A 576,716-nucleotide genomic window follows, 5' to 3' on the forward strand; every position below is an offset into this window, starting at 1 on the left:
TTAGACTACTTGTTCTTATCGCTTGACAATGCAGAATTATCATATAGAAATTCAAAAACTGAAGCTGTGTGCTATTTGAACACGTTTCCTGCCTGTGGTACTAAAGGACTCCGTGAGAGACGTCTGTCTCGCCCTAGCAGCACCCGTCCCTCTCCTCCTCTTCAGTTCGCCTCAACATAAGCTCGTCATATTCTGTGATATGATTTACTGAGGTATTTGACGAGGTTAGTGGTGTTGCCACAACACCTCACTGTCTTGCCACCTGTATCGCAAACCACGACTCGGCTGTTTGTGGAGGTAAAATACGTCCGCACATGACTCCATTTACGATCAGTCATTGTTGTGAGTGCGCACTCGGGGCAGCGACACATTTATACAGTCGCATATGATTATGAAAGGCGGAAGAGGAAGTAGTTCCTTCCAATGTAGACAATCTGAATGATATAGTTTCTTTCCACTGTGTTCCTGTTAATGATAAACTACAAATCTACCCTAAATTACTAAAATATCTACATTTTATTATGAGAATCGATTCTAGAACATAAATGACTGGTATCGGAGGAATCTATATTTCAGTATCGATCTGCACATCACTACTAAGGAAGCTGCCTCCATTTTCTTGTCTGCAAGTAAGAAACACACTAAGAAACAGTATTGTGTACCAACACACATCACCGTTAAGGGAACACAGAACCAAGTTTTTATAAGCTGCCCACCTGCGCACACATCTTTCATCACGGCACAAAAGGAGCTGCTGCTGGCAGTAAGAACTGAAAAACTGTGATACTCTCTGCACGTCTGCAGCAAGCATTTTGTCACTATTGGGTCAAATATCTAAATGGCAGTTTTAGCCTTTTATACTGTAACAGGTCTGTGCTACATCAAATCATTTGGAGTCATTTGCAAGTTTTTGCATCATATCGCAATATTGTTCCTATAGTGCACAAAACAATGAGGCAACCCTTCTTGACTAGATCCTAGATGGAAAATACTTTTCAGTCTTATAATGTGACAATATTGTGCAGCTCCTGACAAGTTAGAAAGGTTAAGTTACTTTAGTGACTGTTAAACTAAAGGGTTTCTTTACGGTTTTACTTAAAACCAAAAGATAAAATAACTTATAAATGCAGATAAACAATTTTTTTTCACTGCATCATCAGGAACATGAGCCAACATTTTTCCAAATATCAGAACAGAATTTTGAGGACATGTTGTGCAACTCTAATACCACAGACTTATAAACAGAGTAAAGCATGTTGACAATATGCAGCTTTTAATCATTTATATTATTTTTGCATTACTAAATACTGGATAACTCCCAGGCTGCTAAATACAGCCAACACCACATTTTAACTTTTCAAAATAAGAAACTAAAATAATGTGCAAAATGTGATCCACTTTCCACTTTGATCTCTCAGTTGCATATAGCTGACACCCCCCACTGCCAACCCCCCAAAACGTTGTCAGGATTTCCAGAGCATTTTCTAGAGTATTGCACAACATAAGCAATGAGATGTTCAATTCGTTTTTAGCACTTTTCAAAAACATAAACAGGATTTCTATTAATTTCCCATTTCTGACTAATCAATAATGTGTGCGAAGTATACAAAACTATTTCTGCTGGTGTAATAAATGATTCATAAAAGGCACACATTTATTTTAATGATATATTTACCATAAATGTAATTGATCATAATGACCCAAGTGTAATTGCATCAGCTACATTAAACACTTTTAATGAGAACTAATATGAGCTGACCTCAACCAAAAGTATACAATGTACTTCAACAACACCATCAAGGAGGGAACTATCAATATTCTTGGCTCAGTCGCTAAATAGCCATTTCTGTTCTGTACTGTAGCTATTCAAATGTATTACCTAATGCCAATTCCATTAGTGTTCTCCATTACTCACAATATCAGCATGCCATGTCATTCAGTAAAGGCATTTGGAACCATAGAGGGAAGCTAAAACCAACAGCGAAGGGATTATATTCAATTTGACAGGCCTAGATTGCTGCCAATTAGGTGTAAGGAGAATTCAATGAGGTTACATAAGAGAGTGAATACAGTACTCACCCCTTTTCGTCACTCACTCGGTGATGGGTGGCTGCTGATGTAACAAAACAAAATATCCATAAAAAGAATCAGGAAATGACACTGGCACCACAGAGGGACTCTAGACAGCGACTTATCCTAATTGGAGACGGAAATACATTTGTTCCAGTTTATTACATCTAACCTGCCTACTGCTTGTTCTCAAAGAGGCAATAACCTGGCCTATGGGAGTCTTTAATGTCAAGCACTGTCTGACTGGCTTATTCAAACAGCAGTGATGAAGAAATAGAGATGATTCCTCCCCTTTGTACTCCCTCATGAACCTCAAAGAACTGGAATTAAGTCCTGTTTTTACAAGCTAATGAGTAGTGCTGCCCACCTCAACATGCTGTACCATCAAGAGACGTATGCCTCTAGCTGAGAAGCAGGATTTTGCATCTACTATTGAAGTAATTTAAATTTTTTTTTTTTTTTACCATTTATGAATATGTTGATTTTTTTTTTTCTTTTTGCATTTTTAAATTTTTTTTTAAATAAAATTGTACTTTTTTTCTTTAAAAATAAGAGAACATAGTTTGTTTGGCATTTAACATTTACACATAAATTAAAATGTGAAAGATATCTGTATTACTTAGCAACAATATAATTGCAGCTATACCCTCAGAATAGGTGATTCGCTCCTCAACCACCTCCTCCACCACCTCAGCTCTCGGAGATCCCTTCCCCCCTCATTCCCCCAGGTGTTCTTTAATAAGCACCTTTCTAAATAAGAACAAATTTGGAACAGGAGAGAGCATCCCCTCATGCCTCCATCCATCATTTTAATGAGCAGAGGTGTGTCCTGTTCTCACAACGAAGTGCAGGTGATTAAAGATCTTAAGTGGATACCCGGGCAGCCAGGGTTATTCACCCCATAATGACATGAATATGCACAATGAGGGTGAACTGTCTCTGGTCTGGTCCTTACAGTTACTCAACCTGTGTGCATATATGTGCATCTGAAATAATTCTATGTTGTATATTTTGGCCCTATTTCTTTCTACTGTCTGGCCAAAAAGGACCTATTGAGCTTTTGGACTAACAAATAATGACTCCATTAATCAAAAACAGGTTGCAGATTGGTTGACAATAAAAAATATTTTAACTGCTAGTTGCAGCCTTTACTGACTGCAAAAATATAATCAGTTCCAAGCTTATAAAATAAAAAGTTTTACCAGTAAAATAACTACATTAGAATTTCTATATTACTGAATTAAATATTTCTATACTATAAAAGTATAATTAGGAGGACATCAAAGCTTTTGCATGGTAGCAATTGATAAGAGAGAAAGATACTTTCTGTTCCCCAATCACAGGGTTCACCACAGCACCGGTAGCTCCCAGGAACAAACCGGGGATATTTCTTCTTGTTAGGAAAATGTGTAAACCACTGCACTATGGAGCCACATAGGGTTAAACTGTAAAAGGTAACGGTTGTAGGTAATTCCCAGATTCAGCGGCGACTTCACCAAATTTCAGGTGAGCCTGGGCTGCCATTAACTGGCTGATCACCTATTAGTTTGTGACATCAAAAGGGCAGGATGGATCTGACTAAGAAGCTCCAAACTAATTTGCTATTGTAAATCACAAGGCAGCCACAGAATCAAATCGGTTGCGTTGTTTGTCGGACTTTCTCCTCTCTACAGCTTAATTCAACTTCCATCAAAAATAGACTTGCTCCAGTGTTTTTTGGTGAGTGGAAAGCACTTCTGGGACACTGAAGTGCATCTAGTGGAATTGTAATTATTGTCTTGAGAGGGCACAAGCAACTCCAACAGGCACGCCACAGCCGAAACAATATGCTGCACTACGGCGTTATTTTTGTGCCACTATTCTGAGCGCACGTAAAAAAAAGTTTGTAGGTCCAAGTGTTGTATTTTGAGGAGAAATTTATTTTGAGCGAAGAAAAGCTGAATTTGAGGGAACAACATTCATTCCTGCGTGCAAAAAATTTATTTCGGTGTTTGCTATTATCCACACACACACACACACAATAGCAGCCCCTCTCGCTCAGTTTTTGCATTTGCACTCGCTCACAATGTGTTGCTGGCGCGCTCAACATTTCTGCCCGTGCGTGCTCAACTCTTTCTCTACACCGTTATATTTGTGCCATAAAACCAGCCAATCACAGACTTGGATGCAAAAAAATCTGATTGGCTGTTCTGGTCTCCAATCAGCTCGAAATGACGAAATGCAATATCCCAGAATCCATTTTGTCCAAAACTCAATCGAGGCAGTGGCGGAGGAACACAGAGTGGCAGAGTTTGAAATATTACTCTTTCTAGGTCACAAAATAAACTTTTAAGATATTTTCATGCGAGAACTTCAAATACCTGCTCGATTTATCAAGACATCACATATTTCTGTAAGTGCTCTAACGTTTTCGGAGATGCCTTGTTACCCACCAGCTGACCGCATAGCTGGACTGGCCATTGGGCATACCGGACATTTGCCCGGTGGGCCGATGATGATTTTTCATTTTTATGTTTGTTTGTTTTTGTAACGGTATAAACAATGAAAGGTGGTGGATTAGCCAATTGGTCATGATCAACTCTGAGCTGGACCAATTACAATACATTCGTATTGAAGGGAAAAAGAGTCCCGTACTTTAGCTAGAATGAAAAAAAGACAACGCTGGAGTTATTCTGTCTTTACGTTGCACAGCTGCCTCTTCTCCCCTCTTTCTCTCCCCCTCCCTCTCCTGTTGCTACTTCAATGATGAAACTGATCAATGATCAGCTGATCATCTCTCTTGTTTGTTTATCTCCCACATTGCGCCAGAAACAGGAAACCAGCGTATGTTGCGCTAAACAACAACAGCAGCATGTTCAAGCTTGATAAGCTGTTGTTATAATTTATTTAAAATTAATTTCTAGTATCAGCTGATGTTGGCTGGAGCCACAGCTGTAAAAGCTGCTGCTCATGATATCGGTTTGGAAACATGAAGGTGATACAAATCATACATATATACCAACAAGACAGTGTACATCACTGTCACAACAGCGTTTGTTTTAGTTCAAAGGCTTTATGGTTTTTCCTATAATACCTGGTGGTGTAGTCTATGATCTTTTTGTCAGTTCAGCCTTATATATTGTGTTTAACCCGAGTGACCACCCGGTCAGCTGGTGGGTAACAGGCATCTCCGAAAACGTTAGAGCACTTATGCAAATATGTGATGTCTTGATGAATCGAGCAGATATTAGAAGTTTACACAGCACCATTCTCGCATGAAAATATCTTAAAAGTTTATTCTGTGACCCAGAAAGAGTAATATTTCAAACTCCGCCACTCTGTGTTCCCCCGCCACTGCCTCGTTTGAGTTTTGGACGAAATGGATTCTGGGATATTGCATTTCGTCATTTCGAGCTGATTGGAGACCAACAGCAAACACTGAAATACATTTTTTGCACGCTGGAATGACTTTTGTTCACTCAAATTCAGCTTTTCTTCGCTCAAAATAAATTTCTCCTCAAAATACAACACTTGCACCTACAAACTTTTTTTTTACGTGCGCTCAGAATAGTGGCACAAAAATAACGCCATACTGCACACCTGGTGAGATTCAAGGCTGACAAGGGAACCACAAAATACAAAATGATAGTGACTGAGAAGCTCAAACTCATCTGCAAAAGTCTTAATTTGCACCACAGGACCAGTAAACAAGTTTCAACTTCTCACATACTGCTATGCAATCAAAATATTTCCCAGTAAGAGGAGCAGAAGATCTATTGAAAAAATACAGTATTAAGGCAGTTGGGCACTGGATTCAAGGCATAAACAGTAAAAGAGGAGGGTCAGAACTTTTGAGTTTAAAAAGTTAAATCAACCTCAGTCCCCTCAACCTGCAGTCTTTTTAACTGCCAACAGGTGGCGACTCCCCTGGTTGCAAAAAGTTGCTCAGAAGTCCGAGTTCTTGTGCTCGCCTGCTTTTTGGCCTCAATAAAGTCATAATGGTTTACTAAGTCAGTCAGTAGTTTCAGATCATAATGAATCAAAATTTAACATTTTCTAAATTATTGGTCATTCTGAAAGTCAGAAAGAGGATTACCCAGAGTCATTACCTAATGATTAATCAATCACATATCATTAAGAAGAGATTGTGTGGATCCACCCCTCGCTCGAGACACATATGGTTTCAAAACACCGACATTGTAAAGGCGAAAACACTGAGCTCAAAACTTAACAACAGAACTATTAACTATTAGGTCATTTTATAATGACTACAACCATCTTTTATAAGCAGTCTATGGTGACTGCAATGAAGAGATTACAAAACAAATCTAAGCAATTTTTACAAGTTCTAAGGATTGCAAAATACCAGCCATTGGGTTCACTGCCTTTGCCTAACTTTGAAGAGAACAAGTGAATGATTAAATTGCAGAAGGCAATTCCTTCTCAGTACTCTATTGCATGCATTACATTGCTTCCTGTGACTCTATACAGGAATATAAGCACACTAACATCTCCCCCTCCTTTAAATTCCCATCTTTATGCCTTCAGTGTTTCACTTTTTGCAATCAATAATTTAAACTGCTGTTGCTTTCCCAGCAGCCAAAAACTAATTTCTTTTGTGCACATTCAGGCTGTCTCTCATTTCTGATCGCAAAACTGCTTCATTAACCTCCTTCCCATACTAGAAGGTAATTAAGTGAACAGCTGTGCTCTGTCTGACAACTCATCTTATACTGTCACTACCCTCTGTGAAAACACCAGCGAGGAACCCATCATCACAGGTGCGCAGCGTTTAGATGGCTTACCAGCACCTCTCCACAGCCATTTACACTACAGCTGCAGGTCAAACGCCATCTCTTCAGACAATCAATCAAAACTAATTTAGGTTTAACAGTCTTACCAACCAGCTCATCACAATTACATGCCATTACAAAAAGAGTTGTTTATAATCAGTGTTAAACTCTTAAGCTCGTGAAACTTGTGAAAACTAAACTGATGAGAGTTATTGTAAAGGATGGCCGTCAATGTGAGAGACTGCCAGGCGTAATGAGAGAGGAACCGTGGAAGCCTGCCAAATCCAAGTTGTGCGTGGTTTTTTTTTTTTTAATAACCAAGAAGTAATCTGGATGATTTGTACATCCATTTGTCACTTAGCCAGTCATTCTAACCATCCTTATTTAGTGCTGACGGGTCTGCACAATTAACCCAGAGGAATATAGCCTCCTCATGCTGTCCCCTGGAATCTTTCTTCCCTCAGCTTTTTCTCTGCTTTGCTTCCGTAAGTTGATCTCAAAATCTAGCATTTAACACTACCAGTGAATCATGGACTTTATCAAAGTGCTTGTTATAATTATTAAACAGTTGTTGGCTCAGTGATGTTTACATATATATATAATAAAGATTTAAAAAAGGAAGATAAAAAAAAAGTGTTATTCAAGCAAAAAAACCCAAACACTTGCACAAAGATGGGTTATTTTAGATCGAATGCCAGCTGGTAGTATTTGTGAGCTATAAGACATGCCTTATAATCACCACTTTGATATCTCTACAGAAGCGACGTTAGAAGAGGAGGCTAGGTCAACCAATTACAGGCACATCAGTCAAAAGAGGACGTAGAATTACTTGTTTTTAGTTCCATTAATCAATATGCAGAAAACAAGGTCCAGACAATGTGTGGCTATAGTTCAGGAGGTAGAGCAGGTCATCTGATCTGATCTAATCTAATCGGTATGTTGGTGGTTCAATCCCTGGCTGCTCCAGTTTGCATGCCATATACCTTTTGGCAAGATACTAACCCCAAGTTGCTCTCAGATGCATCCAAAAGAGTGTAAATGTGTCAATGTTAGCACTTGAGCATAAAAAAAGTTCTTGTATGAACAGGTTGCTTGAAGTGCATGGATCTTTGTTTCATCCTGAGAAACACCGGCTAGTCATTGGCCTTCTTTCTTCCACTTAACATACAGTCTCAGGGTGCTGGATTTGGGGTAAAACCCTGCACAGTAATGAACTTTCTTGTCTTGATGTCACTGCCTCCTATTTCATTCTTTGGTCAGCTGATTATCCCAGCAGGGTATTGAATGACTCTCAGGACGTAGGTGTTGATTGTTCTTCTTGTTCTTTTCATTCACCTGACTCCTCAAGACTGGCCTTCATCTCTCCGGGTATTTGGTGGTTGCAGCTTTCCTAGTGATGTCTTCATGGTTCCCATTTGCCTGTGGGATTTCTCAGTGTCTGCAATGTACTAAAAGTAATAAGAAGGCAACAATTTCCTCAGTTCTGACTATCTTCCCTCCTTATTGCCATCTGACTACATTTCTCCAGTCCAAATGACACTCTGATATTACTGTAAATCCTAGTGGTGTGGATGAGAGAGGGAGAAAGAAAGTTTTTTTTTTTTTTTTAAGTATGTGAATGATTTATAACCCATTCCCTCAACACTAACATTAGTGCCTTAGAGCATCACACACATTACCCATTTTTTCAAAAAAGTTAGAGAATATTAATGAAAGATAATATTATTATTAGTTATTAATATTATATAATAATAATTTGGATTACTGTCATTTTATTTGAAATGGCCTGCACCCACACAGCATTTCAGATAATAATGACTACCCGTGATCACTGCATAAAGACCATTCTATGCTGCTGGTGACATAACCTTACTTTAATAACACCAGAAAACTCCACCACAATCACTTTCACCTGACTTTGAACCCCCTATACCCAAGACCACACACAGAAATTTTTGGTTTTACAAAAAACATTCAACACATTTAAAGTTGCTCTAACACATGAGATGATGTACAGTTACTGCTATGCATTAAAAAATAAATAAATAATCACGTTATACTTCAGATGGCATTTCTAGAAGACTAAAGATAAGTGTGTAAATTCACTCCATTACTGCATTCTACTGAACTCCATTTTTTTTTTTTTTTTTTTTTTTTTAAATATATCTACTGAATACATTTGTTTTCAATTGAACAACAGATTAAACCAATCTTTGGGTAGCTGCCCATCATTTGACGAATTAACTAATGCAATAATCACCTTAGCACTACCATCATTACACTGTTCTTTGGAAATGGATTTAACAATAATACTAGAATGGCTGATTTTGTGCTAATGCAGTAAATTAAATACATGCCAAGGTGCTTAATCACATTGATGCAACAGTCATGTAAATCCCATTTTGCCACACAGCAGTCCAAATAATTGATTTGCAACACTGGGTCTGCATTGACATAATACAACCTGCATTATTAAAGAGAGATAACTCAGAGATTGTAGAGCAATCTTTACATGTGCTCCTTGGTCCTTTATAGATTGTAACTCAGGCTCCTGCCTAATACACTACTTTTACTAATATGATTCTTTTCTGCAACATTATGAAAAAGTAAACAGATTAAAATCCTTATATACATAGTAGGCGTGTGAATTTACCTCCCACTCATTTCCCGGTGAAGTCAAACAATCCCACTGAAAGACCTTTAGTGTTAGTCAAGGTGTTTGTTAGACCCATAATTACAGTACTGGAAATAACCTTGAACCCGTGTGACTTTTCCTCTGGGCTTTGAATGCCCAACACAAACAGACAATCACAGTGCTCAAAAAGGTACATGTTTCCATAACAGCATCACCGAACACGTTCAGCAAAACACTGACATGACCAATCATGGAGGCCAAAAGTAAATGATGACAGACAAAAGGTCTGGCAGTGTTTGATGTTCACCAAGGGCACATAATGTGAATAAATTAGAGTGTTTTCTTAGTCAAATGACCTAGGGAGTGTTGGGTACTTGAATGGCGGGTGTTCTCCAGGCATTGATAGATGGAAGGTGAGGACAAGGGTGAGTGGGCAGTGGAGGTGTTACAGGGAGGGGAGGATCATGTTGGTGGAATTTAAAGGCTTTAGGCACCTTTAGGATCAGCCCTCTCTCTCCCTCGCTCTCTTTCTCTCTCTCTCTCTCCATTGCTGACAGACTGCATGGTGGAGGTGAGACATCATGCTTTGTGTGGCCTTGGGGCTTTTTTTTCCTCCTCACATAAGATGGCTGAAGTGCTTATGTTGCCATCTTAAGCTGTTGTTTTACAGCCAGGCCATTCTTTCTCTTTTATGACTGTAACCTACTTGAGAGAGCAACCTTTCACCTAAATGTATCTTTTACTTGATATGTTTGTATTTTAACCAATTAATTTCATGTAGACAAAGACCTAGATTGCTAAAGACAGGGCAAAAGCATGTGACTGGCTTAAGGTTAGATGTTATTTGACTGCAGTGTATTTCTAAATCGTGTCCAGAGCTTGTTCTATCGATTATTATTTTTCTCTCTCTCAAAAAAGACTAATGAGCACACAGAATTCCACTAGAAAGGTTAATACAATATTGAAATGTCAGGAGATTAATGATATTGTTCTTTCTTCCTATGGTCTTGTAGGAGAGGGTGACAAATGTCTTGCCCTTTTCACTCCATCCCTCCCCATTTGTGATCTCTCTCTCTCTCCCTCTCATTCTCTTTGTTTCTTATTCTCCATCTTCCATTTTTCCTCCCTCCTATTTTCTCCTCCTCGTTCTCCTTCGCTGGCCATGGCCTCTAGATGCTAAGGACTTTCTCCCCTTCTGTCTGTCAATACTGCAGCTATATGCAATGACACAATGCAAGAGATGTGCTGTGCTGCACAGAGTGTGCAGTTGACAGTAAATGAATAGCATGGATCCATCTTAATTAGAAAGTAAAGAGACTTCTTTATAAGAATTCTGCCTTCATTCCAGACCAGAAATGTTTGTGTCCATGCGCCACACCATCAAACTGTTAATGTTCAGCTTTGTTGTATAGAGAGAAAAAAAACAAAAAAAACACATCTGTCTTACAAGAGCTACAGAAATAATATTCAGTGTTTTGGTACTTTTGCTGCAGATGTTAACTGGTATTATGTGTTCAGTGTTTCAGTGGTGCACATCTTGACTCCCCCCATGCTCCTGCAGTACCCTGGCATGGGGTCCAAGTTTTAATCAACTCTGCATAATTGGAGTGATTCCCTGTCTTGCTGTATATTTCAATCCATCTGTATAATTACGGTGAATTAAAATCTTTGTCAGAAGGAATGAGGAGGGAGAAGCCTCACACAGACTCCTTCCTACCAGTAGCCCCCCCCCCCCCCACCACACACACACACACACACACACACACACACACACACACACACACACCACCCCCCGCCCCATCACCTATACTGTAGCTCACACAATTAAACACCAGCTTGAGAGAAAGAGGAAATTACCTCCTTTGTCATCTCACTTTTCACTGGTGAGGGGCTAAACACGCACATGAACATCAACAGTAATTAATGCATCATGACGACCTGTGTACAGAATACACCTGATATCCCTCTACAAACTGCTACAGATTAACCAGTTAGCTTTACAGTTTTTACACAGTCACTGTCTTAGTGTTATTTCTGGCTGTAAGACCAGTGGTAAAAGCCACTGCAGGGAACTGATCTTCCTCTTTGCCATGGGGGCAAAGATGAAGAGACCATGACCAGCCGTGCCTCAGTGCAGTAATTGCATCGATGAGAAGGGAAGCAGTAGCTTGCAGGCAGGAATGGGTCATCATCACTCTGTGTGAAGCTTCCAGCCCTAAGGTAGGTCATTACTGCCGTGTGTCAATAGCTGATGCTGTTCTATGATAGAGGCCAAACTGACCTCCCAGGGTCATGTGATCACTTCCTGCCTGTTCTGACAATAACTAAGATGCCACTTTATCTTCTGTCTTTTGCGGGTGATTCTCCAAAATGGTTGAATATGATCTTGGACTTCCTGCAACTAGAAGAGAAATGGAGATGAAACCACTACATCTTTCCTCTACTCACCAGTCTTGGCATTGTTCCTTTGATAATGTCATTCGCATCCTAGTCATAGACTGATCTGTGGTCTACGTCTCTCTAATTTCCTCATCTCATCCATCCTGCGGCGGACAGCCGTTATCTCTTCTTCTATATGACCGACATCTGCAGAGTACGGCCAAATCACTTTACTATCCCGCAGGGAAACAATCCTCCAATAACTTCCAACTCCATCCAGGAAGTCCTGAATTAACCATGAAGCTGGTTTGCCAAGTCATACGCTTTTATTCATTTTATCAGACCTGCCTGATTGTTTGAGTAATTACTATTCTACAGTGTGGCTCTTTCCTTTATTACTCTGAATTCAAGCCAGTCGTGGTTCAGCTCTGAGGTTGCTGTAGTGTTTATGATGCAATTCACATGTGACGGGCTGCACACACAGGGCACAAAAAACTAACAACATAGTCATTATGAACGCAGTAATGATCACAGTTGTTGCTAAATAAATGGTCACTGTTCACCGTATAGCAGATTTATTCAGTAATAGAAAGTGGAGAATTGACGCCCTTTGTGCTTCTTTGTTAACGCAATCTAACTCATTTCTATCTTTTCTTTTCTTTCTTTTACTCCAAAACAATTGGTATTTCTCATTAGCAAGCCTTTTATGTAACATTTAACAATTACTTTGGCCTTTTCCAATTTTTCACCTGAAATCATGATCCCTTTGGTCCTCACCCTATCGAGCATACAACCTTTCCTCTTTCATCTCACCATCACTATCATGATGTCTGCAACATCTCACAAATTTTCCTCACAAAATGTTTCCAAAACCCACTGTTTAGACAATATATTCATAATCACTCAGGGAGACCATCTCCCATGACCAGTTGAGGTTGAGGGGAGAGAGACAGGACAAAAGACACATTGCAAAAGAGAGCCACACTTTAACAATAACTAATCATTAAATTCAAAGTGATGTATAAACATAAAGAGAATTAAAAAGGTGAGTGAAGAAGAAACACTCATCAGCATCAGAAGAAGCCCCAAGCATCCCAGGCCTACTGCAGCAAAACTAAGAGGGGGTTCACAGTCACCTGATCTCATCATATGATCTCACTATAAACTTCAATTCAGTTTTACTTATGCAGCGCCAAATCACAACAACAGCACCCTCAATGTGCTTTATTTTGTAAGGTAGACCCTACAAAAATTAAAAAGGAAAGCTTTAAGCCTAATCTTAAAAGGAAAGTGGGTGTCTGTCTCCCAAATCTAAACTTTCACAGAAGAGGGGCCTGAAAACTGAAGGCTCTGCCTCCATTCTACTCTAGAAATCCAGGTCTTTATGTCTTCAAGATATTCCTGCAGTTTAACTAAATAGTGTGTGTCATCTAGGTTCATGGAGAGAGCTGGGTATCATCTGCATAACAATAAAAAATTAAGCTATGGTTTCAAAAGATAATGCCTAAAAAGTTGAAATACAAAGGGTGAAGGACCACTAAAGATGCAAAAAGTGTCCAGCAGACAACCTATAACCATATGCCTTTATTACCTCAACTCAACCTTTGAATGTAGAGGATAAGCAATTCAAGCTCCTCTCTATTTCTAAAGGAGGCATGAGCCTCAATTAGGGCTGTTCAATATAAAGATATATATCGGATGACGATATAAAAACGTCTATCGTTTCCTATTATGCTATCGTTTGTTTCGTGGTGTCATAAAATAAACAGTTTACAGCAATATTTTTTCATCGTTTTGATGGTCACTGTAGTGGCTATATTAATTTCTTAAAGTTCTCTCTTTTTCTTATATTTAATATAACCACACTATGGACGACAAGCGCCTGTTTTTACGTGTTGTCGTTAGCAACAGTGATAGTAAAACCATAGCGTGGCTCCGCTGTCCGCTTGTTTATTTTCCATGTAAACCTTTCACAGTAAAGCTCAAGATCCTGTTGAGACTTTTCAAAATAAACTGAATCAAGTGAAAGAGTATGCAGAGAGTTTACAGATGAGAAGAAAAAAAGAGCCGTTAGGTGCTAAAAAATAAACCTTAGATTCAAACTTTGAAAGAAAATGGTGGCCGTTACAACTTATGTCTAAAAATGTATAGTTTCATGCATCGGTTAAAACACTCGACTCCAGGTACACGACGCCCAGCTGTAAAAACTTCACGCAAGTCGAGTTGCCCGAGATTCACAGAATTTACAGAAAATATTACATTTTTGTGATTATATCGTTGTCAGGACGATAAATGTCTTATATCGAGATATTAGATTTTTGTCATATCGCACAGCCCTAGCCTCAATCTAATTTTTTTAGTCAATACCCAGAGTTTGTGATCATCGGTGAGGGCATAGATCTGAGCTCTCTTTTCACCACGACACACCAACACAGCATTTATATCACTGAAGATACCACACCAGATGCTGCAGATCCTATGCCAATCGATCTGACATTCCACCACTCCACTTCCCTCACTCTTGAAAAAGACCTCCAAATCCTTAGGGTACTTAGGGTAGCAATGCATTCTAAGCTAAAAGTGACTCATGTCTTTTCCAAAATAGAACCATATCCTCAGACTTGCTGCCAATTTCATGCCAGCTGCCTTACAGTTAGCTGAAAACTACCCCAGCACAAGACGGAAGTCATGACCCGATGAAGCCAACACAACCACGTGATCAGCAAAGATGACAGAGGACAGCCTGAAACCATCGAACCCAACAGTGTACACCTCTGACTAAACCTAGAAACTCTGTCGATAAAATTGTAAAAAGGAAGAGAAAGAAAAATAAATCAAAAACACCAGACTGATAACTTCAAGTCTTACCATATGATTACATGAGGTTGACAAAAAACAAACAAGCAACAGTGCTTAGCTACTGTCCCAAATCAACTTTATATTTCAACTTTAAAGGTTTGGAGAAGAAAACTGCTGAAAAGTTGTGACGTGTTCATCATCTAACTCATCTAAGTTCACTGTGTCATCATTTTGGTTTCTTTAGTTTGGATCTGTCTCTCAGTTCGACTCCTTATTAAACACAAATCATTAGATTTCCCTTCAAATTCACATGTATTAATCTTATACTCAAAGCTACTGGTTGGATCCTCAGTTATACAACCATCAATCACCCGTGACTTATTCGCTAGTCGAGTCCTGTGTGAGTCCAAGGACGAGATGTGTGCAGCCAGCAGAAACTGCATGAGTTTGCGCAGCGGCAAGAAAGAGCAAAACAAGCTGCAAGTGAAACACGGTAGTCAGTTAATACTGGGTTACAGAGGCTTTTTTGAAAGCCTAATTTTCCAGCATCCAGGCTTTGTAGAGTTACACGGCTCTTCAAAGAATTGCACTATATCTGATAACCTGATGTTCCGTCTCTTCCTTCTGTATATCCTCTTAATCAGTCATGTAATGAACGACACTGGTGCTACAGTTTGGATTAATTATACATCAACCCAATTAGACACAGTACATCGATGCTACAGCTTTATCTGATTACAAGACCAATGGAAAGATGAAAAACTCTTCATATTTTACATAAGTAGGCCTTCTGTATCTCCTTGAGGACACAGAGTCGAAGCAAATTAGTGCAAATATTTTTCTTGGAAAAAGGACAAATCGCACGCTAAATTTTTTGTCACAAGTTGCGTTTTTCCAATTTGTGTTTGTAATTAGGGTGTGCAGGACCCAGACATCCAGCGGATAATCTGGCCTTTCTGTATTAGATGGGAAGTGGACCGTGAAAGTAATTGGTGAGTGGAGCACAAATTGGATCTAAGCGTGATGCGGTTTTTATTCCTCTGAGGCAATGTTTGCAAAGCGATTAGAACAATGCTGCGGCTGCACATTTTTAAAAAAACTTTATTACATACATTTTCACACATTTATGATTGAATGTTAACAGCTCCAGTAATCAACCTGAAGGTGGTAAGTATTATGCGAAGCTTACCATCAGCTGGGGAAAAAGGTTACGTTTACAATGGCGGCTTTGGCACTATGATAAATGACCATGGATCATAAATAAATAATAAAAATGAAAATGATTTTCATCGCTCAACTGTTTCAGGAGCATTCCAGTTAGGATTTCTATTAAATACTCCAAAATAAAGTGCCAAATCAACCACAGAGAATACAGATTGCAGAGTTGTTTTCTAAAAACTATAAAATCCAGAGGGACGGCTTATATCCAGTCCTGCTCCTGGAGACCTGTTGCATGATTTACCAAAAGTTATGTGAGGCAACTAACAAATAACATGATTAGACACAGATTCATTAGGAAATAGCACCAAATGGTAATGAGATCTTGTGCCTGAGCAGTTAACCACTGGGGATTCAGTAAGGCAGTAATAATCATACTTGTGCGACCAGAAAGCATAGAGACTGGATATATGTGCAGTCTGTGAACACTTCCCGCTGATAAATGGGGTTTTATCACTTCGGCAGAATCTTGGCCAGTATGCCTGCCTGAATACTGAACAGGACTATTGTGTAGATGGGGAGTGAGGATGAATGGCAAGACGATTTACTCTGAGGACAAGGAGGTGTCCAGGAACTGATGCCATTAAGCACGAAGGTGTTGTGCCAACATGAAGATGAATGTAAGCTCCTCTCTAGCTACAGTACAGTGGATTTTGGATTAAAGCAGGTCAAAGATAAACAAACTTCACATAAGGAAATTAAGAATGATTATCAGAGCCATTCTTTAAAACTAAAAAAAAGGAGCACATACTTACATTTCAGAAACTGGCACCAGAAAATAACTGCCACTTTTGCAAACTGAAATTACTTAAATGATTAATCAATTATTCAGATAGTTGGAAAAGTAATTCGTGTGGAAAAAGGTAATTGATATATCGACTAATCCGTTCGGCACATCTTAAAATTAGGGCTAAATCAATACTGGATTTTGAAGGTTAATGACAATACCAATATGTGAGTCAGTAAGAAAATTAAATTAAATGACTGTACATCACAAAAAAACAAAGTCTATAAATTTCTGTAGTACAGGTTTGGATGGGCTTGTATTTCTATAGCTAAAGCATTCAACTGCCCAACAGCAAGGGTATCTAGCTGTTTGAGGGGAAATGGCACTCCGGAAAATGTGCAACAACTACTATCCCAAAAAAACTCAGTTCTACAGTTTTGTTTAGATTCCAGGTGCCATTGAATCTTCTCTAGGAGGCTGTGTTCCACTGCAGCTCACTCAGTATTTACAATTTGATCACCACTCTTGCCATACCTCTGCATGACAAGAACAAAGAGGCAAGTTTCTTCACACTAATAAATAAGACAGAAACTGGCAGGTCAGCACAGTGAGGAAAGAGCAACCATGAAGGTGAACTCTTGATCAAAAGCAGAGAACTCCATTTCAATCTTAACAGTCCTCAAAATGTAAAGAGAACTTTCACCATCTACAATTTAAATGAACTCCATTTCCAGAGGAAAATCAAGTGCTAAAGCTTAAAGTCCCATATTTCTTCTTAACAGCTACATGGTCATTTTTGGACTGCCCTGCATTATTATTAATGATTTGGAAGATTAAGGCTTCTCTGGTGTGGTAGGCAACAAAAACTGAGATACAACCGTCACAGAGGGATTATAGTAGTGATGTAATGGTTCTGAAACCAAGACCAAATCCACAATACACGCACCACCAACCTGCTAAAGATCGTGGTCCTATCCGAACCACAGATTTGGAAAATCATTACACTCTGAGTCTCAAACAGTATACTACAGGTGGCAGCATTGTTATCAGTACTAATTGTTTAAATTGAGCTGTACCTAAAACACTTGAAAGTTTACATTATCAGCACCCTGCTGAGCTCACCACACCACATTTTGCAAATCTAATTGGTGGGGTTGAAAACTGGTGGGTTCTTCCCTGGTTGTGCTCTGTGCCTGTGGCAGTAAACCCCCATCAATTACCTGCTACAATCTGCTTCATGCTGAACACGAAGGAATGTGTCAACAACCCACAATACTGTTCTGCACACACATGAAAGCCTGGCCATCCAAATAGAGTAAAACCTCTGACAGCATAAATTACTGGGCGGAAAAAGGTGAAGGCGCTGAACATGTATCAACCCTCGTCTGCTGTCAAAGACAGCAGACAGGGAAACAAAGGAACCCACAGTGGCTGAGCAAAAAAATAGACAAGGATGTAAAATGTGCAGTTAGAGGGGATAAGAAGACCAGCCAGTTGTGCTGGACAAAACACTGGCTGACCAATAGGTAGAAAAGTCATACAGTAGCATCTTTTAAGGGACTTTCAGTAGGGCTGTGCAATATGACCAAAATCTCATATCCCGATATTAAGACATCTATCGTCCGATAACGATATAAATCACAAAAATTTTACATTTTCTGTAAATTCTGTGAATCTCGGGCAGCTCGACTTGCGTGAAGTGTTTCCAGCTGAGCGTTGCGTACCTGGGGTCGAGTGTTTTAACTGCTGCATGAAACTAAACACTAGACATAGGTTGTAACGGCCGCAGTTTTCTTTGTGAGTATTTATTACACAGCGTTCTGAGGGGAAAAGCCTGTTCTAACGTTTGAGTCTAAGGTTTATTTTTTAGCACCTGGCGGCTCTTTTTTTCTTCTCATCCGTAAATACTCTGCATCTTTCGCGTGATTCAGTTTATTTTTGAAAAGTCTCAACAGGATCTTGAGCTTTATTGTGAAAGGTTTATGTGGAAAATAAGCAAGCAGACACGCGGTGGTTTTACCGTTATGCTACCGTTACGCTAACGACAACGCATAAAAACAAGCGCTTGTCTGTCTGTAGTGTAGTTATATTAAATATAAGAGAAAGAGAGAACTTTAAGAAATTAATATAGCCACTACAGTGACCAAAATAATGAAAAAAATATTGCCGTAAACAGTTTATTTTGCGACACCACGAAACAAACGATAGCGTAAAATGCAACGATAGACGTTTTTAGATCGTCATCCGATATATATCGTTATATCGAACAGCCCTAACTGTCAGCTCTTATAATAGTGACTTCCTGTTCACCATGGTAAACAGGAAGCAAAAATAGCCTTCAGTCGTGTGTGGTGGCAAGACAAACAACTTCCAGCACAATCCAGTGTGCTCATTGTGTAGTTGTGGAAGAGGAGCTGTGGAACTGTTTGATGAGGGATATGTGTGGGTGCCTCTGCCATTGTTCGGCACAGTTGAGAATCATTTATCACAATAGGAGCACCTGGTGTTCAGAAAAAGCTTGAACAGAGCAGGAGGCTGGAACACCACAACCAGAGCGTCTTAGCTAACAAAGAGGGCGAAAATAGCAACATCTTTTTCCGCATCTATCACTGTTCCTCTTCACATCTCACTCCCGCTCCTCTCTCCGGCTCAGCTTTTCCCTCCTTTTTTCAGCTGCTTTTAACATGCCTCCATCTCCCCATGTTAATTTGCTGCTTCAGTGACACGCATCATTGGGGGAGTCATTTCTAATAACCCCGCCTGCCCCCGTACAAGTGCCTTTGAGTCATGCGCTAAGATGTCATTCAAATTATTAAGCATAATGGTGAAAATGATGCATTTCTAAAGCTTTCCTTGCTTCCTGACATGACTGCGGTAAACTCAACACAGCTAACCAATCCTCCGACATTTTCCCTACCCCCCCCAACCCTCTTCACAGATAAACCCCATGTCCCCATCTCATCTTTATGAGGAAGAGCACGTACTGGGGTGCTGAGGTAAATCATTTCATTTTCCTGAACGTTTTGCCACAAGAAAAATCTTTTTATTACTGAAGGATCTGTGTGTCACAACCTCCTCAGTGTCTTATCGCATGTCATGATGCACAGCTTCTCATTTAAAAGGGTTTCAAGGTAGAGGGGCTAGAGCTTTCTTTACCTTCTTTTCCCTGACCTGAGTCAAAGTAATTATTCATTCACGCAGGGCCGTCAGGGATGATCCGCATATGACATTTTCCCTTAGCTGCTTTGTTGTTGCAGATCCAAGGCAGAAAGATTGTCGGAGCCCAACATCTGCTGTTGTCTCCCTTAGCCTCAGCTCAGTACAACACATCTAGGCAGCTAAGAAAATAACTGAACAGAGCCACAGGGATTCTCCTTTTCTCATTTACAAACTTTTTAGCATAAGCAACACATGTGAGGCAGATGGCAAGCTCCAAACATACCCACACAATAATGTTTATTATTTCAGTTATGCGTTATGTTAAAGTAACACAAACCGAGATGCAGGACAACTTACTGTAATATGCAGACCATTACATGAGAACGTGTTGTATCGCTACAACCTGACGGAGAAACTGTTTTTCTTTGTCTCTGTTTATTTTCTAATTTCACAAATACAGCCTTGACTGCCTAGACGATGCCACGGTGTTCTGGATTAAAAAAAACAGAAAGCAGATGCCTCTGTAATAAAGACAATTAAACAAGCAGCTGCACCATCTGCCATTGTCCGTGACCAAAGTAATGAGTGGAAAAAGAGGTCTAAGAGGAATTTTGGGAAGGTAGCGATGTGCATACATTCTTAGGCTTATAAACGCCAAGGACCTGCAAAAGTGCCAAGATGGGTCAAACCACACTTATTTTTTTCCCAATCTGTGTAATAAGTATGACAGAGGCTTTTTAAGCAATTAAGCAAAGATGACATTCAGCTTAAAGGACCCAAAACAGATTAAAGATGCAGGATAATATAATCTCTGGCATTAGTCATTCCTCCTCCTCTTCGTTTCCAGCTTTACTTCTGCCTCCTGCGTGGCCTGAGCCATAGAAGATAAGTGGTGGGGCAGTGTGTGACCTTGCCCATCTGGGGGTGATTAACTCATTATGCCTCAGAGAGTGGTGACATTCATGCTTGGAGGCCAGCAATTGTCCTCCTTCAAAGGAACAGCAGCAGGTGAAGAAGAGAGAACATTATCAGCAAGACAGGGAAAGAAAAAAAAAAAAAAAAAGAGAGTTTCAGCCTCACATGCAATGTAGCAGTGAGATTTCTTTAACATCTACAATGAGCATATATCGAATGAGGTATTTTGCATTGAATGACCATCTATCAAACTATTTCACATCTTGTTTAAACACAAATTAAACAGCTTTAATCTGTTTTCTATTGTAAAGCTTAGTGTTAATATATACAAGCATGAAATTATTACTGCAGCATTCAAAGGCAGGGTCAGAGTTTCGGTGAGGTTCTTGGCAAAGACTTGAAATCGTATGTGTTCAAGTGCTGCTGTGTGAAAAAACGTGAGCAAACTTGCATAGAAGTTACTAGATATGGGAAAGAAATGAAATGTTAGTCTGATGTGTTATCTGAGTGCATGTGTGGGCTGAAAAGGATGGTTTGGCATATTTTTCTGCCCCACTTCATTCAACCAGAGACAAAAGCTGGCCTTGGCAAAGCTGCTTCGTTTTCCTTCAGCGTGTTTTTCAAGCTGAAGGTTTTAGAAACGCTTCTTTCTTTGGTGGTCAGAATTTTATTGAACAGAGGGACACAGTGTGGTTCACAGTGAGAGAAATGATGTCTTAATGTATGTTGTTGCTGTTTTGTTTTGTTGTTTTACTTTGCGTATTCCTTGATTCATTTAAATATACACCACAGGAAATATATAATGCTACACAAAATTTTTAAAAAAATCTAATATGCTGGTACTGCCACACAGGCACAAGAGGAATCTTGGCTATTTTTGTCTTTACTTTTGTTACGTTATATAATAAATAATCTACTTTCGAATACTGTTGGACCTTGTCTTTAATTAACAACAATCAGACAAGGTTTTGGGGTGTCTCCCACTGTGTTTGTTAACACACATCATTAATCAAGGGGGGGTTCCATTAAGCAGGTCACTCAGGATCATGCTAAACAATTAAGCTTTGATTAAGAGATTGCTCATCAAGTCATCCCACTAGCAGCCACTGGCACATTTAAAACCCTTAGGATAGGATGCTTTCCATCTACAGCCCTTTACTTGGAAACACTGGTGCTAGCAGTCGATTACAAGTGTACTTAGCTTCAAATATCCTGGGGTAAGCAGACAGACATATCCACACAAGCTATTCAAGTTAGCAAAGTAATAACAATGCATGTAGTAGTTTCTTTTCAACTGCTTCTACCTTCCCTAGATGCCATTACAATACATGACAACCAACTGCTGCTTATTTTTGCCAACAGTTTTCTTTTCTATTGAATAAAATCCCCCAGCTTTCATGAACATCTCTGCTCTAAGCTTGTATGAATAGTCCTTTTTGAAAAGACTGCAAGGTGAAATGTAACGCCTCCTCCCACTCCACACCTAACTGAACCACAAATCTCAAGGAGAGCAGATAAGTGAAGAGAAAGGAAAGTGTGGGCAGGCAAGGGTGATGTGATAAAGAAGAGTGTGGGATGGAAAATTAGCCAGAAGAGTTGAATAGAAAGATGAACTCTGGGTATTCAACACAGAGAAATAATAAATACTGTTCATAATCTAAACTGACACATTCAAAACAACTTAAACAAAAAGAGAATTTTAACACTTGCAGCATAATTGCAAACACTAACATTCCCATTAGCTTGACTGCTAATTAGCAGCACTAAAATATAAAAGAAGGTTCGGTAATTACCAATCTAATAAGCGATTTGTAAAAGCAACATAAAACAAGTAGCAAGCTCCCACTGAGGCTTACAGTGGGGCAAAAAAGTATTTAGTCAGCCACCGATTGTGCAAGTTCCCCCACCTAAAATGATGACAGAGGTCAGTAATTTGCACCAGAGGTACACTTCAACTGTGAGAGACAGAATGTGAAAAAAAAAAATCCATGAATCCACATGGTAGGATTTGTAAAGAATTTATTCGTAAATCAGGGTGGAAAATAAGTATTTGGTCAATAACAAAAATACAACTCAATACTTTGTAACATAACCTTTGTTGGCAATAACAGAGGTCAAACGTTTACTATAGGTCTTTACCAGGTTTGCACACACAGTAGCTGGTATTTTGGCCCATTCCTCCATGCAGATCTTCCCGAGAGCAGTGATGTTTTGGGGCTGTCGCCGAGCAACACGGACTTTCAACTCCCGCCACAGATTTTCTATGGGGTTGAGGTCTGGAGACTGGCTAGGCCACTCCAGGACTTTCAAATGCTTCTTATGGAGCCACTCCTTTGTTGCCCGGGCGGTGTGTTTTGGATCATTGTCATGTTGGAAGACCCAGCCTCGTTTCATCTTCAAAGTTCTCACTGATGGAAGGAGGTTTTGGCTCAAAATCTCACGATACATGGCCCCATTCATTCTGTCCTTAACACGGATCAGTCGTCCTGTCCCCTTGGCAGAAAAACAGCCCCATAGCATGATGTTTCCACCCCCATGCTTCACAGTAGGTATGGTGTTCTTGGGATGCAACTCAGTATTCTTCTTCCTCCAAACACGACGAGTTGAGTTTATACCAAAAAGTTCTACTTTGGTTTCATCTGACCACATGACATTCTCCCAATCCTCTGCTGTATCATCCATGTGCTCTCTGGCAAACTTCAGACGGGCCTGGACATGCACTGGCTTCAGCAGCGGAACACGTCTGGCACTGCGGGATTTGATTCCCTGCCGTTGTAGTGTGTTACTGATGGTGACCTTTGTTACTTTGGTCCCAGCTCTCTGCAGGTCATTCACCAGGTCCCCCCGTGTGGTTCTGGGATCTTTGCTCACCGTTCTCATGATCATTTTGACCCCACGGGATGAGATCTTGCGTGGAGCCCCAGATCGAGGGAGATTATCAGTGGTCTTGTATGTCTTCCATTTTCTGATGATTGCTCCCACAGTTGATTTTTTCACACCAAGCTGCTTGCCTATTGTAGATTCACTCTTCCCAGTCTGGTGCAGGTCTACAATACTTTTCCTGGTGTCCTTCGAAAGCTCTTTGGTCTTGGCCATGGCGGAGTTTGGAGTCTGACTGTTTGAGGCTGTGGACAGGTGTCTTTTATACAGATGATGAGTTCAAACAGGTGCCATTCATACAGGTAACGAGTGGGGGACAGAAAAGCTTCTTACAGAAGACGTTACAGGTCTGTGAGAGCCAGAGATTTTCCTTGTTTGAGGTGACCAAATACTTATTTTCCACCCTGATTTACGAATAAATTCTTTACAAATCCTACCATGTGGATTCATGGATTTTTTTTTCACATTCTGTCTCTCACAGTTGAAGTGTACCTCTGGTGCAAATTACTGACCTCTGTCATCATTTTAAGTGGGGGAACTTGCACAATCGGTGGCTGACTAAATACTTTTTTGCCCCACTGTAACTGTGGGACACAATTGTTAAGCTGATGATGACTGTGATTAATGTATAACAACAGAATGGACAGAGCTGTTGTTGTAGTAAACATATTGTAACCTGCATCAATTTTGAGACTGAAGTCCATCCATGTTTACACCTCCTACCAAGGATCCTGGGCGTCAGGCAAAACAGTGACATGGCATCTAAAAATCAAGATTGTCATTATCATTACCATTACCAACATTACCAGTTAGCTGGATAGTGACATGGCTACTACCCATTGGTACAACTTTATCTATTACAGCTTCGGACCGGAAGGCGTTGCAGAGGGTCGTGAAAACTGCCCAGCGCATCGCCGGAGCACCACTTCCTGCCATAAAAGACATCTACAGGAAGCGGTGTCTGAAAAGGGCTGGGAAAATCATCAAAGACCCCAGTCACCCATCACATGGACTCTTCACCCTCCTGCCCTCTGGGAGGCGCTACAGGAGCCTCGGGACTAAGACCACCAGGTACCGGAACAGCTTCTTCCCCACAGCCATCAGACTCCTGAACTCTGCCTCCTGACATCTGACCCACGTTAACACATGGACTGAACATACACACACCCACAATGGAGAACTGTACCCTCAAACACACAATAATAACATGGACTGAACCACCACTCACAACCACTAGCACTTTATATAGCCTCTGTAGGAATTATATCTCACTTATCTTAACTGCACTACTGTAATATACTCACATATCTATATTATTGCTAATATATATTGTAATACATCTATATCACTAAAGCACTTCTGGATGGATGCAAACTGCATTTCGTTGCTCTGTACCTGTGCATGTGCAATGACAATAAAGTTGAATTCTAATTCTAATTCTAATAATCAATAGATAATAGCATAATGCAAAGATGGCGAAACCATGGGATTAGTGGGTGGGAATTATGCAGTATATCCATTCACAAAAGAGTAGTGAGAAAGCAAGGGGTAGCAAGCTAGCTGTATTTTAGTTCCTCTATATGAATATGGCATTTGGTAGTTTACCAGAAAACAGTACAAACTAATATACAACCAAGCTAAATTATAGCAAACCCTAGGATCCTTGCACACTTCCTTAATTCTGACCTTTTTTCCATGTTTATTTTTTTAAACCATTCAAAGTCTGGTTTAGAGTAGTGTTGTGCTAAGCTAGTTGTTGTTTAATGTTTGTATTCACTCTTTAATCACCATATGAGAAATTTCTGGTTTGTTTTGCTGCAACTGTCGAACAAATATAACAAGAACAATAAAAACATCACAGTTAAGAACTTAAAGAACCAGAAATAACTGCAGCGAAAGTTATTGCAGTGATATTATATCATCTGGATTTGTTCAACAGAGTGATGTTGCAAGTATAAACAGCCTCTGGGTGTGAGACTGTACCTGCATTCTGATGATACTAAGATCTATTCACCATGAAGAGGGTGTGATGCATTGCATGTTTTTAAGCTAATGTCAGCTAGAAATGCACAATAGTCACTGTAGTAGAGCAGGAGATGCATTAACATCACATCCTTTGGAATTTCCTGGTAAATCTGTTTTCAACATTTGCTTTTAAATACTTGTGCTTGTCTTTCACATCAGCCATACATCCTGTTTTCCCGCATGTCAAAATTATTTATTCTGTTCACATGTTAGATGCACATCAGGATCAGATCACCTTACTTAGGGTCCATATAAACAATGAAGTTCTAATCCAGATTTTAATCAGATCAGATCTAATATTATATTATTTCTTCCCTACATTTTTAGGTTGGGTTTTTTTCCCCCTTCAATTAACTGTCAATGAATTGGGCAGAAAATCAAGTTTTCTACTGCCTGACAGTCAGAGACATCCTGGCCAGTTTACCATCCTCAACATTTTCATTTTCACCAACACTGTCATTACAGACTACAAGTCCTCAGACCCACATCTCAACAGCACCCATTATCAGAAGTACTATGCAGGGATAGTCTGTTTTGTAAAACAAGCTCAATATGTGGAAGTGCTGGTCAATAACACCATGTTTTCATTCAAACAATTGGAATATTATATAGCCTCTGAAGTCATTTATCACATTCGGTGCTACAATGGGAATAAACAGAGATACAGCTTGACAGACAGAAGAGAGCGACAGGGAGAGGGATGAAATGCTAATTTTTGCCGCTTGTCCCACACAGCTGGTCTAACTGTTTGACATGTGTGATGAATGGTGTTGCACTGGTACTGCTGGCCTCTCACCTCCACTCATTGTCACCAGTCTAGAGACAAAGAAGAGGAAAAAAGCTGGGGGGGGGGGGGGACATCCTGCAGCACAAGCAGCAGAAGCAGTAGATGCTTCCTTTCATCACCTCACACACAAACGTGCGCACACACATGCAGACGCTCCCTTTTCCCCACACAAATCCACTGGTACCAACATCAAAGCGCACACACATTCAAATGCACACTCACTCCTGTTATCACACCCTGATAACTTGTATCCTACTGCAGTATGTATTTGCTGAGCAAAGCCTTTTTCTTTCTGGCTGCTTAACCAGTTTTCGCTCTCTCCAGACCGTCTCCACCAACGCCTGATGCAACAATTACAACCATATGAAACCAAGGGCTTCTGGGATTACGCGAAAAAACAGGTATTCCACCATAAACTGCATATTTGCTACACATCCCATTGCAAGAGAGAATGAATAAGAGGTGAAGTACACACTGGTAAGCAGCTGGAAATAAAAAATGGGACTGGAAGGGGAAAGTTGCTTTGTTGGCAAGGAACAGAGCAGTCATTACTCGTCCTACCCCCCAGGCACAGGGAGAGGAAGAGCTGCGAAACAGCAGCGCTTGCCTCCCAGTCTGCACTGATGGGTTTGTTTAAAAGGTCAGGATAGATCGGTGAACCTTTTTCATAAATATGAATGCAAAAACCTCTCAACCATTCCAAGGAAATATCATGAAAATGGGTTATTTACACATTATTCTTTGATTCTGTGTGGGGGGGTGTTTTAAATTTTATGCCTTGCTGTTCCAATATTTCATAAAGAATTTTTATCTCAACACTACATGAATCTGTTCTATGACCTTATGTCAATAAAATAAATCTTTTTTTTCCAGTGCTTTTCCAAAATAATACAGTTTAACACCAGAAAAACATGATTAATGTATGTTTCCTGCCATGCCTATAATAGTGCACAGGAGATTATAACTGCGACAACTGTGAAAATGAAGGTAAGCGTTAAATTAATGGAAGTAAAGCTATATCAAAAACTAAGTTAGCAAGTATAAGTAAGATGATCTGTAAAGCCTGATATTTTTAAAGCCTCTGCCACGACACACCAAAGAGAAACTGCAGGGCTCGATCTCCCACTGCACCATGAGTCCAAACGCTCTGACAGATAACCAAACAAACAAATACATAAATAAACTCTTCAGGCTTCAGTGTCACTAAAGAAAAAAAAAAGAACCAGTATTAGAGAGAAACTGGTTGTTTTTCTGCATAAGTATGTTTTTCAGATGAAGGAGAGTCAAGAAAAATCCGGCAGCAAGAAGAAAGTGAGTGCAAGATGAGAGGCGGGGGAAAAAAAGAACACTGATATGAGTAATTGTTGACATTTATGAGCAACTGAGGAAGTAAAGAAGTTCAAACTGCTAAAAGTGTCTGCTTTACATAGGCCATAATCATTCATGGCGAGAAACCACGCATGAAGTATCACAAGCCTGCACGAGGCATAGATCAGTGTCCAAAAAAGATGCAACTGCAAATGTTCAACCAGATTTACAAGATGAAACCAAAAGTGGTTGATTTCAAACTTAAGTATCAGATTTCACTAATTCAATAACTGGCGACAGCCTCAATTGATTTTGGCACATCTTACACGTTAAAAAAAACCAAAAAACAACGTGTGGCTGGCAGTTAGCAATTAAGTAAATAATAACCCACGGAAGAATAGTGGGAAAGGAAAAAACAGATCAAGCTCCTCTTGCATAAGTATTATTAAGCAATTGTTTAATGGAGTCATCACTTTTGGCAGAATGGAGCATAGATTACACAAGGTCCTTGGCACCAACTAATTTAGCATTGGCTAAACACCAAATTTTTACTTAAACTGAAAACATCTTAGATGACGTAAAAACTGACTACAAACTTCACCCACTTCTCAAGCTTTCTACTTGTCGACGATGACCCAACAGGTACCCATTTAACAAACAGTGTCTCATTATCGTAGTGGATAGTCTTACCTCAAATCACGTGTCCTCTGCTCAACCAGCTCTGGAAATAATATCCGACTTCTGTGTGAAACCCGCTGGGCATTTTCAAGAACATGGTTTTGATAACTCAGAAGTCCTAAGCTAACATGCGCAAAATTCGGTATTTTCACATCGTGTCTCCACTGGCAGCTTTACAGAAATTGTCCTACTTTCATTTGAAACTGAAACTTGAAACATTTGACTTTTAGTATTTGTTGACCACTTGCGTCACGTTAGACTCATAAATTCCAGAAATGTGGGCCTCTTGCCCCCCCCCCCTCTTAGCCTCAGATGCACGTGACTGAGAGTGTTTGGTCTCGTGCTTGTTGTGCCAAAAAGCGATCGCCTGCCAAAACCTGATTTCCGGTATTTGCCAAAACTGATTGCTCGTATTTAAACTGCTATAAATAACTTGTTGGTCTATAATATGTCAAACATATGTCAAGTGTATCCCTCATGAATGACATCAACTCAGCTTGAGCTGTAAACAACATTCCTGTAACAAGGTAGAAGCCAATCAGTTTTTGGCAGTGACTTTTATTTATCCAGTTAAAAAAAATGTCGTTGACATTAAAAATTTATTTTTTAAGAGTAATCTGGACAACAGGACAGCAGAAATTGCAATAAATATAACAATAGTTCTGTAAACATATTCTAAGTGAACAAAAAGGACCAGATTGGTTATGGTAAGTACAATAACACAGAGTTATAAAGATACTTGAAAACCAGGTAATTTAATTTTTTTATATATAACCCCTTTGTAAACCCTTTTCACCGAAGTCTATTTACCAACATACGTAAAGATATTACACATAAAAAATACACGGAAACATTGGAAATCAGTTTTAGGCAGCGATCACTAGGCCGCTAAACTGCTGACACCGAATTTGGTAAAAAGATGGAAGAAAATGCTTTCAGGTTATTTTTATACATGAGTAACATAAGTAAAAAGTTAGCATAAAAACGGAAGCACAATTTTATATACAATTCCATAGTTATTGGTGCCTATGGTGAAATCTACATCTGCGCAATGGTGCAACTGAGGTGTAGAAAAATAACACAGAACAAGTGACATCACAGTACATGATTTAATAAAAAGATCACAGCTGTGTGTTTGGAATAACCATGCAGATTGAACAAAGTGAACTCTAATTTGTGAGTTCACCAAGGTCATTCTTTAAATTTCCTCCCAAAAAAACTTTACTTTTTCCCCCATAACTTTATATAGTAGTTTATCTACTGAACATGTATTGATGAAAATGCTTGGGGTGCTTCATCAATCTCTGGAGGAGCTATATGGATCTTCATAGTCAATGCAGAAAACTCAGTAGACCAGATCATGATGTGACAGAAATGTCAGGACTTATTATAAACTCTATGCAGCAAGTGCTTAATACATCATTCAAAAAGAATTATTCCTCATTATGTAATTTATCAATACAGATATAATCTTTTTTTATTATTAAGCTCACATATAACATATATTTGGTATCATTTAGGAAGTAAGTGATGGACTATAATGATTAAAATGTGAGCTCATTGTTTGTGAGTGTTTATAGAGATTTTATAAATATTGAAAGAGGAGATTCACAAATATTTTTGTCAGGAATAACTGTGTGGGAACTTTTTCTTGGTGACTTCACTCATGGTACAGCATTCTTTCCATCAACACTAACTGTCGGTGAATTTATACTGCAGCATTTAAAAGAACAGTTAAGAGAACAGTTAAGAGTCACGTAACAATAAACATCTTAAACAGCAACACGTATTCCCAAGGCATGATGGGAGATAACTAGCCGCTCCCAACACACCACAATATGTACCAGGATTAATACAGTAGGACTACTGCACTTACAAACTTACAGTCTGGTCCCACCTCACGTGGGTTATATTTGCATCTGGCAATAAATATTTGTATGTTCAGGTTTCAGACTGGGTTTTTTTTTCTGTTCTTGGATGTCCGTGAGGTCACTGACTGCTAATACACTTGATCATGTCAAACATATAGCATTCTGGTTGTGATCATAGAAGTGCCAACCACTTCTGTTTGAGATTCAGCCAGTCAGGGGCTAGCCAAGGCTAAAAGCCAAGGCTATGGAGCTGGTAACACATTCTGAACATATCACATCTACGTGGAACATTTTTAAGGGCTCAAATGGTCTAAATAGCTCATTTTTTGTGGTTATGAGTCATTCCATGGGCACCTTCATGAAAATCCAGAACAACCACCGTTATACCCAAAATATTGCTTATTTGAGACCAGAGCAGGTAGTTTGTACTGCCGGTGCCGGTATGTGAACTACTCCTTCATAAAAAAGTAAGAATAGAATTATTTGTTGGGCTTTTTAATAGATTTAGGTGGCAATGTAATTAATTTTTATCCATTTTCTTAACCACTTATGTGATTTAGGATCCCAGTACGGTAGGAGCTTATCTCATTTGTGATAGCTTGAGAGGTGGAATACACCTTGGGCAAGCTGCCAGTCCACCACAGGGCTATCACATAGAAACAGCCATTCACACCTATGTCCAGATTAACATCACCAATTACCTGACATGCAAACATGCAAACTCAACACAGAAAGGCCCCAGGCTCTGGCTGGCTGATTCAGCCCCTGGACTTTCTTGCTTTAGTTGACAGTGTACCACCATGCAGCCTGCTTGTTTATACCTGAATGTTAATGCCGATACAGAGGCTGTTCCTAATTTTATGCACCCCGTTCTACACCACTTCTTTCACAAGTTTTTTGGAGAATTTTCACAGATTTTAGTTTGAGCTCTGTGCAAGAGAGCTTGAAAGCAAGCTGCCTGTCTCAGTGATTTAGGAGATTTGGGTTTGTGTTTGAAGCTGCTCTTCTGGAAGGATCAAGGCAGGGATTGGTTTGACATAAAACGCACAGCTGAGTCAGGAACCCTTTTAAACACACAGTGAGCTAAACAACTCTACTGCATACACACACAGCACAAAATAAACTACACTTGTGCTGTTGCTGAGTCAAACACTATTAAGATATTAGCAGGGCCATGTTTTGTAGAAAAAAGGCAAACTTGCATTTTTAATGTTGCAGCTGCAGTGCAAGTATCCAAGAAAAACTGAATATTTAACCTTGAAAATAATCTTGTTTGACTGTATTTTTGTATGTACTGTATGTATTTTGTCTGTCATACTGTGTCGAATCTGACCTCCCGCGCTATAGTCTTTCTATCACAGACAAAGCCATTTTCCATTTTTCAAAAATATTTTATTTGATATTGATCCAGGTACAAGGAAATAAAAGAACATGGATTTATCTTACAGGACGTGGGAATGAAGCTGTAAAAGTTTATTTTCTTGATCCACTCTCTTCTTGGACATGCAAGTGAATACAGAAGGTGGTTTACAGGGGAAAAAAAAGGAGAATGTACTGTACTGTAGAAATGGCATTGGATCAGGGTGTCGACCTCACCCTTTACTGTACAGAAAGACTTCACCCAACACCTTTCTCTTTTTGTCATTTTTAATCCTCTTTTATAGCAAAAAAGGCAACACACAGATAGGCTACAAAGAACCAACAATATTGAGAAAATGAACAAAGGAGAGGAAAAGCACTTTTATCCTTTGTCCTCCTGACAAGCAAATTGTGAGCATTTTTACTCCTTGTGTTGAAAGGATTGTAAGTTTCTTCAGTTTTGACATGAGAAGAGCAGTGCAGTGAACATGCAAGATGAAGAGTGACGACTACTGACCCGGCACTTCACCATGCTGTGAGCACAGTGTGCCTTTCATCTCAATATGGCCTCGCTGCTCGGCTCTGACACCAAACTTTACAAGGAACAAAAAAAAAAAACACATTTTATATCTCACAAATCTTTATGCATATTTCACAATATACTTTTATTATCATTTTAATAAATACAAAACGACACTGTGATTTAAAAGAAAACAATGAGTATTAAAGAGACACTAAAACGCATTAGACAATCTTAATTTGGTATGTTCTTTTACTGACATCTTAAGGTGGATGAACCAGCACATTATACTCAAAGTCCACAGCAGAAAAGAAAAGAGGGGACGACAGAATCAGACATGAGAGGGATAAACTGTCAATGGAAATGGAATGGCATAATCAAGTGGAGATGCGTATGGATATATACACATATATACACATACATAAACACCACCAGAATGTAAAATAACCTGAGATACTCTTTGCACCTCATTTCCAGAACACTGGCCACTGGGTGGATGGTAAAACAAACAAAATGACATGGCATGACGACAACAGTACAACAGCATCTGATGGCCTTTAGTTTCCCACCCCCCCTTTATCAACATTAGCAGTACAAAAAAAGACAAAACAAACAGTCATTAAACCACAAAAATCCTGAACATTAATATTGAAAACATTGTTTTAAGCAGCGTTTTGGAGTCCATAAAAGGCATACAAAGAAACAAGCTTCTCATTAAAAAAAGGACAACCAAAAAAGAAAAAAAAAGTCATTGAAAAAGACAACAATTGAGAATCAGAGGCTGAGAAGTTGAAAGCGGCAAAACATAAGTGTGTGTGTGTTGTGGCAGTCGGGCAGACAGAAAGTGTTCTGCTCCACACTCGGGTTGCACACATGGAGGCAGTGAGACCTACTAGTTAATATACAAGGCCTTTCTCCATTTTCGCTCCACTCACAGCTACGTTGTAAAACATACGCACTCATTTTTATCCCTTAACATCACTGACACAAGACTGTGCTGATCTTAGCATACTGGAGGCCAACCGCCGCTTCTGTAGATTTCATTAATGAACAGCACCCAGCTGAACCCAGCAGGTCGGTGTGTTGTTTTCCTGGATCATACTGTACCCAGTGACAACATCACAAACATCAAAGAGTAAGTGCTGTAAAAATCAAACAATTAAAAAAATATTAGTAACCAAAAGACAATAAAATGAAACAAACAAACAAAAACACAAAAGATGTAAACAATTGCTGTTGTTCCACTCATGATTTAGGAGTAACATTACAACTAATAACAATAAATGCTCCTTTGTTTGTGTTTCCTACCTATTAAGGCCATAGAAGAATCACAAATCTGCCTTTGTAAGTGCTCCGACCGGACTGCAGCATGCGGATAGATTTCAGCGACTCCTCCCTTTTAACCGTTTTATTCTAAGTGTGCTGTTTTACTGAATTATTTAGGTAGTAAAACCTAATAGAAATGAAAAAAAGAAAAAGAATTTGAAATGCTCGGAAACCCTTGTACTAGAATGGAGCCAATGCTTGGAGTTGCCCCCAAACATCGAAAACTAGATATTTCTATTATTTTAGGGGTTAAATAACCAACTACAGCAATACAGAATCCTTTCTGTACTTCTTTTGGCCTCGTATCTGTCCTTCAGACCCTCAGGAACCTTGTGTGTCTGCCACCCAATTTGTCTCAACTGTGGAAATGGGTGCCTTATTTGTTGCTGTCTGTGAGCAAAGCATTACTCTTTAATATCTCTCTGTACATTAGCATATATTTTTCTTCTCTCTACTTTACAGTACAGAAACTCCTCTTCACATATTCTTCCGGTTCTTCATGTCAGCAGGAGCTATGTTTTTTTGTGCTTATCACCAAAAATTGCAGTGCAAAAACAATAATTAATAATAACAATAATAATGATAATAATTAATGGTAGCTATCAACAAACAATGGATTATAAAACAATTATTTTATGGCACAACAGCCACTCATTTCACATATAATACAAATAACCAGATAAAACCCAACTGTTCCTGTATATGGAAATAAAAAGCTCAAACAGAATCAGGCTTGCATAGCAATGCAACAACAAGTTAAAGAATATATTTACAGGAAACAAAATCCCCTTTTCCTCAAGGGCAGTTACCAGAAAATTTGTTCTCTTATAGATGTTTTGATTTTTTTCTTTTTTAACTTGCCTTTTTCTAACAAAAAGAAAATTGGAGTAAGGTAGGAGGTGGAAAATATTTTCTTGAGGACAAAAAACATAGTAAGATGTACAGTATGTCTGTGTCTATACATCGCATTTACAGTTCTGTGACACTGTTTTTCTCCGTAGTTCTCATTGCTGCACTGCTTCCCTCTGAGAACACACAGGTAAGGACAAAGTTCACTACCCCGGCAAAGAGGGTGTCACTCTTCCAAAGAGAGAACAGGTTCTCTCCAGTTTAAACTGCAGGCAGATCACTCTGTGAGAAGAGGAATAAAAGAAAACATTAGGATTGGGAAAAAAAGAGAAAAAAATTGTTTTCTTTAAGTAAAGAACCTAATAAACATGTTGGGAGGCATTTTTGCCAGGAATTCAAAGGAAACAGCTGGACTGACTCTTTCCCAAGTTAAAACAATAACTGCCAGTATAATAAAATCTAAGTTGAATCCATCCACTTACACAAACACTGACAAGCTTTTGCAGGAAATATATACTGAAACAGCCAGACACACTTAACACAGGAAGTGTGCACAAGTAGGGTGGATAAACTGTTGTTTGGCAAGATGCAGTTATAGTAATTTTATGGTAAGCATTGCTGCACTACAAAACTTGCCCTTTTTTACTGCAGTATATGTGCCGTGCCATATACCATAAAACACTGCTGTCAAACATCAAAGTACTAAATTACTCACATAACTCTCCTGAGTACTGTCCTTGTCCATTGGTCCCCAGAAATTCAGCATGCTCTGTGGCGGTCCACTGCTGTGGTTGTCGTGGACCCTCAGTCTTGCGTGGCCCTGTTGAGCCCTTGGAGGAGCCTGTGCCAGAACTGTGGCCACCAGGGGAAGGGAACGATGGTTTACTATATGGCAAACACCCCTCTTCTAAAAACACACACATAGGAACCGAGAGGCATACTTTAAGTTTGAACTTTTATTATTGCAGTGTTACACATCTTGCATCTGATGCATGGAGACAAAGAACACTTTGCAACCACCACCCCACACTCTTGACATCTGCAGAGTGGCCGTGCCAACGAGCAATGCCAGGGCGTGCCATGGAGAGGACTCTCAGCTTCGCACATGGCCTTGCAGCCACCACCCTTACGATGAGGGTAAATACAATAACAGGGGGACTACTGGCTGCTGTGGCACCTCCTGCTGCAGGGCAACATAACATTGACCCTCAGTAGTCTCCATCATTGCGTGAAATCTCATCAAACTGCTCCCCACTGCTCTGCTAATGACTGTAATATAGCCTTCCCTGACCTCACTGGAGCCTACTGCAAATCAGTCAGTGCACTGAAACATGAGGGAATTCACCTACAGTGTTTTTCGTAAAAATGCTGATTGTGACACCTGTCTTTGTCTCACAGCCTCAGATTAACTGTCTGAGAAACTCCTGGCACAAAGAGTCCAAGGAGCGCAGCATGAAGAGCTCTAACGGTCACAAACAAACAGGCGTGTGCACACATAAGATTAATGAACACACACACAGATGGAGTGTAGAGAGCTGCTGTTTGTGTGAGAAGAGAAAGCTAAAGCGATTAGAGTGCATTTCAGTTGCTGGGGCCTCCTGCCTTACTTGGAGTGGAGCAGGCTGGTACTGGCAACAGTTACAGGGGCATTACGGTGGCTGAGGGAGGGCTGAGGGGGGGCATTCTGGAAACCAGAGCAAGTGGCAGACAGTGCAATCTGTTCATGGGAGCCCAGTCTCAAAGCAGCATGACTAACTTCAACACAATCACTTAAGAGAAAAATCCCCAACCGCAAAGGCACAGCAGCAGCTAAACTCCTGTGTTATTGTTGTTTTCTGGCCATAATGAAAGGAATTATCTTTGTATTAAAATAAATAGTTCAGTCATTAACAAGAAATATTCCACTTCCCTTTTGACTTCACTTGCTTTGAAAATAATGTTATTTTTCTTGCTAATGAATGGTTTTATGTGAGTATAATTATTTTATAGATTTTGTTTTAGGTTGCAAAGTGCATTTTTTAACAAATAAAAAGGATGAATTGTTTATGTGAGCAAAATGTAATGTGCTTTCCTGAACAACAGCAGCAAGACAAACATTTCCAATTGGTTATTACATTAATTCATAAAAAAAACTTTAAGTCCTAACAACCACATGGAAAGCCTCACCTGACTTTCAGCCTAATGCTTTTGCAATTGTTGTAACCCATTAGCGCACACATTGTTGCATACTATGCTTTAAAGTGAAATTTTATCTCTGTGTTAGCCTTAATGCATTAATGCCAGTTCCCGTTTTATGGCTAAATATTTTCATCTGCACCTGTTTTGTGGCCCCTGCGGCCATCATCAGCTCGGTCTGCAGAGCCCAGCCTGTCTTGAACCTGGCGATGATGTTCCAAAGAAGTGCGCGTCTGTCTGTCAATAGAGCTCTTCATGTCTTCTGGCCCACACAGGGATCCTGAAATAGGCGGGCGCTCTAAGGAAGAAGCCTTCCTATCTGTTGGGGGCGCCATGCTGTTTATACTGCGGCCCCCCTGGATACGGCCCTGCCCCTGACAGGGAGGAGGCTCAGGTGGAGGAGGTAGGTCTGTGCCAAGAGAAAACCACACTAAATCAACTGAATACATGAGTTATGTATATATTACCATAACCCCTTTTTTTAAATTTTCAAAATGTGTTTTTGGTTGCTTCCTCCCTCACCGTCTGCACCAGCATCTCTCCGATGGGGTGTTGTGCCCTGACTTCTGGGTTTGCGAGTTGGCCTAGTGGCCCTCTGGTGGCCCAAGCTGTGTGTGCCGACTGTGCTGCCATCTGTTGAAAATGGACTGCTGGGCCGAGGCCTATGGGACAAGCCTTTACCTGCAGGAGGGATAAAGGACCACAGGCCAGATGGTTAGTAAAGATATTACGGAGCCAACAGTGAAGTCAAAACAGTCATCAGGAAAAGGAAAAGTTATCAATCAAGATCCAGCAAGCCTAATAGGGGAAAAAGGTAAATGTTTTCATTAGAAGGGAGAGCATTTGGTTGAAGTCCTTAAAAGGTTTTAAGCATAGCATATCACCCAGATATTACACAATGCACCAAAGAAAGCAGAGGCAGATCAGAGCTAAGTCACATTTAAGGATCAGGAGATACCCGCAATGTAGCCATATAGAGCAGGTACCATGCACAACCTGGGCACAGCATCCAAAAGCAACAGAAAAGAAAATAACAAGGCAGCATTATGGGGAAAACATCAGCCAATGGATGACAGGAGGAACAATTAGAACAGAGATGAAAAGATAATTTGTCAGTGGCAGACGGTCCAGCCCAGCAATGGATATCTGGTCCCACACACCAACCTCTCTTGCTGAGGCTAGTGCCCTCAAGGCGATAGCCTGCCTTGTCTGCAGCAGCCACCAGGGCCTGGGCAAAACTGCAGTGGGTAAAAATCGAGCCATCAGATGAACTGCCCAGACTGGACCTATGGCTGGAGAAATTACGGTCATCTTCTGAGGCCGAGCCCCACCCATTCACCATGGACCCTGTAGAACACCATAGGTTTCAGCATAGATGTTTGTGTGTGTTTATGTGAGTATGTGTGTAAATGGATAGTTATTTATCTGAAACACTCACGCTGAAATCCCAAGCTCATACAGATTCAACAGCTATAGCCTCTATGGATATATGAGCTCACATTCTGAACATCTGTGCTTTGATTAGACATTTAGATGAATAAACTTATTGAGTGGTCTTAAAAAAAAGAAGCAATATGAATATTGTACACTTAAATGAATTAAATTTGCTGTGGGGCATTTCTGTTCTTGCAGGTGAGCGCTTTGTATAGTCATTCTGTTCTGGCATGCCCTCTTTCATCTATTATAAACACACACATTGCATACACACACACAAAAGTGCACATTTACACACACCAGAATATACACAGTGGAACAGCAGGACTGTCATCAACTTATTTTGCACGTCTTTTGATAAAGAACAATGAGCGCACCTGTGCAGAGCAGAGTTAGCTACACGACTGCCTCAGGTGACATCTCACAAAACATCGTATTGAATCAAACACCTGGAGGTATGCGCACAGTTTTTTTTTTAGTCCCATTTAAAAATGCACAACCATCGCTGTCTAAAAATGTGCAGTAGTTTTAAGAAAACTACAGGTTTTAACTTCTATGTGCACAGCACTTTAATGATTTAAAATTCTATGAGCATTAATCAATATACTGCTCAATAAGCTACAACAACACAAGCGAGTATTTTTACAGGATCAAAGGGGCACAAATAAATAAAATGTGTATATATTGTCAGGCTTTTGGATTATATGCTACTATATTTCTTTATGCCTTCATTTTTCTTCCTTCGCATAAAAAGCTAGGCCAGCACTTTAAATATAAAAGCATCACTCTGCCAATAAAAATATGCCATTTTGGCAAGCAAAAACACAGAGAACAGTCGGCTAATGTGACAGCTTTCAGTGGGACTGGTTTGGCAGTCTTTGCTAAAGTGGCATAAACCCAAGCACTCAGCTCACACACACTATCCTTCCCTCACACAGAGCGATGTGATTGGACAAACTGGTGTAACACAGAATTGGGGAGATGTGAGGCTAAAGGTTGTTTAGAGAACGGTGGGGACAAAAGTTAGCAGCAGGATTCATTAAAAGGTCAGGATAATACAAAGGGTAGCAGATTCTTGGCCCAGGACTGCTGCATATTGCAGGCTGTGATTCAAATGAACACAACTAACACATGAGTGTGCTCTCTCAGATGGCACTTCCCTTTGCAACACAATAGAGCACATTAACAATTGGACATAAAACTTGTTAATATCACTGTGGTTTATTTTACCAGACACACTGGGAAATCCCCTTCAAAGGCTTCTCCAACTTCCCCATCTGTGAGTCTCTTTGTCTGTAACCAGATGTCTCAAAGAGACTGTAACTTAGTCACTGGTTGTGACTTTATGGAATTGCACTTTCAACAGAAGAGATTGCAACATCTTTTCACTCCTATTGCAGGGAAATTCTCTCAGATTAATGGAAACTTCTATAAAATATAGGCTTGCATAAGGTAGAGTACCCCCTTACACATCCCATTTTCACAGAGCAAACTGAAATCGAAGGCAACTAGTTTGAGCCCTCCATCTTTCCTGGCCATTTTCTTTGAAATTCTTTTCTAAGAGTTTTTCACTAAGAAAGAAAGACAGCAATTCCACTGGGTCCAATCCTCCCACAAAGAATAGAGCAGATAATGAAGTATAGGCAGTGCCAGCCAAAGCACTGAAGCTTCCAAGTCCTTTCGGCTCAGCGAAGGAACACTGCCTCAGCAAATCACATCAAAGAATGACTTTTCAGTTGCTCTAACTGCCACTTTCTACTGCAGAACCTCTGGAGCACTTCTATTCTCAGAAACAGCAATCCAATCAAACTGTGATCATTCTAACATAATTTGATAAAAATTCAATCTAGTTTTCTTTTTGCCCTAGAAATATAACTTTTTTTTGGCTCCAGACCAAGGTTTGCTCTACATATCTGCCATTTTATCACATCTTGAACAAGAGCAATGGGCCAAACTGTGTTCTCGAAAAAACGCTGGCCGACACCCTCCATGTTCCATGCACTGATAGAGCAAGACCAGTAAACGCTAGGCGGATGGAGGGCAGTAAAACCCAGGCTGCCTCCCTCCTGCCACTAAAACTGATTTACACTGACGGGAACCCTAATCTGCATGTCGTTAAGTAGGAAAATCATTCCCCCTGATGAGCAGGCGTCTACCTGCCACCAGGAGATCTGACCCCACACCTCGCAAACCTGGCAAGACTTTATGGGTGAGTAATCGTCCAGAACAGCCAAGCTTTCGAGTCATTGTACGCATAACAGCTTCACTGCCACCACATCTTAGCTGTGCATGACCTATATAGAGCCAAGTAATACCTACGTGTTCACCTCAACTCTGTAGCTTGTGCAAGCAATCGCTCTGCAATACCACCACAACAGGAGGAGTTACATTTATCAGCTAAAAATAAGTTGCCTTAACTCAGAGCATGGAATAACGCATTGGAAAACCTGTGCAGACAGTCCGCTGGTGAAAAATGCCCCTGAGGAGAGTGCAGGTTCTTTTCTTCTTTTTTTTTCTGGAACATCACTGAAAGGTTAGATTTACTGGCCTTTGGTGTAACATTATGAAAACAGACCTATTTCCATATTATTAAAACAATGACAAATCCATCAAGCGACGCTTGACAGCAATCTCACTCCTGCCCCTCCCCTGTTTGTGTAGCCTTAAAACGGTGGCTACAATAAATCTCAGCAGCGTCTCCCCTTTTCCCTCTCTTCCTCCTGCTCACCCCGGAGCTGGGGCTGTATCTGTGTTGTCAAACGATGGGGTGAGAGGCAGACTTGGAGAGAGATAAAAAGAAATAGTGCTGTCTTCAGAGTAATACAGTGGAGGAGAGATGCAGCAGATTAGGGCCCCGTTGCCGCTTTATATTCCTCTAAATACATCAGCAGCAGCATGTGTCAGTGCTACCAAAACCACTGTTCCATCATCCCCTGGAAAACCACTCTTTAATGTTTCTACTGACAGGGTAGGCCAATATACAGCACTGTTTGTCTTCTTATTTTTGAGCTTTCTCTCTCAGATAGCCCAGCTCCTTCGATTTTTTTGCTCTCTTCCTTATTCTTACCACCCATAAATGTCTCAATATAGCCTTTATTTTTCAGTGTTTACACACATAACCTGATGGATACACAGTATCACAGGTCAACACTAAACTAGAATTTTCTACCAAACCTATTCCCCATATGTCACTTTTATCATAAAAGTCCATTTTTGCACTTTTACCCCTTTACATTGCAGATGGATAGTCAGGCCTGGTCAGTATGATAGCAGCAATCCAGAACCCAGCTCCTCCACTGCAATGTCATGCCCTTCATATGTCCCCTCAACAGACGGCTGTAAAAGTTTTCAGTGAGTTGTAAAAATGGAAATGGTGCCTCTAGTCTGGAATGGAATATGCCGCACGTGAAATTTATTTCAAATCTCCTCGGGAAGATACGGTTGGCTCTGGCTCCGGAGCTGTGTGCAAGTTAAATCACAGTCACTCTCCCCTACCCTCTCCCTCCTCTTAATTTCCCTCTCACTATCCTGTTTAAAATTCATGGACTTTCTTATCTGTTTTCTTTTTTGAAAATGATAATTGTAATTCCCCAGAGCCTGCCAAAGGTGCTTAAAAAACTTGATTGAGGGCCAAAAATTAACACACCAAAGTCATGAAGAACGCGTTATGAACAACAATCCATTTGCCGTTAAACAAGATGTAACAACGATGGGAGTTGAATGCATTTTACCTGCTTATGGACATTTGAATAAAAAGAAACAAATCCCATTTACTTATGCATTAAAATAAATTATACTGCGGTTAACAACATTAGGTTAAAGCCCCGCCGGCTCCAGATACAAATCCAACAGCCTTACCTGTTAAAGAGCTGTCCAGGTTGTCCATGCTAGACCCTGGTGTGTGCTCAATTCCGCGGGGATGCCTGGCTCCATAGCCTTCATCCTCCTCCTCATCTTCCTCCTCCTCCTCCTCATCATCAGGCAGGTCAGTCTCCAGGTCGGAAACCATTGTGCTCGACACGTAGCCCACTGGAGGAGCTGGAGCCTGGGGAGGAAGAGAGCCTCCCTGCATGTGCCTGGTAAAAAAAATTTTAAATAAATAAATACTCCATATAATCTGATATTGGGGAATGTGGAGCGGTGATGACTATCGAACGTATAACATGTGGTTGCATGTGGAAATGTAGAGCTAATTACAGAGACCTGTATTATGTGGGCCGCTGAATAAATATGGACAATTTCACTAATTCCACAGTGCAGCTTGTATGCTAACACAATGACCTACTAATTGCTGCTGTGGATGGTATAAAGGGATGCTCTCCAGGCCTGTCGAGACATGGCTGTCACCTCAGTGGCAGCCTGCTCTGCTGACAGTCACGTTTGTTAGAGGAGTGCAAAGTCTTTGACGCGGTTTGCAGTGGGAATTGGTTGTAATTACTGGCCCTCTGGTGTTGTCAGAGATGCTCTCTAACCAACAGAGTCATTACCGGGTAACATGACATCTCCTTCCTGACAAGGCTTCCCAGCTCTCCCACTACCACCCACTTCACTATTATGAATGAATGCCAGTCTCTCATTCTCTGCGCGTTGCTGACAGAATGAAGCATGGTCTTCATCTGACTTGCATGAGCACAACAATGGAATGCACCGTACAAGTGTAGGGGGAGTAAACAACCATGGGTACGAAATTGTGTCTCTTAGAGTGAGCAAAATACAGTAGTCGCCTAAGTGGTAGCATGGGCCCATTAAAATGGAATGATTAATGGGTTTATCTCCGCTGCACACACAGTTGACATGAGGAATACTGCAGAATAAATCCTGGAAGCAATAAACAGGAACACAATGTACAGTAAGCACTGTAAAATAAAAACAATGCATGTACGACTACAACAGTATATCTGTCTAGATAAATAGATTGATAGGACTGCAGTATCTAATTTAAATATTTACAATGCTTTTTAATGCTGCTGTGTTTACCATGTTTGTTTTGCCATGTCCAGTTGGTACGCTCTGGTCAGCTCATCCAAATGGGCCTGGAGCATGGGCTGCATCTCATCACGGGGAGAGGGGGTCAGGGTGGCTGTGGACTGCTGTCCAAAGGACACAGCAGCGGGGGATGAGGCGACCCCCCGGATAGGCGGGGTGGGAACCCTTTCTTCCTCTTCCTCCAGCTCATCCTCCATGCCCTGGTGGAGATATGTCTGCACAGGCATGGGCGGTCCCCAACCATCGCTCTCATACCTGAGGGAAAATGCATGTTTACCACACAAATGTAGTTAAGGTTACATATAGCCTGAGCAAGAGCTATAAGCTGTTATTTTTGTTACTGATTAATATCGACTTATTTTTACTATTTAGTATTTTCCCAATTATCAACCAATGAGTTTATCTGAAAATACCAGAAGCATTTGATGGACTTAAAAAATAAGGAGCTTGGAGGTTTAATCACCACAACCGAAAATGATAATCTACTAATTTAATTTAGCACAGCTTGCTGATTTTAAAGCTATGCATGTTTTATAGAAATCAAACTGGAAAGTATGGACAGACATAGTAATGGCATTACTGTAGATGTGTGATATTGTCAGTGTCTGCAAGTAAAAGACGATTGAGAAAAGTAGATAGCATAAAAAAATATATGTCAAAAGAAACTGATATGTGCTAACACAGTTTTGTGACCTTCTCCAACTTTCATTGGACAGCAATTTGTTATACAACAGTCCTGATTAGAATTACAGTTGGTGTCAAGCTTCAATTCCTCATAGCTGTGCTTATACATGCTGAAATAATACTAGCCATAAAGAAGGTGTTCATTATAGAAATTTGTCAGGGCACACTCCATAGGACATAACTGTTTTAATCTGCTGCCATTAAGAGCAGCCTCAGATTTACAGTGCATGAGACTCTTCATTTGCCAGATAGCCTATTAAAGCAGATGACTCTCCCAGATTGGAAATGGGAGTAAGAGGACATGGTGCCAACTGGACCAAAGAGAGACACTCTCACAATCACACAAGTTACTGTTAGTTCACACTTAAAGTACAGTGTTGATTTACTGCATTTACCACACAAAATCCATTTCCATCCATGTTTACCAGGTAAACTATCACATTCACCCCCACAGCTAATGTAGAATCCCCAATTAACCTAACAACTATCTCTTTGGACCGTGGCTGGAAGCTTGATTCAAGAGGAAACTAACGCAAAAACAAGGCAACAGGCAACCTCTACAAAGAAAGGCTGTGAGGCAACAGTGCAAACCACTGCACCATTACATTAAATGAAAATTAAACAAAAAATATCAGATGTCTGGTACGGCATTAATCATTTATAAGAATCCAGCTTTTTATATCAACTTCAGCCTCAGTGTGTGTGGATAACATAAATATATCTTTATAAAACAGGACTATTAGGAGGGGTTTTTTCCCCACTATGGAATTCATCAGCGAGATTAAGCCAAAGCTACCCGTATGTCTACAAACTCACAAAGACAGACATGTTTTATTTTCATTTATTTTATAGATAGAAAAACGGGTCAGCAGATAGTTTGATTGGCACCCATCTGTATGTGGGTTTTTGTGTAAGAGCCCTGTGCAAAAGAGCACGTGTGCTGCCTGTAGAGACTATACACGCATTGATTCTTTGCTTCTCGTCAGATTTGCAGTACTAAGTCAATAAACTCAGTGAGGTACAGTCAGATGACATTAATGCAGAATGCAACCAGATTTAGTGTGTTGCTTATACAAGAAGTTGTTGGACATCATCTATATCGTTTTGCTTTCTGTGATCATTTCTTTTGTACTGCCATTTTTATTTTGTGTGTAGCTAGCTGCCCACAAAACACACAAAATATTACTTGGAACAGGTTTATTTTTCTCCCTCTTGCGCTTCCACATGAGCTCATGCTTCTTCTCTTCAATATCAGAATTGCCAGTTACAAAGCTTCTGTGTATGGCTTCTTAGCCTCCTAAATTTTTCCTAAAAGCTTTAACTTGGCTACAACAGATTTTCAATGACAGTGGACACAATATTTTTAAACAAATTCTTGACAGCATGACTTGTATTTGAGCTGACTTTCAAAAAATAATTTAAACTTTGTAATGTCTTAATTGTCTGGGTATAGACAGGATTAGTAGACTAAAATAGAATGACGTATTACATTTGGTTGCTCCAAAAAACAGGAGGCCCAGTGTGAAATGGGAGGTGATCCAGAAAACAACATAATTGGGTCAAATGGGCTGTAAAAGTTAATGAAAAATAATGACAAATACAAAAAAGGAGAGCAGTTTGAAAGATTTTGTATCTGATCGTTTGGTTAAAATAAAACTTGTGTCGCGCTTCATTTTCTACTGAAAACTGAGCTGTAAAGTGTGTATGTTGTTTCTATGCATTTAAATGGTTTTTCATTATCCATTCAAGATGGAATAATTTGTGTGTATTTTTTTATATTAGCAGACATACCCTCCCCCGTCGTGGTGATCATTGGGATAATGGTCCATCTCAGTACCAGGGAGAGGGTGAACAGGAGGAGGGGGCAGGGGAACGTTGGCCCAATTGGACCCATTGGCTTTAGTAGGTTTAGAGCCAGCCTTTGTTTTCTTCTTCTTTCCTCCCTTTCCACCTAGAAAAGATGAGACACAGTATGAAACTGTATGAAAACGACACTGTATACAATAACCAATTAAAAACGAATAAACAACTGGGAGAGCATTTGCCATCTGACAAATGTCTATTATAAATAAACTCAAATTATTCTAAACACACTACTTGGTTTACAAATCCATTTGGACTGTTTCAACACAGCCTTGCAAAGTCGTACACATTTTCAAACACAAGATTTCAATGCGCTCCTGCCTATCAGCGCTTCCATAGAAAACCTCAAGGTTGCCTGATGAAAAGCATGCTTTCATTGATTGATTGGCTGAAAAGCCTCAAATCTCCATAGAAACAGAAGAGAACTGCAGTAAACGAGGCTGAGGCAGACCTTTGTGCTCCACCCATCCCTCAGCGTCCCCTTTCACACCGGGCATTGGGTTCCACAATGAAATATCTCACTTCACAGCATCATCATAATGAATGGCTTGTGTAGTGTCGATGTGTCCCTAATGGAATTCACTGAGAGTCTATTACTACTTTCATTTCTTTTATTACACCGGAGAGCCGCTAACCCCATCTATTTCCACTCATATCCCTCCAACACCAGATTCTACCTGGTCCCATCCATCTTTATAAATCTGCCAGCCAGTTCAATACCAAGTTTTATATGATTTGGTCACTTTGGAAGAAACCTTTATTTGTTTATTTTTTTTTCTTTAAAAGATATTTGACTTCAAATCTTAAAAACAAAACCACCAAAAATATATCCTGGAAAAAGATTTCCTGTTTTTTTTATGGCTATTTGAATGTTTTTTTTAATCTAGTTTCTATAATAATTTTTTATTTATATGTAATGTATCTTATATCTACCACTTCATTAGGGGCAATTCAACAGCTCTGCCATGAATCCTACTTTTTCAGGTTTTGCAGACACCTTTTAAGAAACATGATAATTCCACGTGTATGATATTGAGATTATAGCAGATACTAAACTGCATTATACTGTGGTTAAAGGTCTTCTGCACATTTACCCCATCATGCATATTAAATTTGCTTCATGGCCAAAACATCTTAAGATCCATGAAATGAAATTATGCTTCATGATGTTCTGTACTGTATTTTGACTTTCAGTGCTACAGTAAAAGTGGACACTGTTTTTAAATAAATGAAAATAAAAATATACTTAATAGTCACAGTAAATATGTTTTTTATAACATTATTGGTGGTTAGTATTACTTTGTATTATTCTGAGAAAAGAACATTTTAATGTCTTTTCATCTGAAGGTTCACCATGCATATGTCTGAGTTTTACAACCCTGTAGCACACAACCAATATGTGGGAATTAATATTAGTATTTGAATGTCAGATTGTGCATGGGCGAGGGGACTGGAATCTTCTGTGGATTATGTCAGGCTCTTCCTACAAGTAAACACCTTGCAATCCATAAAATAACCTCAGCCTGACATCACCACCAATACTGAAAGCTATTTTTGGGAATCTCTGCTAAACGCATTTGTTTTTGTCATCTGTTGGTTAGCCTTTGCTGCCAAAGGCCTGTAATCACTTTTTCCACTGGCCCAAAAAGCTGCCAGTATGGCATTTTATGCAATGTAACATCACGCACGCTAACGTAATGTAATGAAGTAACATGGCTCAGACATGGTAAAAAAATATCTGTCATCAAAAGACATTTACAGAAGCAATAGAGTACATCTTGACCATCTCTTTTTATGAATACCAGACAGCATGAAAATCAGAAACAGTGGGCAGTTTGTTTTTAATCCAAAAAGTATAGATTTTTCTGCTATTAAGACTTACCTGCAAGAATGACAAAAACACTTTAATGAAAGGTGAGCATGGTTAAAAAAAAACAAACCCAAAACAAGTAATAATACTGGCACTAGAGAGAACAAATTAAAAATGAGAATATGGAAGAAGTGTCAGAATAAGATTAATAAAGAATGGAAGTAATAAAAGAAACAACTGTAAGCCCAAGGCAGGTGGCAGCACAGTGTAAGTATAGTCTGAAAGTAATTGGGTTTCCTAATCGTACCTCTGGGCAACGCTTGACTTTTACCAATAAATGGTGAGCTGACGTGATTGTTCAGTCATCCTTAGTCCCTCTACACAAGACCAGCCATCAATATTGTAAATGAGCCTCTTCCAGGGAAGGATGGTCTGGCGCTGGAATTGCAACAGCTCAACCCAAATATGAAAAATATAGAGAGAAGCTGTGGCTAGGAGCTATACAAGAATTACACAGCGCACTCATCTCCTCTGACAAAACTGGGCCTCTCTTCAAAGGGGAAGTGATACTAAATATAGATGGAGCTTTGGGTATTTATACCCAGGGTTTGGGCACTCCCATTCTATAACTGTAGGGCTGCATAGCCTTGAGCTTGCTTTGTTTTCATTGGGTGCCTTAGTGCTGAGAGGAAAAGCCACAGAGAGACTTGAGAAAGACTATACAGCCAAATACAACTCATGAGTGGGGAAAATATATAACTGAAAGTCTTGTATCATCATATTTAGTTTAGGTTAAAAAGAAATAAGGCAACATGTTACATAATGAATGGAGATGCAACAACAGAGAGTTCAGGAGCACAACAGGTAACGCACAACCATGAACTTCACATAATCACAGACTTTGCAGCTTCACAGGATGGGTGAGAGTGTAGGAAGAGAACAAGGTGTCTTTGGGGTCTCTAACTACTACAGAAAACACCAGTTACCTCCTCTCCCCTACACTAAGAAAGATTTTAATGAGCAGCTTCATGTCCCAGTGGAGATCCATGCTGTCATGAAAGCTGCTCTATTTCGGTTTCTTTTTATCCCGCTCTCTCCTCCTTCAGACCTGACATTCATTATTCCTTCCATGTCCTTAGAGAGAGAGCAAAGCACAGAAACTCCAGCAGCCCCCCTCCCCTCATATGTTGAGTTTACTTTGGTTGAAGTCTGAATCAAAGCTTAGCATGTGCTGGTTCAAAATATCATTAAGTTTCACCTCACAGAATATCTGTTATTGATCAATTCACTTTTAAAGCATCATTAATATCAGTAAGCATGATTATTTCACTGCACATTATATTGGGTATATACTAGACAATATTAAAAAAGAGACATCTATTTAAAAATAACTGAAAGATTCTTAATGAGGAGAATTCTTAAAACATTTTTGTTTTAAATAATCCACATATAGTTACACCTCTGCCGTCTTTTTGACTTAATTCTTAATGATTTAATTATTTGTATTTACTTTCAAGTCATCGGATAGAAGTAGAAATGATATGGATATCTGTCTGCTATTGTCTTCAGACTTAACCTCTGCTCTTTCAGGACTTCTGGTCTAGCCAGTGGATATCTTAGCCAAGTCTTCCTGTTCAAACTGCTGGCCATCGTTTACTAATTTAGATACCATTAAAAAGCTGATAAAGAAAAAACACGGTTTACATAGGAGCTGATGGTTTAAAATTATGTTTTGGGGAATGCACTCTTTTTCTTTTTTGTACTTCCTTCTCAAATGAGGACATATTGGTCACAGAATACAAACAGACTTCAAGTGGAAACCAGAAAGCTTCTTGCCCCTTGCCCACAGACTCTGCGCATTAATATGCAAATATTTGCTGAGATTAGGTAAACAGATTATCTAAATCTGTCTACCGTAACTGTAAACATATGCCAGGAGACAATAGCTTGCCTAGAGTAAAGAAAGCTCTGAATATATGAGAAAATCTGTCTATTAGCATATGGAAAGTTAATTATTTGACACAATATTTTCCATTTCTTTAATAGGTTGAAAAACTGAAAAAGAACAACAGGTTGTGGTTTAATGAGTGACTAATTGCTGTGTGGATTTTATTACTTTGCATCAATCTTCTCATCTACGTCTAGATATATTTCCCGAAATGATTGCAAAATGTTGCTTTAAAGCATATTTGCACAATCTGTTTGTTTAGTGTAAGCAGAAATTTATGCGTTTAATTACTTCTTTTCATCTTATTAAATTATACTACTATGTGGCAAGCCCAAACAGGGACATAAGTCACCTGTGGTTCTATAGGAGGAATTTGCCTGTAAGGCATGACCATTTCACATCCTTCTCTTCAACCCACAGTGTGCCTCAGCATTGAATTAGAGACCAGTTAAAGCAGTGGCTTGAAACTAGATAAAAGAGGAGAGTGGAAGGGAGACAGTCAGAGGGATGCCCTGGTGTCCTATAAATGACATTGTAATTCTCTGAACATGGGTTTTAGTGTAGTTGGCCACCATTAGAGGAAGAGGGAAAAAGGGAGGTATTTTTGCCACTTTACCCAGCCAAGCATCTCTAATGGTGTCTGTGTGTGTATATAGTCCACTCTGTCTGAAAGACTCCCTCTGCCCCTACTCCCGTCTGCTCACTCACACAGTGAGAGACAAAGCCTTCCCAAAGACCAGCAGTAATGGCATGAACCCAGCCTTAGCAATTGCAGCCATAATTTGTCAGTTGATTATATTGCTGTTCTTTCTTTTGACTTAAGTTTCCTATTTCATTATGCTTTGAAAGACTTTTCAACTCACATCCATCTTTACATTCAGCAGTAGTTGCGCTCAGAACCCCACATAACAAAAATAACACCATACCATTCATATGTGATCAATTAGAAGCAGGGAGCGCTGTGTGAGCCAAGTATCACTGGTGATGGTGAGGGAATTGTGTTATTAAGAATGTTTTGGATATAAAGTTTGTACATGCAAATAACAAATAAATAAAGCAATTAAGACATCAGTCGATCATAAAGTTGGCTGGGGAGCAGCGTGTCCCAGTCTGCTTAATTCTCTGCTGCGTAAACCAACCTGAGAGACTGCCGCTTCGCTCTGAGCTGTTGTGAGAGCTGGTGGTGCTGAAATCTTGTGATTGGTTGTGTGGTATTCTATTAGACAATCCTTCGGCCAATCGGTAGTCAGGAATGAATAGGAGGGCTACAGTGGGGGTTAAAGGGCAAAAATCACAGTGGCATCAGGTGATTGGCAGTTAGCACAAGCACATGCAAACATGCAGTTAGAGCATCAAGCAAGCAGGATAAAATCAGGACTCATATGTTCAAAAAGCTGAATTATTTAACACTATTTGATTCGTATGCAACAGACCAATCTGATTTGTTGTTGATTTGATAAACACCAAGCTAAGCTTTCACAATACTGATGAATGACTCAGTGGTAGAGATTTTTTTTCACTATTTGTCCTGCTTCAGAGAGGTATAATCACACATAATCATGTTTGAGCATACTTCTTGAAATAATTTCAGGGAGAATTACAAAACATTTTGAAAGAGTCACTGCAATGTGTAAAAACTATAATTAATCTATTTTAGACTGTTGGAAAATCACCAGATCATAAATACGTATTAGAATAAGGCCAAAGAACTCTCATTACGTTTAAACTATCAAACTCCATTCGGCCTTGAAAAATCCTGCATCAAATCCAATTAATTTGGATTATTTTCTTAAATATTAGTCAAGCTAAAATGGATTGCCAATTACTTTGAAACTGAAGGAGCTGCGGTACCGTCAAGAAAACTCAGCGGGTAAATAGATGGATCGCTTAAGTGCAGTATTCCTTTGTGAGATGTTTATTCAGCCTTGGAGAAAAACCAAGATGATGTCTGCTGAGGTAGAAACCGCTCTTTTTAAGACAACCTCTTCCCACCACAGTGGCGCAACAAAGACCTCCACGACTTTTGAGGGAAAAGTTTCAATACCAACAGGCTGTCTTGTTACAACTGTAAACCTGTGGCTTGTAATCTGGCTTTCAGTTTAATGTCACTGGAACAATAGCTCTGGCTGACATATTATCATACTCTATAAAAAAAAACCCAACACAAACAAACAAACAAAAAAAACCTTGGTGAGCCTCCCACATACACACAAATCCCTACAGACTGCATTTACTTTTGCAACTTACTGTTGTTGCAGGAGTTTTTGTCGGGCAGGGAGTAGCCCAGGTTGGCCATCTCCTGCTTGGCCTGCAACGAGGCCTTCCACTGGGCCTCAGGCAGGTCCACAGCCAGCTCATGGATGCTGCTGGAGTGGAGAATCTGAGTGGTAGCATAGGGAGTGGCCTGGGATGTTTGGCCAGGGCTGTTGTAGTTGGTTTTTGTGGTAAAGTCTATACTGCTGTAGATGGCTCCGTCCGAGAGCATGGTGCCCGTCTTATCCCCTTGTCCAGTGGGGAGATCTGGGTAAGAGTATGGAGAGATTACATGAAAGGCTTCCTTTTAACAAATGCCCACCTCACCTGTAGCTCTGCATTACTGACAAAAGAAAATGGAAAAAAAGCGAAAATGTTGCAATATCTATGGTATATCTTGCCATCAGTTGCACATTTTAACAAATATATTTGTTGAAAATAAATTCTACTGTAGCATTATGACATTCCTGTTCTCCTTCCACATATCTTCTGGATATCTCACTAGGTTCCCTATGTGTTCCTACACATTAGGCATAATGTTGCTGCTCTGCATGTGTGTGTACTAACAGAGTCAAAGAGGGAGAGCTAGGAGGAGAGCAGGCAGCTTCTCTCTCCGTAGTGCATGGTTTGCATGCCCAGTGAAGGGGAGATGATGTAAAGCCATGGCGGAAGTGTCCGCATCTGCGCCAGTCAAGCTGTGCCTGTCCTTCACGACTGGCTGCTCAACACCATCCTTTCAAACAGCCATCCACCCCCTGCTCCTCTGCCCGTCTCTCCTCTCTCATTCGCTTGCTCTGAGGTATGGGCTTTGACACCAGGCTGGACTATATGCCATCACTCAGCGTGGTGACAGTGAAGCCCCTGCTGTTAATGCTGTAGCTGTCCTCTGGTGTGATAAATATATATCCAGACACAAATGTAATGTACATGCATGTATACATCCTGAATGCATATATGTGCGTCACAGCGAGGAAGGCAGAGCAGTCATCTTTCATCTCTCATGGTCTTTTTTCTCAAAGCAAGTGGGAAAGCACCGGGGCGCTCACCTCCTCGACCAAAGTTACTCAGGTCATTTGGTCCCCCGGAGCTGCTGTTGACAGGCAGGCTGGTTGCTGGCCAAGAGTCTGCTAACCAGGGGTAGCCTGGATCACTGGCATTTAGCAAGCCTGGGCGGCTAAGCGGAAACAAAGGATCAAACAACAGATTAGATACAGGCCATAAAACTATATTACTACAAAAGGTTTGTTTTGTTTTGTTTTTTTTTTCATACAAGATTATCCCCAATTACACATTATACCCTGTTTAATTCTTTATTATGTTACTGGAACACACACATACAGAAAATATGACAGCAATCAACAGCAAGAAGTTGTGAAGACATCAAAAAAATTAAAACAAATGTTACTGTCCACACGCATGTGTGTTTGTGGGAGATAAGTTTTCCATAAACCTCTGAAGCTGATGAAACAAGTCTTCAGTATGGGGGGGAAACGCTATATAGATACATTTCTTCTCCCGCAAAGTTGGAATTCCTCCAGGCCCTTTAATTTCTGTTCCTGCTGAGCCTTTGTCACATTTTCTGAGTTATTAATGCAAAAGCACACCGTGGGCAGACTAATGCATGCATTTGCGCTTTGCATAAAAGTGCAGCAGTACATGCTGATACCCACATGTATATATTTCCTAATTCATTAATATCTTGCCCCTTCTGCTGTGTTTTCCCATCAACCCCTTGTGGTGACGTCCAGACAGTCTAAATCTTATTTGATAGGGAGTGAGACCTCGGTCCTGGAACCGGCTTGTGGGATGTCTGTCTAAGGGAGAGGGCAGGTCCATTTAACAGGTGTTGTGTCCCTCTTGAGGTGTAAGAGCTATAAAAGCAGTCATCACGACTTTAACCTGTCATGGGTGACTGCTGGGAGGCCATTAGGGCCACTTTACTGTACAATCACGTCTAAGGCTCGTTACCATGAGGAACACAGATGGAGTAAAATGAGAATGAAAGATGCTGTTAAATGCCTTTGTTTTCAATTCACTGCCACACCACTTGCCACTTGTGAAGCTGATTAAAATGCAAAACAAAATTTCTAACTGCGTAATCACTAGTGTACCTCGTTAGACAAATGATCCTCAGCCGGTATATTTAGCGTATACTGCAGACCCCTCAGTTAGCAGCAGACTGCACTCTGCAATATGTGTGCACTCTGAGAAGCTGTGTAACACAGTAGTTACCAGTCAAGCTGCCTGATGGGATTTTTTTTGCCTTAGCTCCAAAGGGGTGATGTGTTGGCTCTCAGGGAGTCAGGCCCTGAGGACAAGGGCAGGTAATGGCATTGCTGCAGTCACTCTCTCCTAAGCCACAAGTTCTAATGAGGAGACACCGATTCCACAGTGGGGGGAGTCCAAATGAACTGCAGCCCTGGCAAGCTAAGAGCCCTCGTTGTGGTTCCTGAATGCCAAAACAGGCCCTCGGGGGAGACAAGTCATTCAAATTGATGGCTGTGCATCAGACACATGCACTTTTATAGGGTAATACATCTTCCAAGCCATCTCGTCCTTCTACCTCTGTTTCTGGCTATCTTGTTACTCCATTGCCATTATTTTCTCTCGCCACACTCTCTTTCTCTAACCTTATTTTTAACCTGTTTTGGGGCAAAACTACAAACAGCTGAAAAAGAAGAGACATTGTTCATTTTGTTGACTCCAGCAATAGCACAGAAATGCATGCAGCTATAGGCTTGTGCTCCAGCATGTCCTCCCCCAGCCCACTTGAGGAAGACCATTTGAAAGACAAGGAGCTGACAGAGGAAATGGCTGCATCGTCCTTGTATTCATCACAAAGCAGCATTTCTTCTAAGGATAATTAGAATAAGACTGATTTCTGCCACAGACTCGCTATATGTGTTTGTGTGTACATGTGTGTATTCCAATGGTGGGGTAATGGAGAAGGGCTGGAGGACAGACACAGGGTCATACGTTTAATGAAAAGTTGACACCTAACTCTTAATCCATGCCTATCCTAGAATGGATAGCAACCTTGGCAGAAGAAATTTGATTTGGAGCATTTCTTCTTCTTGTTAGATATTTCAGTTACTTGTGATGAGGAGGAAGGAAACCATAAATACTGCCTGACACGGAGCTTCCCATAAATAAGCCAAGTGAGAGAGATTAATTCCAAAGCAACTTCATAAATCAAGCGTTTATGGTCCCACAGACAAGTGAATAGAACTTGGATTAAAAGTCTAGACATTAGCTAACACTTAGCACAAGGGGAAACACAGATTACTTTCTAGATTAACTCTGAGAGAACATGTTGTCATTTAGTATTCTGGGATGTAAAGGAATCTCCATAGCAACAGTGTCAGTGAAACCTGTTCACTGCGGTGCTCATCCCATGCTCCCTGCCGATCGGAGTAAATCTGCTGTGCTAAAATATTGATCAGCGCCGAGATAGGAAGTTATTACTACCTTCTAATTACCATCTCCTTATTGGCAGGGGGATAAGAAATGAACCCTTATCAGCTTTTATCAATTTCAGCTGAGCAGCCAAAGTCAAATGGTCCAGGTCTACCAATCTGCAGCCTATTCATCTTCCATGAATCATTTATTTTGTGATCGATTAAGTGTAATTGTTCAGTCAGAGCAATTTGGCAGGAGCCAATGAGAAACTAGAAACAGACGTGGTTTAATTTGCTATTGTCTAATTAATGCAATAAACATCTCAGGCAACACATGAACACTTTTTCCCCAAGATATTCTGTTCCACATTTTCACTCTCAGGGCAGATGGGGAAGTAGCAACATCTGGGATTTGATGACAATAGAGTGACTAATGGATCAGAGGCTTGTGCTAGGGCTCCAGATTGCATCCCAGTGTTGTGAAAATTATGGAAGTCACTGCTTCTGACTAAAAATATGACAAATATAAAGCAGCAAAAATACAGACATTTCAAATCCCATTCGCTGGAGTGAGAATCAGAACCACTTATGTGGAAAATTGAAGGAAAAACACTTCAGCAGAAAGTAGATGAGAAACGGCATGGCAAGTGGCGTGGCTAATTCATTAAGAGATTGCTGGCAGCTGACAGAACAATACAAACAAAATTGTCCACAGTAGCATCCAGTTGTATGCACAGAAAATGGGAAAATTTGGAGAAAAAAAAGAGCAGAAATATTAAAAAACAAATTGTTGCAAATAGACTGCAGAGCAGACACGTTCCCAAACGCCCAGATACACTCAGGGTCAAATTTAGTTGCAGACTCTCACTGAGTGTTTGAGATCTGGAGATTCTACCTAGTCAGGTGTGATAAGCAGTAGATAGACAGAAGCCTGGGATTCTCCAGGGAGTCTCTTGAATACCTACAAAGGCTCTGTAACTGGTGTCATTGAGATGTGCCCTAGTCACCATAGCCCCTCTAACACAGAGTGAAATGGAGCAGGCTGTATGGGGGTGCATAAGGGGTACCTCCACACACCTCTCCCCTGGGTAATTATTTTTACATTATTACATGTGCTCAGATCCCAGCCGCCCACACAAGGTGACAGGCAAATTTATCACTCCAGAGGGCTTCGGGGTTGCCTATAGCCAGCAGCGGAAGATAAATGACAAAATAAAAGCACTCTATGCTTAAATTGTTTCTGTTAATTCCGCTGAGGAGATTTATGAGTTCATCTACCGATGCATGAATGGAGATGTGGTTGAAATGTATATTTCTATGCGTGTTTGCATGGTAGGCACACAACAGGTATCGGTTATCAATCAATCTATTAGACATTTAGAAGTGCTGGGATCAAAAGCAGCTTGCTGAGGACTTCATGCATAACTATGGAGGAAAGGCTGAGTAAAGCCAATGACATAGGGAAGTAAATAATTATAAAGTAAAGGATTTTTTTTTACTCGTTTTAGATGAGACTGCGCACAAATGTGTAGAATGGGTGTGAGATTCACTTTCATGCGATACTCACCTTCCATTGCTCATCAGCCCCCCATCAACTCTCTGGAATGTCACTAAAGAGAAGAAAGAAAAAGGGAAAAAAATACCAGATATTAAGTTTTTCAGGTATAACATAAAGCAAACCAGGGTTTGTTTCCATAAGAAGAAAGAAATATTGTCTTTTTAGCATTGCCCATTTTGCTCTTGTGCTTCAATAGCAATGTATTCATTTTTTTCATGCACGACATGATAGTTGATGGATTCACAAAGGGGTGCAGATGTCCGTCTGCATCCAATGTCGTTCTCTTTTTTTAACGGCTATGAAGAGGACTGCATATTGCTTTGCTTTGCATAAGTGGAGACGTCATGTGTTCCTCAAGGACAAGATGCCTGATGAGAGGGAAAACTCATTTCATTTTTTTTATTTTGCTGCTGTCTTATTATCAGATTTGTGATTAAATCTCAAACCAAAAAAAAGAAAGATTAGAAATGGCAGAGGCTTCATTAACCACACAGAGTTTTCTATCTACAAGCGTAGAGGCTGAGTTGCTGATGCTTTTTGGCTGGCAGGGCTCCCCAGAAGGTATGCATGTGGCCTGTTTCATTACAGCGATCTACAGATAACAAGGGCCGCTCTTAGTCGGAGGCTGGTAAAACTGCGTGGCCGAAAGTGAGAGCCGACTGTGAAGGATCCATTTCATCTCTGTTGTGATGGCAAAGCAGCAGTGAGAGTTCTAAGCATGTAAGAACTTCAATGGATCACAGGAAACACAGAAAAGCAGCAAGAGTTTTGGAAACCACCTCGTACCAATGAGGGGGGGGGGGGGGGGGGGGATGAAAAGGGGGGGAAATAAGAGAGCTGGTTTACTTAAGAGAGCAAAGGAAAGCTGTTAGTAATTTGGCTCATTTGTTCCACAGATGGAGATTAAAGAGAGAAGAAGGCTGAACATTCCCCCTTTTTTTCTGTTTCATTCAAGTCGGTTCCACAACAAGCCTAGGCATGGGCAAAAGAGGGGGCTTTTCTGTGGGTGACGTAGTAACAGAAGACAGACAGAGGAAACTCCCACAATAGATTAGAGAGACTGCTACACTTTAATGTATCACCAACATTACCTAAGCTTACTTAATCCAATTTTTACTCTCGTAACCACAATTCCAGGCTTTCAAATGAGAGCGAGACAATTTAAATTCTGTCAAGCATGCATGTTGGAGAGTTGAACGTTTATTTACTACATTAGGGTTTAAGCAAGTGAACACCAGCAGGTGGAATTAAAATACTTTGTTTTACCCAGATAGAGCCAACATTGCAAGTCTGCTAGAATAAAATAGATCTCAGAGAGCTCAAGACAGAAACCGCAGTCTTTATTCAGTGAAATCCAAAGCCGCTTCTCTTTGTTCCCCACCACCAAACTTGCATTAAAGAATACTCAGTTGTTTGAGTGAGGACTGACAGGCGGGTGTGAGGGGGAGGCTGTTCAGCGGGGAAGGCCTCTGAAGTCCCTATCTGTGCTCGGGCACATTTCTGGGCTGCTGTGGAATACTTTTATGTTAGCCAGAGTGACATGGCGGCAGGGCTGTGCTTCTCGCCTCCGTCTTCAAGATAAGCACTTTTTTCCCCCCAATATGAATACAGATTAATCCCCTTTAATAAGCACCGATCGTGGGTGGAGGTGGGGGTGGGAGTGGCATAATCAGCATATAAAAATTCCATCAAATCTAATTTTTGCTGGCCGCGTGCCTTAACATAGTTGTGATTTACCACTCCTGTGGAGACAGCTTTAGAGGGTTGAGACTGGACACGCTCAACACATCAACTAATTGTCAATGCAGACAAGAGCACTGTAAGACTCTTCAGCACCACTTTGACTCCCATTCAAAATATAGCACTCCAATTTATGCTGTGTTTGCCCTTGTTTGCTCTTGTTACTCAACACTCTTTGTGAAAAAACCTGCTCTCTCTTTAGCATCTCTAAGGAGTGTTTTCCAAGTTTTTCCAAGCAAATGTCCTGCAAGGGATGCTGTGATACTTCACAAAAGTAATTAATTAGTGAAGGAAAAAAACTGTAGTTTTACTGAAGTTTTTTTAAGGATTAATTTTTTAGAATATTTTAAATATTTAAAACTTCCAACCGCTACTCTTCTCTCCCTTTTCTTATTCAGATGAATCATTTATACACTTTGGACTCCTCTTAAGCTGAATTAGCTAAAAGGAAGATGATAACATACACTCACGAAATTGGCCCATTAAAAATGTAATGCCACTCAAGGAAGGCAAACATGTGTTGTCACAGTAGTAGAGGAATCGTCACAAATAAGGAACACAAAACTCAGAAAGGAAACGGCACCCAGCTGACTAGATGACATCAAAGGAAAGCAGATGCTCGGAAATCGAAAAAAGAGAAAACAAAGAGGGTTTGTTTAAGGAGAAAGGAAATGGACAGTCTAACCGTACCCCACAAAAATGCCACAAACAAAGCTACACAAATCAGAATGACTCGCCATTCAGAAACGGACAGCTTCAATAGAAATACACACAAATACAACACGACATGGAATAAAGTTGTGGTTTGAGCAGGAAAAAAAGAGTTTAAGTTTGCAGGGCCCAGATCATGGCCAATAACAAACTGAAATGTTTTTTCGCTTCTATTTTTGATTCTCTGATGGCACACATTGCGTTCACCAGCATGAGGTTTCAATTTGCATTAGCCATGACCGTAAGTGTGACAGTTCAAACATATGCACTAGAAGCGGGCAGGAGATGAAGCTGTACTTAGGTGGGGGGAGGAGACGGGACAAATGAACAGTACCTGCAGGGGTGAAGGTGAAGGACTGAACTGCAAAACAAGAAGACAGAGAAGTTGTGTGTTAAAAGCCTGCAGAGGTAAGCAGCGCTTTAGGGGGGTATCTGCACACAAGGAACTGGGTCAAGCTGAGAGGTGCTGAGGGTCAGAGAATGGGAGACCACAACGTCACCCAGTGTGCAGAGCGACAGCCAGAAAGCAGCCAGCTCAGAGGCCACAGAGGTGTAAAGAGGGTGGCATAAACAAAATAAAACAGACACGCACACACACACACATACAAATGTAACAAACAGAAATGAAGAGTAAATTAACCAAGTCAGCATATCGTAGCACTTCTTGACTTGATCAGAAAACATCATAAGGATTTAGACTTATTTAAAAGGAAAGAAATAACGCGAGAACACTCAGAGAATACGACACTAAATTGTCAGCTCATTACCATTTTCTGTTCTCTAATTAAATCTTGTACTCCTGGCAGATTATGTGGACTTGGTGGTTGCTAGTATTGACAGGGGGGTCTCTCAGTAAGATGTCAGGGTCAGTGTGTGGGAGGAGAACTGGACAAACCCAAGCTTCAGTGACCAGCAGAGAGTCCAGCCTGCCCACTCAGCTCCATCACCCTGGGCTAATAACCAACACAGTGGGTGGATTTGTCAAAAACTGTGACCCTCTGGAAATGTTTCATGCTGACATCTGTCTTCCTTTTGAGCTTTAACACAGTAGCCATCTCAATCTCATCGCAGCGTTCTGATATATTTCATCAAGACTGCACTCATTAAAACTGAAGAACGATAGTGTAGTCGTGGTAAAATACTCCTGCTTTGAAAGAGGAAGAAAATCACTTTAAAGTTAGAAGAGTGTGTTAAGGCACCAGAATGCGTGAAACTGTGATCAATCTAACCTGCATAGTTGCTCAGACCCTTTCTCTTCTTCCTTCTCCAGTACAGCCAGATGCTGAAGCCCATGAGGATGACCCAGCAGGCCCCCCCAATACCGGCGATAAAAGCAGGTTGTTTCACCACATCTGTGATCTGCTCTGTGATGCTGTTGTTCCGGTTTCCATGTATAATCACGTCCCGAAACTCTTTACCTGTTTGTGCAGGAACACAAAGGCGGCACTTATATAATGCTGGCTGAATAGTTACTGAGAAAAAACATAAAGATTTATGCCTTTTTGTATCATTTGATTTTTCAAGGTGAAGGTTAATGCACAAATACTGACAAGCTTAGAAATATTTCACTTTTCCCCCACACCAACAGAAACATAAAGGTTAGCTAGATTAAGCTGAAAGAAAGTGTGTCTGTTACATTTCAGCTGAGGTATTGACCAGAGAAGCAGGACATACTGTCGATCTAAAGGATGTGCAGTAAAATATATTTTACAGACTGAAAAAGACAAAGCTTAAAAGCTTATAACAAATCCCCAGGTGAGCAGGTTGTTTGCTTAGTTTAGCCCCCAATTCCCTCCACAGCTGATAAAACACACTGTGAAATGAGATGAGAGGACCCTGGTCTGTATTGATCTCCAATTGCAGCCTGACCAGTGTGCTTGACGATATCTCTTGCAGCATGGTAGGAAAAGTGCAAACCGCACGCTATTAACATTCCCATACAGTGACAGGAAAAAAAATGTACACTTGTAAGGATAACAACGCACATATGTCTGCATATGCACGTGCAAAGATGCTCAAATGCTCGTGTTCTTTACATTACCAACCACATGAACACAACTATTTGCACGTCCACAGACAGGCAAACACAACATATCATAACTGTAAGCTCACGGCTCTGCTCTCAGAGATGGATTATGTGAGTGACGCTGGGGAAATAAGAGCATGCTGCGGGCCAAGCCATCAGTTATGGGTCAAATCAGGCACAATCTGCCATAGCTCCACATAAATCATATCCAGTCAGACCACATATCAAAATATTTTAACAATATCATCCATTTGGTAATTCCTAGACTTTCATGACAAAAAGTAATGATATTTGCTCAATTCCCGAGATTAAACACTAATGCTGAAATACAATTTTATTGCAACAATATTATTCGATACCCGAATATCATTCACTAAGGATTAAAAAAAGAAAGGGAAATTTGATGTCTATAAGTCAGTCTTACCAATAATAATAGGCTGGGGTTCACTCTTCACTCCAACCCCTGCACTTGTGCTGGCAGCCACTTCCACATGGTACACTACTCCTACCTGCAGCCCACCCACCACTACAGAGCGTATGGCTGCATCCACTGTCTTATTAACATGGAAACGCGTCTCATTCCCAAGACACCAGATCTGAAATGGAAAGGACAAAAATAAGTGATGCCTTTCGCTTTGTGTGACTTAAATGAGAATCCATGCTGACGTGCTGGGACCAACCTTGTACTCTTGGATGATGCCGTTCTGGTGATCAGGTGGCGGGGGGTCCCAGGAGATGCTTATGGAAGTGCTGTTCTGGTTTCCAACGGTCAGAACTGTTACCTGCTGAGGAGGGGCACTGGGAGCTGAAAGAAGAGGTGCAAATATCGATGTCAAAAGTCAAATACACTATCCATCAGTTATGGCAAAGAGAATCAAAACAGAAACAAGGATGCACATACCAGACACAGATTTTTGTTCGCCATGATATTCTATAAGGACAACCCAGGTGACCGAAGCTTGCCATGATCTTTCATTAGAGGGGGATTTACATAAAAAGTAGAGCACATCCGATACTGCTATAACCTGTCTTTAATACATCACATTGATTTAATATATCATCCTTGTCTCCAGCTTGGTAGGTTTGCACAGAAAATACTGGTATTGATTTGTAGAATAATGGCCTGGCATAGTCAGGCAAGCACTCTCAGTCACACTAAGACTCTAGCATTGACCAGGGTGGCACACGGGTCAATGAGCTTATAGGATGAAGTGCAGACAAGAAGGAAATGTGAAAAAAATAAATTTTAGGAAAAGGAAACAAAGTCTCAGTAAACATATTGACTGATTCCATCGATCAGCGAGATGAAACTAAAGCCAGTAGGTGAGGATCAGAGGGGTGATGCCCATCTAAGTGGAATCTGCACAATCCACAGGCAGCCTGGGAGTGGATAGAAACAAGACAGGTCCAAGCTTTCATAAACCTCTGTTGTTATTCTGATGGCAACAATCTTCTGACCCCACAAGGGGTAAAAGGAAAAATAAATAACAGTTGGCCCAACTGGAAATAACGTTTTAAAAATAATGTTTTCTCATTTCCACAGTGGCTGGCAGGGGTGCAGCACCACAGCAGAATACTGACAGGTCAATTACTCCTGTGCTGCCGCTCTCTCACCTCACCTCCATCCAAAATGGCACGTGTCACCCTGTAAATCTGTGCTCATCCCTCAGTGCAATTGGCCACACCAACCCCCAGAGAGCCAGAAGGCCCTGGCATGGTAGAAGATGAATGGGTCCAATGATGAACCCAACACCTTAGCCAGATTAGAAACAATCTTCCAAGGGAGCATCTGATCAACCATCAAGCTCTGGGCTCTCCAACACCGAATTACATTCAGGTGACGAAGTGCTGGATTTGTGCATGGCAGTCATCAGAAGCAATGTCGTTCAAAGTTAATGTTATGAATGATTTAGCAGCTTATTATCATGCATATTTGTGCTAAACAATACACATTTTTCATTAGAGGCCTCAGAGGCTGCGCTAATAGAGCCATTAGCAGAGTGATGTATGGCAGGCAGGAATGTGACCCTCTGTCTCGCATGCACATGGCATGCTGTGCTGGATGATGAAGGAATACAAACATGTCATCCATACAAAAAAGGAGCCAATAGCTATTGAAAAGACTGGGAGTGGGATCTCCCTAGAGATCAATGTATTGTAGATCATTAGTCTAGAAATGAACATTTATACAAACATTACTGATTTCCCTTCTCCTTAAATAAGAATTACTCTGCATAAAACATGATCCTCTGTGGTGACTTCTTAGACAATTATGCAGTGGGAATCAGATGGCAGTCAGAGTTCATTTATCAGCCATGATATGGCTGTCCAGATGGAGAGTGAGAGGACGTGTGAAAAAGGCAAAGGGAGACCAAAAAGATGGACACAGCACTGGCGCGCTGAGCATACTATAACCCTGAATCTGCCTGGACGTACTCTGGGGATTCTTTAATTGTGCTAATAACAACCTAAGTTTTAATCACACTCTGAACCGGATTTCTTTATTTGTCTAGCCACATTTTCTCAGTAGTCCCAGGGACTCTGAAGAGCCTAGAGCCCTGTGTTTGACAGTGCATTAACTCTGACCAAGCGCAGCAGCAGAGTTATGGCAGAAAGTTGTTGAGATTGTGCAGGACCTGGATGCAGATAGGGAATATTATCAGCATTGGTAATAGCTGTGACATGTGGATTTAGGAAACCTTAGGGAGATGTACCTTGGCATGTGTGACTTTAAGGTATGTGTGTGTTTGTGCCAGAGTGTGTGTTGGCGACAGCTGTAACTTGATGGCAGTTCGACTGCTGCAGTGAATGCACTAGCTGACCACAGGAGATATGGTCCCTCTGAGAAAGGGAAAATAAATGGGCCTGTCATCCCAACAGGATGTGAACTGTCTCCTGTCCATGCAGCCTGAATATGCAGTGGAAAGACAGTCTTCGCCTCCAGTATTAAGCGTCTGCATTTGTCTTTTTGTGCTGCTGTAGGTATAAAGTTATATGGTTAAAAGGTTGAAACAAGGTTGGTGGTTGTATTTGTGTTCAGGTTTATATCAAAGCAAAACAGTGTTATTGCAGGTTTTTTAAAAAATGTGTAATTAATTGTAATGTAGTTTGTAGTAGGCACTAAAACAAAAGCAGTTTTACACTTAGCTTCACTTTGGTCGCTCAGTTTTAGTTCACTACAATAAACTTGATCGAAATACATATCTGTCTGTGCGCCTGTTTATAATATAGCACCGCATTGCTCTGTGGCCTTGTCAGAGCCTGTATGAATCAAGCTTTAGGTGACAGATCATCTTCACAGGAGGAAGTGTGAGCTGTGCCCAATCACAGCTCAGATCTGTGGCTGCTGGGTGATGGATTAGATGAAGGTTGGCACTAACACCACCAATCAAAAAAAACAAAACAGCTGGAAGGTCAAAAAGATGAGCATATCCTGGAAGCATGTTTAAACAAAATACAGTTCTTAGTTTTAAAGAGGGGCACCAATGATATTGCAGCAAAAACTGGCACGGAAGCAGCCTATGGGATCGTGTCACTCATCATTTGAGTGGCTGCGCCACAGTTTGATTTTATTGCTCCTGACATACAGTAATATACATATAATCAGCAAGTTCTTCCACTTACCTTCCTCGGTGGTCCTTGCAGTCCTGGATTCACTGTCCATGCCCTGAAACTCATTGAAATAAGGCCGGACCTTGATCTCATAAACTATGCCTTTCTTGAGACCAGAGAGGATCACACTTCTCTCTGAGGGGACGTTCACATCCTGGGTCTGCCATGGTCCTGGTGATGGCAGTCCCGATGTCTGTCTGTAAAGAACTCTGTAACCCTGGATGAACTGGGACTGACGATCCACCTAAAGAGGTAAAAGAAGGCATTATTTTCATTTAGTTATTTTTTATTTCAAAGAGAACTGTGCAGAGGAGATTAATGGATGCTACTTTGGGACATTTGATAGATAATATGCATTGATGTTTTTCTGCAATTCTTACAGGGCTGCATGTATAACACTTTAGAGGCTTTTATGACCAGCACTTCTACACTTTTCTGAATTAACACTGACATCATCTCATACCATAGATCCTACCACAAAGTGGTCCCCCCAACATTAAAAAGGCATTCCATGAAGGACATAGGAATGTCTCATGTGTATTATAAATGCTAAATAGTGGCACCATAAAGCAAGTCCTACTATATTTAGGACGTGGTATGAATATAAGAATTTCATGCAGCAACAAATACATACACCCTGGGGAAATAAGGAGGATACACAATAGAGATGGTAACAGGAGATATGTCCCATAGAAAAGATGGAGAGACAGCAATTGTAGTAGCCCCCTGAAATCCACAACGGGTCCTTCGTCTAAAACTTGGAACCATTTAGCGAGACAGAAAAAGCTGAATTTATGCAGAGGAGGAACGGGTGCATAACTCACTGTAATGGCTTGTTAACAGTAGAAGAAGAAGTGAGCAGGGCTTTCAAGTGGGATGTTAAGCAGCTGTTTTTCACCAGTGTAGCTTGAGTAAATCAGCAAAATGGATTCCGTTCTTGGTGCACGAATTTTATTAATGGAATGATTTGGGAATATAAAAGCTTTCTGAAAGGGGCCACTCTGTTTACTTAAAGGGTCCCAGCCACTGATTGATTAGGCAGCCGTGTTTTGTGTTGACTGTACACTGCAATCATAAAGCAATGCTTTAGCATTAAATTAGCGAACAAGTCCACAGGGGTCAATAAAGATGTCACCAGGAAAACTGCTAATGTGGATCATTTGAAAATGCACTCCCTTTGCCACCAAGGGATTTATAGGACCACAATCAAAATAACCATGTACATATTATACAGTCTAAACACCGTAGTGTTTCTGTTCTTATTATTAAACAGATATAAATTTTTTTTTAAAGTGTTTCACATTTGGCAAAATGTTCTAAACTTGGCCAAAAGTTTATTCTTATTTTGAAGCATCAGAAAGTGCATATAGGATATAGTGGATGCAAAGGTTCCTGTTTGCAGATTACTACACTGTATTACACAAAAATTAATTTCAATCTGCTTTTATCTGAGTACGGTAGTCCTTTATGTAAGCAGGAAGCAGCTGAAGACATATGGAAGATAGATGAACAACCAGATGTCTCTGACATCTCTTTTGATGTTACTGTGGTTAATAAAACCATTTTACAGCTATCTGATGTTCAGTTACTTTTAAATTCCCATTTACAATTTCAAAGCTGCAGTCTTAGGGAATAACCTGACAAAAATTTCCTGGCATAAAACAAATCCTAGCCTCAAGGAGCACCTTCTGACTTCAAAGAGGAATATTTAATGCCAACTATCTTGACTGTGACTCAATTTTGCACAATCAAAGAATCACAATATATGCTCTTGCAGTGAAAATACTCAGCTAAAGTCTGAGTATGCTAAGCTATACTTACTGTCCATGTGACCTGAATGGTTGTGGGACTCAGGACAACAGGATTGTGCAAGCGAACTATGACCTCGCCGAGCTCCTTCTGTACGTGCCTGTGGTCCACACCCTGAGCTGGAGGGCTTATATCTACAAGAGAACAAGAAAGTAAAAATGAGAAGGAGAAGTCCCAAAGTAAAGTCAAAGAGAGTAAAATGTTTCTTACTCTTCTTAAACTCTGTTCACTCAGCTCCACACAATAAACCTTGATTCATCACCATCAGAAGTGGAATAACAAAAGAAAGAATGAATAGACCAGCCAGATTTAACAAAGACGTGTACACTTGGTAATCACGACTTCATTTAAAAAGGAGCAACTTCATCTGCATTAAAATGACCTCATTCCATTTTGTATTAAGCACTTTTCTGATCTAAAGAAAAGAAAGCAGAGTTGGGTTTGCAAAGTTCTTTAGACGTGCGACTTGTCTGCACTTACTGGGATCTGACTGAAAAACCACATCACTGAATGAACTCTGAATATATGACCCCTTAGACATACTGGATGGAAGATGAATGGACACATGACACTATGTTCCAGCTCATTTCTCCCATGCATGTGTTTCAAGTTATAAGCAATAAAAAAAAATCCAGCATATGAGATACTGAGTGTGGCTGAAATGAGCCACATTTTGAGTTATTTACTGGAGGAAAAAAAGCCACAAATATCATTTCCTATATTTAAAAAAAAGATGCCTCATTTACACAACCCAGCGCAGTGATAAATAACATGGACACACCAAAGGAGCAAGACAGGCCAAACACAGTTAAAAGTAGTAAAAAATCACTTTATCATCAGTGCATGCTATTGTCAATCAACACTTCTATATATCATCTGAAGGTCTTCATCTCACCATGAGAGAGATAGGCTGCAAATCAAATTCACTTTTTTAGGATGGTATTAGCTTACATTTGACAGAGCACGGCCAAAGGATTGCTTGTGGGAGGGTGTTATCATATCAATGCAATCTGACTGCAGACTGTCCAGTACTGTAACCAAATCATCTTTGGGTTTGGAGACAGTCATTTTCTTCTGTTATGATGATTAACATAGCAGGCATAGCACTAACTCTGTTAGGCCTTCCAAAAGTAGACATGGCTATTTTACATAATTGCTTAAGTGCAGCCTTAATGAGCTGAACTGCAATGAAAAATTTGACCTCTTGAAAGTTGTGCAGTGTTAGTGTCAGTATAACTGTTCACTGCAGACTGCTGAGATGGGCTGATAAGTACCAGAGTTTGGAGTGGAACACAGCGACCTTAATCTATCCTTAGAAACAAAAATCAAATTCAGCTTGTGGCTTATGAAGAACCTATGCATACATGCAGTGAATGTAATGAAGTTGCTTTATATTAGTGTTATGTAAGGTACCTTGTGTTCTGACAGGATCAGACATGGGGCTTGGATCGCTCAGGCCCTGGCTGTTCACAGCTCGCACCATGAACAGGTAGATGGTGTTCGGACGGAGACCTTTGACAGTGAACTGGGTGGTTTTGACGTGGTCTGCCACTGTTTGCCAACTGTTGCTCACTGATTGACTGCAGTGCAAGAGAAATAAAGTTATATCTGCAATCCATAGCATACCAAAGCTGATAGCTAGTGACTGGCGCTTTAATGGGAGTGGTAAAACAAACCTGAACGCTTCAATGACATAGGAGGAAACAGGAGACGCTCCAGCCAGCCCAGGCTGCCAGGACAGGGACACACTGTTCTTGGTGACATCGGTAACTTGAGGTTTAGATGGTGGGCCTGGAAGCTCATTATCATCATGGTTCTTCATTACAATCACTCCACCTGATTCTGAAAGTTTCAGTGAAGAATACAACAAACAGCCATTTTCATCAATAAACAGTAAAGTTAAAACAAATATCACGTCAATATCATGTCATCTTCCCTCGACCTACCTTTGACTTCCAAGAAGGCACTCCATGAGGTTTCGCCACTGGAGCTGGTGGCCACACATGTGTAGATCCCAGAGTCTGCAAGCTAGAACACAGTGGAATAAAGACATATATATAAATGAAAACAAGCAGCAAACAATATAAGCAGTAGTAAGGATTCCATTAATAACACTATTAGCGAAAGGGACGTTTTAGTTCCCCCTCCTAAAAGCAGCAGTGACTGAATACGTGTTTCCTCCTATCGCTGACACAGTGAAACTGATGGGGGGACTTCTCCGGCTAGGCCCTGCGCTGGACAAACCGTGTGTCATTTGTGAGTGCCTCAAAGTGCTGACGCTAATTTCCTAATGAATTCCATTTTCTACTCACCACCCTTCCATCACTTTTCCACTCCCCCTCCTTATTTCCCCACTGTCCTGCCGACCACAACAAAGACAGGCTAATTAATTTAGGATGGGCTGCAAGAACCCCCTGGACCGATGACAGCTGGCTTGTCTCTCCATCCCTCTTAGGAACTTTGGTTGTTTGTTGGTTTCTGTCCCTGTGCCTTCCTTCCATTTATTAAATAACATGTCAGTGGTCACCGGTTTTGTCAAGCGTAATAGGTATTCCACTGAGGCCACAGAGTGCAGAAAGGGAGATGCGATTCTTCTAAATTTAATCTACTTGATACATTTGCGTGTGCATAAATGTGTGTGTATATATTCTGAACCACAGCTGGATTCCATCCAACCCTTCACAGCTGAACTCAAATGGAGCTACCATGCCACTAAGTGATACAATCATGCAGGTTAAACAGGGGGGTTTGGTACTTCTTGTATGCCCACTGGAAAAACCTTGTATCCTGGAGTCTTGAAAACATGACCATGCGGTTGCAAATAACTGCATTAACATTTTATGTTAATGCTGGTTTTAAGCTCTGCTACAAAGAAAGCACAAAACTTTTAACACATAGTAGCAGTTAGTAGTAGTAACTGTGACTTTAACACTAAAATCTTTTACCCTGATGTTTTTGATCTGCAGACTGCCCAGCTCCTGCAGCGACATGCGGGGGTCCTTTCCTAGTAGACTGACCCCATCCTTCAGCCAGCTGATTGAGGGGATAGGATCTCCTGAAGCCTGACACTTCAGTAGCGCCATACTGTCAACCCCCAGGGTCTGATTGGATGGGCCTTGGCGAATAATAGGCGGAGGTCTATCTGTGAGCACTGTGAAACAAAGAGGAAAATGTGAGTGTTATCCATATTCTGTAGTTCAGATGAATGATGATGCTCATATAATGCGCATGACTATAAAATAAACTGAGTGATAGCACTGGTTATAAAACACACAGCGGGGGGCGGATATTGGTATCTATCATAAAGTAGACTATTTTCTCTGCAGGTCTTGTAATTGTGCCACAGAACAATGATTCCTGTATTTCCAGGAAAGAAAAGCTGAGTAGTGTTTTCTTCTTTCATTGATGTGGCAGAGGGATGCTAAGCGGTTTCCAGTTACTGCCTGGGTAGCTTTATTTTTACACACTACTCTAGACTCTGTGGTACAGTTTGGCGGTGAGACACTGGCCTATTGAGCCAGTATGGTTCAGATAAATACTTCATTATGTGCAGTGTGGGGCACAATAAAAGGTGAATTTTAGAAAGTACGGAAACTGGACTCTTTATTTCAAAAGAATCAGAGAAGGCAACCTTAATTTTTTTATTATTTGGTTCCAGTTTCAATTTAAATGCTACAACTTTGATGGATTCCATTTATATGAGCAAATTCATTTGTTTTAATGTGCCAGAAAAGCCTTTGGGTAACATCTGTAAAATAGGGGATGTGTCAGAGGCGATCTCAGAGATTTAGTACTGTAGCACAAAGGCAGTTTATATATTTAGAGTTGAATAATGTGGAGTCCCCCTGGCTTCGCAGAACCTACATTAATTAGAAAGTATGGATTAATGATGTCAGACCTGCAGGGGCTAATTACCAAGTACCTCAGTAACCTTTCAACACATTATCACACCTCACTTGCAACCCTAGTTTCTGTCCCGCAGTTACATCTGATAAAAGGAAGTGTTTCCAGATTATTCTCTCTACTTTCGTAGATGCTTCGGGTCAAGAAGGTGGAGAGAAACCTGATATGTTATCCACCAGCCAAATATACTACATTAATTCCACCTTTTTGTTTTTAGGCCTCTATAATAAGTAAGTAGGGCAAATGTGATCAAATGAATCAAAAGTAATAATGTAAAGTTGAAATCCAGCCAAGAGACGATTCAAAGCATTTGCTTCTAGCCAGGGACTCAGTAAGATACAGTTTGTCTTCTGATAGCATAGTTTGTCAAATTAAGATGCATTAAATTATAATGTGCATCCATGTTTGTTAAAAGATGTTTAAAGCAACGTCCCTCACATTAATGCAGTCCTTACTTAGTACAGTACACTGCTGTAAGACTCGGTTTGACAGAAGCTAAAGCGCAAACAGAAGGCATGGTTTGGTCAAGGGGTTTGATGCGTTTAATTTATGTGTCCATGGCATGTGGGAGTGACAAAGGGAGGAGGCAAAGCTCGACTAAGGCCTTGGGTCTCTGGATCAGGAATTTCTCATTACAGATCTCCTTGAACTCCACAGACTGCTGGCGGGACTCCGGGCAGTAAATCACACGAAGACTGCAGCAGGTGTGGCCATGACCTCACCCTGACCCACACCACACTCTTTCCTCCTTTTCCACTGATTTTATTCATTTTGCTAACATGTCTTCAATAGCATATCTTGGCAAAAATAAAAGTGGGAATTAAAATACCTTAACTATAACAATGCTACACATTTCATTCCAAAGTGAATGTGTTTTTCACCATACTGTCTACACTGAGTTATGGAGACATCCTATTTGTTGCCACCACCTGTCCACTATACTGCCATTAAGTTGATCACCCTGTGGCCCTGGTACTGCCAATTGTGAGCTGGAAGTAGTATCACTAATATCCAAAAAGGATATCTGTATCTTTCTTTGTAAGACTTTGATAGAGTTCTTCAGTCTGTCTGAGACACTCATAAAGAATTTAAAGCCCAATCAGAGTTCTAACACTTGTGACTGTTAAACCCGCATGCCATGTGTACAAAATGTTTGTTTAAATAAAAATACAAATACAGCTGAAAAAGTGATAAGCAGGAATTTGAAGGGCACTTTCAATTATGTACCTGCACCCGACTGCAAAACAAAACCAAAAAAATGCCCATGCTGTGTTTTTAATCTTTTTGCTAGCAGGTACTTTAGCCGACATATGGATAGCCGTCTATCTTGCCATCACAATAGCTGATTAGATGCTCCCGCGCCTAGCAAGACAAAAATAATTCATTTCATAGAAAGCCACTGTCACTCTATCAGTCTCCTTCTCCTGCTCCCGCCCTCATACACAAACATGTGGCTCCCTCACTCACCAAACCGCTGACCATTAAACTTGAACAAACTCAAGGGCAATGCTCTATTTTCTTTCCAATAGGAAGACGAGGCATTTTTAATTAAATTGCATCAGGAAAGAAAGAAATAAGTGCACAGAGCAAAAACACAGTAACTGAAGGTTATGGACATACTGACATTTCTTCAACAGTAGTTGAATTTTCTTTGCACTTTGACTGTTTAAAAAATTCATTTGTACTTGTGCACCTACTGCACACACAAAGGTCTTGAAGGCCAAATTCCTACTTGCACTTAACCAGGCAATAGCCGTGTTGTAGCTAAAAGCTGACAAACTCAAGTCAGATGCCATCAGTGTCAGTATAAGTAATTTGTTTGGTGATGGTTCACCTGCCTCACCCCATCTGCAGTGGTACTAAGCAATGTGTCAGTGTGTAGTAGTGTGCTGGCATGGCAGAAGTTACACGTCAGGTTTTCCTCACCATCTGTGACCTCCAGTTGAGCCTTGGCGAGGATACTGCCTGCAACGGTCAGGGCCTGGCAAATATAGTAACCAGCATCTGCCCGCTGCACAGATGAGATGGTCAGGGCTCCACTGGGCGACACCGAAAAGCGATTGTTGGGCTGCTGGGGTTGGTTGGGAAAGAGCAAATTCTGCAGGAAATGGAACAAACAGCCAATTAGTGAGAACATGGAAGCAGTTCAACCTGGAAGAATTACAAAAATGCTCACACATCCATCACCATTGAATCCACACATATACTGTGCACACTAACATGCAAACACATCCGACTATTAGTGTAATCACAGCATGAACAATTCTCTCTTTGACTATGTGAACCGACTTCACGAGCTGCAAAACATGTTTGATGACTTGGTTTCATACTTATTCTTGGGCCAAGCCAGTGGCTCCACTCTCTTAGGAAGGGAACTTTTTGCTCTTGTTGGCTTCATGACCACTTTCCTCTCTGTTTCAATTCCACAGTGGTTTTGAGATTTTTTTTTAAATGTATTTTTTTTAAAAGGAGACCACCTCATGTAAATTAGACTTTATTAAATATAATGTAATCTTGAATTTAGAAAGGAAGACATAATCAGCGTAACACATTTCAGAGTAAATACACAGAATTAGACGACTAATGACACAGAAAAAAGTACTTCTTTCTGAGTAGTTCCCACCTTGTCCCAGCTATTCCTGTACTCTTTTATTAGGATCCCCAGAGGGAACCAGCAAAAACAGCTGGATTGAATTACATCTAATCACTTACATGTAGCAAACTGCACAGTTTCTTTTCTATTAGACTCTATGGGTCTCCAGAACATATGAGATGTTCAACTGGAAGAAATGCATTAATGTTATTTAACTAATATACTTAATTAGCTTTAACAAATACCATCACATCACATCACAGTAAGGATAAAGAATAGAAAGCTTTAATAAACACAAGGACAAGTGCCAACAAGTGCAGAAATGTCAAGAACGAACAGTCATTTGAAAAGCCTCAACTTTAATGACAAAGTGAGACACACACAAAATTTGAGTTCACATTACTCAATAGCACTGACTCACAATGCTTTAGGTAACATATTGTTATTTGAGTATCATACCTGTGCAAAGTTGTAAGCATGTGTCTCACTTCTGTTCACTGTTTTCAGAAAACTCTGTTCTAATTGTTGGCCTGCAGGCTATGCGTGAGCGTGTTTCAACCTTAGCGAGAGCTGAATCATATCTGTGGCTCATCTACAAGCCTCAACAGGTTCCTAATTGGCACTGTTGTTGACCGTTGTGAGGACACCCAGGTATTTGAATGGGTTATCTGCTTGAGTGAGGGTTAGGATCGTTCTTATCAGTACAGGGTCACAGAAAACCAATTAGCACTTTGCCAGGCACACTTTGATTTGGCGGATCCTGAGAACAAAGGTGTATCTATGTGTCTGTGGTAAAGATACCGATCGCAGATAGTGTAGAAGTGCTGTCTGTGTGTGTGTGCGCAAAGCAGGGGAATCCAAAAAACACAATGACTGTGTGTACAGTTGGTAGAATCGAAACCTGATAACGCCAGATGTACGGTAGATAATAAATCCCGCCTAAAAAGAGAGTGATATGTTTTCACATGTAAAAAATAATAATGAAAAAGTAATTAAAAAACAACATTAAACTGGATTAGTCTGTGTTTGTACCTGACTCCCCTCCTTCTGCCAGAAGACAGCAGGTTGTGGATTTCCTTTGGTTTCACATGGGAAGGTAGCAGTACGGCCTTGTGACACGATTTGGTCCCTTGGACGGATGACAAACTGGGGAGGAGCTGAAGTCAAAGGGCCAGAACAACAGTGTTAGAGGACCTGCGGTGCATAGTGAAGCCGAACATTAAGGCTTAAGGACTTCAAGCAAAAACAAGCAATATACCACATGGTAAAATCAAAATGGGAGTGCTGTACAGAGCTTCCATGCAGCATCATATCTGTCTTTTGCTCTGAACACCAGTGACTATCATGACTCTCACTGCCATGGTAACAAGGCTGGCCATTCATCCAGGTGAGACTGAAGCTGAATGAATGACAGTCACAGTGGCATTCACACAAGGAAGCGTCTCAGTCACAAAGGCATTTAGATCTGAGACAACACATAGGCACACCCATGCCCTGGAAACATCGAAAACTATAACAGGAATAGAGAGGGTTAATTGTGTCTGACTTTCCATATGGAGGGTTTACTCTGCATCAGAATGCATCTCATATAAAAGTCAAGATTGTGAGCAGCTTGATACAACTTCTGATCAAAGCTGTATCAAAAGTGAGTGAGAGAAAGAAAAGACTACTTCAGTGTTTACCACACAACAAGCTAACACTTGAAAAGCTATCAAAGTCTGAAACTGTACTGTGAAGCTTTCTCAGTTAACATTCACACGTTTATCAGCAGCTAGACGAACAGTGAGACATTTCTGACTGACAACTTGACAGATGCAGGTCAATAACAAAGACAGCGGACTGGATACAACTTCTATTGGCGTGCAGTGCTGCCGTTTTTGCTTTCTGACCGTTACGTGACACCAGGTGAAGGAGGGAGAATTTCACACCAAACTTTGTTTCACAGATATTTCAATTGCTTTTTAATGAGATATTTAACAAGCAAAAGCTGACATAATCCAAGTGCATAGATGGCACAAAAAAGGGATATAGCATGTGTCCTTATGCATGAAAAACTTTAGTATCCAGACATAATAATCTATCATTTGATAGATGATGATCGGTACAAGTGCAAGAAAGCATTTTAATTATCTGAGTAAATTACTGCCTGACCCAGGGCCTCTACTTGTTTCTTCGGTGAATGTCATTGAGGGTCATGTTGACAAGAGCCATGTTTGCCAAGATAAAAATCAAAAACTCTTACAGAGGAAACACAGCTCCTGCAGAGATAATGAAAGTCAACACATTAAGGGCCCTGAGTCACTGCCATACTATCAAATAAGCACAGAGAGTGGATTAGAGGGACCATTTTCTTTGCAGAAACACAATGAGAAACACCAAGACTTCTGCAAAATTCTGACAAGAATTGTTGCAATGCAACATCTTGCACTCTTTCTGTTTCTTTTGATTTCTTCTAAGTCCTTTCTCTGATAAGCCAGCTGGTTCCAGTAAGGCCAAACTCTTCCCATTTGGCTGGTTTCATCATGTAATCCCTTTTTGGGCGTGTGTATTTGTCAAAGATACACACAGTTGGGAATGGTGCAGATGGCAACAGATTTACTGCTTTGCCGTTTGGCCTTCTGCTGCTTGGATATCTTGTGGCTCTCACAATGCTGGGCCTGATACAGAGCTCTTAAATCCTGCTCTGGCAAGGTCTTAGTTCCCTCCCTTCTCTGCTCCATTCCATACCACACACTGCATTATTAACAACTCACTAAAATGTGGTTTCACACCTTACAGAATGCCTCCTATCACTGTACTACCCAGCATGGTCCTTTGTCACTTTCTCAATTCCCATTAATGACTCTTTGTTTGCCATTCTCATGGACTTATTTACACACTTAAGCAGAAAAAGGATGCTTACTTCCTTTTTTCCCCACTATTTATGATTTAAAGTCATGTTAAATGGGCCTGAATTCTTATGCTTTGAACTGTTTTTCAGGTATGACTCATTGTTTCCAAAGGCAGACCAAAAAACACCCTCTTTTATCTACAGCCAATGTTAACATACCAAATAAAAGGAAGCAATCTGTTTGGAAACCAGTTTTGTCATGACCCACAGATATCTTGGGGGCATTTTCTGAGATATCTTTTTATTAATGGTTAAGCTTCCTAATGTGCAAGTGTGCTAAACTGTTAGATTTACTAATAAGTGCCAAAAACATCCAATCCATCCTATCTCAGTTGTGTGATTGGTGACTCCAGTTAAAACTGCAATTTAAACAAAAAGGCTCGGCTTTGTCTTTACTGCTTTTCTATTAGTCAACTACATATTTCACAACTTTTCATATCTCTTTCTATCTTTAAATTATATTTGAATAAAATAGTCATGGGGAATGTGATTGAGAATGACCAAAAGGTAGACAGGGTCCAATGGAGAAGAACAGATCAAAACTTTCGACAAATCAAGGGGAAGTTAGTGTGCGACAGTTTCACAGCTTGGCTCAGGGCTAGCAGACATTGGCCCTGTTTTTTATTCAGAAACCCTTAATGACATATGAGAAGCTCCTTCCTGTTCCCTCCTAAGGAAACACACGATCAGGGGCCCATATTTAATTCATGACAAGTCACATCTGCCTGGCTTGGAGAGGGCTCGGCATAAAACAGCAGTCAGGGTGAAAAGAACAAATGGACAAAGAGACAGCGATCCATTCAGCACACTCAAGCACAAATATTTCTTCCTCCTTTAAAATCCCACATTCAATCATATTTTATTCAAAAGTTGACAGCAATTACTGTCTCTTCCCACAGGCAGAGTGAATGTGTAATTTCCTCCATCTTCTTGGAAACTGACAGTTTGACAATCAGAGAACCGCCACTGCTGTTTTGCCAACCAAAGTCCTGCCATTGAGGCAGTGTCTGTTTTTTTCTACCAGTCAAGCTTGTCTTGACACACACTTCTTTTCCCTTTCTTTCTCCTCCTGCATATTTCTCATTATTGCATTCTTCCCATTTCTGCACTCAAAAGCACGTCTTTCTCTCAAGATGCCAATTTTCACTTACTCCCTCTAACAATCTCACATATGAAGTGTGCCAAATGTGGTTTTCTGTTGACCTACACCAATCTATTGGGAAATAAAACGACATTCCCAGACCGGTGTTCTTGGGCTCAGAAGGAAAGAAGCTGATCAAAACTAAACAGATCTCAGCTCTGTGATCCAAAAATCCACAAATGGCCTCAAGACTCGCAAGTTAAACACATTCTGGACCATATGAGATGACAATGTCTGAGTCAATTACACTGCTAGCCCACTCTTTCACTGTAAAGAATAGAGACTACAATCTAAAGAACCTTCAGTTTAGAGGAACAATGCTAACATAAGCCTTGATCTATAATAATAAAGCAACATACGCAATATTCATCAGCTGCGAGTAGAGCTCAAGTATATGCGATAAAAATACAAAATGTAGTAACTTTGTGACAATGCAAAGTTTAGGACAGCTGTTTATCCACGGGAAAGCATTTCTAGTAAAGTCGTAAAGCATCAAGGAATTTCTATGTACCTAACACTCCTGAAATTAAACCTGAGAACTGCCACTAGAAAACATCATTTATTCATTCATTCATTCATTCATTTTAAACTGGATATGCTAAAGAGCACAGCGTGGAGAGAACAAAAAAAAAGGATCTGTCTAAATCTATATCTGATGTATAGACAGAAAAGTTTTAGTATAGTTTCTGAACTCTAAAGTACATACAAGAGCCAGTTAACGAAAAGAGATACAGCTCTAAAATCTGCAAATATCTCACAAGTATCTGATGTACAAAAAAAAAACAACTGAAAGGAAAGGACAACTTATGCAACAAATGTGTTAGTCAAGTACAGGAATGTTAAAGCGATGGTTAGTGATTGTCAAGCAGTCAAATGCAACAGGGTGTATGGAGAAGGCATGCAGCATGGGATCAAATCAGAAGGATGGGTACTTACCGACGGGGCGAGCTGGAAACACGACAATGGTGGAGTGGATACACAAAAGAAACAAATTAAGACACAGACGCACAAACATAAAACAACACAAAAGGAACAGAACATAATAAAATAAGACAAGGGAAATCAAAATCAGAATGAATGACATGTTGTGTTGGGCAAACACACTTCTAGCACAGTGTAAGCGTTACAAAGAGAGGATCCAGTAGGTTTTGTCCACTGCCCACTGGACAGTTTTGCTGATGAGCTCCCATCATCTGTTTCTCAGACCCCTGAATGACAGAGGCCGTCTGATGTGAATACCCACTGGTAGTCAAAAGTCTTAAATTGCATTCAAATTTCAGTGTGGGCAGTCATTATTGCTCCTCAGGGACAAATACACTGCTGGACCTTCTCTGCAATAATGAAATCTACAATTCTATGGGTGGTGTATGTTTGTAGTAGCGAGGCAAAGATGTGTTTGCCATAAATGCTGATGAACAGAACCCAAAAAAAGGAAAGAGGAGGAAAAAGAACCAAAAAAAAAAGTCAGGCATGTAGGTTATATCCAAAGGATGAGTCTTCTGAAAGTGTCACAGAGAAGTAGTTGTTGGTAGTTGTTCCCAATGTTTCCTCTGCATTGCCGTATGGGTACTCATGGTGAAGTAAACAAAAAAACTTAGGTGGTGCTCTCACGAATCTGGATTCATAAACAAGTAGTCAACCAAGACCTTGTTTTACCTCCTCTGGTCCTCTGTGTCGCTGTAAAGCGCTCCACAGAGACATTAAGCACTCGACTTTAATGGGAAGAAGAGTGGTGAAAATAGAAAAAAAAATGGTTAGAATGATTTTATTAACCTTGCAAACCCCAGGTGTGGTGTGCACCAGTAATCTGTGAAATGGCTTTGCTGACTGGGTGGTTACAGCATGGAGGGCAGTGTGGCTTGCAGGCCACCACAACAGGGGGAGGGTGGCAGAGTGTGTCGACGCTGCACTTGGAAATGTAAATAATTAAACAGATTCATGGACTGCCTACATCTCTCTTGGCTATAGTACTCAGCATTCTGCATTTCCACTTGTGTAATGGGGACAGTAACGAGTGAATTATCAATCCAAAACTTCATCTTTGTATATAAGAAGAATAAGAACAATACACTCAACAGTTTCTCTGTGTGTTTTTAACTGATTGATTTAATTGTTTGAATTGATATATATCTGTTTCATACCTCTGACTGTGAGGGTGGCGGAGGCCTCCAGCTTGCCCACACGGTTTTCTGCGACACAGGTGAATGTGCCCTCGTCATTAATGGAAGCCTTCTTCACTCTCAGCACATAGTCCTCCTTGTCATACTTGATCTCATACCTGTTAACAAAAACATAACACTAATATTCAAGTTGCCTGATCATCGTTTAATTCAAATGCTATGAAAAAGAAGCATTAACCAAGTAAAACTCTTTTTAGAACTGTATGACAATAGATGTTAAAGGTTTTCCCCTCTTGGAGTGGTACAGGGAAGCAAAACTGGTCGTTTTGACAAATGGAGATCGCAAGGAGCAGGATCAATTATTCAACAATGACGGCAATACACAGAGACGTATTCATTCAATTGGAAACGCTCAAAACCTGTGCAATATTCATGAGCTGTTTTTCAATAACTGTGTGTATATATACATGTGTGTGTGTGTGTGTGTGTGTGTGTGTCTCAGCTCCATATGATTTTTATCGACACTACACTTTCTTAGTGTAAGACATGTTAACTGACTGAATCAATATATCAAGTATAGCAGGGAAAGGTTGTTTCCAATTTCATTGTGGTAGTCAAATATTTGTGTTGATGTGTGTCTGCAGACCTTTGTGAATTATATGGTAGTTGACAAGCCGGCAATGCTGGTATGGTTTGTTTTTGCAGTCTGTAATTGAAGAGGGTGCCTGTTCTGGCAGTGTGTAAGTAGTATGTTAGTTGAGGGGTGGTAGTACTGTGTGATGGTGGTCTGTCAGGCTGACAGTCCTTCCCTGTCCACAGTCTGTCACTCACAGAGGCCAAAAACAGGCATCAGTTCAAAAGATTAATGTTAGATCTGCATTAGACAAGAATGTGATTACAGATATTTTAAAAGATTAGCATGTAGAAAACAATAATATTGGTAGAACTGATGCAGTGCAGTTAGTTCAATAATTTGTTGGACAAAGTCACAATTTTTGTATTTTTGCCTTTGTATACTGCCACAGTGGACTTCAAATTAAACGGATTAAACATCCAGTATCTGGTTAAAGTGCAGACTTCCAGCTTTAATTAAACAGGCTTTACAAAAAAAAATCTGCATTAACTGGACAATTAACTGACAAGCAGATTTGTGGTCAGGTGAGGCCTGTTCCCTTGTTATTTCATGACAAATGAAGCAGACATAATATGTGAAGTTGATTCAATGTGTTGAATTGTTATTTAATAGCTTTTCACTGTCAATTTGAGTATGAGGCACATATAAATGCCTGTGCCAGTAAGGGAGGGCTCCATTAGGCTGAAAAAAAAAGAATAATAATAAATGAGAGAGACAGCAACTACTACAAGTGAGCAAATCAGCAACATCTGGTAATTTCTTAAAAAGAATGAATGAGGGCCTGAAAGAGTTTTAGCTGTCATATAATATAACTCACAGCACACCATGAAATAATTATTTCAAGAGTTAAAAAATACAATTTCATAAGATCCAACCAAGTCAACACCACTGTCGAAGAGGGATCATTGTCGAAGTCTGCAAAGTCTGCAAAAGATTTTCAGACTTTTTCAAATCCACACAGGAGCTTTAAAGAAAAAGCCTGACATCATATTACTCTTTTATTATAGCACATGCCCATGTGCTATAAAGCTCCACACTTGCACTCCAACAACTATTAAAAACACATAAAGAACCGCAATGTCTGCGTTACAGAGCAAACCCTACAGAGATTGAAAATGCCAAAGCAGAGTTGTTTCTGAACAAACTACACTGGTCATGTTCTCTGTAATGAAGAAAAATACTACCCAGTCCAACAGTTTGACTGTTTTATGTGTTTTTAATGGTTTTTTGATAACAATAGAACTTTACAACACAGAGAAATACACCATATAAGGCTTTGGCTTTACAGAGGTGTAAAGTTTTGAGTTTTGAGTTTGGCTTTTGATCGTCAATAAAAAATGAAATTATACTTTTAAGTGTGTTTGGTTTTTTTTATAAAAAAAGAGGATAACATTTACTCTGGATACCACAATTGAAGTTTGGATATAAGGACAAACAGTGTTTAACAGTAGTACTTTGTAACTAAGGTAAGAGTATGATATGGTCCATTTCCCTGAGAGTGGAAAACACCTCTCTGCTCAACCATCAGGTGCACTGATGGCTGTTTTCCACTGGCAGCTGCAAAACTAATCTATCCTGTCTATCCATGTCTATTTTTTTTTTACCTGCTGTTATGACATTTCCTCAGCAAGCATTCAATGGCAGCTTTATTGAAGTAAATTCCTCAACTATGCCTGTTCCACCCCTCCACACATGTATTTAAGGAGCCATAATGATTATTTGACTGAGTCATGACTGACTGCTTTGTTCTAGAGAGAAGTGATGTACAGTTCAGGTAAGAGTGGGGGATGTGCATAAAGCATTTATTGTTGAAACCGAGTGCGTGGCATCCAGAGGAATGAGGCAGCACATTCTGTGGCAAGCTTGCTGTCAGATGAAAAACAAACAAGCTAATAAAGAAAGCATCCTCCAGTACCTTCCCTCCGGATGGTAAGGATCAACGTGATTTCCTTACTTGGAAGAAAAGGTGAAAGAGTGGTGGGACAAGTTAGGGCTTATGCAAAACAACACGACTCCTGAACAAAAGGAGAGGTGAGCAAGTGAATAACACATAGTTTCCACCGTTTTCAATCAAGCTACGCAAAACGACTCTCAACCGAGGCTGGCTCTCAAACTTCTTGCACGACATGCGCTTTCACCTTGTTTCTCACATTTTAACACTGGCCAGACCAGTCTCAATCGTTTCTGAAAGGTTTTGTCAGCACAGAAGGACTCACCAATAATGAACATAGATTTGAGAAAACATTAAAAGCAACTGGCATTGTGTTTGTTGCTTTCAGCTATTTGTAGGAATCTTTCATATGAGTTTAAAAAAATACATTCATTATAGATTTAACTATAGGATCCAAAGGCACATCTCTAAAGTACGGGAGTTGTATACATATATGTCTGTGGCACAACAGTGGTTACTTAGTATATAACTAATAATTATCTAGCACATTCAAAAGCGTTCAGTAGTTAATGGTAAATCTGTCCCTTTTCTCTGTGTTGTCACACTCAGAGCTACAGTTTCTATTTGTTAGGCTACAGCTACACTACAGAAATAGTGTTTAGAGACCACTGCGCAACTAAAATTATTATGACAGTGTGAATCAACTTACAATCTTCTTGCTTTTTAAATGGTCACTTTGAATGAAGGGTCCAGGTCCGACACCTGTATGAGTTCGTTTCTTCACACTCACATTGGTGCATCAAGAATGTGATAAAACGGCAATAAGACAAAGTAAGTCTGCTATCAGTTTTTGACTGAACAGGGTCAAGCTGGCATTTAAATACAATCTGTTTCTGATAATACTATGATTAACTGTGAGGAAACTCAAATCTGTTGCAGACTGTTGCAAATATGTTGGCATCTACGTCAAACGTGTAGCGCTGTACCAGCGTGCTACTACTAGACCTGGCAGAATCCACACAGACTGGGCCAGATCTAAATTGGGCAGATGTATAAATTTAGAAACAAACAGATGCAGGTAATTAATTTCATTACTGACCATCATTCTAACAAGAGCAGCACAAATTTGCTGATAAATGATAAATAAGAGTAGGCTGAAGACAAAGAAATATGTCTATTACATAAGGGGGAACTCTTCTGTTAAAAATTATAGGGAACTAGTTGTAGTCCTGAGAACCGAGAATCAGGTGGAGAACAGGATTTATCCTGAGCTGCTTTACCACAAACTATATAAATCTGGAATCTATGTATAACAGCTGGCATGCACGTGTAGAAGAACACAAAATATTTTTTACTGGCAGATCCTAAGCTGTCTATGTGTTAATGAAATTAGCGCTACTGTGCCATGTCCCCAAACACACAAACTGCTTTGGTTTTTCTGCATTTTGAGAAAATGACCTGGAGTTGCGTACCATCACTGGTGTCACATATCCTGCAGCTACAAAGGCTTTTCAAAAGAAATGTTACGCACACGGTTTGTTGTTTTTCAACTGATGTTACAGCTGCTGTGATGGGTTAATAGAGAGGAAGACACACACTCTTGAGTGAAAACATCAATGTTAATGTGAGATTATTCACTGCATCACTGATGCTGTATGTTACAGAATTAACATTAATTTACTAGATGAACCTTAGTTATCTATGTGGAAAATTATAGCTGTGTTAAAAACCCCCAATAATAATAATAATAAAGGTGATACGCTGCAGACGATGCTCTGCAGTAACGCAAAAAATAAATAAAAAATCTCTTGTCAGAGCAAATTTGTTTTTTTTTTCAGGAATCTACTGTAGTGTCATAATAATTCTTTAATCCGACAGCATTTTGTGCTGTTGTATTTTGACATTATTTTATGTTGTATATTACAGTTAAGTGGTAGAGCTTCCCAAAGAGTGCAAAGTAGATGGGGACTATAATGCTGGCATGGTTTACCGTTTGTCTTGTTGGTCTTGATTGCCAGGTCTGAAGTGGAAAGCATGAGTCTGGAAATATATCATTTAACAAACCCTAACCCTAACATACTGTTACATTCAGACATTAATCTAACACACTAACACATTAAATGGAATAACACAGAAACATGGATGTTTCTCTATGTGAACTGCTCATAAAAGGCTTTCAGATGTGTTTTCATTGTGTACCAATTTAGAAATTTACAAATGTGACTAAAAGCCTGAAACACAAAAAGGAAGACATGCATTTGTATGTACTGTATGCATTTCAGATGCTCCAATAAGTACAGTTCAGTTCTTCTCTGTTTCAACAATATCCCAATCTCATTGTGAAGCAGGAATATGTGGAGCTTCTCTCTAAACACTCAAAGTGAGCACTAAGTAAAGAGCATCAGGGCAAAGCCAAAGTTTTGGCACTGGGCTCACAGTTTTGAGCTTTCTAGTGGTGTCAATTACACACTCATTCTGATAACATCTCCCCCTCTCACATATCGTGTGCAAAATAAGATATGCTTTTCTGTATTAAATTTAGTGCAATTTACAGTAAATTGCCCACCACAAACCTTAGCAAATTGGGTTTGTGCATTTCATTAGTTGATAGCGCAGATGAGTTTTGCTCATTGGTCTAGACTGACTCCAACTTACTCAGAGTGATTACAACATGTTGGCAATGTGTCTGCATTTATGAATTTGATGGTGATCATTTGGAAACCTTCACTAGTTTGTTTGAGAGGGACTGAAGTCAGACAGTGATGGACCAATCAAAATTGTTGGTTGCAAGCTGGTCACTTCAACTACTCAAAATCCCAGAAAGCCAAAAAATGAAATGCAATCATTCATCAACCATCAGTTTTCCCTGGTCACACTGAGGCTGCCCTCCTATTTTTGCACTAGTATGACTGAGGTCTTACCCAGCAGTCATCGTTAGACTTTAGCAAATTATTTAATTTTACTAATTATGTGATCTTTTAAAGTCTAAAGTACATTATATATGCCTTCGGCAAGATTTTACACTTTTCATTTTATATATTAAGAGCACTGATGCATATTATAGACAATGTAATCAGCCATAAAGACGCTACTGTAACAGCTAAAGTGCTTAGAGAGGTTCCCACAGTCTTGACTGAGCCCTTGCCTTGTGGACAACCCAGGTATGCACATATTGGACAACATTCTTATTGTTCTTGGTCCCATCTCTGTCAGACTCTCAAAACAGGACCTTAGGCCCGTCCATGACTTATTAGAGGAACATGAGTACAATCAATCTGTAATCAACTTCCCATATGATATCAACCTTAATGACAAGATGAGTGGAAATACTCACGGATAAGAGGCAGTTGTTGCCACACACACACACCCACACACATACTCGCACACGTATGTACGCACAGCGAGGGAACAGTAGCTCTTTATTGTGACTGAACTTGGGGAGAGTTCTGTTCTCTATTAGAGGAGGAATGTAATTGCACATGAAGAAGTGCTGTGGAAAGGATAGGAGAGCCAAGTTCACCCTGCTGGACTCCATTTTTTTTTAAACCAGAGATGGAAGAAATACGAAGACACACACACACACACTCGTGAAGGGAGATGAGGAGTGATAGGAATGTAAGCAAATGGCGAAACAAAGCGGCATTTTTCAGTTGTCAACTTGATGTGTTGAATGCTGAATGTAGAAAGCAGCACAGAGATGACAACTTTACTGGACATAATTTAAAAGGATTACGGCTCAAAAATCCTCCAGATCATCTTAGAGGATTTGCCTTTAAACTGTCTGTCACGAACACAGTCACCCATGTTCGACCCTCAGTCTTGTGCCAATTCACTCACATTAAGAGAATCTTATCTTGGTTGTATGTATGACTGGATGAGTGTGTCTACAAAATGATTCAACAGGAGAGGATCTTATCTGCCTCGCCTCTGCGAGTGCATGTGAACGGAACTGTGAGGAGGGAGAGGGGTTGTGTGCCAACTCTAAGCACATGAGTCAGACTCCAGATACAGTAAAGGACTAATTCCAGCTTGCTCTCTGGCCTCACTGCTCTAACACACAGTCTCCTCTCTGCTCCATTTCGCTCTGACAGTCTGATCCAGTTTTACACCATCTGACTGCTACTTTACCTCATGCTGATCAAAGCAACCGGAGTATACCTGTCCAAGCCTCGTCACCCATAAGAGGGAATCAATTAACCACTATTGCTTCTCATCTTGCTTCACTAAGGCCCTGAGCCAGAGCTCCAATCCTTGGTCCCTGGCACACCTCTTGTGTTAGCAGGATAAGGGCCTTCACAACAGTCCAACTAACATTCATCACTGTGTCCAACTTTAATCACACAACGGTTAAGCAAGATTCCAAAATTTATGATTAGGTTGGCAGTTTAGTGGGGAAAAAATTACCCTTTTACCATTATTATGTTTTTTCGAATAGTTCTTCTCCCCATTGCCTTAGCAAGCAGTTCAAACTTTATTTAAAGCAGGCACTATGGCTTTAATGGAAAAAACATAAAACTGGACCTTGCTAACCAATGCCTGGAGGCCTTTTTTGATATATGATGGCATATTTATGGTCGCTTACCAGTAGATGTTCTTAATAATGCATAACAATGTCATATTCTTGTTACAAACTATTAGTCAGTTATCTATTTAGCTTGCTTAGTTGGTGACACAGTTACTGTTAAGAAATCCTAAAGAAAATACACCTGAACAAATGAATAATATTTCATTCACCCACCCCCTTACAGACCCACTCATAAATACTAGATGTATCCACTTATATATCAAGGCAAGTAATGGAGACAGGAACCATAGCTTGTCATCTTTTCATTCTGCTGAGTTGCAGAGGTGAGAAATCACTGAAATTGGGTGGTCAGCATAACACAGGCACTCCTGTCACACTAGCTTTAACAGCTCTCTCAAAAAGAATGACCCACACATCTCTATCATACACGAACCCCCACACATGAACACACCACGAAGGAATTGAGTCAGAAAGAAAGGCTTTTCTGCTGAATGTTGCAGGGGCTGTGCTGTGGAGGTCAACAGGGAAAGGTGCCTTGAATACAGATGGATTGCAGGACCAAAGGGGCTCTGATAAGGCACAGGAGAGGGTACAAGGTTCCAAAGCAAATGAAGAGCGAGAGCTATACCGAAGGAGGGAAAGACATGGGCCACACACTTTGCTAGTAGGCAGCGGGAGATAATACACACTGCCCAAGTCTTTTCACTGGGGTTCATAGACTGTGCTAGAATAGAATCCTTTCTGTTTTGAAAAATGAAGCTTGCCAGCACTCATTTCCAGGCTCTCTGATGTGGGAGAAGCTATTGTGTGCTTTTGGCACGATTCCTCCACAACGTCCAACTGATGGACATTAATCTGATACTAATTTAATCCACATCAAGACATTTTTATAATTGGAAAGAACTGCTTAAGCGTAAACAAACAAATGTATATATAAGAATTATGTCAGTTCTGACAAATTATGGGTGACTCTACTACTGTGTGGATTTTAGGCGCAGAAATCCAGCTGCTTGAAGACATCTGCAAGAGGTTTTTCCTGGAGAGGACTTGCTGCTTTTCCATCTGAGCTGAATCTTAAATGCTTTGTGTTGACGAAAAGAAAAAAAAAGTTCAATTTGAAACACATTTAAAAAGAGGAAGTTGGATAATTGTAATATTACATGTACTGGTCAGTGGTTTTAATCCCACCTGGAGCACATCTAAGTTAATTTTCTTCTCCTATGCTGGTAATAATTAAAGTCCCCATTACCCACTGTTTTTCAGCACACCTAATGGTTTGCTCATAATTTAGGTCTTGTCCTAAGAGAGACCTTGAAATTTAGTTTAATTAGTTCAGCACACTGTTTGAATTTCTGTGTAACAATAGAGGAAGTGGAAGTGTTTCTTTTTTTCTGACCTGACAGCAAAATCCACTCCTATCTGGGAGCCCAGATGATAAAGAACAAAAGGAAAAACATAACTAGAGAAAGATGGGCTGATCTCATTTTAGCTATAGCTTATTGTTTTGGTCTTTTTGTTTGGATAAAGTGACCATCCTATAAGTAATTTAATGTGTGGTAAACACATGTAATGTATTTAACTCTATCATCTTACAGATCATGGTTCTCTGGGATTCAGCAGAGAAGGATTGGTGCAACTGTGTGTTCATCAGGAATATCAGTTCTATCTGAGCTGGACTTTCCGGGAAAAAAATAAAAAATAGTCCAAAGATAACAAGTGTATAAATTTACCTAATTCTCATCTTACTTAGAATAAGATCAAGACTCAGTGTAAATGTTAAAAGAAAAAGGAATATCTGGATTCTTTATCATTATACTGCAGCTGTTGTCCTCTGACCTTTAAATTTACAGTTTCAGGCTATTTCCTCTGACATATGCCAGACTGTAAATTAAAAGGTTTCACTTGGAGATTACAAGGGTTTCAGTATCATACTGTATAATGACACGACAACAGAAGAGTTGACCTATTTCATTACACTGCACTATCAAGGGCTGTTGACTAGTATCCCAGAGTAGATGTAGCTGTTTGGTGATTAATTATTTATTTTTCTATTGCAAACACAGTAAAATACCCAAACAGTGGTAAACGAGCATCACATTTGTCTTTGTCCTCTAATTGAAACCATTCTGTCTCTATCTTCTTTTCTATCCCACAGAGAGACCGAAGCCAGCGCCATCCTGGCATGCTTTATGTCTATGTGCCAATGTGTGTGTGTGTGTGTGTGTGTGTGTGTGTGTGGCTGCCTGGGAGGCTGCTGGAGCCACTGAGCATATTAACAACCTGTTTACTCAGCTGAAGCTCCATTTCCCTTCTTCCTAGTATAAATGAAGCACACAGAGACATCCACATAGAGATGCAGGTACATAAAGGGACCAGCAAAGTTAAAACAATTTAATGGTAAAGAGGACGGGCCTTGCTAAGTCTCCCTCTTTCTACAGCTTATCATAATAATAAGGACACTGTAACCTTTTCGGTTAAAGAGCAATCAAAGACCACTTCCCATATAGAACTACTTGATCCTTAGTCATCTACATTCCTGTGATGGAAACCCATACCGATACAGCTGGAGTGGCCCAAAGGCAAACTAGGCACTAGTCCTGAGTGAGAATGTTAACCACTCTTCTGTTAATTAGAATAAAAGGAGTTCTGTTTGATGTTTATTAAGTGAAGATAAGCAGCAGAGAAAGCAGGAACAGATCGTCACTTAACAATATACAATGCAGTCTTCTTTTTAGCAGGCAACAAAGGCAGAAGAAAATGTCAGAATTAAAATATCGTCTGTCTTCACGGTTGTTTTTCTGCTTCAAAGCAAAACTGGGAGAATTAAATATAGCAAGAAAAAACAACCGTTCACATATTGTAATTAGTAACACTGCAATATTTATCTCTTATTAATTTTGGCATTATCTTTTTCATGTGCATCGTATCCAAATAAGGCCAAACTTCAAAGGGATGGAACAGTTAGCAAGGACGCAGGCACATGACACTCATCCTACTCCGTTATAAATCTGTTAATTAGTGTACAAAATGAACTCATTTCCAGAGCCAACTCCCTATCAAAGACATGAGTGAAATACTTTTATGTGTTTGCTTTGGCACAGAGCTCATGTCCCACTGCCCAGTGAACCAAATCCTTATCAGACACAAACAACCCGCCTACGCTCAGCTCTGCAGCTAGCCTTGAGAGAGGACAGGTCCACTGTGTGTACGTGTTATGAGGTGACCCAAGCAGTGTGTGACTTGCCTGCTGGCTGGGGACAGTATACCGGTTTCTTTGAAGTCCACTTCTAACAATGACACTGCTTTTGACTGTAAGTCAAGTGACTCATGGGAAGAAACAGGCCAACACGCAGGACCCAGAACGAACAGTATCACTATATCGTCAGTGGCTTTTTACAGGAAGTCAGATAGCCTAAAGTTGGCAGTGGTGCTAGAGTTTCTCTCCAAATTGTAGACTTTTATTGCTTTTTCCTTACATCGGTTTCTATTTCTGCAAGTGTGAGTAAACGTGTGCATCATGTCTGTGATGATACACAAACTGAACGGGGTTAAACGTGTATAGGAGGTAATGATTATCTTCCAGGTTTCTGGTGTCTATGCCAAGAATTCCCCTGAACAGCTGCACCTGTACATAGACACTTGAGGGTCACGTCAGCTGCTATACTCTGTCTCTTTGTATCTCCTGTCATTCTATCGGTTTCTACCTGTCTGTTACACAACCTGGCAGATTTTTTTTTCTGCTTCTCTAAATGTCTACATTTCAGCATCCCGTGCCCACTTACCTGTCAGTCAGATTTAATTGTTTAGCTCCGTATCTGTTTGTCTTCATGCAGACCTCGTCCATGACATGAGACACTGCCTGACTTTTTTGGCATCGACAGGTAGAATGTCTTTTTTTCCTCAGAATGGTTAATGTGCATTGTGTACAGCCTAATGGGGTATTTATTGCTCCCTGGCAGCCACACCAGGTGAGAGCTGGCAGTGTGAGTTATCATTAGTTTGAAACAATCACTTAGACTGACACTAGTGCCTTTGCAGTAAGTGCAGTCTTTCACATTAGAACTTAACACATAAGCTGGCATTTAGACAGACAGACACACACACACATGCAATTTAAACTGCTTGCTTATATTCATCTCATTACTTAAAGCGCTGCCATTTGGAGAATATTCCGGTAAAAGTACATACCTCCCACGAGGAACATCAATGTCATCTTTCCTCCAGCGTACATTGGGTTGGGGGTCTCCTTGCACCTGGCAGCGGAACTCTACCGTTTCCTCTTCCAGGACCACCTGGTTGATTGGCCTCCGGAGGAAGGTTGGTCTCTCTGCAGCATGGGCACAAAAAAAAAGCACAATTTCATTATGTTAGGATTTGGCTTTGCTTTATTTCTCACATTGCCCAGTTCCTATATAATTATCCCTCTAATTACTCATATTTTGTTCATTATCTGATATTTCTGTTCCTCTGTGAGGCACAAATATACAGCAATAGTGCACTAAATGGACCTGTAACTCTATTGGAAATATAAGAACTGGCGTTTATTGAACTAACCTATTTATTACCGTTCACTCTGGCTCTTTATAACCTCATGACAGTTTAATGAGCAACACAAAAATGTGCTCCAGATTGCATGCAACTCAGATGGGAGAGTGTAGCAAAAGAAACACTGTTATTAAGCTTTGAGAAAACTTGGCTTCAATGTATTTCTTTTCAGGAGTATACAGTAACATGGATGGATGTCACTCTGCCAAATAACTGAGAAGATAAATTTCAGGAGGCCTGAAGGAGCAATCCTTACCAAATACAGTGACTTGTGCTGTCTCGCTGTCCCTTTCGCCGACCATGTTGGTGCCCACACAGATGTACATGCCTGCATCACTCTTTCTTGTGTTGGAGATCATTAGTTTCCCTCCTCGAATCTAAAAAAATAAAATGAATAAATAAATAGATTAAAAAACTCATAAATTAAAAGCTTGTACATTTTACACATCTGAATTCTGTCCTTGTCAAATCATTGGACAACACAAAAGCAGCATTTTTCCCCCTCACTGGCTTCAAACACATGAATGCCCAGCCAACTGTGCTCAGTGGCAGACATTTCCAGAAGCAAAAGCTCTTTCCTGTGTTCCCAGACACTAATAGCAACATTCACAGTAGACACTGATAATAGTTCTTCTTTTTTTGTTATTAAAAAAAATAGCTACGATACTCACAGTGATCCTGTCATCCTTATCGTCAATTCGAATTTTGTCCTTCTTCCAGTAGATGGTGGGTTCAGGATGCCCTCTGGGAGGGACACACTCAAGGATTGCTGGCTCTCCTGCTGCTACCACTACATCCGTAGGGTTTTGTCGAAAGTCATCTCTCAGCACTGAGGGGAAAAAAGAGCAGCCAATTGAGTAAGAGTACAGTGTTAGTAGATACGGTTTGGCTGGATTTTTCATTTGCCTGAATGAAATCCAGCTTACCATTCTGAAACTGCCTTTCTGCGTATTATGTTAATTGCACAACATAGTGTGAGCGTATGCATTGGTTATCTAGGCTATTTAAATGGGATGCACAGCTTCATCTGACTGGGAGAGCACAAGTGAAAGCTAATTGGAGCTAATGGAGGTCCCTGTGGAGGGAGCAGAACAAACAGAGTCAGAATGCCCTAAAGCCTGGTGTCACTCACTTGTGAGAGCTCACAGGGGTGCAACAGCGCTTCACTTCGGCATGTACTCTTACACACAGCCACATATGTGCTAACACACAAAAACAGTGGGTGGTCCATTGAACAACTGTGGCCTTGCATCTAATCACCCTCAGGTAGGCCCGCCATAGCGGGGATAGCCTCTCCCCCTCTAAAGTGTTCAGCGAAACACACAACAGCAGCTCATTAACAAACAAGGGGAGTCGCTGTCACAGTGAAACACACCAAGAAGCACCGAAGTACAAACATGAAAGCACAATCATGCCAAACTAACTGTGAGAAATTAAACCCTGAGTCACTGATGTATTCAGAACACACACCTACCGTATGAATGAATGAAAATAACATAGACCTAATGTACTCAAAAAATAGCTGGGGCTTCCCTGATGTGTGAAATGAAACTATTTTTCCCTATTCAGGCTTTAATAAATCTAATAAATTGGAGTAGCACTTTAGGAAGTTTGGTATCAGCAGTGTAACTATCAGTGCAGCGGTGAGGGACACGATCCCTCTGATGACTGACTAAGCTTGCTGATGAAAGCACTGAGCTTGTTGGGAGATATTTGAAGATACTTCAGGAGGGCTGAATTAAGGGCAGCACCACAGGTCCTTATGTAAATTCCATGTGGCACAAGGGACAATGGCAGGGAGCGCCAGGATTATAAGAGGGGATAACTGGTCCCTGCACTCCAGGCTTCTCTCATCTCTTCATTCACTTTTCTTACCCTATCTACAGAAAGCCACAAAGCTATTGTCTTCTTATTTATTTATTTAGACCAAGGGGAAGGAGAGTGGAGGAATAGAGGAAGCTTTCAACCCAATTATCCTGGGGATGCACAGGGGTATAGAGTGGGACTTTAGTGTGACATGAATTCAAATGAAACCTTTACACAGGGGTAATAAGAGAGAATACAGAGTAGGCAGAGATAGAGATTTTCTCTCTCTTATGCAGGGCTGACCTCTAATCTAAAAAGCTAAGGTAATTAGCAAGCTCCAGTGTGCCGGTCCCCCTAACCAGTGTGGCTAGAACAGCCACCACCAATGGGCTCTCTGTATTTGCATTACAAACAGATGCCCTGCTGTTTAAAATCATAGTCTGGTTTGGACCATACATAGGCTGTTGTTTTCAAGATCACATTGGATTTAATTGCTCCTTTCCATTCATTGCTGATAGCACCCATGGGATTTTGTCAGAATCAATTTCCTTTGAAACAGAACAGTGACAAAAGAAACACGCATTAGGTGCATCATTACGGTGCTTGTGCCACGCTATCTAATCTAATCTAATACGGCACAGTACGTCACAGTAAATGCATCGCTGCACTGCAATCTAAATAAATATGCGATGAATAGAAATGGGAAAATAAATAAATAAAAACAGAGTAGTCACACACTCCAGCAAACAAAGAACAACAGATATACACACACGCACTTGTTGCAGGCAGGATAAACATTAGGTTACAAACAGCTAGGAGCAAATAAACAGACATGTCACTGGCGAGAGGATTATGCTTTGTGTGCAGGTTCGGGGCTTGCTGATACCAAGAAAATACTCACCAGACACATTTACTAAGTAAATGAGAGGATGGGCCAACCCAAATACACTTTGGTAAACTATCTAATCCTAACTGCAGTCATCAAGGTCATCAGCCTACAGTTAAAAAACACCTACAGCTCAGATTTTCATCCTCTCCGTTTAACATTTGCCCTTCTTTATTACAATTTCAGCCTGTAACTCTACCATGGCTTCATTTGCCCAGAGGCAATGCAATGGGTGGAACAATGCTTGCTACTGTGAGGGAATGATTTTATATTAGTACCTTAACATCGACTGGTGGGTCTGTATGTATCCGTCAGAAGCTGAACTTTTGCTCCAACTCTGAGGCCCTGTAGGCATTCAGGCCTGAATCAGCCAACAGACGTGAAGTAATTACCTTTCTCTTCCCCTGAAACATTCAGCTCTTCTTCAGCCGAAAAACCTCACCTCCCATGAAGTACCAGGAAGCCACAAACTCTGCTCGCTCGCTTACTTGCTTATTAATATTTATATATTTTTACATTCCCTTCCCTCTATTGACTAGTGCTACATCTGTCGATCTGGCTGCGGGCTAAAAAGAACCCATGTCTGAAAAATATTAATATGCCTTTCCCGCTCGTGTGTTATTTATTTATTTATTTCCTAAATATCAGAGGAGTGGGTTGATTTGAATGAAAGAGCATCAGGCAGGGGGCAAAGCATGGCAAATTTGCAGCTCTTTCGGCTGGCACGGTTTCAACACCTCCAACTTAAAGGGGAGGGAGTCAGGTTGCAACTTGTGCTGTAAAACAGCCAACGGGTTGAGAGTGGAGGTCTTTGCCAACACAAAAACACAAAGGAGACACCCACACAGCTACTTTGTAAGCCAGACTGTGCTACATTGGCGGGAGAGGCCGATGCCAGCAACCATTAGAAAGGTCTATATGCAGGCGTGTTTTTAGCTAAGATAGACTCAGCACACAAAAATCAGCTGGACGCAGATAGATGACAGCTCACACAACGAGCATCGTAGCACAGGGGTGGCAGGGCAAGGACAGCATGAGGGGAAATATTTTGTGCAGTGCCCCCTCTTCTTCCACCTAAGATATTAGTCACTGGAGGGTGACACTGCTTGTCAGAAAGATTAGTGGGGAGCCTTGACTGAAGCGTCCAGCCTGCATACCGAGATAAGTGCCGACAAACATTCACCTACAGGAGCGCACCTTGGTTTGGTTCACAAAGGTTGTGCTCACTGCCACAACACCACAGACGTCTGAGACCTATTTCTGACATTCACATCACCTTGATAGATGCTCCCCACATACACAAACAACTACACACCAACCCTGACAAACTGTGAAGCAGTCTTAAAAGCCGCCGGCTTTCATATCTCTTTGTGATACTGCAAATATGAATATTTTTGTATGTTTGTGTGCTTGTTATTACTCTTCCCTCCCCGTTAATGGTAGAACAGACCCTCCGTGCTTTCATAGATATTCTCTTGGGTCAGGGGCTCAGAAACGCACAGTGAGATTACAACAGTTAGAAGCCTGGGGCCACACCCCGGCACCCACACTCTGATTAGAAAATAAACCATGCACACACAAACTAGGAGAGCTGTAGAGAGGTAGCTCCAAGCTATAATATCATTTCATTTGAGTGGTTTTTGCGGTTCATCTGGTAGAGTGCTTTTACAATGCCACCACTTTCAATCCCACCCTTAGAGAAGATAGACAATATATATCTCACTTGACAAAGCAAACCTACTGTATGTACTGTCACTGATGTTTTGTATTGCTGTTGATGCTGAAGGCAGGAGAAGGATAATGCCACACTATATTATACCACACTGAAAGGAGATATACTCCATTTGTCTGGATGCAAGCTTTTTCTCCAGGTTTGACTCGCTCATTTGCCCTCCCACCGGCCAGAGCTAACCTTTGCCCCTCATCCAGATGCAGAAATTACCCCCTCAGCAGGCAGGCAAACAGCAGGTTCGCACATATCCCCTATATCCCTCCACTGAGGGGCTGCAGGTCAGACCACAGAAACAGCTGCGAAAATATGACTGTCTGGCCATGCCCAAGGCTGTGCCTCCTTTGAGAGCTTGATAGAGACTCTCATCATTAGCACAAATAATATCCATCTCTCTGTCTGCCTTATTCTCTCCATCATCAGGGGTCACTCTGCTGCGTTCTCTGTTAATCATTTTTTCCAATCCCAGTATTGTCCAATGAATTGCATCTTGCCCCCTACACTCACTTTCACTGACTTGTCAGTGTTCTCTCTTTGCACTGACTGCAGATGAGGTTCTGCAGATGAAGCCGTATACATTCACACCCAGTCATCCTCCACGGACCATGGCCAAGTCTGATATGATCACCACCATTCTCCCTATCTGCAAATCCTGCGCTAAGGGATTGTAAATAACACTGACACTTTCGCAGATAAGATTCGCGGAATATGGAAAATAGTGAAAGTAAAGAGACTCATATGGCTGCCAGTGATATTATAGTTGGGGGGATACCGTATGAAATGTGGATCTTTAATAGAGCCTCGGAGGGAATAAAAGAGACAGTGCTCCTGTGCCCTGGTGAGAGCACTGAGAAAAAAAGAAACAACAGGGGGTAACGAGAGGATGCCTGATCAAGGTCAAACTGAAGAGGTGGTGAGGAGTACAAAGGGACTAAATAGATGGGGCTGAATGTAAATGAAGAGAGCGCATTCCATCACACTCATGCCTCATATGGAGCTTCGACCTCTGATTAAGTAGATAAGCCGAAACAAATATCTTTATTTAAACAGCAGCCCCAATCAAAGCTAATTTTTCAAACAGCACCCCTAATTTGGCCTAACAAGCCCCTGAGCAGCACAGTAATGACAGTAAGAGGACAGTGGGCAAATCTGAGGCCAAGAAAAATCTGTGGTGTGGCTCCTGAGAAACAATATAATTAACTCTTAATGAACCTCTTTCCTTAACAATACTAACACACACACACACACACACGCTCGCACACACACAAAATTCAATTTAGCCTAATCCATGCTTTATGGTAATGTATAGCTCATTAAAATGTTATTTAAAAACTCATTAAAATTCACTTGAAGAAGTAATGGCTTCATTACAGTAATATGCTGAAAAGCAAAGAAAAAGACAAGTGAGGACAAGGAGAAGAAAGAGCAGAGAGCGACAGCCTTCTAATCACTTAATTGTGTCTCAAATGGAATACATTTACATAATAAATGATGATGGGCTATATCCTCATCTCTATCTTTTCCCATTCTCATAGCACTCCGTAATTAACAGGCACTACAATTAAAGATGCATTTTTCCCCAAAAAGATTTTGGTGGCCGCTCCAGTTTTCAGTCTGTTGTCTTGTTTATGGTCATAACTGTGTTTGGGGGGCTTGGCAGATGCAGGCAGTGTGCTGAAACTGGAGCTGGCTGATACTGATGAACAATGTGCCCATGGGCCTTTGTGCCTGCTCTGATAAGGCATGATGTTGTGCTGATGGTTGTGCTCAGTCCAGAATGGACACTTTGCAGCCAGAAGGGGGAGTGAGACGTGAAGGAGGAACGCGATGAAGGGTGGGGGGTTTGGAGATGAGAGTGGGATTGATTTTCTGCCAATTCCAGCAAAGAGACAGCACGGACAGAGGTAGTGAGGCATCATGATTGAGCAGGTGGGTCTGCTTCCTGCATCGGGTAAAGCAAGAGTAGAGAGGAAGTAAAGTGAGAAGCTAAAAAGGAAGAGCGGAAGTATTGCAGCAGGCAAATGCCCCTGTTAATGTTTCCTCCAGCAGAAATCAGTCTCCTATTGCATCAGCCCTATCTCGGTATATATGACATGGAGTGAGTCATAAGTTGGATTTTGAAACAATTGGAAAAGCAAACTTAGTTAAGCGGCTCCCAATCACTAGCTGAGACTGACTCCATTAGCTCTTATCAGGGATACGATTCGCTAAAACAAGGTGCCCAGTATACAAATTGAATTCCAGAGTTCGCTCAGGCTCTAATACTAAAATTCATACATCTTTTGCCTGTCATCTTCTCCTTCTATACTACCGAATATCTTATTACATTTTATCCTCACCATCACCCCCTCTTACCTGCAGGGTTAGAGTTAATATGTATTACCCCCCACAGATTTTTTTTCCATGTAGCTGTTCAAGTGTAACAGATGTCACAAGTCCAGCTGTGACACGCTGTCGAACCGAAAGAGTAGCTCCATTGCTGGCCCTGAAAAAACGAACATCTGATATGCTGTTTGTGGGTACTGTGCGATGATAATGGTGCTGTGTGTGCATCTCTTCAGCATATTTGTGTAAGTTCTGGCCTGATGACATTGAGGTAGTGTCCTTCCACAGGGAAATATAATCCCAGGAAGCTGCTGAACTGTGTCCCTACTGAAAGAACAGTGCAGAACTACCTTAGACACAGTGTGCACATGCACACAGAAACACACACGGAAGTAGTTTCTTATCCAGTGTGGCATATACTTACATCGGCATCTCTGGTGAAAAAGGAAACCTCTGCAGTCTAGACCTATGTCCACTCTGCAAATCTTTATAAAACCTTTAACAGCATCCCTGTCTTCCTCTTTATGCCAGCCTGTTTGCTGCAGCTCCTTGTGTGTCTATTTTATTGTTTTGCTCTATAATTGGATTGGCAGTAACGGCGAGCAGAACGCCGTTAGGAGCTTGTAAAAGGTGTCACTCTGCGATGGCAGCCCCGTTTTAATTAAGCTCTCTGCTGGAGTTGAGCAGCTTTTATCTAGCTTGGCCTGATGAGCCCCAAGTGCAAGTGTGCTTCATAACATTCTGCAGGACAAGCTGGAGGAGGAAAGGAGGCGTTTGCAACAGCTGTAGATAGCCCAGTTTACTATACTCAGCTGTCCTCCCTTGACACCAATCTACATCCTGGACTAAGAAGATACTAGGAGACATTGTAAAAAATTTGGTGTGTTTGTGCATGTATGCCATTATTGTGTCTCCTTGTGCTCATTGTGACAGAGCCCCACCCATCAGTGGTGTGCAGTCATGTGTGTATTGGTGCAGATGCAGAGCCAGCCCTGCAACATGGTAACAGCAAATGGCTACAAACAAGAATTTAAATGAACTGAACAGAACACTCACAGTGCTGCTGTAACTTCTGAAATAATTCTACTTTACGGCGTATAGATCGGCATGTAAGGTTGATGCTGTAGGCAGTGTTGGACGCGGCATAATGATTAGAGGGGTGCATGTTCATCACAGTCTTCCCTTGCCTTTTCTCCCCTCCTCAATCCTCCTAATGGCCTCTTCAGATCATCTGTCCTTCAATCAATACTCCCTGAAAGTAAGAATCCCACACCTAAGGACACGTTGTTCCCCACTGTAGATCACAGGTGACACATTTTCTGTATCAGGAATCATCTGATGGTTCTGAATCAGAACCTTCCAGAGGACTTTGAACCAGGTCTGTTATCCATCAAATGTAAAGGTCTGACCATTTTCTATGTGGATGGCTCAGGCAGGAGGTGATACAGTTAGATTTGTGAGCAGAGGAAGGCTGAGGTCTGTCAGTGAGGTGAACAGAAAGCAGAAGAGGCAGGGTGTTAAATCACACACACAGCCTGGATGCAGAGACATTTAAAGAGATTTATTGATCGCTTTATAGATCTTAACTCTTGAGGGAGAGCAAAAATTAAACTGGATACAGAGATGACCTTTACAACAGCCTCATCCATGGGCAGGTATTTTTTTTAATCATTTCCATGTTCCACTGTATATATGTGTACGCTGTTTATGACGGAGGGAGTAAAGCAATTCACCACTTAGGCAGCGCATTCGAAAACTCCCCTTTGTACAACCAGCGCAACTATTATCCCCAATACGTTTTATGTGTGTCTGCTGAAGCATGATTGAATGCTGCACATAACATCTAAATACTTGGAATAAATTGTAGCAGTGCCTCTGCCTGCTCAGCAAATCACTGCTACATTAGCCTCACCTAAGTACCACATACTCATACATATACAAATTGCATTTGAAGTTTCTGTGCTGCAGTCTGTCAGTTTGTATGGAAAGCAGTTGCCCTGCACGCAGCAGAGTTATGCACCAACAGCACTAATAACAGCATGATCACTCTATAATTCACTGAAATGGCAGAAATTGCTCTCATGCACATTCCCTTGAAGCTCCTGAGATAAAACCAGAATTAACACCTTGAGGACATAAGACCAACTAGTCAAGCAGCTGTTTATATCATACAGTGAAGATTTTAAAATAATTAATAAGTGGGCACCAAAGACTCCAATGTAAAATAAGGTCACAGTCTCACTTTGTTCTTAATGATTAGTCAGGGCCTGTATATGTTTTGTTTTCAGTTTTTTGGATATAAAAACATCACCTTATCCCTTTACATCCTATTACACATTGGTATACATTTCCTCACATGATCACATTCACATGTTTGTTGAGTATAGTAAAAAAACAAAAAGACAAACAAAGCGATCTTAACTTTTGGCATCTAATCCCTTTAACCCTGAGTACAAGTGAAGATCTTTACCAAATTTAAAAAAAAAAACTTATATTCACCATGAGAAGGGGGCGAATGAAAAGAAATTTCAAAAATATCACACAACAAGAAGCACATAATAATTGACATGTTTATGCTTGACATGTAATTGCATATGAATGCAATCTGAAATTGCATTTATAAATACATGAACAATGCTTAGATGTTTGACATTAACCAGCTTACTGGAGCATTTAAAGGATTTATAAAGTTACAGCTTCTTCAGTGTTATTTTGTGGATTTTTGAGAGGATCCATATCACAGTTTAGTTTAGTTTTTTTTCCACTGTCTCAGTCACATTAACTGTTGTACAGAGGAGTAATTGTCTTAATTCCATCTGTAATCAGCTTACAGCATTAGTGCAGCTGGATATACCTGTACACCGGGCTTATGTAACCTGTGTGCTAATGGTGAGAATTTCATTCATTTCAGGGCATGGAGTAAAACCAAGGATGCTCACTCAGGTAATCTGCCCTGTATAAAGCAGCAGTCTGTATGTAATAACCCAGGTGTGCATTTATGTGTGTGTGTATGTGTGAATGTCTGTGTGTGTTTGTGTGAGTCAATCCATGCTCATATTATCATGCAAATGGAAAACAATCTGAAACACACCACTGGCTGCCATGCTCAGGATCAGTGCAGAGCAGTGTGTCTAAACCATTCCCGTTCTATCCCTCAACCCTCCCTTTCCTCAGCCTCTCCATTTCTCTCCTCCATCAAAAGGGAGATAAAACCGCACTGCTTCATACCACGCTGGTACCATAAACATCTCTGTAGGCTGGGGATGTGGGGTTAATTATTTAGGCAAAGAAACAAAGCTAATGAGGGAACTTCTAATCAGAAGCTATTTGGAGTTCTGTCAACAGTATCGACTGCACTGCAGATGAGATAAGATATCGTTGGAGGGCACCAGTGACCTACAAGGACAAGACAGTGGCTCAACAGCAGCACAGCACAGTGATCCCAGAACTCTCCAGGGCAAACATTCTCCAGCACAGACAGAGCAGTGAAAAGATACTGTGGTGTGTTTGTGTGGGCGTGCATGGACATGCATTTCAACTTTCACCCATGCAGTGCTCTTTATCTTTACTCTCCCCATTTTTTATAGAGATGTGACCACACAGGAGAATCCAGTTTGTGACCAGCAATAGGCCCACAATGCTATTAACCAAGAGCTGCTGTGCAGTAATCAATCAGCACTGACTGAATGTGGCAATTAGCAAATGATTAAATGAGGTAAACCCACTGAGCAAGAACTGGTAAAAACAGAACGAAATAAGGTTTAGTCTGGCAACACAATATGTAGGTTCTGTAGGATGCTTGCCACTGTTTGACACTGATGTGTCTAGCAAGAACAAGTAAATGCAAATCTGTGCTCTGGTTCTGAGACAAAGAACATTAAGGGCATTGAAAGACACTTGCTGGCAATGACTAGATTGCAGACCAATTTTAGACATGGGGAAATATCAGTGCAGCTTTATTTTATTTTTATTTTAAGTTAAATAAATTACAATTAAATAAAATAATTAAGTTGAGACTTTTTGAACAATAAGCACTAATTACTTACTGTGTGGAACATGTAATTAGATAGCCATTATTAAGGAAAATCAAGACAGGGTTCAATTTGTGCCCACTTGAGTAATTATTTCCAAATAAGTGCAAAGATTACTTTGGTTGTCTTTCATTTAGTCGATAGCTGATAAGTTCAAAATGTATCTATAGTTAAGACAGTTAAGGAGTGGATATCTACAAAGAAATTCACAACTTTTTCCCTAAAATTTTTAGGAAATTACAATCAATAAAAAATGCATCATTTGGAGTATAAACACCAGACTTTAAACCATTTGAAAATCACCAACTAATACGCCATACAAAGGTGACTATTTGGGGTTGACATAACCTTTTTTTTTTCTTTAAATATTTTCAAATTCAATATTTAATTTTCAATTTAAAAAGGTCCTTGAAAGGTTGTGATGATAAAATGACATTTGAAATCTCATCTAACTCCACAAAGCACAACATTGTGGAGCCATTAGGAGGAACCCCTGTTGTTGGGGTGGACATTCACTGTAGTGCGGCTAAAGACACCACTTGAGTTGTTTTCTTGCCTCTGCTGATATCCCTGATTGCACGCAGGCACTGCAGTCTCAGATCAGTGGGGGCTGACGCACATCACATATGATACAAGCTGTCGAGGAGGGAAATTATTTTACTGCTATTGTTAAATAATTGTCATTGCATTAATAATATAATCTGCAGCATGGATGTTGCATTCCAAGGTTTAAACAGTGTCTCTTTCAGAAAGACTGAGTTGCAGGCTGACAGGAAGTTGTATGCAGAAAGAAGCAGGAAGTTATTTTGAGCCGCAGGCTAAGACGAGGCTTTAACAATATAACAGATAGCTTTAAGAAGGCCTTAAGAGAGGTTCTTGATTAAAACATTTATTTAGTAGAAGACATACACATAGTCTCAGTGAGCTTCTGGTCTGGTAAAAGGTCAGAAGTGCAACAGGTGAATTGAGAAAGAGCATTTGAGGACGAGACACAGACAGTAGGTGAAGAGATGACACAAAGAGCATGTGAGGTCAACACACACACACACACACACTTTAAATTAGATTTATTTAGAGGAGAGGTTAGTTATGTTTGGCTGTAACTGCAAAATTGTCTTGGTAAAAGAGGAACCGTTTCTTGGTGTCTCGGCAAGAAAGAGGAACAAGACAAGAACTGAAAGGTAGACAGGAAGGGCTAGCCATGAAAATAGAAGATGATTTTCTAGGTGAAAAGTCAATGATGATGTTGATCTGATCTATGTATAAAATGTATCTGTGACGTATGAAGGGGCGTCAGTAAATAAACCCTGATGCTATAAAATATCTGTTCATGCTTTGATTAAGTGAGGACTACTGGCTGTCTGCGTACAGAGTGTCTTCCCACGCGTGTATTCATTAAAATCTTCGTTTGACTTCACCCGGCCGGACCAGTGTGGTTATTCTTCGATCACCTCTTGTACCCTTCCTCAATATTGAATCTTAACAAAGCCCACACATACAAACATTAACTTGCATGCACACATGGTGTAACCCCCCTGTATGAACACAGAAACAACTAGACACTGTGTCCCCTGGGTAATGAAAGAGCATTGTGAGATTGTGGTTGCTGTAAAACCCAATTAGTGTGTGCGCTTTTATCAGTTCTCTTCGAGCTACACACACAGATAATACAGTGCAAAACATTGATTTGCCTTTTTGGTTGTCTGCCCCCTTCTGGACACACACAACCAAGCAGGTGCAAGTGGAAAAATAAGAACTATGGAGAATAAATTACTGGGGTAATGTGCTCTCCACAGGAGGCTTAATCAACACCAATAAGTATAGAATCAAACTGTCAACAGAGAAACAGAGGTGATCCACTACACAACAAGATCTGAATGAATTATGATTTAAAACTGTTAATAAATAATCAAATTTAGCTTTCAGAAGATGTAAGCAAAGTGTGTCCTTGTGTATTATATGCAGTTTAGCAAAAATAAAGGCTGTTTTTTAACACTAGGTCTATTCTTTGCTTCAAAATATGTAGCTGTGCTGTCGGACCAAAAAAAATACAATACAATAAAATAAACAAATAAGTGACCACAACTTAAGAATGAAGCAGTGTCACAGTCACAGCCTTATGCATGTCTTCTAACACCTCCATCTCTCACAGCCACATAAAAGAGTAGAACAGAGTGGCAGCAATTGCAGCCTCCGTGCTGTGCAAGCCTCTGCTCTGCCGCAGCCATCAAAAGAGCTACTTCTGTATGCATATGCCGCATCACTCTGGGCTTTTTGAAGGCATGGATCACTGTCAAAATGCCAAGGCTCCCACCTAGCATACTGTATGGCTGAAAAACCATGTCAAAAGATATATAGGATGCCTTCTGTGTGAATCGACAGAGGAGGATTCACTGTCTTATATCTTAATCTTTGATTAGCAAAGATCGCTACTAATTTTCAAATTTCATTAACGCTGTTGAATATCAAATGCCATGTTAGTGAGTTGGAGATGGAGGTGCACCTCTTTAATAGGACTTAAGAACTAAGTAGAAATCCAGTCAAGAGACAGAAGGGGAGAGACAGGCAGAGGGAGGAACAGACTGAAGTGTTTTTTCACCGTCTTTCATTATTCAGCCTCAAGCTATGAATAACTGAATATCTGAATCCACGATAGCAGGGACGGAGAGCTGTATACAGCAGGTCTGAATGTGGGGGAAGCATAACAAGCCACAAGAAGGCATCCTCCTCCTCCAAAAACGGTCGTTAAATATAGAGCCAGGAGCTCTGCTTATGCTTGACTGCTTCCTCAATTTCAGCATGGACGTCTGCACCTCATCCCCTTAGTCAACACAAAAAGTAAATAATGATGGCTAAAGTATCCACTTCTGATATCTGTCCTTTATTAATGAGTCAGTAGGAGTGTTTGGTCAGTGGTAAAACCATAGCTATTAGAGATACTGTCAAAAGGAGGGCAAAATTATTTGTCCCTGCTTTAGCACAACATTTGAGAAGTCACCCAGACACAGTGGTCCTGCTCTCTGGGCAGCTACTGAATTAAATATGAGGGCAAGGGGGAGACGCGGGGATGGGGCAAAGTGCCTCAGTTTAAATAGCAGAAAGGTGACATGTAAGCACTCTGCTATGGATGACCCCCTGACCTCACCATGCCCACAAAAGTGTGATCCCACCAGGTAACTGTTGCATGTTTTATGTCAACATAACCCTCCAGCATTGTGCAAATAACAGACACCCATGAAGAAAACAACACGCGTGTAACTGCGTTGTCACATCGTTGTGCAAACACCCCTGTCCAGCTAAAAACCTGTCATTAACACAGATAATTGATGGCCACTCTTCTGCAGAGCACTCAGATGATTGAAGTCGATCAACTCATTTGAGAAAAAAAAATGCAGTTTAAAATTGCCTTTTCAAATCCGTCTGCTGATTACCATAATCACTTCATGGCTGACAATACTTTGTAAATGTGTGCTATTAATGCCAGCAATTACGCAGGCTAAATGCAAATGGGGTGCCAGTGTGGATGGACCTATCGATCTGAGCATATAAAGCAATAAACAAACCCGATCGTACATTTGCCACTGTGGAGTGACCCCCGCTGCTCGCTTCGTCATTATCCTCTGTGAGTTTTGTCCAAGCAATTGAGGAGTTAAACTTTGCTCATGTTTCTGCTCTACATGCAGAAAATGGGTCCTAGACCAATTTATAGAGGCAATTTTAGTGTGAAAATGGATTCATTCGCAGCTCACAGTGAATACCTTTTTGAAATGTAATGGCTGCTTCACTCTACACCACTCCAGCATCTGCCTCTAGACTGTGCCTCAAGCTGTAGATCACTCTCCCGTGAGCCCTCACTTCACTGTCAGGACAGCAAATTCTACCTTCATTAATAGCAGCCACTCATGTCTGACTTAAATTAATGTACAGGCTATCAATTAGCTCGGAAGACCAGGCGTAGTGCACACAAGGGAAAAGCATCCTTGGAAGGATGCTGGACAGCAGACACAAATACTTCATTTGACACTATTGCTACATCTTTCTATTTTCAGTTGCAAACCTGAAAATTAAGATAAGGTGTGGTTCCATTCACGTAGTGGAACAGGTAAGGAGTAGGAGGTTCATGGCCCACTTATTCATTCATACAGAAATGAAAATGCTCACCTCATTTTCAACATAATCCTCACATTTTTATCTCGATTAATCACGCACACCCTCCATTTTTCCACCTACCTCTTTTCCTTGATGAGTTAATTTCTCTCAAATTGCCTGTTGCCTGAGTGACCCTAACGACCCAGGAGACCTCCTAACAGGCTCCTCTTGCCCATCAGAATTGATCAGTCCACAGTACCCTGTCAGACGCGATCAATACATCATTCCTTCAGTAACAAGGGCCTGCTCGCTTGCCTCCTCTTCCTTCCCTGCGTTGCTTTACTTTCATTTTATTATTATTTCTCGCAGCGGATCGATGCAGTCAAACAGGCACACTGTAAACCACACCACAATTAGAGCGGCATGTAATCTTCTTGTTGACTTCATCTCCTTCACAGCAGCCGGCGAATGAAACACAAATGATAATGAAATCTAATGGGATTCTGTGGAATTAAATCACTTAAACAATGAAGAGAATCCAGCCACATAGGGGTATATACCAATCAATATCTTATATGCACCCAAGCTTAACAAGCTTGCAGAGCAGCTTTTCTTCACGGTGATACATCATGTGGAGTGGCAGCTTTCAACAGGTAAGGCAATGGTAGCAAATGCAAAATACAGCCTTGTAATACTAAACAATATACACAAAAATGCAATATTCTGTGCATATTAACACTGTGCAAACATGGACGTGTATTTTAATGAGATACTTGAAGGAAGAACCAGAATTTTACATCTGTTTTATGCAAAACTGTTCACACAGTGTGGTAAGATCATGAGACAGAATTTCCCCATGAACTATCCTTTGTCTATCTGATAACATGCCAGAGTTTCTATAATTGGGGTTAAAACTGTTGGTGACTATGAGAGAACTGATTTCTGCAATGTCATTACATTAGCAGCTGGTTTACGGAAAAGAAAAAAAATAGACAGCGAACTAATTTAATCATTGAATTATAGATTTAACACGCCTATGCAGTTTGGGTTGGGTTTGAGGGCAGGCATAACTGAAAATAGCACCGGTGATGCGAGAAGAGCTGTCTTCTCTGTGCAGGCGGTGTGCAGGGCAACAGTGTGGAACTGCAGGAGTAATTAGCGAACCGGGCCCCCAGCTCCCTGAGAAGTCCGGCTTTGAAGGAGGCAGCTCAGGCCGATCAGTGGCCCCTCTGATGTATGTTTGTGAATCTTTCAAGGGAGTGAGAGCTGCTAACGAGGCCTCATCTATTACCATTTGAGATGTAATTAGCGTTGTTGGAGGAATGGAGCACAGCCAAGCAAGAGTGGCTCAATCTGGGCTCTGTGTGCCTGTGTGTCCCACAAGGCAGCAACAGCAGGAGGATAAAGTGAGCAAGTGGAAGGAGACTCCCCAGAGAGGAGACAGGGCCTCAGCAGCGCTGACACATAGGCCAGCTACACATACAGCCACCATACTGGAGCACAGGGGTTCAACAAAGCTGGCAGCATTAGACTCTTTGTTTGAGAAGAAAGGGGCCTCCGTAACAAACATATGCACATGTTTCTCAGCTTAAAGTGAATCTGTTGTTAAGCTTACTGGTTAAAGTCTATTTTTCTTTTAGACAACAAAAGATATAACTCAAGAAACACTTTGACTTTTGAACTCCTTGTAAGTCCTTTTTTTTTTTACTTAAGTTCTACACCTTCAGCCCTTCTTTTTGCCAGAAAATATTATGCATTTTCAATTTTTATTCATGCTATTCACAGCAGGATGCCACTATTGCCTCTTTATAGTGTTCATGACCTTGTCACCTACACATGTGTGCTGAAGCAATGTGGGAAAGTCCAACTGACAAATTAGCTGGGCTTCCAACTGGTGGTCAATCTTTGGTCTCAGGTCACACTGAGGTTAGATCAGGTGTTACTCTATGCTCTGTTAACCATTTTAGTCAACCTTTAACCCCTCAGGGTTAAGTTGCTTGAACCCTCTGGGTGTCTGACTGAGCCATCAAGGTCATGACTGTTTTCACTGAACATCAACGGTGATTAGTTGATGGGAATGAGCTATTAATCTTCATCATGACTGAAATTACAAATGTACTACTAAGGCATTATAAACTAGAGGTAAGCCTGCATGCTGGAAGACACCTGCTATACCCACCACTTTGTTCTGAAGCCTTCTGTCTAAACAGACAATTGAGAGATGACTAAGAGTCACCGAGAGCTGGTGAAAACTTAAGAGGAAAAAACATGGCCTTTCTATAGTTCAGCGCTCCTCTGGAGAGTAGGGGTCTAACTGGAGTTGCAACCAGCAAGGCTACTCAGTGTAGACTGTGATCTGTGTCAATCCAAGGCAATTTTGAAAATCTTTTTCTCAACCCTAACACCCTGCCCACCCACTGGTTGTTGAACTAGGGCATTAGGCAGGGCTACTTGCATCAGTATGCAGCATGGAGACGGTGAATCAATGGAGTCTGGAGGACTTTCCACTCTCACTCGTGTGCAGCTCCAGTATTAATGGCCAGGAACCAGGCCTTATCCACTCCTCTTGTGGCCACACGCTAAATTACTGGTCGTGAATCAACACAGCATTTATGGGCAAACGCAAATTAAAGTGGCTAAATCTGGAAGGACAACCAGACCTTGTATAAACTAGGGGATCACAAGGCATGCTAAGAACGGGGCATGAGAAAAGATATAGATACAGTTTTGTTTCTGCACTCAGTGGACATATTTGATCTGCTGTGAGTGTTAGGACCATTGACTGACTTGGGAGGCCAAGCACCTGGCTAGACACTTATCAGAGCAGACACAAAGTGAGGAAAAAAAACAAGTCATACACAAAGAAAGAAAAAGAAGCGAGAGTAATATTATAACCGGCCGTATAAAGGGAATGGTAAAATAATAAATAGATAAACAAACAGTAAAGCTGAAGGGGAAAAGGCTTTTAAACATTTAAGCACAGCGGCGGGAGATGCTGCAGGATGACCTGTAATGGGAGAGAGGGAAGCGGAGGAGTGGTAAAAGCCTGATAAAATAAGAGACTGTAACCTCACTCCACTTAGCCATCAGACAAAGAGATGCTTCAGGGAGTGCATGAGCAATATCACCATAAAGTCACAACATGCTGTGTGTGTTGCCAGCTGTTTCTAAGTCTCATGTATGCCTTTCTGCACACTAAAATGAACACAAGGAATGTTTACAGACGTGTTTAGTATGTAGGTCTGAAAAAAAGACAAGGAGTAAAGCAGTCATATATTACATGTCTGGAACATAAAGAGTGATGGGAAATGCCAACAGTGAGAGAGACAGAAAAGTATGAAGATTACCTCCACAGTAATTACCAAACCTTATAATCACGAGCTTGTAAAGGGAGGGGGTGGTCTTGAGATTAACCTTAAAATTCATGTGCAAATTCATGTGCATGCCTGCATAGCTTTAGTCATATCTTAGTAACATGAAGGTCTGACTGCCATATACATTTATCTATCCAAAGCTTCTCTAAAAAGAGGGGCCCCTTCGTTATACAACTACATCAATTGCCTTAGTTGATACTTGGTAGCTAGATGGTGCCATATACAGACCCTCAGACAAAATAAAGAGCAACTGCTTCCCTGATTTAATGGGTGTGTGACTTTCCTGCTGTGGCCTTGCCACACCTGTTTTATAGACAGTGTGGCTGTTTGTAGGTCATCGTGCTTTTGACACTGTCTGTCAAACATTAAATGCTTCAAAATGGGCCTCCACTAAAAGTGCCCTGGGACCAGACTGCTCACCTTGCTTCCATCTCAGCAGTGACAGTCCACCATTCAAGGAGAGACAGTCTAATTTCACTGCTGCCTGATGTCCATTCGATTTGAGTGATGAGGAAGGAGGCCCTCATACACACAAACTGTATGTGCACTGGTGTAGATGGCCAGCGAGTACTCTCACACGTATGCACACACCCCCGTAGAAAATGTTTCTAAAACAGTAAACTCAAACGCAATGTTGGCTGTGTTGACAGACCCATTAACTGACCTCTGACTGCCATTTCAGTCTTGTTTCACCCTGTCCAATTCCAGGGAAATATACTGGCGAAGCCCTACTAACGCTTCAGTGCACCATGGCCCCTCTGAAGCTATCGTTATTCAGCGTGCTGTCTGCTGCTTGCGCCCCATTCCCACTCTTCATTGTCATGCTAAAAACAAAGTGCTTCATTGTAATAGGGTGCCATTCTGCCGACCATCAAGTGCTTCTCAAGGTATGGTTTATAAGAATATGCATGGACCTTTCAGGGAAAGTTAGAGGCAGTGAGTGAGACATGAGCAGAGGTTGGGGCCCCTCTGGGGTTAGGAAGGCCTCTACTCCGATAGCTCCTGATGAAGACAAATGGACAGGACCAATATGGTCTCCCTGTGGCAGGCTATCATCTATAGGAAAAGGGGGGTCTGGGATGGCCAGCTGGATGATGGACGTAGAGCCTAATTGGTGACCTGCAGGGTTAGAAATGGGTTCGAAAGGCCTTTCCACTGACAGAGTGGCATGAGTGTCAATCTATCCTGAGCATGGGTCAGAGATCAAGTGATCTGCTAGGGGGAGATGTGAAGGGATAGGGACGCATCTCTAGTTTGCCACTCTCGCAAAGAGCGAAAGATATGTTTCGCCCTACAATCAAAGAGAAACAACACATTTTCCCTTTAATCAAATGAAGAGTGTGCAGCAGTAACATTCTGTGACCCTTCTGACAACTTTGTGTCTGGAGAGGAAAAATTAAAGAGCATCACGTGATGGTGATTAAAGAGAACATAATTCTTTAACTGCATGTGGTCTGTCTGGTCAGTTCAGCAGTGAATGCTCTACATAGCACCCAGAGCAAAAGAGAAAAAAAAAGATCTGTTGTTGAACACTAATCCGAGTCAGTGTTTGAACACTGCCCCCCCCCCGTGCTCAGCGCTTTTTCAGAGGCTGGAAGGAAATCGATCACATGCCTGAATTAATACTTAATCATAGCACCCTAGATGCTCTTAGCCAAGGCTCATGTCCACTGCTGTGCAAACATGGGTGCACATGGGAAGAGGGTAGTGTATACACTTTGCTGCAGCAAAGTGCATAACAGAGTGGACAGCACGTCTCCTTAAAATCAACACACCACCTCGCATCGGCATGCATGACCTAGTATAAGCACACATATTCAGATCACCAACACTTGCTGACAGCTTTCACATACCGATCAAAACTGTTCTAAACTGATATTGTCCAGACTAGCTAAATTTGCTAGTGAGCTGACCAGACAAGCTGACATTTAATCTCCTTGTCATTTAAAACCTATTTGCATCTGAGAGAGTCATGCAGTGAGCCTGGGTGGATTATTATTTACCCAGAATAATGTGTAGCGTGGCCTTAATGGACAGCACAAAGACTGACAATAATCCTGTGGAGAGGAATGTCAACATGTTTCTCCATACTACAATATTGAAGTGACACTACAAAAGCGGATGTGAATTTGAATGTCTCCAGTGTTCAGACTGCCACTGGAGAGTCCCCCCGCCCCAAGTCTTTTCATTCTGAAAACTGCAGAGCCACTGTATACGAGGGGCTTTTATTCGTGACTGACATGGCTAATCGCACTGGCCTCTGATTGGAGAAGAATGAGACAGAGACAACCATTAAGGGAATCCATGTGAGAAATGGTTTTAAACCCTGTTATTTGCTACCAAGGCGACAGATGGAAACACATGTATTGTTGTGTCTCGCTATGGACAAAAATAGTGCTTGTTCAAGGACCATCTATGCCGCAGACGAGAAAGATGATGAATACTAACTCTTTTTTGCAAATATCCTCTTTTACGCATTGACTTTACAATTAAACCAGCAGTACCACCCGCAGTAATTCTATTCATTTGGAAAAAAAGTAAATCCGATAACATTAAACACTAAATTGCCGTGTTTATTTGACAAATGACAAATGCTTTGATATTAAAAAAATAGCTGTTTGTTACAATGTAATTGCTTAATCATTATGACTCATGGTTTTCACTTAAAAGTGAAGTATATAAGTGCTATAAGTGCAGCATTTTGGAAAGTGCATGTTATTTCCCTTATTAGTGCTATCACTCACTGAGCTCTAAAAACAATATGCGTTAAACTTACAAATGAGCTATGGGGGCCTCACTCAGCTTCAAGAGGTGGAATAAAGCAGTGCTGCATTTACTTAGAAAACAAAGAAACAAAAGAAAAATGAGACGGACAACAAACCCATGTGAATCAAAAAGGCTTCGGGGGCTTTATCTGGCGGCACCATGTGGGAATGATAATGACCATCTTGGATCCAAAAGGACAACGATTCATCTTAACCCCAGCCTGCCTGGCAAAACTCATAATCCCCGTAACACCCAAGACCCACCACTAGACAGACAGCAGGAAAAAAATTGTACTTTGAAGGGGTGGGATAAGACGAAACAATACCCATCCCACCCACTCCTCTTTAAACTCAGCATGATTATTTAACATTGCCTGGCAGATCCTCCATCTGCTAGCTGGCATTAATTCCCTTCTTTAACCAAATCTTCACCTTTAAACCTCTGAGATTATGTCATTCGCTTTCCCCCCTTGTCTACTCCTCCCCATTTTTTACCCTCTTTACTGGTCCTTCAGTTCAACTAATACCTTTTCACTAGTGATGAATCATTTCATTCAGCCTCGTTTTTTTATTCCCTCGCTCTTCAGCCGCACAAGCATCAAGTGCACTATACTCTTTAAACATCCTCTATCCATCATAGTGGGAAACCTGGTCTGAGAACCCCCATGCTCAAGCTGTCTTCCTCTCCGATCTAGCCTCCTCTTTTGTTTCTTTCTCCCTTAACCCAGCCATCATGATGAACGATGGTGCAGGTTAGATGGGTCCATTTTCAGCCCCCTGACTCCTGACCCCTCCCCATTTGCCCCAGGTGACATTACTAAATACTGCTGTCTAGAGGGAAGTGAATAGTCTCTCCATTTATTTCAGAGAAGAGTTACTGAGCCCCTATGTATTTGTGTTTGCGAGTATACAAGTCTGCACGTTGTGTCTTCTTCTGAATCTGCAATCCACACAAAAATATTTTTGTCTGAAGGATTTGTGGTCTTTTATTTGGAAAAACTGTAATAACCCTGAAGCCTACAAAACACAGTCAAAGCCACAATGCAATTTCCTAAGTACACTTCACTTCCACTCTTTGTAATCCCTAAAAGGTTGTGTGATAACACTGAAAGAGTTGTATAAATATCTGCTAATATTCGTGTGAACCCATGCCAGTACGAAATAGGATTTCACTTTTTGAGCCTTGCTTAAAGGGCTGACAGCCTCCAGGGTCCTCCGTTCAGTGACTCAAACTGCAGTCTTTCTAAACATAGTATAACAATCAAGTGAGAAAGTTTTCTCGAGTATCTAATGGATCAAAGAGAGCTGAATGTTTGACTCAGATTATAAGATTATCATAAAAAAGTCCTCAAGAAGAAAACAGTAGAAAAAAAGACCTGTGGCAACAAGAAAGTATGAGGAGAGGCGAGAACGATTGACAGGTTCAAATAAAAACGCAGTAAAGCCACAGAGAACAACATGAAGACTGAAACAGTCTTAACTGCGTGGTAAATCTGATTAAGCGTCACAGCGAGGATGGCAAGCAGGGCTAAGTGACTCAATGGATGAGTAAGTGAATAAATAAAGGAGAGAAGATTGCGGTGGCCGCCTGCCACAGCACCACGTTATTTGAGCAGTCTTGTGTGTACACACGCCAGGTTGCTACGGGCTGAGTTTCCACACTGAGCGCAATTACTTTGCCTGTGTTCTGTGCCGGTGAGCTAATTAGACATTGGGAACTTGGGACTGGTAGACTGGAAGATGAGGTGAGTCACTGGGGATGATGATGGAGGCAATAGCTTCTGTTTTTCACCTGAAGCCCTCTTACACTCAGGGAAGCAGTTCCCTGTTTATGCCACAGACTATAAAAGAGAAATGGCCCCAAAAGGAAAAGGAGTAAATGTCGCGAAGAAAATGGTTGAGCGGCGGCTGTGCATGCTCTCTCTATGCTCTCTCTTTCACCGTCTTCCCCGATGCTTCCCTCTCAGGGACACACATAAACGCATGCCTACCCCCATCCTGTGCCACCAGAAACACCCAGCTGCCGCTCTCTGGCCCCATGCTAATCCAAGCCTGCCGAGTCTACGCCCACCCCCTCTGGAGTAACCCAGTAACGTTGTATGTACTTAAACAGCAGTGTTGGCAGGCCTCCTACAGTCCCAATCTCCTCTCACTGCCAACAAACACAAAGAGGTCTCTTTCAACAGTACTCAACTGGACTCAACTCCTTCTGAGAGTTGCTCTTTAAACAAACACTCCTCACAGTGTGGCTTACTATGATGCGTCTTTAAAAGAAGAAGAAAAGGGACATAATAATTGATGATTATGCTTCTTTCTCAAGGCAGTATTAGGCAATATGTTATGATTAATAGAATTGTGGTCTTGCTGGTGTACAGGAGGGTTCTTGGCTACTGAGCTTTCTCATTAGCTACACAGATTCTGGCCCTAACCTAATGAACAATAATAATACTCTCCGGTTGAAATGTGTTACGGAGATGAAACCTGATGGCCTCTGCTGGTAATTGGGCTCCCTTCTACTCATTAAGGGAGGAAGGCAATAAAAAAGCTATAACACTTTCAAAGTGCCATCAGAGGAGGAATGTGGCACTTTCTTTTTGATAATTCATCAAGAGTGCAGCCCTGCCTATTAACTGAACGAGAGCCCAGGGCCAAATAAACATCACCCAGTCTGCATTGACTATTGGATGGGTAAACAGTCTTTGATGTGATCCTTGCCAGACACTGACGCCCTATGTGTACATGACCGTCAGAGCAAAGGAAAGACCAGTGGGCAACTCTCCCCAGGTGTAGCGTAGTTAGCTATTACAGAAATGTGGCAATTCAAGGTCTCTGGTGTTTATTCGGACTATTTTGCTGATTACTCTCTGTGTGCTTTCCTTACCCTGCAGGTTAAACTCTGTAAACAAAGTGTGGAAGTATGTAGAGTCAGTACGAAGTTTGGGTTCATGTAACAGAAAAACGCAGTCTGTATATACAACTGTGGCATATGAACTGTAGGTTTTTCTGCCAAGTTCTGCACCCTGGGACTTGCAGCTCCATTCATCAGCCAATTTCTCACAACAGCGCTGCTCATCAATTTGTTTCTGAGCAGCTGACATGCTGAAGCAGTCTTGCACCAGAATATTCAAATAAACAATTACCTCTGACTGGCTGAGGCAACAATGTCAGGAATGTTACTCCCCACATCGTGTGTTTCAGCATGCCTCATCACTAAGTCTGTGGCTTTTAAACAGTAAAGGGAGAGGAAATAAGCCAACAGTGACGCACAAGTCATCCTCAGGTCTCATTCCAACAGAGTCCTGCTCTGTCCAGTCTCGACAGGGTTCACTCGCACACAGTTCACATAGTGCAACTTGGCTGTGGTGAGAAAACCTGTTCACATCTAAGACTCTTTCCTGCCCTCTCAATCCGTCAGAGACGGATGAGGAATCAGAGCTACAGGAAACAGACAAGGGAACCCCAGGAGTTCCAATTTACTTCTATCAACTTTTATTCAAACAGTAAAAGCTGGCATAAGTTGGCAGAAATAACAAACAAGCATATGGTTGAGCTGCCTTCTATCTTCTTAACAGGAAGCTTTTTTTCAAGCAATAAGGAGTGCAGTGTAACACAGAAGAGCAATACAAAAATGAGAAGCGACTAGCTGACACTCAATCTCTTGCCTTCTTGCTCCTGTGTGCTACATAAACATAATGCATGGTAATATTCAATTCAATTCAATTTTATTTATATAGCACCAAATCACAACAACAGTCGCCTCAAGGCGCTTTATATTATACAGTAGATTGTACAATAATAGATACAGAGAAAAAAAACATAAAAACACATATATGTATATGATATATTGGTTTGCAAATACATATTCAGTGCAGATCTGAATATGTCACCAATTAACTTAACTACACATTTAGATGGAAAAGGTGTAAATATATTAATATGTAAATGTCATTATTATATTACTAATAATAGTAGCAGCAGAAAAGGTTTACATGGTCAGCCATAGCTGGTGAAAAACCCATTAATTTTTTTTTGGTTTTGAGTGTAAGTGAGGGCAGCTGCAGTGTAACACACTTACTCAGTGTGTATATATGTGTGGCATAACTATGATTTATACACACAAGTCAAATTTAGGACCAATAAACCTCAATATTAACCTAATATAAATCCATATTAATTTGTTCACATATTATAGAAGTCTATACACACTCACACACCCAGACAGACACACACACCCAAAGGATTCAGTCTGAACGAATCCCTGCTGGCAGACTCGGATAGCTTCGATACAGCATGCCAACCTGACCAGAAATGTGAAGACGGCTGTTAAAAATGTTCTTCAGACAACTTCTTCTGCCTTCTCCAATAAACAAAACATAACAGATGAAACATGCTGTGTTTATAGATGGTCATTTCCTCTCTCTTTTTCTCACTTGCTCTGGTTATGTCATCATGAGCCTCTGGGGTGAAGTAAGAACAAGTCCAGACTTCATAAATCCCCCCCACCCCACGTTCGTTGTACATGAATGCAGTCAAGCATAGTTGCTAGACTTTTCACTTTTATTGTTTTTTTTTTTTTGTTTGTTTTTTTTGCAGATTGAACTTCAGCTGAAGAAGAAACGTCTCCTGACTCATCAGCTCTACCACCACACTGCTGTAGTTTTATCAGTTAACTGCCAGCATGCTGTTCTGGATTGAGACACTTCATACAGTATATGCTCCACTGCTGCCTGGTGACTAGAACCACCTGTGCTGAACAACCTACGCCAGTGAAGTTCACAGACATGGTAATAACGGCATGCAAGGTAAATCAGTCAACCTCGAGGACTGCAACCCCCCCCCCCACAAAGAGCTCCCTTTATTTCTCAATGTTTCTAATAGTGTACAGAGAGAATTACATTATCCCAGGATGCCCTGACTTGCTGCTATCAGGGAGAAGTTCAACCAGATCAAGCCAGTCTGGATCACTTCCCTTTCTCCCTCAACAGTGAGGAGTGAGGAGATAACACCAGGCTAGGAGAAATGCTATTTGCTGTTAAGAAACTGAGATACAGAGGGAAACAGAGTGTGACACTCAACATGTGGAAACGACAGCGAAGACCTTCATTTGCTCTCTGGCAAAAGTGGGAGTGAATTCACACTGTAAATGAACAGAGGTGGAACAAAGCCAGACAAGGACGAATATATCAAGAGGAACAAGTTTGTTCCTGATCATTTTGCGTACAAAGAAAACCGTGTCAAGAATGATGGGATGGGAAAATGGACTGGAGGAACTCCTTCAGTGGGAGTGATGTATATTTTATGGCTGTAGAGAGGTTGTGACCCTGGCCGTGGCCTATCTGGGACCACGGATGTGGGCTGAACCAGCTGTAGAGTGGGAGGACGACTGCAGATGAAAGTTTAACGGGTCTCCAAAGGCCCATATACCTTCACCCCTTCCAACAGAGCTACATGTAAGAAAGGTGGAGCCTCTTTCACATCTCTGCACATGGCCTCGTGAGGGCTCGTCAGACTCCTCAGCTGCTCCTCGCTCAGGGAGGCCATCTGGTGCCAAGCAACCCAGAGGAAGGAACTGAGGCAGTACTTACAATGTGCTGCGGTGCCCTCCCACACATACGCACACATATTTGTACAAGTGCATCGTTCCAGATAACCTCACACCACATCCGCTCCAATTTCTCCTGTGCTGTTTTAATTTAAGCCAATTAAGCCAATTTTCTCGATTTTATTTTCTCTTCAGCAGCACTCAGTGGGATCCCAGCTGGGTTAAACACACATAGACGGGTCTTCAGAACATATACTAACAGCTCAGATTTAGAGGATTGCATAGGATCCTTGCTAGAGTGTGTCAAATGAGGAGCAAGATCATATGGTGAAAATCCTCTTTATGGCATTAGTTCTTAATCTAGTAAATGCTCTTCTCAGGCTTTCACTAGGTGTGATCTATACATCTACCACTTAATTAATTTTGTTTTGGTTTTGTGTATGTTGTTGATAGTTCAGTGGCTGTATTGTTAATTAGTATGTCTATTTTAATTCAGTTAAATTATTTTCACTCACCTGTGGAGTGTACAGTTAGTTCAGGATGCAGCAGAAGACAAAGGGGTGGTCAAGGAGCAGACATGGAAAAAAAAAAGAAAGAAAAGAACTGGTTAGTTTGAAGCAAATAGAAAGCAACAGTAACATCCAGTAAGAAAGAAAGCAATGCATTTCATGTAGGTCTAAGCGGAAGTAATGGTGACCTCGGGTTACTACTGGATCATGTCTGAGGCCACTATCATATTCTCTGCCCCCTTCGTCTCCCCACCACCATGGCTGTATCACCCCATACTCCCAGCTTTCCTTCTAACATCTGCTAATCCCTAGACCTCTGACCCCAGGAAATTTACTCTCTCAACCTTGACCATTTTCTTCTTTTTTCCCTCTTTATGCCTCGTGGATCACCATTATCCGTTATCATTTCATTGTCTCAGGCCGAGAAAAACAATTTAAATTCCCGTGAACTGACATCCTTTTTCAGGCTAAAGAAAAAGGGGCTGTGTATTGGATGTGGGCCTGAAAGATGTTGTGTCCATGGAGTGATAGTCAGGCTGTGTGAATTTATTGGATTTTTTTAACCAAACCCAATAATAAGCATGTACTGTGCCTTTGACCTATCCAGAGACAACTATTTATTCTATATTTTATGGCTGTCAAAGACATCTTCCACACTTCCACCATACATTTACAGGGATTGCATTTTACCTAATACCCACATTCTGCAGGAATTTTCATATAAATGATGTGCTCCAATGATGCTGATAGTGTTTGTGAGATATGATCCAGCTGGAAGCTAGTAGAGTGTATACATTTTGCCCCCCTAAGAACAAAATGCTTAGATATTGCTGTTATTTTCCAGCCGCTCAAGGATCAGCATGTGGATTCTTTACCACATTATCACATAAATAAAAAAAGATTTATATCTCTTCTTTGTGTGAACTTCAAAACAACTCAAAAATCTCAAATCAAGTAAAAAAGAAAGGGCAAGAAAGATTTGCACTGAGGTTTTAAAGTTCAAAATTTAGACAGCTGTCAATGGCCTAAAAATGTCACAGACAATCATTGAGTAGATAATTCATAGATGAAAGCACTGCATCTGTATCTCTAAGGAAAGAGCAGATAGCTCTAACATCAAATGACACACCACAATGCAGCATGCGTATAAAATGACTACATTGGGTCACATTTACTTGACTAAAAGATGATAAAATAGATTTTGAAATGCTGAAAGCTTTGGTTTATATTGCCTAGAAGAAATGAAGATGCTGTGATTGTCACGATTATCATGCCCAAAACCATGTAAATGCAATCTTGAAAGTCAACAGATTCAAACTCCAACCTGATCCTCACTAATTTGGAGACTATATTTAAGCAGAAGATCAAGATATGCTCCTAGAAGATAAAGATCTATGCTGACTGTAATATAGGAACATCCAGATGTTCCTGTTGTTGCTGTGATCTTGCTGCCTGGCACCTACCCAAGTGTGTGGACTATGACCCCAGGGCCCGCATTCATACAACCCACTGATCCTGGCTGCCCCTGAATCCTGGCACCACATGGCACACTCCCACGTTTATTATTCATCTACTTCATTACCCTCCATAGTTATTTACCTTCAAACTGCTCTCTGCTGCTGTGACCCTGAGGTGGGTATTATGGCACGCCACAACAAAAAGAGGGGTAGGATAGACGAAAAGGGAGAGCCACCAACTTAATCTCATTTCATGCATCTTCTCTCTCTCAGAGCACAGAGAACTAAAGTGAATAGAACCTGTGAACTGAAGTCAAGTGCTGCAGCGGAGTAAAGTGAAGTGGATTTGTGTGGAAATTGCCAAGAGGACACTAACCTCATCTTTCTTAGGTCAGAATGCTAAGCGCTTAGAGAAGCTCGGTCATTCCTAAGTAAGGATAGCCAATCAATTCCAATAGCCCCCAGGGCAGTCACCATCCCAGGACCCCATGCAAGTGCTGGCTTTTCGCTTCTCAATGCCTGGGAGAAGGCAGCTTATGTGTTGGCTGAACTCGGTTAATTGCTTGAGATATGACCTTGTGTGGTTTGTGAGAGAGATTTTGGAAAGTAGTTGTTGTGGTTGCAAAGATATTCTCTGGCCCATAAACCAGAGATTAGCCTCACAATGGGAAGGTATATGGCACAACTTCCCTGTGGGACTAAGAAGATACAATCCCTCCATTAGCACAGTAGGGTGTGGATTTGGCTTCTCTGTTACTGATGGATTATGCCTCTGCCACTTAGACTGAAGTTCAGAATAAAAGGCAGAACTGGGGCATGATTTACTGGACATGTGGATGGCACTCCTGTGCTAAACTCTACATAACATTTCTTCTCTGATTGCTTCACAGATCCATTAAGTCAAAGTCTTGTAATAGCTCTCTTCCACACATTTCATTTCTATAATCAGCACTCCATCATCATATCAAGAAATGCAGGGACCTAGTGCCAACTGGATGAAAGAGTGAAATTAAAACAAAATTAGAAAATGACAGACTTCAAAGGAAACACGATGCCACTTTTTTATAATTACATTCAATTTTCAATTTTGATTATTTTTCCCTTTTCTCATAAACCAACGGACTGTGGTGTGCATGTTTATTTTGGACACTATCATAATAATTCAACGTGAACAGTAACACAGCCCCATAATGACTTCCCTTTTCTTTGCTGTTATTTCTGTGCCACTGGTCTGTGCCAGGATGCTACAAGGCTGGGCTGACCACAGAGGAGTAACTCCGGTTTGCTTGTGGTTCTTGGACAAAGTCCTGAGTCCCAAGCTGGGAGTCCATTTCAAATTCAGCCTTGCTTTCCCTTCATTTTAGGGAGGGGGCAAAGAAACAGCCCCACTGTAGGGTACAGAGCCACTGCGATTGTATAATTTCCACAATGAAGAAAAGGACCAACAGGGAAAACAAAGGTATTTGCACACATGCAGCTTGCGTCTTTCGCCCCACTCTTTGTGCATGTGCTGTACACATCTGCTGCTGTGCTGATCATTAACAGACAAGTCCTAAAATAAGAGTCCATCTCAAAATGATCAAAGCCTCTCTGCTGTGGTTAAAACAAAGCCAAAATCGAAGTTGTTCCCACAGAAAGACACACAAAGTGGTATGTTTATCCTTAAGTGAAAAACACAGAAAGGGAGGCACAGAGAGGAGAGCAAAGAACAGTTTGAAATGAAACACAAGGAAACCTGATTGGTAATTACATCTAAAAAGCAGGAAATATATTTCATCAGTTGAACCCACATACGTAGTCAAGGTAATCCCAAAAGCAATTACTTGAGGACAAATATTACTGAATTTGACCCATAACCGGTTAAGCTGATAGATCAATTTCTGTAATTTTACACGATGACCTTAACTTGGTCAATCTGTGTACTCTTCTCTGCTTTTACTTACAGCATCAGATTAAATTTATGATAGCATGAACTCCTTAAGAAAAGGGTGAGAGCAGGCTCTCTGTAGTTTTTTGAATGTATATCACTCCACAGCACAATGTTAGTACAGTAACTTGATGTAAGCTAAAGCTGACTCTTGCAGAATCACAGTGGAAATAAATGTGCCATGGCAGTATACATACATGCATATCATCTTAAAAAATAAAACTTACATTTCTTTGTGTAATTATCCTTTTCAGGGGACTGTGAGGTTCAGTTACAAACATGCTCCTCACACACCTCTGATAAAGGTCTTATGCTTTATGCTCCTGCAGTGATAAACCTGAACTTCTGTGTGTAGAACGGCAGTCCTTGCTAAAACCAGTCAATTAACTCCCCTGCCTTCAACGCCCCCAACAGGATGCACGGCTTTCGTAGACCATCAAGTACAGATGAAACCCTCAACATGTAGTCACACTGGGTAAATTATAGGCAACTACACTCCTGTCTGCCCTCTCAGCCCCACCCACGCATGAACAGGGGGTCATTACCTCTACCCTCACCATCAGGCCGCTGGCATCCAGTTGGTTATGAGCTGAGGTGCCTACATGTGGTGCAATTGAGGGGGAAGCCATGTGCGCTTTGTGAAAAGTAAACGGCATCATGCAACACCGCAGCAAAATTTTCCAGCAGCTCGGAAGGCTGGGAGGCCAATTAGATTAGACCAATGTAAAACTGTGGTTACAGGATGTCCCAATTCACTTAACATCTGCTGAAGGAGCATGGCACAGCTTCACCAGCAGACAACTGATGCATAATCCATACTATTACTACCCTACAGAATATAAATAGTGGGTAAATTCACTGCTACTGAAAACACAAGCTATAAATGCCCATCTTTAAACACAGAGGAAGCGGGACACGACGCCTCATCGTTCACTGTTTGGCTTTTCCACAGCTGAACCTTTTCTTTGGCTCCCGAAAGAACCTCCAGCTGCGTCTTGTGCCACCATATGCATGAAAAGGGGGCCATCAAAGAACATATTTCTTTCATTCCAGGCAATTTCCCTAATCCCTGATGAGCTGCAGGGGAGAGGAAAACATTATGGATGTGGGTTAGCAGGTGGTGGAGAAAGGATTTTGTGGCTAGTGCATAAGTGTGTGTGATTCATTGTGTGAATGTGCGTGAACATGAGTTTATCTGAATACGTTTTCATCATTGTAAAGCTGAGTTTAAAGATGGCACCTTTTCCTTTTGTATTTCCGTTAATAAGAGCTCTTGTGTGTGTGTGGGAGCATGTGTGTTTATGTGGATTGTAACACATTAGTGGAGACAGGACTCTATCCCCAAGGAAAGGGGACTGAGAAGTCTTGAAGTAGCTCCCAAGGATTAGTTCATTCAATCTCCTACTAATCGCTGATAAATTCTTTCCACTGGTGAGTCTTGCTCAATACCCCTTGCTCTCAAGAATCCTCTCACTTCAGCCTCAATGGAAGAGAATGCAAAGGGGGAAAACTGCTTAGCCGTATGATTCTTTCTTAAACAAACTTTGAAATCCAAATACTGGCTACTGCTGCTTTTAGTTAAGGTACAATTGCCATTGTATCTCAAGGCAGGTGATGGTCCACTGACTAGTGCACTTTCTCTCGTATTTCAGGTCAGAGCATAGCAGGGGGGAATGCCCTCCAGAAATCAGTCAGTCCAATTTCCCCGTGTCACCATGAGCGAGCTCCTGACAGCTCTGAGATGTAGGTTGCTATAACGAGCAACAGCAGCAGCCCACAATGTCAGCGTTTTCCTCTTGGTGCTCAGACAAACCTCTGGGCTCTGGAAGTAGGCTGTGAGGGCAAAAGACAGGGTGTCAAGGGCATGCTTGTTAGGGTTTAATTGTGTCATTCTGGGGGCATTATGTCAACCACACAAGCAGGTTGCAATTTTCACAACATGAATTCTCTACATGTTAATGGTGTATGTTATGAAAAGCATGATGCACTATTTTTTCCCCTCTCAATCCTTTATTAACACGGGGAAGGTCAACTGAGCGTGCTGTTTTGCAGGACCTCTCTGCTGCACATTCACACTTTCACATTCACACATGGAAGCTGCCCAGTCTGTTGCTGTTTTTTTTTATAGAAAAAAAGCTTCCACAGCTGGGAGTGAAAGTCTCTATCTCAGCGATTGCTGCTGAATATTGCCTATTTTCTTTCCCACTCAAAAAACTGGGGACCTTCCTGCTCAATGCTCACTTCCCTTGGATTCTTTTTGGCATTAAGACTTAAAATGGCTACATGTGGTGAAAAGCATAGAAACCCTATCTTAAAATCTGCTGGGTCACTTTGAGTTATACTGAGACAGGATGGGCTTGGTGACATCTAAAGTGGGCAGTTAAAGTATGAGTCATGCATTAAAAACAAGTTGGTCAAAGGGTTTTTAGGGTATGGTGGAGAATCTCCTTTGATTATTGCAGGAAACCATATATATACTGAACATGTAAGAGAATCAAAAATGGCCTTTCAGCAGACCTGCTCTTCTCTTCCACAATTTGAACGCCAGCTACAAGGGAGTTTCCATTACTTTCTGGCAAAAGATCTTGGCACTGACAATAAATGGGGGGGTGGAGAAGGGGGAGTAAAAAACTGTGAAATCTGACTGGCTTACTTCCAAGTCTCCTATTCCTCTTTTTATCTGAACCCTGCCCTCACACTCTGCCTGGATGCCTGCCAGAGAAACTGTTTTATTATTCCTACACCGTTTTTTTCTCAATTTCTTTGCATACTATCTTCTCCTCTATTCTCTTTGGTTCTCGTCTAGCACTCTTCTCTGGAGCACTTTTCTATTCCCTTTAATGGTGCTGCATTAGTCGAAATGTGTGCGTGCATGCAATCTGCATCTGTGTACCTGTATTCATTTCTGTAACTATTTAAGTTGACTGAACAGTATATGCGGCCTTTTTCCTACATGGAATAACTAAGCCATTAAATATCTGAATCAGAAGGTTAAACAAATTGCGCCCTATTTGATGGATTGGTTCAATTTGCACTGCCTCAGTCTTCACTTGTGTATGAGTAGGACAGCTGAGCAGCTGGGGGTGCTTAAAGAGCACTTTTTCACTCCCTGCCAGTTTCCCTTCTATAGTACATCTACCATGAAGAAAGCCAATGATTTATGAAGCAAACAAATTTGTAAATGAGCATACACCACTTCAGCTTGCCACACCACAAACCTGCTGATGGGAGACAAAGAGAGCAGAACGTGCAGTGTACAGCTTGCTGGCTCAGATCACAGACATATACACTTGTGTCTCCGAGGAAGCAAAAAGCTTCCTCGTATCATTCACTTCTCCATTAAGAAGATGACATTAAATCAAGCTTTAAACAAGAAAAACATCCTGGCACAGCTGCCAAGGCACACTACTCACTGAATGCAGGTGTTAAAGAAGAGACATTCTTTAAAATGGGTTAAGGAAGAAAAAACAAACCCGACACCCTCTGATTATAAAGAAAAGAAAGAGATGATGATTGTTAGCTGGTAGCGTAATGGCAGGAGGTTTTGTTACCATGCATGAATTTGTTTTAATTTTATTTTTGTATTTTGCCAAATCCTGTTTGCTTTCCAACTGGAGAAAAATGAGCGATGAGAGGGAAACTGACGGGTGGCTGGCAGTATAGGTGGAAGGGTGAGGGTGGGGTGGGGTGCCAAGAATATCAGTTTTGTTCCTCCCTGAGGGGCCTAGATGTGTGGGAGCAGTGGGGAAGAAGAGAGCAGGTGCATGAGCATTCATAAAACATTGTCTAGGCAAGATATCAGACTTATACAGCAATGTAAAGCTCAGCTGAGACACTGTTATTAAAGCCTTTTTGACCTTAGCCACAACTTTGGAAGTTAAACCTGTTATACAAGCCAAACTAAGGTTTTCCGGAGCGCAACATTAAGATTCAGTCCACCCCGTCCTCTTGAGTCTTCCCTAGTCAACACTGGAACTAATGTGCTTGAACAAGACATCTAATGGTTCCTGTGAGTATCAAAAGCTTGCCCCTGGAAAAGCTGGTTCCAACAGGGCCCCCCTCGGCAACAACATGGGGAGACAACAGGACTGAGGGCTCCCTATGAATTTAGATCATAGCACAGTCTCATAGGGAACACAATAGGCTCGTATCACGACAAGAGCCAAAATGAGACTACAAAGACCACACAATGAGATCAATGCAGGATATTGTTGAGTTTTCTTGAGACTTCCAGTTGAAATAGTTGTTTTGGAGCGAAACAGGAGATGCATTGATTTTTTTTATGAAATGAGTCTAAAATGGTTTGATTTTTTTTTTCTCTCCCAGATCAATCATTTGAGAAATGATACTGTTGGTACACTTGTCAGAATTTAGACAAGATGGCTAAAGTGGAGATAATACACCAGATAAAAATCTAACAGCTGACAAAGAAAAGGAGTAAAAGGGAAAAGGAGAGACTGTCTCTTCCTCCCCATTGGGCACTGGAATAACCTTTTAAATCATGTCTGACATTTTTAAGTTGCCACAGTGGAGATTCTGGCAATATCCTAGCTCTGATATTAAAACCAGTTACTGGCAGTAATCTCATTGCTTTGTTTGATGACTTGCAATATGACACCCATCCCCCTCGTCCCTAGCCACCATATAGCTCTTCGCTTTCTCCCCGGAGACCATCCATCCCCGCCCAGATTTGCCCTTAGCCTGACACCAGTTGCTAATAGTGCCACTGTCAAGGAAGCCATCAGCAACAAGAGAACATTGAGATCTTTCTGTGAAGCCTCTTTTGGATATTCTAATACATTATGGGCTAGATTGAAAAGATCAGGCCTCTTTTTTACGTGTACATGGAAATCCTGTCTGTTTGAGTGTCTATTTGTAAATGTACATGCACCACTGGCGGTTCACTGGATGAAAGCATACAGACGTACATCTGACAAGACAGAGTCAAACATCAGTGCTGTCATATCTGACACACTGCCAGTGCATGCTGATTGACTGTCAGAGCATTTCAGATTTATTGTTGCTCTTGATGAAGGTGAAGTGAAATTAATTGTCAACACCTGGTCGGGGGAGTGTAGCCACAGTGTGAAGATTACAATCTGTTTGCTGCTACAGTGCAAGGGCATACGTCAGGCTGCGGAGCAGGTGAGAGACCACAGGTTGAACTTAAGCGGGGACATAAGAGGGAAGGAGAGAAGAGGTTGAGAGGAAACACAACAGGCTCGTTAATTAGTGTAGCACAAATGTCTTCATAATTAGGCCTAATCACCTGAGCATGGCAGCGACCATACGGCACTGGCCGAGCAGCCATCCTGCCTGACTGGCCCACAGTGTGGCAGATACCAAAGTGGAGAGAAGGAACTAAGATGGAAGGGAGGCGGATAAGAATGCAAAATAGGCAAACAGGAGAGTGACTGAAATGTGCATGACAGCAGCTGATCTGTGTTGTGTATGCTTCTACTCTCTGGTGGCATAGTTAGGTGTTGTACCTTGGATTAGAGGCTGGTCTAATTGGCCCACTGGGCACTAGGGAAAGAGCTGAGAGCAGGGCTGCTGTGACAGCGATTTCCTCAGCAAATAAATCATCTAGTCTGTTTCTTCAACATCTCAACACTTTTGACATTAATGCCAAGCCTGCTCAGCTCAAGAGACATATTTACTGGCACTGATTTGATTATGGTTATTATACACGGAGCCACTCTGCAGCATCACTGAACGTAGTACACAAATCCATCAAAGCACTACGGGGTTTGGTTGGTATTTCATAAAAAGAGTAGAGAATTATTTAGACCCCATAAGGAATACATTTGCATTTATATCTGAGATATAAAACATACAGTGCAGTGATAAGAAGCTTGTTGTGCTTTCTGGTAAACACAATATTAGCAGTCAGCACGCAGCTCCTATTACTCCCACAGGTGTATGTTGCCATAGAGAGACGAGGTGAAGTAGTGCGAAGTAGGAACAGGGGGAGACCTGCCAGCACCCATTCAGTCTGTCCCTGAAAAGTGGCTACGGCAGGAGTAAGAGCACTGGGATATGCTGAGATCCCCTCATCCTCACACTGAAACCTCTCATCACTGCTAGGCAGACAGCTAAGCTTTAAAGAGAACATCCTCACTCCCTGCCACTTACTTATTTCCGGATTATGTGATTGTACAACCAACAGCCCACTGCATAAAACACAAGAAGGAGGGTCAGCACATTATGTCATCAGAGGAAAAGCTGCCACGCACAGAAAGAAGCTGCAGTCCACAACCTACCACTTAGTGAAGAGGCACGCTGAGATTTAGATTGGATGGGTTCAAATTATACCCAAGAGCTGGCAGCTTAGTTAGAGGGAGGATTAAAATCTACTTCACGTCAAGAGCTTTCGGGTTGTAACAGCCGCAAGAACATACAAGCACACACACATACACACAATTACTTTAGTTATCCTCAACCGAATCAGTGCGGGACCAGTGGCAAGCTGCCAACCACATTAAGACTAAAACCCTTTTCGTAAACCCACTAAAACATTTAGAATCCAGGCCACTACATCCCGGGATTCCTTAGGAGCCTCATGGATTGTACCGAGAGTGGATAGAGTACTGCTTTGAATATGACAAGTGTAAATTAGGAAGAAACGGCATGGTTCAGCCTAATTAAAATTAAAATAATTTTGAAATCACATTATTTCTTAACATGTGAGGGATCACTAAAGGTGAGAAACCTAAGCTAAGATAATCTGCATATTCTCTAGTGGAGTCAAAATCATGCCTAATCTCCACAGAGTGCCTGATAGGGGTTAAAACAGTGAGCGGTAAAGCCTCGTAAACATCTTTGGCTTCTTCGCTAATCAGCCCCTGCCGTGCCTTACCTCCTCCCCTCGCGCTCTCGCTCTCTCTCAGAGGAGCTGCCACTGCCTGGGCCACCATATTGTCATTAAAGACCCTGGCATAGCAAGGGAGCACAGGAAACCCCAGAGCCACATCTCAGGAGGCCTAACTACTCCGCTGAGGACTACACTCAGTTCCAGCCACAGAACTGCTCAAACAAAAGCCCAAATAAACAGCCAGAATCACAGACTGCCAGGCAGACAGGCATATGTGTGCACATTCATTATATGCATCTTCAAAAGTAAAGAGGAAAAAAAAACAAGATTAAAAAAAAATCTCTTGAGACACACTGTGGAATTGATCAGTATTCTATTTAGCGCTTCATAACACCTAAAACTAAATTCTCTGCTGTGAATTTTCTTGGAAAAACCCCAGAATGCTGGTTTCAACTAAAATCCCACCTGCAGGCTTTTTACCAGGCAGGCTTGAGATTAATTGATTCCAAGCTGAATAGTCTGCTAAAGAGAAGGGTTTAAGCAGCAATAGAACAGAGCCTCTGTCTGCCTTGAACTATCAGCAGGATCTGTCTCTAGTGGATACTAAAAAAACTGGAGGCAGGGCCGTAAGACAGGGAGGACTATAATCATCTCCTGCATATGTGCGATGTGCAAGAGTGGGGAGATGGTGGCGGCAGTGTCTGGGTGGTCGAAAGGGAGGGGAGTGGAAGATACTCGGAGGCTGAATCCAAACGAGGGGGCTTTTCTGCAGACTGAAAGCGCCTGTGTGTCTCCAGCAGATGGACTATTGTCTGTTGAGTCCTGGGGAGTGGGTGCTAAGAGCTTTCCTTGTGCCCAGGGTGGCCCATTTTTTTATCCCGTACTTCACCTCCATGCCTCCCCTCAGTCTTTTGCAAACACTTTGTTTTGTTTGCTGTTGGTTTGTGCCTCACTATGTATCTCACTTTTGTTAACTTTTAAAAGATTTTTTCTTCTTTATTCGTTTTGGGTGGGGGTCATTTTTCTCTGGGTAGGCTGCTTTGTGTTGTCTGAGTAACAAGTAAGGAGGCTGGTAGTGACAGGAGACGAATGCTGAGTCTAGCTGTTCCAGCCTGTTTGGTGGCAGTCCCTCCCTAAGGACTGAATATAAAGACCACCACATAAATCACCAGCCACCCAAACAAGCGGGAAAGAAAACAGCCGTCAGACAATGCGACTGATTACAGCAGGAACCATCATCCATATGCACCATCATCTCCCTTGCATATCTGACTATCTCAACTATCTTGGAAAATCTGCTGCTGCCTGAGTAAAACATCCATAAGAAGGCGGCTGTGGGAGGGCAGCAGGGATTTGTTTTTTAACTGCACAGAGACCAGACTGTATTGCAACCACATAAGCTATAGCTGCTGCTTAACTGTCAACCTGGAAACTGTATGTGTTGTGATTCTATCCTATATTTTTCTCAGAGCGTTACAGAGAACTCTTTCACTTCAGCCATATGGTAACATTTTCCTGTCCTTGGTGCTTTTATGTCTTACTCTGTTAGAGTCATTAATTACATCACTATGCTTAAGACAAGTATATCAGGATCATTCAGAGGGATCCCTCACCGCACTTTCATTTCCAGGAACACCAAACACATATTAAGCTGTGCTTCTTGCCCTCCCCACCTCCCCAACTCTGAGTCAGCCATCCCAAAACTGGCAGGACTTGACAAAATGTTCTGACTCAATGTTGTTGGGTAACCCCACAAAATCCCCCATACCAGACAGAAAAAAGGCTGTCTACATGAGTGGGATTTTAGAGGGTTGTATGATGTAGGAGGCTGGAATAATTATTTTAGGTCTCCCCGTGTTACCTTGAAACAAACCCAGAGCAGGCCAAAAAGAAGAGTGTAGAGAAGTCAGATTTATGAAAAAAAGAAAGGTCTGGCATTATTTATGACTCCCTATAAAAGCTGTAGTTAATTACAGTGTTTTAGACTTATAAATTACAGATTGTGGAGCTCCCGTTATAATTAGAGCAGTGGAGGCTGGGCCTGGGTTTGGTCTATGGGTTAGGAGGTGGAGAGGAGCGAGGAGGCAGGGCTGCTGAATAAGGACTCCTCTACTGATGTGGTAAAGCCAGGCACAGAACATGTCCCTGAACAGGGCCTTGCTTGCTGCATGTGGCAACCCCTGGCTGCTCTCTGCAAAAAGCCCTCTAATGCTTATCCGCTATGTCTTTTACCAAACTATGGGACAACAATAGAGCAGACTGTAACTCTAGCATGGCAATATATACATGTGTGTCATTTTTTGTTAGGAAAACATGTACTTTCTTTACCTAAAAATACCTCTTCTTTTGGTTCCCGTGTGACAGATCTTGTGCTATTGATTATCTTTTTGCTACAGCTCAGTGAGGCAGAGCCAGATAGGCAGGTAGACAGTGGGATGCTAAAGAGGGTTAATCCTGGTCATCCTGTCACACTCATTAGCTGAATTATCAATGGACTTAGCAGAGCCACACTCCAACACGTGTGGACACAGAACAGCATCAGCGTGTCATGGGAGGTCTCCAAACAGCCAGGGCATGCCCTGAGGACGATTCTGATGTCAGAGGTCAAGTCAATGGCCTGCATTGATGCACTATGTGTTGTCAGCTATACCATTAGAGACTTTAGGGTGATTTTGACAGCCTTAAAGAGATTATAAGTGATAACAAAAGAAAAACAAATGCATCAGCATCTATCAGAGTATCAGTCTGATATGATTAATGATTGGAAAGTAATAATCTGATTTAAAATACACTGCAGACAAACACAGTGAGAATTTGCACTTTGTGGATATGGATTTATCTGGGGGAGAGAATCCTGTGGGAGGTCAGTCTTGCCATTTTTGGTTTGAAAACATTTGCTTAAGTAGCTCAAGTAGAGAAATACCATAGGTGTGATGTTACAGCAGCACCTCACACTAATGCAGAGCTGAGCAGCTGAAAATTCCCTCAGGTGAGGGTGTGTCTAGAGAGGCAATTCAGGCCTACAGGGCATCTTTAGAGGCTTTCTATAAGACTCGGATAATCTTTGGGATTTTGCCTTCTTTAGAAAACAATTTAGGAAAAACACCCTTCATCTACAAACGGTGGATCTGCATCTGATTGAAATCAATAACGAGTGGTAAGTGTTAATAAATTATAAAGAGCAGAACAAACTCCAGATCCTTAATTTGATTCATTTATATTTTTCAGTCTGAATTCAATAATTCAGCATGGGGTTGTTATAGCTGAATTCTGGATCAATAAGCAGCATCATTTACCAGAGTTGAAACAGCAGGATGACACTGTGTGCCTGAGTGAAAAGCCTTCAACCCTTGCAGAGTCTAACACAGCCCCAATCAGTAGTCCTCCTCAACAGAGCGGAGACACCTCTTCTTGTATGCACATCACTTCTGTACAGAGGTATTCAGGACAGGGTGCTCTGAATTACAGATGAGGGCAGTGACACTGAAGACAGATGCCAGCCTGTCACCTAGGACCCCCCACAACTGCAAAGTGCAACCCCCAGCCTCTACCCATATTCCCCTCCAATTCTTTACCCTGGCCCCGGGCTACAGGCAGGCCCTCTCTCATTAGGGGTGCTGACAGGCCCCGTCCTCACCCTGATCCCTCATCATTAGAGCATGTAAATCTCCCTGTCACACATATAGGCACACGTGCACATACACACATGCTGCAGACACATCTGAGAAGGTGGGGTGACGGGTTCCCCAATCACATTTACCTGAGAAATGGGAGCCACTAACCCCGGGACAAAGCAGAAAGACTGGATTAATGCATATGATAAACATGAAGAAGTGGAGTTATATGACAGGAAATGCAATTATATTGTAATCGCTGCCCTATGCAAGGCTGAAAAGCAAACAAAAGGTGATGAAGACATCAGTTCTTTTTGTCCAAAAACGGATGTCCTCATACTCTGAATGCTGCAACTATTCTAAAATTGTTTACTAAGACTACACATAAAAATACAAACAACAGAAGACACACAGAGTGCATGTAAAGAGAAGCAACCGAGACAAAAGCAGTGAATCTGGAGGGCAAGCATCTGGTGGGTCCCAACTGGATTGGTGCACCACTGTTGCTGCATGTATAATTCAAAGTAGCCCTCTCCTCTCCTTTCCTTTCCTCCAGCCATGTAAACAAGCCCAGACACAGCATATGGAGACGAGGATGGAGGGGAGGAGGAGGAGGAGAGGAGAAAGACTAAGAAAGGGAGATGTATATGGAAACGAGGATGGGGGAGATAAATGAGACGCTACAGGCAGGAGGAGTGATGGAAAAAGAGGAAACAGAGGAGGACAGAACAGGTACCAGAGATAGATTGGCAAAGTTGTTAAAACAAAAAGTGAAGTAGGTGTGGAGTGGAGACGTTTCTTGTTTCCACCGAAAAGCCAGTATGAATCCCTTTTTGTTCATTTTAATTCATGACAATTTCACAGCACAACATGTAGACTCCATGCTGATTGTTCATTTCTTTGTACTCTAAAGGGGCCTTCAAAGGAATATCACAGTTATTTTAGTCGGATCCCTTGAGACAATTCTAGTGGCTTATGTAGAAAGCCGTTATGGATGCTGGTGTGACTGAGGCGTGCGTGTCTGCATGTTCACATACTCCGTGTGTGTGTGTTTCTGAGTTTGATACCACGCCTGTGTGGTGAAACATTACTAGAACTACACCTGCTTAGTGTGGCTTACAGGAAACCTCATGACATTGTAAGGACTTTTTTTTAAATAAGTAAGAATGAAATGCAATTAGTTTTAAGAGCATTTACGTAAATATTAAATTTGAAATGACTTAATTGGATTTTTTTTTAAAATGACTTACCTGAATGAGAAGATTTTGGAAGATGAAATCACCAGGCAAGAGTGGCATGGAGGAGAGACAAGATTGAGAATTAAACAGTGCATTGGAAACGCAGTGTAAGTATTTTATGTTCACATTGTAACTGATGCCGCCCGCTGCTGTGGAACAGACTGGATTTGCATAAAATCTGGAATACTTAAAATTGTTTACTACTCGGTCTTTCTTGACACAAAGCAAAGGTGGGAAAAAAAAGATGCAGTTTTCCAAACAACAACTCATATCACTGCATTTGTGTAGCTACAACACTGCTATCCATCTAAAGCTGTAATTACGATATACACTGTTTAAAAAAAGAAAATGGAAAAAGATACACAAAAAGGCACAGCGAAACAAAGCGAACAAGCCCCAGAGAGGGAGACTAAGGGAGGGAGAGAAATCATTAATGCAAATGCACCGCAGATGCTAGATAGACTGGAGTTATCGGAGGTTACTGCTGTTTTTGGAGGGTGTTAATTGTTATTCATGATGCTGTTGGCTTGAGCATGGACTGGGGCTGGTTGTTTTTGAAGTGTGGAATCAGGTAGGGATTTATTGACCATTGCTGCTGGGGGTACAGGTCCATAGAGGGATGTCAGTCAGGATGGTGGAGGACTTGAGGGGCAGGTGTTGGGAGGTGGAGGGGGCATGGAGCTGCTGGTGGTTGGGTCAAACCTCCAACCTCACACCTATTGTGTCTTCCTGTCTGCCTGTAGCTGTGCAAATGCTCCTGGTATAAACAACAGACATAAGAGGGTAATCTATGTCTGCATCTGTTGCAAAAAAAAAAAACGACAACAAAATTTTTCAAAGGGGTATTTTTTAGTTAAAAAACAGAAAATAACACTTAACTAAAGAGAAAATACTTTTGAGACTTTATAAGAATCTGTTGAAAATAGGATGCCTAACATAAAATATAATGACTCACTGGAACTAAGTGGAATTTCAACACTATTTTCTAATACTCCTCAAATGTATTTATTCAAAATACAACCACATCCCAAAGCACAACTGCATCGCCGTGCCTGCCAGCCCAGGTTGTTTAAGTTGTCTGTGTATGTCTTATTACCAGTACACACAGGAATTTGTGTGCTTTTGTGCATCCACGCAAATGGCTTGGATGCCAGGAGCAAAGCATGCATGTGTCCACACACAGGCACATGGGAGATAAAAATATATTTGTGTCTGTATGCTGCTAATTGCAGGCATGCGGCCATGTGTCCAACCCACAAGGCTGGGTGCTGAGAGAGTGACAAAGCTAAGCTGCCCCCTGTTTTACACGCACATACACACATGTGTGTAGACTCTGTCAACAGGCCTGTCAGAGAAGCAGAGCCTTGACAGTCACTCATTCACCACCAGGACTACTGCACAGTGATATATGCATTGTCTACATGGTAGCATTGCTCTCCAATAATATTTTATGCTTCAGCCTCTTTCTCTTCCACTATCTCAAACCAGTTGGCTTTTTTTCTTACAAACATAGATAGACAGAGGGAGACAGAGAGAACCAGAGGGGCAGAGCAAAAAGGGGAATGACATTTCCCTATCTATAAAATGACCTACTTCAAAATGAACAGAGTCGGGGACGGAGGGAAGACATGAGCAGAATCAGAAAGGATAGCTTGCCAAATAAATAAATACAGAGCAAAGCAGGATGATAGCATGACAGTGGCCTTAGCGTCTTTTTAACCACTAAGCAAATATACATAAGGACAATCAATATGGGCTGGCAGGTAAGGCAGGCCGGGAAAAGGGAGGAAAAAAGAAACGCAGATAAGGTAACTGAAGTAGATACGGTAAGTGTATATACTCCCTTGGCCCATTATTAGTATTATCCTTGCTAATCTGTGTGATCCGCTTAACAAGGAATTTGAGCCTGTTCACTGTTAGCAAAGAAAGTCTTAACTTTAAATCTGTAATGAAACTAATGTCTGCTGATGATGCAATATTTTTAAAAGGCAGGCAAAACTTTCTGTAACACCTTTTTTTCCCTTGAGCTTATTTCTGTCTCTTTGCGCTCTATCCTTTTCCCTTACCCCTCTCTCTGTCCCTCCTTCCACACGACCTTGGCTAACCCACCACTGGGGTTTTCTCTGACGGAGGGGCAGCCAGGCAGAATTTATCTGTCTAAGATCAAAAGGGGAAAGGGTTTAGGGGGCAATAGGATATAGCTGAGGAAAGATTGCATATCCAGGCATGAACCTCGGGACAGGAACACAGGTTAACAGACTTCCAGCACTGACACAAGATCGCTCGACCAACATCAAAAACATTAAAACACTATTTAAATATTGCAATCTGCACTTTGGTGTGCCATTGTGCTCTAACATTATGGACACACACGATCAAGAACGCACACACATGAATACAAATGCACATTCACATACATCTACATGTATGGCTCTCGTACTATCCGTATGGGACTGGTCTCGGGGGGGACGCCAGTGAAGTGTGACGGGTGTGATGGGATCATAGGGAGCTGTGGCCTCCCTCCACCAATTACTCAACAATCTGGTCTTGTCCTAATCTTTCTCTAAAAACACCCGGGCTGGAAATGATGCAGAAAACAGCAGGCTGCCCACAAGGACCTACGAGCTAATCCTGGTGCACTGAAGTGTGCTTACTCTCTTTTATGAATGCTAACACACTTCTACATCATTTGGCTTCAGGTACACATTCAATGACACCTCTGATCTTCCTGAAGATGGTGGAGATTATATCAGCCGCTTTGTCCAAGCCATGCAGTCATTCCCAAGAAAAGTACTGTGTCCTCAGGCCACGTCTTAATAGGTCAGACACAACAATAGACCTTTTAAAAAATACTATATACAATACCTCGAACATTGTGTTTAAAACAGGAAAGCTTTTACTCAGTGTTTGACTAAAGAGCAATTTCTTATGAATCACTGAGTGACTACAGCAAAGGCTTTGTCACACTGGTACCATTACTAAACATAAAACCACATGAGCCTACGGCTTGCGAAAACTTTTTACTAAATGGAAAAAGAATCGCGTGACATGGTGTATATTAAAAAGCAGAAAATCAATGGAGCCTTAGTCAACAGCGATGGCTTATACATCAGTCATCATCAGCTTATCAATAATCTAATGAGAATTAACACCTCAAAAATATCGTACGATTTCCATAAGTTAATCAGGATTGAAAATGACTGATGATTTTAAAGGCAGCACTAAAAATACTGAGCAGCCCAGAGGCCTGCCTTTGATCCCAGTGCTCAAATTAAATTGAACCTGTTTCAGACAGCTTCCTCTGTGTCCTTCATATTCAAACAATGATTTCATCAAGCCCTCTCATCACACCATTCTGCCTAAAGCTATCTGGATGGAACCCCTGTTACTTGATCCTCTGCCAGCAGGAGAGAAATGTCTCAGTCTCTCTCTCTGTCTTTATAAATAAGTAAAGAGTGTGGTTAGTCCATCTAAGAGCAGAGCAAATAAATGAATAATAGAAAGAAATTCAAATGTCAATCAGCATGAGTTTATAGTAACATTTAACCTACTTGAGTGCTTTGGTCACTGTATCGCTTGCTGTATGTGCTAGCTCAGTAAATCCCTAACAAATCTAACTGAGCCCAAATTTTAGTCCAGCCTGTTCAGTTAAGCCATACCAGCCATCCACATACTATCAGCATATAGCCACTGAACTTCACAGGCAAAGATGCAAGTTATTTTTACCCAGGCCATACCATTCCAACCCCACAGCAGCTGTTCTTCATCCTGAGGGTGACACACATCTGGTGTCAAGGCTCTGAACAAGCAAACAACAAAGTCCTCTTTTGAGTTGATGCTACACAGAGAAAGATAGGCAGCTCTTGGTATAAAGTCACTCCAATGTAGCCTAGGGGCCACAGTAGCCTCCCTCATTCTTGGAGCTGAGCACCTGTCCCAAATGTATCAAAGGTGCTATTTTACGCTAAGGTGAAAGGGTATATCTCTTTTTTATGGGAAGGATTAGGGGCTCCGTCTCCCCCTGCACGCCTCCTGCACTAAATTACTTCACACAGCATCACCCCAGCTCCCATTAGCTCTTTCAATCTGCCTGCCTTCAGCATGACAAGCCCCAGAGCTATAGGAGATGGTAATGATCTGTGTACACTCCGCATTGTGCACCCCTCCCCTCTGTACCTCCATCATCCCTCCCTCAAATATCTACCACCTGTCCCACCTCAAAACCATAGCGATGTATTCAAGATTTGTCTCGGTGTCTTTGGTAACCCACTGCATCCACTAGGCATGCAACACATTGAAGTGGGCTTTCTTTATCTGCTCTGTCCATGGAGGTCTTTAAGAGGCAATCCTAGAGCCTATTTCAACCCCCTCAGTCTCCAGGAAGACACCCCTATCCATTAGTGACATAGAGGGGTGGAGACCCTGTAAATTATAGACGAGTTCCACACAGTGAACAATGGAGCATCAATTCTGCATTCACCACTACATCTGCATTCCTCTACAAACCAAGACACAAGCACACATTTCTTTAATATACATACATATATCAAAACCCAGTGGAAACATAAATAAAAGATTGACATTAAAGGCTCTGTACTCTCATTACTCACAAAGTAGTCCAATATTCTACATAACTATTGATTGACTACAGACATAAAAAGCCTCGTGCAAGTTGGTTTGGGACTAAAAATAAAGAGTTGAATGTATGAACGCAGATGCTTGTCAAAAGCCAAGGGTGGGTCACATTAACACGTAATAAACCAGGCTGGATCTGTCGGTATGCATTCACAGGTTATGTGAACATCACGTCTGAATCATCTTTGTTCCGGTGGAACCTTCTCGGGCTTTCTGCTTGGCAAAAAATGAATAGTGATAATTAACATTCCTCTCTCAGCATCCTTTCCATTAAACTTGCATTAACGGCAGCTCAAGATAAAGAATTGAAATATTATCTGTCAGCCTCATTCTCATTTCAAGAATGAGGCCATTCTAAATCCACCATTAGCAATTATTCTTTGTGTCTCCGGCACAATATTTTATCTTGTTTAATCCTCAAAATCATTTGAATCGGCTGAATTGTAGTGCTGGTATTTGGGGTATTCTTTGAATGACAATGGGTCCAGTAGTACTTGGTTGGAATGGATCTCATCTTCTGTGGGCTAAGCTGTGCTGTGTGGTATTAAGTGTGACCAAAAAGATGGAATTTAAAAAGTGAACCTTATAATCAATAAGAAACAAGCACAGGAAAGTCATATATAAGTCCTGATGATATCACACTGACATTTCAGTGTGCCGTTTTATATACAAATTCTTCTTGATTCTGCGTTGCGAACTGCATGACCACGAGTTAAAGATGTGATGGGGTTTCTTTTGGAAATGAACACAAATGAGATGCCCGTCCTCTTCTTTTCTGGACTATATTCCCCCTAGATGGGTTTTCATCTAATCCTCAAACACTGTGTACGTGTGTATCCATTAGCAGTGTGGCCTGGAGGCCTTTCTCCTGCCACTAACCCAGGAGGTGCCCACCCCCACCCCTCACACTCTCCGTTGGGGGGATCAGGTTAATATTATATTGGAGAAGGAGACAACATTTCTTATTTATTGAAAGGCAGTCTACCATGAAAGAGTGTTTGCGGGGAGGCTAGTGGATTACCTGACCCTATCTCCCCTTGTATCAGATCACGGTGGACCCCAATAACTTCACGTACTATTGCGGTACGGCTAGGACAAAAGAGAGGATAGACCGCAGCTTTTGTAACCTTTCATGTGTTCCACTGACCGCTTTCAAAACACTGCTGTATTTCTGTGAATTTAAAACATTTGGAAATACTGATTGAGAAAATGTTTAATACATTGTTCAAGTGTTTTCTTTAAAAAGCATCCTGTCAGATACGCAGATTTGCATTTTTCTCAATGGCATCTCATTTGCCTCCACTTCAGTTATTTGCTGCTTATTTGCCACTGCTTTGCTTTTGACATTGAAAGAAAGAGGGCAGTGCCCTCTGTGTTCATGTTGCTACTTCTGACATTTTATCCATTTTCTTGGCTGCTTCAAGGGCCATTGTAGATGATGTACTGGACACAGACAAGAACTACTTAGTCTAACTATCCACTCATGATGGAGAAGAGTCAAATGATGAAGGAAATGAAGAAGGACAAAAAGGACAGGAGGACAAAGCAGAAAAAAGAACGAGGAGGTAGAAAAAGTAATCAGTGAAGGCTTTGAAATGGCCTTAAAATGAGCAAAATTCCATCGAGCAGAACAGTCTGAACAGGATAAGAAAGGATGTGTGTGAATCAGGGTCAGTACCGACTTAAATTTATGATGGGAAGTAAATTATGACAAAGTCCTTGGAAAGTACAACACGGAAAACACATAGAAGCCTGTTCTCCAGGAAGAATGAACCACTCCAGAGAACAGACACTTTATCTTATTAAAAGAGCTAATCAGTGCCAGATTTACTTTAACAAACTCCAGGGACAAACAACTGAGCGAGTCCAGGCTGATGTACTGCTGCTTCAAAGACTGGTTGATATTACCAAGTACAACAGCTCTATCTCTCTGATTATTCAAATGCATTCTTCCTAACCATACCCACACAGCCAATGTGAATGGTGAATGTCTAAGTGGTGCCAGCACAAGGACTCTTTAAATAAGTGTGTTATTTTGCTCCTGTCACTGTACTGTAGTTGGTCCACAGTGGATAAAACAGTGAAAATAACCGATTGCCGTGAGATCTCAACAGTCGATGGGCATTCAAAAAAAAACAAAGGAGGGGGTTGGACTTTGATGGCCCTCATGTTACTATGTATTATGAAAAAGCACTTACGCTGTCCTTTGCACTCATTTTCAAAACAGTGCTGCTTCCTATCCCCAAGAGTCCCCAGTTTTACAGCTAACCAGTAGACCTGACTTCCGTTTGACCCATTTCTGCTCACGACAACTATTTCACCACACTATTTGTACTCATAGTCTCTTTGTCGCTCAGTGGAGAATCGATGCTAAACTGAGAGTATCTGGAAAGAAATGGCTCCAGGAACACTTTTACATTAAGCACCCCCTGCCAATTAGATACTGTTAAGAATTTGCATTTTGAATTTCAATGTGCAGATCGGGACCCTAGGATACCCAACTATCAAAGCAAATGCCCGTATTGCTGACTACCACAATGCAGCATGCCCTAGCTATATTTCAGCTGTTTGCAAAAATTCAATTTTGATGCTGATAGGAGCAAGGGCATTATCCACTTAGAGTTATTAATTTGGCTGTTCTCAGGAGGAGCTGGGGGATGTTTATGCTTTCGCACTGCAGATCCATAGATATTCACAGGCTCTAATTGATTTGGTTACTGCGGATTCTCTGATGATAAGATATTGTGTTGCAGGCGAGGTACGCATGGATAAACATCTGTGTGGTGTTTGTTCTAATGGCTATGAGAGCAAAGACGGGGGTGGCCAAACACTTCTCACTTCTGACCCACATATTTATACCCCTTTTGACAGTGCCTCTAGCCAAATTCAATAACAGCCACTAGAATATTCAGATTGAAGATGGTGAAACTGGAGCACTGTCCTTATTAAAATTGTGCTTCTTGAATAAAATGAGATACATACACATAGCCAAAACCATAAATAATGTTGGTTAAACTGCACCCTCACTGTACTGTGACATTCATTATCTGCTGTTTTAGCACCGAATCCTTGTGTTAAATGCAATGTTTATCGATAGCAAAACAAAACAAAGCTATACATCTGACATAAAGATAAAAACTAAAGCCTAATGAACTGACAGTAACACCCAAATAAGGAGGGGGTCCCTCTCTCCAATTAAGCTTTTGTGTGCACTGTGGTGGGATGATTATCATGTTTTTTTCATGTGCATTCTCAGTCTTTACGCTTGACCTGCAGGGCTAACATACAACAGCACAATACCAGCATCTATAGAGCTTCACTACAGCACTGGCACAACCACTTGCACACAGACTCACTCATTTACAGACACCACACGCATGCAGGTACACAAAACCACACTTACACACTGGGGGGTAAAGCAATTATGGAGTCACATCGTATAATCACATAATATCACTTGATTTCAATTCAGCTGTCAACGGATTATGCACAAAGCCCGCATAGTATACACTCACACCCTAACACTAAATATATAAATAAATTAGACTGAGCGTATTTTGACAGGGAGGTAGTAAGTGCAAAGAACCAAGAGGTACTCCTGAATATTTCAACAGAAAACAAAAAGGAGGAGTTGGTAACATGCTGGCAAAGGCATGCCAGATGTCTGAGGATTTAATGGGGGGTAAATGGAAATCAATCCCTTTCACTGCTCAAGACGCCCAATCATAACACATTGTTTTAATGGTCCCACTGGATGACATCAACAATATATATGGAAGCAAGACGGCTCCACTGCTGACTATTATTATACCCAGTGGTTATGAGCAGAGACAGACAGATAAATGAGGAACGCACTTAGTAGATAAAAATATGACAAACTATGCAAAGGTTTAATACAGGTTACTTATTTTTAAAAGAGGGCTATCAGTAATAGTCTTCACAACTGACTGTTTTTTTACATACAGTTTACTAGCTGGGCCCACGTCCTCATCTTAGGTTTGACAGCATTTTAGTAGATAAAGGTGAATGGCTTGGACATGAATTGAGCTGCGGTTTGGAGAGGGCCAAACTGGCAGCTCCCGGGCCTAGCAGATCCCCATTTTCTAAATAGAAGTGAAGAAGTTAAAGAATTGAAAAGGGGAGTGAGGGTGGGGCACGTAAACGAGAATGAACAGCTTGTAGAACTGGGGGAACATATATCGATAAGAACCAGAGGGAGCGTGTTTGGAGTCGTGGTCCCAGTCCTGAAATTCCGATACTTTATATCCAATTATCCTGATTTTATGTTTTCTAATTTTACAATGTGTCTGATCAGATGTGAAGCTGACACTGGTATTCAACTAAACAGTGAAAGTCATTTCTTTTTCCTGAAATGCGGCCATCCACACAGCGTGTACTACAACAGGCAAAAGAACTTATCACTTTAGCATGCCTACCTGTATTCTACACTCACAGTGTCTGAATAAAGGAGTCATGGCAGAGCAGTTAATGGGAGCCGACACTACGGGGAACTTCATGTCACCAGAGACAACACAGCAAATTAGCTGATAATTAAATTTTTCTCCATTAGGGAAAGAGCAGTATAATAACTCACACAGTAGGCTTGCCTGCTCCATTAATGTCTCTATTTTCTACATGTAGGAGGATAAAAGAGAGCGACAGGGATGTCAACATTTCAAAAACACAAGAAAACGGGAGGGCATGGGGGAGGTCACATTCTCATACGGTCTTGATGACGATATGAACAGCAGGACAGAGGGAGGACCTTGTGTGCTCATTGCTTTCTTTGCGGAGTGCCCAGCTCAATAAGCAAAGAGTAGTTGTTGGCTGACCGTGCCTTCAATTATCACAGCTTCAAACTCTTTTCAGTACAGGTGAAGATAATTCCTGTGGACTGTGCTCAAGTGGTTGTGTGTGTGTTGGTGCTGGAGTGTGTATGTAATCACCCAGCTGTTGAAGAGGCTTTAGCCTCCAGCTGTTAGCCTGGTGATGACAGCGGTCCATGGCCCCACCTTCATGCTCACTGATCCGAGTAATTACCTCGTCCATCTGACCCTCTCTCCACAGACACAACACCACCTCCACACCACTCTGACCGAGGTGGCTGTCACTACTGCAATGAAGAGTCTGGGAGAGCTATATAGACAATATGGTTACTCGATTAAAAAGGCCACCCTAAGATCAACTCGCCATGTTTTTTTAATTATAAACTAAGGCTGACGGTACCGCCTCGGAAACAACACTCATTTCAGCTTTCATGAAGTCCATGAAGCCATTACCTCGGGAACAATAAAAGAGAAATATTTAAAGGGGTGTGACTCGCAGCAGTCCCCACTGTTAACCTGGAGGTAAAGTTCGGAGCCTCTGTGTGGCTCTAGGACAATCTCGGTGCCTTGCTTCATCAAAGAATGTGTCACCCCTGGCAAGACTGTCCTCAACAACTAATGACAAAAAGAAGATAATTACAAAGAGAAGAAAAAATGAGGGATGAGGAACACATGCTGAGCCCAACACCTCCCATTCGCTTTTCCTGTGTTGTTTCTCTCTACAGTCTCTGTGACTCTCAGTGAACAGAAACAAGAAAGACCCGGATGATCAGTAATTTCACAGCTGACAGACTTTCCTTTCCCTGATTCGATATCATTTATAAAAAAAAAAAAAAATGGTGAATCTCCCTGTTCTACGTGTGTCTCCAGTGGGATCTAATGCATTCTGCTCATCTCATTTTCTGAAACACTGGGAGTGTGCAACAGCAGGCCAATCACAACTGGGCCAGACAGGAAGGGTAAAGGAGAGCAGATCAAGGAAAAGTCTGCAATGAAATTAAGACAAAAGCTGTGCATCTGCCCCCTTGAGCTCAGTGCTGTGTGGGTACAGTGCATGCATAAAGGCAACAGCCTCTCTGTAGCACATGTGAATATAATTAAGACTTCACTATCAGCAAACACCTGGACATCTGGCCCTGATTCATAATAACCCAGTCCTCACAAGCGCATTTTTGTGTTTATATTTATGTATGTGTGTATGAAGGTGTTCACCTGAGTTTGTTTGTGCACATGATTAGCATGCACAAACAAAGCTTCATGTTCATGCTTATACTTGCTTTCCACCCTGCACTTGACTGGGCAGCCTGGCTGTGTCCCAGTTCCACTGGTGACAAGTCCCCAGCCCCCCCATCAACCCTGGAGTGGCTGCGTCAGCTGGACTCGACTGGGGATCAATGCCGAGGAAACAGCCTCATAATGGCCCGGATTAATGATGAAAAATTTGGTGTCATCCAGTAGGCTTGTGGATATTTATCACCGGGGAGGGGTGAGCTGCCAATAGGAACCTCTTAGCACCCCCTTGACCTGGGAGGCTGGTAGCAGGATAAGAGTATAACCATAGCTGCTACTGTATCCAGCTGGAGCCCTAATAGAGACTCTCTCTGGGGTATTCGTCCAGAGGAGGATGGATACTCTTAAATAGATACTAAAGCTGCTGCTGCTGCTGATTTTTATAGGCCAGAGCTGCAGCCCATGCTGCCACTGCATCTATTTGAGAAGGCAGCTGGCTTGAATGAGCACTCTTCTATCAGTCTTTACAAACAGGAATCATTTGCATGTCTCAAGTTCTCGCTCCAACTCCTTTGTGTAGTGACACATCGAGAAGAGAAAAAAACAAAGTGCTAGAGCACAAAAATATTCATTCCTTTTAAATATGACATTTGCAATTTAACAAAGAAAATAGGGGGAATAAATGCATTCAAGTGCATTTACCAGTAGGAAAAAAAAGCCTTTCAGACCAATAACTCCATACAAGTCCTCCACATTTAGAAAGACAAATAATACACAGACATAATCTCTTAAGCTACAATCATGATCTCTTGTGAGAGTTCTTTCCTCGTGGAAAGAATGACTGGGTATCCCCTCCTTATTCTCACAGTTACTGAGAGACAAGACTATTACAGGCTTGTCAGTGGTGGAGTGGGCCTAAGGAATCTACAACCACAGGACTTCAAATAGCTCTCCAATTACCTTTCAACAGCCCAAAGTAATGTTCCTTTAGATATATCTTATAGCCTATAGGCACTTCCGCTTGTTGGCCTTGTTTTGTCAGGCTCATAACTCCATGGTTTTTTGGCTATAAAAACATATATATCTGCATACACCTAGTTATCACCCTCACCTTGGAATAGCCTGCCTGGCTTTATGTGGACATCACTTCAATGCTCCTCAAGGAATTCTGGTATTATTTGTTTGATGCTCTGTCCCTCATTGTTTCCTCAGTGGCACGCCAGCTGTGACCCTGAGCATGAGGGATCTGTCAGTTCTGAAAATCAAGGCAAATATCACCACTGCTTTTCTTCAGCAAATTCACAGCAAACATGGTTAATGCTGACTCCCCATCTGTCGCACCAAAAACAATCTTCCATCAAGATGAAAACCTTTCCAGCCTCATCACACCACAAATGTTGATTTCTAGCTTTCTGGCTGCACTGGATTTCTAGCAAAGCTATAAATCCTATGCAGCCATGGCACTAATGGACATAAGGCCTCTATCCAGGAATGCAGAGCATAAGCAGATATCAGGGCCTGAAGCAGGGGTGGGGGTATGGGGAGCAATTAAGTGTGTGGCACAGGCAGAAGTGCAGGTGTGTGGACTGGTGATAAGGACAGTGGTACTGCCATTACTCATCCCCCACCAACAACAGCAAATAGACTGCCAGCGGATGACGGGTTTGCTCTGGCAGCCTCCGAAAGCTTTTCCTCAGCCGGAGAGAGGAGTGTGTGGCGGAACAGAGTGGATAAGGAATAGATAGCAAAGAAAAGCGCATTTCATCACACCAGGAGAGAAGGGGAAAAATGGTTGCATGCAATATTGTTGAAGGAAGAGTCGTTTAGAAAAACGAGGTGATTCTGCAGGCTGGCTTGTTTCAAAGCAATTAGGATTAATTAAGTGTCGCTGAGGCAATTCATATTTGAGATACTGTTTCAAATCAGTAAAGCATCACATTAAAGAGCCATACAAAAACAATTGAAAAAGAACTCATTTAGAAAGCTAAACAAAACTTGGAAATAAAAAAAAGGTTATACCGTTGTCCAATAAATCATCATTATCAAGATACTTCCTATGAAAAAGATATCCCATTTTCTCCTATGATTAATGGGCACCAATCCACACTATGACAGATGATTCTGGTTGTGATTAAACAGAAGAAACAAAAGCGGATGGAATATATATCTTCTGGACAATTAAAATAGAAAGCAACATCCTGTAATAGCAGAGAGCAAAAGTATTTTGTTCTAATTACAAAAAACAACAGCGATTCATTGCTCATACTTAACACCAGAAAAAGCTGTATTAAATACATATTGTACAGCTTGACATCTCTTCAGTGGATAATGTGTTTGACTACATCTAATCATAAAAATATATATTTATGCTCCGTGCTTTCTATAAGAATATAATCCCAAAATACGTAAGAGGCTCTTCAGCATGCTTACAGTAAGAAATACCACAATCCTTATCCCCTCAAAGAATGTGCATTCCCATACGAGAGCAAAATTGGTGAATCGCCAGAAGAGGTCATTTTGAATATCGCTCTGCTGATATGCTGACAGAGTCTACTTTGTCAACAAGCTACAGTAGTTCATCCACAGTCACAGCAGCGCATCCGTCTGCCCTGAGGATCTCCGTGGCCCCTTTCTCCTGGTCAGCAGATCGTGTGTTGTCTCCCTGGCCTTGCGGCTAAGAACATCCTGTCTGCCTGTCTACGAGGGCAGCCGCAGAGTACGACAAGCAGATGCATTCTGTTTCATGTGTAGCAGCATGCATATGTATGTCCAGGTTCAACCACTTGACAAGGGATTGAGACCTGTGAAGAGAGCATCTCTGCTGAGGGATTGGGGAAAAGGGCATCTCTGCGCTGTGACAAACTCATTGTCATCTGTGACATTTATCACTGTCCTTCTCATATCTGCAAACCACCATTTCACTCCTCAGTTAAAGCAACCTCATGGGTGGCAAGGCGTCATTGCAAATGGATACAGAGTTAAAGAGCCACATCAGCGACTAAAAATTTAAATACGCGGAACTTTGTTTGGGAGAAAATCGGAACAAAAGATTTTTTTCCCTGCGATTTAAATGTTGTTTTTTTAAATAAAAAAACAACAAAAAAAAATCTATAAGATTTTTTTTTCCACTGTACTATTTTTCTTCTCACTAATATAGCTTTTGGGTGCTGATGTCAGCAGCTCTTTACTTCTAGCCACAGAGCCTTGAAACCCAGCACCCCTCCCTCTTACAGGCCTCTGGCAGTCTGGTAGCAAGGGTAAAGCAAAATAAAGACTGTGTCTATCTAAACCAAAAAGAAAAACAACTCAGCTCATGGAACAGATCTGAAGATATACTGTGCTTCACTGTGCAAACTAAATTTTCTACAAGTATGGTCGTATTATGCACATGGAAAGTGGAACAGAGAACAAAAGAGGAGCCCTGTCTTCTGTGCGGCGACTGCTGCTGCCTCACTGTTCCATCGCTCCGTCACCTGCTTGGCATCCCCTCTCTTTAATTAGCTGGTAGTAATCAAATGGTAGGAGATTAAGACCCCTAAAATACTGTAGGCAGATGATAAATTCCCAAGAGACACAAAGGCATTGCAGAGGAAAACAAGACAATGAAACTGTTTATTATGTTGAGTTGGAGGGCAAGAAAACAGAGAGAGCTTATCTCAAATTTACCAAAAGACCTGGTGGAGGAAAAACAATGTGTAAATCACCTCACCAAGCAGAGGGGCCGCGGTAATTAGACTAAATGCAGACTGAACAAACACCCTGTGCACACACCTAACAAAAGCACACATAATGTATTTACTGCTTTTAATGTCTCCCCTCACACAGTATGACCAAGACACGACTGCTCCTCGGCAGTAATTCACAGTCACAAACACATACAACCTACAGTATTCTCTCCACAACTATATGAGCTGAAAAGCGACAGCTCGTAATTAATTCATCGGTCTCCAAATGTGGACTTTTATTATGTTGAATCATAGTGGTTCAAATCATAAACTCACTGATTCTAAATTGATCAAAGTTGTGGTTCTTCTCCTAAATCTTCTACAAGCAAGGCTTCAAAGAGACACACTTATCTGAAGGGGTATAATGGTAGTATTCTCAAAGATGTCAGCCACATCTGTCCTCTAGCGAATTTTTGTGGGCTGCTGTGTAGTGGGTTTGTAGTCATTATCATGATAGGTTGCTCATGAGTGTCCCAGTGACACCAAACATTGAATAGAAGCCACTGCTACAACAGCATACTTATGCATTTTGTAAAATCAAGAATTTTAAGTCCTAAAGAATCTCACAACAAAATTGCAAAGACAGATGAATGAAACATTCAGCAATATTAGCTTTTGCACACTTGGTCCCAACAGTGTCAGACTGTCTGTATTCAAGTCTCCGAACTGGAAGCTGTACTAAGCATGCAGTTCGTCACCAGAGCTAGTACAGGTGTAAGTGAGCTCATGCACTCCCTGCAGGGTTTCTCTGTATTCTAACCACACACAGGAACCCCACACCCCATGGGTGCATGGACACACAACCTTGACCTTTTTCCACAGAAATCGAAGGTGAAAGGGAGATCAAAGGGGAGACGAGGGGGCAGACAGCGAGCGCAAGAGAAACGTGGGGTTGAATTTGAGAACGAGGGTCAAACAGGGAGATTGGGAATAAAGTATTAAGGTTAAAATGTAATGTGTGACTAACTAAAAGCAGAGGTTAAAAGGTATGGATAAAAAGACTGTCTGTATTGTTTACATTTTAAACGGAACTCTGGAGTATTTACGCCCTTTGACCACAAATCGCTATGGTCATTTACTGCTACACAGAAAAATCCGACTTCCAGTCTGTGTTCTGCCTAAAGACAAAATAAAGACATAAAAATTATATTGCGGTTTGTAATGATGACTGTGGTACCTTAATATGGAAAGAACATTAAGCAGTGGTGTTTTTGCTCTGCCTTTGTTTTAGCTAAGAGTCAGTGGGCGAGAGAAACCTTCCTGGCTTTGATGAGTGTAATTATGCTTTAAAGAGTGCCGCAGGAGTAAATTCATTACCCAGTCAGATAGCTCTTGTTGCCCGCACTCTCTATCTCTGTCTCCCACAGCTCTACGCAACAGACAGGGCCTCCAGACACTCACACACAAACGCACACACACACAGTAGGTTCCCCATAGACCAGCCTTTGCTATAGGGCTACAGCTCTACAGCTCATCAGGGCTCTGGAACTCTCCACGCAACCCCAATAACTCTGGATGAATATTTGGAAAGAAAAGACGAACACGCACACATAATCGCACATACATCGCACAGCAACTAAATACACACCCACTATAACACTCACCGACATTGCTTTGGGCGGTAATCCCGTCTTCTTGGAGGTTCTCTCTAAATACAGCAGAATAACAATGACCCAAATTTCACCACACACAGACACACAGTGCAGAATAAAGACCATAGCAAAGGAAAATTTCAACAATGTGCATAAACTAGTGAAATGTAAATGTCCAAAACTGCTGTTGTTTTCTGAGCCTGTGTCATAGTCTATGTAGCTGAAGTCAATCCCAAGATTGATGGGATTGATTACCTGGACCAAACTGTCTATAAAAATTGTACAAGTAGAAGTGCAATTGAGTGGAGGGTCTCAGAGAATTGATCATTGCGTACATTGGTGGATAGCTGCAGGTAAAAGGAACTTTCAGCCTACTTAGAATGAAAAGGCAAAGGCAGACATTTGTGAAGCCTTCGTTTTTTAGCATTTGAGCTTGCCTGTTTATGTTTAAGCTCTAAGCCTAAGCTGCATCTTATTGCTGAGTCCCAAGACTTACGGCTGGGATGGTGTTGCCCCCTCCGCCCCCTGCCACTTTTTCCACCCAAGGGAGCCTACCAATTTAAGACTGCACAGCAGGGATGTATTGAGTATTAACAGTCCATCTCAAAGGGCAGCGGGTGGGGGCACATTGATTGTGTATGTGAGAGTAAGGGAGACAGGGAGGGAGACAGTGCTTTTTAACAAATTTGGCATTAATTATGCTTCCTGCAGTCATGCAAATCCTGCAATTTACAATTCTTCTGTATGAATCTCTGATGCATTTACCACTATGTCCAACTGTGTGTCAGTCTGGGAGATTCTGCAGTCGCTTTGCAGGACCTCGATTGTGTCTGTCAGTCTATCATTGGGAAAAATGTCTACAGCCTCTCATCTCCTCCCCTTCCTCAGCATGTTGGCCTGTGTCTGTGAGGATTCATCATGCATCCTTAGGAGTCGATCAAGGGGAAAACACCTCCCTCTCTCTCCCGACTCTACCTCCTCCAGCTCCTCTTGCCCTCATCTAACATTAATGGCTGTTGGTTTTTTAATGAGGAAGCGGGTGTCCCTGTGCAGTGTGCCCATGGAGGACTTGGGTGGGTGAGCTGGAGGGGGGGAGTGATGTACTGGTGCAAAACACATCCCCCGGCTGTGAAGCTCAAACACAAGGCTAGCAGGGTGGGACAGAGGGGGGCACTCTCTCAGTAAATATTGCCATGCCCTCCTTCAGCCTTCAAAGAGCAAAACAAGCCAACCGCAGCATTCTGCCTGTCTTGCTCTACTCTCTGCACAGTGAACAGGCACTAGGCATTATGGTAATAGACATGCCTGTGTAAAGCTGCTGGGTTTTGTAAATCAAAAAGGCTGTTGCAAGCAGTACACAATGGCATACTTTTTTGTTTCCCTTATTGTTGCAATGTGAGAGCTGTCTTGTCTAATTAGAAGCACTACAAAGGACTGAGTAGACTGAAAGCTTCAGAAATTAACATAAACAACAACAGCAATTCTCTTAAACAAGTTTCGACTATGTAATATCTTTTACTGATGGTTTTATTTGTCTTAATTGTCTTTTGAAGCAATATGATCCATGGGAGTACCATTTCTACTCAATACCCTTCAAATATTTGCGACTAAGTAGTTAAGGCCTAAAAACAGAAAAGTATTTTTGCTATTTTATTGTATTGTTTTATCAAAGAAAGACCAAAAAGAAAATAAATATTGGTACTAATGATCATCCTTTTACATTTGACTTTCATATTGTCAAAGCTTCTAATCGAAAAAAAAAGTGCAACCACATTTAGACATTTCACAAACAATAACATTTTATTAAGTCGAAGCTCCATAAATGGGTGAGCAGTGGTAAATATGATCCCTATAAGTCAGAACTGTGCAGCGGTACACAAATGCTTCCATTTCCTCTGGTGAGTAAACAATGAATGAAGCCTAATTACCACGGTCAGCCTGTAAATCTGACCAAAAATCAATTGTAGTATGCCATAAATTACAGAAGTTAAAAATCATCACAGTAATTATGGTGTATATCTAATACAGGATACACTCTAGCAAATGCTTTCCATGTGGCAGCAATAAAGAAACCCGTTCAATGCAAGACCCTGGTGTTTGACTTTACCGAGCACATATTTGATCCATTTACATCTGTCTGGTATCACTTGTTAATTTGAACTCCAACTAGCATTTTGTTTCTATGCTTTGCCCCAAAGCATATTTCATTCTGAGCAGTTTTGTTAATTTGCCCAGTAACTTTAACCCAACTTTAACTTTACACTGAAGCAGGAATCATTTTACATATCAGCATTCAACATATTACTCAGTACTTCAGACAATGTTAAAGAAGAGAAAGGATGCTTTAAAAATGTCACAAAAATGTCAAGTTATTCACTAACCCCAACCGGTCGCAGCAGATGGCCCCGCCCCGCCCCTCCCTGAGCCTGGTTCTGCTGGAGGTTTCTTTCTGTTAAAAGGGAGTTTTTCCTTCCCACTGTCGCTAAAGTGCTTGCTCATAGGGGGTCATATGATTGTTGGGTTTTTCTCTGTATGTATTACTGTAGGGTCTTTACCTTACAATATAAAGCATCTTGAGGGAACTGTTGTTGTGATTTGGCGTTATGTAAATAAAACTGAGGAGGTTATTTCAGGAACTTCTTATATGGATTTAAGCTGTCTCAGTTACTTCTGTCTGTTCAAGTAATCCAAGACTTAAAAGATGATTTTTAGATCAGTGCTCTGTTATGGCATACCCTTTGTTGGAGTACTTCTTTTTGATGAGCATAACTTGTATAATTGATGCTGATGCTATAGAATGAATTTAACCAGATGCTTGCTAATGACACTCTGTGATGGGTAAGATCTAAACATTTAAAAACAGTACACAGCGCACAGTACTGCAGGTGCTCTGTCAGGATCTCGTTTAAACAAAAGCAAGCATGTACCATTAATGCGAAAATAAATGAAAATTCTAAATTGCTTGTTCAAGGAAATTTGATGGTTTTAGAACAAGTGTATATTAATGCTGTGTGTAGAAAAACTGCACAAAAGGGAATAAAGGGGGGTTGTTTTTCCTAATATTGCTCAGTCTATTAGAGATATGCTGTGAACAGATACAAAAGACACTTGTTTGATATGTCTACAGAGCTCTCAGCCACGCCCTGATGCTGCACTCTGCTAGCTAAAAGTGGCCCACATACACAAGCATATTGCCAGTGAGTCTGAAATGACATGCAACAAAGGCACAGAGATACTGGGAGCCAATTAAATAAAGAAAATGGCCTTCATCATTGTATGATTAATGGAGCACACCATTAGTGGATAATGTTAGGCCCCCCTTCCCAATCTCTACCTGTGTGAGTGTGCAGCACATCCAAATGTGTGTGTGTGTGTGTGTGTGTGTGTGTGTGTGTGTGTGTGTGTGTGTGTGTATGTGTAGAAGTGAAAGCAACAGGGAGGGTGAGGGGTACCCAAATCCCCAGGGTGTAGTAGCTGGAGGTATTCATCGCTCTCTCCTCCCTCTGAGTGATAATTCTGGTGTTATTCAGGCAGGAGTGGGACAGGCAGTGGTAGGCTAGTGATGAAGCACCATGGCCTTTAGAAATTCATTTCCACCCAGCATTCATCTCATTCCCATTCAGTGCTAGTCTACACCCTACACTCACACCCATACACACGGAGAGAGTCATTACAGAGCCATGATCCATACTCAAAGACCCATCTCTATCTACCAATTATAAAAAAAAAGCTCCAGCAAATATGAAAAACAGATCCAGGCAAGCATTTCTCCTCGACTGCAGGTGAAGTAAAAATATAGACAGAAACATAGCGCAACAGGCTGATGGAAAAAAGTGATAGAGATGAGAGAGGGAGATTTTCTAGGCTTAGTGTTTGCTATAACAGAGCATATGTCCAGACCAAAAGCTGTCAAGAATCTGACATTTTTCTGCCTTAATGAAAACTCCAATCTGCTTTTTTCTGCCATGCACCAAAGGAAAGAGTGCCAAGCAGTCAGAGAAAAAGGCTAGGGATGAAAGGAGTGCTATGATGAATGTGCATCATCAAGCCCTTTTACTACAAAAATGCAAGTTCCCTGCTAACCCAGTGCCAGCGTTGCCGTCTTCAGGACAAAACAACAAGTAAACACATGTGAATACAGAAAAGAAATGTCTGCGGGGCTACTGACTGTAACACCATCATTAACTGCTAAAGTACAATCCACAAGCTTTATCAAACATTTTCTGAATAGCCCCTGAAAAACAGCAGGCTCTACAACAAATGTCCTCTGTACAGTACTCTCGACTGCCCTTCACTTACCATGTCGCACCCTCAAGACAAACAGAGACCCCTAAAACATCTGTTCGCCATGCAAACTTTATATACCCCATCTGTACAGTATACCCTTGACTACTTAGCAGCCACACCCCCACACCATCTTTTCAAATTCCACTTAGTAGTCTATCCACATTGAAACCCCCCCACATACCAAGCAGGCCTGGCCCGACTTGGCAACTAGCTCCGCCTGTCCGTCTGTGTGCTCACCCCCCGAGCCAGCACATCAGGTTAGCCTTCCCCATGGAGGAGGAGAGAGGTTGGCTTTGCCACTGGACCACAGAGGTTCCACAGTGCCTTCAATTGGCAGCTAGACTGAAGGATCCCCAACCACTGGCACCTGCCAGTAGCTGTATCCCACTCCTGCCCACAACATCTATTCAGCAAATCCTGGGAGACGTCATTAATAAGTAAGTGTTAAAAGGTGGAGCTATAAACTAATTGCACACTGGAATGGGATCGTGTTTAATATTAGAATCCATTACGCTCCGGCTGTTGCAAGTGGAGGCAAATGAATTAAGACAACACGTTATTTACCCGTGCACGGGGCAAATGGAGAATGACAGCAGCGAGAAGGTTGACACTCAACATGGCAGCTGTTACTCACATCTGCTGGCTCCCGAATCTGCAATGCACAGCAGCCCTTTGATATGAGCTGCTATCGTAACTAGCTGACTTTCCTTTATTTCTGTGCTTAGCCTAATCTAGCAGCAGTGGGCAGCACAAAGGCAACATTGCAGAGCAGGGCACAAGGTTGACAACAGCTTCTTTTCAGCACAAAAAGGAAGAGAAGCCATAAGTGTTGGCCTTTAAACAAGGTCAGCAATATGGTAAACATAAAAGATAGCATCAGAGAGTGGCAGCACGCAAGCAGAATACCATTTGCCAAGTAGCTGACTGACTGTGGGTATTGTTATGTGATCAGGTTCAGTGCTAATAAATAAATGTTTAAATCAAATGAAATAAAACTGTAAATGAATGCCATCCATATTCTCCAGGAGCCTTAGATTGGGTCAAGATGAACAAAATTTAAAAAATGACACTTATACCCCCCCCTTGCCTTCTTTTCACCAAGTCTCTAATGAGCATGTCGCTGGCAGAATTAATTTCTTATTGTTTAATTGATCTCCAAACAGCTCTCATCCATCATAGGACTATTCAATATCTAACTCCTTTAATCTCTGTCTACCCCTCAACATTATTCCACTGCACAGGTCATTACACATGGAGAGAAGGCTCACATTGTGCTATGGGCATATTTTACACTGGTCACAAACAAACGCTGACACACCAACACACACACGTAGTCAAAGCACAGTCATATGATCTCTTTCTCCTGGCCATGTATAGCACAATAATTTGTGTTTCTATTAACTATGCATCAAACAAGCACTGCTGAGGCTGCTGTGGTGATACTGACTCCAGCAATGAGGGCTGGTGCACTGGAATGTGCCTAACATCTGTTTTATATTAATGATTCGTAGCACAGCTCGCAAGCTACTGTAATATTCACAAGGGCTATGAGAAACCAAAGTAATTGGGATATGTTTAGGAAGTGTAACTATGTAGTACTACACTAAAAACAGGGCTTCTTGCACTTTGCTACTTCAAAAATCCCCAAATATGCAGTGTAGGTTTTAGCTCCCATATGCTGTTGGACAGAAATAGCATTTCTAGTTGAAAAATAAATGAGAGTAAATGGCTTAAACAATACAGTGTAATGAATATTTGGCTGTGTAAGAGCAGTAAATAATATTTGCCTAGGCTGCGATTAAAATGAATAATGTTTACTTGGCTGGCTGTGTAACAACAAAGTGTTGTTGATTTGGCTGTCCACGGTTAATCCTTGACTGTGGAACAGAGTAATAGCTGTGTCCTCTTTAGATGCAAGAGCAATCGTGAGAGCCTTGTCATGTATCAGCACCCACTGACGTGCCCATCCCAGGGGCAACCACAGCACCATGTCCCGTCCCTGACACAGCAACATAATGAATGGCCTAGCTAATGAAGGCTTACTAATTGATTAGGGAGAAAACAGAGTATTACTCACCCTATGATGGCAGCTCCAAGGGGTGCTGAGACACTTTGTCAATGCACTGTTTTCCCAGTCTGTCCAGCCCTGAGGGTCTTTATATCGACCTTCTGACCAGCATGGACACCAGGCATGAGATGAAGTGTTATTACCTTTATATTTCATTATCCTCTTACATGCTTTATAACACTGAACACTGCATATTTTTGTGTGCATGCACCTATTAACATTAATTCAACAAATTAATGTGTTGTACATCTTACTGCAGGCATACACCAAGCCCAACCAGGTGTGTCCGCCAGTGATGAGAGTGAATGGGGATTTCAAGGCTTTAGACGCCGAGCTGTTGTTCAGTGAAGCAGACAGAAGCTGTTAAGGTGGGAGGTGTATGTAGAGGGCCATTGTCTTTGATTAACTAATTAGTAGACATTATCAAGACTCAACAGAAGTCATTACGAGTGGGCTTTGGTGATGTGGTGCTCATTTCCCCATGGACCTCCAGCCACTGTCTCCTATCCTCTGCCCAGTCTGCCACAGCCCAGGTCACTTATTAAATCTATAACAACTAATTTTGCTTTTTAAATGGAGCTCTAATTGACTTTCGTGTGGAGAAAGCAATGTGGCTGATCCAGCTTGTATTACTTGAATTCCTGATTGAATGTGAATTAGTGATATGGTATTGTGTTTGCACACCATGGAAGATTGCTGGCCCGACTGCTGATGTTCCTCTGTGTCACACATGTCCTCCCTCATTGTCATCCATGCATTAATTCACGCCTTTAAGCCAAGCGCTTTCATATCTTTCATCTACCGCTTTCATTTGGTTCTTTGTTTGCACCTTTAGATGAGACTTTTAAAAACCGATGTTGAACTACAGATGGATAGTGAAACACTTCTGCAACCATGGATCAGAATAAAAGCATATCCTTGCATCATTAGCTAAATGTGCTTCAATAACTGCAGGGCAAGTTGAAGACAAACAGAACCGAGTACAGCTTGTGTTTATACCATCTCAGAGGCAAGTGGTTAATACTGCAGATCCAGTGGGTTGCACTCTTCTGTTGAGCTCAGACAAGTGGTGTCCTCACAGGCAGGGGCCAAACCATAATCAAGAAATTATCATAATTCACTCTAATCATAAGTGAAGGAGGGCAAAATGACTGAAATTAAATTCTGGATTACAGCCTCCGATCGCAAGGATGTTTCAGTAACTGCTATTTTCTGCCAGCTTTTTTAATATATGTTTACTATACTCGTTCCGCCAATTAAAACACTAAGTCAAGGGGAGTGCTACAGGTTCACTGTGAAGCAACAGAAACGGGCATGCACAAATTCTGGTACGGATTTATACCGTTTGTGTGTAATGAGAGGGGCAAAGGCTGAGTGATGTGATTGCTCGGTGTGCTGTATGGCTTTGCTCCCAGTCTAGGGCATTAGGCAGCTCCTCTGCAGTGGTAACAGCATGCTGGGAGAGGGAAGGAAGCAAAATAAAGGCCTGGTCAGAAAGGGCCGTTCTGGTCTAATTGAGTCCTTTGGGCCGAGGCTCCACTGATCAGAGACTTGTTACAGGAATCCGGTTTCATGGTTTCCAAACAATGAGATTTCAGAGAAGGGATTTGTAGTCCTTTGGGATTCCATCCTAACCTTTCTGTGATTTTTGTGGTTCTCTCTTGGTTGTCTGCCTCTGTGTTCATCTGTTTTAAATCCGATTACTTCTACAATATGGAAACACTCGGATGAGCTAAGCAACTGAATTTCATATGTGAAGCAAAGCAGCAACACTGTGCATTCACTACGAATGTGGTGTTTGTCGATGCCAAAGGTGTGGATTGTTTATCAGAATGAAAGTCTGCTTCAACATTAATTGAGCTTCCTTGATTCCGATGTGGATATTCAGCTCATGATCCTCACTCACAGAGCAAACACTATTTCTCGGTCCACTCACAATGTAGCACACAGGTTAAAAGACCGAAGTTAAGAATGTTTGCGCTGATGGACCATAAATCCAAAAACCAATATTCAGAGCTACTGTCCACATGATTAAACATTAATCATGCAGAGATGTGCAGAGCCAAACACACATATGGTGTTGACTAAGTTTGCTTTACAGCAGTAAATAAAGCTAAAAGGTGAGAAATGTGAAAAAAAAATTCAATACATAAACACCAAATCTGTTCAGCTTTCTGAATCTGATGTTTTAAACTCAGAGGATGAAACAGTACACAACCAAAGGAGAGAAAAATGCATAATGATAGCAACACTCATCAGAGGCTCCTGAGTACAGAACACAGCAAAAACTAGCTTTAGAGCTGTTGCCCAGATGAGAAACATTCACAACTTCTACAAAGAAATTCCTGGGAGGAAGACATGTTTTCTTGCTTGCTCTTTCTTCCTTTCACCCTTTATCTCTCTGGCTGTCTTCTTCTCTCTAAACAATTCCTAGGAGACAAAAAACAACAAAGACAAACGACTTTGGCCTTTTAAAAGAAGCGTCAAACCTCTCCCTCCAGTGTGCAGAGGATCCACGGAAGTCTGCGTGTTTCTTGCTCACCTCCTGCAGTGACATTAAGCACTGAAGGCTCTAGATGAGCTTCCTGTGGAGCTGTGACAGCCAGGACAAACACAGGCACTGTACTGGTTTAAACAGACACTAGGCCCACTCAAGTGTAGCAGTTCATAAATTAAAGACATGAGCAAAGAGAGGAAGAAGGGAGACTGAGCAAATACAAGCAGCAAACACATGACAGAAAACTATCTCCCATTTGGCTTGTCACTCAACTCAAGAGAATGTGGCAGAAAAGAGGGAGAAGGAAAAGCTAGAAACAGCAAGAGAAGATGTGGGAAGGCTAATAAAACTATATAATTGTTGATTTAAATATTTGGTAAAGCTTTAGAAAAGAACAACTGTTCAAATCTAACAGCTACACGAGAAACACATTGAAAGCAATCCAAGGCTAAAATGTATGCTTTTCTTTTTTTCTGGTCTAGAGAAGAGGCAAATGGGGAGGAGGGAAATGGAGAACAGGCACAGTGCCTCATCCACCTGATGCCATAATGCTTTCTTGCGTGGCTTTCTTTTGTAACACAAGTCCTGGGCAGAGGAGAAAGGCAGACACAAAGAACAGACAGTACTCTCTGCAGGACCCTCTTTGTGCCATCGCCACTCGCAGGCGGCAGGACAAAGCTGTCAGCTGCCTGGACACCTCGTTAGCCCCGCTCCCTGCAGCTCTCACATGGCACAGGGTTGACTGCGGCCCACCTGCAGGGACTGGCTCATCGCTACAGTGGAGCTTCAGCCACTGAGAAATACACACATACACACACAAACATGCGACCGTACAGCATTAAAGACCAAAGGAGAAACACAGTGCTATAAAACACACCTGTTCTACAGAAGGTTCAAAGTCCTCCATTCACAAGCCTTTCCATGGATATTTGCTTTGGTTGTTAAAGCTGATCTTTTCAAATGCAGCCCACAACAAAAGCACCTCAAGCTTGGTCGAGATGGCTGAGGGAACAGGATCAGACTTGCACACTCTGATCTTTTTTCTTTTACATTTCTTCAGTTAATGTAGGACGAAGAGTTGGAAATACAAAGACAAAGGGGTTAGCTGAACCTAGACGAAACAACCAATGCAGAAAAAAATCTCATTTATTTTGAGCGACCAAACTGAACTCATCAAGCAAGTTTTGACAATAATTGTAGCAGTTAATACTACACTACATTTTAGCATAGCATTCAGAGTAGGTTGGGGACTAAATGACATAAACTAATTAAAAGCTGGAAAAGCAAATTTTAAAATGTTCTATTAAATACTTCTATGATTTCTACATTCTGAGGTTTCCAAGTGTTTCTGCTCAGTCTTCCGAAGGCACTATAAAGCTGTTTTGCTATCACCTACAGTCTGCTCCTGTTAGTACTGTGTAGAATTTCAAGTAGGGTAAGTGCTTAGTTTGCTAAGACCAGGCCAAATAAATATGCAGGAATTAGTTCCAGCTTCACACGCTGTTAAAATAGGATCCACCAGTCAATGCACCAAAACAACCCCATTCACCACACTTCACTTCATTCTGGCTACAAAGAAAAGCAGAGTAAATGTCATATTCACACACACACAAAAACACACACAAAATTCAAGGATAAACATACTCCTTTTGATTACAAATATTTATGTTTATAGGTACTGTGCGTGCTGATTTTTTCTCATTGCCACATTTGACTTTTCCCAAGCAATGCTTACATTTTTCCTCCTTCAACATTCGGACATGCTTCTCTGACTTCTTACAATGAAGGAAAAAAAATGCAGTTCATTCAAGCAACCGGTTCATGTCAGTCATGTGCAAGGTTTTAACCACTTCCACCCTTTAGAATATTATTCACCGTGTTGATCTTCAAAATAAGTACTAAAAATCCCTCACATTAAAAATTATAAAGGTGCTGCATGAAATGAGACACCACAGACGAATAAGCAAACACAATAACCAACCTTCAATCAAAGCAGATGTAGACTTTGCGGCCATTAGAAAATGCTGATGTACCAAAAGGCAGCAATCAGTCAGGCTGGGTGTAGCCACCTCCCATGTATCAGTCTGGACACCCTCGTTCAACAGCTGTGGACTCATATGTTACTGTCGCACTACCTGCCACTGTCCATCCACAACCATACCACCCACAGAACACATCAATCATCCCGCTCCTGCTGCTTTTTAATCTGTTTCCACCCCCAAAGACCAAGGACGCTTCAAAATTACAGTGTAGAAAGGTCACTCCATCCAATTAGAACATCATCAGGGATGCACACCGCAGGGTCATTGCCTGAACCATTGTAACACATAGTAAATCCAAGTACCCAAGAAAGAACCCCCACTCTGACAGGCTTCAGAAAGGCAGACAGAATACTCAGTAGTATTTTCAGGATGAATCTGTTAGAGACAAGTTGTTGTTGGGACAGATTTGAGAGTTAATGGCATGTACAAGTGCTATGATAGGCCTATTCCCTAAAGATGAACAATATTATCATCATTCCTTATGTTGACCTTGTGATGACCCCAGCTTCCAGATCAATGAGGTCTCAAATCAAGATTAGATCAAGCCTTTATATCGTTCCCCATCATTCTAGTAACTTGCTCATCACAAGGATTCTTCCTCATAATAAGACATAACTGGACACACAGAAAGTGCCAGGCCTTCTGGAACAATAGAGAACTTTTGGACCAAGCAGAATGATGGTAAGAACCATGTGGAGACCATTGTTTTGGGTCGGCAGAAGGAAAATAGCTAATGAGAGAGTAGAGCGAGAGGGAGACAGTGAAAGACAGAGGGTGGGTCAGTGAGCTTTGAGCCACTCGTGGGCTGATCTAAGCCAATTAGACGCAAGTGACAGCTCAGCTTCATGGTCATGACACAACTAGACCACAGCACTGCTCTGAGCCCCCACACCCCACAGTACAAGCCTGACTTGGACCCCAACAAGCCTTTAACACTCCACCCATAAAAGCCTAAATACCCATCTATGACAACCCCCAACACCCCGGACTGAGGCCAAGAGAGAGGGAGAGTGTATGCTTAACAAAAGATGTTCTCTCCCCTTCTGTCCTGCCTCCTCTGCTCTCCAGAAGGAAGTGGCTGGCTGAGCAGCGCTCTCTGCCTGGCTCCGTTATGGTCGACCAACTCTCTTGACATCTGATGGTGTTGAGAGTTGCTGTGGTGACAGGGAAAATCCACTGACCTTTGCCCTGGTGCTTCAAAACTTGTGAACCCGAGACAAGTGAAAACCAAAAAGCCTGGTGGGGGATACATGAATGAGGAGTTTCAATTGAAAAATGGGGCTGGTTCATATGACCACCAACAGCTGTCATTAGTGTGGCACCTTCATCATGTGAGCTGATAATGGCGCAGCCTTCACAGTATAGATGAGGGGAGGTGGTAGGCCACCAGGTTGTGAGTTGTCAGGGCTCCAGGCAGCATTGGCCTTGTGATTAATGACACAGGGCATTGCGCCACAAGGAGCTCAGCAGCACGTGCCGCACTGGTGGCAACAACAAAAACTCCATACACTGAGGGATTGTGGACTTGTCACACTTTAAAACAGCTAGTCACAATAGGCGGAATATCAAAATTGACATTCATATATAGCAAAATTGTATTAAAATTGTATTTTAAAAAACCCCCATAAATAATCATGTGGCACGCCCATCATGCTGAAATTATAAATGCATGGCTTAATGCGTCCACTCATCTACGGTTGATGGAGCACCAAGTTTACGAAATCTGTGGATGGCTTTTTTTCGGGGGGTGAGGAATCAAGAAATGCAGAAATGAAGGATGACAGGAAGGAGTGATGGGGGTTGAGGGACACCCAGCAGGGGGGTGGGACAGGACAGCCCTCTGCACGTCTAACGTCTGCCACTCAAGTAAGTTAATGATGCCACATTCTTGGGCCAACCATCCCCCTGCTGCGTGCGAGAAAAGAGAGACAGAGATAGGCGACTGAGGGTGTCGTGTCTTGGCACATGGAAACAGTGAGAAGAGGTGAGATGCTCTTGTAAGGTGGGGGGGTGTGGCACATTGGTGAAAATTTAGGGTCTGAGAACATTTATGACAGTCAACACCCCATTTGGCACTATTGAGTGATACATGAATGATACAGTATACCCCTCCTCTTTTTTTCTCTTCTCAATTACATGGCTGTCTCCTGCCTTCATCAGCATGCTTTATCGAGTCAAATTACTAATTAAGGTTTATGAGAAGTTCTGCTAATTTTGTTAGCAGTCAATCACAAGGTCGCTATTTGGTTTGTGATAGCAAGAAGGGGAACGCGATCAGCATTTTGGTTTCAGAGCAGAGTGAGCATCAATTTAAGGGATAAGGGAGAACCGGAGGAGGGGTGTGGGTTGAAGAGCTGCAAGATACTGAGGGAAAGATAACAAAATCCAGTATAGCCCGTAGCAAATGCAAAAAAAATAAATAAAAAAAACAATCACTTGTTTAGGTTTAGTTTCACAAAATATCTTTGTGGGGTAAATAAAACTTACTAAAGAACATCATAATACCTACATGAGCCCAGTCAGCCATAGAGCTGGTAATAACAATTCTACTTTCGAGATTATACCACTAATAACAGAACTTGAGTAGGGCGTACTATAAGAATGAAAAAGCTGACAGATCCTCATATCCCTTAATCTATAATTAAATTATCTGAGCTCTTCCTCCTCTGACACAGGAATAACCCTGCCTTCTTGAGCTATTTCTCCTTTCATACATCTCCCAATAACACTAGCATAACTGTATTAGCAGTGTATGCTAGAGATGCTCTCCAGACAGCTCTGTTTTCAAGCCATGAGGTCAGATGATGGTCAATCAATGGGAGGTCACATCCAGACCTGGCCAAAGGTCAGCCTATCTGGACCCAAAGGTACAACGGGCCTATCAACCCCTTAACTGCTATGAATGGAACTAAATTATGTGGACAGCTCCCTTCTGCTTCGAGTCAGAGAACCTGATAAGAAGAGCAGTTTGCCCCATTTTTAAACTAATGTTTTATAATTAAAAAATGAGAACAACAAGCGAACGATATTTTTAAATCAGAGCTAATTTTTGCCATTTAGGACTTTTTTTTTGTGCAGTTTTGTGTAAGGGGGGGATAAGTAAATTGCCAAAAACAGGCAATTAAACTAATAACACATTAGCTGCATAAATTATCAACCGACTAATTGCAGATGTATCCCACTCAGCATGTTTTGAATAATATTGTTTTCCATAGCCTGCCCCTACAGCAACAGAAGCCTAGATCGATATTCATGAAGTGTCAGAGTTGCAATTCATGTGTCTGTTGCGCACAAACACCACAGGGACCTTTAAAAGAAAGATGGCAGCACAGCTAACATGTAAATTTCACAGTTAATGCCTGGGCATGGCTTATGTTGGCCAATTAAGCTGTTCTTTTCAGCTCCATTACAACGCTGTGTCTTGGGGTTCATTTTTCCCTTACTGTGCAATTTAGGGCTCAAATGGGCAAATGTTGACTGTGCCAGTTGGACAACAAAGGGGGAATTTGGAGTCTGTTACAGTGTGTGGGCACAGGCATGTGTGTGCTAGTGCATATGTGCCTTTACAAACCTTGCCTTGTGTATGAGAAACAGCTATGTACCGTTGTTCCTGTGTGCCTTTGTGTGTGGAGGTCTAATTTGTGCGTGAAACAGGAGAACACTAATGGCTTCTAAAGATCGGTGGAGTCAAATGAGCGTGCTCATCAGTTAGACACACACCCTTTGGTGATCACTTAGTGTCATTAGATTTCATTTCCTGTGGAATAAGAGGATCTTGGTAGATCCCAGACAAATCCCTGCAATCATAGCAACACTTCAGATGATTCACTGCCTTCATTTCATCCTTACTGGGTGGCGGGTGCTGTTGCGTGTGGTATTATTAAATTTAGACTGTTACACTAACAAGATTCATTCGAAACACACCACCAGTATGACATGACATGATTTATTTTCCACATTTTTTACTAAATCAGGAAGCAAAAAGAAAAGACAACTAACCGTCCAACCATTTGAACACACACACACAGACGCAGTGAAACAGAGACAAACACATTCGGCACCTGCATGTTCGCTAATAACTTTGCCCTGTACAGTGTAGTGCACAGGGGCCAGCAGCAAGAGGCACTGAGATAAGATTCTGCTTAGCATTTGAATAGAGAGTTCTGATTTCTATTCAGCTGGCCTTTGGCCATGCTAGTACTGAAGTGGTCTGGGCAAGTCTGTCTGGTGACTGGTCTCCACCGTGCCAGCAAATATGCAGGCTCATATCTGGCAATTTCAACGTCTGTCAGTGTCCCGGTCTGTCTGTCTGTCTGTCCGTTTGGCTGGATCAGTGTCTGGCCGGTTAATAATCAGCCTGGCTAGCTGCTAATCATCCTCGCAGCTGCAGAAGCAGGTGGCCACACATACCACAGCTCCCAGTCTCATTCACCATGTGATGTCATTTCACTGCACCTGGTCATACTGCGTTACATATAAATGAGCAAGATAGTTTTCCCCTGTTAAACGAAGTGTCTGTCCCTGAAGCGCAAAACCTTTGACATTTATTTCTCACTGGAGTAGATGGGCAGCTTACTGTGGTGCATTGGTGGCTGAGTGAACGGATCACATTTTTGTGACTCATCCACACCTTGGCCAAGTCTGGGACGGATCCCACAGCAGTCTAACAGGCACAGGCAGCAGTTAGCACCCAATCCACATCAAAATGGGAAGCTATTAGCTCTGGAACACACAAGGTCACCTTCAAAACACACACAGCATCTATGTAACTTCCTTTGCTGGCGTGCAATGGACGGAGCAGCACAATCATGTAGGGGCCAAGCTGCAAAGTGGAAAGGAACCACAGCTGTTTTAGAAAGTCCTCTCAAACATTTGATCTTGTCTCCCCTCACTTTTGAAAGTGACTAAAATACTTATAGTATCAGTTTCAAACAGCAGGAAAGGAAGTGAGCGAGGGGGGGAGTGGAAAAAGGGAAAGATAGCACAGAGAGAGGGAAAGAGAAGGAAAGAGATGGAGACAGCAGAGACTGGATGATTAGGTTTCAACGCTGGTCTGCAGCTGTTGAGGGCTCTAGGTGTCCCTTACAGCAAACGTAATCCAAGTGAAACACATTATCTGTCTACGCCATGGAAAAAAAATCACAGTCATAACACATCCGGATCCTCAATAACGAGCGTGATGCAGGGGCAAACAAAGCTCAGTGCAAAAAAGAGAACAAATAACTGCATAAACATATGAATTAATAATGAAGAATATTCCACTGGTGATTGTTTTTCCCCCTAAAAACCACAAGGCTAGAAAAGCAATATACTATGAATACTGTGCTTCTTATGGTCAGTTTGCAGTATGTGTTTTCTCCTCCTCCCTTCCCCGGTTCGCTTCTTTCTCCCACAGTTCAGTTAAGAATGTAATGAAGCTGAACTGCTGCATCTCCTACATTCCCCAAGGGCTACTTTAAGGAGGGAATGTCCTTAATGTTTGAACAACAAGAAAAACAGCCACAAAAGCCATTTACCTTAAGCATTTTTAAGTTTGCTTATGTACTTGTGTAAATGTACCTGTGTACTTTTGTGTGCACAACAGTATTTAACAGGACATATCCATCAGAACACCAGTGTGCAGTGTGACATATGCAGCCCAAAATACACACACTGAAATATGGACCTGGCTGAGTCCTGACCCTTTCACAAGAGCATTGTGCACCCTGCAGCGTATGGTGATGGCATGCATGCATGTGAATAAATGTGTTTTTTAAGGGTGTGTAGGAAAGTATAAGGAATAATGGACATTTGAACCAGGAACTTGAACACAGAACAAACACGGCACTTCACACACCAGAGCCTGAATCAATTTCGGTAACATTTGATTCAAACCCACAACAGCTAGTGACTGAACTTCAGCCCTTCATCCTGTCACCTCCTCCCTGGCTCCGCATGATGGATTACCATCTCTGGCAGCCTCAGAGGGTCTTAGAGAGAAGGGAAGGTGGGTGGGGGAGGTCAGTTACGACAGGGACATATTCATCGGAAGGGAGCGCTAGGTTAAGGAATTATGGTATGACAGAGATCTGGGGTGGATAGGAGAGGGCAAAGGGGTTTTCAGGGGTCAGAGGATCCAATCCCGGCTGGACGCAATGGCAAGCCACCCTCAAAATGCAGTGGTCTACAGGGATTTAACTCAGGGTCACATTTTTGATTAATATTATTATCACTCACTTGTCCTTTTGCCCACTTGCCAGAAAATAGAGTGGTGTCACACATATTAATCCAAATCTGGTAAATGGCACACCTGTGCAACAAATTAAAATAGACTTAAAATTGGAAACTTCATGTGTTATTAACAGATAGACACTGAAGACTAGATTAATACGGTGATAAGGGTTTATTGTTTTAATGCTAAACATAACAATTTGCAAAATGTACACAATTCAAATAAACCTGAACCATCACTTAAAAAAATGACAACAGAAATCAAAGACCAATACAGTGAAGAAAGCAAGATCTTGTCACCCAGTCTGTGTTTTAAAGTTAATCAATAATCAGCCTGCAGACATGTTTCAATAATTTAGAGCTCAGTCTACATGTGAAACTGTCTGATACCTGTCTAGAAGGGCTCTCTTTCTACAGTGCTGTCCGATTTGTAAAATTTATACACTCTATGTTAATGCAAAGGTTCTTTTTTAACTTTTTTTTTCTGGTGAGTGAGCATCCGGGGTATGTAGCATGGGTGATGAGAGACATTGTGGAGCAAAGAGGACGAGGCAAAACACAGGCAGGCAGGGAGAAGAGACAAAGCAATAGACCTGCATTGTCAGAGCGGAGAGGCCATCAATAAAAGTGTCACTATGAAGGGAGAAAGAGGGAGAGTGTGAAGAAGCGAGAGCGGGGTATATAAAAGAAACACAACAAAACCTGGTGCGACTGGTGCTTCATCTTGCTGGCCACTAATGGGCGTGAGAAGCGGCTGGTTCAGCACTCTTTGCTTGATGGCTCACTCCTCCTGTGACGGGCCATGGCATCCTTGACCGAGAGCCACGCACTTACTTAATCCAGTTTGTACACTCAAAGGTGACATAATGGTATAAGTAGAGAGGTGAAGTTTGAAAGAAAAGGAGACAAAAAGACTGATAATAGGCTGAGAAAGATGGTCAAAGGTCATCCCAAACTTGGATCTAAGTACTCGATCTCTTCGCCACCTACTCACCACATTTTCCATCTTTGTCTGCAGCTTTTGTCACACCTCTACATTACTGTTGTCGTGATTCAGCCACAATGTATGTGCACCGTATTTCCCTTCTAGAGTACTGCTGTCGCTTCATCTAAAGGTAATCTATTTCCCTAGGTGGAGCTGGCGAGGTCAGAGCTGGGACACAAAGCCCGCTGAGGAAAGTAAAAGTGCAGTCTCAGGATGTGTACGTGTGCGTGTATGAGAGAGAGACAGTGAGGATGTTAGTGACCGTAGTGTATCCCTATGATTTATCTTCCTGTGAGACTTTCCAAATTTCTGTTCCATTTCTGCAGCCCGGCCTCTTTCCAAGCATGGCACAGGAGTTAGGCATCTGTAGGAGCTCCTCATTTACTGTGACCATCTGTGACTGATAAAGGTGATACGATCAAGCTGCGTGACGCTGTATATGGCTGGAAAACACTATAGCCGTGCATCTGAATATGTGTGTGTGTATGTGTGTGTGCATATGAATAGACAGGAAGATCTCTACAGAGGTCAGCAAACTCCAGCTGACACATTTAATCAGGGATTTTTTCCTCTCTAACACTATCAGGAGAAGATATGTTTCACATGCTTGCCCTCTCTCCCCATCCCTCTTATCACAGGACAACATTCCCACTTTTTCTGCATGTATGCTTTTTGCTTTTCCTCCGTGCTTGTTTCAGCTCAGACAACAGTGAGCTCCAGCAGGAAGGTTTTTTAAATTATTTTTTACTTTTTTTATATGAAAATGTAATAAACTAGAAAATACTTTGGTGTGGTGTGAGCAGCAGATTTATGTTTATTTTATCTGTGTGAGCAACTGATCTTTTATTTATTGAGCAAGTTATTGAAAAACCAGACAAACTGTTTTAGATGGACCCGGAAATTTGTGTTTTACACATCTAAGAACATAAAGAAACAGACACGTCAAGATGTGTGGTATGAATAAAACACTTAGATATTACACTTACAAATGAGAGTTTCTGAGACTGTGTTGTATTTCCTAACTATAGCATGCATCATTAATGCGCTGTAATGGTTGCGCTGTTGCTGTTTTCTTCATTACCCTTCATTATTTCTCAAGGACTCCCGCACAGATTAAACCTCAGTCTACCGGGGTTTATACAAGCACGAGGGCAGGTGTTTGTGAACACGCGTGTGTAAGTGCGTGAGTGTCTGTTGTTTGTGTGCACTTGTCACCCCGTTTTCTCATTTCTGAACTGGAATAATGAGTCCAGATGAGCTCAGCAGTGCAGCTCATCCTGACTCCCCACCTGGCTTGCTCCTTTTGGCCCATCCCTTTATTAGCTCCCCACCTCATGCTGGACACAACAGCAACAGCTTGGTAACCCTCCTCCTCTCTTCAACACTCGCACCTTTCCCAACTCAATTTTCCTGCTAATTACCTTGTTGTACGAGTACCAACTGCTACCTAACGATTCACTTAATTGCAGAAGTGGTACATTAGATGATATCAAAGGACCTTTTTAAAAGTCATCCAATCCCATTCCAAGCGGCATTTAGAACCAACCCAAGACATCTGTTTCATTTCAGTGTCATTTGCATTTTTAAAGGTTAAAACCGAACAAAGCTGCAAAGGTATACATCTAAAACTCATTTTTTTTGTCTTCATTTATATGTGGTGCCTTTCCCCTGATGATTACATACAGTTAATACACAAGTAGACATGTCAGAGGGCCTATATCACAGTTGGCACTCAATTAAAAGTGATATGTGCTAGTTTCAGGTGGATGTAGTTTGCGTCAAGCACCTGAAAAGATTGGGCTAGTTAACGTTTTCCTTGGGATCCTATTGCCCCAGGTGTGCCTTGTCACACTTACATATACACAGATACTCGCAGTGCTAGCAATTTATGCAGCAGCGATGGCTGCAGCTTGCATTTCTGACACAGGCTTCACAATGATTTATGAACCTGCTCATTGACCTAGTTTATCCTGAAAAGAGAAAAGGGGCACATTCTCTTATATGCAGTATATCCCATATTGCTGGCCTGGAGTCAGTTTTGAAGAGGAGTAAGATTACAAGGCAGGCTGCTCCGATACCCTCTAGGCAACACATTTACAAGTTCTCTTATCTTCTGAAGTACAGGACAGTGAACAACAGCTATAATGAAATCTCTCCCAAATGCAGCAGAGTGATGTCTGGGCATTATCCCCACACTCTGCACATGCACCATGGAGCTAGATAACACAAAGCAGTCCATGTTCTTGTCCATCTATTTGTGCTCAACATCCAACACTTAAAGGAGACAAGGTTGCAGACCTAAGCCCAGTAAAGGCACAAGTGCCCCTGCCCACTCGGGCCCACATTAATAATGCATTGGCACCTCTTGGAGGGCTCTTCCCCCTTTGCCTCTTCACTCCACATTTCCTCCTCTAAAAGAGAGAGTGGTGAGTCCGGCCCAGCTTGATGCCTGGCATGCAGCAGCGCCACTCTGTTCAGTGGACACAGAGTTCAATCTGTTTCAGAACTGCAATTCAATTATCTCACCAGGGTCCTGTTCAACCACTCGTGAATGGAAGGGGGGCAAAGGTGCGTTCAATACAATGGAGGGGGAGATCGAGGCAGGGGATGGGGGAGGATTGGGGGGGTTACAAGACATATCATAAACACAAATCCAGTTCAACATGGATATAGATTTAAGACTTTTTCTTGTGAGATTAGCTTTGGCTTTACAATCACTGGACGGATGTCAGGACCTGATAAAGCTAATCACTGCTGTAAAGCGAATGCAGAGGGATTTAGCACATCGCCCCCCCTTCTGCCCCCGCAGTCCCCTGAAGACCTGGCTGTGAAAGAAAACTGAGAAAGCCCAGGGCCCAAAACAGACCAGGCATGGAGCGTGCCGCAAAGTGCCCCTCCCTCTTCTTCAGGCTCTATGATACCCTTATCTCAGTAAAAATGAAACACACAGAGGAAATACGCTGCAAAATGGGCACTTTTTTTTTTTTTATCACGGAGGTTAAATTTCTAATCATCACTTTGTAGATGTCAACAAATACCTAAAGTTTACTGGAAAGGAACATAATTATTTGGTCATCTAATCACATTTAAAAGACCAAAAATAGTCTATATTTAAAAGACGGAAAAAGATAGTGCGCTCTAACCATGACAAAAGTACAATAGCAAAAGACTCTGGAGCTCTGCACTGTTTCGGACCATTTTGGTACCTTAAGCCAGATACTTGATTAGCTCAGAAAGAAATGCTGCCAATCAGCTTCAGGAAATTCTTCCTCAAGATGCTCAGGATTACCTACAGTATTATTAAAATTGAAACAAATAATTAATGTCTCCATATAACACATTACCTGAATATTTAAACATCTTTTTCCTTCTCCTCACCTTTTCCATTTTCTTCAACATGCCTCTGAGGGCTTTGATCTCCTACTATTAAAATAATTTAAATCAAAATTACCCTACTTTAACAAAAAGTCACATTTGTGCACCATCACACTGTAATCAAGTAGCACAGTGAATGACTGTCAAACAGAGCCTTTTCCTGCACCCACACTCCATCTTTGTCAGGCCACCATTGCCGTCATTCTCAAACTGCTATGCCTCATACAGGCTCCGGCCAGTATGCTGTCACTATAATGAATACTGAAGTGTTCAGCTTATTTCACGTTTTCATAATTGGTCCTTGTTAAGTGTTTTACAGCAGAGCTAAAATAAACCAAACTCCAATTAGAAGTCTTCACTGTAATTTAAAAAGTAAAGACCTCAAAGTACTGAGTGAAAAATTCAGTGTATTTGTCTTTTTAGCCAGCAGTGTTGTCTTATGATGGTGTATTGTATAGATTACTTTTACACCATTCTTTTGTTATACCTTGTATAGTGTATGGAGCTACACAAACATGTCCAGTTCTGTACACTTGTTTGTTGCCTGTATGCTGAACCCTACTCTCAAACCTGGCATCACTGTTAATACCCATCAGATGTGCGCTATACATATTTCTTCACCTAGCTCTGCTCTTCCCTCCTGCCCTAGTGACCCCTCACCCTTCACCTTTAAGCCATTCAAGTAGTCAATGCCTCTATTCAACCCCCTCTGCTCCTCAGTCCATATTACATGAGAAAGAGGGAGAGCGAGACCATGAGAAAGAGAGAGAGAGAGAGAATACTGAAGAAGAAAGGCTAAGAAACCGTGTTAGAAGGAAAAAAATAAAATAATCGAGAGGGTTCATCAATTTTTCATGAATTTTCATTTAGAGTGGGAGAGGCCTCTTACAGCAATCGATAGATCAAGCTGCTGTCACACAGTTAGCACCTGGGGGCCACTGGAAGGCCCTCGGGAAGGCAGGGCAGTGGATCAGAAGCAGAGACCAACCCCCTCCAACCCATTTCCTAAGGATCAAAAACTAACTATGAATTTTACTGTCATCACCTCAGAAATACAATTACAGGCAGAGGATGTTGTTCCTGCTCTCTTTTGTCTATAAATCTAAAACATTTGATTTCCAATTTTTGCTTGTTTTATGTTGTCTAAGGAGTCCAGCTCAACATTTTGAGAGACTGTCTAAAGTTTGTCACTTTCATGATAAGAATTCTCCTCTTCCACAACATAAGGACATAGGGACTTTCCCCTCCACCTTATGGGCATTTTGAGGTGCCTGGGAGTGGCTGTATAGGAAGCCCATCCTGAGACTGCTGGGGGGTAGGCTCATCTTCAAAGGTAATTCGATACACAGCTCAGGTTATGCCTGTCACCATTCACCAACAGACTTCAGAAGGCCTGTGCTAAATGTCCATCACAAACTGTGCTTGTCATTCGACCCCCACTCACCTGCGAGAGAGCCATGTCAGCCATGCCATCATGTTCCCATCATAAAGCCTCCCAGCAGCTTTACGTACATACTCCAACCCATACACACAACATCAATATATATCCCTTGGGCTTGGATCACATTTATCAAGTGCATGGAAGAAAAAACTCATTATCCAAAACTCCGACCAATATTCCACAATGTGAGGTCGTAATAGGGTTTAAGTGGCTCTTTTAGACCAGCAGGAAATTAGTATTGTTTGTAAATGGAGAAGCAAAATGAAATTAACTAAAAATAGTGCCAGAAATTGTTGACTTGTTTACTTTAAGTACCTACAGTAGAGACGATGTTTCAACGCTTGATTAGATCAAAAATGTATTCTGAATGTGCTGAATGCAAATCCAGTCTTTCCATCAGTAAGCAGTGAGATCAGGATTTCTCTTTATCTGTCCTTATAAATTACATAATGTGAACAGAATCATTTTGAACTCCAGCAAAGAGGAGAAGAGACTCTTGACTTACATGCTACTTCCAAAGATGCATTGCGGCTCACAGCTTCTCCCAGGTAGTTCCGGGCCACGCAGACATAGGCTCCCTCATCTGGTTTGCTCCGCCGTCCATGAACGATGCGCAGGAAGAAAAGCGAGCCGGTGGGCAGCAGCATACGGTGGGAACGTGGGTCATCTTTGTCTGTTTCCACCCGCTCTCCATCCTTGTACCACTCCACTGTCGGGGTTGGCCGCCCCTCTGCTTTACAGTTGAGAGTGGCGGGCTCCCCTTTGGATACGATCAGGTCAGAGGGATGCTCCACAATCCGGGGTGGGGAGTCCTCCTGGCGCAGACGGGATCCTGAGGAAAAAAAAGGATGTTTTATGTTCAGTGATGTTATTATATAAGCTTTATAAAGTTAAGAACCTCTTTCATAACAAACAATAGAAAAATAGTGGGAATATGGGGTTTTAATTAATAAACACAACTCATAGCAACAAAATAAATAAGTTGTCTGGGTCGGGAAGACCGACCTCTGCCCAGAGCAAAAGCTATGAGGTGTGGCTCTGAAGCGGTCTCCAAGGTATCAATTGACAACTTTTACTCTTAAAGAAGAAAAACATATAAACAGGTGGCACAGTGAAAACACATATAAACAGTGTTGTTTCTCAGCAAAGGGGTCCAAGGTGAACCCACTGGTCAGCTGTGGCCTTTATGTGTGGGGTTTTTACCCAGTGCCCACTGGGTACCTACTGCCTTTTACCTCCCACAGTCAAAAGAAATGCATAATAGGTTAACTGGGGATTTTGTCTGTAAGTGTGAATGTCTCGTGAATGATTGTCTGCTTCCATGCTCTGGCCATTTATATTGACTGGCGACCTGTCAAGAATGCATTCTGCCTCTTGCTCCTGACAGCTGGGATAAGCACCAGTGCCCATGTGACCTTGGATTGGAAAAGCGATTAAGAAAATTGATGGACATATATAATTCAATGTTAAGTATCCCATAAAAAACAAACAAATAGTAACAACTAGGAAAAGAAACTCTGGTAATCCACTTTTTCAAATAAAAAGTAAACTCAAGTTAATATATACTGGAAAAGAAGGACAACAGAACTTCTACTTTCTGTGTAATGATCCAATATCCACTGCGATCCACTGTGTTCTGCTGAGTTGATTTGGCAGCCTATACATAATTTACAAATGCAGTTACTACTCACTAAGCGACATCTAAAACCATCAAGCTACAATTCAACTCAACAGCAATAGGTATATACAAAAAACCCACCCAAAACAGCTAATCTGGCTACATGTATCCACATTTAAACCCCCCCAATTTTGATTCACATTGTTCAAAAACCAGGTGACAAAAGCAGTTGTTTTTGCTATTTTTCTTGCTGCCTGGACCCAAATAGCAGAGGTAAGTGCCTTTATATATCTGACTTGGGATGGAAGCTTGTAATAAAAGCCTATTAAAGCTTTTAATAACCATAACAGGTTAGTCAAAAAAATATTCTATCTGCTCTTCTCAGCCCATGCAAGAGCTTGAGAGTAATGGAACTTACAGGCAAACAGTGAATGAAGGCATACAGTTAGCTTACATTAGAATTACACACATAGACCCACATTATGCTGTTTATCTGCCCTCTATATTTGGTTTTCAGAAAAAGTCAGGAAAAGTGGGAGTTCACTATGCAAAAAGCAGGCATGTGATGTGAATATGAATGTTGGGGTCCAGACTAATGTCAAATGCTAATCCCCTGTGGTTGAAAACCTTGGCCCACTCCTTTTCATTAGAGCTTACAGTGGGTAAGCTTTTGGAGCCTGGCAGTTAAGATAATGCTCCCCGAGTCAGAGTGCGCAGTGTGTCTGTGACCAGGTCTTACCCATGGTGATAAGAGGCTGTAGGCCACACAAACGCACGCACACACTCTTATATCAAGGAAGCCATGGGAACCATGCAACAATCAAACAGTCTGATCCAGCAATCAAAGACACAGCAAAGGGAATGGGGAATGAGGCACAGTTTTCCAACAACCCTTTTTTCTTTTGAACCATTCAATACCTCATCAATAACTCTGCTTCAGTTGACAGCTAAATGTTAACCACTCAGTGTTGCCTTAAGTTAAGAGCTCAGCTCTTTGTCTTAAAATGAGCTGTTGCAGGTGTGCATGTGATTGAGCAGAGTTGATGATTGTGCCCTTCCCTGGGGGCAGTACAGTGGGGTAATAGAATGATGCCTGCTGCACAGAAGTGCAGTATACCACATAGGCCTTTGTGCTTATGTAAGGGGTAATTTGAACACAGGATGCAAGCATAACAGCGGTGGTTTCAGCTCTTTGTTTGGCTGGGTTTTGCACATCCCACCACCCGTTACACTTCAACCTCCCAGGGGAAACCAGGACAAGCTGTACCGAGGTCTTTTCTCCTCATGAGTCTACAGGCAAAGGGACACGAGCCAGCAGAAACCGCTGGTCAGCATAAAATCCACTTCAAAGACCAAGTGTGGTGGATGTGTGTGCATATGTACACACAAACACACACAAAACACACAGATTTAGTCTGGAAATGTGCACTAGTCCACAAAATGTCAGGAATCAGGGATCAGATAGGGACATATTGACCCCTGAACAGGAGGCAGTCTGTTCTCTCTTCTTCCTAATTTGGGCTAATTCCCTCCATTTCCCTGTCATTGATTAGTGATCAGGCCTGGTGTCTTGCACTAACTGGTGCCACAGACAGCGATCTGTAGTAGAGGGGTAGGTAATATTCTGTCCCCAGAGTCCATGATCTAATCTCATTGGTATTATGTGGAAAACTGAAGAAGTATAGCTGGTGTTTGGAACAAAAATCTAAGGTATTTTTCTTGCTATCTTTTTCACCAAAAGTAGGGAACAATAACCTAGCCAGCAGCCAATTTTCCTGTCACAGAGAGGGCAAAGAGCAAGTTTGTATTCTGGCAATAAGTGACTTAATAGATTAAGCAGTAATTAACACTGTGACATTGATAAATGGAGGGCAAGATAAAGGACAGTCATGTAGGCCCCCTTCTCCCTCAGATCCAGTGTCAAACGCACATTTATTCTTATCTCATTGGAGCATCTGCTTCCCCAATAATCCACAAATCGTGCAGTGGCTTTCCGCTAAGGCCAATGGACATGACTAAACTGCAGTGACTCTATTCGATTTCTATCAGTCTAATTTCTTTGAATCCAATTTGTATTCCAATCTACTGCTTTCTAATCACTTAAACCTTGAGTCTCCATCTGGTCTCCTCTTTCCTGTGGAAATGAACACAGCAGATGCCTCTACAATTGTCCTTTCACTGCCAAAAAAAGCTAAGCTGGGTGCACAGAAGGCCAGACGTGACTGGTCAGTGTCCTTCCTGAGTCAGGTGTAGAGGTTAAAAGCACATCCATATGCTGTGGAATATGGTTTGAAAATGACCCATTAATCTCAATACTGAAAAACTTCAACACATAAACCTTGTGAGCAGTTTCACTTTGAAAAGTGCAAAGAAAATATTTGCACAAGCTTAAGCGAGTGTATCTACTACAGCCCTCATGTGGCTTCCATGAATGTCCCTGAATGTGCACTGTCCAAAAATATCAAATTAAAAAACTTTATATACATTCCCACTGTTGAGCCATCAGACCTAACTCCTCACAGGAGCGAAAGTCAATTTTCAGCTTCCTATTGGGCCCCTTTTCCCACTCTCTTTACGGTAAATGGGCTTTCTGTTGCCCTTTTAATGTGATCATTGGTGCTGTGCAATCAAGTGCTCTCTGAGCTGAGGCGAGTGCACTTCACTGGGTCTCAGGGCACACGCTCCAATCAAAATGCTGTGTTTCCCCCTGTCTGCAATAATACCGCCATTACTTTTCACCACTGCTGTGCAGTCATCCACTTTTGGAAAAAAGTAGGAACCACAGAACAAACAAACAAGCACACAGACAGGGAATTAAATCAGAGAGGGATTACTGAACCAGAAGCTGATTCTTTTCTGCCTTTTTTCTTCCCGTCTACTTATGTCAGTTTCACTGAAATGGATGCAATTTCGCTGTGCTGTTATCCAAGAAATGTGCAGTATTTGAGCACCCGCTTTTCTCCCGCTATAGTGTTTCAACCAATATGTGACGTTAGCATTGAAATATAACTGAAAAACATATAGGTTAAACAAGATAAGATGGGTAACATTTGTCCTTTAAATCCGAGATAAAAAGCTGCTTAACTACAACTCATTCTCCTGCATTACCACTGACCACACACCTAGAACTGGTCTTTTCTGTTATCTTTGTCACATATTTATTCATGTGTGCAACAGAAGGCCAGGCCTTTGATGATCTTTTTGTAATTATTTTTATTAGCTCCCAGGAGAAATTCTCCCACCAACCAAATCAATACACACACCAGTCACAGGAAGAGCACTGAAGGAAGGGCTCCCCAAAGAGATATTAATTATTCTACCAACAGATGCATGCTAATCGGAGGTAACCAATGGCAACCCCAGACCAAGGCAAAAAGTTTTGGTCACCAAAGCGCCATAAAACATCAAACAGAAAAAACCAAGGTCCGGGCCAGGAATGCAGTAATATTATAATGTGGAAAAGGCCGAGGTATTTCGGGCAGAAAGTGCTGAAACCCAGTGGACTGAGTGAATATAAAAGTGTCCAAAAAAAAAAAAAAAAGAAAACCTCAAAGAATTTTCAGAGTGAATGAATTATGCATTAGATCCATGTTGTCCAATCTGAAGTATACCCTCCCTCTGCCTCCCACTTCTCCCAACTCTCTCCACTTCTCTTCAACCTCCCACTCGATCTCCTTCTCTCTATGCATCTCCGCCTCTACCTCCCCATATCCCTCTGTCCATTTCACTTGCTCCCTGTCCTGTTACATGCTGTCCTCACTGTGAGGGTGACTGAGTCATATCCGTCATGTCATCAAAGGGGAAATACGATAAAGCAGCAGGGGGAAACTGGTGATGGTGAAAGACGGATGTTACTGGCCCTCTACGCCTCAGCACCGGCCCTGCCGTGACACTTCCAAGCAGCCCGTTCTGCACCCGAAATTCATCTTCTTTATGCCAAGCTGTCAGTGGCGTCACAGCGCATGAGCGCCAGTATACTCCAATACCAGACAAACAGCCCATCTCAGTGAGGTGTCACTGGAGACATCCTGCTGTATCTGCTGGAGCCCAGCCCAGTCCAGCGCATCCGGCCAGCCACTCGATACAGCAGAATCCTCAAACTGAAGACACACAGAGTGAAATGAAGAGTGTTCACAGGTGCAGAGCAGATTCCTCCGCTTCATCTTCTGTTTCAAGAGAGGGAGGGGTTTCAACTAGGTAACTGGCTCACATGATGGAGTCTGTTCCACCTCAGTGCTCCGCATACTGCTCCTCTCTTCTCCTGCTAGGATCCATACTTTGAAAGCAAACACAGGGGTAATTCTATGAGCTGCTCCCAACCCCTCAATGCATCCATGCTTGCCTCTAACAAATATCAGATAGAATTCCATTCTGAGTGTATTTCAGGCAATGTCGAGGTGGGGTCAAATTGACTTTGCATCCATGTATTTACTCTCTCCCCCATGCAGATGGAATATATAAATAGATAACTGTGGGAAACAGAATATCTGATTTTACTGCAAAGGGCTGATTCACATTGCTTGTATTTCAAGGAGTTTCAACCTTGTTTTCCCCCATTCTTACTCTCCACCCTACTATGAGTATGTATCCATGCACAGAAAAGGCGATGTTATCACTTTTCAGCACTTGCCTCGTCTCAAAAGAGCGGAGATCGCTGACTTGCAACAAGATACTAAAGGAGGAAGAGCAGGATAACGTAAAAACAGTTAAGACTGCTTTATTGTAAAGGGAAAAGTGTTGACAAGCGTGCTGCTTCCTCTCTTTGTATGGACTGATTAGTACAAGGAGTACAGTGCTAGTTCTGTGGGGCTGTCAGGCCACTGGTAGGGATACTAAACTGCGTGATGCAGATTAAATGATTTCCGATTCCTGGGCCAGTGAAGCGTGTAGCTCACTGCGCCACCCCACCTTTTTCAAACCTCTCTTTTTTCCTGCAGATCCTTTTGAAGAGCCTCTGCTCTAGCATTTGACTGTTGGCCTTTGCTTTGCACCATGACAGTAACCTTGATATTAAAGTTGTGTGCTTGGAAACTCAACGATTTCAATTCCAGCCCAGTCTCCCCTTCCTATTCCACTACAAAGAATCCCTTACAGTTAAGGTAATGTTCACTTGCTCCAGTCATGCAATGATCATCAGTAATAAGCAATCGTAATAGAGTCCAATTTTCTTTGGTCATTTTAATCTCTGTAAATGTTCTACAAATTAGATAAGAAAGCAGCAGTGTTTAGATCTATCTTTTCATGGTATATCGTGTGTGCAGAGTGCGTGTAATTGTAAAGACAGCTGACTCAAAATCACTTTCAGGTGTTAACAGAAATTAAAAAATATAGATTTTGATCAAATGTGGAGGGGGATAGAGAAGGGTGTAGGTGACACATGGTGTTGAGCTGTGACTGTGTGACTTTGCAGTAAGTGGACTGACTAATCCTAAATAGACTTATTTAGCTGCCTACAGTTAGGCTGGGAGATACTGACACACTTTTCATAAAGCACTCAAAATAATAAGCTATTCAAATAATAGAAACCTTAATTTAACTTAAATTTAGCTGTGGAGTTTTTCAGGAGAAAACAAAAAAAAGAGACTAAACAGAAAGGCCAAAACCAGGACTGATGTGTTCAGAAACAGTATCTCTCTGCTATCTAACCACAAGCATTTCATTCAGCTGAGTCCTCTTCAGGATGAGCATATGTATGTCACACAGAGACATCAGGTAGTCAGAAGGTAAATAACTAACCTGAGCCTCCTATGTAAGCGCACAAACAAAAAATAAGTATTTTCTCAAAACGAATGATATTATTTCACAGGACAGAGGTCAAACCCAAAATGTTTTTAAGAGGATTTCTTACCCAAGTTGTAAAAAAAGCAAGGAAATATAAAAACTCATTGGTCCTCCCTGCATGTCAAGCACTCCAGTGGTCCTTAGATAAGCTTAACTCCAGATGGAAACATGAAAAATAAGAGCTATAACCACACCATCCAACCGATAAACTCAGAAAGCAAAGCACCGGCTCTGATACTTCCTTTTTTAAGGTGCAGCCAAGCAAGTCAGAATAAGATTTATTAAATTTTTATACCACAAGACATTTAGTGTGGTCTTGCTTTGGGATACAGGGTCAAGGGTGCCAGCAGTAAGTGGAAGAGGACTCATTCAGTTTATTGAGGCCCATGTATCCACGCTAACACAAAACAAGACTTTGATGGTTATTAATAGTGTTTCCAAAACACATTTACCCGCACACTCCTACAGCAGTTCATAATTCTGGAGCTGGCTCTGTGTTGCATAGCCTCTCAGTGACAAATGCCCGGGAGCAGCTATGCAGAAAAAAAAATCACCACCATCCTGGAAGTGAAAGTGGAGAGTTCAAATGTTCAAGGATGTGATTAGGGCTTTTGTCCTCTTCACCAAAACGGTTGTGACACTTGGCTGATGCCACGTTCCACACTGAAACTTCAACCACAAAGCCAGTCTCACCAGGAGTCATTATATACAGTAAATCAACTCGCCCCGGGTCATGGTGACTAGGTTTACAAAGCAGTGGGGTGCCATTTTTTTCTTTTCCCAGCAAGGACACGACAAGAACAGGTTCCTACAGTACTGACAGAGAGAGATGCGTGCATTTTTCATTTGTGCATCATCAAAGTGATAGCCTCTGCTCTGAAACACTACTCTAATGAGGTGATGGTCTATAGTCTGGAGTCTTTGTATTTCTAAAGGTTTTTATCCTCCAGTTAGCTTCAGGTAAGAAAAGCTAGATAGCTGTCATGGCTAGGTGATCCATAGACCGAGCAGGAGATGAAGACGGTGGAACAAGACACTTATTCAGTGGCTCCACCACTCTGAGCAGCATTACAGCTGTGCTGGACTACTGCTGCGCGTGATGGATGTGTGCTTGAGTGTCGTACTCTGGCTGTCCATCTTCATATGTCTTGCACTGCGAGACAGCTCATGCATTTTTATCACCAGACCTGACCTCATCTTTAAAACACTGGTGAGATACTCAGCTCAGGCACAACTGTCACACAAAGTCTTAACAATGAAGAACAAGAGAGCATGTTTTGTTTTTTGGCTTAAAACGTCAAAAATTAAAAACACATACATCCCCCCAATGTTAAGATAAGATAAGATAAGATAAGATAAGATAGAACTTTATTAATCCCTCGGGTGGGTTCCTCTGGGAAATTCGATTTCCAAAAAAGCACAGCACCGACAGAAGTTACAGAGTTATACACACACACATATATATAAATACAGAGACAATATAAATAAAATATACGAAGGGGATAAATAGAATAAATAGGAATAAAAATAAAAATACAAGTGAATTGCACATTTCAAGTATTGAGTCTATTGCACTGTTGACTATTTACAAAAGTATTGCACAAAAGGTATTGTACAGTGAGGTGAAGAGGCACTACAGCTTAGTTGTTCCCCCCTCCTTTGTCCTCCTGTTTCCCCTCCCTCTCCCCACCAGAGAGGAGTTAAACAGTCTGATGGCGTGTGGGACAAAGGAGTTTTTAAGTCTGTTAGTTCTTGTCTTTGGGAGAAGCAACCTGTCACTGAACAGACTCTTCTGATTGTTTATGGCCGTGTGCAGAGGATGCCTGGCATTGTCCATAATGTCCATCAGTTTCTTTAATGTCCTTTTCTCTGCCACTGTCACCAGAGTGTCCAGCTTCATGCCGACCACAGAGCTAGCCCTCCTGATCAGTTTCTCCAGCCTGGATGAGTCCTTCTTTGCTGTGCTGCTCCCCCAGCACACCACAGCATAGAAAATTACTCCAGCAACCACTGACTGGTAAAACATCCTCAGGAGCTTCCTGCAGATGTTAAAAGACCTCAGCCTCCTGAGGAAGTACAGTCGGCTTTGGGCTTTTTTATACAGGTGCTCTGTGTTGCATGACCAGTCCAGTTTATTGTCCACCCACAGCCCGAGGTACTTGTACTTGTTGACCACCTCCACCTCCACCTCCACCTCCTCCCCCCTCTATCTGAACCGTTGTAATTGTGCATTATTTCTTCTTGCTTTATCCTCCTGCAATCACTTTATGTTTGCCAGTATAGATCTGTATGGTCTGTAAGTTTACGGTGGATTTGTGTATCTGTGTTTGTTTGTGTAGGGGGCTTTATCCTAAAAGCATGGATTATACAGTTCCATGTACTTCCATGAGTCACTCAACCTTGACATCCCTTCCTCCTATCTGAAGGTTGCTGCGAGACAGCCAAACAGAGGGCAGGGTGAGGGCAACGGGACACAGAGTAAATAAATGCTTTCCCCAAAAACATTTCAGTGCAGCTTGGAACATGAAAACACAGATAAGACAAACACTCAGTCCCTTCCATGTTCACATCACTACCGGCTTCTGTTATACTCAGTCCTTATGTCATGTTGTTTTGCCGTGCTCTTACGACAGTTACATTTTTCCTGATAGGACTGCTCATCAACTCCACAGTGTAAATGAGTAACACATCCTGCACATCCTGATTTATATAACGGCACCTTTATTTACTGCTGGCCCCCTTACAACTTTTAATCTGCTGTTTGCGAAACAAAGACGATGACAGAACAGACTGAGGCTTATATCTGTGCTCTGGGGCCCAGGCGGTAAGCACAGGTGTGTATTCTATAAGTACAGGTGTGTGAGACAGGTGAAGGCCCTTACCACTTGTTTTACCTGCTTTAGTCATCTCTAGTCATCATATCACTCCTCCCCCACCCCAACCTAAACACACTCCCACTTTATGCTCCTATCACAGGTGTACAATAAACTCCTCATTGTTTGAATTCCACCCTCATTGACACCGCCACTGATGGGATACCTGAGCAATGACAGTATGTGTGTACGTGAGATACAGGGGAAGAGCAAGACTGTGGGAAGATCTGAAAATATATATTGTGGGAGGAAAGACACTAGCTGTCTACCTAACAGTGTTAAACCTCTACTTGGTCCTGTTGTAATCTCTCAGTTATTTTGTCTTTTTCTCTGTGCAATTCTGCTCTGTAAATGTCAGGGGTATGCTTGATTGGGGCTTAATAAAGCGGAGGTAAAACAGGGAAAAGTGGCATTACCTTCCCTCCATTTTGCTGGTCTTAGAGGAAAACCAGCCATGTGCATTGTCTGAAGCTGACATTTTCTCTCCCACATCTGCACCATGAAACTGCAAAGACACTACCTATCGTGTTTCAAGAATTTAAAACAGCTGTGAATCCTCTTATATCTCAGTGATCACACGGCATTATTTTTGTGATTTAAAAGAATTATGGAGAGCTCAAACTTTACTCTATCACGTGTTGAATGTGTGAAGTGATCGCTGTTGAAACACGAACCACTGAGCAGCCAGACTTGGCTGTTAAAACATCATAGGAGATGACATGACAACGTTACCGGCCAAGTAACACTTATCACTTAAATGGCACAAAAGGATCAGGAAGCTGATTTTTACTGGACAAGTGCTCACCGCATCCCATTTCCTCGTTCCCTATTCTGTCACTTTGTATTATGATTACCAGCTTCAGTCTTGTTGTCTTAACTCATTTTTGATGTTAATCAGAGAATAAACAGTAGCGCTTCATGGCGAAGAGCAAGGCGACTTCCTTGACAGTGATGAGACTATGGGAGACAGTAGAGAGGGGACTTTCCTGTACATTTGAGATGAAGGTTCACCATTACAGCAACACCATTCCAGCAAATGAACCGCAATTACAATAACACTGCCTAAACACTGCCAGCTCGAGCAGAACAATCACATTTGGGGCACGAATCGCAATGGCTCTTACACAATGACCTCAGCCTGCCTCATCATTCACCTAGACTATTTTAATCTGGGCTTACTTTCCATTATAGGCCAGCACTATAAACCTCTCTCATTTAATCATAACCATCAACAGAGTTGTTAGTTTGCAGTGTTCTTCGGTAATAAAGCATCAGCCTTGCAATTTATATTTAAAAGATTGTATTGTTAAACCACTCTTCTCTCAGTTTTTAGATTTGATTGCACCCATTCTGTCCCTCCTCCTTTCCATAACACACGCACACGCGCGCTCTCCTGGTTTGAGTTTCTCTTGACTCAGCATTAGTGAAGCCCCAACCCCGCTGGTGAATCAAAAACTACACACTATCCACAGAAACGACCCCATCCCCAAGCGGCCATCTAAACAGCCTCCTTGACATATTTAAGTTGGTCCTTATTTCAGCACCTCTTGGTGTATCACCCAGGATGAATGTGATGTCACCAGCTCCTACATCAGACACAGGCATGCAGGAGATCTCAAAATAGCAAAGGGTCAGGAGTGCATGTCCACTATGCAAAGCATGTTCTAAACCAGCTTCAAAAGCAACACAGCAGAGTTTGTAAGATAACAAAAACAGCTGCAGACATGTGTATTCCAGAAAGTATATCCTACTGCAGTGGGCCTTTTCATACAAAAAAACCCCACACACTGTGGTAAAACTGTTTTCAGATGCACAACTTGTCTCGGGTCACTAAATGTCTTCCAACTCTGGCCAACAACAGCCAACACACATCCACTTTCTCCACCTATTCCCTCCCAGTATCAGTCCTCTCCTGCACACTAGCAGTATTAATCACAGCACACTAAACAGTGACTGACGCCATTCACAAGTCTTGGCTTTGTTGGCTATGCAGCCCAGTGAATGCAACTCCAGGCCTTTTTGTCTGCCCAAGTGGACTCTTAGTGGAAGCTCCTCCCTCTCCATGGACCCTAAGATTACCTCTTAAAAGGCTGGGTGATGGGTGAGTTCTGCTGGGATGGAATAGGAGAGCAAGACAGAGGGGGGAGGAGGGTGACAGGCAAATGATTGGGAAGATCCACTGCTCCCTGGGAGATGTGCTCTCTCTCTCTCTGTCCAGCTAGCAATGCCATCAGCTACTGCTTAGCAACCAGTGGCTGAACAGAGTAAAAAACACCAAAAAAGGCCAAGGGGAAAAAAATTCAATTCCCAGAAGAAAGGAGACTTGATTTGCAAACTACTAAACGTGGACACTGAACTAAGACGCTTCAGAACCAAAACTTGCAGCTGTGAGGAACAAAAGCGTGGGTTGACAGGCAAAAGAAAAGAAAAAATGGGACCTTACAGACTCTTGCATTCAGGGGCAACAAAAAAAACTGGTTCACATATGGATAAGCTGAGCAAACAATGCAATACAAACATATGTGTGAATCATCACTCACGTATGATAATATAATGACCCAGCACGAGACTCGTCAGAAGTATTCTTTTCTCATTCTTTGATTATAAGCCTCTGATTGTCTGTGCAGACAGTGTGCAAGACCACTGAAAAAAAGGTGTGTCCTTTTCAAAAGAAGCACTAAAATGAAAGCAGACCACGGAATTTGAAGGTAATACATCTTAATACCGATTATCGTTTCGCCAGTCACAGGTTGGACCCATTCCAATCACGATTTCCGTCACCTAAGCTGTCCTATTTTGATGATTGCTGTGAGTCATTACATTAACTCTCTAGCTGAAGCTGTTTTAATTCCTCTATTAAACTAGTTCCCTTGTAGGCCAGAGAATCCTGAGAAGCATGTAATATAAAGATGCTGACTGGGCACTCAGTGGTAGACTGGATCAAGAGGGCAGGAGCTTTTGGCTGCAGAAATGAATCAATCTTGTCTGTAATCCACATCATCATTAAACATTAATCAAACAAATGGAAATAATAAACTGTGGCACTGTTCCAGATTTGGTTTAGGTCAGCTTACACCACAATGCACAACCACAGCTCTGAAAACCTAAAGCACAGAAACCACGCCATGTAGTGCAGAGTGCAGACACTGAGTATTGTACAATCATAGCATATATAAGAAGCAGGCCAATGACCCCCAAATTTACAGAGCAGAACTAGGCTACTGTCTGTTTTATACAGCACTACTTCCATTTATACCACATCGAATCTCATATGTTTGATACGTTCTGTATTTTCCTTTTCCAAAAGGGTCTCTCTCACCTCTGCAATGGAAATACCTGTAGCCGCTGTGACAGAACCTGGAAATCATTTATATTCAGCTTTCTCTAAAACCTGTGTCACAGTCAGAAGTGTTTCAAAACACATTTAAAGTGTTCTGTCATGGTATGAGCTATGGTTCTATATTATATTGAACAGCTTTTTCTCATCTGTTGCATATAAAAAGAAAATACACCTAATCTTTGCTCCGATTTTAGCCTCTTGGGAGGAGCTTTTTTGTTGGTTTTAAGCATTTCTTCGTTTTTTTTGCTTCGACTTTAGTGGATGAAAAAAGAGAAGAAAATGAAAAATAAGCACTGAGGAGATGTAAATTCATTTAAATAAAAACTCCACAAGCTCGTCATGTTATCACCCAAAAGCCAATGCTGATGGCGACTTATTATTATTATAATAATTAAACTGTAAAATAAATGAGAAACAAAATTGGCTTTAAACTGGGTGTTGCACGGCAGGGACTTGCGGAGTCAGGGAAGAACAGAACATTATAATATATTTAAGGAGTTTTACACAACAACGCGTTTAGTAACTTACCATCAACTTGAAAATACAGTAGTCCACTGACAAGGATGAACGCTAGCGGACCCATACTAGCATATTAACCATCCACGGCGGGCGCGTAAATCCTCGATTTCACTACAGAAAGAAAGATGTCCAAAATGACAATCAAGTCAATTCCGTGTTTCTAGGAGTTATGGATGGGCCCTATTTACTGACAAAAGCCAGTGTTAAGGTCCAGAAACAGAGAGGATCCATTTAAAGTAGTAGTTTACCCGGAGCAGAGCGGGATGTAAATACACAGCGAACCTTGAATCCAAACTCTCGGTCTTTGGATGTTATCCCTGCTTGCCCCGTGAGTTCCTCTGCAGTCTCTGCTGTTTGACAAGATGACCTACTGTACACGCTGTAACGAACAGAGTCTGAAAGAAAGGTAATTTAAGTCCACACTGGAAAACACAGCATAGTATCTATACTTCTCCGCTCGTTATCGGGTCCTTGAGACGCGTCTCTGGCACCTTTCAAATCTTCAGCGACGTCTCCATAGTTGGAGAGACGACTCGGCAGCAAACCAAACTTCAGCTATCATGCATTTCCAGAAAGTTGTGTTATTGTAGCGAGAAGCAGCTCCCGAAAGACCCATGTGCTCAGCGCTGTAAATGTACAGTCATTCTACAGTTCAACATCCTCCTCTCTTTCTGCCTTTGGGTTTCAACAGCGCGGCCGCTAGGAGCGCACGGTCTCTGCGCACAGCCCGCAGCCCACCACACTGAAGCTCGACGCACTCGCACAAAACAAGGATCGGTTCGCGAAATCAGGAGCGAGACGAAGAGAGAGCAGCCTAGTGGTTTGAGAACGAGGAGAGTTTGGATGTCAGCCCGAATCTCTCTTAAGTTGTGATAATCAAGATACGCATTTCAAGCAGAGAGAGAGAAAGAGGGAGGATAATAAAGCCATAAAACCACTTTACACATATTTGAATGTTTACACATTAGGAGTTTAACTTTTTATACGTTTACAGCCTCAAGTGCAGTCATTGTTCACCACAGGGCTGGATGTTGGAGAACAATGTTATCTTAAGACATCAAGGAGTTTAAGCATCTTATTTACTGAAACATTTCCTAGTGGGGCCAACAACTACATCTGCACAGGCAACAGCGGTAAAAGGGTGGAAAACGAAAACAGGATAACATAAGAATCACGTTATTTTATGAATGGAATTCATTCATCATATGATAAAGCTGCTAATCAATATATTCCATATTTGAACGCAGGCAAATTACACTTGCTGGGAAATTATAAGCTGAATAGCATGAGGATATTAATCCATTGAGATACTGAAGCAGAATTGTAAATATGATCTTTGTCAGAAATCAATGACTGATTGACCGAGGCCCTGCCCCAGGATGAGGAGAGGAGCAGCTCTGCATACCAACAAATAAATACACAAATGTCTTTTTAAGGGCGAGATATGCAGACGCACACACGGAATGCAGAGAACAACATTATTGCAGTCCAATTTTAATCATGGCCAAATCATGATTGGAAACAACAAGGAGGACCAGGGATGTGCTGATGGTCAGAGATAGAGGGGAGGTTCGTGTATGTGGTCTGAACTACCGCGCAGCAGCCTTCTGCATGTTTCCGTACAGGGTTTATTACGGGGGAGCTATGAACTGTGAGCTCCCCCTACTGGTGTCAGCTATGGCTACCTTCTTGTTACCATGCTCTCTTTTTTTTTAATACCGGCCTACGAAGCCGTATACAGCCATGGTACAGCATATGGAGACCCAACAGGAGTGTGACGGATATAAGAAAACTTGGAGACTGCGTGCATTGCTGTGTTATATCAAGTAGATGAATTCACATGATTTGATAAATGCCACACCTAAGGGGCAATTTCAGCACGCAAATCTCAAATCTTCTATGTTAGGAAATAACAAGCCGAATGCACTGTTTTACATCAAAAAGTTATGATTACGCTGACAAACTGTTTTCCAAAATTTGTACCAAAGTATTATCATTTCATTTCCCCAGTCAGTATATTGTGTAATTCAAACAACTTTCAGAAAGCAAAAATGGCACAAAGCAATAAATAAGCATGCTTGCAAATTAAAGAATACAGCTCTGGGCACGCCAGTGTAAAAAGATGGAACGCACAATCTAACAAGTTGGTGCTTTGTTTCTCCTCTGAATGGACGCAACATTAGCAGAAGTGTGGGCTGAAAGGCTTGGATTTCTCATTTTGTGATTTACATCAAAGTCAGCCATACAACAAAGCCCAACATATGTACCCCCAAGATGTGTTTGAAAGCCCTGCTCTCCCACTAAAAACAATATACAGGCTAAGGCACATGATCGAATAGCTGTGGCAGAAGGAAACACTTCCACCGCCTTTAATGATAGCTTTGACTGCTCACGGCCACTTTTTTCTTCTGTTTGTTTGTTGAGCTACATGTCGAAGCTTGCCCTGTAAAGGCCTTACGGGGAACTGCGACATGCTGTAAGTTTGCTAGCTGGCTCTCGTTGCAGGGAGCATTGTCAGCTGGCCAGACACAGTGATTTGTCTTCATATTTTAATATGTTTGTGAGCTGCATGCAAATGCTGTCTTCTCAGTGTCTCTCCAGTGTCCTAGATTCTAGCAAATGCATGCAGCCACAAACAGACACACAAAGAGGCAAACAGAAATTTATTGTGTCATCAGTGTTGCTGAGGGTTGAAGGCAAATAAAAGAGAGGAGAGGGAGAAAAAAGGGAACTGGAGAAAGGTCATTTACGAAAAAGAAAAGCCCACTTCAAACATAAACAATGGAGTGTATGGCTTCATTGATGGAAAAGTAAGTAGAGTGTAATTCTCCCCCAAGCCCAGCCTTTTATTCCCCACTCTCAATCACTTTATCTGTAGCACAAGCAGTGATATTTTGTGGCTTTCTAAATATCAGCTCAAAGTGGATTTATTTTAATTAAACTGGAGGCTGTGTTTACTCAGGACAAGGCATGTTACATAAAAATGAGTTTGGGGGGCATACGCAACGGACTGATAACTCACGGACACCAGGATACAAGACCCTTCTCACCCTGGACACAGTCTGTTTGACCTGCTCCCCTCAGGCAGGAGGCTCCGGTCCATTCGCACCAGAACCTCTCGCCATAAGAACAGTTTCTTCCCCTCTGCTGTCGGACACATGAACAATAACCGTATGACTGTTCCCACCACTAACACATGACCCTACGCTGTGTTCACTGCATCATTTCATGTTTGGCACTGATCACCACCTGCACTCATGTATATATCATGTATATATCTATCCACTTAGCACTTTTAATTCTTATTCTTATTTTTATATTTTTATGACAGTATGTTTGCACTGAAGCACCGCAGCAATTTCCTAATGTTGTAAACCTGCTCAACATTTGGCAATAAAACCCTTTCTGATTCTGATTCTGATTCTGATTATGCTTCATTCCACTGCTGGAAGTACATTACAAATCTTTCATTAGGGTGACATTTATAATATTACTGACAAACAAGGTTTGCTTGGGTTGATTAGTTCTTTCATTTCAAAAACTGAAAGCTTGCAGATGAGGTGTAACCACAAACAAATGAGGCTGACGTCAGTGGGGGGAAAGCAAATCAGGAGCAGCGGTTTGGAACGAGTGCATTAAAAACGCAGGACTCCAATATATTAAAAGCATGCAAGTGCACCTTATTTTCCACAAAGAGACAACATATATATGAATTTACCACCAGATGCTGAAATGAATCATTTGTTTTGACCTAAACTAATTTCTGTCATGTTTTTGTGTGCAATTATGTGTTTTTAATTAAATCAAAACTAATAATCAATCAGATAATTACCCATTAATGTCCCCAGAACATCTGCTCATTGACGGATCCATGGGTGGAGCCATTCATTGGGACGGTTGACCTACATTCATCCATCCTCGTCTACTTGTCAAATGACATGGCATTAATTGGTCAAGTCCACTTACTTTTATGGCAAATATAAGTATTCAAAATATTAGTTTGCAAATCAATACAACAACTGACATGATCAGCCTACATATGAAATGCTCCACCCTTTAATTATTGCAGTTTTTTTCTCACTAAGAATTGTCCATGATGAGGCTCAGGTTATACTAAAGCGCTGCGAACACAAAGTGCTACAGTGTGGTTGTTTTCTGCAGATAAAAGCATGGCTGAGAATCAATAGCGGGTCCCCAAGTGGACCGAGTGATATCTACGAGATGATCAGGAGTGTGTACAACAGCATCTGCGGACTCTGGGGGTTTGTAGGCTACACGTTCCAGCAGAGGTATTTGCAACACTTTAATTGCATGTAACTGTGGCGTAATCCAAATGCAAACTATGAATCACATGCAGACAGTGACAAAGTGTGTAGTTTCATCAGAAGTGCTTCTCCTGCGTGTCCGAGGGAGAAAAAGAAAAGTGTTTTTAATTGTGCGCCAGGTCAGAGGTTCAGGTAGCAACATCACTCATGATCAGATCAGAGTGGTATTTGGGGAGCTCTTAGCTGGATATCTTTCATGGCTGAGTATCCCCTTACTGGGTTTGGGTCTCTGCGTGGGGATGATTAGGAGCTGGAGGTGGGAGGAGGTGGTGTGCAGAGGATGGTGGGGTGGGGGGTTTGATGTGTGGAGGGGTGATTAATGTAGATGTCAGTAGTGGCCCTTCCTCCTATGCTCCCTACCCAGCATCCGTAATGACACCTGGGGAAGGCAGAATGGGCCTACCTGCAGCCCAGGCTCCCTCAGCAGGGCATGATTCTTCCCCATGATCCTCCTCTGTCAGCAGTCCTGTCACCCAGCTCGGATCAGGCCCTTATTAATGGGCCTCTATGTCAAACATAGATATTAAGCTGTGCTCCGCTTCGCACTAGCCTTGGCAATAACGCCCACACGGGCACACAAACACACACACACACACACACACACACACACACACACACACACACACACACACATTCCTATACAATCCAGTGACAGACATAAACACACACGGCAGAGTGTGGCACAGGCAGAACTCGCAAACACATCACCACATGTGCATTAACATTCGCTGAAATATTACTTCCTTCTTTAGCAACTTTTTCTGATTTTGTTTCAGCGTGACAAAGAGTCAATAGATCTATTAGATATCACTGTTTCCCTCCTCTCCTTCTACTCTTTAATACACACAGCCCAATATCACATTAAGCCTAAAAAGTGACAAACCTTTCACTATGATGTATCGTCCAACAATGCAAATCACTCTAGTCACCAGTGAATAAGACCCATGCAGTTTTAATAAGGTCACACTGAATGGCTACTGAGTACAGATTCTGTAAAATCTCTGTCTAGAAATGAGGCCAGCTAAAAGCAAATACCCCTCAAATATTGGCTAAGACTAAACTAGGGCTGCTTTTGCAATCTAGACTTGCTTCTTTAATAAGGTACATGAACCGGGGAGACATTTATAGGTATCCAAATTTTGGGTTTATTCGGGACAATAAAATGTTTAATGGAAGTCAGCATGACACCAGTTAAAACCTGTACTCTCTGATACTCCCTGAGAGAAGCTAAGTAAGGGGCCAGACAGATGGAGAGAGTATGGAGGATATGACACTTGAGCTCAGTGTAGAGAGAGTCTTCCATCAGCAGGACATAAACCTTGCATGTAATGCATCGTCTGTTCTTCCTCTGTGTTCACTGAAAGGTACAGGAAGCGAGATAGGGGAACCCTATCAAATGTTGGAAAATTGAAGTAGAAGATTAACTGTACAGGCGTTCTTTCTTTTAACATCTACTTCAGCTCCACAGTTTGCTGACTTTCTTATTTTCATGTGACTAAAAAGGTCATCAGTTTGTGATTTTGGTTGCAAGTTTTAATGTGGTACTTACAAGGGAATCACCTTTTCATAGTCATACATAAACTTTTTATTAAATTCTATTTTAAAAAAAATACTGGAATCTCTATGTTATTAACTCTGAAGTTCATGTCAAGTTCTGTGGCCAAAATATATATTTAAAAGATGAAGTGATTTATTTTTTAATCTGAACATTGCTATTTACATCATATTACAAATTTTGGATACGAGTGGATTCAAACAAACAAAACCAGAAGGCGGACACATCAACGGAGAGTCTGAGGAAGCTCTCCCTCAAATGCTGAGCATCACACACACTTTTGTGCATTCTGGTTGAATTTAATGTAACTACTTCTACATTTACAGCATCTACTTATGCTAAAATTGTCTTTATTTATGTATTATGATCTCAGCTAAGTAAACATATACACATTCTGTCCTCTGCCTGTATTATTTGGGGAATTAAACTCTTTAAGTGTAAATGTGTTAATTATTTTCAAGTATTTTACTAAAAATATTTTACTAGATTACGAGCTGAGATGTGTTTCACTACATTGTTTCCAATTAAACTACCTAGATGTATAAAGTGGATAAAATTTACTTATCCTTAAAAATGAAAAGCATCCAATTAAGCATTCAATCAAACATGTGTTAGGAATTGAGATATATATGATGCAAACACTGGATATTAGCCTATTGTGAATGGAACCCATTGCCAATAACCAAATATCTTTGTGACAAACATCAATAAAGATATTTGGTGTTTTTAAAATCCAATATAATAGCCAATATTGTTGGGTTTTGTTTTGTTTTTTAGATGATTTTAGATTTCTCCTATCTCTCATTTATTTTTTAAATTTTCATTTATCAGTATACCAATACTTAATATTGGCATATATTGCCAATGCCCCGGCCCCACCACCTGACATTACAATTACTAATGACGGAGATACAAATCTTAACAAGTCACATTTGAGCAATAGCACCGACTGCCGTAGGACTCTGGAGCTTTTTTTTTTTAATTCATATCTACACACCCATACTTCACACATGTGTGGTAAAAACTACAGATACCTATGATACCAAGAAATTGTTGCTTTCAGTTGCCCTTTTATTTGTGGCCAAGACGAACTATCAATGATGCAAACGAGGATTTGTGAACATTTCTTAGGAAAATATCATGGGCTACTTAATTGAGGTTTTTGATGCCGCCAGGGTTAAAATGACCAATTGAAACAGGGTACAGAGTCACATAGTTCATCTAATACCTCCTGGCCGAAAGGTTGTCTATGTGCCATAATGTGCATGAGGACAAACTGAAAACAGACAAGCTGGAGAAGCTTCCAGTGTCACACCAACAAGAGTTGAACAGACTCAGCACACTGCTGGAGGCAGAGAAAGAAAAAAACTTAACGAACAACCAGCAGAAAGACAAGGACTGTTTAGAGACTGAGAATCAATCCAGTGCCTGCCAGGAAGAGGTAAAAACCCTGAAAGAGCTGCTCAGGGAGAAGGACAGTAAAGTACTAGAACTCAACAAGGAGATGGAGAGCCTCTCTGCAGGGCTAACTGAAAACCTTCAAAAATAGCAGGCCAAAATGTAACGCTCTGGAGAAGAGCCTGAGAAAGGAGGTGACAGAGAGGAAAAACCATAGGAGGAGAAGGCGACTTTGGAGAAGTAAAATAAGAAAAAAACTGTTGGATGAGAAGAAAGCGCTTAACAAGGTAAAGAAAAAAGAAAAGTAGGTAATCAAAAACACGGGAGAAATAAAAAAAATAAAAAATAAATAACTGAAGGATGGAAATAAAGAGCTGATAAAGAAGAATAAGGAATTTGTCATGGATAAGTAAAATAAGCAGAACTTGAAGAGGTAAAGGAAAAAAAACAGGAGAAAAAGAACACAGGACAGGGATAGATCAAGAATATCCGATCAAGTGCAGAAAGAACTGGCAGAGGAGCAGAAAGAAAGAGAGAAAAAGAAAAATTAACCTTATGATGTAAATCAAACAAAGGCAAGTCGCAAAGAAAGAATTAAATAGCACAGAAGACTGAAAGACATGGAGGAGACAAAAAAAACAGAAGTGAAAAAAATCTGTGCTGTGAAGTGGATTATTATTTGTACAGATTTCGTTTAGGACGAACTTTATGTAGTAAAATGTTTTGTCTTGGGGTTTTTCTTTTGCTGTTTTTTTTAACTGTTCAATATTCATCCATCCACATCACACTTGCAGGTTTCAGATCACCAATGTAGTTTTAATATCCGACAAAGATAACACAAGAAAATACAAAATGTAGTTTTTAAGTGATGATTTTTATTAAGGGGAAAAAAGTTATCAAAACCTACCTGGCTCTGTGTGAACAAGTAATTGCCCCCTAAACCTAATAACTGGTTGTGCCATCCCTGACAGCAAGAACTGCAATCAAACATTTGTGATAAGTCTTTCACAACACTGTGAAGGAATTTTGGCCCACTATTCTTTGCATAATTGCCAGTTTAGGGTCATTCCAAAGCATCGCTATTGAATTTAATTCCAGATTTTAACTAGGCCACTCTAAAACCTTCATTTTGTTTTTGTTCATTTTCCTTTATTTACTTTTTAGCCATTCAGAGGTGGACTTGTTGGTGTGTTTCATTGTACTTCTGCATAAAGAAAGCATGCTTGAGCTTCAGGGCACGACCTGATGCAGAATTCATCAGTTACAGCAAGTTGTCCAGGTTCTGAAGCAGTCCAAGATCATCACACTACCACTACCATATTTGACTGCTGGTATGATGCTCTTTTTATAAAATGCTGTGTTAGTTTTATGGCAGATATAGCAGGCCTGCAATTCTTTAGATATTGTTCTCGGTTCTTTGGTGAATTTCTGGATGTGTCATTGATGTCCTCTTGAAGAAATTTTTTATAGGCCAGCAACTCTTGGAAAGGTCTTCTACTGTGTCTCCATTGGTGGATAATTGCTCTTGAATTCATGGACATTACCAGGTGATGGGTTTTCTCTTTTTTAATGCTCTGCCAAGCCTTTACTGCAGCGACTTTCAATTGTTGTTTGCTTGTGGGTTTTTCTGTCCAAAGTTTAGTCTTCAACAGACCAGGTGACTGACTTGGCCATTCAAGAATTTTCCACTTTTTGGCATAATTAACTCCTGGGTTACTTTGGCTGAATGTTTTGGTTCATAGTTCATCTGTATTATGAAATGCTGCCCAATCAGTTTGACTGCATTTAGCTGGATTTGGGCAGACAGTATGTCTCTGAACACCTCAGAATTCAGCTGGCTGCTTCTGTCCTGTGTCACATCATCAATAAACACTAGTGTCACAGTGTCATTGGCAGCCATGTATGCCAAAGCCATTACACTGTCTCCGCCGTGTTTTACAGATGATGTGGTATGCTTTGGCTCATGAGCCGTTTCACACCTTCTCCATACCTTTTTCTTGCCATCATTCTGGTAGAGGTTGATCTTGGTTTCATCTGTCCAATGCATGTTTTTCCAGAACTGTGTTTGCTTTTTTTGCTTTTTTTTGTTGTTGATTTTTTTAGATTGATGATCACACATAAGTGTGACAAATATGCCAAAAACAAAATCAGAATGGGGGTGAGTACTTTTCACAGCACTGCATGTAAAGTGTGAAAAACATAAAACTTAATTTCACATTTTTATTTCTTTATCAAAAATTCATGACTAAATATGCAGCAATCAAAGATAAACATTCTTAGATATTTTTTAGATGGGGTCTAATAGTTTATCCATTTCATCAAGGCTCTGGGGTGTTGTTTGATCAGATTTTAACTGTCAGTGGTCTAGCATTTTGAGCAAAAATGCTCAGAGCTAATCACATTTAAATTCAAATGTTGTTGAACTGTGGCGTACAAAAATGTGACACCACATCCCGAGCCCTGTCCACACCAAACAAGTTAAATAAAGACTAGCAAAATACAATTATCTTTCAAGTGAAATGAAAAGCAAAACATTATCAATTCAGATTTAATGACTGAACAAAAATAAAAATTAATGAGTTACAGAAACATTTATATTTAGTCCTGAACAGACGCTGTAATGCACGCATTTTTTCCTCTGAAAAACACATTTCAAAAGATAACCCTAACCCTATCAACAAACCCACACATGGCAAAAAAAAGGCTTAAATGACACTATAAGTTCCTTTTCGGAGCAAACTTTCCAGCACAATCTGCCTCCCTCCTTCACTTTTTCTATTCTATGTCATCTTCTGCTTTCCTCCCACTCTTATTAGATATTCCAGCCCCACTTCTTTAAACACATTCCTGCCATTTACGGAATTTCCCTGTCTAGGTGAAAAAACAGCCCACTCCCATGGTCTTGATCGCTGTAGCTAATTAGCTGCCCTACTTTTTCCTGAACGCAGCTGCTTAATCTGCCTCTGTGGAAACTCATCATGACTGTCACTCCCCACCTAGGGCAGCACTTGACAACAGGGTACACGTTATTTTCATGACAGTGCAGGGTAAACAGTTTGGTCCAGTGAACGATGGGCAGCAGCGGCTAATGAGTGAGAATACTTGAGCCCTGATGAGTAAGAAAGGAGGGAATGAGAGGAAGGGAGGGTCTCAAGTATCTCTCAAACCTGCTTTATCAGTTAGGACATTGTCCTTCCTCTTTCCAGTCCTCCTCCACAGCTATACCCATCATTAGCAAAGCTCAGAACAGACGCTGTTTCCTGTGCTTCATAAATCCCTTAGCCATACATAAAGGACCTGACTATAAAAAAGTGAAGACAGGTTTTATGATTGACATAAGGAAACCAGTCCCTTTTACAGTCGCAGTTTGACTGTATATACAAAAACACGTATTCATTGTCATTTCCTTTTGGCTCATTAAAATCATTATAAAGAATTGTCAAGTTTCCCAGTAAGTTGGAAAGAAAAGTCTCAACTGGGACATAACATTTTACAAATTTTGGTGGGTAGAATAAACTCTATAAGACAGAAATAATACATTAAAAGTCTGATGTCTGATATGCCTCATTTAACCAATTACACCCTTATTTCTCACATGATTTAACCAATAAATACATAGAGCATATATTTCCTACTTTACTGTTTGTTTTGGCTTGTAATTTAACAGGAGAAGTATTTTTTTGTAGAAAAAGACTTTTAGAGGAAGATTGTCAAGTCTATTTTTGGTGCTCACCGCTAGCATTTAGTATTCTGCAAGAATGATTACCTCATACATGCCGTACTATCAACTGTTAATATTTTCTTTTTTATCTCTAAATGGATGTGTGAGCTTCCAGTAACTAATTGCATCCACATTACAGGTTGTAAGACTTGTACATTGTTATAGCTTGAGTTGTAAATATATAAATGCAGCAAGTTTGATTATTTATTATGAAAGAGACATGTCCATACAATAGTATGGACATGTACTGTAAATATTTATTATTCCTTGTTAGAGGAAGCAGAGTGGGTATTAGCATGAACTATGGGTTTCATTAAACCTCCTTTTGTGGTGGTGACATCTGATCAATAAACAGTATTTAAAGTTTTTGCACTGTCCTGTTGTTGGAAGTTAGAATTACATTAAATTATATATTTGGCATTCAATGTACATATGCACACAGCATGTATAGATATGCATGGTTCACTACCTGCACTTTACAGATCAGGAGGTTCATATTTAAAACAGTTTTGATTTGAATATGACTAATGAAGAAAACCACATACACTCTATGAACAAAAGAACTGGGCTATATCTACACACCACTTGTACAGGAGCTGCTTGGTCATGGAAACTAATGCCATGACACTCCCAGCGCACAGTTTTTGTGCTGTTAATGCCAGAGGATGTTTGGAACTCACCAATTATTGAGTCAATCTGTTGATGTGGTTCTTTCATAAGAAGAAATTTCACAAACTGACTTGTTGTGCTTAGTAGCATTGTATTACAGTACCATGCTCAAAACTAGTGAGTTCTTTACAAAGACCCATTCTTTCACAATTGTTTATAACTATGACTAGATCCTTGATTCTGTCCAATACTGTGCAAAAGTCTTGAGTCACCCCACATTTTTTTTATAACACCTTCCTGGAATTTTCCAAAGTGGTCTTGAGCAATACTGAAACTCTTTCAAAGCTGTTGAAACCCTTTTCAACATTGGTTGCTTTTTCACAAATTTTTAGTTCATTCCTTGTATTTCACCATTTTCAGAGGCACATTTTTTTGTTTTTCTTTTCTTTGCATTGTTGTTGTTGTTGTTACTTTTCACTTATTTTAAGCCCTGTGCATGACCATTTTCAGATTTTTTTTTTTTTTTTTTTTTGTTCAGCCACTTAACACTGACTTATCAATCATTCAAGAATAAAAAAGGCTAGTGTTGTGTCTACACATAACAGAAAACTTAACAAAGAACCAATTTTAGATTCTATTTTTTGGTACATTTTACCATCAGCCTGTCCCAAAAACATATCATTTTAATTTCAGATGAACAGTGTCTGAAAAAATGCCCTTACAAAATAGAAACAACCCTTCATAGAATTGGCATAGTACCTGAGAGAGGTAAAAGGTTACCTAATAGAGTTCAGGCTGAGCTGAAGATATATACTATTTTTTCATTTCTGTTTGCACATGCTTCAGTAAACTGCTGTACCTATTTCCCATTTTCCTAGCAGAATATAAAGAACTGATCAGTAGAACAAGACTTTTATATAGCACTGTGCAACTCTGTACCTGTGGTAATGGGGCTGAAAACTAATAGACGTGGCTATATACTATATAAGTAGTTACTTAAAAAACTGTATTTTGACATGGAAAAGATTGCTGCTCTGAGAAAAGGGATTTTAAAGTTAGTTATGTAGGGAATTTGCAGCTAGCCCTTAATTCCAGAATGTTGAAAATGTCTTAGATTCAAGTTTTTTATTGACAACACAGAGCTCTATAATGGAAGATAGCGATGCCACTAGACTTAGTACTATACTAAGCAATGTAGCATACTCTAATTTACTCTAACAAGAAAGAAGAAGACATTAAAGGATACATTAAAGGATAGGTACTGTAAATCTACTGCATTCACTTCTTTTATGGATGCGTCCAATCATTCCAAATGGTCCTAATTCTAATTAGCAAATTGCAATTGTTATATTTTATCCATTTCAGCACTCAGTCCAATATGCTGGGGTTTAATTTGAATGGTAAACATAATAATCCACCTATTTCACCAGAAGCCCATTTTGAGGGAAAATAATGTCGATGAATTTTGGCTTTTATCAGTGAAAAGACTGCACTTTTTTGGACACAGTCTAGACTATGCCTAAAATATGTAACCCATTACACTCTCAACAATGCACTCACTTTTGGAACAGAGCCTAGAATTAAAACTGCTCCTCTCACAGCTTCTCTCTCACCCCTACTCAGATGTTTTCACTCTCCTCATCCCTCGTAACCTCGGCAAACTGACTGTGGACTAGAAAAACAGCCTAACCCTCACACAAAACTGTCTCCTTTGCACCACACAGGAGACATATGTTAAGAGAATTGAATAACATTGTTCACATCTGCTAACTCTTGGTTGGGCTAGTTCTGTTAGGCTCTAGGCAATTTTCAGAAATCAGATATCTGTTGCCCGACACAACAAATCCATTTCCATGAAGACAACTGGCATTACCAAAGATGCATTCTGGAGTTATGAATGAAGACGTAATTACAGTAGCAAGCTCATATGGAGCAAAAAGAAGGGGTTACAAAAAAACCCTCACATATAAATTCACCTAGGCTGTGTAAATGCCAAATTAAAATGTTGCTCAGTTGTGGCATTTGACTCAATCATCAATATATCTGACCGCCTTGCAAACAAAGCACATTGACACTTTAAAAAACATCGACCAAACAAAAAAATAAAAAATGACCCCCACCCCTGAGTGCCATCGACAGAATCAGCCAAAGGCCATATACATCAGAAGCTCAAACTTAATTGTCCCCCAAAAAGGAAAGTGATTTAGAGCCGTAGGTCATAGTAGTCCCAAATGACACATTAGGGCACCCCATCCTCATGGTTGACCAGGGACACCGTGACCCTTTTGAGGGAGGAAAATGTCCAGACAGGGGCCCCCATCTACCATAAAGTCTTCGATGTCTCCAATTTGAGATGAGTGATGGTCTGACACAAATGACGCTGGACATGACCATGCTGGCCTATAATTATTTATAAGCAAAAACAGAACAGAAAAGCAAAATACATCAACAATCAGATTGAAATGACTGCCAAAGCTTTAAGAAACATTTACACTGGAACACATGGATAATGGAGGACAGATTGATTTGTAAATGGCAACGAGTGATGTTGAATTGACACATGAAAAGAGACTGTAGATCAGCTCCACTATTCAGGCTAAGCTCCCCTCAAAGCACTGATCTGGTAATAAAACAATGGAGGCATGTAAGTGGCTTCCACATGGTGTAAGTGGATTTCACAGTGAGCAAGTGTCCACAGCCACTCCTAACCTGTGACCTCTTTCTGTGTTTGCTAACTGTCTCCAACAAATAATTATAAACCCCCCTCGGCAGAATGAATTACACGGACAGTATGGATCGTCATACTCTCTTCAAGCCCTAATGAAACTGGGCTTGTGCCCCTGACATTTCCATCCCCCAGGGCCAACGCTCACATGGTCGCTGCCTCATACCCTGGCCTTGCCACTTCACACTCTAATTGCTGCCTCATAAGCAAGCGCCACAGCAACAAATCCAGTTAACGACAGTGGCATATTGATCCTTGGCAGGCGGACAGGGAGGCAGGCAGGCAGGCAGGCAGCACCCTTGTCCCTAGGTATGGGAGGAGGGGCACTGGCTTTTACAACCTGAAGGATAGTCGGCATCCAATAAAGAGCAGGTATCTGTGACAAAACAAGAACCAAAAGAGGGTCAGAGTGATACAATTATGGTTCGGAAGCTCTGACCCTAACTGCAGGTGAACAATAGACTGCAGGATGATAGTAGGAAGGGGGGTAGAAAAGAGGGAGGCCCTCATTATATAGCTAGGCCAGGAGACCTGTTCAATTTGCTCCATTAATGAGCGCTGAAGAAGCACTTTCTCTCTGTCCCAGCAGAGCCATTACAGGCCTAGTCTGAGCACCGAAGAAGTCAGATTTTGCACCGTGCCACAAATACTGTCGGCAGCACTGGGACATTAAGCCAAACAGACCTGAAAGCTATGAATACACAAAGGCTGTATGGAAGCCTATAAATCCACGATGCCATCAATACAGAAATGCTGCTCTGGTACTCAGAAAGTTTTATGGTTACACGGCACGTTAATCATAATTTCGCTTTATTTATGTTGTTTTATTGTATTTTAAATATTGTAATCTTCTCCAAACATTTTATAGAATGTGTACTGAGTGATATTCAAGAACTTTAGTTGCTTTATGCAGCAAACAGGATGCCAAATTAGAAAAGGAAACAAAGCATGTTAGTTAAACTTCTCATTTCCATACTGAAATGGCAGGAAGAAAAGGCAATGCCGCTTTTTCTTCTAATTTATTTTTTATGGCACAGCACAGTAAAAGATAATATAATGAGGCCAAACAATGTGCAGCTTAGTGAGACTGTATTTCTACTTAAAATCTAACATTCATCAAAGATGTTTTTTTTTTACAGCTACTGTACATTATACATTAACTGGAGCGGGTAAACATCTCAGTTGCAAGGAATCATCAAAGAACATTTTTGCAAATTCCATAATCCGCTTTAATGCTCCAATAAATTACTGTTTTTGCTGCCTTTGTTGTCTAATCTGGCTTACTTTCAACTCATACAGTATTATAATATCCCTACCTCCAAGAATAGCTTTTTCTTCTGTTCTAAGCTGGCAGAGCAGACAAAAGATGATCACTCCCTGGTACAAATTCTGATTCAAATACTTGTTCTTTACAACACTGAGTCCACATATTACTACTGAAGTTTACAGTCACATTGCAATTTCCAGCTGTAAAAACATCAGTTATTTTTTCCATTTCAAATCACATTTGAAGGCGTTTAGGTTTTCACACAATGACGGCACGCTTTCTGGATATTTTGGCATACGGTCCAAAGGACAACGGCTGAAGATTGAAACCTTTCATTATGTACCAGTGATTATTAATTCAATGTGCTAGTGATTCATTGGACATGGGTATACATGTCACACAGTAGAGATTATTTAAGCAGTGTAAGCAAAATAAAGTACCACCAGAAAATAATTGAAAATAGACATCTGGTACTACCACCCAAGCACAAGACGGACACATCTGGACAATAAAATTAGATGCTGATTTTGCTGCATGACTCTCTGTTGTTACAACTCAAACTGAACTCAGCACCATTTGGTTTCTGGCACCATCTTTGTGTAACCCCATCTCCCTCCCTTCACAATGTTGACCCACAGCTACTCTCAGCTGCTGTGTTCCAAGAGCTTCTGAGGCGCATGCTGATTTTTTGGCAATGAGAATATGAACGAGGAATGATTTCAGGTTTACGTACTGCTGATAGATGCTTACTTAACTATGGTGTCAAAGACACTTTGACAACCGTTTGACTCCCCCCCCCCCCAAAGAAAAAGTAAATTCCCTGTCCCATAGCATGGCTGAAAGTTGATGCATTTTCTAAACTTTTGTCTATTTCAGAGTAAGAAAGAAGTGCATGCACATGAACCAAGACAGTAGGCTAATATTCAGTGGAGGTTTTATGAATATTAATGATTGTGTTTCATTTCTATATTTACCCAACCTTATATTTACCCATACCGTGCCTGCATGGAAACAGCAGAAACTGAGTAAAACACCCTTTTCCCCACTTTACAGAGGTGGAAAAATTGTCATTCCTTGGCATGCGCTTAGTGGCAGCATTATGGTTTATTGGACAGATTAATGTACAGCGTGTACTTTTATATATGTCCACACACAAAACCCCCCAAACAAAGCACTAGTATTGGGGATAAGGTTGATGTAATGCTTTAGGTTGTTACTTCGGTGTATCTATTTTCTTCTTTTTTAATTACAGCTAACAAAAACACAACAGACACAGATGTGCAAGAATGTTACACTACACAGCCATTTATTATAAATGGTTTCCTGCTGGGGCAGATCATGAATTCAGAATAAAGGTAGACCAAAGAAATAATACTACAATGTGGTGAGGGAGTGAATGTGCTCTCCGGTGAGTCTGTGACTGAAATCATCTGTTTAAAAAATGATCAAGGAAAATAAAAGTTCAGAACTTCATGGATCTGAAAGCTCCTGCATGTCCAAAACACTGCTTGTGTTTCTGTGGCTGATGCAGAGAGTGTACGGGCATATGGTCTCTGGTCAACAACATCATCTGGATTTTTACTACACCAGCTCTGATGTGCAGCACTGCTGCCCTTGAGACTTTACAGTGTGCTATCGAGGTCTAACACATAAAATCGAAAAGGTCATCACTGCTCTAAAAACAGGAGATTGTTACATGTACAAGAGAAAGAAAGACAGGGAAAAGAGAGAAAGAGAAGGTAATAGAAAAGGATCCAACTTTTTCCTTGGGATTTTTTTCCAGCAGCTGTGCATCTACAATCCCAGTGTGCCGATAAAGCTTTACATCATTACAGGTAGAGTTTTTAAGGTATGTTTGTCCTGTCATGAATGTTTTACTTTACTGGGAGTTTTGGACACTTGAAAGGCTCTGGAGGCTCAGATAACATGGTATTACTATTAACATAATTGAACCACCACACAATACAACCTACTTTGCTTCAGTGAAGTCTCCCATGGTCCCACTATTTATTTCGGAGACCTGTTCTTTTTCATAGCCATATATAAAAATCAACAACAATCCGAAAAAACAAAAACTGCACCAGTTTATCGAAGTTATCTTGTTGTTCTTCTCCTTAAAAATATTTTTTCCCTTAGTTATTACTGCTGTTGTTTCCAGGCAATAAACTGGAAAATTCATGATCCAGTTTCTAGTATCCAATTACAGTTGATCGTAATTGTGCTCCCACTATCTTCAGGATCAAAAAGAGGATATAAGAGACAACACGAGAGGATGTGTGGGTCAAAAGGATTGCAACAATTTAAACGCGAGTGAGTAGTTTGAGCTGAGCTTAATGATTTCTGTGCGACGGTGTCATCGTAAGACCTCACTGAAAAAGGACCTGTTTTAATAAGGCCCCTTGTTCTGAAACTACCTATTGATTTTTACTGTGTCAGGTTGTGGGCCCGTGACCTGCTCTGGTTCCTGTCTCCCACAAAGGCTAAATTGAGCCATTTAGAAGCTGGCTCTGTCTTTAGAGACTCCAGCTCAGCACTGACTCCCGCAGCCAATTTATTTCCATCAGGTAGAACTTTTTTTCTGGAGCAGCACAATTTTGCCACAATGAACCTGCTGCTGAAGATCCTGGCACACAATTTCCTACTTCCTTCCATCTCCCTCCACTGAGTTTAGGTCTTACCCCTTTGCTTTATTACAGTTCAGCATTATACTTACAAGTCTGCCCTAGAGGAGCACATGTTCAAGAAAACAAGAGCGGAGTTTTCTTTCTTTCTCTTTTTAGGACATAGATCAACTAGCAAAAATGTTAGAGGAACATGTGTTTCCACTGACAGCCTACTGTCAAATCTACTGGACCTCTGCAGGTGAAAGCAAGCATTAAAATACCAGCATTAAAATACCAATGTGAGATGGACATGACATGATGAAGCAATACTGCCTACTATTAATTTAAAGGGCAATACTGTATATTTTTGCACAATGATGTATGCAGAATTACAAAAAACAAAAAAAAACAAAAAAAACCCCCATCAAGTGCAAAGTGGCTGCTCAGGAATCATATTATCACTTCTGCTTGTTTCAGTTGGCAAATGTAACTCATCAGAGCTCACAGGGTAGATTACAGAAAGAAAATTATAATTTGTTTGTTACTGTTTGGCTGTATTGAAGACAATTAAAATGCACTGAGAGGTCAAGGAGGCTCACCAACCATCATACCCAGGACAAATTAATCTTCCATTATAATTTGACCAACACTCGAGGAGGAGCAGCAAGTTTTGTGAAAATGGGGAAGTGCCTGTAAAGCAACTAGTTTGTCCTTGAGCAAGGTTTGGGTAAAAACCCATTAGGTGATCACTTCATGCACGCTTCTCTAAAATCTGACCAATTATTTAGTTGAAGAAGCAAATCTTTTGCATTGTAGAAGGAAGTCTTAATGGACAGATGGATGGAACAATGGAACACCATTCAATACACTCATTCAGCCAGAACCTAAAAACTCCAAACAAAAAGGCCTAAATAAAAGGTTTTAAAAGCTAACAGTAACTTTAGCATATGATATGTCGTCTGATGTTCATATGGCATTAAGCAGCTCTGTTCCTTAATATGCAATAACAGCATTTCAGCTGTTTTCCTATATCTGATGTGCTGCATGTGAGCCTATAGCTTTTCTATGATGTTCTTTATTATTATTCTTTTCCCTCAGCCCAGCCATTTGGGCCAGATGGCTGTCCTGCCTGAGCCAGGCTCTGCTGAAGAGTTCTTCCTGTAAAATTGGCTTTTCCCCTCCCATTATCACTAAGTGCTTGTTCATAGGAAATTATTTGCTTTCTCATTCAACCGTGGTATTAAGTGCTTCGAGATGACTTCTGAATTCATGCTAAATGGATAAAATCTACTTTAACTGGTTAACCAAAACTATCTGCATGCATATGTGCCGAACTTGATTCAATGTATAAGCCCTCACCTATTCACCTGTTTTCACTGTATGCCATGATCCCTTTGTGAAAAAGAACTTCAATTGCCCTTAGCATTAAGGCACTAAGAGCAGTATTGACAGTGACTGTATAAATGGCAGTATCTATAAAATCCTAACTAGACCCATCGTTAGTACTGATAAGACTGCAGCTGTTGCTGTTAAAGAGTGAATGGATCATTGTAAAAATTAAACAGCCAGCTGTAGCAGTGATCATTCATTGTCTGCACTAATCAAGATAAGAGGAAGATAAAGTGCAAATGATGCTAGAGCTGTTGTTAACTACAGTAAATACAGACAAATATGTTTACACATGCTTGAGCTTGTGTGAGGATATTCTTTAGGGTTATTCATAACTGAAAACCTGTAGGCATTAGGTGTCTTACCATGCAACATTTCCTATCTCAGATGCATACTGTATAGTCAGTGTGCTGTAAGCTGTAATGCAGCAGCATGCTATTGAAATACTGGTCAAAGATCACATAAAATACTTTCCATCTGAGTGAACTCTTGCTGAAATAGCTAAAAAGATGAAAGGATGCAGAGAAACCATCACACGAATGATCTGAACCCGAGATCAAACAAGAGCTGCTCCATGTCATTTTCTCAATCAAATTTAGGAACAAATCCAAATATTTTCTTCTTTTGAGAAGGCATGAATAGAGAGTGTAATTCAGGGTTGAGAGAATGTGAATAGCGTACCATAGGTCACTCCAGTTAGAGCGTATATAAGGATATCAGAAAAGCTATGAAACAGTGCTCAAAGGCAGAATGAGAAAAACTGATATGAAAGTAAGAGGAGGGGGAAAAAACATTCAAGGTCACCCTCGCCCCCCCCCGGGCAGCAAAACATTTCAGTGAACAGTGTTGCAGCGCATTCATAGCTCAAACCAATTTTACCAGAGGAATCAATATGGCTGAAATATTGGGCTTTTATGAGTTGCTACATTCAGCTGGCGGCCGTGCGAATGGAGTAATGTGTTCAGCTAGATTAGATTTAAACAGCCCAGGCAATGAGAAGGGGTAAAACGAATTTAAAAGGGAAGAACAAAGAGGAGCACAAACGCCATGATTATTATAATTATTCTTCATATTATTATTAATTGTTACGTCCGTACTTGGACCTCATGTGCATAACATTTGGTGACAAAATGCACCAGCTAGCATTTTTAATACATATGTTTATTCTTGTGGCTAAATTCTAAACTGTCGTTAAATGATTTTAGATGCACCTGTGTGGTGTGTTAAAAGCCTGCAAGTAAAACACAACTGTTTATTAAAAAAAACACAAAATATGAACAAGAACAATTAGATAAACAAAGAGCCTGTGTTTCCTGTACTATTCAATTGTGTGCATTTTCAAATGAAATCTAAATATATCTACCATTTTAATGTCATTGAGAAAAGCTGCTTTTCCAAATCTATAAAACGGACTAATTGAAAATCAAACATGCTGTTTGATAGAGTAGTTATATCAGTACTTCAGTAAATGCCTTTGTTTCAGTCGTATGTGCTTCAGTTTTCTCTTATGTTTCTTTAATCTGTTATAGAGTTATGTCACTGTTTCAGCTTGTATTTGCACATCTGTTTTTATGTGTGTCCGAATGCTTTTGTAGGTTATCTTGTAAAGCCCATAAATTCCAGCAGACAGCCAGGGATTCCCAGTATGGCCAAATCTGGTACATTTAAATGATCGACCTAAGCACTTACAAAAGTCTTACAAAAAGAACTAAACACGATGTGCAAAAGTCTTGAGACACCCCTCATTTCTTTATATTTTGCTGGTAAATAGAGGTGCGGCGAATTGTTGAAACATGGAAATACAGTATATCAGGCAAAAATGGTTTGCATAAATCTAACAAGCTTGGAAAGTCAGTATTTGGTATCACTGCTGTTATTAAACACAACCTGAACTTTGCTGGACTAGCTTTGTTGAAATGAGTAGTCTTCAGGAATAGTTCTCTAGGGTTCTTGAAGGACATTCAAAGCTCTTCTTTGGATGTTGGCTGCCTTTTGTTTTATTCTCTGTCAAGAGGGCAGTCCACTACTGATCGCGTCCCACTGTGTCTTTCTGTCTAGATATGCTTTTATCACACTGACAGTATGTTTAGGATCATTGACATGCTGAAAAATACCAATCAAACACTTCCCAGATGGTTTTAAATGATGGATCAAAAATTGAGGGTACTTTCTATGTTTAAAATTTCATCAACTTTGACAATATCCACAACACCACTAGATGAAATGCAGATCCAAACCAAAACAGAGCCTCCACATGTTTTGCAGATGGCTATAGACACTCACTCTTGTACATTTCTCCTGACATTCTCCATATAGGGCGATCGTGGTTCAAGAGTTGGAAATTCGCCTTGTAATCGGAATGTTGCCAGTTCGAGCCCCGGCTTGGACAGTCTCGGTCGTTGTGTCCTTGGGCAAGACGCTTCACCCGTTGCCTACTGGTGGTGGTCAGAGCGCCCCAGGGTGGCAGTGGCTACAATGTAGCTTGCCATCACCTGTGAATGTGTGTTTATTTGTGTGACTGGTTGTGTAAAGCGCTTTGGGGTCCTTAGGAACTAGAAAAGCGCTATACAAATACAGGCCATTTACCATATATATTGACAATGATTTGAGTCAGTCATAAGACATTGCTTTTCAGACCATTGCATTGACACATTGCCTTTTCTCTCTGTTTCTCTTCCTTAAGAACGGCTTCTCGACAGCCATCCCCCCACTGAGACCATTTCTGACGAGGCTTCAGTGAGCGGTAGATGGATCAACCGAAAGGCCAGATGTATCTCTCATGTCCTGTGAAAGGTTGGATTTCTCCCGATTTTTTAAGGACTTGATTTTTAGATATTGTGCGATATGACCAAAATCTCATATCCCGATATAAGAATTCTATCGTCCCGATAACGATATAAATCACAAAAATGTAACATTTTCTGTAAATTCTATGAATCTTGGGCAGCTCGACTTGCGGGAAGTGTTTCCAGCTGCGCATCATGTAGCTGGAGTCGAGTGTTTCAACAGATGCATGAAACTATACATTTTTAGACATAAGTTGTAACGGCCGCCGTTTTCTTTGTGAGCATTTATTGCTTCTTTGCAAAGTTGTGGATAGAAAATGATTAAGTGCAGGGAATGGACTGAAAGTGAGTGAAAAATCAGCCAATGTTGAAGGAAAAACTTCAGAAAGCCTGGAGAACTATAGCTCAAGATGACCTAAAAAAGATTACAAAGAAGCCTCCTTGCAAGCAAAATCTAAAGAAATGCGGAGAGTTTTAAGAATTTCACACAGTACTGTAATTAATGTGAACTGTCCCTTTTAAACATAAACATATTGCTTCAAGACATAACCTTTAACCCTATCTTTTTGAAGTACAATTTATATTAACATAAACATAAGAAAGACCAGTGCAGGTGGTTCATGTGGTTTCTGGAAGCAGCTTTTTTGGAACACTGTAAAATCTCAAAGGTTTAGAGGTGTAGAAAAGTACATCATGTCAGCCACACTACCACAGAGCCACTGTTCAACCAATCCCTGAAAAGAGCATCCAAGAAAGCCATTACACAGCCGTAGTGCCAAGGAAAAGGGTGAGCCACTGGGGCCCCTGGCAGTGCTACAGTCATTAATGCCCTCAATTTGAGTTAATGGCTTTCTCAATCCCAGTCCTCAATTCCATTCGTCCCCATGCCAAACTATATTTCGTCTCCTCTCACTGCTTGTAATTAATCCATTCATCTCTAAAAGATCCGATCAATGCTGTCTGGAATGCCATGCCAGGGGAATAGTACAGGAGAACCATGTAGACCAGGTTGGTTAAAGCTGTAACTAGGCTGAATGAAATTATTGACAAAACACTAATTTGGTGAACTGCAACGGTATGTATTAGCCCATATACTCTGTAACATCAATAATATATAGAAATAAGAAATAGGTTTAACAGAAAAACAATATCAAAGCCCTCAGTGCCTCAATATATGTCTGCGCTCCAACGGTGAGCTATTACAAAACTCAAGAGGATCATACAGTAAGCATTACTACTGGAGATGATTTTTCAATTCCAGTCCCAGCGTATTACTCTCCCCAGCTAAATGCCATGCACAGTGTATATATAAAAAAAAATCCATTTCCAATTTATGTATCTTAAAGGGAGGAGATGTTACGCCTGGGGAGTATTTTATTTGAAACCAGTTCCAGTTACTGTCACATCTATCATGATGTGATTTTGCAAAAGAAAAACATTACAAGTGCATGTTTGGGTTGTAACTGATTCATTTTGGGGGGAAATGAAAATTTTCAATGTGTTGCATGAATGTGTGTATATTTATGTGTGTGCATATCAATGTGAGTGTATGTTTATCGTGATTCAGAAAAGCTGGCTGGCAATCAGGCACTACCGGCCCTCCTACTGACCCCGCCACTAAATCCCCCTTTCTCGGTCTGGCCTGGGATCAATAAGTAATTTTTTGGAGCTGATTAGTTTGCAGCAGGAAGGTGGTCACTGTCTGATCTGTCCTAAGGATATAATCAAGCACTAAAAAGTGGCATTATTGCAGTTGTAATGTGAGCAGGGTGGTTGTAACGGTATGATGGGATACATGCTTTACTGGAGATGGTGATTACGGACGGTGATGCAGAAAAAGAGCAGTTGTCATCCTGTGAACACCACTTATTATGGGAAAGTGTTCACCATAAAGACAGAGGCTCTTGGTCATTATGAAGATAAATGCTTCTAAATCCTTTTTGTAATAAAAATAATACGAGGTAGTGATTTTGACCATCGCTGAAAGTGAAAATAAGTCGTATTGTTGCTTTGGCTTGTAAAGACTAGTGCATATTTACAAATAAGTCATTTGGGGCTCTGGACACTCCACTAAGAGGCACAAATAACGTTAATGATTTCATCCTCGATAAAGCAAATATAGGGATATGTATAAAATTTATTTGCACCTGATGAACTCTGAATTCTCTTTAGAGCATGGCCATAATTTTGGTGGAATCGGTCTTTTACTTTAAATACATTAAGCACTTTACAGAATTATATTTAAACTAACATTCAGAAATGTGATTCGCTGTATAAATAAACAGCTGTTTAAATTTACAATATATGCATTATTGCAGTACCAATTTAAAGTAGGACACAGGTTTTCATGCAGAAACTTGCTTGTACACTGCTCTGCTTTGGTGACCTACTTCAAACAAATTCAACAATGCAGCCTCGAGACAAACATCAGCAAAGGAATAAAAACATTTTTCCATTTTTACTTTTGACATACTTTTTGCAGTTCTACAAAAGGATTGATCAACCCAGAATAGACAATACGATTTTTTTTATATATTTATACCATTTCAAAATTAAAGTAACACAAATAACTCGTGATAAAGCACCAACAGTCTTTAAAGAAAAAAAAAATCAATATTGACACACTTTCGTGTTAAAAAGTGAAAATTATTTTGTTTAACCAAGAACGCTTTGTTTAAGAAAAGTTACAAATATTTAGTATCAAAGCAGTGAACATAATAGACTATAAATACATTCTTAGAAAAGTTTGATAAATAATATTAAATAATAATAATAAGAATTATTAGGGTTTTTTATAACAAAAAAAAACATAAGCGAATGTGGAGGAAAACTAAAATATAAATTAATTCTGAAAATAAAAGACAGAAAATTACTGTGTGTAATTTGAAAAACCTGTCCACAAGAAGGAAAACCCGCCTGCGATGCTCAATGAAACATTTTGTCAATATTAGTAACTTCCTGAAGGAGCTCCTACGGCCAGCAAGAACACCACCCAGAAGGTGGGAGAAGTTGTCTAACACAGAGACGAGTTTTTGACATGTTTTTCTTTTCTGCTACATATACACTCACTTAAAACTTCATTAGGTACACCTTGCGAGTGCTCGGTTGGACACCTCTTTTGCCTTCAGAACTGCCTTAATTCTTCATGGCACAGATTTAGCAAAGTGCTGGAAACATTCTTTTGAGATGATTTGAGATTTATGACAAGGTGTGTTGCTGGAAGCTCCCATTAGTAAATGGTACACTGTAGTCGTGCAGAGCCTCTGTTTTTATGTTGACCAATTGTAGTGAGCCTGTGTGCAAACTGCAGCCTCAGTTTGCTGTTATTAGTTGACAGGAATGACACCAGTTGTGGTCTTATGCTGCCTCAAAGTTTTATGTGTTGTGCATTCCGACATGGTCTTCTACATACCTTGGTTGTAATGAGCTTATGTTATTGGACTTACTGTTCCCTTCCTCTCAGGTCAAAGCAGTCTGGCCATTCTCCTCTGACAACTCTGGCATCAACAAGGCAATTTTGTCCAGACACCTGCCACTCATTGGATATTTTCTCTTTTTTTCTGACCCTTTTCTTTAAAGCCTAGATCTAGAGGTTGTGTGTGAAAATCCCAGAAGATTAGTGGTTGCTGTAATACTCAGACCAGCCTGTTTGGAACGGCATTCAAAGTCACTTACATCGCCTTTCTTCCCCATTCTGATGCTTAAATTGAACTTCAGCAGTCCATCTTGACTATATCTACACACCTGTATTGATCTACTGCCATGTTATTAGCTTATTAGATATTTGCTTTAAGGAGTAGTTGAACTGATATACAAATAAAGGTCCAATGAGCATGCAGCAGACCAACACTAGGTACCACAGACTCAACACTTCAGTGAGGGTTCAATACTTTGGAGGACAGGCCAGGAAAAAAAAGCTTACATTGGCTAAGACTGTGGTCAAAGTGAGCTTTTTTCTTCTTGTACTTTTTCCATTCTGATTTATTCCCTAGTAGACAAAGAATTAGTAGAAATCTTGAATTTCTTGAAGTCTATCAACAGCTTTAGTGTTTTGCTAATGTTAAGCAGCAGATGGTTCACTTCACTAAAGTCCACAAGCTGTGCACCACCCTCTGGTACTCTGACACATCCTCCCATCTGATGCATCTAAGAGCTGCCTACATAGCAATCATCTTCTTTCTCAGTGGTGTAGGCTAAAATGTGTTAAAAGCTAGTGGAGAAATCAAATCAAATGATTCTGACAGCATCCACTGGCCTGACCTATGATTGTAGGCACAATAGACTGTGTTTATAATGCTACTGTCATCAACTCCATCTGGTTAGTAGGCAAAATGGAGAATTATTTGAAGGGTATTCTATGAATGTTAATTTAATTTTTTGTTAATGACAATGACATGTAGTCACTGGTGGCACTAGGAAGGAGGTCTCCCACAACAGTGGGGCCACCCATCGGCCAAAATAGGTGCTGGAGGTGTGACAAACAGCTGGAGAGCACCAATTGTTAGGTGAAGTTTTCCTAGCTACCTATACACATGTTCAGTGGAGGCAGTTAGCATGTTAGAGGTATTGTTGTTGATGTTGGGTGCCTGCTTGTCATTGCAGTCTATGTGAGGAAGCATGTCAAATATATTGAAGAAACAGTTTAGCTTATTGGCTTAATGTCGATGTCTAATCTAGCATTTGACTGATGGTTCTCATAACCAGAGATCCCTGGTGTCATTCTGTAACAGACTGTAGTGTTTTTTTCTCATGATATTCTTATTATGATTATAATTATTATTAGCCGAGCACTGCACATTAGAAAGACTATTATTCACAGTATGTTCATGCAAAGAATGAGTTCTCTACATGTTAAACAAACTACATTTAGATAAAATATGAATTGGGCATCTTTTCTATTACAAACTACATCCTATTCAAGCAGTATTTTGGGCAGCATTTCTTTATCTTTTATTAGTGTACCTCATCTGCTGCCCTCTCCCATCCTCACAGCATGCCGTCTTTCCTGAACACTGGCTTTGAGAAATCATGTCAACGCCACAGGCTTTCAAATCTTTACTATTCATCTGCAGAATTCTAAACAATCCTCTCTCCAACTATAATTTAAGTCTATTCCTTAAAATAGAGTAGATTACATAATACATAGCCAGTCGCCCTGCCCCCTTTTTATTTTTCAAAGTGCTTTTCAGCTTTGTGTAGAAAAAAGGGTGAAAAAAAGGCATCGGTATACCACAGTCTTTATTGTATGTTGAAGGATGATTCAGCATCTGCAGAACAGGTTTAGTAAGGCTACACTTAAGTGCAGACATCACTTATCCACCATATAAAGAAACAAAGAAAGAACAAGATGTAGGAAGTATAGTACTTTTATACTTCTTGGAAATGTGAACACGAATTAAATTCTTAGTGCTAATATGTTAAAGAAAGAAAATCACCAAAAAAACAAAGTTAAAGCATTTCTGAAGCTGTAGCTGATATTACTAATTTAATGTAAATGCAATAAAATATTTTTTTTCTTTCTGCCACAAGCCAAGCATACTGTAAGGAAAGATAGAGCTGTACTTGTAAGCTACTGCAATAGCAGGAAGAGTCTCAACCCACACAAATATCCCTTTAAATGGCCAGTGATTCTCCTCTAATGAGTGCCATGAACTCTGTGTGCCATTTCCCTTCTATAAAAAAGCAACACAGCAATACTAAAGAAACCAGGAACACATCTTATTCAAGAGGCTAGATACACATATATTCTGAGGATGTGAAAGTTCAGCACTGAAAATCTCTCCCTAAGACTCAAGTATTGAGCTTTCAGTGACTGGGAGTGCTATATATTCTTCCTGTTCTGTGTTGACAAAATGTTGAGCTTTTCTCCCAGGGGTTCTATGACTTCAGTCATAAATCTAGTGTGTGCATGTGTGCAGAATGATGGCCAAGGTGGTTGTTATGCTTCTCACATTTAAACCTAAATGTTGGTACGCCAGAATTGATTTACGATCAGTGACATCCAGGGAAAAAACTTTAAAACTCTTTAGACAATCCTCTTCCCACCTTCTCTTTTTCAGAGAAATACTGAAAAACATCTGCAAATAAGTCAGAAAAAGAAACCTTTTAAAGACAAAATGCTGAAACCCAAATGTTTAAACATGCTTCAACCCAATTATGTTTGCTTTGTGAGTTCAAAAGTATTCCTTTTAGCTATTTGGTAACAGCAGAGCATTAGAGAGAATAAAGTGTGGTAAATTTAAAAAAAAAAGTGATCTGAAACTTAAAGCAGCTGGCAAAACATGCCCTCTACTGGATTCTGACAGTAATGTCCACAAAGTATACTACAGAACAGATCGCCATTGAACAATCAGAAGGAATTACTCTTTTTTATTATCCCTGCAAGAGTATGTAATCAGGTTTTTCAAAGCATTCTGGGGTTTGTATACCTGCACAAAGTCTCTACACTGAGTAAAAAAAAATGACTGTAGATGAGAAAAATGAATAAAACTGAAGGAAACAATAGAGACAGGAAGCCCCATGTTCACTGAATGAAGACAAATAGCCAGCCACATGTTTTGACAAAGCAATCCCACTTGATCAACCTCAAAAACAAAGGTAAGACTCAGTATTTCCCTACGAGGAAAGGCTAAGATCTGTGTAGACAAGGCAAATGAATCAATACAGTGAAATCAATATTCAATGCATTTTTAATTTGTACGTGTTCATATTGCTGTACAACAGGTAGGGTCACAGACCTTAGAAAAAGTGGTGCAATTTTAATGTCTTGTGATTGTTAACTGCCATAACGTCCATGAAACATTCATACCCTTTGGTGAATGTATCATACATAATTACATACTTTTTAATACTATTTACTTTAATACTTTTAACCACCTTTATGTGGGCTTTTGCTTCTTTTAAGTTTGTAATACAGACAAAAGCACTCTTTAAATCAATAAGGTATTTTAATCTAAAAAAAAAAAAAAAAAAAAGATTATTATCTGCTCATACATGAGTGTCTGCAGTGTCAGTCTTATCAAAATATATCAGTTACTCTCCTGAAATCAATTTTAAAGGACAAAAGTAGGTTAATTTGAAATTATTTTACCTAACCTTTGATTTAAATTTAAGATTCGATTTTTTTTTGTACGCAATATATATAGGTATATAGACAGGGTTTTTTTTTCAGCTGAAAATATATTAATAGGCTGAGACATTTTCACTTAAATGTTGTGTTTTCCCTGAGCACTCTGCTGGTAAATTCTCCACACAAGCCAAGTCACAAGACAATAGTTAGAGACAATGCTGCAGTGTTGCTGTTGGCCATATACTCAGACCTGTAAAAGAGGTGAGGTGGAAATGCATTACACTAGCATTACCTGACCATTGTAACACTTGCCCAACGGAGCACACAAAACCATCTCCTCCACTGTTTAATTTATTCAGTGTCAAAGGACAGCCCCCGAGAGGCCAAGAATACAGGTTGTTTTATGTGGTTAAATCACAAGACCACCACTGTGTGCACGCATGTACACACACACTCAGAAAAACGCACATATTTGCAATACTCACACAAAATACACAAAAACAGGATGGAGGTGAAATTTGGGGAAAAACAAAAGCTTTTTTTTAAACTCATCCATTACAAATAATTGCAGACTCGTATGTATCAGTGAGATGAGTCTGAAGGGAAGCACTTCCTCCTGCTCACCTATTTGCCACCACAGCAAACAGGGCATTTGCAAGGGACAGATGGTTCTTCTTTAAAGTAAGAAGACGGTCTGAAATGCACTACAGCGGGTTTGATTTTACAAGAGGGATCCAAATCAAAGCAATTAGACTGTAATGTGCTCCATAAACCTGAGAGAGGGGCCACTGAGGGGGGAAATGGCAGAAATATACGTACATATCCATAGCTTTAACGAGAGTTCAAGCTATATTAAAGAGAAAATGGAATTACTAGGGAATAGCTCTGAGACTATGCCTTACACTTTCAGTTCAATAATAGCATGCAAAAACACACACACAAACACACACAATACACTCAGACTTCACCCCTTACCCTGTTGTTCCTTGATAGAAACCACAGGGGGTCTAAATGTGACAAAAAGGATTTCAAACAATCCATACTGCCATTTAGGGAGGTTAATTGCTTGGTCTGGTGCCAAACAGATTCAGTGAAGGCTAAGACTGTGCACATACTATAAGAAATTATTTGTAGGCGTGAAGAAGCAGTTAGCATGAATGCCAGTCAGCATTCAGGCACTTTAATTTACAAAAGTCTGATCAAAAACATACACTACTTAACTCGATACATGAGAAAAGTCACTGCACTGAAGCAGTGCTATGAAATGCAGGAATATAACAGATCAGTTACAGATACTTTAGCAGTACTGCACTCTAGGAAAAGTGCGTTATGTGCTGAGCCAGAGCTGTAATTTTTAACAAGAACTGAGTGATAGCCAAATAGACTTTGTTTCTTTTCCTTTGCTTTCTGTGACCCCACCTAGTCCAAAGCCTGTATGTAGCTATAAACAAGACGTATCTACTAATAATAGAGCCAGCCAAAGGCAATCAAGGCTCTCGCTGCAAAGCCAAACTCTCCTGAGACAGTAAAATCAGAAACAGCCACGACATATTATAAAAGAAAGCATGTACTTATTCCACAAAGATGTGTGCCATGTGTTGTGTGTTTTATACACAACCTGCAGTTTTGCTAAATATGTTGCTGTGATGATGAGGCTGTAAAATTGCAACTCTATGACTTTAACAACTGTACATACACACACACGTCCTCAACCCTGTCTAACCTCACCTAAAGTTACTACAGTATTTAGATATGCTGCAAAACTCTTTCACAGAGGTATTACATTTCCCCTAACCTAATCGCTTGCCCACACAATAAGAACCATAACAGATAGGGGCCACATCTCTTCCATGCCCCCATTCTGGACTGGACCTTATCTGCAGGGAAACACATTTCAGCCGGGCCTGTCGTTGCGCACGAGAACGGCCTGCTGACGGTGGGCTCTTAGGGCTTAACCTGGGCTTACTGCACCTCTTCTTCCAAAGCAGATACTCCCCATCTCTCCCAGCCCCCTACTCAGCACAAGCTCTCGCTCCTGCACCAGTCCCTGCACCAGGCAAGACACTAGCTCTGCACAAAGAGGTATTTACAGAGTCTGTCAAGTTATTAAACTTTAATCCCACTAAGAAGAGCATATTCTGACAATGAATTATAGATGACACAGGTTAGACTCTCTTATATGACCTCCATTCCACCAAACCCACCATGGTGGGTTTTAATAAACTCTATTATGAACTTACTGTGGATGATGCCTGCACCTAGATGGAGTTTCAAATATATAAAAACAGGGAAGAAGCATGTGGGGAAAATCTAATCCTGATGTGAATTACAGCTGTAGGGGGTCAGGCTCTAAGCTAAATCTATGTGCACAATAAGGCAATGTTTATCACCTGAAACTCACAACACATATTCTAGAGCAATTATGAAGAGGCTGAGTTAATTCAGTCACAGGAACTCGTCAGTGATCTCACTGCATTTCATTTGTTTAGTCTTTGGGGAGCTTAACATCAGCTTTCCCATCTGTCAAGAATTGGCAAAAGACAGTAAATGAGTTTTAAAATTCAGCAGAGACCAATTGTCCTTCCTTGAAATGATTTTATCAGCCCCCATCCCTACACCCTCCTTCCGAGATGACAAACACAGGCTGTCATCCTGATAACACCATGCTCTGTGATTTACTTTAAATCTTTAAATATATGGATACTTGTTAGGTTTATTTATTAAACCTAGTAGGGTTTAGAGGTAAGGTAAGATTATCCTAAAACATGAGCAGCAGTGATTTTGTAATCTTAAATATTCTTTACAAGGATCATATTCACACACTTAATGGATAAACTGTATTTAGTTATCAGATTTAAGAGTGTTAAGGTCAGTGTGTTTGTTGTGTGACCTGGAATCAAGGTGACTTCCTGCTTCACATGGCTGTTTCCATGTCTTCCAGACCAGGGGCCTCTCATTACACACTGGAATCCTGCTCCTAAATGGTAGGGAATGACTGTTTGAGTCCCTCATTCTGGAGTAATAGGATGCAAGGTCATCATTATCGAGCACACAGGGCCTACATCATGAAAGCTTTTACAGTCCTCAAACAGCTGCTTTTTTACCCCTCAAAACCACATTCCACTCCCAGCCCTTTTTGTACGACCTCGCCTCTCCACACCGCTAATCCCAGCCAGTGTAGAGGACTTGTATTTGTGCAAGTCAACATCTTGCAGCTGTTGTCCTGCCAGGTCAAAGACAGGTTGTGAAGTCCTTCATATTACTTCTGACTCCATCTCTATCCACTGAGTCAATTGTACTGTGCTGCAAGGGATAAATGGTCGCTCACAGATCTTCACACCCCCTCTGCCTCATTGACTCGATTTACAGAAAAAGCAATAAAACGAAAAGAGGTGCAAAGGCTGCACAAGAGTTTAAAAACAAGATGTGATGCATGCTTGTCTCTTTAGGGTGCTTTACGTTCAACGAAAAGATAAACAATGCTGGCTAGGCACATACGGCACATTGCTGTAGAGGCTTTGGAGAACCAGCAGTGGCTGTCAGTTTCAGACATGACTATCAGCATGGTGGAGGCACAACAATGTGGAAGCAAACAGAGTAATTACCTAGTCAGAGAATGGAATTGTGTTTGCAGGTAAATGGCAGGTGGTTATGATAAGTGTTGAGGCTATTGTGCCAGCAGGCCTTGCCAAACCCAGTTAAGGGTTGGAGTCACGCAGGAAAGAAGATTACTAGAACTCAGTCTTATGGGCTCCCTGTGTGTGAGCCCCATGTAATAAAAAGCTTGATAGCTTGATAGTTGCCATTATCTTTGCTATAGTGCATTTAGAGGCAAACCACACCTTAAGCAGTTTCCCCTCCTGTGGAAAAAAGGAAGAAACTCTAAATCAGTAATTGCCTAACCAAAAATGCATGTTTGACACAAAAAAAAGTCTCAATTTTCTCATCACAGCGGTAGAGTTACATGGGAGTTATAACTGTACAATTTCCATTTAAATGAGGTGCACCAAACACGGCTGGAGCACAGAGTTGCCTGGGCCCTGACAGTGTCATGCAACAAAACATTAACTAAGCTACACCTTTTGAAACACTATAGTAAAATAAATTAGATTCTAATGATGTGATAAATATATATTTTCACATTAATATCACCAGGTTTATTCCAAGAAGAGTCAGGGTCTAATACGTCTTTAATACTTTATATAAGCAGTGCCAGTATTGTAGAAAGGTTGTGAACGGCCCTGCTCAGGAAATGCTGCATGTGAGGCCAGGGCAGTGGGGCCACTACAATTGGCTATGATCTAAACCCCACAGGGCCAAACCAGTGCGTGATCCTTAGGTCAGCCACGCTCTGCTCTCTGCTTTCTTTTCTCTGCTGTGCTTCTTTCATCCAGCTGTCTCAACTAGTTATTATGGAGGTTCCCCTTTCCCTTAGGTAGAGGTGCTCTTTATTTGGCCCTGGGCTGTATATATATGTCTAGTGTTACCGTCACTGCTGTAGCAAGCTAGGAAGGCAGGTAAAAATCCACAGTGGATTAGGTGGAATTTGGAAACAGTACTGTACCTATACTGACTCGGGCAATGCAGGAAAGAGACTTAAATTTAAGCAAAGGACTGCAGAGAGAACAGTACCTACATTGGCTTGACTTTGACACAAACAGCTTCTTATTCTCAAAATAAATTTTATACACAACAAAGCAAAAAAACAAAAACAAACAAACAACAACAACAAAACAAATTGAAAACTGCAACAAGGTAATTACATTAATTACAGGTAACAGAGTGAGAACGTATTGTTCACTAAACACATGCAATAACTTCAGGCTTGATGCAAGACTACTTTTAAATTGTGCTGTGAATAATCTATGCAAAGGTAGTTATTTAAATTTTATAGTTAATCAGTCACGGAAGTAGTGACATGAATACAAATGCATTTACATACTGACAGCAGAGTAAGATTTGTTTTGGGATGCATGGCAGCTGGAGGATATATGCAACAACAGCGATCTCCTTCTGAGCTCACAGCGCCACTTTCCCCACATGGATTTATCACAGATCGTCACTACACAATGTAATTGATGCTTTAAATTTACAAAGACTCACAAAGGAATTTACAAGGTTGAGCATACTAACACAATAAAGGAGCGCTGTGGATTCATGAAGCTGTCACTCTGTTACAAATCTAATGACTATTAAAGTTGAAAACGAGGGCTCCCATTTTGCTGCTTTCAGCAGAATGGTCTGATGGAAAAGATTGGAAAGTAAGCGAGGAGAAGTGATAGAAAGGGTAGCTAGAAGACCGAACGGACATAATGTTAAATCAGAGAGAATTATTTTGGACATTATATGGGTTATTTATCTCGTTATTCATTAATCACTCCTCGTGTGTATCCTCGGTGAGATGTGGAAAATGCCTGTCTTTGTCAATATTCTTTATCAGAAGGCAATAAGGTCACGTTAGTCCAACTACACAGAGCTGGCCTCTGCTCTAATATTAAAACCTGTGGGGGTTTCATAAGAGCCCAGGGCCCAACAAGCAAGTGAGCATACACCATGGACTCCAGCGCATTGCTTAGCCACATTACCCAGCACCCACCAACCCAAATTTCATTACTAACTCATTACTGAATGCAGCTCAGCCATGGGAGAACCACACTGAATCATAAAACACTAATTTAACACCAGGAACAGATTTTCCTCTATACTGGCCTGGGCAGCACTGTACAAAATGAATAATTGTTCCAACTGGTAATCCTGACAAGTCAACACCTATTCTGTCAATCACTCTGACATGTAGAGAGTTTTAATTTATCTGTTATACACAGACTGAAACAGAAATTGTGTTTAATTATTAAATGTGTTGTGTGTGTACTGATGTTCCTGACTGCTTGCACTAAGACAAGAAAGAGGAACTTGCGTTAGACTATTTTTTCTAATTACACAAGTCTAAAATTCTTAATTGCTCTGATTATTTTAGCTTGCTAACAATACTCTAGAGAATGCATGACAACAAAGATGGTATAAAGCTGAACACACAAGCTGAAGCTATTTTGGTTTATTTTTACAGTGCTTAGAAAATGGAGACTAGCCTGCATGAAACCGTAGAATCTCATTAGATTACAAAACATAAACAAAACAAACCGAAGCTTTGGCAATGCAATGTGGCAAATGTATTTTTGAACTTACCTATTTTGGATGAGGTCCATTGAGGCAGGAAAAAAAAAAAAAAGAAAAAACAAAGAAAGATATGAATGTCAGTGATTATGCTGGAAATGCTCAGCAACAATTAAAGGACCAATATAAACTAACAATGGCCCTAAACTTTAGGTCCAACCGAGCAATAACCCTCAGACTCCTCATAAATATAAACAAATCGGTGTGTGAAAATGAACAATTAGCCTCTGCATAGTACAGTGATGGCCCAGAAATTCTAAACAACAAACATGCTTAGATGCAACATCATCAGTGAGCTTAGTGCAAATTAATTAATCAGTTCAAGCCTGTGATCTCAAATATGCCATGAGACTTGCCAGAAGAAGTCTTCTCAGAAGAATAAGGAGTTAAAAAACAGATACATCTGAAAGAACGCCAGTCTCAAGACTGTAGAGTCGGTGTGGGATTACATGGAGAGACAGAAACAGCTGAGACAGCAAAGATTTACATGTTTAGAACATCATTCCTGCTAAATACTATGAATACTATCCACCAGTATAATCAAAGCAATGCCTGCTTTTGAAACTCAAGTGTGGTCCCGCCCAAAAACCCTTTTTCTTTCTGTTTACTATACTTTTTCCATCTATCCATCCATCCTCTTCCACTTATCAAGGGAGGGCTAGAGCCTGTTTGAGTAGAGTACAACCTGGACAGGTAGCAGAGAGACAATATTCATGCTCACATTCACACTTATGGCCAACTTAGACATTACATGCATGTCTTTGGACTCTGGGAGGAGGCTCGATATCCAGGCAAAGTCCTGGGCTCCAGCCAACCAGGAGATTCAAATCCATGGACCGTTCTGCTGCACCACTGTGCCATGAGAGTTAACAATTAAAAAAAAAAAATTCAGGTAATTATTTCCTGTGTTTATACTCTATGTTTATTTTTCTGTGTTTACCTAAAGAAATACATATACAATTTCTTAATGTTCGGAAGGCTTGCACTGCAAACAAAATTTTGCTAAATTTCTATTAGTTGAACCTCAGCAATGAGTGTGCTATGTGCATTAGCATGACTGTAATGTTACTATTAACTGCAAGAGTGATTCTAATTGTTATCCAATTAACCCCCAACTGCACTTCAAACAACATCAATCTCAAATGATGACTTCAAATAATGTCAGACATTATAGTGTGTATTTCACTCAGCTATTTATGTTTCTTAGAGTTTCTAATTTCTGCAGCAAGTCTACATAAAACAGTTAAATACATCTTAAAAAAATACTTGATTCCAAGTAAAAATGTATCCAAAAATATATGAAAAATGCATGTTTATTGTCAAAATTTGGGGCAAACAAAGCTGTTTCCTAAATCTAACCCTGAAAGTGATTATAAAATAGAAGGCAAATGTTCCTAATAAAGTTGCCAGTGGGAATGTTTATTTTTTGATAATAATAACAAAAACAGAACAAGGTGGCTTTTGTCAGCCTCAGAGGATGTATTGACTCATTCAGGAGATGACATATAAGCAAAGAATGAAGAAACAATCCTCTTTTATGTTAGTGGCCCGGCCCCATTTCCATTTTTATAGCTGGAAAAAGATCTGTTTAAAAGCCACTGTCTTTTCTAATGAGATGTCACTTGATTTAGGGTCAGGGAGCTTGAAGTCTACAGTGTTTCACACAGGCTGCTCTGACAGTCAATAGAAATCAATACAGCCGATGCAATTATTAATACAGTCCTTGGCAGTTAGATGTGAATGAGACAGATGACATTAGGCCAGATTGATCTAGAGGGAAATGGATTTCATAAAACGCTCAATGCCTTCATTATATTGCACACAAAGAAGCCTGAGGAAGCTCAAAAGCATGGCATCTGCAATTCTATGCTTCACAATACACTGGATTACACTAGCATCAAGGAAATACTCTTAAATCTAAATACTGTAAGATAAAACACTCTTCCAGCTTCCCCTTCCTAACGATAACATCATCAGTCTTACTGTACCTTAGTTTTTAACTACAATATGCAACATATCTTAATTACCACACACACTTCTACTAAGCTACATAAACATTAATGTCTTGATTCTAGTGGCTGTTTCTGAAACAATGTAGTCAATATGTGTCATCCACTGCATTTCTAATGAAGAATAAGGATGGGCTGAAGAAGAAGCTGGTGTGTCTCAGGTGTCAGTCCCAGATGCATATTCACCCTGTAGACGAACCCTGTTCCCTACGGGCCCGTGGCACTAAATAACACAGCATTAATGCTGGTAAACAGAAACGGAGCTGTGTTTGGTTGAAGGGGGTTTGTTTAAATAACCTATAGCACTCCAGCTCAAGTTGTGTTATACCAATAAAACCTTCTTATTCTCACCAAATCCCCAAAGCATCTCAGACAATATTAAGAAATATATCTATATTAGCTTTTTGTTCCTGTCTTTATGGAAAATGGACTGGAGTTTATGTGATTCATTGAAAACTGAATGGTAAAGCGATCTCATCCTGCTTCTCTGTGCGCTATCTACTATTATTATTACGCAACTTATATTGTCACTGAGATTCAAAAGAATCTTCACAGCATTGCCGGATGACAAAATGTACAAGCACATGGAAAAAATAAATAAACAAAATGAATGAAGCCTAGAAAACATGAGCTTATTAGCTACTCTTTTTTAAAAAAAATATGAATCTGACATATTGATGTACAATCACCTTTTGCTACTGGATAACTGTTATTTGTAAGGTCAAAAACAGGAAAGAAAAGAAAACATGATGAAAAGTGAGAGCTAAGAGCCGTAGGGGAAAGTCACACATTAGCTCAAAAAATAAGGAAACTGTTGTGCAGAATAGTCACACAACAGATTTTTTTGGGGGGAGATTTCTAACTCTGAAAAACAGATATCTGTTGCAAGAGATGAAGGGAATCCATTAAGAGAGGAATTATACCCTATTCATTAATATGAACATCTTTGGCCATATTACCTAACTCTAGTCTGTAGTGAAAGTTTTACTTGATACTTTTTTATGTATTAAATATGATATCATATTCAATACATTAAAAAGTAACGTTCATTAAGACTTTATTTTGACATTTTTTCCACAATCATCAACTTTTTCCAAGCAAGAAACATCCTCTCTTAAAGTCTACTTCCAAATCGGTGAAAACCCAAAGCCCATCATAACTGTACTGATATTTATATACCACTTTTCTGCCTTAACATGAGCACTATACGCTCTTTTAAGCTATAATCCATGTTTTTCTTTTCATACAATTTTAACAGACACAATGGATTCATTCATGAGGATCTGGGGTTCAGCCCAAATTGGTTTTTGGCCAAAGACACTCCAACATGTGCACTGAAGGGATGAGGATCAAACGACTGACCCCTACTAGACGACCTGCTTTACCTCCTGAGAGACATATCCAGCACTTCCTGTCTGCTGGATATGTAAATAGGTTGTCGTTTGATCGCTATGAAGTTCTGGACTTATTAAACTGCTCGGAACATTGATGGCTTCTTCTTAAAACAATGAGCCATGTACTTTTATCCTCTTCATATTCAGAGATGTCAATTTGGTAATACATAAGAGAGGTGAAAAGCCCGAAGAGATCTATGAGCAGTCAAGGGTATAAAGCAAATCAGTCAGAGTGTGACAGTAGCTGGTGTGAGAGAGGAGAAGTGACTGGTGCTCTGCCATGACCATGCAACCACGACAGAAAGGCTGCCCCGTCATAACTTCAAAACCGAGGATGCTTGATCATGCACAAGAAAAATACCCACGTCCAAACAATCTTCAAGCTTATAAATCTGCAGTCACACACGTGTGAAATAAACACAGACAACATGTTGTTGTTTTAAATATTTGTATTCCTGAAAATCTCTGCAAGCTACTGACAATTCTCTGCACTAATCCCACATTTACTTTAAGTAGCAAATCCTGTGATGTTAAAGCACTAATAACACTCAATCCCATTTCTGCTGAGTCTCTTCCTCTTAACCGTGAATGAAAAAAAGGATCCAAAAATATATCGATCATCAGCCTTTAAGCTAAAACATTCAAACAAATACCCAACTTTAAAATGCTCAACACTTTATGCTTGTATTCGCTTTTAACACTGATCATATTTTAAGTGAAAAAGAATCTTTAGCGAAACACAATCTGCCTCACTTACAGTATAGTAATCCTCGATTTATGGCCTGTGGGTAAAAATCAGGCTTGCTGAAGGGTGCCGTCTGTCCTAAAATGCATGAAAGTAAAGGTTAGCTTTGCTTTTAATTTCCGTCCATCCATCTTTCCATTTTCTTAACCGCTTATCCAATTCAGGGTTGCATTATCAAATAACATGAAAAGAACGTAGCCATTGCTTATTTTATTCCAGTCAGCACAGTTCTCTTATCTAAAGCATGCGTAGCTAGGTTGATCTGTTGATGTCATGAGTTTACCATCTTTATCCCGTGTGTGGCAATATTACAGGTCAGCCTGAGCAAAGTACATTTTGATTAAACTAAACTTGGCTCTGACAGTGGCATTATTTAAATGAGATGTTTTAATGTCAGCATAATTCTAATCTAAATGATACCACGGCTTTAATTATATATCAGAGACTTGGCTTCATAGATTAGAACAAAAAAGGCTGAACATAGTTTTTTTTCTCTTCATTTTAATCACCCATGTCTGGCTACATGTGGAACACTGCTAATAATTCTTTAATTAATGTGTTGACTAGGAGTAGCAGAGGGCACCATTCCCTCCCCCGTGCCAGTCTGCAGGCTTATAGTCATTTACACACACATGCACGAATTACCACAAGGCCACAGTAACATTAAATATACATTTTTATTTTAAAGATATGAGTTTTAATTTAAATTTAAGCAGAGTAATTAAAATATTTAAAGTTTAACTGACATGAAATTGTGCATTAGAAGGCTTTATTTGTTGGTGTCTACATATGAACTCCACCATTGATCACCCTTTAATTTGTTGTAGCAGCTCAACGTTTTCATTACATAAATGTCCCAACCCTGCAAATTAACCTAACTAACTTAACTAACATAACTTCTATAATTGTTATTCCCACTTGGAGCCGTTTTGTGCGTACAGTAAGATCAGCGTCCCAGAGTAACATAAAAAAACAGGAAGTGCGACACACAGAATAGGTAAGCCATGACTGGTTTGCGATCATTGTCGTTTTTTAGAGTTAGCCTGCAAGCAGCAGCACAAGACTGCATTTCACCCTCCTCCCCTGCTCCCTCTATAGATGGGAGCAGAGAGCAGCTGGTGAAAAGAGATAAAGTCATGTTCTGAGTGCTTTCCCCTTCCAATCTACCTCGTGCTGCTCAGCAGAGTGCTGGAAGCACAATGATAGAAGCACGAGAGGCAAAAAGTAGATTAAAGAAAGCAGAGCCTCGTACTACTTTTACTGCCCACACCAACACCTTGAATTGGTGAGGTCCCCACTCGCTGTGATTTCGTGGCTGAATCATGTACGTAGGATTTGATTTCGGGCAGCAAGGTACACTGTTTCAGAACTATGTATTGATCGTTCTTTTCCTCAATCTGAAACACTGATGAAGTCTTTAATGATATAATGTGGGCTCAACTGTGAGGCAAACACAAACCATCCCCCACATCTTAATGAAATTTGTTTTTGCCTCAATAGAGACATCGCCGGTAGCAAAGAGAGGTGACAAAGAAGATCATCTTCAAAGGTTACTTCCCACTTTTTGTTCTCGTTGCCTTTTCTCTTATAATCAGTACGAGTACATCTATGTCCTAAAGCAACGATCAAAACATCTGAGGGGGACTTAAATCATTTTTATAGAATTTCTGCACATGAAGTGAATACTGAGAGTGATCATTTCTCAATAATTATTCTGCTCTTTTTAATATACTATGATTAGAAGCAATAGGCGATTTCTCATTATATCTAATACCATAACGTTACCTAGGAGTGTCATCCATGAAATGCATTAAGACAGTGTACAGCAAGATATTGATATCTGCAAATATCTGATGCAAAAAAAAGAACAAAACACAAAAAAGCCTACATACAATAGAAATGCCGCAAAAGCAAACAAGTAAAGTTCAAAAACTTCCTAATGAAGGGCATTCACTTATCAAACATCTGGACACAGAGCTGCCATGTTGGACCCAGAAGACTCTAAACGACCCAGCAGGAGAGCTCCCAAAAAAGCCTGCTGTTTATCAGAGGCATCCAATCACTACAGCAATCATCTCCCACATTTGAATCCGGAGGTGTTATTGGAGTGATCAATCTTGTCCTGGGTCCATTGGTTTATGCAGTCACCTGCCGGCCAGTTGGCAGCTGTCCTGGACTGGGAGATAGCACTCACTAGTCTGCAGCCAAGGCAGGAGGTTAATTAAGCAGATGTTGGTAAACAAGCAGGTCACTGATGAAATGAATCTGCACCTCAAAATAAAAAAAACGATAGTATCTTAACTGCTGCTCACATGAGCACATAAATCTGGTGTCAGAAATGAGCACATATGGCAAAAGAGGCAACATGTGGCAAATGGGTTGCTTAATTTCTCTTCAATAGCCTTTGACGTACTGCCAGAATGAAGTGTTACCATGGCAACAAAGTTACTATTAGGGGGAATTATTCAACTGCCCACCACCCCACCACTCATGATTGAAATGAATCAGTGTTTTATTCTGTAGCATTTCCATTAAATATTTCATATAGAGTATAATAGCCTGTGTTACGTCAGTGAATAAAGACCTATTTAAAAATTCTCACATAAATGACCAGCGAAAATTAAAAAGGGAAAGTTAAGTGTTGGATCTAAAATGGCACAGCCATAAAAACAAGCTGTGCATACAATCAGCCATCCCACACTGGGATAGTGTGACTTTGCTGTTGAAGAAACACACATGTACAGCTGTGCGTGTATACCTCTGTGTTAACTCTATGATAAACAATAACTACATCACATTTGCTTCCCATACACCAAACCTGCTCAGAACACTCAGGGTGTTTTCTTCTTATATAAATAAAACACAATATGGCTAAATTTAAGCTGCAGCCAAGATGCTGTCTCAGTACTGAAAATATCCAGTCATTCTGCCCGTTACAATACAGATTTTGAAATACTGGTGCGGAATTTCTTTTCAAGTATGAATACACAAAGACCAAATTTCATCGCACAAGTTGTATACACTTTAATATACATGCCATAATGTGCAACGTAATCTTGGAACTTGTATAAGCTGCTCCAGTATGACAAAGCGTTTGCCATGATGGTGTTTGTTTTTGTCCCCCGTGAATGACAGTCCCTGTCTCTTTCTCTAACCAGCTGTTTGTGTTAATTGCTTCTCCGCTTGCTACTGTCAATCTAACATGGCACCATCCTAACTGCTTATGAATTGATGACAATAATGGTAATCAGCAGAGACAATGGAGTGAGATTACAGCCCGAAAAGGTCAATTTCTTCTCTATAACAGAAGCATACAGAGCAATGAGAGAAGCCTGTGTCTGTTAAAACAGACAGGATTTTCATTATATGCTAAACAAACACAACAGCTGTAGAATTAACCCTAAATGGGGAATATAGCTTGCACTTAGACCATCTGGCATGGTGGGGCATATTAAAATGAAGAGTGAATTGGCCGACTGAAACTGATGTGCACATACTGGAGTGGAGAGTGAGGCTTCTCTGTTTGTCAGGGCTGCTGTTTTGGCATATTGAGCACAAGTTGAATGCTGTCTAATAGAGGCTTTCACAGTGGCCATTTTAAGAGAGGTAACAAGAGTGCCCACTGTCTGACCGCTTCACACTACAGCATGTGTTTGCATCAACTGCGGCCAAAAGAGAGAGGGAAAAAAAACATCAACTAAATATCAGCTACAAACAGAAATGGATGCTCCCTTGTCCTCTGAACTGAGAAAATTAACAAAGGACAGACTGAAAGGTTTTCTGTCTACCTCAGTAGACAAAACGCAATACTGAAGATGAATCATTTAAAGTGTCACTCTTCAGACTGGTGTTTGACTTCTCTTCTTTCCCACAAAGCTAAATGTCAGTATAAAGAACCAAAGGCTCTTCAGGTGGAGTTGCCTTAAAGTCAGTCTTGTAAGTCTACATTGCAATTTAATATTGCATACAGTGTGCCTCCTCACACAATTTTTCACTCTGTCCTCCACCCTGCCAGGCAGACACAAAGAGCAGAAGATTGGGTTTGGCCCATCAAGGGCATAATGGTGCTGGTGGAGGAATATTAGATCTCAGCTACAGCTGGGGTACAACGAGCATGTGGCTCCTCCACAGGGACTAACTTGTAGCACCTAATGCAATCAGCCCCTGAAATCACACATACGTTTCCATGTGTGTGGGAGCGAGTGTCCACGCACACATACATGCAGCACGGAACACAAAGAGTCCTCAGCATGCTCCGCCGTAACTCAAATCATCATCACTCAAATCTGATTTGGGTCCAGAGTGTTCTGACTGCAATTTCCTTTATTAAAACAGTCAGACATTCAGTTCTGTTCAGTGATCCTGGGTCATCCACAGAGTGAAGGGCAGTCGAGGAGGATGGGAGGGGGGGTGGTTGGAGATGATGGGAGTGAAATTCAGGAGATGTTAATTGGCAGTCCTTTTCATGACAGTTTTGCTGGTGCACACAAAAGGATCTGGAAGTGAGCATGATTCCCTAATTCTACTTGTAAATACAACAATAAAATGTATGCGCAACTACCGGCTTAGAACTGGCGACAAGTAATACATGAGATAAACTGTGTATTTGCAATCCTTATTTCTATAAGTGAGAGTGTTTTTCGATGACTTAATAAGATAATAAGAAAATTTAAGCTAATATGAACCTGAGAACGGTCAGGGAAATCAAGACAAAAAGACAAAAAAAAGAGCACTGTTGCTCTCATATCTGTATACATCTGACCAGCTGTGATTGTGCATCGACTTCAACAGTTCTTATGTGACCTTCAGAAACTCTAACATTCAACTTTCACATTCAAAAGGCCCTGCAAGAGGGGATGTGTTCAGAGTAAACAAAACAAAATGACCCAATCACTCGATAATCATACAAATCATACAAAGCACACGGCACCCCCTGAAAAGTGACAGCATTTCACATGCAGCCAATCCCATGTGCCAGAATGCCCATCTGTTTCTCTAAATTATGGATGAGCCATTAAATTTTTATTCACATTAAATGTCCTCCATTTTTTAATTATGAGACATTGGAGTATTTCATCCTCAGAAATTAGATTTTTAATTTCTTGTGAGCAATGTGCAAAATAATACACCATACCCTTGCCAAGCAAAAGGGGTCTACAGTGCAGGAATTCAGAACCAATGCAGCTCCCAGTTATTCTGTACATAAATACTGCCACCTGGTGATAAATCACTGGCACCCCATGTGCCTGCAGTAAAGCTGCTCGGTAAATCTGTGGAATATCATACAAAGATCTGATCGGGGTTTCAGCTAGGTAATCAGCCCATCCAGCATTTCAGCTTTTAATTGAAATGCTGACCAGCTTCATAAAAAAACCAAAAACAGAATGGTCAACAATAAATACCAGCACTGGTTTATTCTACACACAAATACACACATGCACCACTCACTTTTGCTTGCCATCAATCAAAATGGCTGCTTTGGGAGGCAGGGTTAATGGTATTATTTGTCATGCCAACCAAGGACGTGAGCATGCGTGCCCACTGGATGTGATGTCTTTATTAGCAGACATGACAGCAGCCAACTCACCAGTCTTTCCCCCATTTAGAGCGATGCCAACCGGGTTAAGCCCTCGGGGTTGTTTAACCAACATGCAGAGTCTAGACTGCAACTGAGGCATTTCACTCATTTATAGTACGATCAAAATGGGTTAAAACATTACAAAAGAATTCAAAAGAAATGATACAGAATGTCACTGTGGTTTGTGAAGCAGTAATGTGGTCAGGCAGCAGGGTTTATGGTTAGCAGCAGTTGGTCAAGTTACTTTAAAAAAGTAATCAGTAACTAATTACTGATTACTTCCACAAAAAAGTAATCCTGTTACTTTCCCGATTACTTATTTTCAAAAGTAATTAATTACTTACTTACTTTTTAAAAACACGATTTACAACCTGAATAGGTGATAAAGTGATAGATCTTTCAGCCCAATTCCACTTTTTCTGCATAATCCATCATAGAAAATGTAATCAAATGGAAAAGTCTCTTTTTAAAACTTGTTTTATTAGTTTTAACCTTTTAACTTTATGCATCAAGCAAAAATGTAATTATATGCAACATTCTCTGACTGGAAGAAATTTGTTTAACATTTAAACCTATTTTCTGCACATTCCAGCACATAAAATAAAATATTTTTTTGTGTTTACACTCACTCTTTCAAATAGATGCAAGTAAAACACAGCAGAAAATAAATAAAGTAAAAGACTCAGCGGTCCTGTTGCTCTATTTTCACCTGCAAAGCAGGAGTAGGGTAGGCGGTGGTTTACCCTGGTGCAGGTGTGCCGCAGCGGTCAGTTGAAGAATCCGCGAGTTTCTCTGTGAATTTCCCATTACGTGGTAGTGCACTCGGTGCTTGCTTGGAAGTTTTCTTCCCACGCACAACGGACACTAATGTTTTTGTCACTTTTTATGGAATCAAACTTAAAGTAAGGTCAGTACTTCCACGCTTTAAACGCTGCACGCTCATACTCTCTCCTGCACTCCTTATACTATCCATTGTTGATCTGCAGACAGCTGTTGTCACGAACGTCGCACTCGCTTACGTCATTGTCATGAGACATTCTCGCAAAAAACTCAAGGTTTTAGTAACGCAGTGTTCCTACGGGAAAGTAACGGTAATATAATTACAATTTTTGCAATAGTAATCCCTTACTTTACTCGTTACTTGATCAGAGTAACAAGTAACGCGTTACTGTAATCCGATTACAAGTAACGCGTTACTGCCCATCTCTTGTTAGCAGTGCAAGATGTTTCTTTGCACAGCTGTCCCATAACCCTTCTTACTTGATAGTAACAGAAAATAATAAAAACAACAGACAGTTTTGAGACACGTCTCAGTAACAATCTAAATATGTTGTTTGGAATGGAGTTTACCACGAGGACTGTGCACCTCACTGGTATGTTTTCTCTGTGATGCCCCAGCTCATCAGTGTCTACTAGGTTTTTCGCTGGGGTCCATTACATGTGTCTATAGTTGATTACATCCATGTAATGAAAACCAAGAATAGGCCTGCTATACATGTGCTGGAAAACCATTTACAAAAATAATGTTTCCAAGACGAACATGGACAAAATAATAATGACTTCCACGTCTAGAAATATGAACACATACAAAAGCTGTTGGAGCTTCCTGAGATAATGGCAAGATTGTACTCCAGTTATTTACTACCCCAACCAACTGTGTTATCAAGAGTGTGTAAATCAATTTGTTTTCCAAAAGTAAAGCAAAACAGAACAAAGCTGAGAGGAATCTGGTGAAGATGGGGAAAGAAAAACCACATGATTTTTTGTTTCTTTTTCAGCTAAAAGGCCCAGAAAAATGTTTCCATTAATAAAACAACATTTCTGCATAAATGACCACATATATGCACTTACATGAACCAAAGTGCGTGCATGGGGGATAGAGTTGTTAATCCTGTTAGTTTCTTCATACCTCTGAGCAGCTCCTACCACCATCTCCAATCCTGGGAGGACGGGCACAATAATAACCCAGAGACACTCAGATACTCATTTTCAGGGATGCTTACTGCTGCAGGCTTGAAGTCAGCCTGCAAAACATACATCTCATTCCTTCTTGTTAATATGCAACTCTGCATTTTTACCTTTTGCTTTTCAAGTCTAGCAGTCTAGTGCACTACAATGAATACTGCTGATTGCTGGATCCCTGAGTGAGAGAAAACTAAAATACATGCTGCACAATTTTACACTACTGCCAAGAAGAAAATCTACCTACAGAGAAACAATTTTCTTTTTACAGTGTGCCCCTAAGGAAAGTTCCAAAATGAATATTTGAATCTGTCAATATAAAAAAACTGAACCTAATGTGAAGATGTATAATTATAAAAAAGAATCTAATAATATCCAACAAAGGAGGGATTTAAGGACAATGACAAAGCTTTAACTGCAGCTTTTTTTACACTTAATAATAACAACAAACTATTAGATCATCACTGCAACAACAGCGAGACAGCAATAAAACCCATCACTCTGGAAAACTCAGGGGATCTATACTGTTGACTGATAGATTTGACTGGTGTCAAGATATATACACTCACAGACAAACCTTATTATGCTGTTTTGATGTTAGATGTCTCAAGCCACATCACACACAAGGCAGCTGCTTTTTAAAACCAGTGTGAGTTTAACCACAAGCTGTCCACCTTTGACATTTTTCTTGGTCTAATAGAAACATTATGGCACAACCTTGACTCTTCATTTCATTTCATTAAAAAAAAAAAAAAAAGCCCTGTTCTTTTATTTGATGTTTCACGATCATTTCTTTGCAGTGGAGACGTTTCTTTTTCCAAGCGCGGTTAGTAATGTTATTTATATCAGCATGCACATTCACTGCGAGATGGATTGCAAAACCAAAGCCATTAGTTGATAATATGCTGTCTGTTTCTCGCTGTTACTCATCTCTAAATTGCATTAATGTTGCACGCTCATTGGGGAAACTGTTTGTCTTCCTGTCTCATTCTCTGTGCATGTGTGTGTATTTGGGCATTGTTCAGCCCTCTTTTTTTCCCTCTCTTACTGGGAAAGGCTGTGTTAATATGTCTCTCTTGTCAATTTTATGAAAGTTTCCGCCAAACTGAAATTTCAGATGAATATTAAAGGTGTGCCCACGATTGCTTTCCAACCCAGCGTTTAGATTTACACCCTCATTATTCACCTACAATACAGCCACAGGGTGCGATGTAGCACCCACATGATGGGATATACTGCTAAATAAAAGGAATGCATAAGCCTATCAAAGTCTAATAAGTACTGATGACTGATGACATCTTACTGTTTATTCCAGAAGACTCTTAACCAAAGTTCCAACGCACAATCCCATTTTATTAATTCTTATTTAAGGCAGACAGAAAATATAAAACACAGCTTTAAGAAAAAAGAATAACAAATGGCATCTTTATATCCATTTCTACACAAACTGTGTGATGCATTGGGCTGTGTTCCCATTTCCCCCCAGGGCTGCTGTGTTGCAGATTGAAGACATATGGCTGTTTATGTGTCCTCCTACCCCACCCTGTGGTCTGTCTATGACATGCTCTTACTGATTCGGCAGTGAGGAAGGCGAACAGAGAAGGATGAGACGCAGTAAGAAAGGAGAAAATGGACTGACCCTGATCACATCAGCGGCACATTCACTGTAATCTCTGCCCACTTTGTGATTTATAAGGCCCAAGAAGGTGAATATTTTATTGTAATGCATCTAGGTTAATATTCCAGCTTGGGGTCCAGAGCATTAAGGGAACATGAATCCACTGAGTTTGTTTTGCCAGGGCCTAATCAATCAGGGCATACGGTGGGTGGAACGACTTAGAAAAGAGCTCTGTTCTCATTACCCAGATGAATCATACATACCATATTATAAATCGCATACCAACCCTGGCCTCCAATGTGCCGAACATCATTCGCTCTCTAGTAAATATTTGGTTTTATGCTAAAACGTGGCCAACAGCAATAGCTTAAAAGTGGCAAATGCTTTTGTAGAAGGCAACATCAAAATGTGTGAGTACTCTTTATTCCATTATAAGGTCTTTATTATGAAAACTGAAGGCTTTGATATGAGAGAGACTCCAGAGAAAAACCAGACTGCTACATAATATAAATGTTACATTACTCAGGGAATATAGAATGTCATGAATAGAATTACATTTTCAGTTTCCAAATTTATTGCTTTGCGCTGCCTCAGAAATCAGTCTGACAGGCGAACATAATTTTCACGGGCATATTTCTTCACACAATAATAATGATACCTTTGTTTTGTACCAACCAATAAAGGTCCATCCTGTTTGCTGCCGCAGTAGTAAGAGGCTTATGCGTGCTGTTAAATTTTGTCACTGACAAAAAGCTGGACCTGTCACCGTCTGAAGCATGTGCCATGTTCGCAATATGTCAAAAGATAGAGGACTTACTCAACTTCAGATGTAAAGGCATCTTAATGTGAAAGCAAACAAAAGCTGGTAAAGAGAAAGACACACTACATCTGAAAGAAATGGCAGCAATCCAATCAGTAACTTTAAATATTCAACTGAGCTCTTCTTCCCTAAACACCTGATATTTGTTATCCTTAAACTAAGTGAAAGAAAGTTTTATCTAAAGTAGAGTGAACAACTAGTAACAGTAGATGCATGCTTACTCACTACTATAGAGCAGAGCCCGAGGACAGTCACATATGGAACTAAATTTTAGTGCCAAGGGCCAAAACCTAGGAAGAAATTTGTTCCTTTACATAAGTCTTTATATAAAAAGCTGCTACTGCCCAGCTACATCTGGTAGGCAGCGCAATTGTTCTCTTAGGATTCATCATTCCCAAAATTGTAATCAAACCAGAGTCATACAGTAATAACGAGTATCCAACAGCTAACCAGACTTAAAAAGTCAGACTTATCAAAGTCGCAGGGCAGCTGGTTTCATCATATAAGAAGATGTAAGGCAAACTACTTAATGACATGTCATTAACTAATCGCCTAATGCACAAAACTATGTTGTGTTCATGCCTTTCCTTAACAGTGACTTCATAATCCTCACTCTCCACATGCCTACTTTTACACAGGCACAGGAGTACAAACTCAACAGTGAAGAAACAGGGAACCAAGCCAGTAACACAAGGGTAAGCAAATGGTGTTGATCATCTGGTAAAATGACTTTAAGCTATGTCAATCATCACATGTACATACCTCAGCTATGTATTTTTTTGATGATTTAGGTACTAATCCTGGCAAACGTTACAGTTCGGACAAATGTTGTTTAGTATCAAATCGTAAAGCTTCAATATGAAGTAAAAAGACGCGTCTGTTTAAAGCGCATTTAAGCAGGATCTGCATGTGTAGCAAAAGGTGTGTGTGTATCAGTTCATAAGACATTTTTAAGACTATTTTTTTCCTCCAACAGTGCCAGTCAGGCAGTAGGAGCAGAAGGCAACTGTGGAGGAAGGGAGCTTGTCAGAGCTGTCTCACTGGGTGATGTTAATATGGCAATGCTAAGCTGGCACAGGACTTAAGCAGCTTACAAAGTACAGGGAAATAAACTTGATGATTCCACAGCAGTTTGCATGACTTTTTTAAATCCTAAAGAGTTTAAATACACATCCCACCTCATGCTGTCCACACGACAATTTGCACGATCAAAATCGTGCACACTTGATCGCAAATGTAAAACTGCCGTCGTTTGTTAAACTAAAGCTGATTAATTGTTTTGGATGCTACCAGATAAATTGAAGCTTCATCTTTTATTGACTGCTTCAGTGGCCTGCTTCACCTACTTGCCAGTTGATATCTAGTTTCCATTAGGAATCAATATCCATGTGGGTCATGGCAAATCCCTCAATTAACTTGGAAAGTGAGGGAAAAATGAACTCCACCTCGGTCCACTTGAAGTAACTTTCACTTTTATCTCTTGAAAACATTAAAAACAAGGTTGGATCAAGGCCCAAAGACCTGACCAATATAAATTGGCAAGCACATTTTTAACAACAAGCCTCTCCTCTCACAAAGCTGTAAATTTCCATCACAGAGCCAGTTGTGCCAGGTCACACGTTTTTCTCTTCACATAGCATATCAGGTGGTATGACATGGATTCATAATTGCCATTAAAGCTATCCATCACTCAAATAGCCCCCATGGTTCATGTGAAATGTAATTCCAAATGTTAGATGCTATATGGAGAATACTGTATGACCATCATTGTTCAGTGATATGATGTCATTTTGGTCTGTAGGAGCTGATGTTTTATTGTTTAAGCGTGATGGTTTTATGGATTTCCTGTCAGCTTGTTGGATATCAGCAGTGACCTGGAGATCAACCTTGTCAGAACTGGGGTCCAGTGATGGCAGTTCCCTCAGCCAACCCAGCCTTTGAATATGCATCCCCCTCCTTCTCACCCTACACCCTGCAATCCCCAACCATCTGCTCACATCTTGGTGTCACTAGATTCCGGTTGCCTGTACTTTCACCCAAATTTCTCCTGTAATGATAATACCCCCAATAACAGTCCTAATCCCAGCATGCCACGCTGCTCAATTACAGTCTTTAGGAGGATGGGATTACGAGCAGAGATGGATGGAGGGGAGGGGGAGGATGGCTGGAATGAGCTGAGATGAAGGGTGAGGGGGGGGAGAGAGGGGAGGAAAAGGATAAGGGGGAGGAGAGACTGCTTTTTACTGCCATGAAAGGCTGCAGATGAAGAGACAGGCACAGCAGCAGTGGGTAAATCCCAAATAGCCTGTCACCAGCCGACAGCGCACTGGAGCGTGTAGAGCACAGAACAGCACAGCAGACTGGCAGAATGGGTTGAGCCAGGCTAGGGGGAGAGGGAGGAGGTTGTCTGGTGGGGCTGTAGGAGATGTTAAGGGTTCGCCAATTTGACTTTGGCATAGAGACAGGAGATTGGAGAAAAATACAGCAGGTGACGGAGACATGGGACAGGGTGGCTTGGGTCACGATTTCAAGCTCGACTCATAAACATTTCTCTGTGATTGTGGCAGAGGGACTGAGGAGGGGGAAATGGAGTAGAAAGCTGACAGGGGGAGAATGAGGAGAAGTGTGAAAGAAAGAAAGAGTCGGAGAGAGAGAAAGCAGAGAAAGTCAAGCTTGGAAATAAGGCACAGGGCTTATATCTCCACACTAGCATTTACGAAATCCAGGCCCAAATAAACATCCTTCTTCCTCATCCATTTAGTTGTGGATGTTGATTGAGGGTGCTGGCAGGCAGATGAGCCATAATCAACTACCCATCACAACAGCAGCCATCTCACACAGTGACACTGCCAGCCGTACAAGGGATCCTGCAGCCAAGTGACAAATCTGGGTTTGCAGAACAGATTATATTTACACACACGTCAGTGTTCTCCGTGTTTCTGTAGTCAGAGCACGTCAGTAAACTTTCAAAAGGTAATCATCATTTGAATATGAAACCAGTAATGATCCTGTTCTACTAGACCAGAGTTTGGCAACCTTTACGATCAAATGAATCATTATTGAGCAATTTTTAACCTCCACCCAAAAAAACGTAGAGACATAAAAAAAACTACTTGAGCCTTATAATTAATCTTTTAACATGTGACTACTCTAAAGTGGGCTATTCAGGGATATTTAGTGCCTTTAATGTGTGTTTTCAAAAAGCATTTATTTTGTTGCATCTATGAAATTAAAGCAAAAATGATTGCCAATTATGAAGTGAAGGTATTTGTACATATTGATAACAGTCCATGTTACTGAGGTTTAGTACAGAAGATAAGGCAGCAGGTTAAAGAGACAGGGTATGACACACAGTATAGTTAACTAAACTTTTTTTTTTAACCTGGTGTCGGTATAGGCTAAAAATTCTAATAACTGAAGAATACAATTACTAAAATGAATGATAAATAAAATTTTAAATGTAAAAAGAAAATGTTTCCATATTCGTGTTCATCCAGAATTTTTTAAAGACACAGGAAGCCACTCAAGAAGAGCTGCATGCAGCTCCAGAGCCTAAAGTAACAGTATTCAGATTAATGTCAAGAGCACATATTTCATCAAAACAAAGTGTGCTGTGTTCATGTCTAGTTTGCTGCTACTGAACTTTTCTCAAATGAAATAAATGTTTTCTTTGGGCTTCTGTTACTGAGATGCTAAACACTGTCAAAAAAAACTGAAACCACAAAAGCTGATTGAGTAGAGATTTTAGTTGTTGACCTTTGACCAGCATCAAATTAGCCAAAACTACTGGATTGTTGTTGGTGAATCAAAAAATAAATAAATAGAGGACCTAAATAATTTTTCTAATGAGGACCTGAAACTCCACAAGGTTGGGGAATTCATGCTTGAGTTCAAACTTGAAAGCCTAAACACCTAACAAATGTCAATTAAAAAAATGTCTTACATTTGAATTAGAGATGGCACGATACCACTTTTTTATGTCCGATACCGATACCGATATCATAAATTTGGATATCTGCCGATACCGATATGAATCCGATATAGTGTTTTTTAATCAACAAAACTGTTTTTTAAAATATCTTGCTGCATTTTGCAAGTCTGCAAGTTCATACTCAAGTTTAAAACAACAACTACACTAAAGCTATTCTGTTATACCTGTATACAAAAAAAATATTTCATAGTTCAGCAATACTGATCAATCTAATAAACTTAGACCTACACCATCCTCCCTATTCTGGTATTTTAAAGAGTACTTAGCGTAAATATTAAGCAACCTAACTAATAGGGTTCCAACTCCCAGCAACAACAAAATTAAATAAATAAAAAATAGGGAACCACCCCTCACGCGCCACCTCATGATGCTTAATCGACGTAATCAACCTTAATTTGATGCAGTGTGAAAAAAAATGCACAGAAATCAATTATTTTTCAAGAAATATTAAATAGATTCAACATCTTTCTTCAACAAAATTGCAGACTGCACAGATGGTACCTTCCCAAAGTAAAAAGTACTATAGCTTACTAGGGTATATATATTAGACTTAATAGTCACTATATACAGTAATTGACTTCTATTCATTTTACATCAAATTAAAACTTTGGGTGTCAGATAATTATTTATTAAAAGCTCGACATTTTAAATGAGAATAAGAAAGAAAAGTATGTCTTTGTGCCCCCTTTTCCCTGTTAATGCCCTATCGGCCCCCCTGGCTAAACTTTGCTAGATCCGCCCCTGCACAGTTGTCAGCTACATAAAAAAAGATCCTGGTGTAGAAAGAAATATTAAATAAATTCTAACAACAGCTTATCAAGCTTAAACGTGCTGCTGTTGTTCAGCCGCTGGTTTGCTCTTTCTGGCGCAAAGTGGACCAAAAACAAACGAGAGACAGACTCGTGACAGAAAAGCCGATCAGCTGATTTAAGCAGTTTCACGATTGAAGTAGCAGCCAGAGAGCGAGAGGCAGTCGCTTGTTAAGCTTAACGTGGGAATGCTTTACAAACATTCAGAGATGGACTTACACACTTGCTTTACTTCTCTCGGGGATAACTTTGTCGGAGATGAAATGCCAGGTTGCTAGCGAAGCTCCACATGCTATCCAGACCACCGACAGGTCCTGCATGCCACAGCTGCTCTATCACGTGATGCATACGTTCTGAGGTGAGTTACGGCGTGTTGCAAGTTTTGTGAGGTGCTTTCGTGATATTTAATGGATCGGATTACATTTTTTATTTTTCTCCGATATCCGATCCAGTAATTTAGGTCAGTATCGGACCGATACCGATACGTAATATCGGATCGGTCCATCTCTAATTTGAATAACTCACTAAAATATGCACCAAAGATACACACACACACACACACACACACACACACACACACACACAGGTAAATTAAGCATGTGTTAAATGTGTGGAGTTCTCCTTTGACAGTTTATCCTTAGCCTTTAGCAATCCACTACATCTTAGTGACATCTGAGACGTCTGTGATCATCCATCAGGACTTATCTGGGGTAAAACAAGAGGTAACAGTGGATCAGCCAAACAATGAATGAAATGTTTCCCCCACAGAGAAAGACTCTTTTTCTGTCTAACGTCCTCCAGAGGGAACCTTCGTGTTCTCTTGTCAAGTTCTGTTCCACTGATTCTCCCACTGATCCAGCACAGTCGTCATGTCAAGCCCAAAGTACACATGCAGGCAGACCCTGGTCAACAAAGCCGTGCCTACCAAAGCATGAAGTGAAAAAAGAACCCCCCCCCCCCCCCCCCCACACACACACACACACACACACTCCCCACACCAAACAAGTGACATGACATAGCACCTGATAAAGCTGATAAAGTGACATGACCAGCTACCAGTGATGGTCAGTGGTCCAGAGTGGTTACAACACCACGGAGAGGGGATGGGCTCACTGAAGTAAATCTGCACTCCATATACTTTCCACCTGCATCTGGTAAAACAAATTACACAACTATTGATGATAACAAATTTACACAGTGGATAAACAGCAGGGCAATGTTTGTTATGTACTAACCAGCTTGTAATTACCCAAATAAATCTTATACTCCATGGTCTTAATTTTTATAAACATTAATCCCTGCAATCTTACAGATGTATTTAGAAATAGTTATTGTCATGGAGACTGGAGAGAGAGCAAAATGTGGATATGATTTAATGCTACAGCCACAGAGATCTTAAATGCTTTTAAGAGCCACGTAGGAGACTTTTGAAAGATATATCTGGAACTTTCAGCAGCAACAGGAGGCCTTATAGTAAAGTAGATATATATGTCGGAAAGGCATATCATTTCTAAAAGCAGTAGGGTACATCATCGTTCAGAATAAGATTTGCAAATGTAGATTTGCATATTTCTCTCACCCTTGTGCATGTATTCATTGTGTATCGATGTGTGTGTGTGTGTGTTTTAGCATGTCAGTCTGAAATATTGAAAGAAATGTACTTGGAATAACAAAGTTGCCAATTTTCCTAATGATATTGATGACAGTTTCATTACAGTTTCATTTTACTTGCCACACACTTAATTCGACAAATCCGACAACACTGCAGTACTGCTTGACACAGCTTTGCTTGAGTCTGAATGATTAAAGTTAATATATTCATCGGAGATATATTTATTGGCATGTATTTCATCTCCTGAATGACACGTTAATTAATAAGAAGAAATTTAACAGCATAAATGCTGTGTTTTTTTCCAGAGTAGTGACAACTTTTTCTTTCTGTAACCATGAAATGTTCTACCCAATACAAACATCATGTATGTTATATGTTGAATTGAGTTCAATTCAGTTTTATTAATATTGCCCAATTTACTGCAACGGTCATCTCAAGGCACTTTATATAGCGAGGTAAAGACCCTACAATAAGACCACAACAATCAAACTATGTCCTGTGGGCAAGCACTTGTTGACAATGGGAAAGAAAAACTCCCTTTTAACAGGAAGAAACCTCCAGGACAATCTGGGTCACGGGGTGGCAGTCATCTGCGTTTTTGGTTGAGGGAACAATGGAAAGACAGAAGCACAGAGAGACAAGGAAAAACACAAACTATGGAAGAAAGTAGGAAAAAGAAGTTAATGAAATGCAGTAGTTGCATGCAAATTCATCAGGTGTAGCTAAAAAGGGTTCACTGCATCATCAAAAGCCCACCAAGCAGCCTGAGCCTACAGAGTCACAATTAAGAGGTTATTCTGGGTTTTCTGATCCAGTTCTAACTATAGTATATTTTATTTGTTAAAAAGGAAAGGTTTAAGCCTAAATGTAAAGGTAGAGATGATAGCAAGGAGTTGACTCCACAGGACAGAGTCCTGTCAGCTGAAAACTCTGGATCACATAACTTAACTTTTGGTGGTAATATGATACTAAAAAGACTTTAAAAGGATATGAGGGAGAAGAATGTTATGAGAATTTAAATTAAATTCTGGATTTAATAGTAAACCTCAGTTTCATCAGCATTTGGAAGCAAGAAGTTAAAAATCATCCAGACATGACAAATTGATTTGTTTAATCTGGCTTCATTGATAAACACAGCTGGGTATCGTCTGCGTAGCAATGAAAATATATGCATTGTTATCTAAGCATTATCTATGGGGAAACACTTATAATGTGAAAAGGATCAGCCAGAGAACTTTGTGTGCTAGGAACACCCCTCGTTTACATAACCATTTGGGATGCTGTGGATACATATTGATATAATTCAAACCAGATCGCTGTATTTCATTTAATACTGGTTAGTTCTAATGTGGTAAAATGTAATCACTGCTTTTGAATGCTACAATTAAGTTTGCAAGGGCCACTCTCCACTGTCAGACACCATAAGAAGATATTAAGTAACCTTCAGTAGGGCAGTGTCTGTGCCATCACCTCTACATACTAACTAAAGCTCTTTAAATAAACCATTTGGAAATGGTCACAGAACTGTTTGAACACTCTATTAAGACCTTCTGGAAAGAACTTGGCAATCAGTATATAAATAAGTGAGACAGATGGATCTAGCAAGGTCTTTTTTAAGTAGTAGTAAAGCTGAAGTAGAGATTAGTAGTAAAACGTCTTTTAAGAGTTTGCGAATGTGCTCTAAAAGTAATGTTGATGGTTTGGAGGAAGTAAGTATTGAGGACAGTTCAGGAAGATCAATAGGAGAGAAGCAGACCTAATAAATACAAGCAATTATTACATTTGCTGTGCTTAATGATGTATCCATGCTATGATTTTCTTTTCTCTAACTGCATTTTTATTCAAAAAAAAAATAATGAAGTTATTTCTACTTACAACTAAAGGAAAAAGGTTCAACAGAGCTCTGACTATTAAGTGGGGCTACAGTGCTAGAAAACAAGGGTTCTTCCTGTTTTCCTCTATGAGTGATGAATAAGATGAACTAGCTGCACAGGGGCTTTTTTTATTAGAGTAACAACATTACCACCTTACGCATTCTCTGTTTTATATCTCTCTGAGTTTTTTCTTTCTTTTGTAGAGGATCCACAGTATGCAGTAATGTATACAGTGAGGCTCCAGCACTTGTAACAAGATAATCAACTTAACTGTGCCCTTCACTGTGTGAGCACATGCCATTGAAGGAAATAAATAAGTGAAATCCCTTCCTTAAGTTCACCTGCTGCAAGTAATTTTTTCCCAGTACTGTGTACTCCACTGTTGCAAAACTTAAATATTTTTAAGAAATGGAGAGACAAAGAAGAAATACCATTAAATAATAAATGTCTATGCCATATGGAAGGACAAGACTACGAGAGTGCTTAAAAAGGAGACTGTGCTCACTTTGAACACCACAGAAGCTACTTCATAGACAGCATTTGAAAACTGATTTAACATATTCACTTTAGATGAACGTTTCCATAAACATCTAATGTGTAAAGAGCCCTTCGCTTGAAGTAAAAACCCGTCCAATTAAAGTGTCACTAAATAAACAGGATGAAGTTTACTGATAAAGGCTGAGGGAATGGGGAAGATACATAGTCACCCTAATTATTCCAGCGATATTTGGGCTCTGAACTTAGCCAGTGAGGTCATGGGGAGTTTCCAGAGCGATGTTCTGGTCAGGCACTGTTGATTATTTTCCAGCAGATTGCTCTATCTCAGTAAAGCAGCATTAGCTGAGTTTTGAAAGCAAGGAGCAACTGGTGTAGCATCTGGCTCCCATGTTTACATGGAGGGGGACAAGATTAATAGGGTGAATTAGCATATCTATGTAAGGACCTAAGAAGTGTGCATTCTAATTACTTTCACAGCCAACCATGCCAAGACCAGATAACTGCCTTTGTCTTCTTCTTAGCTGAGAGTGGAAGGATGGACAGTGTCATCCTGACAGCATAAGAGAGAAAAGGGGGCACCTCAATTATGTTTGCTGCCTGGGTTAGTTTCAGAGTAAGAACATCATGAGAATTACTGCAGAGACTTAAAGGAACCTGAAGATAGCCTCAGAGACAAAACCCAGTGATGACAAAAATATTCTTAACATTCATAACGCCTACAGACCAAGCTCTCCAGCTTTGTAGGACCAATACAGAGAGAGAGAGTGAGAGAGAGACATCAGTAAAGGTTTGTGAATACATTAATCTCACAGCACTGTCAGAGCAACAAGCTTCGCAACAAGGACAAGTGGTGTCACATGTTCACTGACAGCAGAGTTATGAAGGACACACAGATGGATGGTGTTGTCAGTGAGATCAAGGAGGTAAAGAATGCAGCTAGTATCATTTAATAATTAGATGTGTGCAAAATGTGTCTTAAAGCTGATACACAGGTTTCACAGACGTAGCTTTTCCACATGAGACATTGCACCTGTTTGAGAGGAAGCATCATTCTTTTAAGAGTCATAGAAGAACTCTCAGTGATGGTGAATGAAGCATGTGTGTTTGTGTGCTAGTGTGTGCAGCAGAACATCTCTCCAGTGAACAGACAGCAGCTTCTTCACATGTGGTGGTGACATGGCTCATTACTGGGGGATCCAGCAGTCTATCAGGAGTCTACAAAAAGTTGAAAGTACTACTCACTCAGCAAGTAGAGTTTAGAGTAGCTTATGCCACAGAAAACACAGATGCAACAGGAAGAAGAGGGATAAAAGAATAACGAATAAATACAGTTTTGTATTAAATTTGATGCCATGATAATGTATTTATGTATTTATTATCCCCTAATTGCTGCAAGATAATTATGGTGGTTTGACCTTTACTAAGTACACAAAAGATGTGCATGAGTTGATGTAAAAACCCAGCGGGGTAGGTATTGCGAAGTGAGGCACTCACTGGCCACTTCAAAACAAGTTTGGGATGATTTGAGTTTTGTGACATGCTCTGTTATCTTGCTGGAAGCGGCCATCAGAATATGGGCACACCGTGGTACAGGAATGATTATAGACAGCAACAGTACTCAGGTAGGATGTTGCATTTAAACGATGCTCGGTTTTATTGAAGTGCCCAAAGTGTGCCAAGAACATATCCCCCACACGAAAACATCACTTCGATCGGCCTGAACCCTTGAAGCGAAACAGGACACTTAAACAGGATAACAAAAGTTGCAGCAGAACACTTTTCCTATTTTATATTAACCAATTTCAGTGAGACTCTGCAAGTTGCAGCCTCCGTTTCCTGAATGACAGGAGTGTTCTTCTGCTCTCTGGATATTTTCTGGGTGTTTTTTGGACCATTCTCCAAAGCCTAGAGATGATTGCAGTTTCTGAAACACTCTGACCACTCCATCACGCACCAACAACCACTCCACATTCAAAGTCTTGACCATACCTACATGCTTAAATGCACTGACCTGTTGCCAAGTGATTGGAGGATTAAATAGTTTGTTTCGTTAACAGCAGTTGAACAGGTGTACCTAACAAAGTGGCTGGTAAGTGTATATTGCAATGAACAACAAGAACTGTAAACAGATTTCACATCATCTGATACAAAGATGATGTAAAGTGAGTATTGAAAAATATGAGAAAGGGAATAATGAAGAGTGGTGACTCAATAAGAGCTCTGTATTACTTCATGTGTTGAATGTTCAAATAACAGGCTGACGTCTTGCAGTAATTCTGGTAAACATGACATCACAAAGTTCAGTTTTAACCTGACTGTAGGCAATGCAACAGAAATGCCCAAAAACCTGAACATGAAAATATACCAGATTGTTGTTTTCATGTCATTTCACCATATCATAACAGCATCCCTGCTCCCACACGCTCTGCGCTGCGTCTGCATCTTCGTCACACACAGGCTCACACACCCACCGCAGTCGCTGCTCAGAACGAGCTGTACCTTTAACTTTCCCAACACTGTTGACATCCTCTGTGCTTGAATACTCGGCTGAGCTTTCAAAGTTCTCTCTACATTATTGAATACCTTGGATTTTAAACAAAACTCTAAAGCATTCCACATGGTTTTGTGTCTCCCTGGTTATCTAACCACTTTCTCTGCTCAGCGTAGGTATTCCATTACCCATCCACTGGGAGCTAATTTGTATTTTTACAATGTAGCTACTCTAAAGCATCTGAAGAAGCTCTACGCTTGTGCCTTTTTCTAATGCCATTTATGAGAATCACATAAAGTTCAAGGATTGGTCAAGTGATTGAGCGCTCGTCACATATAATTTAGAGAGGTGTGTGTGTTTGTGTGTGCACCACTGAATGCCTATGTATTGTCGTTCATTTGTGCTCATGTGTGAATGTGTAAATCTCTATTACAATGCAAAGCTAAACTGAAATAAATGATGTCTACATTCTGCCCCACCCTGCCCACATATCTAACGCTGCAAGAATCCAGTAACTGGGTCAGCAACATAAACATGCTTAAACACAAGCTGAATCCTTCTTGTTGCTTCCACAGACAAGATGCAGAGTGACACTAGAGATACAACCCTGAAATATGGATGCATTGGGACACAGTCCATAATCCCACTACCCAAAAATGGTGTCTGTATGTGTGGGGGTGGGTATGTGTAGGATTTTTTTTTATAGCTATAGTAGGGATGATGGACAACGGAGAGAGTAGTAAGAGCAGAAAATACTACCAAGAATAGGAAAGTGGATCATTGACTCGATTAGAGATAAAAAGCACAGCTGACTCTAAAAATTGAGGATGTTTCCGTTATCTTTTATTTAACAGTTCAGGTTTGATTACTTTTCAACATTCTTAAAGATTGTGGTCTTAATGAAACATTTTTTGTTAATATACAAGAAAGAAATGTCACATTAAGCTTCAATCCAGTCCCAGTGACCTCCCCTCTTCGTCAAAACAGTTTAAGTGCTTGTATTTTAAATGCCAGTTACAAAAAGGACATTTATATACAGATATCCACATGAGGCCACCTGAAAAAATTACTGAAGAAGATGCATTTCAATAATAAAGGTCTTTTTTAATATACGCATTTTCAGTACTGGTCTTTCATTGTCCTACCAGCCGTTTTTTATTACATTCATGTAGCCCAGAATGCTCCTTGTAGTACTGTACACCTGAAATGAGACCATGTGTTTGAATTTGGATGAACCTTCGCCTTCATTTCTAACATAATAAACATATTAACAGACAGCATCATTATCCTGTGTTAAAAATACCAGTGTCAGTTTTAATAATTTATAATTATGTAGAGCCATTAAATATAAACAGACAATTTAATTATATGCAACTGTATTTTGATGAATTCTACACTGGAGTCCATGCATTTAACAATGAAATCAATACTCGCATTAATCAAGTTCCTGAGAGTCATTACTACAGCATGAGGTACAAATGATGAAAAACATGCCGGCACGAGAACATATCTAGTGGAGATAAACAGCTACACAATGAAAAAATAAAAACTTGCCTGATGTGCAGCAGGAGGGAGTTCAGTGGACTGACAAGCTCAAGTGTAACATTGATGCTTTAATTTGAAACAAGGAAAAGGGTAAATGGGGCTAACCTGTTTGTAATGGGAGCTAGTTTGTCTGCCACTATTAAACAAATTCAATTTGTTAGGTCTCCTTTAGAGCAGAACACGCACAAGACAAACAATCAGGCCCAGAAAACCTGATCTAAAGAGAGAACAGCAAGTTAAACAACAGTCAAAATGTCCTCAGGAATAAGCAGAACCAAGGAACTGAGCATATATCATACTTCAATATCCTGCATGGTTACTGCCTAGGTGAAAATTGCTTTTTAGGCTCTAAACGGTATGAGTAAACTCGTTAACAACACTTCTATGCAAATCCACAATAATCATCATTTCTACGCTCAGGGAATGCTGAGGTAGGAGAGAAAACCTCTATCTTTAAGTATCTCCCAAAATAGTCTGAGGTATATGAAATGTCAGATTAGCTCAAATTCCCATCCACTAGCTTTCAAAGAGAGAAATATATGCATAGAAAATACACAGTATGTCAGAGGTATTTATAAATCATTTTCTAAGCACTCTCCTGCACCTTATGGCAAATTTACATTTTTATGAGATTTGAACTATGACTATAATGTGGAATAGCAGATGTTTGAGGTTTCTAAGCCGAAGATTGGGTCCAGTTGTCCACATTTTCAGAGCTTTTACCCTTAATTTTAGCTGGCAGGTGAGTTTTACCTGTGTAGTTGATACTCTTGTATGCAACGACCTTCTATCCTACACACAAACACTGCTGTGTCAAACTGCATCACTGAAGACGCCTTGTTTCTGAAATGCATAGTTCTGCAGGTGACATACTCTAGTAATGTATCAAAAGAAATATGTGCATCCATAAAATGTGTCCAGTTTTATTTATTTTAGCCTTGGACACAAGAAAAGGCAACTTATCTCACCACATAACTAACCACATCTGGTGTAGGGCAAAGAGATTGTTCAAGAGGTGCTTTCCAATTAGGCATTAATTCGTCACACAACCTCACACTTTAATTAAATGTAGCACATCAAATGGAGATGTGAAATATGGGGTTATTAATGTGATGACCGATAATGTTGTTGCCAAGCAGAGGCCTCCATACCCAGTATAAGCCTGAAGCCTCTGAAGACTGGTGGCATCACAGCTTAGCCTTAATCCCTCTGCCTGTCAAAAAGACACATTTTCCTAATTGCCTTTTAACTTATATGAAATTAGCACCTACGTAAGTCAAATTATCATTCCATGATGTGGATAACTGAGATTGGGCAGGGAGGTTTGTACAGTGATAGGCTGTTCGAGCTCATTAATTATTGTGTTGTTGGGGACAGCAGCAGGGAGAAGAAGCTCTGCATTAGGGATGTGAGGATAGTACCTCTCACGGGGGTGATCATGGGGCATTAGCCCTTTCCTCCAAGGATTATAGATTGAATGTTCAAGGCACTGCCAAGGGAAACATACACTGAATAGGATTTTGGCTTAACTCCATAGAAGAAGCGGGTGCCATGGAGCTATAGAAATGGTCAAAATCACCAATTATACAGTCTTTGTAACAAAATGAACACAACTTTGAGAATTTCCTTCACTAAAGACACAATTTTTGTAATGACTGAAGATGACCCAGTTGATAACAACAGATTGAGATTAGGGTTTTACATAATTTGCGATTATGATTTCAAGGGGATTTTCTATAAAGAGCCTTAAACAGTTACTTAAAAAATATGTCAAAGAACAGAAATTCCATCCAAGATGGAGCCTAGATTGTTGAAATTGTTGGCAGTACTGTAAACAAAGTGCTGTTTAAGAGGTTAAGTTAGAGAAAATTGTTCAATATCACATGAATACTATTTGTGGATGCATATTTTTCAAAGACAGATGCCAGAATTCCCAAAGCAACAGTTCAGACGGCCAACCAAAACTCATCGGTTAATGGAAAATATTACGAGCTAGCTTTGATTATGATTATAGCCAAAATCATAATCACAAATATTATAATAAATACTGAGATGATGATTGTTTACAATTCAGATTGCTCAGTTTTAGAAGCATTATGCATTTATTGATCTTTGTTCTGACATTTTCTTTGAAACATCTGATTTTCTTAGGGCTTAACCGAAAACCAAATAACTAAATGACTTGGGGGTGTTTTTTAATGTTTTTGTCTTACACTGGCAAACAATGATCCCTGCTGGGCAACGCCTACAAAGCAGGAGATCTGTGAATGTTTTTTTGTTTGTTTTTAGGGAGGTGCAAAAGTGGACTACAACAAAGAAAAAGTGTGTGTTGGATTCATAAGACAAAATGACAGAGTCACAGCAAAAATGAATAAAAGTACTTAATTATCTTGCTTGTATAATCGCTGAATGCAAACATTTATAATATAAAATAACATTTGATTACTCATTATCGTTCATAATAATTACAATTATCCCTCTAAACCAGAAATAAAGAAATACATAAGTGAATACATTCCATCATCTGTAGGTATAAAAAAGTAAAAAATAAAATACTGTATTCAAGTAAGTAATTACAATATTAGACTACGGTTCAACTGTAGTAATAATCATGTAAGAGGAATCTGTTACATCATCACACCATACTGCAAAAGGAGAAAAAAAAAATGATACATATGAACAATGCTTAGATTAGCTTTGTTTGCAGTGCAACACAAACATCAGACTTGAGACACTTTAGGCTTATCATCCTCTCCACTACCATTTCCTTCATCCCCATGGCAACTACTCATCTCCTTATTCTAATCACTACAAGTTAACCTTGATATGAAACAGTGCACAAGGGACCACTCACACTTTTGTGCAGGCTTCTGAAGACAGACACCATCCCTAATAATAGCCATAAAAGAAATCACTGTCTCAATTTTATGGGAGCCTGAAGATGAATGATGAGCATACAAGACACGCTGAAAATGACATTTGGGGAACAAGTCAGAACGAGACAACAAAGAGCTGAAGATTTGAAAAGAAAATGATGTACTTGAGGAAAAAATTAACTATAGTTCCATGAAATATGTAAAGTTGAGGATGTGGATTAGTCAACCATTATTCTGGAGCCTCACTGCCCCAAACCACCAACAAAGACATTCATTTCAACTTCAGTTACATATCCTGACATGTAAAACACATAGTTACACTCTGCATCTACGTGTTGTAGCTATTTGTCTACCCAATTTAATGTACTAGATCCTTTAGTTTGAGTGCTATAAATGAAACCCATAAAAAACCCCGCCCTATCTGTTGTGCAGAGCTCATGATAGCCTTAATGATCAAATGCAAAACAAGACAACTCCTGAGCACTTACTTCCCCATAAAAGGTGTAAGAGATAATGCTCATTGCTATTCCTCTGATGGAACCCTGCCTTCATGCTATCAATTATTAGTGAGCTATGCAGGTTTCTAATAAGGATGAAATATTTTATACTTGTGTGATGAGGAAAACACAACTACTGAAACAAACAATTTTCAGAGGTGGTCCATAAAAACATTAAAGGTCTTGGCTAATATGCTCATATAACTTCCTACATCATATCTGATGGGGAAAAAAGGGAAACAAAAAAACATGACTGACAACCCAGGGACACTTCACTGTAGTTTATGGAAGTATTTTGTTGGGGGTCGCTGAACACATTTAAAACTAGCGCAGGAAAAGGCTTGGCCAAGAAGAGTGGAGATTGAGATGGCCTATCTCATTTTTATGGCGCCCCCCCAGGCTACAAGCCGGGTAATTATGAGTGACCCAAGGAATGCGTGGCCCGTGGTCGGCTCTGGCCCTGAATGACCTCTAGTGACCCTTCCATTAAACAAGGCCAGCGATGGTTTGTCAGACAGAGCATGCACACACATACACACACATACACACACAAACACACGCAGTATAAAAATAAATAAAAGAAAGCGGCCACTACATGAGCACAACTAGGGTATAGTAAAAAATAATAGTCCATGAAATATCAGAAAATAGCGAATATCCCACCATTCCCAGCAATACATTTTTTCCCCAAATCGTGAAGATATTCAGTACATGTTTGAAAACATGTGTTTTTTAAATCCATCAAAATAAATGTGATGGTGATGAATTGCTGAACTTCCTTTCAATCCACCAATCAATCAAAAATCTAGAAAATCTAGAAATACTTTGGAAAATCACTCTATGCTAGATTAAAAAGAAATGCTTTAATCTATTTATTTGTTTGATGTACAATACACAAAGTCAGCTGGAGTGCTGGTGTTTTAAAACAGATACATTTTCAGTATTAATGTTCTGTTTTAAGCACAAAATGTCTTTCCATTTCCAACCATGTCGTATTTTTTGGATTTCTTAGATGTTTTGAGTTTCTACGGCTGCTCTCCTGACCAGTTCTCCCTAGTAAAAGAGATTTGAAATCAATAGAACATCCTGGTTAGATAAAGGTAATAAATATGCCATACACAGTGAGTGGCTAAGCATGAACATAATTTGTTGAGTTATAGATTACATCGCCATACTCAGTAGAAAAGCAACAAAACTACTTCCACCTTACAACACAGCGTAATTATAAACTTTAAAAAGCTCTAATTTAATATATAATTGCGAATTTAACAAAGATCAAAATTCCATAATATTGTATGACATAAATCCAACAGGTGATGGTTTAAACAAACCATGGAGGCCACCAGAACGGAAACTGTCATATCTTTCTATACCAAAAGGAAAGGCTTCCAGTTCAGAGAAACACCTAAAAGACCAAACCTAGATGTGTTCAAATAATTCAAGGTGAAATTGGTGCAGTTTTAGCTCAACATCCAACAGCAGTCAAAGCATTATTTTCCTGAAACACAGCTTACCATCTTGTGTAAGGCAGCTGGCAATGTCTTTGTAAAAATCAACTATGCATAGCCTTTCATAGGCTAACATGTTTACAGTGGCTAACATTATATAACTGCTTAAACTAACATTATACCAGTATTGAGAATCATGCAATTCTGTGGTATTGGTACTACCTACTAAATTTCTGGTTCATAGTACCAATATACCAAGTACATAAATATCATGGTAGGCTGTGTCATGGTTGTATCAGCCCAATCAAATGGATCAGTGACTGAAATCAGACAGGAACATTTTACTGAATAAAGTTGCAGTTATGCACTTTTAATTGTGTATTTTAACCATTTGAATAGGAAACATTTCAGTGAGGCATTCATGCCCGTGATCACTACGTGTGATAACACAATGGGCCGACCTACTGCTAATTCTGGGAAACACATTTACCCTGAAACAGTAATGGCTCATGCAGGATGTGATAGTATCATTTAGTCCCATTACATTTACAATTCACAGCCACATAAAGAGAGTAGAATCTTTTCTAGTAGAGAAATATGAGACAATGAACACTTAATCACCACATTAATGAGATCAAACACCCACAGTTGCCTTCTTGGAGACAGAAAGAGCAATATGACTAGGATACAAATGCTCTGCATCAATGTTTACAAACTCTGTGACCATTCTACTCAACCCACAAATTATAATTACTTCACTTTAAACATGTGGGTGTTACATGTAGTGCAGTATAATTTCGGCAGCACAAATTAATGCACCCCTCTAAAACAAAAAACACACTGGGGGTCAATGTGATATATCTGAGGTGTTTACTGTGCTTTTGACCTCAAAACATAATTCTGAACAACAACATTCTGTCCATCCTAATTGCATCCCATAACACAAATGCATGTGTAAAACCAGGCTATTAAATGGGAAATAACCATCTACTAGGCTAAAATATTACCCTAGAGTAAAAGATTGTTTAAATATTTGTAGCAAAACATTTTTGGTCCAGCAAATTATCCCTTGCAGCAACTCAACAACATTGAATTGAAGTGATGTTTTTTCAAAGGCTAATCATGTTACTTTTCTTCAAAGATGTGAAAAACACTTCACACACCGGACGAGAGAAAGGGGGCTGTTAAGATTGGGAGGATTGAGAGAAACAGTAAAGCATCTGTGTGTGTAACAGAACAGGTAAATTTGTGAGAAGTGACTCTCCGTAAGGCCATGAGGAAAACTCTTTGGGAATTGTGACTCCAAGCCAGAGGTACTGAAAAAGCAGGTGATAGCAGTAATGAAAGAAATGCAATAATAATGCAATAATGTTGGTTGGGTGAGTCAGCTGGGCCTCCGGCACTTTCTCCATAGCGCAGTAGATGACCTGGTTTCTCTCCTGTTCCGTTCCTCCACTGCAAACATAGGGCCAAGGTGCCAGCCATCAATAATATATACACACAGTTACTGTTGCCACACGCCCCTGAGCTCCACAGTGCTGAGATGGAGGCTTATTAAAGGCCCTCCCTTCTGTTATTGTTTAGCCCCGGAAGAAAGTGGCGTTATGAAAAATAGGACAACAAAGAAGAGCATGGCTTGGCACAGTGTCAGGAACAGGCACCACTAAATTGCCACTGTCCTTGGATAAAAAAGTTGGAGCAGTGGGGCTGGCTTGATAGCTGAGTGATTAGGAGACAATGAACATGGGCACAAATCTCCCGAGCAGCGACTTAAGTCTTTTTTTATGGGTAGAAGTTTGCAAATTCTGTATAATGGAAATGTAAAGTGTAAAGAAGGAGGCAATTCATATCTTCCAGTGATCGCCTTTAAATAGACAATGTGGTATTCAACAATACAGTCTATTATCAGTTTCTTTAAGTCTGGGCAAATACAATTATATTTTTTTAAGGCTGGCCTGGTCTGCATTTTTATTCAGATTAAAATGTACCCATAAAAAAGAAAAAAATGCAATAAAATAAATACTCATTTCCTTCAGCTACATTCTTCAGACAGTTGTTTTTGTGATTGTGTTTTTCCAGCTCTACCACAGACATTTTGCTCGACTGATCTGGGGATGAGCCACAGTCTTACGCAGACACACTAACGACTTCTGTGTGCAGCAGATTTTGTATTTGTTTACAGTTCCTGGTAGCAAGAAACAAAAGAAGTTGTTCAAGGTCTGTTGGACTCTGGCTTTAGCAAGACATCATATTAGGGACAGACACATCCTGTAGTAGACCTCGCTAATCTAACTCTTACCCACAACATGCCCTGTCTGTCCTGGCGGTGCACCGGCTTGCTGTGGAAGGTTAGAATCCAGTTTGCTTGTGTTTCTGTCTGCATGTGTTTTATATGGCTGATGGGGATCTCTGAGGGAGCTGTTTGTCCATGCATCCGCTCTGTAATCACTGCCATAAAAGAAACAAGAGGCAACAAGAGACAGGCAACTGGCAATAAATGACACGTCCTCCCCATGGTGTAATAACTTGCCCATCCATCAGGCAACCTCTGCTCACACATTTCTCTCCCTCGCTGCCATTCTACTTCCTGCTCTTGCTCCTCTCACTACAGCCTTCATCTTTGGGGAAGAATTACTTGGACGGACAAAGCGATTGATTGAGCTGGGCCACCATTTGATGTTTATTTCAGCTCAAATGAAACTGTCTTGTCCTTTCAATAAACCTCTGGCACAGACGCACAGGCAACAGAGAATATAGCCACATGATAAATTACAATATGATATCACACCTTCATGTGTTCTCCCCATTTCAGACAGACCATATGTTCCCCCAAAAAGACCTTGAAATTAATCTGCAGCCCTCACAAATTTACTGTTGCAGTAGACTTCTCCATGAGATCGATTTTACACCATATTCCTGTAAATGATGGCTGGCATGTCAAAGTCCCCAGCTCCCTACTGAGAGAGAGGCAAAACAAAGACAGCTAGAGGTGGAATCTGAGCAGCGAGGTAAGGGTCAGACATGCATGGTTAATAATGGGCACAGAGAAAAAACTGTGGTGAAATGTAAGGCAGCTAATGATTAATCAATGAGTCCAACTGTGTGGTTTCAGGACTATAGTGTAATTTTAAGAGTGTATCGATTGCCTTTAATAAATTATTTAATCGAAAATATTTCAACCAATCTTGCAGAGGACAAAGGACACACGTGTAACTGCCAGATAATGCATTGTGGATTTGGTATCACTCCTGGCTACAACAACAAGTTCAGATTCTTCAACTTTAATAAGATGAAGACATGTGATACATGTAAGGCCCTTCAGGCTACGTTGACTGTGGCAGTTTGTGCTGTTTCTCAGCCAGTTGTCCAGTTTAGCTAGCTATCAGAGACATGCAGTAACCCTAAACTAGCTAAGTCATTGAGAATCTGCCAGCAGTGGTGGAGTACAACTTTTGCACAACTCTAGAGCAAAAAATAATAAAGTGATGAACTGTATTGGCAGCACTTACTGATGTCAGATTTTAGAGACCAATAAAATTAGTGGTGTTTACTATTTTTGATGCATTTTCCTATTTTTAGGTCATCAATTTCATAGTGCCAGTGCCATAGTGTTAGTATCTCATTTGTCACAATCTTAAACATAGCTTATAATTAAATGTTAAATGAAGTGCTTCTTATATAGCGCCTTTTTGAGCACTCGGAGCGCTTTCTACTGTAAATCTCATTCACACACACGTTGCTTTTATCTATAATTAAGCACTTTCATACAACATTCCCACGCTCTTTCACACACTGATGGATGCACTGGGGACAAGATCGGAGTTCACTATCTTGCCCAAGTATAATTTGGCACATGAGCTGTAAGAGTCGTCGTTTGATCCACCTGCCGATTGGTAGATGACCCGCTCTAGCACCTGAGCCCCAGCTGGTTTCTCTCCTGTTCCATTCCTCCACTCCAAACATAAGACCAAGGTTCCAACCCTGACCCCATCATCATCATCATCAGTATTATTATTACATTGCAATATAACTTCTATAATGATTAAGTCCTGTAGTGTTCTCTTTGTTCTTCAGTTTCAGCATGTGTCTTATAATATGATGGTTTAAAACATTTAGTAGCAGCATATGGAAAAAAAACCATTGGCTATATTTCATGTATTTATCAATCACTGAGGGTGAATTTTTTTAACAACTATTAGTTTAGGAAAGAGAAATTAGTATACTATTACTGCATAAAAACAGAGCTTTTGAGAAGACAGAAAAACAAAATCTGTTCTTTCAAAAACAAGTGAGGGTAAGGTGATGTGGGCTCCACAGCAACATTTATTTTTTCTGCAGGGAAAGTCACATGTCACCATTCTCTCCGCCTGCCACAAAGAGGTCATAAATTACCTGTCCATAAGCCATCAATCTACACTGGGAGCGACAGCAAACATCAAGCTTACACTCAATCTCGCACGCAAACATGCACGTACAAATACGGGCAACAGACACAAACACACAATTCTAGGAGAACGCCACATGCGCAAGGACCCGACTGTGTACTGGTAACAGTGTTTGCAGTTTCACCAGCCTGCGTTGCACAAACTTTCCACACTTGTAGATAAATATTCTCCAGTTTCACAAACACCAAGGGAAATATTTTTTCAAGCACTTCCACAGAGAAAGAGGTCAAATTCCTGCAGAACTGACTTTAAAAATTCATTTTGGTGCATTTAGTTCAGTTCATGTATACTTCCACCCCAGGAAAGTGACAGCTAGCTAAAAAAGCAGGTATTTGTTCTATTTTTACAATATGAAGAAACAGGAATGAGAGCAGATACAGATTCAAACATGTTATTGCATGAGGCAGTGATAACACACTTTGATGAATTATCGTTTTTCTGCAGCAGGAACACCAGCAGAAACTTGCAGTCACATCAGTTAGATCCCTTCAGCATTAATAATGCACAAGCCTTTATCTTTCTTCTCTGACCTCTTAAATCACTATCACAAAGCTGCTGGTCATGGAGTTAAGACTCCTTCCATTTTTCCATCTGCTTTGCCTCAATCCATTCCTCTTCATTACCTATAATCTTATCTACCCTCTATTTTTTTTTCCTTCACACAATCCACAAGAGTCAACGGGATTATTCGTGGAGAGATATTTTCTCTTGCTCGCCAAGCAGCAAATACCTTGTCTAACACAAGTTGTTAGGACAGTTAGGATGTGAACAGTTTTTAGGGAATCATCCATTCCTGTTTAGGTTGGCAGAAGAAAAAAATAAGAAAAAGAAAACATTCTTCGTGACCAAAATGCAATGTCATGCTACACTGTGGGAAAGAGCTGAAACATTTAGTACTTTTCGAGCTTGCGTGTTTGTACATGTGCTTGTGTGTATGGGCTTATGTGTGTGTGTGAGAGACTGCAAATGAGAAAGAGAGCGAGAAAATCTGATGAATTGTTTCATATATGGCATCCATCAGCAGTCCTGTGATTTATGGGGTTAATAACAGAGTCTATTCACAAGCCTGCAGTCCTGTTGTTTTTCTGTTTGTGGTGGGATGACAGAAATACTACAGCCAAACCACCCATTTGTTCTGATCCACTCTCATTTAAAAACCTATAAACCCAGCCCTTGCTGAACTCTGTACCATTTGGCATCACGGATAAGACCATGTGTAGGTATTTGTAAATATTCACTCAAAGCATCCCTTCAATTGCATTTATACACATTCCCTAAACCAGGCAAACACTACTACAAACTTGGAATTCTCCTTCCAATTTAATTTTCAAGGTCTGCAAGAATGGGACCAACCAGAGAGTTAAGGAAAAAATTCAATTTTAAGAAAAATACTTGGAATTTAATCTGAAACTGCGTGCAAAAAAATAAATAAAAATGCATAGGTGACAAGTGCAAAGACTGCAAAAGCTCTCAATGTATTGCTGACACACTCCTGCTTTTGAAATGGTCCTCTTTTTCTCCTGTGATCCCTCAAACCTTTTAAACCTTTAGTCGGGAAAAATGTGCATATTCCCATACCACCTTTAAATAATACAGCAGCTGCACGTAAACCAGGAATGAAGACAACACTTTGGTATAGCACTGTATGGTAATCCACAGTCATTCTTAATGCCTTCAGGCTACATCTATAACAGATGCTCTACCCTCTATGAGCCCTCATATTTTATTCACCACTAGGTCTCACTGTTTCTCAAAATTGCACATAATTCAGATAATATGGTAAATACTGCAAACAGCTTTGCTGCTTCGATAAAGGAAATTCCATTCATTTCACCTCCAAAGCTCCAATAGTGTGCGCACATATTATGACGATGTTAACCACATTAATAGGCAATGCCGTTTGATTCTCCGTAATGTTATTTGCAAAATATCACATTTCGCAGTAAACCATGCATCGCAAATAAACAAATATAGAAAATGGCCAAAATACATGGTTTCGCTATCAAAAAGACATCAGCTATAATGTACAATAGATGCACCTGTTTCACAACTGTCTGGGGCAATGTAATTGTGTACATCGTCCTGAGCTTTATAATAGGGGCAGTCATTATACATGCAGTGTAATAAAAAGATAATTATGAATTCCCCAACCGTGTTCTGTCATTTGGCAGGCTCTTTAACACAAAGCATACGTTCCAATGAGCCTCAGCTAATCTTCACAAGAGAAGAGGAAATTGGCTCTCTTCAACTGACTCCATTCCACTTTTCATCTGTGGACTTGCCAGTTTTGAAATCAACATGAAAGATTGGAGGATGAGGGCAGAACAAGAGCAGGGGGAGCACATGAAAGCAGAAAAGTATGCGAGAGCAAGGAAAGAGTGAAGGGGAGAGACACAAGGTGTGGGCAACTATAAGGAAATGAAAAGGGGGAGGAGAGAGAGCACAGCGCGGCAGTGATAATATGTTTACCTACTTAATGCTACAGTAGTGCTGATTGCTTTATCAACCCAGTGAGCCTGCATATGAGACGGAAGATTTGCAAGCAGGAAGATCGATGAGACTGGTATGCAAGAAATAATGTAATAAGAGTAACTGTGGGACGTGTTATGAAAAGTAGAGACAGGGAAAAGGTAGAGGGAGGGAAACTGGGCTGAGGTAGCAATTGCCTTGTCTTCCGAACACTGTAGCTGTCACAGCAGGCTACAGGTTACAGTATGTGATTGTGGCAACTACCCTGAGCTGGCATGAGTTAATGGGAAGCTGCAACCTCCACAGCTCTCTAATTGCTGTATTAAGTGGTGGGTAGAAAGATAAAAGGGAAAGGTGTGGGGCTAAATGTGTGAGGACTCATAATGTTTGAGGTGCAGAGGGAGACAAATTAGCCTGTTGATAAAGGCAGCCATGGAGGGAATGATGGTGTGTTTGGAACATTGCCGTAGGTTGATTGATCACCTTGCCACAGCCCTGTGTGTGTGTGTGTGTGCGTCTCTGTGAGTCTACTTGTGTGTGTGTGTTATAAATGTACTTACAAAAGAGTTGCGTGATTAATTACTCCTAGCATCATTCTACCTATGTTATCAGGACGCAATTAAAACTGAAAGGAATCGGCTTCTAACACTGTCAGAGCTGCACAGTGCATAAATGTGTTTTCTTAAAATTTTGCTTTGCTGACGACACACTCATTAAATCAAAGCCAGCCACTGTTAGTAGGTACCCAAAATATGCATATGTCAAAAAAGACACAAAGAGAAAACAGCCGATTGAAATTGCCACACAAAATGTGTTTTGTCAGTTTTGAAAAATTAAAGAGCAGAAGAAAGGTCTTTGCATACAATTTGTAAAATGTGCAAGCCTGGATTTGATAAAAGATTCTTTATTCTAGTGACTGCTTTCAACAAGCCTTGAATGTCTGTTGTCATACTAATGCAATTTCGTTTGACAGAGAGCCTTTAGCCTAAAATAGATCCATCAGCATTCTTAACCATTCAGTGCTCACAAACACACTTTTGCACATACTCACTTGCACACATTAAAAATCTATGTACTGTAAAGTTAAACTGCTCTAACTACAGGCACATACGTTAGATAAGCATACAAATACACACATTCTTACGCTTATATAAAAAATCTGTAGCTCAAGCTAGAGGCCTTGATATGACAAAGACACAGCTCAAGGATAGAAAAGCACTTTCTCTCACCAAGGCCGATTGCTGTGAAATGGAATGGAAACAATGATACCTATAGCGAACAACAAGCAGGCAGACAGACAAACAGAGAGAGCGAGCTAACATCACATCAGTGCTGCTGCCACAGTCTCGTTTCATCGCCAGTCAAAGCCATTTAGAGAGACGCTGTTAGATGGCCAGACCCGGGGCATCGGCAGCCACTCTCCCAAAGAGTTTGGAGCCATATTTATCTGCATTACAGATTAAAGTGCTGGGGACAATCAGATTGGAGATGGCTAATTCCAAAGCTGTCTACCAGCAACATTTAGCAACACAACAGCCGAGTATTCCTTAGACTTATCTCTGTGTGGGTTTAGATGAAAGCGCTTGTTGTCTTTTTTCTCTTTCCCCTTGTGTGTTTTCATTGCTTGTTTATCACCCAATCTTCGTAGTGCATCCCAAGTCGAAGTGGCTGGGTTCAAACAAAATGCCTTCTTGCTAATTATCTTCAATTCCTCATCTTCACAAGACCACTCTCTCCCCACTTTTGCAATTGAATGAATTTGCATAATAATGACTACTTGGCTCAGTGCAGTGTAAATAACTGGCTGGTGCAGGCTAACTGTCCTAATTTCAGTACTTGTTAGGAGACAGGTTAGGCTCCTTATGGAATCAGTGTTGGTATAACCGATTCCAGGTGATCTGAAGAAGGCCCAACTCGAAATGCAGCTGCCACTTGTAATTATTTTCCCTATTAAGTCATCTGCTGATTTTGAATCACAGAAGTAGGTAATAGGGATCACAATTTCCTTGAGCCCAGTGGTTCTAATCAGCAGTGTACTCAGTTTATAGTGATACAGAGGAACACCTTTGATACAGGTAATAAGTACTCAAATAACTGCACAGTTAATCATCAACACTGACTAAATTAAACACCACTAAATATATTAGTTTTATGTCATTTAAAGGTTATCAGTCAAACTATCTTAAATCTTTGCTGGTTCTAACAACACCTTTGACCCCTCATTTGTAAATCAATACATACGGATTTTCTGCCAGGGGAAATATTAAGACAAAGACATTAAAGACATTTATGAACTTTTGAAAAGGGGAAAAAATCAGATTAAATAATTGCTGATCTTGATGTAATAGCAGCCAAATATCTGGGGATCGATTTGCAGGAGAAATAAGTGAGTGGTACATTTCGATTAGATACCTTATCAAACCATCACTGAATGCTGTTTCATAAACGCAAACCCCTCTACTCATCACCAACCATCTCTACATTCCTCCAAGGAAATAGTCCAAATTATTATTGCTCATGCACTTTACCCTAATGCTCACAGAACCATCCTTTGTATTGACGCAACTTGCTCCTGCTTTCAAATAACTAAAACATTTTGAATCACCTTCCTGCCACTTATCTTACTTAGACCGGTCCTCATCATTGACAGATCTCCCAGGGATTCTCAGTAAACAGCGCGGTAACTTGTATAAACAAAAAGTGCATTTTTACTTGGTGTAATGTGCTGATAACATGCAGGTACCACTGGCATACAAACACCAGCCCCTCCCAGTTCTCATATTTCTCAGCGTGTCCCTTATTAATCAGTGCAAAGAAGACTGATGGACTCATTCAACCTTGCACACACACACACACACACACACACACACACACACACACACACACACACACACACACACACACACACACACACACACACAGGTAAATTAAGCATGTGTTAAATGTGTGGAGTTCTCCTTTGACAGTTTATCCTTAGCCTTTAGCAATCCACTACATCTTAGTGACATCTGAGACGTCTGTGATCATCCATCAGGACTTATCTGGGGTAAAGAGCAGAACGTTCAAGATTGATGTATTTACCATTTTGAAAGTTCACCCAAATGTAAAGGTAATTTTTTTACTACTGACTGACATTAATATTGTAAAAAAGCAGAGGAAGTAAAAGTACTTCATGCTTTTACCTGTAATGCTGGAGTGTATCGTGGCTATGGCACTGATAAATATTCACAAATTTTGTTAATATTTTAAGAATTCCAATGATGTTTAAAGGTATTCAGTTAAAGTCAAACGACCTACAAGAATCTGAAAAAAAAAAAAAAAAAACCTGATTATTTTTTCCTGTGAAATCGGTGTGGTATAGTGCTGCCCTCAAATTGACGATTTACTCATTGCACATATTATGATACTCTGAGTAGTGTCTCGTCGCTTAATGCCCCATCAAACAGATTTATACCAGCAAGGGCAAAGAGGAAAGGAAAGCAAAGGAAAGGGAAGGACACTGACAAATAATTGTTCTTTTATGAGCTCTTGAATTTAAAGTGCTTCAATATCTCTATAACTCAACCCAGCACTAGAAAGCCAGTTTAAAAAGACAAATTTCCGAACATGCTGACAAGTCAGTAAAACTTTTAACTAAACTTTACTGACATCAAGGAAAATTTGCCTCTTCCATGACTGCAGCAGCTTTCAAAAGGAACACAGATGATAAATTGGTCTACTATGGCGCCAGCAGGGACACTACAAACTCTGAAAGCTGCCGAGCTCTCACTCTTTCTTCAAGGGAATCCTTTATTAGCCCCAAAGCTTCATCTCAATAGCATAAGATTTAGGCCTATCCCTCTTTGGATTTCAAGCCCCATATCTCTGTATTATTTCTCTTTCCCTGCTGGCCCAGATGAGAGCTGTCCACCCTTCCCAGGCGCCTGAAGCCCCATCTCACCACAGTATCACCTCCCACCCAGCACCAGTCTGCATAGTCCCTCCACTGCTCTAATCTTTGATTCAGCCTCCACTGTGGGTTAATGCCATTGGACACACTCCCACCCGATTCCAAATCTCACCTCTGGAAACAGATGAGGAACATGTAAGATGGGTGGGGTAGTGCGCAAGAGAGAAGAAGAGTATGGTGGAACTAGCTTTGTGCTTCAACTCCACAGCCATCGAGGCAGCAGTGCGCGGGCTCTACGGAGGAGTAGATCTGGATTACTCTGGAGAATACACCCTCTCCCAGTGACACGGCAGCAACTGCGGATGAACACTGCACTACCCACGCAAGATTTGTGTGAAACAGAAAACAGGTGACTGTTACAGGGGTGCAGCAGCATGGGTGTGTGGGTGTGTGTGTGTGGGTGGGTGAGGGTTCTCTAAAGGAGCACCCTTGAGATTAACTGAAACAGCCTGCACTTTGATAAAGGAAATGGTCACATCATGTGAGCCAAATCAAAAACACTTCACTATGAGCTGCCTCTTCAGAAGTACTCCAGATGGGATTGAATGATTTGATACTTAGGAAATAGCCGTCATGTAGCAAGGTCAGGTTTCTACCTGCTTCTTGGGGCACTGAGGCTCGAGTCTAGCCTGTGCTACATGATGACAGGATAAAGTTGAAATGCCCCAAAAATGGAACTTAAAATATGGTAGCAAACACGCCGCCAGATACACACATAAATCACTGCAGGTGAACAACAAGCAAAACACAACAACAATGCAGAGGTAAGCTCGCGGGTCTCGAGGCAACTTTCAAAGGGGCTTCGCTTTCAGTTGTTGTTGTTCACTTTGGTGTGAGTGAGTGGGAGTTTTGCCCAAAGGGGATGTTTTCTGCCTTAGTTGGGGACCAAATCTCTCATAAATCTCTTTAAAACTGGGACACCTCTGTTAAGAATGTAGGACCACAGGCAAAACATAAACTTATCTAAAGTACTACTTCTTAATACAACATATGTGTGTTGATATTCTATATTTAACATTGCCAACAAATCATGTGAGAAAACAAATTCCAACAATGAACATTTTCCACTAACAAATAGCTTATTCTTCTTATTCAAGTAGTTACTAACATTTTGTTTTTAAGATATGGTATTTTAAAATTATTAGTATTATTGAACATTTTACACAGTTTACATCATGAGTAATCAGACAGATTTCTGATGCAATTACTGCATTTACAAAGGGCAGGAGAGAAATCAAAATCTAAAAAGAAGAGCTTGTAGAATGACAGAGGGATTCATGGAAATGGGTTCTGAGATATGAGGAATGGTCACTTCTCTCATAGTAATTGCACATGACATTTAATTGTGAGAGCGGCATGTTGTTTAATTGGATGTATCCTCAAGCATCTAATTAGTCTTTGTCAGGAAAAGGAAGAAAATTAGAGAGCAAATAAACCCTCATTTGTTTTGTGGTGTTTAAACACAGTCCATCCCCATGTGCTGTGTTTAGTGGTTAATGATAATTTACAGGGTGGCTTCACACATTGAATGTGACTTAAATAGAACTGTGTTGTTTGCTTTTTTTTATATGACACCCAGGGATGATATGTATTTTTATATATTAATTCCATCACAGAAGCATTTTATTGACAACCCAAAGTTGCAAATAGGAAACTTTTGGCTGTCTGCATTCACTACCAACCCCTCCATATTTAACTCGGGCTCATAAAATTGCACTCTTGAGGTTAAAAAAGATTTTCAGTACTTGAGATAGGCAATTAATGTCAAGTGTAAAATTGTCAATGTCGTTGAAGCCTGAAAGTATGGCTAATATCCCTCATTAGTATGATAAAGGTTTTCACTCTCCTTCATTCTCCATCAGGGTTCACTTGCTTTTCGATGGTCATAATGTATATGATCCAAGGCTTTTTTTCTCATTAACTATTCAAATCAATCATGTGGTTGTTACTATGTTTCCAGTAAACTCACAGAAAAGTTGATCTTTTATAACAATATGAACATTGTTGACTGTATCACATGCAATTGGTTCTTGCAAGGTGATGTGATATATCTAACATATGCTCCAAAGAAAAGCCACAACCTTTTCCCACTCTCTAGCATTGTAATAATCCATGACTGAAGTCCCAGTACAGCCATGTCTTCCCTATATTAGCATGCAGCTCAGTATAGAAAGTGCAGAGGCCCATACCTAATGAGTCATGTTCCCTGTCCTCCCTGTAGCAGGCTGATGTTCCCAATGAGCTGTGCTCCATTCTCATTCCTTTCTCCCACTCCCACTCCAAGGACCTCCGCCCCTCTCCTCCACTGACAGCTTTCATCCCTGCGACTCACCTGGAGCTGCTCACATCAGCACCACTATAATGGAGTGTGAAGTGTAAAAACATTTAACTGAGAGGCAGGTTCATTTGAGCTGCATCATTTCCAACCTGTCCAGACAGGAGACATGTGGCTTTCATTATACTAAATGCCCAAGCAGACATGCACACAGGTGCTGAGTGCCATTTGCAGCTTTCCATTTATGTTTTACCTTCAGATAAATAAGGGCCAGGCAGCATAAGGACCGCAGGCATTGTGTACTCATTGCTTGGCAAGGAAGGTCTGTAACATCCTGTCATCAAGTCATCTGAAATACATTTGCATGCCTTCAGTGCTTACCTACCCTATCAACAGCGACCTCTTGAACCTGAGGGTGCAGCACCACTGCATGATGACTTGTGCTTTTTGCTAATTCTTCTGATTGTGTGTGCACAAGGCTTGATGCAGCAGTGTAGCATTAAAGTACTTGGCTTTTGAACGTTTAACTTCCCGTATTCTTATCCTCTGGGAAAACCTTTGTTGTACATTGCTGACCACGAGGACATTTTTACTGAGCATAGCAACCCGGTGTCCTACTTGCTTTTTAGCAAACAGCATGATCAGCGTTGTCAAAAGGACTTCACTGAGCCCTTTAATTATAGAATTCCCAAACCTCATGGTCATTTTCACCCCTATGATGACGTCACAAGGAGGGTTCCCCTGTTCTCGTGGCTCTTCTATCATGGTGGCAAGATCCATTGCTGCATTTAAGAGAGCCCTTCTGTCTAATCACTGCTGCCCTGCCGAGTCTCTTCTCTGCCCCCAATTCCATCCGTATGCCCTGCTCTTAAATTACCCTGGCTAAGCACCCTCTTCTACTTTACTCAGGACCATTACACCGACTGCCCCTCCCTGTTTGACTGCCAGAGTTTTAATACTATATGTGCTGTGAGGGCTGCCTGAAAACCAAGAGGTCAGACACCAGCACTTCCTCTTCCTCAAATTACAGCTGCCAGCCAACAAAGCCATCATTACAAGCCAAGCTGTAACATCAGCAGCACATTGGGGCTCTTTGAAGGCAAAGACTCTCCTTCACTAATCTCTTAATAACTTTTTTTTTAGGTTGGAGTAGGCTTGGAGTATAGAGTGAAACAAGGATAACATCAAAGAGAAAATGTATAAATTATAATATGAATACTAATAATAGCAAAAAATGCAGCTTGGAAACAGCCCAAACTAGTTTTTATTTTACACTAGTTTAACAGAGCACTATCCACCTCCCATAATGCCTACTGGGTGGCACAGCTGGCACAAGGGAGCTGTGTGGCTGGTGCAACTCTTGCTACATCTTTTGTGCAGAAATACTCCTGTATATAAATGAACACAACGGAACAACCCAAAAGACCCATGTGTTCCATAAAAGATACACAAGTGTGTTTAAATTTTTAGAGAGTGACAAATTCCATGTTAGGAGGTACATGGGGTAGAAATATCACAAACTAGACTATATATCACAAAGACTGGAGTTAGTGTTGGACCGTTTAAAAAAATTCCCTTTCACTAGCTGCTTATTTTACTTTTTGTTGGTCATGTTTTAGGTACCAAAAATGTTGTTCAGGGTTTAAAACACACACACACACACACACACACACACACACACACACACACACACACACACACACACACACACACACACACACACACACACGCACACACACAGGCAGAGACTGAGGCAGGGACATAGAGGATGAGGGAAAATATATATATATATATATATATATATATTTAATCCCTAATTCTCAGGCACAGTTGCAGTAGTGGGAACCGTAGTTGCAGTAGTGGGAACCGTGGTTACTGACACACTGCCTATAGCATGTTACATCTAAAGGTCATTTCAAACCAGCCCATCAGCCATAGAACAGGCCAGCCTGATGGTTTAAATCTACTTTAATAATTCAAACCCTCATTGAGAGATACCAGTCCTCCCTTCTGGACTTCCAAGCCATGGGTGAAGGATTAGACTTGGTAGGAGTCTAGGCCCTAAGCAAGCTTCTCTTTTATGCCTGCTTTCCTGCAAGCTGTTGCTGGACCTTTGCAAACCCAAACCCCACTGTTTTTCTTCTCACTGTGCTAATTTATCTAAAAACACAACACCATGACAGTCAGAACCCCAAGCTGCCTTTATGGGTTAGGAAGGTGATCTTTATCCAAGCCACTTGGCCAATCCATCTGTTTGGCCCTGGAACCCAGGCATCTGCTCACCGCTATTGTTAGGCTTTGTCAGATGACAAGCCAAGACCCTCATGGGGAACCTTGGTCAACTCCAATGCACAGTTATGTGTGTATGCACACGCACAATAGTGCATATGTTTGTGACTGCCTTCAAGGGCCGGGGAGAGAGAGGCCAAGTGCTGGCTCTAGCGACTGTCTTTGTTTTGGTGACCGGGAGTGGAAGCAACAGTGGCCAGAAAACATGCCGGGAGCCCTTGTGTCATCCCAGCAGACTTGCCTGGGTGACCTCCAGCCACAGTAACAACTCTCTCCTAGGGTTGTGGTTTACAGAGTCACTGTCAGACTACAGAAGATTTCAGAGGCAGAGGTCAGTGTTTTGTTCTCAGAAGGACCTTTAGACTACATAAACTTGAAACCAATTTATGGCCACAATAGAGCGGGGTCGAAATGTATTCACTGTCACAGTGACTAATTGATTTGGTTTTTTAACTGGGGTTAGCCAAAAACAAACACAATGCACAGTATATATACACACAAGCAGATTGAAAGAGCATACACAGCATTAGTGTGACCTTATGCAAACATGCAAGAGATTGTTTATTTGTTGAAATATGGGTGGATTAAAACGTGGCCTTTCATCTTTTGCAGACATTTAAAATGGATTAAATTAATCACTTCTCATTCTCTATTAATTAGAGCTAAACAATTTCCAGTAAAAAATACACAAAATAATCCCTTGTGAAGTTTACTCTAATTCCTAGATAAGATTAACTGAAACTGGACAGATGAGAAAAACCACTATGGGTACCTTGACACATTCTATTCACCTAATTTAACTTGACTTCGCTTTGATCCAACATGATAGCTAAATAGGCCCTTCTATCCCTACTGGTCTATGTGCCCTGCAGGACTGCCGTTTCAGGTCAAAGATCTCTTCCGCACCACTTAGGCCATTCCGTTCTCTGCCCTGCATTAAAATTTTATCAGGTAATTAAACCCAGTCTTCTTCCCTGATGCACATTTTTGACTTAATGATGAGAGAATTGAGAGAAAGCTTGCTTCACACTATGTGGTATTAGACTTTTGCTTCTCCATTTCCACGTGCATTTGGTTTTTCTTATTCCTGTATTCATGTGTTTTGCCTATTCCACATTCAACTTTTCATACATTTTGCAGTTTTGAATAATTAAGAATGTTGATTCCCAAATCATGAAAGATTAATGTGTGAAGAATGCATAATCAAGTGCGTTAATTCTGTGCTTTCTGACGCATTCCTTGTTTAATTATCATTTGGGGGGGAAGGGTTGAAAGTAATGGGAGGAGACACAACTGTGTAATGTGATGATCTAAAACATGGAGTGCTCATGAACAGAAAATATGAAGTTTATCTCAAATGTGTGAGGTCTTAAAAAACATATTCGAAAGAACAGTTTGCCACTTCATGGGGATATTGTTAAAGTTCAAAAGCAATATTTTAAAAGGGTTCATTACACAAAGTAAAGTTTTCCTTTTCTTAAAGACATGAACTAATAGACAAAGAGTCTGAAAGATTCTTTCAATAAAGCCTTAGAGCCAAACACCAGGTTCCAGCAGCTAATTTACCCTATGTTTTCAGTGATGAATGGAAGCCATTATGCAATGAATAATAGGAGTCAAGAGGATTTATTACACACAGATTGGTAAAACTTCAATAATGCATCCAGCAACTGCTATACACCAAGATTAGAAAACAACTTGCTTCGTAAGTGGCTGCATTCTTTATGTGCCATATAGACTTGGATGAAAGCGCCAAAGTGTAAACACCTCATTTAAAATTCATAATAAATGTGATTATTATCGTGTGCTGTCCATGACACCACATGACTGTGATTTAAACATATAATGGTTATTGTTATTTATGCATCCAGTGGCAGAAAAATGTTTACACACAAAACTATATAAAAGTGACTATATTAATGATAAACTAGAATAACAATAACAACTGATCAATTACACAAATCCGGGTCATTATCATACAAACAAGCCTCCGTGTTAAATGAATCAAAAATATGTTTACTTATGTTAAAATGGATGTTATGGCCTCATTAAAAATGCACATTATATGGCCTACTAAGGTCAAAACAAAGGTGAGTCATTAAAACATTGGTGGAATAAACAAGGTTGTTTACGCATGCCCATTAATGTTACATGTTTTATGAATTACTGGGATTATGTATGTATTAGCATCTTTGTTCAAGTAGCTATTTTTCCCCATATGCTAACTGAACATAGTTTCAAGGTCAGCTGGTTTTGGTATGTTTTAATATTTTTCAGATTTAACGCTTTAACCTGTAACACACTGAGATGTTAGTGCTAATAGTGACTGAGAGTATTCTCTAAATATATATAAAAACACTCCCTCACACCATTACACTGCCAGCAGAAGAGCTTCTGAAGAAGAGTTTCTGCTCATGGGTATTTTAAACCCTGCAGATGGCTGTGCAGGAAATCCTGTATATCAGAGGTTTCTGATCAGACCAGCCCATCTGCCACCACCATCTATGCTACGTTCAGTCACTTAAATCACCTGTCTTACACATTCTTGGATTAACATCCTTGTGAACATGCCTAAATGCACCGACAGGTTGCCATGTGATTGGGCAGCTGTTGGCAGCCTTTATCCTTCAAGATCAGGTATGGGCTCAAATTGTGGTCATAAATATTTTGTACTTGTAAATCAGTTTTGTATGTGCAAAAAGAATTTGTGTGAGTGTAAAAAAGATTTGTATGTGTAAAAAGAATTTGTGTGTGCGTAAAAAAGATTTGTGTGTGGACTTGGACGTAGGTGAGTGGCTCCAACAGATACTAGGAAATGTGCAAAAATACTGTGCAGGACCCTCAAACTAGGCCTATGGTAGAGGACCTGATTATGGGCTCAAATTGTGGTCATACATATTTTGTACTTGTAAATCAGTTTTGCACTTGTAAATCAGGATTTGTATGTGTAAAAAGAATTTGTGTGTGTGTAAAAAAAGATTTGTATGTGTAAAAAGAATTTGTGTGTGTGTGTAAAAAAGATTTGTATGTGTAAAAAGAATTTGTGTGTGCGTAAAAACGATTTGTGTGTGAACTTAGTCAAAAAATACGTGGGAAACTCTGCACACAAATTTCAAGTTAAAAGTACGAATTTTGACCCTGTTTTTCTTCCTTTCATCTGATTGGCCAATGTCATGTCAATCACAAATGCAACTATCCAATCAGAGAACAGATGAGTTTGGCTGTCGGAGGGGCACTTTTTTGAACTGCAGGCACTTGGTAAAGTTTTATTGTATGAAACTATATGAAATTGTGTCATCATCGGTTTTAATGCAAAGTAAGTAAAAAAAAAAAATTACCAGAAATATATGTAAACACCAGTATCAGTATGTGTTTCTGATTTGAAGTGATATCAAAAGTAGTATCTTGTGTCCCTGGGAGGAGTCACAGAGACATAGGGATACTGTTATAATGTATCTGCTGGTTAACTTCTCAGCCTCCTCCACACAATAATTAGTACCCAGAGGAAAAATAGGAGTGGGAACTGGGACACAGGAATGGTGAGAAGGATGACTGGAGGGTTCCAAGAGGGATCCCCTAATGACAGGTACAGCAAAGTAGATACTCCAGAGAAAACTGTAGATTCTCACTCTATAATCCTATGTTCATGTTACAGTTAGTGCTCTGAGACTAGCTGTGCTGGTGTTTTTTAATATTCAAAAATTCTATTTCTCACATACTAGCTTGTTAATCCATAAGTCTTCTCAATTACGATGAAATCATCTCTGAAACCAACTTATGGGTTGTTTCCTACTTTCCTTCACAAACACTTTATCTGTTGGTGACGTAAAATTTCATAACTATGGAAAATTATCGGTAAAATATTGGTAAAATTTCCTAGAAGTTTAACCTTCCAGGAGTAGAAAACACCAGCTAAAACATATTTACGCCACTGTAACCAATCTAAATGCACATATTCATCAGACACTTTGCAACAGCTTTGATCCCAAGTCAAAACACTTTCTGTGCAAATCTTAGAGATCTGAAAACTGTATGACACAAACGTCAGGGTAATGTGAGGTTCGTTGTGTTATGAAAAACATAAAAAAGTCCTCCACTTACATGTCAAAACATTAGATAATAATTTAATGCTCTATGTGTAAATAGATATTTTTTAAAAAGAGAGAGTAATGTGCACTTTTGTGTGTACCACAGTGTTCTGTGTGAGTATACATGTGTGGAGTTAATGCAGTTAATAAACTGACACATTTGCTTCAAAATTGAGAATCTTCTTGTTAAAGTGATAATCAGAGAGAACATCCTGAACCAGATAAGTCTCAACGGGCCAATGTTGTTTAATATCAGGATGCTTACAAATGCAGAAAAGGCTATAGGAATCTAGATAAGGCTTAGATTAAATGCTGGAGTCGAGATGATCAGGCAACATTTCTTTTTCATGGAATAATTAAGCCTTACATTATTAGGACCAAGGGTGTATCCCCAGCAATTATCACCCCTTAGTATTACACTCAGCAACTCTGCATGAAAGCATCTTTCCTAATGCGCTCATGTTTTAATATTCTGCTGCTTTTTAAAAGACCCCCAAATGGCGAGATGAGCCTAATCCTGTCATGCAAAATTGACACCCTCGTATGCCATCTGTTTAAATACAGTAAATCTGGTTTAACATAACCAGTTCATAATGAAAAGATAGTAATCCTGTAAATTGGGGCAATGACAGAGACCAATATCTTTAAATGAAAACTGCAGCTCAGCCACAGTGCTCCATATTTGTATCTTGGCAGATAGAGTACCAGTATACCATCACATCGCTTGGAATAACTTACCATTTGTTTTGATGAGTTCCAGGGATTCAGGTACAATTTCCATTAAAGTGGGTCACTCAGCCTGTAACTGAATAGCGGACATGCTCAAGTCAGGCGATCAAGAGAGGCGCCAGTGAAGCAGATTATTAGCTACCTGCTGCCAGTTACTGTAAGCACCATAGATGGAGGTTAACAGAGAGGACGGGGGTGTTGTGGGATTTTGCAATTTATTATCCTCTGGCAATTAGCTAGGAAATGCTACAGGCTCTTTGATTGTGGGATGTTTAAAAATGAAAGCGATAAGCGGGAGCCACAGATGTAGCAGCCCTTCCTCATGGTAGACACTGGCTGCAGGCGCAAGAGATAGCAGAAGCTCTGATAGTCTCCAAGTCAGACAGAAAGGGCTAGATAGGCAGGGCTGAACTGATTCACTGGTGATAACTCCTGTCAATCAGGCCTTAAGCTTGATTAATACACGCAGCTCATGGGAAAATTAGGCCAAATGGGAGGTTTGACGTGAGGGGTTACAGAGAATGGAGTTATGAAGGATAAGTAGAGGAGATACAGGAAGTGTAAGCTGTGTCTTGACAAAGACTGAAAGAGAAACGTGCCAGTTAGGTCAGCTCTTTGAGAAAACCAAAAGCTCATTGTGGTTGATCTATTTGAATAGTTCACCATGGCCATGTCAGCTTGGGTCAGGGTCATAGTGAATCTGTCACTGTCTTATGGTTTCAATCAAAATTCTGATGAGGGATTTGGTTCTGTCCATAACCCCTGCCCTTCACTGTCATATTTGAAGTCCATCTTACTGGACACTGGCCACAGGGACATACAGGCTGTCCTTCACTCACTTTTTCCATCACATTTAGTCCCTGTGTGAGTCAGGACTGAAACCAGGACATAGTGAGAATTGATAAGAATCAGAACCATTTAAGGTCCACACTCACAGGAAACTTGTAACGTGACATGGGTGTGTGGTATAATCACCAGGTTTAAAAAAAAACAAAACAAAACATCCAACTAAATTTATGAATTAAAAATGATGAACCTGTATCAGGGGTGCTTTATCTCATAATGACATCAGATCATTGGTTCCTACCTCATCTTGGTATTAATAAGTGTTTTCGTTATCAATGCTGCCTACATTACAGTCATATCTCAGTATCATATGAGCCTAGTTGGATCTGATGGATTTGGTGGTCCCATGTCAAGGTTAAAGAAACTAGCTTCCTCTATCTACATCCACCATCCAATTAAAACAATCTAAACTTAAATTCAGAGCTCCAGATTGTGACCAGAATTGTAGCATATGTGACCATTTACAAAAGTAAATCAGTAAATGTCCAAGTTAAATTTTCCATTTGTGTGAGCTAATGTCTTGCAATCTATGGGTGAATGCATACAAAGGCATTTGTTCTTCACAAATTCATCCAGTCTGTCCTGACCTGTACAGTAAATGTGTATATGCACACAAACAATATATAGTTGGTAGCCATTAACACGGATAGTTCAGTCTACACCTGAACTTTTTAGGAAACATTGACATGACTAATTATAGGAGTGCAGGTGCAGGCAGGGAAATGCCAACTGGGCCAGTGTGGAAGAGAAGATATTTTGAGCCAGAATTGCTCACTGAGTACCAACAGTTCTGGTACACAGGGAACATGGGACTAAAATTAATCTAAAACTCTGAAAAAAAGTGTGAAAAACATTTTCTTTATTAAAATTCAAATTAAAAACAATACTTTTGCGACAATGACAAATAACTCAATGCAGTGCAATGTATTGTGTTGTCATGAAAATAATATGAAAATTGAGATAAAATTGTCAACTCAACATCAGAATTGATCCCTGTTGTAATCCTATCCCCACCTTGAAAGTATCCGTTAGTACTACCACACCTCTCCACTGTTTGTCTTCATAAATGTCCTTCAACTGCCTCACATACTGTACGTCTCTGCCAATCCTGACTTAAACCCGCAATACCTCAGTTCCTCTCTTGGCACCCTATCAAATGCCTTCTCGAGATCCACAAAGACACAGTCACATCTCCTTCTGTCTCATCAACTTCCCAGAGTACTCCTTCCATTTTCTCAACACTCCTTACTTGTTAGCACATATCCATTTCAATCCTTCAACCTAACTTACTGCACATCCTTTCCAGTGAAAATCTCTTCGTCGAGCCCGTTATTACAAGTCCTTTTGTCCATTCTCTTTTGTCTCGCCTTATACACAGCTCATTATAACCATTTTTTCATTTGAGTTTGCATTAGACTACCTATTGTACATTTCTCAAATCTTGCTACAGACAAATACCACCCATATTCATCCTCTTAAATTTGTTAGTTTTGCATGGCACTGTTTGAGTGCTCCAGACTACATGTTTATTTTACTTTGACTTTCATGCTCTTCACTTAATAAACTCTGAATGGGCCAAAGGTTTCAAATGGAGGGATTCAATAACCCTAAGATGGTGGCTGAATAATAATAATGGATTGGATTTATATAGCGCTTTTCAAGGCACCCAAAGCGCTTTACAATACCACTATTCATTCACTCTCGCATTCACACACTGGTGGAGGCAAGCTACGGTTGTAGCCACAGCTGCCCTGGGGCAGACTGACAGAAGCGAGGCTGCCATATCGCGCCATCGGCCCCTCTGGCCATCACCAGTAGGCGGTAGGGTAAAGTGTCTTGCCCAAGGACACAACAACCAGGACAGAGAGAACGAACCGGTGACCTTCCGGTTACAGATGCGCTTCCCAACCCCCTGAGCCACGGTCGCCCCACTATTACAAAAAAGACTGAGTTTTGAATCACTTTCAGTCTTTATATCAATACAAAACAAAGTTCACAGGTGGATGATGTAGTTGACCTTTTAATATGTTGAGAAGGTTTTTATCTTGAATATTAGGTCAAATTGTCCAATATTGTCTAGTGGTCAAGTCTACCTGTCTGAACTATCCACCCACGTTGTGATTGTAATGTGCTGTAATTAATTACATCAGCATTTAACATTTAATCCTCCCTATCCAGATATCATGCTCAGATATAAACTGTACAGTAATACAAGGCTTTGTAGTTTCAGTATGGCAGAATTTCGATATGATGACTTTGATAAAGGACACTTTGTTCAACCATGCAACTATCTACATTGAAAACATGAGTAAAACAAGCTAAGTTGAGAAATTGATATTTCATGACAAAACACAACAACATTTTACAGTAACCATCCTTTGAAAGCCTCTGACACAGATCCAAAATACAAACTGCTGTCGAGCGTCATGCTGATTCTTTTTCATTCTGTCCCACCATGTCTTACCAGGTGTATTCAATTCACAACTGTCCTTGAAGCTTTGTACTTCAAGCCAGAACATGCTGAGACAAATCTCTACTTCATCCCACCCCTTTTTTTACAGCGTTAACCCTAATGACCCTTGTCAGAGAGGAGCAAGAAAAAAAACTAATTCTGTGTAACTTTTTAATGTCTGCTCCTGATTAAGATAAACCCCAGCGACTCTCCTTCCCACTCCCCGCTGGAGCCAATTTTATTTGGTGGGGAACAATGGTAGATAAAGCTGAGAGCTGGCGAGTTCTCTAATCTGAGGAGCAGTGCTGGAGCAGCTGGGGTTACGTGGGAGAATAGTGTGCACAGTCAGATAAAAAAAAAAGAGAGGCTATGATTGGGATCAGGAGTTTGATGTTGGGTGTAAGATAACAAAGACAGCGTGTCATCCCAATGGGACAAAGTTAAGAGAAAAAACACCCCCTCTGCCTCTTGAGTCCTTTTTACTGAGTAGGGGGCTTAAGTTAACAAAAGTATAGTGTGGGAAATTTGAAATCTTACCTAAATGTTTTTACATTTCCTTTCCTAACTAATTTTTAATTTAAATACCACTGCTATCCACATGAAAAGAATTCATATATATATTAGGGTCAGTCCACAAGTAGACTATCCAACAAGTCAGTTACACGTAGAAATACCTGGATATGTGACTCTCATAAAGGGACAGCTTTTTTTGTTGCATAACTATAAGTGTATAATCTTTGTAATGGAGTTTTACTATTCAACTGAAATTGCTATTTAAAAAAAAAAACCTTTTTAAACTCTATTCATAAAAACACCATTACAGTCTATAAAAAACAATAGATACTGGAGTCATTAATGCAAAAGTAATGGTACAAACATTCTAAGCATCATTAGCTATGGTTATATACCCATCGAGTCAAGAGAATAATAAAAGATCATTTCCGATGGGCAAAACTACAGTGTATCTACAGCTAGCAATGGTCTGTCCTTGTGGTTTACTGAAGTAACCCATCAGAGCACATACAATAAAATATTCATACAGTATGTGATCACGATGGCCTGAAGCACAGAAGCACCACACCTTCTTCATCCTAGTGCAGTCCAGCTGAGGAGACTGAGAAGTTTGGCCATCATCTAATAGTTGATATCTACTTAAAGCACAAGCAGTCTATGTAAGTATGATGAATATATATTGTACTCGGTCCTCAAATTAACACGTGAACAGCTTTTTAAAAAACACAAAATCAGCCCTTCTTGTAATAAAAAGGTCCGTATTTACTTTGATACACATCACTGCAACAAAACGTAGCAGAAAGAAGGAACCAGCCAAGAAAAAAATGGAATCGAGTGATAGTTTGGCTCATAAGTAGCTTTTAATCCTGTTAGAATAAATGATTGCATTGTTGAAAATGATTCTGGGGTAGGCTGCTTTTTTCTATGATATCCCCAACATCAGATTCACCTGTGGTGGCGAACTGTCAACTCACATCTGCTCATTCATCTGTTTGAGTCAAAATCTATCCTCTCAGCTGTTACTGTAGGCTGCCACCATGCACAGATTTGGGGCATGTGTGGGCATGGATGAAATTATCTTTATTAATTGGAACAGAGTTCCAATATGCTAATGGTGTCTTCTTAATCACGAACAAATGTTTACAGCAAAAACACTTTGGCTGCATCCACAAACTGAATAACTGCATCACTACATCTCTGCGCAAATCAAGTGTTGGAAACACTGTAAGCATTACAAGCAGAAAATAAAAGCGACACCATTTGAGTTTTTGTGGAGAACAATCACAGTCAGCAGCTACTTGAGTGAAATGAAGATTGAACCTGCTTGTCAAATTGCAGTTCTGCAGTTTTACCTCTCCGATTTTTTTTGCTTTGTAATACCTCTCCCGAGCTCCTGTTTATGAGCTGTGACAATCTCCTCCAGCTTTTCATAGCTCCTCGGAGACCCTTATTTGCTATGCAAGTTTAACAGAGGAGAGCAAGTTCAGCCCTCAGTGATTCAACATGATAGGAAATAAGGTGCCCTCCTTTCTTTTACGTGAGCAGGTGTTATTCAGACTAAGACTAGCTTGTCAAAATCTAAAATAAGATTTGAGATTTAAACTGGTGACAGGATGCTGGATAACAGATATTAGCTATTTATAGACAATCCAAAGTTATTTAGGCCATCAACAACAGAACAGAGAAACAGAAATGCTTTAATCTCTACCAAAGGGTCCAGTTATGTTGCTCAGACAGTGAACAGACGCTTATTCCATCGTTCAAAAGGAAGAGTTTGTCAAAACGGCCCCTTATAGCACATTAAAATCTTCCAGCTCTATTCACCATTGAAGCTACAGTGCAGGATAAGAGCTTCTCAGGGAGCCAGACAGCTATTCTTCTAAATTTGCATATCCTTCTGAGACAAGCTTGGCTTCAGATTTAAAAGGACAGAAAAGGAAACAAACACATACAAAAGGAAAGCTCATTCACCAAGCCTTTGTATTTGAATAATCCAACGCTCTCTGTCTCAAATATTTTGCTATAGCGTTTCAAACAGACATCCATAATTTAATGGCGAGTATAGTTGATACTTTCAATGAATGGAGGGATTAAGGCATGGCTATTTTAGTGACACACTTTAAGAAACCAGCATCCAGCTGTTTCAGTTCTAATTGAAAAAATAAAAATAAGTAAATAATTGAGCCAAAAAGTTGTTTTTTGGGGTTTTTTGCTGACTGATTCATTCCTAGGCTCTAATGCTCTTAAAAAAGAGCTTGCAGAGTTGCATGTTGTTGCTATCATGGCAGTGATGCACTGGTGCTGATCCCCAAATAAGATTTCATCCCCTGCTCCGTGGATTAGAGTGGTGAAGAGATTCAGCTGTAACATATTATCTTCTCCACGTGTGAGGAAAAATGGAAGAGAAGCCATGGCTTCCAGACTGTGATATGTCTGTTACAGTCTTACACCGCTCTTCTCACAGTCTCTCAAATTTCAAGGTCTGTTGTAACAAATGAAACCACGCGAGGAAAAGAGGGGAAGAGTGATAGCACACGGGGCTTACCAACTTTAGTCAAGTTTTGAGACTGAGTGAGCTGAGTACACTGTCAATGGGGCTGACAGAAGAAAACAGCAGAGCAGCACCTGAGCAGCATTTCATCACAGACTGCTCACCTGCTCCATACTAACATCACTGTGCACTGAAGACGAGCAGGTGACTATACTGCAGTTTCTTTAGAGTGTAATTACCAAAATTCTCACATAATAAGGAACATTGGCAAAATAGATTCCAGTTATTTAGTTGTTCTTGAAAATGGTGCTCCACCTATCTTTGTCTAAGACCTCGGTAAACAGTTTCTTAATAACTGCGTGGTTTTAAATCACTGTTTTCAAGTCTTATTCAAACAACATGATGTTCATTTTGTAAATTACAGGCCTCAGTAAAGTCAAAAAGAAGGATAAAGCAAGTTATGTTTTAGGGTGGGAGTACCTTGTTACTGATTTGCTAGTCTATGTGCAGTCAGTGCCCCTCGTTTGTCACATCTGATTTATAAACAGGAAGCTGTGAGTTAAGAAAAACTCATTTTGAGACTTTACGCCAGGATTTCACTTACCAATACATAGTATCACAGTAGCTACGTCCACCTTTATAAACAACCTAGACATAAAATTCAGTAATCCAAATTCTGAATCAATCTAAGCTGGACCCATCTACCAAAACTTGTTTGAAACCAGCTACATTTATATTAATATTTACTGCCACTTTGAGTAAACATCAAACCATATGAGCGCAGTGTTAAACAGTAAGAATTATGTATCTAAATTCATTCATATTAAGCTATTTATGGGATTCCAATATTTGGCCACACTTAGACAGGACAAACAACAACATCAACGATGTTATGGCATGTCCCATATCTGAAACATCCTTGAAGCTTGAGCACCAAATAAAGTGTGTTGACTGTAGATCTATTCATTCACCCACCTTTGGGGGCACTACATATATTGTAGGTAATGACGAAGAGGCTCATTAAGCTGAGCTGGTGCTGTAGCAGAAATGTTTCCACAGCCGAGTGGTCGAGGTAGAAGGCTCTGATGGCTTCCCACATTGCACAGCTGGGGGCGAGTGGTCAGGCAGTGAAATTTTCAACAGTCCTATGCTGCCGTTTGCGTGACCTGCTGTGCAGAAAGAGGTGAAACCATTCTTTGGCATACTGCTACACTTCCTCAAGTGTGCTAAACTGCATTTACGGATACTGCCATGCTGCTCAGTCACAGACGTAAGGTCAATAGTATGAACAAAGCATAGCAGAGCGGAATTACTAAAAGCGGTGCTTACCAGCATATATTTATAGGAAATAAAATGAGATCAGATTGACATTTTTGTGGTTTTACAGTCTTCACGCTCGAGTACAAATCATATTTGAGCATATGACTTAAATCTCAGTGCTAGGAAATTTACTCAAAGGAATGTCACCGCCATCTCCATTTCTAGCTTACTCATACCGCTGTACCTACCCTGCCTTTGCCCTCAAATGAGCTTTTCACCTTTAATTACCCAGCGTGTGACGCGGTATGGAGTGGAGACATTGTTGCACACACCCATTAACACACACGCACAAAAAAAACCTGTTTGAAGAAAACAAATGCTTTCTGCCTCCCTTTCTGAAGTTCGTTTAACAATGTCCTCGAGCCACCATTTTCCAATGTGTGAGGAAGTGCCGGCAAACAAGACATCCATCAAACTGACAGACAAAACAAATTACAAGGCAAACAGAACCTTAATGTGTCACCAGAGCTAATGGTGTCAAGGCTGGTTGGCAGTAGATCCAGACACTCACATGCTACTGCTGTCATACTCATATGGCCTTGCTCTTCAACTCACGAAACACCCAACTGAGGAAGCGAGAGGGCTAACGTCTGGGCAACACTCAGGTATTAACGCCCTACGTGCTGTTAGCAATGAATCCAACCTATATTCATAGAAGTCCATTAAGCCACAGCAAGTAAGAACAAGAGGCTTTCATGCAGGTATGATCTATATGTACTGTGGCTTGTGCTCAGAAGTGAGATTATTCTTTAAATGAATGATGCAGGCTCCCTAAAGCCAATAAAAGTGTAATTACATGCCTTGGGCTTTGGTGACAAAGCCTGTGCTGGTGACATCTATCTGAAAATGAGGCAGGAAGGATTACCTTCACTTTCCATCTAGCTTTGGCGTGATCACCTCTCCACAGGGGTCACCTTGGACGAAATGCCACAATTTTACCAGTCATTAAACTCTTAATCCAGCCTCACTGTGCAGACTTCCACCTCATCTTTCAAAGCATCCATGGTCACATATCACTTCATTTTATCCACTGCATCATAGCCACCCACTCTGTCAGAAAGCAAAGGTGAGAAACCTTTGTTGGATCATTTATGGCAGACAAAAAGCAAAAGATTGCAGCTCCCAGTGATCCAACTTTTTGTATTTTATATGCTTAAGGAAAAGGGGTTCTGGTAGGTATAGTGAGATCCTGGGAATTACTTTGTTTTACATTTGTTGGCTTTGGGTTAATATTCTACAAGTTATTTTAGTCTCTGCAAGACATCACGCTCTAAAACCTTTGCAGGGCATCAGCTGTAAGACTGCAGAGACCACTTGTTAATATTCATCTCGGTGTATTTGCAAAGCAGAGCCATTACATATTCAGAGATAGGAAGAGATTTTTCATGGCAGGTAAATCCAACATGATAAATTGGACTATAAACACACAAAAGTGCACAGAGAAATAATGCTGCACTAAATATGAGCTCAATGCAACAAAAATGCAGTGTCCTGTTACAGAAGGATGTTTTTTACAATTTTAACAATTTTATATGGTATTAAAACTGAGTATGAGCACATGCAGATAGATTTTTTTTTTTACTTTGGTACATATATAAAAAGGACTGTTTTTTTTTAACAAGACTGCTATTAAGGCTGCTTTTCCTTTTAACAGAGAAACGAAAAAAAATTTCCACAAATAATTTGCTGCATTTTCTTATTTATTTTTGTCTTGTAGTAACGCATATAAGACTGTATAATTTGTAAGTTTGAAATGTTAACATTAGCCAGGAAACGCATCAGCTATCCACTAGGGTCAAATTGAAGTCAGATTAAAGCTGGCAATTTCAAAAAAGCTATTTGGCAAATTCTGTTTGTTTTATTCACTATGCATGTAGCCTGAGGAAACATGATTGGTTATTAGAACTTGGACTGCTAATGAAAATATTAAAATTTCAGTTCCCTTGCTTAATGACACTCCGTAGATTTTTAATGACACCTAATTCTACAGTACCATGGTACGGCATATGTGTTTTACAAATATTTAATCACAAGACAACTCTGAGATTAAACTGTATTAACACGGCTTGACTTGAAATAATTCACAAAGGGCGGGAGTCATGTCTGTATAGTCAAAACTGCTTAACGTACCAGCTTTGTCAGAATATGAGAAAGCTGAATACAGTACGCTAGAGTTAATTTCTAGTAATAGCTCAATAATGGCAACTCACTGATAATATGTTCATATTTAAGCATGACCGATAACACAACTGTGATTTTAATCAATCAATCTTAGTAATGAGAACAGGAAGGTAATCCATTGTTATGCATTATTCGTCTGTAAATTAAGGTCTTTGGGGTTAATTAACTAGTGGGCTAAGGACAATGTTAATAATGCAGCACTAATATAGGGCAGGTAATAACACACTAGAGAATGTCCTTCTCAACTACAGCTTTCAGTTTTTCTACAAGTAGGATGTACAATGAAAGTTATCATTTTATACAACAGTGGCTTTTAAAAGCCACTGGCATTAATAAATCTGCAATAAAAATATACACTGTTGTACCTGCAAACAGATTATTGTCCAAGATGCTGTTCAAATGAGTGCTCAGACTTCTTAATATGCTGGCGAACAATTTAAGATCTTTACATTTGACATTTTCTTTACGAAAGAAGCAATTAGCTGCCACAAATGTACGGCTAAGAGATGCCTGGTATCATATTAAAATCTGTTGTGTTTGCTGCAGTCAAAAAACAACAGTTAAAAAACAAACAAAAACGCAGTATGTCATTTATGCTTATGTCACACATGATAGCCGATAATGTGTGCCACTCATTGAGATGTGACAGTGGGACAAAATGGGTTTTGTAAAGTCACAACAATACTTACTGTCGACCATAGTCCATAAATTCTAATGAATTTATCTTTTAGACAAGCTTATTGTTTGTGCAAAATTTGAAGAAATTCCCTCCTTTGGCAGAGATTTTACAGACATGAGAATGAAACAGACCAGAAACAATAATGGACCCAATTCTTAAAATGTCCTTACTGATTAGCAGTCACAGGTTCAAATACACTACTCAAGGACACACTGCAGGAAATTTTGAAAAAACCCAAACAAACAGGAGATTGCTTTAACGTTTTATTTAAACATATTGCTGCATATTGCATTATTTTACAGACTGACTGGAACAACTTAACAATCTGCATACCACGGTCCATTAAAGATGGGCGTAATCAGAAAGTCAGAATAACACCACTACAGTACTTTCAGTTAAGTTGCTGTATTAGACTGTTCCCATTTTTTATGTGCTCCTCTAACCAACACAGGCGGTGCTATCTGCATCCCAGCTCTATGCTGGCACAAGAAGAGGCTGTTGCTTGACACACAATATTGGACAAGGCAGTAACATGGAACATTTAGAGGAGGATGGAGTGGGTATGGTCGCACCAGGCTTGCCAGCTGTGATAATGATGTATAATTTAATTGAAGGCTGTGCTTCTATCCTCCACAGAACTCAAACTGCTCTTCTCTTGTCAATGCATTATTCAGGCTAATGGTGACCCTGAAATAGAAAAAAGCTTCTTATCTCTTTAAAGTTTTATTGGGGAGAGCAAAGAGCGGTAAGGAGGTATATCAAAAGAAAGTGAGTTAGAGTGGAGGAGAGAGTCACAGATAAGGTAAAAAAAAAAGAAAGAAAGAAAGAAAGAAAGAAAGAAAGAAAGAAAGAAAGAAAGAAAGAAAGAAAGAAAGAAAGAAAGAAAGAAAGAAAGAAAGAAAGAAAGAAAGAAAGAAAGAAAAGAAAAGCTTACTGAGATGTAGTTCTGTCTACTGACATGCTTTGTGAAGGATTCCTGTTTCTGACCGTGACAGCGTCATCTTCCTGGCAACAGTAGAAAAATTCAATTGGCCAGAGACTCTGATGTTAGAGCTTAGCTCCTGACATTTCCAAAGAAATAATAAAGAATCCCTACAATACAATTACCTTGAACAGTAAGGCGTTACACTCTCTCCACACTCTCTGCTGACTAGCACAGTTTTTCTGCTGCAATACAATATTTAAATCCAAAGTTTAAACAGCAAAACTTGCGTTTCGTCACAATCATCACATCATAGCCATCATCATCTCTAGAGACCAAGCTAGAGAGAGAGCGAGATGCAAGAGGAAAGGATATTGTGTGCAGTAAAGCAATCATGCATACACTATTATACTTGGACCATCTTCACATGTGATCAAGCAGATACTCTGCAACGTGGCTGTAGCCAAGTCAGATAACGACAGGGTGAAAGGATCTGCAGCTATAAAATGTGCCCTCTTCTATCCGTCAAGCTAAGCTGTCATATTTACGGTGTGAAATTTACTCACAAACACTGTTATTGTACTGTGTAATTTCTTCTGCTATTAGAAGTCAGCTTCATTGGAAGACTAGAATGTGGAAATTAAGCTAAGCTGTTTACATGGCAAGTGGCAAAAGAGCAATAAGTACAGTGATGACACTTTACCCATTTACAGAATTAGTTATTTCACTGCCTCTTCCTTTGTAATTGTCCACAGTAAATAATCTTCCTCAGGTTTATCAAAAATGATAAACCCCTTCACTTAAAAGTTTAAGATAGCTAGGGGTAACAACAACACAGGGACTGACATATTTAATTGCATAATATTTAGATGACTTAATCAGACAGATGGATTATTATTTTGATTGGCAGCCAAAGTCACATTAGCAAAATTAGTGGCACATTTTCATACATGTTATTTAAACCATACCAAAATGGGAATGACAGATAACTGAATATTACTATTGAATTCTATTATCCCACAAATGTCCTTACCTTTTTCTGTCTTTACCTAACTGTATTTAACCTGTAAAATCATTTTCAAAACACCCATACAAGCATTAAAAGATTACAATTTTCCTGATCCTTCTGTTCCCATAGGTGTAAAAAGAAAAGCCAAATCAGTGACAAAAGCAGGCAATTTTCTTGCAACAAGATTCGTGGCATAAAAACCCATCAATAAAAAAAAAAAATGGTGAAAGAAAGGTGAAGGTTCAAAACAAGCTCTGTGTTCGTCTGAAGGCCGAACTACAGTGAGACAAACTCCTATTCACACAGAAGAGAGAAAAAACACTGGCCTATCTATAAATGAATAGCCTCAGTCCCTCATTACAACCCGATGAGTCACAACACAAAGATTGTTAGATAATATAAATAAACACATACTGCACGACAAATTGTGACACCCACACAATCACAAATTAAAACAGCGATAGATGTGTTTATATATTTACTTCTAAAATTTGCATTTCAATAACAATGTTGAATTTTTTACCTTTGTGTGTGTATGTTTGTCATTGTATGCTTTATGTTTAAAAAAAATACATTACAGTAAAGAAAGCAGCGTCGGAACGCATGAAATAATAATTTTCTTTGCTTTCATTTATCATCAACCCTCTAACACTCTAAACTGGGTAGCAACAACATTTACCTAATGTTGACTCAATCCTGTTACCACTGTATCTGTAATCTCGCCCACACTTTTCAGCTTGTACAAATGCATTTTTTTTTCCTAACCACATGTAGGCGTACATAAGGCAAGTACATTTGAGAAAACGATTCTTCTGAACTTGCAGTGGCACACAGCTTAATGATCTAATTGGAATGAACAAGAAACAGCAGGCATATTTTTTTGCCTTTTGAGCCTTTTTCATGATTGCGTAATTAGGAGAGCTACTTCACTCATTACAGATGTACTTGCTTGGCTGTCTTGTAAGCATTTTTTTTTTTCTAAAATAAAATCAAGTGTTTAGCAGAACTGAAAATTCGGCCTACATTTTCACATTAGCATACACGAGAGGGTGAAAACTGTTCTGAGAAATCTCTATAATGAAATCAAACTGAGTCACAGAATGTCAGCAAAACGTCACAGGAACAGATAGTGAGTGATTTTTATTTATTTAATTTTTTTTGCTTGTTCTGTGAGAGTCCTTCATGTGTTCCCTGCCCCAAGACACAAGTCAAAGCTTATTAATTGTAAAAATAATGACAGTGATTTAATTTTCCTGTCAGGCTGTTGCCTAATTTTCCCCCCATTAGTTTGTATAATATTTCTATCCCTGCAGCCAGCTCTGACTTCCTGCTAGGGCCACAGCATGACTGGCACATTGGGGGTTCAGGCATATCCATTAATAGCAATTTTACATAAAGACTGGTTCACAAAAAATACACCCAATTCTGAGGAAAACGGAAGACTAAATCTACTACAGTACCAACATAAAGCATTTTTTTTCAATACTATCATCTATTATTCATACTACTGACTTTTGTTACCTTCAAAAATAAATGCTTCTCTTTCTATCAAATTCGTATGGAAATGCTATACTGAGGTCATGAACTGTGGTAAACAGCATAAACACGACAACATCGGGCAGTCTCTGCTGCTGAATAGTCAGCTGAGCTCTGCCTTATAACTGAGCTGTTAAATGTGGTGGCTGTCGGTAGTAAATAAAGAATAACTATTAAACTTTCGGGGAGTATTTGTGATTTGACTCTATTCATAACTGTGAGCAAGCCAACAGAGACAAAGTTTGCATGAGCTGTGATTTCAAAGATGTGGGGGAAAAGGAAACACTACAAAATGCATCTCTATGCTCAGCCCACTGATGTGCCCGTGTCTGATTTCTCTAGCGGAAATGTCTGGAAAAGGGTTGATTTATAGAGTAGGTAGTGTAAGTATATGAGAGAGGAGTAATTCTTTTTTTTTTTTTTTGTCTGGCCACAAGCTGCAACACATCCTTTAAACAATAAACTTGCAGTAACTTGCTGGAGCAAGACTTTCTAATCTTCTCCATCCACATTGCACGCAGGTCAAACTGTGCCAGAAGCCTCTACCCTGTGGATTCCTGGGACATTTAACTACTCTAAAAGTAAGAACACTAATGCACCTATCCGATTTTAATGGAAATCATTTCCTGTTTTGTCGCTGGTGGTTGGTCATTAGGTGATATTTCAGGCTCCAGTTGTATACTTTACCCTCTAATGTATTTACGATCCCTATGCAGTGATGCGTCATTTTTTCTTGATAGAAGCTGATTTATCCATATCCCAGTGTCATGTCAGTAAGGTATGAACGTGTATTTTCATAATTTGAATGTATGAATTTGATATGTGCAAAACAGACAAATTATCCCATAACAGCACTTGTCTGTTAAAACTAGGGTGCCTACCTACATAAATCTGTAAAAAGGTCATTTTGTTTGGCTAATTTTGTTTTGTATGCAACGTTTTCAGATGATCGCTTTATTGTTTCTAATGGACTGATCGGCCTTGACCGGCACTTACTAATTGCACAGTTATGAAGCAGAGCATGTGCAAACACAGTGATAAAGCAAGCAATTTGTGCTGTTGATCTGTAGGCTACATATTATTCCTGTGTGAGTAGGAAGTGATGATATTAATTCCCCATCTCCTCTCTTGCTCTATAAATCTGATACTCTCACTATCATCCCAGACGCCAGAGATACTCTGTTGTTGGAGTGTGTGTTATTTCTCTAATGTGTGTTCATCGCTGACCACCTCAGCAGGCCCCCCATTTAGTAAATCAGTTTTTGAAAACATTACAAAAAGTGACCCCGTCTCTAAACCTGGAGTATTCCAAATATCATTTGTCTTCATAGCTTTGTGTTAACACAGCCAGGCTTCTCTCCACCTGGTACTGTCTTCACATTTCCATTTATTGTAGTTTGGTGGGATTGTAATACATTCAATTGGATTTCTCCCCCACTGCTGGGCTCAGTTCAATCTCTACTGTCCCTGATCTGGGTGCCTGTGTGATATTAGTTATGGAGGATGTCTCTGCAGGGTGGTGTAAGAATATGAAGGAATAGTAATTTGTTGGATTTTCTCCAGTGTCGTGTCAGACATCATGGATAGGAAGTAAGTGGAATCTTTCCTGATCACAAGACACTCAGAACAAGCACTCTCTTGAGATTGGATGAAAGCAAATAATGTTTAACCATTGATTTTTACCTACACAGCAGCACACCTTGTACACATGGTGTTAATCAAATGGCTAAACACCGTCAGCACAAACCAGGCTGCGGAAAGATGGATGAAAGATGCTCCGACTGCAGCTTTATTGGACAACACTGATTTAAGATTTTTTAACAAGTTGGACCAACCAGTTCTGATTTGATCTCAAAATCCTGCTAAAAGTTACTAGTAATATGTGTCTACAAAAAGCCTTCACTTCTGTCACATTCTTCTGTCATAATGCTAGTTGGCAGTCGGGAATAGTCTGTGTTCTTTTTACCTTTGAAGTCAGGTGTCAGAACAGATAAAAGCAACGCAACATATAGATAAAGATAAAGGTTGTTTTATAAGTTATCATATCTAGCTTGTACCTATGTCTAAAATATGATAGACCTTTAGAAAGAGATTAGAGGTCATGTGGTGATCAATGGATGAATTAACAAAGAAATTTAGCAACTTGCAGGAATGACAAGTGAAATACCCATCAGTGGCATGCGAGCAGGTAGGGTTAACTACTCTTACCTTTAAGATAAACGATTAAAGCAACAACCAAAGAATACCACTGACTAAGACATCAATCTGTGGGAAGAAGTTCGCACCTCTAATATCGACTACAGCCACGCTGAGCTGCAAAGCAAAGCCCAATGCTCGAGTCCGTTTGAAATTTGACAGCAAAAATATGCAATGCAAGTTTTTCTGCTGTAATTTTATAGATAAATGGATTTTCTTTTGGTGGCACGGTGGTTAGTGCTGTTGCCGCACAGAAAGAAGGTCCTGAGTTCAATTCCACCATCAGGCCGGGGTCTTTCTATGTGGAGTTTGCATGTTCTCCCCGTGTTTGCGTGGGTTCCCTCCAGGCACTCCGGCTTGCTCCCACTGTCCAAAGACATGCAGTTTGTGGGGACAGGTTAATTGATTAGTCTAAATCGCCGATAGGTATGAATGCGGGAGTGAATGTGAGTGCGAATGGTTGTCTGTCTCTGTGTGTTAGCCCTGCGACAGACTGGTGGCCTGTCCAGGGTGTACCCCGCCTCTCGCCCAGTGACAGCTGGGAAAGGATCCAGCGCCCCCCGTGACCCTGAAAAGGATAAGCGGATGGATGGATGGATGGACTTTCTTGTTGGAAGTTCTAACTTACAGACTTTCAGTTTTATATCAGTACATTTCTTTCAGTTGCCAACCTTTACAGTACAATGCAACCCAAATCAACGCAACGCAAGTCTTTTTCCGCTTATCACAGGAGGCAGAGAAATATTATAGTCTTTTTTTTTCCTTCACTCAAAAACAGTAGCAGTGGTGTTTCAGCGGAGCTTCAAAGCTCATGGAGTGAGATATCACAATATGGGAGCCAGTCTCCTTAGATTGCAGAAGTGCTTTGAGATATTTCTATGAGAGTTTTGATCACCTTTCCACTGTGACAACTTGCCCCTAGTGGAATCCAAATTTCTATAAACAGCTTTCATTCCTCTGGAAGGTGGATGGCGAGTGTCTGACATTCATAAGATATTGGGTGGCCAATAACCTCAATGTATTGGGTCATTTTGATGTTTTTTTGATGTTTTTTTATATCATTTTATATTTTGCTCATGCTGTATTTTTGCAACAGGAAACTCAGTCTGAACATATAAAACTATGCAGTGTGCACACGTTTTTCCAAAGGACTGTTAGCTATAAGTAACAGCAGGGTAAATGTTGACAACCTAAATAATTCTGGCAAATTATATGATCATGTGAGAAATCCAGCTACACTGTGATGGTACACAAATGACGTACACAAAATTACACACAACTAGTATCTTTACAGCGAATGAAACAGCATCCATAAACATTTCTTAACTCCACACATATCTTATCTTAAATATGAAGAAACATTAGTTTTTTTTGTCACAAAACTACCGGTTTAAGCCACCAAGGTTAAAATTAAGAGCAAGCCTGTGGAATGATTTGTTCAACAGTGCACAGATAGGGATGGAGTTTATGGCCTAATTACACCGAGGGAGGTCACTGCCCTCCATTTCACCAGAGGCCAGTGATAGCTGGGATTTCATAGTGTAACTGCTTTTACTCTTGGTTTACTGATTGCTAATTCATATTTGCAAAAAAAAAAAAAAAAATCAAGCTCTACTCTTAAGCACACTTTATCATTTCAAGTGATTCAAAACTGGGCTGAAAATACACCAATAGCTGAAACTATGAAAAATTAAACGATGAATATGTAGAGCGGCTTAGGTGAGAGGCACTGGAAATGGAAAGAGAAATTCTTTCATTACCTAATATTCTTTTAAAAATGTGTATTAGTGACCTGAAAGCTTGGTCCAAGTCATTAATTTAGAACTGCTGGGTGCTAATGATGCATCTCAGTGAGAAGTTCATGTACAAGGTGGGTGTGAAAGAGCTGGATTTCAAGAAATTTTAAGTGGAGAGTGGGTGAGGCAGAAAAAGAGCAAAGTAACAAGGAATCATTACATAGATCACAGTGGTGACACTGCCTCTTTGAAGACACACACCCACTGAGCATGAGCCTTGAGTGCTAACAATGCCGATAGGCTGCAGGGAGCATCTCTCAGCCTTCTCGCTGAGCACTAGCACTAAGATTAGAGGTTCCTTTAATCCGACAAAGGGGATTAAATGCTACAAGAGAGGCGAGAGGACCGCTCCCACGGAGGGGCTGAGATGAATTATTTACACCTCCCCTCAAGACTAGTGATCTAAGTCTTTAAACCAAAAATCACAGTTCTAAGACACCGGTGGCATGTCCTGCCAACCAAACATTCCAGGGTGCAAAGATAAATGTGATCTCACGCAACACACCTTCGCCACACGGAGACAGAAGGGTGTGCGTGTATGTGAAGGGATTTCAAGCTAGATCTTTAAAAATCTAAAAGATCACAGGTAGACAGTTAAAATAACATCCCATCTATGAAAAATGTTAACCTCTGTGTTGGACAGCGATTCAATGGCTAGCTCTGAAAAGTTGGGAGCTACCATTCTGTGGTTGTAAGCGGTCATCACTTTGTGCTGTGTTAAAAAAAAAGGGTAAACTTTCTTTGCACACACTTCTACCAGAGTGTGTTATTGCAAAAGAAGCATGACAGTTAAATCCACAGTTGTATTATTCCAAATGTGTTTAAAGGCAACGTCAGTCTGTGATGAGATTTTAACACTATCCCACACAAGATCACAGTCAAATGTCCAATGTCTCATTTATAAAATATCCTGGTACAGGTCAGTTCAATGACACTACTCCAATTTTCCAATTAATAATCAAAATAAATCGAAATCACGGTTGCCCATCATGACTTACCCCCCTTGTTCCATCTGCCTTTAGTCCTTGCCTGATAGGTGAGTTCGGGGCAGCCAGACAGCACCAAGAGAAAAACAAACAAGTTCAAAACAGAAAGAAATCCAGACTTTGCCCTGGAAAACATGTCCAAGAGTTGCTGGCAGCCGAGTCACTTTCACATGGCTGTGTTTCCTCCTAGAGCGGCGCGGCTGTGGCGCATGGTAACCCACGCGTGGGCTGTCATCATCAGTCACGCTGGTGTCAGCAGTGGGTCTCTAGTCCTACCATGCTGCTGTGTGATGCCCCGGCTGGGTGCTGGTCTTCACTGACGCTGGAGATCCGAGTGAAGCCACATCTCTCCCTTCTGTAAGCTCTGCCTGATCAGAGCGCGCGGGAACCAAAGGGGAACACACAGCTTGCCATGCGACGGCACGGCTCAGCTACGCTCGGCTCAGTGCATAGGAACTCGCTCTCACTCAAGCTTGCTCACACACTCTCACACACACATACACTCCCTCTCTCTCCGTCTCTCTCACGCTCACTGCTGCCACCACTATCGATGCTGATGCTGCTGCTGGAGCTGCTGCTGAATTATTTCCTGCTCTCCTCACTCTGGGTTTCACGAGGAATTCATTCCTCTGAGCTCTGTCTTTGGCTTAGAGCTTCACATTGTAGAGAAAACAAGAGGTAGGAGCACAATCCACCTTCAGCGCTGTGGCAAGGAGTTTCCGTGGGTGTGTTTGACTGAGGCTGTCTGATACCGTAAACAGCACACAGGAGCATGGTGAGAAAAGGTGACAGAAGAGGAACAAGGTCCATATTTGTTGAGATGCAGGGAATTTGCATGGAGACTGTTTCTCCGTTGAGAATGTAAAGGTCTAGGGATCTAAAGGGCAAAAGGAGCAAGAAGAACAGATAGAAAAGAGGAGGGATCACCAAGGAGCACTCTGGTAGGGAATTTGTAGGGATTTCACCTCTTGTCCCACCCCTTTAGTGACAGCTCTTCAGAAAAGCTGTGACAGACATCCCGGAAACATTGCTGATGAAGTCAAACTAAATCTTTCAATCAATCTGAAACCTAAGCAGCTACATTTTTATTCTTATTTGTTGCAATGCTTACATTTTTTTTGGGTTGAAATATTTAAAACTAAGTAGCAAAAGTGACACCTCCAAAGCGTACGGTCAGCCCCATCAACAGTCCGAAACACAAAAATATTTTGATTCAGTGTTGCATAAAACTGAAAAAAGCAGCAAGCCCAAACCTGAGGACATTTGCCATTTTCTCTTCACAAACAGCTAATAAAGATTAAGTGACTGGATTGTCTTTTTATTGACTGGGCAAACAGCTGATCACATCAGCTTTAGACTCCATAGGCCCAAAAACTACAACTTACACTTGATGATTTTAGCGATTTTGCTCACTGAGATAAAGAAACTAGTTTCTGTATTCTACAGTATAGCTTTTAACAATTAAGTTAAAAGAATTGTAAAAACCGCAGGTCCTCCAGTACGTGCCTAAATTAAGCAGACACACAGATAAAAACAAAAATACAAAATCTTAAGTAGATAAACAGATTATTCTGAATATTTGGTAGTGTGTAGCTGATCAAGATATTAGATATCTCAAAGCTCCAAGGTCAGTATGCTTCCAAGTTCATAAAACAAGTACTTCACAAGTGGGGAGTGAGAACAGGCTGTCGTACACACACCATGGCTTTAATGTCCTAATTACAGCTTCTGAGGAAACCCATGATCAAGTCCATAATTTTTTTTATACACAGCCCAAATTAACATTCTGAATCTGCACACAGTCTTTAATGGTTTACCCTCTCCTTTTCCCATTTCTTCACGCTATCTCGCTTTCTCTTCATAACAACCTGCAACAACACGAAGAACTATAATTAAGCTCCCTGCACATGAGAAAAGAGATGACACCAGCAGGAGCATGTGTTTGTAACATCTCGTTACAATGTTGGCAATACACATTTCCAATGAGAAATAAACAAGTGCAATGTTTGTCTCTCTACGGGCTATTAGACAATAACTAAAGTACATCATTTAAAGTACGACAGTCTCCTGTTAATTGAGATATAAAATTACAAAAGCAAATCGGGACTAGAAAAGGCAAACTCAAACTGTAATACCACAATAAATCTAGTTGCATGTCTACGCTTCTAAGCAGTACTTTTTCATCAAATGCCTGGAGCTTTTTTTGTTAAGCAGTAATACTCAGAGATTATTCTTTTTACACATAAAAAGCCTGGGATGGTTCCTTGGGCTCCAAATTTAAATGAAGCTGGCAAGCCTAAGCAACAAGTAACTCCGATGCCAGCGGTTAGTGGAGGACAACCTGAAAACACATGAAGGATGTGGTATGGCTTGTGCTAAATAGAAAGTGGTCTACACTGACAACTTGTTAGAGATTGTGTCACATGGCTTTGCTGCTTTTAACCCAAGGCTGGATAGCAAGAACCTTGAAAACTCTGACTGTCACTTTTAAGGCTATAATTACAGCTCTCATTCCCATACTAAGCAAAGGATTCATCACACTACAACAAAGACGAGGAGTCTTTTTTCCCCTATTTTTAAATATTTATAAAACCAAGGCTTCTGCCCATCACAATCCCTTTTAAACACAGCAAAGTGACACAACCACACAAGAAATTTGACAAAGACTTTAAACTACGTGAGAAAGTGCTGAATGCAAACTTCACAGGAAAATAACTCAAGACAAACTGTGCATGCCTTCAGAACCCAAAAAGGTGGGGTCTGCGCAATCTGTTGTCACACAGATACAAATTTGAGTACCTGAACAATATGATCACAATGTGTTCATTACAACTAATCACTGAAAGTAGTTTTTGTTTCATTCACTTTTAGGTGCTTTATCACATTAGCACAAGAAAGACGAGGAAAGAAAGAGATGGGATAAGTGGGATGAGAGTGGAACCTGTGCAGTGTGTAATAGCCAAAGCAGGAAAAAAATTAAGTGTGAAAGTATTGTTGAATTGGGTAGTGTCCCCAAAACGGTCCTCACTACTGTGAAAGAAGTAAAGAGTTGTAGAGTGGAGTGAAGGAGAGGATGTGGGAACCCCAACGTCCATACTGGTAAGTCTAACAGCTTATCACCCCCAGACAAGAGCCCCCTGGATAAATGTGGTCAAGCAGGAAAGGAACCCAGCTTCAGCAGTGATGGGGTGCAGGACAGCGATAAGGACAAAGCTCTACTGGGCGAAATGGGGGAGCAAAGCAAGGGGCCCCAGGCTGAGAAACTCAGCCAACAGCAATGCTCATTCCAGCTCTTGCTGGCTAAACCTCTTAAAAAATTTACACACCGGCATTCACCATACTCAGCAAATATAGGTGACAGCACGCATGTGGTCATGTGTCTCAAGTGTAACTGTGCATGTGTGCATATTTGATTGCACATTTTATTACTCCAAGAATGTGGTAGGTGAGTGTGGAGCAGAAATAGCTGAAGTGGGGACAGGGAGGAGGACAGAGGAAACGAGTGAGACAGAGAGCGAGAAACTGTCTTTGTGATGTTTATTTTCAGAGCTGGCCTTGTGAAAAACACACCATGAAATTTGCTTTTTCACAGGAAGTGACAGACCAAGCAACATGAATTGATCCCCTGATGGAGATCTGGCTCTTTGTGTAGTCATTTTCTTCTCTGCGCATCTGCCTGCCCAGATACTGGATAATCTACTCGCTCCCGGCATTCCTAATCCAGCCATCCATCCCCATTCACTCCACCCATGTGTGTCCCAGCACAAAACAGGGGTGTAGTTTGGAAGTCTATAATGGAAGAGATTTTGTTGTTTTCCTCTCTTGAAACGCAGCACTAAAATTATTATTTCCCCTGCACTGCTAACTTCTGGGAAATGATCAACATTGTAATTATAATTCGCTAGAATCAGAGCAACAACAATCAAATAATCAGTGGTAGAGCTGTTCTTCTTTGAGCAGCTGAATGTTGCCCTTTCCCTAATTTTTAAATTCAACTGTACTGAGATAGCAAAGCTGAGAAAGTCATGCCACTCTCTTTTTGTTAATATTTTCACTAAAACGTATAGATTATGGTCAACAAATCACCATACTTGAATAAAGCAATAATCTCAGTATCGCTCCTGGCAACAAAATGATAAAGATCATAAGCTGATTATGGCTCTGCCAGCCAATTCAAATAAGTAAACAAGCTAGACTAGAAAAGTGGAGTGCTTCTAAAAAACGATTAGCAAATATATTTGCAATGCACATATGTATGAGCCTGGCTGGTCTGGCTGATGACTTATCAGCGTAAAAATTATAAATGCAAGGGCACAGTGTCTAACAAGACTAGATATTGTAGTTTAATTTTAATTAAAGGTCATGCTAATTCTTAATCACAAAATTACACAAACAATTATCCCTATACAATAAAGTGCTTTATAGTAATATCAATTCAGTAAAAATCAAACAGTCACTTTTCCCTTCAAGCCCAATGTAGATTTAATAATCTGTAATCTAATCACTGTGTTCCCTGCCTTCATAACATATTGTACTTGATGGCTCTTCAATCAATTTCCTAGTACATATGTACATATGGCATCCGTATGAAAATTTTATGTGTAAAAAGTGCCTGGTCCTGTTATAATGCACGTGAAAACAGCAGCTGAAGACAAAAGTGTAGCTCAAGCTAAAGGCGCAATTACACTGGGAATAAATTCCTTTACAATCAATCCTTTATGCCGCATAAACTTGTGCACAGAATGTGTCTATGAATGGTCCTGCAAGTCAAAGAACAGAGAGGTAATAAGAATCAGAATGAGTTAGTGATGGCTGTCATAAAATATGGCAGAGACTTCTATTTACAACCTGTAATAAAACTGCCTCTGCTGCGATTTATGGAAATGCTTGCCCTACAGAGCCAAACCCTTTTTTCCAAGGGCATGTTAATACCCTACGCTGTGCATTTTGAATATATTGGCAGATGGACATTCTGTCTAATAGAGCATTGCAAACTGGAAAGCAGGCGCTAAAAAAAGCAACAGCTCCATGCTTGTATGGAACACTGGTGGCAGCGTGACTCGAAAATGCAGCTGAGACCAACCCAAACTGCTGCCTCGTGCTCAGGTCTTCCTTTGTTTTCTCATCCTCAATTAAAAAACACAATCAAGTATTAATGCAGTGTTATCCTCAATCGGCCTATACTGGGGGAAAGAAAAGCTGATTTTGAATAATGGGCAAAAAAGTTGGCATGCATCTTAGTGTTAGTAGAAGGTGGGGACATATTAAAAATATCTTCTGTTGCAGTCCAAGAGAAACAACTTTGGACTGACCGGTTAACAAAACACATAACTTACGGTGCACTCAACCCTAACTTTATTTTAGATTAAGTTAATTGTCATTGAAATAACCTGCACAACAGGTGGTTGTAAGGTTTTGTCTGCCACTGGGACATTATTGTTCTGATACTTTTTAAACATATCAGATTTTTATGGGTAGTAATAAAACCCTTTGCATAACATTTTTATGAAGCTAAGCTGACTTTCTGAATTTAACAGCAAGTGAGTCATATTCTTTATTAAATTAATTTTAAAAAGAGCTGTCTTTATCTTTAACTGCAACAGCAGATAAATTCACATTTATTTAATATAGGAATTATTAGCTAAAACTGCTTTGGTATTGGTGTTTTTGCTCTCTCTTATATGCGCATCGTTAACAAGGACCATTGCATTTATTTTTTTACACTTTGACAGAAACAACCTTAATGGCAATTAAAAATGTCTGTAACATCTGTATTAATATCTGTAATCCAACAAAAGGTGGAAACTGGAAACACATTTTCAACAAGTGAATTTGTACAGATTGATTTTAATGCTAATACAAAGTCATAAGAATAATGATACTGCTACAACTGCTTTATACTTAACAAAATCTATTTTCATGTGATGAAGAAAATACATCATAACCGAAAAAGCATGCATTAAATTCATATCCATCAGCTTTGTTAGTCAACAGTATCAAAGTAAAAATCTAAATAATTTGTACCCCGCATTAATCCACTGGGGCAACAAAAAAGTTGGCAACAATTACAAAACTGTAACGGCATGAATCAGTCTATCGGTGCTTTGTTCTCCACTAGCAGGACAGACTATTGTACATGTGGTCAAGTCTCCTATCTCCACTCACCTGATCAATGGTCTCATTGTTGAAGGTCACAAGCTCCTCAGACCAACAGCACTGTGCACTCTATATCACACAATCAATTTAATAACATGTTTCAACAATCTTGTTCTCAACGGTTTTTCTCTCCTTCTCTGTCTCTTTCTCTGCCTCACTCATATTTCAAATCGCTATATCCTCTTACAGCTCAACACAGCATTTCAGCTTGTTTTTTTTTTGTTGGTTTTTTTGTTGAGTGGGCCCATTAGCAGTATGTCACATGAGTACTTTGCAATTACTCGCTTGTTCACAACAAAGTCCTGCAAGATAGTGACACAATGACGCTATTAGAATGGCATAAAGACAATGGTGGCACAGAGTGTAACAAATAAAAAACAAATAATGTAGAATAAATAAATCCCACCACTGTTGCATTGCTGCAAAGTTCCAATAATGGTAAATGTAGTTTATGTAGAGATGTCAAGTGTTATAATTTTTTAGAATAAATCTAAAACTCAACAAAATATGACCTACAATTATTTCTTTTACTGTAACAAACTCCTCAACTAAACTATTTTTGCTTGCCATAACTGAAAGCTTAGAGCGTATGCTGCCTTATGTGAGAAAAATAGACAAAGTTAAGTCAAAACTGTAAAGCACCAATTTAGGTAAAATTAAGACATTTTATCACCAGGTGATATCATCAAGGTGGTGATTATCATAGACATGTTAATCTAGGCGCAATTAAAAACAAAACGGCATCTTGATACAGTAAATGCTTCTTTTAAAAGTGCTGACAAGAAGATGCGAGTTGCAATCTTGTTTAGGTTGTCTTCACACCAACTGCAAACTTGTACCTTTTTCCCATGCTTTGGTTTCCAGTCACACAGAGAAAGCGTCAAGCGACACCAAGCGAAGCAAAATACATCAATAAAACCACATGAGCATGTTTTGGTGCTCTGGGGCAAGACTCTGGGGCAAAAGCTGCCATCAGACTACTGGAATTTTTAAATTTAAGCATGGCTCTGGGTTTTTTGTTCAAGTGATTTCCTGTTTTATTTTGTACCCCTGGTCTCTCAGGTTCTTGTCACTCTTAGATTTTCTTCCTTTCCAGCTGTTTGCCCTCTCCTCACCAGTTTCACCTGTGTCTAATTTCTCCTACCCGTTTCTAGTTAGCCAATTTGTCTTCTCAGTGTATATCTAATGTCCTTCCCCTCCCACTTGCCAGACTGCCTTTTTCAATTTCAACCTTTGATTCAGTTTCATAATTCATATTCATCTTGCCCTTTTCCCTTGTCAAAATTCTCTTTCCCTCATATGTGCATCATCACCAGTGTTTGTAGTTTTCCTAGTGAATGTTCTGTGCTACCTCGTGCAAACTGCAATTTCTTCGTGTATAACCTTTTGCTTGTTTCTGGTCTCTGCCGTGTCTGGTACCTTGCTGGACGTGTTTGATGTAATAAACACTTGTGCATGCACTGCCTGCCTGGATTAAAAGACCAGCATTTTGGATATCTGTCCCAACTGGTGGTTTGCATTTGAGTTCTCTCCTGCTGTGGTTTTGTTACACCTATGCTGCATTATAATTATAGTCTAATGCTAGATGGAGCTGTATAGTTCTGCTAAACTAACCTGCACAGTTTAGCACCACAGATCAATACATAACTAGTTTGCCAGCTTTAACTATTTCCAAGAGTAAAATTGAGTTGAGTTACATATGGCATTATCACAATAATGTTGTCTCCCAGGCTCTATATTATAGAGCTATAAGTCTCATTGGCTATTGAACTACTTTATCATTTAAATTACAGTAACTAATAAAGGCAGAAATACAGAAAACGCTTATCTTTTTTAAATTTTTGTGACAATTGTTAATTTAGGTAATGGTTTCCAGGAAAGTGTGAAAAGAGTGATAATATTAATATCTCAGTAAGCATCATGGTGAACTGGTACTTGACCCTGCAGAAAACTAAACGTTAAGTAGTCATGAAAATCAAGAGAAGATAAAGGTTACCTTCAGCTTCGATTATAGCTTTTTCTTTTTATTTATTAGGGATGACATTTTACTTTAAGCAGAACACAATTTTAATTATTAGTACTTGCCCATTCAGAATTATGAATACCTAAATAACTGCTTCTGACCCTTTCCAGATTAAAACATTACATCTTTTGCCCTCTGTGAAAGTTTTAATATTCATGTGGGGATTTTTATCATTTTACTGCATACAGAAACACAGTACTTCTACTCATACTGCCTATCATATAGTTGTAGAGAGGAACCATAATAGGTAATGTTATGGAAAGGTGAGAAATGGGCTGCACTGAAGTCACTGTGCCAGCAGACATAAATCATTAGCTCAGTTCTGCTTCGGGCTGATGCACTGTCTCATTCATTTGAATACTGTACATTTGCAGACTATTAGACTGGTAGCCAATTGATCATCGGGTGTATACAGTCCATGGGCTTGTTTGCTCTAAGAATATAAAGTAACTGTGTGGGGGTTATTTATTATCAAATACAAAATAACTGTGGCAGAAATGCCAAAAGGTGGTTTGGGATCATGGAAAGAAGCTCTCATTATAAAAATACACACCCAAAGCTTTGTCAGAGTGCTATTTAGTCAGATGGATGGAGTAAGAACCCCTGTCTCTCTGAATAACTTTCTTGAGGTTTTTACAAAATGAGTTTGCCCGCAACAGGCACAGGAGTAAGAAAGACTGCCAATAGATTGAAAGCTATACACATCCATTACCCCATATCATCACCAACAATCACATCATCTCACAGAGACTTCCAGGTAGATGTGAGGCACCTCAGGCTTTATTTGAGCTGCCAACCCAGCAACCATACAGTCACCGAAGCCTACAGCTCATCCTTCCGTTTGATCACTGCAAATTGAATGAGTATAATCAGCCAGTCAATATGAAATTTATCTCCCTATCCTGTTTAAATGATGACTACACAGAATCAGCAGTGGAGAGGTGCACTCAGACTCAGTTCGATGTTTCCATAATGATATTCTTTTTCCCCTGAACTTCCATGTTCACCATCAGGAAAAAGGGACACTTGTCACATGGTAAGAAAGTGTAGTCTACCACCACACACTTAGTCACACATGAAAGGTGTACTAGTACTAGTACATTTGTATCACACCTATAAATTCTGACACTTGAAAAGCTGATTAACTGACAGATCATACCTGTCCTAGTTGATAATACGGACTACTGTGAATACTTAGAGCAGGTATACTGGCAGTGACGCATTTCGAATTACACTTGTATTGCCATGCATCTAAATCAACAGCATGAGCTCAACGGCTGCACGTAGCTGGCATATTTAATGTTTTGCATTTGGTAGTTTAAATAAAACATAAGGCTTCTGGACTGCTTTCTTAATAATGGCACAATGTTTTCCGCAATTTTAAATGTTGCTACTGGCAGTGACCATATTAGAGCATGACTGAAAATAGCAATAATTTCCTTTATCAATAAAAGAATCAGAACATTTTGATTAATCAGTTAATTATTTAGCTATGATTTCAGGATATGTTCCTTTGTTGAATACGAAACTGTTGTTAGAATGTTATTACAAAATATTGGCTGTGGTGGGGGGATGACTAAAGAAAGAGAGAGAAGAGTATATTAGGTGAGAATACTCTCAAACATAGTAGGTCTTTAAGTGATTTCCGAGGACAGAAACAGACTTTTCTGGTCAAATTAAGATGGCAATTCATTTCCAGCATTCAGAAAATGAGGAAACTATTCCAAATAAAAATAAGTGATTCACAAGCTAAACAGTTTTTCCTATTCAAATTCGTAGAGAACTCCCAAAAAAGAGCAGAGCCTTTTCAGCTAAACCTGCCTGTACTATAAACTAAATTACGGTAAAAGGCAAACTGCTCCATGCACGAAGTTTCACAGATGCAATTTCAAAATTTTCACATTTATTTAAGCAATGAATGTGCATTTCTGAGGATATTTCCATCACAGGCACACACAGTTTATTATGGTTTCAGGTAAAGCAAACAAATTCCTACAGTAATAATTCTTATTCAGATGCCTTCAATGGACAGCAGAGAGGTCAAACTTCTGATATACAGAAACATTCTGGAGGGAATTCAAGGTTCAGCTCTATAACAGCCTCACCTGGGTCCCTTCACATAGACAGAGAGAGAGAGAGAGAGAGAGTTTGAGAAAGACAGAAATACACCCCATGATGTGCTGGGGTGGGCACATTGCTCTCTGGAGTAGTGTTGGGCATTAAATCTGCCTGGGGATGAGAAAGAGTGGCAGCCACTCTACTAAGGGGCCTCAAAACACATTTTAAATTTTGTTGGGATGACATGTCTCGTCCACCTCTCGGGCTGTGCTGACAGGGGTGACAGTTAGCCAGCTTTTATGAGACCAACTTGAAGGTTGCAGAAAGTCAGTCAATCGTTGCCTACAAACTGTTCAAGAGGGTTTAACATTATGATTTTACTGCACTGTTTTCATCAAAAACCTTACACATGAAAAAACAATTATTCTTTAATTCATACAAACAACTATGTCTTAGTCAATAAATCCCATTCGCAGCAGTAACCTGCCTGAAACAATGCTGACCGCTATGCATTTATCATAAGCACTGCAGTGATGATGCGAGACTGAATATGAAGAGATTGCTTGTTAGCTCGTCATAGCTTTCTGCAAGTCGACCCTCATCATGGGTTTATGGAGTGTTTGTCCTCAGCTGAACATCGAAATGTCAACACTAGTTGAAGGCAACCTGTTATATATATTTTTTAAAAATGACATTTCTCCTACAACATATCAACAGCATGCTATGTCACAACGGGAGCAGAAGAGCAGGAGAGGAGGATCCTGAAACTGACAACCCTGGACTCTTGTGCCACACTGCAATGAAAGGATCAACGACAACTGACTCTACAAGTCAATTTTGCTTTAAAAATTTGAGGATTCCATCTAGTACAGTATTAAACCCACAGACAGTCAAGTATCTCCATTAACTGTAATGATTAAGCTACCTCAGCCAAAAGAGGGAAGCATTCAGCAGGATCTTTAAGAATTACTCTTCTGGGCAGTCAGACGCCTGCTTTGTCCAGAGGTGAGACGGGATAGTAGTTGGACAGATTAGTGCAGTTTGTGAAAATGAGTATACTGTAACTGAAAGTACATCGGAGTGAATTAGAAAGATGGCCGACCCCAAGCATGGAGGCAGAATGTTATTAGCTGTGCTGATACAGGTATCTGACACAAAAAAAATACCAAACATGAAATCTCCACTGTACAATTCACAGCACTGAAAAGTCTGTATTCAGCATGCATAATAAAAGTATAAACATGCAATGGCAAATATATTCTGCAGGTCAAATAGAAACTAAAAACAAAAAAATAACCCTTTGTCATTCACAAAAGAGTTTCTCAATAATACTGTGCAGGGATTTTCGAACAATTAGATTCTAATTGTGGTGGATTAAGCGGCGGGTGGTGGTGGTGTTAGCGGCCATTCATGTACTTTGATAAATGAATCGTTAAACAATGCAATAAATAACATGCTCCACAGCAAATATTTCCATTACGCCAAAACCCTGAGACAATACTGCATATCAATAAAAGTCAATTAGACTGAGTAGATAAAGGAATATGTAAACTAAAGTGTAAACCAAAAAACATACCATAGAGGACAGATTAGCCTCCATGATTTTTTTTAAATTATCTCCCAAATGCTGTTAAACATAGTACAGAATTTAAGATAGATTTTGTTGTTCTGAGATTCCTAGATACATTTTTGACTAGTTGAAATATTTTTGCCAGGCTTGTTCTGTACAGCGTGGCTCTCGCTTTCTTGATGATACTTCTCTCTCCAGTTCTTGACACTGGTGTCCTCGGGATTCCCATATGCTTGTTTGCCATTCACCTAGGGACCATTTTTGATCCGAGGACACCACAAGGGTTACGTCAACTTAATGATAAATAGAACTATTGGCTATGCAATTCATTTTACCCATCTTGTGGTGCATTGCTCTGGGAATGGGAGTAGTTGGTTAGCAATTTCTGGACTTTTAAAATAATAGTAAGGACAACCTAATAAACTGATCAATCATGTAAGTTTTATATGATGGACCAAGTAAAAAATACTGAAATGAGATGTCAAATACATGTTGATGGCTGCTCACTTTCTACAGCTTATGCAACATTTAAACGTTTAAGGGAGTGTTGACTTCTTTTCAATCAAATAAAAATACTTTGGAAATTCTACTTGGCAAAAACCCCAGCAACTATTTCAGTAAGCACACTTTGCTTTTGCCTTTTTGGAAAATACTCATGCTACAGAGCCTCCAGTGTCATGTCAATCACATATACTTTGTGGACTTGATTACTACCCCTCTCTCAGTAGTTGAAAATGTAGCCATATGATATTTGCAAACTAAAAATTAAAACAGACAGCAGGTCAGCTACATGCTGTGTCAATTCAAAGAACTTTCCTTGAATGCTAGCCAAATTATTACCAGAAATGTACTGGTGAAGTGATGGACAGAGGCATAACATTTAACAATAGTACTTCCTTTGATTAATGAGACAACCAGATGTGATTAAGACGTCCCTGATTGTGCTGTCAGTCTTCCAAATGGACAGGACCTCAGTGCTCACCTCTTTGCAATTTCAATCCAAATGGCTGGGTGTAGAGATGTGTCACCACATTTCCAGCACTTATTCATTTAAAAGACCCCTTCGCTCTTCACTAAATCTTTCTTGGTATATCTGGAGACAGGGTTTTATACAGGACACAAGTCCACTAAAGCTAGCCATCAACTTTAGTGTCTCCAATGATACCACATAACATTAGCATTAACACCAGGCTGCAGCTAGGAAATCGAAGATGAACTTGAGATAGAGTGATAGGAGAGGTGGAAAACTCATCATTTGACAAGCTCTTATCTAACTGATACAAAAAGTGTGTACTCATATACTGATTAAATATTTTTGCTCCACCAGGTTCAAGTATCTATTTATATTTAATTTCTAGCCCTGTAAGGATTTCAAAAGTACTAGTAACAAAGTCTCCTAACTGAATCCATATGTAAAGTTTTACATGTTGCATAATGTTTTTGTTTTTTTGGGGTTTTGTTTTTTTTTTTTTTTTGGGGGGGGGGGGGGGGGGGTTGTTGCAGCTTGTAGCAATAAGCTGGATATGCTGTGCTTTAATAATTGCATTTTACATGCAATCAATATAGTTTTGTGTATGTATGCATGCATTTACTGTACTTATAGTCAAGTGTAAAATACATTCAGTAGTTTTATTGTTATTGCTTGGTTTTTAAACATAATATCATCAATTATCCTCATGTTGTTTTTGAACTTTAATACCCACAGCAGGTTTTTTTGATAAATGACATGCCCATATGTTGTTTGTTTACACAGAAACTCTGCAGAGGAGCAGTTAATCATATTATGCTGAAAAAATAGGTCAATTAATTATTACGACATTATGTTACATGAATTAAATCAACTGAAAAATTTCAGGATTTGGCAGAAAAATAAATATTTTCAAAGTGGTCATATGAAACATTAACAAATTAAGTGAGATGAATGAGATCACCTCACAAAACATGTGCCAAAGAATTACTTAGACTAATAAACAAATAAAAACCTGATACACTCTCTTGTTTTAGCTTTTTTATAAGTAATACAGTTTCGTATGCTTAATCAAGCAATTAAACCATTGTGTAGTGTCATATCGCACATTGATCAGTAAGTTACAATTGCTTGCCAATAGCCTGCTTGTTCAGGTTTGGCTGTTCTCTATTACTGTATTATCTTACCGTTATTCTTTGATGCTGCTTCATTCCTTTTTCCTCCAATATGTCTGCCTGGCTTAATAGCAGCACTTCATCTCAACATGCAAAGGGGTGAAACAGAAATCTGTGTGCAATCTAAAGCAAAAGAATCAACAGAACCTGGAGATAGCCGGCTGTCTAAGATCTTGTTTATGAAAGAGGTCAGAGGAGAATAGCCAGACTGTTTTGAGCTTGGCACACAGTTACTCAAAATTCACACTCTTTATAATGCTCACACAGACTGCACTGGTTGCATGGATTTGATTAATCTTAATTTGTGCTATAGCATGCAGATGGCAGGGTCAGACTTTAGTGTCAACAGCTTGAATCCATTGATCCCAACCTGTTTAGTGTCAAAGTTCAGCCTTCTGCACATTTGTGGAAACAAAGGTTTTATGGAATAAATACAAATCAATCACGGCATAAATACCAAAGTCAAATTCTATTGTCTGCTATGTGTATGTCTATGTAGCTATATCATGACAGTGACTCTCGTGATTTTCAGTGGTTATATCGGAATCCAATAAAACCCAATGGGATGTGGCAGAATGGGAGATTATCAGGATGAAGAAGCAGTAGCCAAATCTGCAAAAATTGTATTGCAATCACAATTGTCAGCATGAATCTGAATCTCAAAGGAATATTTCCAACAGTGTAATTGGAATGAATCTATGACAAAAAGTACTGAGTCCCACTAACTTAAAATGCGCTTGGAGAGTATATGATTGCACCACTACAGGGAAGCAAGGCTCAAACAAATGCAAACCAGAGCTACTGCAACCTAAACAAACTACAGCTACAGCTGAATAGAAATTCTTTGAATGTGAACTGTCTAAAAACTGTATTTACTTCCAACTAGCTGGTTCTGAAATATGAAAGGCTCTGTTTTATTGTATTTTATATTTGTATTTTATTGTACAGCACTTTGGTCAGCCTCGGTTGTTTTTAAATGTGCTTTATAAATAAACTTGACTTGACTAGTGGATAAACAATTAAGTACTTCCAGCAGAAATGAAATACTATTTGACTACTATTTTATTTGTTGTTCAGTATGCACTGTTGATAGATTGTACTGAAATATGTATTTAAGATTTTTTTTTTTTTAGAAATATGTGGTTTTAAAGAAAAAGACAGCCACAACCACCAACAACAAGAATATTGCGCAAGATAAAAAAAAAAAGAAAAAAGAAAGAAGAAGAAGTATAAAAGGCCAGTTAGCAACCTTCCTACTGATCAATTTGTACAAATTTGTTTGCTGCCCAAAATCACGGCATATATGGATTAAAGAGAACTAACGATATAGACCCAGACAAGACTGATACATGGTAGGATCTGGCATCTTGGAAATACCTGTGCCAGGTACATGATTAACCCTGTACTGGTGACACTAGTCACTGAGTCAGTAAGAATGTGAAGGAGAGAAGAAAGAGTGACAGCAGAAGAGTAGAGACAAGGGACAGAGGAAGTGTCAGCGTTGCTTTAGAAGGGAAAGAGAAACACAGGCTGACAGGTGAGCCCGTGAGGATTGACCGGCCTACATCCAGTTTTCAGTGAGAGCTCATCTGGCACCAACAGAGCTTATATGTCAAACAGGAGAGAGGACAGAAGGATCCCTGCATATGGCCACATGTGTATAGCTGTGGCCCAGCCCCACACTAAGCACCTTTATGATCAACACATAACAACAACAGAGGACACAATGACAAGGTGATTATAATCTCACACACATGGCGATGTTCAAGTGTTTGCTACAGCTGAATAGAAATTCTTTGAATGTGAACTGCCTGAAATCTGTATTTACTTCCAACTAGCTGGTTCTGAAATATGAAAGGCTCTTAGACATTTGCAAGGTCTGTGATTAAAAAAATATTAACAATAAATTATAAATAGTATGTTTCTAACAGCAGATAGGATGTAGAGAGAAATGGAAAAACCTCATCACCTCATATTTTGAGAGTTAAAAAGCAAACAGCTCCTAAATCTCTTAAATCTTTGTATGTTTTTGCACAGGAGTATCTAGTATTTTTAAGTGTGCTGAAGACACCCACCCAAGAGTCTTACTAAAGAATAAAAAAAAAAGAGTGGGAGCTGGCAGTCGCAGTTACTCCAACCTCACTGAATCTTTTACTTTTATCCATCTCAGAAGATACTCTTCATTTTGGTGCATGCCCTTCATCTTAAACCTAATCAAATAATCATAAAAGATTTAGTTTTTCAGAACTGTCCTTGGTCGCCTCCTGTGACAATGGAAAATGCAAAAATACAAAATAATACAAAATATGCAGAAACTGCACAGTGTTGCAGTCTAAGCTCTCATTATAAAGTGTATGTTGTGAGATTATTATATTATCTTATGCCACGTTATACCTCTAAGATTGTGAAATCATTATGTAGTTTTAGGTTGCATTATACTCCTGACTTAGAAGAAGGTGATAACTATTACATTTATTAGACTGATTTGTATTACAGTAGACTGCTGATTTATTGTGAATGAATGACATTGTTTTATGATGCATTATACTGCGGATTTATAAGAAACACTGTTTTCAGAGAATCATGGCCTTATTTGTCTGATTAGAAAGAACAGAACAGAGGTTTTCTGCCCCATCTCATCAGGAGATAAAACAGAAAGCCAAGGCTGTCATTTAGGCGCCGTAAGAGAGAAAGAATGTGAATGCTTAGTTTGGAGGGGGGCTGAAGCTATAAGAATGTGAGAAACAGTCAGACACTTCGAGATCTGGTGGACACCCTCCTGTCCACATCTCCCGTCTAGACGTTTTTAAAGCTCAAAGTGTTGTATGGAATAAAGAGATTGTTGATTGAGCATTTATATACAGAGTGTTGTTCTTCCTTCAGCCCAAAGATCAAAGAATTGGGATATTTAACAATGTTCCCCGCTCTTTTTCTTTCCCTCTTTCTTTCTCCCTTTTCTTTTCCCCAGTCAAGTCTGTCCCGTCTTCAGCAAATGATAATAAAATAAACAATAAAAGCAAAGGTGAATCAAATAGACCAATATGGCAAGGCTGGGATGGTCCATTTGGTAAAGTAAATCCGTTGGGCATCTTTCTTTGCCTTTAGACAACAATTCTGATGGCAGAAGAACCAAACGGGACTGGCAAAAAAAAACCAATGTCCAAGTGTATGTCCAGTTGAACATCAATGACATGAACATCAGGTTAAACAAGGCTATGTGAGTCAGTTAACCCAACGTATATATCTGGAATAATTTCCCAAAAGTCCTATGTGGCTGTACCACCAAAGCCTGTTCATGTGTCATAATTCAGATGATGGAAAGGTGCAATGATGCCCACTAATTTCAGTGGCTTAAAAGCCACTGATGGCAATTTGGATTAGTGTTAATATCAGCTCTGCTTTTTCACAACTAAGAAGAGAGCAACACAAATGGCAGGTTGTTGCACAAAACAAAAAAAATGCCTCTCCATTATGTTAAAGGTTCTATTCAAATTTCAAGCTAAACAGCAAGTGGCATATGCTGCAGCTGATGCTTTTACCACCAAGGTATGATTAGCTGTGGAGATTTGTTTAATCCTTCCAAGTAATGGTGACACAGAGGTCTGCTACAGAACTCACTGAGCAGCTAGGTTCATGTGTTTGAAGTTACTTAGTTGTTTAGCCTCTGGCATGTTACCAGCATTATCAGTGGCAATTAACAGATCTGCAGTTGTAAGCTGCCACTCATCTTCAACAGTACAAAACAGCCCATTCACATAATCTATGTCTCCTCAGTTAATTACAATTGTTTTCAAGACACAAAACTCAGTCATCCATTTGTGATGTGTATATCACATTAAATATCGAGATAACTTACCTCAAGGCTTTTTGGTGTTAATTGTCCCTGGTTTTTTGCACAAGTTTAGACTTCTCTAATTATTTTTAGATTAATTTTATGGTGATTAGAATTAATTCCAGGTTGTTGTTTTTTAGTCGTCTCAGTTTTGTCTCTGTTTTCTTGTTCTTAGCTTTTTGCAGACTAACTGTTTGTGGTTAGAATTCTTCAGTTTCAGTTTATCTGGACTCCCCTGTGTTGCCTGTATCTTATTGTCAGGTCTCAGTCTCTTTGTTAGGTGGTTGTTGTCTTGTCGCTGTCTGTTTTATTTTGATAGTATTTTGACCCATGTCTGGCTTTTCTCTTGTTTCCCTTGATTGGTTCTGCCTGTTTGTTCACCCACCTGTTTCCTTTGCCCCTAATCGATCTTTGTGTACTTAAACCCTCAATTTGAGTCTATCCTTTGTCTTGTTGTACTGTCTGTTTCTAGTCATCCAATGTTACCCTGCCCCTTGAGTTTTCAGTAAGAGTCGGACTGTGTTATTCTTCAGATTTCTGAACTCCCATCTTGTGGACTATTATTAAAGGCCTTTCGTTAATCTTGTCTGCATGTAAATCTGCTTTTGGGTCCATATTTCCCCTCAAATGCCAGTTGGATTTATTGTAATGGCTTATAGTATAGCTGTATTGCTACTTTCTCTAATCAAATGTAGACTGATGAGCTGCTATAAATTCACTTTTATCTATACAGCAGCAGTTTACAACAACAATTATCTGAAGGTGTTTCATATTCAGCGATTTCATAGAGATGTGATGATCCTCTGTGAGTAAATGCTTGGCAACAGAGAAGAAGATGAACTCCCTTTAACAGGAAGAGACCTCAGGCAAAACCACACTCGGAGAGCTTCAGCTATCTGACATGACTGAGACAGACTGTGAAAAACAGCCAGGCCAAAAGTATGTACAGATGAGAAGAGCAAAGCCAATAACATGCAATAGTAGCATATCAACACATGTTGAAAGCAGTGGAGGCAAAATACACTGCACAATGCATCATGTGAGGTCTCCATGCATCTGCTGGATCAAATTGGGATCTGGGGTCTAGAGAGGGGGTATTTTTGTTATCAAGACTATCCATGGTCCATTACAAACACAAAGTCTAAAGTTCAATCTACAAATGGATTTAGTTAGAAAGGCTCAAAACATCTTATCATGGTTTCACTGTCAAACTTTTAAAAATAAATACCGTATGTCATATGTTTACTAAGTATTAAATACTTTAAATATAAATATGAACTAAGTTAAAGTAGTTTACAGCAACATAAGTAAGGGATGTTTCAGGGGCATTTGATATAGCCCTGACTTTAAGCTTTATGACAAACATGAGTTCTAAGACAAGAAGAGAACGTTCTTCCTGAGAACCTTAACACACAGTTCTTCCTAACCTCAAATGGGCCCTGGTTCTACAGGAAATGAGGCAGAAAACTGAAAGATCTACCTCCCATTCTACTTTTGGAAGCTTTAGGAACCTTCACTCTGAAAGTAATATTTTCTACTGAGAAACAATCCTACTATGAATTCATGCATTCTTAAATACATAATCATGCCTGATCACTCAGGACTTTGTATGTGAGGAGAAGGTTTTTAAATTTTATTCTGAATTTTACAGTGAGCCAATGAAGAGTAACCACTATGTGATAAATATAATCTCTCTTTCTAGTTGCTGTTAGTACGCTCAGCCAAGCAAATCATTCATCAACACTCCATGGAGTGTGGAGACTGGTAGACCTAAAAGAAAAAGCCAGGGGATGCATCCATTTTCTTCACCCCAATCGGAACTGTGTGGAAGTGTGTTGGTGTTATTTATTAATATATTTTTTTAAATTACTAACAATAGTTTAATGATCTACACACACTCATCTGTTATGTTTTCAGCAGAGAGTGGATCCAAACACAATACTCCAAGGCAAACACAGTAAAGAAAAAAATAACCTTTTTTAGGGTGAGAGCTGAAGTCCTGCACACAAAATTTCACAAAGCAAGCTGAGAGACAAAAAAAGTGAAAAATGGAATGAACAACAAAAACACAACAAATATTTGACAGTGAACAAGGGAAAGACAGGACTCTATATACTCTAGGGCTAGTTGGGGAAGTGGAAACAGGAAGTGATCGAGACACCGCTGAACAAAATCAAGATGAACACCACACAGGTGGTATAAGCAAACAAGACACAAGAGACACTAACAAACAAAGTAAAATAGGAAATAATGAGAACACTAAACCAAACAGAGACAAAAGTCAGCCTTACAAGGTACAGGAGAACACTGGGAAGGCTAGAAATAACAAAATACCAGGAGAAAACCAAAGAAACCAAAACTTCAAAAACACTACACAGTAACTACAATTCTAAAATACAAGAAACAGGAATAATAAAAGAAACGTACAGGAATCAAAACTCAGCCTAATTATAGTCTACACCAATAAACCAAATCTCTAGGGAAATGAAGAGACCAAGCAGAAAATATCAAGTAATAAATAAGGATACAAGGAAAGTCAATTAATTATGGCATACAATTAAAGCTGTTGTAGCAACTAAAAAAACTTCCCCTTCTTATAACCTGGGTATATATTAAAATATGGTCTTTCCTATAGCAAGTTGCAGTAAATCTCCTTGTTCAGTTTTTAAAATATTTTAGAGAGGTAGAGGATTAGCCAATGGTACATTATAATAACACCAGATCCACTCAACTCAGCAACCTGAAATTTCTTAAAAATAAAGCTCAAGTTGTGATTAGAGTTGAATGAATTGCTAATGCTGACAAGTTCATAGAATTGCTGTGACACAGGATTAATAGGTTGTTTTGAGACACCAGCTGGAAGACTTACCCCCTTGGTCAGTAAGCCATCCTCTGAAACAAAGACAGTTGGGGAGTAATTAGGCAATTAATGAGCAATGAAAATAGATGCTTCTGTAAGAATTTATACAATGGTAAGGTGACTCCAAGGTAAAAAAAAAAAAAAAAAAAAAAAAGGCTTTGGGAGAAGCTCGACAGACTAATGACACATTTTTTCTGCCCATCTATGATTGAAATATTTGTTTTCTTTCTGTGTGGCCAATAAAATCTACAATAAGAATGTAATTAAACCTGCAGAAACACAGTGGGCTCTGAGCAGACTGGGACATGTTTACCTACGTAACTTGATTGAGTGATGATCATTAAAAAGGTAATAAAATTCTGATAAGAATTACAACAATTTTTAGACTTAGTTTTAAGTTACTAGTGTGCCCACTAGTACTGTCTTTATTCTCAAAATATACCAAATTGTTAATTTGGCTACTTCTTGTGATCCCTCTAAAGCTGATGGATTTATTTTATTTTTGTAGCTTGAGTGTAGTATATAGTATAGTCTCTGTAGTATATTAAGGGAGGAAAAGAAGCTCTAAGGCTTAAGATTTCAATCTTCAACACAAACAAATGGACTTGAGGCTCAGAGTCATAAAAGGGGTAGATAATTTATCTTTGGATTGAATTTTATGTGTTGCCAACCTTGACCAGTACCTGACCCAACATTTCTAAGTATCCAAAGGTTCTAGTTCTACTTTCAGCTCAGGTTATGATATTGCAAACACATTGTAAGTTGTTATTGAGCTGCTACAAGATTATCAAGTAAGCTTGGGACCAATGGGGTAAAGGTGTCACAGAGGAAATAAGATACAAAAATGTGCTGTGCCTAAAGTCAGCTTAACAATGACTTTACACAAGAACTTTTATTACCAGCGTTTTCTGTGAACTCAATCTTTAAAAAAAAAAAAAAAAAAAAATCCTGTCCTATCTGGCAGCTTTTGTAATCAGTATCATGATCTGAATACACTGTTGTGCTAAATACATTTTGCTTTTCCAAGATCAGCTGTATAAATTCTCTATAGGCTCCTCTTCTTCAGGGTTTATCTGCTTATTTCTTCATTTCTAGTCGTGTTATTTAAGTTATTACATTACATGTGGCATACAGTATGACAATGTCTAAGGCAGGACAGGCAAAAAAAAGGGGGGGGGGGGGGGATTCAGGAAGATGTAATTTAGTGGCGTGAACATTTCTATTTGTGCGCTATCCTTTTATTACAAGAGGGACAACACACACAGGTCTGGGTCTGGGACAAGCTTCACCCAGCAATCCACACCATAGGTCTTTGGTGCACCCACAAGCCTCCAAGGTGCGGAACGGACTTCCCAGCATTGGCCAACCCACCCAACACAGTGAACACCTGCAAGGTGGATGAAGGCGGAAAAAAGACTACAGCCAACTAGGGATGGGTATCGTTTAGGTTTTATCCGATACCGGTGCCAAACTGGTACTTTTGAAACGGTGCCGGTGCTTAAACGGTGCTCGAACCGGTGCTTAAAGAATAGAGAAAACAAACTTTGTCCAAAATCCTCTTATTTTTAGCTGTTTTTTTGTAAAAAGATAACAATGTTAGCTTTTTCTGCAGCTATAGGGCATATATGGTATCACTCTTGGCTGGAAGCAGTGCTTAAACAATGGAAAAAACACAAACTTTGTCCAAAAACCTCTCATGTTTAGCTGTTTTCCACTTTTTCTTTGGTCATTTTAGCCTTTTTGGCCAGGGTGAAGGGAGTATCTGCCATCAAACAAGAAGACAGCTGCATGTAACTACGACGGTGTTTGCTAGTTCACCTTACATGCATTAATTTAATAACGTGGTTAGCCTACTCAACGTAAATTATACACGAACAACATTAAGCTACTCACGCAGAGAAGAACGGCTGCTGCTGCCATCATCATTTCTGCTACACTGACAGGGCTAGGGGCCAGGACTCTCCTCTTCGGGTTCTTGGGGGATGTTGCTAACTCGGTACATTTCTCGGCTTTTAAAAAAACGCTATGCGTCGCCAGGTTCGTCGTCAGATTCGAGGTGTTACCTCCTTTGCACAGTATCACAGTATCACCTTAAAGCACTTGTTGCAGGCTGCTGAGTTTGCATGTGAAGTACAGCCAGACTTTTGACCGCTTCGCCTTGGGCATTTTTAATCTGTAGCTCTAAAAGAACGTACGTACCTGGGCCCGACTACTATCCTTGCAAAGGTAAAATGATTGGCTGGAATCCAAAGTGTATGACATCTCAGGAAAAAAAAAAGCACCAAAATAAAGCACCGAAATGTGCGCTGCTTTTTGGTCTGGTTACTACCGTTTATGTCAGATACCGGTAACCATCCCTACAGTCAACCACCCATAGATACCCATAGAAACTGTTTTTTGATTTCCAGTCCATGAAAATATTTATTTATGCATCACTAAGAAAACTAAGGAGTATATGTGATGTATTTACTTCCATATCTAATTCACTGATGTCACCTAAGATGCACAGCTTGGGAGAGGTTGGGATACAGCAACTAAACCGTGTGGAGAGGTTTTCACATATCCTCTGGTGTGTACTCAATCTTAACAGATTTGTAATACCCATATTAAAAGACTAACCATTTTAATCTGTTAACAAAAGCGAAGAAAACCTGTACCCAGACATTGATGAGAGAACAATTTTGGAAGATAGTGTTTGTTTTTTTATATGGCTCTAAGCTCCCCTAAGGAACAACACTCTCTGTGCGCTAAGCTACCAGCATTGTTGCAGACCCCTCGTGTGTGAGAAGCATTCACTTTTCTGCTGCCTGGAAAAAGGTTTCAGAGCATCTCAGCCACCACCATGAGACACTGCAATAGCTTCTTCTCCCACGCATTAAGGTTCCTCAACACCTCGGGGGTCCTTCTTTGCATCAAGAGACTCAACAAGCTAACTCAGACATGTTTACAGTCTTGTATGGTATGTTTGCATTGTGGGCGGCACAGCAGTGCAGTGGTTACCACCGTTGCCTCACAGCAAGAAGGTGGTGGGTTCTCTCCAGGTCCTCCAGCTTCCTCCCACAGTCCAAGGACATCCATGTCGTTAGCTTAGTTGGTGATTCTAAACTGGCCTTAGTCAGTCTTTCTGTGTTAGCCTGTTCAGCGTCTATCCTGCCTCCCTCTCTATGAAAGCTGGAATGAGCTCCACCCTTACTCTGGGAGTCTGAATTGAACAAGCAGACAAAAATGGATGGAGGTCCAGAAAGACACTGACAAGCTACGCTTTAAATTAAGAGGAGCTTTATGCTTTCATCTCTTAGTGATGCACTTCATATTCTGGTATATTTACATATCAGTAGTTACTATATACTTTTACAAATTACTTTATTCCTCCCATCTATCACTAAGTAGTACTATTACTTTGAAGTTTGTTTCTGCTATGTTATGTTTGTTTGTCAACAAACTGTGATATCCATTTCTGTCTTAAGTGTTGTCTTGTATTGTTACATGCAGAGCCAGGATGATATAGGATTTTTAAGACTTATTCTATTTGGTCATTTAAAAAATTGTTTACCCGGATCAGCAGTTCCCAACACATGAGTTTCCAACAGGGAAGTTGCAGAGTGCCATCTGGTGGACAAACATTACAACATCAATATTCACACACAGTTGAAGGATGTTTCTCCTGTCTCCTTTTAGTTTATTTTTCATTTTTCAGTTGTTATAAATGCCAAACAGCTAATAATGGTCAATAATAAGGCCCTGAGGTCTACTTACATGTTACGCCCAAGTTACAAGAGAAAAACTATTTTAGCCTTACTATATGCATGTACAAGGATGGGCTGAAAATCACCATCTCTTATATCCTGAATCACTGATGACATTTTATTTTGATATTTTATCTTTTTTAAATATGAAAATAATCTAGCAATATTAGTTTTGTACTAAGTAGGTGTGCCAAGATCCTGACATATATACTGATCAGTATCTACCTAATAATGTTTAGGTCCTCCGTGTGCCTTTCCCATCAAGCACGACAATGACACCTCTGAGGTTCCTTGTTAAAAGTGGTAGCTGTGGATGTTATGAGCTGTGTCTGTGGCCTCTCAGCGTAAGATTGCACATCAAAGTTTAGGTCTCTTTGTTTTGTTCCTTGAGGTGGCCCTCAGCATTTTCTGCTAGAGGAGCTGGCTGCTGCTTAGGACCATTGTTCCCTTGGGGCTGGGGGCCTAGGGTTGGTTTACGACAACATTTATGTGGATTGTACATGCCACAGTAACATACACAACTGGAAGCTCAATGGTAGTAAAAGTCATTAGAAAAGTCAATTAGTAATTAGTAATTAGTAATTAGCTAAGGAAAATAGTATAAATCAATTTAATAGTTCCAAACACTAAAAATGACTTTCATCCCACTAACAAAAAAAACAGAAAATCAAAAACCAGAAAATGAAAGAAATGAATAAGTGGTCACCTCAACTAACAACATACTGGAGATACTGACAAATCCACAAAGCCAACTTGCACAGCAAATATTGAAAATAAAGCATCACACAACAGTGGCAACAGTTTCAACATTCCTACTTTCACACTGTTAAGAACCAACCGGCGTAGAAGGCTGGAGAGGCTCTCAGGGCGTAGAAACTGCAGCTCCAGAAATGGCACTATAATCAATAGCTTCCCAGGCCACTTGTTAAAAACGCCATTTCCATCTCCAAGTCGCTGAGAGGGCCCTTTACCAGGAAAGAGCCACATATCATTCTCTCCAGACAACTGGTGGAATGAAAAATAGGAGACTACTGTCACTGACCAATATTGATTATGAGTGAAAATGTGATCATTTTGTATTAACTTGCCTCTAGGAGCCCTGTTCTGTCAGGTTTGTGGGTGAAAATTAATGCTTTCATATCATGCTAACAAAAATATGGGCCATTGCTCATTTTCGCCTCCAGACAAGGAACTATGTGTAAATCATAAAAATTAAACAGTTTCCCCAAGAGAACATGCTGATATGAATTAGATTAAAGTCATTATTAAACACATTTCTTTCTACTTTAAAGATATTTATTATTGCCCCTGACACCACTTTAATGAAGCTCAAGACTTGGCATTTAAAATATCAATTTCTGATGATTAGAGTTGTCACTGTTAAAAAGAGGAAATGTGGAAAAGGAAGAGGCTTTTCTATCCAATTGAAATGTCTTGCTCTGTATGGCGTAGATCACCATAATGGTGCCATGTGAAATACTTGAGATCCTGCAATCAAGAGAATTACAGGCAAGTTCTAGTACACACACTTCAATGTTAATGTTTGATGCTGCTTTAAATAATTTGCCTCACATCTAACTTTGCATTTGTGCAGTTTAACAGTGCATATCGATCAAATTGGTGCAGCCGCTTGTTTAGTTCAATTATTTTATGCTGATATACAAGCTGTCAGTCAAACTTTGGTCAGAGTTTAACCAACTGAAAACTGAGGTCAGATTGCACTCAAAGCACCCCGTGTCAGATACTATCTGTGCAATTTTAGCACAAATTTAGTACACATTCAAAAAGCTACTATACACACACACACACACACACACACACACACACACATATAATATATATATAAAATATATTATATTAGTTTATCTATATTATAGAAATAATCAAGCAAGAAAGTAAAAATGATTTTACCCTATATAATTAAATGAGCAAACTGTACATGAGTCAGTTTTAACTAATAGTGTCCATAATCTGCTTCCTTGTGGACCACAATCAACATAAAAGAAGCCATAAAGAGCTTTATGACCAACTAACAGTCACCAAAATGTGATTTTCCCATGTGGGACGTAATGCAGGATGGCAATCCCAATAATGGTCTAATAAAGTAGTTTAACACTTCAAGTTTACCATGAACGCAAACAGGACCACAACTAAAAGGTAGCAATGAGTTACTTCTTATAACTGACAAAAGTGGCCAAATGGGTAAAAACGTGACCATGTTATATAGTCCACAATACACAGACAATTAATTGGGCAAATATTTGTATTCTGTTCACACTCCCACCCACACATGTTACTCTGGTGTACTCATATTAAAGAGACTTCTATTGTTTCTGTATTTTCTTTCTGAAGCACAGCATATGTAAATTATCCTCCACTGAAGGAAAGCAAATGAAAAGAAAGACTAAATATAACTGTGTCAGCATGACAGCAGAATAAAGGCAGTCCCAAAGTCATTTTAGATGCAGCGTGACTGGCCCTTTCTCAGCCCCTTCCTTAGCAGGGTGATGGGGTTCATAATTACAACATAGCCTAAAGACAAATGCACAAACCCGTAGCTCTCAGTTCTTATTGAGATGGCAAAAAGTCATAAATATGGCCCTATAGGAAAAAAGCTCATGTTGTTTTATTAGTTTGTGTTTTTTTTCCACATCCTACTGAAAATTCAATAAATCCGTGCCAATTCTCTCACGCTGTCACATTCAAACTGCTTTGTGAAGCTTATCCTTGCAGGCATTTTGTCCCAATTTCAGACTAGTCAAGCGATGGCCACAGCAGTGATATTACACTCTGTGTCACACATCTCAGACCTTATCAGGCCTCATAAGCACTTATATTCAAAAAGCAATGCATTAAACATAGGGAAAAAAACAAGAAGTAATATCTTTTGTTTGTTTCAGAACACAATCCTTATTAAAAAAAATGTAATATATGGTCCTTCTTGCAGACAGATATGGTGTATACCATATCAGCAGAAGCAAAGGCAATAATTAAAATAAAAGCGGATGTTAACATTTTTCTTCATTTTTCTTATTAAACATCCCCTTTGGAAAAGAAGTATGCATATTCACTGAATCCAGATGATGGAAAATACTGCAGATAATAAAGCTTGGAAGAAGAAAGGGCATATGAAGGACTTTAATAATTTGAGAGTTCAATCATTCTTCTTCAGGCTGTGATGACTGGCAGAAATTGTGTTGAAGTGTGTGTAGGTGGAGGTAACTGCAATGACAATAGTCAGGTATACTCTATCAACTGCACAGTTGCAAGCTCTCTCAGGCTGCTGGGGAGCTGCTGCAGTTGTCAGGGTACTGCTCCATATGCACTGGATTACCCAGAGAACCCAGTAACAGCAAAGAGATGTCACACAACACAGCACTGTCAATTTCCGAGGACAGGTGGGAATCTCTCTCCCCAATCTTTAGTGCTAAAACAGGTGTGCTTCAGAAAAGTAGTATATTTAGAGTAGCCTGTGGGGAAATACCCAGTGTCTTTTTATATGGATATGTTCAGCGGAGAGATACAAGCCATAATACAGTCAAAAAATACCTTGGAACAAGGATGTAATATACAAGCTGGACTTCTTTGTGTCAAACAGCAAAGTCCACAAACATGCACATGCACTGCATTAGCAGAGCATACTGGACAAGAGATACGGATCTCATCTTTCAACACTTCTCTACTTGTAAATTATATAGTTGCACAGGACTGTCCCTTTATTGGTTTTTTGTTTTATTTACTTATTTATTTATTCATATGAAGACGTGGAAAAATATAGAAAGTTCATCTACTCAGGTGTCATTTTTTGTCAACTCACAAAGCATATGGCAAACCAGGTGGCTAATACACCAATCACCTCTGAAAGTCAGTAAAAGAAACTGCAACACTGAGGTGAATTACTGATTTTGGATCCGTCTACGAAAATTATGTTTTATTGCTGTCTGGGTAAGTAACAAGGACTTTTAAAAGAATTGTTTTTCTTGTATATTTTATGTGTCAACTGCACTTCCAGGTCAAAGTATTTGAATAGTGACACTATTAACTATTAAGTTAAAAGTTAACAAAAATATGGCATCAAGGAAACGCTGTGACAAGATCACCTATGAAAAGGTGGATGTAATGGTCTATAATCAGAAGAATCAAGTAAAGATAACTTGTGGACAGACCGATGACTAAGTATCTTTTTTTTAATCTTTTTTTTTCTATAAACTTGTGCTACAATCAGCTGATTTTAGTTCATGTGGAAGGAGGAGAAAAACTGTATCCAAATTTCAATTAAGGAAATATGAACATAAGTGGTATTTTTATTGTACGTAAGAACAAGAACATGATGGGAAACCGTGCCTAGAAACAACTAGAAACAACTGGGTCTACTAATAAGACATCAACTCTTTGTAATAATATGCAAAGACAATTTGCTAACACAAAGCTTGTAACAAAGAACATCAACCCAGAATGATGTTAAACATGAGTACATACTGACCTCTGACAAGCAGCCAAAGCTTGAGGCTACGTCCACACGGGCATTTTTGAAAACTGAGATTTTCCGTTTTCGTTTTTTCTTTTTAATCCTGTCCAAACATAAACGCAAAAATGAAGGAAAGCGCTGCTAGGAACATGCCAAAGCAACAGGTGGCAATATATTCCTAACCGTGTAGAAATGTTGGCCAATCAGAAGTCTAGAAACCTGGATGGGAAAGAGTAAACAAAGATGGCGCATAGAAGCAGAACTGAGTCCTATGTGTGGAGGGACAGAAACTGTGTTGTATATGTAAGCATGTAAACACTGCAGAGAGTAAAGTTAACAGTATTTTGTCTAAGTCCACCATTGTAGAAATCCATTTCACTGAAATAATAACGTGCCGCACAGTGCGACGTCAAAAAAGGCGCACACCTTTGACGCTGCGTTTTCTCCGTATTCCTCGTCCACTAAATGCAAAAACTGAGTTTTGAAAAATCTCCACCCTGGCAGGAGTTTTTAAAAATCTCGGTTTTCAGTGACCGAAAACGCCGTTTACGTGTGGACGAAAGGTGCAAACGTATAGAAAATCTGCCTTTTCAAAAATACCCGGGTACATGTGGACGTAGCCTGAATGTCAAAGTGTAACAAAACCAGTGATGAGTCGTCAGACTTGTAGAAATGTACCATCATTTCTACCTGTACCTGTTCCTACTGTGGAGTCGCTGGGGCAATCACTGTTAATAGATCTCTGGACTTGTTTTAACCTTTGAGTTAAAAGTAAACAACTTGTGTACAATGTTAGTTTGTCATGTTATAAACTATGAGTCCCATCCATTCGCTTCCGCTTATCCTTTTCAGGGTCGCGGGGGGCGCTGGAGCCTATCCCAGCTGTCATAGGGTGAGAGGCGGGGTACACCCTGGACAGGTCACCAGTCTGTTATAAACTATGAGTTTATAACAAAAAAATATTGATATAAACACTGACTATAACCCCTAAATGGTTAATCATTTTTTGTTAAAACAAGTGAATTAAAGCTGAAAGTCTGTACATCAATCAGATCTTAGTTGTTTAATTTCAAATCCGCTGTGATTGAAAAATGGACTGGTTCTTACTGTACGTAGCACTTTTCTACTTAAGCACTCAAAACGCGGTCTCACTCACCCATTCACACAGATTCATACAAGCAACTTTTTTTTCTCCGTCCATGTGCTACCTAGCTAACATTCACACTCTGAACAATTCAGGACCAACTTGGGGTTCAGTGTCTTCTCCAAGGATACTTTGCCATGTAGACTAAAGCAGTCAAAGTTCGAACCATTAACCTTCCGATTAGTAGATGACGACCTCTACCACCACTTTGGTGGTGTCAGAGATACAACTACAGAAAACTGTGTCACTCTCAAAATACTTCTGGACCTGACTGTATGTGCCAGAATATCATCAGAACTAACAAACAACACAAACATTGTGTGACTCGCATGGAGTCACACAAACCACCTGCAACTCAACACCTCAAAGACTAAGGAACTGGTTGTGGACTTCGGGAGGTCCAGAGAAGGTCCACTGCCGGTTCAGATAGAGGGGGAGGAGGTGGAGGTGGTCAACAAGTACAAGTACCTCGGGCTGTGGGTGGACAATAAACTGGACTGGTCATGCAACACAGAGCACCTGTATAAAAAAGCCCAAAGCCGACTGTACTTCCTCAGGAGGCTGAGGTCTTTTAACATCTGCAGGAAGCTCCTGAGGATGTTTTACCAGTCGGTGGTTGCTGGAGTACTTTTCTATGCTGTGGTGTGCTGGGGGAGCAGCACAGCAAAGAGGGACTCATCCAGGCTGGAGAAACTGATCAGGAGGGCTAGCTCTGTGGTCGGCATGAAGCTGGACACTCTGGTGACAGTGGCAGAGAAAAGGACATTAAAGAAACTGATGGACATTATGGACAATGCTGGGCATCCTCTGCACACGGCCATAAACAATCAGAAGAGTCTGTTCAGTGACAGGTTGCTTCTCCCAAAGACAAGAACTAACAGACTTAAAAACTCCTTTGTCCCACACGCCATCAGACTGTTTAACTCCTCTCTGGAGGGGAGAGGGAGGGGAAACAGGAGGACAAAGGAGGGGGGAACAACTAAGCTGTAGTGCCTCTTCACCTCACTGTACAATACCTTGTGCAATACTTTTTGTAAATAGTCAACAGTGCAATAGACTCAATACTTGAAATGTGCAATTCACTTGTATTTTTATTTTTTATTCCTATTTATTCTATTTATCCCCTTTGTATATTTTATTTATATTTGTCTCTGTATTTATATATGTGTGTGTGTGTGTGTGTGTGTGTGTGTGTGTGTGTGTGTGTGTGTGTGTGTGTGTGTGTGTGTGTGTGTGTGTGTGTGTGTGTATATAACAATTCTGTAACTGTAACTTCGGTCGTTGCTGTGCTTTTTTGGAAGTCGAATTTCCCAGAGGAACCCACCCGAGGGATTAATAAAGTTCTATCCTATCCTATCCTATTTCTAGTTTTGTCTGGCTCTTATTTGACTGAGAGCGAGACAGTGTTGTCATTTACACACTTGCCAGGCAGGGTAAAAAATGTAGATTTCAGTGGCAGCAAACTAAAGCTTTGTCCTCTTGGCCCAAAGTGAGAGTATTGGAGCTCCAAGTATCAATAGCTACCTCAATCCTTGATAGAGATGGGTGTTACCAATGAGTTATACCAGGTGGCTAATACACTGTCCGATATAGTGAAATGTGTAGGAAATATTAGTAAATGCACACTGTCACACTACATGACTATGCTAGCAAGTTCATAAAGCATGAATAAAAATGATGTAAAAAAATGTGATTGTTTATATGAAAAGTCTTGGCTTTGAACACAAGTGCTAATTCTACAATGACAACACTATCAGCAACTCACCAGAATCTCATGAGCCCATCACAATCTGTGAGAATGAGTTCTGGCCAAGAATATCAGACTTTTGTCCCCAGTACTTTTTCCCCCTTTTTTTCATTTGGCTTGGCATGCCATGAAGTAAAGTCTAATTAAACAATCAGGCCCATGCAGTCCCATTCCCCTTCTGTCCTATTGACTTTGTCACAGCACTCATCCTCTCCCCAGTATAAAGTCCCATGTCTAATGCCAGTCAGAGAGAAGGGCTGTTGTCACACACTGTTTGTGCCCCTATCTCTCCTCGTCTCTGTGAGCACAGAGTCAGCATCAAAGCAGCAGCCGCACTGAGCTCTGACAGAGCAAACCAAAGCTTTAGTGTTGAGTTTAAGCTAAAGCGCTGAGCGCAAATGTGACTGAAGTTGCACTGCGGACTTGCCACTCCAAAAGTGTATTGAAATAACTTTCTCTCGATGTGTGGATGCATGAAATTAAGCATTTGGCACAGCACTTACTCATAACAGGATGCAGGAATAAACAGGACCTTGCATACTATTTCATATTCAATACAATGTCATCCACAGTAAATAGACGATATGAAGTTGATGCAAAACTAATCCACAAACATATTATTTAAATCAACGTTAAAAGAAATTTGGAACAGAAATACGTGTTTTATTAACTGAACTTGAATGAAGCTACCTCATACTACAGTGGGGCAAAAAAGTATTTAGTCAGCTACCGATTGTGCAAGTTCCCCCACCTAAAATGATGACAGAGGTCAGTAATTTGTACCAGAGGTACACTTCAACTGTGAGAGACAGAATGTGAAAAAAAAAATCCATGAATCCACATGGTAGGATTTGTAAAGAATTTATTCGTAAATCAGGGTGGAAAATAAGTATTTGGTCAATAACAAAAATACAACTCAATACTTTGTAACATAACCTTTGTTGGCAATAACAGAGGTCAAACGTTTACTATAGGTCTTTACCAGGTTTGCACACACAGTAGCTGGTATTTTGGCCCATTCCTCCATGCAGATCTTCTCGAGAGCAGTGATGTTTTGGGGCTGTCGCCGAGCAACACGGACTTTCAACTCCCGCCACAGATTTTCTATGGGGTTGAGGTCTGGAGACTGGCTAGGCCACTCCAGGACTTTCAAATGCTTCTTACGGAGCCACTCCTTTGTTGCCCGGGCGGTGTGTTTTGGATCATTGTCATGTTGGAAGACCCAGCCTCGTTTCATCTTCAAAGTTCTCACTGATGGAAGGAGGTTTTGGCTCAAAATCTCACGATACATGGCCCCATTCATTCTGTCCTTAACACGGATCAGTCGTCCTGTCCCCTTGGCAGAAAAACAGCCCCATAGCATGATGTTTCCACCCCCATGCTTCACAGTAGGTATGGTGTTCTTGGGATGCAACTCAGTATTCTTCTTCCTCCAAACACGACGAGTTGAGTTTATGCCAAAAAGTTCTACTTTGGTTTCATCTGACCACATGACATTCTCCCAATCCTCTGCTGTATCATCCATGTGCTCTCTGGCAAACTTCAGACGGGCCTGGACATGCACTGGCTTCAGCAGCGGAACACGTCTGGCACTGCGGGATTTGATTCCCTGCCGTTGTAGTGTGTTACTGATGGTGACCTTTGTTACTTTGGTCCCAGCTCTCTGCAGGTCATTCACCAGGTCCCCCCGTGTGGTTCTGGGATCTTTGCTCACCGTTCTCATGATCATTTTGACCCCACAGGATGAGATCTTGCGTGGAGCCCCAGATCGAGGGAGATTATCAGTGGTCTTGTATGTCTTCCATTTTCTGATGATTGCTCCCACAGTTGATTTTTTCACACCAAGCTGCTTGCCTATTGTAGATTCACTCTTCCCAGTCTGGTGCAGGTCTACAATACTTTTCCTGGTGTCCTTCGAAAGCTCTTTGGTCTTGGCCATGGCGGAGTTTGGAGTCTGACTGTTTGAGGCTGTGGACAGGTGTCTTTTATACAGATGATGAGTTCAAACAGGTGCCATTCATACAGGTAACGAGTGGGGGACAGAAAAGCGTCTTACAGAAGACATTACAGGTCTGTGAGAGCCAGAGATTTTCCTTGTTTGAGGTGACCAAATACTTATTTTCCACCCTGATTTACGAATAAATTCTTTACAAATCCTACCATGTGGATTCATGGATTTTTTTTTCCACATTCTGTCTCTCACAGTTGAAGTGTACCTCTGGTGCAAATTACTGACCTCTGTCATCATTTTAAGTGGGGGAACTTGCACAATCGGTGGCTGACTAAATACTTTTTTGCCCCACTGTAACATACTGTACAAGGCATAATTTCAGCTGGATCTACTGTATAATGCAATATACTCCATTGGCACACAGAGAGTCGTCAACACTGTCTGTGTCAACAGCCTTCAAACCATGAAGGCTTAGTGTAGCAATGTTTTTACTAAAGAGTGTTTCTCTTTAAATACAGAACGTAAGAGTGAAAGTAAACTGCATAAAAATGTTGATGATATTGAAACTCAGACATCCTCTTCAGAAAGCCTTAATGTTTGGCATGATTGTAGCTAAAATACTTATTCTTAGAGCCTGGAAATCACCATCTCCTCCATTGTTCAGGGTTTGGCTACGTGAGATGATTGCTTGTTTGTATATTGAAGAGGTTTGTTATCGTTTGGCTGACACCCATTTTAAGTTTGTCGGAATCTGGGGCCCTTTTCTCAATCATATTAATGTGAATTCAACATAAACTTTAACCCATTTGACTGCACTTTGTGTTTGTGTGAAACTGCACTTCTGTCGGGCCCTGATTCCTTCCTGGACTTGTTTCCCACATTTTTTGGTCTTGGTGAACTCTCTGTTGCCCTGTCTAAACTCACACAGAAGATCATCTTCTTTGTACAATGGTGTTTCTTTTGAACTTTTGAATTGTACTGGCTAACCGGTGTATTTTTTTTTTTTTTTTTTTTTATTCATTTATTTATTTATTTTTTATTTATATAATTTTTTTTCCTTTTCTTTCCTGTTTTCCTGTTGGGTTTTTTTTGTTGCGTGTTTGGTTTCTGGTTTTTCTTTTCTTTTTTTTCTGTGCTTAAATGTTATTGTTTTTGAATCTTATGTCCTTTGTCTGGTGTGACGTTATGTAACTTTGAACTTAAAATCTTATAAATAAACATTTAAAAAAAATGTTGATGATGTTTTAAAATCCTTCCAATGTGTACACTAAGGGTGTGCTGAGTATCTGTCAGGAAGCTTTAAAGATGCAGGTTTTATTACATCTGAAGGTGACTAAGTCCCCAGGAACTTATACTAGTCAGTAATGTAAACAGTCATGTCATTTATTCCTCCTGGGAAATCATCAGGTGACTTCACAATGATCTGGTTTTGTCGACTTGGAAAGCTGCGAGAGGAGCCACCACAGAGACTGATCATGTTGTCAAGTTGAAAGAACATTTACTGCTAACAAGTCACCTGACCCAAGTAAACAGTTCTGCCTTTATCTAAGATCTGAAAAGTGGTGCCTTTTATCCATTTAACATTAGGAAGAGATTGCAACTTTGTGGTGTATCTAGTCTGGTAACAGTCAAGGAAAATAGGCACTTAGTTTGCACATGCTGTTTCATCTCTGTCACAAACGCTCAGATTTATTGGCACATAAAAATAAACATATTTAGTTTGCTACACTCAGCAGTAACTGTGGTAAGAAACTGCTTTTGGATAGTTAATTTAACAATAACAAAGTACAAGTACAGACCAATAACCACAACAAAATAAACATTTATTTTAGGTTGAGCTTTGCAGAAATTGCCATGTTTGTCTGACAAGAAAAGTCAAACTGTGAACAAGAATTTACCTTCTTTGATCTGGATAACCATCTATTATATTTTATCTTTCTATTTTTTTTAATCAAAACAATCAAAAACTGTTGGTATCTTTACTCAGTCTTGGGTAATGTGAGGGATCAAAATGAACTTAAAAGGACGAGGATAAGCCTCATATTCTTTTCAAAACAATGAAATGTCACACAACAGTGTGCACAGCCTCTAAATAAACAGCTAAAGGTAGGAGCATGTGCTCAAATTATACAACCAAAGAGACTAAGAAGGTAAAAGAAACTCTCGAACACACATGTGCATCTTATTAGGTGGGCCATGCAATTATGCCATGCATGATTTCAAATCTTTGCACAGTCTCACAATTTTATAATTGCAATCATGCCAGCGCAGTAATCCGTGTGTCGCTTGAGTTGTTTATGTAAGAGCATTCATGATTACTAAATTTCCTTGTCAGCTGTCAGGGATTCTAGTACAGCATGCAGCGGTTGCAGACCACACCCTTTCTCTCTCAGCGGTGGCAATGAGTATGCACACGTGCCAGCCCTGGGCATCAGCAGAGAGATGGGGTAGAGGGCGGAGAACACTCAGTCGTACTACTCAGGATGGATGTTTCCCATCATGCAGCTCAATCAGCCGCCCAATGATTCATTTCACAGACACTTGGGTAATTATAGGAGTCTGCTCTTCACCTCTGGGGATGAAACTGCGTGAGTGAAGCCAGGGTGGGAAATAGGGATGGGTGGTATTGGTGTAGGAAGTCAACGCAGAGAGAGAAGTGAGTGAAAAACAAAGAGACATGAATGACGAAGGTGAAGATGGAGTAGGAGATGTAGTGAAATTCATTTGACAACTGGTGTCAGTGGTCTTGTTTAGTGACTCCACAATGAAGCAAAATAAGCATTGCTGTCTGAGCACTGCAAACCACCAAGCACTAATGTGACAAAACAATAAAAATTATCACGGAAAATATACAGCATGTGACCTTTTTGGGTGGAGAGAAAAACAAAGGCTACAGAAGGGCTACATGGGATGGCATGAATAAAACTGCTCGACGAAGGACTGAAAGAGAGCTTGCAAGAAACAAATACGATGGCAAGTGTGCAAGCTCCCCCTATTGGTGACACTGAAATTTTACACCACACTGCATATTAGTACAAGTCACAGATGGACATAACATTTCAGGCTCAAATGAAGCTATGCAATGTGCTTAGTATATAAGAAAAGTTGTTGAATCAGCAACTAAACAAAAAGAGCAATGTGGAAAAAAAAATTCCAAGACTTTTGTAAAGTCAATAGTCTTTAGTGCGCTCAGTGGAGTGTACTGACTATTGATCTGGATGACAATAATTGCATGAAAAGAGGTACGGGGAGATCAGTGGAAAAAATATACTTGTGGGAGCTGTTTCAATTATTGAGCAGTGCAAATGATGTAAAGGGAGTCCATTCATTCTTCTGCGTTTGTTTCCAAATGAAATATATTCATAGTCGATGTGTGTTTAAGCGTGTCAGATTGAGCTGGCTGGCTAATTCTGCTCTGTGGACTGTTTGTAGCTGTTAATAGCCAAGAATTTCAAGTCTGCATGAATCATGTGCAGACATTATAGTTGCAAAGGCCAGTGTATGTAGGAGTCTACATCCAAACTAACATTCAATAACATCAGCAGCCAGAACACATATCTTCAGCAAGACACTAAAACGCAGTATTGCTGTAGACACCAAAAAAAAGGAGTAACACAGAATTGTGCAACCCCAAAGATATGGATTCAGCGGTGATTTTAAATAGACAACAGTAGCTAATTTAGATGTCAAAATGTAAACAATTTTGTTCTAAATGGTTATATAAAATGTCACTGCTAAGAATATTTCATTGACTATGCAACCCATGTTGCTCAAAATAGTCCAGTGGCAGTTACTATTGATTTTTAAGACCACACCATTATTTATCTCTAAATAATTACATTTTAAAATCCTGATGTTCACATTAAGTATAGTATGCCATGTAAAATAACAACTAGGTTTCTCTACCTGGCTTTGCTATGGTTCTATTGGTAAACCTCCAAATGACACACTTCATATCATCCTCAAGCATTTTCTATCCATGTTGTGACTGTTTTTTTTCCCTATGTCCCTGAGTGCTATGTTCAGAAATGTGACGCTTTGTTAGAAATTCCAAGGCTGTGGAGAGCAGGTGCAGGGCCATTGTGACAAGCACAATTTATCGGCTGCTCCCAAGCAAGGGAACACATTCAATAATGTGCTGGGAAGATTAATCCATCCCCCACACTGGGCTGGGCTCACGGGGTGCCGCGACTGAGGTAATTTACACATGCAGGTAACCCAACTCAGCAGTTAAGGCCTTCAGAGTTAAAATGTCTGTATATTAGTATTTCCAATCCATTTAATTACAATTTCTAGTGTGACACTGTCATGAATTAAATCTACAAGATGCCATACATCCCGTACCTTTTAATGTTTTGCAAAATTTTAAAATACAATTTGTTGCAGCACATTTAACAAATTACTCATCAAATACTTTGCATATTATCCCCCAGCATTTATATGATGTACACTGATTTGACAGACGATTAAAACTACTTGAATAATACGACCATTTCATTATCATGTGGCAATGTTCTGAAACCTTGAAGCCTGGCACTGACGTTGGTATTACCTCGGCACATGCCACCTAAATGGTACTCCCTAATAATCAAGATCTCTCCCAGGAGGACAATGATAAAACCCAAGCAGGGGGTGGGTGAGCGGGCGCCTCCTGTGTAGTGTTCCAGCTAGGCATGTCCTACCTGGAGGAGGCCCCTGAATAGACCCAACACTAAGAAACTAGTCCAAAGGAACATCCCTAATCCTTACTTATGCAAAAAGAAAAATGCCATTCCCACGTGTGGGACTAATAAAGGTTATCTTATCTTATCTTATCTTATAAATAATCTTGTTTTTACTATCACAACTTGTCAAAGTTGCAGAGTGCCCTGTGGTGCACAAACTATTCAACATCAACAAAGGACATGTCAACGGTCTAAGATATTTTACTTGCCATCCAGACTTCCTGCACTCAATTTTGACTGGGCATCCACGTAATACACTGCAACAAACCAAACCTTCGAGGCTCCATCCCACAACCCAAATGACCTAAAGGATGCCATGCCAACCTCCTAGACCCACACTATGTCCATGTCCTGTCAACTAAGGGATACAATATGGTGCAAGTGCTTTAAAAACTGTATTTAAACTGTGTTTGATAGATGGCTTTACAATTATGTATATCAATTACAAAGGTGGAGATGTTTTACCAAACTGGTACTTTCTTTACAGTTTAATAACAAACTGTTTAAGAATATAATATTGCATAATTCTGGGGGTAAAAACAGGTGTCCAATAAAATACTGGAAACTACAGTTCCCACATGTGGCAAAAACCACATCTTTCAAATTCCAATTAAAATTTCCAAGTTGTATGGTCTTGGCAGACATCTTTACAAGTGACTATAGTACCAGCATAGTAGTAGCAACCATAAGGATAGTAGGAAGATTCACCAACCATGTAGTTTTATCTACAACTACATGAAAACTGCTCAAACATATCATACGTCTGGGAGTAAACAACAGGTGTTTTTCATTCTGAAAGCAACAGAATACATTTTCCATGAAAGCATAGACTCTAGAAGGGTGGATCATTGACAAGCAGAAAGAGCAGCAGGCAGTTAGAAAGACATGATGTACAGCCCTGCATAATCAGCTCTCAGCTCCATTAATCTGGGGCAGGCTGCAAGACTTGATGAGACTGTGATGCATATGGAGAAAGGTCCCTCCCTCAGATGTCATTTTGAAGAACAGTGTCAATGCTAGCACCAAAGCAGGTGCCCAGTCATGCAGCCACACCCCCCGCCACAACACCATCATGCTCAGAGGACAAACATTTAAACACTCAGAGGACATCTGGAGTCTTCCCACTTGGCAACAGAGCTAAATTTATAAGAGCAGCACACAAATAAATCCTCATGCACAGTCAGAGTCACAAAAGCACAAGTACTGAGTATGATTTCAAAAACCGAAAGATCTTCATAATTGGTGTCTCAAGAGTATGCAATAACATACCTAATTCCTGAGCCCACAGGTACGACTGCTACAGGATCACAATGGGTCAATGAAAGCCGGGCTCTCTCAGGGGAAAAGGTGCATTAAACAAGAGAACACAATGCAGGGGTCATTGTGCAAGATGACAAGGTTCACTAGACCTTTTATGCTGCAGCGTCAATGCTTCCCTCAAGGCAGGTAAAGCTACAGAAACCTGTTCCATTATAGCTGTAGGTATTTATTTTTGTTGCACACTTTTCATCTTGTTTTTCTCAAGAGGGTTATGGGCTTGACCTTTATGTGGATGCCATTACAGTAGAATTATAAACCATAACTTTAGTGTTTATACAAGAAATATTAAATGTAAAACATGAACAAATATTTGGTCAATGTTATTTAAGTAATTATCAAATGCAGAAAAGAATCAAATGAAATAGAAATGATAACACCCATCCACAAGTTGATTTATTTTATTATATACTACTTCTTTTAAGGTAGACAGCAAAAAACAAATCTCGCTGGAATCTTTAGTCTACATGGATTAGAAATCTATGATAGGAGGCCTATATTAGATATGTTAAACTGACATAAGCTGAAGCTGTAGAGTTAGAATTTGATCTGCAAGAATAACTCTGGCTCCAAAAATGCCATGTTGCACATTTCCCGTATGTGCAAATTCTGGTGGTGTCATCGAATCAGGTTCGTTTTATCCGCTTTTAGAAAGCTCACGAGCCACAAAAGGAATTACACAATCCCTCACACATGGTCTCTGGATCTCCTTTTACACCTAAACATCTGCAGTTCCATAACAACTTTAGGAGGTCCATCTTGACATTATTATGTGATACAATTCGATTTAAGAAAAGCTCACAAAGAGAGGACAGAAAATGACTAGAGTGTGATAGCAACACTGTCTCCAGGAGTGCCACAATAATTCCCTTTGTCTTGTTTTGCAGCTAATGTTTGTCTCTCCTCCCCTGAACGTCTCACTGCTAGTTTCCTATGATGCAGACGAACTAGTCGCTGAGGTTGATCTGGGCAGGAGTTTCTAGCTGAATGACAAAATGTAATTCAAATTCAAATGTCTTTTTTTATGCTGCGACTCTTCGAGAAAACAATTTAAAGGCTGCAACCTCATAACACAAAATTACTGTGTCACATTTATATCATTTATTCCTGAATAAACATTACTATCACAGCAATTTCAGTTGTAAAAGAGGTGTTGCTCGTGGGAAGCGTAAAGCCAGATTTAATGAGGCTTGCTCTGTGCAGGGAGTCACAGGCTGTGACTGTGACATAGTCCACTGAGACTTCACTCCCCCAGTTCTGTACTGGGCGGTATATGTGCCATGACTTTTATAGTCCGTAATATTTCATGACCCTATACATTGGTAAATCAGAGTGAAGCAGATGAAAAACACAGCGGCACCAGTCAGTCTCCTAAAATAAACACTGCTACAAAAACCCTTCCACCGTGATGTGTTTTGGCTCAGTGACATTAAGGTCATCAGAATAAGCAAGTGCAACCAGGCATCCTAAATGAACTCCCTAAATAGTGGTTTTCGTAAGCTGGCTTTCTGAAGTCATTTGTGTTGTAATGGAGCCGCACCCTGCTGAGCTGTGGGCTTTTTCAATTGACTACAACACCAGTGTTTGGGCTAATGAATGTTAGATGACTCCACACTTTCATTAAAAAAATAAGACACACTGCAGACACAGAGGTCTAGAAAACAAAAGGAAGAAAATCACCCCACTCTCAACAGCACAGCATCTCTGTTAAACAAATTTGTTATTAATATCAAGCATTAAACTGTAAAAATCTCTCTATATTAAGAGGTTTGATTTACATTACCTTTCAAATGAAAACTAATATGAATACAGTAAAGTATCTCAGGAAAGGATTCAACTTCAAGGAATAAACACTATAGACTAAGTCACCTTATAGTACTTATCAAATAATTAAATCCCTGTCCTTTTGACACATCATTTCTACCTAAAATAGTTACTAATTTGAAACAAAGCAATAGTGCCACCTAGTGTTTTAATGAAAGTGGACACGTCTTCACAGGCGACGCCAATGACAGCATTCAAAGCAACAACATGTATTATTAGATGACAAAGAGTCTTAATATCAATATTATTCAATAAGTTTCTTTAAAAGCAGATAAGGGGGAATTAAATGGCTTTATTAACAATACAGAGAAATTTAGCACCACAGTCCTTTTTTAATATTATGTATTATGTGACACAATAAACTAGGTATGGAACCACTTTCATTTCCATTTCCACCTTACAACTTCCTGTTTTGGGACTTTGTAACTTAGGAAAGCCAAAAAAAGCTCCTGGAAAAATTACACTGCATAAGCACATTTAAAAGGTCACTGAAAGAAGAGCAGGCACTGCAGCAGGAAACTTGAACAAGATGACCAGAATCAAAAAGAAGCAGTGTGCACAGAAGCAGATGAGGGATCCTGGTTTGTTTGCTAACTAAGATACACGCTAACACAACTGGGATGCCTGCTTGTCAAACTCAGTATTTAAAATTGATGCTTCTTTACTAGCAGATCAAAACTTCCATGTGGATTTCTTGTGCTGCTGCACTTGTTTGGGTTAGCAGTAGCTGACGATACAGCTGACTGCTTTGACTGCTTTTATCACTAGTGTCTGCTAACATAGTTGAGAATACACTGGTATGCTGTAAAGTATATTAAAATAGCCATTTAGTGTGGAAATTGCATTTTTTTTCCCCTTCTGATGTTTTTGATGTCCTCAACCAACAACCTAAAGTAAGAAATATAAATGGTACAGATTTTTCTGATTTAATTCCACTGAGGCACACGTAAGACTAGGTTTCCTGTTTCTTCGAGCAGTAAAATTACTGGCTTGTATTGAGATGAGATTTTGTGTTTATAACACAAGTAGCAGATTGGGTGTGCTGTGTGTGCCCCTCACTTCTGAAGCTTAGAGACCAGCAGAAATTAAAGTACCACAATCCTGTAATTATCACTTGAGCCTGCCCAGCAAATGCTGCATGCTCATGCTTAAAGACTACTTTTGACAGTTTTGTAATTCCCACTGTCATACTGATCTACCACAGAGTTGGATTTCTGTAAGTAGTGCCAAATGTACCAGGACTCTGCTTCACTTATTACAGGTGTTCTTTCAGAAAGGCTACAGGCCTGTTTTATTTCTGCACCACCATGCTCCCGCTTTGAATGTCTGCCATGCTCTCTCAAGGTTTTGAAGGTTGGCCCAGGCGTCTAGATCAAATAAATGCCTGCAGTGACAAATGGTACGACAGCCACAGCTGTATCTTGACTCTATCTGTACCCTCTGGTATGTTTACTTAATATAAGCAAGAAAGTAAGCTATGAAGAAATAACTAAACCACTGCAATTCTCTCCTGTAATAAAACATACAGTAAACAGGATAATTATATAAAAAGTTTCTTGCAATGATGTTTTAAGAATGTGTTTGCATATTACACGAAAGCTAAAGCAGCTACTGTTATATATGCTGATTGGTACCACAAATATATAGCACTGCAAATCAAAGAGTACTAACGGGAAGGGGTTGAAAAATGTGAGCAGTGCCAGTGCAGTGAAGCCTTTCGATGTCCCCTCTTGCAGCTTTGGGCACTTTTCATTGTGTAAATGTAAAACACTACACCTGACACAATCTGTTTAGCTGTCAAACTCTACTTTCCCACACTCAACTTAAATACATTAGCGTCTTCAGTGCCAGTCACAACGTTACTCATAGATTCTATAACCATTTATTCTTGGTAATGAAAAGAATCAATCTGGAAGGTGGTTGGCAGGCTTCCACTGCTACTTATAAGGCAGAGTTGTCTTTTGGCACATTACAAGCATTTGAAGTGCCTCCAGTGCTGTTCCCGGGGTTGTCCAGTGTGTCTAAGAAATTACTTGCATATCATTTACACTGATTGTTTAATCAGAGATCGTGACTTGGCAGAATTATTATAACGGATGTATTAAAATTGCATGACAGTTTTATATGATGGCACAAGATGAGCATACAGTACACTTCCTATTTTAGGCTATTTGATGATGCAGTTAACCAGTGCAATTAAGAATGAGTGCAGCAGTAACATGAGCTCATACCTCTGGGTGACGCTGATTTACATCAGCCAAAAGTATTACAGTGTGTTGACAAAAATGCTTATCTTACAAAACAGTGTTTACACTGGAAAATGCCAAAGTGGTCATTTTGAATCATATTGCATATTTCATCATTTTTCTTAAAAGAGGTTTATTCATCATATAGTAAATTTTGGAGTGTGTGGGATATTTAAAAAAAATTAATAAATAAAACAAACAACAGGACTACTTACTGTATACTTGGAACTGCCAAAGGCATCATTCTGACCTCATAGTAATCAGCATAACCTTACCTAGTTGGCTAACTTATACATATTTTGTAATGAAGGCTGTCCTATCATCAGCAAGATCTAAAATAATAACAATAATAATAATACTGACCAAAGTCATGTGTAAGTTATAAGTTGCTTCAAAGATTTTACAAAAACACATAATAACATTCCAAAATACATAAAATGAATGAAAGAAAAATATAAATACAAACAAGTGAAAAAGAGGCTAGAGTAAAATTTTAAGAAAATATTATAAGAAATTACACAAAAATCAAATTGCACAGGCGTTTTTTGTTTTCTTTTTTTTAAATGGGGAACAGCTTTTATTGATTTAATGATAAAAGAAAGTTTGTTCCAAAGAAATGGTGAATACACAGTCCCCCCTTTGTAATTGATTCTCCACTCTGAGGGTGAATCAGTTATTGTTCTGAGAAATAAAGTGGAGCATGCACTGAAGTGAAGATTAAAGTGAAGATGCAAGGAGCAAAGGTAATAAAGGTGGATGAGTTTAAATGCCTGGGGTCAACAATTCACAGCAACAGAATGTACAAGCAGGTTTCAAGCAGGGTGAACTGAATTTCAGGAGTGATTTGTGGCTGAAGAATAGAGTTAAAAGGAAGGTTTACCAGATGGTAGCGAGATCTGCTATGATGTGTACAAAAAGACAGGAGGCTGAGCTGAAGTGGCAGAATTGAAGAAGCTAAAATCTTAACTCGGAGTGAACAAAAACTGGGCAGTATTAGAAATGACTACATCAGAGGCACAGCTGTGGAGACAAAGTTAAAGATGCAAGGCTGAGATGGCTTTTGCAATGAAAAGATAATTAACTGGGCAAAGGATATTGAAAATGTAGCTGCCAGGCAGGAGGAAAAGAGTAAGAACACAGAGAAGAGTCATGGATGTAGTGAAGGAAGACATGCAGAGCATTGGTGTGACAGAAGAGGATCCTGGGGATAGGGTGAGATGGAGGCAGATAATCTGCTGTAGCGACCCCTAAAGAGACGAGTTAGAAAAAGACGAAGTAGTGAATAGGAAGCCAAAGTAATTTTGCAAGGACTCAAGTGAAGTGTTGGTGAATAGCTTTGCTGCTGTGCTTTGTACTAACTTTAGAGCCACAACTATAAAGACAACTATAACCATGGAGAACTGGGCAGGTTGCAGAGAACTGCAGGAAAGGAGTGCAGTCCATGACCCATGTTGGTGGTTTTAGTGTCTAATGTTTATAGTCAAAAAATAGCAACTGGCAGTGCTACCCTTCAGCCTCCTAGTAGACACACTAATTCAAAATATGTCTCCTTGCTCCCGAGTTATCACATTCACAAAGTTTTCAGAAAACTTGACCTCTGACCTGTACCTTGAGCTCAAGGACACCGTGATTCGAACTTGTCCAAGATTTAACCTTTGGTATCAATTTGAAAAGCCCAGATGACTTTCTAACTGAGTTAGTGCATTCACAACATTTTCAGAAAATTTGACCTCTGACCTTGAGGTCAAGTTCATTGAGATTCAAACTCATCCAAGATTTTCATTAGCTGCACCTATTGCATCAATTTGATAATCCTATGTCGCCTTGTTCTCGAGTTATTACTTTCAAAATCTTAGGTGTCCACGCTGCCCACATGCCCGCCCGGCCAGTAGGCTGACTACCATACCCTATCAGCCTTTTATGACTGAGGGGTAAAAACTACTAGATTTAGTTATTTCAGTTTATTTATTTATTTATTTATAATGTGATGTGTCATTACTTACATGTGAAGAGCATAGCAAACTGGCAGCACAGAGAACAAGCTAAATCTCCTGCCTGTGTCTCTGCAGCAGGCAGTTCACCTTGACAAGAATACCATATCCTCAACAGAAGGCATAGAAGCATGGGAAGCCAATAACCAGATGTCAACCACAAACACGTTTTGTTTTTTTTTTAGCTTTCAGCCAATTATAAAACTAACTTTCAGGGTTTAAGGTCAAAAGATCTGTGGGAAGCTTTCTTTGTCTGATAAGCAAGCATCTGATAAGCAAGTGTGGATTATAGCATTAAGTAAAAATGTTTCAGTATTACTGTGACAGACAAAGCAGTTTAAAGAAGAATAGTAACTGAACTGTGGCAAGTATTTAATATCTGCTTCTTAAGATGGATCAATTATTTTTTCTGGTGTGGAATGTCCTCATCTGTCCTCCCACACATTTTACCCTGGCACATGCCACAGCTGAGCTCCATTAATCAGAGCTAATTTTATAAAGACTGAATACCCCGCACTCGATTCTCATGCATTAACCTTGTTGCTGCCCCTTACCACCCCTGAAAGTTGGAACTAGTGTGCACTAGTGTCTGTTCTTCAGAATATGTGAGTGTGTATACGTGTGCGTGTATATTTTAAGCTTTTGTCACTTGTTAGTGTACCTATTCCTGCCATGCTATAAATAACACCAGTCACAGGGAGGGATGGAAGCCAGTGGAGTGCCTTGACAGCAGAGGGCATAGTGGCCTTGTCTCTCTAGGATATGGGGATTAAATTTGCTCTGCAGCTCACTATGGATCTCATATAGTGTGCTATTGCACATTATATAGATTATGTACAGATTTTAACATGCTGTATTACTTATCTATCAAAATATAAAACAACATTCAAACTGTTATTCTTACATACCTCATCATATAGCGTCACTGGTGCTTCCACCTAGGATATGATGTTGCAGAGTCTTTAAGTTTACTCTTATTGTGTTTTGGGACCAAAATGAATTTTTAAAAAATTCAAGTGAAAATGACCTTCCAACAATACAATGCAAAATAAAACACATCCACCTGGAACCAGAGAACAATTGATACTTTATAAATAACAAATTTGATATCAATTGAAGCAGAAAGTGTGAGAGAGGTGAGTTCTTCCCATGCTTCCCATGCTTCCCTATGCTTTTGATATATGCAAGTCGAAGGGCAGGAAAGGCCTCACTAGGGCCTTACTAAGAAATATAAATGATTGTATATGGAAACACCGATGTTCTTCTGATTACAGTGGTCCTGAACTATAAATAAAAGCTGGTCCTTTTCATGTTTCCTGCCTCATAGCACAGTGTAGTAGAAACAGAGTTTAATTTGGGGGGGTTTTCTTACCTTGACCATGGACACCCAGGAAGTGACCACAGAAAATGAGAGGAAGTTTGAAGTGGGAAAGCGCTACACACACTGTGAGAGCTCTGCATCCTGCAGTACTGAAGCTTCTTGTGACCATGGTACCTTCTGATACCTGGAAAAATATAACAATATTACAGCTGAAATTAACTTATGGTACAAAAATCAGTTCAGGACAAACAACAGCTGCAGGATGAAGGTGCCCATAATACACGGGTGCACGGTATTAATATAGGTTTATACTTGTACAATTGTTCTAAGTCAGATAAAATCTATCAGTTTACCTTTAATAAAATGTAGAGTTTGATGAATTAAGACATTCAGAAATATATACATAAAAATAATGTGAAATCTGAAACAAACAAAATGTGCTTTCGAAATGTAAGACCATCAGGAAATGATTAAACATTTCAATCCAGCAGTACCTCTAAGTTACTTGAAAAGACAACAGTAGTACAAGACAATAACAATAATAATCATAATTGATCATAGCAGACACTTCAAATGATAATCTGCAACTTACTTGGCTGTGTAAGATTTATTAATGTGTTAATAAATACATAATAAAGCTGAGGTTGGGCGGTATATAACCACTATTAAATACTTATTATTACTTGCTCTTAATTAAACGATGCATACTCATAACTGTGTTTATATCTGCAAAGACACATATTCTATCTTCACTAAGCAATGAAGTGAAGTAAAATGTGGGCAAAGCTCCATCTTCCCACTTTAATAACTCATGGACACTATCTGGCAAGGTATACTAAGTGCTATCATTCATTCTGACATTTAACAACGAGCTTTCAAAGGAAGAATAAAATCAATACCCTAACACTTTTATGCACTCATTTATTCAAATCTTGACACTGAAGAAAAAGATGATTTGGCTCCATTTCATAATTAGACAAAAAAAAAAAAAAAAAAGACTTGCAAATACTAAACAATATGAAGACAATCTTGATCACCATCCATTACAACACATCAGTCTGGTAGAGTATTGCTTAATCCAACATACAAAAACCACAATGGAGAACTGAACATTTAATGTAATTACAACTTGTAATAGTCAGAGTTGTGACTATTATAGGGTTATATATAATTGAAACCTAAACTCCTATACGTTGTAATAATACACATACACAACATATTTGACAAAAGAGAACTTACTCTCACCTAATTGCTAAGTTCTGCAAGGAGTCAGTTTTCAATGCTTCCTGAGAAAGTCAGCAAGAAAAATAAACACAAGTAAACCTGCAGATTTTTTTTTCTTTTTTTCTGAATTTCATATTCTGATGTTCACTAGTGTGTTTTCTGATGTTCACTAGTGTGTTTTCTGGGTTGGAAAAGTCTCATTTCCCTCACAGAAATCCAGAAAAAGAACGAGAACGTTCTTTTTGTCTTCTTGTGCCAGGATTAGAAAAGTTGCAACATATAGTACAGCTAAGGAAGAATTAGCTAGGATTCCCTATGAAATGAAATTTCTTTCCTCAAATATTTCCTAAGTGCTGTTAAATAGAGCAAGGATTTTTTTTAAACACAGCTTTTCCAAACATCCTAGTTTTATTTTGGATCCTTACATTATTTTACTTTCCAAGCAAAAATAAAATTATTTCACAAAAAACAAGAACTACCAGGGTTAAAATTATTAAACCCACTGATGCTAACAGTCAGTTAGCATCAGCTAACTGATGCTGTTATCCAAAGTGTGATAACATGCTTTTGATAACAGCCTGCAGTGATTTATTTTTAAGTTTTCAACAAGTCTCACACACATCTCCTGAGCAATCCGCCCATTCTTCCTTGGGAAATCTCTCAAGCTCCTCCAGATTTGATGGTCTGCTGGCATGGAGCTTGGTCTTCAGTTCAACTTACAGATTTTCAATGGGCTTCAAGTCTTTATGGCCAAAGAGCTCTAGCTCTAGCTTCATCGTATCTGACCGAGGGATGCACTTGGTCAGACAATCTGGATGCAGATTCTCCATCCAGATTGTCCTTAGGATACTTCAGTCTAGCTTGCAGGTTTTTTCTTGTGCAGAAGTGGAATTTTTTCTTGCACTGCAACTTCGGAATCCATTCTTGTGTAGGGTTCTTTTGATTGTCTTCTTTTATACCACAATTCCCGACTTGCCTGAGCGATTCACTATGTGCTGCCAGTTGTACTGGGGTCTTAAGACACATCTCTCACTAGTTTTCTTTCAAACAAGACTAGAGTCTTTGAAATGTTTGCTCTGGCAGGCATGTTCTGCACTGTGTGAATTTCTTGATGATATTTCTCACTATAGTTCTTGACACTTGAAAATGTCGTGATAGCTTTGTTTATCCATCTCTTACTTTGTGAGCATCAACTTTCTTTCCCTTAAGCCTAAACTGATTTCCTCTGTTTTTCGTTTTCTCAAGTGACAGCTCCAATCCATGCTTGAGATTTGCATCCTGTGTGTGAACTGGAAGATAACACTAAATTTCAACTTACTTAATAAATTTCAGCATTACAAAGTTTGTGGATAAATGTTCTTTCTTACATGTAAATGTAAGTAGAAAAAACTCATCAGTGGTTTTAAAAAGTCCTCCAAGACATTTTAAATATTGTCGCTGGCTTTCGTTCAATATATCTCCACATTAGAAAGAAGGCCTTATTGGTGCACTAAGATGCTTGATCAGTGTTTTCTTTATAGTTCCTCTGATCCCCACAATTACCAGAAAATGAGTGTGCTGCAAATTTTCAAATAGCTTTTATCACACCACTTACATTATGATATCTATGGCCCACTGATTATGGCATATAATTTCTAACATGGAAAAACGTAGTGACTCATAAACATATCACTATTTTGCTTAAGATTTGAGCAGAAATAGGAAAAATGAATAAATAATACAATAATATGATTTTAGTCCAGAATCGCATTTTTAAAGGAAATAAAATATTTCAAGGCTATAGTTAATTATACTGAGCACACAGTACTATAGCTTCGGTATACCAATGTTCCATAATAACCCTAACTTGTAAGAGTAAGATTAAATAACAGAATATTAACCAAAAGTGAAAAGACAGCTTTTTAGCTGAAGACCCAAAATGAAAAGACAGCAGATATCCTTGAAGACAGTTATGTGGAGACTTAGCTTAAAAAATAATGACAGTTGACAAATACCACACATGTTCCTTTGAACTTAAAACTAACTTTTTAAGTCTCTGAAAAGGAAAGCTTCAATCCAACTAAAAGTCTTCAGTGCTGCAAACAAGAAATGATTAAAAATGCCCACAAGTGCTGCAGTTAGTACTACTTTACACTCGTCCCCAAATACAATAGACACACAACCACATACACACACACTAACAAACACAGTACCTTCACAGTGTCTGCACCTCTGTGTAGCCTTTCAGTTGTATATCCCACAAATGAGTGAAGCTCACCGCCTGAATGACTTTCTTCCCTTCGCCTTATCTGTACACACTCAACTGCCACAGCTCTCTTTCCTTGCACCAGCCAAATAACCTCTGCAAACACAGAGGGAGAGAAACAGATGGGAAAAATGAAAAAAAGAGAAAAAGGAGATCAAAACCAGTGGATGGGAAAAAGAAGAAAAGAAAAAGCGAGACAGATTGCATTGATCATGTAGATTGTCAGGAGCTGCATTCATTGTAAACCAGCATGCACAAAGTAAAAGCTGCAGAGTTACACTAATTTGATTTCAAATTCCCCAAGTGCTGGCGTTTCCTTTTCTATTCAACTTCTCTCCACATTTCAGCTTTTGAGCTTCAAATCACAAGCCTGGCTATGGTGCACTTAAATTACAATGATTGCAGAACCTTATTGAAGCTTGGACAGCGTACCCTATAACCTCTCTTTGTACAAAGTAATTGAAAACATATTAAAGTCACAGTAAGGGGAACAAAAACAAATATGCTTTGTATAACAGTCCCTGTCCTAAATCAAAAGAAGCAAGATAAAAATGGCCGTGAAATAGTGGTAATATATCAGAGCAGCAAAAAATAGTGGAAGAACAAGTGAGACCAACTATTCAGACATCACTGGCTTTTCTCATGTATATTTCTCTTTGTTACTGGCATATATGTCAACCGTTAAATTACTAGACCCAGTAAAATTAGAATAAATTAAAAATGATAACAGGCAGTTCACCATTTAGAGGTTTATCAAATCATGCCAAAATAGTTATCATCACTAATATAAGTACAGAACTCACCACTCTCTTATAATGTAAGCAATACACAGCACAAAATCCATCTCTACATTTCAAAAGCACTTGTCCAACTACCCATTCTGCCTCTGTCTGTTACACAGCTCAATTGGAGAGGTTAATGTCTCACACAGTATAATACAGCTATTGTTCAGGGTAGTATTGGGAATTTGAGACATATATTAAACTGACAGACAGGCTCCTGTAATTTAACCAACCATTTTGGCAGTGTTTGTAATTCTGATGTATTACTTTAGGGTTCACGTCATTATCAGTGAGGTGATGACATTAATTTGTCAACCCTCTGTAACCACGTCATTGCCCTTTTCAGCACTGTGGTAAGAACAGAGGTCACCTGGATAATAGAAACGCTCCAGGTTTTAAGAATTTTGGAACTTTCTCAAAAACATAAGCTGATGCACGGACTTGAATCCAGGTCTGGAGGCTGAAGGTCAGTCTCCCTGCTGACTGCAAGCTGCTGTCCAATAGGTACATTAGTCATAGCCTCCATCACCAGTAAATGAAAAAAAAAATCTCCAACACCACGAAGCGGCATTTCAACTGAAATTTAAGGTACATTCAGTGTACATTCATGAGTGAATAAATAATTGTTACTTTTTGTTTTCATGCTGTCAAATTATTGTACTTAGTTGGGGTATTTGCCTATGATGCACAAATACAGACACTATATTATCAGGCACTTTATTAGGTGCACTTGTTCAAATGTTTGTCAACACAAATATTTTGTGAGCCAATTACATGTCTGCAACTCAGTGTAGTCATGTAGACACGGTCAAAATGACCGGATTATATCACACAATCATCTCTAATTGTCATGATCCTGGGTCTGCTGACCCAGCGTTTTGTTTAGTTTATGTAGCCTTCAGGTTTCCTAAGTTTATCATTATCATGCCTAGGTGTTACTAGTTATTTTCCCCTCGTGTTTCCACTATGTTAAGTCTCCCCTGCTTTCATGTATTTTATGTCTGTGGCGTATGTTGTCAGTCCAGGTTGTCATGTTTATATCTCACTGTGTTTCCTGTTTTATTGTGAAGAGGTCTGGTGTTCTGTGTTCATCATGTTCAGTTTTACTCTCCCACTGTGACGTCATTATGTTCATGTGTGCCAGCTGTTTCCCCATGTGTTCCCACTTCCCTCATCATCCTGTGTGTATTTAGTCCGTGTGCTTTCAGTCATTTGTTGTCAGGTCGTCTGCTCATCCATGTCTCATCCCCAGGTACCCATGTCAGTTCACTATGGTTAAGCTTTTTCATGTTTTGTTATTAGTTCACCCAGTTTAGGTTATTGTTTAGTTTTCACCGATGCCCGATTATTTTTACCCTCATTGCTAGCCTCAATAAATGGCTTGTTTTGTTTATCCACACTACGTTTTGGTCTGCGTTTGAGTCCTCCTCTGCAACACATACGGTCTGCCCCAGCCAGACCGTGACACTAATGTTAACAGAGAACGGTCCGAAAAAGAAAAACCATCCAGTGAATGGCAGCTCCTCTGGATGTTGGATGGATCTCTGAATTGTTGATGCAGGGGTTCACAGAAGTATAGCCAGACTGTTTCAAGGTGACAGGGAGGTACCAGAAACTTAAGCAACCACTTGCTACAACAAATGTAGAACATCTCTGAACACACAACTTGTCAAACCTTAAAGCTGATGGCTTACAGGAGTGGCTACAATTCACACAGATTCACCAAAACTGGACAACAGACGATTGGAAAAAAGCTGATGAGTCTTTTTAAAGGCTGTAACATTTATATGGTAGGTACTACTTTCACTGTACTCAAATTGCCTCTACAGTTACCAGGGCTCAGTCTAATAGAGCACCTTTGGGATGTGGTGGCATCACAATTATGTAGATGACAAATATGCAGTAATTGTGTAATGCTATCATTTCAACAAGGACCAAAATCTCCGAGCAATGTTTCCACCACTTTGTTGAATCCATCCAATGAAGAGTTAAGACAATTCTGTTGTTTTTTCAAGTCTATTTTAACCCGGTTTAAATGTAAGTTTTCTTGCACTTAGCTGGAGAAATACTATAAAAATGTAGCTTAAAAAAACTAACTGAAAAAGCTTGCATTGACCTATCCAATAATTAATTCAACAGGTTCGACATTGCAACAGTCATAATGTTATTATGCTTTGCAATGTGGGTAAAAAAGGGGGAAAAAGATTCCTTTGTTTCTGGAGCTAAGAGTAGCCAATAACATTGGCTAACTTCTTGGGTAATGCTAGCTTAAAACAACATGGCTCAGCCTGTCCGGTCAAATCCCTTAGCCCAGGGGTCTGCAACCTTTAACACCCAAAGAGCCATTTGGACCCGGTTTCCACGCAGGAGAAAACACTGGGAGCCCCAAAAATTTTTTGACGTCTAAAATGAAGATAACACTAAAAATATTAATATTTATGTAATTAACACATTTTGAACTCTTAAAGAAATATAACAAAAGGAAAGACACCCAGCTGAACTAAAATGATCCATGTAGCAAACAAAAACTGTTGTGAGCCGCCCCCCTTATATCGCCTTTGGGCTTTTGGAGCCTTGACCTGACTTTTAAAAAGTAATTGGAAAAGAAGCACTATGCTGCTAAAAAATGAAAAATAGATATTTGCAAAATTCTGCCTAAATATGTATTTTACCTGGTTAATGTGTGTGGCGGGGCGTGGTCTGCAGCTCCGCTGCATGGGAGTCGGACGCACCTGAGCGGCACCCGCAATCACGCCTCGCCGCCTTAAAGTCTGTGCTCTCTCTGCTGTTGTGTTGTCGGGCTGTGAGCTGAAAAACTATAGCCGGCTGTATGCGTGCAGCAACCGTGTATGAAAAGTGGTCAATAAAGAGATGCTGAAAAGCAGCGGGTCTGCCGTGATATGTTTTCAATGGAACTTCTGCTCCTGAACCTCTGCGCACAGCGTCTGCAAATCGGGGCTGTACGAAGTCACTTTCATCTTTACGCAGGACTGTAAGCTATCATCTATGAGGCGTGAGCGGTGTTTGTTTTTAACATAGTTCACGGTGGAGAACAGCTGCTGACATAATGTGGATCCGAAGATCCATAATTGGCCTATCTGGGGTTGAAAGTCTCGATAAATGCACGGCGTTTCGGCGGGTATACCGGCTTCCGCGAGTGTGACGCTTATTTTGAGCGATGAAAAATAAAAAAAAATACAATTTTCTTTTTATATTTCAATATCAAAGGATGCAATGTTATCGTAAAATTAATTAACTAAACATTTGTCATACCATCATCACCCCCCCCCCCCCCCCCCCCCCCAACAAATGCCAAATTATTCCCCAAAATAGAACCAGGGGAATTAAGATGTGGCTGAACTAATTTGTTCTGAGGAGAGTTGTCAGTGACTACTTGTTTAACTCTGATTATTAGAATATGAATTGCTATAGAAATTCTCTGGATTGTTTTCTGTTTGTAAGCAGCATTGTGTTACTGTATATATACACACACATACACTCAACAAAAATATAAACGCAACACCTTTGTTACTGCTCCCATTCCCCATGGGATGGACGTAGAGACCTCTCAGATCTCTCACATGGCTAATACAACATCAAGTCTGAGGTACACCTGTGCACTACTCATGATGTCAGATCAGCATCCTGATGTGGCACACCTGTGAGGTGGGATGGATTATCTCAATATAGCAGATGTGCCCACTACCACACATTTGGACTGATTTGTGACCACTGTTTGGGAGGGATGGTTATATTGTGTATCTGGAATGAATTTTAGGTCTCTACGTCCATCCCATGGGGAATGGGAGCAGTAACAAAGGTGTTGCGTTTATATTTTTGTTGAGTGTACATACATATAATATTACATTTAAACCAGAAAGTGGCAGGGCTGTGGATATTATTACTGCTTTTAAACAAATGTGTTTAGTTTGTTTACTTTATATAAATCCAAATATTAATTTTGAACTATAAGATATGTGTTTCTCATGATGCAGTATAAAGTGGTGATGGTGGAGTTGACCATCTGACCATCTGGTCATTCACTCACAAATGAACCAAGATGAAATAATCAACAGAGGAAACAGCAATCTTTATGATTTATTCAATTAAAAAATAAAATAAAAGCGAGTCTTTTTAACAGCAGTAAACAGATTACAGACACAGACATATACAAAAAATACATTCATTTTTATGTCAGCTTTGCTCCGTACAGTTGTCCCAAGTAACCAATAGGTAAACTACTGTGGTGTTTCTGTGCTAATGAAGGTTGATTTTTCCACATAGTCCTTCAGTTTGTTTGCAGGCAAGTGTCACAACAACCTTGGTTCTAGTGGAGAGACAAGCGTCTCCTGAACATACCACGGATGATTAAAAACACTGTTGGAGCTGCAACCACAGCAAGAGCAGTGCAGAACTGTGGGAAATAAAAGGAACAGGAACACAAAATTCAGATTGAAGCAGTATTAATATTAATTTGATAGATAAATATTATACTACACCACATTACCTAATAGATTTAGATTTTAATATTTTCAAGTTTTAAAATTTGATGACTTCTTATCAGTGTGAATGTCATTATATTGTATAATGATAGAAACATGTTACAGGCTACACAAAGAATGATAATTTAAAGACACTGAGTACTTCAGTTATGACATATTGTGTTTGAACCTAATTTTGGGTTGTTAAATCTTATGTTGGTCACTGATTTGTTGTAGATATGGATATTACACTTACCTTAATAGCAGCGCTATAGTGCTTTTGAAATGTCTGTACGTATACACTGAAGAGGGCAAGGCTGCAAGGAAAGAATGAGTCTGCATCTTCCGAGTCTCTGCATCTTTTGGAAAGAAATATAGATTTTTTTGTTGCATATACGTACGTGCAGTAAGCTGCATTTTTAATACAGACAGTATTCAAACAAACCTTTTGTACAGGGCATTTAGAAGCAATTCCTTGTCTGCCAGGTATAACTCTGAGATGCCAAGTTTAATCAGTATAGACAGTGGCAGCTTGTAACCTTCTTCACCAAGGACACCTAAATTATACCATCCCTGTGGAAAATGACAGGTATGACTTACTAAAACATAAACAAACGCACACAATATATACAAAAACATAGCAAAGGTGTAATGTAAAAGCAGGTAAACCTGGGGATTGTTCCTTAGTGCTGCCAGTGTGTACATCTGTGCTGCAGAAAACAAGTTTTTCTGCCTGTTACCATGCCTCTCGTAAAACAAGTCGCCCATCCTAATAAAAGCTGGGGCGAAAACAGATTTCGAGATCAAATCAGGTATAGTAAGTGCACAAGTCTGCAACTGTTCTGTTGCATTTAAAGTTAGTGACTTACCATAAGTGTTAGGATTTTGACTTTGGATTGTAATGTTGTAATATCTCCACATACAGTCTGATACATAATCAGGATCCAGAAAACCTCCCTATTGACATAAAAGTAGTAAATAAAGAGGGAGAGCTGAAGTAAGCAGGAAAGTGACAATAACATTTAGGCTAATAGAGGCACATTTCAGATTTACATTTCTGTTACTTACCGAATTTTGTTCACACATGTACGCCACATTAAACTGTGCAACTGCATATCCTGCTTCAGCAGCCATCATGTAATATAATAGTGATGTGAACCTGTAGCGAAGTCAGAAGATGAAATAGCTGTAATTGCATTCTAGTGATCTGATCAGGATTTTGGCAACTGTGACTAGAGAAAGACTTTACACGTCGTTCTTGAGATAGGCATCCAAAGCTTTGTGTAAGATGCTGCCCAAGTATCCGTTGTGCTCCGCTGCCCACTTTACCCACCTGCAGTAAGTTAAGAATACATTCTGGTTAAGAGACAAATAGAAATGCATGTGAATTAAAATAAATAAAAAAGTAAGTTGCTGACAAAACGGCGTCGGATGGATGTCTGTTGACAAAGCCAGGCATCCCAGTGGTCCAAATGTCAGCAATCAGAATCCCTCCCCTGATATTTCCTCTCTCTGCAGACTTCAGATAGTACTTATAGGCTATATACTGTAGGACAGATAAATTTGTTATATTATAAGATATATTTGTTATTACCACTTACAGGACCCATGAAATATACGTTACAGTGGATGATGATGTTACGGTTGAGCTTACCTGGTTGGCAGGTTTTCCTGGATAAAGGCCCTGTGAGTAAATCACACCAAGATTGAAAGCTGCTTCTGGACACATGAGGAGATCGGCCTGTTCCCATAGCTGTATGGCCTGTTTGTAGTCCTTCTCAAAGTGCTCATAGTACCAAGCCAAGGCATTTATTGCAGGAACATGACCCTGTAGGACCGATTATTTTGAGAACCAGAATGAGATGCAAACTTAAAGTGGACTCCAGATGTTACAGCATAGATAACAAATACATCATAAAGAAGTTTTTAACATTTAGCCACCTTATCCATTGCTTTCTTTAGGAATGTGACAGCTTTTGGAATGTTCTTTTCCACTCCATGTCCCTACAGAGAGAAACATTCATATATTACAAGTAGATGTGACTAAATGTTAACACAGGTGGAAGGAAAATGCTTTAGATTAAGATATTTGTCAATGTTGTTCCATATTGCATATCAAACACAAATCTGACCTGCAGAAGTACTATCCCATAGTCATACATTGACACTGGATCCTCCCACTGGACAGCTCCCCTTTCATAGTGTCTCACAGCCTTCAGGATGTTTGGAGTCACTCCTTGCTGGCCCCAGAATAGCATGCGGGCAATAGCTTGCTGTAAGAAAATTTTCAAAGTATTACTAAAATCTAAATGTTGAAATCCCCCCAGGAGTCGAGTTTTAAAAAAAAAAGTGATGCAGATCAACACCAGCAGAGTTTCCTTTGCCCATGCTCCACCTCTGTAGCCTCTGTAGTTCTTGCTAATGAACATCAGTGATTTTACTTCTGCTTTTGTCTTTGTGGAAGAACAATTATACCAACAGTTATATCAGCAGTTAGTCTTGTGACAAACCTGTTAACTCAGTCTTTGGCTTGATGAAATGTGAGAAGCATACTTGAAACAAAAGGGCAACAACAAAGTCAGTAGACTACCTCAGCCTCAGTTGCTCCCCTCCGGGCCTGATGTTTGAGCCATTGAAAGATGTGGTGGTTTTCATTGGTCTGGATATTCAACATCTTTTCATCGTTCACAAAAATAGCCTCAACTGTTGTCTAAAAAGGAGAAAAAAAAAGAGGAGACAAATGCTAAGGTTCAAAAATAAATTTGCTTTAAATTAAATGTTAACTAATTTTGATCACTGTAATAATTCCGCTTTCATTATACTGCTGCTTTTTTATGAACTGAAGAAACAAAGATACATTTATTGAGGACAGAAATCGAAAAACTGTAGCCATGATAAAAAGTAATCTAAATGTATTGGTAAAGCAGGTCATACATTGTATAAAAAAATTATTTATATAGAAAAAAACAATGGTTTCCAAACCTGCTGTGGTGAGGGATTGTGACGGTCTATAGTTGTCTGTTGAGCAATGTTAGCATAATAGGCATAGGCCAGATCATAATCCTTGGGCTGACCATGCAGTCCAAGGTGGTGCAGGTGCCCAAGATGCAGCAATGCCAATCGATCACCCTTTTGGGCACCCAGCAGGCCAAGGAGCCAAGCCTGCATCATACATTTAAACATGTGAGAATATATTGAAAAAAAGCTTTTAAAAAACAAATAACTAATTAAACTATAAATGACCTGATAAAACAGACCTTAAAAGGCTCTTTCTGGACTCCTAGGCCAGTACTGTAGAGCACAGATGACATGTGCAGAGCTCGGGTATCAGCTAGACAGCCAGCTTGGAGAAGCAGTGATAATACTTTGCTGACCACTTCCGTGCTTCTCGCTTTGCCCAGCTTATGGAGTGATAAGGAGTATAGTGCTCTGCCCAAATCATGCAGGCCAACTGCTCTTCCTTCTGCAAGGAACAAATTGAACTTTAATGTGTTTAATGACATGCAGAATCCAAAACAGCAGCTATTACAACTGCAGAAAAGCATCATTAATTCAGACCGCATTATATTTTAAAATGCCCTGGCAATTGAAAATATTATACTTCATCTCTCACCATGTTTTAAAACTAATAATTTGGCCAGTTTAGCGGCATGTCTTCTGCGAGGAGCAGCTGCTTCCCACGATGCACACTGTGGATTTGATGTTTGTCTGTGTTTTACCACCCACTTATGGAAAGCATGAGAGCAAGTTTCTGAAGAAAAGCAGCACAAACACATTACTCACAGTGTCATTATTTGAAAAGTTATTTTTTGCACCATCTAGTGTAAGTAAACCCTACTGCTGGTATTACCGGCTTCTGTCCTCTGCTGGATCTTGATTGAATAGCCACTGATCTTGACATTCATGTCAAAGCTAAATTCTTCACAAGTCTGCAGCCACCTGGTGAGATTTAAATTCTGTATAACATCTGGAACATAAAACTCAGACTGAAAAAGAAAGATATAATCAGACTTGAACACAGTGAACAGTTGAGTTGGATGTAGCTACAAGTATTAAGTAAGTACAGTATTACTAGAAGTACCATAATGTCAGACACTATTCGGTTCCGGTGGTATATCACTGGTCCAAAATAGCCTTTCACTCCTGGTATATACTTCCCTCCTCCAATCACAAAATATCCCTCTGTGTCATCAAACATGATAATAAATCTAAACCTGTAAAGCATGTTATACAGCAGAAGAGCACATAGTGTTATAGTACACCTCAAATGCATTTTCTTCCTCTGGGTAAAAACTGAATCATGATGTCACATTAGAAATAGACTTACATATATTCAGAAGTTTTAACTGTTCTCTGGTTGTTATCCAAGCATACCATATTGACAGCCACCTGAGATGCAATGACAATGAGCATGTTTTTTTCATTATGATGATGATGTGCATGATAAACGGTATGCTGTGTCAACAAAAGACTACTTACTGTTCTACCTTGCACCATCACAATAAGATTGCACCACACATTTAAAGGGACCTTGAATGAAGAGAGAAATGCAGAGGATTCCTGAGACTCTCCATTCATCTGGATGTGTAGGTGACCTGTGTTTAATGTGAATGAAGATGAGCCTTATGGAAGTCAAGATAATGCGATAAATAGAATATGTAAGAAAAATTAACTATACCTGACTTTGTGAGGAGTATTGCTGGTGTGATATAACTATTTTGGGAATTTATATGATGAAACACGCCACACAAGGCTTCCTGGCAGTGTCTGGTTACAAATATCCAGATGGAAAGCGTACACCTAGAAACCCCCCCATAAAAAAAGACTTGTTTAAATGACCTTAAATGGTAACTTCAATGACAGAATGGAAAACTAGCAGATATACTGTAAACAGTCTATCATACCATGGGAAAGAGATGGCTTTAACACGTAAATACTCCAGAACCTCATTCCTGTGGGGATTCAGTGTCTTTGTGATACCAAAGCTTTCTCCAGTTGAAGCATAGATTGAAGACAGCAAATGAAGCGTTTCTAAATGAAATTTGGAAGCCTACAATTTAGCATGGTTATTGCAAAGTTTAAAAAACGAGGACTGTGTGAGTTTTTTCATCTTTCTCTGAAATCTTTAAGATTCACAGAATATTGCTGTCAAATACGGTGAGAGAATGTTTTTTTTTTCATAGCTTCACTTTAACTTCATATAGAGTTAACTTTTACTCGTACTTCTCCAACCTCACCTTGTTCCAAGGCACACTGTTTCTGGATAAACTGTTTAGTTAGCTGGAGCATTTGTGTGCCCCAGGCAATACAGAGCTGATGTTGTTTGACACGTCGACTTAAGTAGGGCTTAGGTTTCAAATTTGCCACATGTTGAGCTCTGACAGACTTCTCAGTATCATCATATCCAGTGTGTCTGACTGAGGCTCGAAGGATACAACTCAGCACCCACTGAGAGTCTGGAACAATCCCATCAGGTTGATACACCAACCAGTCTGGCAGATTCAGCTTCACAGTCCTTATTTTATTGACACCTGGGACACAGTTCCACTGTCTTAGCAGAAATGTGCTTATGGTGCCAGTTTCAAAGGATACAACACAGTCCAGCTGTACTGTAGCAGGTTCATCACAAGAGTAGAGTACTTGCAAAAGATGGTCTGGCAAAGCCTCCTCTGGAGGATTCAGGATTTTCACCTCATCTAAACCCCAAACAACCTGTATGTGACAGAAGACAAGCATACATTTTCCTGAGAAGACTACACAAGAAGGAACCAGTGTATTAGTGAATTATTGATGAAGGCAAACCTTCTCCTACCTGCATCGTGAGGCAAAGCTGATAGATATATTTGTACAGTGTATGAAAATCCATTGCCCAAGCAATAATCTTGCTGCAGTGAAACAGAAGCATCAAGACCCGGATCTTATCCTGCTCTAACTCAGCTACTCTCCTAGGTAAATATTTGACAGCACAAAGCTCCACCCACTTACTATATACACCTCCGTGGAGCTCTCTGGATTTGGTTGCATTTCACTGCTGATAATATAACAAAAGGTAACCCAGTATCTTTCACCGTTTCCTGAATCTACATTTCACAACCTACATTTGAATTCTTTGTGCTGGTGCGAACTTTAGAGTCAAATCTAAAAATTCAAAAAGAATCTACAGCAGGAAATCAAAGTGCTGTGTATTAGGAGAAGAAGCTCACCTTTCATTCAAAATAGTTTATTGCTTTCATGCAGGAGTGCCATCAAAGTTTAGACCACAACATTAGATGCAAAATGATTTTTTTCCCTGTACAAATATACTGTAGGTTTTCATAAATAGAAGCTCAAAATAAAGACAATGAGAAAAGTAGGGTGAAGGACTTAAGAGCTTAAGCTGATCCACTCTTTTAACCCAATATAGGTTTCGTTATGACAGTTGACATGCATCAACGTTACAGTGCATTATACCGGGAGCAGACAGACACACTCACACATTCAGATGGCATAATCAATTTACAGCTCTGTCGTGCAAAAAAGGTACAAATGACACTTTAAAAAAAGTACCAGTAGGAAATTGTTATTTTTTTAAGCTCGTCTTATTTTTTAAAATAAAATATTTAAACGTGTCTTATAAATCCAAACCACCTGTTACATTATGAGGCTGGGGGAGACTTCTTGTGTCTTCTGCAGCACTTTTTGGTTGTTCGTTGGTCAGGAGCACCCTAAGTGTACTGGCGTCCCTACTACTTTAGTAATTACCTACAACTAGATGCATAGTTTTGTGCTCAAATGAAGCAATCAACATTAAAACTGGCACAAGGTATTTTTTTGTTGTTGTACTTATCTGAGAATAATTATTTGTTACAAATGTAAACATACGGTACTGATACAGGATATACCCTCGGACATTCAGCATTTCATCTTTGAATATACATTACTGTATACATCATGCACTTTTGTCTTCTGTGCAAAAGGGGCTCAAGGTTTAGAACACACTACAAATACAAAGGCCTCTGACAGAAATCACAATTTGGCACTTTTACATGATTGACTTCCTGCCTCCATAAAACGTTAACCAGAAGTGGTTACAACTTTAAATTTTCAGTCTTGTACAGAGCAAAATACTTTCCTTAATTATAGCCCTTACCAACAACCAATCCTCACTGAAAAACTGCTGTGGATCTTTTAATGTCCACTAAAAAGACAAACAAAATAATAAAACTAAAAGACAGGACAGCATAGCCCAATCCACATTACGTGAAAATTGTGGGATCCTGGTTAACCTTCAAGGGGCTATTCTTACAAAACAAACCCAAAGGTGTACATTTTCTTATGATATACAGGTGTAGAAAGCAAGCATCTCTAGCATTTTCTTTTCACAATGTGTATCCTAACTTTAAAATTAAATACCTAAAGATACCATTGCATTTCATGGCTGCCACTTCAAACATTTTGGTAATTTATTGCCTAATAAATTTTTTTTTTCTATATACACCCTATTTTTAGTCTTCAAACACCTGATAACCGTATGGTTCAGTGAGGGTGTGTGTAAACCCCCAGTTTAATCAGTGATAGTCCTTAAGATAAGCTGGATATTTCAGCAAAGAGAAGAGACATTCTTCACTCTCCCATTTTTCAAATGCACTAAAACTCAAAACCGCAAAAGGTCTGATGCTGGTCCTTTAGATACTTTGCAAGAATTTACCTCTAGGGTGCAATATAAATACATTTAGACCCAGCAGTTAATGCTGATACACTAGGACAGCTTATTAGGGCTGTTCTATGTGGAAAAAAGATAACTGATTAATATTCTGAGAAAAACATTAAAACCCTTAATAATTATCTTTTATTTTATCTTTTTAAAAATGTGGTTTCTATTGCTAAACAGAAAATGGCCAAGTTGAGGCGTGATGCAAGAATAACTGTTACACAAAAGCATCTCATGCAAATCAGTATATTTCTTCTGAATAACCCAATAAACAGCTATACTTAATGTGATATTATGGGCTCCCAGATAGTTGCTGACTGCATCTGAATAATGTCAGTAGGAATAATAGAGGCAAAGCACCATCTAGTGTGATGAGATTGCTTTACAAAAAGAGGAACATTTTTATTTTTCTATATTTGTGACTTCAATGTGAGACTATAGTTTTTGGGGTTTTTTGCATTCATTTTAAAAAGAAATTTTCCACCTAAGACATCATAAAAGTTAGGATTTTTTCTTTTTCAGAGTATCACCCCCTCCCTGATCCTTTTTTATTATTTTTTTATTATTATTATTCCCTAGAATGGCCCTAAGAAGGCATCGTAATATACTGAGTTCAAATAGCAACACGCAACATTTGTTTTTACAGCCAAAGGTAATATACAGGAGCATTCTAATACACCTCTTGTATTTGAAGATCCCCTGAATGTGTCATTTTCTCCGCAAACAAGACATCAACAAAAAGAAAACAGACAAAGTGTACCCATCATTAAAAAGAAAATAGTCAGGAGTGCGCATTCACTTTGGACTTGTAGGTGTTTTGATAGTAATAAAAGAAACAAGTGTTGTCTAAGCAGGTTAACAACAAGAACCAAGCAAACACTTAGAGCATTCGAGTATCTGTCAAACAAAAGTGAAGACATGCAAAATGTTATAGATTGTAGAACAAGAAGGAAAAAAAGGAAACAACAAGTGGGAGACATATTTCCCTTTGACACTGGCACAAGTTCCTGCAGAATAAATAATACTTTACATTCCAATATACAAACCTGCCCATTCCCCACATACTCAACATTGACCAAGTGTAAGCAGATAAAGCTGGGTAAAACAGTCCACAGTCTCTCAAAGTAGGTGTTGTAACCTACAAAAAGATTCAATGACAAAAAATCTTGCCATCATGTGACCATTAATGAACCCCCAAAACTAGAAACTAAAAAAAACATAACAAAAACAGGTTAGACAGAGGAATACAGTCAGACAGCTTTGGTAGCCCATAGTTCATTTAGCTTTTATTTCCTCTGTTTTTTGAAGATCTTGAAGGTATGTTTCTTACGGCTGGCAGCTGAATCTGTGTCTTCTCCTGTTGAACCACTATCTTCCTCTAGAGGGCTCTTCTTGGAGGACAGCTGTGGGATGCGGCTGTTGGCTTTAGCTCCCACCACTCCTACCTGCCCTCCTGTTGGTGATGGTGTGTCAGGTTCAGTGGAGTTTGGGCTGAGTGAGCGAGATGACTCAGACAGACTGTTGATCTCTCCCAGGCTGTACACCTTCTTCATGAGTATGGGGCTGTCGGGACCTCCCTCATGAACACGGGTCCCTCCATTGGGGGTGTGAGCATGCAGTGAGACGGCATCATCTGCTCGGTTGGACAGGCCGTGCATGAGAGAAGTGGGCTTGATTAGGTGGCCTTTGGAGCTGTAGGCAGACAGTCGATCACCAACTTGTGAAAGGGACAAAGAGGAGTCTGAGTCGGAGCGATTTAGATCCCTGCAGGAAGAAAAATTCACAAGTTAGAGAAGGAAAAATCAGATCCAAGGAATGTTTAAAAGCAGCTTTGCATGCTTGAGTTTATCTACACTATGCCTTGAAAGTCACGGACACGCAGGGCACAGGCTGGATAGTGCGGCTCCACACTTGTTAGTTGAGCAGGCAAAGAACAGGAGGAACACTGAGAGGTTGAAAGAGAGTAAATGCAAAGTCTCTGTAATGGCTTAAAAACAGCAAAGGATGAGAAATTTTATAAAAGAAAAAAAATTACAAAATAAAATGGAAACATAACAAAATGAATATACTAAGGGAAGTGTATCTACTCTACATGTGTTATCAAGGTAAAACCATGACAGGTGGTGTAAAAACACCCACGCACATGCAAAGTGTGTGGAGAATGGAGACAGATGGGTACCCGAAACTGTCGCTGCACGAGGAGTGCACTTTGGAGACATCTGAGAATGACAAATCAGGAATAGGATCCATGGGCTGGAAAGAAGCATGGTATGCATGGGAATGAGGGGTTGCACTGCCACCCACAAAGCTGGGTAAGCAGGAAGAAGATGAGGATAAGGATGATGACGACTGAGGAATTTGGCTGGAAGTAAAGATTATGGACGGGTGAGAAACGGCCGAGGAGAGGGGAGGCAGAGGGAGACAATCGAGCTGCCCAAACGAGTGGCTGCGTGAATGTCTGAAGGTAGCCCTAGGCCTCGAATGGTAGGGGGTTCCCTCGCCCTGCTGCCCTGCCAACAGGCAACTCTCTACCAACCTCTGGGAGCCCAGGGCCAGCTGGGGATCAATGTGGCGTTGACGCAGAGACATCATACTGGGAGCTGTTGGCACAAAATAACAGCGGTAGTAACATTAACATAAAATAAATGGCTGATGGAAAAAGTGAGAACAATGAGAAAATTACTGAAAAGATGCTTTAGTCTTTGGAAACGTTACACATTATTAAATATAAAAATACACAAATTTTAGCCTCTTTACTCCACAATAGTGATGCATATCAGTAAAATCCCAACACTTGTTTAATCTTTCCATCTAATAAAGGCAAATTATAAGAATATAATAAGTTTAAATAGGAAAAAATTGTTTCTTTAAAAAAGAAAAACAAATACAAAACAATAGTGGAGTAGAAAAAAGGGGTTTGTCTGGAGGAGGGGCAACATTTAGGAGGAGGATTTCAATACCAAGCAAGCAACTAAGGTCAGGTCAGGGGTGTTTTTAAATGAAGGCAGCATGGAGAAGGTGTTTTTTTTTTTTTTTATTACAGCTGGGTCCATCTGGAGCATACTGCCAGTTAAAATGTATGAAAACTCTTTTTAGGCAAAAGTGGAGATGGGAAGGTCAGACTGAGGACTGAAGTGGGGCATGAATAAATGGCCAACCAGGATATTTCCACACGGGCTGACAGTCTGAACCAATGGACCACAGGTCACTAGCTCGCCGTTCCAACAGTCGATTGCCATCTGTAGTTGGACCAATGAGACAGCAGTGGGAGCCAAATACCAGAGAAGTGGTGGAGGGAGAGAGGGGAGTGAGACAGGCAGTGTAATTAATGTTGATTAAACACTTGTTCACTTGTGCAGCAAATTGGAGCTCCAGTTACCTAAACCCATAACCTAACATATAAAGTCAAATATGGTTTGAAACTGACATATGTATAAAAATGTATGAATTCTACAAGAACTGTAAGGTGTGTAAGAATTTGAGTTGTGTTTTTTGGTGTTCCTATCTTGGTCCTAAATAGGAATATAATTCTGGCAGTGACTACATCTGAAGTATTTCCTTTTTTGGCATCCTTCGAAAAAAAAAACAAAAAAAAAACTGATCCAACATATCTATAACACGTAACATGACACAAGCACTACAAATCGGTCAACACAAAAAATTGTTCTCTTTAAGAAGTATATTTTTCTTTGGGTTTCAGTTTCCAGAGGAAAATCATGGCAATCTTCAGTTTCAATAATTTACTGAATGAAATAAACAAATGTATCCAAAATAACAGTTAACAAAAAGGCAAGTGGTATTGTGTGTAAAACAACAAGACAATTATCTGAATTTACATAGTGTGAAGTGTAAAACACCATTCAATACTCATTTTCGACATGTCTAACCCCCACTACCGTCAGCACCATGGAGGCAACAATAATACATGTAGCATTAGGTCCAAATTGTCATGTGAGCTGATTTTTGGATTTCCCAAGCAGAGCCTTGGAGGAAGGTTTAGGGATTTTTTTGCTAATCCCCACTGAAAGGCTGAGCGTTTCGGAGGAACTCTTACATGGCAGAGTTCCGGGTACGATATCCTCGTCCATGTCGTCCATGTCGTCAGACATGATGAAGTGCTGAGGTGTAGCTCTGCCGCCCATGAAAGTGGGGTCGAGGTTGAGGGCCGAGGCCAGTGATGGGAGGCCTGGATTGTTGACGATGGTAAAACCCGTTAGAATCTCTATCTGCTGCCAGCGATGCAGCCTCTCTCGCAGAGCAGCGGTCACCTCGCCAAGGGCTTGTCTGCAAAAGATCAGAAGAAAGTATTTAAAAGAAAACTTTGCAAAGAGGAGAATGTATGAAATGTATGTATGAAATCATCTTTCCTCAGCTTTTATTTTTTAACAACATATCAACGCACAATTAAGAGTCTCTAACTTACTTGGCTGCTAATATTTTGTGGTCCACATCATCCAGGGAGGAGCTGTGAGCCACATGGAAAGTCCCAAAGAGAGTGTTCCTCTTTTTCTTTATCTTCTCTGCCTGCGAAAGCAAGTGACCAAGGACTTATCAAGGTAAGCAGGAGGAAGTGGAAAGTGGTGCCCAGGTTACAACAACTGACCAAATATTTAAGAACAGGAAAAGCTTCATGGGTAATGAATACAGAATTTGTGGAAGTTTACCATTTTTGGATATTAAATTATTAGCATAAAGCTCTATCTTTATGATATTCTATTTGTTTAACATACACAAGGAAATGTATATATATTTTTCATGCTAACCCCTTCTTTGGCCACCAGGAGTTGCCGTTCGGCATTTTGCTTCTTGATGTTGTAGTACTGCACTTCCACCTCATGGGTGAGCTGCAGCCATTTCTGTAGAGACTCTGGTGGCGACCAGCTACTCCGTGACTCCAACTCCTTCTCTGCCTTCTTCAATGCCATGCGCACCTGCAACAAGTTTCAACTATTAGCCATACTAGATGAGCACATAAGGAAAAATGGACCCACAATCTGCCAACAATTTTTAGCCTTTTCCATATCCACAAATAACCCAATCCCACACACTGAAAGCTCAGATGTAACCTCAAACCTGAATAAAGGTGTCTACGTAAATGGCCCCCCATTTTCAAACATGAATTTTGGACAATTTATGTAAAATCAAGTCCGAACATTTCCATAGTTGCCCCTTCTCAACTGCACACATCAGGAGAGTCTCGGCATCACGCAGGTTTGGCCACCATTTACCTGTTAATTACCTATATCCACGATTACCTGCACTATTCTTTAAATGGGTACAACTGGTACTACGCAGCAGGGGTTTCAAATCTAGTAAAGTTCAGGCTTGTATTTAATGAAAACAGCACATATATGGACTGTAGAAGCCCTGCTTAATCCCAAATTAGCAGGACAGTCAAATGTGACAAAAGCATCAGAATTAGTGCACTGTGATAATCCTCCAAGCACAAACAGTTTCACTTATGTACGTGGGCTGAACTGTGCTGCTTCTGCCAAATTCCAAAGGACAAAGACTTGAGTGGGTGTATTTACACTATAGCTAGTGTGAATCTGAAAGACCTAAACATACTGTGCCGATGCCACCTTGGAAGTCTTCTTCTCTATTTACTCAAATTCACTGCTTCTACTTTGTGGACTACAGATTGCGTTTAAATGTAACTGATCAGACTGCAACCATTACCTGTTCGAGCTCTTCTTCTGCATACTTTTGGCGACTCAGCTCATTCTCTGTGCCTTCACGCAGCTCTCTCAATCGTTGGGCCTCCTGCTTAGCAGCGTTTATCTCATCCCTCAGCTTCTGCTCGAGATTTACCTTCTCTACTTCAACTGTTCGATGCTCCTCCTGGGCAATCTGCAACCTAAGGAAAAAAGGACCAAAGGTCATGCTCAATTTTTAGTCAGTGGCTGCTTACTAAGCCCAAGCAACTGAAGCCGTGTTGGAGCTATTGTTATTTTCTATGAACTATGGAGATGTGCTTAGGTTTGAGCAACCCTGGTCAAAATTTCTGTTACAGATTGTTGGCTGTCTAGCAGTCACTGCTCTTTTGTTGTCTAATCAAAAATTTTGGATTATATTTAAATCAGTGGATTGAGAGGGCCAAGGCAAAACATTCAGGTCGATCCTCTTGAGGTAGTCCATGGTGCATTTTTTAGGGTATATTTAGGATCATTATCCGGTTGTATAATCCAGACTCTTGTCATCTTCAGCTTTTAGCAACAGACTGCTCCCAGAATAAACTGCCTTTATATTATTCAGCTATTTAGTACATTCCTCCCTCTATCAGTGAAAATGTTCCATGTACCACTGGCTGCAGCACAAGCCCAAAGCATGATCAATCAACCCTTGTACTAACAGTTGGAAAGTTCTTTTTGTGTAACTGTAGCACCCTTTCATCTCCAAACATACCTTTGCTCATCACAGCAAATAAGTTCTATTTTAATCTTATCCTCCAACCTCAGGATTAATTTCTAGACTGTATCAGGCTTGTTTAGAGGTTTATATGCATGGCTTTAATGCTGAATTTTGTGATAAGCAAGCAGGATTTTGAAGACTGCACAGTGGAAAAAATGCACCATCAGTCTGCCAAGGATTTTTTTTAGTCAAAGAGAAATTTTGATTTACCTTTCCAGCTATCCTAGTAGCATCAGTTTTTTTCAGTGTTCCAGACCTTAACTTGACCACCACCGATCCTGCTAAATACCATTTCTTAATTAGGTTAAATGCTTTGGCGTCTTCAAAAAAGGCTTTTCCTGCCTTCTGGGCAGTGCTCAGTGCTGCACCGGCTTAAAGGAGCCCTTGAGTGCTAGTTGTTATGACAAGTATTAGAGAGGCAGAGGATTTATAAAGCTTTGACTTTTGGTAAAAGGTACCTGGAATCAAATTTTAAATCTTTTGTGTTTCTTGTTCTTTTTTACTCAACAATTGCAAAACACATTAAGGAGATAGTTTTCTCTCTGACATTATTTCTTTTAGAAAGTTTATCTTGTGCTGAAATCAACAGAAATGTTTACTAGGGGTGCCTAGATTGCATGCCATAGTAGGCATTGCATCAGCCATGCATCACCAGAAACAGCTAACATGTAGAAGAGCAAAGGACTGTGGTCAGCTGCTAGGCAGCTCACAATAATCTGACATCAGAGGAAGCAGAGCCAAGAAGAGAACAGCTGTCAGGATTTAAGTTTAGAACAGTACAGTGTGGCACCCAGTGCTCCTGTAGAGTTCTGAACATGCAAGTGGTGGATATAATTAGACTAGCCTTTAAAACAAAAACAAAAAAAGGGAAAAAAAAAAAGCCTTTGAAAGCGGGCTTGTCACCAATAACACGATTGTTTTCACTGAGACACACACCATTCCGATATACTCTCATCTGTAACCATTCAGGTCCAACTAAACCCGTGATGTGGTTACATTTATGCAGGACTTTGTAATATTTTTCAATTGAAAAATGTCACTGGGCTTGATAGCCTGATGAATATGACAAGTCCCAGAACTACAGTACTACATATACTGTGATACAACAAAATAAATGCTGTTGTTTTCAAATTTCTGTTTTGCTGTTTTGTTAAACATGTGGCACAAGGGCAGAACGTACAAACACATTTCAGTCACCAGGGAGCAGCACTTTCCCCCACTGAGGCTGAACACAACAGCAGAAGTAGTACACAAGTGCAGAGAATTGAAACTTGATCCAGACCATGAGCTATGGAAAATGTTGCTGGTGGGCAGTCCTGCTAATGCTTTCGACCCTGACCTCTGCCATTCTCTAGCTAAAATTTGAAAGCACTGGCTGAGTAACAGTGTCCACAGAGTAGATGCCAAATTCTGTTCCTGAATGAAATGACCTGAATTACAGAGCTTAAAGAATGCAGACACAATGTCTCTGCAGACTTTGCAGGTAATGTTACTGAATACACACTGATATTATAAGACATACGTAGCCTTATATGCCCAACCTTTAAGTTTTTTTCACATGCAATACAAGCTGTCCCTGTCACCTGTCCTTTTTCAGGCCTTTCATCTGCACACCACACCCAAATTCAAATGTGGGTGAATTGCATCAGAGCTGACATGTTTAACAGTCATGCTTAAAACACTCGCCCACCAGTGAAGGGGGAGGCCAGGTCAAAGAGTGTTGTAAAAGTCACCCAGGAAATCCAGCTCTCGTCACAACCTCCTTACACTGTCTCCCAACAGTGAAGCCATGTTTGGACCAGGCTACTTGACAGCATCGCAGGATCTGCTTAAAGGTATGGAAAGAGAGCAGCTGGCTGCAGGGATCAGTAGGAAACACACAACTAAAGACAGAGCACAAACCTCTCAAGCTGCTGATTTTTGTGTGGCGGTCTTATTGAAACAAGCATGCCTGAAAAACCTGCTGCCTGTCTGATAGCCTATTATACCAGAACCTGCATATTCTTTGGCATTCATATTGCCTCAGAAATGCACACAATACCCATGCTTGCACAGTAATGCAGCCCTATAATCCTCATGACCTCATACTATTGGTTTTGAAATGACTTGACTCAACAAAAGTATTTGATCCCGTGGTCTAGCCTTTTCTGTCATAGCATTTATTATGCTAGAAAAAGTCGCATGCAGTATTGCCAAAAATAGAACGCCCTTTTTGCATGCAGTCACACTTTTGCACAAGCCCGCATGCTTTTCCTGCCACTCTAACCCACAATCCTCTGAGCCAACTACACATAAAGCAAGAGGGTCAAAGCTCAAAGCACACCGATTTGAGGCAGCTGCAGTTCCCACTGAAGCTCTCAACTTGCATTTCAGATATTTTTAATTAAATAGAATTTAAATGACCTCTATGGCCAAAATGAACTGAGTTGAAGTTTAAAATGCAGCTGAACAAAACACTGCTGAATTGTAACAGGCAAATTTTACTGCAGTGCTGAACAAACAAGCATAATTCAGGGATCTGAGCAGTTCCTGTAAAGCACTATACTACTATCTGCAGACAGACAAACTACTAATAAGTATTACGCACAACCATGGTGCAGACTGTTTACTTGCATGGGATACTAAATAATGTCTGCACTTGCTGGCCTTTAATATTTACTTAAGGTTTGCCACTGTGATCTGTAGAGGAGAATTAACTATGCGTACTTAGCTTAGCAAAAAAAGGAAAGTCAAAATCTACTTCAAAGATGCTAGTGGCAGGTGTTTTACAAACAGTCAAAGTATAAATCCACAGAGTCAACACAAAGACTAACTTGGCAGCGTCAGAAGGACAGAGTTTGACCTCACTGATTTGTCCCCATTTAAGCCATCAGTTGCACTGTTTGTTGGAATTCAGCAGGAAACTCCCACAAAACACTTTTCCCTCCACCTAGTGTACTGAAAGGAAAAGGAACTAACAAAGAACATGTCTGTTACAAAAATATGCTGATGCAGGAGATAAAGGTGCAACTGTAAAAAAATCAAGAATCCATGACAGACACAAACATTAGTTTCAGTTCAGTCAGTAAGCACTGACAAAGCATAAAATGAATATTTCAAAAGCCTGTCTCTTGAACAGCCCATTTATCCCCCATTTAACATACAAACATTAACGTATGTGGGTAATAAGGGCAGTCAAAGAAAAATTTGCAACAAGAGTTCACCTCTCCCTTTGTTCTCAAGAATAAAGACAAGAATGTTACGCAGTTATGTGGCTCTTTCCAGTGGCCTGAGCTTATTCCTTTTTTAAATTTACCTGAAGATGACCTCTCCCCCAGTGGATAAACTGTGTTAGAGATGCAAAACCATAAAATGGGAATCTCTTTGCACCTTCAAGCTCAAAAACCTTTGGTTCATGTATCACGTCAAAACTGAGTTCAAGTCTCCTTGAAAGGCAAAATAGGATATGCACTTCAAAGCACATTCTGAGCATTCCTTCAGGTATTAGCAGGACTAAAATAGTTAGATTAGCCTTTCTTTTATTCACCAATTCATGTAGCTTTACTTTAAAACACTGAAATTTCATCTCATTTCAAATCTTAAATCACAAGACAGGCTGGAATGATCCGATGGCCAAAAAACTCCTCAGAGTATGAAATATTTTGCATTATAAGATATAAGAAAGGGCAAAGTATAAAACGTGCGATTCAAAAGTTGTTTTTTAAAGAGTTCTAAAATTCTAAAAGGTTTAGCCCTGAGGTTTGGCCACCATTTTACAAATTCCCAAGATTTTTCTCTTCTAAAAGAAAAGTGTGATTTTGATCACTGGTACTTACAATGTGTACTTTTAAACAATTTGTCAGAGTATAGTCAGAAGTGATGGCTGGAGACTAAATTACGAATTACCTTTACGACTACGCAGATATGGAGGCTATAAAACTGCAGCCAATGCTACCAGTAATAAGCAGTGTTTTAGTTTGTTAAATAAAGAAGTAAGCATGCCTTGATCACATGCATCTGCAGCCAGTTAATGTGTGACTTGCTGTGACATGCTCGTGTATGAAGCCAGAAAAATAAATAAAACAGCAGAAAAAAACCCCTCATGCAATCAGACAGCTTCACGAATGCATGAAGCAAACCTTCCACCATTGATCCAAAGACTTTGGCTTCACTAAATTAGTCACCTGCTTGAACATAAAAACGCTCCGTGGAATGGGTCCATAGAGGCCTGATGATAACTAAGTATAAACACATAAGTGCCCGGTGCTAGAGCAGGTCTGCCAGTCTTTTATAACATAACACAAGTTCCTATTTGAGAACAATGAATGCCATTAATCAAACCTTTCCCAGGATTGTGTGCAAACCTGGAAAAACTATATACAAATCCAAACAATCAAACCAGAAAAACATTGAAAGTTGACAGCAAAAGAACTAGGGAGTAACCCTGCAAACATGCTACAACGAGTCAGGCCGTTGCTTTGATTGTCATTCAAGGTTGGATATCAGCAGAATGTTCAAGTGGAAACTAAAAATCTTCTGTTCACTTGTGACCTCCACCATTTAGAATCAGTAAATGTTGGAGGTTTACAGCTCAATAAGCTAATAAGCTACTAATGTCAGAAATAACCGTTTACAGCTGATTATTATAGCACACAGTTTAATGTATGAGAGTTATCCTCAGACAAGTGGATGATGAGTTTAAATGTATTAAAAGCTCAAAAGTTCTCATGTGAAGACAAAAATAACAGTTTCATATTAAATCTAAAATGAACGCCATGTGCAGAAAATACAATTAAATGCAATAGAGCTTGTGTTGGTGTTGGGAAAAACCCTCACTTCTTTTGTAGGTCATGCAGACTCTGCTCAGCTCTCTGCAGGCCCTCTAGGTCCTTCATCATCTTCTTCATATGGTCCTTAGAGTAGCGGTTCTGGATGTAGGCAAACCAGCATCCACCCATGCCTATGACTATTGACACGACCAGCATGAAGTCCTTCAAGTGGTTATGTCTATTCACTGAATGAAATAAAAAGACATGAGGTTACATTTTAGTAAGACAAGAAACTAAGTCATTAAGCAGGCCTATAGATGAGGAGATGCATTTTGGTCAGCAACATGTATTATAGGATAAAGCTGTTTAACAACACAGATATTTTACAAGAATGTGGTGTGAAACTTGAATCTCATAGTCATATTGCAACTGCTGTGGAGTGACACAAATAGAAGGCTCACCAGCACAATTTCAGGTTGCGGTGAGAGGGACCCAGTGCAAAAGACCACGATAAAGACAGCTTAACACGACCTATTTTAATCTGGGGAAGATGTGAAGCTAAAGCTCAAACTTTAGCTGCAACTATAAGTATTCATTGACGTTATCACTGTGAGGGTTTTATAGATTTTCAGAGTCACAATAGCTTGGAATCAAGTATCCTACTTGTAAGAACACATCCCATATTCAGATCCCTTTACAACCACTAACAGAATAACTTAAAGTTAAACCCAAGCTGGGAACTAACAACAGATATTTGTCATTTGATGTGTCGAAGAAATAACATGTATGTAGCAGCTAGCGTAGTTTCTCAAAGTTTTGCAAGTTACACAAGTTTTTCTTGCAAAACCTGAGTAGGAGTATACAGGAAAGAACAGTATACTTCCTGGAGTGAGACAAAGGGAAGTAAAATGAATATATCAGTAGATCGTGCCAGCTCGACAGACAGAACTTCTACAACACAAGCTGTAAATCTCAAGTACCTGTACAGCTCAAGTCTTATCAGTTCCACTGAATAAGTAAGAATAACAGGAATGCACTTTGCATACAATATATCCATATCTTTTTAGTCTGACCTGCATGTAGCCTTGGAGGGCAGAAACACAGTTTTTAAAATGAAGGCCAACACTGGACAATCCAGAAGTACAAGCCTGTAAGTTTTTTACCTATTCCAGGCCAAATATTTAGACCACCTGTCAGAATAAGATGAATAAACAGCAAGTTGTGGGCACTTGAGAACCATGCATAGTAACCACAGAATTTTAATCACTCTCTGCCCCTGCCATACATAGATAATGTACAGAATAACTCCTTTTACATTGATGTAAGAATAAAAGCACACAGATAGGTTTTTCACCTCGTTTTGATCAAAATGGGTCAATAACGTCTAGCTGACAGGCAACAGAAGAAAAACCTTATTTTGGTGGTCGCTCCTCCAATAATGTGACCTTGAGTAACAGATCTTTACCTCTTAAATGACCTGGAACACAATAACCCAAAATGAGTCATGCTTACTGAAATGCATGTCTAGTGCATCATAGTTCTTCACTGAGCACAGACGCCAAAATGAAAAACAGGGCATTATCTCTGAGAATGCAATTTCCTGATGCCACTCCTCTGCTGGGCTATTTATTGTAGGCAATTTCCTTTTACATACAGTGAACAAAACATTCAATTTCTTTCAGGAATACCACCAAGAGCGCATCAAGTGACAGGTAATTAGCCGCAGAACTGGAAATAACAGGACCCAAACGAGCTTGGGTTAATTATTACACATCTGTTGGCCAGATTAGGTGCAACCTTTTGTGCAGTGTGTCTTAAAATGCTGCTACGCTTCACAGTTGGTCAGTCTGGCTGTTAGTGGGACCCCCTGGTTTTGAGAGCTTGTCAAAGCCAGACAGCCCTTGCTAATGTCTTCCTGCGGGTGACTCTTACAAAACACATTCACAATGACACATGCCAGACACACACCACTACACACTCTTCCCCTTTCCTGTTTTTTTTTTTTTTTGTGTGTGTGTGTGTGTGTGTGTGTGTGTGTATCTGTGTGCTTAAAGCAAATACCTGGTTCCACTGACTGTTTATTAGATTTTCTTTTTTTCTTTTTGACGTCTCATAAACTCTTCTAAATACACACCTTTACTCTACTTTGAAATTCCTGGGAAATCATTCTCCAGTATCAAAACAATTTTTAAAAAAAACACATCTAAACTGCTGACAGGACATATGATATCGAAGACAACCTATCCATTGTGATGTTACAAATCCCTAAGGAGCTAAAAAAAAACTGAGAAACCCCTAAAGGATTACAATCTACAAGTGCAGAATTGGAGCAGAGATAGTGGAGAAGAAGAGGATGAGTGGAGTGTTTATTTGCCTCTGTACGCAGAGTGATGTGTCTGGAATACAGAGTAGTGTGGTCTAACAGTCTAAATCTTCCTGAGTCCCTGAAATTGATACAGGTGGTACAGGATTTCCTAAGCTTAAATGATAGCACTGGGTTGAATGAGCATACACCTTTCACAATTGTGGGTTATGTTGTTTATACTCGTACACTGTTGTGTCTGCGTTTTACTAACATGAGTCATGAGTGAAAGCCAATTAATCTTTAACAATAGTTAAATTAACTGGAATTCAGAATGGGGAGAAGACTGTAGGACTTACAGAGTCTATACACAGATTGTTACACCTGTCAGAAGAAACAAACACAAGCTAAACTGGCAAATTATGAGTTACTGCTTCAGTCTAATGAGGAAGCTAGCCACAATTACAGTCTATTACATTATGTTTCACAGAGGTATAATCCTTCCACTAATCAATACGCCACATTTCATTACCAAAGAGTTATTGAGATCTGCTTTGCTGTGATGTGTAGCGTTTCTGGAAAGGTGCTATGGCATAGCTACAGTTAAGATTTAGTGCAGTACTATAAATCAAGCATTGCATAGACCTGGTGACTCTGGCCACAACACTTCACAGGGACAAAGAGCGAATGAAAATGAGAGCAGTAGACCAAATTGGGCAGGATGTTGGTCATGTTGGTAATGAAACTTATTTTCCACAGTAAAACATTTGAACGCAAGAGATTCATATAGTAGACTGTCTGCTGGGGAAGCCGTGTTTCTAAAAGTCAGACACGACTTGCAAAAAATAAAGTTACATACTCAGTGGTGCTCCAAAGAGTACGGTGTCCAACGATTTGAGCTGCAACTTTTGCACATGGCTTCGATCCAAAATCTTCAGAATAGAGAGTGTCAGAGTGGTGTTCTTTACAGCAAGCCTGAAAGAGACCAGACGTGCATTCATTTCGCAGGAAGAAAGCGGGGGACACACACACACAGACACATACACAACAAAGATTGTAATGCGATCGCTTGACAAGTCCTTAATTCATCAAAGGTAAACTAAAGTAACCCATATCAAAATAAAACAGGTTAACAAAGACAGCCAATTTAATGACTTTAAAAAGTTGTATTAAGTACATAAAAATATCTCCACAGTAATAAGTAAACCAAGACACTTTATCACACACAGTGATGTGTAGGGTTCATAGATCGGTTCAGTTTGAAAAAAGAAAGAAAGGAAAATAAAGTCATGATGATGTCACACCTTGGCATGGCACTTCCATTGAAATTCATCTTGCGAAATGCATCCACATACTGTGGCAGCTCCACATAGCTGATGAGCCATTCCACCACCTTGTCCACTGTCCAATTATACACTGTTGGCAAAAAGAAGAAACAAAATATCCACTATAATTACAATTCTCAGTCTTTATTTTGCACCACATTAGTTGTTCCCAAAGCGACAATTATTCTTTCTGTAGCCCAAAATATAAACACTATGAAAAAAATCCAATCAAACTACAGATAATGGATCAATTATTTACAATGAAAAGTATTTCCTTCAACTCTTATAACAACCTACAAACAATAAAAAAATGTGACAAATACATTCTGCTGGTAAGACGAGTGTATTAGTAATAAGAGAGTGTAGCTGATTTATCGGTTGATCTTTGCTTCCACCCTCACCTATGAATATGAGTACTGGGTAGTGACCAAAAGAGTTAAACTGCGATGGAAATGAGCTTCCACCAGTGATTGGCCGACGCAACCTTAAAGAGAAAGTGAGGAGCTCGGCCATTCAGGAGGGGCTCGGAGTCAAACTTACTTCCCCACAGTAAGTCAGGAATCTATGGGCAGCTGACCAGCATGCCTTTCCAGACACCTACTAGGTGAGGTGTTCCATGCATGTGCTACTAGAAGGCGGCCCCGGGGCAGACCCAGGACACAAGAGAGATTAGATTTATGGTTTGGCTTGGGAATGCCTTGGTGTCCCTCTGGAAGAGGTGGAGGAGAAGAAAGTCTGGGCATCTTGGCACAGACTGCTGCCCCAGGATTAAGACCCAGATACATGACAGAAAATGGATGGATGGACATTCTGCTAACAAATATCATGATTGATATTTAAGACAACATCAGAACTTGAATCAGTCTTCACAGATAATAATCAATTGTAACTCAACAGGATTTCCTTTCTAAAACTTCCTGCTTCTAAATTAAAATACCCCATAAAAGCATGTCTGGCATTATAGCAGTGTTTGTCACTAGTGTTAGCTGTGAATACATATAAGACAAAGGATTTCTATAATCACAAATGTTCCAGATATAAAAACCAAATTACATGCCAGCTTGTCCTCCAGCCTCATTCGTTCTGTTTTTTTATTCATTTTATAATAGTAGAATTCATATTTATTCACGTTTCATAGAGAGAACTCAATAAATAGCTGCAGTATATTTTACTGTCTTGCTATTTTCTAACACAACTGTTTTAAAAGAGAAACTTTGACTGTAATCTTTCACTGTGTTTGAGGATGTTCAAGGAATCCTCCTTGTCAGTTAGATTGTTTTATTTCCTAAATGGATGATTCAGCTCATTCTCAGCCCTCTTCTCATGTGGTGTTCCCCACAGGCCTTCCATTGGGCCATCCACAAATACAGTGCTAGCTTCCACTGTTATGCAGATGATACACAACTTCTAAAGATTCAAGGAATCATGTGGACAGCTGTAGCTTTCCAGCGACAAATTTAAGAGTCGTGTAGCACAACAGTTAGTCAAAGCAATCCAGAAAGGGAATTACACTTCCTTTCTCACGCCAGCAGTTGGTTAGATGACCTCGACTAGATAGAAAATGTTTCACTTGCTTAAAAACAGACTGAAGGCAAAAAATATATAATTCTGAAACCAGAAATAATTAAAGCATGTTTGAATATAGGGCAGCAGAGATTCAAGAGGGAAGAAACCAAGTGTTTCCTGATGTCTGATTCATAGACCTCAGGCAGTCACAACATCTGAAACTAAGTATTAACTATTACTGTAGCAAAGGCTGGAGTAATTTAACCAATGTTCTCCTTTCTAGCTACACTGTAAAAACTTATCTGAGAAACAGCTGTAACCTCATAAACATCAATTCATTTCAAATCTAACACTTGCAGCCGAGAAAAAATGCATCACTATTGCAACTGCATAATACAGGTTGACACAAAATGCATTGTTTGACTGTGTGCATACACATCCTGAATGATCTACGAGATTCCCGCAGCATAACATGCTGACAGGAATAATTGGGGAAGGCAAATCTGATCCCCAGCACCTGGCAGAGAGTCAAAACTGTGAGTTGACTAAGTTAATACATTGCTCCCTTGTACAATAACCCTGTTTCCTTGCTCAGAACCTCTAAAACTTTGTCAAGAAACTGCAATGCAGTGTAAGTCAGTACTGTGAACAAAACTGTGGTAAAAGCAGTCAGAGGAAAGGATGCTAAAAGGTGAGTGCCAGATACAGCACATGAAAGTGCTCTGAGTGAGTATAATAGAATACATTAGTATGGTTAGACATAGTCAGAAAGAAGTGTGACTGAATTTTGTGCTGACAGCTTCAACGATCTTAACTCTGGGCCACTCTGGCAGAACAGTGCACTTTGCTGGGCATGCAATCTTATCAACTACTTTGTGCCTTTGTTAATTGAGTGAAAGGGTCAAGCATGGATAAGCTGTAACACACACTTTCAGTCAGAGGGAAGCACATAAACCTTTATTTACAGGCATATAAAAGCTCTGCCATTCTCTGACTGGTAATCAAAGTCACTAAGACTGCTTCATTAAAAATGAAAATCACTGCTACAATATCAAACATTAAGTAGTGTTTGGAGGTATCAAGTATGCAGAAAAAGGTTTACAACATACAACTCTACATAGAAATGGATGTGAAAGAAAGGCCCTTTTTGCAACAAAACTGTACCTTCAGAGCCCTTCCATGAATTCCACAAGTCCTCCACACTGATGAACTGGTCATCCCCATGGAAGCTGTTATGTTTGGCCTTAGGGTCATGGTAGTTTAAATCTTCTCTCAGGAACTGCAGTATGACAAAGACATTTGTAATGGCTACAAACAAAAACCTTTTACAAGACTTGCATGACAAAATAGCTACACTGTTAAAACATTTGTTTTACAACTGCAATTTCACCACTGAAACTGACAGTGCATTCAAAACTTTGGCTAGCGTATTCTGACCAAACTTTGAGCACATCTTTAAGTCCTTAAAGTTGGCTTTGAAAGATGATACCTTTTTATATCAAACTTAGTTGCTTAATTGAAGTGGTGTGAACTTTGTAAGACAAAAATCAGACCCATTGTAATCGATGCCATGTTCTCCAAACTATCTAAACAAATGTTGCTGCTAAAAGGGGCGAGTGACATCAAGAGTGAAAGGAAAGGGAGTGTCACCGTATATTACCTTGTTGATGTTGCTCCTACAATACAATATTGCTGTAGGGCAATCACTACAACTAAGGTATTGCCATGTTGTCATATGATAGCTTTGGAACTTGGAAAAAAAATGCAAATGCATGGTTCACACCGAGAGTGAAAACGTTAAGTCACAAACCCCATATGAAGATGAGGCTGTGGGGAAAAAACGGTGAGCTCTCAGTTAGGGTTTGTTTACATTTAGGCAGTAAAAGTACTTGGCTATGTTTAGAACGATATCATGAGTTGTGTACAAAACATTAGCCATATAGTTAAAAAAAAAAAGCCTTTCAGACAGAACGCCATGAGGGCAAACTTCTCATGTTGCAAAGCTGTGACACCACAAAACATGATCACTTCTAATGAAACCATTACTACAAAGAGGTGCATTGCTTTGTGACAATGCGGAAAGACCACATTTGTAAATGGTGTTTAGGGTTTCTATTGATTGTGAGCACTGTGACCCATTTCACTGCTGTAATAGTTAATCCATCGTTTTAGTGCAATTAAATGCAACTCCTGTGGGATATATCCATTGCCTTCACTCGCTTAACATGAAATAAAACCTAATAAATACCTCACCAGGGATTTTCCCCTCATTATTTAATTGTGCAACACAGAATGCCATTCTCACTTTTGTTCAAAACTATTATACATTTAATCATAAAAACAGCTTTTTTTGTATTCCTTTTAGAATAAGACAGTGTCATGCTCACTAAACTGTACCAAAGACTGATCGTAATGTAAATTCCACTTGCACTCTCACTGAAATGGTAATTGTCCCTCACTTGCTTTTGGAACCACATTGCTGATTGCCCACTGTATTGTAGGCTAACCCACTCACCAGGTTTTTAAAAATGAACCCTACATAACATCTAGCACTCCCACAAAAGCAGAGTCATGGGTGAAAGACAGTAATAAGTCATGATGCCTTTCTTTCTTGATAGATTTGTGTGGGAAGATTTCACTACAGTGCAGCAAGATGTCTCTGCTGCAGGTGAAATACAGCACTCCCGAACATATTCAATGGAAAATTAGCAGGACCTGTATAATGTGACAGAGTCACCAAGGTTACTGTTAAGAGACCAGATGTACACTTTCATCTTGCTCGTAAAGAAAGCAACTCCCCACCTTATTTAATCACTGTATGATTAACAAGAAAAAGAGGGTTGTCTTGAAGTACTCTTCATCATCATTTTGAGCTTTCCATTTCTTGGCTAAAAGCCACTACACATACGATTGCTCACTGTGCTTCTCTTCATTATTTGCTTTAGGGGGGTTGCATGCCAAGTGCCCCTCTTAAAAGCAGTGATCGTGCCACCTGCTTTGATCTGGCCTCAGCTGCATAACACAGACTGAGCCCGAACCATACCTGAATCAAGTCACCAGAGGCGGCTTTCTCGAGGCCAAAACTTGTAGTTTACACTAAAGCTTACAGTGCAACATTGCACTACTGTACATATGCATATGTATTTTTTTTCTGTTTTGCTTATAATTTATGCTATTGAAGGGAACTACTGTACTGTGCAGTATTACTCTACCATAAGCACAAAGCAGATTGTGGCTTCACAAATCCCCTTTGTGCTACATTTTTTTAAAGAAACTGCAGCATAATTGTCTACAAATCACATGCAAGTTACAACAGGATTTAGTGCAAGAAATACTCTCCCACACCACACCCATCTTCATACTAGGCCTTCATTTGCATGTGTTGTTTTAGGACTGTCTTTTCCATGGTTGTGATTCTACCGTAATGACAAAAGCTGTCAAGAGTATTCAAAAATACCTTTGATTCAACTCTGACAGGCAAGGGTAGAAAGAATGCCAGCTATGCTTTCTAAGCCAGTAAATACACCAGGTTAATTATTTGACAAGGGAAAAAGGTATATCAGCAAGAGCACTGGCGTGCAACAGGATGAACCTACCAGTTAGACAGTCATTATCTGGCCACCTTTGGAGCAAAATCTACAAAATTTTAGATGACAGAGGGTTTAAAGTAACAGCATAGCCACTATATTAGGTACACTCATTCAACTAGGGCTGGGCCATATCATACCGTTCATGGTAATGCCGGTACAATGTTAGGCAACGATAAGAAAATAAAATATTGCGATAGAATATGGGTAAAACGTGCATGCGCAATGCTTTTGTTTTCATACGCACATGGCCGAAAAAGCATGGCGGCAACGGAGAATGAGAAAGGGGAAAGCGGATCGTTGAGTGAAACGGATGAACCAGAATTGGTTTGTAAAAATGCTGCAACTTCAGTGGTGTTTATGCAGAGCTACTGGTCCCATAGGCTCACCAAAATTGGACAGAAAAACCATGATAAGAAAACCTATGCCTGTTCTGATAAGTCGCAATTCCTACTGTGATTTAGATATTTGACTTTGTCAGAGACGATATGAAAGGATGGATCCATCCTACCTTGTATCAGTGGTTCAGGCTGCTGTTGGTGGTGTAATTGTGTGGGTGATTGTTTCTTGGCACAGTTTGTGGCCTTTAGTACCAACTGAGTGTAATTTATATGTCACAGCCTACCTAAGTATTGTTAATAGTACCTTTATAACCACAGTTTGCCCACATTCCAATGTGCAATGTCTGAAAGCTCAAATCCTCTCAAACTAGCATTTTGAGAATGACAATGAGTATATAAGGCTCCGAGCACTGTCAGCTTCAGCTCTAGTGAAGTGTGTCCAAGCCTTAGAACACTCCCTCACTAAGAGCAGGATCTCAGCTGGTTGTATCCCTGCCCCTCACTCACAGACTTCAGGAGAAAGAGCTCTCTTTTGAATTGTGAAGAGGGAAAGAAAGAAAAACCCCACCAAAGAAGGATGTCTTATTCTTAGAGCAAGTTAGAAACTGTGTCAGTGAGATAAAACACAAAAGATAACCCTTTGTATCAATATCACTTCACTTCTCCAACACAGAGGGCAGAATTGATATTGTTAGAGTATAGCAACACTTCAGTCTTGTTTAACTTAGAGGGCTTTTCAGGTTGTTACTTACGCCATCTGTCTCTACGACATCTACATTGCCGTTTGCATCATCATCCATCTGCTTATGGATATTACGGATAGCTTCAAAGGTGAGAAAGGCATTTTCATCCTTGCATAGTGGCTCATCAATGCGACAAAAATCTGGTGAAGAAACAGAAGTCATATCCACAAGTTGTTAAGTGACAAAGGTCCACGAATTCGTCGACTAATATTTAGTTTTTTCCTTATTCTACAATTACTAATTTACTTTTTACAATCACCAAAAATACCAAACAAACAAAAACAGACAAAAAAAGCACAACTGGATAAAGAGTAGATGTAACTATGCACAGATAAACAAAAAACATTTATATAACATTAGAGGTTTTTGTAAAAAATAATGTCTAAGATGTTCTTTTTTGCGCTTAGCACTTCATTTGTAACACTGCAACACTGTGATGCAATAAAGGCTAATAGCTTTTAATCTTGTGTGCACTTTCCTGCAGAAAAGACAGAAAACCTTCTCAATGTCCCCTGCTGAATTGGCTTCCCCACAGCACTCTCTTTAGCAAAGATAACTGAACTGCAACATTCCTTGGCTGCATAGGAAGGCTTGTTTATATAAGGCCTTTCACTTACTGCGGGCTGTTACAAAGGCAGGTACTTTTGACTGTATCTGCTACACCTATGTGTAGACCAAAAACAGACCATTCACTGAACTGAATCGATGAGTGTAGAGGCATCATAATTTTAGATGTCATTGTCACTATTCTGTTTAATGTCAAGAAACTCAGGTTTGCTATTCTACAGGCTTTAGTATTGTATAAAAATATCCGTATGTAGGACTCTAATTATACAGAAATCAAAATGGACATCTCTTATGATGTCCCTGCGTGCCCACTGTTTTCCTGTGTCACTTTGCTTCCTGAGGGATTACTGATCCTCTGCTAGATATGAGATGATGACGCCACTCCCATTAAGAGGAAAACATTTTTGCATGTGTGCAGCAATGGCAGATTTAAGAGTGTGTGTGCATTCCTTGATTGAATGCAGCACAGTTCAGGTAAACTTACAAGAACAGTACTCATGAAAGCTTCATATTCTATTGATTTCAAATCTATCTTCTAAATCTATCTTGTATGAACTATATGCAGCTCTGATCTCAGGTATATCTCAGACACTATTTTAACCAATGAAGGGAATGACTAATATTACAAAACAACAAGTTTAGAAAACATAAGTAAGATTAAGAAGCATATATTAAAGCAGTAAGCTTTGCTACACAATTGACTAAATTTTAACCACAAAAGGAAACGATGAAGAAAAGAGTTAAAAGGGAAGCACGCCTTGCCTGCATGCCAACAAGAAATAGTGGTCAAGACTTCCTTTCTGGGTCTGAACTTGGATTTTTTACAGCAACAACATACTCCTGGAGAAACATTTTTATGGAACTTTTTAATCACACTACAGATTACTGACAAAAACCTTGATTCTAGGTTGAAAACTGAGCAGTGTTGACTATCAGGCAAGGATTCTTCTTTTTGTTGTACCATCTTTCCCATAACATGGTGTAGCAGTATGCAAACATAACCTCACTTCCCCTTTCATAAATGAGCTCATGCAGCTTCATCATTAATCAATGACACCCACATTGTTTTTTTTGTTTTTTTCTCAACTATAACAGACTGCAGGCATTTGGCTTGCATTGTGCCGGAGGTTACAGTGTAATGCCCCCTCCTACTGATCAACACATCATACCAATCCATGTTTTGTTAATTCCCAGAACTGGATGTTTTGACATGCAGGCTTAGCAATTAAGGACAGAGAACAGAGAGTAAAAATGTCACAGATTAATACCTGAAATAATTTCTGTCCATGATATTGTGTCTGTAAGCCTATAAAACTTTTTTAACTTGCAAAATGTACCTTATGGTCTACATGACAACACAAAAGATAGAAATAGGAAGGATAGTGTGGGTGAACTTCCGTGTAGTTATAAGTTCATTTGTGAGCATGCACGCTTTCAACTTTTAGCAAACTTGCAAAGCCACATACCACAAAGTGATTACTCACTTTCAACGTTAACACACTTTGCGTTAAACAAAAAAAAAACAAACAAAAAAAAAAAAAAAAAACAGTTATTCTAGTAAAAAGTCTACCACCTGCAACACTCTCAAATGCCAAACTTGGCCTTCTCTCTCTTTCTCATTTGGCTTGCAAACCTCCAGAGACACAAGATAAGATATTTGCATATATATATATATATATATATATATTTTTTTAAAAAGAGCTCAGGTTACTCCCGTCAATCTGTGAGCTTCCATTTAGATGAAGAATACACCCATAGCTTTTCCACCCCATAAATCCTTCTTCCACGGTCTCCCATGATAATTTAGAATACCAGTCAAGCTTTAAAAATCACTGTCACATCAAGAATAAATTATATGGCACACTGAAATTTTTAGGAGAAAAATACATTTGAAGTGCATCATCTCTACTGATGCGTGTAGACGATTTGGGCAGTTTCCCATTTCACTGCACTGTTCAATAATAAAAATGCAGAAATGATTAATTCAGTGGTACTGGTTTGCTATTCAAAAAAGTATAGAAACGATTTACAAGGTAAAAAAAAAAAAAAATCCATTGTAATCCAATAAAAAAAAATCATTAAACTAGCAGACTTCTAAATAACAAGGTTATAATTGGCTGGTGCGCCTTTGTCTTTTGTGCTACAAGTAGTTGGAAAATAATTATTCTAATCTATTATTTACTGGAAATAAAATGCCTACATTCACCCAATAGTCATTCTTTCCACTAATGTTTTTTTTTTTTGATGAACTGCTTATTGTTTGACTCAGTGGCTAGATCGAAGTAGGAGGACAGGGCTTAATGGCAAATGCCAGCCAGACTATTCTCAGCATGGCTACATTTAGTGCCTGCACACAATCGCAATGTTGTGACACAGACTGCTGTCCTCAAACAGGCGGTATAGTGTGTGTCAAGAGGGATACAATTACATCTTTCACGGTTTGCTATAACAAATTATTGCCATGATTGATTACTCACCTCGCATTCCATTTTCAGCAAGCTGACTGTCCACCGGTGTAGGTGAACTTGGCTTTTCAGTCCAACTTTCTCCAACGAGACACAAACACAATATCCACAAGCTCAAGGATCTGTGGAGCTCCATGACTTGTGTACGCTGGAAATAAGATAAGAGTCCATCAAACACTCTGACAACTCTTGCATAACACATTCGGAGTGTAGTGGTGGTATATTACAACATATGACCGCTTTCCCAGGGACAGGGAACTATGTTAAGCAGCTTATAGCACACCAAGAAATGCTGTTACATAAAGCTCACTTGTCATGTGTGACTCTTCTTCCTGAATGAGCCATCGAACAGTCATTAGCTTACTAATACCTGGTTGTAGCTAAGGTAACCTTTAAGCCATTACTATGCTGGTTTAGTTGGTATGTGGCCTTTTTATCCCTATAATTCCCCAAAATATCACTTCAGGAAGAGAAGTAAAAAGATTATGAGAAAGTGACAGAAGTCTGGTCCGTCTCGTAGTTTGATGTCTAAAAAGGGCTTGGCGTGCTAGCTAGCTAGCTCGACATCTCCGTTAACTCGACAATTGGGTGTAATAGCCTCCAATGGAAAAATAACAGTCTAACCCGCCTCATATAGACGCTTCTATAGTTTTCAGATGGAGGTGTTTATTTCACTGTCGACTTGCTGCATTTTCTACAGGCGCACATTAGCGACTGCTGACGTTTAGCTAACCACAAGAGAGAGCGCTACCGACGAGGGATTGTAGTTTTTAATCTACGCTGGATGCTACTACAGGCACACCACAACACAGGATAAAGTTACCTGTCATGTATTGGAGCAAGCAGGTCTGTCTTTTCAGCTCTCTGTTAACATCGCAAGAGACGACTGGTCCCGCGTAGCTTAAGCACGGCGAACTCCACCTCCTGTGAGAGGTCTCGCTCTTCCACCGACCGAGAGACCGAACCGAAAAAGCCGCAGAATGTGGACAGACGTGAACTGTCTTCCTCTACAGTGCAAAGGCACTAGTACTCCCTCCTCCTCCGTATAGTCATCATCGGCTAATGTCGCCCCCTAGCGTTTGGAGTATAGGCTATACTTGATCCAAGCGTCCAAGCTGAAGAGAGACATTAAGACATCGAGTATTTTTGCAATAATGAGGGAAAAAAATATTAGTCTCTTTATCACCTTTTTTTTTTTTTTACTATAATAGAATATTATACAACATTTAAATCAGAATCAGAATCAGAATCAGGATACTTTATTGATCCCTGGGGGAAATTATTTTTTGTTACAGTGCTCCATTATAAACCAACATTAAGACAAGACAGACAATACACTAACTAAGAATAGTACAATATATACATATATATACATACATACATACATAAGTCACTCATAAATAAATAGCTGAAAAAGAAATATGTGTAGTTATAGCAGCAAACAGTGTGTTAAGTGGATGCGTTGTACAGGGAGATGGCCACAGGCAGGAAAGATTTCCTGTGTCGTTCAGTGGTGCTTTTCGGTAATCTCAGTCTCTCACTGAATGAGCTCCTGTGACTGACCAGCATGTCATGGAGTGGGTGGGAGGTGTTATCCAACATTGTCTTTATCTTGGATAGCATCCGCCTCTCCAACACCACCTTGAGGGAGTCCAGCTCCATCCCCACAACATTGCTGGCCTTACGGATTAGTTTATTGAGTCTGTTGGCATCTGCGACCCTCAGCCTGCTCCCCCAGCATGCAACAGCATACAGGATCGCACTGGCCACAACAGACTCATAGAAAATCCTGAGCATTTTCTGGCAGATGTTGAAGGACCTCAGTCGCCTCAAAAAATAGAGACGACTCTGGCCCTTCCTGTAAAGTGCTGTGGTGTTTTTAGCCCAGTCCAGTTTATTGTCAATGTATACTCCAAGGTATTTATAGTCCTCCACAATGTCAACACTGACCCCCTGGATTGAAACAGGGGTCAAGTGTTTCCTGGTCTTCCTGAAGTCCACGATCAGTTCCTTGGTCTTTGCCACGTTGAGCTGCAGATGATTCTGCTCACACCACGTGACAAAGGAGTCGACCACAGCCCGGTACTCTGTCTCATCATCCCTGTTGATGCATCCAACCACCGCAGAGTCATCAGAAAACTTCTGAAGATGGCAGGTCTCTGTGCAGTGGCTGAAGTCTGTGGTGTAGAGGGTGAAGAGGAAGGGGGAGAGGACAGTCCCCTGTGGTGCCCCTGTGTTGCTGATCACCTTGTCAGACACACACCGTGGGAAACGTACATATTGTGGTCTTCCTGTCAGGTAATCAACAATCCAGGACACCAGAGAAGCATCCACCTGCATCGCTGCTAACTTATCACCCAGGAGGGTCGGCCTGATGGTGTTGAAAGCACTGGAAAAGTCAAAAAACATGACCCTCACAGTGCTCGCCGGCTGATTAAAACAAAAACTCTGACTTTTTCAATCTCTGCTCTTTGTAGAGTTACACAGCTGAATTCAATAAGCTATAACCAGATTTTACACAAGCCGTCATGGCTGATGGAGTCCATCCCAGATACCATGAGATGAGAGGTGGGGTTCACCCTGGACAGGTCGTCAGTCTTGACAACAGCAAGGTCAAGGCGATGGCACTTTCCCCTGCTTTCAAAAAAAGCTTAATATTCATTCATTCATTCATTCATTCATTCATTCATTTCAGGCACAACAAAATAAATATATTGAACATAAAGTGCACAAAACAAAAAATATTTCAAGGACAAAAGATCTGGGCCCGTATCCCTAAAGATTCTGAGAATCCTCTCAGAGAGCTCCTAACTTAACCTAAAAATTCCTTGCCAGGAGTTTTAGCTTCGAAGTGATTCCAGAACATTTTCATTGAACTCTGAGCAAGGAATGGTTGGGAAATCCTATCTTAGTGAGGAGGTGTGGTTGACCCCGTTGCTAGGTATGAGTCATCATTTCAAAAGCCGTGATTGGTTGATCCTACAAGTTTGATGGAAATGAGCTTTTGGTGATAATGAGCAAAGGATGTACCCTCAAATCAATAAACATAATTATACACTCTAATCTTATGCTGACTGTAATTGTAAATAATATTTCACATTCAAGAAAATATCTGGAAAATGAATAGTAAGCTGTAGGGGTTATAGCCTAACATTAGAATCTAAAATATGTGAAAACTTAAACTCATTACACCCTGTTCAAATAATGATTCGTGTCTTATTTGCTCATATTAATATCCTAGCTGGCATATTTTGTACTTTCACTCCCATATGGACCCCATTGAAAACAAGATGGCCTATCTCAAGGGGCTGTCCATAATGAAGTGGAAATCACAACGTTACAAGTCCAGTGTGGTCTTAACGAGGGTAACACGGCTCAGTTTTTATCAATGTCTGTGATTGCTGGCTGGTCTATTTATAAAGGCTTGTTAACAAATATCCTACAAACACAGAAAATGGAGGGAAAAAAAAGGACTCGCAAGCCAAACTGGACTGAGGAGCAAGGTTTGTTGCTGGCCCAGTTGGTGAACGAACATAAAGGTATGTTACGAGGAAAATTTGGCCCAACTGTCACTAGCCAAGGCAAGAGGCGCGCCTGGGACACAATATCAGGATAGCCCAGCGGATCAAACACCATTCCCATCTGCAGCACCTGCTCCGTCAGCACCCCTGCAGGAGAGCAGATTGCAACTCACAATTGATGTGTTTGAAAAACAAAAAGAAGTCCTTTCCCTTCAGGAGGAGTACTACCACCTTAAAATTGAACACCTAAAAAATAAACCATTTACAGATTGTGTTCTGTGTCTTGCATTTAACAATTGCAGGTGATGTGCAGCAAAACTGTGGTAGTTCTTAATACCATCACAAGTTCTCAAAAGACATGGGGCTACAGCTTGCCTGAAATGTAAATTTGTGAAGTTTGCCCTGTAAGGCAGTCCACTCTGGGCTAGGTTCCCCTGTGGAATGTAAATATCTTCTTCACCACCATCCTCATCGTTGTCCTCATCCTCATCGCCATCCTCCAGAGGTTCTGCAATCTGTCTAACCTTGCAAATATTGTGTAATATTGCACAGGCTATGATGACTTTGCTGACTTTTTCAGGCCTCAGCCGCACCTCTCCGTGGAGAACATGAAAGCGCCTCTTAAGCTGGCCTATGCCATGCTCCACCACCGCTCTTGTTGTCTTGTGGGCCCTACAATAGAATACAGAGACCTTTAATTATTTGATGGAAATATTGCACTACTTGGATGCTCTAACATATTGCTTGCATTTCATTTCCATGATTTTTGTATTGTTTGGCTTACCTGTTATAGTTTAGTTGGGGCCCTTGGCATGGCTGGAGGTAAGGTGTAAGGAGCCATGGTTTGCATGGGTAGCCACTGTCCCCTAACAAGTGGCAATTAGCTGGCACATAGCGTCTCTCAAAAAGCTGTCTGATGCCACTCTCGGAGAGCATTCTCGCATCATGTGTGGAGCCTGGCCGTTTAGCCACAATGTCCAAAATCTTACAGGCCGCATTGAAGACTATTTGCACATTGATGCTGTGGAAATTCCTCCTGTTAACAAAGACAGCCTCGTCCTCTGATGGCGCAATTATTCTCACATGTGTTCCATCAATTACACCCACAACGCCAGGGAATCCTGCAATGTCCATAAATGCCCTTTTATGTGTGTGTAAAGTGCGGGCATCCAGCGGGAATGAAACAAATTGTGTCACAATATTAGGTTGTGACAAAGCTGTCAGTGTTTGGGTGATGACTCTGCTGACAGAGGATTGGGACAGACCCAAGTCATCACTGCTGCATTGTTGCATTTTCCCAGTTGCCAAATACCTCAGGGTTGTGATTACTTTCGTCTCCGGTGTAATAGCGTTGTGGCGTCGAGTTGGTGAAGTAATTGCATCTCTAAGGAGATCCACCACAAACATGATTCCTGCACGATCCAATCTGTAGCGTCTCAATAATTCCCAGTCATCCAGTGTTTGCAGGACATCTCTCCTGCCTCTTCTGTTGGCCATTTTGTGCAGCTGCTTAGGGGAACTCCTAAGCCACTAAAAGTCCTCTTCCCTGCTCTTAGCAGATCTCGCCTTAGGAGCCCTTTTAAGCGCTAGGAATCTTGAGGAATAGCTTTTATATTAACTGGGATTGTCGTGTCACTTTTAGGGGAAATTCTAAGAAAACGTCATGACTCTGAGAATTTTCTTAGAATTTGGCCGCTAGGAGCCACTTTTTGCACAAAGATTCTTTAGGGATACGGGCCCTGATGTCTCAACAGGACCTGGAAAAACTAGTCCATGCATTCATCTTTAGTAGGCTTGATTACTCTAATAGGATCTTTACAAGTCTACCTAAAAAATCAGTCAGACATCTACAGCTCATTCAGAACTCTGCTGCTCGGGTCCTCACTAAGACCAAAAAAGTGGACCACATCAGTCCAGCTCTGAGGTCTTTACACTGGCTGCCTGTCCGTCAGAGGATAGACTTTAAAGTTCTGATGCTGGTCTATAAAGCTCTGAATGGTTTAGGACCAAAATACATCAGTGACCTCCTGACCCAGTATGAACCTTCCAGATCCCTCAGGTCATCTGGATCCGGTCTTTTATCAGTTCCCAGAGTCAGAACCAGACACGGAGAAGCTGCATTCAGCTTTTATGCTCCTTATATCTGGAACAAACTCCCAGAAAGCCTCAGATCAACTGAAACACTCAGTTTATTTAAATCCAGGTTGAAGACTCTCCTATTCTCAGCTGCATTTCAATAAAACACCAAATCCACACTGTTAAGCTACATTTCAAAACTTACATTTTAACTACTGATTTTATCAAGGCAAGGCAAGGCAAGGCAAGGCAAGGCAAGTTTATTTGTATAGCACAATTCAACAACAAGGTGATTCAAAGTGCTTTACAGAGACATTAGAAACAAGAACAAATAAAAAGCATGATTTAAAATTGATTAAAACAAGCAAATAAACTAACTAACTAATTAACAAACAAACAAACAAACAAACAAACAAACAAACAAACAAACAAACAAACAACAGTATATAAAATCAAAACAGATAAAATCAGAACAGTAGATAAAATCAGTAGTTAAATGTAAGTTTTGAAATTTAAGCTTAAAGTGTGGATTTGGTGCTTTATTCAAATGCAGCTGAGAACAGGTGAGTCTTCAACCTGGATTTAAATAAACTGAGTGTTTCAGCTGATCAACTGTTCTGATTTTATCTACAGTTTTTTTAATCAACTTTAAATCATGCTTTTTATTTGTTTTTGTTCTTTAATGTCTCTGTAAAGCACTTTGAATCACCTTGTTGTTGAATCGTGCTATATAAATAAACTTGCCTTGCCTTGCCTTGCTTAGATACATCCTCGTCCTGTGCATCTCAGATTGCTGGCTCATCTGTGTCTTATTGAATGAGACACCAATCCAGGTTTTGCTTGGCAGTTGCTCACAATTTTAAGCAAGTCAACATGCCAGCATTTTAAGCTGGATAAATGTAATCATATTCTCCACCACATGTGTTGTTTCAAAAGGAAGGCTACATCCCAGGATATTCACAGCAACAACACAACTAGATGCGTGTTAGGACAGGTGTGGACATCTGCTGCTTCACTGTGAAAGGCTGGAATGGTGTGACCTCTGTCCAAAGGGTGTGTCGAGGTGGAAATCCAAGAAGTGCAATACGTTCCTGCATGCACACCAGCAAAGGTTGGCAGGACACCCCTTGAAGTAAAGGGGATCTAATGCCCCAAAACATGCTGCTCTGTTGAACTAAGATACATTTGAAGAAGGTTTATGGCTTTTGCTGAGAAATTTTAGGTGTCCAAAAATTTTATTTGACTGTTACTGATCTGGTTATCAATTCAGAGTTATACTATAAAGGGAAACCTTGACTGTTTGATAGAGACCTCTATTTAAAAGAATAATGGTGCTTGAATTAAAAAGAAAAATATATTATTTGTTGTTACTTTTCTTACTCATTTTTTTTTTTTTTTTTAGAATTCCTGTTATTAAACACATGTACAGACTTTGCAGAGTATATGTCTGCAATGTTGACTGTTTGGGCTAACACAGGGTCCTGTAGCTTTCCTGTAGAGTAAACCTGCACACTGAGGTATTTTCCAAGTCATGCCAGTATATTATGGTAAATATCCTTAAGTTTGAGTGCAAATAAAATAATTAATATTGGAGAAAATTACTGTCATCACATCATGGTTCATAGGTTTCAGTATTATATAGCTTTTTAAAAAATCTTTAATGACATATTGAAGATATTTACTGACTACTTCATCTGAAAACAGAAGAACAAAGTAATAAACTTTTAGTGATGCGCTTCACATACATTTGTCACATAATATTTGGTTAATATTATTGATTGATAGATTGTTTAATATTAGAACCTACACAATATTAAGCTTTGATCATTTGCATCATCTGGTTTAGATATATGGTGGATTATAAGAAACTTCAGAGCAGTGCAAATTCAATCATATTGCAAGATATATACAGAGGAAATATTTTGAGACTACCTTACAATCTTGGTGGTATAATACAAATGAACAGTAGCATATAATGATGTCTTAAGTCAATCATAAGTTGAAGTGCATATATATTTTAAGTTCTGTTAGAACGATGAAATAACCTTTACAGTGATTTGTTTATTAGACACAGCACAGTTTGCACAAATATGCAAACAATTCCATTTAAACTTTAACCAGACAAATTTATTTCCATGTGCAGGAATTCCTTTGTGCATACATGGAAAGTGTAAGGCCTAAACAGGACAGGCACCAACAGATATGGTACTGATAATGGTATAACTAGTATAAAGAGATGCGCTGAAGTTGTGTAAAGGTAGTCAGGCTAAACAAACTTAAATTGTGCACCCTAAATTAAATTTGCCAGTTACATAGGTATTTTTAGCTGAACCTTCCTGGTATTGAGATCAGATAATATAGGCTTGTGTATTGACATTATAGGCTGATCTTAACTTTGAGCTGTAACCTGCCAATTTAACCATCATCACAAAAATGTGAATCTATCCCCAACACAGTGTTAACAAGACCTGAGTATTATCAGTTTCACAAATATAGGACTTTCTCAGGTAAGGTATTCACTGTATTGGATAATTTTACACGGTTCATTGATTGATTGATTGATTGATTGTTTTTAATTTAGGTACTTTAATTAAATTTGATTTTATCATGTTTTTCCTAAATCTGTTGATATGGCATGTCAATCTGGAGTATACTCTTTCATTTAAATCTACAGGTTTTTATTGGGGGATTTAATTTTGGTGCACAGCGAAGAGTTAGGTAATCAGGACACAATAGTGTGCACAGTTCCTCACATATTACTGAGGAAATCTGTTTTGAAAAGTGTTAAATTAACATTTCAACTGCCAGTATTGCAGAAGTATTTAAAGTTATGATTTACTGAACTTTATTATGTCTCTGTTTGTGTTTTAAAAGCCCGACTAGGAATGGGCATGGCAAACTAGCTAAGATTAAAAATACTCTGGTGTGTAATGTGGTTCATGTAATATACTTGCCCTTAAAAAATAAACCATAAATAAGTAACAACATAGAATAAAGCGCTTTGTCAACAGCAACCTGAATATTGCATTTTATTACATGAAAGTGAGTATCGGTGCCAATCTTTTTTGAGGACTCTAAATAGAGTGCAGTGTTTCTGAAGCTGGACACTAAGGCTTAGAATTCAGAATGCATCCATTTCCTATCCTTGAGTTTATATTTCAAAATAAAAGCCAAGCATACTTGAAGAACTATCACTTTACTTTGGCACATTTCTAGTATGACCACAAATTTGCTGTGCAGTGTATAAAAGTTAAAATGTCACATTACATAACATCATGTAGGTTGGTGAAGGCATCCATGAATGAGACACTGAGGCAAAAGAATGCACTTAAAGTTATCCTAATACCCCTACAGTAGCACATGTGCATATCTTATGTTCATTTGTCAGACATCATCACTCACTAAGGATTTGTGACTGGTCATCATGGAAATATATGGAAAAGGCCTTCATCCCACTCTTCCGCTTCAGCAGGATCAAGGCTGCTATCATCAGGTGGTTGGGGGGTGGTACATGTAGTACCTAGTCCTTGACTTTCTAGTCAGAAGTCTTTATCCTCTGAAGATGAAATGAGCATGACCTCCCGGCTCTTAAAGTCCCACACGGCTGTAAGATGGAAGGCCATATTGGAGAAAACAACTAGATACTCAAACAGGGCAAAGAATGTGTAACCTGATAAAAGAAGAAACAGAGTACAGAAAAAATATAATTTGGTCAGAATATTGTGAATATTTGCATTACTGTAAATATGATGGTTGATGATTAATATTAATAAAGCAGCACACAATCCACACAGAAACATAAGGATGGGTTAAATACTCACTCCCTGATTCACAGTACATGTTGTGTTTCCAGTAAAAGAATCCAGCAAAAGCACAGAAACATACATTGAGAAGTAAGAAACGCACTTTCCAGTGGTGAGACTTGGCATCCTGTGAGGGCACAACAAAGTAAACAAATACTGAAATTGACTGTAATTCTACAAATGATATGGCAGTTTTTAAGTTCTAGTGCCTCATTTGCTATTTCTTACCTCAGGACTTAAGGAATATTTCTTAATAGATTTCCATAAACGGCAGGTTATCAACATGTAGATTAGAGAACTTACAATGAACAGGACAAAACCTTCCTTATGCACAACTAAGGAGCAAAAACACAAAGAGGAAGGGAAATTTGACCAACAAATGGGGAGAACTTGTGATAATATGTTATTAAACTTTACATAAATGCACCAACCACCAGTCATATCATACTTAGCACAACTGAAACTGCTTGTTTTTAATGTACAAGAATAGGTAATAGTATTATCAGTATTATTATTATTATAGTATTACACTATATTTGTGCAGACAAGGCCTGTACAAAAATGCAAACTAAATTCAGAATACTCACAGTAAGTTTCAGTGGATGATACGTATGTGAGCAACAAGAGTCCAATGTTTTCAGATATAGAAAAGCCCAGGTTTAAACAGCTGAGTAAACTCTCTGGAAACCTGGTAGCAAAGCGAGCCTTGTAAAACTTGAAGTAGGTAAAAGCCACCAGTAACCTTGGTGCTGAGTGTAGTCCAATGCAGAATCGCCAAATGTGGCACTCAGGACTTAAGCTGATAGAGGCACTTATAGATGGCAGGTAATTAGGAACCTAAACACACATCAAGAATTTTGTTTAGGTTAAAAATATATAATCAATACATAATAAGGTATTGCAACTACTACCATAGAACTAAACATACACATTACCTGGCAGTGTGTACCAGTGGCATCTTCAAAATGAAAAACAGAGGATATGAAGACACAAGTGATGAGCCCGAGCAGGGGTAGGCACACAGTCGCCAGAACACAGGTGGCGAAGGATACCCTAATAACCAGGGGTCTTTCATGCCCCAAAATATTTGAACTTTGTAGCATTTTAGATTGCGACAGCGGGAAAAGAAACAATCGTGTAAAGATGATCACATACGGGATATAACGCTCTTGGCATCTGTAGCTATGCTAGGTAAGAAGAAAATAGACTGGAGATGAGTAAACATGTCAAGTACATCCATAAGGTCAATATTTATCTTGAACCACTCGGGAACATTTCAGATTTAAAACATTCGCGTGAATTTACTGAACATGTAATGGCTAAATCCATCCTACCTTCACCCTGTTTACTGTTTGCCAGTGGTCTCTCCCAACAATACCTACGCTGTAACAATAATATTTAAGTATGCAGGGCGGTGGAAGTGCATTTCTCAATCAGCTATCGTCGATCGCCTAAAACACTGCTCGGCTCATCCAGTCATTTTAAATTCCCGCATTTTAGGGGGTGTTTGTTTTGTTTGTTTTGTTGTTTGCACCTCAGATGAATGCTCCGATGAGATGATAACGGGCCTGCGGGTGTAGCATCCTTGTCGTGTAAAACGAGTAGGTGGGGACCACCAGCACCCGGAAGAGAAAGTCGAGGAGGACAGTGTTGTGATTGCTACAGCATATATATTTCGACATAATGCAAATTATGTATTATGTAATTATTATCTTTAAAAAAAAAAATCATTGGCCAGATTTAGCCCGAAGACAAGGAGCGAGAAATGTGTTATTATTTGTTTGTTAGTTGCCGGTAGCTCTCCGTGGTGCTGAATCACAGCAAACAGGGGACTGTTCTTATTATCATTAATTCGCCACCAAAACCCCATCAAAGATAATACACAACACCACCTTTAACTCGCCGTGTTTGTGCAAGGTGTACACGTGGTCGTATCAGCTGGATTCGTTCTGTCCCGCCCCTTCCTGAGCGCTTGTTGGGCTTGTACAGCACCGGATTACATCGCTGCTGACTTCCCCCATCGGTGTGTTTTTGTAAAGACTATTTTCGGCGAATAAAACGTGTTTGGGGACAGAGCAGTTCAAATGGTTCTCGGATGGAGGGCATTTGCTTCAGCAAGATGAAACAATGGCGAATGGCGAAGACTTTATTCTGCTGGCTGCTGTGTGTCGGTATTTTGCCGAGTAAGTTTACTTTCGTTTTATTTTCTGTTTACCTCGTATAATCTAAAACGATGTCGGTATGTCGATCAGTTTTGCGTTCCTATTTAGGTTGGTTTAATATCATATGAAAGGGAACTATATTAAAACTGTAGCAGAGAAGAAAACTTTAGATAACATTTTTCTATAAAGTGTGGTTGGACGTGTGATCCCAGTCATCTGTATTTCATTGCATCTATTATATTTTATAGAACATCCTTTTCACCTCATATTTCCTCTCCCCCTCAAGCTGTTTCCCGCAATCCGCAAACTTGTTGCCAGCTGTTTGGGGATTTTGCTGTCATCATAATCCTGTAGACCTTCTTTGCATCCAGCTCAGAGGCTTTATTGAAACAGGACTCGAGGTTAACATCTGGTTAGTCCAAATCCATTGTTGACACTGGGAATAAATTTAGTGCTATAAACTACGTTTCCTGTTGAAAACTCTTCCTGCTCGTTTCCTGATTGATGAGTGATTATTTTAATTAGATTTTATTTTAATGCGTGAATAATGGCTTCGTGCGTTTGACGAATATTTCCCAATACTTTGCCTCCAGGTTTAGGCTCATTTTTATTTGTTGTTTGTTCACTGGATTAATGTTGCATGTTGCACTCTATATACTGAGCTTTAGCAGCGAAAGTCACTGTTGGCACATGTTGGCAGATGTGTTTGGTCTATTTCTAGAGCCTTATAGAAGGGAAATATAGATTGCCATTGCCCTTTGTTCCCTACCACCATCTGCTGTACCATCCATATTTTGTCTCACATGCCCCACATGTTTTTCCCTTTTCTTGCAACCCTCTAAATCCACAGCACTGCCTTTGCTGTGCATGTCACTGGCTTGAAAATCTAATGATCCGTGATCACACCAGCATGCCTTTCATAGCAAACACATATTTTTCTCGATTAAAATGGAAATACATGAATACTGAAATGCATCACATGTTTTGTGTTAACATAGCTTTAAACTGTTTTGTTCCTTGCCCTAGCTTGTTGGTGTGCTCATGGAAGATATGCTCAGAAACTCCTAAAGGATTTGTTCACAAACTACACTAGCGCACTGAGGCCTGTAGAGGACACAAACACCATCCTGAATGTAACTCTACAGGTTACACTCTCCCAGATAATTGACATGGTAAACTCCCACAGTGCACATAACCGTATGAGTGAAATTGATCCATGCAGATACACATATATCTGTATTGCTGTTTTGTATTTTATTTTATTGTGTTTTATTTTTTATTTTTACTGTTTTAACTGTAATATTCCCCTTTTATGATCACCTTTCTCAATATATTACAGGATGAGCGAAACCAAATTCTAACTGCATATTTATGGATACGGCAAGTGTGGTTTGATGCACACCTTAAATGGAATAAAGATGATTATGACGGCCTTGATACCATCCGCATACCGGGTAGTTATGTATGGAGACCTGATATAGTTCTCTATAACAGGTAGGTTGGATGGGCATAGAGTTCACAAATTCAATACTGTATGACGACATTCTGCCCAATATGAAATACACAAGCTAAACATGCTTTGAAGCTGTCATTTGTAGGTGTACAGGCCTATGCCGACTGCTTCTTATAGTCCAATAATGCAGCATATACAACAGTCTAGGCAACTATAAAAACAAAACCATAAAATTAGAATTTTAGAAAAGTGATTGAAAGTGCAAGAAAGTATTAGGTAAGTAGGTGTAAAGTAATTCCATATAATGATGCCTCCCATGGTTTAAAAGTGTCATTGAAACTAAAGGATGCTGAAACATTAAACATAATCATGTTATATTATTGAAAAGCAATAAAAACAGACACGATCCTTACCTAGTGTACTTGTGCCTTTCCAGTTTGAAACTAATCAAAGCTGTTTTTGTAAAAGACCTATTCAAAATTTGCTCCTAGTATGAATTTACAGTGTTGTTGAACATTGTTTTTTCAGCAATGATTTCTTTGTTTTTTAGCGCAGATGATCATTTCACTGGTCCCATGGACACCAATGTGGTGATTCGACATGATGGACAGATAATGTGGGATTCTCCAGCAATCACTAAGAGCTCATGCAAAGTGGATGTGTCTTTCTTCCCCTTTGATGCTCAGCAATGCCGGTTCACCTACGGCTCCTGGACCTACAACGGTAACCAGCTTGACATCCTTAATGCAATGGAGAGTGCTGACCTGGCTGACCTGGTGGAAAACGTTGAGTGGGAGGTGCTTGGTATGCCAGCTAAGAAGAGCATTGTTCTTTATGGTTGCTGTGCTGACCCATACCCAGATGTGACCTACACACTGAAACTTAAGAGGAAAGCATCCTTCTATGTCTTCAACCTGCTCATACCATGTGTGATGATCTCTTTTCTGGCACCACTTGGTTTCTACCTTCCTGCTGACTCTGGAGAGAAGGTGTCATTGGGTGTCACAGTGATGCTGGCACTCACTGTCTTTCAGTTACTGGTTGCAGAGATCATGCCCCCCTCTGAGAATGTACCACTAATTGGTAAGAATCAAATCCCAGTATGCGTGATAGTAATGCACTACAAATCTGTTCACAGATTTTCTCATCTTATTTCCTTCCACAGGAAAATATTACATTGCAACAATGACAATGATTACAGCCTCCACTGCTCTGACCATATTTGTCATGAACATACACCACTGTGGCCCTGATGCCAAGCCTGTTCCCAAATGGGCCAAGAAAGTCATTCTGCAGTACATGGCCAGAATGTGCTTTGTGTATGAAGTTGGGGAGAACTGCATGTCACCTCAGCCAGAGAAACAGGAGCCTCCTCCTGTACAGAACACCAACTGCACCATGAATGGTCAGGCGGGACCGGGCAGAGAGGACTGCATCTTCAGAATGGAGAGAGGACAAGAGATAGTGGGACCTATGCCCACAGAGGAAAAAGAAGACATGGATCAGATGCTGTCTCCTATAGGCTCAATCGGGAAGAACCCTACTAGCAACTACAGCTCTTGGAAGAATGGCATTTTTGCAAGCCTGGACTGTGGTGACTCAGGGGAGGGGAGGAGATGCAGGAAGGGAGGAGTGAGTGATGGAGAGAAAAAAGACAGAGAGATTTCCTGCAGCATCCAAAGCAATGAAACACAGCTCTTGCGTAACATAGAGTATATAGCCAACTGCCACAGAGATCAGAGGGCCACGCAGAAAAGGACTGGAGAGTGGAAGAAGGTGGCCAAAGTTTTAGACCGCTTCTTCATGTGGATTTTTTTCATTATGGTGTTTTTCATGAGCCTTCTCATCATGGGCAAAACCATATAACTGCAGACCTTTTCAGAAGGTTTGGTGACAGCATGAAATGCTGTTAATAGCATAAAGATTATTCCAGGTTAGGACAGGAATAATCCAGTATTATCAGATTCTGTAAAAGTTTCTCATATTTCCAGGAATGTTTGAGATTTCATCTCCTATTACAAACCTTTTTGTGAGTAGAATTAAATCTTTGATAAAGTTGTTGTTTATGGACTTTCTCCCCTTGCTATGTGAAAGTTATTCCACTCACCCAAGAAGTGGGAAGTTCTTTTGTCAAATCTATATATTTTATGATAATGATATTTTTTCAGTTGTTCACTATTGAGTTCTTCTTTTAAAAAATAAAATACAGATTAATTTCTATACAGCAACTTTTATTTCCCCTTTATTTAAGGTGTTCATAAACTAATATCAACAAGCAACAAATAAATATTATCCGCTGTTGCTTAAGAAATGTCTTATTGTTGCAGGAAAATTTAAAATGTCCACATTCCAGAAAAGAATCAATTAATTTACTGATGCGAAACGAAATAGTGAAGTGATGAAATAAACATACAGATCATTTAAGCAGCAAAAACTGTTACTTGCAGTTTCCTTGAATACTTAATTAGCCACTTGAGACTGACTGTTGAAAAACACAACTTTTGAGCAGAAATAAACATGTTTTCGTCCTGGTTCATAAACCATTTAAGTCTCTATGGGAAAAATTCCCATTTACAGGGTGATTTATTATATATTTGAATTATTTCTTATTATTTTATGGCTCACCCATTTAAAATGCACTGTGACTTATGCAAGAGGTATTAAAGTGTTAAAGACGCATTGCTCACTTAATGAGACTGGGTATCTGCACTAATTAGCAGGTATCTGTAATGCAAGGTTAATTATAGATCTATGAATGAACCTAATGTTGTCACATTTGTCTCTAAAAAGCCTAAATGGTAATGCCCATAATTTTCAAATAGAGGGTCCAAAATGGGACCTCACGAACCCGTGATGTGACAGTAACTTTTATATAGTGGTCATCATTGTCATGTCACAGAAAGAGGGTTTTTCATTCAAAACAGTCAGCACCTGAGGCTTTTTTGTGTGGAGCTTCTATATTCTCCCTGTTCTTGGGCGAACAGCTTGCTCCCTCAGTCCAAAGACACACGTGTCAGGTTGATTGCAGAGATTAAAATCAGCTGAATAGCCCTGTGATAGATTGGTGATGTGCCCAGGGTTTATCCCACCCCTCACTAAAATAGGCTCCAGCCCTCCTCCAACCCAAAATCTGACAAAGCAGTTAAATCAAAAGCAGTTACTATGGTTATGGTGGTGTCCTGAGAAAGTAAGGCCTCCAGTGAACCCTGAGAGGGTTCAATGCTCTTTTAATGCTTCACATGGCTTGTTTGACTAATTTATAAATCCATGAAAATATAACAGCTGGCATGGATATAAAATAATTATACTAGCACAAGACCCTTTGATAAAAATTGTGTTACCAGTTTCTCTAAAACATATAACATGCTTATGATGATGCCACTAGTGTAACGCTTATGCATTAACTGTGAAATCTCATAGTTTGCAGCCATTAGCTTAGCTCTTGGTATAATCCCTCATCTATATGTTTTAGAGAGGGATAGCCCTCTTTAATCTCGACCAGAAAGGAAAATAGTCTGAATGCTTAGTCAGCAGTACTCTGTTCTAAACTGTTAGGAAATGCACTACAATGCAATGTCACATTAACAGAAGTAGAGAAGAATTACAGTAAAATGTCATGGGAAAATAATCTGTCCTGGATAATCCAGGTGCATGTGGCATGCAGAAAGACAAGGAAAGTATTTTAGGGGGATTACAATGGTACTTTCTTTTTTTTTTTTTTTAAATTCAGAAATATATTTCTGGTAAAAAATGTTTTCCTTCTATCTGATGGTCCTAATTTGAAGGTGTGAAAGACAACTCCTTGAACACAATGATGCCAAACAATACAGAACAGTGTTGATAATGGATTAGAATGAAGAACTGAATTGATTAAGTTGATCCAAACAGCCATTCACCAAGGAAATATTTTATCACTGGCATTTCTTATTATCTTTAGCCACACAGTAATCTTAGTTGGCTTTTATGAGTAAAATTAGTTAAAAAACTCTAAAAGCCTTTTGTTTTTAATAGGATATGAAAAAGAAGCCTCAGAAGCTTCAGTTAGCGTTAGATGGAAAATAATAGTTGCAAGGGTACATAATAAACAACTGAAAATATATTCCCTATTGGTATATGTACAATACATTTTGTATTGTGATACTCTATTAAAGTAAAAAAAAAAAAAACATTACTAACTTTTTGAGCATAAGTTTTGGGTTGTAAGTTATTAACAATGACTACACAGAAAAAAACCCACAAGCTTACTGAAAACAAATGCATTACTCAGCTCCAAATACATGCATAGTGATACTGATTATAAGGACATTTTTATTTATTTTATGCTCTGTCATAGATATTATTTTAATGGCTTTTCAGCAATCAATCAATAGAAGTGTGTAGGCCTGGCCCCACTTAAAAAAAAAGGTTGGTAGAAAACATTTAGATTTGAATACATGGGTGGGAGGAAAATTAATGCGTCACTCATTCTGATGTCTTGTCATTTTATGCTGTTGTTATTGTTATTGAGCTGTTGAAAGACTTTTCAAAAGGAACTGGAACTACAGTTAAAAGAAAAGGTTAATCTAAAATAGGTACCTTTTAGTTGCAACCACTGAAAACCTTACTTTATTTATTTATTTTGTACTAATGTGACCTTCAGGGTATTTAAAGGCGCCTATAAATAAAATGTATTATTATTAGTACTGTAAATTTAAGATAAAAAAATATTAGGATGGAGTCACTTTTCTTTTTAGTATTTCAGTAATTTTATGTCTTAATGATCTCGTTTGCATTCCATAAATTATTGGATTCAGATTAGCAGGGACAACATGAAATAAAACATATGCAATTTTCCTTAAGTCTGGGTAATTTGGGAAACGATGCAAAATAATTGTTAAAAATCCTGACCAGAGCATGATCAGATAAAGAACAAGGTGGCTTGCACATGTTTGCAGCGCTTTGTTATTTAAGTCTTTGTTTTTCTTAATCCAGCAAATGAGAGCAATTCTAAAATAGGTGGCAGCTATGCTTGCAATTGAACTAGTAAACAGCAGCACAGTGAAAAAGAGTCCATAGATGTTGTTTATGGACACGTCCTCACAAGAAAGCTTGAATAGTGATGCATTGTCACAGTAAGAATTTTGTATAGTGGATCTGCAGCGGGACAGCCTCACAGTAAGACCTATTAATATAGACACAAGCACTACTGACACCCCCCAGGCAGCTGCGGACAGCCCAACCACAGTTCTGGTTGTCATAATGGAACTATACCTTAAGGGGTGGCATATCGCCACATATCTATCAATTGCCATAATGATGAGGATCATATGTGAAGCCGATCCAAATGTGTGACTTTGAAAAGCCTGAACCACACACTGTTTGTAGGTGATAAACCGTTCGGTTGCCAAGATGTGAGCCATTAGCTGAGGCAGCAGGACTGTGTTACCTATGAGATCATTGACAGACAGGTTACAAAACAGAAAGTACATTGGCTGGTGCAAACTCTTCTGAGAAATGATAAGCAAAAGGACTCCAATGTTAGAAAAAAGCAGGGTGAAGTAAACAAAGAGCAGTAAGAAAAAGAGAGGATACGTTAACTGTGGAGAAATGTCAAAACCTTGGACCTCCAGAATATCGGTTGAAACTGTTTTGTTTTTTTCCATTCTCTTTACTTAATGGGAAACCTAAAAGAGAAAACACTGACAATGAAACATGATAAGTGTCCCAGTATGTTAAAGCTGAATGAACATACTTATTACACTTTTTTTTCTGCCTGGAAAAAAAATCAATAAAAATAAAATATGATTAAAAATGCTTCATGATAACAAAAAAAGAAAAACAAACACAAAATTAAATTAAATTACACTTTTAAAAACACATTACCTTCAATTGAAATATTCAGTAATCAAATTCTGTCTTGTATGGTGTGTAAAACAACAACAACTAAAACTGACACCAATAAACCATAACCATAAACTAAGGAAAGTACCAACATTTTATAGTGAAAATGCAGATGTTTTGAAAAAAACAAAACAAAACAAAACAAAACAAAACAAAAAAATGCTCAACAAAACCTACAACAATGTGAAGTCACAGTGTTTTAAGCTGCTAGTGTTTTGTACCTTGGCTGTGGAGGAAGGAATCTAATCAGCAGCTACAGCTGAGTGACTTTTATATTCAGGGTGTAACATTTGATATGAATTTACTGGCTTCTCCATTTCAGCTACAGTTCTATATTTATCAAGGGCTCGTTATAGATTCCCACATGAATTAATATGGAGCTTGATATTTAATTTTTGTCTAGATGCAAGAATAAAAGCAAAACTTTTCCTGCCATACACTTCGAAAGAAGAAAAAAAAAAGTTAACAAGCACATTTTAAATTATTAACAACAATGAGGACCATAAATAGTGGCCAGTGTGTATTATCTGTAGAAATTGTACTCTTTCCACTTTTCACTGTATGTTTGTGACCTGCACTCTACCTGCAGTCCTTCCAGACACATGAAGAAAGCAATGGGATATGGAAACAATGTGGACTTGTCCGCCATGGATTTATCATTACTACCAAGTGCAACTAAGTGTTATAGACATATCTGCTGACACAGCTTAACACACTTAATCAAACTAAAACAAAAAACAAAAAACAACCATTTAAGTTAGGCCTTATATTATATGGTGGTGCTGGACTTGCCACTGTTTTCCGGGACAGTTTCTCCTGCAGAGCTTTGGACTATGAGACTTTCCCTTTCTTTGAGTCACAGTTTCTTAAGGTCGGTTCATCAAATATATTTTACTGTGTTTTAATCTGCCGCCCTCCCGGCCCCGCTGGTGTTTATATCCAGGATTTCACAGACTTTTTATCCTCCATTATTAGATCAGCGATTTCATCCTGCATGTGGATGATCTTAGCTGTAGCATGGCCTCTGACTCTTTTAATTTTATTCAGCATGTCTCTGGTCCCACTCACGTTAAAGGCCACACCTTGGACCTCGTGTTTTCTCTTTGCTTAGACACAACTAATCTCTGTGTTAAGGATGTACAAGTGAGTGACCATTCTTGTGTTATTTTTAACCTTAGCTTCCCTCTGGAAACACCACCATCCAATCTCTTGTTCAATAAGTGGTTCATAAATCAGGATGTTGCCCTGAAGTTTTCTGATTTATGGATCCTCATGTGATCAGGGGCTGCACTGATGCTGATGTTGCTACGCTGTCAAAGTCTGTGTGGACAGAGGCATGAAAGGACCCAAAATGCAGACACAAACGTAGAGGCCAGGCTGAAACTCAAAATGGTGGCTTTATTGCTGAACACTGGAAAAACTAAACTAAACTTGACAATACAAAATAAACTTGGTAGACTTGGCAAACAGAACACACAGACATAAATAAGCGAGGATGCAACACTGAACACAGGAAGACAGAGGACTTAAATACACACATGAGGTATCAGGAGAAGTGGCAAGACAGCTGACACACATGAACATAACGACATCACAGGGGAAACGTAAAACTAAACACAATGAACACAAGAACACAGGACCTCTTTCAAAATAAAACAGGAAACATAATGTAAAGCAGACCTGACGACATGAACTTAACAAAAGACATGCAGACATGAAACACATGAAGGGTAAGGGAGACTTAACACAGGGGTTGAAAACATAAGGGGAAACTAATAAGCAAATGAACATAGAAAACGTAATGAGCTTAAACATACACTATAAACATCAAAATATATTAAAACCCAAAACGCTGGGTCCAAAGACTCAGGATTGTGACAGTTGTACCTTTAAAAACTGTCATTGTTGCCCCAAAAAGAGCTCCTCCTCCTAAACGATGACATAAGGAACGTCAAAAGACTCTGTAGGAAAGCAGAACGCCTTTGGAAATCAACTAAAATTGATGTTCACAGGCTCCACCTTAGGGAAGTTTGGGTTTCCCTGCACGAAACCATTAAATCAGCTAGATCAGGATATTTTTCTCAGTTGATCTCATCAAACAAGAAAAATTCCAAAGTACTGTTCGAAACCATAAAATGGCCTGTATTTATATAGCGCTTTACTAGTCCCTAAGACCCCAAAGCACTTTACATATCCAGTCATCCACCCATTCACACACACACATTCACACACTGGTGATGGCAAGCTACATTGTAGCCACAGCCACCCTGGGGCGCACTGACAGAGGCGAGGCTGCCAAACACTGGCGCCACCGGGCCAACAGTAGGCAACGGGTGAAGTGTCTTGCCCAAGGACACAACGACCGAGACTGCCCAAGCCGGGGCTCGAACCGGCAATCTTCTGATTACAAGGCGAACCCCCAACTCTGGAGCCATGATCGCCCCATAAACTCTATTGTTTCCCCCGTGGACCACCCAGTACCTGTGTCCTCTATATGTGAGAGTGATGACTTTCTAAACTTCTTTGTAGATAAAGTTAATAATGTCCATATGAGCATTGTGTCTCTGGTCCACCTCCCTCTCATTTGCTGTAAGTGTTTAACCCATTGACCATACATGACCTTTCACTTCTGCTGGATAAAATGAACATCACCACTTGTCCAAATGACATTCTACCTGCTGTGCTGTTTAAAAATGCTCTCTCTGTCATATCTCCAAACTGCGAACGTTTTTGTCTAAATCTGAGTTAGAAATGATTATTCATGCTTTTATTTCTTCTCGCTTAGATTACTGTAACAATCTTTTTTTTTGAGCAAAAAGAACCTTGACCATCTCCTGCCTATGTTTCTGATCTCTTAGAACCTCACACTCCCTCTCGCAGCCTGAGATCATCTAATCAAAGGCTGTTGGTAGTTTGTCAAAACATCAAAACTAAGAGTTTGAGTGAAAAAACAAACAAAAACACAAAAAAGTGTATGCTCAAAAGTTATTCTAAATGTTGAGACAGGTGTTGTTTGTGTTGGGATTCTAAAAATTTGTGAAATTTGTGGCATAGAAATGGTAGCACTGGTTTTTGATAATATGCAGAGTGATGGTTATAAAGTCTAACAGCTGCTGGGAGGAAGGACCTGCTATTAAGCTCCTTTGTGCACCTATGATTTATTTAGTTTTGACTGAATTACATACAAGAAAAAAAAGTGCCCTGTGGCAAGCTGGAGTCCAGGATTTACCCTGCCTCTTTCCATATATTTCCATGATTTTCCATGTATTTCAATGAGTGCTCCATAAAAGCATAAGCACATGTAAAAATAAATAAATAAATATTTTCAATATTTCATATCTACATTAACATCTGAAAATGAACCAGGGACTGGGGCAATTTCAAATTCCCCAAATGTGAATATGTTTATGTCCCAGTGAACCATGTCATCAGATAAGTCAACCACTCAAATAAACAATCAAGCAGAAAAATACCTTAACTTTACATAGAAAGGCCCGAGACAGTAAACTCAACCCATGTCCTTTTCTGTGGAACAGTACTAAGAAAGGGCAAATAATGTAATAAGTGGGTCAAATGAATTATCAAAGCAGCTCAAGGGTTCATCATATCCATTTCCCAGGGGAAGATGATTAGTCCTAATGTCCTTACTGCCCTTTTGTGTGAGTAAAAATTGTCCTTGTTCCCCATTGCCTGCTGTGATCACTTCAGAGCTCTGTTTTAATTAGTATTCTTTCATACTTTCTGGAAAGGCCGAACATTGAAATCATTAAACATGGTTTTTGTCTTTCTGCATTTTCTGTAAAACATTTTACTTCAATATTAATAAATTACTATGTCAGAAGGAACTGTTGTTCCTACAGTGCAAATGAATGTACATAAAAAACAATAAATGATTGTAATAATTTATATATTTATGAAAAAATAATAAACAGTGTTATAGTACCCAAGGTGTAAAAATAATTTACTTAATTTCACAGTTCATGATTAAAGTTTAAAAAAATCAAATGTTCACACATTATTATGCAACTCCACTTAACAACTTGTAAACATCTGAGTCAAACACACCTCCCAGGAGTATTATTGAAAAACAATCCTCATTAGCAAGTAAAACAGTATATCATTCTAGACTAGAGGTTTACCATTTGTCCAGGGATTAATTAAAATGTGAGACAGTTAATAACACATCAATTAATCAAACTTCTAAGGGGCTCATTAAAAATATGTTTTGACAAAGTAATCAGGGATTTGGCTGTTGTAATTCTGCCTAGTTAAAGTGGTTCCAGTTACATAATAGTTTTATAAAAGTTTTATTACAGCTCTTTATTTTAAGAGCTGAAATTATATTTAAGCTGAATAAAAATATATTTTTATTATTTCTGTGGCACTACTTTATGGTATAAGGTATTGTTATGCTAATGCAGCAATTATGTTATAAAACAGTTATAAAAGTATATAAAAGAAATACTTTTAAAGTATTATTTGTAGCACTATATACCAACATATCTTTACTAATAATATATATATATACGAGTTTATTGTTTGCCATTTGTATCTATCTATCTATCTATCTATCTATCTATCTATCTATCTATCTATCTATCTATCTATCTATCTATCTATCTATCTATCTATAAAAAAAAACAAACACCCAGCACGCCCCTGCGGGCGGTTTATCCTTCAAGCTCGGGTCCTCTACCAGAGGCCTGGGAGCTTCAGGGTCCTGCGCAGTATCTTAGCTTCTGGACAGAGATCTCCGATGTTGTTCCCGGGATCTGCTGGAGCCACTCGCCTAGCTTGGGAGTCACCGCACCTAGTGCTCCGATTACCACGGGGACCACCGTTACCTTCACCCTCCACATCCTCTCGAGCTCTTCTCTGAGCCCTTGGTATTTCTCCAGCTTCTCGTGTTCCTTCTTCCTGATATTGCTGTCATTCGGAACCGCTACATCGATCACTACGGCCGTCTTCTTCTGTTTGTCTACCACCACTATGTCCGGTTGGTTAGCCACCACCATTTTGTCCGTCTGTATCTGGAAGTCCCACAGGATCTTAGCTCGGTCATTCTCCACCACCCTTGGGGGCATCTCCCATTTTGACCTTGGGACTTCCAGGTTATACTTGCACAGATGTTCCTGTACACTATGCCGGCCACTTGGTTATGGCGTTCCATGTATGCCTTGCCTGCTAGCATCTTGCACCCTGCTGTTATGTGCTGGATTGTCTCTGGGGCATCTTTACACAGCCTGCACCTGGGGTCTTGCCTTGTGTGATAGACCCCAGCCTCTATGGATCTTGTACTCAGAGCTTGTTCTTGTGCTGCCATGATTAGTGCCTCTGTGCTGTCTTTCAGTCCAGCTTTGTCCAGCCACTGGTAGGATTTCTGGATATCAGCCACCTCCACTATCTGCCGGTGGTACATACCGTGCAGGGGCCTGTCCTTCCATGACGGTTCCTCGTCTCCCTCCTCTTTCTTGGGTTTCTGCTGCCTGAGGTATTCACTGAGCACTCGGTCAGTTGGGGCCATCTTCCCAATGTATTCTTGGATGTTCGTTGTCTCATCTTGGACTGTGGTGCTGACACTCACCAGTCCCCCCTCAGTGAGATCCCCTCAGTGAGATCATTAACAAGACTGGCTACAGATACCGACTACGGAACGGAGCAGTTGTCAGCCACCTCCTGTACATGGATGACATCAAGCTGTATGCCAAGAGTGAACGAGACATCAATTCACTGATCCACACTACCAGGCTATACAGCAATGACATTGGAATGTCGTTCGGACTGGAGAAGTGTAGTCGGATGGTAACAAAGAGAGGGAAGGTAGTCAGAACTGAGGGGATTGAACTACCAGAAGGCAACATTGCAGACATAGAGGACAGTTACAAGTACCTGGGGATCCCGCAGGCAAATGGGAACAATGAAGAGGCCGCTAGAAAAGCTGCAACCACCAAGTACCTGCAGAGGGTCAGGCAAGTCTTGAGGAGTCAGCTGAATGGTAAGAACAAGATCCGGGCCATCAACACGTACGCCCTGCCCGTGATCAGGTACCCTGCTGGGGTAATAGGCTGGCCAAAGGAGGAGATAGAAGCCACTATCTATCTATCTATCTATCTATCTATCTATCTATCTATCTATCTATCTATCTATCTATCTATCTATCTATGAATAAGACTTTATTGTTTGCCATTTGTAAAATTCAAACAACATATGGTAGAATTACTATTTTGGAAACATCTTTGAAAAGCAATAAGGAATAAGAAGCCACATTTGAATATTTGGTACCATCATCTTATTTAAAGAAATCTAACATCTATAAAAACTGAAAGAAACTTTCTAACCCATCTCACCTTTAACTGAAAGGTAAAGGTGCACCATCTGCACCATTGAGAGCATCCTGACCAACTGTATAGCAGTCTAGTATGGGAGCTGCTCTTGCCTCGGACTAGAAGGCATTGCAGAGTATCGTGAAAACCACCCAGCGCATTGCCGGAGCACCACTTCCTGCCATAAATGACATCTACAGGAAGCGGTGTCTGAAAAGGGCTGGGAAAATCATCAACAACTCTTCACCCTCCTGCCCTAAGGCAGGCGCTACAGGAGCCTCCGGACTAAGACCACCAGGTACCGGAACAGCTTCTTCCCTACAGCTGTCAGACTGCTGAACTCTGCCTCCTGTACGGTGTACATTTTAGGACATCGTCAGGTATCAGACAAAAAATTGTCAGGTGTCAGTTGTCAAAAAAAAAAATTGTCAGGTATCAGACAAAAAATTGTCAGGTGTCAGTTGTCAAAAAAAAAATTGTCAGGTATCAGACAAAAAATTGTCATGTGTCAGAAAAAAAATTGTCAGGTGTCAGTTGTCAAAAAAAAAAAAAGTCAGCTATCAGAAAAAAAATTGTCAGGTGTCAGACAAAAAATTGTCAGGTGTCAGTTGTCAAAAAAAAAAAAAGTCAGGTATCAGAAAAAAAATTGTCAGGTGTCAGAAAAAAAGTTGTCAGGTGTCAGAAAAAAAGTTGTCAGGTGTCAGACAAAAAAATTGTCAGGTGTCAGTTGTCAAAAAAAAAAAAGTCAGGTATCAGAAAAAAAATTGTCAGGTGTCAGAAAAAAAGTTGTCAGGTGTCAGAAAAAAAGTTGTCAGGTGTCAGACAAAAACTTGTCAGGTGTCAGAAAAAAAGTTGTCAGGTGTCAGAAAAAAAGTTGTCAGGTGTCAGACAAAAAAATTGTCAGGTGTCAGTTGTCAAAAAAAAAAAAGTCAGGTATCAGAAAAAAAATTGTCAGGTGTCAGAAAAAAAGTTGTCAGGTGTCAGAAAAAAAGTTGTCAGGTGTCAGACAAAAAATTGTCAGGTGTCAGAAAAAAAGTTGTCAGGTGTCAGAAAAAAAATTGTCAGGTGTCAGAAAAAAAGTTGTCAGGTGTCAGACAAAAAAGTTGTCAGGTGTCAGAAAAAAAATTGTCAGGTATCAGAACACAAGGTACCAGAGAGAAAATCTTCCTGCAGGTGGCGCTGTTGTCATGTCCCACCCGAATTGATTTCCAAATACGTCATCAACGTGTGACCGTGGGAGAGCGTAAGGTCATTGACCTCACCGGAGTTTTACCGTGGTTCAGGCTCCTAACGACACAAGGTAAGTTTAACTTTTTCTCCCTTTTGTTCATATTTTTGCCACAGTTACGGTGTACATTTTAGGACATCGTCAGGTATCGGACAAAAAATTGTCAGGTGTCAGTTGTCAAAAAAAAAATTGTCAGGTATCAGACAAAAAATTGTCAGGTGTCAGTTGTCAAAAAAAAAATTGTCAGGTATCAGACAAAAAATTGTCAGGTGTCAGTTGTGAAAAAAAAAATTGTCAGGTATCAGAAAAAAAATTGTCAGGTGTCAGAAAAAAAATTGTCAGGTGTCAGTTGTCAAAAAAAAAAAAAGTCAGGTATCAGAAAAAAAATTGTCAGGTGTCAGAAAAAAAGTTGTCAGGTGTCAGAAAAAAAATTGTCAGGTGTCATTTGTCAAAAAAAAAAAAGTCAGGTATCAGAAAAAAAATTGTCAGGTGTCAGAAAAAAAGTTGTCAGGTGTCAGAAAAAAAATTGTCAGGTGTCAGTTGTCAAAAAAAAAAAAAGTCAGGTATCAGAAAAAAAATTGTCAGGTGTCAGAAAAAAAGTTGTCAGGTGTCAGACAAAAAATTGTCAGGTGTCAGTTGTCAAAAAAAAAAAAGTCAGGTATCAGAAAAAAAAGGGTTAGGGTTAGACTATGCCAAGCAATTAATCTGTGAGAGGGAAGAGCCTTCACTGGTAGCAAACCAGGAATTCAGAGACATGTGCCAGAACATTTTAGAAAACAGCCAGTTTCCCTGCACACCTGATGGTTGCCTTGCTGCATACCTCATGCTAGTCCAAGAGCTCACAACTGCCATGAACAGAAATGCAGTTCCTACACCTTCTACGTTTGCCGAGGCAAATGACATATACATCTTTCTGAAGAGAGAGAGGATGGAAGGTGCACCAGTAAACATTTCCAATGACCAATAAAATCATACAACAGTGTTTGTTAACATTTATTTATCCTTGTTTAAAATCAACAGGTAATTTGAAAACTGTCTGACCAACAAAATGTACAATAAAATTTTGAAATACAATTGACAAGGTGCCATCTTTCATAATGATTCAGTGTTTCATTTACCACAACTTTTGTTAACAAAATGTAGAACATAATTCACATTGAAAGACTTTTGAACTGCAGACTGTAGCAACATTACCACTTGTAGCCATATCGGCTCGTAAGATCAAGGCCTGACTTGAGAAACTTAACAACATCAGATGCGGAAGGCCTTGAGTCTGGGTCATAGCTCACCAAACCACCAAGAAAACTGTTTTTGTCACTGAGATGTGATAGGGCATGTGGTGGGGTTTTGGTGGCCATTAGTGCAGCCAGTTCTCTTTGTTTTTTAACCATCCACGGAGCGGAACCCGTCAGGATCTCCAGATATGTGGCTCCGAGGGACCACATGTCTGTCTGGAACGAGGCCTCTTCAAACATCAGTATGCATTCAGGGGCCATGTAAAGATATGTGCCACCAGCTGGACCAGTAGCCTGGGCAGTGAACTTACTCCCTTGACGAAGCATCACAGTGTCTCTTATGTTTGCCATGCCCCAGTCTGTCAGGACTGCCTTTTTAGAAGGGTGGTGAACCTATAAGGTATACATATGAGAACTTACCAGGTTGTCTAAAATTTCACAAATGTTATCAAAAATGTCATTCCAAAGACCACAGCTCATAATTGGGGGAAAAAAAAAAAAACCCTCAAAGCTTTTAGCACCCAGATCACCCAATCACTGCAGATTTATTCTGAGATTGTTTATTATACCAAACATTAAAATTAACAGATTGGTTAATGATCCAACCCGGTTTTATAGTCCTGTGCATTTTTTAATCCCCATTCCACTTAAGCAAGTGGTACAGACTAATAAAAGAATAGAAACTTTCAGTTTGTAAAGCCTAAACTTACAACATGTTTGGGAATTTTGTAGGTGTGCAAGAACCAACATATTAAAGAAAAATTGGACTATTAAAGAAACAATGTAAGGCTTCTTACTTTAAAAAAAAATCCTTTATATGAATATGCCAGAAAAGTTTCTCATTGTTCAAATGTAGTGTTTAATAGACTGAAGAGAATAAAGTTAAATAATATACTATTTTTATTTTGATCTTCAAAAACAAAGTGGAGAAAAAGAAAAATACAGTATGGCTTACCATGACATTTGCTGGCTTTATATCCTGGTGAATGATTCTCTGTGCATGGATGTACTCTACTGCCATGGATAAGTCCAGTGATATGAAACCGGCATCATCCCCTTCAAGCTATCAAGACAATATATAATATTAATAAAACAATGCGTAGCCAGGTGTGACAATCTAACATGTCTACCACTGGAAATGTATTACTTCAAATAGGATTAGTATTCAAATGCAATTGCCATTTCAATTTCAATAAATTACAATGGGACCTAAGACCAACAAAGTCAATGTTTGGCGGTGACAATCAAAAAGCCCTGATTGCAGTCCTCTTGCGAAACTGTAAGCAGAGGTGAATGGTGTGTGTGAGCAAGGTGGCCAACCAATCTGACTCAGTTACACCAGTCCTGTCTGGAGGACTGGACAGAAATTCCTGAAAAATATTGTAAGAATATTGTAGAAGAAAACCTAAAATGTCTGGACCTCATCCAAGTAAAAACAGCAATTCTACCAAAACAGTAAGGGAGCTTATTATTAAAAATTTAAGATTATTCTTTTACTAAGTTGATACTTTTCTGGCATTTGACAATTAAAGATCATTTTGGTAATTCTAAATGGTTGAAAACATGAGAGAAAAATAAAGGAATCAGTCTTTTTATATGTTGTACACAAAGATGGTTTCAAGTACATATTTAAACAAATGCCAGCAATAAAAAGTTCTTTTTTAATATGAGGGTATTAAGATAATTCACATCTACCTAAATGTATTAAACATAAAGTTATGAGTATTGGTACCTTCACCAAGCAGCTGTCTGTGTGAAGCACTTGCTGCAGGGTTGCGCCATGAATGTATTCAGCTGCCAACAAAAAGCAGGACTCAGTGCGGGCAACTGCCATGAGTCTGACGATGTTGGGGTGAGACAGTCTCCTAATAAAACAGAAACATGTCCGAATAAAAAAAACAAAATAGAGGCATATTATGTTACAGCTTGAGGAAGAATCGATTTTGACAATGAAAAAAAAAAAGTGTGTCAAAGTTCTTACAGTGAAACATTTATCTCATGATGAATGTCGCTGTCCTCCATCCCTTGTTGGCCACACATGATCCTTTTAACAGCTGCTGGAGTACCATGAAAAGAACCTCTATATACCTTGCCAAATGTTCCTTCTCCCAGTAGATTGTCCTCACTGTATGTAATTAAAGCCTCTTCCACATATGGAACACGTGGAAGATACACTTGGGGATAAAAAAAAAAAAACACAAAGTAACATCCATTAACATACAGCTACTGCTAATCATTCTTCTATTAACTGCTGGATCACTAATATCTAGGTTTACTCCAGGAACTTGAGTACCAAATAGTGAAGAATGAAAACCTTTATTTACAATTTTGTCTGATGATATGATGTTAGCCCTAAATGGGAAAGAATGCTTACATGATGGCGATTTTGGAGTTGGGTTGAAAGACTGTGCAAAATCTATCAAAAGCCCACTACTTCCAGCACCTTCAGATAGCTCTTCAGCTCCCTCCATAGCTTCTTTTGACTCAATAACTGCATGTGGTAACATGTCTTGGCTCACTGCTCCACCTGGACCTAGAGATGACCCTACATTTTCCTCCTTCCTTTGCTTGGACTGGCTTTTCTTTCTGACTCTCCCTGTTTCAAATTCAGCTGAGCTGGATGTTTCTGCATGGAAATCCTATGAACACATTCAGCCAAGATATACTTTTTGCAGGGTGCACTGTGAAAATATCCACATTTATGACAATGATAAGAAATTAATTGTTCTGTTCAAGATGAAGCCATGGTTTTACCTGTTCTGCAACACTTTGTCCTATGAGGGTTTCAGGAAGTTCATCTGCAGAATAAGATGCATATTATATACAGTAACTGTGCAATGACCAAGCATAGTAAACAAGTGTGTAAAGGTTGGAAATGTAATGCAAAACAAAAAAGAAGTCAATTTTAATGATTTAGTTAGATGTCCAGGCATTCACCTAAACTGCAACTTTCATCACCACCCACTTTAGTTACAGGGTCTTCATCTGTAAAATAACACATTAATTGCAATATATCTGAATAATGCCCAACATGGCCAGTGTACCATGTTCAATCATAACATCAAAAATATTCAATTTGGTTTGGGCAGGCACACACCTGAGATGGAACTTTGATCATCCAAACACACGACCTCTGTACAAAAAGTAAAATTATTTCATACCATACAAATTCGAGTGCTAGACAGTAGTTAATAGTAATATTGAACACTTTATTACCCAGTTGTCGTCGCCCGATGTATATTGTTCTTTTCCACATATGTGTAATATCAGAAACAGTTCCGTATTCTTTGTGGAACTCCTGCTTACTCCACCTGGTCCCGTCAGAATGGCAAAGAGTGAACTCACTCCCCTCAGTACGCTCTGGCCAGAAGCGTTCTTTGCCTATGGTAATTAAATCATCATAGGTTTCATGGCCTTGAAGAATGATTCGAGGTGGAGCTTCGTCCATTATTAACTTCTGGTACCGTCCACACTTTCTATGAGTTCTTGGCTTCCACTCCATGGGAGCCAGTCTGACCTAGCATCAAGGAAAAAAAGGGAAATTTATTAAAAAATAAGCCAAATTTAGAAAGTTATTTTTTAATATATTGCTGATAGTCATACAGGTAGCTTCACTTTTTAACTAACCTTCAATAATGATTTGGCATGGTCCAAACGTTTATCATTCAGTGGAAACTGCCTTTTCTTTACTTGAGGCTGTAGTAGTTTCTTGGCTTTACCAAAGGCCTCTGCTGCACCTGTAATGGATGAAGCTGAAAGTTAATCAAACTGATCCACAGCGAGTTCTATATTACAAATGACCTTGAAGCAAAATAATTGTGGTTTTCTTACTGAGAAATTCATTGCCACGTGTTGAAGTAGTGTCATCTGCAATATAAATAGGGCATTGATGTGAAACATGTGGTTTATAGAATTCTACTACAATCACAGACTACTGCACAGTCATCTGCTTTCAAAATGTATTGCATCTATTAATAAAGTGGTTATTCAATCATAACCTGCTAAGCATATCATGTTAAATAAAGGAGATTGTTTTGCATGTTGTTCAAAAGTATCAAAACCTACCTGATTTTTCTGCTGTCAGGAGCTTTTTTATGTTGTTATCAAAGCCTTTTTGGGTAATCTCACCTTCAAATAAAATTTTAAAAGGGTAAGTAGTTATAGATTGACTGTAGGAGACAGATCCTACATGACTATCTAACTTTTAAATTGCAATCTTTTAATTTTGTGAGAAATTTAACTTTTGTCATTTTTATTTATTTATTTTTTTTTAAATCGGGCACTCCAACAATATCATAAAGTAATAACTATATACATCTGTTAACATGCATATTAATAAAGAGAAGTAAATATGAATACCATACATGTTAAATAATTAAAGCATGATATTGTCAGGGTTCTTTGCAGTTAAAAAAATTAACTTGCAAGCATTACCAAAAAGTTTAATAAAGTGTTGGATTACCATTTTCAAGGTCTTTTTTAAGCTGCTCGTAAGCTTTCAGCTTGTCCATTTGCTGAAATGTATACAAAACAATTACTGAACAGTTTAAATTTGAATCACGTTTCACCACTGTCGCTAGCTAGAATGAATTAGCCAGACAAAAATAGTACTGATTTGGTTTCGTACAAAACTGGCTTTCCGTCTCTGATATGTAACTTTCACAACATAACTGCAACTTAATATAACACAACTGTGGCAAAAATATGAACAAAAGGGAGAAAAAGTTAAACTTACCTTGTGTCGTTAGGAGCCTGAACCACGGTAAAACTCCGGTGAGGTCAATGACCTTACGCTCTCCCACGGTCACACGTTGATGACGTATTTGGAAATCAATTCGGGTGGGACATGACAACAGCGCCACCTGCAGGAAGATTTTCTCTCTGGTACCTTGTGTTCTGATACCTGACAATTTTTTTTCTGACACCTGACAACTTTTTTGTCTGACACCTGACAAATTTTTTTCTGACACCTGACAATTTTTTTTCTGACACCTGACAACTTTTTTGTCTGACACCTGACAAATTTTTTTCTGACACCTGACAATTTTTTTTCTGACACCTGACAACTTTTTTTCTGACACCTGACAACTTTTTTGTCTGACACCTGACAACTTTTTTTCTGACACCTGACAATTTTTTTTCTGACACCTGACAACTTTTTTTCTGACACCTGACAACTTTTTTGTCTGACACCTGACAACTTTTTTTCTGACACCTGACAACTTTTTTTCTGACACCTGACAATTTTTTTTCTGATACCTGACTTTTTTTTTTTTTGACAACTGACACCTGACAATTTTTTGTCTGACACCTGACAACTTTTTGTCTGACACCTGACAACTTTTTTTCTGACACCTGACAATTTTTTTTCTGATACCTGACTTTTTTTTTTTTTGACAACTGACACCTGACAATTTTTTGTCTGACACCTGACAATTTTTTGTCTGATACCTGACAATTTTTTTTTTGACAACTGACACCTGACAATTTTTTGTCTGATACCTGACAATTTTTTTTTGACAACTGACACCTGACAATTTTTTGTCTGATACCTGACAATTTTTTTTTTGACAACTGACACCTGACAATTTTTTGTCTGATACCTGACAATTTTTTTTTTGACAACTGACACCTGACAATTTTTTGTCTGATACCTGACAATTTTTTTTTTGACAACTGACACCTGACAATTTTTTGTCTGATACCTGACGATGTCCTAAAATGTACACCGTACTCCTGACATCTGACCGACATTAAACTCATGGACTTATCACACACACACACCCACAACCACCTATAACTGAACACACACACAACGGACAAAAACAAACAAATGACCAACGGTACCCTCATACACACAATAATAACATGGACTGAACCACCACTCACAACCACTAGCACTTTATATAATCTCTGTAGGAAATAGCCACATATCTCACTGATCTAAACTGCACTACTCTATAATTCTGTTCAATAATAATTATAGTTCTACAACTGTTTACAACTGTTTATAACTTGTATAGTTCATATTTCTATACAGTTTCATATTTATATCCTGTTCATAGCCTGTACATAGCTTGTACACTCACTACAGCCTGTACATACTTTTAGTTATAGCATATTTATAACATACCTTCATACCATGTACATAATAGACCCGCATAATTTTTTAAGACCATAATTTTGTACCCTCATACCTATAATGGACCCATTTTTGTAATATGTCTATATATCTATTTCATTGCTAATATATATTTTGTAATATATCTATATTATTGCTAAGCACTTTCTGGATGGATGCAAACTGCATTTTGTTGCCTTGTACTTGTGACATGTGCAATGACAATAAAGTTGAATTCTATTCTATTCTATACTGCTGGAACTGGAACAAACAGACTGTTTTGTGTCGGAAACATTTTAGTTTATTCCTTATGTTTCCTGCATTTACCCTGTAGTTTACTGGTGGTTATTTTAATAGTAATGCGCTTAACATTAGTTTATTTAGCTAAATTAAGTAAAACTTTTAGTACTTGATTTGGATACTGAATACAACCTTAACAAAAATATTTTTTTTTTCTATCTTTGTAAATCCATTAATAATCCCAGAAGTATACATGTCACGGGGTGACGTTACATGTTCTGGTCAAGGTGACTTTAATAAAGCAAGAGAAGCACAACAGTTCAGAGCACTTTAGGCAACATTACATTTGAAAAATGGCACCCTTGATTTCTGTAAATATTAACTTGATTTTAATTATAATGTGAAAATATTTTAGTAACAATGTTTAGTAAATTCACAGTTGTCTTTTTCTAACTTTAAAATGGAAAACCAGTCCTTTGACTTTAGTTCCGAGTTAACCCTTGATCCATTTGTTATCCCACCTGGAGGAAAGTATCCTATATTTTTTCTTGGCATTTCAGTTTGTATTTTTGGAATTTCCTGCAACCTGACCTTGTTGGCTTTAATCATATTGAACAGAAACCTTCACAAACCCATGTATTTCATCCTATTTAGTCTTCCACTCAATGATCTCATAGGACTATCTGCAATGTTACCAAAAGTACTTTCAGATATTGTTACAGAGACACACAAAATAGACTATCATCTCTGTGTTTTACAGGCATTCCTGCTCCACATGTATGGTGGTGGCATTTTGTTTATTCTTGCAGCAATGTCCTTTGACCGTTATGTTGCTATTTGCATGCCCTTACGCTATAGCTCTGTCATGACACCAAGATTTATTAGTTGTATCATTGTACTAGTTTGGGGCCTCGACTTTGTCTTGATTGTATCACTGTTCTCTTTGCAGGCAAGACTTCCCAGGTGCAAACATGTTGTTATGAATGTGTTTTGTGATAACCCATCTCTCCTGAAGCTGACGTGTGGAAACACAACAGTCAATAATATTATGGGGCTGTTTAACACTGCTGTTATACAAGTTGTAAGCGTATCCATTCAGGCATATTCCTATGTTAAAATTCTCATTGCATGTGTGGTTACAAGGAAATCAGAAACAAAGGCAAAAGCTGTCAACACGTGTGTCGCACAGTTAGTTATACTGTTCATGTTTGAGGTTGTGGCAACATTCACGATTTTATCTCACAGATTCAAAAATGTTTCGGTTGACATGCAAAAGATCATGGGCATGCTCATATTTACTGTACCTCCACTTCTGAATCCAATCGTATATGGGTTGTATACAAACGAAATACGAAGCACTCTCCTGAGAGTCTTAAAAAATAGAGTATCTATGTGAATATTTGCTTACTGTTAATCAAATCATAAAAATCGTCTTTGAGCTGCAATAAAAATGAAAACACTGCGTCATCTGATCAGCACTTTGAAAACTGTAAGAGCTACACATGAAGAAGTTATGTAAAATAATGACACACACAAGAACAGACACATACGCCATCTGCATCACTGTGGAAAAATCTGCAGTTTCCTGTATTACAGGAAATATTATTGTGGATTTTTTGTGTCTGACCTTTTTGCTAATGTAGTTTGACTCAGTAACACTTATAAGATGTAGCGATTCTTAAAATATAGAGATAAACATTCATCCCACTTTAAATGAATGATTGTTGACTACATCGTACTGCAGTTATGAAAACTTGTTGTTACTTTTATCCTGATCTTTTTGTTTTGGTTTTGTGATGTCAATATATTGACAATATACTGCACATGCTCAATACATCAAAGTACATTTTTCTGATCATCTTTATTATAAATGATAATATATTTAGATTCTATTTTTATACAGTTTTTTGAATTACAGAAAATATACTCATGGTCCATAAGAAAAATGGAGAAAAGATGGGAGATTTTTGTGTTGTGGTTTATGTCATGGCCTGTCGGAGTGGCTAGGGATTTTCCAGTGCTTCTGGTGTCCACCCTCAGAGGTTCTGGTGTCTCACCTGTATCTCATTCATTAGCAAATCAGCAGGAGGGTTATTTTGGCCAGCACTGCCTCCCACTCATCCTGCTACCTCTTAGTGATAACTAGGCGTCCCTTATGGTTAGCTTCATCCCAGTTTTCTTCATGTGCAACTTTGTTTCTATGCGCTTCAGCTCCTGGTCGCAGTCTCCCAGATCGACGCTCGGTTACCATTCTTTTTCCAGTGCTGGTCCTGCTTGCTTTCCTCACCTGCAAACTGCTCTCAGAATCCATAACCTTGCTTACATGCATGCCCTCCTGCCCATCGTGCCTTTACTAGACCCCTCTGGAGAATCTGGAAAACTTTCCACTTTTCTGGAAGACTTTCCACCGTTTTCAGTGTTCATGCCCTGCTCTGGACACTCCCACAGGTACCCTCCCCGAAGCGTCTCAAATTTTGGCCTGCAAAACTCCCTTCAGTCAGTACTAACCTCCAGCTTTCCTCTATCACCTTACCAGTCCAGTAATCTTCCTCTCCTCTGTTTCAGAGTTCTTGTTCCGCTCGCATTCTCTGCCAGTGACTCCTCGTGATGATCTGCTCTCTGCTGGTGTCTCCTCATGTGTATTCATGTTTAGCAAGATTCCACTCTCGCTGTGTAAATAAAGACTTGTGAAAAGTTAAGTGGGTTTTTGAGTCTGCTTTTGGGTCTGAATCTTGCTTGAACTTCTGGTTCATGACAGTTTATAAATATATACACATGAAGTTGTTTAGTCACACAACTAAATAAATAAAAGAGCATCTAACCCCATCGCCTTACCCTTAACCAAATCTCTATGCAGAATTTGTAAGGGAGGGATATTACTTTTGGTTGTGTAATTTGTTTGATTTTCATTTATAATCTGCTTGTACTCTGAGTTTTATTGACCAATCCCATTTTAGAATGCTTTGGTCTCATACAAGTAAACAGTCTGTGTAGAAAACAATGGAGGGCATGCCTTTACCTAAATACAATCTCAAAAACTTCATCTCTTTTTAACATGTCTTACAACTATTTGTAAACAAGGACCATCAGGTAAAGCTCATCAAAGTTGGTCAGTGGACAGACTGATTGGTTCCCAGACTGCCTTTATGTTAAACTCTGTTGGAAGTGGTGCGAGAGAAAGAGCACAATCCTTACATAGTTATTTAGTAATCTTTCATTTTTAAGGATTCAAGTCAACCATAAAACACTTGTAAAGTATCTAAATCCCCATGTTAAGAAAAGACCTGACATAGTGTATCGGAATATAGCTTAGACTGACTTCAACAAGAACATAGTATCAGAAGGCATATTAGTCACTATCAAGTATACTGAGGTTGTGCACTGCACTGGTATTCTGCAGAGGTCTAAGCCTTTGCAGTATTAAAAAGTAGATATGGATACAGCCTAGGAAGTGATAGATTGAGAAGCACAGTTGATAAATCAGGGGTGTCCAACTCCAGGCCTCAAGGGCTGGTGTCCTGCAGGTTTTAGATATCACACTGAGTCAACACACCTGAATCATATGATTAGTTCATTACCAGGCCTCTGGAGAACTTCAAGACATGTTGAGGAGGTAATTTAGCCATTTAAATCAGCTGTGTTGGATCAAGGACACATCTAAAACCTGCAGGACACTTCCCCTTGAGGCCTGGAGTTGGACACCCCTGTCATAAATGAAAGTGTAGAAAAGTCAGGGGCCCAGGCAATAGAAATTACAGAGATGAGGAGGGATAAGAAACAATGCAGAAGACTATGGCCCTTCACAGGAGGCATCACCAGCGAGTGAAGGAAGTTGCTGATGTCAATAAATCCTCTCCATGTCTAGGGACTGACTTAGCGATAAGATTTACAAGTTTATCTAAACAAAGTTGTTTGACAAGTCGTGGGCACAGAGGACTGGAATGTACTGCAGCTTACTGTAACTGCCGCAGGACTGATGACAGCTTCAATCTCGTATGGTCCAATGTAACATGGAGCGAGCTTATGGGAAAGGCATTTTGAGCCCCAGCTCCAACAGTCTCTGTCATTGTGTCCTTGGGCAAGACACTTCACACTTGCCTACTGGTGGTGGTCAGAGGCCCGGTGGTGCCAGTGTCCGGCAGCCTCGCCTCTGTCAGTGCGCCCCAGGGCAGCTATGGCTACAATGTAGCTTGCCATCACCAGTGTGTGAATGTGTGTGTGAATGGGTGGATGACTGAATGTAGTTTAAATCGCTTTGGGGTTCATAGTAACTAAGTAAAGCGCTACACAAATACAGGCCATTTACCATTTTACCATTTAAAAGGATGTTCAGCCCCCTCTTTCCATTTCCCTAGAGCCAACTTCACTGCTAACATCTCCCAGTTGGCCACATCATACTGTAATTTTTCTCTGCAGGAGGTGACAGAAAAATGCACAAAGTTGCAGCTTACCTATTAGTCCAGAACGCTGGGAACAGAGAACAACCCTGACTCCAGAGTCTGATGCAACTACTTCTATGATAAATGGTTTTGCGGTATCTGGGTGGATCAAAACAGGTGTTTTAGTAAGACAAAGGCAGTTTTGGCTTCAGTGGACAAGACAGGCAGGACTTTGGTGGAGGTGAGGTGTGGTGGGTGCTTGTGTGATGTGGAAGTGAGCCCTTCACTTACAGGTCGATCTTCACCTGTCCTCCTGCCAAAATATAACCCAGAAAAATGACAGAAGGAGAGTGGAACAAATTTCTTGGCCTTGACATATAAGCGGTTCTCGAGGAATCGCTGCAGGATGGAGTGGACATGGACACAGTGCTCCTGGGGTTTTTTGAAGAAAGTCAGGATACCATCAAGACATACGAACACAAAGATGCTCAGAAAATCTCTTAGAATGTCACTTACTAATACCAGGAAAACTGGAGCGTTAATGAGGATAAAGTTTTATATTGAATGTGGTTTTCCATTCATCTCCGCTCCTGGATACAGACCAGATGATAGGCAATGCGTAAGTCAAGTTTAGTAAAAATAGTTTCTATGTGCTTACAGATAATCTTGAAAAACTGATAAAATGATGAAAGCTGACCTGTTGATATGTTGTTGATGTTTGTGTAGGTAATTAATGACATGATATAACATTTCTGATCCTTGATAAATCCCTTGTGAGGCAGTGGTTAAGACCATGTGAATCTAAAGATGAACTTTAAGATAACACCTAATACTCCAGAGAACTGCCTGCTGTTCAGAGTCACGTCTATAAAGCCTTTAATCCCTATGAATCTTTTACTAGGTTGTCATTGCCAGCACTGACATAACTGGATAAAGATGAGTGCTTTGTGTGTATGTACAATGTTGTGCATATGTACAATGTTTTTTCTTCTTTGAAGCGATTGACTCCTATATATGTGTGTGTGTGTTCTATGAGTTATTTAAATTTAAGGTCAAAACATTCTAAGTTGTTTTTTTTAAGAGTGCAAATTACATGACATGAAATGTATATGAAGTTCTTTGGAGAGGGAGGATAGAGTTTGTTGATTATAACTGAACTGTAACATTTAATCCTATGTCTTCTTTTTATATATTTTCTATTATGTCCTTTGAGGTACGTAAATATTGTCTTGCTCATTAGCAAAGAAGCGATGATTGACTTCTCAATTTTATAGTGTGAAAAAGCAACAAAATGAACAACCGATACAACACATCCTCTTTTTTACAGATTAATGTCTTTAATCTCTCCTCTGAGAGTGTTTTTCCTGCATTTCTTTTTGCAACTCTGAGTTACATGATCATACTTTTTTGCAACCTTACTCTAATCCTCACCATTGTGCTGAATAAATCTCTGCATCAGCCAATGTACCTAATTCTGCTGAATCTTCCTATTAATGACCTTATAGGGTCATCAGCTCTCTTTCCACAGCTCATCAAAGAAATACTGAGAAACAGTGGGATAATGCAATACTCAGCTTGCGTTGCTCAAGCTTTCTTTATCCATATCTATGCAGCAGGCACTGTGTTCAATCTGAGTGCAATGGCATATGATAGATACATTGCCATATGTTACCCACTGCAGTACAGTACTGTGATGACTAATGCCCATATCATGAGAATAATCACCATTGTATGGATGAGTTGTTTAGTTTTAATTGCTGTGCTTTTTTTCTTACTTTTGCGCTTGCCTCGTTGTCAATCTGAAATGACAAACCCCTATTGTGATAATGCATCTCTGTTGACTTTGGTCTGTGCTGACACAACTATTAACAACATCTATGGCCTTTTTATAAGTGCTTTTTCACAATTGGTGGCTAATGGAATTGTTTTCTACACATATCTCCGCATCCTCATAACTTGCTTTAGATCTAAACGATCAGATACAAAAGCCAAAGCTCTGCAGACATGTGCTACACATCTGATTGTTTTTCTCTTGTTGGAGTGTCTTGGTCTTTTCACCATCATATCATATAGACTAAATAATGTTTCACCCCATTTCAGAAGATTTATGGGTTTGTCAACTTTAATTTTTCCCCCAACACTGAATCCAATCATCTACGGTTTGAAAACAAAGGAAATTCGAGAAAAGGTGTTGAACTTTTTAAAGAATAGGATGTTTTCATCTTAATGCACTCTTTCAAAAGAATCTGATGTAACATGCTGAAACATTTTAATTGTTTTATTTTCCCGTATTTATCCTGCTGTCTGACATTAATTCAGTCACTCTGTCGAGTCTTTTAAAAAATGCTGATTAAGTTTTCTGATGACAGATATTGTAGTGCTTTTTGAAAGAATCTAGGTTATTACTTTATTTTTTAGTTATTGCTTGTCATTATATTCTTTTGCATAAAAAGTAAATGGAAACTTCCAATTACACGTTTTTCTCGTTGTGTGACTGTTTTCACAAAAATCAAATAAAAACTTTATTTTCATAGAATATGAACTTTTATACTTTCATATACATTGTATATTATCAATCATCTTTTTCCATTTTAATATCTATTATTATTAGTATTATTGTTATAACTACTACTACTACTACTACTACTAATAATAATAATAATACAACAATTTAAATATATAATTCCATTAAATATTTGCCTATTTTACTTCATCTCATATGTCATTGTACTGAATTTGAGCAACCCTAAGCTTAATGCAGATTACTTTTAACAATTATCCACCTCAATTAAATCTATGGTCTGGAGCACAGGCTGCTGTCGAACAGGGCAAGCTAAAGAATAAACATTTTGTGTCAGCAAGGGGTGGGGGAAAGCCATTCACCAGAGCATATCTTAAGTGCTGCTGATGTGGGCTGGCCTTCTCCACACGCTCTTCAAGGCTGCAGTGCACAAAGACACTGTGACGTCAGACACATTCACACTCACTTTTTTCATGTGCATAAATAAATCATATGGCTGATGATATGTGCCATGGTGATCCATGAGTATGATCATAAGTTTATTTATTTTTCAACCCAACAGAACAAATAAACAAAAACATGATGCTGATGCTATGAACACTCCACACACATGAGTCAAGATGCAGGAAACTGCTCACGGAAACTCTGCACACTCCAGTTATCATAGTGTCTATTTATATTCAGTACATTGTTTATGTGAAGTGTGCTACATAACTCAGACTGATTTAAACATATATCTGTCATGATCCGGCAGTGTGCAGGGAGGAAATGGACCCAAACGCAAACTCACTAGAAACAGGTTAGAAATCAAAATGGCAGCTTTAATTGCTGAACAAAGAACGTCTACAAAACCTAAACTGAGAAGAATCTAACAAAACACACGCAGGGAGACACAGGGAGCATGAGGGAGATCGCGACACTGACACAGAGAAACACAGGGCTTAAATACACTGGGAAATAACGAGGGGAATGAGACACAGAAGGGGAGCACAGGTGGGAGAAATCGGACATAACCAGACCCAAGGGAAGCGAAACTCAATACATTCACGTAGGACACAGACCTTCAAAGTAAAACAGGAAATGTAACATAGACGCCGACTTGACTAGGGGAGACACAGAGAGCGGCTAACTAACTACTCAGAAAACTAAATAGAATACAAGAAAGCCAAAGTAAGACACTAGACTAAAGAATAAACTGGGGCAACAAAGAGAACTAAGATCATAATACAAAAACTCAGAGACAGAAGAAACTGAAAACAATGGGTCTGCGACCTAGGAACATGACAATATCTATCAATAACATCTTAACTCATTCACTGCCATTGACGTCTATAGCCGTCAATGGCAGTGAATGAGTCAATGGGTTTAACTCATTCACTGCCAATGGCTGGCAGTGAATGAGTTAATTAAGGCTCCTTACTACATTTCTCTTCTTTAAATCTCCAGTTTAGAGGAATGAACATCAAGTAGAATGTGAGTAATTTTAGTAACTCACTATGACTTTAGTTTATATACAATAAATCTTTATTCCGGTGTCCTATATCTCCTCTCGACAGGTTAATATAATTTTTATTGCTGATTTTTTTTCCCAATCGTAATCATTTTCACTAGAATATTTTATGACAGAGATATTTTACTAATGCACACCGCTAAAAACAAAACAAAACAAAACAAAATGGTAAATGGCCTGTATTTATATAGCGCCTTACTAGTCCCTAAGGACCCCAAAGCGCTTTACATATCCAGTCATCCACCCATTCACACACACATTCACACACTGGTGATGGCAAGCTACATTGTAGCCACAGCCACCCTGGGGCGCACTGACAGAGGCGAGGCTGCCGGACACTGGCACCACCGGGCCCTCTGACCACCACCAGTAGGCAACGGGTGAAGTGTCTTGCCCAAGGACACAACGACCGAGACTGTCCGAGTCAGGGCTCGAACCGGCAACCTTCCGATTACAAGACGAACTCCCAACTCTTGAGCCACGATCGCCCCAAAACAAAACAGGATCAAATGACCCCCTGTCTTTTGTGTGATACTGGGCTATATATATCAGGCTTTTTGACCTAATTGGATAATAGGATGACAACATAATACTCATAAATAATTACCAGGTTTATCACCATTCATCCACAAGTTTCTGTGTGGTTATTTGTTCCGCTGGAAAAGAAATGAAATGGTAAAAGCTCATCTTTTGGGGCTGAAATACCTTCAATAATTTAACATTGGGGACTCAAGTGGATTCAATTATTTATTTATTTATTTATTTTTTTTTTTTGGCCTGTCCCATTTGGTTCTTTAGCCATCAGAATTGTTGTCTGAAGACCAACAAGGATACCCAATGGATTTACTTTGCCAAATGGATCACCGTGGCATTGCCGTTTTGGTCCATTTGATCGATCTTTGTTTTTATTATTTATTATATTTTTATTTTCAGATGTTACAGACGGGACAGACATTAGTGAGGGAAAGGAAAGGGAGAAAGAAAGAGGAAGGAAAAGAAAAACAGAAGGGGAGAGGGACAGTGAGAAAGGGGGGGGGGAGAAAAAAAATCTCCTGGATCACCTGTTGAGAGAAGAAGAATAGAAAACAAGCAAAAAAAAAAAAACCAAAGCAACATACTAAACACAACACCATCGCATTAATCTAGCTAAGTGTAAACAGCAGTAAATACTAAATATTCAATGTTGTTGTGCAGCACACAGGACAGACAGCGCACAATGTGCTTTGAAGTAGCAGCCAAGAAAGGTGTAATTTAAGTCTACTAGCAGTGAACACCCGTGTGCATACCTGTGTGGATCAGTGCGCTTGTATTCAAATGGTCTCCACATGTAATGGTCTGCAAGAGGATGTAGAGAGCCATAGCCCCGTCCCCCAGGGCATGAAGCAGACATGGAGGAGATCCAGGCCCCAGACATCCAGAGGCCCCAGAGTGCGAGAGCCCAAGGAGGACCACCGGAGGGGCATCCGTGCCACCCTCATGGGAAGGGCTGAGGATCCCCAGACGAGGCGTCACCCAGTAGCCACCGAGTAGAAGCTAGAGGGGGCTGCACCGGCGTGCCCGCCGGCTCTGCCGGCACCCAGCTGTGCCAGAGTGAACCGAGCCGCAGGCCCAGAAGCCGCAGGCCCAGAAGCCGGAGGCCCGAGGGCCCCCCGCATCCCGGAGGAGGCCTGACCGAGCAACAGGCACCAGGCCCCGCCAGGTAGCCACCGGGAGCGAGCTGGTACATACCTGAGTGCCCAGCCCCGGACACCAAGAACCACCAATGAACCGACCCCTGAGGGCATCAGTCACCGGCAGGGAGTGTGGTGAGGGGAGATAGGCCTTGGAGGGCCTGGGAGTTCCCAGAGAGGTGGAGTCTAAGACCCGACCTGACATATAGACACAGACAAACAGGCACACACAGACACAAACATGCATTCCCACCCTCATGCACACATATACAAACACTCAGCACTCACCCAACGTAAGGATTGACATAAATGGACATGTACACACAATCACACTCCCCAAACATACACTATACCCCGCCCGGGTCCAGGTACCCTCGCCCCCAGAGGGGGAAACAGAACCCAGGCCCAAGAGATGTTACCCTTCCCCCTAGGGTGGAGGCAAGCGAGCCGTCTCAGCCTCCGCAGCAGCAGGGAGGCCAATCGGACAGCCAACATCTCCTCCCAGCCCCCCTGCCCCAATGGCTAGCAGAGAATGGGGGTGTGTGAAGACCCCATACCTCCCTCCTCCCGCTCATGTGTAGTGTTGCTGCGTGTTGTTCTAAAGTGCATTTAAAACAAGGGAGAGCATGGTGCTGCTGCCAGAGAGCACGGCCCCTCCCGAGAACCCTCAATGTCTACATGGATTTAAAATTGAGAGGTGGGCACCAGCGCCAGAGGTAGGTTTGAGTACACAGACAGGAAACTGTACCCACCCCAACATTCAATCTTCTCCCAGAGTATACAAGACAACAGACACCCAGGTTAAGTTTATTCTCCACCTCTCCTATGTCTCTCCCCCACCTGCAGAGTGGACTCCTGCAAGGATGGAACAACCTCCCCGCCAGTTGAAGAGCCCCCCATTTAGGCCGATGCACAAGAGGCCCCCTGCGCCAGGGCTGAGCCCCCGTGCACCCACCCGCTCACAACCTCGGTGACACACCGACGAGGACCGAAGCCCCCAAGGCCCAGCCAGAGCCCTAGCACGGAGGCGAAGCACCCCCGAACCCCAAACCCCCACGCCTGCCCCGGATCCACTCAGGGGCAGCCAGGCCACCAGGCCAGTAACCTACGTCCACCAGTACAGACCATCCTTCAGCCCCGCTGCACGCAGCCACGAGGAGAACAACCTCTAAGAGCGACCAGAGCCACTAACCAGGTTATGAACACAACCCCCGGGTTAAGCCCTCCAGGGATAACGTCTCTAGGGGTCCTCCAGGCGCCCTAAGCCCGTCCCAACTCCATATCAACAACAGTAGCTAAGGCGGGACCAAACCATGACCCCCTACCCCCGCTAGGTGATGGAGCCGATCAAAGGAGCCCAGAGGGATTGATCTAATGTGGTGGCAGAGGCTATATCGAGACTAATGTGATCTATACACCTGGATGAGGGAAAAGGCACGGTCAGGATACTGTTTCTTGACTTTTCCAGTGCCTTTAATACCATCCGGCCCTGTATGCTTCAGGAAAAACTGAACAGGATGGAGGTGGACCCCTGCCTGGTGGCTTGGATCTCCGACTACCTCACCGACAGACCACAGTACGTCAGGCTGAAGGACATCACGTCTGACACTGTGGTCAGCAGCACAGGAGCACCACAGGGAACTGTGCTGTCCCCTCTTCTCTTCACCCTGTACACCTCTGACTTCTGCTACAACTCTGAATTATGCCATATTCAGAAGTTTGCAGATGACACGGCCATCATGGGGTGTATCTGGGATGATCAGGAAGAGGAGTACAGAAGTCTGGTGAGGAACTTTGTCGCATGGAGTCACACAAACCACCTGCAACTCAACACCTCAAAGACTAAGGAACTGGTTGTGGACTTCGGGAGGTCCAGAGAAGGTCCACTGCCGGTTCAGATAGAGGGGGAGGAGGTGGAGGTGGTCAACAAGTACAAGTACCTCGGGCTGTGGGTGGACAATAAACTGGACTGGTCATGCAACACAGAGCACCTGTATAAAAAAGCCCAAAGCCGACTGTACTTCCTCAGGAGGCTGAGGTCTTTTAACATCTGCAGGAAGCTCCTGAGGATGTTTTACCAGTCGGTGGTTGCTGGAGTACTTTTCTATGCTGTGGTGTGCTGGGGGAGCAGCACAGCAAAGAGGGACTCATCCAGGCTGGAGAAACTGATCAGGAAGGCTAGCTCTGTGGTCGGCATGAAGCTGGACACTCTGGTGACAGTGGCAGAGAAAAGGACATTAAAGAAACTGCTGGACATTATGAACAATGCTGGGCATCCTCTGCACACGGCCATAAACAATCAGAAGAGTCTGTTCAGTGACAGGTTGCTTCTCCCCAAGACAAGAACTAACAGACTTAAAAACTCCTTTGTCCCACACGCCATCAAACTGTTTAACTCCTCTCTGGAGGGGAGAGGGAGGGGAAACAGGAGGACAAAGGAGGGGGGAACAACTAAGCTGTAGTGCCTCTTCACCTCACTGTACAATACCTTGTGCAATACTTTTTGTAAATAGTCAACAGTGCAATAGACTCAATACTTGAAATGTGCAATTCACTTGTATTTTTATTTTTTATTCCTATTTATTCTATTTATCCCCTTTGTATATTTTATTTATATTTGTCTCTGTATTTATATATGTGTGTGTGTGTGTATATATATATATATGTGTGTGTGTGTGTATATATATATATATATATATATATATATATATATATATATAACAATTCTGTAACTGTAACTTCGGTCGTTGCTGTGCTTTTTGGAAGTCGAATTTCCCAGAGGAACCCACCCGAGGGATTAATAAAGTTCTATCTTATCTTATCTTATCTTATTAGAAGGTTTCTATATTGGCTAGAATTAAGATTATTTTTATTTTTCCAGTTCATGAGGACCGTTTTCTTGGCGATGCATGGGGCAGTAAAAACCATGTGGACTGTATTAGTTTCTGTAGTGACCTCATCCTATTTTCCCAACAAGCATACTAAAGGGGAGGTTGGAATTTTACATTTCAGACACTTTGATAAATCTTCACATATCTCGTGCCAAAACTTCTGCATTTATTTTGTTTTTGACAGGTTTACAAGTACTGCAATTAAATGGGCAACTAGGAATATTACTCAAGTTGCCATTGCTGACCCTATAGTGTCTATACAAACTGTTATCAAGTCCTATCCACTTCATTAGCTCTATATTAAAAATATTCCAACATTTCAGTGAGCATTTTGGTCTAGCTTATTTCTAAAGAAAGAAGGAAAAAAACAGAGTGGCGTTGTACATAAAAGATCTTCACCACTGTTTCCTGCCAAGAATAGATGATGTTAGAGTTCCAAGCATAAATGTCATAACACAGAGCACATACTGTTTTTTGCAATGATCAATTAGAGCGATTATGTTTGATTTCCACGTGCACGTTTGTGCATGTTCTTAGTGAGATGATAATACATTTTTGATTCTTCGCAAACCCTTAAGTCTTAACCAGAGATGGGCAGTAACGTGTAACGCGTTACTGTAATCTGATTACTTTTTTCAGGTAACGAATCCCTTACTTTCAGGTAAAGTAAGGGATTACTATTGCAAAAACGGTAATTAGATTACCGTTACTTTCCTGTAGGAACGCTGCGTTACTGCGTTACTAAAACCGTGAGTTTTTTTGCAAGAATGTCTCATGACAGTGACGTAAGCGAGTGCGACGTTCGTGACAACAGCTGTGTGCAGATCAACAGTGGATCATATATCCAGTGCAGGAGAGAGTATGAGCGTGCAGCGTTTAAAGCTTGGAAGTACTGACCTTACTTTGAGTTTGATTCCATAAAAAGTGACAAAAACATTAGTGTCTGTTGTGCGTGGGAAGAAAACTTCTTTTTAAAGCGAAACCCCCCTAAACTTCCAAGCAAGCACTGAGTGCGCTACGACGTAATGGGAAACTCACAGAGAAACTCGCGGATTCTTCCACTGACCGCTCCGGCACACCTGCACCAGGGTAAACCTCCGCCTATGCCACTCCTGCTTTATAGGTGAAAATAGAGCAACAGGACCGCTAGTCTTTGATGTTATTTATTTTCTGCTGTGTTTTACTTGCATCTATTTGAAAGAGTGAGTGTACACACACAAAAAAATATATTTTATGTGCTGGCTGGAATGTGCAGAAAATAGATTTAAACAAATTTCTTCCAGTCAGAGAATGTTGCATATAATTACATTTTTGCTTGATGCATAAAGTTAAAAGGTTAAAACTAATAAAACAAGTTTTAAAAAGAGACTTTTCCATTTGATTACATTTTGTATGATGGATTAAAAGTAGAATTGGGCTGAAAGATCTATCGCTTTATCACCTATTCAGGTTGTAAATCGTGTTTTTAAAAAGTAACTAAGTAACTAAGTAATTAATTATTTTTGAAAATAAGTAATCAGTAAAGTAACGGGATGACTTTTTTGGGGGAGTAATCGGTAATTAGTTACTGATTACTTTTTTCAAGTAACTTGACCAACACTGGTCTTAACTAACAATCTAAAGATGAGCTTTAACATAACACCCAATACTCCAGAGATATGCCTGCTGTTCAAAATCGCACCTATAAAGCCTTGAATGTTTTATCGGGTAGTCACAGGCAGCACTAACATAAGTCGATAAAGATGACTGCTTTGTGTGTATGTGGTTTAGATATAATCTTTATTATGCATTGAACTGAATGAATGCTTTTTTGCTATTTTGCTGTTTCAGGGTTCTCGTTCCGCTCGCATTCTCCGCCAGTGACTCCTCGTGATGACCCGTTGTTACGACCCGGCTCTGCTACAGGGGATGTAACATAAATGAACCCAGAGACAGAGGGTTACATAAAAAGAAAAACATAAGGTTTATTAACACAACCGAAAGCCGTTAGTGAAACATCTCACTAGGCAATAGGGTGATTTAAACGAACATAACAAACAACTTATATATTCAAATAACACTAACACTACTCATCTAAACATCTCACAGGCAGTTACTAAACACAAAGGTTGCAAAGGGCAGCAATGCAAAGACAAAGGCAAAGGCAGGAGGGACAGTCTGCACAGAGGCCGTAACACCTGTTCTCTGCTGGTGTCTCCTCATGTGTATTCATGTTTAACCAGATTCCACTCTCGCTGTGTAAATAAAGACTTGTGAAAAGTTAAGTGGGTTTTTGAGTCTGCTTTTCGGTCTGCATCTTGCTTGAACCTCTGGTTCATGACAGTTTATAAATATATACACATGAAGTTGTTTAGTCACAAAACTAAATAAATAAAAGAGCATAGTTTGTATACATGCATAAAATAAATCACAATTAGTAAGAAGCACTTTACTTTTTAAATTTTATATATTGCAATGTAACTGCCTGAGACCTGCATGAGCACATAGATGCCTTTAACTGTCAAACAGCTTGCCATGAACCCTCTGTCTGTAGCCTGTTGTGCTGACTCTATCCCCATCGCCTTACCCTTAACCAAATCTCTATGCAGAATTTGTAAGGGAGGGATATTACTTTTGGTTGTGTAATTTGTTTGATTTTCATTTATAATCTGCTTGTACTCTGAGTTTTACTGACCAATCCCATTTTAGAATGCTTTGGTCTCATACAAGTAAACAGTCTGTGTAGAAAACAATGGAGGGCATGCCTTTACCTAAATACAATCTCAAAAACTTCATCTCTTTTTAACATGTCTTACAACTATTTGTAGACAAGGACCATCAGGTAAAGCTCATCAAAGTTGGTCAGTAGACAGACTGATTGGTTCCCAGACTGCCTTTATGTTAAACTCTGTTGGAAGTGGTGCGAGAGAAAGAGCACAATCCTTACATAGTTATTTAGTAATCTTTCATTTTTAAGGATTCAAGTCAACCATAAAACACTTATGATAGGTTTGTAGCTTGAACCTATTCGCTGGAACGTTGAAGACAATATAATTACACAGCAAGCAAGACACGAAGTAGGCAACGTTCTTCATGTTTCTCGTGCACGGGAGAGAACCGGACAAACGCCGTTCCTTCGCTTGACCCCAGTTGCTCTCGTCCGTTCCCCCGTAACACTGCTTTTTCATTGAGGTTACATGAATATGCTAGGGGTGCAACGATACACAAAATTCACGGTTCGGTTCGGTTCGATACTTTGGTGTCACGGTTCGATATTTTTTCGATACAAAAAAATGTTCATGCATTTTTAATTTGTCATTTATTAAAATTATAAATATATATTTTAACTCAAAAGTACAGTTTTTAAATTTAACCCTAACTGTCAAGCTCTCTAAGTTTGTGCAGCTTCCCCGCTTGAAAGGGATTGATGCATCTACCACAGGTGTTTAACTGGGTTTCACTCAATGACCAGGCAGATCTTTTGTTTTCCTTTTCTTTAATCTTCTTTTCGGCCACAGTCAGCCATAGGTGAAAAACCTTTAAATACAAACCAAAAAACCAAAATACAAATTATGTTTGTTATCACACATCTGCAAATATTGTAAACAATCCCAAACACATTTTCTGTTTTAAACACATCAATGCAGTGCGCAAGCTTTGTAGTACAATATTTACTTGAGTATTTTTAAATGCTCAAATTATGTAATTCACTAGCAATTGTACATACACCTTGAGAAATACTGCTTTCTATTAAAGTGCTAAATTAAATAATCAATCTGCATTAGAACTTGAGCAATAACAATAGTATTTATAACCAGCTTCTCTTAACCATATGCAAGCATTAACAGTCTTCCATATGCAGACCAACAATAAACAATGATGCCGCTCGTAAACAGGCAACCAACTCACGGCACAGTGCTAATGCTACGTAAGCTAGCGGCAGCCGCGATTCTTTAGCAACTCGCTTCAAAGTATTTTACCATAGTCAGCAACCATTCCCTTACCGGCTGCCTCCCTGGCTTTGTAGATACTTCAGTTCCACACAATATTCATGTTGGCAACAACTTATTGAAAGAATTATGCTGGGCTTTTCCCGAAAGTGGCAACTTCCTGTTGCTCCCCAGTTCGCCTTCTTTTTCCTTCCCGACAGAAACCCAGACACAAGATTAGTTCCGCCCTCCAGTCTGTCACGTTTACTTTTTTTCCTCAGGGCTCTCCACCTCCTACTCGGTTTGACTTGACACCTCCCACTCGATCTTCCCTTGGAACACAGGAGATCGCCAAGTTCACAAGCAAACCGCAGTTTAACTCATCCCATTTAAGCATGACACTGACGACTTGGTCCCATTTTGCGCCTCCACAGGTAACAGAACAACTAGACGTCTGACGTCTCTATGAAGGATGGTAGCTTGAGCCACTGGAGTCGCTCCTCTTGAACTAGAGCTTAAGTCCTCCGCCCTCAAGGACTTAGCCACAGAACCACTGTAACTTGGGCATACCCGGACATTGACGTCCCTCACAATACCCTTTTTGTCTGGATTAGTGCTGACAACTATGCCCATTTTGAAGTGCCCTCTCAGCGCATTCTGATCACTTAACCAGACGACATCTCCAACAGTGACATTTCTGTGTGCAGTGTGCCACTTGCTCCTTACAAACAAATTAGGGCCAGCAAGTTGGCTCCAGGACCTCCAAAACTTGCTCACTTCTGCCTGGATTGCTTGAAGTCTCTTATAGGGGTAAACGGAAAAGTCAAACATCTTGAAGTCCCCACTTTGAGATGCTCGACCAAGCAAAAGACTGTTGGGTGTGACGTAATGAATGCAACCTTCCCGACTCTGTACTCTGGCATCAATCGGGCGCTCATTTGCAAGGTTAGCTGCCACATGAAGAGCTGTCTGGAACTCACTGTAACTTAGCCCAGACTCCCTTCCAAGACTCTGGAGTGCTCTCTTCACAATGCGCACAGCAGCCTCAGCAGCTCCATTTCTATGTGGGGAATCAGCCGGATTTACTTTCCACATCCACTCTGTTCCATTCTTTGCTGCAGTCTCCTCCAAGACAAACTTATTCTGACTTTCCAAGAATCCGTAAAGTTCCTTCAAGACAGACTTTGCTCCTACGAAATTAGTACCTGGGTCTGACCAGATCTTTCTTGGATGTCCTCTAATTGCTGTAAATCTCTGGTAAGCCATTAAGAAGCCTTCAGTCGACAAGGAATTTACTAACTCCGTGTGAATCGCTCTGCTGGCCATACAACAGAATACAACCCCCCAAACCTTTATCATGACTCTTTTCTTGATGTCATCCTTCACTTGGTAGGGTCCAAAGAGATCCACTGTTGTGAACTCAAAAGGTAAAGCAGGTTGAGTTCTTTCCGGAGGTAAGTCGCCCATTATTTGCCGGCAACTCTGTGCTTTTGCTTTCCGGCAAACCACACAACCATCCACAACTTTTTGAGCAATCCTTCTCCCTCTTATGACCCACGCTTTCTTCCTCATTCTGAGCAGGGTCCCAGCAACTCCCTCATGACTCTCATTGTGGGCCTCCCGAGCCAACAGTGTAGAGATCCAAGCATCATAAGCCAAGATGGGAACACTAACCTGGTCTTTCTTAAAAGCTTGCACTCGGCCGCCACAAACAACCAGTCTATCGGTAGTAGTGCTTGGGAAGACAGCGCTGTCTTGTGCTGCAAGGAAGATGTCTCTTAGGGCATCTTCACGTTCCTTCACCGAAATTACTCCTACCAACGGGACTGCCTCCCACTTTGGGTCATTAGCAGCTGGATGTCCCCCAAGAAACTTTCTAGCTGCTCTCCAAGTCCAAGCAACTGATCTAACTAATCGAGTTAGGTCACTGAACCGCTTGACATCTACAAGGTTCTTGATGACTGACCCCGCAGGTGGCCTTCGCTGCTCTCCCTGGGCCTCAGCAGCCCGACTTCGTTTTTCTTCTTGCCCTTTTATCTCGGCCCTTGTCAAGGCAGCGACAAACGCCTTTCTTTGCAGCTTATTGACGTTTTCTTTGGCAGTGGCGGCTAACTCTTTAGCTGACCTGACTGGCCACTCGCACACCGGCAAACTCAAGAACTTTGGACCATTTTGCCATTCTGAGTCTTCATCTAGATCCCTGGGACTAGCTCCTCTTGTGACTACATCCGCAATGTTCTGAGGGCCAGGAACCCACCACCAATCTTGAATCCTTGTGCTGCTCTGTATTTCTCCAATCCTATTTGCAAAAAAGGTCTGGTACCCATAGCTCTCCCGCTGTATTGCCCCAATGACGGTTTGGCTATCGACAAAGTGATACCACCTCTCAACCTGAATCCGGCTTTGCGCCTCAAAGTATTTCTTTAGGCGTGAGCCAAACACTGCCCCACACAGCTCTGCTTTGACAACATCCCCTTTGTGGTCCAATGGAGTTAACTTAGCTTTGGACTCCACCAACCTGATGATTGTGCCCTGATCTGAATTCCACCTTAAGTACAACACTGCCCCATAGGCTTGCTCACTTCCATCGGAGAAAGTAATTGCCCAGGGTTCTTTGGTGAAGCACGGGGGAGTTAGCGCCCTTGCAAATGTGACTTTGCTGAGCTGGGCATACTCCTCAAAAAGCCTAATGGCGTCCTCCCTCAGGGCATCTGAGAGCGCCATATCCCAAGTGTCCTTGACCAAGCAGCTTTCTACTTTTGTCTCTTGGAATGCCCTGCGAACTAAGATTGCTCCTTTTTGCTTTGCAGGAGTGACCAAACCGACTGGGTCATACAACCCTGACACTTGGCTGAGAAGCTCTCTTCGCGTCAGTGGGTTTGGCGTGTGGGTCTTAATCTGCTCCTGGGCAAGGTCTTGGCCAACTCGCATCTTTTTCTTCCTCTTGGAGAAGTTGATTGCTACCATGACATGAAGCTTGTCTTCTTCCACTATGTAACCCAGACCAAGAGCTTTGTTTTCTTCGTCACGCATTTGGTTTGGTAGGACAATGGTTTTCATTCTTGTTTTCTCACCCTCGTCATTGCGCTTCCTCCTCCCACTTTGACCAGAGAAGACCCAAGGTTTCAGCTCAAATCCTCCAGCCTTTAGGATCTGCTCAATGTTCTCCGTAATGACTTTTAGTTGGTTCATGTCATTGTGAGAGGTAAGGATGTCGTCGACATAGCTGTCTTGCTGGAGTACACGACGTTCCTCCTTGAGGTGGGAAAAGGTAGAAAGGCTGGCAGTTTCACGCATTGCCAGCTGTGCAATGCATCCTGCCGGTTTATCTCCAATGTTCACCCTTGTGATGGCATATTCCTCTAGCTCGTCATCCTCAGAGTCCCGCCAGAGGAACCTATGCAGATGCATCTCTTTGTCTTCTAACCAAACTGAATTGTACATCTTTTTTATGTCACCAAGGGCTCCGTACACTCCGCCCCTGAATCTGAGGAGAACTGCTCGAATCTGGTTGAGGACATCTGGACCCTTTATTAGCAGGTCGTTCAAGCTCACACCTCTAAACCTCTGGCTGCTATTCCACACAAGCCTCACTGGAGTTGTAACAGAGTGGGGATTCGGAGCAATGAGGTGGCTCACGTACCACACTGGCCCATCCCAGTTACTGATCATGTCCTTGGACAACTTGACTGCGGCTCCACGCTCCACCATGTCATGCACCTGAGCGGCATAAGCAGCTTTCCATTCAGGCTCCTTGGCCAATTGTTTCTCTGTCCGGAGGAATGTGCTCTCAACTCCTTTTTTGTTATCTGGTAAGGATACTGGATCTTCAGCCCAAGGGTATCTGGTATGCCAGTGTGGCTCGTCGCTGTGGCCATCACCCGTGACATAGGTGAGTCTTTCTCTTATTATTTCAAGCTCTCTCTCCTCGGCCAGTGTCATTTCTTTCCCACCTGGCTGGCAATTTCCGCAACGACAACCCCCACACTTTGGCTCACATGCAGCACCAATACTATCCCACTTCCACCACTCTAAGAATCCTCGACTGGTGGTTGAGGTACTTGACCTCTGAAGCTTAGCAGGAACATGCTTCCTTGTTGAAGACTGGTCCGAGGCCTCGCCAATGAGCTCCTCATACTTGACAGCTGCTGCTCTCATTGACCTGGCAAAGTGTGTCTTGGACATGTGGGCAGAGACAGTAAGCTCCTCGAAGAGCTCAGGGTGAGTTCCCCCAACTGTCTTTCCAAGTGGCCCATCCCATAACACAAGGTCACCGATGACTCTGCTCCTCTGAGGCGCCAGCCGACCTTCTTTATGACTTATAAGCAGATGAATGTCTTTCGGTCTTACAAGATCGTTGAGTGGTACATCCGGAAAGAACCTTTGTAGCTGACTCGGTGTGACATGTTTGTGGACTTCTGCTATGCTGTCGAGTCCATAGCAGACCAGTTGGTGTGACCTAAGGGTGCCTCCAGGCGTTCTGACTCGGATCTTTAAAAGATACCGCCTTGTTCTCACGTGCGTTTTCATTGCCCCTACTCCATGAACAACCAGAGTGATTTCTTCACTTCTTAGGTTAAGACTGCTTGCAGCCCTGTGGGTTATATAGTTGGTGTCAGACGCCAGGTCAATTAATGTCCCAATCTTTTGCCCAGCATTAGCTGTGACCTCAAGGAGCATCATGATTACTGGCAGCTCTCGAAGCCCACCTTCAAATAGGAGGCTTGGCTGCTCCTTGGTGGTGCTGCATGTCCTAGATGCAGTGTTTGAAAACGCATCCCTGCATTCTCTTGCCAGTTCAGGTGACAGTTTTCTGAGGAACTCCTCCTGATCCTCTGTACATTTCCTGCTGACCTTTCCTCCCTCTGGATCAGATCTATTTTGCTTCCCTGCTGCACTTCCCTTCCTCACCTCAGCATTAGGGCATAAGTAGTAATGGTGCTCCACAGCGTGTGCTTCTTTGCAGCCTGGGTTTTTGCACAGATAAGTGGGTTTGCAGTATGACCCTTTGTCATGAACGTCGAGACAACTCCAGCATGCGCCTAGTTTCTTAATTGCGGCCTTCTTTTCTGCAAGCTTTAATGTCTTAAATTGCCTGCAGAAGTAGAGTTTCTTTTTATGCTTTCCATCACCGCAGACCACACACCCTTCATCACTACCTGATTTGGTGAATTTGGTTCTGGAATGTTTCAGCTCCACTCTTTCTCGCTTACTTGGCTCTTCCTCTCTCAGATGATCAAGCTGTTCATATATGGTTTCTTGCTCTTTGAGGAATTCCAGAAGACTATCAAATCGTTTTTCTGGGGTGACCGTGTTTCTACTGTCAGCAACATAAATAAGCCACTCCTTTTTGAGTGTTTCCGGAAGTTTACTTTCGATTGACTTTGTCACCAGTGGGTTTTTTATGGCCCCCGTGTCACCAAGGTCAACCAGGTCTTGAAGTGCCTTCTCCACAGCTTGAATTAATTCCACTATTTTTCTTGGCTGGTGGCTCTTGACAGCTGGCATTCTCTGTAACTCCTCCACTATTTCAATAGCAATTGATGTTTGATTGCCGAACCGATTCTCCAAAACACGAAAGATGTCGTCTGCAGTGTTGTAAGTGGTGAGTCGAAGTTCTCTCGTTATTTTCTCATCCACACTATCAAGTAGCTGAAACTTTTTGATCTCTTTCGAACCAGATGGCTCCGCCTGCCCCTGAAGAACCTCCCATTCCTTCTTCCATCTGTGGAAGTCTCGTTTATTTCCAAGAAACTTAGGAAGTGCTGTTGGTTTCAGCTTGATGATTGGCATGGGGCAGCTGGAGGTAACTGGCAATGATGACAGGTGATCAGCATCCTCCTTTATTCTCATCTCCAGAAAGTCAGCTTTTCTGGAAACCAGCCTGGGGACGCAGAGTTCCAGCTTCTGTATATTGCTTTGAAGATCTCTCCGAATACCTGATGGGATCCAATGCTTCCACTTGCTATACCTCTCCTTTGCCACTCCCACCAGTTCTTTCAGGTGGCCAAGAACGAAATCATACACTTCATAATTACCGTCAGGCGTAATGGCAGCAACATGTTCACACTCAGCCTCTGCTGCCTGTAGTGCTGTGGACAATTCTGCACTTCCAAAGTTGGCCCAGAGAGCCTCTCTGACTAGGGCTTTTATTTCCTTCAGTTTTAACTCACATTCACTTGCAGTCTTTGCTAAGTCGGCTCTCTGCTGTTCTGTCAGCACAGCTGCTTCACTTGTGTCAGGCTTTGCCTCTAGCTCTGTAATGAAACCGGCCTCTAGATCATCATTGGCCTCCATGACTTTCTCTGCTTCCATTGTCAGTCTATTGAAACTGTCTTTGAGTTCTTCTTCCGTCATATCCTCATGCGTCCTCGTAATGCTATTAACCAGACGAGAGAATGATCTCTTGGCTGTTGCCCTCACTCCTTTGAGTTGTTCAACTGACTTTCCAGCAGCTTGGTCTGCCATTTTTGTGTGCTCAGGCTTGAACTGGGGTTTATTTACTAATGGGAATGGCACATGCAACTTGAGGGATTCTCCGAATTTCCTCTTTGCACTAATTATTCCCTTATCCCAGGACTCCAGGTCATTTTTCCCAGATTTGATTTCCCGGTTTTTCACTGTCAAGCTCTCTAAGTTTGTGCAGCTTCCCCGCTTGAAAGGGATTGATGCATCTACCACAGGTGTTTAACTGGGTTTCACTCAATGACCAGGCAGATCTTTTGTTTTCCTTTTCTTTAATCTTCTTTTCGGCCACAGTCAGCCATAGGTGAAAAACCTTTAAATACAAACCAAAAAACCAAAATACAAATTATGTTTGTTATCACACATCTGCAAATATTGTAAACAATCCCAAACACATTTTCTTTTTTAAACACATCAATGCAGTGCGCAAGCTTTGTAGTACAATATTTACTTGAGTATTTTTAAATGCTCAAATTATGTAATTCACTAGCAATTGTACATACACCTTGAGAAATACTGCTTTCTATTAAAGTGCTAAATTAAATAATCAATCTGCATTAGAACTTGAGCAATAACAATAGTATTTATAACCAGCTTCTCTTAACCATATGCAAGCATTAACAGTCTTCCATATGCAGACCAACAATAAACAATGATGCCGCTCGTAAACAGGCAACCAACTCACGGCACAGTGCTAATGCTACGTAAGCTAGCGGCAGCCGCGATTCTTTAGCAACTCGCTTCAAAGTATTTTACCATAGTCAGCAACCATTCCCTTACCGGCTGCCTCCCTGGCTTTGTAGATACTTCAGTTCCACACAATATTCATGTTGGCAACAACTTATTGAAAGAATTATGCTGGGCTTTTCCCGAAAGTGGCAACTTCCTGTTGCTCCCCAGTTCGCCTTCTTTTTCCTTCCCGACAGAAACCCAGACACAAGATTAGTTCCGCCCTCCAGTCTGTCACGTTTACTTTTTTTCCTCAGGGCTCTCCACCTCCTACTCGGTTTGACTTGACACTAACCCTTGTGCGTGTTTTTTATTTTGACAGCGAATGCGCACCTGCGGACCACTTATGTGCAGCCCTGGTTATTTAGCTCGTCATATCGCAGCCACAGAAATTCTTTTGTCCATGAAACCATAAAGCTGCACTTTCTTTTTGCCTTATAGTCTGATTTGTCATAACTTCTCCGTTTTGTGGTAAGCTTTTCTTTGGCTGTCACTTCTTCACCCTGACCTGTCTTATTTGGCTCAGCAGAACTGAAATGCTTTTACACACTCACTCACATAAGCTCAGTGATTCTCTGCGCGATCAACCTCTCACATGTTTAAGCTTGCTGCGGGAGATTTCACTTGTCATGTTTGCATAGTAAGCTAACGATTAATAAGACGATGTCAGAGGAATTGGTGCACAAATTATCATCACTCACAGATCAGTGCTGTCGCTCTCTATACACAGTTCGCACGATTGCAAAGTGAAAGCAAAAAAACAAGCGCAAATTCAAACGCGACTTCAATATGTCACATATTGACAGTGGCTCACCGATGCCAATGACATAATTACCCAGCTACATTTCTGAAAGAATGCAAAAGCATTGACATATATTTTTCCTACAATAGCCCGACGGGCAGGGAAGAGATAGATTTTGGTAGCCCGACTGAAAAAATCGCTAGCTCCGGGACGTCGGGCTAGCGATATTGCAAGCCCTGTATCTGATTGAGGAATCACTCATCTTTGGAAAAGAGAGTTTATTACAGAGAAATGTCTCTTTCCAAAATAAAAGCTATACTATCCGCTTCTTCTGGGCTATATTCTCAGCAGCATAAGGAGAATCATGTGCTAACAGCTGTCTAAATGACTCGTCTAAAGTTAGTAGCATGCTTGCTTTTTTTGTCTGCTTCCACTTGTCTTTGCACTAGGATGATGTCGGCGTAAATGTGCAGTCATATTCGTCGTGTTCCCACTAGTGCTTTCAGGTTAATCTCGTTGAAATGACCTTAACGCCACAACACGGCAAATCTCCGTTAACGAGCTACCGCCGATCGCTCCGTGCATGGGGCTAGACGGCCAACACGTTAACGAGCTAACTGCGCTAGCACACTAGTTCACACCAATGTAATTGAGCATTGCATGGCACATCCAACATACTGTTTTACTTTAGTCCATGACTCGCTTACCTTCAGGGTCATACGTCACATGAAAACCAAAGTAATTCCAAACGCCAGATCTGAATGAGGGTGGGGGAGGTGCCCTGCGCTCTTCCTACTGACTATGCTGTCTGTGTTGAGCGCTCAGTGGATCTGCGCTGGACAGTGCAGCCTAGGCGGAGTAGTCGAACACAGATTCACTGAGCGCTCAACACAGACAGCATCGTCAGAAGGAAAATTGATAAAATAAATTACAAATGTTGTATTGTTCGATACATATGCGTACCGAACCGAAAGCACTGTATCGAACGGTTCAATATCGATACGAATATCGTTGCACCCCTAGAATATGCATAGGGTCATTAACATATAACATCTTACATAGGTATACATGTGAACAAAGAATACTGTGTGTGTGTGTGTGTGTGTGTGTGTGTGTGTGTGTGAGGTCAAGATGTGACCTTGTGAAGACTCCCCAAAGCTGGTGCCAGGAGTCTAGCGGGTCCATCTGAACAAAAGGCTCTTATACTTAAAGAGATATACGTGTGTTTGCTATACCATATATCAACAAAGAGAAGATAGGACCTCTCTTATGCTCCTAGGATGTGCACCAAGCCTTTGTAGCCTGCTAAAGATCACACATCCTATCACTACACAATTGATTATACACCTCTAAGCCTATATGGTTAAATATTTCTAAGCATAAATGACAAACAACAATACAAAACCTAACAACTTGTCAAGTATCTAAATCCCCATGTTAAGAAAAGACCTGACATAGTGTATCGGAATATAGCTTAGACTGACTTCAACAAGTTATATCACTAAAAAATAGAATCAGAAGGCATATTAGTCACTATCAAGTATACTGAGGTTGTGCACTGCACTGGTATTCTGCAGAGGTCTAAGCCTTTGCAGTATTAAAAAGTAGATATGGATACAGCCTAGGAAGTGATACAGATTGAGAAGCACAGTTGATAAATCAGGGGTGTCCAACTCCAGGCCTCAAGGGCTGGTGTCCTGCAGGTTTTCAAATCAAATCAAAATCAAATCACTTTTATTGTCACATCACATGTGCAGGTACATTGGTACAGTACATGTGAGTGAAATTCTTGTGTGCGAGCTTCACAAGCAACAGAGTTGTGCAAAATACAATAATGTAAACAAGCAAAATACAAGAATGGCTACATCTGAAACTAATAAATATATGTACAATATATAATAGTATATGCATTTCTGGATGTGTATACTAAATATTTTTCTTCGTGTGTGTGTGTGTGTGTGTGTGTGTGTGTGTGTGTGTGTGTGTGTACACATATTTTACAAATTAAATAGAGTAAACAATAAATAAAATATATAAAAATATACAGAGTTGAGACATGTGCAAAACAGTGGCATTTATATACAGTGTGGAGTGCATAATGTTGAAGTTCCAGTAGTGAAGGTGAGGTGTCTGTGACGTGTTCAGCAGTCTGATGGCCTGGTGGAAGAAGCTGTCTCTCAGTCTGCTGGTACGGGACCGGATGCTGCAGAACCTCCTTCCTGAGGGAAGTAGTCTGAACAGTTGGGGTGACTGGAGTCCTTGATGGTCCTCCCTGCTTTCCTCAGGCATCGCTTCCTGTAGATGTCTTGGAGGGAGGGAAGCTCACCTCCAATTATCCGTTCAGAGCACCGCACTACTCGCTGGAGAGCTTTGCAGTTGTAGGCGGTGCTGTTGCCATACCAGGTGGTGATGCATCCAGTGAGGATGCTCTCAATGGCACAGTGATAGAAGGTCCTGAGGATGCGGGGGCTCATGCCGAATCTTTTCAGTCTCCTGAGAAAGAAGAGGCGCTGCTGCGCCTTCTTCACTGTTTTGTTTGTGTGTACTGACCACGTAAGATCCTCAGCCAGATGTACACCAAGGAACCGGAAGCTGCTCACTCTCTCCACAGCAGCGCCGTTGATGGTGATGGGGGTGTGTACTTCTCTGCACCTCCGGAAGTCCACTATCAACTCCTTTGTCTTTGCGACGTTGAGGGTGAGATGGTTGTCTTGACACCAGTGGGTCAGGGCGCTGACCTCCTCCCTGTAAGTCGTCTCATCACCATTGGTGATAAGACCCACCACTGTAGTGTCGTCCGCAAACTTCACAATGATGTTGGAGTTGTTAGTGGCTGTGCAGTCGTAGGTGTAGAGTGAGTATAGGAGAGGGCTCAGTACACACCCCTGTGGAGCACCAGTCTTCAGTGTGATGGGGGATGAGGTGATGCTGCCTAGTCAAGGCTCAAGGTTCAAGGTTCAAGGTTCTTTATTTGTCACATGCATAGTTATACAAGTATAACACACAGTGAAATGTAGCCTGACACGCTCCTCGACATGTGCAAAAAAATTGGAGGGGGGGGGGGGGGTGTATATATATATATGTAGTATATACATTGGGTGAATGTGCAGTAGTAGCAGCAAGCAGGTGAATTCTGTACATTAATATGAATAGGCATCTGACTATTTTACAGGATAGACAATATAAACATTTTTAAAATTAAAGGAATTGAAATGTACATTGTGCCTTGGTTTAGTGTCTGGAAGAGTCCTGACTCAGTCAATTATAGATGATGTGAGAGGGCGGGTGTGTGTGTTTAGGGCACGGATGGCTTGGGGATAGAAGCTCCTCTTGAGTCTCTCTGTCCTTGCCCGGAAGATGCGGAACCTTCTACCAGATTGCAGAAGTTGGAACAGTTTGTTGCCAGGATGGGACGGGTCCTTCAGTATCTGCGCTGCTCTAGTCCGGCATCTCCTGGTGTAGGTGTCCTGAAGCGGGGGGAGAGCAATCCTGCAGCAGCGTTCTGCTGTACGGATCACTCTCTGGAGAGCTTTTTGGTCCTTCACACAGCTGTTCCCAAACCACGATATCATGTTCTGTGTGAGGATGCTCTCCACAGCGCCTGTATAGAAAATCCCGAGGATCTTTGGAGAGACCCTGAACTTCCTCAGTTGTCGTAGGTGATACAGGCGCTGCCTAGCCTTTTTGGTCTGGACCTGAATGTGGGCAGCCCATGTCAGGTCTGAGGAGATGTGGACACCAAGATACTTGAAGGACTGCACCATCTCCACTGGAGCTCCATTGATGATAATGGGCTTGTAGTCTCTGTGCTGACCCCTTCTGAAGTCCACCACCAGCTCCTTGGTCTTGCTGACGTTCAGCTGGAGGTGGTTGTCCTGGCACCACAATGCCAGATTCTTCACTTCATCCATGTAGGCCGTCTCATCGTTGTTGGAGATGGCACCCAACACCACTGTGTCGTCAGCAAACTTCACAATGGTGTTGGAGCCATGGGTGGCCACACAGTCTGAAGTGTAGAGGGAGTAGAGCAGTGGCGAGAGGACACATCCCTGAGGTGCTCCTGTGTTGATGGCGATGCTGTTGGAGAAGCACCTGCCCACCCTCACCACCTGAGTTCTGCCAGTGAGGAAGTCCAACACCCATGCACACAGACGGCTGTTAAGTCCCAGATCCCTCAGCTTTGTGAACAGTCTGCAGGGCACTATTGTGTTAAACGCTGAACTGTAATCAACAAACAGCATTCGGACATAGTTACCCTGTTTCTTGTCCACATGGCTGAGAGTGGTGTGTAGGACATGGGCGATGGCATCCTCTGTGGATCTGTTGGATCTGTAGGCGAACTGCAGCGGATCTGTGGTGTCTGGGATGGAGGAGGAGATGATGTTCTTCAGCAGCCTCTCAAACACCTTCATTACTACCGAGGTCAGTGCAACTGGCCGGTAATCGTTCAGGGATGAGGGTTTGCTGTTCTTGGGCACAGGGATGATGGTGGATCTTTTGAAGCATGTGGGGACCACAGACTTCGCCAGGGACTCGTTGAAGATGTAAGTGAACACACCTGCTAGCTGGTCAGCACAGCAGCGCAGCAGACGGCCGGTGATGCCGTCTGGCCCCGCCGCTTTCCTTGTGTTCACTCTCCTCAGTGCCGCTCGGACGTCATGCTCCGCGATGCTGGTCACCGGTCTCTCGCTGATGACGTCACTGTCCTTGGTAGTCAGGCGGTAGATAGCATTAGCCGCCTGGCTAACCTCGAAATGGGCGTAGAACTGATTCAGATCGTTGGTGAATGCAGAGTCAGCGTTGATCAGCGCAGTGTCCCTGGCTTTGTAGTCCGTAATGGTGCGTAGTCCGTGCCACATACTCCGTGTGTCGCCCTGGTGGAAGCGGGACTCCACACGTTCCCGGTACCTGCGTTTGGCATCTCTCACCGCGCGCCGCACGCCGTATGAGGCCGCTTTGTAGGCGCTCATATCGCCAGTGGCGAGACCCGCGTTGTAGGAGGCGGTCCTGGCGTTTACTGCAGTGCGGATCGATCTGTCCATCCACGGTTTCTGGTTTGGGAATGTGGTGACTCTCGCAGTGGGGATAATCTCCTCCGCTAGTGTAAAAGGTTAACATATGTGTTTAAGTTGAAATGTGTGGCTGGTAAATCTGGATTACACTAATAGTTAAAAAATTAAGAGATAAAAAGACTTATGGGGATGTTAGTTCAGTTTATGTCTTCATACAAGGAAATAAAGGGAACACCCCAGTTATATTTTGGTCTTTGTTATATCGTTCAGTGTTAAATCAGTATTTTCTAATTACACTTTACATCTTCCATGGCATTACTTAAAAAATACCACTAGGTGGCGCATAGCGGCCAGGAGGAGCGTAAACCCCCCTGGGAGGCAAATCTGCAGAATAAATCCTGCAGTTGAAACGTAAACAAGTTCATGATCTGTGCCTCTTTATTTCAATACACAGGTGGGTTACTAGTCCTCAAAATGACTAATAGGTAACACAGTAGAAGCAATAAGACTGTTGTGAACTCGTGAATGAAAGTATACCGTTATAAGTTAAGTACTGTTTAAGTATTGTGTTTTGAATGAGATCGTGATGTGAACGTGATCGTGCTAGGCTAATGGACTGGCTAGCGGGGAAGTGAGCCTCAGGTACCGTAGCGATGCTAAGGCACGTTCTCAGTTGTGTGTTCTCTATATGTCTTGTTGAAGTAAGACAGGATGCAAAGGCTGTAATTAATGCTTGCATAGCTGCTCATGTGCTGTATACGAATGGTTATTTGCTATTTACGGGCTGTGAGTTACAGTACATTGTATTTCTTGATGCAGTGATATGTATGTGTAACCGGAACAAAGGCTGAGGCAACCTGGTCACTGCGAGCCAATGTTATCTATATTTATGATGGTTAATGTATACTCGGCAAGGTTATTCCTGTACTTTTGACAATGCGCTGACAGCTGTTATGCCACACGTTACAAAGAATTGCTGGGTCTTATGAGAGGCGATTAATGATTTGTTCCCCTGTTGATGAGAGAATAAATCCTGCAGTTGAAACGTAAACAAGTTCATGATCTGTGCCTCTTTATGTCAATACACAGCTGCAGGATCTAGGATCGCACCCCTCCCAGGCACCTGTCACACCAGGGGGGCAACACTAGCATATTGACGAAGCATACTGCTACTTCCGTAAACTCGTTGATGTCGACTGCGCATGCTCTGAACATGTCTGACCACTTGGCGTCTGTCAGACAGGAAGCTAAGGATCCAGCTGCAGAGGGAGCTGCTCAGTCCTAGATCCTGCAGTTTCCTGTCCAGCTTCGAGGGAACGATGGTATTGAATGCTGAGCTGTAATCTACAAACAGCATTCTCACATACGTGTCTCTCTTCTCCAGGTGTGACAGGGCAGTATGTAGTGTCAGGGCTATGGCATCATCAGTGGACCTGTTGTGGCGGTATGCGAACTGTAGAGGGTCCAGTGAGTTGGGTAGTGCAGAGCGGATGAAGTCCCTGACCAGCTTCTCGAAGCATTTGCTCACGATGGGGGTCAGGGCTACAGGTCGCCAGTCGTTCAATGAGGAGATGGTGGAGGATTTGGGTACAGGGACGATGGTGGCCATTTTGAAGCAGGCTGGGACTACAGACAGAGAGAGGGAAAGGTTGAAGATGTGTGTGAACACTCCAGCCAGCTGAGCCGCGCATGACTTGAGGACGCGGCCGGGAATCCCGTCCGGACCAGTAGCTTTGCGTGCATTCACCTTCCTGAAGCACTTCCGCACATCCTCCTCATACACAGTGTGCGCACTGACGTCATCCGCGGTGCGCACACTGTCCGGTCTCATGGTGTTCGCTGTGTCGTATCTAGCGTAGAATACGTTTAGATCCTCACACAGAGAGGCCGTGGTCTGCGGTGTGCTGGGTTCCCCTCTAAAGTCTGCGATCGTGTTTAGTCCCTGCCACATACTCTGAGGGTTGTCAAACTGTTGCTCCACCCTGTCCCTGTACTCATGTTTGGCTGCTTTGATCGTCTTCCAGAGTTGGTAATGTGCGTGTTTGTAGTCCGATGTGTTCGCGGAGGCAAAGGCGGTGCTCCGTGCCGCGCGAACATCTCCGTTAATCCAGGGTTTTTGATTTGGGAAGGATTTAACTGTTCTGGATGGGACAACATCTTCCACGCATTTCCTGATAAATCCGCAGACTGAGTCTGTGTACTCATCAATGACCCTAGCAGCCACGTGAAACATTTCCCAGTCCGCGTGATCAAAACAGTCCCGCAGTGCAGACTCCGATTGGTTCGTCCAACAGTGCACCGCCCTCCGGGTTGGAGCTTCCTGTTTCAGCTTCTGCCTGTTTTAGATATCACACTGGGTCAACACACCTGAATCATATGATTAGTTCATTACCAGGCCTCTGGAGAACTTCAAGACATGTTGAGGAGGTAATTTAGCCATTTAAATCAGCTGTGTTGGATCAAGGACACATCTAAAACCTGCAGGACACTTGCCCTTGAGGCTTGGAGTTGGACACCCCTGTCATAAACGAAAGTGAAGAAAAGTCAGGGGCCCAGGCAATAGAAATTACAAAGATGAGAAGGGATAGGAAACAATGCAGAAGACTATGGCCCTTCACAGGAGGCATCACCAGCGAGTCAAGGAAGTTGCTGATGTCAATAAATCCTCTCCATGTCTAGGGACTGGCTTAGAAGACAACACGGAAATTCTTTGTGATCTTATGGCAGAAAAGGCCCTAATTATTGGAGAAATAGAGGCAGGTAGAGCCAGCTCATAGTTTCATGGTGTTAGATGAGATACCTTGGGCAAGACTGGGACAGGAAAAGAGACATCTGTGCCTAATTTGACTTAGAAGTACTCTCAACATGCACCAGCAAAAGGTGGCTGAGAACAGCAGAGCTAAAATCTTGGGACTTCAAATTCCAGGTTGCCAAGATATGCAGCATAAGATGCTGGTCATGAAAGTCAATCTAAGCTCATTGAAGCTTGAACGTGCATATATAAGTGTTCGCATTTGAAACAATTCTCTACTTTACATATTTGGCAACCCCTCCTTTAGTTTTAAAATCAAAGGAGGGTAAAGCATGCCAAAATTATTAATGAGGTATACTTCAAAGACTTTTTCTGAATAAAAGTAAAATTTTACATATCTACTTCTATGTAAGGACTTACTTCATGCAAAATGCTCCAACAGCTAGCCTCATGGGGCATCTTTGGCATATATAAAGAACAACATCATCATCATTGGTAATTACAGCACTCTAAGGGTGAAGTTAGGGTGATGCAAGGCTTCAGGAAAAAACAACAACACAGGTACAACTAACTTTGTGTTTCATAATCAAATTGAAATTGCTTGTTAATTTATGATAATTTCTTTTAATTGGAGAAATTTGATACAGATTTTGACAAGCAGGAGGAACATATTGTTTTCCATAGGAAAGGAAACAGTTTAAAGATTGTATAATTATGTATACTAATTCATCTACAAGTAGCCTTCTAACACTGCAATCACTGGGCTTATCTAGCACAGATATCTATCCAGCATTTGTATTTGGAACACTTACCTATTTAATTATTATGTTTTCCAATTTGTTGGTGTTAACAGTCATCGCTATGAATAAAAAACTACACAAGCCCATGTTTATCCTGTTGTTCAACTTGCCCATTAGTGACATAGTGGGTGCAACGGCTTTTTTTCCTCATCTCATTTTTAGCATTGTGGCAGAGAACAGACTTATTTCCCACCATGCATGTATTTTTCAGGCTTTTCTGATTCATGTTTATGGTACAGGAAATTTGCTCATCTTGAGTGCCATGGCATATGACAGATATATTGCTATATGTTTTCCACTGAGGTATACAACCATTATGAATTCACATAATTTAATGAAAATGATTGTTATAACATGGTTCATAAATTTGTCAATGATGTTTACATTGTTTATTCTGCTTGTACGTTTCAAAACATGCAGAACAAACATTGTAGATTTTTACTGTAACAATCAGTCATTAGTAAAATTAATCTGTGACGACACCAGTGTGAACAACTACTATGGATTAGCAACTATATTCCTGCTTATGGGAGGCCCGTTGGCACTAATTTTGTACACATATGCACAGATCTTGCGTACATGTGTCATTACTAATCATACAGATGCCCGGCAAAAAGCCATTCAGACATGTGCTACACATTTAATTGTTTTCTTAAGCTTACAAATCAACACTGTCTTTGCATTGATTTCTCACCGCATCGACAGCTCATCCCCTGTTCTGAGAAGAGCATTTGGTGTGTCTGTTCTAATTTTTCCCCCTTTCTTTGATCCTATTATATACGGACTGAAAACTAAAGAACTAAAGCAATGCATAGTAATGTTTCTAAAACGAAATGTGGGTTTAACAATGTAGCCACTTTTCCGATTGAATGTGCTGTTTACATATGTCTTTTTTATTCTACAGAGTAGGTTAACTTCTGTTTCAGTTGATAAACTGATTAAATCTTGATTGCTTTTTATCAAATTATTTAATTACAATCTAACTGACATAAGTTAGTCCTTTGAATACTAAGTTTCTTCGGAGAAATCTTTTCTTGATCTCCTCTGTGTTGTAGTTTTTGTTTTCTTTTTTTGTAAATCAAAGACCACCAATGAAGCTAAAGAATAATCTTTATGCAAAAATAATGATAAAATAATAATTTAAAAAATTACAAGATTAGCAGATGCAGTTACTTTAGAATAATATAGAATTGTGAACTTCTGCTCATGTTCATTATAATTATTTTAACCTCCTGCCTAGTGACTGTTATGAAATTAATCTAATATTGATTTCAATGATATTGGAATTTATATTCAATGTATATTGCAAATAAGTAAATGCATTTAGTAACATGTGAATCATATATGTTTTTTTTTTTTTACTAATTCTTATGGAATTCGTATTAGTAACATGTTTATTTGTGTATTTATGTTTTCATGTTTTCGATTTTATCATTGTGCTTGTGTCAGAATAAAAAACTCCTGAAATTTCATCGTTGACTCCATATGATAACATGATAAATAGACAAGAAATAAGGAAAAAGAATTTAAGTTTGTTTTAAGATAAGATGCGATGAAATAAGATAAACCTTTATTACTCCCACACCTGGGAAATTTGTTGTTTTTTTTAGCCCCTATGATTTTCATTGAGAGTGCAACAAAAGTAAGCTTATCAAAATGCCACTGAGGTTGATTTGATTCTAAAGTTGAGTCATTGAGAAGCCTGAAAACATTACTTCATTTTAAGTTAACCACAGCATACCTACTGAAAGTACTTCCTATAAATGCAGAGTTATAGTTTAGTTCTTGTTTCCAGAGCACGTCTGTAAACTTTGGTAATTTCTTTATTAAACAGGAATACAGAACAACTGAAGCAGTCATGGGTAGTTAAATACAAAACTGTAATAAGAAAACAGATCAAGCATTTTGTAAAGACTGATCACAGATGCACTGATGCACAGTGTCATGGCCCCAACAGAAAATATCACACATTTGACGACAAAGCCTGTTAACAGAGTTTGGTATTTAGGTCATTACTGAGTTTGTTAATTTGTGTTTCACCCAAAATATAGATTTCTGTTTATACACTTTGTGTTACTCAAGGCAACACAAACACACTGCCTTTTCTGTACCAGCAATATTGTCAAAGGGGCCTGGAGCCCAGTATGTGGGAGTGAACTCAAGCGCAAACACCAAACAGAAACACCAAACAGAAACAGCGATAAGATTTACAAGTTTATGTAAACAAAGTTGTTTGACAAGTCGTGGTGTCACGGGGTCCCCTTCCAGACCTCTCCCGGACAAACACAGGCGTAGTCGGTAAGGTATTAGTGTGGATACTTTATTTGAAACGGCCTCCCCAGTGCATAAAAAGATGGTTCCAAAGACATAAAACTGAGCTCCGCGCTACACAGCCTGTATGTTACAACACACCCCCTTCATATCCGGCTCGCCGTCTCTTATATCCCGTCTCCTCCCCCCTTGGCGTCACCACCAATTCTTTATTCTAACTTTAATCCCCGTCTCCCTCCCCCAGAATTTCTTTTTCATTATACACTCACAAAACATATACATTAATACAAGCTCTCAACTATTTCCCGGAAGTCTACCCGACTTCATATACACATTAACGGCCCACGTAATGAGGCCATTCTCATGACGGTCCAGACACACGTGAACTCATTATTTAAATCCCACACCCCCATACCATCGGCTTGCGTCACCCTGCACGATTGGCGATCCCCCGCACGTCTCCCCGACCGACGCCCTTAACAAGTAAGTGGGAACCAAAATCTAGCCACCCCCGATGCGGCTCACAACTTGCTCCTCACCCCTTTTATTCCTCTACTCGGTCGTCAGAAAGATACGCCGCCCCGGGTGCCAAATCGAACTAATGGTGGCGATCTAATGGTGGCGGTGCCATACTCAGCGGACTCTGCCTTGAGACGGGTCACTCCGTCACACGTGGGCACAGAGGACTGGAATGTACTGCAGCTTACTGTAACTGCCGCAGGACTGATGATAGCTTCAATCTCGTATGGTCCAAAGTAACATGGAGCGAGCCTTTGGGAAAGGCATTTCAGTGGATTGTCTTTAGCAGCAAGCCATACCCTTTGCCCAGGCTGGTTCCTGGGAGCAGGTGTCCTTAGGCTGTCTGCACAGCAGAACTGAAGATTGCTTGATCTGAATAGCGCCTTCTTGGTCCAGATGTATCAACATTGTTGCAGATGATGTGGAGGGAGAAGGTGAGTCTTGGCTTACGGAAACAGAGGTGTCTTCAAAGCGTGAGAGACCAGTTGCAGATGGGGTTAGTGTGTTTTGTGTGTATGCCCAGGGAAGATGTGTAGACCATATTGGTGGTTTTGCGTGGTGACACAGCAGAGAGCTGATTGCAGTTTCTATTTGAGATGCTCGGTTTGGCCATTGGTTTGTGGATGATAACCGGAGCTGAGGCTGACCTTTTCTCCAAGTGCTGAGTCGAAGGCTTTCCAGAACTGAGAAGTACACTGTGGACCTCTATCAGAAACAATTTCCATAGGTATCTAGCTTGAACTTCCTAGAATCTGGATGGCAAAAGACTGATCATTTGAAGTGAGCAAAAACAAAGACTATAGACTGGCTTGACAGACATTAATTTTCTTAGCCGTTCTTAAATAGGTAAACTTTTTATGGTCTGTCCAGATGGTAAAAGGATGTTCAGCCCCCTCTTTCCATTTCTCGAGCGCCAACTTCACTGCTTTTTTTTTTTAATTTTTTTTTTCAGGAGGTACTTTTTAATTTTTTAAGTCCTGAAAAAAAGAAATTTAGAAAATTAGATTCTCTTTCTTTCATCAGTTGGCTCACTCATGTTGGCTGATTCTTCACGTTGCAAAATGGAGCAAATACAATTTTGTCAGGTACTGAAAATGTATCCTTCTTTTTTCTTTTTTTCTTTTTTTTTTTTTTTGGCCTGTCCCGTTTGGCTCTTTTGCCATCAGAATTGTTGTCTAAAGGCAAACAAAGATGCCCAACGGATTTACTTTACCAAATTGACCATCCCAGCCTTGCCATAATGGTCCATTTGATTCACCTTTTATTGTGTATTTTATTTTCACTTGTTGAATACGGGACAGACTTGACTGGGGGAAAGAAGGGGAAAAAGAAGGAGGGAAAGAGAAACAGCTGAGAAGAGGGACGGGGGAGAAGGGCAAAAAACAAAAACCAACAGAATGGGCAGAGAAAAAAAAATGCATATATCAATCACCTGGATCACCTGCTGAGAAAGAAAAAAGAAAACAAGCAGAAGAGAACAAGAGTAATAGAATAAACAACATCACAATGATATATGGGAATATGACAGTAAATACTAAATATTAAACATTATTGTGCAGCACATAAGATCAACAGCGCACAGTGTGCTTTGAGGTAGGAGCCAAAAAGCCCTTGAGCCCTTGGTATTTCTCCAGCTTCTCGTGTTCCTTCTTCCTGATGTTTCTGTCATTCGGAACCACTACATCGATCACTACGGCCGTCTTCTCATGTTTGTCTACCACCACTATGTCCGGTTGGTTAGCCACCACCATTTTGTCCGTCTGTATCTGGAAGTCCCACAGGATCTTAGCTCGGTCATTCTCCACCATCCTTGGGGCCGTCTCCCATTTTGACCTCAGCACTTCCAGGCCATATTCAGCACAGATGTTTCTGTACACTATGCCGGCCACTTGGTTATGGCGTTCCATGTATGCTCTGCCTGCTAGCATCTTGAACCCTGCTGTTATGTGCTGGATTGTCTCTGGGGCATCTTTACACAGCCTGCACCTGGGGTCTTGCCTGGTGTGATAGACCCCAGCCTCTATGGATCTTGTACTCAGAGCTTGTTCTTGTGCTGCCATGATTAGTGCCTCTCTGCTGTCTTTCAGTCCAACTTTGTCCAGCCACTGGTAGGATTTCTGGATATCAGCCACCTCCTCTATCTAGCGGTGGTACATACCGTGCAGGGCCTGTCCTTCCATGATGGTTCCTCGCCTTCCTCCACTTTCTTGGGTTTCTGCTGCCTGAGGTATTCACTGAGCACGCTGTCAGTTGGGGCCATCTTCGTGATGTATTCTTGGATGTTCGTTGTCTCATCCTGGACTGTGGTGCTGACACTCACCAGTCCCCGGCCCCCTTCCTTCCGCTTAGCATACAGCCTCAGGGTGCTGGACTTGGGGTGAAACCCTCCATGCATGGTAAGGAGCTTTCTTGTCTTTATGTCAGTGGCTTCTATCTCCTCCTTTTGCCAGCCTATTACCCCAGCAGGGTACCTGATCATGGCCAGGGCGTACGTGTTGATCGCCCGGATCTTGTTCTTACCGTTCAGCTGACTCCTCAGGACTTGCCTGACCCTAGCGGCCTCTTCATGGTTCCCATTCGTCTGCGGGATCCCCAGGTACTTGTAACTGTCCTCTATGTCTGCAATGTTGCCTTCTGGTAGTTTGATCCCCTCCATTCTGACTACCTTCCCTCTCTTTGTTACCATCCGACTACACTTCTCCAGCTCGAACGACATTCCGATATCATTGCTGTATATCCTGGTGGTGTGGATCAATGAATTGATCTCTCATTCACTCTTGGCATACAGCTTGATGTCATCCATGTACAGGAGGTGGCTGACAACTGCTCCATTCCGTAGTCGGTATCCATAGCCAGTCTTGTCAATTATCTCACTGAGGGGGTTAAGGCCTATGCAGAACAGTAGTGGGGACCAAGGTTATTACCGTTAACGAAAACTAACGAAATAACAAAAACTAGAAGTGAAAAAACATTTTCGTTAACGGAAATAAAAATAAAAACAAAAAAAGGAAAACTAACTAAAACTGTAATGAATGTTCACAAAACTAACTAAAATTAACTGAATTTATAGCAAAAATGTGTTTAGTTTTCGTAGATGTGTGTATGTCATACAATAGTCAAGGGTTAAAATGAAGTTTAGTTTTCAGATTTTTTTCTTGCTGTCTAATTATGCCAGCAGGTGGCAAGTACGTTAGTCGAGTCGTCTGTGTTACTGCTCTGTCCACGCGCAGAATCATGTCAGGAAAAGTGAGGAGAAAGCACCAGAGTCCAATTTGGGATTACTTTGAATATGACTGTGTTTTGGATAAAGCAAGTGTCTTGTAGTGGAAAGAGACAAATTATGAGGGACATTTCTAAAGGGAAAAAAATCCCACAAAGTGCACTTGAAAAGCTCACACAAGAAGGCTAACCTAGCTTACCTTGAGAAGGTAAGGGAGCACACTCAACCCTCATCCCCAGAAACAGACGCTAACCCCAGGCAAGGCAGCGTGATGCATCCCGAGACAACAGGACTGGGATATCTACATAACTGTGTGAGTCAATTGCCTTCAAAAAGTTTATCAATTCACTTGAACCAAAATTATGAACACCCGGTGCTGCAAGAGTTAATAGTCTCATTGGGGCCAAGATATACATTTTAAAGTTGCCTGGTATCAATGGTTGTTCATCTGCCCTTATTAATTTATTTATTTAAAGAACCCATAGGTGGGAATGTGAGTTGTCTGTCTCTGCGTGTTAGCCCTGCGACAGACAGGCGACCTGTCCAGGGTGCAGGGTATGGTAGCTGGAATAGCAACATACCCAAGGATAAGCAGAAGAGAATGACTGATATGATGAAACTGGGATTTTGTTACACTTAATTATTGCAAACACAACTAAAACTAACTGAAACTAATCAAAACTAAACTGAAACTCAGATTTTCAAAAAAATAAAAACTAAACTAAATTGGCAAACAATTGGTAAATACTAATTAAAACTGATATAAAATTGAAAATCTGAAGTAAAAAATAAATAAAAATAAAAACTAATGAAAATTGCAAAACTAGTAAAACCCTGGTGGGGACAGAGCATCTCCTTGGTAGATCCCGCACTTGATAGTGACTTGTGCTATGGGCTTGAGGTTGGCCTCCAGTGTTGTCCGCCACATCCCCATTGAGTTCCTGATGAAGGCTCTCAGGGTCCTGTTGATCTTATATAGTTCTAGGCATTCCAGGATCCAGGTGTGGGGCATTGAGTCATAGGCCTTCTTGTAATCAATCCAGGCAGTGCACAGGTTGGTCAGTCTGGTCCTGCAGTCTCGGCTGACTGCTTGGTCTGCCAGTAGCTGGTGTTTTGCGCCTCTGGTATTCTTGCCCATCCCTTTCTGTGCCCCGCTCACGTATTGACCCATGTGCCTGTTCATCTTAGCCACTATGATGCCTGACAGGAGCTTCCACGTGTATATGTTCCCTTCGGTCCTTGTCGTGTCATTGATGTTGTCTACGCCATACCTGTTTCCAGTCCAGCCAGGTTAGTCAGCTATTTCAGTTCAGTCAGTCCTCCGTTTCATGTCCTGTTTATCTGCTCATCATAATAAACTCTAGCTTTCACCTATCTGAGTCCAGCGTTTGGGTCCTCTTTTCCTCGCATCCACACACGATACAAGCCCTGACAATATAATTCTTGCTTATTATTATTATTATTATTATTATTATTATTTAATTTCCCCATCATAATCATTTTCAATAGAATATTTTAGACAGATATTTACTAATGCACACTGGACAAAACAAAACAAAAAACAGGATCAAATGACCCCCTGTCTTTTGTGTGATACTGGGCTATATATATCAGGCTATTTGACCTAATTGGATATTTTTCTGAATAATAGGATGACAACATAATACTCATAAATAATTACCAGGTTTATCACCATTCATCCACAAGTTTCTGTGTGGTCAGTGGTCCCCTGGAAAAGAAAAGAAAAGGTAAAAGCTCATCTTTTGGTGCTGAAATACCTTCAATAATTTAACATTGGGGATTTATTTTGATGCATGCTCAATCATCCAGGTAAGTAAATCTCCAAAAGTTGATTCTGTTCATCTGGACGTAGCGTCAATCAACTTTTGGAGATAATTATTTATTTTGTTTTTGACAGGTTTACAAGTACTGCAATTAAATGGGCAACTGGGAATATTACTGAAGTTGCCATTGCTGACCCTATAGTGTCTATACAAATTGTTATCAAGTCCTATCCACTTCATTAGCTCTATATTAAAAATATTCCAACATTTCACTGTTCATACTGTTTTTTGCAATGTTCAATTAGAGCGATTATGTCTGATTTCCACGTGCACGTTTGTGCATGTCCTTAGTGAGATGATAATACATTTTTGATTCTTCACAAACCCTGTGAAGCAGTGCTTAAGTCACAACTAACAATCTAAAGATGAGCTTTAAGATAACACCCAATACTCCAGAGATCTGCCTGCTGTTCAAAATCACACCTATAAAGCCTTGAATGTTTTACCGGGTAGTCACAGGCAGCACTAACATAAGTCAATAAAGATGACTGCTTTGTGTGTATGTGGTTTAGATATAATCTTTATTGTGCATTGAAGTGAATTAATGCTTTTTTGCTCTATTGCCTTTGAGTATTTGAATTCCAGACTACAGGCAAAAATATTATAACATGTTATCATAAATGCATAATATATACACTGTGTAATGCTTAACCGCAGTGTACATGGACTCAGTTGTCCAGCATGAAGTTATCATGATTACAGTTTATGAATAAAATGTAATCATAACATTCAATGTTTTTTCCTCTTTTTATGATTTTTTTGTTGTTATGTTCATTGGTGTGATTGCTAAATTGAAATGCATAAATATTTTCTCCCTAATAAACAATGAAGTGATGATTGATTTCTGAGTTTTATAAGTAGCAAAAGCTAAGAAATGAACAACCAATACAACACATCCTCTTTTTTACAGATTAATGTCTTTAATCTCTCCTCTGAGAGTGTTTTGCCTGCATTTCTTTTTGCAACTCTGAGTTACATGATCATACTTTTTTGCAACCTTACTCTAATCCTCACCATTGTGCTGAATAAATCTCTGCATCAGCCAATGTACCTAATTCTGCTGAACCTTCCTATGTATGACCTTATAGGTTCATCAGCTCTCTTTCCACAGCTCATCAAAGAAATACTGAAGAACAGTGGGATAATGCAATACTCAGCTTGCGTTGCTCAAGCTTTCTTTATCCATATCTATGCAGCAGGCACTGTGTTCAATCTGAGTGCAATGGCATATGATAGATACATTGCCATATGTTACCCACTGCAGTACAGTACTGTGATGACTAATGCCCATATCATGAGAATAATCACCATTGTATGGATGAGTTGTTTAGTTTTAATTGCTGTGCTTTTTTTCTTACTTTTGCGCTTGCCTCGTTGTCGATCTGAAATGACTCACGTTTACTGTGATAATCCATCTCTGTTGACTTTGGTCTGTGCTGACACAACTATTAACAATATCTATGGCCTTTTGATAGTTGCTCTTTCACAATTAGTGGCTAATGGAATTGTTTTCTACACATATCTCTGGATCCTCATAACTTGCTTTAGATCTAAACGATCAGATACAAAAGCCAAAGCTCTGCAGACATGTGCTACACATCTGATTGTTTTTCTCTTGTTGGAGTGTCTTGGTCTTTTCACCATCATATCATATAGACTAAATAATGTTTCACCCCATTTCAGAAGATTTATGGGTTTGTCAACTTTAATTTTTCCCCCAACACTGAATCCAATCATCTATGGTTTGAAAACAAAGGAAATTCGAGAAAAGGTGTTGAACTTTTTAAAGAATAGGATGTTTTCATCTTAATGCACTCTTTCAAAAGAATCTGATGTAACATGCTGAAACATTGGACATTTTTCACCTTCATTGTCCTCCTGTTATGTGAAATTATATTGTATGTTATTGTTTACTCGGTCACGTCCTTTTCTAACCCTAACCCAAAAGCAGTGCACATTAAAATTTCTGAAATCAAACAATTTTTGAAAACAACAACACAAGCAATTAACATCTGATTAAAGACTGAAGGTAATATTTTTTTAGTGTGCATTGTTACTTTATCATTAATGTTTGTCATTATACCATTGTATAAAAAAATAAACGCATACTTGAAGTTAATTACAATGTTTTTGCTTTCTTATGTTGTATGACAATTTTCTAAATAAATAAACAAACACTGTTTAGTAGGTACTACAGCAGTTGGAATAATTATAATCATTGATAATGATCATTTCTGATTTGGTTTTAGAATTATGTTGTCAAATAATGTAACTTAAACAGGTGTTGCCCTGCAGATAAGATACTGCTTTTATGCACTGATTATCATCAAACAAGTATTTACTATTGTAATATGTGTAATTAAATTATTATTATTATTATTATTATTATTATTATTATTATTATTATTATTATTATTATTGTAGTCTACTTGCCAGATATCCTTCGGCATGATGCAAAAAGTGCTTGTATGAATGGGTGAATGAGGCATGTTCTATAAAGCGCTCATTAAATTTGGAAAAAACTACATTTATGTTATTCGGAAATTGTAAAAAAGATGCAGGAGCAAAATTATTAGTAAACAATGTTGAAATAGAGCAAGTTTCGGATACAAAATTTCTGGGTGTGATAATAGATAACAAAATCTGCTGGAAACCTCACATAAAGCATATACAAGCCAAACTGTCAAGAAGCATCTCCGTACTAAGTAAAGTTAAATATTTTTTGCCTTCCAAATCACTCCGGGTACTTTATTGTTCACTTATATTGCCATATTTGGAATACTGTGTGGAAATTTGGGGAAACACATATAAAACTGCACTTCAACCAATATGTAAAATTAAAAAAAAAAGCAATCAGGATGATTAATAAAGCAGGATTTAGAGACCATACTAACATCATGTTTTTGAAATTAAAAATACTGAAGTTTATGGATCTTATAAAATATAAAACTGCAAAAATTATGTACAAGGCCAGATACCAGGAAATATACAGAGGATGTTCTATGACAGAGAAGGAGACTATGAATTGAGGGGGAAATTGAATCTAAGGATTCTTAAAGCACGGTCAAAGGTTAAAACCTTTTGTGTCACTATTTATGGGGTAAAACTGTGGAATAGTTTTACTATAGATCTACAGCAATGCTCAGGAATTAGTAAGTTCATGAAAATACTTCGAAAACTGATTTTGGAAGAATATGATACCGATAAAGATGATCACCCATTGTATGTATAAAAATATCAAATTATATCCAAATTATATCAATCACGGTAGCCAAGTTTATATAGGTTCTCCTCGTGTATCGTGTGGAGTATGTGATGATGGGAATTAGGTGAATTATGTGGGATCAATAAGATGTTGAGCAGGGGTAGGAATTAATAAGTATGTTCATACTTCTTCCTACTCCTTTTCAGACCAAACATTGTTACATTATGTCAGACGATTTTGTTTTATTTCATTATATATTTTTTGTTTATCTGAACACATACGTGTGTGTGTGTATATCTACATATATATTCGTATCTGTAAATGAAAATATATGTAGTGTGTATATATTGTTTTTTGTTTTATATGTCTGAAACAAATAAAGATACAATACAATACAATACAATACAATACAATACATAAGAACTATTCCCTTTTACAGTATTAAAAAGATCAAATTTACTCATTGAGCATTTTCATGTTTAGCACCAAAATATCACCATTTATCTTATACATAACTGCAGGGTAATGATACTACTTGTATAAAATAGGAGAATAGGGAAATGTATTTAAGACTCAGAAAGAGTAGACTTTAATTAAAAAGTCTAATCTTTATGCTCTTATTCCAATATTATAGTACTTAAAGTCTAGAATAAAAAGCAAACTTAGTTTTTGGTGTTCTATAGATCAGCTGTGTGTGTCGTTTCGATATTAACTAACTTGAATTCTGCATTGTATTTTAAGGCATTTATGAAGTCATTCCAAAGGAAATTGAAATCAGTGTAAATTTATTGTGATTGTCTAAACCTGATCTGTACATAATGTGAAGTCTAAGAAATGTGTGGTTCAGTGCTTAAAACATTAAACATAAATACACATAAAATTAAGAGTGATGTCTGTAACTGTTGTATACATCGCAGATTAAAATTACTTCTTCATATTGCTGGACAATATAGAATATAGTCTGACTACACCAGAGGGCGCCAGCAATACAATCTGAATTCATATCGACATTAAAACTGAAACTGTATGGACTTCATTTCATTCAGCAGTACTTTCATTTTGTGTAATCTGCAGCCCTCTAGTGTCTTTGAAGGCACATTAAATGTCTCACAGGACATTACATCTAGTATGGTCTGATTAAACACACACACACACACACACACACACACACACAAATTACAGTTCAATATTCCATTTCACTATTGCTTATTTTATCAACTGCTATCCTCAATTTTTGTAGAATTACACTTGTTACTCAACTCTAGCTTCTTAAATGTTTGAACACACTTGGCAAATAAATGTGATTTTGTTTAAGAATAATTATGTTTTCCATGAGTTTAATACTTTTAGGCTGCTTGATATTAAATCTATCAATAAATAATAATTAAATACAATTTGTACTACAGAAACATTGTGTATTACATTCTCATTACCTTAAGAAAACTCACAGACTTAACTACAAAAAACCCCCAGACTTGTTCAAAATTATGACAAAATATGCTTAAGCAGATCTGAAAATGTTCCTGTTATTTATGACCTCAGTCACATATACTTTGTCTCCACATTGTGGTAAAACCTGATAATGCACACCTTGATATCATGGCTAGACTAAGACTAAGACAAAGAGTATCTACATAGTCACTTTCTATTATAAAGAAACATTTCATAGAAAATTCTTTAATTTCCATTTTTACTATTCTGTAATATTCACTAAAGCAACAAATAAATAATGTGTGGATGAGGAAGTTCTGTTATGAGGTAACTAGCCTTCCTGTCATGGTCGGGTCAAATCTGACCGATTTACAAATTTAAAAATTCATAAATATTGTGTTTTACATCCGATTGCCTTGAGGCCTTACTACATCCTCCATATTATGCACTTGAACATATAAAAGTGATGAGCACCTCTTTTATTGAATTTTGAGTGTTTTAATCAACTTTGTTACATCTGTGGTGTTCCCGGTTAAAAGCCAGACCACCATAGGAAATGAATGGGAATCTAACAACATTTGACAACAGCTTTCCACTTTTTTGGGGAAAAAATATCGACAAGTCGATGAACATCATTTACAGATATATTGGGTAAATGCCCAAGACATCTATAGAAATGTAAATCGCCGCTTGATTCATTCATTTGCTTAACTTGTTTTGGACCGTAAACAAGGCGTGAGTAGGACACCGGAAACAAAGCTCCCCACAGGAGTTTCCGCACCGGAAGTAGCATATGCTAACGTGCACATAAGCTGTGTCCCAAAACGTCGGCTGCATCCTCCGGAGGCCGCATTTGAAGGCCGATTACGTCACAGCCAGGCGACGAAGGCTGTCCCAATTCGTCGACTCCTTCAAATGCGCCCGACAAATGCGTCCTTCATTTCCCCGAATTTGAAGGATGGGTCGGGTGTGTCCTTCGTGGCCCACCATATCCCAGAATTCATAGCGCGGGCCAGCCAAATTTCAGCTGCCAACAATGGCTGCCGCTACTAAGTTTTAAAATTACTCTTATTAATCTTTCTGGGTCACAAAATAAACTTTTAACATATTTTCAGGCGAGAAAGTAGCTGTGTAAACTTCAAATATCTGCTTGGTTTATCAAGACATCGCATATTTGCAAAAGTGTGCCGACGTTTTCGGAGACGTCTGTTACCCACCCGCTCGATAGCAAGCCGGGGGGTACAATGGTCACTCCAGCCGGCGAGAGCAGCGGACTCCCGGCTTCATCGTTTTCAGACCCCCGCTTTTTCGCTACTCAGGTTAAACATGATCTATAAGTCACTCGGATAACTTAAAAATGTAATTGTTTTCCTTTTTCGGTGTTTTATTTGTTCCGGAGTAAATCGGTTTGGCTGAGATCAAAGTTATTAGATTATTATATTAAATAAAACTTTATTAATCCATCGGGTGGGTTCCTCCGGGATTTTCACACGGCTGAATAAACGTTAAACAGAAAACTGATTAAACAGAAGTGTGAGACGGTCGAGAATTTATGCCAGTCTCCTGTTATATTTTAGATAGCAAGGAGCGGACGGCCAAGTTTATTAAACTCCACCGACACAGCGGTGACGCTAATCTGAAGGCTAGACCGTCCCATTTCACAGCCTCGCACTTCCGGCCCTCTCGGTTTTTGAAGGACCCGGCCCACGTAGACCGCGAAGGCCGGGTCCGCCGAAGGATGCAGCTGACGTTTTGGAACACAGCTATAGTCTATTATTGCCAGCGTTGTGCCAAAAAAGTGTTCGCCTGCCAAAACTGATTTCCAAAGTTTCTGTGTGTAATATGTGTAATATCTTTATGTATGTTGGTAAATAGACTTCGGTGAACATGGTTTACAAAGGAGTTTTATATATACAATAATTACCTGTTGTTCAAGTATCTTTATAACTCTGGCTATAATGTAGGCGCAATTGATATATTTGTTGCACTGTCTGCTGTCATCTTGACCAGATTACTCTTAAAAAATATATATATATATATATATTTTTTTTGTTATAATAAATTTCTAATGTCAACAAGATTGTTTGTGAACTGGATAAATAAAGGATATATAAAAGTCACTGCCAAAAACTGATTGCAGCTTCTACCTTGTTACAGGAATGTTGCTGGTGGCTCAAAGTGACTTGATATCATTAATGAGGGATACATTTGACATATGTTTCACGTATTATAGACCAACAAGTTATTCATAGCAGGCAGGTTAAATATGAGCAATCAGTTTAGGGCAAAAACCGGAAATCAGTTTTTGGCAGACGATAATTTTTTGCCTCAACATCGGTCATTCTTACATATGTACTGTATCATATAAAATATATAAACTAAATATCTTTGAAACGTATAGAATCTAATCTTTTGTTTGTTTTTTTACATCAAACTGTTGTCTGCTACAGAGTTACAAGTACTATACTAATAATATAGCATCCACCATCTCCTGCTTGCATATTTCTGGTCTTAGTGGTGTGGCAGCCGTTGATTGAGCCAGCCCTGCAAACCCTGTGGATGGACGATGCAGTGGACAGTGGGAGGAAGCATCCTAAAGCTCTCTTTGCAGACCACCCTGTGTGATTCTCCACTCGCCAACCAGAAAAGACAAACCGCATATCTCAGTTGCAGCACCCCATCCATGTCTGATCTTGCTCGGGCAGATTCAGCAACACTGCCAGAGACTTCCTGTAATCTATTACAGTTGTTCAAGAAACGGTCCAGGAACAGGTCACTCAGGTTAATCCTGTGTGAACAACTGAAAATATTGTTTTTCCATCTTTACATACTGTGTATTTGAAATATTCTTGTTTAATTGTTATTGTTATTTACTTTATTGCTATCAAATACATATCCAAGTAATATTGTTCAAGGTTAGCGTTATGTTCATACATGTTAAAAATGCCTGTAAATCAAATTGAGTTCAGTGACAATTACTGTTTGTTTGAATCAATTTATTAATAACATAAAACCTTTAAACTAATGCAACACATATAACAATGTAACAAATATATTCAAATAAATAAATTTCTCAATACATAACTCATTTGGGAACTAATCTTTCTAGAAGTGAAAACTGTCTGTCCATCCTCTCCCTGCTCTCCTCTCCTCAGCCTCTCTTTGCTGCCTCATGTCCTCTCTGATGAGGTCTAGCAGCTCATCATCCCTGTCTCTTTTCCTCTTTCTCCCTGTCGCAGGTGGCTGACTCGCTTCATCATCACTGCTGTTTTGGTCACCCACTGCTGTGCTTGGCCCTGGAGTGTCCTCAGGGAGAGCGGACATTAGGACAAGAGGCTTAGTGGAAGGCATCTGTCCTATCACTCATCCATGAGGGCAAACAAGGGCCAAGTAGCAGCAGTGGGCTTCCCACTGACCCCCTCTCCTGAGCCTGGATACTTGCAATCCTAAAGGCAGATGAAATCAAAAATGACAGCAGGAAAATAAAAACACCACAACAACTCTTAGTAATTGCACATTTATTAACTTGTATTCTTAAGAATTATCTTCTTGATAACACACATACATACTTTGTATTCTTTAAAGTTATCTCATGTCTTCTGGCCTGCAAGGGGGTGACTTTTCCCTGCAGGCCCATCTTCTCCAGAATTGTCCTGATCACACACAACAAATAAGATAAGAAAGGAAACCATGGCAACTATATTAATCCCTAAACCCAAAAGTTTTCACAGCAGAACACCAGAGGAACATCACAGGTTCTGTACAGCAGCGGTCGTTTGGTACCGGGCCACATAAGTTGAGGCTCCGCTGTGAAATGTATGGTTTTCAGGGTTTTTATCGCTAACTCGGTTTCCCTGGCTCTTTTCCCTTGTTGTAGTTGTGTGTTTTATTTTGAAAGAAATATTTACACGTTACCATAGCGACCAGAGAGCATTAAGCAGCAGAGAGGAGGATGTAACTCTCAATTTGGCACATTTTCAGGAGGACGCTGCTAATAAAGTTACACAATTACACAGTACAGTCACGTTTATTATTATATTTACAAAATGCCACACTTTTTGTCTTGGTCGGATCATTTTATGTGGTTGTATTTATCCGCGATACTTTAAAGGCTGGTCCATGTCTGACATAAACCGGTCTGGGGTTGGGGACCGCTGCTGTACACCTCTTGAGGTGGTTCTGAGCCACATTTTGACATTTGAACTGGTATTTGTATAGATATGCATAGAGTGTATATGTCACGATACATTTTTATTTTCACAAATAATGTTGGTTGTCATATATGACTGTGTTCCATCTTAAGTTTGCTCATTAGGTTAATGACCTCTTTGTTTACAAAGCACTCATAGGAAAGATGTGCCATACTCAGCCCTCTTGAGTGAATTATCCTCAGTACATAACTCCAGTAATGAACCTCAAAGGGTTTGGTGACACAATACTTGTTTTTCAGCATTTGAAACTGTGGCTAAGAGATGGATTAAACTTCTAAAAGAATAGTTTGCCTCCATGTTAAACAGCATTTTAATTTTAGTTTATTATTCATTTTCATTATTAATCTGCTTTTTCTGTCTTCAACTCTGCTTTTGTGGAGATGTTTCATGTTCAAGTTTTATTGTCATATACATTTAAACAGTGTGGCAACATTTACCAGTAGTGAAATTCTTAGGCTCGTGTTCCTCAGGTTTACATGAACCAATAGAAGTGTACAGGTATATTAAAGAAAGAAAATAACAACAACAACAACAACAACAACAACAATAATAATAATAATAATAATAATAATAAAATATAAAAGTAATAAAACTACTAAAGTATTAAATATTAGGAGAATTTAATTCAATTGTTTGGTATTTAAAGTTTCTGAAAAACTGTGCAGTGAGGTTTAAAGTGACAGTGTGTAGAGTTCAGTAGTTGTAGTGAGTGTCTAGTCTGTTGATTTTTTACAGTTCTAGGAATTCCAAGATCCATGTGTGAGGAAGTGTCATAGGCATTTTTTTAAGGCTATGCAGGGGCACAAATTGGTCATTCTGGTTTTGCAGGCTTGCGTGATTGCTTTATCTACCAGGAGCTAGTGTTTTCTCCTCTGATGTTTCGCCAATTCCGTTCTGGGCCCTGCTAATTTTTTGAGCCATGTGTCTGTTCATCTTAGCTGATATGATGTGTAACAGGAGCTCCCATGCGGTACTGAGGCAGGTTATTGCCCGGTAGCTGAATGGGACCAGTCCCTTCTGAGGATCCTTGGGGAGCAGGACTATCCAGCCTTTGGTTAGCCATTCTGGGTGCATCATGTACCTCAGTGCTGGGCTAATAGGTGAACTGGAGTGGGTCTCACAATGAGCCCAACTGGGGCTGAAGATGCGTAAGGACCTGACTCTCCAGGGTCTTCATAAGGTGTGATTTCACTGATATTAGCCACCAACCTGTGGCTGTTGAGGTTGTTTTCAGAACTGATACCACACAAAGCTGTGCCAAAGCTGTGGCACTTTATTTAGCTTCAGGCATATACTAAAAATGTACTGAGCTATCCTGCACAGCTGATGTGCGTGGGATTTGCAAAGCCAGGACTTGATGCCATCTAAACCCATTACATTCCTTGCTTTCTTGTTAGTCCCTTGTTTTTACTGTGTTAGGAGCAGAGAGTTGTTCCTTATAACAGAAGAACAATAATCCTAGTGAATACCTAGAAACTAACCTCATAATGCAAATATAAATATAATTAGAAATACTTGATACATTGTGTAAAACTTTAAAGAATTTTCATCCATTTGATCTTTAATTATTTTGGCTGTTTTAAAAAGTTGTATAAAGTTTCCCTAATGAAAGTCTGTCATATGCTATATTTCTAAAAACAAACAAAAGTGTTTGTAACTTCTGACCTCTTAACCAATGCAGAATAAAATGAGCAGAATGAAATGAAAAGGCCAAAATTACCATGATATTCAAGCTTATTATGGCTGTATGTAAACTTCTGACAATATAATTCTCACATGTAAATGTGACAAATATATATCTTATGTCTTATATCTTTGAGTCAGTGAATTGTACATTTTAGCACTACATCATATGTATTTTACAAGATAATAGAAAAAATACCAAAGGGGGAAAAAAAAGAATAGTGGATCCCAGCTTTGTTGATAAAAACATAATGAGTATGTGATTTATCTTTCTCAAAAGGGTAAAAGAAATGGTCAAAAAGTAAAAAAACTGAGGCATTTACTGATTTTGAGATTATTCAGGAAACTCAAAAAAACCTCTTCTATTTAGTTAAAATTTGTTCTTTAAAGCATTGCAAGAAACTTTAAAAGCTCACAGACAAAATCAGAAACATTTTCATTTGAATTGCAAAGCAAGTCAAAGACATATTTTAACATTTGTTCAAAATCTGACAACCTACAGAAAAGTCTAATGTAAAACATCTGAATACTGTGTCATGAATACTTTGTCTCCACCTTGTGGTGATATTTGAGAATGCATACCTAAGATATCAAAACGTGCTACACAGTTATTTTCCATGATGAAGCAAAATTTTATTGTCTCCACTATTCTTTTATTTTTATTTTAAGAATAAAATAAGAATAAATAAGAATAAATAAGAATAAAATCTAATATCTGATTTTATATATTTAATATATGATCGTTTACTGCAGGAAGACTCGCTCCACCCACACACCACTCAGCATCCGGGGTTCCATGATAGAGACTGTTAACAACATCAAGTTCCTGGGAGTTCACATCTCTTTTTTATTTATTTATTTATTTATTTTTTTGTGTCCCGTTTGGATCTTTAGCCATCAGAATTGTTGTCTTAAGGCCAAGAAAGATGCTAAGCGATTTATTTTACCAAGTGGATCATCATGGCCTTGCCATATTGGTCCATTTGATTGACCTTTATTATAATTATGAATTTATTTTATTTTCAGTTGCTACAAACGGGACAGACATGACTGGGGGATAGGACAGGGAGAAAGAATGAAAGAAAGAGAGGGAGAGAAAGAAAACCAAAGGGGAGAAGAGACGGTGAGAAGGGGGGGAAGAAAGAAAAAAAACAAAAAACAAAAAAACACCTGGGTCACCTGTATGGAGAAAAAAAAACAGAAGAGAAAGCAAACAACAAAGAGCAACATAATAAAAAAAAACGGCACCATCACAATAAACTAGCTAGCAGTAGATATCAGTAGATACTAAATAATAAACGATATTGTGCAGCACGCAAGATAGACAGCGCACAATGTGCTTTGAGGCAGCAGCCAAGAAAGCTGTAGTCCGCGTCGTCAAAGGAGCTTGCAAAGAAAAGCCTCTGGACTTCTTTAAGTTGCTTGAAGACGTTTCACCTCTCATCCGAGAAGCTTCTTCAGTTCTAAGGTCAAATGGTGGAGAGTCCCAGATATAAACCTAGTGGGAGTGACCCCCCACAGAGGGACAAAAGGACCCCCTGATGATCCTCTAATCGCCTGAGCCAAGGTGGGAAACTGGGCGTGGGTCCCAATCAGCCAGAGTTTCGGGTGTGTTCATTGTGAAACCTGGCCCCACCTTATCATGCGAATTCCTGAGGTCAGATGGCCCAGGATGTGAGTGGGCGTTAAGGCGTAGTAGTCCGCGTCTGTGAATACCCGTGTGTACACCTGTGTGCATACCTGTGTGGATCAGCATGCTTGCATTCCAAAGGTTTCTCCATGTAACGATCTGCTAGGGAGTGTGGGGAGCCACAGCCCCGTCCTCCAGGGTATGAAGCAGGTATGGAGGAGCTCAAAACTCCAGACATCCAGAGGCCCCCAGAACACAAGAGACCAAGGAAGACCAACAGAGGGGCAGCCGCGCCACTGTCCCAGTAAGAGCTGAGGAGAGTCCCAGATGAGGGCTCACTCAGCAGCCGCGGAGCAGAAGCCAGGGGGAGTTGCAGTGACGCGCATCTCAGACGACCTCACCTGGAACACCAACACCACCTCCAAAAAGGCCCAGCAGCGCCTCCACTTCCTGAGATGCCTGAAGCGGGCCAACGACCCTCCTCCCATCCTCACCACGTTCTACAAGGGCACCATACAGAGCGTTGTCTGTGAAGGTTCTCAGTCATCCAGGTCATCATAGTCAAAAGAGCTTGCAAAGAAAAGCGTCTGGACTTCTTTAAGTTGCTTGAAGACGTTTCACCTCTCATCCGAGAAGCTTCTTCAATTCTAAGGCCAAATGGTGGAGAGTCCCAGATATAAACTTAATGGGAGTATCCCCCCACAGAGGGACAAAAGGACCCCCTGATGATCCTCTAATCGTCAGAGCCAAGGTGTGAAACTGGGTGTGGGTCCCAATCAGCCAGAGTTTCGGGTGTGTTCATTGTGAAACCTCGCCCCACCTTATCATGCGAATTCCTGAGGTCAGATGGCCCAGGATGTGAGTGGGCGTTAAGGCGTCTGGGAAGGGATCTCAAAACTGGATTATAGATGGCAGAGAGTTGGTGTCGTAAACCACCGCCTCTGTTCAAAGATGGTCGCTCACAGTGGACATAGATGGCTTCTTTCACTCCTCTTTCAAACCATCTGTCCTCTCTGTCCAAAATGTGAACATTGGCATCCTCGAAAGAGTGTCCTTTATCCTTAAGATGCAGATGGACAGCTGAGTCTTGTCCTGTGGAGGTGGCTCTTCTGTGTTGTGCCATGCGCTTGTGAAGTGGCTGTTTGGTCTCTCCAATGTAGCGGTCTGAGCATTCCTCGCTGCACTGTACAGCATGCACCACATTGTTAAGTTTGTGTTTTGGCGTTTTGTCTTTCGGGTGAACCAGTTTTTGTCTGAGCATGTTGCTGGGTCTGAAATGCACCGGGATGTCATGCTTGGAGAAAACTCTCCTGAGTTTCTCTGATACACCGGCTACATAGGGGATGACAATGTTGTTGCGTCTGTCCTTCTTATCCTCCCTCGCTGGTGTCTGGTCTTCAGAGCGTTCTGGTCTACAGAGCGTTCTGACCAGCTGCATCTCTGTGTGGTTTGGCAGCTACAATGTTGGTTATCTTAGCAAACTACAACGGATTGTTAAAGCAGCTGCCAAGATTATCGGCACATGTCTGTGGAATATTCAGACTCCTGAATTCACGACCAGCCCTCCCTCTCCCACCACCACACACACCCACACAAACTGTTTATTGACTCTTTTGCACTTTACTCACCACTGCCTCTATAAGACATGCTGCTCTATGGACAATTTATGTTGCTGTATGGACATTTTTTTTACTCCAGGTTTACAAGCTGCTACAATGGTCACTTTAGATCACTCCAATCTGTAAATTGTAAAATCTTATTGTAACTTAAGCATATATTTATTTTCTTCTCCTATTTTTTTCTCTCATTCTCCCTCTATCTATTTATTAGGTTTTTTTGCACTGATGTAACCGGGGCCTCGTCGTTTGGTCTCTCTGTATGTTGCACTGGTTATAGCAGAGATGACCATAAAGTCACCCATCTCCTGGGTCTAGGTGCCGTTTCCCCCTCCAACGGCGAGGGTACCTGGACCCAGGGTATAGAGTTTGTTTGGGGAGTGTGATTGTGTGTACAGTGTCCATGTATGACTATCCCTATGTTGGGTGAGTGCTGAGTATTTGTATGTGTGTGCATGAGGGTGGGAATGCATGTTTGTGTCTGTGTGTGCCTGTTTGTCTATGTCTATATGTCAGGTTGGGTCTTACACTCCACCTCTCTCTGGGAACTCCCAGGCCCTCCAAAGGCCTATCTCCCCTCACCACACTCCCTGCCGGTAACTAATGCCCTCAGGGTTCGGTGCGTTGGTGGTTCTTGGTGTCCGGGGCTGGGCACTCAGGTATGTACCAGCTCACTCCCGGTGAATACTTGGCGGGGCCTGGTGCCTGTTGCTCGGTCAGGCCTTTTCCGGGGCAAAGGGGGCCCTCGGGCCTCCGGCCTTTGGGCCTGCGGCTCGGTTCACTCTGGCACAGCTGGCTGCCGGCAGAGCCGGCGGGTACGCCACTGCAGCCCCCTCTGGCTTCTGCTCCATGGCTACTGGGTGACCCCTCATCTGGGGCTCTCCTCAGCTCTTCCCAGGAGGGTGGCATGGATGCCGGTGGTCGTCCTTGGGCTCTCGCACTCTGGGGCCTCTGGATGTCTGGGGCCTGGATCTCCTCCATGCCTGCTTCATGCGCTGGGGGACAGGGCTATGGCTCTCTACATCCTCTAGCAGACCGTTACATGGGGAAACCTTTTGAATACAAGCGTGCTGATCCGCACAGGTGTGCACACGGATGTTCACTGTTCATAGACATAAACTACACCTCTATTGGCTGCTATTTCCAAGCACATTGTGCTCTGTCGGTCCTACTTGCTACACAACAACATTCATTATTTATTATTTACTGCTGTTTACACTTAGCTAGATTAACGTGATGGTGTTGTGTTTAGTTTGTTGCTCTGTTTTTTTGCTTGTTTTCTCTTCTTTTTCTCTCAACAGGTGATCCAGGAGATTTTTTTCTTCTTTCTCTTTTTAAGTGCCCTTTCTCACTGTCCCTCTTCCCTTCTGTTTTTCTTTTCTTTCATCTTTTTTTTTTTTTTTTTTTTTTTTCTTTTTTTAAATGACATCAGAAACAGCAGTATGCGACATTACGTGATGGCAGAGCTTCAGTTCATCCTTTGTCATTTTTTTTTTTTTTTAATAAATAGGACAGGGGGAATGAATGAGAGAAAGAGGGGGAGAGAAAGAAAGAAAACCAAAGGGGAGAAGAGACGGTGAGAAGGGGGGGGAAGAGAGAGAAAAAAAAAAAGAACTCCTGGGTCACCTGTATGGAGAAAAAAAAAAACAAACAAACAAAAAAAACAAACAGAGGAGACAGCAAACAACAAAGAGCAACATAATAATAGAGAAAACAAAGCACCATCACAATAAACTAGCTAGTCATAGATATCAATATTTACTAAATAATAAACGATATTGTGCAGCACGCAAGATAGACAGCGCACAGTGTGCTTTGAGGCAGCAGCCAAGAAAGCTTTAGTCCGCGTCTGTGAATACCCATGTGTGCATACCTGTGTGGATCAGCATGCTTGCATTCCAAAGGTTTCTCCATGTAATGATCTGCTAGGGAGTGTGGGGGGGCCACAGCCCCGTCCTCCAGGGTGTGAAGCGGGTATGGAGGAGATCAAAACTCCAGACATCCAGAGGCCCCCAGAACACAAGAGACCATGGAAGACCAACAGAGGGGCAGCCGCGCCACTGTTCCAGTAAGAGCTGAGGAGAGTCCCAGATGAGGGCTCGCCCAGCAGCCGCGGAGCAGAAGTCAGGGGGAGTTGCAGTGACGCGCCCGTGAGCTCCGCCGGCCCCCAGCTGTGCCTGAGTGACCGAGCCCCAGGCCGAGAGGCCGGGGGCACCCCACCTCCAAAGGGGCCCGAGCGAGCCCCAGGCTCCAGGCCCCGACAAGCGGCCGCCAAGGAGTGAGCCTTTTCTTTCATCTTTCATGTCTGTCCTGTCTGTAACAACTGAAAATAAAATAAAATAAATAATAACAACAAAAGTCGATCAAATGGACCAATACGGCAAGGCCATGATGATCCATTTGGCAAAGTAAATCCATTGGGTATCCTTCTAGGTCTTCAGACAACAATTCTGACGGCTAAAGAACCAAATGGGACAGGCAAAAAAAAAAAGAAAAAAAAAAGAGATGACCATAAAGTTCACTTTGACTTTGAATAATAATCCCATATTTCATTTGCAATAGAATTGAAAAACAGTTGAACACACTTTTAACTCTTAACTCTTTTTCCTGTTGCTTTGAAGCACTGGGAACACCTGTTAAAAATAAATAAAATAAAACAAAATAAGATGAAATAAAAGTTGGAATATATTGGTCTAATATTATCAGGCTTTAAAACCAAACTCAATGCAATAATAATATATAATATACAAATATAAGGAGTTGACTATCTCTCATTAACTGAACTTTGTTACAAAACAAGACACAACTTTCACTGTATTATGGTTGCCTAGAATTTGTTACTGTTTTCATCTTGCGTTTGCTCATTAGCTTAATGACTTCTTTGTTTACAAAGTGTTGATAGGAAACAAGTGTCATACTCAGCCCTCTAGAGTGATTTACCCTCAGTACTTAGCTCCAGTAATGAGCCTCAAAGGGTTTGGTGACTCAACATTTGGTGACTTATTCTTCAGCATTTTGCACTGTAAGTTGAGATAACTTCTAAAAGTTAGAGAACTCTTTGCCCCCATGAAAAAATGTAGAGACCATTTTAATGTTAGTTTATTAAGTATTATTTTCTTTTTGATTCATCTACCCGAATAAGCATGCAAAGGAACGCAAATTGTACAGGAATGCAGTTTTTGATGAAGATTCTTCAGTGTGCTTCTGAAAGTTCTGCATTGTGTATTTCAGTGGCTTTTACAAAGGCCCAGTTTCTCTGGTGCATCTAACTTACTTCTTTGCCATCCTCTGCTCTTATGGTGATGTTTTGACCGCCAAAGTGCTGATAATCCATTGGTTTGCCTTCTTTACACGTAGGGAATTAAATATGACTTTTTAATCTTTGGAGGTTTTATGATGGAGGGACTGTTCTCATCCATGATGCCCACTACAAGATCCAACGAGGATAAAACTATATCTGTATAAAAAAAGACAAATTGCACCACACTGTCTGACATCCATATATACAGGCACACATCAATCCAATATTTTTGTTAAATGCACTGTTTTGGTATCCTTCATGGTAGAAGAACAATAATCCAAATGGAAAGCAAGAAAATAACCCCAAAGTGCAAGCATTTAAGAAATGACTCAAATGCAAAAAAGTAAAAAGCAATACATTTTTAAGACAGGCCGAGGAAACCGTAAATACCAACACAGCCAAAGTGATTAAAATGAAAATGAATGGTCAAATTCAGAATAGAGGGACACAAGTTTTAAGTTTTTGCACTGTCATGCTACTTTCCACTTCAACTATGTTATATATTTGAGTAAAATATTATACTGTATTAGTTATACAGCAATATAACTTTTTCCAGTTATGATATGATACCCAGTTTTGTCACTGGGAATAACTGTTTTTTTTTTAAGAGTTTGTGTTGTATATCATGCTAATTTTATGTATGATTATGATTATTATGATGATACCAGCCCAAACCAGTACTCCACCTCCACCTTGCTGGCGTCCGAGTCGGACTGGAGCTCTCTGCCCTTTACCAATCCAGCCACGGGCCCATCCATCTGGCCCATCAAGACTCACTCTCATTTCATCAGTCCACAAAACCTTAGAAAAACCAGTCTTGAGATATTTCTTGGCCCAGTCTTGACGTTTCAGCTTGTGTGTCTTGTTCAGTGGTGGTCGTCTTTCAGCCTTTCTTACCTTGGCCATGTCTCTGAGTAGTGCACACCTTGTGCTTTTGGGCACTCCAGTGATGTTGCAGCTCTGAAATATGGCCAAACTGGTGGCAAGTGGCATCTTGGCAGCTACACGCTTGACTTTTCTCAGTTCATGGGCAGTTATTTTGCGCCTTGGTTTTTCCACACGCTTTTTGCGACCCTGTTGACTATTTTGAATGAAACGCTTGATTGTTCGATGATCACGCTTCAGAAGCTTTGAAATTTTGAGACTGCTGCATCCCTCTGCAAGATATCTCACTATTTTTGACTTTTCTGACCTTGTCAAGTCCTCCTTTTGACCCATTTTGCCAAAGGAAAGGACGTTGCCTAATAATTATGCACACCTGATATAGGGTGTTGATGTCATTAGACCACACCCCTTCTCATTACAGAGATGCACATCACCTAATATGCTTAATTGGTAGTAGGCTTTCGAGCCTATGCAGCTTGGAGTAAGACAACATGCATGAAGAGGATGATGTGGACAAAATACTCATTTGCCCAATAATTCTGCACTCCCTGTATGCTCTGCGGATTCAGAGAGAATTGTTTACTGAGCATTGGCGACCCATACATGCTTTACTGTTTCAATAATTTAGCATAGGTCTATTTCGTTTTGTTCATTTATGGCTAAGATTGTCACACGTTATTTAATATTACATAAAGTTTTTTTTGTTTGTTTTTTGTTGTTGTTTGTTTGTTTGTTTGCTTGCTTGGGTTTTGTTTTGCTTCCCAGTTTTGTTCTGTGTTTCCTAATTGCAGTTCTTATTTTAATCTGTATATCTGCATTGCGGTTCCTGTACCTGCCCTGCTATAATGAATAGAAGCTATTTATATATCACTTGTAACATTTTAAATGAGTATTTGATAGTCTGAATTTCTTATACTGTGGTATCATGGTATTGCCCAGTATAGAAATGTTGCATGGCTGAAAAATAGAAGCACTTTTAGTGCTTGCCATTATAAAGACCAATAATCCACCCTTCTGTCAAATTCATACTTCATACTGCCTCATAAATATCTGGACATTTTCCCAATGTGGACGCACTACAATATGTTAGCTTTCTCTTTTCCCCTTCACTCCTGCACCAAAAGGGCTTATGAATGTAATTTTGGCACTGAGAAGGATAAGTTACAGCAACTAACTGATAAAACGATATAACTGTTAATGCAAATGCCCGGTATGACCGATGGCCAGTCCAGCTATGGGTGGATGGACCGTACAGATTGGCTAATGACCAGGAGGCAGCGCATAAGAAGACACCACCAGGGACTGCCAGGTCATTCATTCTCGGCCCAACCCAACTGGCAGACCGTGTGTTCACTGTTTAACTATGTTGGTTTAATGTAGGAGCATGTAGGGGTGGATCGCCTTTTATGTTGTGGTCTGGCCGCGCCTAGACGGGCCATAACACCAACTCTAAAAAAAGTCAGAAGATATATATATTAATAAATAAAATGTGTTAAAAAATTAATGAATCATGTTTTGAAGTGGTCTAGTCAAAGTCCAGACTCAAATCGGATTGAAATGCTTTGGTATGACCTCTAACAGACTGTTCGTGTTGGAAATCCCTCCAATGTGGCTAAATCAAAACAAATAAGAGTGGGCCAAAATTGCTTCACTAAACCGTGAAAGACTCATTGTCAGTTATTGTGAATATGTTTTTGCAGTTCTTGCTGCCAAGGGTAACACTACCAGTTATTAGTTATCAGGTATGGGTATTACAGGCAATTACTTTTTCAAAAAAGGGGAGTTAGAGTTTTTTCTTTTTCATTTGTAAATTAAAAATATAATTTAAAAAGTGCCTTTTATCTTTTATCCACGTTATCTATTGTCTAATATTAATATTTCTTTTATGATCTGAAACATGTGTGACAAATATGAATCTAACTGAAAAGGAAGGGCAATATGACTACCCATTATTAAACATTAAATTTGTTAGGTAACAGCTAGTCATTTTAGAATAATAACACCATGATCTTAAAAAGACAAAAATAACTGAGTGATTATAACGGTTGTCACTCAGTTATAACTCAGTTATATACATATCAGACCGTAACATATAAGCTTGTGAATTGCACTGTTATACATATACATTGATGTTAACTTGTTGTGTAGGAATTATGATGATGAGGTATCAAGAAAGACTGAAATGAAACTGGACACAGACTGCCAATTTATTTTTCAAAAATGCTGAAATATAATCATGTAAGTGTTTGATGATGAAACAAAATACTTTTCACATAAGACTGAGTATATTAATCACAAAAAATCAAAGTCCAACAAGTTTAACCATCCTTGGTGCAAAAATATTATTAACGTCAATTTTACATGAAACATAATATGTTTTAAGCCATTTGTACATTATTTAATATATTTTCTTGATTTAAAAGAAAAGTTTAAATATAAATTACAGTGCTGTTCATTTTGAAAAAAAAACCTGATGAAGTTAATATTTTATCAAATATCAGATTGCATACTAGGAAAATAGTTATATATATAAATAGAGGTAAGAAATCATAAAAGAAAATGAATTAAAAAGTTATTGATGCTTTGTCAATTGCCAATTATTATTCAGCTCTGATTTTTATTTTATTTTATGAAGATATTTAATATACTTTTTTTTAGTGTATATTAAAGCCCTAGGCCTAGATGTAGGCCTTTGCATTAGAGCTCATTAACAGCCAAACTACAAACATATGATTTTTACATAAAATAATGTATTACTGTAGATTCAACAGAATATGACATATTTAGAATGAGCTCAAGTTTAAACATTTGCAGCAGTAAACTTAATCCATGTAACACTAATGAAAAACATTTTTCTGTTGGATATTTACTTATACTTTGATTTCTATGCAATTTGCAATTAATGCAGTTTTATGTGCATTGTAGTGTTTTTATTGTTTGTGTGTGTGGCTTTGGTTTTTTTTTTTTTTTTTTTTTGCTACTTTTAATATCCCTACCACTTGTTATTAACAGCTAATAGTAAATATTGTTATGATAGTTACAAAAATAATAAGAGTTTACAATTCTTCAGCCAAAAAGGTGCATAGAAAGTTTAAGACTTCCAAACACAGCACAAAAATGTATTTTTTAACCTTTGTTTTCTTTGCATAATTGGTTGTTTAATGAGGGGGAGATATTCTTAGAGACAGTCAAAATAGTAATGTCATCATTTCAGCACAGTATTTGGACTAAAAAATTATGCATCTTTTATTTGTACAGTCACAGTTCATAAGAATCTAGTTGAGTATGTCAGCCTTTTTTGTGAATATCTTAAAGATCTTATTTTTAATTTCCTTTGTCCTGAAACAGTACACAACAGGATTTACAAGAGATGGACTAAGGATGGTCCCAATCAATAAACCCTGACGTTCCTCAAGTGTTAATACCACACCCACTCTGGTGAAGACAATGAGAACAAATAAAGGAGAATAATAACATGTTACTACAATCAAGTGACTCACACAGGTGCTTGCCATTTTCTTTTTATCTCTATTTGATGAAAATTTCATTAAGAATGCAATCACAAAATATGAAAGGCCAATGAAAGAAAAAGTGAAAAATAAAAGAAAAAACATCATGACTGAGACTAAATTGAAATAGTAATTAGGATCAACACAAGTGGTACGTATTACAGCAGCATAGTCACAGAAAGCGTACTTCATCCTTGAGGTACAGTAAGGAAGCGTAGCTGCAGTTACCGGCATAACAGCAACAAAACCAGAGGCAACAACCCACAGAATGTATGTAACAACAAGAGTACGTGTATTTGTTAAATAACTGTGGTACTGAAAAGGAAAAGAAAAAGCAATTAATCTATCAAATGCCATAATTGCTAAAGCAAACAACTCCATCACTCCTACTAAGTGGAAAACAGACATTTGAATGAAACACTCAACATAGGATATGGTATTAACACCAGCAAGTAGAACCCCAATCATTGTGGGAGTGGTACTGCAGCAGTACAGTATATCAACAACAGCAAGGTTACAAATCAGAATATACATTGGTTTATGCAATCTCTTGTCAAAAATGATGAAGAGAATATTTAGCACATTGGCAATAACAGCAAGTAGATAGGTTATCAGCATAACCACACCAACAGCAATAGGTCTTTTAACTGTGTCAAATCCACCAATAATAAAGTGTGTTACTTTGATCGAAGCATTTGGTAATGACATATTCAACAAAATCTTAAATTGCGGTTGTTAAGGCAGAAAAGACAGAAACAACTTGTCTCAAAGGAAAAATGTGGTAAAATATGTTTCAGAAAAAAGAAAAAGAAAAAAAATGTAATATGTAAGCTTTGGAGTTACAAAAAAATAAGGAACTTTTTCAAGGAAAGAAAGAGGTTAAATATCTAAATATATAAATATAAGTCTTTACCAGCCATATAAAATTGTTATGAAGAAATAACTGTGGCACACCCAAACAGCTGTGGGTTAACCAGGCAAAGTGTAGACTTTGGTATTTAAAGGCCCACAAGTTTTCAGTTGGCAGCTCATTCATCCACTCACACTAGACATAGGGCTTGGCAATTTTTGTATTTACATATCACCAGAGATTTCAGATATTTGATGTCATCCCCTCCAATGGAGGGATGAGGATGGACTGGGAGTCTGTACCAAGGGCTGTCCTGCTCTTATCAGCAACATTTTATCTGATTATTGAAGAATCAGTGAAACATTTAAGTCCAACAGCCAGGCTCTAGATTGTGCAACATCAAATTACGTAAAATCACGATTAAGAATATCAGCAAATGTTACTCTCTTACTCTCAAAAAGCAGCACTTCAACTAACAGATTGCTAAACCGATTAATCAGTTTATGTGCCTCAAGGTTGAACAGACAGCACTACTTGTGAGACTGGCTGGCTGTCATTCTGAAGGCTTTCTGCATAAATGGTAAAGGGTTCAAATAGACTGACAAGGGTCTCAAACTTGGCCCATTCACTTGTGACAACTGTGTCTATGCCCAGATCCTCAAGTAGTTGGAGCTGTTTAACTCTGGGTCCCCAGCAGTTGTTTTAACATGTCAGAAATACTTTGAAAAGTTTCAGTGAAACATACAATCTCAGATTAGAGGAAGACAAAACAAAAGACACACTGTTGCAGAGAGCTAGATATTAATAACAACTCGTGATTAAATGTGTAGTGGTATATAAACACATGGTCAGCGAAAAAGGTGAGTTAAGAAAAAACACTCATCATGGGAAGCCCCCAGGGGGTGGTTCCACAGAAGAGGGGTTTGAAAGCTGAAGGGTCTCCCTCCTATTCTACTTTTAAATATCATATTTTAATCTGTTTTAAAGGTGGTATAAAAGCTGGAATACTTAATGGTATCAGGGATGGTATTCAGTTGAATTGAAGATTTCACAGAGAATGCTGACTGCCAAAGCAGAGTGACAAAAAGGTACAATACAGTTGTTAGTTGAAGATATTCTTGTAGATTTTATAGATTATTCCGGGTGAAAATAACTAAAATAAACAGGAGAGGAGGCAACATTTCAAAATAAATGTTAAACACCAAACACACTGGAAAGTATTTTTTTAAAAATCCTTTAAATGGTGCCTCTCCCGAATCTTACAGTGGTGATATAGAACTGAAGACTTTTCAGGGCATTTTTAGGACAGCCCAATGACAAATATAGAATAAACAGTTAAGAAATGATTCACATGTAACACATAATGCCTTGGTATGAATGAGGGAAAATCAGTGCCCAGAAATACAAAAAGAAAGAAAATGTAAAAGAATGTTATATAGTTGGTTGGACAAATATAAATCTATTCACCCAATTAACCACAATGTGTCACATATACAGTGGTTTGCAAAAGTATTCGGCCCCCTTGAACTTTCCCACATTTTGTCACATTACAGCCACAAACATGAATCAATTTTATTGGAATTCCACGTGAAAGACCAATACTGGTTTTCCAAAATACTCTGGAAAACCTCCTGTGTTGTACCAGTGCCAAAGACTTCACGCCCCAAGGACCTCAACTGCTAGTGGCCAGTGATTCTGACATCCCACCTGATGAAGACCCTGGAGCGGCTGGCCCTAGCTCAGCTTCGGCGACTGGTGAGCTCATCACTGGACTCACTTCAGTTTGCCTACCAACCTGGCATTGGAGCGGATGATGCCGTCATCCACCTCTTACATCGTTCCCTCTCTCACCTGGAGACCGCTGGGAGCACTGTGAGAATGATGTTCTTTGATTTCTCCAGTGCCTTCAACACCATTCTTCCCACGGTCCTGAAGGACAAGCTGGAGAACTCAGGAGTGGATTCTGGACATGGATTCTGGACTACCTCACTGGATTCTGGACTACCTCACTGACCGACCACAGTATGTGAGAACTCAGGGCTGTGTGTCGGACAAGGTCGTCTGCAGCACGGGGGCCCACAGGGAACGGTTCTGGCTCCGTTCCTCTTCACCATCTACACTGCAGACTTCTCCTACAACTCCACCCAGTGCTTCCTGCAGAAGTTCTCTGATGACTCCGCAATAGTCGGCCTCATCACTGATGGGGATGACAAGGAGTACAGAGAACTGACCCAAGACTTTGTGGACTGGTGCCAGCTAAACTACCTTCAGATCAACACTAGTAAAACCAAGGAGCTGGTGGTAGACTTCCGCAGGCACAAACATCCTCCACTGCAACCACTGAACATCCAAGGTATGGACATCGAGGCTGTGGACAACTACAGGTACCTTGGTGTTCATCTGAACAATAAACTGGACTGGACTCATAATTCAGAAGCCCTCTACAGGAAAGAGCAGAGCAGGATGTACCTGCTGCGGAGACTCGGATCATTTGGAGTAGAGGGCCCACTCCTGAAGACCTTCTATGACTCTGTGGTGGCCTCAGCCATCTTTTATGGTGTGGTCTGCTGGGGTGGCCACATCTCTGCTGGGGACAGGAAGAGACTGAACAGGCTGATCCGAAGGGCCAGCTCTGTTCTAGGATGCCCTCTGGACCCAGTGGAGGTGGTGAGTGACAGGAGAATGGCGGCTAAGGTGTCATCCCTATTGGACAACATCTCCCACCTCATGCAGGAGACTCTGACAGCACTGAGCAGCTCCTTCAGTGGCAGGCTGCGGCACCCACGATGTGGAAAGAAAGTAGAAAGAAAGTAGAAAATTAATATAGCCACTACAGTAACCATCAGTAACCATCAAAACAATGATTTACAAGGTGGGTTAGAGTTATACTCAAATAAACTCGACAAGAGAATACAATTAAGAATTGATAAATATTTTTTAATGTCATTTTGCACAAAAAAAAACCATGCCTACACTCCAGAAAACTCTAGCTAGTTTAATTGTAAAAAAAAAAAAAATTCTTAATCTCATTTGTCTTAAGACAGTCAAGGAATGGATCAATTTAAACCCCAATAAAAACAAATAAATAATAACCTATCAATTAGTCATTTGAATATTTCTTGAAAGAGAATGAAAGATGTGCTGTTTTCAGATATCAAATGCTTGTGTTCATTTAACATGTAGTTAAACAAAACTTAAGAGCTGTTCCACAAAGCAATATTTTCTGAGGTTGAAAGCAATTATTCATAATGATTAGCTTCTGTTGATTAAGGAAAAAAAAAAGTATGATTTAGAACACACACATACAAAACAGCCATTTTTAGAGTTGTTAGGATGCTAGTATAAACTCACAATAAAAAACAAATAAAATCAGATGTGATGAAGTGGAAGATGTTTTACAACCATTTACATATATAATATTCACAAAACTTCAGTGGGGAAAAAGACAAAACATGTATAGTAATTATTATAATAGAAAAGCACACTCAGCTCACAAGAGTCTAAGAATCTTTTTGAATATCTTAACCATCTTATTTTTAATTTCTGTTGTTCTAAGACAATACACAAAAGGATTTACAAGAGATGGACCGAGAATGTTTCCTATCAATAAACCCTGACGTTCGTCAAGAGATAATACCACGCCAACTCTAGTCAAGATGACAATAATGAATATAGGAGAGTAAAAGCATGTTACACAAATTGCATGACTCACAACAGTGCTGCCCATTTTCTTTTTGTCATTATTTGAAGATAATTTCACACAAAATAAGATTCCACAGTATGAAATACAAATGAAAGTGAAAGTGAAAAATAAAATAAAAAATGACCAAATGGCACTTTGGTTGAAATACTCATCAACATTGACACAAGTGGTTCGCATTATGGCAGCATAATCACAGAAAGTGTACTTAAGCTTCAAGGTGCAATGAGGGAGAGGGATAACTGTTGCAGGAAACAAGACAACAGTACCACATCCAATAATCCATAAGATATATGTAAGAACAACAGTACGTGTATTTGTCAAATAACTGTGGTAATGAAAAGGAAAAATTATAGCAATTAATCGATCGAATGCCATAATTGCTAGAGCAAACCGTTCCATCACCATTGCTAAGTGGAAAACACACATTTGAATTAAGCAGTCCACGTATATGGTTTTAACATCAGCAAGGAGAACCCCAATCATTGTTGGAGTGGCACTGGAAGTGTACATTATATCAACAACAGCAAGGTTGCAAACCAGAAGATACATTGGTTTATGTAATCTCTTGTCAAAAATAATGAAGAGGATGTTTACTGTATTGGCAAAAATAGCTAGTATATAGATTATCAGCATAACCACACCAACTGCTACAGGTCTTTTGACAGTGTCAAAACCACCTATAATAAAGTGTTTCACTGTGATTGAAGCATTCTGTAACAACATACTCAACAACTTTTTAAATTAGGAGATGTTTCAAAATTTAGTTAAAGAAGTAAAACAACAACAACACCTCAGCCTCAAGCAATAGCCTTTCAAATATATTTTAAATCTTTATCAGCTGGACACATTTGTTAAGAAAAAAGCACAACCCAAACCCAAACAGCTTAGGGTAAACACTTTAAGTATCAAAAGAATGCTACGTTTTCATTGGTCTCATCCAATCACAGTTCATATAGGGGTTGGCATAGAAGTTTTTCATATGACATCATGTGGACTTCGGTCAAGAACTGTCCACCATCCTGGACATGATAAGCAGTAGCAATCACATCCAATCGCTCAAGAGTACTTTACATAGGAAATATCACTACTTTTCTCCCCTGTGTAAGCACAGCTGGGAGTGATCAGACCTAACAAGACAAAGGAAGCGAAGCAGGATACAATGAAAAAAACAGACTGTCAAAGAAACAAGAAGTATAACACAGAGACACAGACTTAACACTGAGACAGAGGCATGAACCGTGGGACTTGCAGAGCCGTAGGACGCACATGAATGAGAGGTGGAAGGCGATTGTAGTTCCTATTAACAGGGTATTGCCGACTGTCCTGCTAATTGTATGTCATATTTATGATTAAAAAAATAAAATAAAAATTGAAATTAAAAAAAGTTTAATCAAATTAGATTGTACAAAAGGTTACGGTTTTATTCCGTTCAGTTGTTAGTTCACCTGTAGTTTTTTAGAGTGGCCATTAGAGGTCACCCCACCGCTTTGTATGAGAGAGACTATGGGCAGGGAGAAACGTGGGCAAGGCACCTGAGCTTTTCTGCTCCAGATTACCAGCAGAGAAGTTGTCATTCCGTGAGAAGTGTGCGTTAATGAGCAACAGAACACACACACACACATACACATACACATGCCCACGCACCTAAGCCTGTATGCAATACCTGCTCCTCTGACAATCCCTGTTACCTTCAACTGTGTAAAGTCAATACAAAAGTCTGCACTATCCTCGGTGTCTTCATTGTCTCCCTTCTGAACATTCATCCGGGCCTTGAGCAGTGTTCTGGCCGACACTCCGGGGAGTGGTAGCGGCTCCCAGTAGTAGTAGTGGTAGTCCTCCCAGTCCAAGTTATCTACCCAACATTAATGGTCCTTCGAGCCGGAGGTAAGCTGCTTCTACCCTAACAAGATGGATGATATTCAGAATTTCTCAGTCCTTGGTGCACGCCCACGGCGTAATATACGTCGCCCCCTCCGCTATGAAGCTTATGAGACTGACTTCCCCGGGCTTGGTGCAGGTTACCAGGAGGAAAGTGAGACAGGAGGCGACACCCGTTCTTCCCACCATCCTCCGTCTGACCCCTCTGATGACCGCTCACACAGCCATGTCACACCATTGAGAGCAAAGTTAGAAGATATACAAGGTGAAAGGTTCCTGTTCCAGCAGTCCCATGACCAGATGAGAGCCGGGCTGGCTGATTTCCAGGCCCTTCATACTAGTTTGCTGCAGCTGCTGGACCGTGCAGAGAGTCTGCAGCTCAGTCCACCGCACAGAGCCCCTGTTGTTCATCTCCAGCCACCCCCTGCTGAAGAGGAAGAGGACTGGCCTCCACCACCACCTCCTGTTGAATTCAAGGAGGCGTCTGTCTCCAGCCAGGGTCCAGTTGAGGACCGCATCGATACAATGATGAAAGAGCTGCAGGATCTGAAGAGGGAGTCTATGGCTGCACAGAAGAGTCAGATCATCCCCCCACATGAATCTAAGCCAGGGTTCACTTCTCCTCAGCCAAGGACCACCTACCCTCCAGCGCCGCCTCCGAGAGCACACCCCCCTCCATTGCAACCACTGCCAGTTCCACCTCCATCCTCATCTACTCCTTTCTGGCCCTCACAGATGTACAGACCCCCGGCTTAGCAGTGGCCCCAGATTTGACCTACAGGGGGCCTCGTCCGAGCATTCCCAAGCTCACACGCCGTAATCCTGGGGAATTTGCTCGTCTAAAGATGGCGCTAGAGAACTTATTGCCCCCGGAGAGTTCAGAGCTCTTCAGGTACCAAGTCTTGTTAGATCACCTACACCTGGAGGAAGCAAAGTTGATAGCGGACGCTTACCTCCATTCTGCCACGCCCTTCAGTGACACCATGAATACTCTTAACGACAGGCTTGGGCAGCCTCACCAGCTTGCCCTGAGGAGAACTGCTGCTGTCATGGACTCACCTGACATCCGCCGAGGGGATGCAGCCGCATTCGAGCGATTCTCTCTTCACATCCAGTCGCTCGTGGGCATGCTGAAGACTTTAGGCCCTGATGGGGAGGTTGAACTCCAGTGTGGCTCCCATGTGGCTCGACTTCTTAGTAAGCTTCCTTCAGAGCAAAGAGCTGATTTCCGTTGGTGCATGTACAACCATTCTGGTCAGGCTTACACCCTGGACGACCTGGCTACCTGGTTAAAGTACGAATCCTGGTGTCAGGACTATGACGGCTTGCCCACGCCAACGATCACCAGAGAGAAGCCTGATGTCAGACCAAGCAAGCGCTCTGTTGCGGTTCTTCACAGTGTAGAGAGCTCACCCAGGTCACTAGGTACCACTCCAAACAAAGCTAGGCAGCAGCCCTACTGTGCCTTTTGCGATAACCGTGCCCATCACCTGAGTCAGTGTCAGGAGGTCATCAAGCTGAGTCGCGAACAGCTCACAGACTGGATAAAGACCAACAAGAGGTGCTGGCATTGCGCTCGCTCCCATCAGGCAGCACAGTGTACCCTCAAGAAACCCTGCAGCCTGTGTCAGGGTCGTCATCTGCAGGTCCTTCACGACGTGAATTCTAAGCCCTTAAAGACACATGGCCCAGTGTCTGCTCCCCCACGAGGTGAGAATCCTACGGGCGTCCTGTACCTCGATCGTCCTACAGAGAGCGGCCAAGTCCTGTTAAAGGTTGTCCCAGTCATCCTTCACCATAATGGCAAGACTTTGAGCACTCACATAGTTTTGGATGATGTGGAGTCCTTGCAGCGGAAGTAGAGACACCTCAGAGGCCTGCCTCTCCAGGCCTTCAAGAAGGTCAAACCTCTCCTTCTCATTGGCAGTGACCACCCACAGCTCATCACTGCAACTGAAGCTGTCCATCTTGGTCCACCGGGTGGTCCCGCTGCTATGCGCACCAGGTTAGGGTGGACACTACAGGGTCCCTCCAGCCTTATCGGTTCCTCTTCGCTGCCACAACAGTGCCTCTTCACAACTGCTATTCCTCCCCAGGTGAGTGAGCTACTCAAACATGTAGAGAAGTTATGGTAGGTAGATGTCATCCCAGTGCCAGAAGGCAAGGTGGTTACCCGTTCAAGAGAGGATAACTATGCAGTTAGCCTGCTAGAGCAGAAGACAGTTCGTGTAGAACTCGAGGGCATCCAACGCTATGCCACCCCACTCCTTCGCCGCCAGAACATGCCACACCTTAAAGCTAGCCCTAACGCTGTTGTTCCCAGTTTGAGAAGCGTGGAGAGAAGGCTCCAGAAAGATCCAGAACGAGCTAAGATCTACTGGGCGGAGATAGAGAAGTTGGTCCAGGCCGGTTCGGTGGTTAAGGTGTCCGCCTCTGAGGTTGTTCAAACAGATGAGTCATGGTACATCCCTCACCCCCTTGTTAGCCACAATGGCAAAGATTGCCTTGTGTTTAACTGTTCTTTCCAGTTCCAAGGCCAGGCCCTCAACGAACATCTTCTGCTGGGCCTACCCTGAGCGCATCAAGATTGTGTTACAGAACACACACACACACACACACACACAGACACACACACACACACACACACACACACACCTTCTACCTTCTACCAGATTGCAGAAGTTGGAACAGTTTGTTGCCAGGATGGGACGGGTCCTTCAGTATCTGCGCTGCTCTAGTCCGGCATCTCCTGGTGTAGGTGTCCTGAAGCGGGGGGAGAGCAATCCTGCAGCAGCGTTCTGCTGTACGGATCACTCTCTGGAGAGCTTTTTGGTCCTTCACACAGCTGTTCCCGAACCACGATGTCATGTTCTGTGTGAGGATGCTCTCCACAGCGCCTGTATAGAAAATCCTGAGGATCTTTGGAGAGACCCTGAACTTCCTCAGTTGTCGTAGGTGATACAGGCGCTGCCTAGCCTTTTTGGTCTGGACCTGAATGTGGGCAGCCCATGTCAGGTCTGAGGAGATGTGGACACCAAGATACTTGAAGGACTGCACCATCTCCACTGGAGCTCCATTGATGATAATGGGCTTGTAGTCTCTGTGCTGACCCCTTCTGAAGTCCACCACCAGCTCCTTGGTCTTGCTGACGTTCAGCTGGAGGTGGTTGTCCTGGCACCACGATGCCAGATTCTTCACTTCATCCATGTAGGCCGCCTCATCGTTGTTGGAGATGGCACCCAACACCACTGTGTCGTCAGCAAACTTCACAATGGTGTTGGAGCCATGGGTGGCCACACAGTCTGAAGTGTAGAGGGAGTAGAGCAGTGGCGAGAGGACACATCCCTGAGGTGCTCCTGTGTTGATGGTGATGCTGTTGGAGAAGCACCTGCCCACCCTCACCACCTGAGTTCTGCCAGTGAGGAAGTCCAACACCCATGCACACAGACGGCTGTTAAGTCCCAGATCCCTCAGCTTTGTGAACAGTCTGCAGGGCACTATTGTGTTAAACGCTGAACTGTAATCAACAAACAGCATTCGCACATAGTTACCCTGTTTCTTGTCCACGTGGCTGAGAGTGGTGTGTAGGACGTGGGCGATGGCATCCTCTGTGGATCTGTTGGATCTGTAGGCGAACTGCAGCGGATCTGTGGTGTCTGGGATGGCGGAGGAGATGATGTTCTTCAGCAGCCTCTCAAACACCTTCATTACTACCGAGGTCAGTGCAACTGGCCGGTAATCGTTCAGGGATGAGGGTTTGCTGTTCTTGGGCACAGGGATGATGGTGGATCTTTTGAAGCATGTGGGGACCACAGACTTCGCCAGGGACTCGTTGAAGATGTAAGTGAACACACCTGCTAGCTGGTCAGCACAGCAGCGCAGCAGACGGCCGGTGATGCCGTCTGGCCCCGCCGCTTTCCTTGTGTTCACTCTCCTCAGTGCCGCTCGGACGTCATGCTCCGCGATGCTGGTCACCGGTCTCTCGCTGATGACGTCACTGTCCTCGGTAGTCAGGCGGTAGATAGCATTAGCCGCCTGGCTAACCTCGAAACGGGCGTAGAACCAATTCAGCTCGTTGGTGAATGCAGAGTCGGCGTTGATCGGCGCAGTGTCCCTGGCTTTGTAATCCGTAATGGTGCGTAGTCCGTGCCACATACTCCGTGTGTCGCCCTGGTGGAAGCGGGACTCCACACGTTCCCGGTACCTGCGTTTGGCATCTCTCACCGCGCGCCGCACGCCGTATGAGGCCGCTTTGTAGGCGCTCATATCGCCAGTGGCGAGACCCGCGTTGTAGGAGGCGGTCCTGGCGTTTACTGCAGTGCGGATCGATCTGTCCATCCACGGTTTCTGGTTTGGGAATGTGGTGACTCTCGCAGTGGGGATAATCTCCTCCGCTAGCATATTGACGAAGCATACTGCTACTTCCGTAAACTCGTTGATGTCGACTGCGCATGCTCTGAACATGTCCCAGTCTACGTCGTTGAGTGCGTCCTGTAGCGTAGCTTCTGATTGGGCAGTCCACCGTTTTACTTCCTTCGTGGTCACGTCTTCCCTCCGTATGCTTTGTTTATACTGGGGAATGAGGAAGATGGCGTTGTGGTCAGACTTCCCAAAAGCCGGGTGTGAGACAGCTTTGTAGCCCTGCTTGTATGGCGTGTAGCAGTGATCCAAAATCCGATCCCCTCTAGTTGGACACGAGACATGCTGGTAAAAGTTTGGCATGACTTTTCTGAGGTTCGCTTTGTTAAAGTCTCCTGCTACAATGAGGGCTGCGCCCGGGTCCTTGTTTTGAAGCGAGCTCAGCACATCATGTAATTCGGACAAAGCCATACCTGTGTCCGCTTGGGGTGGGATGTAGACCGCCGTGGTGATGACTGAGGTGAACTCACGGGGCAGATAGAAAGGGCGGCACTTAATGCTCAGGAACTCCAGATGTGGCGAGCAGCCACTGGAGAGAGTAGAAATGCTCCTGGCATCACACCACTTTCTGTTTACCATGAAACACACTCCTCCACCTTTGGTTTTGTTCGACTCTGCCGTTCTGTCCGCGCGGAGCACAAAGAATGAATCCGACGGAGTTACGGCCTGGTCCGGCACGGTGGGGGACAGCCATGTCTCCGTGAAGCACAGAATGTTGCAGTCCCTCATGTCACGTTGGAAGGTGACCCTTGCTCTTAGGTCATCGAGCTTGTTCTCCATGGATTGTACATTGGCCAGTAGGATACTGGGCAGTGGTGCGCGATGCGCCTGCTGTCTCAGTCTGTTCCTAATACCAGCGCGTTTTCCCCGGCGCTTCTTTGTTCTGCGCCTCGGATGAGCGGCCTGTCCTTTGTTGTTCTCCGCGCCGCGTAGAATCTCTGGCGGCCAGGAAGGGTCGGGTTTAAAAGTGTCCAAGATTAGATGTGCAACCTTGGCACCGATGTTTACAAGTGATCCGCTGTCGTATACTATAAGACTAGAGGATTTTGGGATGTAAACCAGAGCAAAAAATAAGTAAAAAACAAGAAAAGTGGATAGTCGGAGCGGCGCGGTCAGGAAGGCGTCTGGACGTGGCCGCGCCATCTTGGATCATAGATCATACATAGAATGTAGTTAATCTTAATCAAGTACAAAACTATTTGTTATTTTGTCGTTGCTTCAGCCGTGATGAATCTACTGTCAGTTTTAATAATTGCCATTAGTTAAGTTAATATTTTCAAAGGTGCAATTTCCTTGTGGTGATAGCTTCTGTGTTATAGCAACTCTAAAGAGCCAAAGTAAAAGTAAATTAAAGTATCCAGCCATCCTCATCCTACCCTTGGGTGGATGGGAGCATGGTTCTGCAATCTGGCGCCGGTGAGGTCGGCTGCCATCACGACTGCTCCGACCACTTTTTCTTTGTCTTTGTTTTTTAAGTTAGTTTTCAGCGTCTCTAAATAGGCAAAATCATCACCATTGGGTACATTATTTATGACAGTGACACTCTTGTTTCTATTGGAATACAATGTACTCACAATTCAAAGTTTTTAACTCCGGATCCGAGCTGGCCGAGTGAGATCTTGAGGGAGAAAAAAGGGAAGCGGCGGCGGCGGCCTAGAGGGAAGCGAGCCGGCGTTAGGAACAGGCTGAGAGCTCGTGCACACCGCACACCTCTGCCTAGCATCCTGCTCGCCAACGTCCAGTCACTGGAGAACAAGCTTGATGACCTCAGGGCCAGGATAAAGTTCCAGAGAGACATTCGGGACTGCAATCTCCTCTGCTTCACCGAGACATGGCTGAACCCAGCGGTGCCGGACCATGCCATCCAGACGGCCGAGTTCTTCTCGGTTCACCGCATGGACAGGACACGGGACTCGGGGAAGTCAAGGGGAGGCGGCGTGTGATTAATGGTGAACAACAACTGGTGCAACAGTGCGAACGTTGTTCCTCTCACACGCTCCTGCACACCAAATCTGGAACTACTGTCCATCATGTGTCGTCCTTTTTATCTACCTCGGGAATTTACATCGGTCATTGTAAGTGCCGTTTATATTCCACCACAAGGGGACACGGTCACCGCCTTATGCGAGCTGCATGAGGCACTCACACAGCACCAGACACAACACCGGGACGCTGCGCTTATTGTGACGGGGGACTTTAATAGTGCCAACCTCAAACGTGCAGCGCCGAACTTTTATCAACACATCACCTGCCCCACCAGAGGTGAAAGGACACTGGACCACTGCTACACTACGGTCAAGGATGGCTACAAGGCACAATCCCGCCCTCCTTTTGGCAAATACGATCACGCCGCCATCTTCCTCATGCCAAAATACAAACAAAGGCTAAAACAGGAAGTTCCGGTTCAGAGGAAGATCGCGCGCTGGACTGATCAATCGGTGGCCGCGTTAAAGGACGCACTCGATGACGCAGACTGGGGCATGTTCAGAAACAGCTCCGATGATGATGTCAACGTGTTTACGGAAGCGGTTGTGGGATTCATCGGGAAACTAGCGGATGATACCGTGGAGACAAAGACTATCACAACGTTTCCCAACCAGAAGCCGTGGGTGGATAAAACCATCCGCGACGCTCTGAGATCCCGCACCGCTGCCTACAACATGGGACTCACGACGGGGGACATGGACCCGTACAAAGCCGCGTCATATAACGTGCGGAGGGCGGTGAAAGAGGCGAAGCAGCGCTACGGGAGGAAACTAGAGTCACAACTCCAACTGAGTGACTCTAGGAGCCTATGGCGGGGACTAAGGACAATAACGGACTATAAAGCACCAACGACCGGTATGACGAACGCGGCCGTGACTCTGGCAGACGAGCTGAACACTTTCTATGCTCGCTTCGAGGCTGCAGCTAAGGACTCCAACAATGCTAGTGCTAGCGGCGCTAACGGCTGCAGACAGGAAGATACTGCCAGCACCGGAAACGTGCTCGTCATCTCCGAGCATGAAGTTAGGAGAGCCTTCAAGAGAGTGAACACCAGGAAAGCAGCAGGACCAGACGGCATCCCAGGTTGTATCCTCAGAGACTGCGCATACCAGCTAGCTCCTGTGTTCACTGAGATATTCAACATCTCTTTATCTCAGTCGGTGATCTCCACATGCTTCAAAGAGTCCATCATTGTTCCTGTCCCGAAGAAACCCCACCCTGCTTCTCTCAATGACTATCGCCCTGTAGCACTCACCTCAGTAGTGATGAAGTGCTTTGAACGCCTGGTCAGAGACTTCATCATTTCTTCACTACCAGACACACTGGACCCACTACAGTTTGCTTACCATCCAAATCGTTCCACAGACGATGCCATCTCTCATCTCCTCCACACATCACTCACTCACTTGGACACTAGAAGGGGGAATTATGTTAAAATGCTCTTCATAGACTACAGCTCTGCATTTAATACCACAATTCCCTCCACACTCACCACCAAGCTGGAGCATCTGGGACTCAGCTCATCTATGTGTCAGTGGATCTCCAACTTCCTAACTGGCAGACCACAGGCAGTAAGGATGGGCGGACATGTCTCAGTCTCCACCACTCTCAGCACTGGAGCCCCCCAGGGGTGTGTTCTGAGCCCCCTGCTGTACTCCCTGTACACATATGACTGCGTGGCCACTACCAGCTCCACCACCATCATCAAGTTTGCTGACGACACCGTCGTGGTGGGCCTGACCTCTGATAACAACGAGACGACCTACCTGAAGGAGATTAGGAATCTGGAGAACTGGTGCCAGAGGAACAACCTCCTTCTAAACGTCAGTAAGACAAAGGAGCTGATAGTGGACTTCAGCACTAAGCAGGAGAGGAACTACCAGACCCCTGTCATCAACGAGTGCCCAGTGGAGAGAGTGGACAGCTTCAAATACCTCGGAGTTCACATCACGCAGGACCTGTCATGGTCCTGTCACATCAACACTGTGGTGAAAAAGGCCCGTCAGCGTCTCTACCACCTCAGACGCTTGAGAGACTTCCAACTGCCCTCCAAGGTGCTCAGGAACTTTTACTCGTGCACCATAGAGAGCATCCTGGCGGGAAACATCTTAACCTGGTTCGGGAACAGCACCATGCAGGACAGACAAGCTCTACAGAGGGTTGTGCGGTCAGCTGAGCGCACCATCCGCTCCGAGCTCCCTGACCTGCACTCAATCTACAGCAGGCGGTGCTGGACCAAGGCCAGGAAGATCGTGAAGGACCTCAGCCATCCCAACAACGGACTGTTCTCTCTGCTGAGGTCAGGAAAGCCATTCCGCTCCCTGAAGACCAACACAGAGAGACTTAGGAGGAACTTCTTCCCGCAGGCGATACGGTCTCTCAATCACACCACCACACAGTACTGACTCACACATATAGTTCTTACACACACACTGGACATTCTGGGCATTGTTATCACTTAAATCACTTTAAGCATATTTACACTGCACAAGACATAATGTGGATTGCACAACACTGGTCACTATATTCTTCATTTCCAGTTAATACTTGTACAGCTGCTGTTATTGTGTGTGTGTGTGTGTGTGTGTGTGTGTGTGTGTGTGTGTGTGTGTGTGTGTGTGTGTGTGTGTGTGTGTGTGTATATATTTATTTAATTATTTATATTTCTTCATACATTCTTATATAGTTCTATACTGTGTATTGTGTATTTTGTTGTACAGTTATTTTATTTTCAACTTTAATTTATATACTTTATCATATTCTTTCCCAGTTAAATTTACCCTTCATTCTAATTTGTGTTGTACAGTTATTTCATTTTTAACCTTAATTTTTTAGATTTTATTCCTTCCTAGTTAAATTTACACTTTAATTTTTCATATTTATTTCCTATCTTATTCATAGCCCTTTCCTTTTTTTTTTCTTCTTCTTCTTTAGGTCACGAGCAGTTGTCTAAGCATTTCACTGCATATCGTACGACTGTGTACGTGACAAATAAAAAAATTGAATTTGAATTTGAATCTCTGCGGATATGTAAATAGAAAATTGTCTATGCCACAATGCAGTGTCACTGGATGACGGGAGTGCAGAGTGAGAATGTACGGTTCTTGTGAGGCTTAAAATGCGAAAGCACAGGTGCTTTGTCATCAAAGCCAAACTGTCTGTTTAGCTGGGTTATTATTTTTTTGTTCTTAACCACTGTCTACTGCTACTAAAGCTTTGCAATATCTTTAACCACCTTTTGCTTTGAGAGGTGTCTTTTATTTTTGTCTTTTTACTTTATCAATTCCAATTTGAAACTTATTGTAATTTAATATTCTTTAATATGTCTTTACAGAATGCGTCAACCAAACTAACACATTTTATTATAGGTGGCTTTGACACAGTCAAAAGGCCTGTAGCAGTTGGTGTGGTTATGCTGATAACTTATTTACTAGCTGTTACTGGCAGTTTGGTCAATATCCTCTTCATTGTTTCTGACAAGCAGTTACATAAACCAATGTATCTTCTGATTTGCAATCTTGCTGTTGTTGACATACTGTATACCTCTAGTGCCACTCCAACAATGATCGGGGTTCTTCTTGCTGGTGTTAATACCATATCATATGTGGAGTGTTTAATTCAAATGTGTGTTTTCCAGCTGGGATCAACAATGGAGATGTTTTCTTTAACAATTATGGCATTTGATCAATTAATAGCTATAATTTATCCTCTTCGGTACCATAGTTATTTAACAAATACACGTATAATGGTACTTACATACATTCTGTGGATTGTTGCCTCTGGTTTTGTGGCTCCTTTACCAGCAACAGTTGTCCCTCTCCCTCACTGCACCTTGAGGCTTAGGTACACTTTCTGTGACGCTGCTGCTGTATTACGAACCCTTTGTGTTGACCCAGAGAAATATTTCAATGAAGGTGCCAGTAGGTTATTTTTTCTGTTATTTTTCACATTCGTTTTCATTTGTCTTTCATACTGTGTGATCTTGTTTTTTGTGAAATTATCATCAAATAATGACAGAATGAAAATGGGAAGCACTCTTGTGAGTCACCTGATTTGTGTAATATGTTTATACTGTCCCATTTTTATCCATGCTATTTTGACCAGGTTTGGTGTGGTATTAACTCTTGAAGAACGCCAAGGTTTATCAATTGGCACCATCCTCGGTCCATCTCTTGTAAATCCTTTTGTGTATTTTCTTAGGACAAAGGAAATTAAAAGTAAGATTTTTAAGATACTTAGAAAGGCTAACACAGCTCGTTAGAGTCTTGTGAACTGTGAGTACACTTATTTTTAAAATGGGCAGAAATGTTGGAATATTCATATGCATTTTTTAAACTTTTTCCTGGTCAGATTTGTGAACTTTTGAGTCCTATTTATGTGAGAAGAATCAACCTGTAAATCATTACACTTACAGTGGTATTTAAAAAGTAGACTGAAGATTATTTTCTTACACAACAAAATTTTGAAAAACAAAATGTTCCAATTCACTGTGGCACATTTGAGTTTTGGATTAAATGCACTGACAGCTCAAAGAGCTTACGATTCAAGTAGTGAACAGGCAACTTCTCTCACTGATTCTTTATCATGATTATTTGTTGTTGTTTGTGAGCGACACTGTTTGATAATAACAATTTATGAAGTAATTATTGTGTTATTTTGAACCAAAATAATGTTTGTCATTAAATTCTGGAATGCCTGAGAAGAAAAGGTTACATTGTTTTGTTTAGTTGTTTTAAATGTTTGTTTTGTTTTGTTTTGTTTTTTGTAAGTGGGTGAATGACAACATTCTTAAAACAGTAGGGAATTGACCAGATAACAGTGCGAGAATTATTATAGTGAGCACACATGGACTGAAGGGAACTTTTAAACAAAGATAAAGATAAGATGTGAAGAAAAATGGGATCTTTTTATTGATTCAACTACTTTGACCAGCTCAGATAAAAATGTTTCTTAAATAACAAGCTCAGCTGGGGTAGGAACAGATAACAAAATGAAAGTTACCAAAAGGAGAAATATGAATTTTCATACGAAAATATGAAAAGAAATGTGTATAAAAAAGAGTACAAACATTTTCATCTTCAAATATGGCAAGTTTTACTTATGGGCAGTCACCATTTAAGGTTGCACAGTTTTCATATGAACAACTGAACATTGTCTGGTGATACCTGTTCTGTAATTTCAATAGCTTTCAATAGATAGCTCATGCAGAATCAGGACATCTCAATCCGCTCTTCATCATTGCATAAGCCATTTATTTTTCTTATATTTCATGCTTTCTAAAGTCTATACATAAAACACAAAAAAGAAGCTTTTATTTTCAGTGACATCATTGCTATCAATAAATAGGACAATAAATAGGACTTTGTGCTTCTTACTTCTTACAGCTCACGCTGCCATTGCTCTTCCCGTTTGGAGCAGCAGTATCAGTCGGTGACCAAAATGGACTTTTTTCTTTCACCTCACCATAAGCCAGAGACCGTTTGCCATAAATCTAACCCAAAGACTGTATTTTGTGATGACATTCTGGACTATCCCATTACCACTTGTTACCATGCTGCTTCTAAAAGGACTGCTTTGCCCTCGGAGGCTCAATTCAATTCAATTTTATTTATATAGCGCCAAATCACAACAAAAGTCGCCTCAAGGCGCTTCATAAATACAGAGAAAAACCCAACAATCATATGACCCCCTATGAGCAAGCACTTTGGCGACAGTGGGAAGGAAAAACTCCCTTTTAACAGGAAGAAACCTCCTGCAGAACCAGGCTCAGGGAGGGGCAGCCATCTGCTGCGACCGGTTGGGGTGAAAGAAGGAAGACAGGATAAAAGACATGCTGTGGAAGAGAGACAGAGGTTAATAACAGATATGATTCAATGCAGAAAGGTCTATTAATACATAGTGAGTGAGAAAGGTGACTGGAAAGGAAAAACTCAATGCATCATGGGAATCCCCCAGCAGCCTACGTCTATTGCAGCATAACTAAGGGAGGATTCAGGGTCACCTGATCCATCCCTAACTATATGCTTCAGCAAAAAGGAAAGTTTTAAGCCTAATCTTAAAAGTAGAGATAGTGTCTGTCTCCCGAATCCAAACTGGAAGCTGGTTCCACGGAAGAGGGGCCTGTAAACTGAAGGCTCTCCCTCCCATTCTACTTTTAAATACTCTAGGAACAACAAGTAAGCCTGCAGTGCGAGAGTGAAGTACTCTAATAGGGTGACATGGTACTACAAGGTCATTAAGATAAGATGGGGCCTGATTATTTAAGACCTTGTATGTGAGGAGCAGGATTTTGAATTCAATTCTGGATTTAACAGGAAGCCAATGAAGGGAAGCCAAAACAGGAGAAATATGCTCTCTCTTTCTAGACCCTGTCAGTACTCTTGCTGCAGCATTTTGGATTAACTGAAGGCTTTTCAGCGAGTTTTTTGGACATCCTGATAAGAATGAATTACAGTAGTCCAGCCTGGAAGTAATAAATGCATGAACTAGTTTTTCAGCGTCACTCTGAGACAGGATATTTCTAACTTTAGAGAAGATGTTGCGCAAATCGAAGAACGCAGTCTTACATATTTGTTTAATATGTGCGTTGAAGGACATGTCCTGGTCAAAAATGATTCCAAGGTTCCTCACAGCGTTACTGGAGGCCAAGGTAATGCCATCCAGAGTAAGAATCTGCTTAGATACCATATTTCTAAGATTTTCAGGGCCGAGTACAATAACCTCAGTTTGATCTGAATTAAGAAGCAGAAAGTTAGCAGCCATCCAGGTCTTTATGTCTTTAAGACAGTCCTGCAGTTTAACTAATTGGTGTGTGTTATCTGGCTTCATGGACAGATAGAGCTGGGTGTTATCTGCATAGCAGTGAAATTTATGCTATGTCTTCTAATGATACTGCCTGAGAGAAGCATGGATAATGTAAACAGAATTGGTCCTAGCACTGAACCCTGTGGAACTCCATAACTGACGTCAGTGTGTGAAGAGGACTCTCCATTTACATGTACAAATTGGAGTCTATTAGATAGATATGATACAAACCACTGCAGCACAGTACCTGTAATACCTACAGCGTGCTCTAATCGCTCTAATAGGATATTATGGTCAACAGTATCGAACGCTGCACTGAGGTCTAGCAGGACAAGCACAGAGATGAGTCCACTGTCAGAGGCCATAAGAAGATCATTTGTAACCTTCACTAAAGCTGTTTCTGTTCTGTGATGAGCTCTGAAACCTGACTGAAACTCTTCAAATAAACCATTCCTCTGCAGATGATCTGTTAGCTGTTTGACAACTACTCTTTCAAGGATTTTTGATATGAAAGGAAGGTTGGAGATTGGCCTATAATTAGCTAAGACTGCTGGGTCTAGAGATGGCTTTTTGAGTAAAGGTTTAACTACAGCCAGCTTGAAGGCCTGTGGTACATAGCCGATTATTAGAGATAGGTTGATCATATTTAAGATCGAAGAATTAATTAATGGCAGGACTTCTTTGAGCAGTTTTGTAGGAATGGGGTCTAAAAGACACGTTGATGGTTTGGAGGAAGTAATTATTGAAGTTAACTCAGAATGATATATTGGAGAAAAAGAGTCTAACTTAACATCAATGGTACTAAGAGTAGCTGTAGATAATATTGCATCTGTGGGATGATTATTGGTAATTTTTTCTCTAATGATAAAAATTTTATTTGTGAAGAAGTTCATGAAATCATTACTAGTTAACGTTAAAGGGATGGTTGGCTCAAAAGAGCTCTGACTTTTTGTCAGCCTGGCTACAGTGCTGAAGAGAAACCTGGGGTTGTTCTTATTTTCTTCAATCAGTGATGAATAGTAAGATGTTCTGGCTTTGCGGAGGGCTTTCTTATAAAGCAGCAAACTATTTCTCCAGGCTAAATGATGATCCTCTAAATTTGTGACACGCTATTTCCTCTCCAGCTTATGAGTCATCTGCTTTAGGGTACGTGTTTGAGAATTATACCACAGAGTCGGGTACTTCTGATTTGAGACCTTAGTTTTCACTGGAGCTACAGTATCCAGAGTCGTACCGTACGTAGTGAGGAGGTAAAATTATTAACAAGATAATCGACCTCTGTTGGAGTAGTATTCAGGTAGCTACTCTGCTCTATGTTGGTACAGGGCATTGAAGATGATAACAGTGGGTGGATTATATTCTTAAACTTAGTTACAGCACTTTCAGAAAGACATCTACTTTGATAAAGTCTACTCTCCACCGCTGTGTAATCAATTATTGTAAATGTAAATGTTATCAGGAAATGATCAGACAGGAGAGGGTTTTCAGGAAACACTGTTAAATGTTCAGTTTCTATGCCATATGTTAAAACAAGATCTAGAGTGTGATTAAAGTGGTGGGTGGGTTGTTTTATATTTTGAGAGAAGCCAATTGAGTCTAATAACAGATTAAATGCCATGTTGAGGCTGTCATTTTTAGCATCTACATGGATGTTAAAATCACCCACAATAACCCCTCCCCCACATTGGACAATCGGACCATCTCTCCCTGTTCCTCACACCTCGGTATTCACCACTCATCCAACGTGTGAAACCTGCTGTGAGGACAATTAAAGTGTGGCCAGAGGGGACAGACGCAGTGCTCCAGGACAGATTTAAAAACACAGACTGGAATATGTTCACCCACACAGACCTGGACCAGTACGCCTCATCTGTACTGGATTACATCTCCAAAACCACAGACAGTGTCACCACCCAGAAACGGATCACCATGTACCCCAACCAGAAGCCTTGGATGAACCGGGATGTTCGTCTCCTCCTGAAGGCCCGCAACACTGCCTTTAGGTCAGGAGATGCACACGCCTACAGTACAGCCAGGGCTAATCTAAAGAAGGGCATCAAAAAAGCCAAACACCATTACAAAAAGAAGGTAGAAGAACACTTCTCCAACTCCAACCCCCGACGCATGTGGCAAGGACTCCAGACCATCACAGACTACAGGACCACCAAACCCTCCCCCGCATCCTCTGATGTCTCCTTCCTCAACGAGCTCAACAACTTTTATGCTCGTTTTGAGCGAGGGAACCCCACAACCACAACCAAAGCAGACATGACGCCAGACCACCAACCTATGACTCTCTCCCCCACCGATGTCGGAGCGGTGCTGAGCAGGATCAATGTCCACAAGGCTGCAGGCCCTGATGGCATCCCCGGGCGTGTTCTCAGAGCGTGTTCTGGGGAGCTTGCAGGAGTGCTCACAGACATATTCAATCCGTCCTTGGCCCACGCTGTGGTACCGGCCTGCTTCAAATCCACCTCCATCATCCCGATACCCAAAAACTCCAACCCATCTTGCCTCAATGATTACCGCCCAGTAGCACTCACCCCCATCATCACTAAGTGCTTAGAGCGACTGGTCCTAGCACACTTCAAATCCTGTCTCCCCCCCACCCTGGACCCCCACCAATTCGCATACCGCCGGAACAGGAGCACAGAGGATGCAGTCTCCATCGCAATGCACTCTGTCCTCTCACACCTGGACAACAACAACACCTACGCCAGAATGCTGTTTATAGACTTCAGTTCAGCATTCAATACAATCCACCCCTCACAACTCATCAGGAAACTGACAGACCTGGGTATCAGTTCCCTCATCTGCAAATGGTTACTGGACTTCCTGACCAACCGCCCCCAACATGTCCGGCTGGATAACAGCTGCTCATCTACCATCACAATGAACACCGGTGTACCACAAGGCTGTGTGATGAGCCCTTTCCTCTACTCCCTCTTCACCCACGACTGCAGACCTGCTGATGGTTCCAACACCATCATTAAGTTTGCAGATGACACCACGGTGATTGGCCTCATCAGTGACAACGATGAGGCCGCCTACAGGGAGGAGGTGGATCGTCTGGCTGAGTGGTGCGACAGAAACAACCTGCTGCTTAACACCGAGAAGACCAAGGAGCTCATCGTGGACTACAGGAGGAATGCTGACCCACATCCACCCATCCACATTAAGGGGACGGCTGTGGAGCGTGTGAGCAGCTTCAAGTTCCTGGGAGTCCACATCTCCGAGGATCTCACCTGGACGACCAACTGCTCCAAGCTGGTCAAGAAGGCTCACCAGCGCCTCTTCTTCTTGAGGACTCTGAGGAAGAACCACCTGTCCTCAGACATCCTGGTGAACTTCTATCGCTGCACCATCGAGAGCATCCTGACCAACTGTATAACATTCTGGTACGGGAACTGCTCTGCCTCGGACCGGAAGGCGTTGCAGAGGGTCGTGAAAACTGCCCAGCGCATCGCCGGAGCACCACTTCCTGCCATAAAAGACATCTACAGGAAGCGGTGTCTGAAAAGGGCTGGGAAAATCATCAAAGACCCCAGTCACCCATCACATGGACTCTTCACCCTCCTGCCCTCTGGGAGGCGCCACAGGAGCCTCCGGACTAAGACCACCAGGTACCGGAACAGCTTCTTCCCCACAGCTGTCAGACTCCTGAACTCTGCCTCCTGACATCTGACCCACGTTAAACTCATGGACTGAACATACACACACCCACAATGGACAACTGTACCCTCAAACACAATAATAACATGGACTGAACCACCACTCACAACCACTAGCACTTTATATAGCCTCTGTAGAAACTATCTACACCCTCACTTATCTTAACTGCACTACTGTATAGCTCTGTGTAAATAATCATTCTGTACATTCGATAATCTTTAATCCTACAACTGTTTACAACTTGCATAGTTCCCATTTCTGTATAGCTGTATATCCCAGATTCTGTAAAGTTATTTATTTCATATTCTGTATAGTTTTTCATATTTATATCCTGTTCATATCCTGTACATAGCTTGTACTCACTACAGCCTGTACATACTTATAGTTATAGAATATTCACAACATACTTCATACCGTGTACATTATAACATACCATAATAGACCCATTTCTGTAATATACTCACATATCTATATTATTGCTAATATATATTGTAATATATCTATATCACTAAAGCACTTCTGGATGGATGCAAACTGCATTTCGTTGCCCTGTACCTGTGCATGTGCAATGACAATAAAGTTGAATTCTAATTCTATTCTATTCTAATTATTTTACCTGAGCTCAGAACTAAATTAGATATAAAGTCTGAGAAATCAGACAGAAACTCTGTGTAAGGCCCAGGTGGACGATAGATGATAACAAGTAAGACTGGTTTCTGAGTTTTACAGCTGGGGTGAACAAGGCTAAGCATCGGGCTTTCAAATGAATTAAAAGTCTGTCTTGGTTTTTCGTTGATTAATAGGCTGGTGTGAAAAATTGCTGCCACACCGCCCCCTCGGCCTGTGCTTCGAGATTTCTGGTAGTTAGAATGACTCGGGGGTGATGATTCATTTAAACTAACATAATCATCCTGCTGCAACCAGGTTTCTGTAAGGCAGAGTAAATCGATTTGTGGATCAATTATTAAGTCATGTACTAACAGAGACTTGGAGGAGAGAGACCTAATATTTAATAATCCACATTTCACTGTTTTACTCTTTGGTTCAGATGTGGATACTGTATTTTTCTTTCTTTGTAATTGTTTATGTTTAAGTTTTTTGTTGCTGGTTTTTAGTTTATTTTTTGTCTTTTTGGGAGCTGACACAGTCTCTATGGAGATGGGTTTTTTGGGGGGTAGCAGGAGGAGAGAAGCTGCAGAGAGGCGTGTAAGACTGCAACTCTGCTTCCTGGTCCAAACTCTGGATAGTCATATTTTGGGGGGTTTAATAAATTTGTCCATATTTCTAGAAATGAGAGCTGCTCCATCCAAAGTGGGATGGATGCCGTCTCTCCTAACAAGACCAGGTTTCCTCCAGAAGGTTTGCCAATTATCTATGAAGCCCACATCATTTTTTGGACACCACTCAGACAGCCAGCAATTTAAGGAGAACATGCGGCTAAGCATGTCACTCCTGGTTTGATTGGGGAGGGGACCAGAGAAAACTACAGAGTCCGACATTGTTTTGGCAATGTTGCACACCGATTCAATATTGATTTTAGTGACCTCCGATTGGCATAACCGGGTGTCATTACTGCCGATGTGAGTTATGATTTTACTGAATTTACGTTTACCCTTAGCCAGCAGTTTTAAATTTCCTTCAATGTCGCCTTCTCTGGCCCCTGGAAGACAATTGACTATGGTTGCCGGTGTCTCTAGCTTCACATGTCTGAGAACAGAATCACCAGTTACCACAGTTTGACCCCCGGTGGGTGTGTTGCCGAGTGGGGAAAAACAGTTAGACACATGAACGGGTTGGTGGTGTACCTGGGGCTTCTACATTTTACTGTTCAGCCTCCAGCCCAGTCAGTCCAGTCCCCTGTAGTTCAGTCTCCTCCTGTCGTCCAGTCCCCTGTAGTTCAGTCTCCTCCTGTCCTCCAGTCCCCTGTAAATCAGTCTCCTCCTGTCCTCCAGTCCCCTGTAGCCCAGTGTCCTGTTCCTCAGTCCCCTGTAGCTCAGTCTCCTGTCCTCCAGTTCCCTGTAGCCCAGTGTCCTGTTCCTCAGTCCTCTGTAGCTCAGTCTCCTGTCCTCCAGTTCCCTGTAGCTCAGTCTCCTGTCCTCCAGGCCCCTGTAGTTCAGTCTCCTGTCCTCCAGTCTCGTCCTGTCCAGTCGCCTCCTGTCCCCCAGTCGCCCGTCCTCCAGCCTGTCCAGTCTGTTGTCCAGTATTCTGTAGTCCAGTCAGTTCAGTCTGTCATCCAGTATCCTGTAGTTCAGTCGCCCGTTTCCTAATCTCCTATTCAGTCTCTGGCCCAGTCACTCATTCACCATCCTGTTCAGTTCCCGGACCTGCAGCCACAGCATCCGGAGCCAGCTGTGAGCTCTCCCGCTCCTCAGCCAGGGGTTTCCGCACCCGCTGGCGGACAGTTTTCACTAACAATAAAGTGTGATTTGGAGTCTTATCACACCCCCGTTCTCTGCGGCTTGCTGGAGCGGGGGGGCTAGGAAGAGGAGCTGGCCATCTGACTGGGGTCTGGAATGTGGGGCATCCCTGCTGCTGCGGAGTCGGGGCTGTCTGCATCTCCCCACCGCAGGGAAAAGGGTAACACCACCTGGATCTGGGTGCAGTTTCCCCCTCCAGGGGCAAGGGTACCTAGACCCGGGGCTTAGAGTACACTTGGGGAGTGTGATTGTGAGTACAGTGTCTCTTTATGTCTGTCTCCACGTTGGGTGAGTGTTGAGTAATTGCATATGAGAGCATGAGGGTGGGAATGGATGTTTGTATCTGTGTGTGCCTGTATGTCTGTGTTCATATGTCAGGTCGGGTATCAGACGCCACCTCTCTGGGGACATCTCAGGCCCTCCAAGGTATGGAGGCCTATCTCCACCCACCACTTCCCCTGCAAGTGGCAGACGCCCTCAGACATCGGTGCGTTGGTGGTTCTTTGTGTCCGGGGATGGGCGTCCAGGTATACACCGGCTCACTCCTTGGTGACTGCTTATCGGGGCCTGGAGCCTGGGGCTCGCTCGGGCCACTTCGGGGATGGGGTGCCCTCGGCCTCTCAGCCTGGGGCTCGGTCACTGTGGCGCAGCTGGCTGCCGGCGGAGCTCCCGCGCAAGTCACTGCAACCCCCCATGGCTTATGCTCCGCGGCTGCTGAGTGAGCCCTCATCTGGGACTCTCCTCAGCTCTTTCTGGGATAGTGGCGCGGCTGCCCTTCTGTTGGTCTTCCTTGGTGTCTTGTGTTCTGAGGGCCTCTGGATGTCTGGAGTTTTGATCTCCTCCATACCTGCTTCATGCCCTGGAGGACGGGGCTGTGGCTCCCCACACCCTCTAGCAGATCATTACATGAAGGAACCTTTTAATACAAGCGCGCTCATGCTCACAGGTGTACACACGGGTGCTCACACACACAAACTACACCCTTTTTGGCTCCTACCTTAAAGCACACTGTGTCACGATCCTGGGTCTTTGACCCAGCGTTTTAAGTTCTAGGTAATGTTTGATGTTTATGGTTTATTTTCAAGTTCATTAGATTACCTAAGCTCATTTGTCAATTTCGATTCCTCTTGTATTTTCTTCCCCTGTATTTACGTTTCCCTCACCCTTTGTCTGTGAGGCTGTTTTGACTGCATGTCTTATGTTATCAAGTTTGTATTGTCATGTCTCCTTCACATGTTTCCTGTGTTATTTTGGAAGAGTCTGGTGTTCTTTGTTCATTGTAGTTAGTGTTACTCTCCCCTGTATTGTCATTATGTTTCATTCTAGTCAGCTGTGTTCTCATGTGTCTCCACTTCCCCTGATCACCTCATGTGTGTACAGGGAGTGCAGAATTATTAGGAAAGTGTTATTTTTGAGGAATAATTTTATTATTGAACAACAACCATGTTCTCAATGAACCCAGAAAACTCATTAATATCAAAGCTGAATGTTTTTGGAAGTAGTTTTTAGTTTGTTTTTAGTTTTAGCTATTTTAGGGGGATATCTGTGTGTGCAGGTTGTCACGGTCTGGCTGGGGCAGACCGTATGTGTTGCAGGGGAGGACTCAAACGCAGACCAAAACGTAGTGTGGATAAACAAAACAAGCCGTTTATTGAGGCTAGCAATGAGGGTAAAAATAATCGGGCATCGGTGAAAACTAAACAATAACCTAAACATCAGAAACAAGGCCACAAAAACAAAATGTCCATCAAAAACACAGGAGCGCAGGGAACAGTTCATAACTCCTCAGGGGGCCGACCTGGAGGGTGACGGTCCAGAAGTCCATAGTTCATTTGATCAGGGGGCCGGCCCGGAGGCCGACGGCACAGGAGTTCATGGTCAAATAGTTCCGGGGGCCGACCGTGCGGACGGCAACGGCGGCGACGTGGAAACTGTTCAGGGGGCCGACCGTGCGGACGGCAACGGTGTGGAAACTGTTCAGGGGGCCGACCTCGACGGCGGTGACGTCCAGCTGGTGGCCCAGAAAGCGGCTGGCGATTCAGGCGATGGCGATCCGGGGGCCGACCGCGCGGAAGGCAGCGGCGGCGGCGAAGGAGACGACGGAGTAGTTCAGGGGGCCGGCCGCGCGGAAGGCAGCGGCGGCTCCCAAGTGTCAGGCGTACCGGCCGAGGCTTGGAGGGCACAGGACCAGGCGACGCTGAAGCAGAAGCTGGCCCAGGCGTAGCAGAAGCACAGGCAGAAGCTGGCCCAGGCGTAGCAGAAGCACAGGCAGAAGCACAGGCACAAGCTGGCCCAGGCGTAGCAGAAGCACAGGCAGAAGCACAGGCAGAAGCTGGCCCAGGCGTAGCAGAAGCACAGGCAGAAGCTGGATCAGGCGTAGCAGAAGCACAGGCCGGACCAGGCGTGGCAGAAGCAGAGGCCGGACCAGACGAGGATGAAGACTCTGACGAGGCTGGACCAGACGACGGCGAGGCGGCCGCAGGTGGCAGCTGGACGGGCTCCTCGGGCCCTCCAGCTGACGTGGCGTGGGGCTGAACGGACCCCTCGGGCCCTCCAGCTGACGTGGCGTGGGGCTGAACGGACCCCTCGGGCCCTCCAGCGGAGACAGGCGGCTGAACGGGCCCCTCGGACCCTCCAGCGGAGACGGGCGGCTGAACGGGCCCCTCGGACCCTCCAGCGGAGACGGGAGGCTGAACGGGCCCCTCGGACCCCCCAGCGGAGACGGGCGGCTGAACGGACCCCTCGGGCCCTCCAGCTGACGTGGCGTGGGGCTGAACGGACCCCTCGGGCCCTCCAGCGGAGACAGGCGGCTGAACGGGCCCCTCGGACCCTCCAGCGGAGACGGGCGGCTGAACGGGCCCCTCGGACCCCCCAGCGGAGACGGGAGGCTGAACGGGCCCCTCGGACCCTCCAGCGGAGATGGGTGGCTGAACGGGCCCCTCGGACCCTCCAGCTGACGTGGCATGAGGTCGGACGAGCTCCTCGGGCCCTCCAGCTGACGTGGCATGAGGCCGGACGGGCTCCTCGGGCCCTCCAGCTGACGAGGCATGAGGCTGGTGCGGTTCTCCTGAACCCCCAGCTGACGTGGCATGAGGCTGGACGGGCTCCTCGGGCCCTCCAGCAGACGAGGCATGAGGCTGGACGGGCTCCTCGGGCCCTCCAGCTGAAGCAGTGGAAGGACCAGTAGGTGCCGAGACTACTGGCTGAACAAAAGGCTGAGCAGGTGATGGAGCAAATGACTGAGCTGCACAGTGGGCTAAGGGCTGAGTTAACGGAAGCACAGGAAAGTGTACTATGGACTGGGCTGCTAACAGAGCTAATGACTGAGCTATAGACTGAAAAGCATGCAGTAGTGATGGTGGTGATGGTTGAGGACTGAACTCTCCTGAGCCTTTAGCAGAAACAGGGACGGGTGCAGCCACATGCCGGACACTAGCCACTCCCACCCGAGGAGTAGGTACGGGTGCGGAGACGGGCTGTATCCTGGCTGACCTCACCCTGGGGACCGGAACAGGCACCGGCAACGGCTGGGCAACTGCCCTTCCCACCCGAGGAGCTGGTACGGGTGCAGAAAGGGACAGAGCCTCAGCCGGCCTGGAAACCAGAGCGGGGACCAACTGGGCCTCAGCCTCCCCCACCCGAGGAACTGGTACGGGTGCAGAGGTACGCTGGGCCCGAGCTGCCCCGGGAGGAGAAACACGAGCAGGAAAAGGAGCAGGCTCAGAAAAAACAGTCCGAGAAACGGCAGGCTCAGGGTCAACATGTACTGGGTCGACAAAAACAGATCTATCAAAAATGAACCCGCTGTCCACTTCATGTTTTGCAGTCTTAGTATTAGCAGTCTTTGTTTTAATAGTTTTCGGAATCCTTGGGTTAACGGTCTTAGAGTGAGCTGACTTGGGGATGACTGAACCAGACTTAACAAAACCTGAACTGAGTGTTGTAGACCTGGTAGAAGTGCTCACAGTTTTTCCTGTAACCGCATGTTTACAGTCAGACGGGACGTGAGAATAAGAGTCATTGTCACTCACCACCGTGAGTTGCTCAGCATTGTCCGGTTTATGGCGGCGGGCGCGCCGCTTCCTTCGAGCAGAGGAAGCTGGCGGAGCGAGCGACTGAGCCCCTGGTGCACAGAACGGTGACACCGAGGCTGGAGCGTGAGCACCTGAAGCCACACGGAGGACTTCCACCTGAAGCGAGCGAGGCTTGGATGCAGGCAGCGCAAAAGGCGGGGACTTTCGGCAGCTCTTGGGACCTCCGAGAGCTAGCCGAGTCCCGTGGAAAATGCGCTCGTAGTCGGGGGTACGCCACGGCTTCCAATGGAGCTCTTCCTCCAGTTGGGCGAAGGTTGCCTCCCGACGCTCATAGAGCTCGCGGTCTGCTGAGTCCATACTGGTCAGGTCGTACTGTCACGGTCTGGCTGGGGCAGACCGTATGTGTTGCAGAGGAGGACTCAAACGCAGACCAAAACGTAGTGTGGATAAACAAAACACTCCCCGCTCAGACTTCACTTCCCCTGCCTCGTCTTTAGCGAGGATGTGGGCAGAAGATGAGATTGCCACCACGTCACCCTCTGCTTTGATGGCATCAGCGTCCATCGCACCTGCTACCAGAAAGAAGCAGCGCCGCGCGAACTCCGGTGAGTGACTGTGTTTTTGTGCCTCACGATCTTTCTGTGGAGAAGAGTGAGATGAGCATTGATTTGCCGGGGCCGGAAACTATAGCGGAATTGTGCTCTGAAGCTGACAGAACTGTGTTTAGTTGTTCAGAGGGATCTACTAAGGGTGTCAAGGATCCCGACCTCTATGAGCGGCAGGAAGCAGCTTGTGCCCAGCTAGAGGAGGAGCTCCAGGGAGAGCCGTGGCTCAACCCCGATTATCAGCACCTTTTCCAGGGAACTCGTCTGGCTCTCGGGGGCCCCCTGAGTCGCCAGAGACTCACACCACCAGTGCCTAGCTCTCCAGCCTCAGGAACGCCATCCAGCATGCAGGAGGCTCCACAGTTGGGCTCACGGGTTCCTACTGGAAGGAAACGACGTCCGCATCGTCGTCACCCCTTGCAACAGCCGGAGGTGAGTGACGGTGTTTCTTCATCCTAAACTTCCACCGAGGAGAGGAAGAATGGTACTGTGTTACCAGCGTTTGAAAAGCACAGAGAGACTCATAGTTTGGAAGTGACCGATGTTAGCAATGAATCCAACTATCTGTGTGCCGCGGTTTGCATGAATAAAGACACTGTTTCTGAGCTAGCCGGGCAAAATTTGGGTTTTGTAAAGCACAGCCATGGTTACAAAATTCAGTTGCAGAGGCTACCATAGACAAGTGTAGCGGTCCTGCAGGCATCTTAGATTCCACAGTTAAATTTAATGAGTCGTCCATGATCCATGGTGTTCATAATGTGGGTAATGATGGGGATTCTGACTCTCTGGAAAGGCGTATGTCTATGCACGTCACTCATAATAAAGGTGCCTCTGTACCTGAGTTGTTCAGTCCCCAAGTCATGCCCCCTGTTAATGAACTAGCCATGGTGAGTGTTTCCGAGCCTGTTGTCAAGAACTGTGGCATCCTTCCTCCTGTTCCTTCTGGAATCTCGGTGAGTGTCTGTGGTTCCAGAGTAGCAATTCATGATCTAAAAAGTGAAGAGACTGTGTTTGAGTTTACTGGGGACCATGTTTTGCCTGCAAAACCTGTGCTCAGTGAGTTAAAAGTTAAATGAGCAAATCATGAACCCATCCTGAATATTGACAATGAGAAAATGAATGTGGCTTATAGCAATTTGGATTTTGAAACCCCAATGACTGGTTTCAGTTTCTCTCAAGATGTTGAGCATCATGGTTTTGAACTATTTAGCCCTAGCACAGCCACTGCTCTCAATCTCAATTCCGAGTCTCCCAGCAAGGAGACTAACACCTGTTTCAGACCCATTAACAATGCACTCAAAGACTATGATCTTGAGAATAAAGTTCGGGGGGACAAGCCTGCCGCCCTAGAGGCTGGGACTGGGCGTGACTTTATAAATAATCCTTCTTTGGGCAAAGATGTGAGTGTTGTTTTTGTAGCTGGACTGTCTTCCTCAGAGGCTGAAGCACGGACAGAGTCATGTGAGCCAGAAGGAACTGTGCTCTGCCCCTTAGAAAGAGTGAATGAAGACTGCATGACTTGTCTTAAAGACTTAATAAACTCAAGGACTGTTTCATGCATTGCTCCCATGCTAACCCAAGACACTAATGTTCCAGACTCATCTCCTACTCCCAGGGTGGCTGAGGCGCCGCGCGACCTTACCCACGTGCCTGAATTCCGGGTGGAGGCAGCGGTCACCCAGCCAGCACCTGTTCTAGTTCCAGCTACTAGGGTCAGGGCAGCTGTGGGTCAGGCTTCTCTTGCACCCTTTTCTACATCTCGGGTGGGAGTGGCTGGCATCTGGTCTGACCCTGCATCCACTGCGGTGCCCAGGGTGAGGTCAGCCAGGGCGAAAGCTAAGCTCCACACCCATACTAAGAACCCACGGGGGAGCGCTTGCTGCCTTGCAGGCGCCTGCACCTTCTCATGTTTCTGCTGGAGGGCCTGAGGAGCCCATCCAGCCTCCTGCCACGTTAGCTGGAGGGCCTGAGGAGCCCGTCCAGCCCCACGCCAAGTCAGCTGGAGGGCCCGAGGAGCCCGTCCAGCCCCACGCCAAGTCAGCTGGAGAGCCCGAGGAGCCCGTCCAGCCTGTCGCCTCGCCTGCTGGAGGGCCGGAGGAGCCCGTCCAGTCCCACGCATTGTCTGCTGGAGAGCCTGAGGAGCCCGTCCAGTCCCACGCCTCGTCTGCTGGAGGGCCCGAGAAGCCCGTCTGGCCTCCTGCCTCGATGGGGGCCGCCAAGCCACGCTCATGACTGTCCCGTCACCGGCCACTTTCCGGGCCGTCAGCTGGGCATCATTGCCGTCCTGGACGGCCTCCTGAACTGCACCGGCCACCTGAACCATTGACCTATGGACTTCTTGTGCCCTCGACCTCCAGGGCGACCCCCTGATCTGCCTGACTTTGGACTCTTGTGCCATCGGCCTCCAGGTCGGCCACCTGAACTACTTCGCCATGAACTCCTTTTCTGCCCAGATCATGGTCGCTCTCCTGAAACAGGGTCTCGGACTCTTATGCAATTGTGTTTGGACTGAGTGCTTCGGATTCTTTGTTTTTTGTGGTTTTGTTTCAGTTCACTTTAGGGGGTTGACCAGGAAACCAGAGGTGGAGATAAACCGGAATCAGAATCAGAGATTCTGATTTATCTCAGAATTTATCTCAGAATCTAGAGAGATCAATCAGAATAAAAATCAGAATCTCTGATTTTGAAAAAGGCCAAAGCTTGGATTCGAACCCGGGCGGCTGCTCTCAGCCAGCTTATCCCAGTGAGCTAAACCGGCGCCTTTGTATATGTGAAATTTTCTTTAAACGAACTATTAAAATACTACATAGAATGTAGTTAATCTTAATCAAGTACAAAACTATTTGTTATTTTGTCGTTGCTTCATCCGTGATGGATCTACTGTCAGTGTTAAAAATAACTGCCATTAGTTAAGTTAATATTTTCAAAGGTGCAATTTTCTTTTTGTGATAGCTTCTGTGTTATAGCAACTATAAGGAGCTAAAGTAAAAGTAAATTAAAGTATCCAGCCATCCTCATCCTACCTTTGGGTGGATGGGAGCGTGGTTCTGCAATCTCTGCGGTTATGTAAATAGAAAATTGTCTATGCCACAATGCAGTGTCACTGGATGACGGGAGTGCAGAGTGAGAATGTACGGTTCTTGTGAGGCTTAAAATGCGAAAGCACAGATGCTTTGTCATCAAAGCCAAACTGTCTGTTTAGCTGGGCTATTATTTTTTTGTTCTTAATCACTGTCTACTCCTACTAAAGATTTGCAATATCTTTTACCACCTTTTGCTTTGAGAGGTGTTTTTTATTTTTGTCTTTTTACTTTATCAATTCCAATTTGAAACTTATTGTAATTTAATTTTTTAAATATGTCTTTACAGAATGCGTCAACCAAACTAACACATTTTATTATAGGTGGGTTTGACATAGTCAAAAGGCCTGTAGCAGTTGGTGTGGTTATGCTGATAATTTATTTACTAGCTGTTACTGGCAGTTTGGTCAATATCCTCTTCATTGTTTCTGACAAGCAGTTACATAAACCAATGTATCTTCTGATTTGCAATCTTGCTGTTGTTGACATACTGTATACCTCTAGTTCCACTCCAACAATGATCGGGGTTCTTCTTGCTGGTGTTAATACCATATCATATGTGGAGTGTTTAATTCAAATGTGTGTTTTCCAGCTGGGATCAACAATGGAGATGTTTTCTTTAACAATTATGGCATTTGATCGATTAATAGCTATAATTTATCCTCTTCGGTACCATAGTTATTTAACAAATACACGTATAATGGTACTTACATACATTCTGTGGATTGTTGCCTCTGGTTTTGTGGCTCCTTTACTTGCAATAGTTGTCCCTCTCCCTCACTGCACCTTGAGGCTTAGGTACACTTTCTGTGACGCTGCTGCTGTATTACGAACCCTTTGTGTTGACCCAGAGAAATATTTCAATCAAGGTGCCAGTAGGTTATTTTTTCTGTTATTTTTCACATTCGTTTTCATTTGTCTTTCATACTGTGGGATCTTGTTTTTTGTGAAATTATCATCAAATAACGACAGAATGAAAATGGGAAGCACTCTTGTGAGTCACTTGATTTGTGTAATATGTTTATACTGTCCCATTTTTTTACATGCTATTTTGACCAGGTTTGGTGTGGTATTAACTCTTGAAGAACGCCAAGGTTTATCAATTGGCACCATCCTCGGTCCATCTCTTGTAAATCCTTTTGTGTATTTTCTTAGGACAAAGGAAATTAAAAGTAAGATTTTTAAGATACTTAGAAAGGCTAACACAGCTCGTTAGAGTCTTGTGAACTGTGAGTACACTTATTTTTAAAATGGGCAGAAATGTTGGAATATTCATATGCATTTTTTAAACTTTGTCCTGGTCAGATTTGTGAAATTTGAGTCCTATTTATGTGAGAAGAATCAACCTGTAAATCATTACACTTACAGTCGTATTTAAAAAGTAGATTGAAGATTATTTTCTTACACAACAAAATTTTGAAAGACAAAATATTCCAATTCACTGTGGCACATTTGAGTTTTGGATTAAATGCACTGACAGCTCAAAGAGCTTACGATTCAAGTAGTGAACAGGCAATTTCTCTCATTGATTCTTTATCATGATTATTTGTTGTTGTTTGTGAGCAACACTGTTCGACAATAACAATTTATGAAGTAATTACTGTGTTATTTTGAACCAAAATAATGTTTGTCATTAAATTCCGGAATACCTGAGAAGAAAAGGTTAAATTGTTTGTTTTGTTTTGTTTTGTTTTTTGTAAGTGGGTGAATGACAACATTCTTAAAATATAGGGAATTGACCAGATAACAAGCAAGCAAGCAATTTATTTATATAGCACTTTCAGATCAGCCCCCAGCTGAACACAAAGTGTTGTACACTTGACATACCAGAAATGATACATTGAACATGTTAAAAAATAAGAAATAAAAAAATAATATAAAATAATTTCTTTTTAAAAAAATAAGATGATTATTAAAATGACATTTAAAATAATAAAATTAGCACAAATAGCAAAAACAATAATAAAATAGTATAAAAATGATGAAGAGAATAACATTTAAAACAATAAAAGCAGGGTCAGACTGTGTCATAAGCCAAGGAATAAAAATGGGTTTTAAGACGTGTTTTAAAAGTGGACAGTGAAGGGGCCTCTCTAATGTGACAGGAAAGATTGTTCCACAGATTAGGAGCAGCAATAGAGAAGGCCCTGTCCCCTCTGAGCTTTCTCTTGGACCTGGGTACCTCCAGGAGCAGCTCGTCAGCTGACCTGCGAGACCTGGGGGGTGAGTGAGGATGTAGAAGCTCAGAGAGGTAAGTTGGGGCAAGACCGTTTAAACATTTAAAAACAAACATGAGAATTTTAAAACAAACTCTAAGATATACAGGCAGCCAATGGAGTGAAGCCGGGATGGGAGTTATGTGCTCTCTTTTACGAGTTCTGGTTAAAAGTCGTGCAGCAGCATTTTGGACCAGCTGCAGACGAGAGAGAAGATGCTGACTAACTCCAAAATACAGTGCATTACAGTAATCTAAAATGACGAACGAAATAAAAGCATGGATTACCGTTTCAAGATGCGGCCTGGATAAAATAGGTCTTATCTTTGCCAAGTGCCTTAAATGATAAAAACTGGACTTGACAGTAGCCCTAATTTGACCGTCTAATTTAAAATCACTGTCCATCTTAAAACCCAGGTTTGTAACAGATTTAAAATACTCTGCCAGGGGTCCCAAATCAATAGCGGAGTGTTCACAAGGTCCACTAGGACCAAACAGAATCACCTCAGTTTTGCTTGAATTACATCTTAGAAAGTTTAGGGACATCCAAGATTTAATGTCTTCTAGACATGCTAGAAGTGGCTTAATAGAGAAGGCCTTTTTCTGCTTCAGAGGCAGATAAATCTGACAGTTTCTTCCCTCCCCATCCTCAGCTGCCTCCCTATCCCCGCTCTACCGCACCCACCCACACACGCAGGGCTTGGGGTGCAGGTATGTCACCAGGGTGCAGGGGAGGCACTCCCCCTCTGTCCCCTTCTGGCCACCTGTGCTTCAATTTTATTCTGCAACCTAGACATCCACATTACTCACACTCTCACATAACACATACATATAGGGCCTTGGGGGTGAGCACTTTTTACAGCATCCAGAGGATGGTCGGTGTATTCCAACCCACCTCTGGCGCTGGTGCCCTACCCTCAATTTTAAATGCATATAGACACTAAGGGTTTTCGGGAGGAGCCGTGCTGCTCTCTGAGAGGAAGCAAGTACCATGCTCTCCTGAGTTTTAAATGCACTTTAGAACAGCACACAGCAACACTACATATGAGAGGGTGTAGGGAGGTTTGAGGTCTTCACTCACCCCGGTTCTGTTAGCCGTCAGGGCTGGGGGGCTGGGAGAAGGTGCTGGCCGTCAGATAGGGGTCTGGGATGCGGGGCCTCCCTGCTACTGCAGATAAGGAGGTGGTTCGCTTGCCTCCACCCCAGAGAGAAGGGTTACATCTCCTGGGTCTAGGTGCGGCTTGCCCCTCTGAGGGCGGGAGTACCTGGACCTGGGATATAGAGTATGTTTGGGGAGTGCAACTGTCTGTGCAGTGTCTATTTGTGTCTGTCTACACGTTGGGTGAGTGCCGAGTATTTGGTTGTGCATATGGGGTGGCAATGCACGTTTGTGTCCCCGTGCGCCTGTTCGTCTGTGTCTATATGTCAGGTTGGGTCTTAGACTCAACCTCTCTGGGTACATCTCAGGCCCTCCTAAGTATGGAGGCCTATCTCCCCTCACCACACTCCCTGCCGGTGGCTGATGCCCTCAGACATTGGTGTGTTGGTGGTCCTTGTCGTCTGGGGCTGGGCGCTGTTAAGGGTTCAATATTGATCGAAGAATAACCACACTGATCCGGCCGGGTGAAGTCAAACGATGATTTTAATACACGCGTGGGAAGATCACCACAGACAGCAATTGATATCATTAAAAACCTTTAAGAGTGCTGACTCCATGCTATGAAAGTTTTTAAAACCTGATTGGAAGACCTCTAAGATACCATTCTCATTTTAAAAAATCCATCAATCGGCAGTGTACAATTTTCTCTAAGATTTTAGACGTAAAAGAAAACTTGGAGATAGGCCTGTAGTTAGCCAATACAGTGTGGTCCCTGGCAGGTTTCTAATGCAAGGGTTGTACTACTGCATGCCTAAAATTAGCAGGGACTACACCAGTTATTAAACTGCTGTTTATAACAGTAAGAACAGCCTGGCCTATGCTAGGAAAAATATTCTTAAAAAATTGTGGTGGGACAGGATCATTTGGGAAACCAGAGGGCCTCAAGTGGCTGACGACATCCTCTAAATAAGAAAGAGTCACAGGCTCAAACTGGTTAAAACAGCAGCGGGGTCAGACTCAGGGGAAGAAATGAGAGCCCGCGTGGTTACAACCTTCTCAATGAAAAAACACATAAAATCATTAGACAGTTTATGAGAGGCTTCCAAACAGCCACTTTGTGGAGCATTTAAGACTGAGTCAATAGATTTAAATAACACACGTGGATTGTGACTGTTGGAGGAAATGATCTTAGAGAAATATTTTCTCTTAGCCTCTTTGACTGTATCCTGATAGAGGCGCCAGCAGTCCTTTAGGATTTGAAGAGACACCTGCAGTTTGTCCCTCTTCCATCTGCGTTCAGCTCTACGACACTCCCTCCTCACAGCCCGAGTGGCGTCATTAAGATAAGATAACTCTTTATTGTCATTGCACAGTCATACATACTGTAGTACAATAGTACAATGAAATTGGAAAACTGTCCTACGTCGGCACTACATGTAACACAACACGACACATCACAACGCAACACAAACAACACAACACAGTATAATAACTTAGTAATAAAAAGAAGAATAAGTGTATTTGTATTGCACACTGTTATTATTGCACATTAATTATTATTGCACCTTGTTATAAATATAAATATTATTATTATTATTATTATTATTATTATTATTATTATTATTATTATTATTATTATTACTATGGTTTTTACCGTTGTTAACCCTCCCAAAAAAAGTCCAGGTAGGTAGCCAGTTAGGTCAGCTATTTGCATTGATCAGGGCTATTGCCTTGTTGTAAAAGCTGTCCTTGAGTCTATTTGTTCGGGACCTCAGCAGCCTGAACCTCCTGCCAGATGGCAGCAGCTTGAACACCCCGTGTCTTGGGTGTGTACCGTCCCGTAGGATACTGCGTGCCCTCTTGAGACAGCGAGTGCTGTACAGGTCCTTCAGGGAGGGAAGAGGATGTCCAATGATTTTTTGGGCCATATTAATGACCCTCTGGAGTTCCTTTCTCTGTGCTGTGGTGCAGCTGGAGAACCACACACCGATGTAATATGTCAGCACACTTTCAATGGAGCAACGGTCCATTTTTCTGAGGATTCTCAGAAAGTGGAGACGCTGTTGGGCCTTCTTTAAAAAACTGCAGAGGTGTTAGAGCTCCATTGCACACCCAGAAACTTGAAACTAGAGACCCTTTCCACACACTCCCCGTTGATGCTGACAGGCTGCAGCTCAGACTTCCTCCTTCTGAAATCAACTACCAGTTCTTTTGTCTTGTTGGTATTGAGGTCCAGGTTGTTATCTACACACCAATCTGACAGCCTCTGAACTTCAGCTCTGTACGCCGTCTCATCTCCCCCAGAGATGAGCCCCACCACGGTGGTATCATCTGCAAACTTGATGACTGCGTTGTCTGGGTGGGAACTAACACAGTCATGTGTGTACAGAGTGTACAGTAGGGGACTCAGTACACAGCCTTGTGGAGAGCCGGTGTTAAGGCTGACGGCTGAGGAAAGATGAGGCCCCACTCTAACTCTCTGTACACTGTCTGAGAGGAAGTCTCTGATCCAGCGGCAGGTGGTAGAAGGAAGTCCAATTTCCAGCAGTTTAACTATTAGTCTGTCCGGGAGTATCGTATTCTTCAGTTGATCTGTTAGCTCTGTATGCGAACTGGAGCGGGTCGAGGTTGGGTGGCAAGCAGGACATGATGTGACGTCGGACCAGTTTCTCGAAGCACTTCATTATAACACGTGTTAGAGCAAATGGTCGGTAGTTGTTGAGGCTGCTAATGTTAGTACACTTTGGCAGTGGGACAATTGTGGCTGACTTTAGGCACAGTGGGATGCAGGACTGGGACAGTTAAGTGTTGAAGATCTTAGTGAAGACCCCAGGCAGCTGGTCTGCACACTCTTTAAGGACCCTTGCAGTTACCCCATCTGGTCCGGCGGCCTTCCTGGGGTTCACTGCCCTCAGTGTGCGCCTCACCTCATATTCCTGCACTATGAGGCTTGGGCTGCTGCTGCTGTCCGATGTTTTTGCTGCTGCTGCCTCTGGTCCCTTCACCTCAAAGCGTGCGAAGACGTGGTTCAGCTCCTCCGCAAGCGCCGCGTTACCCTCAGTCAACGTGGTATTGCAAGGTTTGTAGTTAGTTAAGTGCTGAACTCCCTGCCATACCTGTCATGAGCTGTTGTTGCTGAAGTGGTCTTCGATCCTTCTCTTGTACGCTGCCATGGCTTCTCTGATGCCTCTTTTCAACTCAGATCTGGCTGCACTGTAATGCATACCATCACCGGATCTAAAAGCGGCGTCACGTTGCTTCAGCAAGGGTCAGTTTTAGCCTTGGGCTTCCTGGTTTTTAATGGTGCCACAGAGTCCAGAATTGTAAGGCAAGAATATTGAAACCAGGAGCTGAGGTCCTCTGTGTCCAAGGGAGTACGATCGGTGGGGATAGACAGCTGGCTAAAAGAAGCAGAGAACTGGGCAGCAGTGGAAGGGTTAATAATCCGACAGCGGCAAACAGGAGCGCTGGTTTGAACTGTAGTGCGTGAAAACACAGCATCAAAAAATACAGCCATATGGTCAGAGAAAGCAGTGTCGGTCACTTCCACGTTAGACACAGGTAGACTGTGTGACAAGACCAGGTCTAGTGTGTGTCTGTGTTCATGTGTGGGACCAGGTATGGACTGGACCAGATTAAAAGAGTCAATGAGACTTACAAACTCCTTCACCAGAAGTTTATCAGGGCAGCAGACATGGATATTAAAATCTCCCACAATAAGAAAATGATCGTAGTTGGGCATAATCCCAGCTAGAAATTCTGAAAAGTCATTTATGAAATTCTTATTGTATTTAGGGGGGCGATAAATAACAGCAAAGAGCACAGAGTTAGAGCGATTAACTTCAAAACACGTGAGCTCAAAGCTGGAAAACGAGGGCTGTAAAAAACACTGTTTACATTTAAAATCCTTTTTAAAAACAACCGCCGTACTTCCTCCTCTGCCTGATGTCCTTGGTGTGTTAAAATAGGAACAACCCGCTGGTAAAAGTTCAGATAAAATGCTGGACTCACCAGTGTTAAGCCAAGTCTCCGTGACACACATGAAGTCTAGTTTCCAGGAGGTGAATAACTCATTCAGAATAAAAGATTTGTTCACCAGCGATCTGGCGTTCACCAGCCCAATCCTGACAGGATCCGGGGATGAGGTATGAGCCTCAGCAGGGAGCCTGACACAGTGGCCTCAGATTGTGGAGGTTCGCCCGGCGTACATTGAGCTGAGGAGGACAGGGGTCACGGAGGAGCGGCGCGTCATCCTGGCAGACCACGGTGATGAGGCAGGAATCCACAGGGTCCAGGAAACGTCAGTGCACAAAAACTCCAGGAAATAATCTATGTATTCCTTTGACCATAGTGGGATGGTGCGCCAAAGAGATCTTGAGTTTAACCAGCCCACCACTGCGCCTACCCCGACGTCTTCGCCAGGGGAGGTAGCATGACAGCACGGCATAGGCAAGTCGGGATATGTGACAGCAGCGGACAGTAGGAATTCTGTCCTCCGTTAGAAAAAGCTGTATTTTGTCCAGAACTTCGGACGTTCAGAAGCGATTGGCAATCGTACACCAGTAACGACCTGATTTCTTTAGTGACACATGACAGGAGCAATATAAAAACAAAGAAAACTGACAGCGATAGACGAGCAGCCAGGTACACCGGCGCCATCTTGTATCGTCAGTATCAGTAGTAACAGTGCGAGAATTATAGTGAGCACACATGGACTGAAGGGAATTTTTAAACAAAGATAAAGATAAAATGTTTAGAGAAATGGGATCTTTTTATTGATTCCACTACTTTGATCAGCTCAGATAAAAATGTTTCTTAAATAACAAGCTCAGCTGGGGTAGGAACAGATAGCAAAATGACAGTTGCCAAAAGGAGAAATATGAATTTTCTTTAAAAAAAAAAAAAAAGTAATAAAAAAAGTACAAATATTTTCATCTTCGAATGTGGCAAGTTTTACTTATGGGCAGTCACCATTTAAGGTTGCACAGTTTGCATATAAACAACTGAACATTGTCTGGTGATACCTATTCTGTAATTTCAATAGCTTACAATAGATAGCTCATGCAGAATCAGGACATCTCAATCTGCTCTTCATCATTGCATAAGCCATTTATTTTTTCATGCTTTCTAAAGTCTATACAACAAACACAAAAAAGAAGCTTTTATTTTCAATGACATCATTGCTATCAATAAATAGGACTTTGTGCTTCTTACTCAAACATGGCTCGATGACACGGGCAACACAAAGCTGATTGCAACATCACCTACTAACTAGTGGTGTGCGGATCGATACTGAAATATCGATTCTTCCGATACCAGCAATTTATGTTCTAGAATCGATTCTCATATTATAATATCGAGATTTTAGTACTCTGGGGTAAATTTGTAGTTTTTCCATTAAAATGAACGCAGTGGAAAGAAACTATACCATTCGGATCGTCTAATTTGGAAGGAACTACTTCCTCTTACGCCTTTCATAGTCATATGCGAAATACGGCTGTATAAATGTGTCGCTGCCCCTGGCCTGCACACTCACAACAATGGCTGAGCGCAAACAGAGTCATGTGTGGACGCGTTTTACCTCCACAAACAGCCTAGACGCGGTTTGTGATATATGTGGCAAGACATTGAGGTGTTGTGGCAATACCACTGACCTCGTCAAACACCTCGGAGTAAATCACATCACAGAATATGATGAGCTTATGTTGACGCGAACTGAAGAGGAGGACAGGGACACAGACGTCTCTCGCAGAGTCCTTTAGTGCTGCAGGCAGGCAACATGCTCAAATAGTGCACAACTTCAGTTTTCTTTTTATTTCTATATGATTATTCTGCATTATTAAGCAATAAAAACAAGTTGTCTGATGTCCTCTAATCATTATGAAGCAATATGGTTATGTTATTATTACAATTATATAATAAAATTATATATTGTATTATGAAATGCAATGAAACATTAAGTTTTTGTACAGAGTATCGGTATCGGATCAGTATCGCCGATACCACCCTGGATTTTACTTGGTATCGGATCGGAAAGGAAATCAGTGGTATCGCACATCACTACTACTAACTATGGTCTTGAACTTTGCACCAATACAAACAGGAGAGTGTTAACGTCTATAGAATGAACAGACCAAGTGTAGAGGTGGGGAACCCAAAAAGAGACTATTGGAGACAGGATAATCTTAACAACAGGCAAGCCATTTATTTGGCTGATCCCAATACCAAAAACTCAACATGGAATGGAAAAAGAAACTAAACCTTTCAAATTGCCAGAACTAAACTAAGCAAAAACATTGGAGACACAGAGAGCTAGGAAACACTGGGGAGAATACACTGACAATCTGACAGAGGACAAAGTGAGACTGTCACAATAATTACACAGGGGGGGGTGATTAAGGAAGTGAAGGCAGCTGGGAAACACAGCAGGGACAAATTAGACGTAATGAGACAGGGGAAGCAAAACTGAACATAAAGCACGAGAGACTATCAAGATAGAACAAGAAAAACACAGGAAACTAAAACAAGGAGTAAAACACAGAAACTTAGAGAAGAGAAAACAGTAACTATTTTTTTTTTGCCTGTCCCATTTGGTTCTTTAGCCATCAGAATTGTTGTCTGAAGACCAACAAGGATACCCAATGGATTTACTTTGCCAAATGGATCATCGTGGCATTGCCGTATTGGTCCATTTGGTCGATCTTTGTTTTTATTATTTATTATATTTTATTTTCAGATGTTACAGACGGGACAGACATGAGTGAGGGATAGGAAAGGGAGAAAAAAAGAGGAAGGAAAGGAAAAACAGAAGGGGAGAGGGACAGTGAGAAAGGGGGGGAGAAAAAAAATAAAAATCTCCTGGATCACCTGTTGAGAGAAAAATAGAAAACAAGCAAAAAAAACAAAGCAACATACTAAACACAACACCATCGCATTAATCTAGCTAAGTGTAAACAGCAGTAAATACTAAATATTCAATGTTGTTGTGCAGCACGCAGGACAGATGTGCTTCGAAGTAGCGGCCAAGAAAGGTGTAATTTGGGTCTACGAGCAGTGAACACCCGTGTGCATACCTGTGTGGATCAGCGCGCTTGTATTCCAAAGGTTTCTCCATGTAACGATCTGCTAGGGAGTGTGGGGGTGTGAAGCAGGTATGGAGGAGATCAAAACTCCAGACATCCAGAGGCCCCCAGAACACAAGAGACCATGGAAGACCAACAGAGGGGCAGCCGCGCCACTGTTCCAGTAAGAGCTGAGGAGAGTCCCAGATGAGGGTTCACTCAGCAGCCGCGGAGCAGAAGCCAGGGGGAGTTGCAGTGACGCGCCCGTGAGCTCCGCCGGCCCCCAGCTGTGCCTGAGTGACCGAGCCCCAGGCCGAGAGGCCGGGGGCACCCCACCTCCGAAGGGGCCCGAGCGAGCCCCAGGCTCCAGGCCCCGATAAGCGGCCGCCAAGGAGTGAGCCGGTGTGTACCTGGACGCCCACCCCCAGACACAAAGAACCACCAACGCACCGACACCTGAGGGAGTCCGCCACCGGCAGGGGAAGTGGTGGTGGGTGGAGATAGGCCTCCAAACCTTGGAGGGCCTGAGGTGTCCCCAGAAAGAGAAAACAGTAACTAAATACAAAGAGAAGACTGACATGGGAGACAAAAATAACAAAACACAAGAGGATGGGCAACACTGAAAATACAAAACTTTGAGATAACTAAAAACTGAATGGTAGAGTAAACATACTAAGAATACACAAGCGCAATACAAACATTCAACAAATCAAGAATCAGCACAGAATATACAAAACCACTAAAAAGCCCCCAAATTCTAAAACATTAGGTAAAATGACCGACTTGTATGACAATGTGGTGGTGGGATTGCTATGATATAAAAAACATATAATTGCAAGTCTTTGCTTTTTGACAGCTATTTTACTGTTGCATTTTAAAGTTTAGTAATTAATTCTGTATATCCTCCTGAATTAGTAATCACTATATATCATCCTCTTAGACTGAGACATGGCTTCCTCTAAGAATTAGGTTGTTACTTGTCATTTTTTTATTATTAGTTTTTGTTTTATTAGTTTTTAGCATTAGCTTTGATTTGTCTGAGAATTACTTTGAACTACCCTAATCAAAATGAAAGATGTTATAAAAACAAATTAAGCTGTAAGCTAGGTTGTAATTTCTGATTTATAATAATTATGGGAGATCAGAGCAATATAGCTGCTGAGGTATGGTCTGAAAATTATTAGTTCATTGTTTCACATGTGGTAAATGGCAGATATAGAACCACCAACTTTACAAATAGTAGACAACCTGCTGTACCTCCTGTGCTATAGAAACTCTTTAAGAGCCAAAGTAAAAAGTACATAAAAGCATCCAGCCATCGTCATCCCACCTTTGAGGGGATGGCAGTATGTTTCTGCAATCTCTAGGGATATGTAAATAGAAGATCGTCGATCCCTACATGAGGTGTCACTGGATGTCATTGGATGCCGAGTGAAAATGTACTGTTCTTGTGAAGCTTAAAATGTGAAAGCACAGGTGTTTTGTTGTTAACCCCAAACTATCTGTGTTTAGCTGGGTTATTATTTTTTGTTCTTAACCACTGTCTATTGCTGCTAAAGATTTGAAATATCTCTAACCACCTTTTGTTTGAGGAGTTTTTTTTGTTTTTCCTTTTTGTCTTATTACGTTATCAACTGAAATTTGGAACTTATTGTAATTTAATATTTGTTAAATATGTCTTTACAGAATGCGTCAACCAAACTAACACATTTTATTATAGGTGGGTTTGACACAGTCAAAAGGCCTGTAGCAGTTGGTGTGGTTATGCTGATAACTTATTTACTAGCTGTTACTGGCAGTTTGGTCAATATCATCTTCATTGTTTCTGACAAGCAGTTACATAAACCAATGTATCTTCTGATTTGCAATCTTGCCGTTGTTGACATACTGTATACCTCTAGTGCCACTCCAACAATGATCGGGGTTCTTCTTGCTGGTTTTAATACCATATCATATGTGGAGTGTTTAATTCAAATGTGTGTTTTCCAGCTGGGATCAACAATGGAGATGTTTTCTTTAACAATTATGGCATTTGATCGATTAATAGCTATAATTTATCCTCTTCGGTACCATAGTTATTTAACAAATACACGTATAATGGTACTTACATACATTCTGTGGATTGTTGCCTCTGGTTTTGTGGCTGCTTCACCTGCAATAGTTGTCCCTCTCCCTCACTGCACCTTGAGGCTTAGGTACACTTTCTGTGACGCTGCTGCTGTATTACGAACCACTTGTGTTGACCCAGAGAAATATTTCAATCAAGGTGCCAGTAGGTTATTTTTTCTGTTATTTTTCACATTCGTTTTCATTTGTCTTTCATACTGTGTGATCTTGTTTTTTGTGAAATTATCATCAAATAATGACAGAATGAAAATGGGAAGCACTCTTGTGAGTCACCTGATTTGTGTAATATGTTTATACTGTCCCATTTTTATCCTTGCTATTTTGACCAGGTTTGGTGTGGTATTAACTCTTGAAGAACGCCAAGGTTTATTAATTGGCACCATCCTCGGTCCATCTCTTGTAAATCCTTTTGTGTATTGTCTTAGGACAAAGGAAATTAAAAATAAGATTTTTAAGATACTTAGAAAGGCTAACACAGCTAGAGTCTTGTGAACTGTGAGTACACTTACTTTTAAAATGGGCAGAAATGTTGGAATATTCATATGCATTTTTTAAACTTTTTCCTGGTCAGATTTGTGAACTTTTGAGTCCTATTTATGTGAGAAGAATCAACCTGTAAATCATTACACTTACAGTCATATTTAAAAAGTAGATTGAAGATTATTTTCTTACACAACAAAATTTTGAAAGACAAAATGTTCCAATTCACTGTGGCACATTTGAGTTTTGGATTAAATGCACTGACGGCTCAAAGAGCTTACGATTCAAGTAGTGAACAGGCAATTTCTCTCATTTATTCTTTATCATGATTATTTGTTGTTGTTTGTGAGCGACACTGTTTGACACTAACAATTTATGAAGTAATTACTGTGTTGTTTTGAACCAAAATAATGTTTGTCATTAAATTCTGGAATGCCTGAGAAGAAAAGGTTAAATTGTTTTGTTTAGTTGTTTTAAATGTTTGTTTTGTTTTGTTTTTTATAAGTGGGTGAATGACAACATTCTTAAAACAGTAGGGAATTGACCAGATAACAGTGCGAGAATTATTATAGTGAGCACACATGGACTGAAGGGAATTTTTAAACAAAGATAAAGATAAAATGTGAAGAAAAATGGGATCTTTTTATTGATTCAACTACTTTGACCAGCTCAGATAAAAATGTTTCTTAAATAACAAACTCAGCTGGGGTAGGAACAGGTAACAAAATGAAAGTTGCCAAAAGGAGAAATATGAATTTTCATATGAAAATATGAAAAGAAATGTGTATAAAAAAGAGTACAAACATTTTCATTTTCAAATATGGCAAGTTTTACTTATGGGCGGTCACCATTTAAGGTTGCACAGTTTTCATATAAACAACTGAACATTTTCTGGTGATACCTATTCTGTAATTTCAATAGCTTACAATAGATAGCTCATGCAGAATCAGGACATCTCAATCCGCTCTTCATCATTGCATAAGCCATTTATTTTTCTTATATTTCATGCATTCTAAAGTCTATACAACAAACACAAAAAAGAAGCTTTTATTTTCAATGACATCATTGCTATCAATAAATAGGACAATAAATAGGACTTTGTGCTTCTTACTTCTTACAGCTCACGCTGCCATTGCTCTTCCCGTTTGGAGCAGCAGTATCAGTCGGTGACCAAAATGGACTTTTTTCTTTCACCTCACCATAAACCAGAGACCGTTCGCCATAAATCTAACCCAAAGACTGTATTTTGTGATGACATTCTGGACTATCCCATTACCACTTGTTACCATGCTGCTTCTAAAAGGACTGCTTTGCCCTAGGAGGCTCAATTCAATTCAATTCAATTTTATTTATATAGCGCCAAATCACAACAAAAGTCGCCTCAAGGCGCTTCATAAATACAGAGAAAAACCCAACAATCATATGACCCCCTATGAGCAAGCACTTTGGCGACAGTGGGAAGGAAAAACTCCCTTTTAACAGGAAGAAACCTCCTGCAGAACCAGGCTCAGGGAGGGGCAGCCATCTGCTGCGACCGGTTGGGGTGAAAGAAGGAAGACAGGATAAAAGACATGCTGTGGAAGAGAGACAGAGGTTAATAACAGATATGATTCAATGCAGAGAGGTCTATTAATACAAAGTGAGTGAGAAAGGTGACTGGAAAGGAAAAACTCAATGCATCATGGGAATCCCCCAGCAGCCTACGTCTATTGCAGCATAACTAAGGGAGGATTCAGGGTCACCTGATCCAGCCCTAACTATATGCTTCAGCAAAAAGGAAAGTTTTAAGCCTAATCTTAAAAGTAGAGATAGTGTCTGTCTCCCGAATCCAAACTGGAAGCTGGTTCCACAGAAGAGGGGCCTGAAAACTGAAGGCTCTCCCTCCCATTCTACTTTTAAATACTCTAGGAACAACAAGTAAGCCTGCAGTGCGAGAGCGAAGTGCTCTAATAGGGTGACATGGTACTACAAGGTCATTAGGATAGGATGGGGCCTGATTATTTAAGACCTTGTATGTGAGGAGCAGGATTTTGAATTCAATTCTGGATTTAACAGGAAGCCAATGAAGGGAAGCCAAAACAGGAGAAATATGCTCTCTCTTTCTAGTCCCTGTCAGTACTCTTGCTGCAGCATTTTGGATTAACTGAAGGCTTTTCAGCGAGTTTTTTGGACATCCTGATAATAATGAATTACAGTAGTCCAGCCTGGAAGTAATAAATGCATGAACTAGTTTTTCAGCATCACTCTGAGACAGGATATTTCTAATTTTAGAGAGGTTGCGCAAATGGAAGAACGCAGACTTACATATTTGTTTAATATGTGCGTTGAAGGACATGTCCTGGTCAAAAATGATTCCAAGGTTCCTCACAGCGTTACTGGAGGCCAAGGTAATGCCATCCAGAGTAAGAATCTGCTTAGATACCATATTTCTAAGATTTTCAGGGCCGAGTACAATAACCTCAGTTTTATCTGAATTAAGAAGCAGAAAGTTAGCGGCCATCCAGGTCTTTATGTCTTTAAGACAGTCCTGCAGTTTAACTAATTGGTGTGTGTTATCTGGCTTCATGGACAGATAGAGCTGGGTGTTATCAGCATAGCAGTGAAAATGTATGCTATGTCTTCTAATGATGCTGCCTAAGGGAAGCATGTATAATGTAAACAGAATTGGTCCTAGCACTGAACCCTGTGGAACTCCATAATTAACCTCAGTGTGTGAAGAGGACTCCCCATTTACATGCACAAATTGGAGTCTATTTGATAGATATGATACAAACCACTGCAGCACAGTACCTGTAATACCTACAGCGTGTTCTGATCGCTCTAATAGGATATTATGGTCAACAGCATCGAACGCTGCACTGAGGTCTAGCAGAACAAGCACAGAGATGAGTCCACTGTCAGAGGCCATAAGAAGATCATTTGTAACCTTCACTAAAGCTGTTTCTGTGCTGTGATGAGCTCTGAAACCTGACTGAAACTCTTCAAATAAACCATTCCTCTGCAGATGATCTGTTAGCTGTTTGACAACTACTCTTTCAAGGATTTTTGATATGAAAGGAAGGTTGGAGATTGGCCTATAATTAGCTAAGACTGCTGGGTCTAGAGATGGCTTTTTGAGTACAAGTTTAACTACAGCCAGCTTGAAGGCCTGTGGTACATAGCCGATTATTAGAGATAGGTTGATCATATTTAAGATCAAAGAATTAATTAATGGCAGGACTTCTTTGAGCAGTTTTGTAGGAATGGGGTCTAAAAGACACGTTGATGGTTTGGAGGAAGTAATTATTGAAGTTAACTCAGAATGACATATTGGAGAAAAAGAGTCTAACTTAACATCAATGGTACTAAGAGTAGCTGTAGATAATATTGCATCTGTGGGATGATTATTGGTAATTTTTTCTCTAATGATAAAAATTTTATTTGTGAAGAAGTTCATGAAGTCATTACTAGTTAACGTTAAAGGGATGGTTGGCTCAAAAGAGCTCTGACTTTTTGTCAGCCTACAGTGCTGAAGAGAAACCTGAGGTTGTTCTTATTTTCTTCAATCAGTGACGAATAATAGGATGTTCTGGCTTTGCGGAGGGCTTTCTTATAAAGCAACAAACTATTTCTCCAGGCTAAATGATGATCCTCTAAATTTGTGACACGCTATTTCCTCTCCAGCTTACGAGTCATCTGCTTTAGGGTACGTGTTTGAGAATTATACCATAGAGTCGGGTACTTCTGATTTGAGACCTTAGTTTTCACCGGTGCTACAGTATCCAGAGTCGTACCGTACGTAGTGAGGAGGTAAAATTATTAACAAGATAATCGACCTCTGTTGGAGTAGTATTCAGGTAGCTGCTCTGCTCTATGTTGGTACAGGGCATTGAAGATGATAACAGTGGGTGGATTATATTCTTAAACTTAGTTACAGCACTTTCAGAAAGACATCTACTTTGATAAAGTCTACTCTCCACCGCTGTGTAATCAATTATTGTAAATGTAAATGTTATCAGGAAATGATCAGACAGGAGAGGGTTTTCAGGAAACACTGTTAAATGTTCAGTTTCTATGCCATATGTTAAAACAAGATCTAGAGTGTGATTAAAGTGGTGGGTGGGTTCTTTTACATTTTGAGAGAAGCCAATTGAGTCTAATAACAGATTAAATGCCATGTTGAGGCTGTCATTTTTAGCATCTACATGGATGTTAAAATCACCCACAATAATTATTTTACCTGAGCTCAGAACTAAATTAGATATAAAGTCTGAGAAATCAGACAGAAACTCTGTGTAAGGCCCAGGTGGACGATAGATGATAACAAGCAAGACTGGTTTCTGAGTTTTACAGCTGGGGTGAACAAGGCTAAGCATCGGGCTTTCAAATGAATTAAAAGTCTGTCTTGGTTTTTCGTTGATTAATAGGCTGGTGTGAAAAATTGCTGCCACACCGCCCCCTCGGCCTGTGCTTCGAGATTTCTGGTAGTTAGAATGACTCGGGGGTGATGATTCATTTAAACTAACATAATCATCCTGCTGCAACCAGGTTTCTGTAAGGCAGAGTAAATCGATTTGTGGATCAATTATTAAGTCATGTACTAACAGAGACTTGGAGGAGAGAGACCTAATATTTAATAATCCACATTTCACTGTTTTACTCTTTGGTTCAGATGTGGATACTGTATTTTTCTTTCTTTGTAATTGTTTATGTTTAAGTTTTTTGTTGCTGGTTTTTAGTTTATTTTTTGTCTTTTTGGGAGCTGACACAGTCTCTATGGAGATGGGTTTTTTGGGGGGTAGCAGGAGGAGAGAAGCTGCAGAGAGGCGTGTAAGACTGCAACTCTGCTTCCTGGTCCAAACTCTGGATAGTCATATTTTGGGGGGTTTAATAAATTTGTCCATATTTCTAGAAATGAGAGCTGCTCCATCCAAAGTGGGATGGATGCCGTCTCTCCTAACAAGACCAGGTTTCCTCCAGAAGGTTTGCCAATTATCTATGAAGCCCACATCATTTTTTGGACACCACTCAGACAGCCAGCAATTTAAGGAGAACATGCGGCTAAGCATGTCACTCCTGGTTTGATTGGGGAGGGGACCAGAGTCCTACAAACTACAGAGTCCGACATTGTTTTGGCAATGTTGCACACCGATTCAATATTGATTTTAGTGACCTCCGATTGGCATAACCGGGTGTCATTACTGCCGATGTGAGTTATGATTTTACTGAATTTACGTTTACCCTTAGCCAGCAGAGTGTTGAGTAATTGCATATGAGAGCATGAGGGTGGGAATGGATGTTTGTATCTGTGTGTGCCTGTATGTCTGTGTTCATATGTCAGGTCGGGTATCAGACGCCACCTCTCTGGGGACATCTCAGGCCCTCCAAGGTATGGAGGCCTATCTCCACCCACCACTTCCCCTGCAAGTGGCAGACGCCCTCAGACATCGGTGCGTTGGTGGTTCTTTGTGTCCGGGGATGGGCGTCCAGGTATACACCGGCTCACTCCTTGGTGACTGCTTATCGGGGCCTGGAGCCTGGGGCTCGCTCGGGCCACTTCGGGGGTGGGGTGCCCTCGGCCTCTCGGCCTGGGGCTCGGTCACTGTGGCGCAGCTGGCTGCCGGCGGAGCTCCCGCGCAAGTCACTGCAACGCCCCATGGCTTATGCTCCGCGGCTGCTGAGTGACCCCTCATCTGGGACTCTCCTCAGCTCTTTCTGGGATAGTGGCGCGGCTGCCCTTCTGTTGGTCTTCCTTGGTGTCTTGTGTTCTGAGGGCCTCTGGATGTCTGGAGTTTTGATCTCCTCCATACCTGCTTCATGCCCTGGAGGACGGGGCTGTGGCTCCCCACACCCTCTAACAGATCATTACATGAAGGAACCTTTTAAAAACAAGCACGTTCATGCTCACAGGTGTACACACGGGTACTCACACACACAAACTACACCCTTTTTGGCTCCTACCTTAAAGCACACTGTGTCACGATCCTGGGTCTTTGACCCAGCGTTTTAAGTTTTAGGTAATGTTTGATGTTTATGGTTTATTTTCAAGTTCATTAGATTACCTAAGCTCATTTGTCAATTTCGATTCCTCTTGTATTTTCTTCCCCTGTATTTACGTTTCCCTCACCCTTTGTCTGTGAGGCTGTTTTGACTGCATGTCTTATGTTATCAAGTTTGTATTGTCATGTCTCCTTCACATGTTTCCTGTGTTATTTTGGAAGAGTCTGGTGTTCTTTGTTCATTGTAGTTAGTGTTACTCTCCCCTGTATTGTCATTATGTTTCATTCTAGTCAGCTGTGTTCTCATGTGTCTCCACTTCCCCTGATCACCTCATGTGTGTATTAAGTCCTCAGTCTTCTTTTGTTTGTCGTCAGGTCGTCTGTTTTTCTCGCCATAGTCAGAGTCACAGCCATTGCCATAGTTAGCTTTCATAGTTTGTTCCCAGTTTAGGTTTCTGTTTAGTTATTGCTCTTCTGCTGCCCTCATTCTCGTTTGGTTCTTTGGTGATCATCAGCTACAATAAAAGGCTCGCTTTTGTTTAAGTTCACTCCCATATCCTCACTTGTGTTCGCACCTAGGTCAACCACACACATCTCCGCAAGGTTTGTCTCCACAAACCGTGACAGTACGACCTGACCATGCCGGACCCAGCGACACAAGAGAGGGAGATCATCCAGACGGTGGAGTCGCTATGTAGTAAATGGTTGCAGTGTTCAGGAGGGGAGGAATGAGAAGAGTTAGCTTGCCAAGTAGGGGTATGCGCATCTGTATTTCCCTGGTTATGGGGGGCACTACATCCACTGATCATTGACTTTCTCGTCAACTCCGTCCGCCGCAGCAGCTGCCCACTGTGCGTACTGCGCCGCCTGAGCCCTGCTGTTGTGCTGTTTCCCCGCTGCTTCGTGAGCCAGAAGCACTCAGGGTCGGAACGGTGAGGTTCACCACCGACACACCATCCGCTCGTGCTTCCGCGTCTTCACCACAGTCTAGCCGCAGGGTGCGGCGCACGGAGACGACGGAAGCCATAGACTCTGGTGAGGAAGAGCAGCAGCAGGTGTTACGGGCTTATCGGGAGGAAGAGCTCCATTGGAAGCCCTGGCTCCTTCCCGACAGGGAGCGCTCACCTGTTGCTTCGCCTTGGACCGGCTGCTCGCCCTCACCTCCCCGCTCAGACTTCACTTCCCCTGCCTCATCTTTAGCGAGGATGTGGGCAGAAGATGAGATTGCCACCACGTCACCCTCTGCTTTGGTGGCATCAGCGTCCATCGCACCTGCTACCAGAATGAAGCGGCGCCACGCGAACTCCGGTGAGTGACTGTGTTTTTGTGCCTCACGATCTTTCTGTGGAGAAGAGTGAGATGAGCATTGATTTGCCGGGGCCGGAAACTATAGTGGAATTGTGCTCTGAAGCTGACAGAACTGTGTTTAGTTGTTCAGAGGGATCTACTATGGGTGTCAAGGATCCCGACCTCTATGAGCGGCAGGAAGCAGCTTGTGCCCAGCTAGCGGAGGAGCTCCGGGGAGAGCCGTGGCTCAACCCCGATTATCAGCACCTTTTCCAGGGAACTCGTCTGGCTCTCAGGGGCCCCCTGAGTCGCCAGAGACTCACACCACCAGCGCCTAGCTCTCCAGCCTCAGGAACGCCATCCAGCACGCAGGAGGCTCCACAGTTGGGCTCACGGGTTCCTACTGGAAGGAAACGACGTCCGCATTGTCATCACCCCTTGCAACAGCCGGAGGTGAGTGACGGTGTTTCTTCATCCTAAACTTCCACCGAGGAGAGGAAGAATGGTACTGTGTTACCAGCGTTTGAAAAGCACAGAGAGACTCATAGTTTGGAAGTGACCGATGTTAGCAATGAATCCAACTATCTGTGTGCCGCGGTTTGCATGAATAAAGACACTGTTTCTGAGCTAGCCGGACAAAATGTGGGTTTTGTAAAGCACAGCCATGGTTACAAAATTCAGTTGCAGAGGCTACCATAGACAAGTGTAGCGGTCCTGCAGGCATCTTAGATTCCACAGTTAAATTTAATGAGTCGTCCATGATCCATGGTGTTCATAATGTGGGTAATGATGGGGATTCTGACTCTCTGGAAAGGCTTATGTCTATGCACGTCACTCATAATAAAGGTGCCTCTGTACCTGAGTTGTTCAGTCCCCAAGTCATGCCCCCTGTTAATGAACTAGCCATGGTGAGTGTTTCCGAGCCTGTTGTCAAGAACTGTGGCATCCTTCCTCCTGTTCCTTCTGGAATCTCGGTGAGTGTCTGTGGTTCCAGAGTAGCAATTCATGATCTAAAAAGTGAAGAGACTGTGTTTGAGTTTACTGGGGACCATGTTTTGCCAGCAGTACCTGTGCTCAGTGAGTTAAAAGTTAAATGAGCAAATCATGAACCCATCCTGAATATTGACAATGAGAAAATGAATGTGGCTTATAGCAATTTGGATTTTGAAACCCCAATGACTGGTTTCTGTTTCTCTCAAGATGTTGAGCATCATGGTTTTGAACTATTTAGCCCTAGCACAGCCACTGCTCTCAATCTCAATTCCGAGTCTCCCAGCAAGGAGACTAACACCTGTTTCAGACCCATTAACAATGCACTCAAAGACTATGATCTTGAGAATAAAGTTCGGGGGGACAAGCCTGCCGCCCTAGAGGCTGGTACTGGGTGTGACTTTATAAATAATCCTTCTTTGGGCAAAGATGTGAGTGTTGTTTTTGTAGCTGGACTGTCTTCCTCAGAGGCTGAAGCACGGACAGAGTCATGTGAGTCAGAAGGAACTGTGCTCTGCCCCTTAGAAAGAGTGAATGAAGACTGCATGACTTGTGTTAAAGACTTAATAAACTCAAGGACTGTTTCATGCATTGCTGCCATGCTAACCCAAGAAACTAATGTTCCAGATTCATCTCCTACTCCCAGGGTGGCTGAGGCGCCGCGCAACCTTACCCACGTGCCTGAATTCCGGGTGGAGGCAGCGGTCACCCAGCCAGCACCTGTTCTAGTTCCAGCTACTAGGGTCAGGGCAGCTGTGGGTCCAGCCATCTCTTGCACCCTTTTCTACATCTCGGGTGGGAGTGGCTGGCATCTGGTCTGACCCTGCATCCACTGCGGTGCCCAGGGTGAGGTCAGCCAGGGCGAAGCTAAGCTCCACACCCATACTAAGAACCCATGGGGGAGCGCTTGCTGCCTTGCAGGCGCCTGCACCTTCTCATGTTTCTTCTGGAGGGCCCGAGGAGCCCGTCCAGCCTCCTGCCACGTTAGCTGGAGGGCCTGAGGAGCCCGTCCAGCCCCATGCCAAGTCAGCTGGAGGGCCCGAGGAGCCCGTTCAGCCCCTCGCCTCGCCTGCTGGAGGGCCCGAGGAACCCGTCCAGCCCCTCGCCTCGCCTGCTGGAGGGCCTGAGCAGCCCGTATGGCCTCCTGCCTCGTCGGGGCCCGCCAAGCCACGTCCAGGCCCGGGGCCCGCCAAGCCACGCTCATGACTGTCCCGTCACCGGCCACTTTCCGGGCCATCAGCTGGGCATCATTGCCGTCCTGGACGGCCTCCTGAACTGCACCGCCGGCCTCCTAATAGGAGATGGCGCGGCCTGTTGAGTTGCCTACCTCGTGGCCGGCCCCCTGAACCATTGACCTATGGACTGTTGTGCCCTCGACCTCCAGGGCGACCCCCTGATCCGCCTGACTTTGGACTCTTGTGCCATCGGCCTCCAGGTCGGCCACCTGAACTACTTCGCCATGAACTCCTTTTCTGCCCAGATCATGGTCGCCCTCCTGAAACAGGGTCTCGGACTCTTATGCAATTGTGTTTGGACTGAGTGCTTCGGATTCTTTGTTTTTTGTGGTTTTGTTTCAGTTCACTTTAGGGGGTTGACCAGGAAACCAGAGGTGGAGATAAACCGAAATCAGAATCAGAGATTCTGATTTATCTCAGAATTTATCTCAGAATCTAGAGAGATCAATCAGAATAAAAATCAGAATCTCTGATTTTGAAAAAGGCCAAAGCTTGGATTCGAACCCGGGCGGCTGCTCTCAGCCAGCTTATCACAGTGAGCTAAACCGGCACCTTTGTATATGTGAAATTTTCTTTAAACGAACTATTAAAATACTACATAGAATGTAGTTAATCTTAATCAAGTACAAAACTATTTGTTATTTTGTCGTTGCTTCATCCGTGATGGATCTACTGTCAGTGTTAAAAATAACTGCCATTAGTTAAGTTAATATTTTCAAAGGTGCAATTTCCTTGTGGTGATAGCTTCTGTGTTATAGCAACTCTAAGGAGCTAAAGGACAACATTGTTAAGTGCGCATGCGCCAACCAGCGTGCAGCCTGTTACAGTCGCTCCTGCTTTTCTCTTAGTTTAGCTCTTTTTTCTTACGTATTCTTTTTTTTTCTGACTTGTATTTTCCTCCGTTTTCTATCTCTTACTCAATCATGTGGATTGAGAGAGTTTTTGTTCTTCTGGTGGCCGTGGAACTGTTACTTTTATCATGGAACGGGACCGCGGCACATCTCCTACACGCACGGACTGTTTACTCCAGAGATCAGCTGATCGCCCTGATGCCGGCCGGCTCGCTGGCCAGGCCCGCAGAAGTGCCCGCAGAAGTACCAGCTGAAATTTGGAGGAAAACACATCGGGGATGCAGAGGTCAAGGACAGAAGAGAAGAAAAAAGGTGACGGTGAGACAGCGGAGGCTCGAAGCGAGGAGGAGGTTTAAACCGTGTCTGCCGTCTATCGTGATGGGAAATGTGCGATCGTTGGCAAGTAAAATCGACGAGCTCTCAGCACTGGTACGGAGTCAGAGGGAATACCGAGTGCGTAGCCTGATGTGTTTCACCGAATCATGGCTGCACCAGGTCATTCCCGATGAGAATGCTTCCGTGGAAGGCTTCCACACTGTTCGGGCGGACAGGGACAGCATCGCTAGCGGTAAGCGTAAAGGAGGTGGGCTTGCTGTTTTAGTTAACAACCGGTGGTGTAACCCTGCCAACATAACAATCAAAGAAAGGATTTGTTGCCCGGACACTGAACTGTGTGCTGTTGGACTCAGGCCGTATTATTTACCCAGGGAATTCTCTCACGTCATCTTGGTGGCTGTTTATGTTCCCCCCTCTGCTAACCCCACAGCTGCATGTGACACTATCCACTCTGCCATAGCTCGGCTACAGACTCAGCACTCGAGTGCCTTTATTGTGATCTCGGGTGACTTCAACCATGTATCACTGGACAATACACTACCAACATTCAAACAATATGTGGACTGTCCCACCAGGGGAGAGAAAACTTTAGACTTACTGTATGCTAACGTCAAGGATGCATACAGCTCCTCCTCCCTCCCCCCACTTGGTAGGTCAGATCATAACCTGATTCACCTCACCCCCCGCTATGTGCCAATTGTGAGGAGGGAACCTGTGACCACCAGGACTGTTAGGAGGTGGTCAGAGGAGGCAATAGCGGAACTACAGGGCTGTTTCGAGGTGACCGACTGGGAAACACTCTGTGAGCCTCACGCCGAGGACATCAATGGGCTTACTGAGTGTATCACAGACTACATAACTTTCTGCACCGACTCCATTGTTCCAGCTCAGACTGTTCATTATTACCCTAATAACAAGCCGTGGGTGACTAAGGACATCAAAGCCCTCCTCAACAACAAGAAGAGGGCTTTCAGAGGGGGCAACAAAGAGGAGGTGAGGAAGGTCCAGGTGTTACTAAAGGACAAGATCAGAGAGGCTAAGGACAATTACAGGAGGAAGCTGGAGTGGAAACTCCAGCAGAACAGCATGAGAGAGGTGTGGAGGGGCATGAAGACCATCACTGGATTCAGGCCAACCAACAGCAGGGGAGCTGAGGGAGGTGAGAATAGAGCCGACGAGTTGAATCTGTTTTTCAATAGATTCGACACCACAGTGTCTGCTCCCACCCCCACAACCTCACCTGCAGTCAGCCTGGAATCCAGAGCCACACCACTGTGCCAGCCTCTCTCTTCACATGTTGCCTCCTGTGAGATTCCTGACACCCCTCCCCCACCCATCACCTTCACTCAATACCAGGTTGAGATGCAAATGAGGAGACTTCACTCAGGCAAGTCTGCTGGACCAGACGGAGTGAGTCCCCTTGTCCTCAAGGCCTGTGCCCCCCAGCTGTGTGGAGTCTTTCATAAACTGTTTATGCTGAGTCTGAGTCTGCAGAGGGTCCCGGTGATGTGGAAGACATCATGCCTCGTCCCTGTACCAAAGACGCCTCGTCCCAGTGGCCCCCAGGATTACAGGCCCGTGGCACTGACCTCCCACATCATGAAGACCCTGGAAAGGCTCATCCTGGACCAGCTGCGACCCATAGTAAGACCACATCTGGATCCCCTTCAGTTCGCTTATCAGCCTCGTCTCGGAACAGAGGACGCCATCATCTACCTGCTCAATCGTGTCTACACCCATCTGGACCAGCCGGCGAGCACTGTGAGGGTCATGTTTTTTGACTTTTCCAGTGCTTTCAACACCATCAGGCCGACCCTCCTGGGTGATAAGTTAGCAGCAATGCAGGTGGATGCTTCTCTGGTGTCCTGGATTGTTGATTACCTGACAGGAAGACCACAATATGTACGTCCCCCACAGTGTGTGTCTGACAAGGTGATTAGCAACACAGGGGCACCACAGGGGACTGTCCTCTCCCCCTTCCTCTTCACCCTCTACACCACAGACTTCAGCCACTGCACAGAGACCTGCCATCTTCAGAAGTTTTCTGATGACTCTGCGGTGGTTGGATGCATCAGCAGGGATGATGAGACAGAGTACCGGGCTGTGGTCGACTCCTTTGTCACGTGGTGTGAGCAGAATCATCTGCAGCTCAACGTGGCAAAGACCAAGGAACTGATCGTGGACTTCAGGAAGACCAGGAAACACTTGACCCCTGTTTCAATCCAGGGGGTCAGTGTTGACATTGTGGAGGACTATAAATACCTTGGAGTACACATTGACAATAAACTGGACTGGGCTAAAAACACCACAGCACTTTACAGGAAGGGCCAGAGTCGTCTCTATTTTTTGAGGCGACTGAGGTCCTTCAACATCTGCCAGAAAATGCTGAGGATTTTCTATGAGTCTGTGGTGGCCAGTGCGATCCTCTATGCTGTTGCATGCTGGGGGAGCAGGCTGAGGGTCGCAGATGCCAACAGACTTAATAAACTGATCCGTAAGGCCAGCAATGTTGTGGGGATGGAGCTGGACTCCCTCAAGGTGGTGTCGGAGAGGCGGATGCTGTCCAAGATAAAGACAATGTTGGATAACACCTCCCACCCACTCCATGACATGTTGGTCAGTCACAGGAGCTCGTTCAGTGAGAGACTGAGATTACCGAAAAGCACCACTGAACGACACAGGAAATCATTCCTGCCTGTGGCCATCTCCCTGTACAACGCATCCACTTAACACACTGTTTGCTGCTACAACTACACATGTTTCTTTTCCAAATATTTATTTATAAGTGACTTATGTATGTATGTATGTATATATATGTATATATTGTACTATTCTTAGTTAGCGTATTGTCTGTCTTGTCTTAATGTTGGTTTAAAATGGAGCACTGTAACAAAAAATAATTTCCCCCAGGGATCAATAAAGTATTCTGATTCTGATTCTGATTCTAAAGTAAAAGTAAATTAAAGTATCCAGCCATCATCATCCTACCTTTGGGTGGATGGGAGTGTAAGGTAGTGACTGGAATAAGTCACAAGGTGTCGCTGTTGAGCTGCATATATGTTGTAAATTTTAGCAATTTTGACCATTTTTCCTCTGCAGGACACCGTAGTTCAGATTTCTCGTTCGCGCGGGCGCCATCTTGGTTCAGTGTTTACTGTGATTTGCAAAGGTAAGCACTGTCAGTGGCGAACTGCATTGGTTTTGTTTAAAAATAAGTGTTCCACTGTGTAAAATAGCGGTTTGTCATTTAAGCCGAGCATATATTTTGTTTATTGAGAGGTTCATGTATTGTCTGATAAGAGTATGAGCAGTTTGTGTGCATGTTTTATTTGGTAATATCTGCCGCAATTTCGGGCTACATTCCCGCTAGTTAGCAGAGCACCCATTCGGGCAAAGTAATGCAAGATGAAGCATTAGCTTTTCAGCTGCAGTTTGCTGGTAATCCTGCTATGTTAGTTTTGTGTCATACTCATTCCTAAGACCGTGGAATTTTGTAAAAACATGATTATTTTTGCTTAATGTGTTTTTTATATATTTGTTGTTGTATTTTACTATGTTGATAATCACGCAGTGTTTACTGTGATTTGCAAAGGGCCAGCAGCAGAGTTGGAGTGGTGTTTGCCCCAGCATCTGAATAAACAGCGCGGTCCGAGCCACAAATTGAACGCCTGTGTCCGACTGGTCTCTCTGCTGTGCACCCCAATCCAACACAAAATTACACAACGCAGAGTTACAGGAGCATGGTTCTGCAATCTCTGCGGATATGTAAATAGAAAATTGTCTATGCCACAATGCAGTGTCACTGGATGACGGAAGTGCAGAGTGAGAATGTACGGTTCTTGTGAGGCTTAAAATGCGAAAGCACAGATGCTTTGTCATCAAAGCCAAACTGTCTGTTTAGCTGGGCTATTATTTTTTTGTTCTTAATCACTGTCTACTGCTGCTAAAGATTTGCAATATCTTTAACCACCTTTTGCTTTGAGAGGTGTTTTTTATTTTTGTCTTTTTACTTTATCAACTCCAATTTGAAACTTAATGTAATTTAATATTTTTAATATGTCTTTACAGAATGCTTCAACCAAACTAACACATTTTATTATAGGTGGGTTTGACACAGTCAAAAGGCCTGTAGCAGTTGGTGTGGTTATGCTGATAACTTATTTACTAGCTGTTACTGGCAGTTTGGTCAATATCATCTTCATTGTTTCTGACAAGCAGTTACATAAACCAATGTATCTTCTGATTTGCAATCTTGCTGTTGTTGACATACTGTATACCTCTAGTGCCACTCTTGCAGGAGCTTTCTTCTCTCAGGAACTCTCTGCAGGAGGGGGAGATACAGGAGAGGTGGAGGAAGATCTCAGCCTGGGCGTTTACCGTCTTATGTAGTCTGGAAGATGTGTGGTTGGTGGGGTGGGTGCAGTTTTCTCTGTGGTGGGGTTGGGTGGACTGTCCAGGGCTCTGTGGAGCCGGGGGGCGCTACTGCACTGGGCCCCGGTCTGATGGGCCTGGGCCCCCCTTCCCTGGCGGGTCGCGGAGGGTGGGAGTGCCTACTGGGGTCAGCGGGGGAGCTGGCCCCAGGGAGGGGTTACCTGCCCCTCCCTTCCTTCCCTCCCCATCTCCAGCTGCCTCCCTCTTCCCGCTCCTCCACAACCACCCACACATGCAGGGCCTTGGAGTGGGGGTATGTCACCAGGGTGCAGAGGAGGCTACCCCCCCCCCCCCCCCCCCGTCCCCTTCTGGCTGCCTCTGCCTCAATTTTATCCCACAACTTAGACATTCACATTATTCACACTCTCATTACACATACATATAGGATCTTGGGGGTGGGCACAATCACGGAGTCCAAATCACCATCAGGGTGTACACCTCACCCCTGACGTCGTTGCCCACCTCTCAATTTTAAATACACTTAGTCATTGAGGGTTAGCAGGAGGGACTATGCGCTTACCTGCTGCTCTCTGGCAGGTAGCTCCATGCCCTCCTGGGTTTTAATTGCACCTTAGAACACATATGCATCAACACTACAATGAGCGGGTGGAGGGAGGTTTGGAGTCTTCTCCCACCCCCATTCTCTGCGGCCTGCTGGAGCGGGAGGGCTAGTAGGAGGAGTTGGCCGTCCGACTGCGGTCTGGGGTGTGGGGCCTCCCTGCTGCTGCGGAGTCGGGGTGGTCTGCCTCTCCCCACCGCAGGGAAAAGGGTAACACCACCTGGGTCTGGGTGCAATTCCCCCCTCCAGGGGCAAGGGTACCTAGACCCGGTTTGTAGAGTACGCTTGGGGAGTGTGATTGTGTGTACAGCATCTCTTTATGTCTGTCTCTACGTTGGTTGAGTGTGGAGTGAGTGCATATGAGAGCATGAGGGTGGGAATGGATGTTTGTGTCTGTGTGTGCCTGTATGTCTGTGTCTATATGTCAGGTTGGGTATCAGACGCCACCTCTCTGGGGACACCTCAGGCCCTCCAAGGTTTGGAGGCCTATCTCCACCCACCACCACTTCCCCTGCCGGTGGCGGACTCCCTCAGGTGTCGGTGTGTTGGTGGTTCTTTGTGTCTGGGGGTGGGCGTCCGGGTACACACCGGCTCACTCCTTGGCGGCCGCTTGTCGGGGCCTGGGGCCTGGGGCCTGGGGCTCGCTCGGGCCCCTTTGGAGGTGGGGTGCCCCCGGCCTCTCGGCCTGGGGCTCGGTCACTCAGGCGCAGCTGGGGGCCGGCGGAGCTCACGGGCGCGTCACTGCAACTCCCCCTGACTTCTGCTCCGCGGCTGCTGGGCGAGCCCTCATCTGGGACTCTCCTCAGCTCTTACTGGGACAGTGGCGCGGCTGCCCCTCTGTTGGTCTTCCATGGTCTCTTGTGTTCTGGGGGCCTCTGGATGTCTGGAGTTTTGATCTCCTCCATACCCGCTTCACACCCTGGAGGACGGGGCTGTGGCCCCCCCACACTCCCTAGCAGATCATTACATGGAGAAACCTTTGGAATGCAAGCATGCTGATCCACACAGGTATGCACACATGGGTATTCACAGACGCGGACTAAAGCTTTCTTGGCTGCTGCCTCAAAGCACACTGTGCGCTGTCTATCTTGCGTGCTGCACAATATCGTTTATTACTTAGTAAATACTGATATCTATGACTAGCTAGTTTATTGTGATGGTGCTTTGTTTTCTCTATTATTATGTTGCTCTTTGTTGTTTGCTGTCTCCTCTGTTTGTTTTTGTTTGTTTGTTTGTTTGTTTGTTTTTCTCCATACAGGTGACCCAGGAGTTTTTTTTTTTTTTTTTGTCTCTCTTCCCCCCCCTTCTCACCGTCTCTTCTCCCCTTTGGTTTTCTTTCTTTCTCTCCCCCTCTCTCTCTCATTCATTCCCCCTGTCCTATTTATTAAAAAAAAAAAAAAAAAAAAAAAATGACAAAGGATGAACTGAAGCTCTGCCATCACGTAATGTCGCATACTGCTGTTTCTGATGTCATTTAGGAAAAAAAAAAAAAAAAAAAAAAAAAAAAAGAAAGCACAGATGCTTTGTCATCAAAGCCAAACTGTCTGTTTAGCTGGGCTATTATTTTTTTGTTCTTAATCACTGTCTACTGCTGCTAAAGATTTGCAATATCTTTAACCACCTTTTGCTTTGAGAGGTGTTTTTTATTTTTGTCTTTTTACTTTATCAACTCCAATTTGAAACTTAATGTAATTTAATATTTTTAATATGTCTTTACAGAATGCTTCAACCAAACTAACACATTTTATTATAGGTGGGTTTGACACAGTCAAAAGGCCTGTAGCAGTTGGTGTGGTTATGCTGATAACTTATTTACTAGCTGTTACTGGCAGTTTGGTCAATATCATCTTCATTGTTTCTGACAAGCAGTTACATAAACCAATGTATCTTCTGATTTGCAATCTTGCCGTTGTTGACATACTGTATACCTCTAGTGCCACTCCAACAATGATCGCGGTTCTACTTGCTGGTGTTAATACCATATCATATGTGGAGTGTTTAATTCAAATGTGTGTTTTCCAGCTGGGATCAACAATGGAGATGTTTTCTTTAACAATTATGGCATTTGATCGATTAATAGCTATAATTTATCCTCTTCGGTACCATAGTTATTTAACAAATACACGTATAATGGTACTTACATACATTCTGTGGATTGTTGCCTCTAGTTTTTCGGCTTCTTTACCTGCAACAGTTGTCCCTCTCCCTCACTGCACCTTAAGGCTTAGGTACGCTTTCTGTGACGCTGCGTCTGTATTACGAACCACTTGTGTTGACCCAGAGAAATATTTCAATCAAGGTGCCAGTAGGTTATTTTTTCTGTTATTTTTCACATTCGTTTTCATTTGTCTTTCATACTGTGGGATCTTGTTTTTTGTGAAATTATCATCAAATAATGACAGAATGAAAATGGGAAGCACTCTTGTGAGTCACCTGATTTGTGTAATATGTTTATACTGTCCCATTTTTATCTTTGCTATTTTGACCAGGTTTGGTGTGGTATTAACTCTTGAAGAACGCCAAGGTTTATCAATTGGCACCATCCTCGGTCCATCTCTTGTAAATCCTTTTGTGTATTGTCTTAGGACAAAGGAAATTAAAAATAAGATTTTTAAGATACTTAGAAAGGCTAACACAGCTCGTTAGAGTCTTGTGAACTGTGAGTACACTAACTTTTAAAATGGGCAGAAATGTTGGAATATTCATATGCATTTTTTAAACTTTGTCCTGGTCAGATTTGTGAACTTTTGAGTCCTATTACACTTACAGTCATATTTAAAAAGTAGATTGAAGATGATTTTCTTCCACAAAAAAAATTTGAAACACAAAATGTTCCAATTCACTGTGGCACATTTGAGTTTTGGATTAAATGCACTGACAGCTCAAAGAGCTTACGATTCAAGTAGTGAACAGGCAATTTCTCTCATTTATTCTTTATCATGATTATTTGTTGTTGTTTGTGAGCGACACTGTTTGACACTAACAATTTATGAAGTAATTACTGTGTTATTTTGAAACAAAATAATGTTTGTCATTAAATTCTGGAATGCCTGAGAAGAAAAGGTTAAAATGTTTTGTTTTTTTTTTGTTGTTTTTTTTATAAGTGGGTGAATGACAACATTCTTAAAATAGTAGGGAATTGACCAGATAACAAGCAAGCAAGCAATTTATTTATATAGCACTTTCAGATCAGCCCCCAGCTGAACACAAAGTGTTGCTCACTTGACATGCCAGAAATGATACATTGAACATGTTAAAAAATAAGATCTAAAAAAATAATATAATTTTTTTTTTTTTAAATAATAAAAAAAAATAAGATGATTATTAAAATGACATTTAAAATAATAAAATTAGCACAAATAGCAAAAACAATAATAAAATAGTATAAAAATGATGAAGAGAATAACAATAAAAGCAGGGTCAGACTGTGTCATAGGCCAAGGAATAAAAATGGGTTTTAAGACTTGTTTTAAAAGTGGACAGTGAAGGGGCCTCTCTAATGTGACAGAAAAGATTGTTCCACAGATTAGGAGCAGCAATAGAGAAAGCCCTGTCCCCTCTGAGCTTTCTCTTGGACCTGGGTACCTCCAGGAGCAACTCGTCAGCTGACCTGAGAGACCTGGGGGGTGAGTAAGGATGCAGAAGCTCAGAGAGGTAAGTTGGGGCAAGACCGTTTAAACATTTAAAAACAAACATGAGAATTTTAAAATTAACTCGAAGATATACAGGCAGCCAATGGAGTGAAGCTGGGATGGGAGTTATGTGCTCTCTTTTACGAGTTCTGGTTAAAAGTCGTGCAGCAGCATTTTGGACCAGCTGCAGACGAGAGAGAAGATGCTGACTAACTCCAAAATACAGTGCATTACAGTAATCTAAACGAGACGAAATAAAAGCATGGATTACCGTTTCAATCTGCGGCCTGGATAAAATCGGTCTTATCTTTGCCAAGCGCCTTAAATGATAAAAACTGGACTTGACAGTAGCCCTAATTTGACTGTCTAATTTAAAATCACTGTCCATCTTAAAACCCAGGTTTGTAACAGATTTAAAATACTCTGCCAGGGGTCCCAAATCAATAGCGGAGTGTTCACAAGGTCCACTAGGACCAAACAGAATCACCTCAGTTTTGCTTGAATTACATCTTAGAAAGTTTAGGGACATCCAAGATTTAATGTCTTCTAGACATGCTAGAAGTGGCTTGATAGAGAAGGCCTTTTTCTGCTTCAGAGGCAGATAAATCTGACAGTTTCTTCCCTCCCCATCCTCAGCTGCCTCCCTATTCCCGCTCTACCGCACCCACCCACACACGCAGGGCTTGGGGTGCAGGGGAGGCACTCCCCCTCTGTCCCCTTCTGGCCGCCTGTGCCTCAATTTTATTCTGCAATCTAGACATCCACATTACTCACACTCTCACATAACACATACATACATATAGGGCCTTGGGGGTGGGCACGTTTTACAGCATCCAGAGGATGGTCGGTGTATTCCAACCCACCTCTGGCGCTGGTGCCCTACCCTCAATTTTAAATGCATATAGACACTAAGGGTTTTGGCAAGGAGCCTTGATGCTCTCTGAGAGGAAGCAAGTACCATGCTCTCCTGAGTTTTAAATGCACTTTAGAACAGCACACAGCAACACTACATATGAGAAGGCGTAGGGAGGTTTGAGGTCTTCACTCACCCCGGTTCTGTTAGCCGTCAGGGCTGGGGGGCTGGGAGAAGGTGCTGGCCGTCAGATAGGCAAGGCAAGGCAAGTTTAAGGTAATTCGAAGTGCTTTACAGAGACATTAGAAACAAAAACAAATAAAAAGCATGATTTAAAATTGATTAAGACAAGCAAACAAACTAATTAACAAACAAACAAACAACAGTATATAAAATCAAAACAGATAAAATCAGAACAGTAGATAAAATCAGTAGTTAAAATGTAAGTTTTGAAATTTAAGCTTAAAAGTGTGGATTTGGTGCTTTATTCAAATGCAGCTGAGAACAGGTGAGTCTTCAACCTGGATTTAAATAAACTGAGTGTTTCAGCTGATCTGAGGCTTTCTGGGAGTTTGTTCCAGATATAAGGAGCATAAAAGCTGAATGCAGCTTCTCCGTGTCTGGTTCTGACTCTGGGAACTGTTGAAATCTCCCAATTCTTTGAATCTTTGGGCTGAAGGAAGGACAATACTCGGTGTATTTATGCTCAATCAACAATCATTTATTTCCATACAATTCAACACTTAAGAGCATAAGGACCATCATGATGGGGAGACATGCCTGAAGAGGGTCACAGCAAGTCTCAAAATGGTGACGGGTTGCTCAGCTTTTTATAGTCTCTAGTGGCCCCCATCTAGTCGTAAAAGCCAAAACATCACATTCTTTCTCTGTTACAGCGCCTAAGTTATGACCTCGGCAGTTGTTTCTCTGCTTTCTGTAAGGTGGGGGTATGGAATGTGGTCTGTCTATCTCCCCTGTCTTAGACACAGAGTCTCCTTCTCTTCATGATTCAACAATAGAACATGTCAAGAAAACAGTGTAACACATTCCCAGCAGATCAAGGATACAGAGTGATGCACATTTATCTAATGAACTAATATGTGAATATGTTCTGTTAACTCAAAAGTATAATGAGAACTAAACTACATACAGCTCACACACTCTATATTAAAGGGTATAATATGATCTACAGCAGTATTCTAATTCAACTACTTTGATTACATATATAAGGTAACATATGATAACAGAATAATATCACAGAACTGATAAAAGACCGGATCCAGATGACCTGAGGGATCTGGAAGGTTCATACTGGGTCAGGAGGTCACCGATGTATTTTGGTCCTAAACCATTCAGAGCTTTATAGACCAGCATCAGAACTTTAAAGTCTATCCTCTGACGGACAGGCAGCCAGTGTAAAGACCTCAGAGCTGGACTGATGTGGTCCACTCTTTTGGTCTTAGTGAGGACTCGAGCAGCAGAGTTCTGAATGAGCTGTAGTTGTCTGACTGATTTTTTAGGTAGACCTGTAAAGATGCTGTTACAGTAATCAAGCCTACTAAAGATGAATGCATGGACTAGTTTTTCCAGGTCCTGTTGAGACATCAGATCTTTTATCCTTGAAATATTCTTGAGGTGATAGTAAGCTGACTTTGTTATTGTCTTAATGTGTTTTTCTAAGTTTAGGTCTGCATCCATCACTACACCCAAATTTCTCGCCTGGTTTGTGGTTTTTAGATGTATAGATTGAAGTTCTCTGGTGACCTGTAATCGTTTTTCTTTGGCGCCAAAGACTATTACCTCAGTTTTGTTTTTGTTTAGCTGGAGAAAATTGTGGCACAACCAGTCATTCATTTCCTCAATGCATTTACCAAGAGCCTGTACAGGGCCTCGGTTTCCTGGTGACATTGTGATATAGATAGGGGTCTGGGATGCGGGGCCTCCCTGCTACTGCAGATAAGGAGGTGGTCCGCTTGCCTCCACCCCAGAGAAAAGTGTTACATCTCCTGGGTCTAGGTGCGGCTTGCCCCTCTGAAGGCGGGGGTACCTGGACCTGGGATATAGAGTATGTTTGGGGAGTGCAACTGTCTGTGCAGTGTCTATTTGTGTCTGTCTACACGTTGGGTGAGTGCCGAACCGAGTATTTGGTTGTGCATATGGGATGGGAATGCACGTTTGTGTCCGCGTGCGCCTGTTCGTCTGTGTCTATATGTCAGGTTGGGTCTTAGACTCAACCTCTCTGGGTACATCTCAGGCCCTCCTTAGTATGGAGGCCTATCTCCCCTCACCACACTACCTGCCGGTGGCTGATGCCCTCAGACGTTGGTGTGTTGGTGGTCCTTGTCGTCTGGGGCTGGGCGCTCATGTATGTACCGGCTCACTCCTGGTGGCCGATTGGCGGGGCCTGGCGCCTGTGGCCCGGCTGGGCCCCTTCCGGGGGGTGGAATGCCCTCAGGCCTCTGGGCCTGAAGCTCGGTCCTCTCTGGCATAGCTGGCTGCCGGCAGAGCCCGCGGGCACGCCACTGCAACCCCCTCTGGCCTCTGCTCCGTAGCTGCTGGGTGACCTCTTGTTTGGGGCGCTACTCAGCTCTTCCCAGGAGGGTGGCACGGTTCCCCCCCTTTTGGTGGTCCTCCTCGGGTCCTTGTACTCTGGGGCCTGGATCTCCTCCATACCTGCTTCATACCCTGGTGGACGGGGCTATGGCTCCCCACACTCCCTAGCAGATCGTTACATGGAGAAACCTTTGTAATACAAGCATGCTGATCCACACAGGTGTGCACACAGGTGTACACACGGGTGTTCACAGACGCGGACTACACCTTTCTTGGCTGCTGCCTCAAAGCACATTGTGTGCTGTCTATCTTGCGTGCTGCACAATATCGTTTAATACTTAGTATCTACTGTTATCTACTGCTAGCTAGTTTATTGTGATGGTGCTGTTTTTTATTATGTTGCTCTTTTTTTTTTGTTTCCTTTCTCTTCTGTTTCTTTTTTTTTTCTCCATACAGTTATCCAGGTGTTTTGTTTATTTTTCTTTCTTTCTTCCCCCCTTTCTCACCGTCTCTTCTCCCCTTTGGTTTTCTTTCTCTCCCTCTCTTTCTTTCATTCTTTCTCCCTGTCCTATCCCCCAGTCATGTCTGTACCGTTTGTAGCAACCGAAAATAAAATAAATACATAATTATAATAAAGGTCAATCAAATGGACCAATATGGCAAGGCCATGATGATCCACTTGGTAAAATAAATCCGCTTGGCATCTTTCTTGGACTTAAGACAAACAATTCTGATGGCTAAAGATCCAAACGGGACACACACACACAAAAAAAAAGATAAATCTGACAGTCGTCAGCATAGCAGTGGAAGGATATTCCATGCCTTCTGAGGATGGTTCCCAGGGGCTGTAAATATAATGAAAAATTCTTCAGTTGATCTGTTAGCTCTGTATGCGAACTGGAGCGGGTCGAGGTTGGGTGGCAAGCAGGACATGATGTGACGTCGGACCAGTTTCTCGAAGCACTTCATTATAACAGGTGTTAGAGCAACTGGTCGGTAGTTGTTGAGGCTGCTAATGTTAGTACACTTTGGCAGTGGGACAATTGTGGCTGACTTTAGGCACAGTGGGATGCAGGACTGGGACAGTTAAGTGTTGAAGATCTTAGTGAAGACCCCAGCCAGCTGGTCTGCACACTCTTTAAGGACCCTTGCGGTTACCCCATCTGGTCCGGCGGCCTTCCTGGGGTTCACTGCCCTCAGTGTGTGCCTCACCTCATATTCCTACACTATGAGGCTTGGGCTGCTGCTGCTGTCCAATGTTTTTGCTGCTGCTGCCTCTGGTCCCTTCACCTCAAAGTGTGCGAAGACGTGGTTCAGCTCCTCCGCAAGCGCCGCGTTACCCTCAGTCAACGTGGTATTGCAAGGTCTGTAGTTGGTTAAGTGCTGAACTTCCTGCCATACCTGTTGTTGCTGAAGTGGTCTTCGATCCTTCTCTTGTACGCTGCCTTGGCTTCTCTGATGCCTCTTTTCAACTCAGATCTGGCTGCACTGTAATGCATACCATCACCGGATCTAAAAGGGGTGTCACATTGCTTCAGCTAGGGTCAGTTTTAGCCTTGGGCTTCCTGGTTTTTAATGGTGCCACAGAGTCCAGAATTGTAAGGCAAGAATATTGAAACCAGGAGCTGAGGTCCTCTGTGTCCAAGGGAGTACGATCGGCGGGGATAGACTGCTGGCTAAAAGAAGCAGAGAACTGGGCAGCAGTGGAAGGGTTAATAATCCGACAGCGGCGAACAGGAGCGCTGGTTTGAACTGTAGTGCGTGAAAACACAGCATCAAAAAATACAGCCATATGGTCAGAGAAAGCAGTGTCGGTCACTTCCACGTTAGACACAGGTAGACTGTGTGACAAGACCAGGTCTAGTGTGTGTCTGTGTTCATGTGTGGGACCAGGTATGGACTGGACCAGATTAAAAGAGTCAATGAGACTTACAAACTCCTTCACCAGAAGTTTATCAGGGCAGCAGACATGGATATTAAAATCTCCCACAATAAGAACATGATCGTAGTTGGGCATAATCCCAGCTAGAAATTCTGAAAAGTCATTTATGAAATTCTTATTGTATTTAGGGGGGCGATAAATAACAGCAAAGAGCACAGAGTTAGAGCGATTAACTTCAAAACACGTGAGCTCAAAGCTGGAAAACGAGGGCTGTAAAAAACACTGTTTACATTTAAAATCCTTTTTAAAAACAACCGCCGTACTTCCTCCTCTGCCTGATGTCCTTGGTGTGTTAAAATAGGAACAACCCGCTGGTAAAAGTTCAGATAAAATACTGGACTCACCAGTGTTAAGCCAAGTCTCCGTGACACACATGAAGTCTAGTTTCCAGGAGGCGAATAACTCATTCGGAATAAAAGATTTGTTCACCAGCGATCTGGCGTTTACCAGCCCAATCCTGACAGGAGCCGGGGATGAGGTATGAGCCTCAGCAGCATAGGGAGCCCGACACAGTGGACTCAGATTGCGGAGGTTCACCCGGCGTACGTTAAGCTGAGGAGGACAGGGGTCACGGAGGAGCAGTGCGTCATCTTGGCAGACCACGGGGATGAGGCAGGAATCCACAGGGTCCAGGAAACGTCAGTGCACAAAAACTCCAGGAAATAATCTATGTATTCCTTTGACCGTAGTGGGATGATGCGCCAAAGAGATCTTGAGTTTAACCAGCTCACCACTGCGCCTACCCCGACGTGTTCGCCAGGGGAGGTAGCATGACAGCATTGCATAGGCAAGTCAGGATATGTGACAGCAGCGGACACTAGGAATTCTGTCCTCCATTAGAAAATGAAGCTGTATTTTGTCCAGAACTTCGGAGGTTCAGAAGCGATTAGCAATCGTACACCAGTAACGATCCAATTTCTTGAGTGACACATGACAGGAGCAATATAAAAACAAACAAAAACTGACAGCGACAGACAAGCAGCCAGGTACACCGGCGCCATCTTGTATCGTTAGTATCAGTAGTAACAGTGCGAGAATTATTATAGTGAGCACACATGGACTGAAGGAAATTTTTAAACAAAGATAAAGATAAAATGTGAAGAGAAATGGGATCTTTTTATTGATTCAACTACTTTGACCAGCTCAGATAAAAATGTTTCTTAAATAACAAGCTCAGCTGGGGTAGGAACAGATAGCAAAATGAAAGTTGCCAAAAGGAGAAATATGAATTTTCTTTAAAAAAAAAAAAATTGTATAAAAGAAAAGTACAAATATTTTTCATCTTCGAATGTGGCAAATTTTACTTATGGGCAGTCACCATTTAAGGTTGCACAGTTTGCATATAAACAACTGAACATTGTCTGGTGATACCTATTCTGTAATTTCAATAGCTTACAATAGATAGCTCATGCAGAATCAGGACATCTCAATCCGCTCTTCATCATTGCATAAGCCATCTATTTTTTCATGCTTTCTAAAGTTTATACAACAAACACAAAAAAGAAGCTTTTATTTTCAATGACATCATTGCTATCAATAAATAGGACTTTGTGCTTCTTACTCAAACATGGCTCGATGACACGGGCAACACAAAGCTGATTGCAACATCACCTACTAACTATAGTTTTGAACTTTGCACCCATACAAACAGGAGAGTGTTAACGTCTGCAGAATGAACAGACCAAGTGTAGAGGTGGGGAACCCAAAAAGAGACTATTGGATACAGGATAATCTTAACAACAGGCAAGCCATTTATTTGGCTGATCCCAATACCAAAAACTCAACATGGAATGGAAAAAGAAACTAAACCTTTCAAATTGCCAGAACTAAACTAAGCAAAAACATTGGAGACACAGAGAGTTAGGAAACACTGGGGAGAATACACTGACAATCTGACAGAGGACAAAGTGAGACTGTCACAATAATTACACAGGGGGGGTGATTAAGGAAGTGAAGGCAGCTGGGAAACACAGCAGGGACAAATTAGACGTAATGAGACAGGGGAAGCAAAACTGAACATAAAGCACGAGGGACTATCAAGATAGAACAAGAAAAACACAGGAAACTAAAACAAGGAGTAAAACACACAAACTTAGAGAAGAGAAAACAGTAACTAAATACAAAGAGAAGACTGACATGGGAGACAAAAATAACAAAACACAAGAGGCTGGGCAACACTGAAAATACAAAACTTTGAGATAACTAAAAACTAAATGGTAGAGTAAACATACTAAGAATACACAAGCGCAATACAAACATTCAACAAATCAAGAATCAGCACAGAATATACAAAACCACTAAAAAGCCCCCAAATTCTAAAACATTAGGTAAAATGACCGACTCGTATGACAATGTGGTGGTGGGATTGCTACGATATAAAAAAAAAACATAATTGCAAGTCTTTGCTTTTTGACAGCTATTTTACTGTTGCATTTTAAAGTTTAGTAATTAATTCTATATATCCTCCTGTATTAGTATTCACTATATATCATCCTCTTAGACTGAGACATAGCTTCCTCTAAGAATTAGTTGTTACTTGTTATTTTTTATTATTAGTTTTGGAACTACCCTAATCAAAATGAAAGATGTTATAAAAACAAATGAAGTTGTAAGATAAGTTGTAATTTCTGATTTATAATAATTATGGGGGATCAGAGCAATATAGCTGCTGAGGTATGGTCTGAAAATTATTAGTTCATTGTTTCACATGTGGTAAATGGCAGATATAGAACCACCAACTTTACAAATAGTAGACAACCTGCTGTACCTCCTGTGCTATAGAAACTCCTTAAGAGCCAAAGTAAAAGTAAATAAAAGCATCCAGCCATCGTCATCCCACCTTTGAGGGGATGGCAGTATGTTTCTGCAATCTCTAGGGATATGTAAATAGAAGATCGTCGATCCCTACATGCGGTGTCACTGGATGTCATTAGATGCCGAGTGAAAATGTACTGTTCTTGTGAAGCTTAAAATGTGAAAGCACACGTGTTTTGTTGTTAACCCCAAACTATCTGTGTTTAGCTGTGTTATTATTTTTGTTCTTAACCACTGTCTATTGCTGCTAAAGATTTGAAATATCTCTAACCACCTATTGTTAGAGTTTTTTTTGTTTTTCCTTTTTGTCTTATTACGTTATCAACTGAAATTTGAAACTTATTGTAATTTAATTCAATTCAATTCAATTTTATTTATATAGCGCCAAATCACAACAAAAGTCGCCTCAAGACGCTTCATAGGTACAGAGAAAAACCCAACAATCATATGACCCCCTATGAGCAAGCACTTTGGCGACAGTGGGAAGGAAAAACTCCCTTTTAACAGGAAGAAACCTCCGGCAGAACCAGGCTCAGGGAGGGGCGGCCATCTGCTGCGACCGGTTGAGGTGAGAGAAGGAAGACAGGATAAAAGACATGCTGTGGAAGAGAGACAGAGGTTAATAACAGATATGATTCAATGCAGAGAGGTCTGTTAATTTTTCCATTCCAGTCACCTTTCTCACTCACTATGTATTAAAGTGTACTTTATTTCCCCACGGGGACCAATAAAGTACACTTTAATACATAGTGAGTGAGAAAGGTGACTGGAAAGGAAAAACTCAATGCATCATGGGAATCCCCCAGCAGCCTACGTCTATTGCAGCATAACTAAGGGAGGATTCAGGGTCACCTGCTCCAGCCCTAACTATATGCTTTAGCAAAACGGAAAGTTTTAAGCTTAATCTTAAAAGTAGAGATAGTGTCTGTCTCCCGAATCCAAACTGGAAGCTGGTTCCACAGAAGAGGGGCCTGAAAACTGAAGGCTCTCCCTCCCATTCTACTTTTAAATACTCTAGGAACAACAAGTAGGCCTGCAGAGCGAGAGCGAAATGCTCTAATAGGGTGATATGGTACTACAAGGTCATTAAGATAAGATGGGGCCTGATTATTTAAGACCTTGTATGTGAGGAGCAGGATTTTGAATTCAATTCTGGATTTAACAGGAAGCCAATGAAGGGAAGCCAAAACAGGAGAAATATGCTCTCTCTTTCTAGTCCCTGTCAGTACTCTTGCTGCAGCATTTTGGATTAGCTGAAGGCTTTTCAGTGAGTTTTTTGGACATCCTGATAATAATGAATTACAGTAGTCCAGCCTGGAAGTAATAAATGCGTGAACTAGTTTTTCAGCGTCACTCTGAGACAGGATATTTCTAATTTTAGAGATGTTGCGCAAATGGAAGAACGCAGTCTTACATATTTGTTTAATATGTGCGTTGAAGGACATGTCCTGGTCAAAAATGACTCCAAGGTTCCTCACAGCGTTACTGGAGGCCAAGGTAATGCCATCCAGAGTAGGAATCTGGTTAGATATCATATTTCTAAGATTTTCAGGGCCGAGTACAATAACCTCAGTTTTATCTGAATTAAGAAGCAGAAAGTTACCGGCCATCCAGGTCTTTATGTCTTTAAGACATTCCTGCAGTTTAACTAATTGGTGTGTGTTATCTGGCTTCATGGATAGATAGAGCTGGGTGTCATCAGCATAGCAGTGAAAATGTATGCTATGTCTTCTAATGATGCTGCCTAAGGGAAGCATGTATAATGTAAACAGAATTGGTCCTAGCACTGAACCCTGTGGAACTCCATAATTAACCTCAGTGTGTGAAGAGGACTCCCCATTTACATGCACAAATTGGAGTCTATTCGATAGATATGATACAAACCACTGCAGTGCAGTACCTGTAATACCTACAGCGTGTTCTAATCGCTCTAATAGGATATTATGGTCGACAGTATTGAATGCTGCACTAAGGTCTAGCAGGACAAGCACAGAGATGAGTCCACTGTCAGAGGCCATAAGAAGATCATTTGTAACCTTCACTAAAGCTGTTTCTGTGCTGTGATGAGCTCTGAAACCTGACTGAAACTCTTCAAATAAACCATTCCTCTGCAGATGATCTGTTAGCTGTTTGACAACTACTCTTTCAAGGATTTTTGATATGAAAGGAAGGTTGGAGATTGGCCTATAATTAGCTAAGACTGCTGGGTCTAGAGATGGCTTTTTGAGTAAAGGTTTAACTACAGCCAGCTTGAAGGCCTGTGGTACATAGCCGATTATTAGAGATAGGTTGATCATATTTAAGATCGAAGAATTAATTAATGGCAGGACTTCTTTGAGCAGTTTTGTAGGAATGGGGTCTAAAAGACACGTTGATGGTTTGGAGGAAGTAATTATTGAAGTTAACTCAGAATGACATATTGGAGAAAAAGAGTCTAACTTAACATCAGTGGTACTAAGAGTAGCTGTAGATAATATTACATCTGTGGGATGATTACTGGTAATTTTTTCTCTAATGATAAAAATTTTATTTGTAAAGAAGTTCATGAAGTCATTACTAGTTAACGTTAAAGGGATGCTTGACTCAAAAGAGCTCTGACTTTTTGTCAGCCTGGCTACAGTGCTGAAGAGAAACCTGGGCTTGTTCTTATTTTCTTTAATCAGTGAGGAATAGTAAGATGTTCTGGCTTTGCGGAGGGCTTTCTTATAAAGCAGCAAACTATTTCTCCAGGCTAAATGATGATCCTCTAAATTTGTAACACGCCATTTCCTCTCCAGATTACGAGTCATCTGCTTTAGGGTACGTGTTTGAGAATTATACCACGGAGTCAGGTACTTCTGATTAGAGACCTTAGTTTTCACTGGAGCTACAGTATCCAGAGTCGTACGTAGTGAGGAGGTGAAATTATTAACAAGATAATCGACCTCTGTTGGGGTAGCGTTCAGATAGCTGCTCTGCTCTGTGTTGGTACAGGGCATTGAAGATGATAACAGTGGGTGGATTATATTCTTAAACTTAGTTACAGCACTTTCAGAAAGACATCTACTTTGATAAAGTCTACTCTCCACCGCTGTGGAGTAAATGTAAATGTTATCAGGAAATGATCAGACAGGAGAGCGTTTTCAGGAAACACTGTTAAATGTTCAGTTTCTATGCCATATGTTAAAACAAGGTCTAGAGTGTGATTAAAGTGGTGGGTGGGTTTTTTTTACATTTTGAGAGAAACCAATTGAGTCTAATAACAGACTAAATGCCATGTTGAGGCTGTCATTTTTAGCATCTACATGGATGTTAAAATCACCAACAATAATTATTTTATCTGAGCTCAGAACTAAATTAGATATAAAGTCTGAGAAATCAGACAGAAACTCTGTGTAAGGCCCAGGTGGACGATAGATGATAACAAGTAAGACTGGTTTCTGAGTTTCACAGCTGGGGTGGATAATGTTAAGCATCAGACTTTCAAATGAATCAAAAGTCTGTCTTGGTTTTTCGTTGATTAATAGGCTGGTGTGAAAAATTGCTGCCACACCGGCCCCTCGGCCTGTGCTTCGAGATTTCTGGTAGTTAGAATGATTCGGGGGTGTTGATTCATTTAAACTAACATAATCATCCTGCTGCAACCAGGTTTCTGTAAGGCAGAGTAAATCGATTTGTGGATCAATTATTAAGTCATGTACTAACAGAGACTTGGAGGAGAGAGACCTAATATTTAATAATCCACATTTCACTGTTTTACTCTTTGGTTCAGATGTTCAAGTTCAAGGTTCTTTATTTGTCACATGCATAGTTATACAAGTATAACACACAGTGAAATGTAGCCTGACACGCTCCTCGACATGTGCAAAAAAATTGGGGGGGGGGGGGGGTGTAGAGGAAGAACATTATATATATATATATATATATATGTATGTATATATATATATATATATATATATATATATATATATATATATATATATATATATATATATATATATATATGTATGTGTGTATATATATATATATATGTATGTGTGTATATATATGTATATGTATGTGTGTATATATATGTATATGTATGTGTGTATATATATGTATGTGTATGTATATGTATATATATATGTATGTGTATATGTATATATATATGTATGTGTATGTATATATATATATATATGTATGTATATGTATATATATATATATATATATATATATGTATATATATGTATGTATATATGTATATATGTGTATATATGTATATATATGTATATATATGTATATATATATATATATATATATATATATATATATATGTAGTATATACATATATATGTAGTATATATATATATATATATATATATATATATATATATATATATATATATATGTAGTATATACATTGGGTGAATGTGCAGTAGTAGCAGCAAGCAGGTGAATTCTGTACATTAATGACTATTTTACAGGATAGACAATATAAACATATTTAAAATTAAAGGAATTGAAATGTACATTGTGCCTGGGTTTAGTGTCTGGAAGAGTCCTGACTTAGTCAATTATAGATGATGTGAGAGGGCGGGTGTGTGTGTTTAGGGCCCGGATGGCTTGGGGATAGAAGCTCCTCTTGAGTCTCTCTGTCCTTGCCCGGATGATGTAGAACCTTCTACCAGATTGCAGAAGTTGGAACAGTTTGTTGCCAGGATGGGACGGGTCCTTCAGTATCTGCGCTGCTCTAGTCCGGCATCTCCTGGGCCCTGTTTCAGGAAGCCGGTTTAGTGGAAAAACTGAGTAAGTATACCCTGAGTTAACGAAAACTCTGGGTTGTCGGTTTCACAAAGCGAGTTCAGATGAAGCCTCAGTGAGTCACTATGACGACACACTCCGTGAAGCTAACCTGCCCCCTAGCAGGTTTACTACAACTAACCCTGACTTTCTCCGCCCCTTTGTCGGAAACCTGACAGTAGGAAGTGTCGGACATGGCATGCCCCTTCCTTGAAGAGCCAGTAGATCGTGAAGCCCAAATTCTCCGCAGAGCTCTCCGCCGGGAGAGAGTGATCAGAGCGCGTTTGGACATTTTATCATTTCCTGATGATTTTCTGTGCGAACGTTACCGTTTCTCAGCACAATCTATAAGTTATTTGGATAACATCCTCAGGCCATATATTACGCATGTGACACATCGCGGACATGCTCTCAGTTCATTACATATTATTTGTATTGCACTTCGGTTTTTTGCAAACGGGAGCTTTCTGTATAATATTGGTGACGCTGAGCACGTTTCCAAGGCTACCGTCTGTCGGGCAGTCAGGAATGTTACAGTTGCACTGAAACGTCTCCTGCACTCGTTTGTGGTGTTCCCCGGTCATAGACCCACAAGATTTATCAAAGAGGGATCCCACAAAATTGCATGTATCAGGATGAACAAAACTTAATTTATGATGTGGTGATACTTGGACTCCTACTTAAATTTTACATTTATTCTCACGGTTCCCAGGCGTGATTGGCTGTACAGATGGCACTCACATTCCAATCATTGCTCCTTCAGTAAATGAAGGAGACTATGTGAACAGGAAGTCTTTCCACAGCATTAATGTACAGGTACATAGTTCCCTGTAGCATTTCAAACTAACAAATTATTTCATTATAGTAATGGATGCTAATTTGTGTTCTCTGCACTGTGAAGATCATATGTGATGCTGCCAACATTATCACAAATGTGGAAGCCAAGTGGCCAGGCTCTGTCCATGACTCACAAATATTCCGTGAATGTACACTGAGCACAAAATTTGGACATGGTGAGTTGAGAATACTTTAAAATATATAAAGACCAATTGCTTCAGGGACATTTGAACTGAAGTGTATCCTTCTGTCTTAGGAGAGTTCACTGGCTACTTGCTTGGTGATAGGGGGTATCCATGTTTACCCTATTTGCTTACCCCTTACCCTGACCCTGAACCGGGCCTACAGCAGCGATATAATCTGGCTAATTGCAGGACAAGAGCCAGAATTGAAATGACTATCGGAATGCTTAAGGCCCGGTTCCAGTGCCTGCAAGGCCTCAGGGTCACCCCAGAAAGGGCATGTGACATTATTGTGGCATGTGTGATTCTTCACAACATTGCCACAATTAGAGGAGAACACTGTCCTTCTGAACCAGACATCAGCAGTGATCCAAACCATGAACATCCTGACCCTCCCACGGACATACAAGATGGAAGAGCAGTCAGAGACACCATATGTCACAATCATTTCCTTTGACCCATCACCTCAACATGTTGAAAGACGAAAAAACAGATTTTTTGTTCAACTGGCTTTATTGGTCGCCTGTGTTTCCTGTACACAAAGTATTAAAAGATGTAAACCTCATAAAGTGTCTCTGTTGCTTCCTCCTCTGTAACAGCTGTCAATGTTTCTTCATTATTTTCCTGTAGTAAAGAAATAAACAACATTGCTGTTCTACTGTAAACTCATATAATCTGTGGAGTATTAAGAGTACTCACAACTGCATGTTGGTCTGGCTCAACAGGAGGCTGCACCAGATGCAGTACACCATCAACTGATAGAATATGAGGTTTATACAGGTCACTTATAACTTACAAGGGACCAAATGGCAATTAACAAACATATACCAATCACCTTACACTTCATTGTCATTATGCTCTCAAAGACAACCAAGACTGAGGGAAGGCAAAATCAGTAGGAAAATAACTTCACTACAAAAAAATTCATTATGGTAAAGAGTTTATCAAATGAATGAGTAGCACTGCAAAGGTGACTGTGAAGAAAGGATATATGCACATCATGTATTATTTTGAATTTACCTCTTATGTAGGCACTTGTGTCTTGCGGGGTTATTGACTCAGAGGATGTCCCCGCAGAGATGCCTTCAGCCACAGGGCGCCCACTGTTTTGGCTGAGGGCCAACTGCTCAGCCTCTGTGAGTGGTGGTGGTGGAGGACCCCCACCTGTTTTTCAGGCCTCCGCTTTTTTTCTGTTGACTACAACGGGGTCACATTTGAGCATACAGAGTAAGCAAATATGTACTTGTAATGTGCTCAGATAATTTCAATAAGTGCTTACAGAAAGGAAATTAATGTAGCCTCTAACTGCAATTGATTTACATCGGACAAACAGACCAAGCACTATGGCTCATAATACAATTACACCTCACCTGTTTGGACTATATTTTTATATTTCATTTTTACTTGCTGCCAGGGACGTTTGGGGCTTGTTGGGTTGCACCTGCGCTCACATCACATCACAAAATAAAATGTATAACATATAAAATAAAATAACATATAATAAAATAACGTGTTAAATGGGTGGAAATCCCTAGATCAATGTTTAAATTAACACTTACGCATTGACTCTGTCGGCTATGTTTTGCCATGCATGCTCCCTTTTTTTTGCAGCTGAGGCTGTGTTACTTTTTTTCTGCAAAATTTGCATGTTATCGGCATATGCTGCCATCAGAATTTCAGCGTCAAGCGCTGTAAAATACATTGACCGCGCCTTCTTTCCCTCCGTCTCCATGGTGACTCACTTAATCTGTGCTTCACTAATCAGGGCTTTATGTATCCTCGTGCGCGTGCTTAACTTGGGGTTAAAGCAACTCCGCGTTGATTGAACTACTTGTTATCAGCCTTTCTGAAACCGAATATTCCGAGTTGGACAGTTCGGGGTTACTCAACCCTGAGTATCGTTTTTCACTCTGAGTTTTCTAAACCGGCTTCCTGAAATAGGGCCCTGGTGTAGGTGTCCTGAAGCGGGGGGAGAGCAATCCTGCAGCAGTGTTCTGCTGTACGGATCACTCTCTGGAGAGCTTTTTGGTCCTTCACACAGCTGTTCCCAAACCACGATTTCATGTTCTGTGTGAGGATGCTCTCCACAGCGCCTGTATAGAAAATCCTGAGGATCTTTGGAGAGACCCTGAACTTCCTCAGTTGTCGTAGGTGATACAGGCGCTGCCTAGCCTTTTTGGTCTGGACCTGAATGTGGGCAGCCCATGTCAGGTCTGAGGAGATGTGGACACAAAGATACTTGAAGGACTGCACCCTCTCCACTGGAGCTCCATTGATGATAATGGGCTTGTAGTCTCTGTGCTGACCCCTTCTGAAGTCCACCACCAGCTCCTTGGTCTTGCTGACGTTCAGCTGGAGGTGGTTGTCCTGGCACCACGATGCCAGATTCTTCACTTCATCCATGTAGGCCGTCTCATTGTTGTTGGAGATGGCACCCAACACCACTGTGTCGTCAGCAAACTTCACAATGGTGTTGGAGCCATGGGTGGCCACACAGTCTGAAGTGTAGAGGGAGTAGAGCAGTGGCGAGAGGACACATCCCTGAGGTGCTCCTGTGTTGATGGTGATGCTGTTGGAGAAGCACCTGCCCACCCTCACCACCTGAGTTCTGCCAGTGAGGAAGTCCAACACCCATGCACACAAACGGCTGTTAAGTCCCAGATCCCTCAGCTTTGTGAACAGTCTGCAGGGCACTATTGTGTTAAACGCTGAACTGTAATCAACAAACAGCATTCGCACATAGTTACCCTGTTTCTTGTCCACATGGCTGAGAGTGGTGTGTAGGACGTGGGCGATGGCATCCTCTGTGGATCTGTTGGATCTGTAGGCGAACTGCAGCGGATCTGTGGTGTCTGGGATGGAGGAGGAGATGATGTTCTTCAGCAGCCTCTCAAACACCTTCATTACTACCGAGGTCAGTGCAACTGGCCGGTAATCGTTCAGGGATGAGGGTTTGCTGTTCTTGGGCACAGGGATGATGGTGGATCTTTTGAAGCATGTGGGGACCACAGACTTCGCCAGGGACTCGTTGAAGATGTAAGTGAACACACCTGCTAGCTGGTCAGCAAAGCAGCGCAGCAGACGGCCGGTGATGCCGTCTGGCCCCACCGCTTTCCTTGTGTTCACTCTCCTCAGTGCCGCTCGGACGTCATGCTCCGCGATACTGGTCACCGGTCTCTCGCTGATGACGTCACTGTCCTCGGTAGTCAGGCGGTAGATAGCATTAGCCGCCTGGCCAACCTCGAAACGGGCGTAGAATAGGGCTGCTCGATTATGGCAAAAATGACAATCACGATTATTTTCACTGAAATTGAGATCACGATTATTTGACGATATTTATTTAACCCTTTAAGACCTACTATAGAACCAAGTCCACCAGAGCTTATATTATTATTTTTTTTTTTTTTACATGCTGTAGTGCCATTTGTGGGAGCATTTCAAGTTGCTATACATCAATACAACTGTTATAGCCCATATTTTAATAATATGTATGCATTAAGTGCATAGTAATTACATAAATTGCAAAAAAGTGCAATGAACTACAAAAAAAATTGAAAATCGCTTTTGTTTTGTTTACATATATTTCTACTTGGAGAAGTTTAAGAGGTTTATCCCTCAAAACTTTAAATACAATAAAGTTGCAAAAAATAGTTTCCCACCACAGGAAATTTATTTTGAGTGTCTTCATAGTTTTATTTTGGAGATACAGCAATTTTTATATACTGCAGGAAAAACAAAAAACAATCCTATGATGCAAATTTGCAAAGAAAACAGCATGTGCATCATTTCACTGTGGGAAGTGTTACGAACAGCTGTTAGGAACGGCAAAGCGTGTTTCTGGAATATTATGTTTTTGTTGCTGCAAGCGCTTTTTATGCAGTTTTTGCAAAGCTATATGTGGAACGAAACCGTGACCGAGGACAAGCTGATGGCATCAGATGTAAGTACAACTCCTCCGGTTTCATATGCAAAACAAATTATTGCGCTAGCTTACACGGTTCAGGTTCTACAGGGATTTAAAAATAGTTATGCAAAACGGAGCGTGCTGCTCTGACCGGCTTTAAAGGGTTAACAATGACTTTAAAAAAATAATATAAAATAGTGTGCAACACCACTGAAGTTTTTTTTTTTTTTTTAACTCTTTTCAACCAACGGCAGTCACTCTCCAAATAACTTCTGCTTAGCTTTCCGAGCTTCCCTCGGGTCCTCTTAATCAGCGGTCTCCACCCTTTTTTGCGCCACGGACCGGTTTATGCCCGACAATATTTTCACGGACCGGCCTTTAATGTGTCGCGGATAAATCCAACAAAATAAAACTAGTACCGGTACCGAAAAAAAGAAGATTTATTCATAACACATGTGAAAAGACCCAGGAAAACCGAGTTAACAATCAAAATGATAACAAAATAACGCTGAAAACCGATAAAAACTCTGAAAACCATACATTTCACACCTGAGCCTCAACTCTCGCGGACCTGTACCAGACGACTCACGGACCGGTACCGGTCCGAGGCCCGGGGATTTGGGACCGCTGGATAAGTTCCGGCTGTGTCCCCGCCTGTCTGCCATTTCCTAATTACCTGGTGTGTGTATTTATACTGCATGTCTGCCTGTGCTCCTCGTGGCATCGTCTGTGTTTCTCTGTGAATTGTTCGTGTACTTAACGTTATTCCGTGTTTCTCCGTGTCTCTCTGCTCCTCGCTCCGTGTCCTCCTTTTGCATTAGTTTTCCCAGTTTAGGGTTTTGTTCAGTTCTGCTCACACTTTGGTTACTGTGCACTGTAAATAAAACCCACTTGCACCTCCGCCAGTGTCTGCTTGTGGATCCTCCTTTCTCACCTCAACACGACTGCTGCCCCAGCCGTGACATTTATACTGTCCTCTGTTTTTCACAGTTATTTTGACCAAGTTTGGTGTGGTATTGACTCTTGAAGAACGGCAGGGTTTATTAATTGGCACCATCCTCGGTCCATCTCTTGTAAATCCTTTTGTGTATTGTCTTAGGACGAAGGAAATTAAAAATAAGATTTTTAAGATACTTAGAAAGGTTAACATAGCTGGTTAGAGGCTTGTGAACTGTGAGTGCACTTATATGTAAAATAGACAGAATCATTGGAAAGTTCATGTACGAATTTTCTAAACTTTGTTCTGGTCGGATTTGCGAACTTCTGAATCCTATTTAGGAGAGGAGCATCCACCTGTGAACTGCTATCATAACTTTATATATGTTATGATCATTTATAAATGATTTGTATGACAGTCACATTTTAACCAAATAGCCTCGGGACTATTTACTTACACAACTGAATTGTTGAAACACAAACTGTTCCTATTAATTCTGATATATTTTTAAGTTTTCATTAAAATGCACTGTTTGTTTGTGAGCAGCATTATGTGACAACAGTTAATCTGTTAATAAAATAATTACTTTGTTATTTTGAAACAAAGTAAGAAAATGACATTTGTTATCTTACTAACGTTTTAGTATGTGTGTTTGCTATTTCTTTCTTTTTAGGTGGATGGATGACAGTATTCTTATAATAAGCAGTGAATTGACCAGATAACAAAGAAACAATGATTATAGTGAGCACGTAGGGGCAGGGATTGTAAGATTTTTTAACAAAGAAATAGGTAAAATTGCAAGAGAGCAAGAGAACGTTTTCGTTGAATCAGCTAATTTTCCTCTCAGGTAAAAACGTTTCTAAAACAAGAAGTTCAGGAACACATAAAAAAAGGAAAAATGCCAAAGGAGAAATATAAATTCTCACCTGACTTATTTTTGCCCCTACAAAATACGCAAGAAATGTTCACAAAAAGTGTGACAGCATGTGTAGTTCGAGCAGTAATATCATCAATGGTGTCAAATAACACCCCACCACATCTGCTCTTTGAAACATTGCATCTTTGATTTAGTTGCTGAAAGAATTTGAAACAAGTTTTAAAAGAAGGAGGTGAATGTGCCGAAATACATGATGTCAACTTGTTTTTTTTTTTGTTTTTTTTTAACAGAAAAGAACCTTTAAAAAGCAAATATGATGATTTATCTGAGGGGATGGCATTAAAACAACTTTATTAGGACATACATTAATTGAACAAGGCAAGAGCAAAAGAGCAAGTAAGAGATCATTGTAATAAGGAAATAAAAATCAACTGAAAAACAATTTAAAATGGACTTCTAACCAGATACTGAACAGGAAAGAAAAGATAAGTTAAAAATAGTACAGTATTGATCAGAAATAAATGTCTTCGGAACAAATACAGTCAATATTTACACCAAAATAAAAACAAGGTCCATTGTGTGTCCTATCATAAATGTGGGGCCTGATGCATATTCTGCATCATGAAAAAATCCATGACGCTGATAGAATTTATGGTAGTGAGACCAGAGTAATCATCGACATGTATCTTTGAAATCCTCCTCTACAACCAATCTCAACAATTTTATAGTAGATGAGGAATAGAAATTATTTAAGAAGAAAGTAAGAAAGAAAGTAAGGAGTCTTGTGGAAAACCGGTTCGCAGTTGCTCACTTCCTAGGAACTGTTAGTCTGCTCACCTATTGATTCCACTTACTGGTTCCACTTGTAATTGTGCTATAATTAGCTGATTTCAGTTTGTGTGCCAGAGGAGGAAAATAGTAGCACAATCTACAGCATAGATATGAACTTTACTTTTATATTTTAGAGCCAAACCTAAAAGTTATTTTGGTAGTCTCATCCCACAGCAAATTAAAATGATGACCCAGGAAACATATGAATTTGAAAATAATCACCTATATTTTTAATATTACTCAAGAGGATGATCAGAATAAAAATGAAATAAATAAAAATATTAGGTAATACAAATGGTAGTAGTAATCAAACAAATATATCACGTTCAAATAAAAACTAAAATGGCTTCTGTCCATAAATTTAAATAAAACTTCAAATTAAATAAAAAGCATTTTATTTTCCAGTCCAAAATAGCAAGTTTCCAAAATTTACAGATGGTTCAGTTCTTGACTTCTCAACTGCAGTGGACATGCTTTGGAATGAGGCTTGCTCTCTGCCAACTTTTAAACTTTCAAAAGGGGACATTCTGGTGTGCCAGAAACACAATGCAAAGCCAGCTGGGCATAGGGTAAACATGCATTGTATGTTCATATTCTTATAATAAAAATGAAGTAATGTGTTGGGTAGCACTTTTTATTACAGCTCGGTAACAAGGAAGAAACAAGAATGTAATAATATGGTAATTTCAAAGTTATTACCATTCAACTGCCCATGGTAGATTCTGCATAATAAGCAGGAAACAGAGGTGCGAAATGCAAAACTGGCTGTTTCTATTTAAAACATATAGACACCTATTAAAGCTAACTTTAATAAAATGTGTTTATTACCTGGCAATATCTCTGGTAGTTTCTGTGTAATAAGCAGGTAAGAGAGCTGTAAAACGAAAAACTGCCTGTTTGTATTTAATAATATATTAATAACCATGTAATAACCTTTAAAACAAACTTTAAGAATAGTAATGTCTACCAGGAAACACCTGTGGCAGTTTCTGTGTAATAAGGAGCAATTTAATACAATTAAATGCTTGTGGTGTGAGCAGTCAGGGTGTGCAGTTAGGGGAGCAGTGAGCTCCACATGGAACAAAAAGAGCTCTAGGACTCTGATCCAGGAGCCTGGCTTAAATGCCCTTGTTATTCCCCTCATATTGGCCCCGTTGTCATCAGACTGACCTCAGCAGTCCTCAAAGGGAATTTTCAGCTCTTCCAGCCTGTTTAAAATCATGGATGTGAGATGTTTCCCATGGATTTTTCAGCATCCACAAGCTGACTGACACAGAAAATCAGAAAAATGTAGAATGTGCACTGCACATGTATGGGTGGCACTGCAGAGTTATATTCTCTTGTTAGAGCTCTACTGTTTAACGCTGAGTCAGATGTACGGTTGTAAGGCACAAAGACTACGACAGATGTGGCTGTATACCTGGTGATGACAAAAAGTGGAAATAAGGTCTCTGTTAAGTTGGGGTTTCCAATTCCATTGTTAACTTTTTTCATTTGTCTGCTTTTTGTCAGCTTGTTCCATTAGGAGTTGCCACAGCAGATAATCTGCCTCCATCCCATCCTATTCCTAGTATCTAGTCGACAAAGAGCCAGCCAGGGCAGTTCACCCTTCTGCTTAAGTGATACTTACACAGTGACTGAGCTATTTACAAAAGAATATTTACAAAATCCAGGTTTCTCTCGAGAAAACATGCAGAGATTGAAAGTTTGGAGGCCAAGCACAGGACTTGCTGTTGTCAGCGGAACACCTGCTGGAGAAACATTTTTGAAATGTCCAGATAACAAGGACTGACACATTGAAACCAGCCCAAAATGGTTTAATCATTAGAAGAGGGACCTGCAGTGACTCTCAGATCTCTTGCAGTAGAATGTGAGACCCATTCTTGGTGGGTGTCCTTTGTCATCGATTCTGTTCACAATTTTTATGGACACAATTTATAGGCACAATCAAAAAGCAGAGAGAGTCTGTGTCTTGATGGCTTCAGGATCTGCTTCAAGACAAGATGAGAATTCAAGAATTTAAGATCCACATGCAAAGTCCAGATTTGTATAGATTTGTGGCTCTTGCTTTTTTTTTTCTCTGTTGAACTTAAGGGAACTCCATACCAAGATGTAGTGGTGTAGTATAAATGTCATGCTTTCCTTTTTGTTTCATGTAAAGCGTCTAGATAAAGGTTAATGAAAGTCTGTGAGTGGTGAGATTGACTTAAATGAAAATCGGCAGTGCGCCTTTTAATCCTGTGTGCCTTATGTATGAATTCTGGTTGTGCTTACTGATCGTGAACTGATTTTATGTGCTACACGGCGCTCAGCAATCTGTCAAAAAATGTTTTAGTTTGACTTTGGTAAGCTATGAAGCCGCACCGCTTGATGGATTGTCGGAGCATTACAAATACCGTAGTCTGGAGCCTCACGGAGTGATACGTACTGTGCTTCAACGTAATATTACCGTATTGTGTGTGTGTATAAGGACCATAAATGGCATCTGTTAAGAGACGTGGTTACAAAGAGGATTTCAAACTCAAAGCTGTCAGTCACGCAGTAGAAATTGGGAATAGAGCAGCTGTGAAATCTTTCTGTCTTTGTTATTATGCTCAGCATCTGTTAGTTTACATTTTGACTGCACAATTGTGAGCTTTTTGTTATGCACAAAAACAAAATTTTTTTCTTTTAATAATAATGGATTGGATTTATATAGCGCTTTTCAAGGCACCCAAAGCGCTTTACAATACCACTATTCATTCACTCTCACATTCATACACTGGTGGAGGCAGCTACAGTTGTAGCCACAGCTGCCCTGGGGCAGACTGACAGAAGCGAGGCTGCCATATCGCGCCATCGGCCCCTCTGGCCAACACCAGTAGGCAAGTAGGGTAAAATGTCTTGCCCAAGGACACAACAACCAGGACAGAGAGCCCAGGGATCGAACCAGCGACCTTCCGGTTACAGATGCGATTCCCAACCCTCTGAGCCACGGTCGCCCAATTTATGGAGCATTATTATTTAATAAATGCTGATAATTTATTTTTGAGTAATTTCTTCATGTACATATACGCTGTATGTTAATAAAAGTGCCTGTGTGACATCTGGGCCACAGCTTTGACTAAGAACTCTCCTTTTGTTCTTACCATATGGCTTTTAAAAAAAAAATAATCTAGATATATATCGTATATCGCCATCCAGCTAAAAAATATCGAGATATGAATTTTGGGTCATATCGCCCAGCCCTATGTAGAATGCATGTTGTTTAAGGCAGCTAAGATATTGAAAATATCTACACTGACACTCAAAGTGATGTAGTTACCTGAAGTGGTTTCACTTCATAGGTGGGCCTTGTCAGGGTTCCTTTGTGGAATTTCTTGCCTTCTCAATGGGGTTAGGAACATCAGTTGTGTTGTGTAGAAGTCAGGTTGGTACACAGTACTCTTGCCATAAAATTAATTCTAAGTAAAGAGAAACGACAGTCCATCATTACTTTAAGAACAGAAGGTCGGTGTACCCATAGATGTTTGTGTATAACTAGGGATGTATGCTGTGTGCGTCGCTTAGACAGGTGGAGAGAATACGTCACTTGTTCATAAATAAAGAGCAGGAGAGAGAGAGAAAATGTGTGGCGAGATGCTCCCTGAGTCTGACTTTGTGTATGCATATTTACTAATATGAGTAGGCTTGGCTTAAGTGTGTGTGTGTCCTAAACGCCTGTGTGCGCTGTCTGACTGAAGTAAATGTGCTGCCGTTGAGCGCATGGTGCGGCGTATGTGTCGAAATAAAGGATGTTTGTGGATGAGTGTCGAAGCAGGTGATCGAGGCAGTGAAAAGAGTAAAGAAAGAAACCAAGGACAGGGGTGAGCAGCATAAAACCAAGAGGGGGAAAAGAGAGGGAAAAAAAACGAGAAGAAAAAAAACAAAAACAAAACGTAAACATTCCAATGACGGTGTTAATTCTGCTATGAAATCACACTTTAAGATGCGATTTGATACTGGTAAGTTAAACAGATGTTAATGCAAGTTAGTGTGAGTGGATAGGGAAAGGGTGTAGCTGATTCTTATCTGGTGTGAGGTTAATACAGCCACGGAGTGATGTTGGGGTCGCGGTGGAGCTGTCCGTCCACGTACAGCCGGTCCACAGCGATGACAGCGCGGGAGCCCTTCTGGATGTAGCCGCGTCGGATTGGGAAGAGGACCCTGCGTCGTTCCAAGATCTCTTTGGGGAACTGGTCGTTCACGCTGAAGTCCGTTCCTTTTAATTCCCTGCCGCGGCTTTTCACATGTTGCTTTTGTTTGAAGTGGCCAAATTTGGCCACGATAGGACGTGGTCTCCCGGCCGTAGCACGAATGGGGCCGAGGCGATGTACCCGATCGAAGACGATGTTCTTCACAGTGTCCTCTGGCAGCTTCAGGTGGGTTTTGATGAAGCTTTTTACCGTGGTCTCCGCGTCCTCTCCAGCGGCTTCTGGAATACCAGAAAATATCAGATTATCACGCATGCTACGAGCTTGTAGATCGATAACTGTTTCTTTTATTTTTTTATTTTCTCTATTGAGCTGGGTAACATTTTCTGTGAGACATTTCACCGACTCCCTTAGCATGGCATTTTCAGCAGCAAGCGTTTCCACCTGCTGCTGGCTGTACTCCAGGGATTCTCGCAAGCATTTAAATTCTCGGTGAAGAATCTCCACCAAGGACAGCCTTGCGTCGAAACTGGACAATCGCTTGTCGATTGACTCCAGTATGTCAGCAATATCTTTGCCGGCTGGCGATGTTGAGCCGGGGGAATCTGCCGGGCGTTGTCTTTTCGACGACGGCGTCTCAGGTTTGGCCGGGGAAGCTGCACACTGGGTCTTCTTCATCACGAGATCCTGAAAGCACTGATCAATATAATCTTGGAGAGTCTCTAAACTCTCCTCGTTGTTCTCCAGGGTGTTGGAGATTATTTAGACAAATAGTGTTAGTTATAGGACAATTGATAAGTCTATTTGGTAATACTGAAGCTTAAATGAATTTGTTCAAATCTAAACTACCATTTGCTTTAATTTTCCGCCAAAATCTCCGGCGTCTGACGTCAGTTACAACACGAGTCGCTTACCTTGTCCGTCACTTACCTCTCCATCTATGGGTACACTGAGGTTCATTACATGGAATATAAATGGAGCTGGCTCCAGAGAAAAGAGGTTAAAAATATTTAACCAACTCAAAAAACTACAGGCAGATGTTGTCCTATTACAAGAGACCCACAGACCTCTTAGAGGTTCGAATGAACTTAAAACACCTGAGTTTCCCAATGTGTTCTCAGCTTGTTATAATTCTAGACAAAGGGGAGTAGCAATTTTAATACATAAAAATATTAATTTCATGGTACTCGATACAGTTATAGATCCAGAGGGCAGATTCTTAATCATTAAACTATCTATACTTGATAAAAAGCTATGTATTGCAAGTGTATATGGTCCAAATGTTGATGATCCCTCATTCTTTCATGGTTTTTTCAGTGCACTCTCTGAACACTTAGATGGCACACTTGTTCTTGGAGGCGACCTCAACCTTGGACTAAATGAAGACATGGATAGGCTCGATACAGCGGGAACTCAGCGTAATTGGCAGTCCACAAATATAATCAAACAGTATATGAGTGACTTTGGTCTTTGCGATGCATGGCGCTCCCTTCACCCCACCAGTAAGGAATATACCCTAATCCAGACGAGAATAGGAGTGATGCATCACTCCTACTCTCGTCTGGATTATTTTTTGGTCAGTAGCTCACTGCTGAACGACATTTCAGACACTGAGATTCACCCTATAGCTGTCAGCGATCATGGTCCTGTATCTTTAACACTAATGCACAAGAATAATACTACGCCAAGAAAAAACTGGAGATTTAATATATCACTACTTAAAGATGAAGACTTTATTAAATATTTTTAAAAAGAGTGGACTTCATATTTGGACTATAATGACACTCCCGAAACATCAGCTTCTGTTCTATGGGAAGCAGGGAAAGCTGTGATGAGAGGTAAAATAATTTCTTTCTCATCACATAAAAAGAAAAAAGAAAACAAAAATATTCAGGAATTAGAAAAAAACATCAAATCACTAGAAGAAGCCTACGCGTCCCACCAAGATCAGGAAACATTGAACAAAATACGCAAAACAAAACTAGAATTAAATGAGATAATTGATAATTAAACAAAATTCTTAGTACAAAGACTACGCCTACAAAATTATGAACATGGTAATAAATCCGGTCAATTTCTAGCAAACCAGCTAAAAATAAATAAAGAAAAAACAACTATATGTGCTGTTCAAGATTCATCTGGGAACACAATATATGAACCGATAAAAATAAACAACATTTTCAGGGATTTCTATAAAACGTTGTATTCACCACAAATAAACCCATCTAAAAAAGAAATTGATCAGTTTTTTTACAACATAACTCTTCCAAAATTATTGGACACTCAAGCAATGGCACTGGATTCACCACTGACACCAGGTGAACTCCAGGAAGCCCTGATATGTATGCCCAATAATAAGGCTCCAGGTCCAGACGGCTTTCCTGCAGAATTCTACAAAGAATTCTGGTCGATTCTAGCACCAGTTTTCTACAGAACGTTGTTGAAAATTAAAGAAAAGGGCAGACTTCCATCAAATATGAATTCTGAAAACATTAATCTCCTGCTAAAACCAGGCAAAGACCCTGTATATCCCTCAAGCTATCGTCCAATATCCCTTATAAATGTAGACCTTAAAATAATCTGCAAAGCTCTCTCAAAGAGACTGGAGAAAATAACCCCCCTCTTAATTCATCCTGACCAAACTGGTTTCATAAAAGGTAGGCACTCATCAACAAATACACGTAGATTACTTAATTTGATAGACTACTCATACAGTAAAAACCTAGAAACTACAATATTCTCTTTAGACGCAGAAAAAGCATTTGACAGAGTTAACTGGAAATTTCTATTTGCAACTTTACACAAATTTGGTTTTGGATCCTCTTTCATAAACTGGTTAAAAATATTATATAATTCCCCAACAGCTTGTGTTAGAACAAATAACCAGACATCCTCCAGCTTCTGTCTCTTGAGGGGCACCAGGCAGGGATGCCCACTCTCCCCTTCACTGTTTGCAATTTTTATTGAACCACTAGCAGCAGCAATTAGACAGAATTCAGTAATTAAGGGCATAAAATGCAAGAACGTGGAACATAAAATCAGCCTTTATGCGGATGATGTGTTACTCTTTCTCCAAAATTCACAAACCAATATCTCTGGGGTGATTGAATTGATAAACTCTTTTGCAAGAATATCAGATTACTCAATTAACTGGTCAAAATCTAAAGTCCTACCGATTAATTGCTCCCTCCATAATTCCTCTTCTACACCACTGCAATCGGGAAATATAAAATATTTAGGTATTAATGTTTCTCCCAAGCTTGCAGATCTAACTAAATTAAACCATATCCCAATTTTAAAGAAGGTAGAAGATGATCTGGCTAGATGGAAATGTCTACCCATATCACTCATGGGAATGGTTGCCGCTATAAAAATGATGGTCTTACCAAAAATAAATTATTTATTCTCAATGATCCCAACTAAACCGCCACAAGATTGGTTCAGATCTCTAGATTCATGTATGTCCAAATTCCTTTGGAAAAATAAACCCCCACGTATAAACTTAAAAACACTACAAAAGACCAAGGATAAAGGAGGACTAGAACTGCCTAACTTTCAGCACTACTTCTTAGCCAACAGGCTTCAGTTTATCTCAGGATGGCTAAAACATACCCTCTTAGATGAACCTTGGCTAGATGTAGAACAAGCACTTTGCAATAATCTAGAGATCTCAGACCTACCATTTATCAGCTCAAACATCCAACGACATGAATGCTTTAAAAGCATCAACATCAGCTCTTCTCTGACAGCATGGTGGGAGTTTCTAAAATTGACGGCGTCTTCATTAATCCCATGCAAACGTACACCTATCTGGAACAACCCTGACATATTACAAAACAATAATATGATAAACTTTTCAGATTGGAGTGGTAAAGGAATCAAATATTTAGAACATATACTAGAAGGAACAGAATTTATTTCATTTGACGGACTAGTTACACAATATGGGATCAACAAGAAAAGATTTTTAGAATATCAACAAATTAAATCCACAGTAAAAAAGAAATTTAAACCGGGTCAAGTTGAACTACAAACACCACCAAGTGTGGTTCAATTTCTTACTCTTAAAACCCCCAAATTACTATCCAAAATATACAGAATGCTTTCTAAAACAGATGAATCAATATAACTTCCTATTGCAAAATGGGAAGCGGATTTATCAGTTAACTTAGACCTAAACTTCTGGTCTCAGATTTGCTTAAAAACCTTTCATCTAATTAGAAATCCCAGTCTTCAATTAATTCAATACAAAATATTACATAGAGTGCACTATACAGGTCATCAGATGTTCAAGATGGGCTTTACGTCTACCAACAACTGCTCACACTGCCAAACCAATTCACCGGACAATTATATCCACGCTCTTTGGTTCTGTCCACCAGTTCAGAAGTTTTGGCGTGAGATATGTGAAGACTTATCGAAGTGTCTGAAATGTAACATTCCAACTTCCCCCTTAGTGTGTTTGTTGGGCAGCTTAGATAATGTCACTTCAGAAAAGAATATCGCCCATATGGTTTTCACTGCCCTATGCATAGCCAAGAAAACAGTCCTCATGAACTGGAAAAATAAAAACAATCTTAATTCTAACCAATATAGAAATTATCTATTAGATTACATTAGTCTTGATACAGCCTCTGCCACCACATCAGATCAATTGCTCTGGGCTCCTTTGATCAGCTCCATCACCTAGTGGGGGTGGGGGGTCATAGTTTGGTCCCGCCTTCACTGTTGTGATTGGTGTGGGGGTAGGGACAGGCTTAGGGCGTCGGGGGGTTCCCCGGAGGCATCTTCCTTGGGGGGCTCAACCCGGGGTAGAGGTCATGTCCGGTTAGGGGCTCTGTTGGCTCTCAGGTGACTGTTTCCTCGTGGCTGCGTGCAGCGGGGCTAGGGGAGGGTCTGTGCTGATGGACGTGGGTTACTGACCTGGTAGCCTGGCTGCCCCTGGGTGGGTCCGGGATAGGCGTGAGGTTCTGGGGGCGCTCCGTCTCTGGGCTGGGGCCTGGGCCGGGCCTCGGGGGCTTGGGTCCTGATTGGTGTGTTGCCGGGGTTGTGGGCGGGTGGGTGCATGGGGGCCCAGCCCTGGAGCAGGGTGCCGCCGGTGCATCGAGCCACCTGGGGGGCTCTTCAACTGGTGGGGGAGATTGTCACATCTTGAAGGAACTTTCCTCTCTTCAGGAACTCTCTCTGCAGGAGGGGGAGATACAGGAGAGGTGGAGGAAGATCTCAGCCTGTGTGTTTATTGTCTTATGTAGTCTGGAAGATGAGTGGATGGTGGGGTGGGTGCAGTTTTCTCTGTGGTGGGGTTGGGTGGACTGTCCCGGGCTCTGTGGGGCCGGGAGGCACTGCTGCACTGGGCCCCGGTCTGGATGGGCCTGGGCCCCCTTTCCCTGGCGGGTCGCGGAGTATGGGGGTGCCTACTGGGGTCAGCGGGGGAGCTGGGGTCACTTGCCCCTCCCTTCCTTCCCTCCCCATCTCCAGCTGCCTCCCCCTTCCCGCTCCACCACAACCACCCACACATGCAGGACCTTGGAGTAGGGGTATGTCACCAGGGTGCAGAGGAGGCTACCCCCCCCCCCCCCCTCTGTCCCCTTCTGGCTGCCTCTGCCTCAATTTTATCCCACAACTTAGACATTCACATTACTCACACTCTCATTACACATACATGTAGGATCTTGGGGGTGGGCACGATACACGGAATCCAAATTACCATCAGGGTGTACACCTCACCCCTGGCGTCGTTCCCACCTCTCAATTTTAAATACACGTAGACATTGAGGGCTAGCAGGAGGGACCATGCGCTTACCTGCTGCTCTCTGGCAGGTAGCTCCATGCCCTCCTGGGTTTTAAATGCACCTTAGAACACACATGCATCAACACTACAATGAGCGGGTGGAGGGAGGTTTGGAGTCTTCTCTCACCCCCATTCTCTGCGGCCTGCTGGAGCGGGGGGGCTAGGAGGAGGAGTTGGCCGGTCTGGAGTGTGGGTCCTCCCTGCTGCTGCGGAGTCGGGGCGGTCTGCCTCCCCCCACCGCAGGGAAAAGGGTAACACCACCTGGGTCTGGGTGCAGTTCCCCCCTCCAGGGGCAAGGGTACCTAGACCTGGTTCGTAGAGTACGCTTGGGGAGTGTGATCGTGTGTACAGCGTCTCTTTATGTCTGTCTCCACGTTGGTTGAGTGTGGAGTAAGTGCATATGAGAGAATGACGGTAGGAATGGATGTTTGTGTATGTGTGTGCCTGTATGTCTGTGTCTATATGTCAGGTTGGGTGTCAGATGCCACCTCTCTGGGGACATCTCAGGCCCTCCAAGGTAGGGCTGCTCGATTATGGCAAAAATGATAATCAAGATTATTTTCACTGAAATTGAGATCTCGATTATTTGACGATATTTATTTAACAATAACAATGTATTGAATAATGACTTTGAAGATTGTCATAAAATAGTGTGCAAATACTGATAAGAGTGCAAATGTTTGCAATATAAAAAATAAATGAAAAATGTAAACATCTGTTTAGTGAACTTTGCAGTGTTGCTCTGTGGTGCAGCTACGACACTGTAGCAAAGTTTACACACTATGTCTACTTGATCCACGTCTGACTCTGCGAACCTATAATGTTTCCACACCACTGAAGTTTTTTTTACCTCTCTTTTCAACCAACGGCAGTCACTCTCCTCTCCAAATGACTTCTGCTTAGCTTTCCGAGCTTCCCTCGGGTCCTCTTAATCAGCGGTCCCCAACCACCGGGCCTCGGACCGGTACCGGTCCGTTAGTCGTTTGGTACCGGGCTGTGAGAGTTGAGGCTCAGGTGTGAAATGTATAGTTTTCAGGGTTTTTATCGGTTTTCAGCGTTATTTTGTTATCGTTTTTATTGTTTACTCAGTTTTCCTTGGTCTTTTCATGTGTGTTATGAATAAATTTTCTTTTTTTCGGTACCGGTACTAATTTTATTTTGTTGTATTTATCCGCAACACCTTAAAGGCCGGTCCAAGAAAATATTGTCGGGCATAAACCGGTCCGTGGGGCAAAAAAGGTTGGGGACCGCTGCTCTTAATTGTTGTGACACGTGTTCGAAATGCAGAGAGGTGCGCTCGATTTGCCACACGGAGCAGAGTAAAGGACGAGGGAGGGGCTAATAATCGGCTCAGTCATTTTTAATGATCGTTGACAGCCCAGATCGTAATCGTGCTTAAAATTCGATTAATTGAGCAGCCCTACTCCAAGGTTTGGAGGCCTATCTCCCCCCACCACCACTTCCCCTGCCAGTGGCGGACTCCCTCAGACATCGGTGCGTTGGTGGTTCTTTGAGTCCGGGGATGGGCGTCCAGGTACACACCGGCTCACTCCTTGGCGGCCGCTTATCGGGGCCTGGAGCCTGGGGCTCGCTCGGGCCACTTCGGAGGTGGGGTGCCCCCGGCCTCTCGGCCTGGGGCTCGGTCACTCAGGCACGGCTGGCTGCCGGCGGAGCTCACGGGCGCGTCACTGCAACTCCCCCTGGCTTCTGCTCCGCGGCTGCTGAGTGAGCCCTCATCTGGGACTCTCCTCAGCTCTTTCTGGGACAGTGGCGCGGCTGCCCCTCTGTTGGTCTTCCTTGGTCTCTTGTGTTCTGGGGGCCTCTGGATGTCTGGAGTTTTGATCTCCTCCATACCTGCTTCATGCCCCCCCACACCCTCTAGCAGATCATTACATGAAGGAACCTTTTAAAAAAAACAAGCGCGTCCATGCTCACAGGTGTACACACGGGTGATCACACCCACAAACTACACCCTTTTTGGCTCCTACCTCTAAGCACACTGTGTTCTGTTGATCTTATGTGCTGCACAATAATGTTTAATATTTAGTATTTACTGTCATATTCCCATATATCATTGCGATGTTGTTTATTCTATTACTCTTGTTCTCTTCTGCTTGTTTTCTTTTTTCTTTCTCAGCAGGTGATCCAGGTGATTGATATATGCATTTTTTTTTCTTTTTTTTTTTCTGCCCGTTCTGTTGGTTTTTGTCTTTTGCCCTTCTCCCCCGTCCCTCTTCTCAGCTGTTTCTCTTTCCCTCTTTCTTTCCCCCAGTCAAGTCTGTCCCGTATTCAGTAAGTGAAAATAAAATAAACAATAAAAGGTGAATCAAATGGACCATTACGGCAAGGCTGGGATGGTCAATTTGGTAAAGTAAATCCGTTGGGCATCTTTCTTTGCCTTTAGACAACAATTCTGATGGCAAAAGAGCCAAACGGGACAGGCAAAAAAAAAAAAAAAAAAAAGAACAGAAGGTCGGTCAGTCAGACTACAACGATGAGCGTTTCCTGAAGTGCAGTTGCAAAAACTAAAAACGAAACTGAGAATTCCTTTTTACTAGAAATGCACACATGCATGCTTGATTATTAACTCATGATTATTAGTGCACACAAGAGCAAGTCAAAGTCCTAGGTATATAGGACAAACAATGTCCTCTAGTGTGATGTTTTTGGGCATCAGTCCAGAGCATAGGTGTCAAACTCTGGCCCGCGGGCCAAATGTAATTAGGCTGCGGGCCAAATTTGGCCCGCAGCCTAATTACGAAGCCAATACCAAATTACTATTAGAGCTGGCCTACTGGTATTATACAGCTAATATATATATTGTTTAGTATTAAGCTTTGCTTGTTCCATATTCAGTTTTTCAGCAAAACTTGTTTGAGTCAATAAGAAAAGATTCATTCTTATATCTAGATCTTCAATAAATATTAATGTTAGCCCGCGACTTTGTTCCAGTTTTGAATTTTGGCCCACTGTGTATTTAAGTTTGACACACCTGGTCCAGAGGATATAGTTTTCATACAACCGGACCAAATATCTTTAAGAAGGTTTTAAAACCAGTATATGAAATTAGTTTGAGTGATTTTAGTCCTATTTTGTCATTTGGAGTTTGCCATCATATATTTTAAATTCAATTTGCAATTTTACCCACTATAGATGTAGTCTTATGCAGCCCTCCCAAAAAAAAGAGAAAAAAAAGAAAGGAAAAACTAAATGCATATGGCTGGAAGTAAATGAAAAAAATCAAAAACCAAAGATTTCTTAAAGTTTTTCTATTATCATCTTTTTTAATCAATGTCCTACAGTATGACATGCATAAAACAAACAAAAAATATGCTTCAAATTGTAAAATATCTTTGAAAAAGAAATATCAGGTCAGGGGAGATGCATTTATCACTCTTCTTGTGTTAGTAATAATTATAATGATAATGTCATGGAAAGTATTTGCCTTGCAAAACATTTCGTGTCACAGCATACATTCAGATTGCAGCTTAATGAGAATGTTTCAAAGTGTTAACTGACAAATATAGTGAGCACTAATATTTCATATAATATATCCATTTGTGAGTTAGCAGCACACTTTAATATGTGGGTTGTAGCCCAAAAATCTCCTCATATATAAGATGAAAATATTTTTAGTTTATAGAAAAAAAATCCATGAAGATAATTGAAAAATTTAGACATCTTTCTTTTTACGGTCCGTTCCTATCCCATCTGACGTTTGCTATTTTAGTAGTTGAACAACAAAAAGATCCTCTAACTGTCTTGATGTGACCCTTGACTTCTTAACAGATACTTAATTTTTTAATGACAAGCTTAACTGTTTTCACAAAGGAAATAAATATTCTTAGGGTTATAAAAGTCTGCTCAGACAACATTAAAACATTAATTTTGGTATTTTGTTTCAAAATAATAGAATTACTTAATTGTTATTGTCACACAGTGTTGCTCACAAAAAACAATAAATAATGACTAAAAAACTGTCAAAGAATCAGTTAGAGAAGGTGTTAGTTCGGTACTT

The 576,716-nt window shown here is 40.9% G+C and overlaps 12 protein-coding genes across 15 annotated transcripts; 5 read left to right on the top strand and 7 right to left on the bottom strand.

The window, feature by feature from the left end:
* Positions 1 to 31,599: 31,599 nt before the first annotated feature.
* On the bottom strand, positions 31,600 to 292,842 carry robo2 (roundabout, axon guidance receptor, homolog 2 (Drosophila)). Of its 2 annotated transcripts, XM_085430533.1 has the most exons (31): positions 292,248 to 292,842; positions 172,051 to 172,377; positions 91,198 to 91,355; positions 90,783 to 90,903; positions 90,170 to 90,308; positions 78,953 to 79,089; positions 77,748 to 77,759; positions 73,813 to 73,937; positions 72,114 to 72,285; positions 69,230 to 69,435; positions 68,231 to 68,312; positions 67,961 to 68,126; positions 67,698 to 67,864; positions 66,297 to 66,418; positions 64,488 to 64,719; positions 61,544 to 61,668; positions 61,288 to 61,459; positions 60,067 to 60,255; positions 59,172 to 59,198; positions 56,396 to 56,438; positions 52,477 to 52,604; positions 51,425 to 51,697; positions 50,317 to 50,442; positions 45,348 to 45,507; positions 42,864 to 43,127; positions 41,745 to 41,962; positions 37,617 to 37,799; positions 36,975 to 37,133; positions 36,595 to 36,861; positions 34,993 to 35,129; positions 31,600 to 34,559 (listed from the first exon to the last, which is right to left on the bottom strand). In XM_085430533.1, the coding sequence occupies exons 1-31, from the start codon at positions 292,369 to 292,371 to the stop codon at positions 34,539 to 34,541; spliced, it is 4,782 nt and encodes a 1,593-aa protein (XP_085286659.1). In that variant the 5' UTR covers positions 292,372 to 292,842; the 3' UTR covers positions 31,600 to 34,538. The 2 variants fall into 2 exon arrangements, with proteins under 2 accessions (XP_085286659.1, XP_085286660.1); XM_085430534.1 differs by lacking the exon at positions 37,617 to 37,799 and having other exon boundaries at positions 34,993 to 35,184; positions 292,248 to 292,841.
* A 54,844-nt stretch (positions 292,843 to 347,686) lies between these two features.
* LOC146694376 (protein sel-1 homolog 3) lies at positions 347,687 to 354,793 on the bottom strand. Its single transcript, XM_085430535.1, has 23 exons — positions 353,900 to 354,793; positions 353,325 to 353,799; positions 352,992 to 353,118; positions 352,766 to 352,887; positions 352,567 to 352,682; positions 352,415 to 352,476; positions 352,169 to 352,301; positions 351,938 to 352,073; positions 351,701 to 351,838; positions 351,345 to 351,550; positions 351,070 to 351,249; positions 350,678 to 350,797; positions 350,220 to 350,360; positions 350,029 to 350,091; positions 349,742 to 349,915; positions 349,506 to 349,633; positions 349,337 to 349,420; positions 349,156 to 349,246; positions 348,957 to 349,044; positions 348,757 to 348,866; positions 348,533 to 348,660; positions 348,344 to 348,446; positions 347,687 to 348,020 (listed from the first exon to the last, which is right to left on the bottom strand). The coding sequence occupies exons 1-23, from the start codon at positions 353,990 to 353,992 to the stop codon at positions 347,934 to 347,936; spliced, it is 3,105 nt and encodes a 1,034-aa protein (XP_085286661.1). The 5' UTR covers positions 353,993 to 354,793; the 3' UTR covers positions 347,687 to 347,933.
* Positions 354,794 to 354,872: 79 nt separating this feature from the next.
* Positions 354,873 to 380,795, bottom strand: stim1a (stromal interaction molecule 1a). 3 transcript variants are annotated; one of them, XM_085430538.1, is made up of 14 exons: positions 380,596 to 380,795; positions 379,785 to 379,920; positions 376,750 to 376,880; positions 373,234 to 373,348; positions 370,543 to 370,654; positions 370,098 to 370,213; positions 367,004 to 367,181; positions 361,457 to 361,634; positions 360,541 to 360,708; positions 360,201 to 360,301; positions 359,832 to 360,061; positions 358,936 to 359,016; positions 357,957 to 358,377; positions 354,873 to 357,541 (listed from the first exon to the last, which is right to left on the bottom strand). In XM_085430538.1, the coding sequence occupies exons 2-14, from the start codon at positions 379,906 to 379,908 to the stop codon at positions 357,064 to 357,066; spliced, it is 2,433 nt and encodes an 810-aa protein (XP_085286664.1). In that variant the 5' UTR covers positions 379,909 to 379,920; positions 380,596 to 380,795; the 3' UTR covers positions 354,873 to 357,063. The 3 variants fall into 3 exon arrangements, with proteins under 3 accessions (XP_085286664.1, XP_085286662.1, XP_085286663.1); XM_085430536.1 differs by lacking the exon at positions 358,936 to 359,016 and having other exon boundaries at positions 380,596 to 380,794; XM_085430537.1 differs by lacking the exon at positions 358,936 to 359,016 and having other exon boundaries at positions 358,314 to 358,377; positions 380,596 to 380,791.
* A 7,590-nt stretch (positions 380,796 to 388,385) lies between these two features.
* Positions 388,386 to 390,778, bottom strand: LOC146694378 (acyltransferase PGAP2-like). The gene is made up of 5 exons (XM_085430541.1): positions 390,108 to 390,778; positions 389,760 to 390,009; positions 389,401 to 389,507; positions 389,191 to 389,299; positions 388,386 to 389,039 (listed from the first exon to the last, which is right to left on the bottom strand). Exons 1-5 carry the CDS (start codon positions 390,273 to 390,275, stop codon positions 388,909 to 388,911), a joined length of 765 nt encoding a protein of 254 aa, XP_085286667.1. The 5' UTR covers positions 390,276 to 390,778; the 3' UTR covers positions 388,386 to 388,908.
* Positions 390,779 to 392,629: 1,851 nt separating this feature from the next.
* Positions 392,630 to 395,009, top strand: chrna10a (cholinergic receptor, nicotinic, alpha 10a). The gene is made up of 3 exons (XM_085430540.1): positions 392,630 to 392,828; positions 393,338 to 393,870; positions 393,953 to 395,009. Exons 1-3 carry the CDS (start codon positions 392,647 to 392,649, stop codon positions 394,651 to 394,653), a joined length of 1,416 nt encoding a protein of 471 aa, XP_085286666.1. The 5' UTR covers positions 392,630 to 392,646; the 3' UTR covers positions 394,654 to 395,009.
* Positions 395,010 to 397,493: 2,484 nt separating this feature from the next.
* Positions 397,494 to 398,429, bottom strand: LOC146694380 (olfactory receptor 52N5-like). The gene has a single exon (XM_085478867.1). It carries the CDS (start codon positions 398,427 to 398,429, stop codon positions 397,494 to 397,496), a length of 936 nt encoding a protein of 311 aa, XP_085334993.1.
* An 8,764-nt stretch (positions 398,430 to 407,193) lies between these two features.
* LOC146694381 (uncharacterized) lies at positions 407,194 to 412,410 on the bottom strand. The gene is made up of 14 exons (XM_085430542.1): positions 412,189 to 412,410; positions 411,916 to 411,967; positions 411,519 to 411,581; positions 411,285 to 411,320; positions 411,081 to 411,190; positions 410,670 to 410,970; positions 410,551 to 410,586; positions 410,391 to 410,438; positions 410,208 to 410,251; positions 409,828 to 410,092; positions 409,435 to 409,627; positions 409,186 to 409,318; positions 408,409 to 408,516; positions 407,194 to 407,846 (listed from the first exon to the last, which is right to left on the bottom strand). Exons 2-14 carry the CDS (start codon positions 411,962 to 411,964, stop codon positions 407,409 to 407,411), a joined length of 1,824 nt encoding a protein of 607 aa, XP_085286668.1. The 5' UTR covers positions 411,965 to 411,967; positions 412,189 to 412,410; the 3' UTR covers positions 407,194 to 407,408.
* Positions 412,411 to 414,274: 1,864 nt separating this feature from the next.
* On the top strand, positions 414,275 to 415,210 carry LOC146694382 (olfactory receptor 52B2-like). The gene has a single exon (XM_085478868.1). It carries the CDS (start codon positions 414,275 to 414,277, stop codon positions 415,208 to 415,210), a length of 936 nt encoding a protein of 311 aa, XP_085334994.1.
* A 4,274-nt stretch (positions 415,211 to 419,484) lies between these two features.
* Positions 419,485 to 420,420, top strand: LOC146694383 (olfactory receptor 52R1-like). The gene has a single exon (XM_085478870.1). It carries the CDS (start codon positions 419,485 to 419,487, stop codon positions 420,418 to 420,420), a length of 936 nt encoding a protein of 311 aa, XP_085334996.1.
* Positions 420,421 to 447,107: 26,687 nt separating this feature from the next.
* LOC146694384 (olfactory receptor 51E2-like) lies at positions 447,108 to 448,046 on the top strand. Its single transcript, XM_085478740.1, has one exon. The coding sequence runs from the start codon at positions 447,108 to 447,110 to the stop codon at positions 448,044 to 448,046; it is 939 nt and encodes a 312-aa protein (XP_085334866.1).
* Positions 448,047 to 455,921: 7,875 nt separating this feature from the next.
* On the top strand, positions 455,922 to 456,857 carry LOC146694385 (olfactory receptor 52D1-like). The gene has a single exon (XM_085478871.1). It carries the CDS (start codon positions 455,922 to 455,924, stop codon positions 456,855 to 456,857), a length of 936 nt encoding a protein of 311 aa, XP_085334997.1.
* Positions 456,858 to 476,284: 19,427 nt separating this feature from the next.
* Positions 476,285 to 477,226, bottom strand: LOC146694386 (olfactory receptor-like protein OLF3). Its single transcript, XM_085478741.1, has 2 exons — positions 477,001 to 477,226; positions 476,285 to 476,736 (listed from the first exon to the last, which is right to left on the bottom strand). Exons 1-2 carry the CDS (start codon positions 477,224 to 477,226, stop codon positions 476,285 to 476,287), a joined length of 678 nt encoding a protein of 225 aa, XP_085334867.1.
* Positions 477,227 to 576,716: the final 99,490 nt, after the last annotated feature.

Source organism: Copadichromis virginalis, linkage group LG14, assembly GCF_057382275.1.
Source record: "Copadichromis virginalis isolate Kocher_CV1m ecotype Utaka linkage group LG14, C_Virginalis_male_GT1.1, whole genome shotgun sequence".
Lineage (NCBI taxonomy): Eukaryota > Metazoa > Chordata > Actinopteri > Cichliformes > Cichlidae > Copadichromis > Copadichromis virginalis.

What these genes read in the sequence shown, in the direction of transcription:
- robo2 (XM_085430533.1), bottom strand. Translation starts at nt 292,371, where the DNA reads ATGTTTTCCAGGGCAAAGTCTGGATTTCTTTCTGTTTTGAACTTGTTT. An exon ending in GGGTCTGAGCAACTATGCAG is followed by an intron (nt 59,199 to 60,066) that starts GTTAGATTGATC and finishes CTTGTTTTGCAG; the next exon opens with TTCAGTCCTTCACCTTCACC. An exon ending in GAGTAACTTTGGTCGAGGAG is followed by an intron (nt 51,698 to 52,476) that starts GTGAGCGCCCCG and finishes ACTCTTACCCAG; the next exon opens with ATCTCCCCACTGGACAAGGG.
- LOC146694383 (XM_085478870.1), top strand. Translation starts at nt 419,485, where the DNA reads ATGAACAACCGATACAACACATCCTCTTTTTTACAGATTAATGTCTTT.
- LOC146694384 (XM_085478740.1), top strand. Translation starts at nt 447,108, where the DNA reads ATGTATACTAATTCATCTACAAGTAGCCTTCTAACACTGCAATCACTG.
- LOC146694378 (XM_085430541.1), bottom strand. Translation starts at nt 390,275, where the DNA reads ATGCTACAAAGTTCAAATATTTTGGGGCATGAAAGACCCCTGGTTATT. An exon ending in ATCATCCACTGAAACTTACT is followed by an intron (nt 389,508 to 389,759) that starts GTGAGTATTCTG and finishes TTTGCTCCTTAG; the next exon opens with TTGTGCATAAGGAAGGTTTT. An exon ending in AATATTCCTTAAGTCCTGAG is followed by an intron (nt 389,300 to 389,400) that starts GTAAGAAATAGC and finishes GTGCCCTCACAG; the next exon opens with GATGCCAAGTCTCACCACTG.
- LOC146694386 (XM_085478741.1), bottom strand. Translation starts at nt 477,226, where the DNA reads ATGTCATTACCAAATGCTTCGATCAAAGTAACACACTTTATTATTGGT. An exon ending in TGATATACTGTACTGCTGCA is followed by an intron (nt 476,737 to 477,000) that starts GTACCACTCCCA and finishes CGGTAACTGCAG; the next exon opens with CTACGCTTCCTTACTGTACC.
- chrna10a (XM_085430540.1), top strand. Translation starts at nt 392,647, where the DNA reads ATGATCACCTTTCTCAATATATTACAGGATGAGCGAAACCAAATTCTA. An exon ending in GATATAGTTCTCTATAACAG is followed by an intron (nt 392,829 to 393,337) that starts GTAGGTTGGATG and finishes TTTGTTTTTTAG; the next exon opens with CGCAGATGATCATTTCACTG. An exon ending in TGAGAATGTACCACTAATTG is followed by an intron (nt 393,871 to 393,952) that starts GTAAGAATCAAA and finishes TTCCTTCCACAG; the next exon opens with GAAAATATTACATTGCAACA.
- LOC146694380 (XM_085478867.1), bottom strand. Translation starts at nt 398,429, where the DNA reads ATGGAAAAAAACAAAACAGTTTCAACCGATATTCTGGAGGTCCAAGGT.
- LOC146694382 (XM_085478868.1), top strand. Translation starts at nt 414,275, where the DNA reads ATGGAAAACCAGTCCTTTGACTTTAGTTCCGAGTTAACCCTTGATCCA.
- LOC146694385 (XM_085478871.1), top strand. Translation starts at nt 455,922, where the DNA reads ATGAACAACCAATACAACACATCCTCTTTTTTACAGATTAATGTCTTT.
- LOC146694376 (XM_085430535.1), bottom strand. Translation starts at nt 353,992, where the DNA reads ATGCTTCTGTTTCACTGCAGCAAGATTATTGCTTGGGCAATGGATTTT. An exon ending in AGCTTTGCCTCACGATGCAG is followed by an intron (nt 353,800 to 353,899) that starts GTAGGAGAAGGT and finishes TGTCACATACAG; the next exon opens with GTTGTTTGGGGTTTAGATGA. An exon ending in TGATGGTGCAAGGTAGAACA is followed by an intron (nt 352,477 to 352,566) that starts GTAAGTAGTCTT and finishes ATTGCATCTCAG; the next exon opens with GTGGCTGTCAATATGGTATG.
- stim1a (XM_085430538.1), bottom strand. Translation starts at nt 379,908, where the DNA reads ATGGAGCTCCACAGATCCTTGAGCTTGTGGATATTGTGTTTGTGTCTC. An exon ending in TCCTGGTGGCCAAAGAAGGG is followed by an intron (nt 360,302 to 360,540) that starts GTTAGCATGAAA and finishes TTGCTTTCGCAG; the next exon opens with GCAGAGAAGATAAAGAAAAA. An exon ending in TCGTGCAGCGACAGTTTCGG is followed by an intron (nt 357,542 to 357,956) that starts GTACCCATCTGT and finishes TTCTTCCTGCAG; the next exon opens with GGATCTAAATCGCTCCGACT.
- LOC146694381 (XM_085430542.1), bottom strand. Translation starts at nt 411,964, where the DNA reads ATGGACAAGCTGAAAGCTTACGAGCAGCTTAAAAAAGACCTTGAAAAT. An exon ending in CCTGACAGCAGAAAAATCAG is followed by an intron (nt 411,321 to 411,518) that starts GTAGGTTTTGAT and finishes TTTATATTGCAG; the next exon opens with ATGACACTACTTCAACACGT. An exon ending in CATCGGGCGACGACAACTGG is followed by an intron (nt 410,587 to 410,669) that starts GTAATAAAGTGT and finishes CTTTTTGTACAG; the next exon opens with AGGTCGTGTGTTTGGATGAT.